The following is a 576,716-nucleotide window of genomic DNA, read 5'->3' as shown; positions in this document are numbered from 1 at the left end:
GGGCGTGATCCTGGAGACCTGGGATCGAGTCCCATGTCAGGCTCCCTGCATGGAGCCTGCTTCTCCCTCTGCCTGTGTCTCTGCCCCTCTCTTTCTCTGTCTCTCATGAATACATAAATAAAATCTTTTAAAAAAGAAAAATTCGGGGATCCCTGGGTGGCTTAGCGGTTTAGCACCTGCCTTTGGCCCAGGGTGCGATCCTGGAGTCCCGGGATCGAGTCCCACGTCGGGCTCCCGGCATGGAGCCTGCTTCTCCCTCCTCTTGTCTCTGCACCCCCCCCCCAATGTCTATCATAAATAAATAAATAAATAAATAAATAAATAAATAAATAAATAAATAAATCTTTTTTAAAAATAAAGAAAAAAAGAAAAATTCCATAATAAAAATTAAAAAGAGCATAAAGTTCTTGAGCCAATTTTCCTTGACTCTGCCATTCACTAGCTAAGTGAGCAGGGACACGTAACTGAATCCATTTCTCCTTTTCCTTAGATGCAGAACGAGGATAGCAACAATGCTGTAATACGGGGTTGCTGTGAGGGTTAAGTGACCATATAGGTGCAAAACACTTGGGACAGTAGGCACTCAGGACCTTTTAGCTATCATCGTCACCCATCACCACCACCACCACCACCACCACCACCACCCCCAATGAAAAATGAGAGTAATCTGCCCAAAGCTAATACAAAATCAGGGGTCTGCAAACTTTTTCTATAAAGAATCAGATAGTAAATATTTTAGACTTTGTGGACCATATTGTCTCTGTTCCAACTTCTCAACTCTGCCATTGTAGTATGAAAGCAGCCATAGATAATACATGAATAAATGAGTGTGGCTGTGTTCCAATAAAGCTTTATTTATAAAATGAGGCAACAGGCCGTATTTGGCCTATGCACTGTGGTTTGATGATCTTCACAGTCTGTGATGGGAAAGAAAACAAAAGCTAGCTCTTTTGCCTCTAAGGCTGCATTATCTAATCCTCGTCCCTCTAAACCAAGCCATGTCATGAAGGGGACGTGAAAAAAAAAATCACGGTTTGGACAAATGTTGCTATCTCGTGCAAATTACAAAACTAACTCTTTGAGTGGATACACATTCACTTAAAGGCTAAAAACCTACCATTTTTAAAATGAGTATATGGAAGATAACTTCTTAAACCAACTTCCTCCCCACACCAGAAAGAGCTCATTTCTGTTCTGATACCCTCGATCACGCATTGTTACAGAAACCCACTTTAATTTTTGAAATTATACTACTTTATTCATAGTTGCTCTCCAACTCAATTACCATAAAAGAAGTAAATTAGCCACTCCCCAGAGGTGTCTTCCTTGCTGTTGATAGAGGGCTCTTGGGTCCAAAGCTGTGTCTCCAAGAGCTCCATGTTATGGGGGAGGGCACACCTAAGGCATGGCATTTCTTCCACTTCATTATCAGTGTGCCTAGCTCCCAAAACATACCATCATGAACTTCACAGGCACCTCTTACTTTTCAAACTCACTGCATAGGGGTGCTCCCATTTTTCAGAATGTTATGAAAGCAAGACAATCTGATGGACTAGTCTTCAAATTTGACTTCTGAAATGTTAAAAGTTAAGAAACATAATTAAACTGCAAATGCATTAACATTTATATAAAATATAAACCAAATGCTTATCCTGATTCACCAAACAAATTACACTTTGAACATTATAAAAAACCAGCTACTTATCACCGGCACCATTTGAAATTATTGCTAGTACTACAACTCCAAATGCCTAAGATGCCTTAAATACAAACCCTGAACATTTACATACTGATTTCATGAGCAAAGCAAAAGGTATTTGCCGGTAACAGTACAGGACTCAGCAATTTTATTGTCTGAGTAATCCTGGTTCGTTCTGATATGAAAATTCAATTATTTTAGAACGGGCCCTCTCATTAAATTTTGACAAGCAGCACGAGCTCGGTACCAGTTATAGCTCGAAGAGACCGGGGGTGCCTGATAGCACCACACTGAATTTTAAAATGTAGTATTTTTGCAGGACAAGATTATCTGACAATTTTGTATTAAAAGAAGAAAAAATTAATCAAATACATTGTAATATTCAACATTGGTATATTTGGTCTTCTTTTTACAGATATTTTACTAAAATTTGCTGCAAAAAATGTTTATTACATGCTTTCCCCCTGATTTCACAATTGAGCAATGTACTAGAAAAATATGTATATGTCGGTAGTGAACAGGAAGTATTTGACTACACATTTTTACCTACTGCTTCCTTTATCAATTGAAATGTATTTGTGGTGCTTATAAACGTGATTTCCAGAAACAGAAATGACTTTATTTGCATATAGCTTGTTTTTTATTAGGATGCTTATTGTCCAAGAAAAAACTCTTTTCAAGCAACTTTTGAGCAAGCCTATTGTCTTTTAAAGCAGAGCTTACAGTTACTCTTTCTTACAGTTAACCTGGAAAGAAATAAACAATTTCATTTATTCCCCATAGAGTTGAAAGAAGAACTACGAAATCTCTAGCTCTAGGTTTGTTTGGTTTATTTTTGCCTAGTTTTCTTCCTGTAAGATAGGGGTTTCTAGGTGTTTTGAGCTCTCTCCCAAAAGATGCTCTTCCACGCTCCAATATGGTTGTCATAAAGAGAGGCACACAAATAGCTCCCATGACGTGTTGCTTTAGTAGACATTCCACATAGGAAAAGGAGCCACCAGGTCTACAGCTCCAAAATATGACTCCAGGAGAAGAACAATAATAGTCAAGGGGAGCTTAGAAGGAAAGACTGCAAAAAGGACATGGCTTCCCACAAGGCCTACTCTGAAATCAAGCAAGGGTGCCCAGAGGAGGTCTGACTAATGATGGTGACACTCTGGAAAGGTCCCACCTCCTCCAGCCCCACTATTAACTCTCCTCTTCTCCCATCTTTCTCTCAGAACCCTTCACCTGTCTGAGTCTTAAAATTCCATCTTTGTATGGTCAGTTGCTCATCAACTCCTTCTTCTACTAACTACACACGCATGTGCATGCGCGCGCGCACACACACACACACACACACACACACACACCAAGTGGTAGTTAACATACTTTATTGAATTAATTTTGATTTTGAGAAGTTTTTGAGAACACTGGATTATACCACTGACTTCCAATTAAATTTCTTGGCCTTGATGTTCTACCTCAAGGTCTGAGCTTGGTAACTCATATACAGTTATTTAGAAAATAGGATTATACATTTTTGGAAAAGAAGGGATGAAGAAAGAACCAGAAAAAGAGTTTCCAATACAAATTGCTTCATGTTTTTGCTGCTGAGGAAAAATACTAACAAAGATCAGTTTGGTTTTCTCTTCTCTGACCTACAATCTTTATCAGCAGTACCAGTTGAATTAGAAAGTGAAGTTCTCTAGCTTGGGATACTCCAGAAAAACACTATTCAACTTTAAGAATCTATGAAAAGATGGCAATCTAATAAGTGAGCCTAGGGAAAGAGATTTCAACAATAGAACCTGGGAGAATGATAAGGCAGGGATCTGCAGGCCATTTACAAGGGCAGCTGAGGCCAGACCCAGGCATTAAGCTGAAACATCAGGCCAAATAAATTTCATTTCCTCTGGTACTAGGAATAGAAATAGCCTGGAAGCCCTGAAAGAATGAAGATAGAACCATACTTCTGTGTTAAGCTGAACAAAGGCTGTAAACTGTACATTTCTCACACTCTAAAGTCAAAACTCACACTCTTTTAAAAAAGAATAAGTTAGTTCATTATTATTGGCCTCCAACAACCATGGCCATGCTAGCTTGCAGATTAAATTCAAGGGGCACAAGGGCCCCACAAATAAAATACCATGTTGTAACTGATGCATCCTTCTGCAACATGTGGTCAATATAATAGAGAAACCATTACATCTGTGAAATGCAAAATATACTCACAAGTGATTTCATGACCAATCACCCTCAACGAAGCAAGATCATGAACCGAGCTCAAGATTTCAAGCTCACCTGTCTTAGTTACTATTAGGCAGAAACAAACTTGAGTCTTCCAGATTTTGCTGCAGGACCCTTGGCTCCATACCAAACACAGGGAACATCTTTTGTGAAATACTCAATGGTGAGATTTTATTGCTTTTACCGTACAACCTGGAATCTGTGATTATTCAGAGATTTTATTGGCTTACCTTGGCCAGAGGAAGTTACAGTTTAATTGTGCGAACAGCTTTGCAGAGGGCAGAAGAGATGGCTCAAAGACAAAAGGGAGTGATCTGGTTCGCAGCACTCTAACCACTGCAGAATCATAGACTCTCAGGTTGGAAAGTAATCAGGATGACCAAGTCCGCTCTTGTCCATTCCATGTGTGAGCCTTCTAACTCCTTGGGGAACTCTTCCCTAATTCCCCCAGAAGAAAGCCTCACAACCTACTGTTTGTTGTAGGAAGCACTCATTTCATTTTGCCCTGTATCTCAGCTATTCACAGGATTCCTCTGCCACACTGGCCTCCTTGAGGCTGAAGGTTATCTGTATCTTTTTTTCATCTCTCCGGGATCAGATTCAGCATATGGCTTAAAACACAGCAGTACTAAATGAATTCTTGTGACTCTTGTTAGTAAATAAAACACTGACACTAAAGAAAGAGTTAAGACTCTAGAAAGACCCTCTGTAGAGGGTCCACCCTGTTTTCTTTTCTTTTAAAAAAAAAAGAGTTTATTTATTTATTCATGAGACACACAGAGAGAGGCAGAGAGAGGCAGAGACAGGAGAAGCAGGCTCCATGCAAGGAGCCTGATAGGGGACTCAATCCCGGGACTCCGGGATCACGCCCTGAACCGAGGGCAGATGCTCAACTGCTGAGCCACCCAGGCGTCCCTGTTTTATTTTCTTCATAGCAGTTATCATACTCTGAGTTGGTCTTGTTTATATGCTTCTCTGTTTCTTCCAGTCTGAAATCACTCCCTAGAAAGTGAGCTCCATGTGAGCCGAGACTGTTTTGTTCAACACTGTATCTCTAGTGACCTCACTGGTGTCCAGCACATCGTAGGCACTCAACAAATATTCCTAAGTGAACGAATGAAGACACAGTTCTTTTTTTTAATTTTTTTAAAATTTTTTTATTGGAGTTCAATTTGCCAACATACAGCATAACACCCACTGCTCATCTCGCCAGGTGCCCCACTCAGTACCTGTCACCCAGTCACCCCAACCTTCCGCCCACCTCCCTTTCCCCCTTGTTTGTTTCCCAGAGTTAGGTGGAAGACACAGTTCTGACTTCTCTCCTGTCCAGTGCAGGCATACCTAAAACATGACCAGACAATACCTCCACATAGATATCTCAACACTTCAAACTTAAGAAGACCAAAATAAAACTTCTTGCCCTATCTAAATAAATTCTTTCCCATTTTGCCCTTTCTCATTAAATAATATCACCATCCATCCAGTTGCTCAAGCCAAAAAGAACTTACTCTAGTCTTCTCTTCCCCTCAAATTCCAGAGCCAACGCTTTAGTACATCCTTACGGCTTTACTCTCAAAACATACCTACAAAACCTGACTTCTTGCCACTTCCACTTCTACCACCCTTGCCTGAGCTACCATTTATTGCTTTGACTACTTTAATAACTTCCTAACCTGTCCCCTATTCCCAATCTTGTCCCTATATAAGCCATTTTCCTCATAGTGGGCACAGTGATCATTGCAAAATAAAAAATGTGAACATGTCACTCCTCTGCTTGAGGCACCTCCCTCAATGGCTTCCCATCACACTTAGTTTAGAATCTAGACTCCTCACCATGAAGTATAAGTTCCTTTGTGATCTGACTACCACCTAGCTCACCATTACTTATTATTTCCTCCTCACCCACTATAGTCTAGCCACCAGATCTTCTTTGTATTCCTCTGTTACGTCTTAAATAAAGCCTTTGGGGGAGCCTGGCTGGCTCAGTTGGAGGAACATGCAGCTCTTGATCTTGGGGTGTTGAGTTTCAGCCCCACGTTGGGTATGGAGATTACTAAAAAATATAAATAATCTTTAAATTAAATAAATAAATAAAGCCTTTGCTTTAGTTTGTCCTTCTGCCTGCAATGTTCTTCTTTCTGATCTTTGCATGATTACTTCCTTCATTTCATTCATATCTCCCTGTGTCACTCCCTTCCAGAAGCTTTCCTTAAACACAGTCCACAGTAGTCTCCCAATCACTTTCAATACCATCAACCCATTCCTAGTACTTACCACTTTTGACAGTGTCCTTATTTACTTACTTGAGTGGGTTTATTGTCTGTCTCTCTAAGCAGACATAAGGACAGGAGCCACATATGTTTTGTTCAAAGCTCTATCTCTAGGGTTTAGAATCAGTGCCAGATACATGGTAGGAACTCAATAAGTATTTGTTGAATGAGTGAATGAGGCGTATATGAACAACAATATAGACACAAGAACAAAACGCTCTGCTTAAGGTTCTGGCCGAGGTGAAGAACTCATTGCAGAGAAGAAACATCATCTCCTCCATTGGGCTTGCCTACTGACTTTCTCCAGATTGACAGAAAGAGAGCAGCATCAGGAAGCTACTTATGAAGAAACTCAAATTCATCCACATAATGTTAGAGCAACTAGCTCATTCAAGGCATGCTCAGGGAGTGGCCTGATGGGCATGAAAAGTTAGTCAAACTGAATAGTAAGATTTTAACCTTCACTTACACATTTCTTTGTTGGCTGGTTCATTCAATTAGCAAACAGTTACTGGGCACCTACTGTGTGCAAGAAACTTTACAAGGCCCTGTAGAAGCAAACATACCTTTAGGGCCCAAACAGTCTGTTGATAAAATAGTTAATTTTTAAAGCTAATTAGATGAACTCTGAAGTGACAAAACTTAGGGTGAAATGAGAGTCAGAGTGATCAATAGAGGTTCTCATCTCTGCCTCAACTCCTGCCTGGAAAGAGGGAGAGCTTGGGGAAGTCAACCCAGACCTTCTCTGTTCCGTTCACAGTGAGCAAGTGGGGTGTGCAGGGTAGGTTGGCAGGAAGATATTGGGGATCCCGAGAAATCAGTTTCATCAGCTCTAAATAGTCATTAACAATTTCAACAATAAAAGTGTTTATGCTGAACAAATAATCCAATCAAGACATGGGTAGAAGACATGAACAGACATTTCTCCAAAGAAGACATACAAATGGCCAACAGACACATGAAAAAATAGTCAACATCATTTGGCATCAGAGAAACACAAATCAAAACCACAATGAGATACCACTGCGCATCAGTCAGAGTGGCTAAAATTAACAACTCAGGAAACAACAGATATGGGTGAGGATGTGGAAAAAAGGGGCGCCCTCTTACACTGTTGGTAGGAATGCAAACTGGAACACCTACTGTAGAAAACAGTATGGAAGTTCCTCAAAAAGGTAAAAATAGAGCTACCGGGCAGCCCTGGTGGCGCAGCGGTTTGGCGCCGCCTACAGCCTGGGGTGTGATCCTGGAGTCCTGGAATCGAGTCCCACTTTGGGCTCCCTGCATGGAGCCTGCTTCTCCCTCTCCCTGTGTCTCTGCCTCTCTGTGTGTGTGTCTATGAATAAATAAATAAAATCTTTAAAAAAAAAATAGAGCTACCCTATGACCCAGCAATTGCACTACTAGGTATTTGTCCAAAGCATGCAAACATAGTGATTTGAAGGGGCACATGCACCCCAATGTTTATAGCAGTAATATCCACAACAGCCAAACTATGGAAAGAGCTCAGATGTCCATCGATAGATGAATAGATAAAGAAGATATGGTATATATACACAATGGATTATTACTCAGCCATCAAAAACAATGAAATCTTGCCATCTGCAACAACATGGATGGAACTAAAGGGTATTATGCTAAACAAGTCGGTTAGAGAAAGACAAATATCAAATAATCTCATGCATATGTAGAATTTAAGAAACAAAACAGATGAACATAGGGGAAGGGAAGGAAAAGAAAAGATGAAAATTGAGAGGGAGGCAAATCATAAGAGACTGAACTCTAGGAAATAACTGAGGGTTGCTGGAGGGGAGGTGGGTAGGAGGATGGGGTAACAGGGTGATGGGCATAAAGGAGGGCACGTGATGTAATGAGCACTGGGTGTTGTATACAACTGATGAATCACTAAATTCTATCCCTGAAACTAATTTTTAAAAGTATTTATGATGAAATAATTTTTTGTTTTTTATTATTTTTAAAGATTTTATTTATTTATTCATGATAGTCACAGAGAGAGAGAGAGAGAGAGTGGCAGAGACACAGGCAGAGGGAGAAGCAGGCTCCATGCAGGGAGCCCGACGTGGGATTCGATCCCGGGTCTCCAGGATCATGCCCTGGGCCAAAGGCAGGCGCCAAACTGCTGCGCCACCCAGGGATCCCCGAAATAATTTTTTAAAGATATCGTAAGATAGAGTTTAGAAAAGTTCTCCTAACCTGAACCCTATTGATGCAGCACATAGAGAACCATCAAAAAAAAAATAGTGACCTTGGAGGGAGATGAGGGTGGCAAATGTCTGGGGGTCTGAGGATCTGCTCCAAATATCTGGATTCTTCAGTCCACACAGGCAAAGGCAGAGGAGGCGAGAGCCAGTGTCAGAGCAAACCATACAAACTCATGCAGAAATCCAGGCTCATAAATTCAATCCTGGACTCCTTAAAAAAGGTGATATCACTTAAAATTGGTCAAGAGACTGATTTAAAATGAACCCAAAGTAGGACTTGTTCACCCAGTAGGAAACACATCTATGGGGCTTGGCATTCCAATACATCAGATTCAGGACGCCTGGTGGCTCAGTCAGTTAAGCATCTGCCTTCTGCTCAGGTCATGATCTTGGAGTCCTCAGCAGGGAGCCTCTCCCTTTGCTTTTTCCCTTTCCCCTTGCTCCTTCCTCCTACTCATGCTCTCTCTCTTTCTGTCAAATAAATAAATAAATAAATAAATAAATAAATAAATAAATGAAATCTTTTTTAAAAAAGGAGGAGCATCAGATTCAATAACTATCACTTTTTAAGCATATTAAGGGTAAGGAAATGATGGAGGGACAATACTATTTTGAATAGTGTAGTGAAGGAAGGCTTCTCTCATAAGGAGACCTGAGCATGGGCCTAAATGAAGTGAACAAGTGAGCAAAATGACGATCCAGAGGAAGAAGGAAAAATCAAGCGCAAAGACTACTAGGGCGCCTGAAGTGGAAATTACTCGCTCAAAGTCACACAATGTAAACAATGGGGCCTGCATCTGCACCCAGTAACTCTGGCTCCAGAGCCACATTTGGAGCCACACTTCATACTGCCTCAAATGTCAGTTCTTCCAAAATAGTTTAAGCAAATAGAGAATTGCTGTCCCAACCATCACCATCCCCTATGCCTTTTCCTGGCCTTATTTTTCTGCAGAGTGCTTACTAGCATATGACATACTATATGCTTTCTTCTTTATTTTGGTTATTGTCTATCTCCCTACTGCTCCCACTGCCTCATTAGAATGTAAACCCTATGAGGTCAAAGATTTTAACCTGTTTGCTGCTGTACTAGAAGAGTGTCTGGTACAGAGTAGAGCTTAGTAAACATTTGCTGGCTGGCTGGCTGGCTTACATATCTTCCAGGGTTTCAAAGCTATTTGGGAGGTGTACCAAGTGACTAGTTAACATCTCAAATGGTGGCCAGGGGCGCCTGTGTGGCTCAGTCAGTTAAGTGTCTGCCTTCAGGGATGCCTGGGTGGCTCAGCGGTTGAGTGTCTGCCTTCAGCCCCGGGGCGTGATCCTGGAGTCCCGGGATCGAGTCCCATGCCAGGTTCCCTGCATGGAGCCTGCTTCTCCCTCTGCTTATGTCTCTGCCTCTCTCTGTGTGTCTCTCATGAATAAATAAATAAAATCTTTATTTAAAAAAAATGTCTGCCTTCAGCTCAGGTCATGATGCCAGGGTCCTGGGACCGAGTCCTGTATCAGGCTCCCCGCTCAGCTGGGAGCTGGCTTCTCCCTCTGCCCTCTACCCCCACCCCATTCTGCTTGCTCTCTCTCATGCTCTCTCAAATAAATAGATGAAAATCTTTTAAAAAAAATCCTCTGACCAAAAACAAACAAACAAACAAACAAAAAGCTAGTGGATATTTCTGACAGAAACTGAATTCTAGGTGTTTGTCCTTGACAGTAAGGTAGACTCAAAAACCATCTAAATGTGTCATAATTCACCAATTTACCAAGTACTTTCTACGAGCAATAGCACAGGATCATGACCTGTCCACCTACCCTGGAAAAAGTTTCCAAATGCTCTTTGTTACAAACTGAACAGTGCAAGAAGGTATTTATGGCTTCTTTTTCCATTAATGGTGCTCAAAATTTGGAAAAAGGCATAGGTAGTCCAATATTGTTAAATTATGATAAACCAAGAAAGGTTTTTCTCTGTGTTATATTACATGAACTAAAACCCCACATAGCTGATGGGTAAGGGGATGGATGAAATAGATGCAGAGAATTAAGAGTACGCTTATCATGGTGAGCACTGAGTAATATACAGAATCGTTGAATCACTATATTGTACACCTGAAACTAATATAACACTGTATGTTCATTATACTGGAATTAAGATTTTTTAAATACCCCCCTCAAAAAAACCCACACAGCAAAGTCTATTGTAATAAATTGCTTCGGGGCTACAGAATACAAATATCAAACCAGTGAAGGGAAGTCAAAATATTCTACAGGCATTCTTAAATTTAAGAGAAACAAAAAGACAAAAAGTCCCCCACCAAATCCCTTGGAATGAAGAAGATGTATTCTATAATTAATGAGAAACCAGTCAGGTAACACCTACTTTATGTGAAGTACATAGACTCATAGATGATGTAGTCTAACCCTATAGTTTAGAGACAGAGTATTAAGTCTGAGGAGAGTAAAAGCAACATGCCAGCTCCCTCACAGAGAGTGGATGGCAGAAGGGGGGCTAGAATTCAGGTGTTCTGATGCCCCATACACAGTTCTATTCACTACACTACAAAGTCCTCCTAATGCAGACACCATATATCATCTAAGGAATGCTGTCTTTTAATTTTTTGCATTGATTTCTGAAGATATCCATTTTTTCTCTAAAGATTTTGTTTAAAGATTTTATTTTTTAAAGATCTATTTCAGAGAGAAAGAGAGTGGGTGAGGGGGAGAGAGTGAGAGAGAATCTCAGACTCCCTGCTGGGCACAGATGTGGGGCTCAATTTCATGACCCTGAGATTATGACATGAGCTGAAACCAAGAGTAGAAGGCTTAACCAACTGCACCCCCAGGCACCCTAAGATATTATTTTTAAGTAATCTCTACACCCAACATGGAGCTTAAACTCACAACTCCAAGATCAAGAGTCGCATGCTCCATGAGGAAATGCTCCGCATCACTTGCCATCAGGGAAATACAAATCAAAACCACAATGAGATACCACCTCACCCCAGTGAGAATGGGGAAAATTAACAAGGCAGGAAACCACAAATGTTGGAGAGGATGTGAAGAAAGGGGAACCCTCTTACACTGTTGGTGGGAATGTGAACTGGGTGGGTGGAGCCACTCTGGAAAACTGTGTGGAGGTTCCTCAAAGAGTTAAAAATAGACCTGCCCTATGACCCAGCAATTGCACTGCTGGGGATTTACCCCAAAGATACAGATGCAGTGAAACGCTGGGACACCTGCACCCCAATGTTCATAGCAGCAATGTCCACAATAGCTACACTGTGGAAGGAGCCTCGGTGTCCATCGAAAGATGAATGGATAAAGATGTGGTCTATGTATACGATGGAATATTCCTGTCATTAGAAACAACAAATACCCACCATTTGCTTCGACGTGGATGGAACTGGAGGGTATTATGCTGAGTGAAGTAAGTCAATCGGAGAAGGACAAACATTATATGGTCTCATTCATTTGGGGAATATAAAAAATAGTGAAAGGGAATAAAGGGGAAAGGAGAAAAAATGAGTGGGAAATATCAGAGAGGGAGACAGAACATGAGAGACTCCTAACTCTGGGAAATGAACTAGGGGTGGTGGAAGGGGAGGTGGGCAGGGGGTGGGGGTGACTGGGTGACGGGCACCGAGGGGGGGCACTTAATGGGATAAGCACTGGGTGTTATTCTATATGTTGGCAAATTGAACACCAATAAAAAATAAATTTATATTAAAAAATTACAATAACAGCCAAAAAAAAAAAAGAGTCGCATGCTCTACCAACTGAGCCAGACAGGTGCCCCCAAAGATCTCCTTTTTTTAAATTTTTATTTATTTATGATAGTCACAGAGAGAGAGAGGCAGAGACACAGGCAGAGGGAGAAGTAGGCTCCATGCACCGGGAGCCCGACGTGGAATTCGATCCCGGGTGTCCAGGATCGTGCCCTGGGCCAAAGGCAGGTGCCAAACCGCTGTGCCACCCAGGGATCCCAAAGATCTCCTTTTTAAAAAAATATTTATCTATTTAATTTTGAAAGAGAGAGAGAACATGTGGTAGGAGTAGGGGGAGGGGCAGAAGGAGAGAGAGACTCTCAAGCAGACTCCCTACTGAGCACAGAGCCCAAGGTGGGCTTCGATCTCACAACCCTGAGCCTAAATCAAGTCTGATGTTTAACCAACTGAGCCACCCAAGTGCACCTAAATATCTTCATTTTTTTAAGATTTTATTTATTTGAGAGACAGAGAGAGCACATGTTCACAAAAGCATAAGTCGGGGAGGGGAGCAGAGGGAAGAGCAGACTCCCTGCTGAGCAGGGAGCCCAATGCAGGGCTTGATCCCAGGACCCTGAGATCACGACCTGAGCCAAAAGCAGACGCTAAACGGACTGCACCACCCAATTGCCCCTAAAGATCATTTTTAATGCAAAAGTACCCCTCTAACGAATCTCAAGACACTGTTTTGGTCTGCAACCTGTTTCTCTTAACCCTAGAGAAAGTGAATTCTCACCCTCTCCCAGGGCCAGGGTCTTAGCGAAGTCACACTCCTAGGATGCCAGCACTAGTAAAGTGTTTTTCTTCAGTGAGAAGACGAAGAAAGCAGAACCTGTGAGAAATGAAACAGAATCCAGTACCTGCACTTAGATGCGAGATCCAGAACTTGCTTCCCTGAATAGGTATTCAACAACCGAACATCAACACTTTCTTATAAATCCATATGTAGGCTAGAAGGTTTAATTCTCTCCTCTGTACATGTGTTTGCACAGAGCAGTGTTCAGAGAGAAGCTGGGTCTACATAACCCTTTTTTCAGAGACCCACATGTGTAACTGGCACGGAAGAAAAACGCCTCTGATGAGGGGTGACAGCTCCTTTTTGCTTCATGCAACACCACTCTTTTTCTCAGGAGATCCTGAGCACTGAAGGGCCGGGGAGTGCAGGGCAACAGAGTGGAAAATCCCAGGCTATGCCAACAGGGGAGGAATCTTGCTGAAGCTTCCAACTCTCCTCTGCTCAGCCCAATCAAGTCTCAGAGGTGGTCGGCACCTTCCCAGTGGCTGGTCAGGTGTAACCGAATCTATATCAGTATCAAGTATTTAGGCCTATTTCTTCACCCTGAAATCCAACCATTCATTCATTTGTTCAACACACATATTGAGCCCATCCTCTGAGCCAAGCCCTGTGCAGGCACACTATGAAGGTTCCAGAGCTTATGGTTCTAGTAGCAAGCATGGCAGCCCACTCCACAAGGGTGTCACAGTAAAAAGTAGCCAGCATCTTGACAGAGATACAAGGAATACATTCCAGGGATGCGAGAAAAAGAGATGATCACCAGCTTGCAGAATCCAATGTCTGGACTGGATCCAATCCAATTTGGATTTGGATTTGGATCCCAAATCCAAATTTGGGTTTTGAACTGTGATTTGAAGGAGAGGTAGATTTGGACATGGAAAAATGGGGTGGAAAATAGGTGAGGTCGGGCCTTTCAAGTGGAAAGAACAGCATGAATGCAGAACCATGTAAATCTAAGACCAAGCCATTGGATACATGACAATGTTTGAACAAGATCTGTATTTGAAGTCACGTCAGATGCTAAGGACATAATCTCATCTGCAACCCATGTGGCCTGCCATCCTCTAACCAGCTGAAACCTTTATTTTAGGCCTCACATTTAGGAGGCCCCCATCTGGGCCAGAGCTGCAGGATGACATGTCATGAAGGGGAATTACGGGCAGGGACATACCTTCTATTTACTCCCATCCTTTATTTTTTTTAAAGATTTTATTTATTTATTCATGACAGACAGAGAGAGAGGGGCAGAGACACAGGCAGAGGAAGAAGCAGGCTCCATGCAGGGAGCCTGACGTGGGACTCGATCCCAGGTCCCCAGGATCACACCTTGGGCTGCAGGCGGTGCTAAACCCCTGCACCACCGGGGCTGCCCACTCCCATCCTTTATAAAAGAATCAGATAAGTTGGCATATTTGTAAAAAGTCAGTTTTTCCCTAATGTGCCAGAGGAAAATCTCTGCCACTAACAGCCTAGCTCCATTACTCTCATTCACCTCCACTTCTACCCCTCCTGGGTTCTGCTTCTGTAAGATTTGACTCCCAACTAGTCAACTAGATGAATTAAGGCTTTTTAAAAAAGTGTTTTTTAGGAGCACCTGGGTGGCTCAGTCAGTTAAGCATCTGCCTTCAGCTCAGATCATGATCCCAGATTCGCGAGATCAAGCCCCACATCAGGCTCCTTCCTCCACGAGGAGCCTGCTTCTTCCTCTCCCTCTGCCTGCTACTCTTCCTGCTTGTTCTCTCTCTGTGTCAAATAAAAAGCTAAAATCTTTTTTAAAATTTTGGGCAGCCCAGGTGGCTCAGCGGTTTAGCACCACCTTCTAGCCCAGGCCCTGATCCTGGAGTCCTGGGATCAAGTCCCACATCAGGCTCCCTGCATGGAGCATGCTTCTCCCTCTGCCGATGTCTCTACCTCTGTGTGTGTGTGTGTGTGTGTGTGTGTGTCTCATGAATAAATAAAAATAACATCTTTAAAAAATATATTTAGAGAGAGAGGGGGGCAGAGGGAGAGGAAGAGAGAATCTTAAGCAGGCTCCACACCTAGCATGGAGCCCAATACAGGGCTTGATCTCGCGACCCTGAGATCATGACCTGAGCCAAAATCAAGAGTCAGATGCTTAACCAACTGAGCTACCCAGGTGCCCCTCAACTGGATGAATTAAGGTAGAAATAACAGCCATCTGCTTTGCACTCAATTCAAAAAAGCAACCAATTTTTCAGTACTGCCTTAAAGTCTTAAATCATCTAGTCAGATTACAGTAAATATATGTTCAGAAGACTCTGCAAAAATCTCTACCCCATTTTGCACATTTACTGTAGTTAGGTGATGGCAGTCTGTGGTTTAACTCCATGTACTGTCGGTGGTATAAAATATTTTGAAATAAAAAGATGGAACAGAAAGAAGATAGAATTCTGTTTAGTGATTTACACTGGCCTGTACACAGAATTTCAACCCCAACAGCCTATCGCTACCACACTAAACACTGAGCAAACCAGAGCTGTTGCCCGCACCTGAGGCCTTGGAGCTGAAACAAGAATGAACAGTTTGCATGCGTGGTCGTACTCGCTGATTCTTGCTATTAGGCAATTTCCCCCCTCTTTGGAATAAAAATGCCAATTAGTCTTTTTGCCCGAGCACTGCAATAGAGCATTTGAAGCCACTTCTTTCCCAGACCTCTTTTGTGCAACCGTTCACACGGAGATTTGTTGTGTGGGGCGGTCTCAGAGGAAGAAAGCTGTTGCCTTGGGGCAGCAACCTTCGGAGCGGGCAGGACCCCAAAAAAAGACCTCACCCGAGGACGAAAAGAAAGGCCTAAAAGGGGGTACACTGGTGGGGATAATGGCCAGCTCAGCTGCAGTAGCAGTACTGCCTTGGCTGTGCACACAAGCAAGATCACGGCTCAGTTGGTGACTTGCTACTTCAGTCGTTTACGAGTAAGCAAGTGGTTTTGGCACCGAGCTACAATTTCTACCTCTCCCCAAACTACACCTGTGAAGAGCTGAGTCTCTTTACCAGGGGTTCAGATTGAATTAGAGGTCATGTAGTGCAGCGATTAGGGGCACAGGTGCTGGAAGCTGACCATCTGGATTCAAACTGTTTGCGCTACTTATCAGCCACGTACCCCCGGGCCATGTTAACCTCTGTGTGCCTCAGTTTCCTCTTCAGTAAAATGGGGCTGTCTGCTGAGCATAGCTAACAACTGACGAGCCCCTAGTATTTGCCCACTGGTCTGTTACAGTGCTCACTGCCCCGTTTAATCGTCACGACGATCCTAGGAGGTGGAGAAGGGATGCAGGGGGCAGACAGAAAGGTGGACGGCACCGGCAGGAAAGGGAAGAGGTAAGCCCATCACAGAGGAGGAATGCCAAATTTTCACAAAGGTGATGCAATTCAGTTTTTATGTGTGTATTTCATTTATTTAGCTGCCACCCAGCCCAGGAAATTAAATGGGCAAATAGCTCATGTGTATTCCCCCAACAACAGGAAGGGTGCTATTGCCTGAGTGTCTGATGTACCGGAGGCACTTTACAAACATTCCGTCATTTCACCACCACAGCAGCCTTAGCAAGCTGGGGGGACCATGGCCAATTTACAGATGTGGAACCTGAGCCTCCAAGGTCACATGACCCGCCCAAGGCCACACACAGCTTCCTCACTGTCAGGACCATAAACCAAGTCTGGGTGACTTCAAAGCCTGGCCTTTTCATCTCGGCGCTCTGAATTGCAAACTGGTCCATTCACTGATGAGTAAGCACACAATGTCAAGGCAAAGGGGAGGTAATATCTGAACTAAATAGACTTAAATAATCCCCAAAGTCTGTAAATGCCAGGAACTGCGAGAAGAGTTTGCTTTTGTCCAGCTCACTGTGGCTCCTTGAAGTGGCAGTGTCACGTCCACAAGGACAGGATTAACAACTAAAAGGACCACCCTGGACAAGGCTCTGTTGACAAGCTTGATCCCTGCCTGATCCAAGACATCTAACACACGCCTCTGTGTCTTTCTCTCGAAGCTTACCTACTTCACCTCTCTTACGCAAGCCCTTTAGGCTTCAGAGTTGACAAACACTCTGTCTTCCAAGGTACAAATGTGACACCTCCTGACTTTTATCATCCCTTCTTTTGTCTCCCTGCAACGCCGGCCCATGTAGGCATAGCTGTCCAATACTGCTTTAGCAAAGAAGTAGAATGTTTATTTTGTTCCCAAATAATATCTTATGTATAACTGTAATACATAAAATGAATATAAACCAAGCTCATTTATTAGTGGAGGGGAAAGTTCGAGGAAAACAGCTTAAAAGCCAATCACAGGTCTACAAAAGTCCCCGAGATACTCCAGCCGGGATGTGCAGAATTTTGCTCCCCGGTCTGGACATGGTCAAGTGTGAGAGTGCATTTCACAGTAGGGTCAATAATCTCTCTAAGGACAGGTACGATTCCCCTCAAACTTAATCTTTTTTCTTCTTCTTCCCCCCCCCCCCCCCCGCCAATAAATTATCATTTTACATTAGGGTGAAAGAGATTTTAATGCTTAACTTGTGAGACCGTATTATTGATTTAAAGATCAGGGATCCCTGGGTGGCGCAGCAGTTTGGCGCCTGCCTTTGGCCCAGGGCGCGATCCTGGAGACCCGGGATCGAATCCCACGTCGGGCTCCCGGTGCATGGAGCCTGCTTCTCCCTCTTCCTGTGTCTCTGCCTCTCTCTCTCTCTGTATGACTATCATAAATAAATAATAAAAAAAAATTAAAGATCAATTTGCATTAATTTACAATACAGGAAAAGTCAGTCATGAGCTCCTAGTCCATTTTATATTATTTGTTTGTTTTAATAACTCACCTCTATTCATTGACAATGCTCCTGACAGGCTTTGGCTCATCTAATTCCCAGATCAAATTCTTACATGTCCTCCAAGAAATGTATATATTTTATGTGTAAAAATATATATCTTACATTTTAATTTGCATTTTAATTATTGCATTTGATTGACTCTAAGACACTCCAGATTATAAAATGTCCACTATTTAATGCACCACTAGAAAATACTAATTAATGATGACATAATGCTTTGTTATCAGTAATTTGTATTTACTGTCAGAGATTTTTGGACTTATTTAGATGTAGATGTTTCTTGTGCATGCATCAAAAGAAAAAGGTAAATGAAATAAATCAGTTGCAGTATTTCTAGATTGTACTTATTCAGAATCCAGCTTTTCGGAATCACATTTTCAGTCAGTCACTGATGACTCTATTTTTCCTCAAAATATTTTCTTCTGAGCTAAAGTGCTCCACTGGTGTCTCTGTGATTTTATTCCATGCTGCTGACACCTATTCTGTAAGTTTTGTTGAGCATCTTCAGAGAATGCAAATTATAACACAACTATCACCTGGTGATAGCAAGAAGCAGTTCAAAGACACTAAAGATTTCAGAGATATTAAAATGAGAAAAATAAAAATAAAAAATAAAAAAAAATGAGAAAAATATTACAAGTAATGAAATGTGGTATATATCTTTCCATAACATAATGAGATCATACACTAACCTGCATCCTTTTTCTCTCTCATTTTAAAGATTTATTTATTATTATAAAAAAGATTTAAATCTCTTAAAGATTTGCTTGAGAGAGAGAGAGTATGGAGGGAGGGGAGGGGCGGAAGGAAAGAGAGAATCTCCAGCAGACTCCCTGCTGAGCGAGGAGCCCAACAGACTCAATCCCACTCAATCTCACAATCCTGAGATCTTGACATGAGCTGAAATTAAGAGTTGGACACTCAAATGACTGAGCTACCCAGGCACCCCCTTTTTCTCTCTTAATATTTATTTTAGACACAGTCTATAGTCAGATATATGTATCTATCTCATTTTTATCATAACTTATTTTACCAGGAACTAGTTCATTTTCCCGAGAATTTTAAATTTTCCACCTTTTAAAAATCACCTATATCTTATATCCAACCTTCTAATTCTCACCTATATTTCCAATCCCCTAATATCTCATAAGGGCTTGCGAGCATATCCAAAACATTTTTTTAAAAAAACACTGCTTAAATTCAGGCAAGCATCTGAATTCCACTGTTTTCATCAATGAACATTTAATTGATTTTAGCTTGTGGTCACATTACCTCCCCACCTCATTATGGTCTGGTGTGATATATATAGATATATAAATATATAGATATACAGATATATCTAGATAGATAGATTCCAGGCATTTGGATCTGTAGGGTAACACAGTCTCATCTCATATTGAAGGGCAGAGAAGTATTTTTTTTAAGATTTCATTTTTAAGTAATCTCTACTCCCAACATAGGGCTTGAACTCACAATCCCAAGATCAAGAGTCGCAGGCTCCACTGACTGAGTCGGCCAGGTGTCCCAGGGCAGAGTATTAATTCACTGCTGTCAAGGCTGGCTATACAATTTGGATGGCACAATGCAAAAAGAAAATGTGGTAGTAGATCTTCCCTTCCCACAGGCAGATAGCTCCAACCCAAAACAGATGGACAATCTCTAAAGGTTGCAACCTCTGTGGCAGGACACCAAAGGTACCTGGCTTAGGAGTGGGGGAGAAGACTCCCAAGCCACCTGCTGAATGCACAGTGGCTCTGCTAACCCAGGGCAAAACAGCTTCCTCATTGCCCCGCCCCAAGATGCTCCAGGGCACAAGTGCCCAACCCTGGGCCTCCCTGAACCCAGGTCCAAGCCACCACATTGAGTGAAGGGTGACAGCCTAACTTGGGTCTCTTACTGACCCAGTTTATTTGCTACCTCCACAGAGGGTAGCAGTAGGCACCGACCGGGCAGTGGGGATGGAAGAATGTGAGGATTAAGAATTGAAGGAGCAGGACAGGGCAGCCCTGGTGGCGCAGCGGTTTAGCGCCGCCTGCAGCCCAGGGTGTGATCCTGAAGGCCCGGGATCGAGTCCCACGTCGGGCTCCCTGCATGGAGCCTGATTCTCCCTCTGCCTGTGTCTCTGCCTCTCTCTCTTTGTGTATCTCTCAGAAATAAATAAATAAAATCTTTTAAAAAAAATGAAGGAGCAGGACACCAAGGGGCAGGGAGCAGATCACCAAGAACCTGTTGCAGGGATGTGGTGGGAGGAGGGAGGGGCATGTGCTCCACTGTCCTCTTGTATTTCACTTACAAAGCACATACTCAAAGATAAAATTAAGAATTTCAACATGGTGACCATTAAGGACTGAACCCTAAGCACAGGGCCCTTCTGAGCCCAGAGCCTTGTGTGACTGCTCTTACACCCCTGCAACAGCCCTGTTGTGAAAACAAACAAAAACCCGTGACACCTTTCACCTGAACTACAATGGAAAAAGTTGAATCAATCATACTGCAAGTCCACTGCACTTGGAAGCTAAGCAATCTGGCACTGAGAAAGATTTATGGTCAAGCTCCACGTGCAGTTTGAGGCTTACTTAGCACCCCTCACGTGCACAGCCCATGAGTGCTGGGAGTTACACACCTATGGTGTGTCCTAGGTAGCAATAAAGTGCAATCAGAAAGTATCAGTATGTAATCTGGTAAATTTCCTAAAAAGATCTCAGAAAAAAGAAGTCTCATTCTAAATAAATTTTCATTTTCATACCAAATTTAAGTATGACTTTATATTTTCTTTTTTTTTCTCAAAGAAATCTCAAAATTAAATAAGCTCCATTCCTGAATTTGTTCACAAAGGAGACTGATGACCTGTGATACAAAAGTCCTCTGTAGGTATTCAAAGTTGACTCTCCATTATGGTACTATTGGAAAAATTTGTGATCATGAATGTGAAATGCACTTTTCAAGAAACAAATATATGACAATGCAATTAGAGTAGTGACTTTCACCTTAAGAGGATTCTAAACTCGAATTAAACTTGAAATATGTTTCAGACTTAAAAACTGAGAGAATTAGAAGTGATTAAAAAGATTCTAAGTGAAAAGAAGACGAGGTATATTTGAAGTACTCATCAGTCATATGTGTTTTTATTTGTTCTTTGCCTATTGTTTATAAGGTTTCCCTGGTCCATATTAAAAGGGTAGAGAAGAAATCATGTACTGTTATCAATATTAACCTGTTGCCCCAGGTTAACCTGACCCCGAAGACTTATATAATTTGCCAAGAACAACCTAATAAATGATTGTTGAACCTAAGTACTGGCCTATAGGAATACAATGGGTCATTTGCTTGCAGAACTCATTTCCTAATTTGTTAGCAAATGCAGTATTCCCTTGGTCCAAATATTAGGTATTTGAGCATATCTAAAGAAAAACTGACTTGAAAATCCAACTGGTATAGAGACTAGTATCTTAGAAAGTAACAGATCTATAAGTGATTAATAACCAAATAATTTTTAAAAGAAGCACATTATAACAGTGTTATTCCAAGGTGAAGGCTGTTAACTAGACTTATTGTGGTGATCATTTCAAAATGTATAAAATATCAAATCATATTGTTGTAAACCTGAGACTAATATAATGTTTTATGGCAATTATACTTCACTTTTAAAAAATTATAAAATGAAATAAAATAGCAAACAAAACTAACGTTTAAAAAACAGTTTTATTCCATCCACTTTCAGATATGGTTGAAATTTTAGCATTATGAAAAGTATTTTTTAAATGGTGCTATATTCGGGACACCTGCACCCCGATGTTTATAGCAGCAATGTCCACAATAGTCAAACTGTGAAAGGAGCCTCGGTGTCCATCGAAAGATGAATGGATAAAGAAGATGTGGTCTACGTATACAATGGAATATTCCTCAGCCATTAGAAATGACAAATACCCACCATTTGCTTCAACGTGGATGGAACTGGAGGGTATTATGCTGAGTGAAATAAGTCAATCGGAGAAGGACAATCATTATATGGTCTCATTCATTTGGGGAATATAAAAAGTAGTGAAAGGGAATAAAGGGGAAAGGAGAAAAAAAGTGAGTGGGAAATATCAAAAAGGGAGACAGAACATGAGAGACTCCTAGCTCTGGAAAACGAACAAGGGGTGGTGGAAGGGGAGGTGGGCGGGGGGTGGGGGTGACTGGGTGATGGGCACTGAGGGGGGCACTTGATGGGATGAGCACTGGGTGTTATGCTATATGTTGGCAAATTGAACTCCAATAAAAAAATTTTTTTAAATGGTGCTATATTAAATTTAACTGATTTTTTTCAGACTACATTATGCAAGAAATAGGGTATAAGTTAAAGCCAAAAATGCTTGTGTTGGGATACCTGGCTGGCTCAGTCACTGGAGAATGCAACTCTTGATCTCAGGGCCTTGAGTTCAAGTTCCAAGTCAGGTATAGAGATTACTTTAAAAAAAAAAAATCTTAAAAAAAATGCTCGTGCTAATAGACAAGACAGACAAATTTAGAATGTAGGAAGCTCTATAGGACACATGTCTTTTCAACAAATAAACTGCAAGGGAAAAAAAGAGGAATAAGAGAATTGGTATAGTTTCATAAAGACAAAAGAAGCATTTTATTCAGGGAAAAAAATGGCTAAAATAAAAACATTCTTTTTCTTTTTTTTTTTTTAGTATAGGATTGACCAGGCTTCTCTTTTCTAAAGTTTTTTTTTTCCATTGTAATTAGTAAGCTTTTAGTGGGAGAGATATTCTGAAACTATGTAAATATCCCATTTTTCATCATACTTTTAATTTATTCATTATTTATTTTGATGATCAAATTGTCCTTGATTTAGCCAGTAGGAGCCCCTTCAAGTTGGCATCTGTGTCTTTTAACATAATCATGATTTTTTTTTAATGTTGAGACAAGTGGTGGTAATTTGAATATGAGCTGATATTAGATTATATAATTAATTAGATTAATTAATATATTATCTATTATATTAATTATAATTAAATTAGAGTATATTAATAAACTAGTATTAATAATTATAATGGCATTATAGGTAGTAGAAATTGTTTTCATTACTCAAATATGCTGAACACTCAGGAAGTCTACAGCTTCCTTTAAAATAGTACAATAACATATATATGCATAAAAAGAGCAAGAAAAGTAAATATGGTAAAATATTAACAAATGTTGAATCTGGTAGAAGGCATACAAATTTTTATTGTACTATTCTACTCTTCCATATGTTTAAAATTTTTCATAATAAAAAGTAAGAAAGGGAAAGAAATTGTCAACCAAATGCAATTTGTGGACCCTGTCCTGATTCATTAGTTAAAAGACATTTATGAGACAACTGTGGAAATTTGGATGTTGACTTTATAACAAATAATAGTAAGAAATTATTGTTAGGGACATCTGGCTGGCTTAGTCAGTAGAACATGCAACTCTTGGTCTTGGGGTCGTGAGTTCAAGCCCCAAGTTGGGCACAGAGCTTACTTTATCAGTACCACATCCTAGCCAACTAAGCTAACCAGCCTCTGCCTGTGCTTACTTTAAAAAAATAAATAAAGAGGGGCGCCTTGGTGGTTCAGTCAGGCAGCTGACTTGGTTCAGGTCATGATCTCGAGACCCTGGGATCAAGCCCCGTGCCCAGCTCCCCACTCAGTGGAAAGTCTGCTTGTCCCTCTGCCTCTCCCCCTGATTGTGTTCTCTCTGTCTCCCTCTCGAATAAATAAATAAAATCTTTTTTAAAAAAAGAGGGCAGCCTGAGTGGCTCAGCAGTTTAGCACCACCTTCAGCCCAGGGCATGATCCTGGAGACCCGGGATCAAGTTCCACATCAGGCTCCCGGCATGAAACCTGCTTCTCCCTCTGCTTGTGTCTGCCTCTTTCTCTCTCTCTCTCTCTCTCTCTCTCTCTCTCTCTGTGTGTGTGTGTGTGTGTCTCATGAATAAATAAATAAAAAATTTTAAAAATAAAAATAAAATAAAAAAGAAATTATTGTTAACTTTTAGGAGTGAAAATGGTATTGTTATGTTTTCAAAAGGAGAATTTATCTATTAGATAACTATTACTGAAGAATTTGTGGATGAAACGATAAGATGTTTGAGGTTTGCTTTAAAAAATGAAGTGGTTTAGGGATGGATATAAATGAAACAAGATTAGCCATGAGTTGATAATTATTGAATATAACTGATAAAATACATGGGAGTCCATTATAGTATTTTCTGTTTTTAAGTATGTTTTAAAACTCCCACAAAAAACATTTTTTAATACAACACTGAAAAAAAATAAGAAATTAATGAATTAGGAATAAGAACAGCAAAGATAAATAAAATAGTCTTTCCTATGAAAATATCAATAAATCAGACACTTAGTAAGACACTGAAAGAAAGAAAGAAAACACAAATACACAACATTAAAATGGAGACTCCATTGGGACAAGCATCTCAACTGTCTTGTTTGGCACTGAGTATGACATGAAAGCCAGAAACCACTGCACAATATCCAGCACATAAAATAAGGGAACAGTATGTATAAGTTTCTGCCAACAAACTCGAATATCTAGATAAAGTGGATAATTTTCTAGGAAAATATAGTTATTACAAGCAACCAAAAGAATGAAATACCTATAATGAATAAAACTAAATATGAAATTGGAGATAGGTTGACAAAGATCTATTCCCCCAAAGGGCACTAGGTCCACAATAGTTCATACATAATTTTTACAATTCTCTCAGGGAACAGGTATTTTCTATACCATTTTAATATTTTAACTATATCATATTTAACTATATAATTTTCTACATCATTGGGAGCACAGAAACATTCCCATTTCACAAGGTTTGCAAACACCTAATACCAAACTTGACAAAACACAAAGACAGGAAATTATTGTCACACTGAACCTCTCTAAGAATACAATATCGATATCTTAAATAAAACATTAGCAAATGTAATCCAGCAATATATTAGAACACAACAAGAAGAATGCATTCTAACCAAGTCGATTCCTCTCAAGAGAAAAAGGATGGCTCAATATTAGAAAATCTATTGACATAATGTATTACATAAGCTGGTTAAAGGAGAAAAATTATATGATTATCTCAATAGATGGCAAAATAGCATTCGGTAATTCAACATCCATCCTTATTTTGAAAAAAAAAAATAATGAACTAGGGATAGAAAAAATCTTCCTAAACATGATAGAATATTTATCAAAAATAACCATCAAGCATACCTAGCAATGAAACACAAGAGCCCTTCTCATTAAAATCAGGAACACAATAAGGATATCCATTATCTCCGCTATTATACAACATTATCATATAAATTCTAGCCAGTGCAACAAGATAAGAGGTATTTCTTTTGAAAAAGAAGAGGCAGAATTATTATCTGCAGATAATGATATGACAGCCTCGAAAATTCAAGAGAAAAACTATTAGAAACAATAAAAAAATCAGTAATATACATATATATATATATATAAACTCAATAGACTTCTTATGCAAGCAGCAATGCATTAGAAAACGTAATGAAACAGATGCTGTATAAAATAACACAAAAATAGTTTGTAAGGCATAAATCAGAAAAATCAGAGTTCAGAAACAGACTCGTACATATATGGGAATTCAGTATATAATAAAAATGGTATTTCAAATTGGTAGATAAATGATGGATTGTCCTCTTAAAAATAAAATGATATCCTTGTCACGAAAAAAAAAACAATAAAAATACATTCAAGTACGTTTTAAAATTAAAAGAAAAGCAGTGGAATAAAACATAAGAGAATATTTTTATGATCTTGGAGTAAGGAACACCTTTCTAACTATGATCCAAAACCCAGGAACTATAAAGCAAAAGACTGGCAGATTTAATTCCATAAAAAATAAAAATATCTATAGAGAAAAGGAGACCATAAGCAAAGTTAGTAAACAAATGAGAAACTGGGCAAAAATATCTGCAGGGATGACAGGGTGCCTCAGTCCACTGAGTGTCTGACTCTTGATTTCAGCTCAGGTCATGATCTCCTGGTAGTGGGGTGGAGCCCCATGTCCGGCTCTATGCTCAGCAGGGAGTCTGCTTGAGATTCTCTCTCTCCCTCTGCCCTTCCCCCTGCTTGCGCATGCTCACGCTCTGTCTCTCAAATAAATCAATAAATCTTTTTTAAAATCTGCAAAATAAAACAAAGGGCTAGCATTGTGACTTTGTGACCAAACAGAATAAAGAATTCTTTCAGATTAGCAAGAAAAAGACAAACCCCAAGTTTAAAAAGGTATAAAGGATACAAACTAGCCGTTCACAAAAGCATTCTACATAGCCATCAAACATATGAATAGATCAGAGGTGAGCAAACGACTGTCTGTGGGCCAAATCTGGCTGCTGCCTGTTTCTGTATGCACTGAAACACAGTCACACACGTTCACTTACACATTGTCTATGGATGCTATCGTGCCACAACGATTCAGTTAAGCAGGTTCAACAGAGACCTGGTGGTCTGTAAAGTCTAAAATATTTTATCATCTGGCCCTTTACAGGTAAAGTTTTCAGAGGTCTGGAATAGATGGCCAAACTCAGGAATAATTAAATAAATAAAAATTAAACCACTATCATTCAAGAGGTGTCTACTGAGCACCAGGTTTACACTAACATCCATTTTGCCTTTACACTAATATCCATTTTGCCTATCGGACTGATAAAGATGAAAAAGCATGATGTTAACCAGTGATGGCAAGAGAATAAGGAAAGAAACATACTCTTATATTATTGGTAGACGTATAAATTAGTACAACCATTCTGGAGGGTAATATATTTAAAAAAAAAAAACTTTAAATGGGCATACCCTTTGATCCAGCAATTTCGAGTCCAACAATTTATACTAAGAAAATAAGAACCCCATCATATGAAGACTGCAAGTATAAGGATAACCATTACAGATGGTTTATGGTAATAAAGAACTAAACAGGAATAAAGGGGAAAGGAGAAAAAATGAGTGGGAAATATCAGAAAGGGAGACAGAACATGAGAGACTCCTAACTCTGGGAAATGAACGAAGGGTGGTGGAAGGAGAGGTGGGCGGGGGGTGGGGGTGACTGGGTGACAGGCACTCAGGGGAGCACTTGATGGGATGAGCACTGGGTGTTATTCTATATGTTGGCAAATTGAACACCAATAAAAAATAAATTTATAAACATAAATAAATAAAATAAAGTAATCCATGTAAAGAAAAAAAAAAAGAACCAACACATATAAATGCCAGTCAGGATAGATAGAAAGATAGATAGAGCTATATAAATATATAATAAAAGCAATATCTATTTACGGATACATGGAAAGGTCTGAAGTATATACAACAAATTGTTAGCAGTGGCTGTTTCTGACAGGTAGACGCAATTCTTTGTATTTCTAGAATTTTTCAAAATGATCCTCTATTATCATAAAATGGAAGCAAGGTAAAGATATTTCTTGGGAGAGGAGTGATAAATAAAGCTTGCAGTGCAAATCAAGGGGAAAATGATAATTCAAAAAAATATTTTGGAAAATTAGCTAAAATAGACTACAAAGGCCATTTAAGTTTCAAAATTGGCAAGAATCATTATGCTGATTTTTGTTTGCTTTCACTTTACTATTGAACCAACAAATAAAAACAGTGCAAAGAATATAAGACGATCAAGGATACAAATGAGTGGACCCTGCCACCAAACTCTAAGGTTCCTTTGTGTGAAATAGAAAAAGGTACCCCTCCCCCAAAAAACACAACTCCAACCATTAAAAAGTAAAGCCTGGTCTGGAATTTCAACCCCCACTTGCTCCCTCTACTGGACATCCTTGGTTACAGCACAAACTGCAGCAACTCTACCTCCCAGTTTCCTCCCTGGTCACTCTCTCTACAGAGGAAACCAGTGAATTCAGTCTGCAAAAAGTGATTAATTTGCCACTTCAAATGAGCGAAGGCCTCATATACATGCCTTTTGCATTTTTCAGCCTGGAGGGATCAGCATTCAAAAGATTCACCCTACTACCACATATTGAGTGTTTTCCATCCTAATTACATTCTTTAAAAGTACTGTTTTTTACTCTGACCTTGAGCCTATGCAACCATAGTCGTGGCATTAACTAACCAAAGAACAATTACAGTTATCTTTGAAAAAAATTAGATTGAATTTAACATAACATCTTATACTAAAAAGAATTTAAATTAATTACAGAACAAAAAAGTAGAAAATGAAACCATAAGAAAGAAAAGTATTTAGTTAGTATTTAACTGACCCCATTGTTAGGCAAAGATTATCTAAGAAACTTTCAAAAGAAAATAGCATAAAGAAAAGGAGTAATGTATTTAACATTAGTAAATGTAAATTTCTTACAAATAAACCATCATAAATAAAGTTAAAAAGCAATAATATGGGCAGCCCGGTGGCTAAGCAGTTTAGCACCACCTTCAGCCCAGGGCGTGATCCTAGAGACCCAGGATGGAGTCCCACGTCGGGCTCCCTGCATGGAGCCTGTTTCTCCCTCTGCCCCTGTCTCTGCCTCTCTCTCTCTGTCTCCCATGAGTAAATAAATAAAATCTTTTTTTAAAAAAAAAGAAGCAATAATATAGAGGGAAATAATATTTGCATTGATATCCTTTCAATATAAAGAGCTATCACAAATCAATAAATTGAAAAATAAAAGGCATGCAAAGATTAAAATTAAAATGGCCTGTGTACATATGAAAAAATACTCAAGTACAGTCATAATCTAATCAGTATATATTAAAACAAAATTGAGATACAAATTTCAGCCTATTACTTTGGAAAAAGAAAAAAAAGTATTGTTGGGGAGATTGGCAAGGAGGCAGTGAGACAGACACACTTGTACATTGCTAATAGGAATGTAAACTGTCACAATCCTTCTGGAAAGCAATTTGTTAGTATGTACCAAGAACCTAACAATTAATTCTAAAATACCAAAAGCTTTTAACCCAGTAAATACACATCTAGGAATACTAGGAATATAGTCTATGAAAATTATCAGAGCTGTAGAAAACAGCTCAGAAATATTTTACTGAAGCGTATTTCTTAAACAAAAAAAAAAGCATTATCTATAACAATGAAAATTTCTTATCAATATAAATGCCCAATAATAAATGAATAATGTAAATAAATGTGGTACATCCATATAACAGACTGGTGGGGGTCATTAAAAACTGTAAAGTTCTGCAGCTACTCAGTTCTCCTCTCTACACACAATGATGCTATTTACTTCTTGTTTATTCTTCTATAGTTTTTACAGAAGTAAGTAGCATCATTGCCTATAGGGAAGAGAACAGGGTGGCCACAGTACTTGGGTGCCTGCCTTTGGTCCAGGGTGTGATTCTAGAGTCCTGGGATCAAGTCCCACATCTGGCTCCCTGCATGGAGCCTGCTTCTCTCTCTGCCTGTGTCCCTGCTTCTCTCTGTCTCACATAAATAAATAAATAAAATCATAAAATAAAATAAAATAAAATAAAATAAAATAAAATAAAATGTAAGCCTACTTAACTCATAAGAGGCCTGATATACTTTATCCCTATCTCCATTTTCAAGGAATAGGGTGTCCTTCCTCCCATTTAAGACCAAAGCCTCACCTGTGTCCTTAACACCATCCTTTCTCACCTTCAAAGGAAAAATATGTAGTCTACACTTGGCATCTAAGTTTTTAAAATCTCATTCATTCTAAAATCCACTACAAGATAGCTTTTGTGCCATACTACACTATTGAAACTGTTCTCCAGGGGCAGGCTGGGTGGCTCAGTGGTTTAGCGCCGCCTTCAGCCCAGGGCCTGATCCTGGAGACCCGGGATCGAGTCCCACATCAGGCTCCCTGTGGGGAGCCTGCTTCTCCCTCTGCCTGTTGTCTCTGCCTCTTTCTGTGTGTGTGTCTCTCATGAATGAATAAATAAAATCTTAAAAAAAAAAAGAAACTGTTCTCCATAAAGAGACTGATATCTCTTAACTATGAATTCAGTAAGTATTTTCTACCCTTGATCTAATTGGATTTTCTGTTGACACTGATATTTTTGAGATTCTATTTTGGTCCTTGCACCCTGAATGACTGGAGCCTAGCAGCTTGCCATATAGTGGACATGGACTATCCCCAGGGACCAAGATTTCTGAGTTTCCCATCACTATAATGATTATTGTTGTTCATCATTCTCCAGTATCTAAACCAGAGACACAAGCCGTAAGTTGGCATCTAAGGGTGTGGTGGCCATATATTCTGGTTACCATGAGACAGCCCTTGTTGATATCAGTGTAATTATTAATAGTCCCCATATGCATTCAAGTCTGGATGATAAATTATATCGTCACCTTGCTACCTAAGGGACTACAACATCCAGAAAGTGAAAGAATAAAATATTGCCAACAGGTAACTTTCCAGTAAAACAGACCTGCTCTGAAGAAGACAAAAATAATAATCATTACTTAAAATAAAATGTGCAGTTAAGACAATCCAATTAGAAATATTAAATATTTTAAAGACTTTCAGGACAAAAGAAACTATATTTAAATTTTAAAATTCAGTTATTTCAGATAAATTGAAGGAGAAACTGATATGCTTGTCAAGTAAAAAATCAGATGCCTGGAAGAGAGAGTAGATGCAATCTTTCGATAATAGAAGAAAAATACAAAACAATATAAAAGGGTCTTAGAAAACAAATGGACTCAGAATGCCTAACCCATGAATAAAAGGAATTTTAGGAGGAAGAAAAAGAACATGCAAGAGGAGCAGTATTTAACAGAAGAAAAAATTTCCCCTAAGAAAAATAAACTTTGCAAGATGAGAAGGGCTCACTGAATTCTTTTTTTTTAATAAATTTATTTTTTATTGGTGTTCAATTTACCAACATACAGAATAACACCCAGTGCTCATCCCGTCAAGTGCCCCCCCAGTGCCCGTCTCCCATTCACCCCCACCCCCCGCCCTCCTCCCCTTCCACCACCCCTAGTTCATTTCCCAGAGTTAGGAGTCTTTATGTTCTGTCTTCCTTTCTGATATTTCTGAGCAGGATTAATGTTTTATTGCATTAGAAATATAAGTCACATACAGTAACACTTCTAAATCCTAAATGTACAGCTTTATGAATTTTTACCTGTGTAACCAACACCCAGGGGAAGATATAAAATGTTACCATTGCGACGCCCAGGTGGCTCAGCAGCTGAGCATCTGCTTTGGCTCAGAGGGTGATCCTGGGGTCCCAGAATCGGGTCCCACGTCCGGCTCCCTGCATGGAGCCTGCTTCTCCCTCTGCCTGTGTCTCTGCCTCTCTCTCTCTCTCTCTTTCTCTTTCTCTCTCTCTCTCTCTCTGTTTCTCATGAGTGGATGAATAAAATATTTTTTAAAAATAGTAAAAAAAATAAAATAAAATGTTACCATCACCAAGAGAATCCCTCATGATCCTTCAGAGTCAAAATACACCTCTACTCAGAGCTTATCATGATGATTTCTAAACCCATACATTAGTGTTGTCAATACTTGAACTCTGTATCAATGGAATCATATACAGTGTTTTCTTTGGGCCTGGATTCTTTAACCATTTATGTTTCCGATGCATCCATATTAATGTATCAGTAGTTGGCTTTTTTTATTGCTCTGTAAAATTCCATTTAATGAGTATATCAATTTATTTCTCTACTCTCCTCTTAAAGAATATGTAGGTTGCTTCAGTTTTTGCTATTATAAATAAAGTTTCTATAAACATTCTTGACATATATTTTGACAGACATATGCTAATTTCTCTTGAGTGTATAGGCAGGAGTTAAAATGCTGGGTTATAGTGTTGATGCATGTTAAGCTCTGGTAGATACTGCCAAACAGTGACTGAATAAATTTAAACTCATGCCAGCAATAGATGAGAGTTCCAGGGACTCCAAACCTTGCCCAAAATTAGGATTTGCCATTTCTCATCATTTTAGCCAGAAAACAGAAGAAATGGGAACATTCTCACCTTATTTTATGAGGCCATCACTACTCTGATGCCAAAACCAAAGACTTTAAAAGAAAACTACATAGCAATATCCCTCATGGATGTACAAAATTGAAGCAGATCAAATCCAGCAATACATAAAAATGTTAGTATATTATGGTCAAATGGGGTTTGTTCCAGGAATGCAAGATAGACTTAACATTTGAAATTTACTCAGCATTAGGCACTATATTAAGAGAATGACAAAGAACTATATGATCAACCCAATAGATACTAAAAAAGCATTTGATAGCATTCAGATATCATTTGTGATAAAAAAAAAACTCTCAAAACTAAGAATAGAATAAACCTTCTTTAAACAGATAAAGGCCTTCTACAAAAAAAAAAAAAAGTAAACATTATACCGACAATGAAAAACTAAATGTTTTCCCCTCCAGATCAAGGAAGTGACAAAGATATCTGCTCTCTCCTTTTTAATTCAACACTGTATTGGAGGGTCTAGCCAGGGTATTAGGCAAGAAAATAAAATAAAAAGCACAGAAATTAGAAAGGAAGAAGTAAAACTCTGTTTGCACAGGACATTATTAGTCAAACTCACTGAACTAGGCAGTTAAAATAAATGAGTTTTACTATACATTACACTTCAACAAAGCTGATTTTGCAAAAGCAAATGCTCCACAGAGAAAATTCCTGGCTCAAGACCAGTGAGTTTCATGGTTTCACTGGTCAAGTCTATCAAACATTTAAAGAAGAAATACTATTGCTAAGAAAAACATTTTAAAAAGACCTAAATAAATTGTGATATATACCAATTTCAAAAATTAGATGGTTCAGTACCATTAAGATGTGTATTTTTCCCAAATTTAGCTAATGCAATCACAATCAAAATCTCAGCAGACCTTTCGGCAGAAGCTGACAAGCAGATTCTAAAATTTATATGAAAGTGCAAAGGATATAAAATAGGCAAAACAATCTTGAAAGTTGAAAAAATACATACAACTTGATTTCAGTATTTACTTTAAAACTACAATAATCAAGACACAGTGCTACTGGCATAGAATCTATAAATTAAAACACAGGCCTGGGGTGCCTGGTGTCTCAGTTGGTAGAGCATATGACTCCTGATCACAGAGTTATATGAGTTTGAGCCCCACGTTGGGGGTAAAGTTTACTTAATAAAAAAAAATTTAATATAAACATAGAATCAAATATAGAGCCCAGAAATAAAATCACACATATACAATTTTTTGCTATTTGTAAAGGCACCATGGCAACACAAAGAAGAGAGGTTGAACATGGAGTTTCCATATGATCCAGCCATTCTGCACCTAAGTATATACCCAAAAGAATGGAAGATATATGCTTATACAGAAACTTGTACAAAAATATTCAGAGCAGCATTATTCACATTAGCTAAAAAGTGGAAACAACATAAATGTCCATTAACTGATGGATAAAATGTGGTATGCCCATATAACACGTTAGTCAGCCATAAAAAAGAATCAAGTACTGATACATGCTAAAACATGGGTGAACTTTGAAAACATTATGCTAAATAAAAGAAGCAGACATAAAAGGCCACATATTCTATGATCATGTTTATATGAAATATCAAAATAGGCAAATCCATAGATACAGAAAATAGATTAGCAGTTGCCAAATGCTGAGGAGAAGGGAGAATGAAGAGTGACTGCTAATGTGTACAGGGTTCTTTCTGGAGAGATGAAAATGTTCTGGAATTAGATAGTGGTGATGCTTGAATGACTTTGTGAATCTACTGAATTGTCCACTTTGAAATGCTGAATTTATGGTGTGCGAATTATGTCTTAATTTAAAAAATTCACTTGAGACAGATCATAGCCCTAAATATAAAAGCTAAATCCATAATGCTTCTAGAAAAAAAATTGGTGTGTATCTTTACAACTTTGAAGTAGATAGATTCCTTAACAATAATGCAAAAAGCAGTAAAGCATCAAAGAAAAAAATAATAAATTGAAAGTCATGGAAAACTATAAACATCTATTCTTCTCAGGACATGGTTAAGAAAACCAACTCTCCCAGGATGGGTAAAAACATTCTCAGTGCAGGCACCTGGGTGTCTCAGTTAAGCATCTGCCTTCGGCTCAGTTCTCAGTTCTCAGTTCTCAGTTCGTGATCCCAGGGTCCCTGCTCAGCAGGGAGTCTGCTTCTCCGTCTGCCCCTCCCCCCAGCTGGTGCAAGCTCCCTCTCTCTCGCTCTCTCTGTCTCTCGCTCTGCCTGAAATAAATAAAATCTTTTAAAAATATATACATTCTCAACACATACAACTGACAAAGCACTGACAAAAGAATCCTAACAAATCAATAATTAAAAGACAACTCAACTTTAAAAAATTAGCAAAAGATTTCCAACACCTTCCAGGGAACACCAACAAACAGCCAATACGTACATGAAAAAGAGTTCAACAGCAGCAGTCATCGGAGAAATGCAATTTAAAACAACAATGAGAGGGGCACCTGGGTGGCTCAGTCGTTAAGTGTCCAACTCTGGATTTCAGCTCAGGTCAAGATTTCAGGGTCAAAGGATTGAGCCCCTCATCAGCTCTGCACTCAGCATGGAGTCACCTGAATTTCTCTCCCTCTGCCCCTCCCCTGCCCCATGAGCATGCTCCCGTACTCTCAATCTTTCTCTAATAAATTAATTTTAAAAATACAATGAGATATCACTTCACACCCACTAGAATGTCTAAAACTTAAAAGACTGACAATATGAAATGTTGACCTGGATGTAGAGCAAATAGAATTTTCCTACATTGCTGGTGGGAGTGTAAAAGTGGTATAAAACTATTTTTTTTTAAGTTTGGTAGTTTCTTATAAAATTAAACACATCTAGAGGAACTTCCACAACTAGGTAGTTACCAAAGAGAAATGTAAACATGTAGCCATGTTTTTAAAACCTTGTAAAATGTTGCCTACAGCAGCTTTATTCATACTTGCAAAATGTCCACTAACAGGTAAATGGATAAACAACTTGTAGTACATTAAATACACAGAAATACTACTCACAAAGTGAATAAATGACTTATATGAACAAGAACATGGATGAATCTCACATACATTAAGTTAAGCAAAAGAAATCAAATGGAGGGCAGCCAGGGTGGCTCAGTGGTTTAGTGCCGCCACCTTCAGCTCAGGATGTAATCCTGGAGACCTAGGATCAAGTCCCATGTCAGGCTCCCTGTATGGAGCCTGCTTCTCCCCCTGCCTGTGTCTCTGCCTCTCTCTCTGTGTGTGTCTCTCATGAATAAATAAATAAAATCTTTTTAAAAAAAGAAAAGAAATCAAGTGGAAATGGGAGAAAATATTTCATTGACAATAGCGTTCATATAAAAAAACAATAGCATTCATATAAACTTAGGAGTAAATATGAGAAGTACAGAAACTAGATAAAGAAAACTATAAAAATTTTATTAAAGGGCATAAAATTCAATCTGAAAATATAGAAAGATACACTATTTTCTTGGATAAGCAAATAATATAAAAATGTAAATTCTCTCAAAAATAATATATAAATATAATGTAATACCCATTAGAACGTTTGTGTGTTTTTAACTTAATAATTAATATTAAAATCCACATGGGAATATATGTGCCTGAGAATATCCAGGAAAATTATGAAGAAGAATGATGAGCTAGAATTTATTAAATATTAAACTCTATCTAAACAATATGATGTTGGCATAGAAATAGACAACTATATCAGTGTAATAAAGTACCCAGAAACAGATCCTAGAATTCATCAGAGTTTAAGACAAAAGCAATACTTTAATTCAATACAAAAAGGATACTTTACTTAATGTATGCACTGGCACATATATTTGGTACTCCACTTGGAAGAAAATGGTTGTGACCTCCATCACACCACGTGAAAATAAATTCTAGGTGGATCAAATATTTAGACATAAAAATAAAATAATCATTGGTACAAAAAGAAACTAAGAAATCATATGTATATCCTAGAAGTGCAGGGAAACTTTTTAATCAAGACTAGAAGACAGGGTGCCTGGGTGGCTCAGTCGGCTAATCATCCAACTCTTGATTTTGGCTCACATCAGGATCTCAGGATTATGAGATAGAGCCTGACATTGGGCTCTGCATTGGATGTGGAGCCTGCTTAGGATTCTCTCTCTCCCTCACCTTTGGTCTCTGCCCCTCCCCATAAAATGACTAGAAGAACATTAAAAATAGAACTACCCCCCCAAAAAATAGAACTACCCTATCATCTAGCAATTGCTCTTTTACCCAAATGATACAAAAATATAGCTTCAAAGGGGTAAATACACCCCAATGTTTGTAGCAGCATTTTCTACAATAGCCAAACTATGGAGAGAACCCAAGTGTCCATCAACTGATGAATGGATAAGGAAAAAATTATATATATATATATATATATATATATATATATATATATATACACACACACACACACATATATATACATATATATGAATATTATTCAGCCATCAAAAAGAATGAAATCTTGCCATTTACAGCAAAACATGGATGGAGCTACAGTATATTATGCTAAGTGAAATAAGTCAGTCAGAGAAAGATAAATATTCATATGTTTAAGAAATAAATTAAGAACTTAAAGAAATTTAAGAAGAATTTAAGAAAGAAAACAGATGAACGTATGAGATGGGGGGGAGGAGAGAAGGAAACAAACCATAAGAGACTCTTAACGATAGGGCAGCCCGGGTGGCTCAGCGGTTTGGTGCCTGCCTTCATCCCAGGGAGTGACCCTGGAGACCCCGGATCGAGTCCCTGCATGAAGCCTGCTTCTCCCTCCTTCTGTGCCTCTGCCTCTCTCTGCCTCCTCTCTGTGTATTCTCATGAATAAATAATAAAATCTTTTTAAAAAAAGACTCTTAACGATAGAGAACAAACAGAGGGTTGATGGAGGGAGGTGGGTGGGGCATGGACTAGATGGGGGATGAGCATTAAGGAGGGCACTTACTGTGATCAGCACTGGGTGTTGTATGTAAGTGATGAATCACTGAATTCTACTCCAGAAAGCAATATTGCACTGTATGTTAATTAACTAAAATTAAAAAAAAAAAATGACTGGAAGAACAGACACTTGAAAAAAATCCTATTGACTATTTAAAAAATTTAATAATTTTTAATGGGTACAGCATTACATTTTGGGATGATGGAAAAGTTCTATAAAGGGATAGTGAGGGCAGCCCCGGTGGCGTAGTGGTTTAGCGCCGCCTACAGCCTGGGGTGTGATCCTGGAGACCCAGGATCGAGTCCCATGTCAGGTTCCCTGCATGGAGCCTGCTTCTCCCTCTGCCTGTGTCCCAGCCATTCTCTCTCTCTCTCTCTCTCTCTCTCTCTCTCTCTCAATAAATAAATAAATAAATAAATAAATAAATAAATAAATAAAATCTAAAAAAAATTTTTAAAAAGGGATAGTGATGATGGCTGCCCAATAATGTGAATGTACTTAATGCCACTGAATTGTGTGCTTAAAAATGGTAAATTCTCAAAAAAAAGGGTAAATTCTGTGTGTGATACATATATATAGATATATAGATATATAGATATATAGATATATAGATATATGTATCTCCACAATGGAAAAAAAGATTTTACATGGAAAAATACATCCTAAACAAATTTAACACACAACTGATATACTAGTTAAATATATATATGCCTACATACACATATATTTTTAAACACTTATGAGAGTAAAAGACTTAATATCTATATTTTTTAAATTATCAAAGAACTTCAAAATATGTTAATAAGAGAAGATATATAAATGGCTAGTAAGCACGTGAAAAGGTCCTCCATGTCATTAGTCATCACAGAAATGCAAACTAAAACTATAATCACATACCACTTCACACCCACTAGAAAGGCTAAAATTAAAATAACTGACAATACAAGTATTGGCCAGGATGTAGATATTCTTTTTAAAAAAATAAAAAGAGAGACAGGCATAGAAGGAGAGAAAGCATATAGGAAAGCAAGCAATTCTCAGCAGAACAAATCCAAATGGTTGGTAAACATTTGAGAAGATGCTCACCAGCAGTCAAAGAAATGCAAATTAAAGTAACAGTGAGTAGTCCCATCCATTGCTACTGGAAATGAAAATTACTATTCATTTTTTGAAATGCATATCCGAGACACTCCTAGGAATTTATCTCACAGAAGTAAAAGCACCAGTATATGAAAAGTATATATAAAACGTTATCCCCATTTGTAGATCAAGAAATGACCAAAAATCAAGCAGGCAAGGAAGTAAGCTCTATGTGTGTATATAATTTGGAATGGATGGGCCCAGGATCACTACTCTTTTCACTCTTTCTGGGAGGTTTCACCTGTTTTCAAGGTTACAACTAACATATTGACAGTTTCCCAGTCTTTATGTTGAGACCAGACTGCTCTCCTGAGCTTCAAACTGCTTACTGCACAGTTCCCCCAAAGTGTCCCAAAAGTAGGGCCAGGTAAATAACTTGTGGAGCCCAGTGCAAAATGAAAATGCAAACCCCTTGTTCAAAAAGCAGGGGAAAGTGCCATCAAAGGTACTAAGATATATATCTTTTTCCTTTAAAAGTATTTCATTATTATGGAAAGAACCCAAGGTCCATCAACTGATATCTTTGGGTGGTGGCCCCTTCCTGCATTTTCAAAGCCAGCAGCATAGCATCTCCAAATCTCTCTCACTCTCCCTGTCCTATCTCTCTGCTTTCCTCACCACATCTTCTTGGATACTCTCTCCTCCCTCATTTTTATAAGGACCCTTGTGATGACACTCAGTCCACCTGGATAATCCAGGACAATCTCCCCATTTCAAGGCCCTGAATTTAATCACAATCACAAAGTCCTTTTTGCCCTATGGAGTAACATATTCACAAGGTTCTGGGGATTAAGGACATGGATGTCTTTGGTGTAGCTGTTGAAGTAGGGGATATTATTTTGTCTACCACAATGATTGACAACATAAATTTACAAACAGCAAAGAATAATTTTGGTGTCATAATGTTATATAACATAACAAATACTAATATTTTATTAATTTGATAACTTGATAAAGCACATTTTTCTGGCTGAGTTTTCTAGAAACTTGTTTATTAGGTCATCAAAATTTATACTCTAGCAAATTCATTTTCAATCAATATAACTGAAAGTACCATCAGTCTTTCTTGGCAAATGCAAGATGGCAAATAATTTGATAATTTCAAATTTAGAGAAGGATCTTCCTGCTGATGCAACCATTACTGGAGCTGATAAGAGTATTTTATGGCCTGTGGCAACACTGGGATTAATAAATTTTAGCGCATCTAGAATTGATGATTCTCATAGAACAATTTTTCTAAAAAGATTTAACTCATCATACTAACCAGTTTCATACCTGAATTTAATTTTAAATGTGCATTTATACAAGTATTTTCATTTTTCCTCTGATGTTTTCTGTAACTTGTGGGGATTTTGTACAACAAAGTGAAAGTGGCTTCTCCTGTTCATGTGCTCTATTGCTGTATATTCGGTTACAAGGAAAATGAATTTAAAAATCATCTTCCTGGGATGCCTGGGTGGTTCAGCGGTTGAGCATCTGTCTGCCTTTGGCTCAGGGCATGATCCCAGAATCTGGGATCGAGTCCCATGTCGGGTTCCTTGTAGGGAACCTGCTTCTTCCTCTGTGTCTTTGCCTCTCTCTCTCTCTCTTTCTCTCTCTCTCTCTCTGTCTCTCATGAACAAATAAATAAAATATTTTTTAAAAATAAAATAAAAATAAAAATAATCTTCCTTATTAATAATTGGTTCATTTGAAGCTTCATATAAAAACAGCGTTATTTTCTGTTGAATAGGATGATCTTTAAATTTAATTTATATTTCTAAACCTGAGTATTTGCTTTGCAATGCTGCATCAGTTTTCAAAACCTGAGATTTTGTCTCTAAACTCTTTCAAGATTTCTCATAGCTCTTTTATATATGTGTTATTACAATTTCATGTGTATACTTTTATTTTGTAAAAATTTACTGACCAAATTTAATGGTTAAGTGCAATCAGTTCTTGTCCCAGCACTCAGGTTGGAGAGTTAATATTTGCATCAATCCCACAGGACTGAGCTCCAAGGACAGCCAGGCAAGCCCATCTCCCACTGTGAGCCCCATTACTTCCGCACTGTGGAATCCCTACTGTCTCCTGCAACTATGGCTCCTACCACACACCATCAACAGCACCAATCTGGACCCAGTTCCTAGCCTGACCACCTTGGGGCCTCATATCCCCCAGACTGCACAGAAGGCCTATTTGTGCCCACATTACCGTCTACTTGGGCACACAAGTGTACATGGTATCACCCAGCATATCTCCACTGTTCATGCACATGATTCATAGTCTCATCAGACTTCAGTTACAAAATACAGATCAAAAATAACATTATTATGAATTTTAAGAAAACAATAGCAAAGCGTCAAAACAAGTATGGGGCCCTCCTGGGAGTGGGGGCTCTATGTGACTGCATAATTTGCATACCCAAGAAGATGTCCCTGGTGCCAGTTAGGTCTCTTGGTATCTATCCAATTGGTGCACATATATCAGGTACCTGTCATAGAGCTGATGCTCACTTATGGTATCTTTTTCCAGCTTCTTCTGAATGTGCCCTACACATGGAGGAACATGGGAGTAGAAACAAGTGACTGTTCCTACTACCAAAATAATTGCTCAGATGGCAGTATGCCTTTGTGTTTTCATATCCATTATCTCACTGAACACCACAATCCACTGAGGAAGTGAGAGAAAGGATTATTGGCTCTAATTAATTAATCCTCACAGCAATCCACAGTGGTCTCGAAGTATTTTTAATACTGTCTGACAGATGAAGTCAGAGGTTAAATGACTTCCTATCTACCTCACCAGGCTGTTGGGAAGACTGCAGTAAAAGTGGTTTTATCAACAATGAGGCAAAGAGCGCATGTAAGTTATTACCATTATTCTTCCTTGGGAACATCACATGGTAAGGATGTGTAATTCAATTCAACTTTACCTCTAACTAATCAAGATCTCACCTTTTATTTTTTTTTTAAGATTTTATTTATTCATTCATGAGAGGCAGAGACACAGGCAGAGGGAGAAGCAGGCTCCATGCAGGGAGCCCGATGTGGGACTTGATCCCAAGACCCCCGGAAACACGCCCTGAGCCAAAGGCAGACACTCAACCGCTGAGCCACCCAGGCGTCGCGAGATCTCACCTTTTAAGTGTTAAATCTTTTCAGCTCAGATTACCTGGCCAAATAACATAAGATCAATTATGCCTTAATCCAACCTTGTCTCCATGATCTGAGTCCATTCAAAGAGTGCAATTTGCTAATTCCAGAAAAATAAAATTATGCAACCAGTTAAAAATATATCAAGTAAATTAGAAATAACTCTGACAGATATGAAAGAGAAAAAAGAAAAAAAAAAAAAAGAAAAAGAAAAAAAAAAAAGAAAGAGAAAAAAGTACTCTCATATGTTTGTAAAGCGACAGATTACTATAAAACCATAAAAATACTGGGTTAAAAAGGTAAATCATAAAATGATGAAATTCTTAGAACTCAAGGGCAGGGATCCCTGGGTGGCGCAGCGGTTTGGCGCCTGCCTTTGGCCCAGGGTGCGATCCTGGAGACCCGGGATCGAATCCCACATCGGGGTCCCAGTGCATGGAGCCTGTTTCTCCCTCTGCCTGTGTCTCTGCCTCTCTCTCTCTCTCTCTCTCTCTCTGTGTGTGTGTGTGTGTGTGTGACTATCATAAATAAAAATAAAAATAAAAAAAGAACTCAAGGGCAACTAAAACATCACATGTCAAAAACCTGTGAGAAAAAAAAAAAAACCTGTGAGACAGAGAGAATTTTAAGGCTTTCAATATATTTATCAGGAAACCTTTGATTTTGCTATGACTTATCTAATTGTAACTATATATAATTTAATATATAATACTGTCTTAACAATCAATTTTGCACAATTTCTGAAAATTAACCACCTTTTGTGAGCTTCTATGAGTAAACTCACAGAGATTTTTGAGAAGAATCTGCCATACTTAGCCCACTGATGGAGAGGATCTTCAACTGGGAGGGAGGATAGACATGTATGGTGGATGTAAATTAAATGCTGGGCAGCAGGGATCCCTGGGTGGCGCAACGGTTTGGCACCTGCCTTTGGCCCAGGGAGCGATCCTGGAGACCTGGGATCGAATCCCACGTCGGGCTCCTGGTGCATGGAGCCTGCTTCTCCCCCTGCCCCTTGCCTGTGTCTCTGCCTCTCTGTCTCTCTGTGTGTGTGATGACTATCATAAATAAATAAAAATTTTAAAACATGCTGGGCAGCAGTTAGAAGAACAGACTGGATGTACACAAGGGAAGCTGTGCTGCACAACCCCAGACATTCACTTTGTGCTCTATGTGGATGGCATCTGAGTAAACCATAACAACATGATTACATCTAAAAAACTGTCCTGAGGGGCGCCTGGGTGGCTCAGTCAGTTGAGTAACCAACTCTTGGTTACAGCTCAGGTCATGATCTCAGGATCCTGAGATTGAGCTCCACGTTGGGCTCCACACTCAGTGGGGAGTCTGCTTGGGATTTTCTTTCTCCCTCTCCCTCTCCCTCTGCCCCTCCCTCTGCTACTTTGCTCTCTCTTTCAAATAAATCTTTAAAAAAAAAAAAAACATGAATTCTCCCAGCTATGATGGAATAGAATTAGATTGGTCCTCTTGCTGTAAACATTTAGAAAATTGTGCAAAATAAATGAAACAAAGTGTTTAGTCACTGGTCAGTAGGCAGGCAAGATTGTGATCCCTGCAAAGAGAGAAGGGATACAAAATAAGCCCCATGATTACCCTCGATTTCTTAGGGAGGCACCATGTAGACCACAGTGGGGAATGGGGTAAGGAGAACACAAGCAGAGCATGGAGGACTTACTGACTTCAAGAGACACAGATCAGAATTCTGAGAGGTTGAAGCAGTTGGAAGAGGGAATAACACAAAAAAACAGCTTCAGAATTCTACACTGGGAAAAAAAAAGAATTCTACACTGAGAGAAAGTGTAAGAATGACCAGTAACTAAAAGCCGAAGAATTTTCAGAGTTCATACAGATTGGAGAATCATTTTAATTTCTGAAAATCCAAAGCAAAGGGTCTTTTAGAGAACAAGTAAAGAATCTATAAAGGTAACCCTTTAATAGTAAAGATAAATTAGCCCTAGAATAAATGCTATTTTAAATCTCTCTAAAAAAACTTATAAACAAGCCTTGGCTAGAGGGGAGAAGGACAGAAGGATGGACAAAATGGGTTAAGGAGGGCAACCGGGGTGGCTCAGTGGTTTAGCACCACCTTTGGTCCAGGGCGTGATCCTGGAGACCAGGGATCGAGTCCCACGTCGGGCTCCCTGCATGGAGCCTGCTTCTCCCTCTGCCTGTGTCTCTGCCTCTCTCTGTGTCTCTCATGAATAAATAAATAAAATCTTTTTTTAAAATGGGTTAAGGAGAGATACAAGCTTCCAGTTATGGAATAAATAAGTCACAGGAATGAAAGGCACAACATAGGTAATATAATCAATGGTATTGTGATAGTGTTGTGTGGTGACTGATGGTAGCTACACTGGTGGTGAGCACAGAATAATGTAGAGATAAGCCGAATCACTATGCTATACATTCAGAATTAATGCAACATTCTGTGCCAGCTGTACTCAAATAATTTTTTTTTAAAAAACAAGCCTTGAGAAGATTGAACTGATACACAAGTAAATTAACTTCATGACTTTTAAAGAATACATAAAATCTAGCATTCAACAACATAAAAATCCCAATGTCAAGCAATCCATCAAAAAATATCAGACATGGGGCGCCTGAGTGGCTCAGCCGGTTAAGCATCTGCTTTGGCTCAGGTCATGATCCTGGGGTCCTGGGATCAGGCTCTCTGCTCAGCGGGGAGTCTGTTTCTCCTTCTCCCTCTGTGCTCTCTCTCTCAAACAAATAAATAAAATATTTTTAAAAAATACCAGACATGAGAAGCAGCAGTGAAATAATAGAAACAGAAACAAACTGAGAACTGACAGACAAGGAATTAGCAGTCAAGAACTTTGAAACACTTCTTAAGTAAGATCAAATACTGTTTATTAAAAAAAAAAAGCATGAACATAATGAGGAGAGAAAGGGAAGATAATAAAAAGACCAAAATAGAATGTCTAAAGCTGTAAAATACAATACCTGAAATGAAGTTCGCTGAATTAAACACCACAGAAGATCAGTGAACTTGAAGACAGCAATAAAAACTATCCAGACTAAAACACAGAGAGAAAATACACTAAAAAGAAATGAACAGGGGCACCCAGATGGCTCAGTCAGTAAAGCATGCAACTCTTGACCTCAGGGTCATGAGCTCAAGCCTTGCATTGGGCCTATGTAGAGATTACTTTTAAAAAAAGGCAGGGAGGGACAACTGGGTGGCTCAGGCAGTTAAGCATCTGACTCTTGGTTTCAGTTTGGGTCATGATCTCAGGATCATGAGATTGAGCCCCATGTCAGGCTCTGTGCTGGGTGTGGAGTCTGCTTGGGATTCTTTCCACCCTCTGTCTCCCCTCTGCCTCTCCCCCCCACCTCATGCATTCTCTCTCTCTCTTTCCCTCTCAAAATAAATAAAATCTTAAAAAAGAAAAAAGAAAAGAAAAGAAATTGGGGCACCTGGCTGGCTCAGTCAGTAGAGCATGCAACTCTTGATAGGGTTGTGAGTTCGAGTCCCACATTAGGTGAAGAAATTACTTAAAATTAAAAAAAAATCTTTAAAAAAGGAAATGAGGAGCACTTGGGTGGCTTAGTCAGTTGAGTGTCTGCCTTTAGCTTGGGCCATGATCCTGGGGTCGTGGGATCGAGCCCTGCATGGGGCTCTCTGCTCAACAGGGAGTCTGTTTCTCCCTCTGTCCCTCCCTTTGTTTATGCACATGTACTCTCTCTCTCTCTCTAATAAACAGATGAAACTCTAAAAAAAAGAAATGAATAGTTTTGGCCTATAGAAAGTATCAAGCAGTTAGATATACATGTATTTAGAATATCAGAAGGAGAAAAGGGTGAGAATGAAGGAGAAGACATCTGAAGGGAAAAATTTTTTTCAAATTTAGTAGAAACTCTAACCACACACTGAAAGGCTCCAAGAATCTGAAGCAGGATATATACAATGAAAATCAGACAAAGACACATCAAAATCTGAAAACCAGTTATAATAGGAAAATCGTAAAAGTATCCAAGAAAAGAAAACACACTTCATTTACATATATGAGAAAAATTGCAGAATATATAAAAGAAAACATGCCAGCCAGAAAAAATATGACCCATTCACAAAAGAAAGTATAATCAATGGAGACTCACTCCAACATGACCCAGGTGTTGAGATTATTAGGTAAGACCTTTAAAGCAATTATTATCACTATGTCCAATAAGTAAAGGAGAGAGAAGATAGGAAATCTCAGAGAGAAATACAAACTATGAAAGAGAATCAGATGTAAATTCTAAAACTAAAAATACAATATATGAGACTTTAAAAATCACTAGGTGGGCTCACCAGCAGAATGGGTTTGACAATGGAAAGTCAGTGGACTTGAAGACAGTTTAACAGGAATTATCAAACTGAAGTACAGCTAGTAAAGGGGTTTTCTACTTTTTTAATGACTAGAACTCAGTGACCTGTGGATGCTACTGGATGATACAGCCCTGATATATTAAAGAATCATGCCAAAGAAGTCCTGCCTTTGGGATGCCTGGGTGGCTCAGTGGTTGAGCGTCTGCCTTCAGCTCAGGCATGATTCCGGAGTGCTGGATTGAGTCCCACATCAGGCTCCCTGCATGGAGCCTACTTCTTCCTCTGCCTATGTCTCTGCCTGTGTGTGTGTGTGTGTGCGTGTGTGTGTGTGTGTGTGTGTGTGTGTCATGAATAAATAAATAAAATCTTTAAAAATAAAAATAATAATAATAATAAAAGCCCTGCCTTTGGCATTTCTGGGCATACATGAAATGCTGGTGAGGAGAAGTAAGAAAGGAAGAGTATAACTTATGGACTAAAGTGTGGCAGGAAAATGTACCTGGTTCCTTTGGTGGCTCTCAGTTATACCTGCAGGAATTGACTGCCATTACCCAGAAGGCTTTGCAGTCTCAGTCCTGGAAAACGAAAACCATGCAATTGCCATGGCATCAACTGCAAAACCAGCTCCCTAATACCTCCCTATCTGGCCATGATACTGACCACATTACAGCAAGGCCTAGCTGGAAGAACATGAGCAGGGAAGGAAGAGCTATTGTCACCATTGCCAGTGTACTGCCAGCTTGCAGTACAGAGCTGGAAAAGCCCATGCCCAATCAACTCAGCACAAATGAAATTCTCTACGCTGTTCTGAAGGAGTGTTGCAAAGAGAATCTTTTTTTTTTAAGATTTTATTTATTTACTCATGAGAGATAGAGAGAGAGAGAGAGAGAGAGAGAGAGAGAGAGGCAGAGACACAGGCAGAGGGAGAAGCAGGATCCATGCAGGGAACCCAATGTGGGACTCAATCCCGGGTCTCCAGGATCATACCCTGGGCTGAAGGTGGTGGTAAACTGCTGAGCCACCAGGACTGCCCTGCAAAGAGAATCTTAACGATAAGATCATAGCAACTAGCTATGTAGCAGATGTCCTGAAGGCCACCAAAGAGAACAGATTCCAGGAGTTTTCTGACATTGTCATACCTCTTATCAAGAGCTCACCTGAAAGCACTGGCATTGGGACAACCAAAAATGAAGGTGGGAATGAGAAGGAAAAGGAGCTCCAGTTGGAGTCTCTGCTGGGAGCCTTTGAGAGCCTAGGCAAAGCCTGGCCCCAAAATGTGGAGGTCCAATGCTGTTATCATCAAGAGCTGAGCAAGCTGATGTGTGAATGGCTAAAACTGAGCATGTGGAAAGTGCAGTTGGGAGTCCTACAATCAATGAATGCCTTTTTAAAAGGATTAATGCTTTTGGAAGATAAACATGCAGATCCTGAGGCTTTGGCTGAAATTCTCCTTTAAACTTGTAAATCAATCACATATTCTTTAGAAAATAAGACCTATTCATCTGTGAGAACAGAAGCTTTATCTGTGATAGAATTACTGCTTTAAAAACTTGAAGAATCTAAACAGTGGAAAAGTTTGACATCTAAATGCACAGTGCTCCTAATTGAGTCTTTAGCTACTATGGAGACAGACAGCAGACCTGAGGTGCAGGAGAAAGCATCATTACTGAAGAAAACACTTGAAAATCTAGAATAAATTAGAAGGGGAAGAAAGAAATAAGTGCTGTGTTCACTGGGGGGTTGTAATGATGGTATTCTTTGAAAAACCAAGTGGGGATAAGTAAAGATTAATCTGTAGCATGCATCATTCCTTGACTGAAAATTTTAAATGCCTTAAAAAATCTAAGACAAGTGGGATTGGAGTTCCAGAAGAAGAAAGAGAAAATGTGGCATAAAGAATATTTGATGAATTATCACTAAAATTCCCCCAAATACAGTAAAGACACAAGTTTACAGATCCAAGATGCTAAAGTGAAACCCAAACAGGATAAATATGAAGAAAACAGTATAGATTAGTCACATTGCAGTAATATTGGTATTATTAATTTGAGATGCATGTACATCTACATATTCATACTCACACATATAATACCACAGAAAAATAGCAGAGAGATGAATAAAAAATCAAATAAATTAATTGAAAACCCTGTAATCCTTAATTTTAATCAGAAACATCAGTATAAATTCACGATTCATTTTTCTCTTTCTAAAAACCACATAATACCTAGTTAAGCTCACTGAAAAGGCCTAGAAATAATTACAACCCAGTGGCAATGAGCATCCCAAAATACAGACAGTGGTGTCTAAATAGCATTTTCTCCCAAAAGGAGCCAAGTCTCCTTGGAGACATGACTGATCCTAGATTAGAGCAATAAATGTTCAAGATGGGTCTGTAACATCTTATTTCACCAGTAAGCAAGGAAGCTATCAAACCCTAATACTATCTGTCAAAATAAACCAAAAATCAACTTTAAGGAGCTCCCACTAGCCAAAAATGAGAAAATTTGAGCATCAAAAAAAACAGTGACTTAGGACACCTGGATAGCTCAGTCAGTAGAACATGTGACTCATGATCTCAGGGTCGTGAGTTCCAGCCCCACGTTGAGTGTAGAGACTACTTAAAAAACAAATTTAAAAAATTTTTTAAATTAAAAAAATACTTCAATGGATTAAAAAACAGTGATTATTAACAAAGCCATCAATTCAAAACTGTTTCACAAATTTCCAGTTATAAAATAAATCACAGAGATGAAAAGTACAACACAGGGAATAGAATCAATAATATTGTTTTTTTTAAGATTTTATTTATTTATTCATGAGAGACACACAGAGAGAGAGAGAGGCAGAGACACAGGCAGAGGGAGAAGCAGGCCCAATACAGGGAGCCCGACGTGGGACTCGATCCCGGGTCTCCAGGATCAGGCCCTGGGCTGAAGGCAGCGCTAAGCCGCTGAGCCACCCGGGCTGCCCTCAATAATATTGTTATAACGTTGTATGGTGATTTATCGTGGTGAGCACTGGATAATGTATAGATTTGAATCACCATCTTGTACACCTGAAACTAATATAACATTGTATATTAATTATACTTCAATTAAAAAAAAACTCCCATTCTCACCATTGGAGTTTACTAGGCCACCTATCCATTATTTTGAAAATTATTAAGTAAAAGGAAAGAATCAAGCGTCTATCATGCCTTCCCTATATGAATTTCATTTCAGGGTAACCAAATAGTTATAAGGAGAATTCTTTCTTCATGGAAAACTTCCTGCCCATAAATGCAGAAAGGATGACAGACCTAGAAAATCACCATTTCACAGAGTACGAAATAATGGATCTAGGAAATGATCATCACCAATTATCAAACCATTGGGTGAAATCTTGACAGGAAATGTATAATTAATGGATCAAGTTGCCAACACTTAAACCCATGATGAATGTTAACATCACTAAAAAGTTGAGCAAACAGCTTGTGCCTTCTAATAATTATAGGAAATAGGAAATACACCAATACTACAAAATTATTTTTCCAAATAATAATAGTAATAAAATAGTAATCTAATCAGGCCTCTATATCTGCCTAGTTAGAGGAAGTATGGAATACAGAGGAACCAGTTAGACAACACCAACAGATATAATCAGCCAATTCTAGTATGTGGACAATTCTAAAAAAAAAAAGTTTCTTCAACAAATAAATGGCATAAAGAAATGGAGTGGAGGGGTGCTATTATAATAAAAAGAAAATGTGGCATTTAGGTTGAGAGAGACTTAAAGAGAGACTTAAAAGACATACCAACCAAATGCAATGTGTTGACTGCACCTGATTCTTTCTTCCTTCCTTCCTTTCTTTCTTTTCTTTATATTTTTTTAAGATTTTTAAAAATTTATTTATTTGAGAGAGACAGAAAGTGAGAGCATGAGCAGGTGGAGGTGCAGAGGGAGAAGCAGACTCCCCACTGAGTAGGGAGCCTGGTGCAGGGCTCGATGCAGGGCTTGATGCTGGACTCGATCCCAGGACCCCAGAATCATGACCTGAGCCGAAGGCAGATGCTTAACCAACTGAGCCACCCAGACACCCTTGATTGCACCTGATTCTAACAAACCAATCTTTTTTTAAAAATAAATTTATTTTTTATTGGTGTTCAATTTACCAACATATAGAATAACACCCAGTCCTCATCCCGTCAAGTGCCCCCCTCAGTGCCCATCACCCATTCACCCCCACTCCCCGCCCTCCTCCCCTTCCTTCACCCCTAGTTCGTTTCCCAGAGTTAGGAGTCTTTATGTTCTGTCTCCCTTTCTGATATTTCCCACACATTTCTTCTCCCTTCCCTTATATTCCCTTTCACTATTATTTATATTCCCCAAATGAATGAGAACATAAAATGTAACAAACCAAATCTAAAGCAAAAGATTTTTTAAACAATCAAGGAAATTTGTCTATGGAGTGTATGATATTATTAAGGAAGCATTATTTATTCTATTGTATGTGAAATGATACTGTGGCTATTTTTTTTAAGTGCCCCTACTGTTAGTCAAGTGGCCACATATGCCATCTTGCTCTGGCAGGATTGACTTTTATTTATTTTATTTTTTAAAAGATTTTATTTATTTATTCATGAGAGACACAAAGAGAGAGGCAGAGACATAGACAGGGGGAGAAGCAGGCTCCCCACAGGGAGCCCGATGCAGGACTTGATCCCAGGATGGGATCACCATCTGAGCCAAAGGCAGACGCTCAACCTCTGAGCCACCCAGGCACCCCAGGATTGACTTTTAAAGGAATGAGTTAGGGATGCCTGGGTGGCTCAGTGGTTTAGCGCCTGCCTTCGGCTCGGGACGTGTTCCTGGAGTCCCAGGATCGAGTCCCACGTTGGGCTCCCTGCATGGAGCCTGCTTCTCCCTCTGCCTGTGTCTCTGCCTCTGTGTGTGTGTGTGTGTGTGTGTGTGTGTCTCTCATGAATAAATAAATAAATAGAGTATTTCTAAAAATAAATAAAAAATAAAGGAATGAGTTAGCCCACTCCTAGGCAAAGATGGTCTTTGGCCACTTAAATCATTACATAACAGTTTGTTGGGTGGATGGATCAGGCTGTCACTATCTGAAACAACTAAGTAATCTTAGCATCTCCCAAACGGGACAACTAAACATGATGTGCCTCATGGAATCAGACTTTAAATGGTGCTTGGCACACAACTGGACCTCAATAAAATTTTGTTAAAAGCAGTCCGCCATTATGTCCCTGGACCCACTCTTCTAGTCCACCAGCTCTCTGCTGCCTAAATGCTTCCCTCTGGACTATGTAGCTGGTCTAAGTTCAGGCTTAGGACCACCACTGGTCTACTTTATAACACTGCTGCTATTGCTTCTGCCATTCCCACTGCTCCCATTGCAGCAATCGTAACAGACTGACTCTGCTCCTATGACCCACAATCCTCTCTCTCCTTGTTCCATGTGGAAGCTGACTTTTTCCTTCCCTATAAGATAGCTCTCTCAACTTACCTTAGGAGGTTTGGCCCAGAAGTGGTCATAGCTCCTCCAATGCCTCTTCAGTTGGACAGTTCCATATGCCAAGGAGCAACTGATGCCACACAGCTGGGCTAAGGGTGTCTACCTCCATGTTCCTCCCCTTGGACCATACCACCTCTACAGATCAACTCTCTACCAGGGCACCAAATGGCTCTGGGGCCCTTCAATTATCTTCCATCTCAGTCTGACTTCTTTGACTTCCTGAGAAATCTCCTTCATCCCCCATCCCTTCTTTGTGCATGGTGAGAGGAATAGGGGAAGTTTATAATCCTAGTGTCCTTGGAACCCAAGTATCAATGCCAAAAGCCTCTTTATTGCTTCTCCCAGGGGCTTAAGAGCCTTCATAAAAGAGAACCCTAGGGATCTGCCTCCACATCACAGAATTCCAGAGCTCTGCATGCAGATAGGCCCATCCAGGACACTCACCACTCATAGAGAAATGAAAAGCCATCTCTTCCTGGAACAAAAATGAAACATAAGAGGAGGCGGCAGCAAGCACAGGCAGCGTTAAGAATGAAAGGAAATAGCTGAGCAAGCAAATTAAGGCCTTTTCTCTGAGAAGTAAGCCAGGCAGAGGTACCATGAGGGCTTCTAATACTAAAGCAGCGATTAATACCCAAAATGGAGCCAGAACTAGAGCTGAGCACAGCAGCACAAGTTTCAGCCTCCAATAAAAAGTTCAGGGTGAGTGAAGGACATTTTTTACTTAATTCTGGTAAGGAACACCAGATACAGAAGGCAAAATTTTTAACAGTCACAGTTCAATCATTAATATAATAGACAGGTAGAGAAATATATATGTAAATATCTATAGCCTATCTTTTCAGTGAGTATGCATACATTATTAAATCTTATTTAAATCATATGTGTGCTATTGCTTTCAGAGTTTATTGTTGATTTTCCAGGAAAAAAAATTATGACTGACTAAATCATGTGCTAGGTTCCTTCTCCTTAGGAAAAAAAAAATCATAGCTCCTAGCCAAAGGATATCACTGTCACTTGGTTGTAGATACCCATGTTACAGATAAATTGCCCAGAAAAGAAATCAAACTGATATAAAGACAAATGGTACAAGGACCAAACCATTAGTCAATGAAGAGTTAAATGATCCACACCCATTTTGTCCTTTCCACATGATCTGACAAAGTTAGAATATCTCCCAAAGGTAAATTTTTGTGCCTGCTCTCATCCTACCCACCCTGAAACTGAGAAAGTGGCCATTTGTAGAGTGTAGTGGGAGTTATTTTTTAATCATAGCAAACACCTGATAGCACTTATCGTGTGACAAACATTGCTATAAACCCATTATAAATAGATATTAATTCACTTAATCCAACTAGGAAGTCTTTGTACGTCCATGCAGGAAGCATGCAGCTACTGCTCCCTACTTCCTTCTGCACTGGTCCCGTTAAACCAAGCTTGTTTCTATGTCATTTAGGGAGGCGGGGGTATGTACATTGCCAATGAATCAGACCCCCACTTATTTGTAATAAACACTTGACAGAAAAATTCTCAAAGGCTATTTATTAAGCTCCCAATATCCTTGGGGTGCTATGTTGGGGACTGTAATTACAGGAAACGTTTCGACTCTGTTTCTTTTCTGACCGCCCGGCTGGGAGACCCAGGGAGTGGGCCATGGTAACCACTCTTCATTTTCCTGGGCCATTGTAACCCTAATGAGATCCATTCTGATTGCAATTATAACAGTGCGCAGCAGGTGAAGCCATATGGAGTGTGGTCATCTTGAAGCAGGAGCTGAAAAGGGGCTTTTGTCTACCAGACTCTGCACATGCATTTTCTAAAATCAGGTCCCACCTGGTCCTGCCACAGCCCCGTAAAGAATGGCAATTGTCTGAGGGCTGAAGCTTCAATCCATGCCCACGTTATAAATAGGAAAATTGCTGAGTGCCTACTGTGTGCCAGGTGCTGTGCTAGGCTTTTTCTCATGTCATCCCATTGACCTTCCAGTGCACCAGCTATCATAAGCAACCTTCTACTGAAACTAAGGCCCAGAGACATCACAGTTGCACAGCTCTTGAACATAACAGCACCAGGATGACCATGACGACACCAGATATCTTCACGTAATGCTTGAATGTTTTCTAATCCAAGGGGAAGTTGTCATTGAAATCTTTTTTCTTTTTTTAAGATTTTATTTTTAAATAATCTCTATGCCCATATGGGGTTCAAACTTACAACCCCAAGTTCAAGAGTTGCATGCTCTACTGACTGAGCCAGCCAGGCAAAGCACCCAGGCCACTGAAATCTTAACTTTCTAGGTCTTTTCTTTTGTTGTTGCTTGACTTGAATAAACAGATTATCATGAAAGATTCCTTTTTCCAGGATGGGTCTCTAAGCTCTTTTTGTACCATGTTACTTGACAACTGACTGGGGGCAGGTGCTAACTAGAGAGAAGCCCCCACAGTTCACCTACCCTTGGCAGGTTCCATTCAGAGAAGTGGAGGGGGGGGGCAGGACTGGATAGATTGGAAACCTGATCCCAGAATCACACACATCACAGTGAGTCTTACACTGCTCACCAGGACTACTGCTTCAGTGTGGGCTGGATAAACTGAGGTATGAAAAACTCTTTCGTTGCACATAATGGTTATTTTTTATTGGAACCACAGTGCCTCTTCCCTTCCCTCCCCCACCTCTCTTTCCCTGCTCCCTCCACAACTTCCCCCTCTGTGGCTAACCCAACCAAGAGCACAGATAAAGAAAACTTAGAGTCCGCAGTTCAGGGTCACATTGGTCTATTAAAGCTTAACAAAGAGTAAAGCTTTATGCTGAAGAAAACAGGTTTACCTTGAATTTGTGAATTGAGAGGCTTCTGAAGGAGACAGAGAAAACCTTTAATATTAGGCAAACCTATTATTCCATAGGCTGCAATAAAACAGTATTTAATTCTAGGTGGCCACGTGGCTTAGCACACTAACCCTCAGGAGAATGTGTACTATGCAAAGAAAGGAGCTTAGGTTCTAATTAGAGGATTTGGGGTACAAACACCAATAAATGACAGAATTATGTATGTGTATATAAATATGTATAATGACCAATGAGAAGATGAAATTATTTCTAAAATAAAATAATTTACTCTTCTCAAGACCTATGTGAATTCCTATCATTCTTAGGCTTCCTGCAAGCATGTAACAACTTGACTAGTTTTCTGCCCAAGCAGCCACCCTCCCCAAACCACTGTCTCTACTTGCAGGTTCACCCCTGCTTGAAGCTCTTAACCAGTGTCACAGCCCCTAGTCACAGTGGCCTTAAAGCACTCTATTTAATCTTTGGGGGACCTGGCATCAGGTCAGCTTTTGCAACCAGGCCTACTAATCCTGTGCCCCTATGTTAGAAACTAGCCCTCCATCTTACTGTCAACCCCAAATTTCCACCATCAGTCCTATAGCTGGATCTCTATTCTGAAACCCTGGCTCTCAGTCTCAATCTTGACCTGCTCAGTACTTCACTCTGGAAATCTGGAGAACAAGGCAAGGCCCTAATGGTCTCTTTTTGCAGGGAAAGATGCCTGCCCTCCAACCTTAGCCCAGAGCCTGAGCCCTGCCTGTATGTGGGTCACCTGCCTTCCTGATGTGGGTGTTTTGCCTGGCTCGTGGCAATGTCCTCACCCCTGTTCATACCAGGTAAGCAGGCTTGGCTCAATGCCAATAAACTCTTCCAAGCCTGGCCTGAATGCTCACATATCCTAAATTTCAACATCCAATAGAGCTGCTTGGCAGTCACTACCATGTCCAGTCACATGGCTACGGGCACAGAAGGAAAAACTGCAGCTCCACAGATTGAAATATTTGGGGAGAATAAATTCCACTTTCTCTAGCATCTAGTTGAACCACTGCAACAAAATAGTTTCTGGGGCCAAAGAATGTTTTGGAGAGGGTACACTATTCCACAGGCCAACTACTTTAATAGTCCTTCCTCTCTATGTTCGTGGGATGTGGAAGCCAGAGAGACAGATAAGGACTATAGGTCAAGGAAGTAATTTGCCTAGTCATCATTAACATGCATACTAATGAAAAAAAAAAACCACTCAAACATGCTTGGCTTTTTTTTCCCCCTTTAAGCATCCCTTTGTCTATAAAACTACATAAAAAGATCATGATAATAACATGAACTTCTAAAAAACGGGAAATTTTTAAAAACCCACTGGAGTACATTTAGCATGTTAATCACTGCACGATGTATAGAATATTTTTTTAAAAGATTTTATTTATTTATTCATGAGAGACACACACAGAGAGAGGGGGGGGGGCAGAGACACAGGCAGAGGGAGAAGCAGGCTCCATGCAGGGAGCCCGACGTGGGACTCGATCCCTGGCCTCCAGGATCAGGCCTTGGGCTGAAGGCGACGCTAAACTGCTGAGGCACCCGGGTGCCCGATGTATAGAATTATTAATCACTATTTTGTCACCTGAAACTAATATAACACTGTTGGCTATACTGGAATTAAAATTTAAAAATTAATTAAGGAACATCTGGGTGGCTCAGTGGTTGAGTGTCTGCCTTTGGCTCAGTGGGTGATCTTGGGATCTGGGATTAGGATCCAGTCCCGCACCCCCCCACCCCCCCACCCCCGCCATCAGGCTCTCTGCAGGGAGCCTGCTTCTCTCTCTGCCTCTCTCTGTGTGTCTCTCATGAATAAATAAATAAATATTTTTTAAAACTTAATTTAAAAAAACCTGTTCCCCTAATACCCATAGCCAAGGACAATCTATTTTTCCATCCTTTTTCTGTCTTCAGCAGCTAAAATCTGTTTTGGAGTGAGAGAATTTGAAGCATCTTTAATGCCCAATGAACAACCGACTCCTTTTCCTTGTCCAATGTCTGTTGGGTACTGTAAGAGCACTGTCTTTCACTAGGGATACAGCAAGCTGATTCAACAGGAGTGAATTTAACAGCTTGTCCCTCTACCCCACCTTTGTATTCCCCATGATCAGGGACAAAGAACAAGGGCATAGACATGCCTTCAAAACACCATCACGATCTGTGTACTTACTGATCTTACCACTTTCAAAAAGCTCTTAGGTTATTCAAGAAAGGTAGCATACCCCCCACCTTGATGGCTGAACATTGTTGAATACTAATGAAGCAAAAACATCCATGGACAGATAACTAGGCTCAAATCTCACCTGTCTCCATAGTTACAAACAGAATCTTTGGGGCACCTGGGTGGCTCAGTCCCTTAGGTGTCTGCCTTTAGCTCAGGTCATGATCCTGGAGTCCCAGGATCAAGCCCCACACTGGGCTCCCTGCTCAGCAGAGGAGTCTGCTTCTCCCTCTCCCTCTGCCTCTCCTTCTGCTCATGTCCCACCCCCCCTCTAATAAATAAAATCTTTTTTTAAAAACTCAGAATCTTTGAGCCTTTATCTTCTGGTCTAGAGTCTTCATTTGCAAAGTGGGGGGATTTCCAACTTTTTTAGGGAACTGCCCAGTTCTAGAACTTACTTGAATTCCAAAGGTCCAACAAGAATTGTGTTTAAAGTTGTGTTGATGGCTGAGAGGATGGGTCAGGAATGACAACTGAAAATCAAGATCTGAGTTCTGGGATGTAAAGTTCCAGGCTCTAACTTTCTGCAGTATACCATGACCAGGCTGATGGAGCAAAGCCTTCATTATCCCAGCACAGGAAACCCAATGACCCAGTTTCTGGATGATGTCAGAAAACACAGGAAACCTGGAGAACAGATTGAATTCCATCCCTAAGAGACCACTAACACCTCTTTCAAAAACACCTGAGAATGGGATACCTGGGTGGCTCAGTTGGTTAAGTATCTGACTCTTGGTTTCTGCTCAGATCATTATCTCAGGGCTGTGAGATCAAGCCCCACATTGGCCTCCATGCTCAGTGCAGAGTCTATTTAAGATGCTCTCTCTTTCTCTCTCTCTCCCCTCTCCCTGCTCATGCAAGCATGCTCTTTCTCCTAAAATAAATAAGTAAAATCTCTTTAAAAATACCTGAGAGTGCTTGCTTCCACAGCACTTATACTAAAATTGGAACAACAGGGCAGCCCAGTGGCTCAGCAGTTTAGCGCCGCCTTCAGCTCAGGGCGTGATCCTGGAGACCTGGGATCAAGTCCCGTGTCAGACTCCCTGCATGGAGCCTGCTTCTCCCTCTGCCTGTGTCTCTGCCTCTCTCTCTCTCTCTCTCTCTCTCTCTCTCTCTCTATCTCTCATGAATAAATAAATAAAATCTTTTTAAAAAATAAATGAAAAAAAAATAAAACCAACACATGGATTGAGGTAATGCTGGAAAGAGATATACCAATAATGTTAGAGGAGATAGGACCAACTACATAATTAATAGGACCTAGTACAAAATGAAAACGTGGGGCACCAGGATGGCTCAGTCAGTTAATCATCTGCCTTCAGCTCAGGTCATGATCTCAGGGTCCTGGGATCAAGCCCCACATTGGGCTCCCCACTCAATGGGGAGTCTGCTTCTCCCTCTCTCTCTGCCTCTCCCCCTGATCATGCTCTCTCTCTCTCTCTCTCTCTCAAATAAATGAAATCTTAAAAAAAAAATGAAAGTGTGTAACTCCTGTTCAAAACTTACTAAGAATGTCAAGACAGGGCAGCCCGGGTGGCTCAGCGGTTTAGCGCCGCCTTCAGTCCAGGGCCTGATCCTGCAGACCCAGGATGGAGTCCCACGTCAGGCTCCCTGCAGGGAGCCTGCTTCTCCCTCTGCCTGCATCTCTGCCTCTCTCTCTTTCTCTCTCTGTCGCTCATGAATAAATAAATAAAATCTTAAAAAAAAATAAAAGAATGTCAAGACAGCAACAACAGAGCATTAAACCAAGTGTGGGGTTTTTTTAAGCACTGAACCCTGTGTAACTGAACAGGTTGCATCCAGGAAACTGGCCCTGGTGCCAGTAAGGTATTTCTGAGTGTTAATATTGTCAGCGATGGTTTCCTTTTATGTATGTGCCTATTAGCTCCAAGTTCTATTAAGTGAACATAGATTATTTTTACTTTTAGAAAATAAAATTAATTTCTTTAAGATTTATTTATTTATTTGAGACAGAGAGAGAGTGCACATGCACATGTGCAAGCACGAGTGTGAGCAGCAGAGGGAGTGGTAGAGAGAGAGTCATCAGTCACACTCCCTGCTGAGCATGGAGCCTGATGCAGGGCTTGATCCCAGGACCCTGAAATCCTGACCTGAGCTGATATCAGGAGTTGGATACTTAACCAATTGAGCCACCGAGGTGACCCTATAATGACTGATTTCTAAAAGAACCAACAAAAAGTAACGGATATCTACCTATAATTATAGAGTAGCATGATTTGGAACACTAATCATACTATGTCACAGGTAAGGGTTGAACCTGGGATGTAGGGAGAAGTGGTAATCTGGCCAAAAGGATCAAAGTGGAAGCTGCCCCAAGAAGATACAGAAAGGGAAGGGTAACCTTGTACCTGGGACTAGGCAGATGAGACCCCAGCTGCCTGCAAAAAAAGTCCCTGCCCCAATGTGGGCAGGGGTGAATGATCAGCCTCATGTACAGGCAAAAAAGATGGTTCCACAGTAAGTAAGAATGACATCGGTGGTGGCAGTGATACAGGCTGTAGAGTGGCAAGGCACTAAGCCATGTAACCCATGAGGGTCACAGCAACAGACTGTGCCAAGAAGTTCAAAAGTTAAAACTGGTGGTGTGCTAAGGAACAAAAAGTACTCAAGGGGGGAGGAGAACCTAAGAGTTTCAGGAACCTACATGGTAGCCGCAAGGCCCACAGTGACTCTAAACTAGGATTCAGTGTCTCTTTGTACCCTCAGGCTGGTATGAGGGGAACCACATATATTTCACTAATTTATTTAAACTAGTATTTATTGTCTGTCTCTGCCCAACTAGAGTATAAGGTTTACAAGAACTAGTGTTTTAAACTGTTCTGTTCACTATTGTACCCCAGCCCCTAGAAACATGACTAGCACAGAGTGGACACTCAAAAAATATTTGAGGGGATGCCTGAGTGGCTCAGTGATTTAGCGCCTGCCTGCCTTTGGCCCAGGGCGTGATCCTGGAGTCCCGGGATCGAGTCCCACATCAGGATCCCTGCATGGAGCCTGCTTCTCCCTCTGCCTGTGTCTCTGCCTCTCTCTCTTTCTCTCTCTCTCTCGCTCTCTCTCTGTGTGTCTCTCATGAATAAATAAATAAAATCTTTAAAAATATATATAAAAAATAAATATTTGTTGAGTTACAAGTTTGGTCCAATTCTTTTTTTAAAAAAAATATTTTATTTATTTATTCATGAGAGATGCAGAGAAAGAAAGAGGCAGAGACATAGGTAGAGGAAGAAGCAGGCTCCTCACAGGAAGCCCGATGCGGGACTCGATCCCTGGACTAGGATCACGCCCGGGCAGAAAGTAGAAGCTCAACTGCTGAGCCACCCAGGCATCCCAGTTTGGTCCAATTCTTATGTCCCTGTGTGTGAAGCAGAAAAAAGGGTTAGTTAAATAGGACAGGCCAAGTCAAAGAACAATCAGAATGGAAAAGATGTCCTTGTTTTGAACTCCGAAGGGAACATGAGGGATTCCTTCTTAATTATTCAATACTTTAATTATTCAGTGTTCATCCCAGAGGGGATGGGGGAAATATACAATAGGGTCAGGTGTGAGCAACACACCTATCTCCATCTCCTTAAGATAAATCAATTCTTGGGAATTCCCCAGAAGACTGCCGGTCTTTCCTCTGAACTTCACGAGGTGACCCCAGACACCACACAATTTCAGGGTCATTCTGAAATTGTATTAAAAATTCCTGACGCCATATCTTCTGTGAACAGGTGGAAGAGAAAAAAGGAAAGCAATTACCGAGATGCCACGAGCTGAGAAAGGGTTAAATATGGACCTAGGAATGCAAAGAGCCTGCCTCCTTCCCCACGAGATCCAACTCAGGCTGTGGCGCTCCCAGGGCTCTCATTATGGCTCCCAATGCCAAGTGGCCTCTCTACATTTCTTGCCTAATCCCAAGCACTTGAATGAGGTAAATGCAGCCATAAAATGCTTTCCCCCCCTTCTTTCTGGGCTCCCCCTCTTACCAGCATAATAAACAGGAAATGTCTCCAATGTTCCAACATCATCAGCTGCAGGTACTTTTCTGAATCAACTGCAGGCCTTTTCTGAATCCACAGAGAAATGCATGCACATTTCTCCCCCTTTCCATTTTCCTTCCTTGAGGCAGCATTAAAGAATGCAGTTACGGGGTGCCCAAGTGGCTCAGTTGGTTAAGTATCTGGCTCCTGATTTCTGCTCAGCTCATGATCTCAGGGACATGGGATGGAGCCCCACACCAGGCTCTGTGCTGGGTGTGGAGCCTGCTGGAGATATTCCCTCTCTCTCTCTCTCTCTCTCCAACCCTCTGCTCCTCCCCCACTCAAATCCTCTCTCTGTCTCTCTCTCTCTCTCTGTCTCTCTCTCTCTCTGTATCTCTCTCTCTCTCTCTCTTTCTATCTCAAATAAATAAATAAATAAATAAATATTTGTTTAAAACAAAGAATGCAGTCATCCCCAGGCACAAAATAGCAGCTTGGAAGAACGTGGTTAGCTCCCGTAGAGAAATAGACTGTCTTCGCCACTGGCCTAAAATGCAAGGTCTAAGGGGCTGAGCTGAGACTCATGTTTACCAAAGGGCAGGGAGAGGTAAGAATGGCATTTTCCTTGACCATGGTTTACAATTATGAATTGCAGGCTGCAAATAGAGACATTCTAAAAGGCCCAGCTACTCACTGTCCTGGCCTGGAATTAGGACAGAAAATGACATTTGAGAGAGTCCTGGTATAGTGGCAGAACTGAGGGGTCCATGCCCAGAAAATGGCATGCATGGTATGTGAAGTCACAAGACCTGGCTCTGCCATGGAGATCATGGGCAACATGCAGGAGGAATGAGGTACATCTGAGCCCAGTGGAGAGCCAACCTATGGATCTTTTTTAAAGACCAAATACAGGGACGCCTGGGTGGCTCAGGGGTTGAACGTCTGCCTTGGGCTCAGGGTGTGATCCCAGGTCCGGGTATTGAGTCCCACATCTGGCTCCCTGCGAGGAGTCTGCTTCTCTTTCTGCCTGTGACTCTGCCTCTTTATGTCTCTCGTGAATAAACAAATAAAATCTTTTTTTAAAAAAGACAAAATACAATTTTACCTAAGATAGCACCCCTGAAGTGGCAGTAAGCCAAACTACCTCCTACCAAGGAATTTGAGAAGCTGAACCCAAACATGGAAAATATCCAGGTTTTCCCACTGCAGATAGGTGAAAACATAGACTTAAATAGTCTATGTTAGTCAAAATAAAGTTGGTAGAGTCAGTGAGCTTCCATCATACCAAGAGAGCTTGTTCTATGAATTTTGCTAACAATATATCAGTAGTGCTTGTTCTTGTAAACCTTCTACTGGCTGGATGACCCCAGGCCAGTTAACAACCCCTCTGTGCTTTCCTTTCCTCATCTATAAAATGCAGGTATAATACCTGATTTATAGGGATGGTATAAAAATTACAGCGGTGTATATAAAGCACCCAGAACATCACAGATAGGATAGCAGTAATGCTACAGTTATTACGTGATAGAAAAGGTGATCAAAAAGGTCATTTTGACTTCTGCCCTTGCCTTGTACTTAACCATTGCCAGTTTATGCAGTGCTTGGAAGAAGAAAAAAACACAAGAAGATGCAAATCATTACCAGTCGATAATGATGAAAACTACAGACATGGGTGTCACCAAAAGTCATAAAAGAACTTCCAAAGCCTCTATTTGAAGTGTAGTTCACATGGAGATCGTGGTGGGCAAAGAGGCAGAAAAATACTGAGGATGGACACAAGCTCATGAGCTGCCCGTAACCATAACAGTAAACTTGAAAAGCATAATGCAGAAGCTGATCATGACTCAAAATGGCTTTTCTATAGATGTAAAAGAAATTGGGGCAAAAAAAATAAAAGAAAAGTAAAAGAAAAAGAAATTGGGGCAGGGGGAGATCATTGGTTTTCTAGTAACAAGGCTACTCTGTGATCTGCAAACACACTATGCCCACGTCTACCACTGAACGGGTGGCTCCCATGAAGACTTCCCTGATGCTTTCCTGCCTCCTCAAGTCCTATCGCACCTTCTGGCCTATGCCTCTCAGAGCATCCTTTACATGCTACCTCGTGCTTCTTTTTTGCAGGCCCATGTGCTGGCCCATAATCATAAGCTCCTTCAGAGCAGCATTTGATGTTACACATCTTTATATTAAATGACCAACATGGGAAAAGTCCCTGACACCGTGTGGGAGTGCTCGTCAAATGTGTTATTGTAATGAAAGGCACAAGAGCCATACCATCCTGGTGTCATTATAAAAGCATTAACCCCAATTCTCTGGCCAGTTTGTAACATTATTCCCCTTCCTCCTCCCTTTGTGAGCCCCACATTACTAAGCATGGGGCCACCAACAAGGCTGAATTAATAATAAGCACACACCCAAAGTTCATGCTGTCATACTCTTTCATCACCATTTGGACTTAGTTCTTTAACTTGCTGATGAGAGATTAGGAGGTTATCTATTCAAGCAGTTCAAAAGGGGTGGGAAATTTGCCCCCTTCCTCTCTGTACATCAGAAGTGGGGATTGGGGATCAAGAGTCTTTCTCCCCTGACAAGCTCTAAAAATGGCATTATTACCAACTAATTAGATAGCCTACAGTATTAGGAGGTTGAACTTCAGAACGAAGTTCAATCATAAAGGCTACATTGGGGGATCCCTGGGTGGCTCAGCGGTTTAGCTCTTGCCATCAGCCCAGGGCGTGATCCTGGAGTCCCGGGATCCAGTCCCACATCGGGCTCCCTGCATGGAGCCTGCTTCTCCCTCTGCCTGTGTCTCTGCCTCTCTCTCTGTGCGTCTCTAATGAATAAATAAATAAAATATTTTTTTTTAAAAAAGGCTACGTTGGCTTGCAATATGATGCACCACCATCAGTAGTGCCTATGAGGTTAGTTCTTCCTAACAAGATGGTATGCGTGGGTTGGAAGGTAAAATTAAATCAGATGGGGAAGGGGAGATATTTGAAGTCAGGAAAAATTTAAACACTTCAGAGCTACTTTTTAAAAAGTGAGACAGTTGAGAGAGGAATCAAAAACTTTTTTAAAAACTGTGTGTGTGGGATCCCTGGGTGGCTCAGTGGTTTAATGCCACCTTCAGCCCAGGGCGTGATCCTGGGGTCCCAGGATCGAATCCCACGTCGGGCTCCCTGCATGGGGCCTGCTTCTCCCTCTGCCTGTGTCTCTGCCTCTGTCTCTCTCTGTATCTCTTATGAATAAGTAAATAAAATCTTAAAAAAAAAAACTGTGTGTGTGTGTGCGTGTGTGTGCACGCACGCGTGTGTATGTGTGTTTCCAACTAGACTGTCAGCTGTATGAGGATAGAAACAAAATCTGCTTCCCCTAAGCATCCCAGTCCCTGGTATGTGCTGAGTGCCTAATACATGCTCGTGTATGTATATATAATATTAAATAAGATTACAAAGTATAGGTAAGGGAAAGGGAACTTGGCAAAAATAAAAAGGAATCTTTATGAGACACCTAAAAAAGGAAGGTGAAAAGCTACCCACAGCAGGAATAGGGGTTAATGTGAGATTATATGTGTCCCTCTTTCAATTCGAAGCTTTCATTTTCTTTAAAGATTTTCTTTATTTATTCATGAGACACAGAGAGAGAAGCAGAGACATAGGCAGAGAGAGAGAAGCAGGCTCCTCACAGGGAGCCCAACGTGGGACTCGATCCCTGGACTGGAATCATGCCTTGAACCAAAGGCAGACACTCAACAGCTGAGCCACTCAGGCATCCCACCATGCTTTCATTTTTAGCCTAAATCTCCACTTTGAGAATAAGGTACTTGTGCCCCCCTCCTTTTTTTGCACCTGCCAGCAGACAAAGTGGTTAAACTACCAGCTGGTCCTCTCCCTGAGGGTCAGTCCCTTTCCCCAACAAAGCACTGGGGACCTGAGAACCCACCTCATCTACACACCACTAACAGGATATTGCAGCCAGGATTATGGCAGGTTCTCCTCCAGTTCAGCAAAGCATAGAGCAGCCTTTCCTATCTGCAGAGCCAATGGGACAGCTAGAGCTACATCTCCCTTTTGTTGTTGATTGTAAAGCTGTCACTGCAGTCAGTTCCCATAGAATGAATAACCAAACTTCAGTTAGTCTTAAAATAACTCTTTGAAGTCGATATTATTTTTCTCATTTATAAATAAGAAAACTGGGGCCCAGTGAAGTAAGTATCCTGTTCGAGATCATAGAGTTGAGAAGGAGCAAGTCTGGTACCAAGACTCAACCCTACCTTTCCTAGAAATCCATGGACTGTTAGCTTCCAGGAAGCAGACAGGGTGACCAACCACCCCGGCTTTCCCAGAACTGATGGATTTCCCAGGAGGCAGGATTTCCAGTACTAAAACCAGGAGTGTCAGGCAAACGGGGAGGAGGATGGTGACCCCAGCAGGGTCTGTGTGGATCTCGTTCACTGTTGTGTACCTGTGGCACATTGTGAGCACTCAAAAAATATTTGCTGAATGAATTAAAGAATGGACGAATGATTTTTGTGATAGCCCTAGGACACATTTAAATGCTCCAATTCCTTTATAAAAGGCCATTTAAGGCGCCTTCTTAGCCCCCTCCCTGCCTCATCAAACAGAACATGAGGATCATAGCGTTGCTATGCCTGAGAATTTCATTGTGAAAAAGGAAGACTGGAGAGATACCCTAACGAGCAACTGAAATTGAGTTCTGCTTGTCTTTGTTGCTTTGGAGGAGGAAAATAAATGAATGGTAAAGTTGATTCTTATTTTCAAATAAATTAAACATCCAGAAATGTGTGTTTGTTGCCTACTTTTAATAGCATGTTTCTTTCTTAAAGCAGACTCCAAGCCAGCCTCCTGTCCAAGTTTTCTGTCGTGCCTTATTGTCTAGTCTGTTCAGCTATTTTAAAAAACGTTGAATATCAACAATGGCTTTCAGGCAGGCATTGTCAACTTTTGTATGAAGCAATCTTGGTTGAATGAGAAGATCCCAGAGCTTATAGTCCTGTCTGCTGTGCTGCCCCGGGCTGGGCTTGAATGTGTGTGACTGATAACAGGACACATTTCTACCTTAGTTATTACATTCCTGCTCCATAATTCATTGGCCACTCTCTTTTTAGGAAAGATCTTTATGGCCAAATGGGCAGGACGGCAGGTAAGTGCTCTCAGGAGAAAAGCTGCCTCCTAGAGGTCCCGGGCTGGATGTGGGTACACCTAGTCATCCCGACCAGGGGTCCCTGGCCGGTCCAGCCAGGTCCAGCCAGGTCCACAGGCCCCTCTAGCTTTGCTGGAGCCCTCACAGAGGGGATGCTTTTCAACACTATGTAGTGACAACTAATCAAACTACTTACCTGCTGTGTTAAGGGTTAAGGCTCTGTGAGGAGGGTTACATTTACCTGGGGTTTGGCCCACTTTGGTTGGTTTTCTTTTTTCTTTTGCCAGGCTTGAAGGAAACATGAATATGCTGATTTGGAACTGCCTTTCTTCCCCAGTGCTGGTTTTTTTCTCCTCCTGAGGGGTCCTCTCTAAAAACTGCCAGCATATAATTTCCTGCTTTTGCAAAGGACTCCTGAGCTCAGAATGGGCCTTTTAGAGGACTCCTGAGCTCAGAATGGGCCTTTTTTCTCCACCCTCAGGAAAACAAGGTCCCAGCAGGGGACAGGCAACTGACTCCAGATAACTTTTATTTAAGATTTCTGTTACTTCAAATGAAAAATTGCATTGAGTTGCTTAACTGCTCTGTATTCCATATCAAGGTAAATCATAAGGGCCTGCATATCTTAGCATTAAAACCCCCAAAGGAGGATTTCTGGGGAAAGTTTCCTATTGCTTTGGGAACTGTTATGGTTAACTCAGCTTGTGTGATATGCTCATCTCCGGGGTGGCTGGCTTAGAAAAGATGAAGCAGTCTTCCCTTGAATCCAAACACACCGCATGGAGTAGGAGCCACAGGGACTGAGTTACTCCAGGCAAACAAACATGTCAATATCTAACTTGAGAGAAAGAGAAAAGAAACAAGGGCCCTTAGCCTGTCGCCAGTGGGGTAATATGAGTGGGAATGGAAACAGGGAGGGAATAAAAGAAAGAACACCTCTGGTTTACAAACTTCTTCTTTGTGAATGAAGAGACATGCTAATATCTTGGAGGAATATTGCCAGGAAGGGGGAAAGAGCAAGGTATCCCATAGTCTGTTAAGTTGGCTACGAAGCCATCAGACTTCTGGAGTTCATCCATTCCTCTGCTGTGGTCCCTTTGTCTCAAACCCAGAACCCTTGACAGAGTCTCTGGGTGCATGCACTTCACTGTGGACATAGCACAAAAAGCATCAAAGGGCTTTGTGATCAAATCCCAAGTCAGAGGAGCAGCCATCCAAGGTAATAACACATAGCATTCTGGTTGGCATGTGAAGGTACAGGGTCTCTGACCAGCCTGTGACATAGTAGACACCTGCAGCCACTTCCTAGTTTAAAGGTGATTTCTAAAGTAAATTATCAAAGATCTACTTATCTCTTTCGGATTTAACATAGCTTGAGTAAAGGCAAATGTGCAAATAAAAGACCCTGTGTGCCACAGCGCAGTGTAGCACCTAATTATTTTATTCCTTAAAAAAATCTGTTTGGCTTTTGCAAATCAATCCATGACTACCATTTGTGAGGTCACTGACCAAACTATGACTGCAATTTATATCCATATTGAGCTGTAAGCAAAACCCAAAAAGGTAAATCAAAGATCTAACTTTGAACGTTTCCACTTGAACAAAGCAATAAAAAACAATATACTCCCTCCCTGGCCCCCACACTCTGTTTTCTCATTGGTAGAAAGCAAAATAAAATTGTATGAAAGAAATAGTCAATAGAGCTCTTCACTGGAATCAAATATAATTACTTCGAAAGAAAAAAAAATCACTACTTTTTAAAATGAAGCATTTTCTAAACTGTGACTTATTTCTCACACATCCTATGTACCTAATGACCAGGCTGAGAAACTGAGGTCTTCACTGCACAGCTCAGAATCCTCAGGCTTTTCTCCCCTTATATGTGGCCTCACTGGGAGATAAACAAAGGACCTAAGAGTGGAAGATGGCTGAGAGGGATTAAGTTGACTAGACATAGAGGAGCAAACACTTGGATGCATGGTAGCCTGGATGGCTTTTAAATTTCTTTCTTCCCTAGTTTTAGGTTCACCTGAAGGTTTCACTGGGTTTGGAGGTTTCATGGCAGGAGGTTGTTAGATTTCCATTTATATGTACTACTATCAATAGTTAAAAAGTCAAATATATTTGGTTCAAGAGGCCGTCTTTCGTTTTCTTTTTTTTATTTTTTAAAAATATTTTATTTATTTATTCATGAGAGAGAGAGAGAGAGAGAGAGAGACAGAGACAGAGACAGAGACAGAGACACAGGCAGAGGGAGAAGCAGGCTCCATGCAGGGAGCCTGACGTGGGACTCAATCCTGGGTCCCCAGGATCACGCCCTGGACTGAAGGCAGGGGCTAAACCGCTGAGCCACCACGGCTGCTTATTTTCTTTTTTTTTTATTTTAAGATTTTATTTATTTATTCATGAGAGACACAGAGAGCAAGAGGCACAGACACACGCAGAGGGAGAAGCAGGCTCCATGCAGGGTGCCTGACGTGGGACTCGATCCCAGGTCTCCAGGATCATGCCCTGGGCTGAAAGTGGCACTAAACCACTGAGCCACTGGGGGTTCCCAAGTCTTTTGCCTTCAAACAGAGGAAGTTATTTTTAAAATATGTTCTGTGGAAGATTAGCTGGGGAATTAGATCTGCTGTGAAGAAAGCAAGCCACAAAAGTTAATGATGGCCAAGTTGTGTGTTAAAAAATGGGAACATGAAGATTACTACTGTTCTGCTTTATTAGTAAAGTGTATATATGTACAGTAAGTTTTAAAAAAACATAGGCATTCACATTTGTCTAGCACGTCAACGATTTTTCAAATTGAAGCACTTTGCATGATCAACAGATTTAGCAAGATTGAAATCCTCACCTATTGCTCTTTCCAGATTGGTGAGGATTTTAGTCTTGCTCTGCCACTATGTGCTATGTGACCTTAGGCAAATTACTTCTCTTCTCTGGGCTTCAGTTTTTGCCCTTATTTTGTAGCAGTCATAGCCAGCTGAATTTGTTCCAGTGTTCACAGTCCATGATTCTCTTTCAATCAGTGTGGAAATGGGGGACATGGTGAACGGGAAGGCTTGTTTAATGGGTGCAAAACAGAAAAAATTGAGAGATGTTTGGCATTGATGGGGTTAGAGGCCGAAGGATAAGACTATAGTAAAAAGTGACACTTAACTCTTCTGGGCCCATGCCATCCATTCAGCTACAATGACAGGACTTCTAGAATAAACGAAAAGTACAACAGCAAGATGGACCATGCAGTGGAGGCCAAAGTTGGAGGCTAACTAGTAGGATGACAGTCAGAAAAACTTATTCTCTGTGGAGTAAGGATTGCTATGCTCCAGTCTAGCCAGGAATGTTAACCTTCTTTGAACTATGAAAGATTGCTGAGGACCAACTACTGTACTAAGTGATGGCTGTGGCATATATGTAATTAATACATATTCAGAATTTATAAAACATTGTGTGAAACAGAAATGGAATAAGTCCTATACCTTGTGCTTGGCATCTAAATAGATTAGACTCAAACAAGGAGGAAACTGGCCTACTCTGGAAGGGGAAGCTCACCCTCTTTCTTTTTTTTTTTTTAAAGTAATCTCCAGGGCAGCCCAGGTGGCTCAGGGGTTTAGCGCCACCTCCAGCCCAGGGCGTGATCCTGGAGACCCGGGATCGAGTCCCACGTCAGGCTTCCTGAATGGAGCCTGCTTCTCCCTGTGTCTCTGCCCCTCTCTCTCCTCTCTGTGTTTCTCATGAAGAAATAAATAAAATCTTGAAGAAAAAAAAAAAGTAATCTCCACACCCAACACGGGGCTAGAACTCATGACCCTGAGATCAAGAGCCACATGTTCTACCAACTGAGCCAGCCAGGAGCTCCCACTCTCTTTTGAAAGCAGATACCTGGAATGCCTGGGTGGCTCAGTCAGTTAAGCATCCAACTCTTGATTTCGGCTCAGGTCAAGATTTTAGGATTGTGGGATGGAGCCCTGAATTAAATCAAGCTCTGCTCTCAGCAGGGAGTCAGTTTCCCCTCTCCCTTCGCCATAGCGGCCCCCACATGCATGCTGTCTCTTGCTCTCTCTCTCTCTCTCTGTCTCTGTCTCTCTCTCATAAATAAGTAAGTAAATAAATAAATAAATAAATAAACAAACTTTTTTAAAGATTTTATTTATTCATGAGAGACAGAGAGAGAGCGAGGCAGAGACATAAACGGAGGAAGAAGCAGGCTCCCTGCAGGTAGCCCAATGCTGGACTCGATCCCAGGACCCCCAGGATCATGACCTGAGAGAAAGGCAGATGCTCAACCACTGAACCACCCAGGCGTCCCTAAATAAATTATAAATAAATAAATAAATAAATAAATAAATAAATAAATCCGATTCCTGGGGCATCTGGCTGGCTCAGACAGAGAAGTATGTGACTTTATATCTGGGGATCGTGAGTTTGAACTCCACATTGGGCATAGGGAATACCTAAAAAAAATAAAGCAGATTGCTGAGGCTTGGTGCTGGGTTATATAATCAGTTGTGTGTAAATGGACTAGACCACCATACCACAGAATGAGCAAAGGAAAATGAAGAAAGGTCCTGCTAGGAAAGTGAGACATGGGCCAGGAAAGGAGCAAAGAAGAGGCCAAAGCAGATGGCTGGAGAGCCCGGAGGAAGCACCCAGAGTCCACAGAGGATATAAGAACCCACGGTGAGGGCAGCCCCAGTGGTGCAGCGGTGTAATGCCGCCTGCAGCCCGGGGTGTGATCCTGGGGTCCCGGGATCGAGTCCCAGGTCGGGCTCCCTGCATGAAGCCTGCTTCTCCCTCTGCCTGTGTCTCTGCCTCTCTTTCTCTCTGTGTCTCTCATGAATAAATAAATAAAATCTTAAAAAAAAAAAAAAGAACCCAAGGTGAAGGGAAAAGAGGGTCTCTGTGGGAGACATTTATGGAAATGGAACTTGCAGCTTAAGAGGCAGGAAGAAAGAGGACAACTGAGCCCAGATGAAGCAATGTGGGTGGGCTTCAACAAGATACTCCCAGAGACCACAGACTAAGTCTTATTCCTCTGTCCCCTCATCAGTGCACCCCACTCTTGGCATAGGAAGCTGACCAACCAGTCGAGGTAGTGGACAGAAGTCATCACCATTTGGAAGGAAAAGGATCCAGGATGTTTTAAAAATGAATTACTGAAAGTTTTCTTGCTATGAACACTGGAAAGAAGTTAAATTCCTTAGGATACAGATAAATGGAAAGTGGCCATTAGTGCACGCTCCGGCAAGTAAAGAGCGTGGTTAGGGGCATGGAGTTGGAGTGAGGCACAACCTTAGGATTCAAAGTGTGGTCGGAGGACCAGCATCACCGGTATCACATGGGAGTGTGTTAGACATGCAGAATTGCAGGCCCTGCCCAGATCCACTGAGTCAGAATCTGCATTTGAACAAGACCCCACCCCTGCCCTGGGGGGGTTCCTATGCACATCAAAGTTTGAGAAGCAGTGCACTTAAAGAGGGGTCAGCAGACTTTTTCTGTTAAGGGCCAGACACTAAACAGGCTTTTCAGGTCACATTCAGTTTCTGTTACTGCTGCTGCTTCCTCTTTATTCTCTCCTGCTTCTCCTTTTCCTTTCCCTCCCCATCTTCCTCCTTGTATACAAGCCTTTAAAAACTGGTAAGATTGAGCCCATCGGCCTTGGTACCCCCCCACCTCATATTTGAACGCGCACACACACAGACACACACACGTGGGGCTGAGCTCAGGAAGGCTGGTGTCAGGAATAGAAAGCATAGCTTGCAGACTCTAAATCCCCAGAGGTAAGTGTGAGCTTACACAAGTGTCTTAACGTCTCTACACCACACTTCCCCTGTGTGTAAAATGGGACTACTGGTAGTACCTGCCCCACGGGGCTGTTGAGAGAAATAAATAAGATAATATATGCTAAAGCACTTTAAAAACTGTAAGACTGTTATCCTGATAACATCTGTCTTATTAAAAATGAGAGAAGAGCTGGCTGTCCTGGAGTGTGGTGTGTTGGACTACAGCTATCCTCTACCCAAATTACCAACCCTCAGTGTGTCCTCCCCACAGAGGAGGAGATGGCTTGGTCAGTCTGAAACTCCAAAAAACAAATACAAAACAAATCTGAAGCTCGTTTCGAATCATCAGCCCACAAAATCTCCAGCTACGCTTTTGCTTTTGTAGCATCCTTTTCTCTTCTGGCAAATTCCAAGTTCTTTTAAACTAGTATTCCACTTGGACTCACCTACATCCAACTAATTCAACTTGGGCCTCAAATTCTCATGATCCTGTAGACCACAGAATGTTCTGTGTCATTTTTTAAGGCTCACCATGTACTTTTCACTTGTGCTAAATGCTTTATTATACGTTAAAGTATCATCCTCATAACAACACTTCTAATATTTTACAGACGAGGAAACACATCCAAAGAAGTAACTCACTCAAGGTCACAGAGCTGTGGCACAGCTGAGATTCAAACCCTGCAGTCTGATTCCAAAGCCCATGCTCTTAACTGCAAAAGCATATAACAAAAGACAAATTTTAGGACACAAAGTACTAAAAATATGGGAGTGGAGTTGAGAGCAATCTTTTTCAGTGTCGTGATACCCTCTGTGCAGACTACAAGTGGTCAGAAGGGGTGCCTAGTATTTCTGAGATACAATGCGCAGAGGCAGCAAAAGGTAGGATGTATTTCTAAAAAGGCAAAGAAGTACATAGAAGGCATCTCACCTTTCTGCACATGTGGCACAAACTTTTCAAGCCCCTAATGACGGATTCGCTTTGTACTGTATCCACTTCCCCTAGACGAGGGCACCCATATCTTGTTACCCAAAAGCAGAGAAGCAGCATGGGCCACTATGGAGAATAGTCAGTGCACACAAGGCCCTTTGAGCCACATCACCCTCTTTCTGTGGTTGGTCAAGGTTACTATTTGCCTTTTTGACATACTATCAATTATGCTGCCGACAGAGATACTGGACCTTTAGTTTTCTTATAAAATAAGAAACTGAGTTTAATTAAACCATCAGTAACTTGGACCTAATTATTTCAGACAGTATTTAATTAATGTTTCATAGGTACCTAATGTAATTAAGGTTCCTTTAATAAGACCTTCTGTGACATTAAAATATATGACCTTTATCTTCCTTATCTACCACATTCTGACAACTCAGATTTGTCATTTTCACTAAAAGGTATAGTTTGATTAAATAGAACAGACCATAAAATTAATCTGGCAAATTATACTTGTTTGTTTCTTTTTTCCTCCTCCCCCCCAAACCCTAATAAGTTAAATCTTTTAATTAGCAGCACAGATACAAGTGTTCATGCTACCATTTTACTTTTAATTTGCCAAAGTGTTTCTTTTGTACATGAATTTTTGTGACCAAAGCAGATAACAACTTTCCTTTATTAATCATGGTGAAGGGTCCAATCTTTAAGATATGAAAAATAATGAGCTGTTCCTTACTTTAACAATGACTAGTGATTGTTTTAAGATGTCTTGCCGTTAATAAAAGGGTTTAATTCCTGGTACTAATAAGCCATTCTAAGAGTGAAAATCCCTATTGGCATTGCAAACAAACAGAAACTGTGTCCTCACATTTAAGGTGATTCAAGGGTGCTCGTCACCTTCTCTCTCAAAATGCGAAAGATTTTCATGACCCTAAGACCAAAATTCAAAAGGTCCCAGTGACCTTCTCCCCAAAAGCTGCAAATGTACAAGACCTAACTGGGAGAGGGGAAGTCAGTCTCATATTGGCTAAGCATGTAATTTCCTAAGAAATTATCTTGTTCAATGAAAGTGGGGAAAGGTAGGCGAAGAAAAATGTAATTCAAGTGGAAATCCGGATATTCTCGTCCCATTTTCAAGACTCACAAAGACTGGATTTCTTTCTATCTTAGCAAGAAAGATAACAGACTGTTGCCTCTTCTGAAACACAAGATCTGCCTCTATCTTCAAGGAAAAGAGCCAAAGCTAGGAAAAGGTTCTTCCCTGAGGCACTGGCTACCTGGATGCAAAGCAGCAGACATAAAGGGGGGAGTGGGGGGAAAAGGGTGAGAATCCACAGAGGCTCACAGGGAGTCTGGGATACACCTTTTCTAAGTCTGCTCAGTGAGAATTCTGAACATACAGGATGAAGGCTATCACTGGTCTGGACCACTGCTATCCAACAGAACTTTCTGCAATGATGGAAACATTCTATATCTGAACTGATCAATATGATAACCACATGACTGTGGAACACTTGGAATGTGGCTAGTGCAACCAACGAACTGATTTTTCAATTTTATTTAATTTGAAGTAATCAAAATTGAAACTGAAATAGCCACATGTGACTAGAGCTACCTTACTGGACAGGGCAGCTCAAGACAGTATTCCTTCCCAGCACCACGTCACTCACAGGAGAGGAAACTCAGAGCAGATAGCCATTCTAGTGGGCAGCCTCCTTTGCTGGGCATTGTAATATCTGGGGGCCCGTCCACAAACCCCCAGTTACTCCTCTGAGTATGAGACCAGACTCCAGTGCCTCACTTGGACACTGCTTCCAGTTCATACTAATTATTTCCTTCTACAGCAGCTCTGGGATAATGTCCCTATGGAATCATTTGACCACATGCTGCCACTGCCATTTCTCATCGGCCCAACAACTGACAAAACTACTATGCCATGCAAGGTAGAAAGGGAAAAACAGAAACAGGAACTCATGTAGGTCATTTTCCTGCGGGAAAAATACGTAAGAGGAGAAAGGTTGGCATTTTGGAACACAGGGCCAAGATTCTAGAGGTTTTACTGCTGTGTAAGGTGGCTTTGAGGTTGGACCAACCTAAACTATAATTCAAATGCCTCCATTTCTAGCTGTGTGATCCCAAGCAAGTCATTTGACTGAGCTGTCCTAGCCTCCTCTGCAAAAGAAGGGAATCGCACCGGTGTTGCAGAGTGGCTGCAAAGATTCAAGAAGAAACCCCTAAAGCATTACATCAATTACATATCGTTATTGCGTTGTGAACCAGTTTAATACTATGCCCAGTATCACATGTGAAAACAGTTCCTTTTGCCTTTTTCCCAGATACCAGATTGAACCCTAAAATGGTGAGTCGAGCACTGGGGAATCTTGGCCCTGATGTGACCGCTGGGCTCACAGGTGCCTCAGGAGGGCCCTCTGGGCTTTCACTTCACAGTCAGACTAGTCTAGGAATCAGGGAGCAATAGGCTACTCAGGAATTCCACTTGCTTAAGTAGTGGAGAAAAACCAGAGTAAATCCCAAAGGAAAAAACATACATGTCTATATACATACATACACTTTCATATTTATATAAATTATATTTATAGATTTATGTAAAAATATATAATAAACATTAAGTATATATAACATTAAAATAAATACAATGAATAATACTTACAAATGCATAATTTTATTAACCACTTATTGAGTGAATGGTATTCCAAATAGAGTCAGTAACTGAGATCAAGATTTTTACATATTTATGCTCAGCTCAAATTTCAATTACTGATAGCAGTTCAAAGAGTGGCTGGAGGGTAGTTGGAGTACTGGGGACATCCACAGCCTGATGTGGGTGGTAGCTGCATGGGTGTATAAATATTTAAAAATCAATTCTTCTCCGGGCACCTGGCTGGCTCAGCTGTTAGAGCATGCAACTTGATCTTGGGGTTGTGAGTTCGAACCCCACGTTGGGTTCAGAGATTACTTAAAAATAAAATCTTTAAATATAAATAAATATCAGTCCTTCTCTACACTTAAGATTTAGGCACCTTGGGCAGCCCCGGTGGCTCAGCAGTTTAGTGCTGCCTTCACCCCAGGGTGTGATCCTGGAGACCGAGGATCGAGTCCCGAGTCAGGCTCCCTGCATAGAATGGAGCCTGCTTCTCCCTCTGCCTGTGTCTCTGCCTCTCTCTGTCTCTCTCATGAATAAATAAATGAAGTATTTTTAAAAATCTTAAAAAAAAGATTTAAGCACCTTACTGAATGTAAATTACACCTTAATAATTTTTTTAGAAATTCAATTTAATGAATTTTAAAAAGGATGAGCAACATATCTGTGAAGTAGCATAAATGTCCTTCTAAAGAAAGTGACTGGCCCAAGGCCACACACCTGGCTATCAAAAGGTAAGAGACAGTATTGGAATTCCAGTCTCTGGATTCGCAATGCAGTCTGCATTCCAATTTTCCAGGATGCTTCATGCACTGCCTGAGGGAGGATGCATTAGGTTAGGACAGCAAAGAGCAAAATGATGCTCTCATTATCAACAACCAACTTTTTTACAAATCACTATCAGGAGCAATTCTTAGAAGTCAGCGCTCACTTACCCAGAAGTGCAATGGGGGCCCCACACTATAAACACTACTTGCCTTCTCTCAGTTTCTCCCTCCTGAGTGTGTCCCTAAAATTCCGATAGCAATCATCTCACCCACATCTGCACCAGCTTCTCAGGACCACACTGAGGTCAAGCAGCATATCTCTCTGGGTGACAGCTATGAGGGGAGGGAGATGGGGTCTCCTAGGCTTTAGCTCATTCAAACCCTTGATGATTGTGGCACTAGGGTACAGACATTAAAGACAAAAACCACAGCTTTAAGAAATGAATCGTAAAATTTCCTTCGACTCACTTCCCAGCTCAAAAAATAGCTGAAGCCAAGATGTTTTAAACTCTCTAGGTTATCCTCAGAAGGTGGAATCACATAGTGAAAACCAGAAAGTTTAGAAAAGGAACAAGAAATGTAAAAACATAACAGAGGAGGAATTCTGGTAGTGACTGATGAGTTTTATTATGGCTGATTGAATTTCCATGAGAAATTGTGTTGACGAGGATGATTAATTTACCAAAATAGTTGCAGGATGAGGCTTATGTGCAATAAGCCTGATAATGCCCAGATATGAAATATAAAGAAAATATTACCAACATAGAGAACAACTACATTTAGACTTGTTAAGTGACCCTTTTCCCATTAATTCCTGAAATCGGATAATACATTTGCCCTCTTGGTGGATTATTTTGACAGTTATTTTGCTTACATCTTCCTTTAAAAGTTTCTCCCATTTTAAGAATGTGAGGGCAGGGCAATGATGGAAGACTTGCCATCTTAGCATAAAAATAAGAAAAATCTGGATGTGAAAAATAACTTAGGTGTTCAAACAAAAAAAAACCCATTGCTCATGGCTGCAATGGAATATTTCATTACAAACACAAATCGGGCATCGCTTTAATCAAATTGAATTTAGATTATAGACTTTCACGTAAAACCTAATTTACTTTGAATTCCCCGGTCACGACTTGTATGCGCCTTACAGGACAAGGTTAAAGAGATTACATCTGGGTTCATGTCAGCAGCATCTGCTGGTTAGTCCTCTGCATGCTGATTTAATGAGAGGTTATGCACAGTCTGTCAGAAGGACTTCCATTCCAGGCAGGTGCTTGAGAGAAATCTTCATTTCCATTGCGACCACTGATGGGGCTTTCAGAATCAGGAAACCCAATGCATCACTATCCTCTGATGTGTAAAATAGTCTGATATTTGTCACCACTTAGCTAAACTTACAAGCAGAAATTACAGCTAGACAGTCATTCTTTTTTTTTTTTTTTTTGCAGTTCAAAAAGGGAAAAATATTGTTATTCTTAAGTGTAGCCTTTTAGAAAATTGACTTATGCATATTTTGCCTAAAACACCCTGAGATGCCTCAGTCATCTTGAAGAGGTGTATTTTCAAGTGACACAATGCTATACATAATTGTGTAAATAATATGCATATTATAGAAGGAAAATGGATTAAAGACTGCTTATCCTTAATGAACAGAGGAGAGAAACACAGAAATCGCTCATCTTGAAAATTCTAATACAAATTTTTAAATAATTTAAATTCATTAAAACATTTTCTATTTCAATTCACAAGTTCTTCAGAGAAGAGCTTAAAGATGTTCCTGTAATTATTGTAACAGGAAGGGGTTTGAGCCATTAAAATAATCTTTGGCAATTCAGTGTGATTCTCCTTATTTACGCAGCACTCTTCTGAGTGTGCCCAAGTCCCCTTTTGCCTTCGCTGAAATGGTCACTTCTAAGCGCTGTGTCACAAAGAGGTTCAAATTCCAAAATCAATCAAGTCATTTTGCCAAAGAAGGATTTACAATCGAGTAATCTGTAATCATATAGATGTCTTATGATAATTATCTTCTTCTCGAGCATATATTTGTGACCAGGAGTGTTGTAAGGGGGGGAGGGGTGGATATGGCTCGTGGCATTTCATTAGGATGAGACTGAGAAATCCCGAGCATTTTATTTTAATATTAAATCCCATTTTTGTGTATGCCCTACTCACATACCACTGTGCAAACCTAACAACTGGACATAGCTCTTGACAAATCACAGTTTAAATATTCATTCTGAGTATGCATAAAAATTATAATAAGAAGATGGGCAATTTTCTCAACAGGCCTATCATAATCATGAGAACTGATTATTCGTGGTAGGGGATACAGGATGAACAGGTGTTTGGGCTCAAGAGAATACATTAATTTCTCCAGTTTCAACAACTGGGATCTCGACTGAAGATGACAGAAGTTTTTCCATTGCGTGTATATTTGGGGGACGCAGGCAGGAGCACACTGGGGTGAACCGGGGTTGCTCTGAAGCAACTACATACATGGGTTTGCATCTGCTTCAGAATGTGTTAACCTCTGCTTATTTTTTACTCAGTGATCAGTGAGTGGTAAATCTCTAGTCAAGCTCTACATCTCCCACACCGAGGATGATCACCAGGCTGCAAGCGCCAAAGTAAAGGCTCTAACCCTCCCTCCTGGCAGCTGACAGAAGCCCGCAACCGCTTGAGAGAAATCTGAAAGAAAATGGCCTCAGCCTCAAGGAATGTGAAGGATTAGGATGTTTAATGACTTAGAAGTTGAGTGATATTGACAATTCTCCCAGTGTTTAATCAAACATTTAAGACAAGTTGAAGAGTCAGAGAGTCGTTTCAGGACAATAAAAGCAAACAAACTGCCTTGTCCAGACAAGTCAATTTCTGCCAAAGTGACAGCATTTCTGAAAAAAAAAGTGTCCCTGTTTCTCCAACCCCACAGCTACAGCAGTTGAGTAGATTCAGTGGCCCATCTGACAAACAGCCATGTGCTCAAATGCACATCGGTCCAGGCTGGTCTCTTGCCCAGTTTTGATAATAAATGAAATAAGCCTGAGTGCCAATAATAAAGATAAATTCTCATCTTTTGGTTCTGGTGTGCACTAACTATGAAGGCAGGCTTATTTAGATTTCTGTAGTGTCTCCTTTGTGATTCCCCGTATACATCCTTGGATGCTCACAGGATGAGCACAGTTAATAAAATTCGATTGTGTAATATGTCATGAAAACAAGAGTGAATGATTTTTCCTGTATCAAGCAAGCACTTCTCTTCGGTAGAAGCCTCATCTCTTTAGTAATCCTACAGATCCATTGCTAGTAGAAATTCTGCCCATTAGGGAAACCACAGGACACAAAACTAGAAACATTTTTTTTTCAAAGAGGGCTTCCTCAAAGGTCTTCGTGGCGAGTGGGGCAGGTAAAACCCGGGGTGAGCAAACTAGAATTTGCATGTCAATAGATGGGTTTAACATACATTAACACATTGGTGGAGAACGAACCATTGTTTATGTGTTAATGAAGACATTTTCCTAATGATAGGTATGCATTTTTGCATATCTCTCACATCTAAAGTTTGCAGAAAATTTGACTGGGGGGGTGGGGAATAAAACAGTCATTTCCCTGGATAAATCAGAAGTTATCATCAAGGTGGCCAAAGCAGAATAAATAAAGCAGCACATTAATAACTAGAGATCACTAGATTAATGCTGCATACTAATAACTAAAATGTCACTCTAAATCAATCAGAATTAGAAAAAAACTATTTTCTTCTCCTGTGGCGTGAAATCATGGCTGCAAATGTTGAAGAGATTTGTCCTTCTCAGCACAAGGCTGTAGATTCAAACATGAGCTTATTAGCAAGTTAGACAGGTGAAGACACCATCACATCCAGTGACTTGGCTTCCTGGCAAGGTATGGGGTTGGGGGAGATGGGGATGAGGGGTCGGTAAATAAATTCTTAAGTGAAAGTATCTCAGAGCCTTGAGCTTTTACTCCAGAAACACTAGTTTCTCCAAGGCCACGTTCAACCCTTTCCTAAAGTATCATCCTAAAAACCCTTTAAGACGTTCTTTCAAAGAAAAGCTGCCCCTTCTCAGTTCAGGCCTAGTAATTAATAGAGAAGGACCACATTCCAGGAAGTGAGAAATACTTCCCCTCAAAAGTCAACCAGAAGGCTTGGAAGTAGAATCTCTGAATGCCTTGGCCCATGTTCTCCTCTCTCCTCATGACATACTTCTCCATTCCCCTTTCACTCAGCTCTTCAGGTACAGATCATCTCCCAGACACTGTGCTGGAAAATGGGTGGCACTCTGTGGTCAAGATTTTCCTCTACGTCTCCCCTTGAAACCCGCCCCCCTTAAATTTCTTCCCTTCCTTCCTCAAATCTGAATAAACATCTGTTCACTGCCACACTCTAAGGCACTGAGAACACAGACAGGCCATGCCCTCAAGAGGCTCACATTCCCTTGTGGGAGTGGGAATATAAATATGTAACAGGTAATGGCATCACGCTGTGGTCAGGGCTCTCACTGAGGTCAACACAGAATGCTTTAACTGTCACCAAAAAAAAAAGGGTGGGGGGAGCCACTAACATCACTCCAGGAACAAGGAACTCAGCACAACTTTTCTCAGGGTAACATACTGCTTTAAGGTAGCTAAAATGTTCTCTCTCTCAAAGTTTAAAGGCCTCTGAATTATATATACTGGTGAAAAGGAGGGGGGGTATTCACTCAGTGAGGTGGGGGGGGCAAGTAGAAAATGGTGTGAAACAGGTAGAAAGGCACTCACCCACCTACTTCCAAACTCCTTGAAAGTGTCAACATGATGGCTGGGGCTTACCAAAGAAACTGACTTTTGCCAAACAAGAAGACAGGGTGTCTGTCTCTTTTGTTTAGACTGTTTGTATAGTGCTTAACACAGTATTTCTTACTTTAAAATGGTATCCAAACAATTGTTGTTTTGCAGTGGAATCCCTTTGCCTCCCACCCAAACAAAAGCTTCTACAGAATCCTGAGAATAAAAGAACCAAGCAGGGCTGTTCCTGCTGAAGACCTGGAGCAAAGGCATTCCCTGGGGCCACTCCAAAGTTATCTGCAGGCTCTACAGACTGCACGACGGAATTTCTGTCCCCTGCCGTCTCCCCGACTAGACTGTGAGACCCACAAAAACAGCAACTGTATCTTTTGTACATTCCTATTTCCAGAAACTACCACGCTGCCTGGTGAATGATGTGAACTGAACTGAAAAGGAATGCAAGGGAAGGAGAAATAAATGATGTGTGCCAGAGAGATGCAAGATGTGTCAGTGGAGACAAGAGGGGTAAGTGACTCATAGTTGGATGTGGTAACCAAAGGAATAAAACCGTTGGCATACAAAATGAATAACGCTTGTCCCAAGTAACTTGAAACACTGTGCAGAGAAAAGCAAGCAATTAGGAAAATCTATAATTAAAGCAACGTGACATACAGGTTATATACAGAACCCACCAAACATAGAACCATGCCAGGGGATCCGGGATGGCTGCCTGGATGGAGGAGTTAAAGCTGGAACTAAAACAGAAAGGTCTGGTCACATAACTTAGAGGGAAGAAGGGAAAGGCAGGCTGGGTATCAAATCAAGAAGACCCTCCCATGCCATGTTCAAGAGTCTCACTTTATTCTACAATAGGTAGATAGCCCCTGAGTAATTCAAAACAGGTAAATAAGAGGGCTGAATTGGGTATTAGAAAGAAGTAGAATTAAGAAGCTCTTTTTAGGGATCCCTGGGTGGCGCAGTGGTTTGGCGCTTGCCTTTGGCCCAGGGCGCGATCCTGGAGACCCGGGATCGAATCCCACATCAGGCTCCCGGTGCATGGAGCCTGCTTCTCCCTCTGCCTATGTCTCTGCCTCTCTCTCTCTCTCTCTCTCTCTGTGACTATCATAAATAAATAAAAATTTAAAAAAAATTTAAAAAAAAAAGAAGCTCTTTTTAATAAACCAGTAAAGAGGTGGTAAAAGCAGTGGCTTTGGGTACAGAAAGGAGACCGTGGATTTAAGAGCTATAAATTGGAAGAGCAGAACTGGCAGGGTTTAATAGCCTACTCTCTGGTTATTTTTGGTTTCTCCAGCCGAAAGCAAAGCGTCATTTCTAGCTGGATCTCCACAACGGCAACAACCAGACACTTTGTGAGCTGCAGCACCTGAAAGGAAGGAGGGAAGGAGGGAAGGAGGGAGGCCTGGGGAATGGAGGATGGGAGGAATGGAGAGGCAACTGGGTCCTTCTCCTAACTGAACCCAGGTCAGTGTGGCCTGGAAGCATGAGCAGGACTTCTCATCTGCCCATCTTCCCAATTCTACATTTTCCAAGTCCCTCATCCTCATCTCCTCTTAGCTGATTAGCTACTTGCTATGCAATCTAGAGGCTGAGGCTTTTCTTTCTTAGGGCTTCCAACTTGGACATGATGCTATACTTGTTATTAACTTAGTAGTTATAATGGAAAAAAGCTAAAAGGTTCAACCATTCATTTAATTTCCTTAATACTGCTCCTCTCTAATGAAGGGGCATATGACTTCACCTCACAAAACTGAGGGTTTCTGGGACTCCTGGGTGGTGCAGTGGTTGAGCATCAGCCTTCAATTCAGGGTGTGATCCCCGGGATCCTGGGATTGAGTCCCGCATTGGGCTCCCCATGGGGAGCCTGCTTCTCCCTCTGCCTGTGTCTCTGCCTCTCCCTGTGTGTCTCTCATGAATAAATAAAATATTTACAAAAAAACAAAGATTTAAAACAAAACAAAAAAAACAGCCATAACTTGAATCCACTGGAGACTTCTGATAAAGTAACGGCACCAAAGGCAATGGAAGGAGGACACTGCCAGAACTTGGTAAACAGCTTACCCTACCAATTTGAAAGACATTAATAGTCCCCATCAAAGCCATTTTCTTCCACTTTTGCTTTTCACAAAGAAGGGTTTCCTTTATGAGACTTGCTGCCTACATTCTAAGTGTTGCCCATCTGAGAATATATGCCTACATTATTGAGTTATTATAGGAATTAAATGATATTCTATGTAAATAATGCTTAAAACACAGTAGACATGCCACAATAATAGCTATCATTATTATTATCATCAGCATTTATTAATTTAGTCAAGCAAGCATCCAATAAACATGGACTTTTTCAAAGATTTTATTTATTTATTTATTTATTTATTTATTTATTTATTTATTTGAGAGAGAGAGAGAGAGAGCCTACACAAGAAGGGTGGGGAGGTGGCTAGGTTGAGGGGGAAGCAGGCTCCCTGCTGAGCAGGGAGCCCCATGTGGGGCTTAATCCCAGGGTCCTGGGATCATGACCTGAACTGAAGGCAGATGCTTAACTGACTGAGTGACCCAGGCACTCTCTCTTTTTTAAAAATATTTTATTTATTTATGATTGATTTTTTAAGTTTTTTAATTCCAGTATAGTTGACACACATTGTTGTATTAGTTTTAAGTGTGCAATATAGTGATTCAACATTTCTGTATGTTACTCAAGACTCACCGTAAGTGTGCTCTTTAATACCCATTGCTTAGTCCACCCATTCCCCCCATCCACCAGAATGACTGATTGACTGAATGAAATAAGTTTCCTAAAGTGAGAGGATCCTACAAAAAGATGCAGACAATTTTGGCAGTTTTAAACTTGCCTAAAGGTATAAATCTTGAACATTTGTTTAGGCCTTTACCATTTACAAAGTCCTTTTACATAACTTTTTTTTTCCATTTAAATTGTAAACTGCTCTCCACACCCAGCACACCCAACCCCCTTCACCCTGCCCTATTTTTTTCCATAGCATTTATCAACTTCTCTTATACTACACATTTAACTTTCTCATATTTCACTATTTATTGCCTCTCCCCCACGACGTACACACCAATAGAACGTAAGCTCGCAAAGAGCAGACTTGTTTTGCTCCCTGATGTATTCTAAGTGCCTAGAAGAGTGTCTTGTATACAGCTATAACACAGAGTGACGGAAGGAAGGAAGGAAGGAAGGAAGGAAGGAAGGAAGGAAGGAAGGCAGGCTCTACTGCTAATTGGTTAGTGGGACCACACAATTAGGTTCAAAGATCACTTACTCTGGGGAAAAATGTTAAAGCTGGGTTGATTGTGGGGGAGTACAAAATAAAAAAACTAAGGAGGCAAGGGGGTCTGGGGGGAGAGTGAAAGTGGGAGGTAACTCCTCCCTGCACTGGCCCGAGGCTAAATGGGCTGAAATGCCTGCAGGAATCTCTGCTTTGGAATGTAGCTTCATTGAAACATAAAAAAAAAAACAAAAACAAAAACAAAACACACACACACACACACACACAATTCTTAATTTACAGATAGTTTTTTAGAATTAACAAAAAGATCTCCATTACATCACTTGATTAACACAACCATCTGAGAAGGCAATGTTCGTCCTCCTTTCACAGATGAGCACACAGAAGCTCACAGAAGGGAAGTAACTTGCCCCAGGTACACTGGGCCACCACACCAGTGCTCAAACTCCAGTCTCTGGCTTTTGGGGGCAGTACCTCACAGCTTCTTCACGTTGCCTCTGTTGTGCATTCATACTTACCAAGGCATTTCATTTTTTATTAATATGTAAAAAAAAATGAAAAAAGCCCAAATTTCTCCATTACAATGAATAACTGATTTTGAACCTCACCATAATGATTGTTCTCCTGTATTGTTGACACGTTGTATGCAAATCCTATCTAAGGCTGGCAGGCTGGGAACAGCTTTCCTAGAGCCCTAATGCACAGAGCATAAAGCCAAAGTCCTCAGTTTGGCTTTCCAGGTCCTCCACAGTTTAGCCCCAACTTTCACCTCCCAGCATGGTGCCTTCTAGCTCTTAGCCACACTGACCTTACTGTTTCCCAAATATACCTTCCACTATCCCAAAGTACCAGGGGCCTTTGTACTAGCTGCTTCTTCATCAGGGATACTTGACATCTGTGCCTTTCAAAGCATGGCTCACAAGTCAGAACCCACCCTCTCCAAGAATCCTTTCTAAAACATCCCAGACAAAATGGCTTGCTCCCTCTGTCCCCTCTAGTCCTACAGCACCTGACACCTTTGCAAATGCCCTCAGGAGAGGCTGGCTTTTGTTTGTTACTCTTCTAACAGACTGAGCTCCCGGAGAGCAGCATCTGTCTCCCCTACACTTTCCAAGGCAGAGAATAACTGATTTTTAAAAATGAACATTTGACAAAACTAGTATCAGCTTAGCTGCTTGACTTAATAGAACTGTAAATGGCTGGGAAATCAATTATTTCCTTCCTACCATAATAAAAGGTTATGATGTTAGATAATACTTCTTATCTCTGCCTGAACCTTGTGTATACCTCCTCAAAAGTAAGGAGTAACTTACTAAAATAAGGACAAAAGGCAACCACAAAGTCTGTTAAAATGGGATCTGCCTTCTCATTTACAGAGTTCTTCCTGGAGGCCACCCACCATAACTGCCTCTTTTCAGAGAATACCATTACATATTTTAAAACCTTAATTGAAATCCCAAAACCAAATAGAAATTATGTTAGGTGAGAGATAGTAAAGCTGTAATGAAATAGACTGAAGGAGAACCCAGGTTGTATAGGCTGAGAGTCACTAAGAGAAAGGAGAGAACCAAAGATCACAATGAACCAACGAATGAGCAAACGAACAAACAAAACAAATAGATCACTTGCATTTTACAGTTGGAGAAACTGAGACCCAGGGTCAGGAAGTGATTTCCCCTAAGGTCATGCTTGAGCTAATAAGAAACAATTTAACAACCAAAATGATGGGGACACCTGGGTGGCTCAGCTGTTGGGCTTGGGCGTCTGCCTTTGGCTCCAGGCATGGTCCCAGGGTCCCGGGGTCCCAGGGTCCCGGATCGGGTCCCACGTTGGGCTCCCTGCATGGAGCCTGCGTCTCCCTCTACCTGTGTCTCTGCCTCTCTTTCTGGGTCTCTCATGAACAAATAAATAAAATCTTTAAAAAACCAAAAACAACCAAAATGATCTACTGAGTACATACCAGGAGTTTTCACACGCATCATCATAACTAATACCACTCACTCAGGCAGTTAAATTCAACAGCCAGAAGGAGCTTTCCAATCCACAAATCTAACCATGTCACTCCCCTGCTAAAAACTTCAGAGAGATTTAGAGACTTTGGGAACGGCTTGAAGAAGTCTGTCTTCTGGAGTGGCAAATATTAAACAGTGTCAAAATTAGCAAAGACAATCATTCGAAGATTCTGATGATTGATCAAAGGCTTATAACAAACTGAGAAGCATTCGTTCAACGTGATCCTCTACCATGGGAGGCCACAGCATTCAAGCTAAGGGATACCACACACACACACACACACACACACACACACACACACACACACCCCGCGAGCTCTACTTTACAGATTTGAAAACTGAGACTCAGGGCAGCCCGGGTGGCTCAGCGGTTTAGCGTCACCTTCAACCCAGGGCGTGATCCTGGAGACCCGGTATCGAGTCCCACGTCGGGCTCCCTGCATGGAGCCTGCTTCTCCCTCTGCCTGTGTCTCTGCCTCCTCTCTCACTGTATCTCTCATGAATAATTAAAATCTTAAAAAAAAAAAAAAAAGAAAACTGAGACTCATAGAATTTAAATGACATATTAAGTAAAACTTGAACTCAGAATATTTTCCCTCCAATTTAATTAGGGCTTGTTCTTGACTCTCAGCACTAATGTGAAGTTCGAGGAGAGAAATACCTGAGTCTGCGGAGATTACTGCGGGCACTCTTCCTAGTTCTCATCTCCCGTTTTGACATTCCTGCTGTTATCAGCACACAGTGAACACCTCTTCCCTATAGTCCCAAACATCCTTAGGGCTGCAAGTTTGAGGACAGGCTCAGGATGACAGCGCCAGGTTTAAGAAGTTCCAATGCACACTGGTATCCACTGTTCTAGTCATTCTGAGACCCAAAACATCAGTGCCACCAATTATACCATGTAATTTCCACCACGCAAATGAGGAGCAAGGCAATTCCTCAGTGCAAACAGCTGCTTAGGTGCACGGCTTGGTGAATCGAGAATGCTTTTTTTTTTTAAAGGATGGTAGAGTGAGAGCATGGTTTTATTTATTTTTTTTATTTATTCATGAGAGACAGAGAGAGAGAGGCAGAGACACAGGCAGAGGGAGAAGCAGGCTCCAGGCAGGGAGCCTGACATGGGACTCGATCCCAGGTCTCCAGGAGCACGACCAGGGCTGAAGGCAGGTGCTACACTGCTGAGCCACCCAGGGATCCCCTCAAGAATGCTTTCGTAACAAACGGAAGGATCCTCTTTCTCCCCACAGATGCAGGCCGTGCTGAGGCATATAGTTCAGCAAAGGGAACATGGGACATACAGCCATATGAGCCCCTTGTCCCCTTCCCCACCACCTCCATGGATAAAACCAGTAGAGTGGCCACGGCACCCAATGCATACAGGTAGGGGAGTTAAGGTTAGCAGGAAGCCTGTGGCCAATCAGCATTACATTCCTGAATATGCCTTCATGTCTCATGCTTTCCTAGCCCCACAAGCCATGCCATACCTGCTTCCTGGATGACCAGCTACTTCTTACTGAGCTGAGAGTTCCTTGTGGGCAGGATCCAAATGTTATTTGGCTCTATGAAAACCCATTTCAGTGTCTACCATGGATGGTCCTAATCACTTCCAGCTGTCACACACTGATTAAGCCCCTCCCATGCACCCAGCTCTGGGCTGGTGCTGAAGAAACCAGAAAGGAGGAAGGTCCCTGCCCTCAAGGAATTCACAGTGATGAGGTAAGATGGACAGATAAACAGAAGGCGATTAAACTGTATGGAGCTCTGAGAGAATAAACACATGGGTGGTCCGTCCGGGAGCATCATGGAAAGTCACCTAACCCAGCCTGGAGTATTGGGGCTGGGGAAGAATCTGGAAAGATGTTATGGAAAATGGGACTGTAGCTGAATCTTGAAGACTGAGTAGCATCTGGTCATATAACGGAAGGAAGAGAGGTTGTTAGGGAAGGAGCTCCAAGTAGAGGAGGCAAATGTGTAAAGACAAAGGCAAAGAGCAGAACTTGAGGGACGCCTGGGTGGCTCAGGGGTTGAGCGTCTGCCTTTGGCTAAGGCCATGATCACGGGGTCCCGGGATCAAGTCCCACACTGGGCTCCCATCAAGGAGCCTGCTTCTCCCTCTGCCTGTGTCTCTGCCTCTCTTTCTGTGTCTCTCATAAATAAATAAATAAAATCTTTAAAAAAAAAAAAAAGAGCAGAACTTGATCAAGAACACTAAGGAAGCAATTCCTCACAGTGCATTAGAGGCAAGGTGAGGTAGGAGGAAAAAACAGTGAGGCTAAAGAGATAAGAAAGGGGCAGGCACGTGATCCCTGAATTCTTACTCTTCCTGAAATCCCCACAAAGCCCATGTAAGATGCAGAGTATGCAGCTGCCAATGCCTGATTGCTCTGGGTCACCTTTCAATCCCCCTACTCTACAAACCTGTTTTAGGCAGCTCAGGCTGCCATAACAAAATACTATAGACTGGGTGGCTTAAATGACAGACACCTATGTCTCATGGTTCTGGAGACTGGGAAGTCCAAGATCAGGGTGCCAGCATGGTCGCGTTCTGGTGACAGCCCTCTTCCTGGTTGCAGACTGCTGACTTGTCATTGTATCTGCACTTGGGAGAGAGCAAGCTAGCTCTCTGGCCTCTTCTTATGAAGGCACTAATCCCATTCCCATGAGGGCTCCATCCTCATGAACTAATTACCTTCCAAAGGCCCTACCTCCAAATACCATCACAGTGGGGGTCAGGCTTCAACATATGAATTTGAGAGGAATAAAAACATTGCATATGTACTGCAACCCCCAGGCTTTCCTCCTGCCCCATCCCACAGCAGACTGGAATGCCTTTACTTGTAGATAAAGATCTGGAATCTAGCTTTCCTAGCTTGGTTCTACTTCTACAAGGTTTTGCTTGCTGCCAGAGGTGGTGGAGCTGATAACTTTCACTATTCCATGTAGGAGAATAGCCATTTCTGAAGAAAATCAAGGACTATTGTATATATAGACCACATCTTCTTTACCCATTCATCTGTTGAAGGACATCGTGGCTCCTTCCACAGTTTGGCTATTGTGGACATTGCTGCTATAAAATTTAGGATGCAGGTGTCCTGCCATTTCACTGCATCTGTATCTTTGGGATAAGTACCCAGTAGTGCAATTGCTGGGTCGTAGGGTAGCTCTATTTTTAAATTCTTGAGGAACCTCCACACTGTTTTCCAGAGTGGCTGTACCAATTTGCATTCCCACCAAGAGTGCAAGAGGGTTTCCTCCTTCTCCACATCCTCTCCAACATTTGTTGTTTCCTGCCTTGTTAATTTTCGCCGTTCTCACTGGTGTGAAGGGGTATCTCATTGTGGTTTTGATTTGTATTTCCCTGATGGCAAGTGATGTGGATATATACAATGGAATATTATTCAGCCATCAGAAAGGATGAATACCCACCATTTGCTTCGACGTGGATGGAACTGGAGGGTACTATGCTGAGTGAAGAAAGTCAATCAGAGGACAAACATTATATGGTTTCACTCATACGTGGAATATAAGAAATAGTGAAAGGGATTATAAGGGAAAGGAGGGGAACTGAGTGGGAAAATTAGAGAGGAAGACAAACCATGAGAGACTCCTAACTCTGGGCAACAAACAAAGGGGTCCAGAAGGGGAGGTGGGTAGGGGGATGGGTTTACTGGGTGATGGGCGCTGAGGAGAGCACTTGATGGGATGAGCAAATACTATATATGGGTGTTAATACTATATACGGGCAAATCGAACTTAAATAAAAACAAGTGTAAAAAAAAAAAAAGAAAATCAAGGACCACTTCAGTTTACAGAGTGTTAAAAATGGCATATGAGAACTTTTGGAATCTTCAAAATCTTACAAGGGAAAGGGCCTTTAGAAAGCATCTAGTCCAGAGATACCTGGCTGGCTTAGTTGGTAGAGCATGTGACTCTTGATCTCAGGGTCATGAGTTCAAGCCCCATGTTGGGCATGGAGACTACTTTAGAAAAAAAGGAAGCATCTAATCCAAACCCCTCATTCCACTCATGGAGAAAAAGTAAGATACAGAGAGAGGAAGGGGCTTTGTCCAAAATCACGCAACAAGGGAACCAGGCCCTTCTAGGTCAGTGCAGAGGAAAGAATCCCTCATTTGGAGAGAGATCAAATCTTCAAGTTTGTCACTGTGTGTGTCACCTTAGACAGCTGGTAGGATTAAACAGACACAATAACATCTATAAAGGTTGTATACAGTGTCAGCCTATAATAAGTTTCAATAAATGGTCACCATCATTACAATTTCCTGGGACCTTTGGCAAACCCATCTTTGCATGTGTATGACATAAGCCAAGAGATTTTTTTTTTAAAAAAAGATTTTATTTATTTATTTATTTATGAGAGACACACACACACAGAGGCAGAGACATAGGCAGAGGGAGAAGCAGGCTCCTTGCGGGGAGCCCGACGTGGGACTCGATCCCGGGTCTCCAGGATCAGGCCCTGGGCTGAAGGCAGTGCCAAACCGCTGAGCCACCCGGGCTGCCCCAAGCCAAGAGATTAACTTGAACACTGGGAAAAGTGAGATGTCACTGCTGGTGACATCAGTCATCAAACTGCTTTGCTATGACTTTCAATGTGAGGTCCACCTGTAGGGCTGATGAACAAAATATGAGATTCTTCTAACTTCTAAGAATGAAAGGAAATAAGCACTGCCATGAGAGATTAGTGTACACTGTCTGAGAAGCTCATGCTAGCATATTGGTTTACCTATTTAATCCTGAATCTGACTCAGTGTCGATTTTAATGTTTCTAATTAGTGCATCTTGGGAACTGGTAATGTCTCTCTCCAGCCCTCCCCTGGGGAAACAACCTAGATGTAGGGTCCCTCCTCATTCTTTCTCTGCCATTTGTCACTGTTTATTAAGACATCTGGCCATCATTAGGGACTTTACTTAAATACAAGAGGAAATAATAACATGTTTCTCAATACAATAACAATAACACTGTACGCTGTGCAATCCAATACAATCGCTACCAAAGTAAAGCAAATTGTAGTTTGGTGGAAAGACAAATGGACACGGGTCAAGAGGAATCCTTTCCTTGCATGATTTTGCCAACAAGATCCACCATTTTGGACAAGTCCCTTGATCCTTCTAAGACTATTTCCTTGTCTTGTACATTTTAAATAAGTTTGCCCACATCTGTGCTGCATGGCTCACGAGGTTGCTATGATGATGATGAGAATCTAAGATTTACTGAGTCCCATGACTATGTACCAGACACTGAAATCAATATATATTTACATAATCTCGTTTATTTTCCACAATCAATTCAAGGGGTAAGTATCATCAATTCCTATTTTTATAGATGAAACTGAAGCTCAAAGAAGCTTAACTTCTATTAAGGGCCAGGGACAGGATTCAAACCCAGCTCTGAGCTCCTAACCATTCCTCTGTGCTGCACTTTTATCGCTACCTGTCAGAGCCCTACCTAGTCTCTCAGCTAGAATTTTACTAGGAATCAACCAAGTCTTATGCTAGATCTTTCTTCAAATCCAACAGTACGGACTAACTGCAGAATTAGTCTTAATCTGAACTGAAGTCTCTAGTTTACTTACTTATTTTTTTAAAGATTCTATTTATTTATTCATGAGAGACACACAGAGAGAGACAGAGACATAGGCAGAAGGAAAAGCAGGCTCCATGCAGGGAGCCCGCCCGATGTGGGACTTGATCCCGCACCCAGGGATCACGACCTGAGGGGAAGGCAGATGCTCAACTGCTGAGCCACCCAGGCGTCCCTCTAGTTTACTTATTTAAAAATGACTTTTGTAGGGGCACTTGGGTGTCTCAGTCAGTTAAGCATCTGCCTTCTGCTCAGGTCACAGTCCCAGGGTCCTAGGATAGAGCCCAGCACTGGGCTCCCTGCTCTGTGGGGAGTCTGCTTCTCCCTAGACCTCTGCCTCTGCCTTTCTCTCTGCCTCTCCCCTGGCTTTTGCACACAAGCTCTCTCTCACTCACTCACTCTCTCTCAAACAGATAAATAAAACCTCTAAAAAATAAAAATTAAATTAAATGGTTTTCGAATTCTCTAAGTCTTTTTAGAAGTCATTATGAGAAAGGATAAGACTTTAATCTCTGCAGGTGATAAGTACTACTATTCATTTTTTTTTAATTTGGCTTGGACAATTGTGCCTATTTCTGAGACCTTGGAAAAAATATAAAAGCCATGAAATCTGAACAAGACTTCTCTCCTAATACAACACGACTCCTGATGCAATCTATAGAAAGAATACACGTTCCGTTGAACTTGCAAAGAAAAAAAATTAAAACATTTTAAGCAAAAATAAAAGATTTAAGATCCACATAACACTAATTGTATATTTTTAACAGCAAGTATGTCTCTATTATAAAGGATATTTTATGTTATCTCAGAATTAAAACACAAGAGGCCCCTCTGTCACAAACCAAAGCCCCCATCATCTCAGTGAGTGCTCTCTAGAGAGCCTTGACAGGAACAATCTCAAGTGACAGTGCCAAATGTGGGAGACCATGATGCAGAATTGGAACCATGGAGTAATTAGTTCATTTTTTTTTTCTTTCATTCAAAAAGGACTTTCTCAAGGACTATGATTCATTCCACAAACATCTGTGCAAAGCCATGTAAGGGGTAAGAAAAGTGGCATGGTTCCCTCTCCCGCCACACTAGAGGAATTTTCAATCCTGTTTCAGGGGAATAAGAAAGCCTAGCTGAAAAACAAGACAACTCTTAATTGCGCTTGCTCTGTGCTAAAACCAGTGCCAGGTGCTTTCAACTGTATTATCTCATTGAATCTCCACCCAAACTCAGTGAAAAAGGCCTGACTACCCACCCCTTTAGAATGAGAAAACTGAGGTTCATGGAGATTAGTAAACTTGCCCACTATAGTTAATAACACTGTATAGCATATTTGAAAATTGCTAAGAGAGTAGATCTTAAAAGTCCTCATCACAAGAAAAAAAGATGTATAACTATGTGTGGTGATGGATGTTAACTAGATTTATCATGGCGATCATTTTGCAACATAAACAAAAACCGAATCATTATGCTATAGACATGAAACTAATATAATGTTATATGTCAATCATACCCCAATTTAAAAAAAAAAAAAAAAACTTGCCCAAACCATACAGACAGTATAAACAGGCTCTATTTCATATCAACATCCTGAGAAAAGTTTCTTTATATTCTTGTCCTGAACATATTGTCCCCCTCGAAAGTTGCGGTTAAAGCTTCAGGTATCTTTGCTGCCAGTTATGGTACTCCCTCAGATTTCAATCCAACTGCCCAGAACATAACATACTTGATTACTCCTTCCGAAATGAAAGCTAAATGCTGTAATACATAAAACCAGGCCCAACAAAATACTCATGCAGCCCTCAGTCTAGACAACTTCCAGGTTATTGATATGCAACCACACATTGCTGACCTCTGCTACTAAACCTCACCTTTTGAAGGTGGCAATTTCCCCCAGCTTCTGTAAAATTCTTTCTGAAAACAGGCACTATTCACATGCAACAGATAAGAGGAACAGTCTCACACTTGCATTGTAAGACTTTAGCCTCTATTGTAGGAACCCACAGGTAGAGAGAATCAAGGGATTTCATTGCCAAGAAAGAGTCCCTTCTTCAGGCTGCCAAGGATGTAGCAAGTCTGTGTGTGCTCTTTGGCAAAAATGCTTTTGGTAAGTCTTCTGACATCCCTCTGAACAAAGCAGCAGAAAAAGTTAATGCTCAAAAGCAAAAGGCAAATACACTAATGTACTCGATATCAAAAAATTATGGTAGGAAGCCGTCAAACAGAAGCAACATCAACAAGGAACTTCTGCAGAAAACGGGCATAAGAACCATTCTGGTAACATTTTTTTGTAATTGCTCTATAGAAATTCTTTGAATAGCCATCCTAGTGGCTCTACTCTTGTCCATTCCTTCCTTCTATGCTGGCAGACTATCTCTAAGTGGTTTAAAGGATAAAAGGAATGACATTCCTCAGAGATAAGTCCAGTTATTGTGTTATTTTATGTAAGTGATTTTATAGTCATGTAAAAATATTTTTTTTATTTTATAGTGAATGAATCAATTATCTTTAATTGAACTTTTCAAAATGATTCTAAGTCCTCTTATGAGCACAACTCTAAACAGTATGTTCCCAGGCCAACCCTATAGGATTCCACTATTGTTTAATTCTCCCAGGAATTTACATAGAGGTTTATAAAGATCAGACACACAAATACTCTAATTTGAAAAGAAGCAAAGCCTTCCCGGCGGCCTGTAACTCTATTTTGATGTTTCTAGAACATGCATCCAAAAGCTTAGTAAGACTCTCTGGTCTTACTGCCAAATATTTTCCTCATATTATTACTGCATGTACCTTGAAGGTTTTATTTTGCAGCAAACCCTACAAACGAGATTTTTTTTTTCTTTTCGCAGGCCAGATAATTTCACCAACTGATGAAGACTTTGTAATTATTTAAATGAAATTATATCTAATGACACCAAACCAATGGGGTTAGGAAATTTCAAAATCCATATTTTTAAAAAACAAAGATGTATAAACCAAATCGTGGTCTAAAAGGCACAGAAAAATTATCTGGAGATGGATTTAGCTCTGTGAACAATTAGAAACAATACTGAAAGCTGCTCATTTATGTCCCTCCCCTGTCATCACCTCGTCTGGGTTTTTCAATAATGGACTAAGAAATATAGGGGGAAAAAACAAAGCAGGGTTTTCAATATGGTTTTTCTTTGGGGAACAATAAAAACATTAAACTTTATACATTTAAGTGTCTGTGCACCGAATGGTAGCCTTTTCATGGGAGTCCAGCTTGGGTTTTGTCTGGGTGGGGAAGGGGGAGGGAGTCTGTGAATACCCTCAGAGTCATTTAAAATATATAGTATTAGCTAATTGATGAGAGGACTAAAAACAATAGTAAGTAGGCAGCCTGGCTGTGTGCCAGGAGCAAAGCTTTATGTTGAAAGCGAGTTTACATTAGAGGCCTGTTTTTCCCCTTTCCTTATATGAAATGAACAGCTGTAATTGAAAAGCAAGGAGCTCTATGGTTTATAGAAATAGGTGTTGTGAAGAGCCTTGGCCGTCTAATTTTCTTCCTATTGCAGGGCAGGCTTCCATTGTCTGTTTTTTAGAGCTAATTTCTTTTCTGATCAAAAGGCCCACGTCGTTGAAAAGGTAGTAATGACTATTCATTTGGCTGAAGCCTCCATTCTCCAGACTGCAAGCTTTATTTAGAAATGGCTATTTCTTTCTAAAAGGAAAAGCTCATTTATGTCCTCTATAATGTCAATTAAAGTAGAATATATTTTAATTATTTATCCTGAGGAGAAACCTTTTAGGAACTTAATTTAGTATGCCTATGCTATGCAGACACTACAATATGTGAATGTGGAATGATATCTAGGCACATGGGTTTTATTTTATTTTACCACTAATGAATAGTTTATTTGCAACTAATTAACAAGTTAAATCGGCACAATTAGTGTCGGATTTCTTTAATAATATAACTCATAAAGGGATAGCCATTGGAACTAGAAAATAAGGTTGGTTGTTGGCTTTGTAAAGAAACCATTCCACAAAAGGGGCAGTTTTTTCCCATTAGAAAGGGTTATTGGGACGTTCTTCCCGTTGCTTTTTCGCGTGAAAGCTGGGCTGTGCTGGGGGAGGAAATATGTTCAGAAACAAGGGGAGACGGTGTTAATTACACAAACATCACGTTGGAAAAGCCTCGGGGTCGTAACCCAGCGACGCTTTCCGGAGACATGGAATTGGGGTGACGGCGGCCTGGGCGCCCAAGCGCCCGCGCGGCCAGGCCTCCCGACACACCTCGCTCGGTCGCCCCGTCTGGCCGCGGGCCCGCGCGGAAACGGGTCGGCCTGAGGACAGGCGACCTCCATACCTGGCAAGCGGCGGCGCGCTAGCTGTCCCCGGGCCGCGTCCTCCGCCCGGCTCTCCGTCGCGAGCAGCGGCCCCGGAGCCTCGAACAGCCGCCGCTCTGAGACGGCGGCGCCGGGGGCACGCGGGGGCCCGGCGGGGCGCCGCTCGGCTGGCGCGGCTCTGCGCGGCCGCGGGAAAGCGCGCGCGCCCGGGGAACGCGCGTGGCCCCTGCGAGCGGGGCGCGCCACGCCGGCGACCCCGTGGAGGCCGGGCCGGCCGCCGAGGGCCTCGCGAGCGCGGCTCCCGCGCGGCGCACAGTAGGTGCGCGACGGAGGTCGAGCGAGAGGAGGAGAGGTGGCGGCCCGAAGAGCGGGCCGAGGAGAGGACGGAAATTGCGCGCATCGAAGTCCGCAGCTCTCCAGTCTCTCCGAAGAAAATGCGAAAGGAGAAAAGAAAGAAAGAAAAAGAGAAAAAAAGGGGGGAGGGGAGAACGGCTGGATGCCGCCTCGAGATCTAAAATGTTCTCCAGAATGCTGTCCCGTGCCCCCAGCCCGCCATCCCCCTGCGCCCCCAGCGGTCGGGGCCGATGCTCGCGCCGGGAGGTCCCGGGAGGCGACGGGCGCCCTTCCCCGGGAGCGCTGCCAGGCCTGGTGGACCCGTGCGCCCCGCTGGCGGAATGAGCGCGTGGAGTTCCTCGGCCAACCTTGCGCGCGGATAACGATTTTTAGCTGCTTTTCCCCGCCCTGGCTTCCGGCAGGCCGCCTCGCCGCTGTAGAGGGCCTCGCCTCTGCAGCCACGGAAGGAAGCGGGCAAGGAGACAGGCCCAGTGGGAGGGCAGGCCTGGCCGTAGGGTGCCGGGCTCCCGGAGGCTGCGCGGCGGGGGTACGGTCCCGCGGCTGGAGGGGCCGAGCGCTCTCGGACAGGTGGGGGGGCGCGGGGGGGGGGGCGGCAAAGAGGTCGACTGCAGTGACCCGGAAGACGGTCTGGAAACGGACCCCGTTCCCCCGTCCCGGGCAGGGCCTTCCTTCCTCTGGGGGCACGGCAGCCTTCAGGCTGTAAGGTCGGAGAGAGGGCGCTGAAGGCAAAGGTTGTCAAAGTCCTTGTAGTTGCTTCCGCACCTAAGGAAAGGACAGCTGGTCATTATCTTCACACCCTGCGAGGGTGCAAGGGGTCTTTGCACCTGGGGCGCCAACGGGTGGGCCAGGAGGAGTCCCGGTGTGTCTACAAAGTACAGCTCAACGAACCAAGTAAAGCAAATTCGGAAACTCGCTTTTAAAAAGTTCACCCTCCCTCCCCAAAATAGCTACACCAAAGAGCAACAGAATACGGTTGTACTGCACCCAGGAGACATTTTCGTACCTCCAGGACCATGTCGCCACACACCTCGGTAGCTCCCAATAAAACGTTTCCTTAGACAGCATCAACTAGGTTATTGTTTGCAACCTACTCACCAGCCTAGAATCTTCAGTTCCTTCCCAGACCTGTATGAACAAGTGTTTCATTGGAAGCTGCGGAGCAGGGAGTGCAGTACTGCGGTTGGCGGAGGAGGAACCAACTGAATGCTTTGAGAACTAGAAGGTGCTGGAGAGGTCTCTTCCATCTCCTTGGAGTGCCGGTGACCTTTTCCGACCTTTTATAAGAGATGGTTCTACGACAGATCACAGCCTCTGATTTCTTGATCAAGGCCCTCAATCTGGCCTAAATACACAATCTTGGCTAGGAGCCAGAGTAAATAGTCAAGGGATGTTCTGAAGGAAGAAAGAGGATAAGCAAACTTTTTTCTTTTTTTCTTTTCTTTTCTTTTCTTTTCTTTTCTTTCCTTTTTTTTTCTTCTGGAAAGCTAAGCGTGTCTAAGGGTCAGCGGGATAAGTTTTTCTGCACTTACTCGAAACCGGGCCGCTCCCTGGGCTCTGCTGCACTTGAAAAAAGGCGATTGATAGCTCGACCCTTATTGCCAGGCCTCGGCCCCCCAGAGCGGGTACCGGACACACCCCCACCCCTTCCCGAGATGTATGCATAGGGCATCTCTTCCAAGAGTTGGGTCCTGATTGAGCCAGAGACCTGGAAAAAGGTCCCCCAGGAGCTGAGAAGGAATCAACGCCTCCCCCCCCCCCCCCCCCCCCCCCCCGCCCCACCTCCTCGAGTGATGGGACAGCCCCGCTCCTACTCCACCCCACCGGAAGCTCTAAGGGCCCAACTGCTCAAGTATGCTTTGCAGGCAGGAGGCCCTCGGGACACCTGATTTCTGTCTGCCAAGACTCAAAACCAGAAGACGGGAGAGTATGAGCACACTCTGCACCCGGGGCCGCCAGGTCATGACGCTAGAGCCCGGGTCCCCCGAGTGTTGTGATAACCAGCCCTCTAAGGATAAGCACCACCTCTGCCCGGCCGCAAAATCGGCTGCCTCTCCTTCAAGGGTTGGGGCGACCTCGAAGTCCTGGAGGGCGGGAAGGGGCGCCTCTAGGTGAAGTTTCCAACCGAAGCCAACAAACGGCGCTGTTGCCACGCCCTGGGTCTTGGGAGCCCCAGCCCCAGGCCCAGTCGGAGGGAGCCTGAGCTCTCTTGGGAGGGCAGGGGGAGTGGGGAGGGGGTGCTTGGCCCGGTTCCCAGCCCGCCATCCGGGGCTCTGTGTGCCGCCACGGGTTCCCGGAGGCCCCAGAGGGCAAGAGAGCTGCCGAATGCGCTCTCCTCTCCGGAAGAGGTTGGAAAGAACTGGCCCTGGATCCCGCTGTGTCCCTTGCTTTCCTCGTCCCGTGCAGAGTTCAAGTCAGACACAGATTCCGGCTCCTCTGGCCCTGCCTCCCCGCGGCCCCCGCCTGAATCGAGGCCCCCTGGGCCCAGTACCTGCCGCGCCACCCCTCCCGACCCCCGGCAGGCTCGCGCCGCCCGGCGGGGGCCTGCGCCTGCCCGGCTAGCGGGCCAGGAGGACGGGTTTCCCTCCAGCCTTCTCCCCGCCTCCCCACGCCTGCAGTGGTAACCTCGGCCGACTACCGAAGTAGTAGGGTGCGTTGAGGACGTTTCCTCGGAACTGTTTTGAAGGAAATCCGGCTTGACTCCTGCTTGGGGCTGTGCAGACCACCCCAGAGCCACCAGGCACAGAGACCGTTTTCATCACGGCCTCCGAGGGAAGGCAGGATTGTGGGAGAAAATGTCAGTCCAGGCACAATATTGGCCGAGGGACGCCTGCTTGTAACGTGAAAATGAGCTCACCTAAGTCGCGGGCTAGTCGTGATCAAATGACAAACAGCTGGGGGCAGTGACCAGCCCCCTAGATCATCTGCTGCGGGGAGGAGTACAGACCATGCACCGCATCCCTTGTCCTGGGAAATATGCAGCCCAGGCGCTGTCACCACAACGGCTTACTTGGGTCCTAAAACTTGGAAAGAATCCTGACATCTGTCAGGCTACTGGACGCCAGGCCGCGCGTCGGTTGGGTAGTTTCCTAAAACGCGCTTCACTTAGCAACAGCCTCGGAGGCCCAGAGAACCCGAGAGGGCATCTGGGGAAGGCGGCAGGCAGGCAGGGTTACCTCACATTGACTGATTTGGGAGAAGGTGGGTTTGCCTGGGAAAAAGGGACTTTGTCAGGTAGTTTCGCCAAAAAGCAAGTGCAGGTGGAGATCGCCAAATCATTCCGTTTCCTAAGACACGTCTTCCAGTCTGTGTCAGCTTAAGTGTGCACACTCGTGCACGCGCCCACGCGTGCGCGCGCGCGCCCACACATACGGCACATACACAGAACCATTCCAGATAGTTTACTTTAAAAACCCTAAATCGTACATCCATTCCAACGACTGCAGCCCCTGACTGCGGACATTTGCTTCCTTCCGGCCAGAAAAGCAAGAGAACGTAGCCCAGGTGGAACCCAAGCTTAAGGGGCTGGTTTAGAGACCCCAAATTTCCAGGAGATGATGCCGGCTGGGAGCCAGGATCCTAGTGCCAGCCTCCATCCATCCCAGAGGGGGCTAGCCTGCTCTACGCCACCCCCTTCCCAAGTCACAACGGCATACTTTTAAATTCGTGCAGTAAAGGGGGGAGGGGAGGTCCCAGCGTGCAGGTGCCCCAGGATCGCCTTGGTTTTGCATTAGCGCTAAAAACCTGGGGGTCTGTATTTTTTGTCCACACTTAGGATTTATGCTTTTCTTTTGGTTCCCCATCTTTCCACGAGGCTGGGGGTAGGGGACCACACTGCGCGGACACCCTATTTCAGTCTCTGCCACTTCTGCCTGGCTGGCTACTCCTTCCCACCCTCGCCTCCGGGAGTTTCAAACGCTGTGCCACTCGCTTAGACTGGCGAAGGCGATTGTCCGGGTTCCCTCTCTCCCCGCAGCCGGGGTTCCCGAGACACTAGTCTTTGGCAGACAACATGACATGCGAATGGGTGTCCCGCTCCGAGTCTCGAGGCTCTGGCCGGGATGGCTGTAAAACAAAAAAAGAGAGGGACGGAATCCGTTAGCAGAGCCTGCTCCCCGGGGAGGCGGCGCGGCTGCGCAGCGAGAGCAGCGCTCAGTGGTCCCGGCAGGTGCGCGGCCAGTGGAGGGGGCCCTGCGGTCCGCCCCGAGGACGGCCTCGGCTCCTCTCCGGCCACCGTCCTCCCCCCCCCCCCAACCTCCAAGAAACTTTTCTTTCACTTGGAGAGGCTCCGTGTTGCCATGAAAACGGATTTTCCAAGGGGCCCGACCCTCCCCCTCAGGGGCATCGGACTGGAAAAACCGAAATGGCCAGAGAGCAGAGACAAAAAGGGGCCGCCAAGCGGGGGCCTGGAGCGAGAGAGCCGAGGCCGGCTCACCCCCTCCGCCCCCCACACACTCCCCGCACCACCGCGTGTGAGCGCCTCCGCACGGCTCGGGCAGCGGGCGGCGGACTGCTCGCCTTCGCTCCAGCCAGCGGAGAGCCTCACGGCCCCCGTGCGCGCCGCGGTTCCGGGGCCTGTCTCCGGGGCCCGGGGCCCCGACCCCGGCTCGGTCCTGGCGCCCCGGCCCGCGGCTTGCTGGGACGACTCCAGGGAGGGCTTCGCGGAGCCGCAACCCGGGACGCCTCCGTTGCGTCCCGAGTCCCCCAGCTCGCCTGGGTAACCGGCGATGCCGCTGGCCCTAGCGCTGGCAGCAGAAGCGGTCGGAGGACGTCCGCGCAGACAGCGGGATGCTTTGCAGGGTGGCCCCGGGGCCAGGCACCGCTCAGTCCTGATGCGGCTGCAAAGTTGTTTTCTGAACCCCGTGGGCGCCTCCTCCCCCCCGGTCCTGCTCGCGCGCCCCCTCCCCCCTCCGTCACCTCCTCGAGTTTCGTTCTTTCAAACTTTTTGAGACCCTAATTGGTGGTCTCTGAGCGGCTCTCCAGGACTCCCGCCTCCTGAATAACTCTCATCACGTCACCGGGCCCAAGAGGGGCGTGGGGGTGAACGAAAGGGCTCCCCGAACTTTTTTTTTCCAGTGGGGCCGAACGGGGACTCCGTGATGATTGGCCAGGGCGCATCACTGTGAGCCTGTCAATCACGGGGCCTCCCGGTGGCGAGGGGCGGACCGAGTCCCAACCCCGGGGGATCCGAGCAGGTATATAAGGGACCCGGCGAGCGCCCGGCCAGACTGCGAATGCGGCCAGCTCGAGACGTCGCATCAGGTGCGAGTAGCCTGCGGGTTCCTGGCGACTTGGCGCGGAGCACTTTGGCCAGCCTGCCCTTCCCGCCGGACCCGCTGGCCCACCGGCCCCCGAGCGCCCCTCCGACGGAGTCCCCAGGCCTTTTCACCGTGGCCGCTCCAGCCCCGGGAGCGCCTTCTCCTCCCGCCACCCTGGCGCACCTTCTTCCCGCCCCGGCCATGTACAGCCTGCTGGAGACCGAGCTCAAGAACCCCGTGGGGCCACCCACCCCAGCGGCGGGCGCAGGCGGCCCCGCAGCCGCCGGCGGCGCAGGCAAGAGCAGCGCGACCGCAGCCGGCGGCGCGACCGCAGGCGGCGGCAACGGCGGGGGCTCGAGCGGCGGGGGCGGGGGCAGCGACCAGGACCGCGTGAAGCGACCCATGAACGCCTTCATGGTGTGGTCCCGGGGGCAGCGGCGCAAGATGGCCCTGGAGAACCCCAAGATGCACAACTCCGAGATCAGCAAGCGCTTGGGCGCCGACTGGAAACTGCTGACCGACGCCGAGAAGCGGCCGTTCATCGACGAGGCCAAGCGACTGCGCGCCGTACACATGAAAGAGTACCCGGACTACAAGTACCGGCCGCGCCGCAAGACCAAGACGCTGCTCAAGAAGGACAAGTACTCGCTGCCCGGAGGCCTGCTGCCCCCGGGCGCCGCCGCCGCCGCGGCCGCCGCGGCCGCCGCCGCCGCCGCCAGCAGCCCGGTGGGCGTGGGCCAGCGCCTGGACACGTACACACACGTGAACGGCTGGGCCAACGGCGCGTACTCGCTGGTGCAGGAGCAGCTGGGCTACGCGCAGCCCGCTACCATGAGCAGCCCGCCGCCGCCGCCCGCGCTGCCGCAGATGCACCGCTACGACATGGCCGGCCTGCAGTACAGCCCCATGATGCCGCCCGGCGCCCAGAGCTACATGAACGCCGCCGCCGCCGCCGCCGCCGCCTCGGGCTACGGGGGGATGGCGCCCTCGGCCGCCGCCGCCGCGGCCGCCGCCTACGGGCAGCAGCCCGCCACCGCCGCCGCCGCGGCCGCCGCCGCCGCCGCCATGAGCCTGGGCCCCATGGGCACGGTGGTGAAGACCGAACCCAGCTCGCCGCCGCCCGCCATCACATCGCACTCGCAGCGCGCGTGCCTCGGCGACCTGCGCGACATGATCAGCATGTACCTGCCACCCGGCGGGGACGCGGCCGACGCCGCCTCGCCGCTGCCCGGCGGCCGCCTGCACAGCGTACACCAGCACTACCAGGGCGCGGGGACTGCCGTCAACGGAACCGTGCCGCTGACCCACATCTGAGCGCCCGCCTGCGCCGCCGCCCCTCCGCCCCCATCCCGCCCCGCACCCCCGAGTTGGGACGCCTTGTTGTTTAGCTTTGCTTGCCTGAGACTGTTGCCTTGTACCGATGATGGGGAGGACACAAAGTTTTGCTGTAGCTGTCGGGTTTTGTACAAAAGCAAAAAGAAGTCCGGAGCAGCGGAAATGGGACTTTCTAGAGCTCGCCTACCCCCTCGCCGCTGCCCCTCCCTCCCCTTTTGTAGGCTGGGAATCGCTGTGATGTTTGCAAAGAAAAAGCAGCCCCCCTCCTCCTCCTCCTCCTCCTCCTGGGTTCCTGGGTTTTTCTGTTGCATTTGAAAATGTTGTCGCGTTAGTTTACTGTTAGCCGAGGAGTGAGTGAATAGGAGAAACGTACTCTCGGGTGAGGCTGCCCTGAGAACTGCAACGCCTCCTCCCCCCGTCGCGTTGCACGGCTTTTCCTTGTGGGTTTTGGGGGGGCTGGCCGCGCGGAGTGGCGCGGCGGCTCAGGCCAATGTTAATTTATAGCCAGGTGTGCGTGTGTCTCCCGCCTCGCCGCCCCTGGCCGCGGGACAGCTTCTGTCCAGTCCGCATTTAGGCTGTTGAGTTGGTGACTTCTGCCGTGATCTGTTTGATATTTCGTCGCGCTAATGTATTCGGATTTCGTTTGGGTGGTTGGGGAAGGGGCTATTTTGTTTCAGGTTTTTCAAGGTTTTACTCTTAATTCCTAAATGAGAGATCAATAAATTTTATAACCAACGTGACGGAGTCTTGATAATTTTGCGGGCCTGGAACTATGTGCGGGTTGGGGAGGGGACCGCCACCAACTCGGTCTTAGAGCCTCGGTCCCGTCCTGGGGCGGGGGGAGGGGGGCGGCTGGTGGCGAGCGTGATCTGGAATGCTTTCTGACTCCTGGGAATCCCAAACACTCCAGCTCCCAGTCTTTTCTACGTAAACTCCAAGGAGCAAACGGTCGGTCCTGCGGGAGCCTGTGCCGGGAGCCGGCACCCGCTAACCGGGGCGAGCACCCCGCGGCCACGCACTTGTTGATAGCGGCGAGCGGCCGCCGCAGGAGTGTCTGCCGCAGCAGCCACGCGGGGCGGGGGGGGGGGGGGCGCCCGCGGCCGCGGAGACCGGCCAACCGCGGGGACACCTTTACCTTTGTGCACTGGGGCGGGAAGACACTTGAGCCGGGCTGAAATATTTACAAAACGAAAACCTTTCGGAAATCTCAATTATCCTATTAAAAATAGATGGTTACAGGAATCCCTGGCAGGAAATAAGCGCATTTCAACCGTGGTGGCTGAAGCCGCGGAGCTCGCATTCAACACTGGAAGGTTTGCTGTTTGGTTGTTTCGGGTTTTTTTGTTTTTGTTTTTTTTTGTTTTTAAAGATTTTTATTTATTTGAGAGAAAGAGCGAGCGAGCCAGAGCATTAGCGAGGGGGAGGAGCAGAGGGAGAAGCAGACTCCCGACCAAGCTAGAGCCCCCGACGTGGGGCTCGATCCCAGGACCCCGAGATCATGACCTGAGAGAAGGCAGAAGACGCTTAACCGGCTGAGCCACCCGGACGCCTCTAGGAGGTTTGGTTTTAAAAAGTACATCTGAGACTTGAAAAGATCCCTAAAACTCCTCCAATGGCTCTTTCTTTTTGACTTGTCAACCCAGACCACCTATTTGTTTTCCAGAAGAGGCTCTCTCTCCTCCCAAACCTCGAGCCCGCTTTCTGCTCCTCCTCCCTCCCCTCCCCCGCAATCCCTGACCCTTAGGCATTCCACCGTGCCCCCCAAAGGCCTTTCGTTTCGCGCCGGCCACACGGCCCCAGTGTATCTGTTTGGGGCCTAGGAAGAAAACAAATAGAACCAGTGTTTTTTTACCCCCTCCTCAGCTGTTTGAGGTGATTTCCTTAATCCCTTTAATCCTGTTACCTCGCTATCCCAGAATAACTAAACTCGGTCTTTCCAATAAGCTTGGCCTGGTGCACTGTTTTTATCCTCATCCACTCTTGATCACAGGTTTCTTTGCTTGAGGTCTGCTGGGACTCTGGGCGACAGAATCTCCCATAAATTGGTCCGAATTCCACATTTCCAACCGGCTTCCTTTGTGCGGGCCAGCCATTCACCTGCGGGCCTGGGCGGGCCCCAGGGGGAGGGGCGGAGGCTTTCTGCAGCTTCGGGGGTCGTGCCCGCTTTTTACACATCACTGCCGATCCCGGAGACTAAGCTCACCACGCCTCTCCAAGAAAGGTCGGGTCCCCAGAGAAGGCAGCGCCACCCCTCCCCCGCAAACGCTGGCACGGTCTCCCCCTCCCCAGCCCACCGCGCTCCAAACCCCTACTTTGCAGCTTGGGGCGGGAGGGCGGCCGGCGGTGATTTACAGACCCTCGCGCCTCGCCCTCCACCCCGAACTCCTCCCGGGCCTGCTGCGTCGGGACAGGGGGACAGGGTTCGGGCGAGGTCTCCGTACCACACCCACCACTCCCCATCCCGGGGTCACAGACCTGGAGCCCCTCCGGCCTGCTGGGTGCTGCAACCACCCACCAGGCCGCGATCCTTGCAGCAGACCCACAGGCTGCCAGGTCGGTGAGCCTCGAACCTCACTGCTCCCCCGCCCCCCACCCACCCCCACCCCACTCACACACCGTCGGGCCCCGTGCCCCAAAGTCCCCAGGGCGGGAGGAAACTCTCTTGTCATCTCCACCCCCCTATTCATATCCTTCACAGTGTTTGGGCCTCAGTAAAATACCTGGCCGTAGGTTACTCTGGGTTCAAATTGCTAGCAATTGTGGACACAAGTTTGGTCTGAAATGACTCCAGGAAAGGGAGGGTGAAAACAAGCAATTCCGCCCCACTGAGGGGGCGGTGCCAACGGGGGAATAAACTGACGCTGCTTCTTTCGGAGAGTCCATTGTGCTGCTGCCTTCTTAGAAGTGCCAGGGTCACCCTTTCAGCGGGTTTCATATACTGCTCACTCCCTCTCTAAGCATCCATGGCTTTGTGCTCCACTTGTCTGATTCCCAAATTGTCTCTAAGAAAAAGAGATTTTCATCAAATCAGCACATTTGGAGGATTTAAATATAGACGGAAGATTTTTTTTTTTCTTTTTTAACTTCGGCAGTAGGGAAGAGAAGGGAACTGAGCCCGAGGGAAACTTCCATCCCCTAGGCCAGAGTTTTCAAACTAGAGCACCCTCTCCCTGCCCCCACTCCTCCCACACACACACTTCTTGCAGGATAACTGCCCCTTCCTCTGTTGTGGAGATCTGGGTTCTGGTAAGATTGAACTTGAAATAAAGTTTCAGCTCTTGCATGGTCGTCAAACCCTAACTCCTGCCTCTTCTAGCTTTACAAGAGGAAATTGGCCTCTAAGGGCAACGTAAGGGCTCAGGATCACTAAGCTGGGGCACTGAAGATCCAGCCTCCCAGGCCTGCAGGGCTCTCTGATCCACACAGGAGGGAGAGAACCCCAGGAAATCCCAGCCCCAGCTGCCCCTTAAGCTCATAATGCAGCCGGGTCTCTACAGAAAAGAGGTAGGTAGTTCCTGACCCGGACACACCCCGTAGCCACCTCTTGGTGAATGGTGATGTGAGGTGCAGAGCCCAGGATCCTTGCACAGTGGACCCATCTTTTAGCTTTCTGCTGACAGGAACAAAGCTACCTTGTGGTAGGAATTATCCCACATAGAGATTTTCTTCCCTGGCCTCTCCATACAACTCCCCCTCATTATCTCCCTTCTAGAAATCTACACGGGGAGAGGGCATCCCAAATACAGACCAACATTTATGAACAGACGTTCATCAGAGAACTCCTTATAATGGTAAAACTTACACAACCCAAATGTCCAATGAATAGGAAGAGGTTGTTTAAAATATGTTTTCAAAAGAGACCTCCTTGCGGATATTAAAAAATGTGTGTGGAGAGATTTTAATGACAGGGAAATGTTTAAAACACAAAGTGAACAGAGCAAGATACACAAAAGTACGTTCAGTATGTATGACCTATTTAACAATAAGGATATATAACTGGAAAAATATGCAAAAATGCAGGGTAGCATTATGAATACTGGTTAGTCTTCCTTTTATGTTCTCATACTTTCCAATTTGCTCTGATAGGATTGTATTCCTGTTATCACCAGAAAAGGCAGGTTAAAAATAATTCTCTCCCTGTCACAAATACAGAAATGTGTCTCCTTGCGAACGAAGGAAGTTCCAGCTTTCCCTTCATTTGTTTGGGGGCGAGGAGGGGGCGGGGAGCCCCCAGCAGCAGTAATCCCCCACTCTCCTCCTGGTTGGGGCCTGCAGTGAGCACACCAGAGCAACCTCCCGCCAAGCGCCCTCCTCAGTAAGCAGGAGCAGGATCAGATTAGTGCCGGCTCCTTCATTCTTCAGACCCACTCACTGGAGAAAAAGACCTCCTTGCGAGCCAAGCTGAACAGCCAGGGCTGCGGGAAGCAGGGGCCACTGAGGAACCAGAAGGCACATAAACCCAGGAGCCTGAGCAACCCTCACTACCCTCTTGGGAGAGGGGCAGAAAGTAAGCCCCTAGGTTGGGTCCCAGGCCAGGTGAAGGAAGGGCTGGATGAGTACCCACCCCACCAGCGGGATGGAACACAATATGCTGTGTCCCTCCTCCCCACGGCCACCATCCTCATCCACACAACTGACATTTCTTGGGGGACCACTGCCATGGCCTCTGACCTGTTCCTGCTTCCACTCCGCTCCCCACTGCTCCTCTACACACTTTCTCCATAGAACAGTTCTCTCCACTTTTCAAACACAAATCCTATCATTGTCGCCTCCCTTCTTAATAACCTTCCGGTGGCTGCCTACTGATTGCTCTTGGAAAAGTATCCCAAGTCCTCCAAAGCTTTACATGATCCAACTCCTGCCCATCTCTCTGAGCTCAACTATTCCCTCCCTCAACCCCAGCCAGGATTCCTCTGGGCAATGTTTGTTGAGTAAATAAATCATAGTTCTTGATAGTTTCACATCTAAACCAACTATAAAGTCCATTAATTGACTAAGATAAAGATTGCTGTGCACAGTACCTTTTTTATCTTGTGGGATTTCCCCAAATCTGTACATAAGATGCAGATTCTCAGACAATAAAATCTAGCAAAAATATACCATTTCTTTCCTGCCTTGGGGCTTTTGAACTCACTGCTCCCTTTTCCAGGAACGTTCTTTCCTGAGCGTTTCCCTCAGATAGTCTAAAGTCCTCCAGAAGGTCTCAGTCCTAGCAGCACTTCTTCTGGGAAGCCTTCCATGATGCCTTCCTCCAGAAAAAGACAGCTCTCCTTGTTATAAGCTCTCATAGCACTGGATTACTTCACAGCACTGATCCTAGTGGTCAATTTACATTTATTTGTGTGATTCTCTTCTCTACCTCCCTCCTCCTCTGTAAGTCCTATGAGAGCAAAGACTGTGTCACCATTTGTTCACAGTGCCTGTTCCATAGTAGGCTCTCAAAAATATACGTGGAGGGTTTACTGCATGTTTAAGGAATGAGGGCTGTGGGGGCTTGTAACTAATGGGATCAGTGCAAGCCCATGAAAATCAAGACTGAATTTGCCACCTTGGCTCCACTCCTTACCAGCTGTAGGCTTTGAAGACCTGACTTACTCTGAGTCTCAATTTCTTCAGGTGTCAAGTGGGAACAACGATGTCTCGGGTCTGCTGCAAGGATTCAAAACAAAAAAAAGGTGCCCTGAGAGCTGAGTATAGTGTCTGGCACACAGCCATTGTACAGTATGTGTTAGTTATGATTATCACCTTTGTGGGCAGCTTGTTGACTCTTCAGGGAGGAACTTATACTCTCTGATCGGATTCTGTACTTTCCACCATCACAAGTGATGTTCCTCATTGCAGAGGCCAGTTCTTGCTATGGAAAGGAAGCAAAACAAGACATCGCCATTAAAAATAAACCATATGGCACCAAAAACATAGACACAAAAGAAAAAACAGACAAGTTGCACTTGGGTCAAAACTAAACGTTTTTGCTTCAAAGGACAACCCAGAAGGTGAAGAGACAACCCAAAGGAGAAAAAAATGTGCAAATCATATATCTGATAAGGAGCCTGTATCTAGACTACATGAAAACTTTAAACTCAATAATAAAAAAAATGCCCATTGAAAATGGGCAAAGGCTTTGAGCAGGTATTTTTCCAAGGAGAATATACAAGTAGCCCACAAACACATGAAAAGATGCTCAACGTCATTAGTCATCAGAGAAATGCAAGTCAAAAACCACAGAGGGCACCACTTCACTCCAACCAGGATGGCTAGAATAGTAATTTAAAAATAGGCAATAGCAAGTGTTGCTAAAGATGTAGAGAAATAGGACTCCTTATACGGTGCTGGTGGGAATATAAAATAGTAAAGCCACTTTGAAAAACAATCTGGAAGTTCCTCAAGAGAGTAAACACTGAGTTACCATATGACCCAGAAATTATTCTGCTAGGAAAAACTAAGAGAAATGAAAACGTGTCTATACAAAAATTTGTATGCTAATGTTCAGAACAGCACTATTCCTAAGAGCCAAAGAAGTAGAACAACCTAATTGTCTATTAACTGATTAATGGATAAATAAACTGTGGTATATCCATATGATGGAGTATTTTTCTGCAATAAAAAGGAATTGAGTAGCTGTATACGTACAGTTTAGTATACGTATGTATATTACCTAGCTCTGCCAACTGATAAGAAGGCCTAGAAGCAAGGACCTCCCAGTAGGAACAAGCACACCTAGTATCCAGATCTTAGCTTCGAATATCATTCTTCAATGAAAAGAGCCAGGACTCTTAGGGAAAATGACTGACTCTAGGACTAGGGCCAGAAATATACAAAATGAGTCTGGAGCATCCAAAAAGTACAGAAAGGTAAGAAAAAAGGCAAGGAAGGAAGGAAGAAAGGATCACAATGATGAAGATGTGTCAAAGGGACACAGGAGACAACTAAAAATAGCTCCCAATAACCAAATCTGAAACAATTTGAGCAAAAAAGTTAATAAAGTAGCATTGAATTATAAGTATACAACAAGTATCCATGTATCCATACTGATGTAAATAATTAATACATAAATGAGGGGAAGGGAAGAGACAAATCAGTGCAGAAGTCTAAGGAGTTTACGTAAAAAAATAGTTTATGTAAATACTCTGGCTTCAAGGGGGTGGGAGTATAGCTCCCCACCCTTTAAGTGTGGGCTACTCATAGTGACTACCTTCCAAAGAGAATAGCATGGAAAGGGGGGAAAGAGTAACTTTGCAGCGGAGAAACCTGACAAACACTACTTCAGTCAGAAGATCAAGGTCAACACCAACAGTGATAAATCATGTCAATAGTATGTATCATCCATGTGATGTGATGAAGATGGCACTTTTCCTCTGTGGTCTTCCTCCCCAAAACCCACAGTCAGTCTAATAATGAGAAAGGCATCAGATAAATCTTAATTAAGGCATATTCTACAAAATATCTGACCAGCAACCCTCAAAACTATCATCAAAAACAAGAAAAGTCTGAAATAGTCACAACCAAGAGTAGCCTAAGGAGACATGACCTACTAAATGTCATATAAATGTCATGTGGTATCCTGGATAGGATCCTGGAATAGCAAAAGGACTTTAGGGGAAAAAATGAGGAAATATGAACAAAGTTTGGAGTTTATTGGGGAATAACGTATCAATATTGGTTCATTAATGTAACATATGTACCATACCAGTATAAGATGTTAGTGATTAGGGAAACTGGGTATGGCAAGTCACAGGAACTCTCTGTATTATCCTCCTGATTTTTCCATAAATCTAAAACTATTGTGAAAAGTAAAGTTTATTTAAAAAAAAAAAAGAAACAAAGTACTGATACATACTACAACATGGATGAACCCTGAAAATACCAGTCACAATAGACCACATATTGTATGATTCCATTCATGTGAGTGTCCAGCATAGGCATCCGTAGACACAGAAAGTTGAGAGGAAGTGGGGAGTGAGTGTTAATGGGTCCAGGGTTTCTTTGGGGGAATGATAAAAATGTAAAATTGATTGTGACGATGGTTGCACAACTCTGAATATACTGAAAACCATGTACACTTTACATGGATAAATTTTATGGTATTGAATTGTGTCAATAAAGTAGCTATTTAAAAAAGTAAAAACCCAACACCCCAGTGGTGGATGGTGGTAGGAGAGGTGCTTGAGAGGCAACCAATCTAGAACCAGGGGCTGCTTTTCACACCAGGCACTACCTCAAACCCAAATGCATTCCCCTAACCTAGGCTGTTAGAGCAGGAAGAGGCTTCAGAAATCATCCAGTGCAGCGCCCTCATTTTATATGGAGGGAAACTGAGGCCCAGAGGGACATGAGCATACCAAGATTACAAAACTTGTTAAGGCCAGGGTCCATGAACTAGAATTTGGATATGCTGCCTCTGTTCAATGACTTTTGTAACTGTTTCCCAATCTGTCTTTAATAAGTTTTACTATGTTTCTATCTACTTCCACCACGAACCTCTTCTCAGTTGGAGGGTAGGCAGAAAAGGCAAATCATCATCCCAAGAAAAACAAAATAATCTTTTCAGTTACTAAACACCGAAATAAAATCTCCAATTAGGTTCCTGTGTTCAAAACTCATTTTAAAAGTGAATACATTCGGGATCCCTGGGTGGCGCAGCGGTTTGGCGCCTGCCTTTGGCCCGGGGCGCGATCCTGGAGACCCAGGATCGAGTCCCACGTCGGGCTCCCGGTGCATGGAGCCTGCTTCTCCCTCTGCCTGTGTCTCTGCCTCTCTCTCTCTCTCTCTCTCTGTGACTATCATAAATAAATAAATTAAAAAGAAAAAAGTGAATACATTTGACCTTTGCACAATGTGGAGCTTGGAGTGCCAACCCCTACCCCTTTGCATGCCATCAAAAATGCACATATATCTTTTGACTCCCCCAAAACTTAACTGCTGATAGTCTACTGTGGACTGGAAGCCTTACCAACGATATACACAGTCCATTAACACATATATTGTATGTCCTATGTATTATATTCTTATAATAAGTGATTATTATAATATAATAAGTAACTATTCTTATAATAAAGTAAGCTAGAGAAATTATTAAGAGAATATTAAGAAAAATATAACAGAAAATATTAAGAAAATCATAAGAGAAAATACATTTATAGTACTATACTGTACTTACTGAAAAAAAAAAACCCGCATATAAGTGGATCTGTACAGTTCAAACCTGTGTTGTCCAAGGGTCAACTGCACTTTGTGTGTTAAAGGAAATCTTCATTACAAAAAAAAGCCCCTCCTAAAAAAAAAAGTAATTAAGATCTAATTTATTTTTAAATATGTTGTTTTCAGGGCACCTGGCTGGCTTAGTCAGTAGAGCATGAGACTAATCATTTCAGGGTTGGGAGTTCAAGCCTCACATTGGATGTAGAGTTTACTTAAAAATAAAATCTTTACAAAACTGAATAAATAAATAAATCAGTTATTCTTTGTGGAAATGTAAATAAAATTTTAGAGAAGTTTAAATTGCCATGTATATTTTACTCTTAGGTTTTTTTTAAAAACATATTTTATTTATTTAATCATGGGAGGAACAGAGAGAGAGGCAGAGACACAGGCAGAGGAAGGAGCAGGCTCCTAACAGGGAGCCCAGTGTGGTATTTGATTCCGGAACTCTGGGATCACGCCCTGAGCTGAAGGCAGACGCTCAACCTCTGAGCCACCCAGGCATCCCTACTCTTAGATTTTACTAACATACTTTCATATATGGATCTTGGAAATCTCTGATGAACAAAAATAAAACATGTGTAATATTTACTAATATTTATTATTCAAAACATTCACTGAGCTTTAATTTTTATTTAAATATGAAACCATCAGGAACTTGCATCGGGGAAAAGCTTTGTCAAAGTCCATGATTTATTTACTCCATAAACATTTTTTAAAATTTTTTATTTATTTATTCATGAGAGACACACAGAGAGAGGCAGAGACACAGGCAGAGGGAGAAGCAGGCTCCATGCAGGGAGCCTGATGTGGGACTCGATCCTGGGTCTCCAGGATCACGCCCCGAGCCAAAGGCAGAGGCTCAACCACTGAGCCACCCAGGCGTCCCCCATAAACATTTTTAAAGGTATTCTACACACCAGAAAGTATGCAAGGATCTGCAGATGACAGGAAGTCACGGGGCTCACAGTGTAGGGATGGAGGCAAGGTCAACAGGGGACTGTTCTTGAGACAGAATGAAATGGAAGCTGTTCTGCTGTAGAGCCAGGGGGTGTGAGAGAGCTGAAGAAGGGGCTGGGGAAGAGATCATTTAAGCTAAACCTTACACCGTATATAGGACTTTAATAGGAAGAAAAAGAATGATGGACATTTCAGGCTAATAGAACAGCATGGAAAAGATGGTCATATATCTTGGAGTTAGAGAACTTGATGTGGTTAAATAGCAGGGCTGTAGAGAAAAGGGGTGGAGAGATGGTGTGGGAAATGAGCCTGGAGAGGTGGGAAAGGTCCTACTCATGGGCTTGGAAGTGGCCACATAAAGGTGTTACACCTTGATCCTATACCCGGTGACAACCACAAAAACATTTCGGTCAGTGTTATGTAAAGACCGAGCTGACTGTAGTGTGAAGGACAAATCAGAGAAGAGACTGGAGGCAGGGAGATTAACCAAGAGGCTGTTTTGTTTTGGTTTAGGAAGAGAGAAAGACCTGATCGCATATAGTGGCAGGGAGAATGAGAAGTGGTAGGAAGAAGAGATGGGAATCTGTTTCACGTTGCACAGAGAGGGAGGTGGCATTAACAGAGATGGAGAACACAAGACAAGGAGTCTCAGTCCTTAAGCTTTTAAAAGTGAAGAGAATGAATTTTCATTTTTTAAAAAAAGATTTTATTTATTTATTCATGAGAGACAGACAGAGAGAGAGGCAGAGACACAGGCAGAGGGAGAAGCAGGCTCCATGCAGGGAGCCCGACGTGGGACTCGATCCCGGGACTCCAGGATCACGCCCTGGGCTGAAGACAGTGCTAAACCGCTGAGCCACCAGGGCTGCCCGAATTTTCATTGTTTTTAATGTAAATTTTAGTTAACATACAGGGTGATATTGGTTTCAAGAGTAGGATTCAGTGATTCCACACTTACATACTACACCAGGTGCTCATCAAAACAGGTGCCCTCCTCAATCCCCACCCCCTATCTAGCCCATCCTACACTCATGTCCTTCTATCGACCCTCAGTTTGATCTCTATTATTTTTTAAGGGATTTTATTTATTTATTCATGAGAGACAGAGACAGAGAGAGAGAGAGAGAGGCAGAGACACAGGCAGAGGGAGAAGCAGGCTCCATGCAAGGAGCCCGATGTGGGACTCGACCCTGGGTCTCCAAGATCAAGCCCTGGACTGAAGGTGGTGCTAAACCGCTGAGCCACCCGGGCTGCCCCAATCTCTGTTATTAAGAGTCTTTTATTGTTTCCCTCTTCTCTCTCCTATTCTCATATGTTCATCTCTTTTCTTTTTTAAATTCCACATATGAGCAAGATCATATGGTATTTGTCTTTCTCTGACTGACTTATTTAACCTAGCATAAAACACTCTAGCTCCATCCATGTTGTTGCAAATGGCAAGGTTTCATTCTTTTTGATGGCTGAGTAATATTCCAGTGTGTGTGTGTGTGTGTGTGTGTGTGTGTGTGTGCCACCTCTTCTTTATCCATTCATCAGTCGATGGACACTTCAGTTCTCTCCATAGTTTAGTTATTGTTGATAATGCTGTGATAAGCATCTGGGTGCACGTTAGAATCTGTAGATTCTGTAATTTTGTATGCTTTGGGTAAATACCTGATAGTGCAATTGCTGGATTGTAGGGTAGCTCTATTTTTATCTTTTTGAGGAACCCCCATACTGTTCTCCAGATGGCTACACCAGTTTGCATTCCCACCAACAGTGCAAGAGCGTTCCCCTTTCTCTGTATCCTCACCAACAGCTGTTGTTTCTTGTGTTAGAGAATGAATTTTTATTTTTATTTTTTCTTAAATTTTATGTATTTATTCGTGAGAGACACACAGAGAGAGGCAGAGACACAGGCAGAGGGAGAAGCAGGCTCCATGCAGGGAGCCCGATCCCGGGACTCCAGGATCACGTCCTGGGCTGAAGGCAGACGCTCAACCGCTGAGCCACCCAGGCATCCCCAAAATGAATTTTTATGTTATATGTTTTATATGTTTTATATGTTATATATATAGTTTGGTACTCTATCATTCTGGGTATAATCACAATCATGTATATTCACATCAATTTTTTGAAGTTTATTTACCTTTTTTTTTTTTTATTCATCTTTACACCCAACACGAGGCTCAAACTCATGACCCTGAGATCAAGAGTCCCATGCTCTGAGAGACTCCTAACTCTGGGAAATGAACTAGGGATGGTAGGAAAGGAGGTGGGCGGGGGTGGGGGTGACTGGGTGACGAGCACTGAGGGGGGCACTTGATGGGATGAGCACTGGGTGTTACTCTATATGTTGGGAAATTGAACACCAATAAAAAATAAATTTATTTAAAAAAAAAAAGAGTCCCATGCTCTTCCTACTGAGCCAGCCCAGGCGCCCCCATATTCACATCACTTTCATTCAATCAAACTATTGCTCCATCATATTTAGTGTGGTTTTGTATGGAAATAAAAGCGAATTCTATCTACTAATATCACTCAATTGAAAAGACTTCTGTGTTGCTTTATTAATTGCTCAATTAGACTCCCATTGATTATTTGCAAGTACATAATTTGAAACAGTCAGGATTAGCCTGTGCTCTCCATTCTAAAAAGACCTCTAAGGTGCCTTCTAACTTTAAGATTCTTCTCTGAGTCTCAATGTGCAGGAACAGGATATCTGTAATGTCAAAGCCCCAAGCAGATCAGCAAAATTTGGCATGGTAACAAGCTTCTGTGCTCACACCCTGGGTAGGATAGCGGTGTCAACACCTCCAGCAGAGCTGATAGAGCTGTCGTTCAGTCTGTCTGCAGGCTCTGTTTACATTCTGCAGGTTAGTTAGAAACACCCTCACCGCCACCAACCCCTGAAAAAGATCTCTGGGTCAACTTGACATCCTCTAGACTTTCCATGTACTGTATTTCTTCCTTTAACAAGCTCTCCTGCTATGTTACTTTATGTGACTTCTTTGAAAAGAATAAATTAGGCCAAGTGTGAAAGTGTATGAACTCCAGAGGTGTTGCCAATAATGACGAGCAGTGGGAAATCAAGAGGATTTGCAGGGTATTCTTTATACTGGAACTTGTGCCATTTGGAGAGGGCTCTGGGAAACCTGGAAGGTAGAGAGATCCACTAATGTTTGGAGTATTTCATGAGGTAAAACTGGGACCTTAATAGCTGCAAAGGGAAGCAAAAGTATTTTAGAGTGGGAGGTAACTGCTTGGGAAAAGATATACATAGATAACACACACAAACCCACACAATTATCTGATTTATCTGATGATAAAGGAGGTCTCTTAACTGTTGAATATCCTCAGAGTTCTAGCCTTGGTCTCTGTACTTCCCGAGCCACCTCTACACTGATAACCCCACAAGTCTAGTCCATATGATTTTCCTGAGCCTCAGACCATTGTGTCCACCTGCCTCTTGAAATATATTTACTGTGGTGTCCCATGGACCCCCCAAACTTTGACAGGACCAAACTAACTTTCTACGCTTTCTACTCTACTTTCCACACTAATTAAACAGCATCCACGTCTGCCTGGACATGTCTTTTCCCCTCACGCTCCAACCCAACTTCCTACCATTTGCAGAATCCAGCCATTCTTCACTCCCGCTGCCTTAGTTGGGGCATGTATTACTGACCCATTACTATGTAAGAAATCACTCCAATTGCCAGTAGCCAAAACAACAGATGCTTATGTTAGTTTGACCCCACCATTTCTGTGGCCTAGGAATCCAGGCATGGCTTGGCTAGCTCGGGGTTTCTCGCAAGGCTGCAGTCAAGGTGTTGGCTGGGAGTACAGTTGTCACAAGGCTCCACCCGGGTAGGATCTGCTTTCAAAGCCACTGAAGTGGCTGTTGGGCTGCCTCGGAAGATCCACTTCCCAGCTCAACCCAAGTGCCTGTGGAAAGGCCCTCTGGTCCTTGCTGGCTTTGGACCAGAAACATCAGTTGTTTGCCACGTGAGCCTCTGCATAGGGCAGCTCACAACATGGCAGCGGGTATGGAAAGTCACAATCTTTCTGTGACTTGGTCTTGGAAGTGATAGCCCATCACCTTTGCCATATTCTGTTCTTAGGAGTGAGACAGTAAGTCCAGCCTGCACTCCAGGGGAGGGCATTACACAAGGGCGCGAATACCAGGAGGTGGAGATCATTGTCCACCAGGGGGCCCTTGTCCTTGGTCTGGAATAGAACTGCACTAGCACCCTCACTGACCTGCAGGCCCCCAGTATCTCCCCACTCCAGGCCATCCTCCACATTGAGACCCGAATGATATTCTTGCAAAAAACAATCTTATTATGTGATTCCACTGCCAAAAAACCCTCTGTTGACAACCGGTGCTGCCCACAGGACAAAGTTCAAAGCAGTTGATGAGCCACTCAAGGCCTTCCATGATCTGTTCTTGGCTTCTGAACTCTCGGGCTTCATTTCCTACCACGACCCACCTCCCTACAAGTTCCCAGAAACGAACTAGGTTCTTTTCGGCCCTTCCAAAATTTCAGATGAGGTGAAGAGCACATTCCTCTCGCTGCCTGGTCTAGTTTTCGGTCCCCTCGTCCTTCAGGGCACAGCCTCACAGGCACCTCCTCTGAGACACCTGCCCTGACTCTCCCTGCCTTTGTACGCTCCAAGCTCTTCGGACATTGCTCTATTCGAGGAACTTGCACAGTGCCCGGCACACACCACGAAACACTTGCTGAAGCTTAGCCATTTTCTTCAATGAAATCAAAGAATGCCAGCGCTGGGGGAAATTTTTAAAAAAAAGAACAAAAGGGCATAGGTGGCTGAGGTTCAAATGAGGAAAGACTTGTGTGGCCTGAGGAGAGAGAGGAGAGGGCCTGTCCGAGGTCACGCTGCTGTTCTTCGGGGGAAGCGAATGAGCCTAGCTAGGCCTGCTCGCCCCTGCTCAAGGGCTCTTGCTGCTGCCACCAAAGTGCCTTCACTACTTCCAGGCTCCCAGTGCTTCCTCCACCCGTGACACCCAGGATCCTCTCAAGGTGGGGGAAATGGAAGTTTCACGACAGGCGATGCTTCTTCATGCCTCTTGGGGCCCATGGAGGCCCTCGCACTGTGTCCACCTTGTGAGAAAGCCAACTGCCCTGATGGCAAGGCGGTGAGGACCACATTCTCACCTTGGCGAAAGGAACCTGAAGAAACTGAGTTCACTTTTTGGTTTTTGTGGCAGGGTCGAGTTTGCCCTTGGGAGTCTGTGGCTCCCTGAGGAGGGCTCTGGAAGGTTGCCCTCACCCAAGGGCAGTTGTAACCGCCTCCATTTTCCACAGGGCCAGCCAGGCCTCTCCTTTCTGGCTACGTGGGTTTCCATTTCCAGGGCTCTGGACTCCAGCATATTCACGAGCAGAAGGTTCTCCTTTCCTTCTTCTTCCCCTTCTACTGGATAAATCCTTAGCATACCAAAAAGAGCTGCCCAGAGATAACAAGGACTTGCCGCATGTGCCGCCTGAGGAGCTACAGCAGCAATGGCGACGCCGGTGACAGTCCAGTCCCTGAAATCAGCAAGAACGAGGAATCTGACAGGAGGTGCTGAGGAGGAAAATGCGGCACCAGCTCAAGAGGTGCTGATGGGGGGAGGGCCGGCCGGGGCAGCTGGCCATACTCTCCAACCCTAAAGATACGGCTTAGGTCCTTGCTAGATACTGTGTCCCCTCCATGGGCTCAAGCTACAGAGCCGGCGGGTAGGCCTTTCAGAGCTTGGGCATTACCACCAGACAGACTTCAAACCTCGGCTCCTCCCCAGGGTTGTCCATTAGTTGGCTCTTCTTGAACAGGTTTTGTTCACCTCCCTGAGACTCAGGTGGCCCTTCTGTAAAATGGGGATAAAAGTAGTGCTTACATTATAGCGTTGCTCCCAGTTTAAGTGGGATGATGCAGGCAAAGGGCTTGTCACTCAGTACCCAGAACAGGCTACCTTCATTATTCCCGACCTGGGGGCATCCAAAATGCCCATGTTGCAAATGAACATTAGGCTCTGGCCTCTAGTACATCTCCCCATGGAGCTTTCCAAGCCAGCTACTCTGCTTACTAGCTGTGTGACCTTGGGCATGTTTCCTAACCCCTCTGAGCCTCCGATTTCCTTATCTGTAAAGTGGGAATAATAATGGTGTTGACTTTACGGAACCGTAATAAAGACTAAACTAAAAACTTAACACAGTACCTGGATGATGATGATCATGGTGATGAGGATGATGAGGATGATTATATACTAGGCTTTCTACAGCTTCATGTAACCCAGGCTTACTTCCCTGCTGCAGTGGAAAGAGTACAGGCTTTGCAATAAGACAGATCTCAGTTTGCGGCGTTTGGAGTGTAGATTCCAGAGTCCCAGGGCCCAGGGTTCAGTCCCAGCGCTATCACTTCCTAGCTATGTGATCCCGGAAAAGAACTTTAACTTGAAGTCAGAGATCCATCTTAGATCCTTTGTTCATATTTCAACAACACAGAAGCCATAGAAATATTCCTAGGTCTCAAATGAAATCTTAGCAGGATATTACTTTCAGAAGCAATTGTAGTTTTGTAAGCCTTTTTATGGCTTCTGTGCATTAGTTTGACCTCTCTATGCCTTAGTTACGTCATCTATGAAATGCTGATTATAACAGCATCTACCTCAGTCAGAGTTGTATCGTGGCCATCCATTCCAAATTTGGTTCCAATGTCAAGCCTGATGATGCCAAACACACGCCAAGATGGTATGAAAAGGTTTATTATATACACAATGGGGTTTTTCAGGGGAGAGCAGGGCAGACTTTGCAAGTTGATCCAAAAGTGGCTTCAGAGAGCAAGGGAAAGAGAATGGAAGGGTTTTATCATGGTTGGGGGTGGGCAGAGGTAAGGGCTCCCGCACGTGGGCAGGGGCTTATGTGGTTTGCGTCTCCTGCCAGCACGAAAGGAGGGGGCTCCTAAGCTTTCCTATCAGCTTGCCCAGATGCAAGGAACGATAGAAAGGGAGTGGTGAGGCATAAAAGCTGCCAGTAATCAAACGTTAAAAATGGAGTTAGACTCCTTACTACATGTTGTAACCCAATAAATGAGATAACACACATAAAGCACTCAAGGAGCAGTGGCCGTTACATTCAGACCGCAAATCTTGATAGAGTCATTGGCCTGCTTTATTGCACATGTGTGATTTCTTCATATGGGGGGTGGGGGTTGCAGTGCCGTGGAAAGGGTACCTAACAGGCCATCAGGCAACCTGAGGTCTGCACTTCATTAGCCCTGTGACCTGAGCTGAGTCAGTTCTGTTCTGGGTCTCTGGTATAAAATGTGGGGGCAGGATGAGACGTTCTCTAAGGTTATCTGTGGGTCTAACAGCATCTGAAAGCCACAGTGGCCCTGCTACAGAGAGAAGAATCAGTTGTTGTCTTTCTCAGCCCACTTTCTACCATGTCTCAGATGTTGTCACACCGCCGGCCGGCTCTTCCTCATGTCTGTAAGAGAGATTTCTTTTTTTTTTAAGATTTTATTTATTTATTTATTTATTTATTTATTTATTTATTTATGAGAGACGCAGACGGAGATGCAGAGACACAGGCAGAAGGAGAAGCAGAGTCCCCGCAAGGAGCCCGATGTGGGACTCGATCCCGGACCCTAAGATCAGGCCCTGAGCCAAAGGCAGATGCTGAACCGCTGAGCCACCCAGGTGTCCCCATAAGAGAGATTTCAACCAGCAGGGTAAAGAAGTAAACCAAAACTCGAGACTAAAACAACTAGCTCTAGCGTAAGTCCTAAGAGATCACCATTGTGCCACGACTTTCCTGCAGTCTTAAAAAAAAAAAAAGCTATGTACCCTCCTTGTCTGAAAGAACCCAAATTTCAACCAGTCTTACAAAACACTGTTCTGCGTCTTCATTGTAAAGACACATTCGCTGAAAAAGAACTTGTTTGGAATGAAAAAGGAACGGAAGAGATGGGAAAGAAAAGTCCTAGAGATAGAGAAACGTTTAAAGCATCTTCCCCAGAAATGAGAAGATCCTCTGTCACCAGCATAAACGGCTCTTTCCATCCAAAGAATGTTTCCACCGGTGAGCAAGCCAGCACTACCATGTCTGGAGGGGGTACCAGTCTGCAGGCCAAGACTCAGAACTACAGCCAGTCTTTGATGGACGTTTCTTTGGGACAAATGAGGTTGAAAGACAATTTCCCAGGGGCTTGGAACTTGTTTGCTCAGAGCAATTCCCCATGTCTAAACTCTCAGATGTCCTCAACTCAGCCACACATAAGAACATTCTTGTCGACAGTGAGTTTCAATCTACTTTTGATCACTTTCTTCAAGCTTGTCAGCACTTCGGTTGCAGTTCGTTTGGGGAGGATGGAAGGGCCTGGGCTATGAAAGAGCACAGCAGCCCAGGAGGTAAGCCACCCCCTAAGAGAGCATCGCCCAGGATGGCGCTTGCTAAATAATTAGGCAACCATGTCTACCTCAGTCAGGGGCACTCAACCTTCTTTGGATCTGGGAATGTCGGAGGATGTCTCAGTGTCCTTTCTGGCAGATGATATAACTGTTTCTCAGGATGGTTCTAGATACCCTTCAGCACTCTGGTGTCTCTCTTCACAAAAATTTGCAATGTATACTTTTCCATCCACCAGCCCAGGGTAGCAGCCAGAGTTGAACATCCTTGGCCTCCTGGGTGGGGTCTGACCAGTGCAGAGCCAGGTAGAAATCACTTCCTCATTCCAGAGAGCAAGTTTCATCTATCCAGAAGTCCATGGACAAGCACACTGCACTTTCAACTCACCTTAAATTTAATAGTATTTAATTTAGCTACCCGGTTGAGCTTGCATTGTCAGGTCCTGATTCTGTCATCTGACACAGCTTTCCTGGCTGTTATTCTATGGAGGTAGCTAGGCCCAATTTTTTTTAAAGATTTTTATTTATTTATTCATGAGAGACACAGAGAGAGAGGCAGAGACACAGGCAGAGGGAGAAGCAGGCCCCACGCAGGGAGCCCGACGTGGGACTCCATCCCGGGTCTCCAGGATCATGCCCTGGGCTGAAGGCGGCGCTAAACCGCTGAGCCACCAGGGCTGCCCAGCTAGGCCCAATTTTATGCATACATATGATATATATGAGATATGAAATATATATAATATATATGATACCAATTTCTCTATAATAATTTATATATAAATATATAATCTATATTTATCATATATAGTGGGTATATAAGTAATATACTTATATATTACACTGGGATTGCCACTTAGAATTAAAGAATTTTTAAAAAACATTTTTATTTATTCATGAGAGACACAGAGAGAGGGAGAGGTAGAGACACAGGCAGAGGGAGAGGCAGGCTCCATGCAAGAGCCCAATGTGGGACTAGATCCAGGACCCTGGGATTACACCCTGAGTCAAAGGCAGATGCTCAACCACTGAGCCAGAATTAATTAAAGAAAGCTAATTCGCATCACTGAGTAAATACCTGCTTCTAGTTCTATTTCCCTCATTTGGACAACAGCGTGAAGGAGACTTTGATTTCTAGTCAGGTTCACCTTTCAATCCTGTGTATTTATATAAGGTACCTCTGGACTCAACGCATTTGATTCCTGGTGTGTCATCAGAACCTTATTCTTCTCATATCCACACCAAACTCTCTACCCACACTGAAGTAAATTCACCAGCACACTGGGCTCTTAGGCCCCTTGACCCAGGACCCAGAATTTCAGCACTAACCCGAAGGAATCATGTCAGCTCTAAAGAGAAGTGACTCAGATGGTGAGGGTCCCACACTACCAGGGCAGGCTGCTGTTAGAGGCTGGGGCTCCTTCTTCAAGATGGGCTATGGAGGAACTCTCAGAAGTTCTTTTCAGGGAAGGATTCTTTTTTTTTTCTTTTTAAAAATATTTTATTTATTTATTTGAGAGAAAGAGAGAAAGAGCACATGAAGGGGGAGGAGCAGAGGGAGGGGGAGAAGCAGACTTCCCGCTGAGCAAGGAGCCTGATGCAGAGCTCCATCCCCGGACCCTGAGATCATGACCTGAATCGAAGGCATACAATTAACCAACGGAGCCACCCAGGCGTCCCAAGAAGGATTCTTAAAGGACTGAAAGAGTCAGCTTCTTACATAGTTAGACCTAGGTCTTTAGAGAGCTACTAGAAAACATCCTCAGGAATAAGAACTCCACCAGCAGAGTCGCCTCTAAGTCACAACCCCTCACAGCCACCCAGTTCAGAGTTGCTAGCTCTTCTAATAACTCAGAGCCAGACTGAAATCAAGACAGACATGGTTGCATGTCATAGATGATGATTGTAAAATCTAGAAAGTCCATGAAATCGCAGAATCTGATTTCCATAGGGGCTGTTAAATCTAGACTATTTTTTTTGTCCCAAATATTAGCAACACCTTCCAGGTTTCAGTAAAAAGGGAAACTACTTGCTACAACTCTTGCTTCTCAGCAACGTCCTTTGAATCTACCAGTAGCTGCAAAATTCCAAGAGCTGCTCCTCTTGTGATTCACTGACCATATAATTGACCATGGAATTTATTCAGTCTTTTTTTTTTTTCTAGTATCTAAACATATAGGAAAGAGTGTTTCTTTAGTTGTGCAGAGATTAAATGTAACAGCTTGGGTTATATACCCTGAATGTTAAAGCATTTTTATTCTCTCAAGTAGATAAGTAGATAAATGGAAGGAATCTCTCTCTCTCTCTCTCTCTCCCTCTCTCTCTCTCCCTCTCTCTCATAGAATTCTATGGAAGGATCAGAGATGTCATATTCTAGTCCAAAGTCCTCCTCTTACAGATGAGAAATGCAGAGCCAGCAAGGGGATGGGATTTCATCAAGATTACACCGGGAGTTGGTGGTCAAGTCTAGACTAGACTTAAGGCCCTCAACTGCCAGCTCAGAGTCCTTGCCTCCATACAGTGCTAAAAATTAATTTTAAAATAAATGTATCCCATATCCTTGCTGATGACTCTGGGAACTCTGCTAGGGAGTATCAGTATTTCATCTGGAGTGAAAAGCATCACTTTATTTTTCCTCCCTTTCCTTTGGGAAAAATGAAACATTCTTTAGAATTTGTTTTGGGGGGTGCCTGGGTGGCTTAGTCGGTTAAGTGTCAGCCTTCGGCTGGAGTCATGATCCCAGGGTCCTGGGATCGAGCCCCATATGGGCCTCCCTGGTCAGCTTGGAGTTTGCTTCTCCCTCTGACCCTCTACCTACTCATGCTTGTGCTCTCTCTCTCTCTCTCTCAAATAAATAAAATCTTAAAAAAATAAAAAAGAATTTGTTCTGAGATATATCCACTCACTCATGAAAATGAATGTATAGATAAATTTAAAAATTCAAATGTGTATGTGTGTGGGTGCTCAAAAAATACCACTATGCATACATAAAGAAAGATAAAACATCTGGTCCTGAGTTCAGAGGCTCACTACTCCTGTAACTGCATTTGTGTCTGGCAGACAATGAGTTCTAATCCTTGCTCCAAAACTGTGGTCACCATTTACATAATTTCATATTACAATTAATGTAATCCATATAACAATATACAACATGATAATATCTAGTGTAAATCAAAAGAATTAAAACACTTTGCCCAGCTTCTGCAGAATTGAGAGCTGATGTTAAATTTTCTGGGTTGGTTTTCAACTGCTTTCTCAGTTAGGGATGTTCACTGACCCCAGAACAGCCCTGGACATCTCATCCATATGTTGGCAGAAAAGTCCTTCTCACTAGAGAACAAAAGAAATGTCTGCTTAAGAAAGCACTTTGCCTTCATGGGGCTTAGTTTCCCACCAGCAGCTACTGAGCACACTTGAACCGTTTCTATACCAGACGGTTTTCAAATTGGATTTTTGTTATTATTTTTATTACCGGTGAGTTTTTTTTAAGATTTTTATTTATTTATTCATGAGAGACACACACACACAGAGGCAGAGACATAGGCAGAAACATTGGCAAAGGGAGAAACAGGCTCCCTGCAGGGAGCCCGAATCAGGACTCGATCCTAGGACCTCGGGATCACAACCTGAGCCAAAGGCAGACGCTTAACCACTGAGCCACCCAGGTGCCCCAATTACTGGTGAGTTCTGAGAGAGATTCTGGATAGTAGTCCTTTGTCAGATATGTGGCGTGCAAAATACCTCTTCCCAGGCTGTAGCTTGTTTTCCATCTTCTTAATGGGGTCTTTTCCAGACAAAACTTTTTAGTTTTGAAGACGTCCAATTAACCCCTTTCGTCTTAGATTGTGCTTTAGGTATCAAATCTAAAACATCTTTATTAAGCCCTGGGTTCCAAACATTTTCTATTGTGCTCTTTTCCGGTAAGATTTATTGTTTTACATTTTATAATCAAGTTTGTGATTCATTTGAGTTAATGTCTGCATAAGGTGTGAAGTTGAGGTAGATATTAATATCTTTTCATCTATAGATGTCCAATTGTTCCAGTATCATATGTTGGAAATGGTGTTGAAGGGGTGTGTGGGTGGCTCAGTGGGTTAAGCATCTGCCTTTGGCTCAGGTTATGATCCTGGGGTCCTGGGATCGAGTCCTGCATTGGGTTTCCTGCTCAGCGGGGAGTCTGCTTCTCCCTCTGCCCTTACCCTTGCTCATGCTCACTCTTTCTCTAATAAATTAATAAAATCTTTTATTTTTTTTAAGATTTTATTTATTTATTCATGAGGACACAGAGAGAGGCAGAGACACAGGCAGAGGGAGAAGCAAGCTCCCTTCAGGGAGCCCGATGTGGGACTTGATTCTGGGTCCCCAGGATCAGGCCCTCGGCTGAAGGCAGCGCTAAACCACTGAGCCACCTGGGCTGCCCCAATAAATAAATATTTTCAAAAAAGAAAATGGTGTTGAATTGCTTTTGTACCTTTGTCAAAAATCACTTGGGTTCATTTGTATGAGCCCATTTCTGACCTCTCTATTCTGCTCCATTGGTCAATGTATCTATCCCACTGCCAATACAACACTGTCATGACCACTGTAGCTTTACAGTGAGCCTTTCTATCCAGAAAAGTGATTCTTCCTATGTTATTCCTCTTTTTCAAGGCTGTCTAAGCTTCTCTAGGGGCCTGTAACTTCCCAGGGTTAATTTTGGAATATTGTGTATGTCTGCTAATAAACACAAGACCAGATTTTACTCAGTTTAATTCTGGTATTAAAATTCTCTCTTGCACTTGGGGTAGGAGGCTCTCATCTCATCCTTGGTAGGCCACTGCTCCATCCCAAGCTTCTTAATCAAAAGTGCCCTAAAACAAAAGCAAAAATAAACTATTAGACTATGCCAAACTAAAAAGCTTTTGCACAGCAAAGGAAACCAACAAAGCAAAAAAACAACTTACTGAATGGGAGAAAATATTTGCAAATGTATAGCCTAGAAGGGGTTAATATCCAAAATATATAAAGAACTTCTACAACTCAACAACAAAAAACCCCAAAAATCCAATTAGACAATGAGCATAGGACCTGAATAGACATTTTCCCAAAGAAGACATACAAATGACAGCCCAAATGTCCAATAATAGATGAATGGATAAAGAAGATGTGGTGTGGGGCAGCCCAGGTGGCTCAGCGGTTTAGCGCTGCCTTCATCCTAGGGTGTGATCCTGGGGACCCGGGATCGAGTCCCAGGGATCGAGTCCCGGGATCGAGTCCCTGCATGGAGCCTGCTTCTCCCTCTGCCTGTGTCTCTACCTCTCTCTCTCTCTCTCTCTTTTTCTGCGTGTATCTCTCATGAATAAATAAATAAAATCTTAAAAAAATAAGATGTGGTGTGTGTATATATATATATCATATATACATATAATACATACACATATACATATAATATTACTCAGCCATAAAAAAAAGAATGAGATCTTGCCATTTGCAACAACACAGGTTGACATAGAGGGTATTATGCTAGGTGAAATAAGTCAGAGAAAGATAAATATCACAAGATTTCACTTATACGTGGAATCTAAAAAACAAAAGAAATGAGCAAACAAACAAGACTCAAACAGACTCTTAAATACAGAGAACAAACTGGTGGTTGCCAGAGGGGAGGTGGTTTGGGGGTGGGTGAAATAGGTAAAGGGGATTAAGAGGTATAAACTTCCAGTTATAAAATAAATGAGTCACAGAGATAAAATGTACAGTATAGGAATATAGTCAATAATATTGTAATAACTGTACAGTGACAGATGGTAACATTGTATGATGCATAGAATTGTTTTCTTATTTTATTATTATTTTTTTAGAATTGTAAAATCAATATGTTGCACACCTGAAACTAATATGACATTGTATATTAATTACACTTCAATTTAAAAAAAGAAAAAAAGAAAGTTTCTTAATTTGTGTGGGGTTTGTGGCCTCCAGACACCACTATTTTAGTGTGTGGGGTGCTGTCAGTGACTTTCTGTGGGGTGAGTTTTGGGGTCCTTAAGGGTCTTTAGTTGCTTACAGCACCAGGTGGGGTACAACATACACCACTATGAGGTAGGTAGCTGGGAGGGGATTTTGTCATCTTTTGGAAAAGAGTGTCATTGTCATATTGTCATCCCACATACATCACATCTCAACCCATCTGGGCCCTCTCCCCAACACACACACGCAGAAACACCCAGTCCTTTTTCCTGTTTGCCCATGGGATGAAGTGTTGAGGAAATGTGCCTTCCATGCCCAGCCCTGAAGAAGCCCTTGTCTTTCTCCTCTGGCTAAAGCCTGGTTGCCTGTGGACCTGCCGATCTGGCCCCCAGCCCTGCAGGACCCCATATCCCTTCCTTCTCACTCACCTGCTCCTTTCCTTTCTTCCCTCCCTCCCATCAGAAAATTCACAGAAAAACAGAAACATTTCCCTTAAAAAAAAAAAAAAAAAAGAGGAAGGGGCCTCTGGGTGGCTCAGTCAGTTAAGTGTCCGGCTCTCAATTTTGGCTCGGATCATGATCTCAGCCCTGCATCAGGTTCCATGGAGCCTGTTTAAGATTCTCTCTCTCCCTTTCCTCTGCCCCTCCCTGCTCTCCCTCTCTCAAGAAGAAGAAGAAGAAGAAGAAGAAGAAGAAGAAGAAGAAGAAGAAGAAGAAGAAGAAGAAATACTTCTCTTTTCCAATTTTATTGATTTAATTTTAATCATCACTCTGGGTATACAGCGTAGGTGTGAAGATTTGGTGTCTAAAAGGTTAACCATTTCTTCACAGTCTCTTCTGGAGATGCGACCAACAGTTCAAGGTCTCCGGGCCTCCTTACACACAGGGAATTACTTGGATGGGTGGAATTCTCCAGGATCTCTTGGTTCTGATTCTGTTCCTTAGTCAGCATGTAATAGACGATTATTGTTGGCCTTGTTTCTCTTGCGTGCTTTCTTGAACAGGTGATAGATATTTCAGAGAATCTCTTGGCCGCACACATTTGCAGGGGCATCTCCACTTGCTTGGTTGTCTTCTGCATGTGGAAGGGCAATAGGGAAGGCACAGAGGGCATTTGGGGGAAGAGATGGAGACTAAGTGAAGGAGGATTCCTAAGAAGGGATGCAGGCTGAGGAGGAGGTTTGTGCCAGACAAGGACAGAGGAGGGCTCTTGGGTGAGGCATTAATGGGGACAAAGAGGACCATGAGTAGGGTCATCTGACCTTGCCACTGTCTGGGCATGGGCCTGGACTGACATGGGGTCATTTTCCTCTTCCTTTCCTGAGCACTTGTGGTTGCTTGGTCCATATCTGTGTTGTGTTGATGTTTCCCAGTGGTTTACCCCAAGTCTCCTACCTTACCTATATATACCTTCTGAAGAGCAATGAGGAACCTTACCCTTCATCTTTGTTTGGTTATCAAGGCACTGCTCCAGCCTATGGTAGCCCTGTGGAGGCTTAACATCACAAAGCCCTGTTCCTGACACCTCCATGGGGAGACGGTAGGCAGGCGGGATGCTGGAAAGGCCAAGATGCTATGGTTGAGGAAAGGGGTTCTCCTTAACACCTCATAAAGAGGCTCCCCAAACTGACCTGCCACCCTTCCTTCTCTCCATGTTCAATTCTGTTGGCCCATATTGCAGAAAGAAGGTGTTTTCTTCGAGTCATTCCGTACGGCCACCCTAGCAGTCAGTGATTCATTCCATTCTTTCCCACCCTCCTCATTGCCTAGTATTCTGGATGTCTTACCTAAAATTCCTCCAAGCTAATGTGGCTATATTTAAGGGTCCATAGAGATGTGAATTATCCCACAAGCCTTTAACAATTTTTCTGATGCTTTTGTGTTTATATGGCCCTCAACCTTTACATTGTTAAATGGTTGAAAAAAGAAAAAGAAAAATACTTTATGACACATGAAGTGTCTATGAAATTCAGATTTCAGTGTCCATAAATAGTTTTATTGGAATACATATATCTTTCCTTCACTTAATATTGTCTATGGCTGCTTCTGTGCCAAAACAGAAGAGTTGAGTAGCTGGAACAGAGGCTCTAAATCCTAAAACATTTACTATCTGGTCTTTTAAGAAAAAGTGTGCCAACTCCTTCTTTATTCAGTTCCATTGATGTATTTGCTTGTTCTATGCAGTTTAAGCTCATTGTTCTTTATTTTTAGTTTCTGAAGGAAGAAATTGAAGCCACCAATTTGAGACCTTTTTTTTCTTTTCTACTGCAGGCATTTACTGCTATACAAATCCCCTCATAGCTACTTCTTTAGCAGCTTCCCACAAATTTGTAAATGTGTTTTCATGTGCATGGTTCAAACTACTTTCTTTTTTTAAAGATTCCATTTATTTATTCATGAGAGACAGAGAGACAGAGAGAGAGAGAGAGAGAGAGAGAGAGAGGCAGAGACACAGGCAGAGGGAGAAGCAGGCTCCATGCAGGGAGCCCGATGTGGGACTCGATCCCAGGTCTCCAGGATCACGCCCTGGGCTGAAGGCGGCGCTAAACCGCTGAGCCACCCGGGCTGCCCTCAAACTACTTTCTTTCTTTTTTTTTAATATAAATTTATTTTTTATTGGTGTTCAATTTGCCAACACATAGAATAACACCCAGTGCTCATATCGTCAAGTGCCCACCTCAGTGCCCATCACCCAGTCACCCCCATCCCCTGCCCACCTCCCCATCCACCACCCCTAGTTCGTCAAACTACTTTCTAATTGCACTGTTGAGTTCTCTTTAACCCATGGTTCATTTTTTTAAAAATGTTATTTAGTGTCTAAATATTTAGGGATTTTCTTTTTTTCTTTTTCTTTTTTTTTTAATTGGAGTTCAATTTGTATTTGGGGATTTTCAAGAGATCTTTTCATCATTGATTTTTAATTTAATTTTCTGATTAGAGAACAGACTTTGAATGACTCGAAACCTTCTAAATGTACTGAGATTCATTGTATAGTCCAAAATATGGTCTATCCTGGCTCATGTTTCATGTGCCCTCAACAAAATGTATATTCTATTGTTGTTGGTTGGAGTGCTCTAGAAGAGTCCGTCAGTGAAGCTCATTAATAGAACTGTTCAGGGGCGCCTGGGTGGCTCAGTCAGTTAAGCATTTGACTCTTGGTTTCAGCTCAGGTCATGATCTCAGGGTGGTGAGATCGAGCCCTGAGTTGGGCTCTGTGCTCAATGCGGAGTCTGTTTAAGATTCTCTGTCCCTCTCTCTCAGCCCCTCCCCTCTCAAAAAAGAAATATATATATTTTTAAATAGAACTTTTAGATCTACTGCCTGCTTACACTTGCAGTTCTTCTACTTACACTTAATTTCAAGATTGAAATTTACATTGAAATCTTACCCATTCTTAAAGCTGAGGCAAAAAGAGCTCACATCTGAGAAGTATACAGACCTCAGTTCAAATCATGGCTCTTCCACTCACTGTATGCATGCCCTTCCATTAGCCACTTCACCTATTTGGGCTTCAGTTTCCACATCTGTAAACTGGGCATAATTATAGTACCTTCTCTGAAAGTTCATCATAGGATTGTGTAAGAGTATCAGAGAGCTAGAGATTTCTCATTTGGGGAGTTTCGGAGGATAAGAATTGCTTCCCACAAATTTTCAGATTATTTGGAAACAATCATCTTTATTTAAGATTGTTATTTGTCTAGCTACGTAGTCACCAACTATTTAACCAAAAGAGATATAGATTGAGTGTTAAGTGACTGTAGAGCAATAATTGAATATAATATAAATAGACTTCAAGTAGAGGATAGTTGGTTGTTAAAAGCTCTTCTCTTTCTCTAGCCTCACTCAAAGAAAAATTGAGAAATAATGAGTTTAATAAAACAACAACAACAACAACAACACTACTACAGGCATCATAAAGAACTAGATGTATGGGGTATTTTGTTATTGTTTAGTCTTCAGTCTGGCTATTGCAGAAGTATCCTGGCAATAAGTCATCCACTGCAACTTAGGTAAGAGTGCATTAGAGAGAAAACAACCAACTGACAGAATGTACAAGTGGGCTTTCAAAATGAGACTAATGAGAAGTTTCAGATAAAAGGTAGCTACTTTCTTTTTCTGCTGGAAAATAGCCTCTCAAATAGATCATCATTTTCTGATATCCAAGGAAGGTCTGTTCAAGGCCTTGAGCATGAACTTTATGTATTTATTTAAAATGTTAAAGAAAGATTTTACTTATTTATTTGAGAGAAAGAGCATGAGCAGGTGGTGGGGGGTTGGAGAGGGAGAAGTAGACTCCCCATTGAGCAGGGAGCCCAATGCGGGGCTCAATCCCAGGACCCGGAGATCATGACCTGAGTCGAAGGCAGATGCTTAACCTACTGATCCACCCAGGTGTGCCCCTGAGCATGAACTTTAAAATCAGAAAAAAACTAAGGCTGATTCCATATTTGCGGCTCACCACTGATGTGACCTGACCTAGGCAGATCTCATATGCATGAAATGGAGTAGTGATTCCTAGCTCTCTGCGCTGTGGCGAGGGTTGCATGAACTGATATTGCTTGGAGCCCAGCACTCTGCCTGCCTGACCTGGGGAAAGGAGAAGCTCATCTCATCTTTGGAAGGAGTTCTTTTAGCTTTCTAATCCTTCTTTTTAATAGTATCTGTTACTAGTGTTAACGGTCTCATGGTTGGGTTTTTAGGCCTTCTGCTCCTATGCAATGTACATCCTTTTAACTTTTTTTTAAAAGATTTTATTTATTTATTCATGAGAGACACACACACACACACCACAGAGGCAGAGAAGCGGGCTCCCTACAGGGATCCTGATGCAGGACTCGATCCTGGAACTCCGGGATCATGCCCTGGGCTGAAGGCAAGCGCTCAACTGCTGAGCCACCCAGGTGTCCCGTCCATCCTTTTAACTTTTTTGATGTTTCTAGAATTAGTGTCTTCTAGAGAAAAACCATCGAATGCTATAGATTAATGGACTGCAAAATCATCTGGGCCCACACTCTCAGCCTGAAATTTCCTTTCTTTTTGTCAACTTCCTATCCTACCCAACTATTCAAAACTTACCACTCAAACGCAAGCCCCTGAACTGACCGCCATGTCCCACACTCAGCAGATGACCTTGTCCAAGGAAAATCCCTTGGATTCCTCAGCAGCCCTCTCCTCACTTGTTCCCATGCTTATCTTTTCCTTATCAATTCCCTCTTGGAAGAACTGGCCCTCCCTTTCCTAACCTGGGTTTTGGAGCTCAACCTTCCTGACTCCTTAGGGACTCCTTTCCATCAATTCTCCTCGCCTCCTCTGTATTTCAATCTCATGTCCTCTGCTGGAGCCTTCCAATAATCTTAGAAACATGATCAAATTTCTCATCACCATACCACCATGGCCAAATTCTTCTCTTGATCTAACATCCTTTATAGCTACTGCCCTAGCTGTCCCTCCTCCTATAGATGACCTTCTTGCAAGAGTTGCCTACATTCACCGTCTCTACTTCCTCACTTCTTACATGTTCCTCAACTATATAAATGTTCTGCCCTCACCAATCCACTGAATCTATTGGCATTCTGGTAACTGAGTTTCTTACAGTACCGCAGATTAGTTAGGATGTAGGTCCTGTTGCTGTAGCAGAAACCCAAGATAAGAGTGGCTTAAACAAGGTGGAAGTTGATTTCTCTCTCATATGACCTTCTGGAGGTAGGTTACCTGGGGCTAGTATAGTGACACTGCTCATTGAATTATGCAGGAGCCCAGGTTCCTTCTACCATGGCACTCTGCCATCGTTAGGATATTACTCTATCTGTATGTATGGTCAAAGATGGTTCACCATGATGTCTAGCCAGTGGGGAGGGGAAAAAGGGAAGGGTAAGAAAGGTCTTTTCTATTTAAGGAAACAACCCAGATGCTGCACACATCACCTCTGCTCACATTCCAATAGCCAAAATTTAGTTTTATGGCCAAACCTAGCTCTGCAATGGAGGCTGGAAATACAGACTTCATTCTGGATGGTCACGTGCCCAGCTAAATAGTGTTATTATAAAAGAAGGAGTGAAGAAATATTGGGTAAGAGCTAGCAGTCTCTGCTATGCTAGCCACACCATCTTAAAGATCATGCTAGCACATGTGATGTCAGAGGCTGGTTTCTAGACATGCTCACCCTTCTAATCTACTCACCCTCAAATCCACTGTACCAGGTTTCAGAGCTCACTTGCACTACTAAACTTCTGTTGTGGATGTTGGGCTCTTTCTCAAGGTTGCATAGGAATGTGGCAACACAGGGTGATAGCCAAAAATAGGGAAAGCTCCATGAGAACGGGATTCTTGCCTAGCTTGTTCATCACTGTATCTTTGGAACCTGGTAAAATGTCTAACACATAGTAAGTACTTAATAAATATTTGTCAAACGAATGGATACGTATACATGCATTTACTTAAGGTAAGATGGTAACAGGTTTTACTTTTACCATCCTGAAGACCTTGAGAAGACCCAGGAAACAGCTTCAGTTTGGGACATTAGAAGATCTGAGAGTGATATGATGAATCCGATGATGTCACTCCCCTCCTTAAGGTTTGTTAGTTCCGAGGCTCCTTCCACAGTTTGGCTATTGTGGACATTGCTGCTATAAACATCGGGGTGCAGGTGTCCCGGCATTTCATTGCATTTGTATCTTTGGGGTAAATCCCCAGCAGTGCAATTGCTGGGTCGTAGGGCAGATCTATTTTTAAGTCTTTGAGGAACCTCCACACAGTTTTCCAGAGTGGCTGCACCAGTTCACATTCCCACCAACAGTGCAGGAGGGTTCCCTTTTCTCCGCATCCTCTCCAACATTTATGGTTTCCTGCCTTGATGTGGTTTATGTATACAACGGAATATTCCTCAGCCATTAGAAATGACAAATACCCACCATTTGCTTCAACATGGATGGAACTGGAGGGTATTATGCTGAGTGAAATAAGTCAATTGGAGAAGGACAAACATTATATGGTCTCATTCATTTGGGGAATATAAATAATAGTGAAAAGGAATAGAAGGGAAGGGAGAAGAAATGTGTGGGAAATATCAGAAAGGGAGACAGAACATGAAGACTCCTAACTCTGGGAAACGAACTAGGGGTGGTGGAAGGGGAGGAGGGCGGGGGGTGGGGGTGACTGGGTGACGGGCACTGAGGGGGGCACTTGACAGGATGAGCACTGGGTGTTATTCTGTATGATGGCAAATTGAACACCAATAAAAAATAAATTTATTATTAAAAAAAAGACTAAAGTAAGACAATAAAAAGGTTTGTTAGTTCCCCCATTACTCTTCAGCAGAAGTTAATTTTATCCTAACCTACTCTGTAAAACATAGTATTTGCCTAGATGATCATCTGGATAAAGGGATATGTCATGGGTGCAGGATTGGGGTGTTCTCATACCTGGATGTTTCTGTGGTGAGTAGTCCCTTCTGGAAGAAATTTAGCTTGTACCACATAACGTTTTTCCAGTTTCCCTGAGTGACCGTTAGGTTACCAGTTTCCAAACCTGCCTAAACATGAGAATAATCAGAGGCACTTCTTTAAATGATAAATTCTTAGGCTTTTATCAGGCCAGAAGATCATATCATTTGGGACCCTCGCTCTAATAGTGATTGGGAACTTCCAGGTAGTCATGAGATTGGGTAATTCATGCAAAGGAGGAGTAACCACTGGTTGATGTAAATAGGGCAGGTCACTTATGAAGTCAAAATTGATAGTCACACATGTGGATGGAGGTGGGTGTCTGGATGGACTTGTCCTTTATAGAACTCTGTAGCTTTAAAGGTAATTTCTCAGAGCAAAAATTGCCTTAGCCAAATCTCTACTCAGGATTTTGATAAAAGGGCAACTCAAAAGAAAAGGTCCATATGTCCTTAATATGGAGGGGTGGGAGTTGGGAATGAAAGGAGTCTAGAACTTTGGATACTTTGTTTGAGTCATCCACATTCTGGTTTACAAGATGGGGGTGCCTTGGTTTGCTCTTGGGAGATCAGGCCAAGAGTAAATGGATAAATGATTAAATCATTCACACAGGGCAAAAGACATTGTCAATTATTCTAATTGCCCCCAACCCCATATGAAAAGTCATTTTTAAAAGTATTCCCCTCATGGACTCTATCCAGGATCTTTGCTTCTGGAGAGGTCCAGATTCATGAATGCCTGGACCCCTCTGAATTGACAAGAGAAGAATGGGAAGAAGTAGCTGTCTCCTACCATCCAAGTGCTGAGTACTGAGGTCAAGGAGATTGCAGCAGAGCCTGACTTCCCTCTTTTTTTCCTCCTTTTTAAAAATAGGTTATGGGTCTCATTTGTTTTCATCTTTGTAATTCAAGAGAGTAGCACGTGCAGGTTGAATAATGGATACATTCTTCTTCCTGGGCCTAGATAGGGACCAATTACAGTAGATCATCCTTTTTGAGAGATAGTGGCATTTTCTGGCAGTAGGTTACGAGTCTGGGTGACTCACATACACACAAGTGCCAAGTGAGACTGGCCAAAAGGTGAAGTAGGGCAGCAGATGCAGTCCTGTGAGTTCAAGCAGTTCAAATCAGATCCTTCCTGAGCAGACTTAGAACTGTGTCTTTGATAGTATGGGCTTTCCAAGGTAGCCTTAGGCCAACAACTACAATTTGGTGGTTCCAGGTGAAAGTAGCAATATCCTACTTTAACAAGAGCATCATATATTCCTTCTACACCACCAGGAATTCTCTTTCTTTTTTTTTAAAAAAAAGATTTTATTTATTTATTCATGAGAGACAGAGAGAGAGAGAGAGAGAGAGAGAGAGAGGCAGAGACACAGGCAGAGGGAGAAGCAGGCCCCAAGCAGGGAGCCCGACGTGGGACTCGATCCCAGGTCTCCAGGATCAGGCCCTGGGCTGAAGGCGGCGCTAAACCACTGAGCCCCCCGGGCTGCCCACCACCAGGAATTCTCTTGACAGATACTATCAGGTTATACATATGAGACTGATTGCTAATGCAATTTTTCAGGCCTGAAATATTTCCCAACATTTCAGAGTTGCCAAAAAAAATCTCTTGGAATTATAATGGCACCACAGGCGCAGAGGTGCCTGATACAGTTCCTGCCAATTCCCTGAGTAAAATCCTGCTGTCAAGCAAATCACTTTGGCTGGGTACCTAAATACCCATTCCTGATCATTATGTGCCCTTGTTATAGAAGCTAGAAATACTAAATACTAATTCTTCCAGCCTTCCTTGAAGTTTGGCTGGCCATATAACACAATTCTATCCAGAGTTAGAAGCTTCAATCTGCTAGGGGCTCTGGGGGGAAATCTTTGCTTTCCTGAGAACAGATGATCTCTTTTCCCCTTTTAACTTCCTTGAACATGCACATGATGCCTGGAGCCATGGTGGCCATCTTGTGACTATGAGGCAATAAGCATGAGGGTGAAAGCCAACATAATCACAATGATGAATATGAAGATAGTGCCTGGGCTCCAAGAGCATTGTTGAGCTTCTGAACCAAAACCAGCAACTGCCTGTCTTTAGACTTCTTGTTATATTTGAGAAAAAGTATATTCGCAGACTTTCTGCTACTTACAGCCAAAGCATTCCTAACCAGCAATCCTTACGTGGTCCCCTGCACTCCTTAACGTGATAAATAAGACCTCACATGATCTAGCCTTTGCCCATCTCCCACGCTCTGCCTCTCCCACATTTGCCCTTGCATTATAGGAGCTGGTAACACAAAGCTACTTCTGTTGCCATAAGTCTGCCATGCTGTCTCATGCCTCCTAGCTTTATGCTGACAGGATCCAATTTTAGTATACGTGCTGCCGAAGCGAGCGCAATGCTGACAGGATACAGACGAGAACTGTCTTCCTCATCTGTGGATCCCTAAAATGTAGCACAATGACATATACTAAAGGAACTACACTGAAATGCTATTATCTGGCTCTCTTTTGATAACAAAATAATTACCTAATGGCACTTGTACATTTTCGGTATCACTTTGCATTCTCAAAGGAGTGTGCTAGGCTGATGTAGCGATATCAGAAAGCTCTCTAAAACATAATGGTAAGTTAACAACAGAAATCTCAGAAGGATGCACCTAGTATGATCCGTCAATGTAAAAAACAAAACTCAATAAAACTATGTTTATCCATGTGTACGTGTGTGTATCATAGATACAGGTATAGATACAGATATATAGGCACATAATACAAACAGGGAGGGAGCCTTGGACATATAGATACCAAAATGTTAACAGTGCTACTCCTCAGGAGGGGCAAGGCCAGGGGAACTCTACTTTTTACTTTTTTAAAAAAAGATTTTATTTATTTATTCATGAGAGACACAGAGAGACAGAGGCAGAGACACAGGCAGAAGGAGAGGCAGGCTCCATGCAGGGAGCCCAATGCGGGACTTGATCCCAGGACCCCAGGATCACACCCTGAGCCGAAGGCAGACGCTTAACTGCTAAGCCACCCAGGCGTCCCAACTTTTTACCTTCTACAAATCTTTATGGTTTGAATTTTTACAGCATGAACGTGTTCACATGTAACTTATGAAGTTAAAAACATAAAACTCAAAAGTCAGGAAGAAGCAGGAGAAAAAATATGGGGGATGGAAGCTAACAGATTTAGACTCAAGTCCCTGCTCTGCCAGCAACTAGCTGTGGGGGCTCGAGTGATATACTTTATTTACCGCCCTGAGTCTCTGAGTCTCCGTTTCTCATCTGTGAAACGGTAATTTGTTCATTTGTTCTTTCATTCACTCCATAAACATTTGTTGAGCACCTACTTGAGTATTAAGCACTTTTCTAGGCACCGAAGATCCAATAATGAGCATATTAACCTCCCTCCTCGTGGAATTACAATTTAGTGAGGCAGGTAGATGATAATCAAACAGACATATTATGAATAGACGTGTAAAATCATGTGGATGACAGTGCTAGAAAGGGAAAATCTACTGGGTCATGACAACCTGTAACAGGAAAATGTGTTGTAATCAAGATCAGTGGAGGCTGCTCTGAAGGGGATAGTAACTAAGTAAGAGAGGTCTGCTTAAGACAGGTGAAGAAGGATATTACAGGAAGGAAGAGTAGCATGGTAAAAGGCCTTATCATGGCAACATGACTTAAGAGACGCCTGAGTGGCTCAGCTGTTGAGTACCTGCCTTCGGCCCAGGATGTGATCCTGGAGTCCTGGGACCGAGTCCCACATCGGGCTCCCTGCTTGGAGCCTGCTTCTCCCTCTGCCTGTGTCTCTGCCTCTCTCTCTCTCTATCTGTGTCTCTCATGAATAAATTAATAAAATCTTAAAAAAAAAAGAAAAAGAACATGCCTTAAGATTCTCAAATAAAGCCAGTGTGGCTGGTGTGTGTTTGTGCATGGGAGGCGATACTGGTGTAAAATGAGGCTGGAGCGGTTGGTGTCTTACCACATATAGGTTGAGAGTTTGGTCTGCCCCCTATCAATAAGAGCTATGCGATGCCTTGGTAAACTTTAACCAAGGTGAAAGCATTATCAGATTAGAGTTTTATTTATTTATTTATTTATTATTATTATTATTATTATTAAAAATTTTTAAGTAAAAAAAAAATTTGTGTAGGCTCCATAGCCAGTGTGGAGCCCAACGCGGGGCTTGAACTCACGACCTTGAGATCAAGACCTAAGGTGAAATGAAGAGTCAGATGGTTAACCAGCTGAGCCTCCCAGGTGCCCCCAGATTTGAGTTTTTAAAAAGTCATTTTGGTTGTTGTGAGGACAAAAATTTGGGTAGGGACCAGAATGGAAGCAGGGAGACCACTTAGAGGCCACTGCATTGGTCCAGGTGAGAGATGATGGTGGCGCGGCTGACCGTCATGATAACGGAGATGGGGAAATGCACACTGCCTCAAGAGAAGCTTTTAGGAGGTAGAATCAACCCAACCCAACCCAACAGATGGGTTGGATATGCTGACAAAGGTGTGGGAAGGGAAAAAGTGTGGAGACAGGGATGATGCCTATGTTTCTGGCTTGACCAACTAGATAGATAGTAGGGCCATTTCTTAAAGTTGAGATCATTGGAAAACGATTAGGTTTTGAGGGGAAAATGGGGGGTTGGGTTTGAGATACGCTGATTTGGCCTCCCTTACCTCCCTTACCTCCTTTACTCAAATACTTCATCAGTGAGGCCTTCTCCCTCCACCCTACCTAAAATTTCAACACTCCTCCAGTGTCGCATGTTCTCTTTTTCGCCGTACTTTTTTTTTTTTTTTACCTTAGCTCTTCTTACTATTTAGATAGTTTCTTTTTTCCCCCTCACTTCTTGTGTTTGACTCATCAGAATATAAGCTCCACAAGGAAGGGATTTTTGTTCATTTTATATATTATTTTAATCCTCAGCATCTAGAACTGTGCTGGGTATATAGTAGGTGCTCAGTAAATCTTTGCCAAATGAATGCATGAAAAAATTCAAGTATGAAGCCAAGTAGGCAATTGGAAATACTGGTCTGGCATGCTCAGAGAAGTATGGGCTATATAAAAGCATTTGTCACCCATCTGAGAATAGATACTAAGTAGCTGTGGGTATTGATGAGATCACACAGGGAGACGGAGTGAAGTGAGAAAAGGAAGCAAACTAGTACCTGCCTCAGAGGAATATTAGGAAGATTTAGATGAGACAATGAAATTTGAGGATTTAGTCCGCTACCTGCACCTGGTAGCTGTTTGAAGCATGTAAGCTCTTACTAGTGTTGTTATTACAGACTCGTGGGACTTGAAGAACAGCAGACTGAGTAGATGGCAGGATGTGGCCTCTCATACTCTCCCCAATTAGCTCCCTACCTTTGTTAGGTGGGAGTCCCATGAGTACTGGTTGGGACAGATTCCAGGCTCTGCTCTATGACTGCATCTGGTTACCTAAGCTTTGTGAGCCAACCTGTAGATCAGTGTTGATGGCAATGCTTTCCTCACAACACGGAGAGAATGTTCTTGGCACCAAATCTATTCCCAATCCCCAGAACCTTACCCAGCGTTACTTGCACACAGTAAGGGCTCAGCAGGTCATTTGTTGGTGGAAAGTGCATTGGGCTTGGAGTCAGAAGATACTTACAAGCTCTTCAATCTTTCCCAAACCACGTATTCTCTGAAGACCATCATATCTAAGTCACAGGCTTGTTGGGAGCATCAAACAGAATTGTGTATTTTTTTAAAGATTTTATTTGTTTATTCATGAGAGACACACACAGAGAGAGAGAGAGGCAGAGACACAGGCAGAGGGAGAAGCAGGCTCCACGCAGGGAGCCCGACGTGGGACTCGATCCCTGGACTCCAGGATCACACCCTGGGCCAAAGGCGGCGCTAAACCACTGAGCCACCCAGGGATCCCCCAGAATTGTGTATTTTTTAAAAATATTATTTATTTATGCTTTGCATCATTCCAAAGAAAATTTGTTGTGGCTCACAGAGATTTATCAACTTCAATAGGGGAAAAAATAGATGACAAAACTGACGCAAAGACAAAACAAGGGTGGAGAAGTCAGAAGGAATCAGAGCTAAGAACAGTATGAAAAGTCTATTCTGGAGGAGTTGAAACCCTAGTAAAATAGTATGACCATGGTCTGCCTTCCTCTCTGATTTTTCCCACCCATTTTCTCTCCTTTCCCTTATAATTCCTTTCACTATTTTTTATATTCCTGTATGAGTGGGTGACGGGCACTGAGGGGGGCACTTGACGGGATGAGCACTGAGTGTTATACTATATGTTGGCAAATCAAACTCCAATAAAAAATATACAAAACAGGGCAGCCCCGGTGGCGCAGCGGCTTAGCGCCGCCTGCAGCCCGGGGCGTGATCCTGGAGACCTGGGATCGAGTCCCGCATCGGGCTCCCTGCATGGAGCCTGCTTCTCCCTCTGCCTGTGTCTCTGCCTCTCTCTCTCTCTATGTGTGTCTCTCATGAATAAACAAATAAAATCTTTAAAAAAATATACAAAACAAATTAATTAATTAATACAATTAGAAGTACAGAATAAAAAAAAATAGTGTGACCAGTCACAGCCCTTTTTTGTTCGTCTCCTCCCACCCAATACAGGCCCATTGAGAGACTCAGGTGGTGTTTAAAATAACAGTAACACTGGCCCCCACCTGCTTTCTCATCAAGATCCCCTGCGGTTCTCAGCAGAAGGGTGGGTTGCCCCTCCATGTCTGCCCGCATCCCCAGTACCTCCTTGGGCTGTTCCTAGCAGATCACAGTGGCTTATTTCCTTTGTCATCTCTTCTAGAAGTCTGGAGTGCTCCTTTAACCTGCTCATGGGCAATTCCTATGTCTGTTCTAGCGAGTGATGGGGTTATGATGATCTTTTATCCTAAGGATTCCCCTAGTTCCACTCATTTAATACTAATTTAATTCCAAGTATTCCACTAGCAGCCTGGAAAAAAAGCCTTTTCAAACATATACCTGCCCCCCGCTCAACCCTCAAGGGGGTTTTCCCCAACTCTGGGGGCTGTTTGGTAAGTGTAGGCAATGTATGGGTCTTATACTCTTAGGGTTATGCTATATCCTAGATCAGCTACTCGAGCTTTGGAGTACCCCCAGAATTGCCCCAATATCTTCAAGACAATGATTCAAGGTCCAATCAAACTTTATTGGGCACCTACTATGTGCTAGTCCCTAAACTAAAGAGGAGGAGTACAAAGATTAATAATAGTCCCTGATCTCCAGCAGCTCACAATTTAGGGTGGGGATTATAGGGCCTTGGTACAAAAATCGCTATGCTTTATTGAGTGCTTGCTATATGTCAGGGGCTATTACTTACATGTAATACCTCATATAGCCCTAAGAATAACTCTAGTAAGTAGATATTATTGTTATTTCTAGTATACAGATGAGGGAACAGGGCTCAAAGCATTAGTAGAGTTACTAAATTCACACAGGTGGTAAGCGATTCTAAGTCTGGTCTCCTGACTCCCCCGTTTGTGTTTTTAAACATTTGGCTGTACAAGGTTGTGTCAAGTTCTTTTTTTTTTTAAGTTCTTTTTTTCCCCAATATTTTATTTATGAGAGAGAGAAAGAGAGAGAAAGAGACAGACAGAGGGAGAAGCAGGCTCCGTGCAGGGAGCCCAACGTGGGACTCGATCCCGGGTCTCCAGGATCACACCTTGGGCTGAAGGTGGTGCTAAACCGCTGGGCCACCAGGGCTGCCTGGGTTGTGTCAAGTTCTTAACCGAAGTATTAAGTGTCCCGGGCATAAAGGGGAAGGAAGAGGTCAGGTTTATTGGAGGAGGAATTTGACCATAACCGATTGATTGGACAGATGTGGGGAAGAGCATTCTGGGGAATGGGACTATACCTGGAAAGGCATAGAGGCAGGGAAATATACAGGGCACATTTGGTAAGATGTGGATAGAGTAGGACGGGGGCTAGAGGAGTGAGCCACATAATGGCAATGAGGTTGGAAACGGAGACTGGGGCCAGACATGGGGGAGGGTAGTAGGGCTTTGAACGCTCCCAAGTTAAGAAGATTGACTCTAACTGCCGTAGCCCCAACAAGGACACTCCTTGGGCTCACCATCTTGCATTGATTGTGTCCCTCCTGGCATCTAGACATGTCTAGGTTACTATGACCCACTTGTCACTTGTGGGCCACCTATTTCAAGGCCTTTGCCATGTGCAAACTCCTTGACCTCTTGCAGGACCCAGCTCATGCCTCCAGTGGGAAGTAGAGCTGCTCGCATCCTGATAGGTATTGTCACTGCTCCTTTTGGGGGACCGCCTGCACACGGGGCATTCTAATTGCTTCCCCAGGGCAGATCACGTGGTGTGTTCAGGTCTGCATCCCCGGAGCCCAGCACACTGCAGGCCTCAATATTCTGTTATGGAAGGAGGGCAAGAGGTGGGGGGAGCGGTTCTTACTCATCCTGATAACCTCTTTATCACGACTCAAAACATTTAATACCACAGAGGGGGAACATAACAATCCTCCCGCCTCCGCACTCACTGTGTTTTGTGGTTAACAGTGTCCACAACAATAAAATCCACTTCAACTTGATGAGCAGCTCAGGCTTCTATAGAGCTGGAGGAATGTGATTTGGGGAGACACAGCACTCATCCCATCAGGCTCCGGGCGCCAGCTGCACACAAGCCTGCACAAAACACTAGGGCTCTTCATGGTTGCTCTCCTGCCACCACTGCCCGGCTGGCTCATGTCGTACATTCCGGCCTTGCCATCTTCTTTATTACCCACTCTCCTCCAGGCAGCCAAGTGCTTCTTGCTGTACAGTGGCTGCTGGAGTGGCAGTGGGCAGGCGGGGACGTGGCTTCCCTCCCACACTTGTTCCAGCAACACAAAGAAAATCAGTGCTGACTCACTCCCTACCTTCCTTGACCCTCCTTCCTGGCTCTCTACTGCCTAGAAACGAGGCCCAGGGAAATGTGGCTGGAGTTAGAAGAGGCACTATTCTCCTGCTCCCCTTTTTTCTCCATTCTGAGGGGTGGGTGCAGGCTTGGTACAAAGTAGGGCACAAGGTGAACAGGAACGAACCCAGTGCTTCCTAGATATCAGCAGGCCGTTTGCTCCTTGGGTCCTCACAGTAAACTCACTCTCCCTACCTTAGACACGAGGAGATAGAGGTTCAAACAGGGTAAGACCACCAGTCACTAGGGTGGGAGTTAGGATCTGCTCTCAGGTTACCCAGTTCAGGGAGTGCCTTTCACTACCATACACTACTGGGCATGGGCTCGCACTCGCAGTTCGTCCTCTGCACGTGACTCCGAGGTATGATGCCAATACTACAAGGATGCTGAGCCTCAGGGGCCCTCTTTCCAACCTGTTCTAAGCAAGGAAAATGGCCTCCAGAAGAATGAGTTTAGTTCTGCTCCAATCCTGTCCTCACAATAGGATTACTGCCAACCTTCTTTTCCCGCCTATTCTCCCCTGCCGACACATTGACCAAGGTTTGATCCTTGCCTGAGCACCAAGGTAGATGGGCAGCACGGTGTGGTGGCAAAGGCACAGTCTTATTTTCAATTTTTTTCAAAATGTAAATGACCTTTTTCTCTCTGACGATTCAAACAATGCACCTCACTGTAAAAAGAAACAGACAGACAGAAAGCTACAGAATTATAAAGAAGAAAAGAAATCACTCCTAAGCTTACCAGTCATGGCTACTGTTAACATTTTGGGCTATACTCTCACAGACATTTTTTAAAAGATTTTATTTATTTATTTATTTATTTATTTATGTTTTCGATCAATTTTTCAAAAAGATTTTACCATTCATTCATGAGAGACACACAGAGAGAGGCAGAGACATAGGCAGAGGGAGAAGCAGGCTCCCTGTGGGGAGCCTGATGCAGGACTCGATCCCAGGACCCCGGGATCACGACCTGAGCCAAAGGCAGATGCTCAACTGCTGAGCCACCCAGGTGTCCCTATTTATTTATTTTTGAGAAAAGAGAGAGAGCTACTATCTGGTACAGCTAGAATTTGAACTAAGATCTATCTACTCCTAAGCCCATGCTTTCCCTATCACATATCCTCACTCATGAAACACTGCTATTAGCACGTGTTATGACACGGAGATGATGAAAACACTGTGGTACTGGTGCCAGACCAACAGGCAGACAGACTTCTACTCCCTTGTATTCTAGGGATGGTTTGGGGGCGCCTGCTAGATGCCAGGCCGTATTCCCAAGACTGCAGATAGAGCAGGAAACAAGACTGTGCCCCTTCTCTCCTAGAGCCTGGTGAGGAAGATAATCAACACAGCAGTAGATACACGGTGTGCTATCACGAAGTGCTAAGTGCTGTAAGGCACTACAGCTTTAAGGAGACAGTGCAGCAGAGGGCCTATTTTGCTCCTCCAAAGAAGGAAGGCCTCTTTGAGGAGGTGATATTGGAGCAGTGACCCGAATGAATTAAGGGAACAAGCTACGTAGCTATCGGGGAATAAGAGTATCCCAGGAAGATGGAGGAGCCAATGCAAAGACCCCTGATGCAAGAGCCCAGTTGGCATATTTGAGAACAGCAAGGAGACCAGTGTACCTGGAATGCATCTTGCAAGAAGAAGAGCAGTAAGAGATGATGGTGGACACACGGGCAGGGAATTAGGTCGTGCAGAGCCCTGCAGGCTATGGTCAGCCTTTTGGTTTTATTCCAAGTCCCAGGCAGCACAGAGTTTTGAGCAGAGGAGTGACAGGACCTGAGTCACCCCATGAGAAGTCCACTCTAGCTGCAGACTCAGGAGGGTAAGAGTAGAAACAGGGGCACAAGCAATGAGGTGTGCGGTGTGGGGATGATGTGCTAACTTAACCACTTAGGGAAAACACGAGCCTAGATTTAATGAGCGACGGGGTCTTATAAGGCTGGGTTACGGAGACAAATACAACATTGCGGCTGGCTCTACAGAGTTCACAGGGGAGTAGTGGGGGTGTCTGTGTGTGCCAACAATCCCCTGGGAGCCAGCTGTGGTGGGCTTCTGTGCCATGAGCCCTGGAAGCTGGAGAAAGCTTCCACTTGCCTGGGTTCTGATGTGAGGAAAGGCTTCACAAATGAGGTTGCATTTGGTTGGAATCGTGAAGGCCCCACAGGAGGCAGGTGGGAAAGAATGAGGAGGTGGAATGGGGTGCACATTCCAGGCAGAGGGAGCGAATAAGCAAAGGCTCCCAGGGACACCCTCTCGGGCTGCTTTCGAGAATCACCGCTTCAGTAGTTCATGCCACATCTGCTCAGAGTTGACTATAAGCGAACAAATCAAGGCAGCAGCTATTGCGGGGTTTATTCTAGACTCCTGCCCAGGAACTTTAAACACGTTAGGACACAGTAAATTGCAAACAACCATCTAGTGCAATGGTAGCCCAACTCTTCCTGTAAAGGGCTAGATAATAAATATTTGAGGCATTGTGGGCCACATGGTCTCTTTTGCAACTACTCAACCCTGCCATTGTAGTGGGAAAGCAGCCTTGGGAAATACGTAATGAACAGGCATGGCCGTGGTCCAATAAACCTTCAACTACAAAACCAGGCAGTTGGCCGGATTGGGCCCATGGGCTCTGGTTCGTCACCCGAGTGCTGTGCTCAATACCCCCAACCCATATCCCACAGGTGCCTGTTGAGGGGGCTGGTGGCCTGACCTATAGTCATTCTGGTTGGCAGTTAGCAATCCCTTCTGGAGAAGACTGAGGCCACTAAGTTTCAGAGCAAAAGATGAAAATATGGGATTTTATGCCACAGAGGATGTTAATGCTTGTAAGAGGAGACGGGGCTGAGGTGCTGGTGCCTAAGCACCATGCCCGAAATAAAGTAACAATTATTATAAGGTAGATAAATCAGAAGATAAAAGGCATAGGCTTCTGCTTTTATGTTTAATCTGGAATCCACATACAGCCCTGTCGATGTCTTTTTCTCCGTCCCTATTTTAAATTCAGTGTAATTTCAAATGAATTTCTTCCACTGCACTATTGAAATAGGATCACACCAATAACAACTGTATACCTGTCTACCTATCTCCATATCTATCATTCATTTTCCAACTATTAAGGAGCACAAAAGAAATAAATATTCATACCACAATGACAATGATTTCAGGGCACTAATCTCTGCAATTCTCAACATGATTATGACAAAACCCTATTCTGTCTACAAAAAGGCGGGCTCTGCAGAATCCAGGTCCTGCTCTTGAAACGGACCACATTAGCTTCCATACTGGGCTATGTATTGATTAGTTGCCATAGTTTATTTGTCATTTTCCTTTTTAATTTCATCCTAGAGCATCACCCTTGGCTAAATGTCTTGAATGGCATCACTTGATCAGACATGCTGTCACTTCCAACATTTCCAGGGACTTGATGCCCAGAACAACGGATTTGCCTTTTCTCACATTGGTCATCAAGATGACCAATGGCTTTGCATTGGAGGTATTTTCTCTACAGTCTTTCCACAATGCCTCTCTGAGGAAAGGAAGGCTATTTTTTTTTTTTTTTTTTTTTTTTTTTTAGGAAATCAGAAAGAATTGATTTGGGACAGGGTGAGAACTTTCAACATGGACAAATCTCCAAGCTCACATCATCATCACATCCATCATCGCTCTCACTTACAGAGTGCTTGCTCTGTGCCAGGCACTGCTCTATGCATCTTTACATCTTTTAATTCATCAGAGCCTCATAACAACCCATAAAGCATTCTCTCACTTTGCTGAGGCACGAAGAGGTTATGTGATTTTTCCCAAGCTCTCATAGCTAGAAAGTGTCTGATCCAGAATCTGAACCCCAGCAGTCAGGCACGAGTCCACGCACTTTACCCTAAGGCATGAAACATAGCCTTTTGGTTGAGTTCTGGAGAGAATACAACTTAGTTTTGAATTATTAGCCACATTTGTGTTAAAAGTAATGTTATTAAGTTTGGTGTTATTTTTTTATTTAAATTCAATTACCCAACATATAGTACATCATTAGTTTCAGATGTAATGTTCGATAATTCATCAGTTGTGTATAACGCCCAGTGCTCATCACACCCGTGTTATGTCTTCAAGTTTTTCACATAGTTTAAGTTTGTTAGGCAAAAAGCAACTTTCCTTTTTTTCCCTGGTGGAGAAGTATATCATTTCCATAAAATAAGCCCATTTCAAGACATATGAAACATCCCCTAGCATTCTGGGCCTTATTTCTCATAAAATGCTACTAAGAATTTTCACGTAAGTTCTTTTATTTGATGCAGACAACGTACAGATGAGGTAACTGAAGCTGAGTCACTAAACTCAAGCTGAGTCAAGCCTCACCATAATCATAAGTCAGTAATAAGGCTACACTCTTCCTTTTACCTGTGTCTCCTTCCTCGGGCACAAGCTGATTTAGAATGGACAAGAAGTGTCCTGTTCAAGAGATTGGAATTGATTGATTTACTACATTTGTGAAAATTGCATTGCTGGTGTCTCTGGAAAGGATTATAGTTTTAAAGGTGCAAAATTATTCCAAATTACTTTGGAATCCAACTATTACTTATGCCTCAGTGCACAAAGAAGTTCATGCAGGGTTGGAACCTGGTCATCTGTGAGATCGTATTTTGTGTATTCTGGAAACCCATGGAAAAGCCACGTAGCCCATCTGCTTTCTCCATTGTTATCTCTTTTCAAATTTTTATTTAGCTGCTATTTTTAATTTTTTGAAATTGTGATACTTGACGTATAACATTAGTTTCAGGTGCACAACCAAATGATTTGATATTGTGTATATATTGCAAAGTGATCACCACAAGTCAACAGCCATCACCACACACGGTTGCAATATTTTTCCTGTGATGAGAACTTCGAAGATCTTAGCAACTTTCAGATACACAATGCAGTATTATTAACTATAGTCACCATGCTGTACATTATAACCTCAGAACTTACTTATTTTATATAATTGGAAGTTTGTGCCTTTTGACCACCTTCATCCATTTTACCCACTCTCCACCCACTGCCTCTGGCAGCCACTGTTCTCTGTATCTGTTTTGTTTTGTTTTAGCTTCCACAGATAAGTGAGATTTTATAGTATTTGTCTTTCTCCATCTGACCTCTTTCACTCAGCATAATGCCCTAAGGTCCACCCATGTTGTCACAAACAGGAGGATCTCCTTCTTTTTTTATAGCTGAATAATATCTCACATTCTTACTTTATTTTTTTATTTTTTAAGATTTTATTATTTTTAAGTAATCTCTACACCCAACCTGGGGCTCGAACTCACAACTCTGAGACTAAGAGTCACATGCTCCACTGACCAAGCCGGCCAGGTGCAATATCCCACATTTTAAAAAATCCATTCATCTAAAAAAAAAAAATCCATTCATCTGTCATTGGACACTTAGATTGTTTCCATATTTGGCTACTGCAAATAATGCTGCAGATGAACATGCGAGTGCAGATATTTTTTCCAGTTAATGTTTTTGTTTCCTTTGGCTAAATACCCAGAAGTGAAATGGCTGGATCATATGGCAGTTCTATTTTTAATTTTTTTGAGGAGCCTCCATTCTATTTTCCATAGTGGCTGCAGCAATTTACATTCCCACCAACAACACCTAAGGGTTCCCTTTCCTCCACATCCTTGCCAATACTTGTTATTTCTGGTCTTTTTGATAATGGCCATTCTAACAGGTATGAAGTGATATCTCATTGTGGTTTTGATTTGCATTTCCCTGATGATTAGTGATGCTGAGCACCTCTTCATGTACCTGTTGACCATCTATGCATCTTTTTGGGAAAAAAATGCCTATTCAGATCCTCTGCCTATTTTAAAATCAGATTGTTTTTCTCTTTGCTATTGAGTTATATATGTCCTTTATATATTTTGGAGAGAATACAGGGATCCCAAGCACCTTGACCCACTATAGCTTATAGGGCAGAGGTTCCACAGTGAGTGAGGTAAGCCAAGGAGACCAGAGGCTCCCATTCCTGTCCAATGCTCAAACCAATGGCTCAGGGGGAGAGTCCGTTCATAAGAACAGAAAGTTTTGTAGCATTCCCCAAAGGAACTGACTTCATTTGGAAGAGTACATGGAAATTCAAACCTAAGAGCACTCTAGAAACAATGGAGATTTTCATGGTGAGCAAATAAGAGGAGGCTGGTAGCTCTATGAGAGGCACAAGCTAGACCATTGGCCATATTGTTTGCTAGAGATAACCCAGCTAAGAAGAGCCCTGCTGGAGTTAAAACAAACTTCAAAGATTTGCATCATGAAGCTAACCTAGCCTGAATTGAATTGAATCAAACCGTGCAGCAATTGATACCCTAAGGCTTGTTGAAAACAATAGAGAAATCTGCCAGAAATTAGTGTAGACTAACAGAAGAAGGCAGACAGCTTCGCAGAGAGAGCAGGGAAGGAGACCAGGAGAGCCACGCTGAAACCATGGTTATCACAGGGTGACTCTGCTCAGGCCCCAAACTGTGCCATCTTAGAAGTAACATCAGAGGCTCTGGTTATTTATTTTCTTCCCTTCAAAAATTATTTCAGAAGAACATGGGCCTGCAACCTTTCTTTTGTGTTTGTGTTTATTTGGTTTTCGTTCACCACAGAAGCCACAAGGTGTGTCCAAAAAAAAAAAAAAAAAGGTAGGTTTTGTGAGCATTTTGTCAATTTAACCTCCTTCCTAGTGGCCATTGCAGCACAGTTACTTAGACACCTTCAGCATTAGAAGGGCAGGAACGTCAGCTAGGGAGACACAGGGCAGGTTGAGAGGGCCTGATGAGGTTCATTTTTTCACTCGATACTTGGTAGAGGTCTTGGTGCTTCGTTTCAGGCCTGCTTTGATGTCTTTTCTTTGTCTATTTAAGATGACTGCATTACCCACACCCTAAGTTTAGCTCAGAAAATAAGAGCAAATAGCAAGCATCATCTCCTTTGCAAAATTTCTTTCTTTGGAAGGTGCTGTCATACCTGAATGATACAGAGAGACCTCAAATTTGGTATGTCCAGGGAAACAAACCATGAGACTCTTAATGACAGAAAACAAACTGAGGGATGATAGAGGGAGGGGGGTGGGAGATGGGCATTAAGGAGGGCACTTGTGATGAGCACTTAGTGTTCAGTGATGAATCACTGAACTCTATTCCAGAAACCAATATTGCACTGTATGTTCACGAATTAAAATTTCTAAAAAATTCAGTATGTCCAAAATTGAGCTCATCATCCCCCTCCCACCTCCACCAGCCCTGCTCCTCCTATATTTCTGGGACCGGAAGGACACAAAGCAGAAAACTGGTGAGTCATCAGAGACTCCTCCCTCTCTCAGCCACGCATCCAGTCAGTCACCCATCCATCTACCTCCGAAACAACTCACATGTCTCTGTTGTCTTTTCTTTTCCTCCTGGCCTAGTTCAGGCCCTCACACACTCTCCCTTGGGCCTCCATAGCTTATACTCCCGCCTTTAGTCTTATGCCCATCTACTTTGTTTGTTTGTTTGTTTTCACAGAATCAAGTCCAAGTTTCTCAGTTCCTTGGCATGGCATATAGGGTTCTTCATTATCTGATCCCTGTTTATCATCCAAGCTTCACCTCTCAACACTCCATGCTCAGGCCAATCTCCATACTCTTGACCATGCCTTTCCCTTGGGTTGGACTGACTTTGCCCATATTTTTCAAGCAGCTAAATCGTACTCATCCCTTCAGGATCAGCTCGGGAGTTACCTCCTCTGGGTAGCATTCCTTGACCTTCAGGCTGCATGAATGGCCCTTCCTCTGTTTTCCCTCAGTTCTTTATACATGACTCCATCCCTGTACTGTACCAAAAGTCTTAGTGTACTTGGAGGCTTTCCCTGTTAGACTGTGAGCTCCTTAAAGACATGGCTTGTGTCTTATTTTTCCTTCTATCTCCAGTTCCTAGCACAGGACTTGACCCAGAGGGCACGCTTACCATCTGTGCTGCAAGAGCGACTCCCAGGTTATTGCTCGATCAATGTTTATCAACTTTAAACATCCTGATTCTTTTTTCTTAAGATTTTTTTTTTTTACTCTTTTTTTTTTAATTTTTTTTTTATTTATGATAGTCACAGAGAGAGAGAGAGAGAGAGAGAGAGAGAGAGAGAGGCAGAGACACAGGCAGAGGGAGAAGCAGGCTCCATGCACCGGGAGCCCGATGTGGGATTCGATCCCGGGTCTCCAGGATCGCGCCCTGGGCCAAAGACAGGCGCCAAACCGCTGCGCCACCCAGGGATCCCTTTTTTTTTACTCTTAAGTAATCTCTCCACCCAACATGAGGCTCAAACTTACAATCCTGAGATCACAAGTCGCATGTGCTACCGACTGAGCCAGCCAGGTGCCCCAAACTTCCAGACTGTTGACATTTGATGATACAGTTGATAGATGGTTAAGATGCACCTCCTCTATGCTCCCTCCTCTATCACCCTCTATTTATATGGTCTTTGCTTGTTTATTTACTTTTCTGACTCCTCACTAAATGGTGTCAGCTCCTGGAGAGAAGGACCCAGGTCTTGTCTTGCTGGCTGCTGAACCCTTAGTGCAGAGCTTACGCAGTGTGCGTGGAAGGACCCTCTGGGCAGGCAAGCAAATGTGAAAGGAGAGACTGTGCTGGGCATGCCTAGTTCTTCTGCCCCATTACACCAGCCAGTTGGAGTGTGGTGAAACTGGCAGCACGGTGCTAGCAGAAGTCCACCCAATACAGACGCAAGCCCAGAGGAATGGAAGATCTCACCAACAACGATTACCAGCTAAGCTAGATTAAAACTGTGGTACTAGCTTTCCATATGGTCCAGTTGTTGCCACAGAAAGCTTTTTGCAGGACTTTTCTTCCGCGGCAGCTACTCAAGAGTTGAGGGTAAAGAGAGAATCTAGAGAGAGAAAGTAAAACCGTTCCGGGGGACTGTATTGAGAATTGGACTAGTCATTGCAGCATGGCCATCAGTTGTCACCAATTTAACTTCAAACACAGAGTTTTCAAGGAGCATGCCTGTGGTCAAGTAGAGATAAAACCTCAGAATCTTGATGGAGTGCCCGCGTTCAGGAATTGATAAAATGTAAGACGCCTCCTCTCCCATGCTCACTCTTCCGTGTCCTCCTCTCTATTAAGGCCACAGTTTTCAGCACACGAGTACAGGTATCCCTCTAAAAGCCAAGAAAAAGGAGCCAATCACTTTTCAGTGCTGCTTGTGTGAAAACACAAAGACACACTGAATATTGGTTGGTGCCGGGGTTATGTGAGTCGGCACACACAAAGGCGAGCAAACTTCATCATCCCTCCCAAGTGAGCCAGTGGCAAAGGGAAATGCTATTTATTTGATCCGGCCCATGCTCACTGTCCCTTTGAACAAAAAGATGAGAAAAGCTTTGCCGTAGAAGAAACTCCTTTGTAGTTGGGCTCTGGGATCTGTGAGCCTGTTAGGCACCCACCTTATCACCCACCTCCTAGATGTCCTAACGCTAATATAATTTATGAAGTAAAGGCTGAATAAAAGTACTTTCATTTGGGAAATTTCTTGAGATTTTCTCTTTTTTAAAATTTTCTTTTCTTTTTCTTTTCTTTTTAAACGTAGGAATTGATTCATTGATCAGTGTAAAAGCCTAGAGTGATAGAGCTACAAGCCAAAGGAAGAGGCAGGAAGGATCCTCCCCTGGAGTCTTCAGAGGGACCTGGCCCTGCCAAACCCGTGGTTTCGGAATTCCATCCTCCAAAACTCCGGGGGAAGTTTGTACTACTTTGTTATGGCTGCCTTAGGGAAAAACACAATCCCTCATAATCCTTTAGCATAAAACCAATTCCAAGAACTGTGCTTGCATCCTTGTGGTACCCTTATCCTCATTTCAAATCTTCACTAGGAACTCGATGTGCGAGAAGGTAAAATTGCACACATAAATACTTTGAAATTTCCTGAGATTTCCAATGATGACCACAGACACGGTGAAGTGGGTTTGAGCCCTAAATCTGGATTTTGCGCCCTTAGAAGAAGGGAAGGTTCAGGAACACTTGATGAGCACCCACTCTGAATCAGGTACAGAGCTATGGGCTTTACCCGTGTTCCTTCCTTGAACCCTTGAAATAACCCACTGAGGTAGGCACTCACATCCCTGTTTCCGAATAAAGCTATCAAGGCTCAAGGAGAGGAAAAAGGAAGAGTAAAAATCTCTCTGGTTCTATCGCTGATGGCTCCCAGTATGCAAATCCAGCTCTGGCTCGCTGCAAAGTGCACATCCTTGCTTGCTGCTCCACCATCCCACAATCTTCATCACTGTCACTGGATGTTTGAGAGAACTGCATCTAGCCAAAGGTGATATGCAGCTTCTACAAGTCAATATTCAGGAAGATTATAAATTCAAGTGGCAATTGTTTTATGATGGCTTGTACATTTGCAATGCAGGTGTGACTGTGGATTTCCTACTAACCAGCAAAGAGTGCGTGTTGTGCTACTTTAATCATCACGATGCTTGAAATAAATACTACATGATTTCAACCCCTTCCCTCACATCTCAAAACAGAGAGATGGTGATGCACCATTCAGTATATTACAGCCCATTTAGGCTTTTACCAAATTCGTTGAACCGTAAGTCAAACACTGAATGAAGGGACTTAATAGGTAAACACAGTTAAAAATGCATAGTTTTCCTGAAAGGCTGCTGATGGTGGATGTGCATAAATTCATGCACGGGTGCCACTAATTTTTAATTTATCATCTGTGGAGTTTGTACCTCCAAAGGACATTTTTGGGGTCTCTAATTGGGAAGTGTTCCAGGATGAGTATCGGGGGTGGGAGGGATGTTCCAAACCCATACCTGTTCAGATAAATGGAGACATCATTAACAAAAAGAAGTAAGTGATCATGGCTTCTCTCGTTTTTCATAAATTACACTAAATAACCATAATGCTGCAATTTAGTGGTCCAAAGTTCATTCTATTCAGCAGGCCATCCATAGTCAACAGTTTAAAGAAAAGAGACCTGCTGAGAAAATAGTGGTCTAATCAGATGCCATAAAATCGAGCTGATGAGATGAGTCCCATTTCTTTTTTTGTAAGGGGATTCTAATGAAGCAATGCTCAGAGGGGATTCATAACTTTGGGCCCTCTGTTTCATTATTCAGGTCAGCTGTACCCAGTTCCAAACGAAGCTAAGGAAGCTAATCCCACAGACTATTGGTGGGTATGCTGGGTCGTGCAGGTGACTTCTTCAATCCCAAATCCCTAGCAGCCAAATATCATATACACCCTGTCTTGGTTCTTAAACGGGTTTTGAGGAAGCTTTGGGGAAAAAAAGGTAAATGCAAGAGCATAGTAAGCAAATTAAAAGTACCGAAAGACGGTGCCTCAAAAACGAATCTATCCCCTGCTGGAAGTGGGAGACAAGAGGGCTCCATTCGGGTACTGCAAACGTACCAGCTCGCATGGCCACATAGACGCCTCCAAGGCTGGGGTGGACAAACACAGGCAGGTTCAAGAGGGAAGTGTCCACGGCATGTCTAGCACATCTTCCTCTCTGGAAAGAGCCTGAGGAGGGAGGGGAAGGCAGCATGACCATTAATCTAACATTTGATGGTCAGGCCCATGGGCCTCAAGAAATCATCCACCTGTCAATATATAAGTATCTCCTCTTGGGGGGGAAAACAGCCGGTAGTTCCTAAATTTATTCCATTTATACCTTCTCACCGGAATATAATGTCTCAAGGGAATTTTTTTTTTAGGTTTTATGTATTCATTTATTTGAGAGAGAAGGAGAGAGCATGGGGCGGTTGGGTAAGGGAGAGGGACGAACAGACTCTGCAGTGAGCCCAGAGCCCCGCACGGGTAGGCTCGATCCCACGACCCTGAGATCACAACCTGAGTCAAAATCAAGAGTCGGATGCTCAACCTACTGTGCCACCCAGGCGTCCTTCACGGGAATTATTTTTAAAACAACTCCAGTGGATCCCTGGATGGCTCGGCGGTTTGGTGCCTGCCTTCGGCCCGGGGAGTGGTCCTGGAGTCCTGGGATCGAGTCCCACGTCGGGCTCCCTGCATGGAGCCTGCTTCTCCCTCTGCCTGTGTCTCTGCCTCTCTCTGTGTGTGTCTCTCATGAATAAATAAATAAAATATTTAAAAAAATAAAAAAATTAAAACAACTCCAATACGGTGAGTAGAAAATGAATATATGTCCTTTTGGCAGCACTGAACCAATTGGGGATGTATTTTTAATGCCCTACCTTCAGCACCGGAAGCCAGACAGGGGAATCAATCAGCAGCTTTTGCCTTCTCAGATCCCCGCCCCTATTACCTGGTTGTGTCTCATTTTCTTACCTGGGAAACTGAGGCCCTGGAGAGAGAGGAGCTCAAGTTGCTAAGATTGAATGAGGCAATGCATCTAAAGCTCTTAGGAGGGTGCCTGGTGTATAACAAGCACTCGAATGACAGCTAATGTTGTTATTACTATTACTATTACCATCACAGGCATGATCATAGGAGGGGTATCACTTATTAATGGCCTTTTTAATATTTATTTTTATTTATTCCTATTTTGTTTTATTGTGGAAAGAACCCTTGACATGAGATCTACTTTTAACAAATTTCAGTGTATAATATATCATTGTTGACTTTAGGTCCAATGTTGTACAGCAGGACTCTAGAATTTATTCATCTTGCTAGACTGAAACTTTACACCCGTTGATTAGGAACTCCTCACTCCCCCCGCACCCCCGCCCCAGGCCCTGGCAACCACCATTCCACTCTTTGATTCTCTGAATTTGACTACTCTAGGTACCTCAGGTAAGTGCAATCATGCAGCATTTGTCTCTTGGTGACCAGCTCATTTCACTTAGTATAATGTCCTAGAGGTTCATCCATGTTATCAAATATTGCAGAATTTCCTGCTTTTTTAGAAAGCTGAATAGTATTCATTATACATATATACCACGGTTTCTTTATCCATCTACCTGTCAATGGACATTTAGATTGTTTCCACATCTTGGTTATTGTGAATAATGCTGCCATGAACATAGGTGGGCTCATATCTCTTCGAGCTACTGATTTTAAATCTTCTAGATAAATATCCCGAAGTGGGACCCTGGATCATATAGTAGCTCTATTTTTAATTTTTTTGGAGGAACCTCCATACTGCAGTGGCTGCATCATTTTTGCATTTCCAGTTACAGTGTACAAAGGCTCCAATTTCTCCACATTCTTGCCAACATTTGTTGTCTTCTGTTGTTTTGATAAGAGCCATCCTGATGTGTGTGCAGTGATGTCTCACTGGGGTTTCAATTTGTGTTCCCCAGATGATTACTGATGCTCAGCACTTCATACATACCTGTTGGCCATTTGCATGGTCTTCTTTTTTTTTTTAAGATTTTTATTTATTTATTCATGAGAGACACAGAGAGAGAGACAGAGACACAGGCAGAGGGAGAAGCAGACTCCGTGCAGGGAGCCTGATGCGGGATTCGATCCCGGGACTCCAGAATCACGCCCTGGGTTGAAGGCAGGCGCTAAACCGCTGAGCCACCCAAGGATCCCCCTGCATGGTCTTCTTTAGAGAAATTTCTATTCAAGCCCGTAGCCCATTTTTAATTGGGTTATCAGAGGTTTTTTTTTTAAATATTACTTATAAGGATTTTTTGTATATTTTGGAAATTAATCTTGTGTCATATATATGGTTTGGAAATATTTTGTTCCAATCCATATGTTGCCTTTTCTCTCTGATGATTGTTTCCTTTCCCGTGCGGAAGTTTTTTAGTTTGATGCAATCCCACTCGTTTCTTTCTTATTTTGTTGCCCGCGCTTTTGGTGGCATATCCATGAAAACGTTGGCAAGACGAATGTCATGAAGCTTTTCCTCTGTATTTTCTTCAAGAAGTTTTATAGTTTCAGATCTTGCATTTGAATCTTTAATCCATTTTGAGTTGATGTGTATGGTGCAAGAAAGGGTCCAATGAAAATTCTTTTGAATGTAAATACTCAGTTTCCCCAAACACCATTTGTTAAAGAGACAGCTCTCTCCCCATCGTTTATTGTTAACACCCTTGCCAAAGATCAGTTGACTATATAGGCAGGCCTGGATTTATTTCCGGGCTTTCTATTCTTTTCCGTTAGTCTATATGTCTGTCTTTATGCCAGTACTATACTGTTTGGATTACTAGAGCTTTATGCTATATTTTGCAATCAGCAAGTGTGATACCTCCAGTTTTGTTCTTTCTCAAGATTGATGGACTAGGGCAGCCCTGGTGGCACAGGCGTTTAGCGCTGCCTTCGGCCCAGGGTGTGATCCTGGAGTCCCGGGATCGAGTCCCACATTGGGTTCCCTGCATGGAGCCTACTTCTCCCTCTGCCTCTGTCTCTGCCTCTCTCTCTCTCTCTCTCTCTCTCACTCTCTCTGTGTGTGTCTCTCATGAATAAATAAATAAAATCTTAACAAAAAGAAAATAGAAAAAAATAGAAAACTCTATTCATGGTCTTTTCTGGTTCCATATGAATTTTAGAATTGTTTTTTCTATTTATGTAAAAAATGCCTTTGAGATTTTGACAGAGATTGCACTGAAACTGTAGATTGCTTTGGGTAGTATGGATATTTTAACATTATTAATGCTTGACATGGAATGGCTTTCCATTTTCTTGTGTCTTGTTTAGTTTCTTTCATCAGTGTTTTGTAGTTTTCAGTATACACGTGTTTCACTTCCTTAGTTAAGTTTATTGCTAAGTATTTTTTTGTGTTCTTGTAAATGAGATTGCTTTCCTAATTTCCTTTTCATAGTCCTTTTTTAAAAGATTTTATTTATTTATTCATGAGAGACACAGAGAGAGAGAGAGGCAGAGACACAGGCAGAGGGAGAAGCAGGCTCCATGTAGGGAGCCCGACATGGGACTCGACCCTGGGTCTCCAGGATCACACCCTGGACTGAAGGCAGCGCTAAACCACTGAGTCACCTGGGCTGCCCAGTCCTTTGTTAGTGTATAGAAAAGCAACTGATTTTGGGGACAACCGGGTGGTTCATTTGGTTGAGTGACTCTTGCTTTTGGCTCATGTTATGATCTCAGGGCTGTGGGATTGAGCCCCACATTCGGGACTCAGCATCTAGTCTGCTTGAGATTCTCAACCTCTCCCCTTGCCCTACCCCCAGCTCATGCTTTCTCTCTCTCTCATATAAATAAATAAAATCTTTTTTAAAAAGCAACTGATTCTTTCATTTAAAAAAATTTTATTTATTTATTCATGAGAGACACAGAGAGAGGCAGAGACATAGACAGGGAGGGAGAAGCAGGCTCCCTGGGGGGACCCAATGCAGGGACTTGATCCCTGGACCCGGGATCACTCTCTGAGCTGAAGGCAGACGCTCAACTGCTGAGCCACTCAGGCGTCCCAAAGCAACTGATTTTTTAATGTTGATTTTTGTATATTGCAACTTTACCAAACTTGTTTATTCTAACAGTTTTTTTTTAAATGCAGTCTTTAAGATTTTCTATATATAAGATCATGTCATTGGCAAACAGATACAATTTAACTTCTTCAGTTTTTTTTAAAGATTTTATTTATTCATTCATGAGAGACACAGAGAGAGAGGGAGAGGCAGAGACACAGGCATAGGGAGAAGCAGGCTCCATGCAGGGAGCCGGATGAGGAACTCAATCCCGGGTCTCCAGGATCATGCCCCAGACCAAAGGCGGCGCTAAACCGCTGAACCACCTGGGCTGCCCAACTTCTTCAGTTTTGATTTGATTTCTTGTTCTTGACTAATTGCTCTAGCTAGGACTTCCAGTACTATATTGAATAGGAGTGGCAAGAGTGGGCATCTTTGTGTTGTTTCTGATTTTAGAGAGAAAGCTTTCGATTTTTCATTATTGAGTGTGTTAGCTGTGAGCTTGCCATCTATGGTCTTTATTGAGGTCCATTCCTTCTATATTCAGTTTCTTGGGAGTTTTTTTTTTTTTATCATGAAAGTGTGTTGGATTCTATCAAATGCTTTTTCTGCATTCATTGAGATGACTGTGTGATTTTTATCTTTTATTCTGTTAATGTGGTGTATCACATTAATTGATTTTCATATGTTGAACCACTCTTGCATCCTAGGGATAAATCTCACTTGGTCATGGTGTATGATCCTTCTAATATGCTGTTTGATTTGCTTCGCCAGTATTTTGTTGAGGATTTTTACATCTATATTTATCGGGGATACTGGTCTGTAGTTTCCTTTTCTTGTGATGTCTTTGTCTGGCTTTGGTATCAGGGTAATGCTGACCTCACAAAATAATTTGAAAGTGTTCCCTCCTCTTTAATTATTTGGAAGAGTTTGAAAAGGATCGGCATTAATTCTTCTTTAAATGTTTGGTAGAATTCACCTGTGAAGCTGTCTGGGTTTTGTTTGTTAAGAGGATTTTTTTCCCCTTTTCTTTCTTTTTTTTTTTTTTTTGTACTCTTAATCCCCTTTACCTATTTCACCCATTCCCTCCCACCCACCTTCCCTCTGGTAACCATCAGTTTGTTAATTAACCATAATTAAGAGTCTGGGTTTTTTTTGTTTTTATCTTTTTTTCTTTGTTTTGTTTCTTCAATTCCACATATGAATGAAATCCTACAGTATTTGTCTTTCTCTGACTGACTTATTTCACTTAAAATAATACTCTCTAGCTCCATCCATGGTGTTGCAAATGTCAAGATTTCAGCCTTTTTTATGGCTAATGTTCTTGTGTGTGTGCGTGTGTATGTGCGTGTGCACACGCGTGCATGCACACGCACACATACCACCGCTTCTTTACCCATTCATCTATTGATAGACACTTGGGCTGTTCCTATAATTTGGCTACTGTCAATAATGCTATATATATAAAGAGAGGTATATATATCTTTTCAAATTAGTTTTTGTATATTCTTTGGGTAAAAACCCAGTAGTGGAATTACTGGATCATATGGTAATTCTATTTTTGACTTTTTGAGGACCCTCCATACTATTTTCCACAGGGCTTGTATCAGATTGCATTCCCACCAACAGTGCAAGAGAGTTCCTTTTTCTCCACATCCTCACCAACACTTGTTGTTTCTTGTGGTTTTGATTTTAGCCATTCTGATAGGAATTGGGTGATAGCTCATTGTGGTTTTGATTTGCATTTCCCTGAGTTTGTTGGGAGGTTTTTGATTATTGATGCAATACTAGTCATAGGGCTATTCACATTTTCTCTTTCTTCATGATTTAATCTTGGTAGATTGTGTATTTCTAGGAATTTGCCCATTTATCCTAGGCTGCCCAATTAATTGGCATATAATTGTTCACCACAATCTCTTAAGAACCTTTTTATTTCTGTGGTATCAGTTGCAATGTCTCTTCTTTCATTTTGGATTTTGTTTATTTATGTCCTCTCCTTTTTTCTCAGTCAGTCTAATAAGGGCTTCTTGATTTTGTTTATCTTTTCAAAAAGCCAACTCTTAATTTCATTGATTTTTAAAATTATCTTTCTATTCTTTATTTCATTTATTTCTGTTCTAATCTTTGTTATTTCCCTCTTTCTGATAATTTTGTGCTTACTTCTTTTTCTTCTTTTCTTTATACTTGAGGTATAAGGTTAGATTGTTTGAGACCTTTCTTCCCTTTTTTTCCCTTTCTTCCTTTTTAATGTAGGTGTTTTATTGCTGAGTTTCCCTCTTTTTCTTAAATAGGGCCCGAACCCATGACCCTGAGACCAAGACCTGAGCTGAGATCAAGAGTCACATGCTCAACCAATAGAGCTACCTGGGCACCCCTGAATTTCTCTCTTAGTACTGCTTTTCCTGATCCTGTAAATGTTGGTGTTATGTTATCATTTTCATTTGTCTCAAGGCATATTTCAATTTCCTTTTCAATTTGTTCTTTGACCCAAGGATTGTTTAAGAGGCATATCACTTTCAATATGTTGAAAGTTATATGGGATTTTTGGTTTCTAAGATCACAGTGACACTATTTGTGGCCAGTATGAGATCACCAAAGTGAAATCAACTTGTCTTGCCAGGTGACGTTTTTTCAGTATGGCTTGATCCTTAACTAAACTTAACTAAACAGTAAAGCAAAGGACAGACTAGTGAGGCATAGTTCAAATACAGCAGATTTCTCTTTTGGATATTACATGGCTTAGAAACCAGGAATTGAGGGTAGCCTATCTCTGGCCTTATTCATTTATTCAGCAAACATTGGCTGAATGCCTGCAAGGTGCCAGGCCCACTGTTAGGATGCTGGGAACAGTGATGAGCAAAACAGTTGCAGTCCTTGCCTTCATGAAGTTTAGAGTCTGGTGGAGGAGGGAATGAGGGGAAGGGGAGGAGGCAGACATTGAACTTAACCTACTAGAAGGCTGTGTGCTTGAAACAATGTACATGACCCTGAAATGAACCAATCAAAAGGAAATCTCCCAGAGGAAATAGGAAAGGTTTCAGTCTGTCACTTCTAGGTCCTGAGCACTGGTACCTGTGGTCAACTCTTTGCTCACCAGACATGATCAAAAGAAATCACTGAAGCTGCTCCTCAGTCTGACTTCTTCACCCAGCAAAGGAGGCAAAAGCATGGAAAGAAACTCTATGAGGGACACCTGGGTAGTTCAGTGGTTAAGTGTCGGCCTTCGGCTCAGGGCGTAATCCTGGAGACCCGGGATCGAGTCCCATGTCGGGCTCCCTGCATGGAGCCTGCTTCTCTCTCTGCCTGCATCTCTGCCTCTCTCTCTCTGTGTCTCTCATGAATAAATAAATAAAATCTTGAAAAAAAAAGAAACCCAATGAACTACTTCGACCCTTCCACTGCCCCATTTGAGGCTGAAGTTAAACACAGGTCACGTGTGATATCCCTCTCCAAGTCTATGGGAGTGAAGAAGAGGTACTCTCTACTGCCCTCACTGGTGACTTGATAAGGCCATTCATCCTCTCAGCACATATTTATTGAGCCCCTACTACAGTCCAGGAGATACACAGTGATCCCTGCTCTCACAGAGCTCACATCCTAGTCATTGTCCCTGCATCACCAGCCAATGGTGGTGATCTCATGCTTTGTGGGCCATGCTGTGCACAGGGGCTCATTTATGCCCTTAAAGGCAAGTGAGAGCTAAATAAAGATGACGGTAGACTGGAAGTGTATGCCAGGCAGAGAGAACAGCAAACACAAAGACCTGGACAAAAGAACAAGCTTGGAGTGCATGAGTGGCAGAGGAAAGGTCAGTGGGGTCAAAGTCTAGTGAGTGAGAGAAAGATTGGTGGCAGAAATGGCTGGAAACTTTTCTGGCTTGTGTACCCGAATACATGGTAGTACCATGACTAGGACAGGGATCGTGGGAGGAGGAGGTTACTAAAAACAGCCACAGCTCCCTCCTCACTGCACAATTTTACCACATGACCATCCTAGGTTGAGGTCACTAAGGCCATTACCAACCAATAGGCAAGTTTTCAGTCTATTTGTGAATCAACTATTTAAAACTCAGAGTTTGTTGTGTTTATATGAAGAGTTTATAAAACTCAGAGTTTATATGAGGCCAGCAGATGGGCTGTTGTATTCGAAGTTTAATTTTCTTGGACTCACATGTGTGGCTGGAGTAAACCCAAAGTGCCATCCGTTGGAGAGGCTCTGTCAATGTCAAGGCCCCGGAGCAGTTGTTGACGTCTGAATGCTGCCTGTAGCTCAAATAGTGCTCACCAAGTATCAGTGAGCTCCCTACATTCTCCAGACCCCTTCTAGTTGGGCAAGACCATGTGATTAATTCAGGCCAATGGATCATGAGCAGAAGCGATATGAGTCAGTCCTAGGCCAGAGCACCTAATCACTAGTGAACAACTCTTTTTCTAGATGACAATCAAAGAGGTTATGTGTTCCTGACAGTGTAGCTACAAGATGGAAGAGTCTAGGTCTCTGAGTGACTATGTGGTACAAAGCCACATTGACCCACGTAAGACAGGTAGTGTGAGAACAAAGCAGAACGTGTGTTACCTTAAATCACTGAAATGGCAGATAGTTACCTCAGTGTAAGTTAGCCTTACTAGTTACTAGTTAGTTACCTTGACTGGTTCAGTGGCTCTCTCCCTCTTGGCCCTCTCCCATGTACCATGCCCTATTTGGAAGAGGGGTCAAATTGGCCATAAATAATGCACTCCTTTCAGGTATCTAGCTAGGCTTGCCCTCCTATCCACTTCCTCAACATGCTAATGTCTAGTCTCATTTTCTCCACTTCCTGGCTGCACAGCTCCTTTCTGCCTACTTAGCTTCATGACATATTCACATGCCCTTCTCTGGCTTATTGACTTTGAGTTCCACACTTACTCCTATCTGCACACTCTTTTGATCTGGACATCTTTGCAGCTATATCCAGAGTACTCTCACCGTCAACCCTAGCCCTGTGGGTGCCTCACTGAGCCCCATCCCCACAAGGTAAAAGGAATTTGGATAATAGTAAAGAAGCTCACCAGTGCTTTTTGCTGAGGAAGCAATACTGAACCTGAGGTATGGAAGCTAAAGGTAAGACTCATGATGAGAAATGAGGCCAGGAGGAGTGGGAACCAGTGCAGAGTGTGAAATGGCTCTGGCCCAAAGCTCTGAACGGTGTGCAGATGACTGAGATGAATTCCCAGCCCACTTCCGTATGCGGTGCTAGCAGCATAGTGTAGAGGCAGGCCCCACAACTTTAGAAAGCAGAAAAGGTAGGATATGACAGCTGTAAAACTCAAGAACCCAGATAACATGATTTCTGTGAGAAAAATTTCCCAGAGCCATAGGTTGACCTGACAAGAGCCCAGTTGTGCCTCGATGCCCTGGCAGATGCAGTAGGGATAGTCCCACCCTGGCAAGCAGAGGAAGCAGGAACCACTGGTGAGGATTCCTACAGCTGAAGGCAGTTTCTAGTATTGGGACCCAGATGGAAGTCTTGGCAGTGTTTGTCCCCATGAAGGGGATGTGTTTAAAGTCATACACTGAGAGCTGCTTGTAGTCTGCTGTGTTTGTGTCTGAACCAGTCTAGGGGCGGATCGTATCCACCAAAGGTGTGGGACCTCTTGCGTACAGTGTCATGGTAGCTTTTGTATAAGGAGCTCCCCCTCCACCCCTAGTTGAAGTCAGATGCTAAGCAAGACAGGGAAAAAGGAAATAGATGGCCTTGGGGCCAGAAAAAGAGGACACCATGAGATATTAGCTCTAGAAACCCTACTTCCACAGCTGGCTGGAACAGAACATCTCTAGTTCTACGCTGTCATCTCTCATTCCCTAACACAACCACTTTCTCTGTCATAGAGACATGACCTGACTTCTTTGTAGGAGGAGCAAAAGCCAATGGATATATTTTTTTTTCTTTCCCTCTAGCTCATCATAGCACCTTGCATTTAGTAGTTGCTCAACAGTGTTTGCTACCCTGAGATGCTTTGATCTGAAGAGCAACCATCCCAGTATTTTTCCTTTTCAATCTTTCCTTTTCCAGGAACCCCAAACCATTTAATTTTGGTTTCTTTTTTTAAAAGCTTATTTATTTATTTGAAGTACTCTCTGCATCCAACATGGGGCTGGAGCTCAAGACCCCGAGGTCAAGAGTCACATGCTCTTCCAACTGAGCCAGCCAGGCTCCCTCATTTCACCTTGTTTAACTTTCTTTCTATCATCGCTTCTCGGCCTTTTGGCTAAGATCAAGTGTACTTTCTTTCTATCAACCCTAGAAATACCAAAACATTGTACAATGGAAGTACAAGATTTCAAAATGAATATATGCTTGCTCCTCTTCTTCCGTGGAGACTCATGAGGACCAGAGGGGACAGTCAATCAACTAACAAGCATCTACTGAATATCTATAGTATGCCAAGCAGGCAACAGCTGCAGGATAGTTATAGCTCCTTGGAGAAAGCTCCAGACACAAGGTGATATTGTCATTAATAGTTTCCATGTCATTTTCTTTCCCCCCATATTAAAATGCTGCTGGTTCTAATTACTCATGTCATCCTCGTTATTGGCTTTATGTTTCTCTGTGTCCTCATAAACAAGGCAGGTCTAGATATTATCATAGGTAACAGGCCAAGAAAATTCAATTTGTTTTGATTAGTTATCACTTGTAGAACAATTTCTGGTTTTCAGAAAGCATATTCACAGCACCGTCCGTCCCTTAGGGTATTGTGCCAAGTACTTGATAAGACATGAAAAGTTGAGGGGTGCCTGGGTGGCTCAGTGATTGGGCCTCTGCCTTTGGCTTGGGGTGTGATCCTGGGGGTCCTGGGAGTGAGTCCCACATGGGGATCCCCACAGGGAGCCTGCTTCTCCCTCTACCTATGTATCTGCCTCTCTCTGTGTGTCTCTCATGAATAAATGAATAAATAAATAAATCTAAAAAAAAAAGAAAAGTTGAAATATTTTAAGTTGAATTTCATGTTCCTCAGGAAACAACATTTTAATGCAAGATCCAGCAAACTCTATGACCCGTGGGCCAAATCCTGCCCCCCCCACCACCTGTTTTTATAAATAAAGTTTTATTAGAATACAGCCACACTTGTTTTAAAAGACAATGTCTATAGCTTCTTTCATGCAACAACAGTGGAGGATAGGTGAAAACAACTGAAATAGTTCCCTGTATCAAACGCCTGATGTTTGCCATGGCTGTCACATTCATTATTTCACAATCCACATGACCCTTCTAACGGAATAATAGCTGGCATTTATTGTGCTAATCAGAGTTTTGTTCTTAATCTGGTGTTCGTAAATTTGGATGGGAAAAGATTACAACTTAATTTCTGTTAATCTCTAACTGAAAGCAATTATTTCTTCAATTATGAATGTAGGTAACAAAGTCATATTAGCAATACCTGTGACTTTATCACTGGTAGAAATATCACACTTTTTAAAAAAGAGTTCATTTAGAAGAAAAGAGTTTATTTATTTATGTGAGAGAGAGAGAGCACGTGAGAGAGAGCTTGAGCAGGGGAGAGGGGCAGAGAGGGAGAAGCAGACTCCCCACTAAGCAGGAAGCCTGATGCAGGGCTTGATCCCAGGACCCTGGAATGAGGGCCTGAGCCGAAGGCAGATGCTTAACTGACTGAGACACGCAGGTGCCCCGATACTTTTTTTAAAAAATAAAGAGCAGATTTTATTTATTTATTTATTTATTTATTTATTTATTTATTTATTTATGAGAGAGGGAGGGGCAGAGAGAGAATCCTAAGCAGGCTCCATGACCAGGACAGAGCCCTTCGAGGGGCTTGATCTCAAGACCCTGAGATCATGACTTGAGCTGAAATCAAGAGTCAGACACTTAATCCACTGAGCCACCCAGGCGTCCCTACAGATATATTTTCAAAGATTTATTTATTTACTTGAGAGAGAGAAAGGGATGGGGCTTTGATGCCAGTACCCTGAGACCATGACATGAGCAGAAATCAAGAGTTAGATGTTTAACTGACTGAGCCAACCAAGAGCCCCCCCAAAATATTTTTTTTACAGTATACTGTAGTCACTGGAATCTCACAATACCATTTTGTTCATTCTTACTTGGAAATAGTGGCAGATACTAGCCTGCTAAGTCTTGTTATTTATTTAATGCACTACTAAGGAAGCCCATATACCACAAGTTTGTTTTTAAAATACACTCATACCTTTATTTCATTATAACTAATTTCCCCTCTGTAATTTAAAGTATTATATGTATACATTTAAAGCTATCGTTCTGAAAAGGGGTCCGAGGCTTAGACTGCCAAAAGAAACCATGCACAAAAAGGTTAAGAAGCTCTATGCTGAGTGCATTAATTCACTGAATACTCACAACCATGCTGGGTGATGGGTACTACAGACAGCCCCTGACTATCCGCTCTTTACACAGGAGTACAATGGGGGGGAAAAGAGATTGATTAAATTGCCCAAGATCACAGTTAACAGTGGAGCTGAGGTTTAAATCCAGTCTGAGTCCAGAGCCCGTGCTCTTCTTGGTCAATATTTTATACTGTACTACCTTTATTGTAAGTGTCATTATCCCTACTTTATAGGTGAGAAAAGGGATCCTTCCTATAAAGGAGGATGGTGGTGGCTGTTGTGAGTAGCAGAAAGACATGAACATTTCTTGAGCACCTACAGTGCCAGAATCTTTTCATGCATATCTCATTCTAGCCTCTTAAAAGCCCTCAGCATTTGGACAGATGAGTGAACTCAGGCCTGGGGCAGGATGAGCAACTTGGTCAGGACCACACCCACTCCTCCCCTCCACCAGCTACCTAATTAGTATGTAAATTATGTCATGCCATCCTGTGGTCTTCCTTCCTTCATGGGTTATTCAGTGAAGGGAAAATACTGCAAGGAAATATTCATGCCCTCTTTCCTACTAAAGCCAAGAAATTGTTCATCAAAACAGGTGGGCTAAATCAGTGTGGAGTTGCACGGTGAATTTTTATGAAAAATATTTCATGTGAAGTTTGAGAATTTCACAAAACCACATGTAAGAATTAAATTTAAACATAAAGTAGTAGATTGATACTCATTACTATGATGAATGTTTCCAGTGAAAATATAATCCTGGCAAAGGATACTTTCGAGGAAAGAAACTGACATTAACATAAAGACATCTTTTAAAAATTTTTTTAAATTTGTATTATTTTGGGATCCCTGGGTGGCAATGGGATCCCTGGGTGGCACAGCGGTTTGGCGCCTGCCTTTGGCCCAGGGCATGATCCTGGAGATCCGGGATCGAATCCCACGTCGGGCTCCCGGTGCATGGAGCCTCCTTCTCCCTCTGCCTATGTCTCTGCCTCTCTCTCTCTCTCTGTGACTATCATAAATAAATAAAAATTAAAAAAAAATAAATTTGTATTATTTTTTAATGGATGAAAATATATTTGTTATATTAGTTTGCTAAAGGTGCCATAACAAAGTGTGACAAACTAAAAGGACTTTTTTTTTTTTTTTAAACAAATTGCTCGGGCAGCCCGGGTGGCTCAGCAGTTTAGCGCCGCCTTAGGCCCAGGGCATGATCCTGGAGACCCAGGATCGAGTCCCATGTTGGGCTCCCTGCATGGAGCCTGCTTCTCCGTCTGCCTGTGTCTCTGTGTCTCTCTCTCTCTGTCTCTCTCTCTCTCTCTGTGGGTCTATCATGAATAAATAAATAAAATCTTTAAAAAATAAAAACAAAAAAAGAAATGCTCTAAATTATGGTGCAAAACTGTTTTGACGATTTCCTATAAAACGGTTTAAGCAGTACTGACTTAACATCAAAAAGTATACTTTTGATCCGTTACTTGGCCTGATTCCCTGCGTCAACTTCAAATCAAGGCAAAGTTGGAAGTATTTTGTATCAGTTACGATTCACAAGTCAGGGAAGGAGCTCTGGATGGGAAACTGTCTCTGGGTAAGAACCGCTTTGCTTAGATGCAAACTGTTTATAGTCACAAATCGTTCAGACGGGGCCTAGCTGTGCCTGGGCAATAGCGCCAACGTGGGCCCTAGGAGAATGCAGAAACCCCACCCCCGAAAGCCGGTTCCCTAGCAGCCTGCGTCTCCCCGCTAGGAGAGCCTCGTTTCCCAGGGCTCCGTGGCCACAAACCACGTTTCTAATGCAACTAAAAGATTCCTCTTCACGGACACTTAATGATGCCGAGTGTGTCATTACGACAAAAACAAACAAAACCTTGTGTTTTCAGAAAGGAAATCTGGGGCCTGATGGTCCAGAAAGGAACACAGAGGAGTGAAGTGAAATGGCCCGGATTTGCAGAAGCCCTTCAGGCTCCTATGGGGCGGCGGGGAAGGAGCCCTGGCCTTGCGCTTGGCGGACTGCAGCTCTGGCCGCGCGCACCCCGGGGCCCCTCTGAACCTCAGCTCTTTCGCTTGGTCAGTGGCGCTGGGTCCCCGCAGCAGCGGCCGCGGCCACTTTTTTGTCCAATGCTGTGTGCCGGGTCCCGTGTTAGGTGCGGGGTGAGCGTGGCAAACGGTGCGCGTGGCCCGCGCCTGCGAGAAGAGCTGGGTGCCGGTGAGCTGCAGGCTGTCAGCGTCCCTAAGTGGCTCTGCCCCCTGTCCCCCTTCGGGCCCTTCAGGCTGCTTTATTTCTACCCTGAACAATGTCTCTTGATGTTCTCCCGAGTCATGTAAAAGATTTGTGACCATGCTCAGCGATCTGGAAAACACGAGATGGTCCAAATAGGAAAAAGAAGGCACCCCTAATCTTGTGCAAATGAGACAATGCCAACACAGTCCCCAATGCTCGTTAGGCAAGATCTAAGGGAGCTGGAACCGCTCCGGTCCCAGCGCACCTCAATGCCTGCGTCCTTCCCTCCGTCCGTGCAATCTGTCCCTCCCTGCCACCACGACACAGCGCCAGCCACAGGGGAGATGCGGACCCGGCGAGGGGCGCGGCCAGTCGGGCGCCGGACCACAGGCGGCAGCGGCGCGGGGGGCGCCCTGCGACCGCGCGGCCACTCGGCTCCACCGCGTGCGGAAGGGGAAGTGACAATCTGTCGGTGGCGGCCGCGTCCGAAACCGGGGTGACGTTCGTACGCTGGCCCTTCGGGTTCGAGGGCACGCCCTCTCAGGCCGGGAGATGCCTTCATTTCCAAGGAAAGCGTGGGCTCCGCGGCCGCCGGCCCCGGACCCCGCGGACCCCCGCGGGCGCCCCCTCCCCTTGGCGGCCTCCCGCTCGCCCGCTCCTCGCTGGGGACTGATCAATGCCGCCCGGCGCTCTTTGCTAGGCCCGCACGGCCTGTGATCGCCCAGCCCCGGGCTTCGGGGGGACGGCCTGGCAATTCAGGCCCACTGAACTGTATTTCCCCGGCCGGGGCCCGCCCCCCGCCTTTGTGCGGCGCCCGGCCCGCCCCCTTTGCTCACTCTCCCTTCATGCTTTGTTTGGCAAACACAAAACGCCCGGCCCAGCGGCGGGCCCTTTTCAAGCTCCGCAGCCAGCACTTGAAACGCCGCGAGGCTCGGGCACCTGGGAACACCTCCAGGGCCCGGGCCCGCCGCCCCGCGAGCCGCCCGCGCCCCCCGCGAGCTCGTGGGGGCCGCGGGGGCCGCGCGGCGCGGGCCGCCCCACGAGCCACCCCGGATGCCCGGGCATCCCAGCTTCCTCCAAGCACCGGCCTTCCCTTTGAAAATCCGGGGCGCTTCGGGGGCGGCGGGGGGGCGGGGGGGCTCGCCTCGCCTTTGTGTTTTAAATGGCCCAGAAGTTGCCTTGACACAGAAGCGCTGAGGACCGGTGTGGAGGATGCACCACCAGCAGCTCTAACTGGTCACCAAGGGCTGCGAAGGCTCTAGCTCAATGACAACGACAATGACAACAACAGTAACCATAAGTGCGGTGACAGCGGCTCCCGTTTATTGAGCGCTTACTACGACGTGCCAGGTCACGCCGAGCGCTTGACAGGCATGATGACATTTGACCTTAATTTACAGCAACCCGTGGGGCAGCCTGGGTGGCTCAGCGGTTTAGCGCCTGCCTTCGACCCAGGATATGATCCTGGAGACCTGGAATCGAGTCCCGATTCCCACATCGGGCTCTCTGCATGGAGCCCGCTTCTCCCTCTGCCTGTGTCTCTCATGAATAAATAAAATCCTTAAAAAAAAAAAAAAGAATTTACAACAACCTGGTCATATGATTAGGGCCTCTTGTACTAACAAGGAAGCCAAGGATCAGAGGGGCTAAAAAGCTTGCTCCTAACCCCTGCCATGTACTTCCTCAGTTAATCTCTTTAATATTTAAATAGTAGAATCTTTGGGCTCCGAACAAGAAATGATCCCCCCACCTCCCCCTCCCGAACATGCAATACTACCATGCTTTTGCCAGTTGTCTTCATAGCCTGAACTGAAGAAACTTTTTAGGTATTATCATGCAGTAATTATGATTAGAGTAGCCACACTCTGTTGAAAAGTGTGCCAGGCACTTAACTATGTGATTAAGTATATCCTGTCCTTCGAGCCTTACAACCATCCTCTGGGATGGGTTCCACTATTGTCTCCGTTTTCCATTAGGTTGGGGAAAATCAGCAGATTCCAGTAACCCGTCCAAGGTCACACAGCCAGTAAGAACTCAGCAGAGCCAAGGCTTGTCTGAAGCCAATGCTTGTTCTCTAAACCTTTAGATGATACTGTCTTCAATTACTACTAATTATATTTTGATTTCTTCCTTTTTTTAAAAAAACAGAGAGAGAAGGAATAAAAGCCATGTGCGAGAGTGGGAGAGGCAGAGGGCGAAGGAGACCGAGAGAATCTTAAGCAGGCTCCACATCCAGGACAAGCCTGACCCCCAACCTGCTCCTGAATCTCATGACCCTGAGATCATGACCTGCACCGAAATCAAGAGTCAGTCACTTTAACCAACTGAACCACCCAGGCACCCCTATTTTTAATTGCTACAATTCTTCAAAAAATGGCCTTTTGTTTTCCAAAAATTGCCTTTCAAGTTCACTGGCAGTCACTTGTTAAGTCTCTTGGAATTACTTTTTTCCTTGAAAAGACTAACATAGCTTCAAACTGCAATAACTCTGAAGGGAAACAGGGAGAATGGGGCTCCTTAACTGGGTAAGTCCACTCATCACCAGGTGTCTGTTGAAGGCATAGAAAGTGACCCAGGCCGAAGTCACATGTTTGAGAAGTTTTCATCTCATTTCTGTAGCCAGCTTCAAAAGAGAAAACAGGGAGGCTAGTTTCCTGACTCTCACTTTGAGGATAATCTAGCACTGGAAGACTTCAGAGATCAGCTGGTTCAGCTTTTTCATGGTACAAACGGTGAAACTGAGGCTCACAGAGCAGTGGGACTTGCTGGAACTCGGGTGTAGACTCCATGATAGAATTAATCTATCCGGTGTTAATCAATATAACTAACTCCTACAGGGACTCACTAGCTATCAACCTAGAGCTTACGGTGTGCCAGGCACGGAGCTAAGGGGAAGAGGGGTCAACAAGATTCCTACCTTCACAGAACCTCCGTTCTAGTGGGAGAGACAATGGAAAAAAGTAGCAAATCACAGCTGTGGTGAGGCCTATCAAAGTACGAGCCGACGGCTCGCTAAGAGGCTGTCATGGGAGGATTTAACTCACCCAGGGAGGTCAATACAGGATTCTGTGAAGAAGCAATCATCGATTGGGATCTCAAGGATGAGCAGAAGATAGAAGAGGGGAAGGAAAGAGCATCCACATCAAAGGGAACAGCACATGCCAAGGCCCTGTGGTCGCAGGGGGTATGGCAGGTTTCAGGGACTGGACACTGGAGCATAAAGAACAAAGAGGAACATGGTATGAGATGGGGCCAGCTCACACCGTGATGGGGCTGGAGAGGTATGCGTGTGGGGCCCAGCAATGATGGGCCTGGTAAGCACTGCTGGTGATTTGAGTCCTTACCCTACGATCCCTGAAAAGCCAGTGAAGAGTTTATTGAGCCAAGGGGTGACATGGCATTCTTAAAAGATCACTCTGGTTTCGGGGTGGACAACTTACTAGGGAGCATAGGAAGTCCTGGGAAACAACTAGTAAGCTATCGTAGGTGTCCATGCAGGAGAAAACAAAGGCTTGGACTATGATGACGATCCTGGTTTTCTACCAACTGGTTGTTTGACCAGGGGCCGCTCATGTAACTTCCAGGATCCTCAGTTTCCTCATCTGCATGTTGTTCCCGACACCACCCATCTACCTCTGGTGTTGTAGGGGTCAGTCAACAGGGCACTATAGAAACGCAAGCCATTAATTAGCAATGATAAGAATCCAGATCCAGCGATTTTCAATCCTAATGAAGTATTATCCGGCAGTCTCCATCGGCGTGTGATGACAAGGCTGACCTGTGCCTTTTTTCTGGTTAAGTGTAAATATACAAGGAATGCCAGAAGGCGCTCTCCGTGTAAAAATGTGAACCGTTACAGACGAGGCTAAAGTGTCCCTTGACTTTCACCCCAAATCCTGGTTCCTCCTGTCTCTTCTTACTGCAGTGTTTAAAGTGTTTGAAATTTGGTCTGCAGGAACACATGAGGGTGATACGGACCAGCCATTTGCACCTGAATGCATCCAGAGGCATAATATTGGGGTCATCTGGCAACACTTAAAAGAGGGCCCGTCTCTCTTAGGGGTGGTAGCTTTGTATGGACACCCATGTTCACGGCTCCCTGTATCCCAGTATGGTCAGAGGTCAGTTGGATCTCTGCAGGGCTGAATGAAATTTTTCTGTATGTATGTCATACATCACCAAAAAGGTGGTTGTTGTTGCTTTCGTATACAAGTATTCTGTGTCTTGAGCTTGATCGTGAAATGTGTGGGCACGCGGCTCGAGCACCCAGGTCAAGTTCAAGACACAGAGCACCGCCAGCAGCCCCGAAACCCTGCTTGGGGTCCCCTCTGTGTCGCTGCTTGTCCCTCAAGTAAACCGCTATCCTGACCTCTAACAGCATAGATAAGTGTCGCTTGTTTTTGAACTTTATACAAATGGAATAATACAGGATTCACAAAGAAAAAAAATTTTTTAAAATTTTAAAAAAATACAGGATTCACCCTTCTGTGTCTGGGTTCTTCGGCTCAACATTAAACTTAGGAGATTCATCTGTGTTCTTCGCCTATAGCAGTAATTCATTCTCGGTCAGTGCTGTATAGTGTACAGTGCTGTATCGTACGAATATACCACACTATTTATCCATTCTGCCGTTGGACATTTGGGTTGTTTCCAATTTGGGGTTACTTGGTATATATATAAATATCTATTATGACCCCTGCACTGGGTTTTTCAGCTGGAAGCTTATACCGGCATGAGAGTGACATACCCACAAAACAAAGCTGATCATTTCACCCTCTCCAACATAAAAGACTTCTACTTGCCGCCTCATCCCTTCCTCAGAATAAAACCCAAATTCCTTAGCATGTCACTCAGGGCCTGGCCCCACGTATCCCCAAATAAATCCCAAGCCTCCTCTCTTACCACCAAACTCCAGCTACTCACTTCTCATCGCTCCTCACACGCACCAGGCCCCTTTCACCACTCCGTGCCTGTGTGCCTACTTTTCCTGTGATTTAGGTGCTTTCTCCTGTACCCAGAAAACCTCTGCTATTTCTTCAAGATTCAGTTCCAATGTCACCTTCCTCGTGAAGCCTTCAAGGGACACCCTTCTGTAGATTCCGGCCTACAAGGGGCTCACCTCATTGACTTGGTTCTTACTTAACGAACGCATAGTATTTAGTGCACACCAGCCACTGCCCTAAGTGCTTTATTTAAAAAAATATTTTATTTATTTATTCCTGAGAGATCCAGAGGGAAAGAGGCAGAGACACAGGCAGAGGGAGAAGCTCCATGCAGGGAGCCCGACGTGGGACTCGACCCTGCATCTCCAGGATCACGCCCTGGGCTGAAGGCAGCGCTGAACCGCTGAGCCACCCAGGCTGCCCCCTTAAGCGCTTTAAAAACATTAACTCACTTAATCCTCCAAACAGCCCCTATGGGCTAGGTACTGGGAAGACAGTACTCTTGCCATGTGAGGAAACTGAGGCAGAGAGGGTTTAAAAATGACTTTCTTCCTTATGGTAGGTGGCCCTACAGAAGCTAGATCCAAACCCAGACGGGCCTACTCTGTCCCACTGCTGCTCTCACTGAGGTGGCCCTGTCCCCTCCCCCCTACTGGGACAAATCAGCTGGTGCACCCAGCCGTCACCTCCAAGAGGCTGCCCACCAAGTGCAAGTTACTGTCCCATCTCTCTTTGTGCCGTGAGAGCCTGAGAGAGTGCTCACTAAATCAACGATCACGGTTGGGTGTTGGAAAGGGGGGCGACTCGGGAGAGCCTGGGGATTGCTAGGTGTGAAATACAAACAGGTTTACTAAGCAATGAATTCAAGGACATGTTAACCCAGGTAGAAGGGCGACGGGGCTTAAGTAAGACAATGGGCGTAAAGTGATTAGCGGGGCGCCTGGCACATGGCAAGTGCGCGTAAATGTTATTTCACACCACGCGGCTCACATTTAACAAGCAATTACCATGTGCCAGGCGCTACACTAAAGTGGTTTATTTAACTAATTTCATCCTCATGATAACACTGTAGAGTCCGTACTCTTGTCCCCATTGCATCGCTCAGGGTCTTAAGCAGGAAAACAGAAACTGCTGGAAGTGCAAGCAGCCGTGGGAACTGATGATAGAAGAAATTGGTGACCGAGTTGAGGGCAGAGCTGAGAAACCAGGAAGGATGAAGCAGCAACCTGGACAGTGGCAGTGGCGGGAAGCTGAAGGGACCCCCGGAGGGCACTTTGCTCCGGAGCCCAGAGCAAGCTGGGACCACAAGTGCCACTCGCTTGGGAACTAGGCGAGAGGGGAGCTTCCCAGCAGGAGCTGGAGCTGCAGAAGTGACCCAGTCCCTGCAGAAGAATCCACTTAAAGCAGGGATGGGGGGAGCCACCCTCCTGGGTCTCCCCAAACTGCCAGGTTTCCTGACACGTGGGAGTTTCAGTGCTAGAACCAGGAGAGGCCTGGACAAACTGGGGCAAGTTGGCCACCCCAAGTGGGACACGGAGAAGAAGGTGGAAGAAACTCCCCGGCTTCTCCCTTCCTCTTTCCTCTCTGTCTCCAGCAGCTCCCTCTCCAGGGTGGACCGAGGGGGAGGTCACTCTGGGAAACACCCTGCAGGGGTCAGTCCTCCCCCACCCCCGCTCCCTCAGCCCCTCCACATTCAACGATGATGATGATGCACGCAAAAAGCTAGGGATGGGCTCCAGGGTCCGCAGGCCCAGGACTGGCACAGCTGGGTTACAGGGGAGGAAACTTGGTAAACAAAGGCAACAAAAGCCTTTGCAGACTGGCTGTTTGAGTAGCCCTGATCTCCAGGCTTGAGTTTGGGCCAAGTTGGGGCTGCGGAGGGTCATTTTGGCCCCAGAAGGGCTGCGATCATTCCACGACCATGCCACCTGTGGCCACCCACTCCCCTTACACATGGGCCGAAGCCCAGTTCTGCAACAGGTCCAGCCTCACGCTGGATGGCCCTTGGCACTGGGGCTGCTGGGCATGGGGGTGGCCTTGACTTAGAGAGTCTGCGCCAATGTAAATTCGACCGCATCGTTAAGATACTGTTGAGTTTAGCCGATTTTTATTTTCCTAGCAAGACTGTTGTGATGAAGCAAGCAGTGCCTTGATTTACATTCTGGCACAAGCTCCTTATCTTGTCGTGGACCAGCAACAAACAGTTTGGGAGCTGCCACCAAGTCCTTGGGCCACACTTTTGTTGGTGTTGTCTTTGGAGAAGCAATGTAGTGTGACCGTAGAGAAGAGAAACTCCAGATCAGGGCTTGATATCTACTTCTGTCGCTAATTGTGTAGACAAACCCTTTAACCTCTCTCTCAGGCCAGTTTCATCCTCTGTCAAAGGTACCAACCCAAGCTGCCCTGTTGACTGCACGAGTCATCGTGAGGCACGTGGGCAGGCCAAGCATCCTACCCATCTGAAGGTCGCTTCCCTTACTCCAGGGCTGAATCCATGATTGGCTAAGAGACAGGATATTATATCCTACATATCCCAAGTATCCAGCATACTTGGGATGGGAAGGCACAGAACTATAGGGTCATAGCCACACTCCGGGACAGAGGGCACTGAGGAATAGAAATAGCTCTCAGAAGGGATGGCCCAACTGCACTGGTCTCGTGACAAACTGTGTGTGTGTGTGTGTGTGTGTGTGTGTGTGTGTGTGTGTGTGTGTGTTGGGAGATAGGATGGGGTTAGGAAAGTGGAGAGAAGAATGGAGAGAGCGAGGAGTGGTGTGGTTGCGGGAGAGAGAGCTGTCCAAGGGAAGGAGAAGGCAGATGAGATGACTGTAAGGGGGAGGGTTCAAAGATACTTGGGAACTCCCGATGTGGGTGGGCATACCAACAGGTGAACGCCACGTGCAAGTTGCACTGGATCGTGCTAAAGATTCAGTGGAAGTGGTTAGAAGGGCATGCTTGCTGGAGCTCACATCTTAGCAGTGACACAGGGTTGGGACCCAAGTCGTCATGTCTTCCAAAATGTAGACATGGCTACCTTGGCCTGGCTCACAGCCCTTGCCTCATCTAGGAGCGTGGCTGAGGGTCAGAGCCCACACGTGCACCTGTGTGTTTGCTCCCAACAACTGGGCCACCCCTTTAAGAGTAGCTTTGTATTCCTCTGGTCAGAGGCCAGTCCTCTAGCTGCCATCCTGGGAAAAGACATAGGCCATCGGTGAGGACAGAGGGAGACAAAAGGGACCCTCTTGTGTCTCCAGACCCTGCAGCTTCCTAGCTGTTCCAATGGGCACAGATGTCTGTGCGCTCTGCGAACCTTGTCTGATAGCCAAGGAGGGCAGTGGGCCAGGTCAAGGAACCAGGACTTTGGCCAGCACTGTGTGCGCTGGACTGTTGCCCAGTACAGATCCCTCCTGCCAAAATCCACACCAAGGGAATGTCCGGTGGCAGATCCAAGGATCCCAAGCTCTCCAGGCTCATGATGTCCTCACATGAAAAACACTGTGCCTGTTCTAAGAGGACCCTTGTATCTTGTACTAAGGCCAGATGTCAGAAACTGGTGTCTTGAGGCTGCAGGGCACAAAAATGTTCTTGGGGAGCCCACAGCCCATCTGGGCACAAGGAATATGCTCGAAGCCTGGGCGAGTTCTGGGGATGGACTCAGGTTGTCCCGTTGCTCTGATAGATCTGTTCCATTTGGTGAGATCACATGAAGCTCCCATGGAGAACTCAAAGTTGTTGGGCTTCGGACCTCAAACAGAACTTGCCAGCCCTTTCTCTACATTCTTTCATCTCTGGTTTTATATTGGCCTCCTCACGCAGCCTCTCTTCTCTTCTGTCTCTTCCAGCCCTTTCTATCTGATGCCTCGTGCTCAGCAATTCTGGAGGCTCACCCCCACTTACTTTAGTTCCCTAAACTGGTCTCCTCCCTGCTGGCACTGAACTTGTTTTTGAATGCTGTCCCAGAAAATCCCCCCTTTGGCTTAGGTCCAGCACTTGGCAATTCTGGGGTAGGGCAGACGGGCTCTTTCTGGGCAGCATGCTGACTGACCCAGCTCCAGCTTCTCTTGCCTCCCGCTTTTGCAGAGGCAGCCAAGGATGGCAGCAAGGGTTGGAGCAACACCTCTGTTCACGTGACGTGGTCGTAGACAAGACATTGGCTCAGCTATGTCATATGATGAGACATGGCCAGTGGAGACAGGTGGACTGCGATGGAACAAGACTACCTGGGAGGGCCCAGGAGGTGGAACTACTATGTCCTTGTGGGAATAACTCTAGGTGACAGTGTACTCCAATGGGCAGAGCGTGGGCACCAGGGTAGGCTGATAGTGGGCAGCAGGGCTCCAGTGTCCAGGCTGGGACCTAAGAGAAAGTCCTAGGAAGCATGTTCCCAGGCCCGAAAGGCCCAGCGCACTAGGGCAGGACAGCATGACGAAGTGAGCATTGGCTTTGTTTAGAGCATGACAGGCTTGTGTGCAAGTCACAGCAATGTCATTTAGGAACTGTGTAAAATTGGGCAAGTGATAGAACCACTCTGAGTCTCAGTTTTTTCATCTGGCAAATGGAGACACTTCTATATAATCTCGCAGGGTTAATTTATGGGGTTAAATGAGACATGGTCTGTGAAAGTACTTAGGACAGTGACCAACATCACTACTAAAACTTGAGTCTAATGTAGGAAGTGGTCTTGGAAGAAGGCAGAAGCGCAGCTATTACCATGGACTGGGTAGGAATGGATTTTCCAGAAGAGAACATGGAAGCCAATCCCAGAGCCCTGGCCTGGGGCTACTGATAGGTTAGGCTTAGCCTTGCAGAAGAAAGGAAGATTTCATTTTATTTTTTTAGATTCTTTTTTTTTGTGTGTATTTTTTTATTGGAGTTCGATTTGCCAACATATAGCATAACACCCAGTGCTCATCCCGTCAAGTGCCCCCCTCAGTGCCCGTCACCCAGTCAACCCGTCCCCCCGCCCACCTCCCCTTCCACTACCCCTTGTTCGCTTCCCAGAGTTAGGGGTCTCTCATGTTCTGTATCCCTCTCTGATCTTTCCCACTCATTTTCTCCCTAGAAAGGAAGATTTTAAGTGGAGAAGTTTCCAGATCAGATTTAAAGGGGGGGTCAGAACAAAGGTTTTGAGCTAGGTTGACTTAGGTTTGGATCCTTAGCTCTAGCACTTAGCAGCTGTGAGGCATTGGACAGGTTAACTGCTTTGGGCATTTGTAAAATGGAAATAATGGTGCCTGCTGTTATGTGTTGAGTTGTGTTACTCCAAAATTCATGTTGAAGTCCTGAAACTCAGCTCTGATGGATGTGTCCTCATTTAGAAATAGGGTTTTTGGAGATGATCAAGTTAAAATGAGGTCATTAGGGTGGGCCCTATAATATGACTGATGTCCTTAGAAAAAGGAGAAATTGGGAGACAGAGACACACACAGAAGGAGAATACCATGCGAAGATGAAGGCGGAGATTGGGATACTGCATCTACGAGCCAAGGAATGCTAAACACTGTCCGCAAACCTCGAGAAGCTAAGAGATGGGCATAGGACAGATTCTCTGCCACAGCTCCCAGAAGGGACCAACCCTACCATCACCTTGATCTTGGGCTTCTAGCCTCTAAAACTGTGAGATAATACATTTCTGTTGTTTAAGTCACCTAGTTGTGGCACTTTGTTACAGCAGCCCTAGAAAACTAATAACCTACCTTAAAGGATGCTTAAAGATAATCTAGGCACTCAATAAATGGTGGCTATTAGTATTATTTCTTGTAGCTGCTTAACCAGGTGTGGCTGGGCAGCTCCTAAGGACAGGGAGGCGTGAGGAACATAGGCTCTGGGGTCCCACAGTTTTGTTACTTCGGGCAGGTCACTCAAACTACTTGACCATCAGGTTCTTTAGCAATAACATGGAGGCCCAGGTGGCTCAGTGGTTTAGCACTGCCTTCAGCCCGGGGCCTGATCCTGGAGACCCGGGATCGAGTCCCACGTCGGGCTCCCTGCATGGAGCCTGCTTCTCCCTCCTCCTGTGGCTTTGCCTCTCTCTCTCCGTGTCTCTCGTGAATAAATAAATAAAATCTTAAAAAAAAATAGTAACCATCTCACAGGGCTGTTGTGAGAAATGCATGAGAAAAAGCAGGTAAAATTCTTACTTAGCACTGTGCCTGGCACCTGAAAAACACTCAACAAATGACACCATTATTGCCATGGTTGTTGTTATTATATGTAGTATTGCTCTGTGGGCATAAGTTTTGTCTTCTGTTTGAATGCTTTTTCCTTCCTCTTAACTCCTGCAGCCCAGTCCCTGACAATTGCATATCATCTGTGAACTGTTTCAGGTGTGCAGCACTTTATTCCGAGGAGACCGTAAGTTCTATGGAAGTGTGGACTATGTCTCATTATTTTCCTGCAACTCATACAGCACCTAAACACAACACACTAGCCTTTTTGTAGGTGCTCAGTTATTGCTCCCTAATCAGTTGACTGATGGATCAGCAGGGTTTTGGGAGAGTGGGGAAGGCTCCTCTGTAAGTGTGCCCAGCCTTTGGGTTTCCTTGACTTTAAGGTCTTTTAAACATCTATCTATATGCTTGATTTGGTGTCACCTTTCTTTTTTTTTTTTAAGATTTTATTTATTCATTCATGAGAGACACACAGAGAGAGAGATGGAGAGAGTGAGACAGAGAGAGAGAGAGAGAGAGGCAGAGACACAAGCAGAGGGAGAAGCAGGCTCCATGCAAGGAACCTGACGTGGGACTTGATCCTGGGTCCCCAGGATCATGCCCTGGGCTGAAGGCAGCACTAAACCGCTGAGCCACCTGGGCTGTCCTGGTGTCACCTTTCAAAAGCAATAATATTCTGTCAAGTACTGTTAAAAATCATTTAAGCACCACCCCATGTAGACAGGTGTCAGTTAATAAATTTCTATCTCAAAAGGGTTAGATAATAATTGTTTTTTGAGGGGGGAGGGGGGAAGGAGAGAGAGAGAGAGAGAAGCTGAAGCACAACCCTGAGATCATGACTTGAGCCAAAATTAAGAGTCAGACTCTTTAATCGACTGAGCCTCACAGGAGCCCCTAGATAATTGTTAAATAACTGATTGTGTAGATTAAAACATGCCCTGAGAGGATGGGTAGAAGAAATGGGCTGAAAAGGTGGGTTTAGGACCAGATTGTGAAAGGCACTGTGGTGGATTCATGCTAAGGGGTTAGGACTGTGTCTCACAGGCCTGGGGGAACCGGAAACTGGAGGAATCTGCTTCCTCTGAAGCCTCTCCAGTGAGTACGCTGGGCCTGGAGGCAGGATTTTTTTTTTCTAGCTGTTAATTGCTGTTTCAAACTATTAGTCTCTACCCTGCCATTTTCCATTCATCAATCAACTTCTTGGTCACTTCCCAACATTTATTGAAGACTGTGGGTCCTGACTCTCTGGCTTTGTTCGTCTGATGGGGGATTTCAATGTCTGTGGTGACAACTCTCCCGCCACCCCAGCTGCTCATTCTCCTGACCTCATCAGCAGTGCCCTTCCCTACCCCCCACCTGAGCCAAGCATCCACGACCACAGTCATAGGCCTAGTTTGTTCTTCGTTTTCTGGTTCTTCGAGGTGTAAAATTAGGTTGCCTGAGATCTTTATTTTTTCTCATAATGGGCATTGATTGCTATAAATTTCCCTCTTAGAACTGCTTTTGCTGCCTCCTAGAAGATTTGCTATGTTGTGTTTCCATTTTTGGTTGCCTCAAGATATATTTTTATTTCCCTTTTTGATTTCTTCTCTGATCCATTGGTTGTTCAAGGTTGTGTTGTTTCATTTCTACAAATCTGTGATTTTTCCAAGTTTCCTCCTGTTATTGATTTCTAGTTTCATGCCATTGTGGTCAGAAAAAGATACCTGGTATACTTTCTATCTTCAAATTGTTGAGGCTTGTTTCGTGGCCCAACATATGCTCTATCTTAGAGAATGTTCCATTACATAGGAGAAGGTGTATAGATTCTGCTGCTGTTGGATAGAATGTTCTGTATATGTCTATCAGGTCCATTTAGTATGAAGTATATTGCAAGTCCAATATTTCCTTATTGATTTTCCATCTGGATGATCTGGCCATTGTTGAAAGTGGGGCATTGAATTCCCCTACTATTGTATTTTTGTCTATTCTCCCCTTAAAATCCACCAGTATTTCCTTACTATATTTAGGTGCTCCAATGTTAGGTGCATATACATCTACAACTATTATATCCTCTTGATTAATTGACCCTTTAATCATTATATAATGACCTTCTTTGTCTTTGTCTTTTGTTAGTTTTTGACTTAATGCCTATTTTGTCTAAGTATAGCTACCCCTGCTCTCTTTCAGTTTCCACTTACATGGAATATCTTTTTCCATCCCTTCACTATCAGCCTACCTGTGCTTTTAGTTTTTTTTTCACACATGATGCCCAATGGGGGCACTTTTACTAGATGAGTGGGAAAGGGGTGGGTGCACCTTGGAGTGTATACCATCTGGGGTCTTACACAGGTCCAGAGCTCTGCTGCACCCTCTTCATCAGCTCTTCATCCTGCACAGACAACTCTGTCAACTTTTTGCTTATCCACTCATGGATGTCCAGGTACTTGGAGACACAGCAGCCCAGGCACACAGACTCACCCTTGGACAGCTCTGCTTTCTTTTAGTGGAGAGGCACACACTTCCAATGGTAGGCATTGGTCATTCTGTTGTACATATCACCATCATCTCTATCTGCAGCTCTGTAGCCAGCTGCTCGGCCCTAAGGGACCCATCTCAGTCCTGCATTGTGGAAGAGATCTCCTTCTGGCCCCCTAGTCCACAGCCTGGGGCCAGTCACATTGCCTGACATGTCCCTAACTTTGGCAAACACTTGTGATTTTTCATTTTTTTCCGGTCTTTCATACCATTTTATTTTCTCCATTCAACCATAATAATATGATATCCAAATTTTGTCCTAATTGGAGGGTCGGTAAACACAGGCTTATCCAGCCCACTTACAGGCAAGGCAAATGCTGCTTCTTGAAATGGTCCCACCATGGAACCTCTGGTCATCCAACCCAAGTCGCCCCCTTGCCTGGCTTTATCTTCACTATACTGTGTGGCCACTTCATTGAATCTCATTCCAGACTTTAACTTTTCCATGGCTTCCATGATTTTTCTATGTTTTTCACACAGAATGTGTCTGACCTTTATTGTATTACCATCACCTTTGGGACCCTGGGCCTTCTTGTCAGAACTGTCACTCCTGGAGGCGGCTCCCCCTTTCCCCCCTTTCCCAGAACCGCTCTTTCTCTTGGGTGGCATCTCCGAAAACCTGATTTTTCATTTTTATTTTTTTATTTTTTGTCATTTGTCATTTTTATTTTTTCATTTTTTATTCTTTGTGATTTTTCACTTTTATTTTTTTATTTTTTATTTTTTGTGATTTTTCATTTTTAAAAAGATTTACTTATTTAATTGAGAGAGAGGGAGAGAGTGCTTGAATGTGGGGGGAAGGGCCTGAGGGAGTAGGAGAGAGGAACTTAAGCAGACGCTGTAATGAGCACAGAGACCAATGTGGGGCTTGATCTCATGACCCTGAGATCACGACCCAAGCTGAAACCAAGAGTTGGATGCTTAACTGACTGCACCACCCAGGTGCCCTGTGCTGTTTAATTTTTAATTGATGTATAGTTGGCATGTAAAATTGTATTCGTTTCAGGTGTACAACAAAGTGATGCACTAATTATATACATTACAAAACGCTCACCATGATAAGTATAGTTATAATGTTATTGACTATATTCCCTAAACTGTACTTTTCATCTCCATGACTTACTTATTTTATAACTGGAAGTTTGTACTTCTTAATTTCTTTCACTTATTTCACCTATTCCCTTAACCCCTGCCCTCTGGCAATCTCAGTCAATGTGTCCTTAAAACTGAAGTGAATCTCCTATAGGCAGCATATAGTTGAGTCTTGTTCTTTCACTTTTATCCATTCAGCTACTTTATGCCTTTTGATTGGAGAATTTAACCCATTTACATTTCAGGTAATCATCAATAGGTAAGGACTTAACAAATGCTATCTTATTGTTTTATGGATTTTTGTATTTCCTTTGTTCTTTTCTCCTTCTTTGATCGTCTCCCATTGTGAACTGATGATTTTCCATAGTGGTATGCTTTGATTCCCCTAGCTTTATCTTTTGTGTACGAACTATAGGTTTTTGCTTTGCGGCTACCATTAGGCTTACATAAAACATCTTATAGCAGTCTATTTTAAGCAGATAACAACATAACTTTAATTGCAATTGCATTTTTATTCTACATTTTATGCTATTGATGGCACATTTTACATATTTTTATGCTGTGCACCCTTTGGCAAATCATTGTAGCTATAGCCATTTTTAATAGTTTTGTTTTTTAGCTTTCTTTTAAAAGTTCCATGCCCAACATGGAATTTGAACTCACGACCCTGAGATTAAGAGTTGCATGTTCTACTGACTGAGTCAGCCAGGCACCTGTCTTTTAACTTTTACACTAGATTTAAAGGCGATCTACATACCACCATTACAGTATTAAAGTACTTTGGATTTGACTATATACTTAATTTTAACTGTGCGTTTTATACTTTCATATGTTTTCATGCTGTTACTTAGCATCCTTCCATTTCAAATATAACTCCCCTTTCTTGTATGCCAGGTATAGTGGTGATCAACTCCTTTAGCTTTTGTTGTCTGGGAATATCTTTATCTCTCCTTCATTCCTGAAGGACAGCTTTGCTGGGCTTAGTATTCTTGCTTGGCAGTTTTCTTCTTTCAGCACTTTAAATATATTTCCCTACTCCCTCCTGGCTTGCAAGGATTCTGGTGAGAAATCCACTGACAGCTTTATAGGTTCCCTTTTGTATGTGATGACTTACTTTTCTCTCGCTATTTTCATAATTCTCTGTTTTTCTTTGATTTTGGACAATTTGATTAGAACGAGTCTCAGAGTAATCTTTGAGTTCATCTTGCTCAGAGTCCTTTATGCCTCACATATCTCTGGATGTTATATCCCTCCCAAGATTTGGCCTGCTCTCAGCCATTATTTCTTAGAATAATCTTTCTGCCTCCCCTCTTCTTCTTATAGGACTCCCATAATGCTATATATTCATTTTATTGATGGTATTTTATAGGTCCCATATGCTTTCTTCACTCTTTATTCTTTTGTTGTTGTCATTGTTCCTCTAACTAGCTAAGTTCAAATGACTTGTCTTCAAGTTTGTTAATTCTTTTTTGGGCATGATCAGTTCTGATGTTGAATCTTTATTATTATTATTATTATTTTTGGTTCTGTGACTATATTCTCCAGCTCCAAGATTTCTTGGTTTAAATTTCTTTTTCAGATTTCTCATTTTGTTCATGCACCATTTTCCTGATTTCATCTAGTTGTCTGTCTGTGTTCTCTTGCATCTCATTGAGTTTCTTTAAGATGACTGTTTTTAATTCTTTGTCACCAGCTCACAGATCTCCCTTTCCTTGGAGTCGGTTTTATTAGTTTCCTTTTGTGGTGTCATGTTTGCCTGATTGTTCCTGATCCACGTAGCCTTATGTTGGTATCTGTGCATTTGAGAGAACAAACCCTTTTCTAGTTTTTGCAGACTGGTTTTGGCAGGTAAAGACCTTCCTCTGATGGGTCCCTGGGCTGATGTCATTGCCTCCATGGTAACAGGCATGTGAGGTTGGAGCCAGATCACATGGCTGCTACAGGATCCACAGTGGGGTCCTTGGTTTGTATACTTGTTACCAGGGGCTTGGGTGGGTGTGAATTCTGATCCTTAGTAGGATGGAACTACTTCTAGGATCTTGAGCAGTAGGGCTGGTGATGAGACAAGGGGTCCACATCAAGGTCCACAGTTAAATCAACAGACTGCACATATGAGTGTGGTTCCTGCTGGGTCCCTGGGAGGGCCCCCTCTAGGTCACAGGGTGGGCTTATTGGGTGGGGCCCTGCACTGCAGCTGAGAGGGGCTAGAACTGAGTCACTACACTTCATAGTCCACTGCTGGGACCAAGGTCTACAGGCCCACCTTCAGGGACATGGATGGGTGTGCCTCCTGCTGGGTTCCTTGGCAGGCAGGACCAGTCCTGCACTTTGGCAAAGTAGGGATAGAGCTTAGTCACCAGGCTGCTTCAAGATCTGCAGTCAGACTGCAGTAGGTTAGCAGGCCTACCTTTGTGAGCACAGAGCGCATGTCTCTGGCCAGGTCCCTAAGCAGGCAGGACAGCCCCCAGACTGCAGCTGAAAGGGGCTGGTGACAAGTCACAGGGCTACTACTTTAGGCTCTACCATCAGACCAAGGTCATTGGGACTACTTCCTGTGGAACTTATAGACATGTCTCTTGGCAGGTCCCTGGGCAAGCAAGACTGCCCATAGACCATGGCTGGGGGTGGTGGTGCTGGAGCTGGGCACGGGCCTGCCTTAAGATCTGCAGTTGGACAGAGACCAGCAGGCCTGCTTGGGGGGCAAGGATGTATGTGTGTCACTTACCCCAACCCTGGGCAGGAAGGACTGTGTCTGGGCTGCAGTTGGGAGGAACTAGAGCTGAATTACAGGATCTTTTTAGGATCATCAGTGGGACAGAAATTGGCAGGCCTACCTCCAGGGGCTGGGATGGACATGACTCTTGGCGAGTTCCTGGGAGGACATGACTGCTCCTGGCCTGTGGCTGGATCTCTCAAAACTCCCCCAAAGGCGCTCTTGTCCATGACTGCTGCCAAATTATGTCACTGAACAGAAAGACGAGCAGGGGACCTTCAATTTTGCCATCTTGCTGACTTCCTCTCAGCATCTTCTTTAAGACTACTACCTTGTTACCTCCACCCTCATTCTCCCTCACCCTCAGTCTTGTTAAGTGAGAAAGAAAATTGGAGCTATTCAGTACAACTTCCTCAACCCTGTTTTCCTCTTCCCTACCACACACAGTATTTATGTTCAGCCACTCCATTCTTTTCTATCTCATGGAAAAAGTATGTCTTATTAATTCTGCAGGCTAATTTCTTCTCTTGTACCCTGAAACCCCTTTCTGCTCCATGACATTATTCCTTCTCTTTCCTATTACCTTCAACCTTTCCCTGAATGACATGTAATATGTTTCAGTATTTCCATACTAAAAAAATAATCCCATATACCTCTAAACAAAAAGCATCTTGGAATGTGAGTGTCCAGTTCCTTTACTATACTGAGTTCCAAGGTGACATGCTAGCAATCCTCAAAGGTTGCTGCTATATTCTAATAGCCAGTTAATTTTTTGGAGGGTGGTTAGAATTAAATACTTTATTCTACTCAAGAGAAAAATTTTACCAGGCATTTTCTTGTTCAATAGCATTTCTAGCAGAATCTCACCATCAATAGTTCAGTTAAACAGACACTTATCGAATGCCTATTACATGAGAGACATCGTCGATAGTTTCTCCCTTGCCTCTGTGTCTGTATTAGGAAACCATTTTTCATGGCCTTTATATAGCTAGTCCATAGTCTACACCCACAAGGATAATAATAGCTTTAACAGATGCTCTTAATGCTTTGCCCCATATCTATCTGGCTGCCTTGGAAATGTGGGGGAGTTGATGCCCGTGGGGGATGTGACATGGTATATAAATGCCCATCCTCCTTGTGCTCTGATGTGGTATTTCAGAGTCATGTCATATTAGCCTTCTCAATGGGGGTTCCCAGTAGGATTGAGCCCCACTTGTCCATAGCAGTAAACTGCTCATTGATGCACATATTATTGATTATTGTTATCCCTTCCTGCCTCAGTTTTCCCAATTTCTGACTTATGTTACCTCTCCCAATAAATGCCCTGCAACCTAGTAGTCCTTGTTTCAGGGTCTGTTTAAGGCATTATCCAAACTGAAAGAGTGGCTAACACTAAATGAGTACCTACAATGAGCCAGGCATTGTGATATTCCCTTCACAGTATTTTAACATAGTGGTTAGGAGTGAGATTAGATTAGTTAAAATATGTAAAATTCTTATAACATGACCTAACACATAGCAGGTACTCAATAAAGGTCAGTTATATGGTATCTCTAGGGTCCAGTCGGAGACACACACTGCATCAGTTTTAGGAACAGAGAGTGTAGTATAAAGAATTGGTACCTAGGCATAATAAAATTGTTTCCTAGGTAACTAAAAAGGTAAAAGGAGAACTCTAAAGGTGTCACATAGATAACAACTGCAAGAAGCCACAGCTGTGCCTCAGGGAACAAAGAGAAGAGGCTGAAATTATTAAAACTTGGGAGCTTAAGGCAGGAGCCCTAAGGAACTGAAATTCAGACCTCTGAGATGAGGGCTCTGCTCAGAGAGTACTGCTGACTCTGAACTCAGAAGAGTGGCCCCGTGGAGCTGAGACCTTGATTTCTGAGGAGGCTAGAACTGGTGTTTCTGAGAGGAGTGCGAAAAGGCTGTTTCTACAAGTGCTGAAAAAATGAAAAGCTGTATTCAGCTTTTGTTTCCAGAAGGAACCGCAACTGCTGGACTGAAGAATTGTGGTCAGGGTGACATACATTGGAAAATAAAACCTACACGAAGCACCCAGATAGGAGCAGAGCCCTTCCTCCTGCTGCAGACTTGCAGCTTTCCTCTAATGTCTCCCTGGGCAGAGCCTACCAGAAAGCCAGCTGGCAAAAAAAAGAAAGAAAGAAAGAAAGAAAGAAAGAAAGAAAGAAAGAAAGAAAGAAAGAAAGAAAGAAAGAAAAGAAAAGAAAAGAAAAGAAATGTGGTTTGTGGGGTTCTGTCCCAGTATCACAAAGCACAGTATAGATGGATGGGTTGCAGGGTGAGAGACAATAACCTAATAACTGATGCACGTGGTCTCTGCAACAATCCTTTGAGGCAGGTACTACTATTATCCTCGGGTTTATCTTTTTAATATATTTTATTTTTTAGAGCAGTTTTAGGTCACAGCAAAATGGAGTGCAAAGCGTAGAGAGTTATATCCCTGGGCTTTGATGAGGAAACTTAGATTGTGAGTTAGTAGTCCAAGATCACACAGCTAGTCAGTGGTAGTGTCAGGATTATAATCCAGGTCTCAGATTCCAGAGCCCACAGCCTTAGCCTCTCTCCACCTAAATAATACCTGTTTCCTTCTCCTTTCATCCAAGCTCACATGCTCTTCTATGTCATCAAAGTATTCTACAACTCAGACCTTTCATGCCTTTGGGTAGGACCACTCTCTTTGTCTCCTTCTTTTCCAAATTAGGTGACTGTCTTCTGCACATTGGGATCAGAGCAAGCAAATGAGATGTTTATCAGGACAGGACTCAGAACCACAAATGGTGTTGATGACCTTAGTGTTCTGTTGGTCCCATTGACAAGCATGACAACCTGGTGAGACCGTTAAACACTTTGTTGGCACCTAACTGGCATTTGCTCTAAGTAGTAGGCAGAAGATGGAATTAGAGATCATGAACGCTGCTCCAACATTTGGTAAGGAGGAGAAATCCAGGTATATTCTAGTTTTCACTCCCGAAAGACTAGATGATTATCCTACTCTGGGCAAGCTCCCTCATGACAAGCCGCTTGTTCTCTGTTGACACTACCTTCATCTAGATCCAATTTCTCTTTCGCATCATCCCAAGGCCTAATGCTAGGTCAGAAGTCCTGGAATTGAGTTTGAAGGGTACGTGTGGGGTCACCAGAAGGTCACTAATACCTCTCAGCATGTTGGGGAGTTTTGAGACAGCGATTGTCCAGTTGTAAAGCCAACACCTGATAGCCTTCGTGCTAGAGGGTGGAGGTCTCTGCAAGGAAAACTGCAGCTGGAATCCTTCTCAGGGGCTGCCCTTCAACAGGAAGTCTGGTTTCACTCAGCACAGCAATGTTCACTCTGGGTCTGGACAACTCACGTGTGACCACATTTTAGAGACCACAGTTATCATCATGGCCTAAAGTTGTGATATTTCACGGTGTAGGAGTTCTTCCTTCCTTCCTCCCTAACAACTTGGAAGCGTTCTACTTGCCTAAGTTTCCAAAGAGGGAATCTCCAACATGACAGTTTGGACAGTCTTGAGCTTGGCATGTGACAGCCTCTGCTCTGGGGATCTGCTTTGTAGGGGGAGGGCCTGGATGTCATAATGAAGGCTATTCAGAGACAGTGATATGCGACTGACATTCTGAGTTTCCTAACTAGGAGGAGGATTTGATGAAATTTATGAGTAGGACAACGTTGTTCTCATCATTGTAACCAGAAATCTGGGCCATCTAGACTTTCTCAAGCAGTGGCCATTAGTCAACTACAGGCATTTCATGGCAATGGCTCCCATCTTTAGCAGCCCATGACTAGTGCAATGTGGCTATGAAGGCTGATACTTTAACAGCAAGAGAAGTGAACAGTCCCTATTGTCTGCCACTCTGAGGTAAATAATAGGTCCTGGTACCGTCGATCCTTTCTCAGTATTTGCCCAGATCTTCTCTTATTCACTTGATCAGGATTCAATCTCCCAGATCCTCACCTAGAGCCAAATCCATCAGGTGGGGAACTTTCCTGGAGCACCACAAGATTTCTGATATGTCACAAGACCTAGAACAGTCAGACTAGTGCCATAGTTTGAATCCCAGGGGCCAAAAGTGAGGAAGAAAATCCTATTCATAATAGCCAGAAACAGAAAAAAAAAAAAAGGCTACAAACCTTAGTCATTAGAGAACATCGTGAACCGGGAGCTATGAGGAACTTGAACAGAACAGAACCTAGTTGGGGAATAAAGTGAGGAGAATTGGGTTACGGTAGAAAACAATTCTGAAATACTTGCATTTACATGCTGTTGTCTGGATATGACATGGAGAGGGTGGGCTGGCTTGAATGTACAGAGTCAGAGCAGGTAGCAATGACAATGTAGGGCTGAGGAGTTTCCATTAATATGGCCCATGTAGTTCTTCTAGGTAATCCAAAAGCTGCTCATTTGCAGGTTGGAGTTGAAGCTAAAACACAGATCAGCCTCTAGTCAGTGCTGTGAATGAGTTTACTGATGACATTAATATCTCCTGTGAAATAGGGCCATTCTTTCTCTTAATCTTAGTAAACTTTTAAAGGGTGTGGTAGGTGGAGCAGGTGTTCCATGGCGGCTTTGGTGCCACCAGAGCCCTCTGCGTATTGTGGAGACCACACGGGGAAACTCAGGACAACTGTCATCTTCACCGTCTCCTCAACCAACTCCTTTCACATCAGCCTTGAAAGGTGCAGCATCCCTCCAAAATTCTCGTGTTTGCTCTAGTTCTTTTCTGGTGACTTTAAGTGTTCAAAAAAAAAAAAAAAACAATATATCATTGTTTCGATTGCCCAATATAGTCCTTCAGAAGCTAACTCTTGTAAGGGCATACTTCCTACCTTAAACCCTTACCATAGAAATGGTAGAAACTAATATTCAATTGTTGCTTTTTTTTTTCTTTTTTTTTTTTTTTTAAATTTATTTATGATAGTCACAGAGAGAGAGAGAGAGGCAGAGACACAGGCAGAGGGAGAAGCAGGCTCCATGCACCGGGAGCCTGATGTGGGATTCGATCCCGGGTCTCCAGGATCGTGCCCCGGGCCAAAGGCAGGCGCCAAACCGCTGCGCCACCCAGGGATCCCTCAATTGTTGCTTTATTGCCACTGAAGGGTTGTAATGATATGTTACTCTTGGAAATAAGATAAAAGATGTTCTCACATGGAAATGATGATACAGCAGTAGGTGAAAATTTAAAGACCAGGTGTTTGATTTCGGTGAGAGAGAGACAGAAAATATCTTCTCAGCTTCACCTGTTTGACTATAGTTGACTGAAGTAGTATAAGATATTTACCAAAGTTCTACCATTACTGAAGAATATCAAATCACTAATACAGACACAATGAGCAGTTTCCGGTAAGGAGGTCTGGCAATTAGTCTCTCCTTTCATCCATAGAAATTTGATTTGAATTGTTATAGCTGTGAGGGTAGGCTAGCTGTAACACACACCCCTATGTCATTTTTTAAAGGTTTGACTTAGCAGCCATGACATATTTTTTGGAGAGAAAAACAAATCCCAAATACTTAGACACCATTGAGTGAAAAGGAGAGTTCACCCTCAGTTGGTTTCTACTGTTTGGTTAATTGCTTTTTTAAAAATTTTATTTATTTATTCATGAGAGATACAGAGAAAGAGGCAGGGACATAAGCAGAGGGAGAAGCAGCCTCCCCATAGGGAGCCTCCATCCCAGGACCCCAAGATCACAAGCTAAACTGAAGGCAGATGCTCCACCACTGAGCCACCCACATGCCCTTGGCTAATTGCTTTTTAAAAACTTTCACAAATTTAACCTTTTAAAAGTACTATGTGACGTAATAAGGTATTACTATGATACTTGAAATATTAAAGCATTTTAAGCCCAGAATCTGAAAGTGTGTGACCAAAAAATACATAATTTTTTTATGGCAGTGATTTTTTTTCTTTTTTTAAATTATTTTTATTTTTATTTTATTTTATTTATTTTTATTTTTATTTTTTATAATAAATTTATTTTTTATTGGTGTTCAATTTACCAACATACAGAATAACACCCAGTGCTCATCCCGTCAAGTGCCCCCCTCAGTGCCCGTCACCCAGTCACCCCCACCCCCCGCCCACCTCCCCTTCCACCACCCCTAGTTCGTTTCCCAGAGTTAGGAGTCTTCATGTTCTGTCTCCCTCTCTGATATTTCCCACTCATTTTTTTCTCCCTTCTCCTTCATTCCCTTTCACTATTTTTTATATTCCCCAAATGAATGAGACCGTATAATGTTTGTCCTTCTCCGATTGACTTATTTCACTCAGCATAATACCCTCCAGTTCCATCCACGTCGAAGCAAATGGTGGGTATTTGTCGTTTCTAATTAAATTCCAGTCTTACCTTCACTATTTTACTCTTACTGTGGGGTTAATGTTTTCTGTTTTTAGCTTTAAAGGTAGAAATTAGATAATTCATTGTTTACCTTTCTAACCTAGGCACTTAAAGCTATAGATTTCCCTCTAACCTCTTTAGGGGCATTCCATAAAATTTAAAATACTGTAATTATCACTCAGTTTAAAACATTTTCCAATTTCCTTTGTGGTTCCTTTCCTTGACTTTTCAGTTATTTAAGGTATATTGTTAATTTCCAACTGTTTGGGGATTTAAAACATTTTTAGTATTTTTTCTGTTATTGGTTTCTAGTTTAATTCTGTTATGTTCAGAGAACGACCATGCTTGGGTAGCAGGAACAAGGAGTAATCCTGCAGACGCTGTTGGTTGAGTAGCGTTCCCTGTTGAGACAACACTGGAATTTGTGCGCCCAGGCTAAGATCCACTACTGCTGGTAAATGAGAATGTTGTGGTTGTTACAGAGTAAGTAGCAGAGCTGGTAGTAGAGCCAACAGCAAAAGGAGGGGATGCTGGCACCCGATTTGGTGGGGGCCCTGGTGAACACAGCATTAATACGGTTATTGATACCCAGCTCAAAGTCCTCTGCGATCACTGTAGATTGTGTGGAAGCAGTATTACTCGGGTTTAATTATGGCACATTTATTTCTAAGGAAAATCTAGTTCCTCCTGGGGCAGGAGTTGATGGAACTGATGCTATGAAGATGAATCCTATAGTATGTGTAGCTGGAATTGGGTTACTGAGTGAGAACAGGGCAGAAGAAGGTGTACTTGCAATTGGTTGAGAGGGAGTCCCAAAATTAAGCCCTCCTGTACCATGTGTAGAGAAAGTAAACCTTATCATTGAAGTGGTAGCTGTTGTCTTTGCAGCACCAAAAGTGAATCCACCTGTAGGGATATCAGCACATGATTTTAAACTCTCAGTGGCAGCTTCTGCTGTCACCACCAACAGTGCTCACTCTCTAGGCCCTAAGGGAAATTGATAGGCTTTTAAGACTGCAAAGGCACCAAAGAGGTGGTCCGGATACACATGAGCTAGAAAGAAGCAGCTTCGTCACTGGGTAGTTTCCATGTCATATAGTCTGGGATTTTTTTGATCCAGTCTGACTCCCAGTTTATATAGGAGAAACTTAATGCTCAGAGGGACAAAGTGACTTGCCCAAGGTCACATAGCTGGTAAGCAGCGGAGCTGAGGCCTGAAAGCAGATCTGCCAATTCTAAATCCAGTTTCACAAATAATAATGATTTTTGCATAGGTTTTATAGTCTAAATCAGAAGGCAATTCAAAGAGAGTTATCAAAATAGATAGCATGGCTAAGAAAAGTGTATAATCATCTAGGATGATGACTTAGAATGACATCACTTACTTAACACGAGATTCAGAAAAATTTCACCTTTACCTAAAAATTAGCTTTGTTATTTTATAATTCATATTTTATAAGTTGGCCTGTGGGTTTGTGTCTCTAGACATTCCTCTAGGGTCCTCTCTCTCTCCATTATCGTGCGGATCTCTGAGAAACATCAACAGTTGGAATAGGAACAGCGACTTCAAGGTGGCTTTCATCACTCCTTTTTCAAATCTGTGATTATCATGCAATTAATTGCAATCTCTTGTTCCCTAAAGGTTATGAAACACTCTTTAGCATCTACTTTCTTGTTATACCCCAGTTTGAGGTCAAGGCAGAATTTTTAGGTTTATCTTCAGTTAGCAGATGAAGAAAATGAGAGGTAAGATAACTTGTTCAAGGTCCCACAAGCAGTCAGCAACTAAGTCAAGATTGGAACCTGGGTGCCCCAATTCCAAATCTTGGGCTCTGCCGGCAGCCCACTTAGAAAGTGCTGCAGACTCTTTGTCTTCCTGCATGGAAAGGTGTGCACATGCAACAATTTAGTCTAGCCTACCTCTCCACAAAGCCACAACAGGTCTTTTCTGGGCTGCATTATGACTTTCACAGATCCTAGGCACTTTTATTTTTATGGGCTCCTTCCTCTATGAAAAGTGTTAAAACTTATATTTTACTACTGTTTTGGTGTAAAGGTTAATATGTTATATATTAAAATATTTTCTTTGATGTAACCAATTTTCTTCAAACTTTAGAAGAAATTAAGACATTATCATTGGAGAAGACACAAAGAAATGGAAAGATATTCCGTGGTCATGGATTGGAAGAACAAATATTGTTAAAATGTCTATACTAGCCAAAGCAATCTACACATTCAATGTAATCTCTATGAAAGCACCAACAGCATTTTTCACAGAATACAATAAACAACCCTAAAATTTGTATGGAACCACAAAAGACCCCGAATAAAAAAAAAAAGACCCCGAATAGCCAAAGCAATGTTGAAAAAAACAAAACTGGAAGTATCACAATTCCAGACTTCAAGTTATATTACAAAGCTGTAGTATTCAAAACAATATGGTACTGGCACAAAAATAGACACATAGATCAATGGAACAGAATAGAAAACCCAGAAACAAACCAACAATTATATGATCAGTTAACCTCTGACAAAGCAGAAAAGAATATGCAATGGGATGCAATGGGGAAAAGACAGTCTCTTTAACATATGGTACTGGGAAAACTGGACAGCTACATGCAAAAGAAAGAAACTGGACTGCTTTCTTACACGGTACATAAAAATAAACTCAAAATGGATTAAGGACCTAAATATGAAACCCAAAACCATAAAAATGCTAGAAGAGAACACAGGCAGTAATTTCTCTGACATTGGTGGTGGTAATATCCTTCTAGATATGTCTCCTGAGGCAAGGGAAACAAAAGCAAAAATAAACTATTGGGACTACGTCAAAGTAAAAAGCTTCTGCACAGGGGATCCCTGGGTGGCGCAGCGGTTTGGCACCTGCCTTTGGCCCAGGGCGCGATCCTGGAGACCCGGGATCGAATCCCACGTCGGGTTCCCGGTGCATGGAGCCTGCTTCTCCCTCTGCCTGTGTCTCTGCCTCTCTCTCTCTCTCTCTCTCTCTCTCTCTCTCTCTGTGTGTGTGACTATCATAAATAAATAAAAAGTTAATTAAAAAAAAGCTTCTGCACAGCAAAGGAAACAACAAACAAAATTTAAAAAACAGTGTACCAAATGGAAGATATTTGCAAATGACATATATGAAGAACTTATACAACACCCAAAAAACAAATAATTCAACTGAAAAATGGGCAGAAGAAATGAACAGACATTTCTCCAAAGAAGACATCCAGATGGCCAACAGACATGAAAAGATGCTCAACAGCACTCATCATCAGAGAGCTGCTAGTCAAAACTACATGGAGCTATCACCTCATGCCCGTCAGAATGGCTAAAATAAAAAACTATAAAAACAAGTGTTGGCAAGCTTGCAGGGAAAAAGCAACCCTCCTGCACTGTTGGTGGGAATGCAAACTGGTACAGCCACTGTGAAAAACAATATGGAGGTTCCTCAAAAAGTTAAAAATAGGACTACCCAACAATCCAGTAATCACACTACTAGGTATTTACCCAAAAAATATGAAAACACTAATTCAAAGGGATATATGCATCCCTATGTTTATAGCAGCATTATTTACAACAGCCGGGGTATGGAAGCAGCCCAAGTGTTCATCAATAAATGAATGGATAAAGAAGAGGTGGCATATATATATATATATATATATATATATATATATATATTATATGGAATATATATAGGCAATATATATATATATAGGAATATTACTCACCCATAAAAAAGAATGAAATTTTGCCATTTGTAACAACATGGATGGATCTAAAGAGCACAATGCTAAGTGAAATAAGTCGGTCAGGGAAAGACAAATACCATATGATTTCACTCATATGTGGAATTTAAGAAATAAAACAAATGAACAAAGAGGAAAAAAAGAGACAAGCCAAAAAACAGACTCTGAACAATAGAGAGCAAACAGATGGTTACCAGAGGGTGGGTGGAGTGATGGGTGGAATAGGTGATGGGGATTAGGAGCACACTTGTCTTGATGAGCACCGGGTAATACATGAGACTGCTGGATAACTATATTGTACACCTGAAACTAATATAGCACTGTACGTTAACTACACTGGAATTAAAATTTAAGTAGACATTATCACTGGGCCCCTAAAATTATTGTGAACCCCCTAAGCTCCGTGCCTCCTGTGCCTAATGCAGAAGATCACCCTGGGAAAGGAGAGAAAATGAGTGAAAATATCGTGAGGGTGACAAAACATGAGACACCTAACTCTGGGAAATGGACAAGGGTTAGTGGAAGGGAGGTGGGCAGGGGGTTGGGGTGACTGGGTGATGGGCACTGAGGGAGGCACTTGGCGGGATGAGCACTGGTGTTATGCTATATGTTGGCAAATTGAACTCCAATAAAAAATAAAAATAAAAATAAATATAAATATAGATAGATAAATAAATAAATAAATAAATAAATAAATATTAAAAAATAAAAAAAAGAAGATCACCCTGGTTATGTTTCTGGGGAGTGAGAGGCAGCAAGATAAGGAGGACTTGCAAGGCCAGGAGTTCTGAATCTGAGGTTCACAGACTCTCATAACTGAACCCAACTAAGTGGCATTGAAAATTCTGACCATATGTAGAGGGGTGCACTTTTCTGAGGAGAGGGTGCATGGTTTACATTAGATTCTCAAAGGGACCCATGATCCAAAAACAGATTAGGAAAAAGAAGACCATCTGTTGGAATGGAGGTGCATCAGGGAATCCAGGGCAAGGCTGTGTTGAGATAACTCATCCTCTGTATTTCTATGGAGTAGAAGGACTTTTTTTTTCTTTAATTGGAGTTCAATTTGCCAACATATAACATAACACCCAGTGCTCATCCCATTAGAGGGGCGGTTACATAGGTTTCCATGCCCCTTGACTCCAGCATAGACACTACCCCCTTCCCCATGACATATAGACATGGTCAAATCTGCAACCCCGGGCTACAACAGCCCTGAAGGAATGGCCGGGTGAAGAGACCTTTGGAGGTTGGTGTCTGGGAGCCCAGAATTAAGCCTCAAGCCTATCCCCCCACCCCCTCCACCAGCCTCTGAGGATAGCACTGGGTGCAAGGAGAGGATTTACCCTGAAGTGGGAAATATCCAAAGGCCATGAACTTTGCCAGGGGGATAGTGGCTGATTGTTGGCAGAGTGAGACATCAGGTGGTGCCACTGACAGGCCCTCAAGCCAGGCCTTGGCCAGTTGTCCTAAATCCCCCAAGAGAAGGCCCCATCAGCTAAAGGAGCCGCGACACCCTTTAGGAAGTTAATCAAGAACCGCAGACATCAGCAGGGAGAGAACTCACTGGCACGTTGGCAAGAGCGACAGCGATGGAGAGAAAAGCCTTACAGAGGCGAAGGAGCAGGGGCAACGAAGTGGCAGCTGCAGGGCAGGGCCATCAGGACGCTGGCTCTGGTCCCCGCTGCAGAATGACGCAGCGATGCCACCGTCACAAGAAAAGGGCACCGACTGGAGGGCTTGAGGGCTCTGTAACTCTCCCAGGACGTGAGGGGTCACAACCCCACCCCCACCCCCACCTCACTGGCATGCCCAAGTGGGGGAGGCGGCCGTGGGAGCATGCAACCCTGCGGGAAGGAGTATTTTATCACTGACATTGTTTGGAATGGCTCGCACATGATGAACATGAAAAGCAGACCGACTTTTAGGCGGTTTTATTATTGTTTTTGAATTCCCCACAGGGAATGTACCCCTCCCCCCCTTATTGCCTGCACCTGGGGTGGACCTCTCCCACCAGCAGCCCCCCCGCCTTGGTACACCACTGCCCCATTCACTGGGGCCCCAGCAATAATGGGGATGAAATTAGCCTCCTACTCTGAACAAACTGCAAAATAACTCTGACTCTCCTGGAGAGAAGGCCCATCCATTTGTAGTTCCTCCCACGTAGGTCCCAGGAGGCAAGTGGGCCAAAGCAGAACATGCTAGGCCAAGCCCTGGCCAGAGTAAGGGCAGCCACCGGCAGGGAGAACTCCTTTCCGCTCTACTCTCGTAGTTCATTTCAAACATAAAGGACATTGATCTATGTGGGTTGCAGAAAACACTTACATATGGGTATAATATCACATGCTTGGTTCTTAAGTGCTTAGAGTGGAAAAATCCAGAGCAGCCCTTTCATAATGTATCTAGCAATTTCTTTCATCCCCAAGTCAGCCTTCTCTTCACCCTAATAAAGATGTCACATAGAAGTTTCTTCTAACCTGAGGGCGAAATGCTTGCGTACCTGCTTTGTATTTTAATTCTATCAAAATTGCCTTCCCTCCCGTTTTTACACTGCTTCTCTCCTCTTGCCTCACCCTGGACGTGTAATTTGGCGGGGGGGGGGGGGGGGGTCTATCTAAATGAATGCTGTGTCTCTTTAACTCATATAGCAGAAAGCCAGAAATCTTGGTTTTCCTTCCAGAAGGATATTTTTGCGGGGATGAGGAGAGGACGAAGCTCATTAGCTTGTCAATCAAATGTGTACTTGCAAACACTTGGTTCACATCAAACAACACCGGCTTGGATGGGAAACAAATGTATTGTGTTCATGACATTAGTTTTTCTTTTTTCTTATGGAAAGAAACGCCAAAGAAAGCTATCCATGCACGTATGTTAAGCTACTTTTGTTTTTATGACATACTCTTTTTTTAAAAAAATCTCTTTTCTTCAGACTTACGAAAATAATAAATTATTTCTTTCCATGTCCAAGTTGATTCCCTAGTGTTTGATTACTGTTACACCAAAAGGAAAATAAATACAATGTGTGTCATTATAGTAATTCAGTGCAAATTGGGCATAACACAAAATTACATTATTAACAGCTGTTAAATGACTATAAAATGTAATTAGACACACTCAATTCACTACTCATGAACTGGACCTGATTTCTAAAATATCAATTTAGAACTTTGATTATTCATGACAAAAGAGAACATATTTGGATTCTAGGTTTAAATTCCTGGTAATGGATGTATTCCCCTCAGACCTTTAGTGGGATTCCGAATGGGAGGAGGAGGAGGAGGGAAGAAGAGGAGGAGGAAACAGTCGTTGAAGCACAGAAGGAAGGGGATTGTGAGTTATCATGGGGGTGCCGGCTGGGTTCCCACTGAATCCCTGCCAGCTGCAGTGAGGCATGAGTTCCTTAGTTAAATTTTAACTCTCTGCTTACAATGAAGCAACAAAGCCCCACACAGATACTTCTACTATAGATGTTTATGGCCATTGCTCACTTTCTTGGCTGCCTTTTCAGCACATCTTGTTATTCTGTGTGATAAAAAAAAATACAAACTAAGATACAGTGAAATTAAAACAAATAAAACAGAGCCAGCCAAACTCTATGAGGATGTTCATGGCCTGTTCTCTGCCCCACTGAGGCAGAAGGGAGACAGAATGACGTGATGGCTGTAAGTGCTTTGGGATCTGCAAGGGGAACGTAACTGGTTCTCCTTGAAAAGTCCTCACTCCAGTCCTCCTGGCCCTCCCCTACCTTCTCCCTCTGATTTCCAGCTTCTCCTCTTCTTGGCCAGGGCTGCCTATTTACTTCCCAGAATGTTCCTTGGCTAGAGTACTTTCTCTTCCTCCCAGATCTACATGTGCCCTGCCCCCTTTCCCCCCTGCAGCTTTGACTAAATCCCCAACAGGGGGTTCCCTGAAGCCCTCAGACCGAGTCTCTTCAATGGTAGCTTCCGATGAGAGTGGGTATGGCTAGTGGGTAGGCAAAACTGGGTTTGCATCCTGGTGCCTCGCCTCCGGGTCATGTGATTATGGGAAAATCGCATGACTTCTCTCAGCTCCAATCTCAGCATTGGTGAACTACACCCGATAACCATACAGTTTCCTTCTCCAAGAATCCCAAGGCCACGAGTGGTTTTGGAATTCAGAAATTTGGGGATTTTGAAAAAGCACAGGGCATGTTTTATGTCCTACAGAACACCTCCTAGGGGGTCTGGGATAGGGCTTGAAAACAAACACCTTAGTCCTTCTACAGTGAAACAAATGAATAACTACATGAGGTGGGATAAAACGACAAGTAGCCCCACGTCAGCTCGTGAGAAGGTTCAGGTCAACCGTTGCTGCCAAATTAGCTAGGCCAAAACCCCATGCATCAGCTATGGGTTTTTAAAGCCTTGCATTTTAAAACTGCAGATAAAGGATGGTGTACCCGTGAGGATTAAGTGAAGTGTGTATGACACCTAACATGGTGGCAGCACATTCTTAATGCTTCGAGAAAGTCAGCTCTCATTATCACGGTCTTTTGCGTACTTGGCTTTAACTCCTTATGGGCAGTGAGGTCTCGCAGAGGCAGAAGCTGTGTCTTAAATGGCTAAGCCCTCACGCTTGCGTTGTACTTTGTAGGGTGCTCAGTACGTGATGCTTCAACAAAAGACATCATCTCATTGCTTAACTACCCTTCCATTCACAGAAATGTCAGGCCTTATAAAGAGGTGAATAATCTAAAGACTAGATGTGAAGTCCTCCAAATGAAGTTTACAGTCTGGGCCACGGAGAGGCAAAAGAGATCCAAATGAAGCCACGTGGGTTTTCTGCAGGGAAGGTTAGCTCACTTCCTCTGTCGTGGCGATCATACAAACGTGACCAGCTTCCAGACGGAGGCGAAAGCATGCGGTTGGGATGGAGAACACTCTCCGCCACCTGGCAGGAGCCAAAGCAAGGGCAAGAGAGAGGCATGTGACCCAGGGGTCATGTGAAGCTGGAGTGGGAACTGAGGGGAAGCAGCTGACTCCTGGGTGGGATGAGCACTTTGGTGGCACGAGTTGGTGGTCTGAGGGCAGTCACCTTCCAAATGCAGCCAGCACAATCAAGACTAATTGGTCTTTGTCGGCAGTCTCAATGCAGGGCCTGGTCTGAATAGGTCTCCTTCCCTCAGGCTGACACCCCTAAGAGGATTCAGCACTTGTGAGTAATTTGGCCAAGCCTAGCTTGGAGCAATAAAACCTTTAGAGCCCTTCCAAGATCTTTCTACAAGGAAGAAAGATCCTGTAGGCAGGTTAGAGGCGCTTGTCTTCCCTCAGCAGGGGTAAAGGCCTCAATGGACCACATTTGGGATATTCATACAGATGAAGAGAGAAGAGATCCCTAAGGAGAAAAATGAGCTGTCTTCTAAATTGGCTGAGATATGGTTTATTGAATGGCAGGTCACTTTGCTCGGATGACCAGCCATTTGTCATATGTGACTAGAGGCCTCTGGGAATCGGGGACTGGGTAAGAGAACGAAGTGGACGGGAGTTGTGGCCCAAGGGAAACGGTTTCCAGCATGAATTCATTCATTAGCTCCTCTAACGTCTGCTTTCAGTCTTTTAACCTCAAGGCCACTCCTGAGTTCAAGATGGTCCCAAAGTGTGACCTAGTCCTGAGAGCAGGCCACAGGGCCTACCAAGAGCTGGTCAGGGTAGGGTCTTTGCTCCCGCAATACTCCCCACAAAAAGAAATTCATGGTCAAAGAGGCTCTGTAGCTGCATGAGGCAAGTTGGGTTCATTCTGAAAATGATGGTCTCGTATCTAAAAATATGCCTCGAAAGTCATGGGCCTAGATGCTGATACCACAGTTTTCGCAAATGTGCCGGAACCTAGCCAGCCCACCAGGCTCTGGCCAATTACCTCAGGGATGCTGCCACTGTCAAAACCTTGTAAAACTGGGACACCTCTGTGGCTCAGAGGTTTGGCATCTGCCTTCGGCCCAGGGCGTGATCCTGGAGACCTGGGATCGAGTCCCATGTCGGGCTCCCTGCATGGAGCCTGCTTCTCCCTCTGCCTGTGTCTCTGCCTCTCTCTCTCTCCCTGGGTCTCTCATGAATGAATGGATAGAATCTTTAAAAAAGGAAGAAAAAAAAGAAATTCTGAGACCAATTGAAAAAAAAAAAACATTCTAAAACCTGTTCTGGGGGACTAGCTCAAGTTCATACCACCTTCTTGAGAATCTCTGCCACGGCGACAAAACTGCATATTTGGAGGGTGAATTTGATGTTTAGAAAGAAACCATGTGACCCCAAACCAAAAATTAAGTAGGTAGCCCAGGAAATATAATTTAAAAATAGAGTAATGAAGAGGTAATGCTTTTCTTTAGTGGCTAACTAAGCCCACAGGGAAAAGAATGAACTTTCACTGAGTTCCTACTATGTGCCAGGTATCTTTTTTTTATAATAAATTTATTTTTTATTGGTGTTCAATTTACCAACATACAGAATAACACCCAGTGCTCATCCCATCAAGTGCCCCCCTCAGTGCCCGTCACCCAGTCACTCCCACCCCCCGCCCACCTCCCCTTCCACCACCCCTAGTTCGTTTCCCTGAGTTAGGAGTCTTTTTCTTCTCCCTTCCCTTATATTCCCTTTCACTGTTATTTATATTCCCCAAATGAATGAGAACATACACTGTTTGTCCTCCGATTGACTTACTTCACTCAGCATAATACCCTCCAGTTCCATCCATGTCAAAGCAAATGGTGGGTATTTGTCGTTTCTAATGGCTGAGGAATATTCCATTGTATACATAGACCACAGCTTCTTTATCCATTCATCTTTCCATGGACACCGAGGCTCCTTCCACAGTGTGGCTATTGTGGACATTGCTGCTAGAAACATCAGGGTGCAGGTGTCCCTGTGCCAGGTATCTTAATATGACTCTAATTTTATTTCATCTTTATTTTATTTTATTTTATTTATTTTATTATTTCATCTTTAAAATAACCACCTTGAAGTAGGTATTATTACTCTTATGTAAAAAATGGGGCTCAGGGATGCCTGGGTGGTTCAGTGGTTGAGCATCAGTCTTCAGCTCAGGTCATGATCCTGGGGTTCCAGGATCGAGTCCCACATCGGGCTCCCTGTGAGGAGGGAGCATCTGTCTTCAGCTCAGGTCATGATCCGGGGTCCCAGGATCGAGTCCCACATCGGGCTCCCTGTGAGGAGCCTGCTTCTCCTTCTGCCTGTGTCTCTGCCTCTCTCTGTGTCTCTCATGAATAAATTAATAAATAAAAATCTTCCCCAAATAAATAGGGCTCAGAGAAGTCAAGTAATTTCTGCAAGGTCACATAGCTTGTCAGTGGGAGAGCTGAGATTTATAGCCATTACTTCTATTTGTCTGCAAGACCAGTGAGTGCTCTTTCTATTATAGCACTTTGAAAGTCATTAACATGAGGGGAAAGGAGTGGCACTTCCAACCCTGATATGCTCACAAAATTTCTTTTTTAAAAAAATATTTTATTTATTTAATCATGAGAGACACACAGAGAGAGGCAGAGACATGGGTAGAGGGAGAAGCAGGCTCCCTGTAGGGAGCCCGATGTGGGACTTGATCCCAGGACCCTGGGTTCACAACCTGAGCCAAAGACAGATGCTCAACTACTGGGTCACCCAGGTGCCCCCACTCACAAAATTTCTTTATCATTTCTCACAGCAAGTAAAGGAAGGTGTAAATAGCCATAAATTATGTTTTGAGATAGAAGATTTCCAGGAACATTAGGAATGAACCAAGCATGAGTAAATCAAACAATTTTAGATGCTGAAGAAGAGCCTGTTATTTAAAGAAGCTGGGAATTATTTAACAAATGCAATAAGCCTGATGGAGGTGACTTACTGTTCCTAAATTAATTTATATTTTAACTTCCAAGTACCACTTCCAGCAGTAGTGGCCCCCAGGACGTTTTCATTCTAGTTGAGAGACAGAGTCCCCCAGCCCTACCCAAATCCACTAAATGTATAAAAAGCAAGTAACTGGGATGCAACCTATGAAGAAAACAGGTAAAAAGTTGAGATAGAAAATCAAGGCATCTACTCTAGGCTTCTCTGAGGTAGTGACAGGAGAACGGGCAGGAAGTGTGAGGTCAAAGAGCATTCTCGCCGCAGGAAACAGTCTGTGCAAAGGCACTGAGGCTAGAAAGCAGGTCCTATGTTTAAGGGGCAGAAAACAGGCCACTGTAGCAGGAATATGATATATAAGAGGAAGCAGAGGCACAAGATGAGGTGATAGAGAAAGAAGCAGATCATGCAGATTTTCTAAATAGTGGTAAAGATGTTCAGTTCTTTTTTTTTTTTAAGATTTCATTTATTTATTCACTAGAGACACACAGAAAGAAGCAGAGACACAGGCAGAAGGAGAAGCAGGCTCCCTGCAGGGAGCCCGAGGTGGAACTCGATCCCAGGACCCCCGGGATCACAACCTGAGCCAAAGGCAGGTGCTCAACCACTGAGCCACCCAGGTGCCCTGTAACTAATATTTTAAAGAAGTCTTCCCTGAAGATGTGATTTTTGAGATCCCAAAACAAGAAACTCAGACCCGCCATCGTCTCTAGCAATTGGAAAATACTACCTGTGTTAAACTGGTATTTCTCTTCCAAACTTCTTGTTAAAAATAATTTCTATCCTTATTCATGCCTTAAATGTCAGTCGCCAAGCTAATAACTTTCAATTAAATGATCTAATTTCACCTCTCCAAAAAAATGTTACTATCTACAGTCATGAGACTTGATGAGATTACCTAGGGAGAGTGAGTATATAGTAAAAAGAAGATGAAAACAGACCAAATCCTGAGCAGAAGAGAGGGAATCAGCAAAGAAGGCTGGAAACCATGTAGAAGATGAACAGAGTATTGACTTCTGACCTAAATGACATGAGCACCCCCACCACCCCCTCTAGATAAAGGGGGATTGATACTATCATCCACCATTACTGCATTGGACCTTGATGGTTCTTTTTTTTTTTAAGATTTTATTTATTTATTCATGAAAAACACAGAGAGAGAGAGGGAGGCAGAGACACAAGCAGAGGGAGAAGCAGGCCCCATGCAGGGAGCCCGACGTGGGACTCAATCCCGGGTCTCCAGGATCACGCCCTAGGCTGAAGGCGGCACTAAACTGCTGAGCCACCCGGGCTGCCCGACCTTGATGGTTCTTATAAAGTCACAGGGCCTCGTTTTTGTGCTTGATAATCAGCACTAGGCCCTGTCCTCCAATTACTGGTCCTTGGGGGTCAGCTCCTCTGCCAAATAACCTGAGAAGCTCTCTGGACGGTCGGGATGCTGCCACTCTGAGCCACGACAGGAAGCTGCCTTCAGAGACAGAACATGAGAGACTCCTAACTCTGGGAAACGAACAAGGGGTGGTGGAAGGGGAGGTGGGCGGGGGGTGGGGGTGACTGGGTGACGGGCACTGAGGGGAGCACTTGACGGGATGAGCACTGGGTGTGTGCTATATGTTGGCAAATTGAACTCCAATAAAAAAAATAAAAAATAAAAAATAATTTTAAAAAAGGAAGCTGCCTTCACTGCTTCACTGTTCACGGGCAACACCGATGACCGTAGCCAAAGCCACAGCCTGGGGACTTAGAGCCAAGGAAGACCCAGCACCCGCAGGTAGCTTAGAAAGTGGGTATTTGAAACACCCGAGGGAGCTTGCCCTCTAACTGCCTTGAGGAGTTCATGATGTAAGCAAATAAATTGTGTCATATCCACTTAATGTTTGTCTCACAAACTAAACCTGTCCCCCTTGAAGCAGGGACCATGTTGTGACTTGTTTCCCACTTTATCCCCAGTGTCCTGGAGCCTGCACATGCTGATTGACCGACTTATGAGCCATCTCAGCGGTGGGCTTGCAGCGGGTCGGTAGCTGGGCTTGCTGGAGCAAAGGCCAAGTCTATACAGTTCCTGGCTGCCCGGAGACCACTATTTTAGGGGACTCTCAGTGGGCACCAGAACACGTGCATTCATCAAGTTTAGCATAAGGGAGGTGAAGCTATAGAGCTGAAGACTTGGGTTGTCCTGTTACCCTCACACCTGCGTTTCCCAGTAGGCCTCAGCCTGTAAGCTCACGGGGAGCGAAGCCAGGTCTGCCAAGATTACGGCAGAGTCCGCCGTCTGTGTTCAGACGCGGCTGGGGCGAGCGCAATGGGTTTCTCTTAGTTGCTCGTGCTCCTTCCCCCCTTCAAAATCCGCTCAGCCCGAAAAAATGAGTGGGAAATATCAGAAAGGGAGACCGAACATGAGAGACTCCTAACTCTGGGGAACGAACAAGGGGTGGTGGAAGGGGAGGTGGGCGGGGGGGTGGGGGTGACTGGGTGATGGGCACTGAGGGGGGCACTTGATCGGATGAGCCCTGAGTGTTATGCTGTATGTTGGCAAATTGAACTCCAATAAAAAAATAAATAAATAAATATTAAAGCCAAAAACAAAACAAAACAAACAAAAAAACCAAAATCCGCTCAGCCCGCATGAAGCAGGATTTGCCAGCCACCAGATACAGCAAGTGGTTCGCCAGCTTTGGATGTGTATACAGCAGGCCACAGGTTGGGCTTGGTTGCCTTTCTGTTAGACGAGAGCAGCTCCCCAGTGCAGGGGGTGCACGGGAGCCCATCTCCAAGCTGGGTGCTCCAACACCCACAAAATGTCCTCATTTCAGGGCAAGGCCTCTGCTTGGCAGCTGGGAGTCTGGGGCATAGCACCTGGCCAGCCCCTCCCTGGCTGGGGTGAAGGAGCTCCTGTGGGGCACCTACACACCCCGAGAGATTTCATGATCCCTGTTTGGCCTCCCCGGAGGCATTGCCTCGCAACCTATTTCAAATTACCTACCTCCACCGCCATAGTCACTTAGGGAAACGTAAAGTACCATCAGATCCACGTAACCTAAGGGTCATCAGCAGTCACTGGGCATCATGAAAGTGTCTAAGTATACGAAGAAGCAGCACCGAGTGGTTAAGAGCATAGGCTTTAGAGCCAGACAGAACTGGGTTCAAATTCCGATCGCACTATTCGTCTGGCTGTGTGACCGTGGCGTACTTACTCAACCTCTCTAGCTTCAACAGCTTCATATTGATGGGTGACAAGAGGAGCCTGCGTCTCCCAGTGCTGTCGAGAGGGTGAATGACATCATGCGTGGACAACACTCAACGCAGTCCCTGCCACAGAGTAAATGCTGTGTATACCTTTTAGCTATTATTCTCATAAAAGCAGCGGTAGGCGTAGTGGTCAGGAGCCAGTCTGGCAGCAGTTTGCCTAAGACGGAACCCTGGCTCTGCCTCGTACTCGCTGTGTGACCTTGGGCAAGTCACTTGACCTCTCTGAGCCTCAGTTTTCCCGCCTGTCAAATAGGGGTAGCAAATGCTGCTACCTCAACGGGTTAAATAAGTAGGTTCCGTGTAGATTTGAAGAGGCGTGCACAGGTTGGGGGGAAAACAAACAAACCAAAAAACCAGAAACAGTCCCATGGAAAGTAAGCGTGGGAATCACCACGTACTATCCGCCCTGAGACAGTCACTGTGCACCCGGGCACGTAAGCAGAGGCTCTAATAAGTCGTGCGGTAAAGCAGCCCTTTTAATGTTATGTAACGCCACATTTCTCCAGGTCCTAAGATCTGGGACACTTATGTCACACGTATTAACGCCTGGTAGGCCAGTACCCAGAAGCTACTTCGAGCCATGCCCAACGCAAAGTAATCCTTCCAGAAATGTTAGCAATCAATATTTATTGTTCTGCACGAATCCACTGGGAGGATGGTGCCACAGTGAGGTGGGTGGCGGGGTCTTTCCTTTTTTCCATTTCTTTAGTTTAGTTCGAGTAGGTAGGCCTCTCCAGGCTCTGTGGGGGAGGGGACACGGGGCTCTGTCGCTTGCTCATCCTTGCAGTCGCTGAAATGAATGCACTGCGGCCAGCTGGCCACAGTCAGGTAGGCCGGGACGCCTCTGCTTCTGTTCCTTAACCCTCTATTGACCAGGCTCTGAAGCACCAGTGATTTGCATCTAAGGTCACTGGAGAAGCCACCAAGACTAGCAGTGCACCCTGAGGTCACTTGCACTTGAATTGCTCAAGCATTATTTCCTTTCCTTCACCCCCACCCCCCACCCCCCACACTGCAGGGTGCATAACCTCACCCCAGCAGGAAAGGAAGAGTGCCTTTTCCTCTGGGATGGCCACTAACGGACTCTATCACTTACAGAAAATCCAAGCACAGTCCACGTCTCTGGGCTCAGACCACAGACTGGGCCAATTAAGAGAGATTTCAATTTCTTTTTTTTTATTAAAAGATTTTATTTATTTGTTCATGAGAGACACACACAGAGAGAGAGGCAGAGACACAGGCAGAGGGAGAAGCAGGCTCCCTGCAGGGAGCCCGACGTGGGACTCGATCCTGGGACTCCGGGATCAGGCCCTGGGCCAAAGGTGGAGCTAAACGGCTGAGCCAACTGGGCTGCCTGAGATTTCAATTTCAAAAGTTCTTTCTAGCTCCAGCACCAGCATTCAAAGCGGGCAGAGATGTTCATTCTCACGGTTTAGGATAGGAAACCAGTCTAGAGAGGTTAAGTGACTTCCTTAAGGTCACACTAATAGTGAGGGGCAGATCTAGAAGCGGACAGCATCTCCGGATTTCCTGGCTTCCCTCCAGAGAGCCGCACTACTCTCCCGAGAGCCCCTGGTATTCTCAGCCCTGCAGCCCCCGAGTGTGCAAACAGGTCGTTTAAACAAGCAGATCGAAACCAAAAAATCAGAACACTCGTTCTCTCGGTCTTAAGGATTCCTCTGGCCAAACAGGCTTGTTTCCTGGTCTGCATCCACCCTCTCGTGTCTGTGCATCTTCTCTACGTTGGGTCTCTTCTCATTTTTTCCTGTTGCTTTTTTTTTTCTTTTAAGATTTTTATTTATTTATTCATGAGACACACACACACACACACACACACACACACACACACACACACAGAGGCAGAGACACAGGTAGAGGGAGAAGCGGGCTCCATGCATGGAGCCCGACATGGGACTCGATCCCAGGACCCCGGGATCATGACCTGAGCTGGAGACAGATGCTCAACTACTGAGCCACCCAGGCACCCCTCTTCCCATTTCTTTTTTTTTTTTTCCTCTTCCCATTTCTTAATGCACTTTGTGTGTTTATCTCATCTATTACCTAACCCCCACTTCGTTCCAACGCCCAAAACTTGGGGTGGAGGGAAGACCTTCATGTTGTTCATGCTGTTCCAAGATGTGTCTTTTGCCTGAGTCTCACACCTGAACTCGAACAGCATTTCCTTCTGGTCCTTTGACTCATTTTCTCATTTTCTCGAACGTAGTGGATCTTAAACTTGGGTGTGCATTCAGAATCACCCCCCAAAGCCTGGTGAAAAACCTATTGCTGGGTCCCGCCCCATGCTTTCTGATTCAGTGGGGCTGGGGTGGGGCCCAAGATTTGGCATTTTTCACAAGCTCCCAGGTGATGCAGAGACTGCCGGCCCAGGGGCCACGCACTGAGAACCAATGTTCTAATGAACGAGTTCAGAACTGCCACCTTCATGCTCCTACCAGCTTGGTGCCAGTGGAAAGTGGGCCGCAAATAGCCCTAGCTCTAAAGAAGCCTTTTCCTTTGAATCGGAAACCAAAAAACTGTTATTGATTTGGGGAAAAACCTCATCCAAAAGTGATTTGCTTTGATTGTGCTGACTGACAAGCATCATTTTCATGGCACATTACGAATTCCAAAGCTAATGAGTACACTGGAACTTCAGTAATGAGCCAGTGATGGGCGCAAATAACCACAGCCTCGTCTAGGAGAGATGACATCTAGGAAAGTTTCCTGTGGCATTTTTCTGCTCTCTGATCAAGAATACTCCCTGTTGTTTGGTTTTTGGTTTGCATTCAACTCGCTTACGAATGAAGCGAGCTGAGAGGGAGTCTACGTAGCGTACGTGGTGTGGAAGAGGTCTTGGAATCAGGGAGGCCAAGTTTTGGTTCTGGCTCTACCAGTATCCAGCCGCATGGCTCTGGCGAGCCCCTTCCCCTCTCTGGGCCCTACTCTGACAGCTGTCAGATGGACTCCCTAAAAGCGTATGTTCTGCGTAGATTTTAAGAGATGGAAAAAAAAAAAAAATAAAAATAAAAAAAAAAAAAAAAAAAAAAAAAAAAAAAAAAAAGAGATGGGGTTAGTTTGGAAGGAAAGAAAGAACACAGCAATTCAGTGGTAAAATATGTTTGGGAATCACTTCATTCTCGAACACTCTCCTTAGAAAGTCACAGTGCACCTCGGCATACCAAAGGCTCTGAGAAGTCCCGAAGTAACACAACCCTTAACTCAGTTTCCTCTGAGTATATGACTATGAGACATCACCTTTTCATGAGACTGGGGAATGCCTGGTACGTGGGGGCGGGAGGCATTCTTACCACCAAATCGGGGCATGAGTGACTTTGCTATTTCATCCAGCTGTAAGTTGAGATTCTCGGGTGGGGAGAGCCTCACATGGGGACAGTAGTCTGTAAACTACACATCACTTTGCAGAGTAGTGTCTTACAATGTTCTTTCAAGCTCATAAAGGATTGTTAGTAAGGTATGTTGGACACATAAGGAAACGGGTGCCCAGAGTGAACTAGTGATTTGCCCAGCGTTATACGGTCAGTGAGTAGCAGAGCTAGAACCTGTCCCCAAATCTTACTCCCAAGCTCATGTTTTCTTCCCTAAAGATGTCCACACAGTGCATTTTGAGTGCCTCAGAGCCTTCGGGCACTTAGGTCAACCCCTCACCGTCTTGATTGATTTACCTTTGGAGTAAGTCTTGAAATTGGGCAGTGTGTAAGTCTCCCAACATAATTCTTCTTTTTTTTTTTCTAAAAAAAAAATCCTCCTCTTGAAAAGTTGTCCTTAAAAAAAAAAAAAAAGAAAGAAAGAAAAAAAAGAAAAGTTGTCCTTGGGGGCAGGGGGGCGCCTGGCTGGCTCAGTCAGAAGAGCATGGGACTCTTGATCTCACAGTTGTGAGTTTGAGCCCCACGCTGGGTGTAGAGATTACTTAAAATCTTTAAAAAAAGAGTAAAAATAAAAAAAAGTTGTACTTGGGTATTCTAGGTCCTTTTGCATTTATCATACATTTTAGAATCCGCTTGTTAATTTCTAGGAAGAAGAACCTAGAGGGATTTTAAATAGGATCGCATTAAATCTGTAGATTTTGTGCATGAATGGTATCTTAACAATATTGAGTGTTCCAATCCACAAACATGTTATATCTATTTATTTCAATCTTTAAAATGTTCTCCCAGTGATACTACGTAGTTTTCATTGGGACGTTCTTTGTAAATTTATTCTTAAGCACTTTGCGCTTTTGGTGCCATCTATGGTGAATGGTATCACTTTTAAAATGCTAATTTTCAAAAGATCAGTTGCTAGTATATAAAAATACAATAGATTTTTGTCTGTTGACCTTGCAACCTGATTAAGTTTATTTACCCATTTGTATAGCTATTTTGTAGACTCCTTACGATTTTCTGCACTCGCAATCATGGCAGGTCAAATAAGGACAGTTTTGCTTCTTCATTTCCAATCTGTACGTCTTTTGTTGCTTTTTCTTGCCTTTGTGCACTAGTTATAACTTCAAGTACAATGTCAACTGGAAGTGATAACAAATATCCCCTTTTTTTGTCATTGTTAACAACATAATATTCAATATTTCACCACTCAAATTTATATTCACTGTAAGTTTTTGGGGTTGAAGGCCTTTACCAGTTCTAGGAAGTTTTATCCATTCCTAATTTGCTGAAATATTTTACCACGAACGGTAAATGGTAAATTAAATCATGAATGCTGAATGATCTTAGATTAGCTTTCTACTGCCATGTAATAAATTACTATAACCTAGTGGTTTACAACAATACACACTTATTTATGAGTTCACAGAACTAAAGGTTAGAAGTCACGTGGAGTGGCTGGGTCCTCTGGCCAGATTCTCACAAGGCTAGAATCCAAGTGTTGGCATTTGGATTCTCATCGGGAACTTGGGATCTTCTTCCAAGCTCTGGGGATGTTGGCAGAACTTAGTTCCCTATTGTTAGGGGTCTCAGGCCACTCACAATAGGCAGCTTATATCACAGCAGCTTGCCCTACTTTTGCTTTTCATTATCTTTTGCTTGGGCTATTGAAATAGTGACCTATGTGGCCTCTTCATATTAGTCTAACCCCAGGTCCCCTCTTACTCATGCTGAAATTTACATCTGATTATGTCACCCTTTAAAAAAAAATCTCTGATGACTTCCCACTGCCCACAGAAAGAGGTCTTTTCTTTCTATGGCCCCGACCACCCTCTCCAGTTGCCAGTCATAACCAGCCTGTCTTTGAGGTCCTACGATGTGCCATGAACTTTGACATGTTTGTCCCAGCTCATGTTATTTCCTCTACCTGGAATATTAGAAGTCATCACCCCAAGCCCCAGCACCACACATAGTTTTTCCATCTGGAGGGTTCTTATTCATACATTCAGGCTAACTTCAGATGTCCCCTCCCCTGTAAGGCTTCTTCCTTGATTGCCATTGGCAGAACCGATCATCATTTTTTTCCTCCCATATATCTAAATGTTTAATTTGAGGCACGTGCTTTTGTAGTTAGTTGAGTGTCTGTCTCCTAATAACCTCCTCCTAGTAATCCTGAGGGATGAGACCATATTATATTCATTTTCTGAGGAAGAGTACTCCGGACTAGGCACTATGGAGGGATTATAGGTGCAGAAGTGAGGACAACAGTCAGGAGGGAAATTCTGAGCACTAAGGAGATGATCACAATACAACTGTGATATGGACTGGGCCAGAGGGAGGCACAAAGTGCTGTTGGATATAGAGAAGGGAGAAGTTAATTGTTCTAGGGTGAGGATAGAGGTAGAAGGAGTTAGGGAAGGCTTCACAGAGGGTATTCCATTTGTACTGGAGGTAGGGAGGAGAAATAGCAATAAAATTCTAGTAGAAGCAAAGGCCCAGAGGTCTCTAAGTGTATAGTGGATAGCTAGAGGGGAATCTCAACCCAAGCACAAGTAGAATTAAAAAGCTAAACAGCAAACTTCTACTTATTTAGGACACGTGCTAATTCCACTAGTGGTGGTTTCCTAGAGTGCTGCACTAGGAATGACTTTAAAAAGTTGAGACATTAATTCATATTCCAAAAAGAAAAAATTCACCCTTATAAAGTGTGCAGTTGAATGTCTTTAGTATATTCACTGAGTTATGTGTTGATCACCACAATCTAATTTCAGGATATTTTCATGACCCTCAAAAAGAAACGCCTTACCCATGAAGCAGTAGCTCCCCATTCTTTCCTCCTCCCAGCCCCTGGCAACCACATAGGTGGAATCATAGGATATGTGGTCTTTTGTGTCTCGCTTCTTTCACTCCACATCACATTGTCAAGGTTCATCTGTGTTGTAGCATATGGTACTGGTACCTTGTTTCTTTTTGTGGCCGAATACTATTCTATTGTATGGGCATACCACATTTTGTTGGTTCATTCATCAACTCCAAGAAGGATTTTTGAGGCAACTCTGAGAGCTGTGGCTACGGATGTTGCCAAGAGAAGGCTGCAGTGCTTCGCTTGTGCCACAAATGTGTCCCACTAGTACAGGCGTAGGTTATTTGCAACTACTGCCCAATTCGCGGTGGGATTCAAGAAATCTAACACACTGATAGAACTGTATATTTGAGGAAACCTGGTACCTAACAGCACATCTTCTAAGAGATGTCCAGATACGTGCAGGATCCTAGTAAGTCAGAGCTAGAAGAGTAGGCAGGGATCATCTGACCACCCCCCACTTTGTTTTCTCTCTAAAAAAGTAGTCAATGCCACCAAGAGCCTTTCTTAAATTACATTCTTTCTTTTTACACAGTAGCCTGGGGACATCTGAACACTGGGAGGCATTTTATACAGACCAGGGGAGAATGCCTAAGGGAGCCCTACTGGAAGTGGAGATGGAAGTAGATGTGCCTCTGTGGGACTCCTAGAATCCTTCTAGTGCTAACTCAAGGGAGCTTCTGTTATTTGCAGCGAGATGCCAGAATCTCGTGGGAACGTTTCTGTGGCCCAAATTGTTCAAGCTGAGGAAAGTCCTCCCTCCTTAGAATCAAGTATGTGTTTATCCAAATGAGCCCCTAGGACAGGGATTCAGATGCATATTCAGAGATGCTTGTTTATCAGTGGTATGTAGAGAATGTTGTTCCCCACTTACAAGATCCAGAAATCCTGCTTAAATATCCACGCTTACCCACGTACCCTTCACTGACCGTCCTTAACCTTCCCTTGGAGGGCTTATGATGAATAGAAATGTTATGATGTTTGGATGGGGGAAAGTGAATATGATGTAAAGCTGTTGTTTGAAGAGCTAAACTACAAGTGCAAATGATACACTAATTTGGAAATGCACAATGTTAAACCATTGGGAATACCTTGGGAAAAGTAATCTCCATTGTAAAAAGGCCCGGTCCAACTGGCCTGAAGGCAAAACCCTATCAAAAGATCCTGGTTGTGTGCCTCTGATTATAATAAGACATAAATAAAGACACGCAGAAACATGAACCAACTTCTTAAAAACCAGATCGAAAGTGGTGAAAAGAAACAAAACTGCATTTAAAAAGAAATCATCTTTATTTTAGTGCTAATAAACTTGGTTTTCTTTTGCCCTGAGCAGTTTCAAATGAGGGTGGGAATAGGGCAAAACCCAGGCAAACTTTCTCAAAAACAAAACATGCCTAGGCCTTCTTCCCTTCTTTGAAAAGAGAATCAGTCTGACTCTATGCAGACACCTGCTACCTGGCACTCAGCCAACTTGCTAACCAACCCTGTGTTTCAGCCCAATTAGCTAAGCACGCGTCATCCAGAACGCGTTAATTATTCCTGGTGATTTCCCAAAGTTTCCGACGGGATTATACAGGGAAAGGTGGACATAACCTTCTTTCACAAGGATCTTTACTAAGGAAACCCCACTGCATGCATTCTTGAAAATCCCAGGGACATCCCTAAAAACGCACAATGTCAGAGCTGGAAGGAACCTCTGAGAGTCTCATTATGCAGGCCCCTCATCAAAGGGAGAAACCGGGGTGCTCCACAAAGCCTCCAGTAAGCTATGAGCAGAGAGAAGATAAATATAAAAGTGGAAAACGTTTAAATGAAGCCACTGTTTGAGACATACTGCAGGGACGGAAAATGTTTGTCGTGGAATTTTTGCAAATCAAGTGATAAAAATCCACATTTTGCCCTGGTTTACTGGGTACAAAGAGCCAGAATTAGATAGGTTGGGGACAGATCATTTCAAATCCTTGCCTGCTAAATCTTCTCGGCAGCGCTCTTGTGCCTCACGTAGGTCCAAGGCCATCACGACTGCAAGCACAGGCAGCTTTGAATCTGTCTTTGCCTGGGACATGAAGGTGTATTTGGTGGGAGGACATGACCAGGGTGGGGTTTTGTTTTTGTTTTTGATGTCAAGCCCCAAAAATGAGTGATATGGTTCAAAATCGCCTGATTTTCCTTCCAAAAAGGAAAGAAGATAATGACAGCCAAACAATTAGAAAAGATACACACTGGAAATTTTATTCTGATTTTAGTATTAATATCAAAATATTAATATTAATATTAATATATTATTATATATTATATTATATATTATATACAACATTCTCTACATACCACTGATAAACAAGCATCTCTGAATATGCATCTGAATCCCTGTCCTAGGGGCTCATTTGGATAAACACATACTTGATTCTACGAGGGAGGACTTTCCTCGGCTTGAATTATATAATATTATATATTATATTACTATTACTATTAATATAATATTAATATTATATATTAATATATTAATATTCCCTGAATATTAATACTAGCTGTCATTTATGGAGCACCTATAAGTAAGCGGAAGACATTGAATGAAGCATATTCCCTGCTTTATTCCATTGAATGCTCCCAGCCACCCTGCGGCGTAAATTCTAGAATTATTTTTCACCTTACAGATGAGGCGAATGTAGCAGAGAGAGAGGTGAGGTGACCTGGCCAAGGCCAAACCTCTTCTGAGTGGCACAACTAGATGAACTTTTTTCAACATTTACAATTTGTTGCTCTGGATTCCATGTAAGACCTTCTGAGGTCTCTAAAACATGACATTTAAATAATGTGTTAGCACAAAATATTGGTTCGGCAATCTTCAAAATCTCTAGAATGGTTGAGGTGTCTCCCAAGGTTTAAAGTTGACTGAGGTTGAGGAAGGAAAAAGGAGTCTTACATTTATTCATCCCTTATGTCCTAAGCTACAGACACACCCTTGGTAGATTTTGTGAGGCTCTCATTGTGCATTATGTCACTTAATTACCAGCAGAGCCAGATAAAATGTCACTGCTCACATGCTGCAGATGAAGAAATAGATCGGAGACCTCATGTAACCCGTCCGAGGTCACACAATTTGAACCCAGGTTTCTGAGTCCAAGTTCAAATTCTTTCCACTACACCATGTTGCCTTTCATACACTCAGATAAACTCCACATAATGTGCCCTACGCCCCACAGCGCTGCCTACACACAGTAGGTACTTCATCCAGTGGCTGCTCGAATAGAGAGTCAACAATTACTGTGATACAGGTAAGTGTTTGAAATCCCTGACAGGTTTCAAACTATTTTTGGTTTCACAACAATCCTGTGAGGTTGGTTCTATTATCTTCATTTTACAAATAAAGAAAGGAAGGCTTACAGAGGTTGAATAACTTCCCCAAGGTCATCCTACCAGGAATTGGTTTTTTTTATCTGCTGCCAACTTCTGACTCTTAACTTCTGGCATTCTATTCAAGGAGTGATAAGGAATCTAGCTCTCTTCCTCTGGTATCCTCCTAGATGGTCAGAAGGAAGACAAGGAGGAGAAGCCAGTAAATCCAAACGGTGTGCTTCTGCTCTTCAGGCAGTGGGGGGTGGATGGAAGCAGAAGCAGAGGGAGCAGCGAGTGCCTCAGTGACAGAACAGAGACCCTTCGTGCAACTCTCACCAGCAACAGATAGTGGTCTAGTCCAACCGCACCCCTTTTTTTGTGTGTGTGGCCTTCATTGTTAACTTGAGCAAACAGAAGTCAGAGGGTCTGTTCCTTCAAGTCAACATGGATTTCAGGGAAAGGCACAAGGGAAGCCTCCCCTCCGCCCCAACCAAGTAGCAGATTGGTCATGGACAGTGCCTGCAATTCACCAACTCATTTGAGGTTATTCCCCTTTGCATTCCTATCACTTCCTTCAATTCCATCTTTGTCTTTCCAAAATCTGCCGGAGAGAAAGCAAGATCGGCACAGACCTGGTGCCTTGCGAACATTGGCTAGAGAGTGAGCACAGCCAGAGGAGAGAGTTGGCTTAGAGATCTCAACGGCAACAGACAACACTGTCCTCATCAAATTGATCAAAGTGTTGGATTTAATTATACAAATATAACAACTTGGTGGCCTTTCATAGCGCTTTCCCTGAGGACTGTTGGGTCGGAAAGCCAATTCATTCTGTTGCTTGATTGCTTTAGACTATTAGAAACCGTTCCCTTGGGAAGAGCAGGAAATCAGTTATGATCTTTTGTCTCCCGTCCGAGGTACAGGGAAGTCACTATTCTAGTGAATGAGCTGCAGATTTCCCCCTGATTTCACTCTCAATTCCTCAATTAGGTGATTATTACCATGAAAGCTGCTGAGACTTAACAGATGGAGGCTGCCCTCGGAAGAGGCCAAGGGACCGCAGAAGCTTGTAAATGATGGCACTGCCCCCCTAACATCTGGACGGGCAGTTACCTCCTAATTCTTATGGCCCAGCTTCCCTTGGCTTTCTGGCCAGGAACCAATGCATGAGTATGCCTTCTGGAAAGCAGAGATGTTCACTGGGCTCTAATAACTCTCTTCCAATGACTGGTCATGGACACTTCTGCTCTCCTACCTACAAAGATGACAGCCATCCCTTAAATAATCAACCACTCCCACTCCCAAGTCATAGCTCTGCAGATATAATCTGTTTGTGCCTACTGTCCATGTGGAGCTAAAGGCACCAAGTAAACACACAGACATCCTCCTTTCCCCGTAGAGACCGAGTGGAGTCCAGATTGCCTAGCCCTTGCGTGGTTTAGGCTACACGGGAGGAAGGGTCCTTCTATTTTTTTTTTTTTAATTTGAGTGTAGTTCACACGTGATTGTTACATTAGTTTCCGGTGGACAACACAGTGATTCAGCACGTTTACATACTATGCTATGTTCACCCCAAGTGTGGCTACCGTCTGTCCTGACACGTTGCTATGACAATGTCGATGTCTATAGTCCTTACGCTTTATCTTGTGTCCCCATGACTTCTTCATTCTATAGCTGGGAGCCTGGGTCTCCCACTCTCCTTCACCCATTTTGCCCATCCCCCCACCCACTTTCCCTCTGGCCATCATCATTCTGTTCTCTGTTGTTTATGGGTCTCATTGTCTTCTACTTAATGTGTCTCATATTCCTCCCATGGGAGCAGAAGGCTCATTTCTTTTCTTATTTTTAAACTTTCAATTAATTTGTTTTTTTTTTAATTAATTTCTTTTTAAGTATGCGCTTTGATGGTTTTTTAATGCATCAGCAGAGTTGTACACTCATCACCAGGATGCGATTTTAGAGCCTTTCTATCACCCCCCAAATATGTCGCATGTCTGTTTGCCATCATTCCCCATTCCCACCCCCACTAAGATTTCTTTCTCTATAGATTCGCTGTTTCTTACCATTTCGTATAAATGGAATCACATAACACATGGTCTTTTCTGACTGGTTTTCCTCACTTAGTATAATATTTTAAGGCAATAGAGCACGTATATCAGCAGTCCATTCCTTTTAATTGCTGAATAGTCTTCGAAAGCTATTTCTTAGTTCTTCCTCCCCCAACTGCCCCAAATAAAAAGGTACCAAATATGAGATCCTGTGCGATCCAGCAACTGCTCACTTCTCCAAAGTCATCTCTCACCACTCCCAACAGCTTCCCACCCCCCACGCTGCAAATGTGGTGGCCTTCTTTCCGATCCTCAAATGTGTCCTGGCCCAGTCTGCTGCAGTGCTATTGAACATGCTGTCCCGTTTCCCTAAACACTACCCTGTCCTACAGGCCCATACGGATTCTACTTGGTTAATTCCTACTCATCCTTCAGATCTCTGTTTAAACCATACTCCCCCAGAAGAGCCTTCCCTGGCCCTTTGGACCGAGTCCAACTTTTCTCTCATGGGCTCTCCTAGCATCTCCATCAGAGCTCTTACTATATGTGTAATTGGTCCATCATATATGTAATTAGTTCTTTAATGCTCACCCCACCTCTCTTTCCCACCTCTCCCCTACATCCACCTCCATCCCCTTCCAGCTCCCACAGCTCTGAAGGCCACAAGGGCTGGTGCCACATCCGTTTGGCTACCCACTAGCCCAGGACCAGGCACGCGGTTGGTGCACAGTAAATATTTGCTCTTGTCCACCTGCCTGCCTGCCTGCACCCTTGCCTTTGACGCTGACAGATACTAGATCTTCAACTCTCCAAGTCATGGCAGGAGGAATCTGCACTTTATGCGCCGTAGAGTTTCCTAAATGTGTCAGACTATAAAGATGTGCTGTTTTCAGCTGATAGCATCATCGAGTCGAAGATAAACTCCACCTGACAGCTAGAATGTAGTCGGTACAAAGTGTTCGGGAGGCCAGCTACACGGCCTGGAATGGAGGGAATGTGGCTATGTGATGAGAACTCCCGTACACTTCTCAACTTTTCAAGTAGCTCCTGGGGAAGACCTGGGGGCAACCTTGTTCACCGAGGTGCTCACTAACACTTTCATGTCATGCCAATTCCAGTGCGCTGAGCGGCACTTTGACTGGCTGTTTGTTTGACTCTGCTTTCAACACCTCTCTTGAAAATATGACATATGTCAGAATGAATCCAAGTAGCCTTCTATCCCGCTTTCACGGCCACACAAAGCTCTCCACCCATTGGGCACACTGAAAGACACTTGATGCTGTTTGAGAACACTTCTCTTAATCTGCTGATAACCTTTTCTGTCTGGCTGGCAAGACCTAAGAAAACGTTTCTTTTCATTTGGGTCCATTTAAAAGAAAACAACCAAAAACCATCAACTGTTAAAAACGTGTCTCTTTGTACTTGTGAGCCTTTACTTTTGGGTCTTGGCAGGAGATTCTTAAGGGGCAAATGGACTAAATGAATGAATGCCAATCACAACAACAGTGGAGGAGAGTAATAATTCAATTCAACAAGCAGTTACTGAGTGCTTACGATGTGCGGGGCCCTGCACGCAGCCCATGGGGGATAGAGATGAATAAACGACAGCTTCTGCCCTCCAGGAGCTCATGATCTGGAAGAGGAGACAGACGTGCACATAAATAATGCTAATAAGGATGATGCTGGGGAAACACTGGAATAGAAGTGCAAGCAAAGGGCTATGGGAGGGAGTATGAGGGGAAAATTAATCACAACATCGAGAGAGATTTCTTGGCATAAAAAGGGATAAATATGATCCCTTGCTTTATTCTAACAACTTCAGAGGGAAAGAATGCCATCAAGACTTTATTTAGATGAGTCTGCGTGTATCTAGATGGGGCCACTGGATGGTCTTGGAGGCCCAGACCCACTTTAATATTTGGTCCCAGGCACTGAGGGGGGCACTTGATGGGATGAGCACTGGGTGTTATGCTATATGTTGGCAAATTGAGCTCCAATAAAAAAAAAATATTTGGTCCCAGGTAAGGAAGGGAGAAGGCAACTTCCTGGGGCCCAACAAACCCCAGAAGGAGTAGTTCTGCTTTACGCATCAGAATACAGATCCTGCTCTCACTCCCTGATGCCCAACCACCAGCCAAACAATCGCACAATCCGTGAAGTTGAGGCACTGGTTGGTTCCCTGCCACTAAATTAAAGTCACCTCCTCCTTTAAGTTGCCCTAGAACCACCTGGTTGGGGGGTCATGGGCACAAGTGAAGGAGCACGTGCTCCTGGCTGCGGCCAGCCTGCTTCCAAGGTTCTCATGGTCCTCTGGTACAAATATGACTTCGCTGCCATAAATACCTGGCCTTCGAAAAGGTCAGAGACTCACTGACCTAGGAGTGCAAAGATGGGACAGCTTTCTGCAGAGCCAGGGACATCTGTATTTAAACCTTTACCACTGGGAGAATGGGGGGCCTGCTAGGGGCCACCACTGGGCTTTACCCAAACCTGGCACGACTCCTGCTTATTTAGCCTGAGGGTGGAAAATAGTTTGCAGCTTGGTGTGAAATGGTGGTTGTCCCATTTAAGGGGAAAAAAACCCCAACCTTTAAAGATTTAAGGATGAAAGCACTCTACAAACTGGGAACAACAGCTAATCAACATTTCAAAGAGGTGGGTAACTGTAATAAATACTGTGAATCCCAGAACCCCAGGATGTGGCCTCTGATTACACCCTCATGGTCCCCGCATCTCTCTGCTGTACCTTCTCAGGGCAGCATTCAGACAGGGGAGTGCACGGGCTTTGGGGTCTTGGGGGGAATCCAGGCTGGACTACTGTCTCTACCACCTCGTAATTAGATATATGCATCTGGGCAAGTGGTTTAAACTCTGCGCCTCACGTTCTCATCGTTACAGACAGGTCCAAGAATCGCTACCTCCCAGAGCTGTTGGGAGGATTAATTATGGAGCTAATGCACGTACAGAGCAGAGCACGGTGCTTGGTACATAATAATAGGAAGGTAATGTGACTTCCCCCACCTTTTTTTTTTAAGATTTATTTATTAGAGAGTGAGAGAGATAGCATGCACCCAAGCAGGAGGAGCAGAGGGAGAGAGTGGACTCTGTGCTGGGCGCAGAGCTCAATGCGGGGCTCAATCCCACCACCCTGAGATCATCACCTGGGCCAAAACCAAGAAACAGACACTTCACCGACTTCGTGACCCAGGTGCGACCTTTCCTTCTGCTCTGTGTGGAAAGGTGTCACTTCTTCTACCCTATTGCCTCTTTCCTCTCTAAAACTAGCCATTGTAAGACAGCGAAGCATGATTTTCATATTTTCTGTGGTTATTCGTTGAAGTTCCCTGAATTGGAAAGCAGATTCGGTGAACAGTTTATTTTCTCTAAAGCGCTTTTTTTGTGAGGTTTTCCCTCTAGAGGTCATGATTTCGCAATACCAAAAAAAGGTCCTGCTTAATTAAAGGAATGACTAGGGATCTGCCAGCAGCTAAGGTAGCTGCCGTAGATTTTTCTCAGAATCCCAGAATACACCCTTGTTTTGCCTGTATTTAATGCCTGCTCTCCATGCCTACCACACCCCCTCTGCTGTCTTTGCTTTTTGGGTTTTTGGTTTTTTGTCACATGAAGGTCAAAGGAGTAGAAGTACTCCGTTCTCTAACCCAGAGGTCTCCAAGCAGAGCCTATTGAAAAGGTGCATGAGATCTGTCCAAGCGATCAGTTACCTCTCTGGTCCAGGAGCAGGGCAAGCAGATGTGAGGCAGGCAGGGGAAAGGGGAAGGGGATGGCAATGGTAAGAAAAGCCTAATTAGCAGCCCTGTTCACTTGTTTCTCCATTGCCCTGGCTTTAAATATATATATGCTGGGAACTCCTAAATTTATTCTCTAAACAAGACCATGCCCCTGAATTCCACACTCATATACCTCCAACCCAATACCTCCACTTGAATATCTAATAGATAAATAGACCTCTCTAATTTGGTCTTATTCCTCAAAATCTGCCATGATAGGGGTTCCTGGCTGGCTCAGTCAGTAAAGCACGTGACTCTTGATCTCAGGGTCATGAGTTCAAGCCCCATATTGGGCAGGCATGGAGCCTACTTAAAAATCTGCCATGATAGCATGGCATTCAGTGTGTGGGGGAGTGGGTATATGTGCCTATGAGCACCTTTTCCTAAGTTCTCTCCACTGGGGACACAGCCATCTGGGCGAGGAGTTTCAAATGAGTTTGGGTTCTCTTATACTCTCATCTCAATTTTGGGCTTCTGCTGCCTCTGACCAAAATTCTTTTCTAACCTTTTCAGTCTGAAGCTCATTGTCTTTCTCAGAGAAGACAACAACTTTGGAGTTCTGCTGTTCCTGTCTTCTATCAACAGGATAGAAGAAGGCATAGTGCCTTCAATTCCAAGAAAGATCTCTCTCCCCTGACTTTGTTCATACTCAGAACATAACTAATGAAGCCTCATGCATCCATCCTAGACATTTACTCCTAGCCTCGGCTCATTGGAGACTTTGAACCCACCTGACATTATTCACATCAGCTGGTGATCCTCTTCTGGTTCATTCTGCATCTCATTTCCTACCACTCTCCCCACACTGATCCAGCCACAAGCACCTCCTTGCTGTTCCTTAAAGATGTTGAGCATATCCTGAAATCAGGGCCTTTGTATGTTCTGAACCCTTAGCTTGGGATGCTGTTTCCCCAGATCTTTGCAGGATTTGCTCCTCACTTCATTGTGTCTCTTTCTAGTTGTCTTCTCATTAGAAAAGCCATCCCTAATACCATCACTGAAACAGCACACACATATGCCCACCCCTGTGGTCATTCTCTGCCCTTACTCTGCTTTACTTTTCTTAGCAATTATCACCATCTGACACATATCTTTGGTTACTGTCTTGTCCAACTAGAATATAAGTTGCACAGGGACAAGGATTTTTGTTCATCACTACAATAGTGTTTGTCACATAATAGATGCTCAATAAATGTGTTAAAAATTAATGAGAGGCTCCTGGGTGGCTCTGTCAGCTAAGTGTCTGACTCCCAGTTTTGGTTCAGGTCATCATCTCAGGGTCATGAAATTAAGCTACCCTCCCCCACCCCAGTCAGGTTCTACGCTCATCAGGGAGTCTGCTTAAGATTTTATCTCTCTCTCTCTCCTTCTGAGCCTTTCCTGCTCACTCTTTCTTTCTAACTGAATAAGTCTTAAGAAAAAAAAATCAATGATACCTAAATACTTCTCCAAAACATTGTTCCATGAGACCTACTTATAATTTTTCACCGTTCAATATGATTCTGAAGGCCCTAGCAACAAATAATTCTTTTTTTTTTAAGATTTTATTTATTCACAAGAGACAGAGAGAGAGAGAGAGAGAGAGAGAGGCAGAGGGAGAGGCAGAGGGAGAAGCAGGCTCCATGGAGGAAGCCCGATGCAGGATTCGATCCTGGGACTCTAGGATCACATCCTGGGCCCAAGGCAGGCGCTAAACTTCTGAGCCACCCAGGGATCCCCAACAACAAATAATTCTGCTTGAGAATAATGATTAGAAAAGTGACTGGAAATAAAACTTAGATCTTGGAATTTCTATGACTTGATTTATGTTATACACAAAGCCAACCTGAAGATCTAATGTGGGGCAATACATGTGGATCACAGTACTCATTGGAATTTAGTGGGACAAGCCTAAAGCCTGGAGGCAGAAGGTGCTGCTCTATCTAAAAGGAGCATATCTTGGGGAGCCTGAGTGGCTCAGTTGGTTAAGCCTCCAACTCTGGATTTTGGCTCAGGTCATGATCTCAGGCTCATGAGATGGAGCCCCACTGTCAGGCTCTGTGCTCAGTGTAAAGTCTGCTTGAGATTCTCTCTCTCCCTCTGCTCATGCTCTCTCTAAATAGATAAATACAATCTTTTTTAAAAAGGAGCATATCTTCTTGAAGGAGAGTTAAAGCCATAGTGTATATTAAATTAACATTCACTTAAATCTATAAGTATTGACATGGAAAGAAGCCCATGGCATTCCATTAAGTGAAAAAGGCAGGAAATGAAATAACATGCACAGTAAGTTCCCTTTATACACTATTGGAGAGACAGATGTCTTGAGTCTAGAGGGATTTTATTTTTTTTCTAAAGATTTTATTTATTTATGAGATTGAGAGAGAGAGAGAGAGAGAGAGAGACGGAGAAGTAGAGGGAGAGGCAGGCTCTGCGCAAGGAGCCCAATGTGGGATTTGATCCTGGGACTCCAGGATCACGCCCTGGGCCGAAGGCAGACGCTAAATTGCTGAGCTACCCAGGGATCCCCTAGTCTAAAGGGATTTTAATATTAATATGGTTACCTCTGGGTAGTGCCATTTTATTTTAGATATTTTAAAAATTATTTTTGTTTCTGAATTGTTTGGCTTTCTTTTAAAGCAATGGGTGTGGATCATTTCCCCCAAATAATGCAGTTTTATTTGAAAGGGTCCACAAGGAACTGGGAAAAAGTGGTTGCCTCTGAAGAGTACCTGGAGAACTAGTTAAAAAAAAAAGAAAAGGAAGTAATCTCAGTTTTCATTCAATTTGTGTTTATATTAGTTGATTTTATACCACATGCATGTATTATTTTAAATAAATATTATCTTATTATCCATATTTATTATTTTTACACTTACATCATTTAAAATAAATGTATGCATATAGTTTATATATTTATTATTTCATTATGATATAGTATTTTGAAAGAAATATTATTTTTAAAGAAATGCATGGATTTGGAAATCTTTTAATCTGAGAGTAGATATTATAGGTATTCTATGTGAGATGTTATAGGCCACATAACCATTGAGCAGCTGAAAAGTTATTAAAATTGTGCTGCCAATTTCCCAAGCCCAGAAAAAACAACTAGAGGGACTGTGGCTTTACTCCTAATTCTAACCAACAGGGGGAATCATTTGGGAAGTAGAAGTGATAAAAACCTAAAGAGAGAAAGAGTGAAAGTCTTTGACCTCCAGAAGGCGGATGGCTGAGAAAAATCTGATGTCCAAGTCCATAGCATGAGACTCTACAAAAAGACAATTCAAGAGGGTTGGGAAGCTCTCTGAAATGCCACTCTGACTGCAACTATAAATAATCTGGATAGAGGAAAATTTGGGAAGATTCTTAAGTCAGCCAGAGGATTTGTACTGGAAGTCATAGAGAAACTCAGATTTTTAAACATGAATTTTTAAGTGGAAAGAGGCCTTTTTTTTCCAGTGAGGGGGGCAGATAGTAACCAAAGAAATATGTCAGATGGTGATAATTGATAAATAGACCGAAGCAGGGTAAGGGGGGCAGAGAGTAACCCAACAGGAATGAGTATATGTATGTGTTCTTTCTGCTATGGTGCCAAGAAGACAATTGGGAAAACACCTGAATGAAGCGTGAGGGCAAGCTCTGCAAATATCTGGCCATTTCAGGCAGACAGTTCGGAAAATACAAAGGCTCTGATGTAGAGATAATGCTTGGCATCTTTAAGAAATAGCAATAGTTCAGAGTATAGGTAATAGTAAAAGATGAGCTCAAAAAGGTAGAGGAGAGCCAGATCATAGAGGGCCTCATAGGCTATAACAAGAACTTTGACTTTTATTCTAAGATGGATCATTATTGAGCAGTCTTGAGCAGAGAAGTGGCACCAAGTGACTTATGACTTCTCATAAGTCTGTGTTGAATAGATGATTGTAGACAAGAATGCAAGCAAGGGGTGCCATTGTGGAGGTTACTCTAGTAATAGAGGTAAGAGATGTTTGTGTCTCAGACAGGGTTACTTTCTAGATATACGTTGAAGGCAGGGTCAACAAGATCTTTGATGGGATAGATGAAAGATGTTAAAAAAGAGAGAAAAGCCAAGGATAACTCCACAATGTTTGGTCTGAATAAGTAGGTGAGTACTGATTACATTTATTGAGATGGGAAAAATTGGAGGAGGATCAAGCCTTAGAGAGAGATCAACATTGATATTAGACACACTGAGCTTGAGATATCTACCAAAGAAGACATCCAAATGGCCAACAGACACATGTAAGATGCTCAACATCACTTATCATCAGGAAAATTCAACTCATTTTTGCTTTTGTTTCCCTTGCCTTCATAGATGTATCTTGCAAGAAGTTGCTGTGCCCAAGTTCAAAAAGGGTGTTATTTGTGTTCTCCTCTAGGATTTTGATGGACTCTTGTCTCACATTTAGATCTTTCATCCATTTTGTGTTTATCTTTGTGCCTGGTGTAAGAGAATGGTCTAGTTTCATTCTTCTGCACGTGGATGTCCAATTTTCCCAGCACCATTTATTGAAGAGACTGTCCTTTTTCCAGCAGATAGTCTTTCCTGCTTTGTTGAATATTAGTTGACCACAGAGTTGAGGGCCATTTATGGGTTCTCCATTCTGTTCCATTGATCTATGTGTCTGCTTTTGTGCCAGTACCACACTGTCTTGATGACCACAGCTTTGTAGTACAACCTTAACTCTGGCATTGTGATGCCCCCAGCTCTGGTTTTCTTTTTCAATATTCCCCTGGTTATTCGGGGTCTTTTCTGATTCCAACCAAATCTTAAGATGATTTGTTCCAACTCTCTGAAGAAAGTCCATGGTATTTTGATAGGGATTGCATTAAACGTGTAAATTGCCCTGGGTAACATTGGCATTTTCACAATATTAATTCTGCCAATCCATGAGCATGGAATATTTTTCCATCTCTTTGTGTCTTCCTCAATTTCTTTCAGAAGTGTTCTGTAGTTTTTAGTGTATAGATCCTTTGCCTCTTTGGTTTGGTTTATTCCTAGGTATCTTATGCTTTTGGGTGCCATTGTAAATGGGATTGACTCCTTAATTTCTCTTTCTCAGTCTCATTGTTAGTGTATAGAAATGCCACTGATTTCTGGGTATTGATTTTGTATCCTGCCACACTGCCGAATTGCTGCATGAGTTCTAGCAATCTTGGTGTGGAGGCTTTTGGGTTTTCTATGTACAGTATCATGTCATCTGCAAAGAAGGAGAGTTTGACTTCTTCTTTGCCAATTTGAATGCCTTTTATTTCTTTTTGTTGCCTGATTGCTGAGGCTAGGACTTCTAGTACTATGTTGAATAGCAGTGGTGAGAGTGGACATCCCTGTCATGTTCCTGATCTTAGGGGAAAGAATCTTAGTTTTTCCCCGTTAAGAATGATATATGCTGTGGGCTTTTTGTAGATGGCTTTTAGGATGCTGAGGAATGTTCCCTCTATCCCTACACTCTGAAGAGTTTTGATCAGGAATGGATGCTGTATTTTGTCAAATGCTTTCTCTGCATCTATGGAGAAGATCATATGGTTCTTATTTTTTTCTATCGTTGATATGATCTATCACATTGATTGTCTTACAAGTGTTGAACCAACCTTGCATCCCAGGGATAAATCCTACTTGGTCATGGTGAATAATCTTCTTAATGTACTGTTGGATCCTATTGGCTAGTATCTTGTTGAGATTTTTTGCATCTGTGTTAATCAGGGATATTGGTCTATAATTCTCCTTTTTGGTGGGGTCTTTGTCTGGTTTTGGAATTAAGGTGATGTTGGCCTCATAGATAGCAGGGAAATACAAATCAAAACCACAATGAGATACCACCTCACACCAGTGAGAATGGGGAAAATTAACAAGACAGGAAACAACAAATCTTGGAGAGGATGTGGAGAAAGGGGAACCCTCTCACACTGCTGGTGGGAATGTGAACTGGTGCAGCCACTCTGAAAAACTGTGTGGAGGTTCCTCAAAGAGTTAAAAATAGAGCTACCCTATGACCCTGCAGTTGCACTGCTGGGGATTTACCCCTAAGATACAGATGCAGTGAAATGCCGGGACACCTGCACCCCGATGTTTCTAGCAGCAATGTCCACAATAGCCAAACTGTGGAAGGAGCCTCGGTGTCCATGGAAAGATGAATGGATAAAGAAGATGTGGTCTATGTATACAATGGAATATTCCTCAGCCATTAGAAGCAACGAATACCTACCATTTGCTTCGATGTGGATGGAACTAGAGGGTATTATGCTGACTGAAGTAAGTCAACTGGAGAAGGACAAACATTATATGGTCTCATTCATTTGGAGAATATAAAAAATAGTGAAAGAAAATAAAGGGGAAAGGAGAGAAAATGAGTGGGAAATACCAGAGAGGGAGACAGAACATGAGACACCTAACTCTGGGAAACGAACAAGGGGTGGTGGAAGGGGAGGTGGGTCGGGGGGTGGGGTGACTAGGTGATGGGCACTGAGTGGGGTACTTGACGGGATGAGCACTGGGTGTTATGCTGTATGTTGGCAAATTGAACTCCAATAAAATATACATAAAAAGGGAAAATGCAAATCAAAACCACAATCAGCTATCACCTCACACCTATCAGAATGGCTGGAATCAAAAAGACAAGAAATTACAAGTGTTGGTGAGGATGTGGAGAAAAGAGGACCTCTAGTACACTGTTGGTGGGAATGCACATTGGAATAGCCACTGTCAAAAACAGTATGGAGGTTCCTCCAAAAGTCAAAAATAGAAATAGCATATGACTCAGTAATTCCACTACTGAGTATTTCCCCAAAAGAAAAAACCCACTAATTCAAAAAATTAAAGTATCCCTGTGTTTACTGCAGTATTATTTATAATTGCCAAGATTTGGAAGAACCTGAGTCTATCCATCAATAGATAAATGGATAAGGAGATGTGGGGGGGGTGTGGATATGTGTGAATATGTGTGTGTATACAACAGAATATTACTCAGTCATAAAAGAATGAAATCTTGCCATTTATGACAACATGGATAGATCTAGATGGTATTATACTAGTGAAGAAACTCGGAGAAGACAAATACCATATGATTTCACTTGTACGGGGAACCTAATCACACACACACACACACACACACACACACAAGAACGGAGGAAAAGCAGAAATAGACCCATAAATACAGAGAACAAACTGATGCTTGCCAGAGAGGAAGGAGGGTCTCGGGGGTGGGTAGGCAAAATTGGTGAAGGGGTATGGAAGGTCTGGGCTTCTGGATGAATAAATTATGGGGATAAAATATACAGCATAAAGAATATAGTCAATGGTATTACAATGGCATTGCATGGTGACAGGTGACAGCTACACTTGTGATGAGCACAGCATAATATATCGGGTGGTCGAATTACTGTGTTGCATACCTGAAAACAATGTATCCTTGTATGTCAACTACAATTTTAAAAAGAGAAAAAAGATATCTGTTGGATATTTAAAGTGTAGATGTTGAGTTGGAGGTATATACATGCATGTGGAATTCAGGGGCATGGTCTTGTTTAGAGAATAAATTTAGGAGTTCCCAGCATATGTATATTTAAAGCCAGGGGAATGGAGAAACAAGTGAACAGGGCTGCTAACTAGGCTTTTCTTACCACTGCCATCCCCTTCCCCTTTCCCCTGCCTGCCTCACATCTGCTTGCCCTGCTCCTGGACCAGAGAGGTAACTCATCGCTTGGACAGATCTCATGCACCTTTTCAACAGGCTCTGCTTGGAGACCTCTGGGTTAGAGAACGGAGTACTTCTACTCCTTTGACCTTCATATGACAAACAAAACAAAACAAAACAAAACAAAACAAAACAAGAAACAACAGAGGGGGTGTGGTAGGCATGGAGAGCAGGTACTAAATACAGGCAAAAGCAGCAACCACTTCCAAGGGGTGTATTCTAGGATACTGAGAAAATCTATTACCCCCACCCTGCATTTGCAAAAATGACAAAGTTAGATTGTGGACATGATAAATTTGTGATGATGTTTATATCAAGTAAGACTGTCAAATGGAATGGTAAAGGGGTGGTTTAGGTGAACCAAATAGAATTTGTAGTGGTTGCCATACCAGGAAGGATCTTTGGGACCCAACATGGGTTCACTAAGAACAAGGCATGTTTGACTAACTTTAATTCCTTCTTTGACAGGATTTCCAGATTGGTAAATATGGAAACATGGTGGGCGGAAAATCTGGAGAGCACCCAGGCATTTGTAGGGACTCTTACTTAGGCATTGAGTTAGAAGTAATCTGCTGGTGGTGTGCTATAGAAGTCTTTCTTGATCAATGATTTCACTGATGATTTGTATATATAGAAAGCCCACTTGCTAGATTTAGATGTGACATAAAGTTGGGAAGACTAGTCAGCATCTTGGATGACTGAATTGAGATCCTAAAAATAATTTTACTTAATAGAATGATGGACATAATTTAACACAATGAAATTCAATACAATAAATACATGATTTTGCACTTGAGCACAAAAAGAACTCATGATAAAGAGCTTTAAGTTTTGACTGAATATTCTCCAGTGTGATATATAATCTTTCAGGGAGTGGTGCCATGATGAAAAAAAAATATCAGGGTAAAAGGATAGTGATGGAGATGGGGCTGGGGTTCTTTTAGACACAATTGTCAGGGAAGGCCTCTCTAAGGAACTTATACTTGAATTGAACAAAATGATGTAAGGAAACAAATCTTGCTATTATCTGAGGGATGAATATTTCTGGTAGTGGGAAGAGAAAGGATAAAGACCCTGAGACAGGAATATGCTGTGCATGTTTGAGGAAAAGAAGGCCATGTGGAGATTAAGTTAGAGAAGAAGCCAGGGGCTTCTTACAAGAAAATTCACAAAAGCTAGGAATATTTAGACTGAACGGTGGGGAAGGGGGAGGGGGGAGCTTTGCAAAGAGGAGGAAGGGGTATTTATAGGTTTGTGATGTGTAGGATAGTTCAGACCCATTCTGGAAGGCAGCTCTTGATGCCCATTGAATCAATGAGTTGAATCTACTAGAAGAAAAATTTCCACCCAATGAAAAGTCTATCAGAGCTATTCAAGATGGATTGGGCTGTCTTATGTGACAGTGATCTCCATATCACTGGAGGGATCTGAGCTGACAAGAGGCTACCTCCACACTTGGAGGGAGGTAAGGGGCACAGAAAAACCTGGAAGGGATATTCCAGGCTCAGTGGGGGACTAGATTTGATGATCTTTAAGGCCTAAGAATCGGTTTCCTGAAATAACATTCCCTTGATACAAATTATGATTAAGGGAAATACTTGCCCACTGGTGGATCCAAGATTATGCACAATGTTCAAACTATATTTAATAGTCAAGACACTGAATCCGAATGTCAGAAAGCATCTGCGGATCTTTTCACACAAAATATGAGTGAAAAGGATCTAGGAGGCATCAGATTTACTGCAGTTAATACTATGTTTGGCTATTGGGATGCCTGGGTGGCTCAGCGGTTGAGCATCTGTCTTTGGCTCCGGGCGTGATCCCAGGGTTCGGGGATCAAGTCCCACATTGGGCTCCCTGTGAGGAGCCTGCTTCTCCCTCTGCCTATGTCTCTGCCTCTCTCTCTCTCATGAATGAATAAATAAAATCTTTTTAAAAAATACTGTTTGGTTACAGAGAGAGGTCCCTAAGCCTAAGTTACTAGTGATAACTAAGGATAGGATAGTTCCCCTACCTATGCCTTTTTCCCTTAAACAACAGAAGTATCATTTAGGAGAAATAGAACTGAACTAAATTGTCACTAAGCCAAACTTTTTTAATCAGCTTGGGCTGGCCTCTCTGCTACCCAACAATTAGCATGTTACTCATGTAAGGGAAAAATGGGAGCAAGGAGAGTTAGGAAAGGCCACTGCCACTCTGGACTCTTGGCAATGGCCATCCCCAGCTCCAGGCACAGGAGCATTCTTAACCATTCTAGCTTAGATTCCCCTGATGGCAGCATTGTAAATAATCAGCACTATTTGCTTCTGTTTCAAAACATGTCCTCCTCATCATTCAAAAACTCATTATTCCTCAATGCTGAGCCTACAGGGGCAGCTCAATTATGAGGTCATTCTGAAAGAATTCTGAAAGAAAAAAAATGCATCTGCCTGAACAGTTAGAATGGGCTGTTAGAATGGGCCTGAATATATCAAATAACTGTGCAGTTCTCCACTTCCTTCTGGATCAACCTCAAAGATAGTTAAAAAAAAAACATCTATAGAATTATTGTGTTAAATTTTTAAAGTTTAGTCTTCAGTGACTTAGACAAATGTGTTAGAGGTCCATGATACACTTGAAGTGATCAAATAGTGGTCTCCCAAATGTGGAGGACCAAGGAATGAAAAGAAGGTCATTTAATATTAGGTTGAGAAAAGTAGAATTAAGCAGGTGATTTTTTTCCCGGCTCCCTTCACCCAAAAGAGACTCAACAAAATGTGTACATTTAAATTCTCCTCTTGGATTAAGTAAATGCTTTCCTTTGCTAGTATGGTTGATAAAGAAGGAAGCACATGGTTACTTAAAGAATAGAAAACATTTTTCTTTCTTTTTAAATATAGAGAAGTATAAATAAAAAAGGAAAGCTCACAGAAAAGGACTTGAGCAAGCAATTCACAGTTGAGGAAATGCAAAGGACCTATGTACATAAGACAATATGCTCAACCAGAGTGGTGATCAGAGAAATACAAATTATAACCCTGATGAGATACCATATTGCCTAAAAGGTAGGAAACTTTTTAAAGACTGATAATATCCAGAGGGGATGAAGTGCTGGGCAAAATGGCATTCTCATGTATTCATAAATTAGCACAACTTCTTTGGAGGAGAAATTGGAAATATCTGCAAATGTCCTCGGCAAAATATCCTTTGACTCAATTTCACTCCTAGGAATCTGTCCTCTGAAGATACTCATGTAAGTGCAGAAAAATATATACATAGGGTCAGAATCATTGCAGCAGTATTTGAGAATAAGATATATATTCATCAGTGAGGAAATAGTTAAATAAAATAGTTAAATAAAATAGTTAAATAAAAATAAAAATAGTTAAATAAAATAGTAAAATAAAATAGTTAAATAAAATAAAATAAAATAGTTAAATAAAAAATAAAATAGTTAAATAAAATAGTTAAATAAAAATAAAAATAAAATATAGTACATACTCTGGAACACTAATGTTGCCATCACAAAAGGTTAGTAGATCTACATTACTGGATGTGCAAGAAGGTTCACAATTTATTGATACATTGCTTAGTGAATACAGCAACTTGTTTAATTGTATTCATTGTTAACTATACATACATATATACACAATTCCTGTGTATATACAAGTGAAAATGTAGAAAATGAGTAAAAAAATAAGCTTTCATTTTACAGCTGTACACACGTCAATAAATTAACAGCTGACATTTCTTGGGCACTTACTATATACTAGAAACTCTCACAATGTTTTATAAGTACTAACCCATTTAATCTCCATAACAACCCTAGGAGGTCAACACTATTGCTACCCATATTTTAAAGATGACATAACAGAGGCACAGAGACGCTAGAGAGCCTACCCCAAGGTCAACGCGGCTAGTCTGCAGTCCTGCTCCAGAGCCAGTATTATTGCGCATAATTATTTTTTAAAAAATTAACATACATTTCTTTCATACATTTTAATCTCCCACAATTCCTACACTCAAAAGTAATCATAATAACATCCCCCCATGGTTACAGTTTTATTTATTATTACCCTTTTTTATTATTTATTTTTATTTAAATTCAATTAATATACAATGTATTATTAGTTTCAGAGGTAGAGTTCAGTAATTCATCAGTTGCATATAACACCCGGTGCTCATAACATCCCGTGCCCTCCCTGATGCCCATCACCCAGTTCCCCATCCCCTCACCCACCTCCTTCCAGCGACCCTCAGTTTGTTTCTTATGATTAAGAGTCTCTTGTGGTTGTTTCCCTCTCTGATTTCGTCTTGTTTTATTTTTTTTATTCCCTTCTCCGTGATCCTCTGTTTTGTTTCTTAGATTCCTCATATTAGTGAGATCATATGATAATTGTCTTTCTCTGACTTATTGTGCTTAGCGTAACACCCTCTAGTTCCATCCATGTCCTTGCAAATGTCAAGATTTCTTTTTTTGATGGCTGAGTAGTATTCCATTGTGTATCTATATACCACATCTTTTTTTTTTAAAAGAATTTATTTATTCATGAGTCACACACAGAGACAGAGACACAGGCAGAGGGAGAAGCAGGCTCCATGCAAGGAGCCCGATGTGGGACTCGATCCCGGGTCTCCAGGATCAGGCCCTGGGCCGGAGGCGGTGCTAAGCCGCTGAGCTACCCAGGCTGCCCAATACACCACATCTTCTTTATCCATTCAATGGACATCTCAGCTCTTGTTTGGCTATTGTGGACTATGCTGCTATGAACACTGTGGTGCATGTGCCCCTTCGGATCATAATAACACTTTGACATATTTTCTTCCAGTTTTTTCTACACACTTGTAATGCGATCACACAGGATATACAGTTTTGTATTCTTATTTTTTCTATTTATATTATTTTACACACTCTTCCCATGATATTTTCATGATGACTCAAAGAAAATTCCCGATCTTTATAAATATATTTTTAGGGATGCATAATATCGCATCATTTGCATGTATTGTATTTACTTACACATTCCCCCACCATTATTTCTAACATTATAAATGACAACATGACAAACAAGTCTGTGCATAATTTTTAGTCTACTTCCCTCCAGACAGACTCTCTCAGAAGGGTAGTGACTGGGTCAAAGGAAACACACATTTTTAAGGCTTTTGTTACATATTGCCAAATTTATTTTCTTTTTCTAAAAAGATGCCTTTTCTGGAACCTCAGTACCCTTCTTCTTGTAATGTCCTAGTACACTCGCTACAGCAGTCTTTCCACATCCATATTTTATTTGTACTTGATAGACATATATATTGCGAAATGATTACCACAATAAGGTTAGTCTACACATACATAACCTCACACAGTTAGCATTTCAGGCACATATTTTTTTTAAACAATTGAAGAAGGGCAAGGCTTAACCTGAGGACCTAAATCTCTAATGGCAGCATTTTACAGTACAGTGGCAACAAGAGAGAGAAGGGTTGAGAGTATGGGAACTTGCTGCCACCTCTTCTCACCCAACTAAGCTTTAGGCTGCTGGATTGCTTATATTAATGAGTCACTGATATGAATCTCTCACAGCTGTTGAGGGTTCTAGAATTTCTACTGAAAAGGAGGACTAAAAACCTTCAACTACAAGACCACTTCTCCTTCACTGTAGCCACTCACTTCCAACGTCAAGGCCCAGATCTAGTCATCACTAAGTACTGGCAGTCCTCGCTGTCCGTGGCAGTGGAGGATGTTGAAAATGAGGGTCAACTGAAACAGTGCAAAGCAATCTTAATCAGTGGGGGAAATTGCAGTTCTTTGACATTTAATTTTTTTGTCAAAATGTTAAAGAAAAAACTTCACTGTCCATTTCATTATAATTACATAAGGGAATGAAAAAATTGTGAAACTCGTATTTGTTTAGTACACTATAATTTACAACATTAGAAATGTTGACAATTAAAGTGCTTTATTTCTTTGTAAGAAATATATCAAGGGTAGTCTGAACAGTGCTCGCCTTCTTCTCATAACTTCTAATACCAAGAGAACATCTTTTCATGCCTTGGTAAATTGCCATACTCCTTTCAAAGTTTGGATCAGCTTCCCACATTTTATCCTTTGCACACTTAATATTGTGAAATATCTCCATGGATTCCTTCAGCGTGACCTCTTGCTGGTGTCACTTCCTTTGGAAAATCTATTCTTTTTGTCACAACTTTCACTTATGTTAGAAACTTCACCTTCACGAAGTTCCTCTGTGTAATTCTACATAAGATCCTCTGCATATCCGGGAGCTCTCGAATGGTGGCAGTGTCAACATTGCCATGATCCCACAGGCAGCTGTTTCTTCTATAACTCCATATACCTTTGATTTGAATTTCACTTTAAGCATTATATGTTTTTCTTTCTTTGCTGCACTTTTATCTTTGTTGGCCAATTCCTCCCTTTGTTTGAGTATCCATTTTTGTCAGTCATATGGGTTTATCACTGTGAACAGAGCGGGTGACACACAAGTGTAGGCTTTGCTCTCTCTGTGCACGAACTAAACAACATGAATCACCAATGCCAATCACCAACAGACTTTGAAGGAAGTGACAGGAATGGTCACTGATCAGGATGTGCATCCGTTATTAGGGAGTGAACTGTGGACTGCAAAGACCAATGAGCACAATCTGTACTTCATGCAATTGCACAGTTAATACGTGATGATAACTGAAATTTGTTTTTGTTTTTTTTTAATTTTTTTTTGTTTGTTCATTTATGATAGTCACAGAGAGAGAGAGAGAGAGAGAGAGAGGCAGAGACACAGGCAGAGGGAGAAGCAGGCTCCATGCACCGGGAGCCTGATATGGGATTCGATCCCGGGTCTCCAGGATCGCGCCCTGGGCCAAAGGCAGGCGCCAAACCGCTGCGCCACCCAGGGATCCTGATAACTGAAATTTGAAGCATGTTGTTGGGTGCTGCTGTTATTGAACTAAACTCGGGTAAATCCATGGGTATGGAAACCACACGTCTCACTCGCTTGCAGTTTATTCTGAACAGAGCAGTCAGAGCAATCTTTTAAAAGCAGAAATCGGATCTGACACTGCCCTGCTCAAAACATATCAGTGACTCTCATTTTCCTCAAAGTAAAAGCCAAAGCCCTTCCTGTGATCGACAAGGCCCTCAGGATCTGCCCCTTCTCTACTACTACTCTTGATCTTCCTCCCTCCCCTCCAACCACAATGGCCTCCTCTCTATTCTATGAACACACCAACCACTCTCCTGTCTCAAAGCCTTCATGTTGGCTGTCCCATAGACTGTCCCCTTGGCCTAGGTCTCTCTCCCCACAGATGTCCACCTTTCTTTGCATTTTTAAGGTTTTTGAACAGAACTGATTTTCTCATAGAGACCTACGCTAACCACCCTACTTAATCCTGCAACCTGCTTCCTGTTCTCAACCCCAGCATGCCTGATCCACCTTGCCTGGCTCTGCCTTTTCTTCTTCCAGTAGCACTTATTACTATCTAACATACTACACAAGTTGCCTAGTTTTAAAATATAAATATTTTAATTTAAAATATAAAATATATTTAATATTTAAAATTTAAAATATTTATTTATCATTTCTCTCCCCTCGCAATAATGTAAGTTCCACAAAGGCAGAGAACTCTACATGTTTGATTCACTGCTGTTTACCAAGTAGCGAGGACAGTGCTTAGTATATAGTAGGTACAGAGTAAATAAATCTTGACTGTATAAATAGGATAAGCCAACCACTATTCCCAAGCATGTTTTTCTCAAACCACATGTTGCAAATATTTTTCAGAAAATAAGATCACCCTAGGTATATGGCACAAGGATTGAGTTGGGGGGATAAAACCCCAAATAGATACAATGTCAAGTTGTGCCTTGCAGAATAGCCTGAGATAAGGTTAACCCCAGGACGTTTATTCAATTAAGTGAGAACATGAAACTTATCACAGTTGCTTTTTTTTTTTAAAGATCTTATTTACTTCTTCATGAGAGACACAGAGAGAAACAGGCAGAGGGTGAAGCAGGTTCCTCACGGGGAGCCTGATGTGGGACTTGATCCCAGGATCCCTGGGATCATCACCTGAGCCAAAAGCAGATGTTCAACCACTAAGCCACCCAGGAGCCTCACTTTTTTAAAAAAGATCATTTATTTATTTATTTATTTGAGAAAGGGAGAGGGAGAGAGAGAGAGAAGGAGCAAGGGGAAAGGTAGAAGTAGACTCCTTGCTGAGCAGGGAGCCCAATGTGGGACTCGATCCTGGGACTCTGAGATCATGGCCTGAGCCAAAGGCAAATGCTTAACAAACCGAGCCACCTAGGCACCCCCACAAGTTGCTTTTAAGAGCAGCAAAACTCATTATTCTCTCTTCTAAGAGTTCCAGCCATTTCCTAAATGAACACACCTGTGATTTAAATCTTTTACCAGCTAAAATAGATTTTGGGAAGAGATGTGAATCTTTTCTTAAGCTGGGTCTACTGATTCAAGTCCCCAAAGGTATGCATAGCTCCTTTCTAGTTTACCTCAACCCTTAGTGAGGTCCATGGACACTACCAGTATGCTTAAAAGGAGTGCCCCAAGAGTCTTTGACAGTCATCTTCCACACATAAACAGATGGTGGCTTTTCTACCTTTAAGCAAAGGGACTCCTAATCCTCTTCCATTGCTGTTGTTCTAATTATCAGAGAGCATTTCCTCATTCATAATCTACCTGCAAGTGAAGGTCACTTCTCTTCCTCCTACAGAGATTAACTGATCTTCATCTTGATTCATATATTCAACTCTAATTCATCCTTTTCATCCCCGAACTGAATAACACCAATTCATTTTACTTTCTTCATATAGGTCTTATTTTCCAGCCCTTTAAAAGGTCTTTTTCAAAATAAAATAAATAAAATAAAATAAAATAAAATAAAATAAAATAAAATAAAATATCTATTTCAAAAAAGTTCTCCATCCACTGCATAAGATGACCTTTTTGATGCAGGCCAGGCTGACTTCTCCACTCACTAAGTGATTTCTTGTGGTAGCAAAATTTAGCAGATAGTTGTTTATGTATCTGAAGTGTAGATTATCCCCACTCCCTGGGCAACAGTCTGCTCATTCAGAAATGCCTATTTTTGTCTTGAATCAAACTCTCTCTTTCTTGGTATTAGAAGACACCTAGTTTTGCATCTAAAATATTCCCGAAAACATATCCTGAAGTCCAGTGTTTTCCCCACTTGGAATTCCAGAAATGATTCTGGGAGAAGATGAGGTCTCCATGAGAATATTTTAATTTTATGTTGTTTTGATGCTTATCTAAACAAGACCTTTATGTAGGCATGCTATGAATCATCTGGATGGCCACCTTATAATAAGATTGACCTATGACTCCTGGGCTTGACTCTGTTTTTTATTTAAAGATCAAGGAGATTCCAAGCAGTGATACTTGGATGGTGCTGGGCTTATGGGTAAAGAAGAGAAATAAAGGCCAGATGTGTGTTGTAAAAGCAAAGGTTTCATGCTAGTATGAATGGGCAAAAAGGAGGGAAGGATGAGTTACCACTCAGTAGTAAGCATCCCATTTTTTAGATTTAAGCTAATTTAAATAGAATTCCTGCCACTTGCAACCCAAAGGGTCTAAACTAATGCAACTTCTAAATAAAATGTGTAAAGGTTTAAAAGTAGATCTAAAAATAGAAAAGACTTGAAACAATTCTAGGGTCTATCAAACACAATAGGTGAAATAAACAATGGTATGTATATTCCTACCATGGGATGCTCATCAGTTGTAAAAAAGAATGAGGAAACTCTTACTACACTGATATAGAAAATTCTCCAGGATATACTATTAAGCAAAAAGTGCATGATGCAAAACAGTATATATAGTATGCTGCCATTTGTGTAAGAAAGGGTACAAACACAGATATTTACTTTCGTATCATAAAGAATCATTGCCTATAGTGTTGGGGGGTAGGGAAAATGGTACTATAGGTGAGACCTAAGCCTCTTCTGGGATTCCTTGTTACATCACTTTGACTTTTGAACCATGTAAATGCATTACCTATTAAAAACCATAATAAGAGCAAACATATCAACAGATTATTAGAGGGAGATACCTGTTTCCAGCGAGCTAGGAAATATAACCCCTCATTAATTTTTCCCTCAGACACTCTTTTCTGTAATCTATTTCTAGTATTTGCTATTTTTTCCCCGTTACACTTGAGTACAGTTTTCTACCTGAGAATGTCCAGAGCAGCTGGTTGCCTCAACAAACTCATCTCTTCTGAGAACAGTTTGAATAAATCCAACCAGAAAGTAAATTATGTATGTTTTCAACCTTCAGTTGGAATTAGAGTGAATTAGAGTATTTAGATAAAATTTGAATCCCATTAGTCCAGTTATTAAAAGGATAGTAATATTATATCTTTGTTGATCACATTTGAATAGGAAGGGACTACCAAAATATTTTTCTACACTGAATTAATTGTCCCCAACTAAGGTAGATAATAGTTAAGTCTAAGTCAGCTGTCATCATTTCAACATAACTTTTGCCTTTTTGTTGATTATTCAACATTTGGATTTCTTGGGTAAATCTTGCTTTGTTAATAACACCTTTGAACAAAATTTTACAGTATTCTTATTCATTTGGAGCTTTGACTTCATCTACAGTAAGTGTTCTTAACCTAGGATCCACAGATAGAAGTCAGAGGACCTATTAACTTGAGTAGGAAAAATTACAGCTTTACTTCTACTAACCTCTAACTGAGATTAAGCAGTTCCTTTTGTTATGGTATAAGCAACAGACCAAAGAAATATCAGCAACACCTATGACTTGGTCACCAATAGAAATCACAGATATTTTCCTATCACTTTAGACTTGTAGATATTTCAAAATATCATTATGCTCATTACTACTTCAAAATTATAATAGTTGTTAAACCTACCAATAGATCTTATTTACTAAGTTCATAAAGATAAATCTGTATCTATCTCTATATAAGATTGTATTACAGATTTTCAAATAGTTGGATAACTTTTTCCATGTGATTATCTTCTTGGTAGTCCCACGTATTTCATTTTTGAAATAAGTGTAAATCTCCATGACCTTGGATTAGGCAATGGCTTCTAAGACATGACACCAAAAGTGTAAACAACTATAGAAAAAGTAGATAAATTGGACTTCATTAAAATTAAAGACTATTATGATTCAAATGACACCATTAAGAAAGTGAAAAGACAACCCACAATATGGAAGAGAATACTTGCAAATCATATATCTGACAAGAGACTTGTTTCTACAACATATAAAGAATTCTTACAAACCAATAATAAAAAACAACAACCCAATTTAAAAATGGGCAAAGCATTTGAATATACATTTCTCTAAAGATATACAAGTGGCCAATAAGCACATGAAAAGGTGCTCAAAATCATTAGCCATTAGGGAAATGCAAACCAAAGCCACAATGAGATACTACTTTACACCCACTAGGATTGCTATGATTTTTATTTTATTTATTTATTTTTCTAATTTTTATTTTTTTGTATACTTTTTATTGGAGTTCGATTTGCCAACATACAGCATAACACCCAGTGCTCATCCCATCAAGTGCCCCACTCAGTGCCTGTCACCCAGTCACCCCCACCCCCTGCCCACCTCCCCTTCCACCACCCCTTGTTCGTTTCCCAGAGTTAGGAGTCTCTCACATTCTGTCTCCCTCTCTGGTATTTCCCACTCATTTTTTCTCCTTTCCCCTTTATTCCCTTTCACTATTATTTATATTCCCCAAATGAATGAGACCATATAATGTTTGTCCTTCTTCGATTGACTTATTTCACTCAGCAGAATACCTTCCAGTTCCATCCATGTTGAAGCAAATGGTGGGTATTCATTGTTTCTAATGGCTGAGGAATATTCCATTGTATACATAGACCACATCTTTATCCATTCATCTTTTGACAGGCACCGAGGCTCCTTCCACAGTTTGGCTATTGTGGACATTGCTGCTAGAAACATTGGGGTGCAGGTGTCCTGCTGTTTCACTGTATCTGTATCTTTGGGGTAAATCCCCAGCAGTGGATTGCTATAATTTTTTAAAAGTCAATAGCAAGTGTTGGCAAGGATGATAAATTGGAAACCCACATTGCTGGTGGCAATGTAAAATGATGCAGTCACTTTGGAAAACAGTTTGGCAGCTCTTCAAAAGGTTAAACATAGTTATCATGTTTACCAGCAATTTCTACGTATATGCCTAGGAGGAAGGAAAACACATGTCCACACACAAACTTGTATACAGGTGTTCATAGCAGCAGTTTTCATAATAGCCAAAAGGTGGAAATAACCCAAATGTCCATCACCTGGTGAATAGGTAGACAAAATGTGATATTTCCATATACTAGACTACGATTCTGCCAAATAAGCCAAACACAAAAAGACAAATATTGTATGATTGCGCATACGTGAAGTAGCCCCAACAGATTCATGGAGATGGAAGTAGAATAGAGATTACCAGGGACTGGGGGAGAGGAGAATTGGGTATTATTGTGTAAAGGGTGCAGATGATGAAAAATTCTGGAGATGGTTAGTGGTGATGGTTGCATAACAATATGAACATACTTAATGCCACTGAACTGTATACTTAAAAGTGGTTAAATTGGTCAATTCTAAGCTATGCATATTTTACCACTATAAAAAAAAAGGAATGAAGTACTGATCCATGCTATTGCGTGAATGAACCTTAGAGATATTATGCTAAGTGAAAGAAGCCAGACCCCATTTATATGCTATAACCAGAATAGGCACATCTATAGTGCTAGAAAGTAGACTGGTGGTTGCCCGGGGTTGGGCAGTGGTCTGTTTCTCCCTGACACTTCTGCTCTCCAAGAAGGCACTGCTGCGGAGGTGACATCTCTCGATCTCTTTTGCTTGCTTGCCCTCCAAACATGGAACCTACCACCAACCTATGGGTGAGTTGGAGCAAGAGCCATTGGAGTCTGTCATGACAAGGGCAGAGCCTTTGCCCTACAAGTGGGAGCTGAATACAGGAAGGGAGCACCAGTCCTCTTGGCTGCAGCTCCCTGAATAGTGGCTCTGCAACATGGGGTTGGGGTGATGAGCCTGCCTTTTTGCTTTTTTAAGATTTTATTTATTCCTAAATAGAGAGACAGAGAGAGCATGCATGAGTAGGGGAGGTGCAGAGGGAGACGGAGAGAGAGAACCCCGAGCCAACTCCGAGCTGAGTGCAGGGCCCAACGCAGGGCTCGATCTCACAACCCCAAGATCATGACATGAGCCAAAACCAAGAGTCGGATGCTTAACCAACTAAGCCACCCAGGCACCCCAGAGCCTGCCTTTCTGGTTGTGAAATAGTAGCCCTGGACTAGAATCTGGGGCAGAGGGAGCCCTCATCTTCTTAGCCACATCTAGGGATGGAGCTGCTATCAGTGACCTGGGGTAGGGTAGGGGATGGGAGCAGGTTTGGCTTAAATGACACAGAGTCTCACTTTTCTTACCAAGATTTAGTAGATTTTCTTGAATAAACATTTCTCCATTTTCTTTATGCCTTGAGACAATTTCCGGAGACTTTAAATATTTGTGTGTGTGTCTTAAAACATGATTTTTACCCTAATGGGTAAATGGTTGTTTTGCAGGGGGAATGTGCCAAACTTCTCCCACCACCATTCCAGAAGTCTCTCTTCCAATTTTTTTTAACTTCTTATTTTTTTCTTGCCTAATTACATCAGCCAATATGTCCAGAATAATGTTAAATAGTAATAGTAAACAGGCGGGTCTTGTTCCATACTTTAAAGAGGAAGGAAGGTTTAATTTGAATGACTCAGAAGGACAAACATTATATGGTCTCATTCATTTGGGGAATATAAAAAATCGTGAAAGGGAATAAAAGGGAAAGGAGAAAAAATGAGTAGGAAATATCAGAAAGGGAGACAGAACATGAGAGACTCCTAACTCTGGGAAAAGAACTAGGGGTGGTGGAAAGGGAGGTTCGTGGGGTGTGAGGGTGACTGGGTGGTGGGCACTGAGGGGGGCACTTGATGGGATGAGCACTGGGTGTTATGCTATATGTTGGCAAATTGAACTTCAAAAAAAAAAAAAGAAAGAAAGAAAGAATGACTCTGTCATTAAAGCTTAATTGCACCAAAAAGCCCTAAGGGACAGAATTTTGGGCCCTCTGCCTTAAGGAGCCATAATCAGAATTCAGAGTCCCTAAAGCATGCGAGGTACCCTGCACGCTGAGAAGAGTAGCTCCTTTGTTAGGGTGGTTTGTTCACAAGCAAAGGGAAACCGTTCCAATGGGATTTCTTGCTTCTGGTTTGACCTCAGGTGACTTCTCTTGGCTTAAACGTTAGGTCCTCCGCTAAGCACATCTTTTAAGTGACCATGGCCTGGGGCTGCCAATGAATAACAGCTTAAGAGACCCTGCTTAACAAATATATGTCCTCTCTCTCCTGTCTAATCAGCCTATTCTCCACTGGTTCATTCCCTTGGTCAACAACGTGCTCAGGTTTTAAGTAGCCTGAAATGACCTTCCCTTGTGGCTGCTCCTCTTGAGTTACCATCATCTCTCCCTTTTGTTTCATGGTCCATGTTGAAAGGGTCCCTTTCTCTTTACTGCCTCTACTGACCTACCTTCACTTGCTACTTAACCCCTCATTTAACTCATCCCAAATTCCCTGAGATCTCTAAAAGTGAATTCCTAATGGCCTCATCTCTGTCTTCATTTTCTAGATCTTTTTACTGCAATTGACCCTATGGACTACGTCTTCCACTCTCAAATTATTTTGCCTCCCTTGGCTTCATTGGCAGTGTGCTCTCTATCCCCCTCTGTCCCTTCCTTTGGGTTCCTTTGCTGGAGTCCTTCCCAAATTCTCAGTAAGTATGGCTTGGCTTCTCCTGTATTATGTCCTGGTGACATCCACCTCCCAGGGACCCTGGGAAAGCACTATCTGTGTTTTGCAATTAAAAAGAAAATAAATTAAAAAACATTTTTTGGATCCTAAACATATGACTTGCGATCTGTTATCTCTCCTGAACTCTTCCTTGTTTCTTAACTGCCTCTTAAACATTTCTATCTCGGTACATCCTCCAGAGAAGAGACATGAGCACTTGCCACATGCTAGATATTGTGCGAGGTACTCTATGTATATGCTCCCATTTAATCATCTCATTAATCCCACAAAGCAGATATTATTGCCCCAAATCTATAGATATGGAAAATGAGAGTCAGAAAGAAAAATTCCTTACCAAAAGCCAAACCCACGTGTTTCCAATTTCTATCGCCATGTTCTTTTTGAAAACTCACCACTACAAGTTATGGGCAATATATTCTAAAACCAAACTCATGATTCCCCTCTACTCCAAAACCAGTTCTTCCTCCATCTTTTTGTATTTCTGCTGATGATGCCATCATTGCTCCATTCAGCCACACTGGAAATTTCAGAGTCCTCTTCAACTTCTTTCTCTTCTTCTCTGCCCACATCCAACCAGTGATCCTGTGTGGCACTGCCTTTTGATTCTCTCCCATCTGCCCCTCTCCTTTGTAAATCAATTTGTACCACCCTGATCCATGCACCTCAAGTGCCTACGGAACTGATTTTGTGGTATCTAACTTTGCTTACCTTCTACTTGTACTGTCCAATCCATTTGTCCATCTTCCTCTAAGGCAAGTTCCATCGGTCTCTGTTTTCCCACCTGGAGATGAAAGGATTGGTTGTATTGTAAAAGAGGCTCCCAACTTTTTCACGACTCAAGACCCCTTTTTCTTTTGTTTTTAATTTGTGGAGCCCATGATTAGAAAAAAATTCTAATGTTAAAATTTTCATTTGTTAAGAAACAATTAACTTGTTTTCCCATTAAAAAAAAATAATCAGGGCGCCTGGGTGGCTCAGTCGGTTGGGCATACGACTCTTGATTTCAGCTCAGGTCCTGATTGCAGAGTCATGGGATCAAGCTCCTGATCTCAGGGTTGGGTTCCGTGCTCAGCAGGGAGTCTGCTGGAGATTCTCTCCCTTTGCACCTCCCCCTGCTCCTACTCTCTCTCTCTCTCTTCTCTCTCTGTCTCTCTAAAATAAGAAATAAATAAATCTTTTTAAAAGTAAAAATAAATAATCAGACTTCATAACTGCCAATTAATGCTTCTGATCAGTGCCCCAGTTTGATTAATTCTAACCCCAAACAAATAACATTCATGTTGCAGTTGAAATGTACAGCCTTATTATGGAGAGGTGCATGGCTCCCTGTAGTCTTTCTGAAATCCTGACAACCCCTCGAGAACCCTCGGTGTGATTGCCATGCCTCCTGGATGGTGACCACTGGGTAAGTAATCTCTAAGGAATCTTTCAGCCCTGCCAGTCTGTGATTCCTAAAGTACAGCACTGATCATGTATCTCCCCTGTTGATTATCCTGTAAGGGCTCCCCATTGCCTCCTAAATTAACTACAAACTACTTAGCCTGGAATTCAAAGCCTGCCACGCTCCAGCCCTAACATAATGTTTTTTTAAATTGTGAGCTGACAGCCGTGCTTGCATGAGCAACAAACTATTAAGTGCAAGCATACATGCAGAGTTTACTGTTCTAATCACAAATAAAACTGACAACAAAGTTAATCTGACACATACTTAATGATATACCTAATGGTTATTGTGTTGGGTGGTAATTAGTCATAAATGGTAAGCAGTTCGCATAAATGATTGTAATTAGTATTACTTTTCCACACTCAGACCAATTTTTCCAGTTTCCTTCCATACTATTAGTTCTTCAGCATCCCTAATCAGCATCCGTGCTGACAATTTTCGCTGATACCATGTACCATTTAATCATCATCATCACATACATGCGCACACTCTTCCATACATTATGAGACAAAAGGTCTTGGCTCTTCCTCTCTAGCAGCTGAGGTTTTGCTGTGCTCCCACCCCCACTGCCTCCTGGGACTGAGGTCCCCATGATAGGGTCACGTGCTTTGTGTCCTTTCTCCTGCCCAGCCCCCAACCCCAAGCCCAAAGCCTCTTCTACTCATCCCTATACTTGGGGTGCTCTGAGTGGCTCATCTCTATTTCAACCCCAGAACGCTGGTAGCTGCAGAAACTCATTCCCTTGCAACTATATTGTTTTTGGAGAGCAGAGGAAAAGCTACATTACATTTCCTGGGTTGTGCTGATGCAAGAGGAAAGGTCAATGAGAGAAGGGCCTTTCAGGGTTGTCAGTCCCGGATAGAAAGCATAATAAAGGGAGGTGGCAGCCGCTTGGGGCTCAGAGAGGAGAGATGTATTTACATCAGAATATGGTCATGGCTAAAACTTCATAATTGCAAACACAGGTATCAAAATGAAGGCAAATAAGATCTCAATTATACAGTTATTTGAAAATATTCCAGGTATTTCTTAAAGTCAGTACTCATCTTTGCTATATTATGTGCAAAGGCTCCTGAACCAGAAGTCAGAAGAGCAGGAGAGCAGTACTGGACAGGTTTCCCTTACTGGCTCACTGTGCGACAGCGGGCAAGCCAATGGCCTCTCTAATTGTGCATCTGTAAAATGGGTTTTAATACCAATGGTGCTGCTGTTTGACTAGGTACCCAGTCTTAAAACCTCGGAGACATCCTCAGGGCGGGCTGCCATGCATACCTCATCTCATTGGCCACCAAGTCCTGTATACACTGGTTCCTAAATAATTTGAAGCAACCTGCTTCTCTCTATCCCTACCGCCAGCATCTGAATTGAGGCCCCCATCATCTCTCATCTGGACCACTGTGATAGCTTTCTAACTGGTCTCATTTCCATTCATGCTATTTTCAAATCCATTCTCCTCATGGCACATAGCATGATCACTTTTTAAATTTATTTAAAATTTGCATGACATAAAATGAAGCATTTTAAGTATGCAATTCAAAGGCATTTAGTACATTCCCAGTGTTAGGCAACCATCACTTCTATTTAATTCCAAAACACCTTCATCACTCCAAAAGGAAATCCCATACCCATTAAGCAGTCACTACCCATTCTCCCTTTCCCCAGCTCTGGAAGCCACTAATCTGCTTTCTGTTTCTATAGATTTACCAATTCTAGATTATTTAATATACATGGAATCATATAATATGTGACCTTTTCTCTTTGGTTTCTTTTGATCAGCATGTTTTAGAGGTTCATCCATGTTGTAACATGTATCAGTATATCATTTCTTTTCAAGGCCAAATAATATTCAATTGTATGGATATACCACATTTGTTTGTCTACTCATCAGCTGATAGACACTTGTTATTTTTTCCCATCTTGAGGCTAAAGTGAGTAGTGCTGATATGAACATTTGTATGCATTCATTTGCTTAAATATGTTTTCAATTCTTTTTTTTAAATATGCTCTTAAGTCTTATTTTTATTTAAAGATTTTATTTATTTATTTATTCATGAGAGACACAGAGAGAGAAGCAGAGATACAGGCAGAGGGAGAAGCAGGCTCCATACAAGGAGCCTGATGTGGGACTTGATCCCAGAACCAGGATCACACCCTGGGCTGAAGGCAGACACTCAACCACTGAGCCACCCAGGCGTCCCTATGTTTTCAATTCTTTTGTAGGAATGGAATTGCTGGTTCCTATGGTGATTCAATGTTTAACATTTTGGAGAATCAGCCAAAGTGTTTTCCAAAGCAAGTACACCATTTCACATTCTCACTACCAGCATGTTGGCTATTTATTTATATTCACTGGGGAAATATCTATTTAAGTCCTCTGACTAATCCTCAATCAAGTTTTTTGTCTTTTTATTGTTGAGTTATAAGAGCTCTTTACATATTATGGATACTAAATCCTTTACATATGTGATTTGCAAATATTTTCTTCTATTTTTTAGGTTATCTTTTCACTATCTTGATAGTCCCCTCTGAAGCATATAAAGTTTGAATTTTGATGAATTCTATGTTATCCATTTTTTCTTTTGTTATCTATGTTTTGATGTCATATCTAAGAATCCATTGCCAAATCCAATGATATGAAGATATATCCTACATTTCCTTCTAAGAGTTTTACAATATTAGTTATTATATTTAAGTCTTTGATCCATTTCTAGTTAATTTTTATATGTAGTCTTAACTAGGGAGTCCAAATTCAATCTTTTGCATGTCACTATTCAATTTTGCAAGAACCATTTGTTGAAAAGACTATTATTTCCTAATTGAATGGTCTTAGCACCCTTGTCAAAAATCAATTGACAATAGATACATGAATCTGGACTCTCATTTCTATCCCACTGATCTATATGTCCATCTATATGTCAGTACCACACTGCTTTGATAACCGTAAGTTTTGTAGTAAGTTTGAGTCATCCAATGTTATTTTTGTTTTTCAAAACTGTTTTGACTTTTGGGGTCCCTTGCAATTCCACATGACATTTAGGATCTGTTTTTCCATTTCTGAAAAAAAAAAGCCATTGAGATTTTGATAGGGATTGCACTGAAGCTATAGATTGCCTTGGATAGTGTCACCATTAAAGCAATATTGTCTCCCAATCCATGAACATGAGGCATCTCCATTTATTTAGGTCTTTATAATTTCTTTCAAATATGTTTTGAAGGGGCACCTGGGTGGCTCAGTGGTTGAGTGTCTGCCTTCAGCTCAGGTCATGATCCCGGGGTTCCAAGATCAAGTCCTACATTGGGTTCCCGCAGGGAGCCTGCTTCTCCCTCTGCCTGTGTTTCTGCCTCTCTCTGTGTGTCTCTCATGAATAAATACATAAATAAATAAAATCTTAAAAAAACAAATATGTTTTGTTTTCAGAGTATAAGTTTTATACTTCTTTTATTAAATTCATTTCTAAACATATTATTCTTTTTGATGCTATTATAAATGAAACTGTCTTCATAATTTCATTTAAAGATGACTAAGCACTAAAGTATGAAAATTCAACAGATTTTTGGGTATTGATTTTGTATACTACAACTTTGCTGAATTCATTTATTAGCTCTAATTTTTTGTGGATTCTTTAGGACTTTTTATATATAATTTCATATCATCTGAAAATTGACTTTCCTTTCTTCCTTTCCAATATGAACACTTTTTTTCTTTCTAATTGCCCTAACTAAAACTTCCAGTACAATGTTCAACAGAAGTGGTAATAGTGGGCACCCTTCTCTTGTTCCTGACCTCAAGGGAAAATCTTTCAGTCTTTCACCATTGAAAGACCATTATATTAGTTGTCTGTTTTTCATATAGGACTTTTATATTGACAAATTTTCCTCTATTTCTAGTTTGTGAGTATTTCTATCATGAAACCATAGTGGGTTTTGTCAAATGTCTTTCCAGTGTTAATTGAGATGTGCTTTTTTCCCTTTGCCTATTAATGTGGTGTAATACACCAAATGATTTTCATATGTTGAACCATTCTTGCATTCCTAGGATCAACCTCACTTGGTTATGGTGTATTAAACTTTTAAGATGGTGCTGGATTCAGTTTGCTGATATTTTGTTGAGGATTTTTATATCTATATTCATAAGGGATATTAGTATATAGTATTATTTTCTTGTGATGTCCAGTTAGAAACGTTTTCATTTGAACTCCAGTTAATTAACATACAGTATAATATTAGTTTCAGACGTACAATTTAGTGATTCAATACTACCATACAATACCCAGTGCTCATCACAAGTACACTCCTTTACCCCTATGCCCTATTTAACCCATCTCCCCACCCACCTCCCTTTCTGGTCACCATCAGTTCTCTACAGTTAAGAGTGTTTCCCAGAATGCCTGGGTGGCTCCGCAGTTGAGCATCTGCCTTCAGCTCAGGGCATGATCCCAGGATCTGGGATCAAGCCCTGCATTGGACTCCCTGTGGGAACCTGCTTCTCCCTCTGCCTAGGTCTCTGCCTCTGTCTCTCTTTGTGTCTCTCATGAGTAAATAAATAAATAAATAAATAAATAAATAAATAAATAAATCTTTAAAAAAGAGAGTCTGTTTCTCAGTTTGCCTCTCTTTTTTATTCCTTTGCTCATTTGTTTCTTAAATTCCTCACAGGAGTGAAATCATATGATATTCATCTTTATCTAACTACTTATTTCATTTAGCATAATATTGTCTAGCTCCATCCATTTCATTGCAAATGGTAAGATTTCATTCTTTTTAGTGGCTGAGTAATATATGAGTATGTGTGAATACATATGTATATCTATGTATACACACACATCCCCATACACACATACCACCTCTCCTTTATCCATTCATCTGTCAATGGATACTTGGGCTGTTTCCATGATTTGGCTCTTGTAGATAACGCTGCTATAAATATCAGGGTGCATGCATTCCTTCAAATCAGTAATTCTTTTTATCCTTTGGGTAAACATCTAGTAGTGCAATTGCTGGAACATACGGTAGTTCTATTTTTAAATAATTTATTCACTTACTTATACTTATTTTAGAGAGAGTGTGCATGTGAGCAAGGGGAGGGGCAGAGGAAGAGGGAGAGAAACTTAAGCAGACTCCACATTGAGCTCAGAGCTCGAGATCATGACCTGAGCTGAAACCAAGAATTGGAGGTTTAACTGACTGAGCCACCCAGGTGCCCTAGTAGTTCTATTTTAACTTTTTGAAGAACTCCATACTGTTTTCCAGAGTGGCTACACCAGGTTGCACCAACAGTGCAGGAGGGTTTCCCTTTCTCCACATCTTGCCAATACCTGCTGCTTCCTGTGTTGTTGATTTTAGGCATTCTGACAGGGTAATCTGATATCTCATTGTAGTTCTGATTTGCACTTCTCGGATGATCAGTGATTTCAAGCATCTTGGGATGTTATTGTATGGCTTTAGTATCAGGGTAATGCCGGCCTAATAGAATGTGTTAGAAAGTGTTAATTCCTCACTTACTTTTTGTAAGTTTGAAAAGGATTGATGTTAACTTTTCTTTCAATATTTGGTAGAATTCATCAATGAAGCCATTTGGTCATGGACTTTTCTTTTTTTAGGATGTTGTTTGCTGATTCAATCTGTGCACTTGCTTTAAGTCAATTCATATTTTGTATTTATTTTAAGTAAGTTTTGGTAATTTGTGTGCCACTAGAAATTCGTCCATTTTATATAGGTTATCTAATTTGTTGGCATATAATTTTCATAGTACTTTGTTATAGTCCTTTCTGTTTCTTTAAGGTCTGGAGTAATAATGTCACTTTCATTTATAATTTTAGTAATTTAAACCTCTCCTGTTTTCCTGATCAGTCTAAAATAAAGGTTTCTCAGTTTTGTTGATCTTTTCAAAAGAGCCAACTTTTGATTTCATTGATTCTCTCTATTGTTTTTATATTCTTCATTTTAATTATCTGCACTCTAATACTTATTATTTCCTTCCTTCTGGTAGCTTTTGATATTAGCTTGCTCTTCTTTTCCTTAAGGTGTAAAGTCAGGTTATTGATTTGGGATCTTTCTTCTCTTATAATACAAGCATTTACAGCTATAAATTTCCCTCTGAGCACTACTTGTCTTTGACCCAATACATGTCAGTATGTTGTGTTTTCTGTGTGTGTGTGTTTGTTTTTATTCATCTCAAAGTATTTTCTAATTTTACTTGTAATTTCTTTTGCAACTCAATGGTTAAGAGTGTGTTAATTTTTACATTTAGAGAAATTTGTGTTTTCCTCCTCTTATTGCTTTCTAGTTTCATCCCAGTGTGATTAGATTCTTTGTATGATTTGAAAATTTTCATTTATTGAAACTTCTCTTGTGACTTAACATATAACTTACCCTAAAGATTGTTCCACATGCACTTGAAAAGAATTTGCTTTCTCCCGCTGTTAGACCGTATGTTGTATATATGTCTGCTAAATCTAATTAGTTTTAAAGTGGTGTTCAATCTCCAGTTTTCTTATTCATTTTCTGTCTACTTGTTCTATCCATTATTCGACATGGGATATTTAAGTCTACTAACTACTATTGTACAGATGTCTATTACTCCTTCAATTCTATCAGTTTTTCCTTCATATATTTTGGGGCTCTGTTATTAAGCTCATATATGTTTATCATTGCTATATTTTCTTGATGAATTATCCCTTTGATCAATACATACTGATCAATTACGTACGTAATGCATCCTTTGTCTCTTGTGGCAATTTTTGACTTAAAGTCTATTTTGTCTGATATTAATATAGCCACACCAGCTCTTCTGGTTACTATTTGCATGGAACATATTTTCCCTTCCTTTTATTTTCAACCGATTTGTGTCTTTGAATCTAGTTACTCTTCTATGGATGGATATTTGAACTATGTTTATTTGTCCATTCTGCCAATGTCTGCCTTTTACTTGGAGAGTTCGGAGAGTTTAAACCATTTTATCTAAAGTGATTACCGGGGCACCTGGCTCACTCAACTCTTGATCATGGGGTTGTGAATTTTAGCCCCAAGCTGGGCATAGAGATTACTTTTAAAAAGTTTAAAAATGAATAAATACTGATAAGACCAGACTTAACTTTTGCCATTTTGTTAATTGTTTTCTGTATGTCTTATACTTTTTTTCACTCCTTAATTTCTCCATTACTGCCTTCTGTTGTGACTGATTTTTCCCCCTAGTGTACCATTTTGATCCTCTCTGTTACTTTCTGTACATTTTTAGTTTCTCAGTGATTACCTTGAGGTTTACTATGAATATCTTAATTTTGAAACAATTAAGTTTAAATTAGGACCAATCTCCTTTTAACAGTATACAAAATTCTGCTGCATTACAATTCCTTCCACCCTTTATGTTACTGTCACAAACTTCATCTATCGGCATTGTGTGTCCATCAACAAAGACTTATAATAATAATTTTAAACATTTACCTTTTCGTTTTTTTAGTTTTTAAAAAGATTTTATTTATTTATTTATGAGAGAGGGAGAGAGAGAGAGAGAGAGAGAGAGGCAGAGACATAGGCAGAGGGAGAAGCAGGCTCCCCGCAAGGAGCCTGATGCAGGACTCTATCCTAGACCCTGGGATCACAACCTGAACCAAAGGCAGACGCTCAACTACTGAGCCACCCAGATGTCCCAGTTTTTAAAATTTTTTAAACGATTTTATTTATTGATTTGACAGAGGGAGAGCACAAGTACAAACAGGGGGAGTGGCAGAGGAAGAGGGAGAAGCAGGCTCCTCACTGAGCAGGAAGCCTGATGCAGGGCTGGATCCCAGGACCCTGGGATCATGACCCAAGATGAAGGCAGATGCCTAACCAACTGAGCCTCCAAACATTTGGAGCCAGCCCCAAATATTTGCCTTTTAAATCATATAGGAAAAAGAAGAATTTAAAACCAAAAATGCAATACTATTCTCTTTTCCATTTATTTTTATGACTATCTTTACTGCTCCACCTTATTTCTTTGTTTGCTTTCTAATTATTGTCCAGTGTCCTTTCATTTTAGACTAGAGGACTCCCTTTAGCACTTCTTATAAGGTAGGTTTACTAGTGAAAAACTCTTTCAGCTTTTATCTTGTGATATCTTAATTTTTTCTTCATTTGTGAAAGATAGTTTTATGGGACATAGAATTTTTAGTTTACAATTCTCTCTTTTAGCACTTTAAATATGTCATACCAGTGCCTTCTGCCCATCATGGTTTCTGAGGATCAATTGGCTATTAATCTTATTGAGTACCCTTTATATATGATGACTTACTTCTGTCTTGCTGACTTCAAGTTTTACTTTCTCTTTTATTTTGACAATTTGACTATAATGCATGTTAGTGTGGATCTCTTTGAGTTTATACCAGCAGTTCTTTCTGCTCCTTTTTTTTCTCTTCCTCTGAGACTCTTATTAACAATATATTCATTTGTTTGAAGGTTTCCCTCAGGTTTCTTAGCCTCTGTAACATTTTTAATTATTTTTTCTTTATGTTCCTCAGATTTGATAATCTCAATCGACCTATCTTCATGTTTTATAATTATTTTTTTATTCCTGGTTAAATCTGCTGTGGAACCCCTCTTGACTTTTTCATTTTAGTTTTTATGCTTTTGAGTTCCAGAATTTCTATTTCCTTCATTTTTATAATTTTATCTCTTAATTGATATGCTCTATTTGTGAGACATTGTTCTCCTGATTTCCTTTAGTTTTTTTCCATGGCTTCCTTTAGATCTTTTAGCATATTTATGACAGTTACTTTGAAGTCCAGCATTGAACTTCCTCAGGGGCAGTTTCTGATCATTTATTTTTTTCCTGTGCCTGCAACCACTAATCTGTTCCTTTTTAAAAATTATTATTTCAAGAATATTATCTAAATGAAATCACTCAGCACATTTTTCTCTAAAAAGAAAGTTGATATTAGTTGAAAAAAATTAAAATGTACCATTGAGAATGATGGCCAAAGTAAATGGCTATAAAGGTCACCTGGAGTATAAAAGTCAGGGTGTCCCTCAGAAGCCTAAATAGAGGATACATTTACCATGGATTATGGCAAAGGAGAGGGGAAAATCGTGGGAAGCAGTGGCAGTAGTCTTTGAAGTGGATGGGGAAATAATATCGATAGCAGCTACCATGTGTTGAGCAATATGTTGTGCTAGGCATTGGTCCAAGGGTTTTATGTATACTATTTCCTTCCTTCCTCCCAACAACCCTGTCTGGTAAGTCCTATTATTGTCCTTCTTTAAAAATGAAGACACTAAAAAAAAAAAATGAAGACACTGAGTTTCAGAAAGGTTAAGTAACTTGCCCAGTTTTATACAATTAGTAAAGTTCAGAGCCAAATATCAAATCTGCTTTGTATGGTCATAGGGCAGGTGTCCACATGAAGCTATTGTTTCACTGTAGAGGCTTGGATCAAGAAGGCAGAGTGGTTTTCTATAAAGGCTGTGGGCTTCTATCAGTAATGCCAAGAGACGGGGACAATAACCTAGAAAAAGGAAGAGGGGAACCTGGCTGTCAGTAGAGCATGCCATTCCTGATCTCACCCATGTTGGGTGTAAAGATTACTTAAAAATAAATAGTGTAATTTGGTATCAAAAGTTCTATGATAGAATAAGAATCTTTTTGATTTGATTTTAAGTTATCCATTCTTTGTGATTTTATACACACACACATCTCCTGATTTTATTGACTGTCCTCATCTAAGTAAGAGGAAGGATCTCTTGTTTAGATGATGGCCTTAGAGATGTAACTTTAATTCCTTACATACCTTACCAAAAGTGTCACATTCTGTCAGTAGTTTTACACAAGGGGCTAGGATATTTTTTTCTGTAAAAAAGGACCAGATAGTATTTTTAGCTTTGTTGGCCATATAGTGTTTGACTCAGTGACACTGCTATTACACAAGAGTAGTCACAGATAATACACAAATCAATGAGTATGGCTTTGTTCCAATAAAACTATCTTTGCATCCTTTTTATGGCTGTGTAGTATTCCATTGTGTATATATACCACATTTTCCTTATTCATTCATCTATTGACAGACACTTAGGTTATTTCCATGTCTTGGCTATTTTAAATTATGCTGCAATAAATAGGAAGTGGTCCTAAATTGGCCCATAGTCCATAGTTTGCCAACCCTGGTTTTAGAGCATAAGAAACTTCGATGGTTTCAGGAGAATAAACACAAATGGAGGACAGGTCAACAAAGCTGATTACACTAACTTTGGTTTATCTAATATTAAGATTGCTAGGTTTGTGAACTACTGACCCCATTTAATACAAGCAAATAGTTGTTGTATTTACAGGGTGACAAATTTCATTGCAATCTATGTCTCAACTGCTGAAGAATCACTTCTTTGAAAATACCAGGCTCTATTGAATTGCAGGTTGCAGACCTCAAAAATCAATGTTAGGTTGTCACTTGATACCATTCAATAGTATCCCAAATTTGGTAAAAAACCAGTATGCACCTGAATTACCAAGACCTAAACAGACATGGTCACTGACTATGATCAATGAATTCATATTCCTTGAATTCACAACTGGCCTTGAGTAACAAGGGATAATAGAAACCCACGTGGAATCGCAACCAACTTCAGGAACCCCATAAACCTTGCTTGGAATTACTTATTCAGTGATTGCTTTCTCCACTAGCAGGTTCATTTGCCATTGGATCCTAAGCACCTAGCCTAGTTCCTAGCATATAGCACATGCCCAAGAAATATTTTTTTAAGATTTTATTTATTTATTCGAGAGAGGGTGGGGGCAGAGACACAGGCAGAGACACAGGCAGAGGGAGAAGCAGGCTCCATGCAGGGAGCCTGACATGGGTCTCGATCCCAGGACTCCAGGATTATGCCCCGGGCCGAAGGCAGGCATTAAACCGCTGAGCCACCCAGGGATCCCCCGAAGAAATATTTTTAATGGAATGAATCATTAAATATAGAACTCAGAATTTCCCATACTTTATATATTCTCATTAAGTTAGACTGGTAGATGGTAGTGAAGCCAGTATGAAGAAGGGAATGCATTTTCTCTCTTTTTTTTTTTTTTTAGACTTGGTTTTAGAGAGAGAAAGTACACATGTGCAAGTGGGGAGTGGGACAGAGAGAGAGAATCTTCAAGCCAACTCCCTGCTGACAGCAGAGTCCCAAGTGGGGCTCCATCTCATGACCCATGGGATCATGACCTGAGCCTAAACCAAGAGGCAGTGGCTCAGCGGACTGAGCTGTCCAGGCACCTCAGGAAATGCATTTTCAATATTGTTCAATTACTGTTGCATAGGATTCACAGCACAGAAGTATACCCAGAGCAACCGCACCTTCCATGCACAGGAATGACTTCCAATTCATACACAAATTGCTTATGTTTAAATGTCACTTCTGAAGTACATGGGCCATTTATTCTTAGGTTAAACTCATCTTATACCCATCCATCCATCCATCCCATCTCTCCAAAAGAAACTAAGTCATAAACTGTTTGCTTAGTCAACTGTTGCTCACAGCCAGAGCAAAGGGAGCCATCCATCCAATCCCACCCAAATGATCATGTGTCCATATTAGCGAGGTCAGATGCCTGAGGTTTGCCTAACGTGAAAGGGGGGAAGCTAGGTTCTAGCAAGCAACCTAGGTGGCAAATGGTGAAAGGAAGAGATGCCAGTGGGTAGTACTCTCCAAGGAGGCTCTGGCAGGATGGATTTGAAGTGGTAAGGCTGCAGGGCACAAAGCCAGGATGACGGTTCCTACAATGAGATAAATGACGACACCCACTCGTGAGAGAACCACAATGGCTCCTGCCCAGGGTGGCTGCGGCCTGCCCACCGGACAGGAGGAGTGCTTGACTAATTGCATGCTGCCTGTCTCTATATAGCACCGTTTGTTTATTGAAGGTCCCCTTCTTTGTCCTGAACAAATTGACCCATTTGCTTCACTTTGTGCATTTAATTTTCATCTGTACGTTTGCAAAATACCCCATCGCTGTTCATTATGGTAAATTAATATTAGTGTTTCTGTAAGACAACCATCAGCCCTCATTTTCACTAACTCTTACCCACCTCTCCCCCCATCCTTGACTAATAGATATCATTTCAACAGTTTGACTAACTGCCGTGTTATAAAAAAAGGCAGTAATTTATACTGATGTAATGGCCGTGATAAAAATCATTTGTGTGCTGATTTTATAAATTAGGGTGGAAATGTGAGTGCCTCTGAAAAATGAAGTGCTACCACATGGATTCCACTGTTGCTAATGCTTCATACCTTTCTGCTTCATTAAACCAATTTCACGGGGAGATGAGTTAGAGGAAGAAGCTGTGCTGCTTATGAGACGCAACAATGGTTTATTGAAAGAAATGGGGCTAAGATTAAATTAAGTGCTACTCGAGAAATATGGAAATACAAAAATACTCGGGCTTCTAGATGAGTAATTCAAAAATACGATAAGTTAGCTCTTTCATACTCCAAAAACTGGCTCATCATAATTGCACAGAACTGAATTCACAGCTTACTAATTAATATTGAAGAGCTTCTTGAAACTACCCTTATGAGTGGGAGGACCCAAGACTGAATTTATCCCATTTCCATTTTGAAATCATGTGAACTCAGAACTTTCTTTTGGATCTATTCTGAGAGAGTTGGATCTTTAGAATGCCTCCTCAGTGGTTTACTCATGCTGGAGAAGTAAATGCCAATCTCAGATATAAGAGGAAGAAGCAAGAGGAAGGCACGTGGCAGACAGTAGTCAAGCCATTCACCAGCAATAGGTAATTACCAAAACTCACTGGGTTGATCTGTTGTCTCTGGATTTCAGGTGAGCACATCACCAACTCAATCTGGATTTATGCTGGCCTACATCTTGCTGCCCCTTTTTGGAGAATGCCCTAAAATGGAGGTGGAGACCCTGAAAAAGATATCATTGGTTGGGCATGCCCTTAGAGCAGGTACCAAGAGATTGGGATGGAGTTGTTTCCACTGTTCATCTAAATTGCCTACTATTTCCCCCATTCTGATGAGTTTGAAGTTTTCACTTTCTAGCAACTAAACCCTATTTGTTCCCTGAGTTGTGAAGGATATAAACACAAAGGGATTCATTCATTAAATAAGAGGCTTATGAATACTTAGTGAGTTTTTTTTTAATGCAGAATTTCAAAGTGCAGCTGAGGAACTGCCACTTTCCTCTCTCATCACAATGAGATCTCTGTGTGTAAGTGACCCAAGTCCTGGGGTTGAGTCCAGCTCTCAGATTAGCACAGAAAACACGTACAGACGCGACTTTCAACCCACCCCCTCCCATCGATGATAAAAGGAGTTCCCAAAAGTTGTGCCTCCAGGATGGGAGGGAAAGATTTCAAGATTGCAATCCTGAGGACTATATACCAAGAGCCAGAGTCACATCCCCACTCAAAAGAGGAAGTCATTGATGTCAGGTCTGCTGCTATCATCCTAAACTTTGGGCTTCAACAGACTTGATTCAAATAGTTAACACAGCATGTTTACAGTTATAGCAAACACTGTTCATCACACTTTTACAGAGGGAACAGAGGGACTTGTGGCAATTCCTTTTCAAGGCTCATCCCTGCTACCAGCTGATAGGTATGTTCACAATCATCAGGAAGGGAAGGCTTACAGCCCAGATACCCCTCAGCTTGATTGTGGTTTGCAAAGCCTATATCGTGGTTTGAGCATTACAAAAGGCATGTGTTGAGCTCATGATTAAAGAATGAACTTGAGGAAAATAAAGTTTTAGAGAAGTGTCTGCATTTGGGTTAGATACTTCCAGAACGGGACATAGTTAAGAACTTGGTCTTCAAATAACTGATGATTTTAAGCCTCATCTTCCCGGTCCATAAAGTAAGATCTCTAAAGTTTATACTTCGAAAAATAAATAAATAAAAAATAAAGTTTATACTCGCCAGAAATTTCTATTGTCTACATGGTCTTCTCTATTAGAAACTGTCTAGAGGAGGCCCCCAACAAGCCTGATGCTAATAGTTACAAAGGAGTTATTTTCTGTCTATGGCTCATAAAAATTACATCAAAGTCTAATGTTTTATGTAAATGACACAAAACAGGTTTGAAGGCTCAGGATCACAAAGTTTTAAGGACAAAAAGCATGCATGTGTATTCGGCTGGAGGGAAAAAGGAGAGTCTTAAAAGATAAAGGTGGCTGCATTCACATCCTTCCCTTGTCTGTTTCCCTCCCGCCCAACAATCTAAGATTCTCCAGTCCCAGAGGGAACCTGAGTCTGGGTAAAGTATCCTGTTTTCTCGCACAGCAGCAGTCTATCTCTTGTCCCCACTGTGGCTGGAGCCCTGGAGGGGATTGGCAGTGCCAGGAAGATTCAGAATCCCCTGGGCAGACTATAGGAAAAGCATAGGTTCATATTTTTCACATACTGAAATTGGGGGAAACCGTAAGCCCCTTAAGAGATTTGCCTAAAAATCATACCAAGCACCAAAGAGCAGATGACTGGGAAATAGGACCCACAGTTCCTAGACTTCATCTGGGCCAGGGTGTGGGCCAAAAGGTGGCAAGATGAAATGGCTAAGAACCATTGATTGGTAGAAACAGACCGGGCTTAGGGATCCCCCCATATCACGTAAACATTATAGTCATTTGCTGCTCCTTCTGTCCATCTTCTACTAAGCATTACTCTTTCAAGTCAATTTTAATTTATCTCTGAGCCTATACTTCAAACTAAGAATTCTGTTTAGGCTTTACCTCTTCTCCTTTCTTCCCTTTCTGTGCTACTCTCTTTGCAATTGCAGTGGACTTGGGTGCGTGTGTGTGTGTGTGTGTGTGCTTATGTGTGTGTGTGTGTGTGTGTGAGAGAGAGAGAGAGAGAGAGAGAACGAAAGTGAAAGCATGGTAGCAAAATAGCAGTGGAGGCATTTTAACCTTATATATTACTTCATTTAGTAAGGCACATATACCTACTGAGGATATTAAATCAGTAATTGGCAATGCGTGCATTCATATGGCTACCATTTTGAAAAAACAGAAATTGCTGAGGAAGTTTAAGAAGCCTACCTTCAGATGCACAGTTAGCATCGCAGTCCGGAAACAGTGGGTCTCAAACTTGAGCAAGCATTAGAATCACCTGTATGGCTTGTTAAAAAGCAGACTGGTGGGCCCCACCCTTAGAGGTTCCAGATGCCTAGGCCAGGGGTGAGTCCTTAGATTTTGCATTTCTGACAAGTTCCCAAGTTATGCTGATACTCCTGGTTTGGGAACACAAAACAAATAAGCCCCAGTGCTTTACCCAGTTGTACTCAAATGCTTTGAACATTAGAACCACCTAGGGCTCTTTTGAAAAACCCAAAACCCAACCCCAAAGCCCATTCTGCACCTTGTATCGATTAAGTAAAAAATCTCTGGGGGGGGGGGGATCCCTGGGTGGCGCAGCACGACCCTGGAGACCCGGGATCAAATCCCACATCAGGCTCCCGGTGTATGGAGCCTGCTTTTCTCTGCCTCTCTCTCTCTCTCTCTCTCTCTCTGTGACTATCATAAATAAATTAAAAATTTTAGAAAAATCTCTGGGGGTAGGACCATATATAAGTATTTTTCCAGCTTCCCAGCTGATCCAAATGTGCAGCCAAGTTTGAGAGCCAGTGCTGTAGAAAGCAAAGGTGGTTTCTTACATTTTTGTTTTCGTTTTGTTTTAGCAAGACGAGAGGATATAATTACCTCATGTAGACACAGTGCTGATTTTTTTCACATGCTTTCATGTCCAAGTAGTATCAGCAGATGATTTGCCACAGTTCCAAATATTTGTGCTCAATGTCAGGCAGAAGGTGTGGGTGACTGGGAAAATTTAAAGTACAGTCAGTCCCAGAGAGACTAGAAATTTGATCAATCAAAGTCAGGCATTGGAGCTTCCAGAAATCACCAATCAGAACATCCAAGAGGGGGCCTTAAAAGTAGCTTTTCTGATAACTGCTTAAGAGTTTATGCTTTCTTTTAAGCCAACGGAGGTTCCTTAGGCCCATCCACTTGGATCCCCCCGCCCCCAGCTCAGTTTTTGGAACTATAAAAGCGTTTTTTGTTCTTGCCTAGGTTCTCTCATTACCAGTACTGGCACTAGAACAGTGGTTCCCCAAATTGCGCATAAGTATCACCTGGGGAGCTTCAAAAATACTAATGCCCATTTCCAACCCACCCACCCTCCAAAGACTGTGATTTCTTAGTCTGGGAGGGCCTGGGCTCTGGAATTTTTAAAAGATTTCTTGATGATAATGATATGCAGACAATTTGGGAACCACAGGGTTAGAACAATGAATCCTGTTACTGCTCCATTCTGCTAGAGTTTCTGCTTGCCTTGTCCACCCAATATGGACTCCAAATTCTTCACCTCTGGGCACTATCTGCAACACAACTGAAGACATTCTTCCACCTGGGCCTTGAAGAGTTAGGTGGTAATGACTGAACTTTTACTGTGGAATGGGAAAGGTGCCTCAGTAACTGAAACATCTAGCCCCTTGCTGTTTAATGTATGGTCTGTGGCCAACATCATCAGCATCACCTGGGAACATTTTAGAGCTGCTAGTGCTTGAGGCCCATCCCATACCTGCTGACTTCTCAGGTGATGTGTATGCACATTGAAGTCTGAGAGTTACTTAAAACATTTTTTAAAAAGGGGTGCCTAGGTGGCTCAGTCAGTTAAGCATCCGACCCTTGATCTTAGCTCAGGTCTTCATCTCAGGGTCGTGAGCTCAAGCCTCACATTGGGGCCTACCTAAAAGAAAAGTCTGAGAATTACTAGTCTTCTTACCTCAGGTCCTGTCCCGGGAAAATGGCTTTTCACTCATCTGGGATTGTTGGATTCAGCAAATAAAAATACAGGATGATCAGTTAAAATTGCATTTCAGATAAATGACAAATAATATATAGTATTTCCCATGAAGTATTGTCATCCTGTATTTTATTAGGCAAAGTTATAGCCCCTCACATTCAAGGATTGATACTACAAAGATACCTATCTCGGTTTTCTTCTGGGACCATGACCATGTTCTCTTGCACTTCATGTCTTTCAAGTCATTCCAGATAGACATTTGGTCTGATACAGACTGGGTCTTGAGACCCAATCCCAACATAGGTGCTTGACGTCCAGCTTTGTGCCAAGCTAACTCAAGCCTCATAAATGCCAACTAGTCAGCTCTTACATCATGTCTAATACCTCCTATCTTTGGAGCTATGCCATTCCTTATCCAAATGTGGCTAAAAAGCTTTGCGTAGTGGCAGTATCGTAGCCAATGAGGTTTATCCGAGGCGCGATTATTGCTAATTGAAAACTTTTCCCAAATGTGGCTAAAGAAATAGCATCTCTCCCAGTTTTTCCTGAATCTTCTTTCATCGCCTGGATTCTGAGTCATTCATTGAGCTTCCTCTGTGCACCTTACAATGTGTTGCCTGGTCTAGACCAATTTTGTAGCGTAAAGGTCACTTCTTGGGGTGGGGGCTGGGGAGTGGCTTTTACACCAGTGGCAGAGATTTCACAGTCCCTGTGTCCTCAGTTGTTCCATGGTAACACTCCAAGTATAGAATCCTCTTAGTTCTACAAATCTAGATATCCCAGTTCCTAACTAGCTAATGTACAGACCTGTTCAAAATTGAAACTTAACGAGGATGGTTTCATCTGTAAAATGCCTGAAGCTTCCTATCTGGGTATATACACTGTCATGTGAATATGCTTCTTGCTAAGCTCAGTTCAGGTGGGAAGTAGCATATAGGCCATTCATGTCTAGGGATAAGAAAAGAAACCCTCTTCAAGTTGGCTGCACCCGACAAAACCACTTCAGTATGCAGAAGTCTGTGACTGTGTGCTATTCTGTATATCACATGGTCAGCCATTCCCATTTCATTTATACACTCATGCAGTTAGTTCCAAATATTCTTTGGGAGGAGATGATAAGTCTCCCTCCCCCAAATGCACCTTCCCATATTGTTTACACACAGTCTCAGAGAATCCTTCCCATGAGGTCTGTAGCCTCAAGGCTGAAAATATTTGTTCTATATGATGAACAGGGGCTTGGCTCCTACATAAACATTAGCATAATTTCCATTATCATCATAATAATCTCATAAATTTGTATAGTGCTTGATGGTGAAACACTTTCAGATCCCTTATCTTAGTACTACATCCCTTGGAACTAGGTGTTATACTCTATTCTACAGACATCTTAAGGCACTTTGCCATTAAACTCTACATTATTACAATCAAACTAATTATTTGACATTATGTGCCCCCCCCCAAAATCTGTATCATCTGAATTAAGATTTTAAAAATCAAATATCAGTCCCTGAGTGAAGAGATCCACCCTCCCCATTTGGGTGAATATCCTCCATCCCCTGAGGGTCCAGATAGAACAGAAAGGGGAAGGAGGGCATGAAAGACACAAAAATATAAAGATAAGAATACTGGAAATATTTCAGAATATTCCAGAATACTGGAAAATATTCCAGAATACTGGAAAATATTTCATAGACTGAAATTTTAAAAAGGTTATTAACATTTTTTATTTTTTCACTTTTACTGAAATATGTAATGTTATGAGCGCTGATATTTACAATGATAGAATGCTATTAGCACAGGAATTTGTTTAAATAACCATTAGGCCAAATTCTCTTTAATTCTCAAAAAAAAAAAAACAGTTTAAACAATGGCTTAGGAAGTTATTTTCAAAATAACACACCTATTTTAAAAATACACTTTAACTTACTATGACACCTGATAATGTGTCATCTATTTAAATTACAAGTACCATCATTGAACAACAGATAACAAGAAATTGGCACTTTAAAATTTCACTGTTATGTCAATAATACTTTTTTTAAGTTAATACCTTTGACATAGGTTTTAGTTGTTTGCAATCTGTTACCTTGTTTTATTATGATATACTAGTTTATTAAAAATATATGTAATCTAAAAAATCAAATATCAAAAAAATCAAAATCAAATATCAAATTGATGTAGGTATCTAAACATCATCATAGAAAGCAGCAACAAGAGGGACATTGGATAACTGCTTGCCTGCTTGCTTTTCTAGGACATGGTCCATACTATCCTTTATTTCTCCTGTCCTTACCAGTTTTTTCACCTGTAACTCTCTAGTGGAAAGAGTTTTCAGGATGGAAGGGCTAAAATTCAAATCCTATGTTTGCCAAGTGAAATTAGGCAAGTCACTTAAACTCTTGTTCTCAGGTTTTTCATATTTATTTTTTTATTATTTTGTTTATTTATTAATGACAGACACAGACAGAGAGAGAGAGAGGCAGAGACACAGGCAGAGGGAGAAGCAGGCTCCATGCAGGGAGCCTGAGGTGAGATTCGATCCAGGATCTCCAGGATCACACCCTGGGCTGAAGATGGAGCTAAACTGCTGGGCCACCGGGGCTGCCAGGTTTCTCATATTTAAAATGGGGTTAATAAGAGTAGCGACTTGAAAGGGTTATTGAGAGCATTAGACAAAATTATGTATGTAAAGCACTCAGGGAGGGAGTGAGCAATAGGCACTCATGAAGTAATAACCTCCTGTCCCCCAACAAAAAGAATCGTGCATCTCTTCATGCAGCACTGTGTTCCCCAAATGCCTGAAATATGGAAAAATGCTATTTCTCACAGTGTTCAAACACTATAAGCTACTTTAAAAAACTGAAGTTAGGGGCACCTGGGTGGTTCTTGGTGTCAAGTATACACTTGGTTAAGCGTCTGCCTCTAGATTTGGGCTCAAGTCATGATTTCAGGGTGGTGAAATTGGGCCCTACATGGGGCTCCACACTTGGCATGGAGCCTGCTTGGGCTTCTCTCTCTTCTTCTCCCTCTATCCCACCCCACAACCGCTTGCATGCTTTCTCTCTTTCTCTCTCAAAAAAAAGAACTGAAACCATTCAGAATATATACTCTGAGCACAGTGGGATCAAACTAAAAATCAATAACAGAAAGATAACAAAAGATCTTCCAAACATTTGGAAATTAAGCAATATACTTCTAAATAATCCATGGATCATAAAGTTTCAAATAAAAATTTAAAATATAGAGAACTGAATAAATAAATAAAATCTTTTTTAAAATAAATAAAATATAGAGAACTGAATGAGAATGAAAATACAATCTATTAAAACATATGGGATTCAGCTATATCAGTGTGGAAAGGCAAATGTATAGCACTGAATGCTAATATGAGAAAGCAAGATACATCTCAAATCAATCATCTAAATTCCTATACCTTAAAAAAAGAAGAGCAAAATAAACCCAAAGCAAGCAGAAGGAAGGAAGAAAAGGATAAAGCTGCAAACAAATCAATAAAACTGAAAATAGAAAAACAGGAGAGAAAAATCAATGAAACAAAGCACGGATTCTTTGAAAAAAATCAATAAAAGACTGAGAAAGATGAAAAGAGAGAAGACACAAACAACATCCAGCACAAAGCAGGAATAACACTACAGAGAATGTATCCATTAAAGGAAAAATACGAGAACGATACAAACAACTGTAGGCTCATTAATTTGATAACTAAGATGAAATAGAAACAATTCCTTGAAAAGCACAACTTACCAAACCTCAGTGGAGTTGAAATAGGCATCCTCTTTGGTCCTATGACCACTAAAGAAATTGTATTTAATTAAAAACTCCCCCTAAAAGATAATATCCAAGCTCAGATGGTTTCATTGGAGAATTCTACCAAACATTTAAAGGATTAACACCAATCTTACACAAATTCTTTCAGAAAATAAAATAAGAAGCACTTTCTGACTCATTTTCTATGGCAAGCATTACTTTGATTCGAAAACCAGACTTAGTACAAAAAAAGAAAGGAAAAAGAAAACTGCAGACCAATATCCATTAAGAACTTTAATTCCTCAAAAAGTATTGACTCCAATATAGCAATGTATAAAAATATTAGCAACTCAAATACAGCAATGTACAAAAAGAATTACAAACAGTGACCAAATGGGATTTATTAACCAAGGCTGGCTCACTATCCCAAAATCAATGAAAAAAATCAATTGATGTAACCTCTATATCAATAGCCTGAAGGAGAAAAATCGAATGACCATATTAATAGTTTCAGAAAAAAGCAGTTGACAAAATTCAACTACCATTCATAACTTAAAAAACAAAATGAAATCTCTTAGCAAATTAAGAGTGAAGAAGGACAACCTCAACTTGATGAAGAACTTGTACAAACCCACAGCTAACATCATTCATAACGGTGAAAGGCTGAAGGCTTTTCCCCTAAAATTCAAAATAAAGCAATGATGTCAACTTTCACTACTCTTACTCAACATAGTACTAGGAGTTCTAGCCCTGTGACAGGCAGGAAGAAACAAAAGGCATATATAGATTAAAAAGGAAGAAATAAAACTATATTGCAGATGACATGATTGTATAAATACAAAATCCCAAGAAATTGATACAAAACTCTTGCAACTTAGAAATTAATCCATTAAGGTTGCAAGATACAAGACACAAAATATCAGTTGCATTCCTTATGCTAACAATGAACTTCTAAAAACCAAAACGGAAAACCAGTATAATTTACAATCACTTTAAGAAAAATGAACTAGGGGATCCCTGGGTGACTCAGCGGTTTAGCACCTGCCTTCGGTCCAGGGTGTGATCCTGGAGTCCCGGGATCAAGTCCCACATCAGGCTCCCTGCATGGAGCCTGCTTCTCCCTCTGCCTGTGTCTCTGCCTCTCTCTCTCTCTCTCTCTCAGTCTGTGTCTCTCATGAATAAATAAATAAAATATTTAAAAAAGAAAAAGAAAAATGAACTAGGTGCATATCTAACAAAACACGTACAGACTTGTGCGCTTGAATTACAAAACATTGATGAAAGAAATCAAAGAACACCTAAATAAATGGAGGAATATATTGTGTTCATGGATTGGAAGACTCATCGGAGTAAAGATGCCAATTCCTCCCTAACCGATCTATAGATTTCATGCAATTCCTATAAAAATATCAGCAAGGATTGGTAGATACAGGCAAGCTTATTCTAAAATTTATATAGGAAAGTCATAGGCCCTAGAGTAGCTCAAACAATCTTGAATAAAAAGAAGAAAAAAGAGGGAGGAATCACTCCACCTGATATTAAGGGTTACTCTATACCTATAATAATCAAGACAGTGTGGTATTGGCCAAAGAATAGACACATAGATCAATGGAACAGAATAGAGAACTCAGGAATAGATGCATACCAATGTGCCTAACGGATGTTTCACAAAGCCGCAAAGCAATTCAATGGAGGTAATAAACTATTCCCAACAAGTGATACACATGGGCATCCATAGGCAAAAGAATGAACCCTGATCTATGTCTCACACCTTATACAAAAATGGGTCACAGACTTAAATGTAAAATACATGACTTTCAGGGGAAAAAAAAACACATAGGGGAAAATCTTTGGGACCAGGGATTTGTATACTTGACACCAGAAGCACAAACCATAAAGGACACAAGTTGAAGAACTGGACCTTATCAAAATTTAAATATTTTGTTCTGAAAATGCTATGAGCTAGTTTAAAACATCATTCTTGTATAATAAGCAAAATGTTAACAGAATCAGGTGTTTCCAGACATAGCAAAATAGAACCTGGTTTAGTTCACATGTGGAGCTGTGAGTCCACTTTCCTTGGCGGTTAAGTGTGCAGGATATGTGCTCTCGTAGGGCCCGAGTCACTTCCAGGTCACGCATTTCCTGTGGCTAGGACTTTTCTAAAGGTAAGTCAGCTGGAAACAACGTACAATGAACATGCACATAGAATGCCGGGCTTTGGAAAAGAAACACATTTGGGTAAAAGTGAGTAAAGAACTTTATAGTAACCTTTTTTGCAATTCTGACCTTACAGTTGATTGAGATTTCAAAATATGGATAAAAATGTCCCTGGGTTTTAAAAACCCACTGATAGAATCAAACGGCTTTGATTTCAACTGCACTTAAATCTCCTACTGCAGTCAAGGAGGAGACCAACACTCAGTGGCAAAATTCGAAACCCAAGGCTGGCCTCTTTATGACAGAGACAAAGTTGATTGCAGTGAACATTCTTGGCATCAGCTCAAGAAGTTTTGAGTTTCTAGATCCTGAAAAGGAAATGCTCTTAGGAGCCTTTCAGATCATTGATGGGGGTAGTATTGAGGAGGTGCGGTGTAGACGGGGGAGAGGGAGGGGCGAAGAGCTGCTGCCTGGCCTCCAGAATTGGTCTTAACTAACATTTATTAAACCTACTATAGCAAGTGTGTTCACTAGTTTTTTTGTTTGTTTGATGTAATCCTCACTACAGTCTTGGAAAGAGCAAATGCAGGAGGATAATTCAAAACTCAGGGGAGGTAACTCATGTCTGTTGAGTGCTTGCTGTATGTACTGGGCACTCTGCTGTGCACTTTATGCCTTAGAACAATGCAATAAAGTAGATACTATTATCATTTCCATTTTACAGATGAGGCAACAGAGGCTTTGAGAGGGACTTGTCAGCTCACTCTCAGGTTCTGTGTGTGTGTGTGTGTGTGTGTGTGTGTGTGTGTTGCATCCTGCAACAAAATATTCCCAATGCAAATTCTGCCCAAGATCCATCCTCTAGCAGTTAAAAGGACAGATGAGCAGCTAGCCATCAAGCATCTACCAAGGGCAGCCGGCTGGAAGTGGTGGTGGTCCCAGGAAGCCCAGTGACAGGGCTCGCTGTAGCTCTGAAGCAGGGAAAGCAGCATGAGGTTGGCACAGTGTCAAGGGGTGAGGGAAGGGAGGACAGAACCAGAGCCCTAACCAGCATTTTTGGCGCCTGGGGCAAGAAGCGTGAAACTTGCCTTCTCTTCAATGGAAGCTGCTCTTGGAAGGGGGAGGGGCAGCCCTATGCACAAAAGGTCCCCTGGCTGGTGCGCTCCCAGCCCTTGACCTCGGGCCTCTCGCTCCATCCATCTCTGCGACTGCCAAGGGGGCTGGCCTGGGGCCAGGGTGAGGCTTCCAACAGAGACCAGAGAGGTGGTGGGAGAAAAATGCGGTGCCCTCTAAATTTCTGTGCCCCAGTGACCCCACCCTAGCCGGAGCTCTGGAAAGAACAGAAACAGAATGTTGAGCTGAGAAGGGAGGTGAAGGAAGTCACAGAGGGGCTGACTGGAAGAACAGGGAGAGGTCAGGGGGCCATCAGTCACAGCAATGGGGTTGAAAAAGTCCGCCAAAAGATGGAAAGTTTCGGTCATTGGCAGGCATTGCAGAGTTCAAGATCTGAGAGGTGAAGCAGGCAATTCCAAGCGGTGGCAGTAGCTGATGAAGTAGACAGGAGGCCCGAATCACAGGGTCGGGGGGGTCAATGAAGCAAGAGGGCTATTCTTTGATTCTGCAAGCTTTTATTGAGCACCTACTATGTGTGGGGCTCTGCAATTAGGCACCAGTGGTACAATAGTGAACAAGATACTGTCCTTACCCTTCTTCAAATGTGGGGGGCAAGTGGGGAAATGGGTGAATGGCAAGCAGACAAATACAATACAATGTCAAGATCCTCCAGGATGTCTCCAGATGCTGGGGACATGGCTCTTGTGCTTGAGAAACTTTCAGTTTATGGAGATCTACTCTACTTCTTCTTCTTCTCTCTCTCTCTCTCTTTTTTTAAAAAAGATTATATTCATTTATTTGAGAGAGAGAGGGAGAGAGCACAAGTCAGAGGAGAGGCAGAGGGAGAGGGAGAAGCAGGCTCCTCGATGAGCAAGGAGCCCAAGGCGGGGCTCAATCCTAGGACCACTGAGCCAAAGGCAGACGCTCAACTGAGTGAGCACCCAGACATCCCAGGAGATCTACTCTACTTCTAAGAAGAACTTAATTTAAGAAAGGGAAATTTAAGTACAAGCAAATAAGTTTGTAACACGGAAGAAGAAATTATTGCTCTGATTTCTGAGGGAGAGGGTAGGAAAAGAAAAATCAAGAAGGGTTTCAGAATGAAGGCATGGCATATGACAATGAGCAGGGTTTTAAAGGATGGAGGTGGGACGAGGCAAGAATTTTAGGCTGGAGGAACAATTGTGAGTACACGTGGTAGCAGAAAAGCACAGATGTATTTGAAGAATGAGGAGTAACTGGGCATGTTTGGAGGTGAAACTACTAATGGTGTTAGCAATGGTGAGAAGGTAAGTTAGGGAAATGGTTTAGAAGGAATTTCCTAAAAAAGAAGAAGAAGAAGAAGAAGAAGAAGAAGAAGAAGAAGAAGAAGAAGAAGAAGAGAAGGAGGAGGAGGAGGAGGAGGAGGAGGAGGAGGAGGAGGAAGAAGAAGAAGGAGGAAGAATTTCCTGATGCAAGATCTGGGTAACAGCAGTCAGAAAAGAGAGGCAGAAAGATCTATTTATTTTTTTAATTTATTTTTTATTGGTGTTCAATTTGCCAACATATAGCATAACACCCAGTGCTCATCCCATCAAGTGCCCCCCTCAGTGCCCGTCACCCAGTCACCCCCACCCCCCGCCCACCTCCCTTTCTACCACCCCTTGTTCCCAGAAAGATCTATTTAGAAGCTATTACAGAGGGGCACCTGGGTGGCTCGGTGGGTTAAGCGACGGACTCTTGATTTCAGCTTAGGTCACGATCTCGTGGCCCTGGGTTCGAGCCCCACATCAGGATCCACACTCAGCACAATCTCCTTGAGATTCTAGCCCTCTGCCCTTTCCCCTTCCCCCTGCTCACACACTCTCTCTCTAAATAAATAAAATCTTTAAATATAAAATTGAAGCTATCACAGACGTTCAAGTGCAAGCCAAGGTCCAGATGTAAGACAGTGGGAATGGAAAGGGAAGGGGAGTGGTGAGGGGATACAAGAGGCTCTAGAGATGGGCTTCACAGGTCTTATCAACCAAATAAATGTGGGAAGAATGAGAGAAGACATATCTATGCCAGACCCTTCTTTCCAACTCAGGATGTCTTCTTATTGACTTCTGAGTTAAAAACAGAAGCCACTTTCCTCACTTAAATACATAAGAAACCACGGAGCTAAAGAGATGCAATGACATTGAAAACCAGCAACATACCCAACCATGTGCCATAGTCCTGGCAGAAAGTCCTTAAACAAAGCATGGGTGGGTGCCGAAGCAGCACAGCTGGGCCAGGAAAAAATAAATTGTTTGTAAGTAATAATAACTTTTAAAATAATAAAATATTTTTAAAATGTGGTATACCCATGCACACAATGGAATATTAGCCATAAAACATAAGGAAACTGGGCAGCCCGGGTGGCTCAGCGGTTTAGCACCGCCTGCAGCCCAGGGTGTGATCCTGGAGACCTGGGATCGAGTCCCACGTCGGGCTCCCTGCATAGAGCCTGCTTCTCCCTCTGTCTGTGTCTCTGCCCCCCCCCCTCTCTGTGTCTCATGAATAAATAATAAATAAAATTTTTTTAAAAAATAAGGAAACCCTGCCATTTGTGACAACATGGATGGACCTGGAGGGCACTATACTAGATGAAATAAATCAGACAGAGAAGACAAATATTGTATGATCTCACATATACCCCCCTGAACTCAGATACGGAGAACAGACTGGTGGTGTGAAATGGTTGAAGGGGATTCAAAGGTACAAACTTCCAGTTATAAAAGAAACAAGTCAAAAAAATAAAAGAAACAAGTCATGGGGCGCCTGGGTGATGCAGTCGGTTAAGCAACCAACTCTTGATTTTGGCTCCGGTCATGATCTCAGGGTCATGAGATCAAGCCCCACCTGGGGCTCCATGCTGGGCGTGGGGTCTGCTTAAGATTCTCCCTCTCCCTCCGCCCCTCCTTGCCTCAAAATAAATTAATATATTAAAAATTTTAAAAATAAACAAGTCACGGAGATGACAATGCAGTATGGAGACCATAGTTAATAATATTGTATATTTGAAAGTTGCCAAGAGAGCAGATCTTAAAAATTCTCATCACGAGAAAAAAAATTGTAATTATGCGTGGTGCTGGATATTAAATTAGACTTATTGTGGTGATCATTTTGCAATATATAAAAATATTGTTATGTTGTACACCTGAAACTAACATAATGTTATATGTCAATTATATCTCAATACAAAAAGATAAAAATATTAAAATAATAATACTAAAATAATAATACTTAACAGTTATTGACCTTGTTCTTCGTGCTAACTCCCAGAGAGGTGCTTTATACGCAGTATCTCACTTAATCCTTCTATCTCAGGGAAATGTCCTTACTAAGGTTTAGTCCACGCAGGTTTTAGATCACACAGCTAGTATGTGGCCATTGGAGATTTGAACTCAGGGTCATCTTCCATGCCATCAAGACTGCTTTGGAAACAAGTCCACTGACCTATGCTGTCAGAAACAAGGACCTATCCCCAAAACAGAAGAAGGCAAGCAACCCTCTCTCTGAGTTAGCCAGAGTTTTGTTTTATTTTATTTTTTTTTTTTAATGCACCTGTTCCATGTAAAATTTGGAGCCATAATTACCAGGAGACAGGCGCCAAATCAACCGAGAATCTGTTAGGTATAGCAAGAGCTGAAAGTATTCAGACACTAAGTAGATACACAAAAAGCAAGAGCTTTCTTATTCATTAGCAATATCCTGTTAGAAATAATAAAAACAAAATAACAAAGACAAATCCCGCTTCCAGCAGCAACAATAAATTTTAAACAACTAAGAAAAAAATCTTACTAAGAAATGTGTGTATGGGAAAAAAAAAAAGAAATGTGTGTATGGGATGGCCTATATGAAAAAAGTTACAAGCCAGGTAATACAGAACCAAAAGCTAAACCATAAATGTTGAAACCATGCAAAGTAATCTTAATCCATGGAGAAAATTACAATTGTTCTAGGACCTTTACAAATTTTTATCAAAACACTAAAAATCCTCTTACCGTCCATTCCATTATAAATTTATAAGGTAATGGGAAAAAATTAAATTACTATTTTGGTAACACACTGCCATTTAAACCTTAGAAACACTGAATATTAAAATGTTGCATTAAAAAAATAAAAAAAAATAAAAATGTTGCATTACTTTGTAATAAACTTACCAATGTTAGCTTTCACAGTGCTTTCCTTCTCCTCATAACTTACAATACAAGCCAGCGAGCTATATGTTCTACACCTTAACAAATTGGCAAACTCCTTTTAAAGTTCTGGATCAACGTTCTGCAGTTTATCCTTCACACTTTCAGTGTGGTGAAATCTCTCCAAGAATCCCCTCTACACGTGGATGTTTGCTGGTGTCACTGTCTTTGGGACATCTTTATTCTTTTTGTCACGACAACTTTTCCTAACACCATTTATGTCAATAATTTCATCCTCATTAAATCCCTGGGGCTGGGACACCTGGGTGGCTCAGTGGTTGAGCGTCTGCCTTCCACTCAGGGCGAGATCCCTGGGTCCTAGGATCAAGGCCCGCATCAGGCTCCCTGCGAGGAGCCTGCTTCTCTGCTTGTGTCTCTGCCTCTCTCTGTGTGTCTCTCATGAATAAGTAAATAAAAATCTTTTAAAAAAAATTCCTCGGGCTGCATTTCTAGGATCTCCCCAATTCCCAAGTTTAGCTATTTATTTTTTGACCTCACTTATCTTTCTAATCTATGTTTCGCTTCTAGCAATATCACTTTTGGTTTCTTTGCTGCACTTTTATCTTTGTTGTCCAATTCATTCTTTCAATGGTCCATTTTGTAAAATGTTATGTGAGTTTATCACTGAGAGACAAAGAGGCAACACAACCACACAGTTTTGCTCAGCGAACAATCACCAATAGACTTTGAGAGAAATGATACAACTGCTCACTAATGACACTAAGCTTTTGTTTCTCACATGGTGAATTTGTGGACTGAAGAGAGAGCCTAAGTTTGTACTTTATGCAATAACTCAGTTAATACCCCACGTTGACTGAAATTCAATCGTGTTGTCAGCAGCCTGGTGTTATTTAATTAAATCATGGTAAGTGAAAATCGTGAATATCAGAACCATGCAAAGAGAGGACTGCCTGTACTTTACGTAAAGGCCCCAGCCCACTTTAATAAATGGAGAGATACCATACTTAATTTTTACAAAATACTTACTGTGTGTCATGTGCTGTTCTAAGTTCCTGTTTATACAAGCGTTAATTTACTTAACCTGTACACAAACCCTACAAGTAAGTACTAATAGTATTTTCATTTTACAGATTAAGAAACTGGAACATAGGGGCACCTGGACATCTCAGTCAGTAAAGTGTCCCACTCTTGATTTCTCCTTGAGTCATGATCCCAGGATCGTGAGATGAAGCCCTGCATCAGGCTCCGCACTGGGCACGGAACCTGCTTAAGATTCTCTCTATCCTTCTGCCTCTGACCCTCCCCTTTGCCCCCCTCCCAAAAAAGAAACTGGGCACAGAAAGATTAAGTAACTTTCTAAAAGTCACACAGCTAAGAAATAGCAATGCCAGAATCTGAACCCAAGTAGTCTGAGTTCCAAGGCTGAACACTTTACCAATACCCTGTGCTGCCTTATATAACTAGAGGGCCAAGATGTTGATTTTTCCCATAGTAACTTATAAGTTTAATGCTATTGCCATAACCACTTCAGCAGGATTTTTATAAGGAGAACTTGAGAGATTCTAAGTTCATTTAGAAAGCAATAGGCTAGAGAAACTATTATCTTCTAATATTAAAACACAATTTAAAGCTACAGTAATTAAAACAAAGCAGTACTAGAACTAGAGTTGAATGACAGACAGATCAAAGGAATGTATGGTGGCCCAGAAAAAGACCGTCACATCTTTAAATGTTTTTTAGTCTAAGAGTAAGTTGTATCCCAAATCAGAAAGAAAATGAAATATAATGTACAAATGGTGTTGGGTGAATTGGTTAACTATGATGAAATAAAATTGGATCACTTCTTCATATTTCACATGAAAATCAATTTCAGGTGGTTTAGAGAGTGGAAAAAATGAAACCATAAATGCATAGACAAGAATAAAAGTGAATTTTTTAAATATCTTGGGGCTAGAGAGGACTTTCCTAATATAAAAGAAAGAGAAAAAAATAATATAGTCAACCATATTCAAAATGAAAACTTTTGTAGATCAAACACGAAATGAAAAAAATTAAAAGACCTAAAACAAACAAACAAACAAACAAACAAAATTAAAAGACCTACCAAAAACTAAGATTTTTGCTTTGAAACAATGTAACAGTGTTTGTAGGTATTGTGATTATGTAAAGAGGTTGTAGAAGGAAGCAGGGAAAACTTACAGCCCAATAGAAAAAAAAAAAGGAAAGACCAAAAGTAGATGGTACACAAATGAAATATAAAAATCTAATCAATGGCTGACTCCAATAAAAAATATACATATAAAAAATAAAATCTAATCAAGATATTTAAAACGTTAAACTCTATATGTAATAGTACAAATACAGATTAAAATAACATATGTTTTTGGCCTAGTAATTAGAAAGACATTTTTGTTTGTGTGTATTTTATCACAACATCCACATTTGGTGAGGGTGGGATGAAACAGTAACCCTCAAGCCTGCTGGGAGTATACATTGATACACCTTTTCTGGAAAGCAATCTATTAAAATTTTTTTTTTAATTCACAACTTTACTTGGTCATCTTTCTTCTGGGAATCCTTCCTAAGAATGCTGGTATTATTTATAACATGGACAAACTGAGCACAACAGGACTGCTCACTAAGACAAAAATAGTTAAACAAAATGGGCCACAGTCTTTCAATTTTGCAGCCATTAGTAGTGCTGTTTGCAAAGAATATATAGAAGAATGAGAAAATGCTCAAATATACTCAGGAAGAATTAAGGAGAGGGCGTTCAAAATCACACGCTAGGCTCCCAAATTTTTAAGACAAAAGTAAACATTTGTGTAGAAAATAATACATGGAAATATAACCAAATGTAATCCCTGGGTGATGGGACTACAGGTTACTTCCATCTTCTTTTCAACTTTCTGCATTTTCCAATTTCCCTAAAACACATGTATTGTGTTTATAATTAAAAGAATCAGGATCCCTGGGTGGCTCAGTGGTTTGGCGCTGCCTTCAGCCCAGGGCCTGATCCTGGAGACCCAGGATCGAGTCCCACGTCGGGCTCCCTGCATGGGGCCTGCTTCTCCCTCTGCCTGTGTCTCTGCCTCTCTCTCTCTCTGTCTCTCATGAATAAATAAAATCTTTAAAAAAAATAAAAAATCATCAACATTGTTTAAAGGTTTTTCTCCGCATCCATCAGCCCATCCTTCCTCCCACTCACTCATCCTTTTCCTCCTCTCCAAGTCTTAAAAGAAACTTGTATCGTATTCCTTCCCCTGTCCTAGGCTTGCTTCCCTTGCTGCCAAGGGACATCATTCAATCAGTTGATTATGTTCCTTTTAAAGCTCTGTCTCGCCCTTCACGTGGCCCCTCTCTCTCGACCCTTAACACGACCACGTTCCTACCACCCCAAGTGGCTCTCACTTAACCTTGCTTCTTTCTGCCACCACTTTTCACCCTGAACAGCTTGGAAGTGTGGTCTACATTCACTGCCTCCGCCTCTTTACCAACTACTCCTTAAACCTTCACCATCCGGCTTTCCAATGGATTACTGACATGCTTTTCTGGAATGATCACTTCTAATTGCCTACTCCAAGTGCTTCCCACCCGTCCTCCACATTTCCACCCAGTAGGCAGCATGTGCCAGTGCTGATCAAGCTCTTTCACAGAACCGTGGCTTTGGTGGCAGACATTGCCCTTATCTCCTGGCTTCCTGTCCCCCCTGTCCCACCTTCATCCTTCCTCCACCCATCCCTACATGACATGACATTTGCAGTCTCTGCCTCTCCTCTTTTCTTCTCTCTCTAGACTCTTGGCAACCGAGGCTTCTCTTTTCACCTCTTGCAGACCTTCCCTCTCTCTTAAGTTCAAGGCTCATGTTTCCAAGTCCCTGCTCATCCTTTACCGCCACCATGACTGGCATGGATCTCCAATTCCACTTGTGGACAGTCTAAAATCTCTCACCTCCCTAAACCTACTCTTCTTCCAGACTTGTCTGTTTCTACAAATGGTACCATCTAAGTTTCCCTTCAAAATACCTACATGGCTTTGAGAAACAGTCTTTTCCACACCCACTGCCAAAGCCTCAGCTCAGGCTCCTGTCATTTCTTCCTGGAGAGGTGAAGAAGGCTGTATCCTGCATCTTTGTATCGGATTGATGGACCTCCTTCCTGGCTGTAGGAACCATGAATGGGAAGCTCCCCATTACCCAATGCAAGGACGTTATTAGAAGTGCAGCATAGGGATCCCTGGGTGGCTCAGCGGCTTGGCGCCTGCCTTTGGCCCAGGGCGTGATCCTGGAGTCCTGGGATCGAGTCCCACATTGGGCTTCCTGCATGGAGCCTGCTTCTCCCTCTGCCCGTGTCTCTGCTTCTCTCTGTGTGTCTCTCATGAATAAAAAAATAAAATAAAAAAAAAGAAATGCAGCATAGATAACTTATAACTCTTCGAGGATATATTTCCTTACTTAGTCATGTTTTTTTTAAAAAAGATTTTATTTATTTATAAAATAAGAGAGAGAGAGACAGAGGGAGAAGCAGGCTCCCTGTGGGGAGTCCAATGCGGCACTCGATCCTAGGACCCTGGGATTACGACCTGAGCCAAAGGCAGACGCTCAACCACTGAGCCACCCAGGTGGCCTACTTAGATTTATTTGAAAGACAGACCACAGTTTCCAGAAGAATTTTGGCACAGAGGTAGAGGAACAGCCTTCCTATCAATTCCATAACTTATGACATGACACAGGGATGGGTTGTATGTGTGACACCAGGGGAACTTCCCATTTTAGCTAGCAATTCTTGCTAACTAGTAATTAAGTTTTGAAGAGCATTATTTAAAGTGGACGGATGCACCCTCTGCATTTTCGTGGTCTTGGGCAAAACCATGGTCCCTGCACTCTAATGAAGGTTCCGCCTCACAGCAATTGGAATTTTCTTCCTCCACCAGGGAGCTGGACTTGCACACAGGCTGACAGTTGCAGTCACCAGCAATAGACCTAACAATGATTACCTTCTTTGGGGCTACACAAAAAAGAGGTTGCAGAATGAATTCCTAGACTTTTCGTGAAGAAGAAAAATACAGGGATGCCTGGGTGGCTCAGCGGTTGAGCATCTGCCTTTGGCTCAGGGCATGATCCCAGAGTCCCAGGATCAAGTCCCACATTGGGCTTCGTGCATGGAGCCTGCTTCTCCCTCTGCCTGTGTCTCTGCCTCTCTCTCTGTGTGTGTCTCTCATGAATAAATAAATAAATAAAATCTTTAAAAAAAAAAAAGAAAAGAAGAAAAATACACACATACATGGGGTTTTTCCTTAGTATGATCTTTGTATTTTCCCCTGGGACAGGCCCACTCCTCCACCCACATTATTTACTCCCCCATTTCCCTCTCCACTCTAACCATCTAACCTATAGTAACGACTCACTATGTGTCCTCTCATATTTTTCTTCCTGGCCAAATAATTATATACAAATTACACACATAGCTTAAAACATGTATTTCATAAAAATGAGATATTTAACACACTTTTCTGCATCTTATTTTCATGCATACTCGTAAAGTTCTATTTCATTATTTTGGGGTTTTTTTTCCATGATTTTTGATGTCTGCATAATATCCCATTGCATTGATATAGAGTTGACCCTTGAACAACGTGGGTCTAAACTGCACAGGTCCACTTATATACATCTTTTTATGAAAAAATACAGTACAGTATTGTTAATGGGTTTTTTTTTCTCTTGTGACTTTTTTAGAATAGCATTTTCTTTTCTCTGGCTTACTTTATTGTAAGAACACAGTATATGATTCCTATAGCATAACAAATATGTGTTAACTGACTGCTTACATTATCAATAAGGCTTCCATTCAACAGTAGGCTAAGTTTGGGGGCATTAAAAAGTTATATGTGGATTTTTTACTGCCTAGGGGATTAGTGCCCCAACCCCCAGGTAGTTCAAGGGTCAATTACTAATTTATTTACGCATCCTCCCTATTTATAGCATACTCTTTGTTTTCATTTCAGAGGGGGGGGAGATGGGGGTGTGGGGTGTGTGTGTGTGTGTCCACACACAATGCTGCAATAAACGTGCTTGTATATAGAGACTTGTGTATTGTGCTTTTATTTCCACGGGACATATTCTCAGGAGCAGGATTGCCTAGGTAAAGCATGCTGCAGGATCTTTCAACATCCATTCAGGAAAAAGTACTATCACCTGTCTGATATTTTAAAAATAATTTTCACAAAAAAATAAATAGCAATAAAAATAAAAATAATTTTCACCTGTCTGATGGATGTAACCTGATACCACATTATTACTTTAGTCTGAGGCTATTTGACCGCTAGTGAATTTGAGCATCTCGTCCTAAGTTCGCTTAGCCTTTTGGATTATCATTCTGTGAATGTGTCTCTTCACATCCTTTGTGATTTTTATTTTGGGGTGCTCACCCCCTTCTATTTAATTTGCAAGACCTCTTTGTATACAGTAGATATACCTTCTATCTGTCCTTTGCATTACAAATAATTTTATAAATCTATTACTTGTCTGGAGGCGTTCTTGACAGTTTCTTTTGGCATATACAAGTTTTAAATTCACATAGTATCTGGTAGGTCCATCTTTTCTTTTATAGCTTCTTGGTATCCAGTCTTGTCTCCTGTTTGGTCTGTGTAGTCTGCAGGAATTTCCTGCAAGATTTTTATTACTTTGTTTATATTTCTGTCTTCATCTGCAGTTTATTTTAATATATGTTGGAAGATAGTGTCCATGCAATGTTACTTTCCTCTAGGAAGACGTCAGATGTATTATCATTTATTAAATCACCTTTTTCCACAATAAATTAAAATGTCATTTTGTGGGACCAGATATCCAGACACATTATAAAGCCACTGCAATCTAATTAAATCAGTATACTATTAGCATTGGACCAGGCAAATTAGATAAATGGTACAGAAAAGAGAATCATATACTTGCTGCATGGAGAGACTCAATTTTCAGAGGAGTTCTCTCCCTCCTTTGAGTCCCCAAAGAAGATCATGGGGAACCTCAAAGGGATATTATCAGGATAAAGGAAACAAGGCATGGAAAGCACTTAGCGTGATGCCTGGCACATCGTACGCCTGTAATAAGCCTGCCGTTATAGCCAATCTCTTGACACCTATTTTGTCTTGTATGCACTACGTCTGCCTTTTGCAACTCCACTTGGAGCTCCTGGAGGGCAGTCGTTGTGTCTTAGCTCCCTCGGCACCTAGATTGCCCCTACAGAACTAACCAGAATTTATCCTTGTAGACAACAGCCACGTGCTGTGGAAGTCCTAACTTTACCTACTCTGCAGAAACTAGGCTAACTGAGTCCTCTGTCTTCTGGGATGGACCCTACCACTAGTTGCAAGGCACTGCTGCTGTGGGTTTCTCCTCTGCTGGGACATGCTCAGAGTCAGTGGTAGCTCTTAATCATTGAGCCTCCATACTCTGGGCACTTCTACGGATACATTTGCCTCTGCTTTGTCTTGCTAATGCTCAGCAGTCCTTGGCACAGTGTAGATACGCAGTGAATTACTCTGGGTAACTTTTCTTTATTTGTACAAAATCCACGGACTCCTGGGATAGGAATGTATATTTTTATGAGTTATCTGAGAATTACTTGACAAGAGTTTAGTACTTTTTTAAAAAAATAATTTATCATAAAAATTTGAAAAGTATTTATTTTATGCCACCTGTTGAAGAAAAAAGATGAAAGAAGACCCCTGGATAAATTTGTTGAAAAAGCTGCCTCTTGCATGGAAAAGTGAAATTTTGATTAACGTGAACCCTATTAACGAAGTCTTCAGTGAATCAATTTCCAGTCTAAGTTTCGGAGGTGATGGGGAAGAAGAAAACAGCAATCTCAAAACCTTCAAGACTACATCAAGAATTCCTTTTTTTAAAAAAATAGGGCTTCTGAGATATTATGTAGGACTCCCAGTTAAATTTGAGATACCCAGAAGTCTTTCAGTATAAGTATGTCTGAAACGTCGCACAGAGGAATACTTACACTAAAGTATATTGTTATACTAAACAACTATTTATTTCTCTAAATTCAAATTTAATTAAGGGCTCTGTATTTATATTTGCCAAATCTAGCAACCCTATTAAAAATCTATGTTTCATGGGACACTTGGGGAATCACAACTCTTTCATCGTGGTGCCCCAAGTCAACGCTCTGAGCACTTCCTGCACACACAGTTGGTGTTCAATAAATGTTTTTTGAGCCCATTACATAATAGTGATTACTAATAGTTACTTTTTGGTCACTGAGTTGTTTAATGGCATGGAAAAGAACTGATATAAACTTAGAATTCTGACAAAAAGGCAGCCACAAAAGGGCGTTTGTGATTAACCCTTTATTAACCAAATAGGAAAAGCTCACCCATTTGGGAGAGCATGTCATGGTGCTGCTGAAAAGCACTTAAAATTTATCCTGGCTTATATATGTGAGGTTTCTAACTTTTGGGCTTGGTGCTTCAATATCACAACTTCTGTGTGTGTGTGTGTGTGTGTGTGTGTGTGTGTGTGTGTGGAGGATGGTTAGAGGCAGGGGGCAGGAGAGGCAAGACAAGAAATGTAAGGCCAATGAATGGAAAACAAAACACTTGAAAACTTTTCTTCCTGCTACATTTCATGGAGAGTTAATGGCTTTTTTAAAGTACTTTCAAAATCAGAATTAGCCAGTGCAGAGTAGCAGGCACAAATATGGCCTCTAGTGTTCTATTAATGACGGGATCAAACGAAGAAGCTCTTCTACATGCTCTTTATGAAAGAGCAGGAGAACCAATGTGATGTTTGGTTTCTTGGAGGAAACTGAAAAAAAAAAATAATCCCATATTACCACAATACAGCATGAGTTCAATGCAAATGGAAAAGACTGGTGGCTTATTAATAGGCTCTCCCTGTAGCAAGCTGGCCTTCCCGGCTTCAGTTTGAAATTGATTATTTTAATACAGAATTCCTGAATGAAAGAGGTTCTTGGCCTTTTCCTGGGCTGTTGAATAATGTATGTGGGAGAAAGCAAATAGCAGCAGAGGGTCTCAGCTGCGGGAACAATGGCGCACACCCAGAGCTGAGGGGGCACGTTAGTTTATCATCGCCTTGTCAATCCTCCTAGCCTGGGAATCGCGGGGCGGCCTGGAAAGCAGCAGCTGCCCGACGTGTGGTGAACTGACCGGGGCACTTTAAAGAGACGACTCCATTTACCCATCTGAAAACAAGATATTGATTTTCCTCCAGCTCTGGAGAGAAAAGAGCCGTCCTGAAAATATATGGGGACCACCATTTACCCAGGCTCCTCCCCCAACAATCACACCACCCCAACTGTTTCCTTGGCTTCCTCTCCACAAAGTTCCATTTTTCCCTTCTTCACCTGGGGGTGAGAAGAAAGCGAACCCCCCTTCTCCCTTCTGTGAATACATTGCTCAGAGTATTTTTAAGCTGAAACTGGGAAAGTACGTAATGACTGGCATCTGGGGATATAGTTTATGAATTAGAAATCAATTTTTTTTCATCCACATGGAAGTAACATTACAGCAAACTTCAGACTGGCACTTTACAGCTCTCGTCTCAAGCTGTGTGCATCTTAAGTCATTAAGGCAAAAATTGTAACATCCTAGAACAATAACAACCTTCAACTCCTCAGATGTCCTTAAGGGTGAAATTTGTCCTTCGTACATAAAAGCCTAAAAGATCTTAGGACCCAGATCAGACGTGGAAAAAAAAAAATGAAGCTCGTTTTGTCATAGTAAGCATCCGTAAGTACTCCTTAGACCTGCAGGAGTTTAAAAGCAATGTGCTGAGAGCATGGGGATAAATGTAGCTCTGAATTGAGGCAGCCAGAAGACCAAACTCCTGGGAGGTGACTTGAACTACTCCACATGCTTCAAAAGACTAGAAGCGTATTACTCGAGGTCAATCCCAATTTCTTTAATGGTTCGTATCTTCATGGGTTCAAAAATCCTACCATGCTGACAAGACTCTGGTTGATGTGGCACATCTTTCTCTAGACAGGGAAAAGGAGTGGGTAAGTGAGAGAACACTCTCCAGTCCTCACTAAGACTCAGCCAGAGATTAGCAGGGCCTCCCAATACTGGATTTTTTTTTTTCTGGAAAATTCCTTGTCCCTACCACCACCGTGGGAAGTCTCACAGAAATTAGGGAACACCGAGAAAAAGGATTAGGGGAAGAGAATAAAGAGGGAGAGGAAAAACAACTCTTAAAAAGCGAATAGGAAAACTCAAAGGTAGGGTCAGAGATGGCAAGTGTTGGCCTTAACCCAGTGTGTTCGCCCCACCAGGATCCAGAGAGGCAAGCTGAACCTTGTGAGCGGCCCCAGTTGTTGAGCTCTCTGTTATGCTAAACAAGCACCGGAGGTGGACTGGCCCAACCATCTGCTAGAGACATGCATAAATCGAGGGAAGGTAGAGCAGTACAGCATGTGTATAATGCGGAGTACATGGGAAAAAGCAAAAGCGCGTCATTAAAAAGCAGCAGAAAGCAACCAGAGAACAGAACGCGGTGGGCAGAGATTAGTGTTCCAATTATTATTAATGTTAATAACCACACGCGGGGAACTTCAGGTTCTCTTGTTATTCATCAGACACGACGCCTCCAACAGTGCGGGGTTGGGGAGGGCTAGCTTGGCCGCTGGAATTTTTATCATGTATTTGATTTCATGACACCTTCCCCACCTGAGCAAGCGCTGGATGGCACAGAGTCCCTCTCCTTTCGAGAGCAGGCGTTTCCCAGTATAACATTAACCACTTTTTAAAATATAGAAAAGCAGACATGGAGAAGAAAAAAGAAATCCACGCAGACACAATCCCTGTCGACATTCTGATCTCTGTTTTTCTGGTGTTCTTTTGCGGATTTTCTCTCCCGCCTTTACTACTCAGTACATGTCATTGTCCTTTCCACTGAACGTACAGGCAGCTTCAAATTAAGGGATAATCTTCGAAATTTGCTCATTTGAATAGGACATGTGTATTTGAGAAATTTTAGCGGACTTTAAAATTAATTTTGTGTTTTAGGATGACCTAATATGGCTTGGCTATCTAGGGGCATCCTTATTTTGAAGGCAGAAAGGGGAGGTGGGGGGAATAGCAGAATGGGAAGGGGACATCAAATGAAGAGAGCATGTGCCAGAGTTGAGCCATTCTAAGGGGCAGTCTACATCTGGGGATCCCAACTGGCAGCTCATCTTATTTTTTATTTTATTTTTTAAAAAAGATTTTATTTGTCTATCTGAGAGAGAGAGAGAGAGGGAGAGAGAGAGAGAGAGAGAAAATGAGCAGGGAGTGGGGGATGGACAGAGAGAGAGAAGCAGACTCTCCACTGAGCAGGGGCGCAATCCCAGGACCTCAAGTTCATGACCTGAGCTGAAGGCACATGCTTAACTGACTGAGCCACCCAGGCACACCGGCAGCTTATTTTAAACTTCAGATATGCTTTGTCTGGATCATAGAGATTTTTTTAAATGTTGCTTTTGAATGACTCTAGATATGGCATATACTCTCTAGTTTGCCACAAGCCCCATCACTCTTTATTGCATTGGACTCCTCTGTTCCCTTGCATTTCCATCTCTGCCTGGCCCCTGTAAGCATTTACACTTATAATCCCTGCTGTGATTTTAAGATATTCTGGAACACCTCATGTCCTCACAGAATCCTTTAAACCAGTGATTAGAATCAACTATGGGTGATTTTTCTTCCCAGGGGACATTTGACAATGTCTAGAGATATTTTTAAAGGTCACAACTGTAAAGGGGGTTGTTGCACTGCTGGCATCTAGTGAGTTGAAGCCAGAGAAGCTGTTAAACAACCTACAATGCAAAGGAAAGTCCCCCACAACAATTACCCAGCCCAAAATGTTAGTGATCCTAAGATTGAGAAACTCTGCTCTAAACCAGGGCTGGGCCATTAGAAATGACAAATACCCACCATTTGCTTCGACGTGGATGGAACTGGAGGGTATTATGCTGAGTGAAGTAAGTCAGTCGGAGAAGGACAAACATTATATGTTCTCATTCATTTGGGGAATATAAAAAATAGTGAAAGGGAATAAAGGAGAAAGGAGAAAAAACTGAGTGGGAAATATCAGAGAGGGAGACAGAACATGAGAGACTCCTAACTCTGGGAAACGAACTAGGGGTGGTGGAAGGGGAGGTGGGCGGGGGGTGGGGGTGACTGGGTGATGGGCACTGAGGGGGGCACTTGATGACATGAGCATTGGGTGTTATTCTGTATGTTGACAAATTGAACACCAATAAAAAATAAATTTATAAATAAAAAAATAAAAATAAAAATAAAATAAATATAGGAAAAGAGATATGAAACAAAGTAGAACTCATTAGAGCTTAATTTAAGCCAACAATGTATTTGACAATGTTTTCTAGACCAAGTATAGATTTCCATACTGTTAAGAAAGTAGATCTTATTACAATAAAAATTAAGAAAAAATAAAATAAACCAGGGCTGGGACTTAACACCATTGGTCCCTTGAAAACTGCAAATCCTACTGAGAGAAGTAATGTTCTGTGCTGTTGGCCCTTTACTTCTGAGTATGAAGGAAGAATTTGTGCGTGGGATTAACCGAGTGCAGGAGACAAAGAGGAGGAAAAATAGGACATGAAGGACCCCAATCACAAGTTCAAGGGGTTGTCTTTCACCATTAAACAGCAAGATTGGGACGCCTGGGTGGCTCAGCGGGTGAGCGTCTGCCTTCGGCCCAGGGCATGATCCTGGAGTCCCAGGATCCAGTCCCGCATCGGGTTCCCTGCATGGGGCCCACTTCTCCCTCTGCCTGTGTCTCTGCCCCTCTCTCTCTCTATCTCTCTCTGTGTGTCTCTCATGAATAAATAAATAAAATCTTAAAAAAAAATAAACAGTTAAGATTGCTCCAGGCAGGGGACTCACATTAAACTTCTCATAGTAGCCCCACCATTAATAATCATGTAACATAAACTAAAGGTGATTACTTCCTCTGTGAGAGGCACTGTACTCGCTGGCTCATATACATGATCTCATTGCATCTCGTAACAATCCTATGAGACAGAGGAGGAAAACAAGGGCCAGAGACATTAAATAAGCAGCTCAGGGGAGCCCTGGGTGGCTCAGCGGTTTAGCGCCGCCTGCAGCTCAGGCTGTGATCCTGGAGTCCCGGGATCGAGTCCACATCAGGCTCCCTGCATGGAGCCTGCTTCTCCCTCTGCTTGTGTCTCTGCCTGTGTCTCTGCCTTCTCTCATAAATAAATAAATAAATAAAATATTTTTAAAAATAAGCAGCTCAAAGTCACACATCTAGTGAGTAGTAAAACTGGAACTTGGAAATTTGTGTCACTGACTCCAGAGATCAAGCTCTTAGCCAAGAGTAGGGCTCAAGGTTTACTGAATATGTACCTTGAGCTAGAACACTGCATAAAGTGCTTTACCTAAATTATGTCACTGAATTGTCACAAAATCCCATGGAATATGTATGATCAACCCCATCCAATAAGTGAGGAACCTGAGGATTAGAGAAATCTTAGAATTAGACCTTCTTCACTGTTGGCTGGACTTCCTAAGTCTACAGTTAGTCAAAGCATGAAACTTCAGTCCCTCATGCTCTCACATGGAGGCAGTGACATGGACTGGATAGAGCACTGAACTTAGACCAGAGAACCTACTTTGAAGTCCTGGCTGTGCCATAGTCTTAACGGGTGCCTGACCTCAGCCAAGTCCCTTGAACTAGGTGCCCTACACAAGTCTCAAGGGAAAAAAAGAAGCCAGACCATGACCCCTGGTTTCCTTCAATATATTTAGAGGAAGTCCCTCTGCCTGAGGACAGAGCAATGAGGAAATCTGGTCAGTCTAGTAAAAACACTTTCAATCAAAGGGGCTGAGCCAGAAATATTGAGCTGCTCTATCTCAAAAGGCAGCCATGAGCACTTAATGTCTTCCAAAATAGAAATATGCACGTTAATCCTCTCTCTACTCCTGCTCCATTATCACATCGTGTTACCTTAATCTGAGCATCTTTCAAAGTCAACTCCTTCTACTAACAATGTCTAACAAAGTCTTGATTTTCTAAAACATAAATTGATGATGATATCTACCTTAATCCTATAGTAATACTATCTGGGGTTTCGGGAAGTTTTCCCTTGTCCAGTAATGAGAATATCCTCTGTGTCTTTTTACCTATATTAGCAGGGCCTCTTCAGTCATTTTGGGCTGAAGATAAACTGAATTATAAATGGAGTGTCTTTTGGGTGATCCAACAGGGTCATTTGTTAGTTTATCATAGCAACTGCCCCAAACTCAAATTTGCAAAGATATAACATGATTGAAAGGAAAGTGTCATGATCTAATGCTGAAACAATGAACTTCCTTTGCCTAAGTAGTTTTTACAATTTTTTTTTTTAGTTTTTACAATTTCACAGTTTCTAGTATCACCACATTTGCCTTGAATTTTAAATTATCCTTCAGTGTCTCAGGGCAACTTGGCACACAATTTGGGAACCACATACAATGAAATTTGCATGCCCCTCCAGTTTCAGACTCTGAGGTCCCTATTCTTGCCTCCCATGGGTACACGGTATTAATGTTTTTTGTATATAATTCCAAAAACTTCTATGCATAATCAAATGGAAACACACTATACCTAGTGTTCTTTTTTTTATACCTAGTGTTCTGATCGTGCATTTTTTGCTTCATAAATCCTAAAGATCATTTCGTAGCAGTACATATAATTCCTTGTCTTTTTTTAAATTTTTTATTTATTTATGATCGTCACAGAGAGAGAGAGAGAGAGAGAGAGGCAGAGACACAGGCAGAGGGAGAAGCAGGCTCCATGCACCGGGAGCCCGACGTGGGATTCGATCCCAGGTCTCCAGGATCGCGCCCTGGGCCAAAGGCAAGCGCTAAACCGCTGCGCCACCCAGGGATCCCCTCCTTGTCTTTTTTAATAATTGTAAGGTAAATGGTAATTTATACAACATTGCTATTGATGTACATTTAGTTGTTTAGCATTACTAGCAGATTGTAATGAATATCCTTCTACATATATCTTTGTTCACCTGCAGGATGAATTCTAGAAACAATTTCTGGATCAAGTTATGTGCATTTAAAATTTTGAGGGATATTAAATTTGTTGTAACTAATTTCAATTAATTGGTACAAACGCGCTCCTAAAAAAAGTTTAGTCAAGAAGGGAAATTTCCAGATGACATATTAGGAAAGGAGACGGGATGACCTAGGGCAGAGAGGCTACTTAAACAGGAATAGAAAAGACAGGCATCAGGGGACTCTAGCAAACAATGAGTCTGTATCAGGGGTTTTTAACCTTAGGGGTTTTGTGGATGGAATGCAGGGTGCCTTTGTAATTAAGGAGAGGGAAAATCTAAATCTTTATTTTCACTAACCTCTAAATAAAAGTTAACATTTCTTTCAAGTATGAATGTAGGCAACACTCCACAGTAGTATTAACACAGCTTGCAAATCTGTCACCAAAAGCAATCACACATGGTTTCATTTCACATTACTATTGTTGCAGATACCTTGAAATATACTTTATGCTCATCAGTTCTTTTATATTTTTTAAAAGATTTATTTATTTGAGAGAGAAAGAGAGAGCAGGGGGAGGGGTAGAGGGAGAGAAAGAGAGGGAGAATCTCAAACAGACTCCCAGCTGAGCACAGAGCCTGACATGGGACTCCATCTGATGACCCTGAGATCATGACCTGAGCCGAAACCAAGACCTGGGTCAGTCAACCGACTGAGCCACCTAGGTGCCCTGCTCATCAGTTCTTTTAAATAGTGGCAAATATTAGATCCACGGCTAGATCTTGTTACTTAATGCACTAATAAAGAAGCACGCATTATCTTATATCACAAACTTGTCTTTAAAATGTTATAATAACTGTATTCCAATATAATGTGTGATCCTGTATATTTTATTTTATGCCATCATATTAGTTCTCTATCAATGTGTAACAGATGATCCCAAACTTAGTAGTTTAAAACGACAGGCATTTATGATCTCACGGTTTCTGTGGGTCAGGGGTTGTGACACAGCTTTGCCAGGTCCTCTGCTTCTGGATCTCACAAAGACTACAATCGGGGTGTGGGTTAGGGTTGTGGTTGCATCTTGAGGCTCAGCTGGGTATTCATTTGTAAGCTCACGTGTTTGCTGACTGAATTCAGTTCTTTGTTGCCCTTTGGACCAAGGGTCTCAGTTTCTTGCTTTCTCTCTCTCAGTCAGAGCTGCCCTCAGCTCCTAGAGCATAACTGACAACATAGCCTTTGCCACAGAGTACCTGACAACATAGCCACTCGAAGTCAAGTCAGCAAGGGAGGGAATCTGCTAACAGAAGTTAAAATCCTATGTCAGATTCCCAGAGTGGTTGAGTGAGGAGTGCAGTGGACTGACTCCCTAATAAACAACTACGTCCCTGGAAAAACATTATTTGAAGTCATCATTTAAAGTCTCCAGAAATTGTCCGAAGGGCATAGAACAGAGACAAATACATTCAAGAAAATCTGCTAAGTCATGATAGGCAACTTTGTGGCATTTGAATCATCACCTGTTCTTTCTCCACCAGCTCAATTTTGGAAGAAATTACTCTGAGAGCTCTACTCCTGGCAGGTGCAGTCAGGAAAATAGGGACCAGTCTCCCCTCAGCTTTCACTCTAGGGCCATGGTGTCTCTCTAGGAGGAGCTGGCCCCAGCTCTGTGTTACAGAAAATATTTTAGGCAAGCACAGCAGAGAAGTCTATAGTCCTTTCCTGCAACCAGCCTGCATTTGTAGGGCAGAAGCTCTATTCCAGGCACAGCCGGCCACGGGTACTGGGCCCTGATCTCCCCCACCCCAGGTCCCTGGTAATGTGTAGGTTCTGGGCAGCCTGGGTGGCTCAGCGGTTTAGCGCCGCCTTCAGCCCAGGGCCTGATCCTGGAGACCTGGGATCGAGTCCCACGTCGGGCTCCCTGTATGGAGCCTGCTTCTCCCTCTACCTGTGTCTCTGCCTCTCTCTCTCTCTCTCTCTCTCTCTCATGAATAAATAAAATCTTTTTTAAAAACTGTGTAGGTTCTATGTCAAGAGGAGAACCAAGAAGACTACTACCCTAGGAAACACTTTGCAACTTGGTCTGTGAGGTCAGTACTATTCAGATAGATGAGCCGTTAAATAAAATTATATCGGTGTGGTACATTTGTTACATTTGTTACATTTGATAAACCAATATTGATACATTATGATTAATGAAAGTCATTAGTTTACATTAGGGTTCACTTTTGTGTTGCATACTTCTATGCACTTTAATAAAAGCATAATGTCAGGTATTCACCATCATAGTCTCGTATAGAATAATTTCACCATCCTAAAAGGCCCTGCCTCTACCTATTCATTCCTCCCTCCTTCTGAATCCTGACAATCGCTGATCTTCCTATTGTCTCTATAGTTAGCATATTGCTAAGAGAAAGAAGCCAGTCTGAAAAGGCTGTATGATTCCAACTCTATGACATTTGTCAATTATAGCTCAATAATGCTGGAATAAAGTATTTTAAAGGGACTTAATCAATCAGATTCTCAGAGATAGAGCCAAAAAATCCACATTTTGAAAAGATTATTTATTTGAGGAAGACAGACAGCACAAGCTGGGTGGTGGGGCAGAGGGAGAGGGAGAAGCAGGCTCCCCACTGAGCAGAGAGCCCAATGCGGGGCTGGATCCCAGGACCCCAGGACCATGACCTGAGCCAAAGGCAGGTGCTTAGCTGAGCGTCCAGAATCCACATTTTAATAGCCTCTTCAGGTTGAGTCTTATACATATTCACATTTGAACTAGCAGCATACGGGCTCTAGCTCTGGCAACTGACGTATAGATTTGAAACCTGGCTCTGAAGCTTTCTAGCTGAGTAATTGTGGGCAAGTTACTTTTAAACACCCCCCCCCAAGCTTTAATGCTTTCAGGTGTAAAATGGGAATATTAATAACTCTTACCTCACACAATGGTTTTGATGATGAAATGAGCTATTATATCTACAGCCCTTACTACTATTGCTAGCACTCAGTAAATGGTAGCTATTATCTATAAAGCACAAGTACTGCATCTAGTTTTCCTTTATTTTGCTCACAGAGGTCCCAATAAATGTTGACTATTATTTAATATTTTATTTATTCATGAAAGACACAGAGAGAGTGAGAGAGAGAGAGAGAGAGAGAGAGAGAGGCAGAGACACAGGCAGAGGGAGAAGCAGGCTCCATGCAGGGAGCCCGACTTGGGACTAGATCCCGGGTCTCCAGGATCACGCCCTGGACCGAAGGTGGCGCTAAACCACGGAGCCACCCCGGCTGCCCCAACTGTTAACTATTATTATCATAGGTTAATAAGGGCCAGTGAGAGGCAGTGTGGTATCATAAAATGAGCACAGGAGCTAGAGTTGGATCTGGATTCAAATTTCAGCTCTGCCTTTATAGGTTATGATCATGAACAAGTCATAATCTGCAAGCCTCAATTTCCTCATCTATCAGATAGGAATGAAATCAGTACCTACAACCCGGAGTGGTGAGAATTAAATGAGCTAATACATTTAAAGGACATGGCATCATACAGTGAGACTTACTACAATATTTTTCCATTTATAATTTCCTGAATGGAAACTTGGATCCTTTTACTATATGGTCCCTTCTAACCATGATTTCTGTGTTTGCAAATCTCACCGCAAACCTGCTTATTTAAAAAAGATGAAAGACTGTAGTTGATAGCTTATTATTGTTTCTTTTTCTTTCTTTCTTTCTTTTTAAGATTTTATTTTATTTATTCATGAGAGACACAAAGAGAGAGGCAAAGACATAGGCAGAGGGAGAAGCAGACTCCCCATGGGGAGCCCGATGCAGGACTCAATCCCAGGAACCTGGGATCACGACCTGAGCCAAAAGCGGACATTCAACCACTGAGCCAACCAGGCACCCATGTCTCTCTTTTTCTAATTAATAACAGCTAAATGTTTCTACACCAGAACTTCAGAATGATCCAGGGCTCCATGAAACAATAAGAACAGATATGTCTGCATCATCAATAAGCCAGAGGCTCTAAATAAATCACATCAATGTTTAAGAAGTCATTCTTCTACCTTCTCTTTTGCACATTCAGTCAACAGCAAAATGCATTTTTCATATCTCTGATGTTTCAAAAATTGCCAGTTACCAGAGAAAATAGCCTCCCCCGACCAAGCAGACTTGGGTATGATCATCTTCTGACCAGTTCCTCTCAGTCTGGGCAGCAGGACCTTTATGTGAAAGAAACCAGGAGGACTGCAAGGCTCAGACATATACTTTGGTCCAGACTGTCAAGGTACTGAATGTGTTGGCAGAAGAACTATCTCGAAACATTTAGTTTGTCAAGACTGGGGTTCAGTAACGAATGCTTCGGAGAGTGATACTGGTCAGTTAGCATCTACCTAAGGGAGAAAATGAAATGTGTATTCAAGCCCCCAGAACACAAAGCAATGTTTGGTTCAATGCTATTTGGGTAGGAGAGACCTTACATCTTATGGGAACTGTGAAGGTTAGGAGGAAGCATCACAGGAGCTGAGAAGCATATCAGACTCTCCAGGAGCAGATGTATTTTGAAAAAAAACATTTAAGATACTTATAGGTTTTGTAATACAATTTAAAAGCAAAAGAAGATTCACAAGATATTCTTGCCTCGGGCCAATATGTGGATAATAGAGTAAGAAAGTATGACTGCGGCCATGAGTTGAAACAGGTCAAGAAGCCCTGGTGAGAAGTTAATCATATAGGCTTAGAATCTTACAGTCATCCCATGCAGTCAATAGATATTTGTTGAATGTGTATTATATGCCAGACCTTGTGCTTGGTCCTAAAGAGACAGCAGTGAACAAGGTAGATGATACCTACCTTAGGCAAGATAGCTAACCTCTCTAAATCTCAGTATTCTCATCCCTAAATCAGGAAATATATTCATTATTCCTCTCTCATAGGACTGCTGTGAGGATTTAAGGAGGGCAAAGCATATAAGGTGTTTTGCATTGTCTGCTGCAGAGTAGACACCTAATAAATGAAATAATTAGCCTGCTGGGGGGATAAGTGGGTCATCAGCTCAGCTCTGAAAAATGTATAGCATTTTGATAGGCAGAGACAAAAAGAAGACATTCAAGTAGAGAGAACAGCATTAATTAATTAAGTCACTCATGCAAAGAAACTTTTTGAGTGTCTATGATATTGGCATTCATAGGCATATTTCACTTACATGAATTCAGCAATACACAGTAGGAGAGAGCTGTTTAAATAGTATGGGCAAATCCTCCCACCATTACACTCAATTAATATATACCCCGGATCAAGTGTGAGATGAGAGGCATGAATCTGTTCTTCAGGCTCCTAGTGCGAACAGCTTGCTTTGCTGAGTGTCATTCTTTTGTTTAAAGATATATGTTTTTCATACAGTATGGCCAACTGGAAGTGCAAGCCAACTACTTAAACTGAGGATCAAAAAGAACAACCCAGCGATCTGTATCTACACTGAAAAAAAGGCTGGCCATGCTGGACATTCTGAGAGAAGGCTGTCATTCTCTGCTGTGGCACCTCCCTAAGGCATCATCAAAAGTAACTCTATGTGCTTTTCATTTTGCATATTGACTCTAGGACCCGTCTCATGTGTAAGTAGTGACTTCACTATTGCGTGCTAGGCTCCATGCTAGATGCTGGATGTGATAAATGAGACAGACATAGCCTCTAGTAAGACACTTACAAAAGAAAGGGTTGCTGAGCTTGAGGTAGGGATGGACAATGAGCAGGTACTTTTCCTGGCTTAGAGGATCTAGTTAGAGAAAAGTCAAGAGATATGCCTGGAAAGGTAGGTTGGTGTTAGGTGGCTGAAGATGTCAAATGTAAAACAATGACATCAATGAGCTCTTGATGCTATTCGAATCTTCTTCAAGTGGATTGAGACATGTTCAAAGCAGTAATTAAGCAGCAGAAGATGGAGCTTATGGCAGTTCTCAAGATAAAGGAAATTTTTTTCCTCCCAAGAAACTACTAGCGATGGCTGATATAATCTGAATAAATAAATTAGTATTATAGCTGAAAGCTTGTCTCCCACCGTATACAAAAATTAACTCTTAATGGATCAGTGACCCAAATATAACAGCTAAAACTGTAAAACTCTAAGAAGAAAACAGGTACACATCTTCATGATCTTGATTTGGCAGTGGATTTCGACACATGACACTGAAAGCATGAGCGACAAAAGAAAAAATCGATAAATTGGACTTTATCACAATTTAAATTTTTTGTGCCTTGGAGAACACTATCAAGAAAGTGAAAAGACAAACCATAAAATGGGAGAGTATATTTTCAAATCACATATCTGATAAGGGTCTAGTAAGCAGAACTCATACAACTCAACAACAAAAAGACAAACAACTCAATTTAAAAATGGGCAAAGGACTTGAATAAACATTTCTACAGAGAAAATATACAGATGGCCAATAAGCATATGAGATGTTTAACATATATTAGAGAAATACAAATCAAATCACAGTGAGATACCACTTCACATCCACTAAGATGCCAATAATAAAAAGAGAGACAATAACAAACATTGGCAAGGATATGGAGAAATTGGAACCCTCACACAATGCTGATGAAAATGTAAAATGATGTAGAAAACAGTTTGATGATTCCTCAAAAAGTTGAACATAGAGTTACCATGTGACCCAGCAATTCCACACTCTATGTATATAACAACAAAAACAATAAAACAATGTACATTGTTTGTTTTATTAAAACAAAAACTTGGGATCCCTGGGTGGCTCAGCGGTTTAGCGCCTGCCTTTGGCCCAGGGCGTGTTCCTGGAGACCCGGGATCGAGTCCCATGTCGGGTTCCTCGCATAGAGCCTGCTTCCCCCTCTGCCTGTGTCTCTGCCTCTCTCTCTCTCTCTCTCTCTCTCTCTCTCTATGTCTATCATAAATAAATAAATAAATAAATAAATAAATAAATAAATCTTTTTAAAAAATAAAACAAAAACTTGCACGCAAATATTCCTAGATGCACTATATGTAATAGTCAAAAGGTAGAAACAAACTAAATTTTCATCAACTGTTGAATGGAAAAACAACATATGGTATATTAATATAATGGATTATTACACAGCCATAAAAAGGAATGAAGTTCTAATACAGGCTGCAGCGTGAACACACCTTGAAAACATTATGTTAAGTGAAAGAAGCCAGACGCAAAAGTCATATATTGTATGATTACATTTGTATGAATTATCGGCAATAGTCAAATCTATAGCAGATTAGTGATTTCCAGGTTCTGGGGGAAGTTGAAGGTGACTGCTTAATGTACAGAGTTTCTGCCTGGGGTGATGAAAATATTTTGGAAGGAGGTAGAGGTTTTGGTTACACAACATTGTGAATGTACTAGATGCCACTGAATTGCACACTTTAAAAAGGATAGATAATTCTGTTTTGTGAATTTTATATCAACAAAAAATGTATACAGGAAAAGAGTAGATGAAAAGATGGAAAAGTTCAGAAGAAATTCAGAAGCTATAAAAACAACCAAATGGAAAGCCTAGAACTGGAAAATACAATATTTTTTATTTTTTATTTTTTAAAGATTTTATTTATTTATGAGAGAGAGAGAGACATAGGCAGAGGGAGAAGCAGGCTCCCAGCAGGGATCCTGATGTGGGACTCGATCCCTGAACCCGGGATCATGCCCTGAGCCAAAGGCAGGAACTCAACCGCTGAGCCACCCAGGAGTCCCAAAAATACAATACTTAAATGAAAAATTCATTGGATTTAAAAAAATTTACAGTAAACTGGAATATAACGGAAATAAGAATCAATGAACTTGAAGATAGGTAATAAATTCATCCTAAATGATGTAAAAAGGGAAAAAACACTGAAAAAATTTGAGAGGCTCAATTACTTTTGGAGCAAAATCCAGGACTCCAAGATATGTGACACTGTAATTCTAAAAAGGGAAAGAGTCAAAAAAAAATATTTGAAATCTGACCAAAAATAGCAGCCCACAGATCCAGGAAAATTAGTGACCTCCCAAAAGAAAATCTCACTTAAACTTAGCGCCATAAACAAACTGCTACAAAGATAAAGTCTTAAAAGCAGTTAGGGAAAAGAGATACATTAAGAACAGAGAAACAGTAATGATAGATGGCTTCATATCAGCCATTGTGTCATATCAGACACAGTGGAGTTCTGAAAATCAAGGAATAACATCATTAAAGTGCTAAAATTTTTTAAATGCTGTCAATATATAAGGAAGAAAAAGAAAAATCTACATCCAGGAAAAATACCTTGCAAAACTCAAGGCAAAATAAAAACAGTTTTAGAAGGACAAAAGCTGAGAAAATTTGTTGACAGCGCATCCAACCTATAAAAATGCTAAGGAAAGTTTTTCAGGCTGAAGGATAATGATAATAAGATGGAAATTCGGATATAAGTAAGCAATGAAGGGCACTGGAAATGTTAAATAGGTAGTAAATACAAAATACAATTTTTCTTTCTTTTGTTAAATTTCTTAAAGGCAATTGAATGTTGAAAGCAAAAATTAACAAAAATGTATTTTGAGTTATAAGTAAAAGTAGAATATATGACAATGATAGCACTAAGGACAAGAGGGATGTGTAAGTGTAATTGTTGTAATATTATTACACATTAATTGGCATAACTTATTTCTGTGTAAAATGCAGTTAGCGATTAGTTATTGTAATCTTTACAACAACTAAAAAACCAATAATACAAAATCTATTCCTAAAAAGCCAAGAAATGAAATAGAATGAAATACAAAAAATGTTCAATTAATCCAAAGAAGACAGGAAAGAAGGAATAAAATAAATAACAGAGGGGGGAAAATAGGAAACAAATAAAGAACAGACTTAAACACAGTTATATCAATAATTCAATTAAATATAAATGGATTAAACACTTCAACTAAAAGATGCTGATGGACTCAATAAAAAAATCAATATCTAACGATATGCTCTTTTTTTTTTTTTAGATTTTATTTATTTATTCATGAGAGGCACACAGAAAGAGGCAGAGACACAGGCAGAGGGAGAAGCAGGTTGCCTGAGGGGACCTTGATGTGGGACTCGATCCCAGGACCCCAGGATACATCCTGAGCCAAAGGCAGACACTCAACCACTGAGCCACCCAGGCATCCCTAACTATATGCTCTTAACAAGATCACACTTGAAATATAAAAACACAATTAGGTTGAAAGTAAAAGGATGGAATGAGATATACAATGCAAACATGAAACGTAGGGAAGCTATTGAGGCTACATTAATGTCAGACAAAGTAGATTTTGAAACAAGGAGTACTGCCAGAGATAAAGAGTATCATTTGTTAATAAAAATAGGATTAAGGCACCAAGAATATATAACAATCCTGAATGAGTATGCAAAAATAGAGTTTCGAAATACATGAAGCAAAAATTTACGAAAATAAAGGAAGAAAAAGAAAAATCCACAATCATAGCTGGAGATTTAAACTCTCTTCTGTTAATAATGGATAAATCGAGAAGACAAAGTAATCAGAGAAGATGCATAACATTTGAAAAGCACTATCAACCGGGCAGCCCTGGTGGCTCAGAGGGTTAGCGCTGCCTTCTGTCCAGGGCGTGATCCTGGAGATCCAGAATCGAATCCCACGTCGGGCTCCCTGCATGGAGCCTGCTTCTCCCTCTGCCTGTGTCTCTGCCTCTCTCTCTCTCTGTGTGTCTCTCATGAATAAATCTTAAAAATCTTTAAAAAAAAAGAAAACTACTATCAACCAACTTTGGCCTACACCAACCAAGATAGACCTAATTCTGGGCCATAAAATGAGTTTCAGATATTTGAAAAGATTTAAATCATAAAAATTTGTTCTCTAACCACAGTAGAATTAAATTAGACACCAATAACAAAAACATAAATGGAAAATCTCCAAATATTTGGAAATTAGAAACATAATTCTAAATAACTCATGGTCTAAAAAGAAATCATGAGTGAAATTAAAAGATAAACTGGGTAAGAAAATACAATATATCAAATTTTGAGAGTTGCAGCTAAAGCAGTTGTAAATAATAATTCTGGGTATTATGCTGAATGAAGTAAGTCAATCGGAGAAGGGCAATCATTACATGGTTTCACTCATACGGGGAATATAAAAAATAGTGAAAGGGATTAAAGGGGAAAGGAGAGAAAATGAGTGGGAAAAATCAGAGAGGGTGACAAAACATGACAGACTCCTAACTCTGAGAAATGAACAAGGGGTAGTGGAAGGGGAGGTGGGCGAGGGGATGGGGTGACTGGGTGACGGGCACTGAGGGGGGCATTTGAAGGGATGAGCACTGGGTGTTATACTATATGTTGGCAAATCAAACTCCAATAAGAAAAAATGCAAAAAAAAAAGAAAAGAAAAGAGGTTTAAAATGAATGATACAAAATTCTACTTTGAGAAGCTGTAGAAAGAAAAGTAAAGTAAATCAAAATTAAATAGAAAAAATACAAAGAACAGAAATCAATAAAATAGGAAAAGACAAAACACTGGAGAAAAATCAAGAAAACCAAAAGTAGGGTTGTTTTTAAGATTAATACAGTTGAGGGGGATCCCTGGGTGGCTCAGCGGTTTAGCGCCTGCCTTCAGCCCAGGGCGTGATCCTGGAGACCCAGGATCGAGTCCCACATCAGGCTCCCTGCATGGAGCCTGCTTCTCCCTCTGCCTGTGTCTCTGCCTCTCTCTCTCTCTCTCCTCTTTCTCTCTTTCTCTCATGAATAAATAAATAAAATATTTTAAAAATTAATAAAATTGATAGAAGCCTAGCTAGAAGTAACCAACACAAAAAGACACAAAATACAAGTTACAAATTTCAGGAATTACAGAAGTGGCATCACTAGATACGCTATAGATACTTAAAAACTACAAAGGGAATATTATGCATGACTCATGATAACAAATTTAACAATTTAGACGAAATGGAAAAATTCTTTGAAAAACAATTTACCAAAACTAACACAAGACTGGAATCTTTTAATAATGTAAATATCAAAATCAATTCAAAACATAAAACCTTATCACAAAAAAGTTCAAGAGTCAGTGGCTTCACTGGAGAACACTCCAAAAACTTAAGAGAAATTTTATACCAATCTTAGGCAAACCCTTTCAGAAAATACAGGCAAAAACTTCTCTAAACTGGTTTTATGAGGCCAGCATGACCTTGCTATCTAAGTCTGACAAAGAAATTTAAAAGAAAGAAAACTACAGACCAAAATCACTCATGAAAATTGGTGCAAAAATTCTTAACAGATGGGACGCCCAGGTGGCTCAGTGGTTTAGTGCAGCCTTCAGCCCAGGGTGTGATCTTGGAGACCCGGGATCAAGTCCCATATCAGGCTCCCTGCATGGAGCCCAGTTCTCCCTCTGCCTCTCTCTCCCTCTCTCTCTGTGTCTCTCATAAATAATAAATAAAATCTTTTTAAAAATTCTTAACAGAATATTAGCAAATCAATACAACAATTTTGGGACACTTGGGTGGCTCAGTACTTGAACATCAGCCTTTGGCTCAGGTTGTGATCCTGGGGCCCTGGGAAGGAGTCCTGCAGGGAGCCTGCTTCTCCTTCTGCCTATGTCTCTGCCTCTGTCTGTGTCTCCGATGAATAAATAAATTAAATATTTTTTAAAATACAATTTTATTACTTTTTAAAAAGATTTTATTTACTTACTTGAGAGAGAGGAGTGAGTGAGAGGAACAGCAAAGGAAAAGGACAAGCAGACTCCATGCTGAGCGTGGAGCCCAGCACTGGGCTCGATCCCATAACCCTGAGATCATGATCCGAGCCAAAATCAAGAGTTAGTCGCTTAACTGACTGAGCCACCCAGGTGCCCCACAGCAATTTTATTTTTAAAAAACTATCCTGACCTGCATTTCCCTGATGATAAATGATGTTGAGCATCTTTTCATGTGTCTGTTGGCCATCTGTATGTTTTCTTTGGCAAAATGTCTATTCATGTCTTCTGCCTATTTTTTCATTGGATTATTCATTTTGAGGGTGTTGAGTTTCATAAGTTCTTTACGTATTTTGGATACTAACCCTTTATTGGATAAGTCATTTGCAAATATCTTCTCCCATTCTGTAGGTTGCCTCTTAGTTTTGTTGATTGTGTCCTTCGCTGTGCAGAAGCTTTTAATTTTGTTTTTTTTTTGTTTGTTTGTTTGTTTTTTCAAATTAATTTTTATTGGTGTTCAATTTACCAACATACAGAAAAACACCCAGTGCTCATCCCGTCAAGTGTCCACCTCAGTGCCCGTCACCCATTCCCCTCCAACACCCGCCCTCCTCCCCTTCCACCCCCCCTAGTTCGTTTCCCCGAGTTAGGAGTCTTTATGTTCTGTCTCCCTTCCTGATATTTCCCAACATTTCTTCTCCCTTCCTTTATATTCCTTTTCACTGTTATTCATATTCCCCAAATGAATGAGAACATACACTGTTTGTCCTTCTCCGATTGACTTACTTCACTCAGCATAATACCCTCCAGTTCCATCCACGTCGAAGCAAATGGTGGGTATTTGTCGTTTCTAATGGCTGAGGAATATTCCATTGTATACATAGACCACATCTTCTTTATCCATTCAGCTTTCGATGGACACCGAGGCTCCTTCCACAGTCTGGCTATTGTGGCCATTGCTGATAGAAACATTGGGGTGCAGGTGTCCCGACGTTTCATTGCATCTGAATCTTTGGGGTAAATCCCCAACAGTGCAATTGCTGGGTCGTAGGGCAGGTCTATTTTTAACTCTTTGAGGAACCTCCACACAGTTTTCCAGAGTGGCTGCACCAGTTCACATTCCCACCAACAGTGCAGGAGGGTTCCCTTTTCTCCGCATCCTCTCCAACATTTGTTGTTTCCTGCCTTGTTAATTTTCCCCATTCTCACTGGTGTGAGGTGGTATCTCATTGTGGTTTTGATTTGTATTTCCCTGATGGCAAGTGATGCGGAGCATTTTCTCATGTGCATGTTGGCCATGGCCATGTCTTCCTCTGTGAGATTTCTCTTCATGTCTTTTGCCCATTTCAGGATTGGATTGTTTGTTTCTTTGGTGTTGAGTTTAATAAGTTCTTTATAGATTTTGGAAACTAGCCCTTTATCTGATATGTCATTTGCAAATATCTTCTCCCATTCTGTAGGTTGTCTTTTAGTTTTGTTGACTGTATCCTTTGCTGTGCAAAAGCTTCTTATCTTGATGAAGTCCCAATAGTTCATTTTTGCTTTTGTTTCTTTTGCCTTTGTGGATGTATCTTGCAAGAAATTGCTGTGGCCAAGTTCAAAAAGGGTGTTGCCTGTGTTCTCCTCTAGGATTTTGATGGAATCTTGTCTCACATTTAGATCTCTCATCCATTTTGAGTTTATCTTTGTGTATGGTGAAAGAGAGTGGTCCAGTTTCATTCTTCTGCATGTGGATGTCCAATTTTCCCAGCACCATTTATGGAAGAGACTGTCTTTCTTCCAGTGGATAGTCTTTCCTCCTTTATCGAATATTAGATGACCGTACATTTCAGGGTCCACTTCTGGGTTCTCTATTCTGTTCCATTGATCTATGTGTCTGTTTTTGTGCCAGTACCACACTGTCTTGATGACCACAGCTTTGTAGTACAACCTGAAATCTGGCATTGTGATGCCCCCAGCTATGGTTTTCTTTTTTAAAATTCCCCTGGCTATTCGGGGTCTTTTCAGATTCCACACAAATCTTAAAATAATTTGTTCTAACTCTCTGAAGAAAGTCCATGGTATTTTAATAGGGATTGCATTAAACGTATAAATTGCCCTGGGTAACATTGACATTTTTACAATATTAATTCTGCCAATCCATGAGCATGGAATATTTTTCCATCTCTTTGTGTCTTCCTCAATTTCTTTCAGAAGTGTTCTATAGTTTTTAGGGTATAGATCTTTTACCTCTTTGGTTAGGTTTATTCCTAGGTATTTTATGCTTTTGGGCAAAAGAAGCTTTTCATTTTGATGTTGTTTTGCTTTTGTTTCCCGTGCCTCAGGAGACGTACCTAAATTACAGTGAGATACCACCTCATACTTGTCAGAATGGCTAAAATAAGCAACACAAGAAACAACAGGTATTGGTGAGGATATTGAGAAAAAGGAACCCTCTTCCACTGTTGGATGTTGAGAAAAAGGAACCCTCTTCCACTGTTGAACCCTCTTCCACTTCCACCAATGCAAATTGGTGTAGCCACTGTGGAAAAGAGTACGGAGGGTGCTTGTAAGTTAAAAGTAGAACTACCCTACAATCCAGCAATTGTATTATTAGGTATTTACCCAAAGAATACAAAAATACTAATTCAAGGGGGATCCCTGGGTGGCTCAGCGGTTTAGCACCTGCCTTCGGTCCAGGGTGTGATCCTGGGGTCCCGTATCGGCTCCCTGCATGGAGCCTGCTTCTCTCTCTGCCTATGTCTCTGCCTCTCTCTCTCTCTCTCTCTCTCTCTCTCTGTGTGTGTGTGTGTGTGTCATGAATAGATAAGTAAAATCTTTTAAAAGAATACTAGTTCAAAATATAAAATACTTAGGAATCAACTTAACCAAAATTGTGTAAGAGCTGTACATTGAAAATTGACACACATTGTGGACAGGAATTAAGAACGTTAAATAAATGGAGAAATACATGTTCACAGATCAAAAGTCTCAGCATTGTTAATATTTTAATTTTCCCTATATTGATTTATAAATTTGCCACCATCAGAATAAAATCACAGCAGGCTTTAACAGTTATAGAAAAGATGACTTAAAAATTTATATAGGGGCACCTGGGTGGCTCAGTTGATTAAGCATCTGCCCTCGGCTCAGGTCATGATCCCAGGGTCTAGGATCAAGCCCCGTCAGGCTCCCTGCTTGGCGGGGAGCCTGCTTCTCCCCCTCTCTCCACCCCTCTACCTCTTCCCCCACTCATGCTCTTTCTCTCGCTCTCTCGCTCTCTCTCTCTCTCAAATAAAATCTTGAAAAAAATAAAAAATATATAAAATTTTATATGACTGGGATCCCTGGGTGGCTCAGCGGTTTGACACCTGCCTTCGGCCCAGGGCCTGATCCTGGAGTCCCGAGATTGAGTCCCACGTTGGGCTCCCAGCATGGAGCCTGCTTCTCCCTCTGCCTGTGTCTGCCTCTCTCTGTGTGTCTCTCATGAATGAATAAATAAAATCTTTAGAAAAAAAATAAAAAAATAAAAAAATTTTATATGACTATGTGAAGGGCTCTAAATAAGAGCAAAGTTGAATAAGCTGCACTAGCTCATTTTAGTACTTACTATAAAATTGCAGTCATCAAAACAGTGTGGTATTGGCATACGGCTAGGCAAATAGATCAATGGAACAGAAAAGAGCAGGAGTTGGCAAACTTTTTCTGTAAAGTTAGTAGATAGTCAATATCTTGCATGCTGCAGGCTGTACAGTCTGTCACAACTACTCAACCCTGTGGTAGGTGAAAGTAACCATTGACAATATTTAAACGAATGAGTGTATGTGTTCTAATTAAACCTTACTTATGGACACTGAGACTTGAATTTCATATACTTTTCACATCATGAAATATTCTCCTTCTGATTTTTTCCCCAATCATTTAAAAATGTTTTAAAAAGTTTCTTAGTTCATGAGCCATACAAAAACAAACACAAAAGAGAAATTTGCTAGAGGAGAGTGGAATGATTCATATCTCCCCAGAAAATTAAATAAGAAGACTGCATTACCTTGGAGAGATTTTAGGCTAAGATATCCAAAATGGTAGGTTATGGTAAAAAATGGGAGAGAACAGAATGAACCACTGAATGAGGTGGCTGTGGGGAATGTCTTGGAGGAAACACTCTCTCCCTGCCATATGACCCACTAGAATTGACCATGGGGAAACATGGAGGGTTAGCAGGTCACTTTGGGCTGGGTCTTTAGGGGTTATTAAAGAAATACCCCTTTTCTCCAACTGTAGCATCTTGTCCACCCTGCCCCTACAGAGGTGTCATGAGCAGTGCTTTGTGATGCCCAAGCCACCTCAACACAATCGTTGGCTAGGGGATCTCCCTGATGACCAAACAAAGCTGAAGGCGTGGCTCCTCACTGGTCAGCAGCCCTGGGGCAGACCACTGAGAGGCTTTAACATGGCTGGTAAGATCTGTGCACCAGAGGAGACTAGCACAAGTATGAAACAATCAAACAAAAGCATGAAACAGCCAGCCCCAAGAATCAGAAAGAAGAAGGAAAAGAAGAGTTCTTGTCGACCCAAGCCCAGAGCCAGTGGCAAGGTTAGATGATCTTACCCATGCTCTTCTTCTTCCCCAGAGATCTCCCCAAGCCCCCTGCCCTACCCTTGCCTGACACAAACCCCTTCCTCAACCCACATCTCTACTCATGGAGCCCCATTCCTATACATTCCCATTCTCTTCCCCCAAACAAATCCCATGCTGACTCACTTCATTGCCTTTCCAGGTGCAGAAGAAAACCACAAAGCCAAAAAGACCTCTTCAAAGGAATTTGAGAAAAAAAACTCCTCGAGCATCCCCTTCTTCCTCAAGAATGCCTAACACAGCAATAAGGCCAACGATATTCATCTGTTACCACAAGCTGAGTGAGAAACAAAATGAAAATGAGCCGAGAGGGAATAAGAAGCACTGGAAAATCCAAACGTTCCAAGTAACCTCCTGTACAGCTAGCAAATGCCAAGCATGGGCCAGAAACCTTGCATCTTCTGAAGCAGCTGTGGAGAACTGGTCAAACACATAAAGATCAAATCTGGAGCAACAGGGTACACAGATTGATAAAAGGAAAGTCAACAAGTTGTGAAAAGGCAATGTGTTTGTGTGTCTATGACAGATGAAGGGGGAAAAATTAAGAGACAGGCATGTGAGTAGGGAGGGAGGTGAGGTCCTGAACGGTTGGGGGCCAGACTGGCAGGTCCACAGTTAGCCAGACATTGGGGATAAGGACTGCATGAGGACTGAGAACTAAACACAAATATTCTCAGCACTTTGTCCCACAGGCAAGAAGAAAAAGAGCTTTGGTGGGTCTATGTGTGTTTGGTGTAGAGACGGGGCACAAAGTCAGAGCTGAGATTGCCAGAACCCAGATGGGAAGAGGGTTTAATGCGTGGTGGGTGACAATGACACTCCTCCTAAAACAGCAGACAAAAGCACCTCCAGGTCACCTAACCACCTCTGGATGACGTATGCCATTGTGGTGTGCGTTGTACCCCACCCAATGCTGTAAGCCACCAAAGGCCTTCAGAGAGACAAAATCTCACCCTATAGAAAGTCACCAACAGCACCCACACACACTAAAGTAATGCTGTTTGGAGGCCACAAATGCAAGAGCAATTAATTAGGCTATTTTCTTGTTACGAAGGTTTGGGTGGAGGAATGGCCTACCGTGGGTAGGGCAGTGGGAATGGTCTGCCCACCTGCAGGCAATAAAAGGAAACAGCGGAAAAAAAAAAAAAAAAGGAAACAGCGTCCACAGAGAATTTTAATGTAAGAACAACAAAACCCAGTAAAAGGCAATCTTGTTTTTATTAGCACCATAATCAACCATTTCTAAATTTTCCCCCCCAAGAAATCCTCTTTTGGTCTAAGTTCTAAAAGATTGCTATGATTAACATTCAGTTTTAATATATATGTAAGGTCCAAATTAGCCAATTTTTAGAATGCATGTTTTAATAATCATTCTACAAGGAAGTTACTTTGACAAATCCTTGTCAAATAGTTGGTCCCAGGGAGAGGCTGTTCTTTTCTAAAGTAAGTTCTTAACCATTTAGAATCATTTGAGCTTGCTTTGAGCACACTTCCAGACTGCGATCCCTGTGGCCATATATAATACACATAACCCATATTTTTAAAAATATTTTATTTATTTATCCATGAGAGACACACACACACACACACACACACAGAGAGAGAGAGAGAGAGAGAGAGAGAGAGAGAGAGGCAGAGACACAGGCAGAGGGAGAAGCAGGCTCCATGCAGGGAGCCCAACGTGGGACTTGATCCCGGGACCCCAGGATCACGCCCTGGGCTGACGGTGGCGCTAAACCATTGAGCCCCCCAGGGATCCCCACATAACCCATATTTTAAAAGTAGATTCTAAATTTAAAATTATAGCACAGTGATTATAAAGACAAAGACCAACGTGAGTTACTTCGGCTGAGATTCCATGCAGTTTTTTTTATTGACGTCTAAATTGGTGAAGCAAAGTGCAATTCGAAGAATAAAGTTTTAGAGTGTAATGAAACTTTTACTTTGTTTGAAAATAAATATTTTCCTGAATTTAAACAATATCTTTTTAAAAGAGATTTTTTTATTTGAGAGAGAGAGAGAGAGAGAGAATGAACAAGAGCAGGGGAGGGGCAGAGGGAGAAGAAGACTCCCTACCAAGCAGGGAGCCTGACCCAGGGACCATATGCAGACCCTGATCCCAGGACCCTGATTCCTGGACCCAGAGATCATGACCTGAGCTGAAGGCAGATGCTGAACCGAATGAGCCACCGGGGCGCCGCATAAACATCTTTAAACATGAAATGCATTCCTTAATTGTTCATTATTTTAATACTACATTAAAAATCAAAATAACATCTTAGATTGGTTGTATGATTTAGTAGCTGCCTAAATTGTAACCTTTGCACGTGTTTTGATCTCAAAATCTCCTTATGATTTTTACAGTGATAGTTATGTATAAAATGTTCCATAGGGGCATCTGGCTGGGTCAGTTGGAAGATTCTTGATCTTGGGGTTGTGGATTCAAGCCCCTTGTTGGGTGTAGAGATTACTAAAAAAGTAGACTACGTAAATTCAAAGTGTGCAATTTGGTGAGTTTCAATATACATAAACATCTGGTAAACCATCACACCAAATCACAATCGTGAATATATCCAACTATAATCCCTTAAAGTTTCCTCATGCCTCTTGATGATCCCTCCTCCCCCTCACCACCTCCATCCCCAAGCAACCATTAATCTTCATTCTATCACTACACATTAGTTCACATTTTCTATAATTTTATATAAATGGATCCCAGAGCACATCCTCTTGTGACTACCTTTTTTCACTGGGTATAATTATTTTGAGTTACCTACATTGTGTAAATCAGTAGTTCATTGCGTTTTATTGCTGAGTATTCCACAAAAAAAATTTTTTTAGCCACACACTGTCCATTCACCTGTTGTTAAACAGGTGGTTGCTTCCAGTGCTTAGCTATTACAAGAAAGGTGCTAGAAACATTCATGTACAAGTCTAGGTACGAACATAGGATTTCCTCTCTCTTGGGTAAACACCTAGGAATGGCTAGAACACATGAAGGTGTTTAAATTTTTAAGAAACTGTCAAACTTTTTTTTCAAAGTGATTGTACCACCAGCAGTGTATGAAAGTCCCAGTTCCTCTACATTCTCACCACTTGACATGATCAATCTTTTTTTCCTGAATGTAAATCCATTTTTTTTTACCTTTGGTTCTGTCTTATCCTTTCTCTACCACACTCCTGTTATTTTTTTTAAATTGTAGTTGACATACGATGTTATATTAGTTTAAGTCTATAATATAGTGATTAAACAACCCTACACATTATGCAATGCTCACCATAAATGTAGTCACCATCTGTCGCCATACAAAGTTAATTATAGGGATCCCTGGGTGGCGCAGCGGTTTAGCGCCTGCCTTTGGCCCAGGGCGTGATCCTGGAGACCTGGGATCGAATCCCACGTCGGGCTCCCGGTGCATGGAGCCTGCTTCTCCCTCTGCCTATGTCTCTGCCTCTCTCTCTCTCTCTCTCTCTCTCTCTCTCTCTCTCTGTGACTATCATAAATAAATAAAAATTTAAAAAAATTTTTTAATTAGAAAAAAAGTTAATTACAATATTACTGACTATATTCCCTATGCTGTACTTTTCATCCTCATGACTTACTTTATTTTAAACATTTTATTTATCCATTCATGAGAGACACAGAGAGAGAGAGAGAGAGAGAGAGAGAGAGAAAGGCGGAGAGAGAAACAGGCTCCCTGCAGGGAGCCTGATCCCACATCAGTATCCTGGGATCCTGGATCAGTATCCTGATCCCACATCAATATCCTGGGATCATGCCCTGAGCCAAAGGCAGATGCTCAACCACTGAACCACCCAGGTGCCCCTGGTCCAGAGATTCTTTTTTTTTTTAAGATTTTATTTATTCATGAGAGACACCGAGAGAGAGAGGCAGAGACACAGGCAGAGGGAGAAGCAGGCTCCAAGCAGGGAGCCCGAAGTGGGACTCGATCCCGGGACCCCAGCATCAGGCCCTGGGCTGAAGGCCGTGCTAAACCGCTGAGCCACCGGGCTGCCCCGACTTAATTATTTTATAACTGGAAGTTTGTACCTCCTAATCCCCTTTACCTATTTTTTCTCATCCCTCACCCCCTCCGCCTGGCAACCCCCAGTTTGTTCTATATATTTATGAGTCTATTTCTGTTTGTTTGTTCATTTGTTTTTTAGATTCCACATATAAGTGAAATCATATGGTACTTGTCTTTCTCTGTCTGACTTATTTTACTTAAGCATAATATGCTCTAGGTCATCTATGTTGTGATGAATGACAAGATTTTATTCTTTTTTATGGCTGAGTAATGGAATATTGGAATATTACTCAGCTATAAAAAAGAAAAATCTTATCGAGGTATATATATGTATATCCATATGTATATATGTTTATGGAATATATATGTATAGTATATCCATATATATACCATATCTTCTTTATCCATTCACCAATTGATGGACATTTAGGTTGCCTCCATATCTTTTTACCCAAAGAAAGTGAAAACAATAATTTGAAAAGATACACACACTCCTATGCTCATTGCAACATTATTTACAAAGCCAAGATATGGAAGTGATCTTTTAAAATTTTATCCATTCTAATATAAGAGTCATGGTGTCCCATTGTGGTTTTAACTTATATTTTTTTTATTTAATTTGCCAATATATAGTACATCATTAGTCTCAGAGGTAGTTTTCAATAACTTATCAGTTGCATATAACACCCAGTGCCCATTGCATCACGTGCCCTCCTTAATGCCCATCACCCAATTACCCCATCCATATATCCACCTCTCTTTCAGCAACCCTCACTTTGTTTCCCTGAGTTAAGAGTCTCTCATAGTTTGTCTTCCTCTGATTTTTTCCCATTCAGTTCCCCTTCCCTTATGATCCCTTGCACTGTTCCTTATATTCCACATGAGTGAAACCATATGATAATTGTCCTTCTCTGATTGACTTATTTCACTCAGCATAATACCCTCCGGTTCTGTCCATGTCAACGTAAATGGTAAGTATTCATCCTTTCTGATGGCTGAGGAATATTCCATTGTATACACAGACCACATCTTCTTTATCCATTCGTCTTTCGATGGACACCGAGGCTCCTTCCACAGTTTGGCTATTGTGGACATTGCTGCTTATAAACATTGGGGTGCAGGTGTCTCAGCTTTTCACTACATCAGTATCTTTGGGGTAAATCCCCAGCAGTGCAATTGCTGGGTCATAGGGCAGATCTATTTTTAACTCTTTGAGGAACCCCCACAGTTTTCCAGAGTGGCTGCACCAGTTCACATTCCCACCAACAGGGCAAGAGGGTTCCCCTTTCTCCACATCCTCTCCAACATTTGTTGTTTCCTGTCTTGTTAATTTTCCCCATTCTCACTGGGGTGAGGTGGTATCTCATTGTGGTTTTGATTTGTATTTCCCTGATGGCAAGTGATGCGGAGCATTTTTTCATGTGTCTGTTGGCCACTTGTATGTCTTCCTTGGAGAAATGCGTTCATATCTTCTGCCCATTTCTTGACTGGATAGTTTGCTTTTAGGCTGTTGAGTTTGATAAGCTCTTTATAGATCTTGGATACTAGCCCTTTATATGATATGTCATTGGAAAATATCTTCTCCCATTCCATAGGTTGGTTTTTAGTTTTGTTGATTGTTTCTTTTGCTGTGCAGAAACCATTTATCTTGATGAAGTCCCAATAGTTCATGTTTGCTTTTGTTTCCCTTGCCTTTAGTGATGTGTCTTGCAAGAAGCTGCTGTGGTTTAGGTTGAAGAAGTTGTTGCCTGTGTTCTCCTCTAGGATTTCGATGGATTCCTGTCTCACATTTAAGTCTTTCATCCATTTTGAGTTTATCTTTGTGTATGGTGAAAGAAAATGGTCTAGTTTCATTCTCCTACATGTGGCTGTCCAATTTTCCCAACATCATTTATTGAAGAGACTGTCTTTTTTCCATTGGTTATTCTCTCCCGTTTTGTCGAAGATTAGTTGACCATAGAGTTGAGGGTCCACTTCTGGATTCTCTCTTCTGTTCCGCTGGTCTATGTGTTTGTTTTTGTGCCAGTACCACACTGTCTTGATGATCACAGATTTGTAATATAGCTTGAAGTCAGGCATTGTGAGCCCCCAGCTTTGGTGTTTTTTTTAAAACTTACATTTCTATGATGACTAATGTGTTTAGTTGCCATACATATATTTTCTTTTGTAAAGTTGTGCCCTTTTTATTAAATTGGCTTGTTCCCTTATTATTAGGTTTTCAAAGTTCTTTACATGTTCTGGCTATGAGTCCTGTGGTGGATATGTGACTTGCAAATATTTTCTCCCAGGCTGTACTTTGTCTTTTCATTCTCTTAACAGTGTCTTTCTCATAACCAACATTTTTAACTTTGATGTAGCTTAATTTATCCTTTTTTTTTTCTATTCTGAATGGTGTTAGAGTTTCTCTGAATTTTTGTAATCTCCCTGTTTATATCTTTCACCAAATTTTGAAAGTCTTCAGTCATTATTTCTTCAAATATGTTTTCTGTCCCACACACTCCTCTCCGCCTGAGATTTTGATAATAGGAGTGTTAGACTTGGAATTGTTCCACAGGCCCCTAAACCCCTGTATATTTTTTTAAGATACCTTTTTTCCTCTCTTGTTCAGATTGAATTATTCCTATTGATTTTTTTTCAAGAACACTTACTCTTTCCTCTCATCTTGATTCTACTTTTGAGCCCAGGCAGTGAGTTTTTATATTTTAATTATTGTATTTCTCAGATCTAGAATTTCCATTTGTTTATTCTTTATATTTCCTACTTCTTTGCTGAGATTTTTCTTTGTCTTTCCATTTATTTCAAAAACATTTCCCCTTTCTTATTAGAGCATTTCAGAGCTGCTTTTAATGTCTTTATCAAATAATTTCAACTGTATCATCTTGGCATTTGCATCCGTTGATTATCTTTTCCCATGAGAGTTGAAATTTTCTCTGGTTCTTAAGATGCTGAGTAATTCTGGATTCTCTCCTGGACATTTATCCAATTGATCATTCCATTTTTGAAGAGAGGCATGCTAAAATCTCCTACTGTAATTATGGATTTATTAAATTCTCTCTTTATATCTAACAGTTCTATTTTCCATACTTCAAGGTTATGTTGTTAGGACAATACAAGTCCATTATTACATCTAGTTGATGTGTTTTTAAGCAATGTTCCTCTTTATCTTTATTAACATACTTTCTCTCAAGTTCTATTTTGTTAGATATTATTTTGCTTCACTAGCTTTTTTTGGTTAAAATTTAGATGGCATATATTTGCTGTATGTTTTTAATTTCAGTGTTCTGTTGGTTTGGCTTTAGGTATCTTGCAAACAGCATATAGCTTGACTTTGTTTCATAAATAATATGACAGTCTCTTCTACATAGCTAAATGTAATCTGTTTGCATTTATAGTGGTTGCTGACATTTTTAGAAATATAATGCTTTTTGTTTAGCATCACTTTCTTTGCTTCATTTTTCTCCTTTCCTGCATTTACTTGGACTTAGAAAGTTTTCTATATATTTTTTCCTCTGTAAATTTTGAAGCTATAGAAACTATTTCTTTTTTTAACTAGTTATCCCTAATATTTTAAGGACACATAAAGTTACACCTTTTTCTGACACAGTCTAAAATTATTTAGAATTGTCAATTCTGAATATGACAGATTTTATACTACTGAATATGACAGATTTTAGCATAACTACAAACTGAACAGGCTAATATTATTTATTTTGTCTGAAGTATTAATTTTACATTTCTTTAAACAACAAAAAAAGAATTGGACTCTGCACTCAGCACAGAGTCTACTTGAGACTCTCTCTGCCTCTGCCCCTCTCAAATAAAAAATAAACTCAAATCAGTCTTTTATTTTTGGTAGTTTTTAAGGTATTATCTTAATCCTTAATGTTCTGCAGTTCTACTTTGATGCACCTAGCTATTATTTTCATTTATCCTGATCAATACCCAAAGTACACTCCGGAACTAAGGACTCGGGTGTTTCTTCAAGACTGGAATTCTTTTCTATTATATCAGCAAATACTATTTCCCTGCAATCTTCTTCTCCATCTCTGGAATTCCTCTCAATATAGTCCATTTTCTTCACTGTTATATTTTTTAAAATATCTTTCTATTTTTGTGCTACATTTGGCATTCTTCAGTGCTGTCACTCTGCTATTTTTTTTTTTGTGTCCAATCCCAAGTATATACTCCCTTAAGTTTGCATTTAAATTACTTTATTTTCCTTTCCAAGATTTCTAATTGGTTCTTTCATATCCATCTGGTCTCATTTTTCATTTGTTTATTTTCTGTTTGCTCCATAATTTCCTGTTATTTTTATTTATTTTTTAAAGATTTTATTTTTAAGTAATCTCTACATCCAGCTTGGGGCTCAAACTCACAGCCTTGGGATCAAGAGTCGCACACTCCACCAACTAAGCCAGCCAGGCAGCCCTTTAATTTCCTGCTATTTTAAAATTAAAGTTATTTGTATACTTCTTTGAGCATCCCCATCATACTTAACAAAATCTTTGATGGGCTTTTCCAGAAAATCATTTCATCCTGAATGAATTCACATTCGGATTTCCATGGTGGTCTTTCTTAGTGCCAATCTTTTTCATGTATTTTAAAATCCTTGTGTGGAGACTCATTTGAATAGCATATAATTTTGTTCCTCTCCCATCCTGTCTATGCTCCATGCTTCCTTTTATCAGCATTCTGTGCTGATCCTACATGATTCCCAGGACTGTAGTCCAGAACCAGGTCTTATTGCATATTGTCAGGACTTCTGTCATATATAATAATACTGAAGATCTGTTAAGCCAGTGGCAACTTGATTCGGTTGCTTATAACAAAAGTTTTTCCTTGGTCTTCTACTCCCTAGGTTAACAGCTTCCTTTAATATTCTAGCCCCCAACACAGAGCAAAGTGTCGTAAACTTTCCTGAGCTCTAGATGCATATATCCACCTATCTATCTGACCTCTCCTCTGGGTATATGATAGGCATCTCAAACTCTATGTGCCTAAAGTTGAACTCTTGATTTTCACTCTCACTCCAAATCCTTCTCCAGTGTTCCTCATCACAGTAAATGGCACCACCATTTACCCAGTTACTCAAGCAAAAAAAAAAATAAAATAACCTTTAGGTTGGAGTCACCTTTAAACTTCTTTCCTTCACCACTCTACATCAAATCCATCAGCAAGAATGGTCAACTCTTTCTTCTTCATAATATACCCTGAATCTAGGCACTTCTTACCACTTCCATCACTACCTCTATGGACAAAGATACCATTCTCCTTTGTCTGGATCATTTCAATAACTATTCACTAATGATAATAGTAAGCCGTCACTAATAATAACTACTCAATAACTACTCACTACTCCATGCTTCTGCTCCTGACCCAGTCAACATTCTATCAGATATTCAGAGAGTTCACTTCATGGTGCAAATCTGATTATATCATTCTTCTGCTTAAAACCCTCCAATGAATTCCCATTCAGAATAAAATCTAAGTTGCTCCTGTGGCCATCAAGTCCCTACTTGATCTGGTTCCTGCTTTTTTCTCCAAACCTACTCCTATTACCCTCCACCATCCTTACAATGTATTGTGGAGATTAAATCATGTGTGTAAAGTGTCTACCATAGAGTTTGACACATGTACATTGTTCACTAGATGCATAACTATTATCATAGTTGTGTAATAAAGTTGTTGAGATGAGGCCTGGGCTGGAATGATGGGACATGAGCGGAGAACAATACAAGTAAAGTCATGGAAAGCAGAATATGGTGAAGTAATGTTAGAAGGAGCTAAGAAGAGAAGCTCATGGAAAGGAATTGACATACTATGTTTTCCTGTAATTACGCTCCACTCCTTCCTGCCCAATACACACACACCCCCTACCTGAGTCATGTGGGTTGAGTAACCTATGTTTCAGTCATTTCATATTAGAATTAACCATTGGCCTGCAAAAGCTTGCAGATTTTGATCCTTTATTTAAAAAGCTAGGTTTTTTTTCCTACATTCCTAGAAGGGCCAAACTATGATGGCCAGTCACAAAACACAACCCACACTTCTACTATACCAATCTGTTTCCTTCAATTGGAGCTATTTAAAGTAGGAGTTAAAATGTAGCTTTTGAAGGTAAAATCCTGATGGTAGATATGCCTTTCCTGTTATAGGTCCTGCTTTGGCAGAGCACCAGTCATTTATTAACAGCACACTGGTATTCTCAAAATCCTGCTGATTTTGGCATATAATTTACAGATCTATAAATCATTCGAAAGAGATTTACCTTTTGATTCTCCTAAAAATAAGAATAAACTGATTCTTGCTCACTGGTACTGTTGATTCCTACATAGTGATCTATTGTTCATCAGTTCTCACAAAGGAAAGTATACACGGAGAACTGTTTGAGTAAAAATTGTTGGTATTTGATTGCTGGAGTCTTTTGTATTATAAATTGGTCTCATCAGGTATGCACAAGATAAAACTCTCCAAAAAACAGGCTTTCAAAATATCTTTCTCAATAGTATTCCTGGAGTCACAATATCAGAGTTAAAATAGCCCTAATATGTTTTGGTTTGAAAAATACAATTATGCCAAGCTAACTTGAGAGGAAATCCAGGCCAGCATGTTTAAAGATTATTTCCTGATGTTGTGAGAAAGTGGGCAGACCTTGTAGACCCGAATCTCTGACCCAGCTCAATCCCAGGCTTGTCATTAAAGCAGATAATTGCACACCCCTTTTACTTCAGTGAAGGGGGGCTCAGAACGGAATCCTTCCAACCAAAAATGACTGGCTGGAGCCATCTCCGATTTTGTCAAGCCAGCAGTCAGCATGACACATAAGAGAATATTGTTGCATTAGTTGGTATTAATATTTACAGAACTGATTGAAAATTAAAGAAAAATGCTAAGTTCTATTTCCAAAATGTAAAAAAGGCAAAGGCTAAGTGGGACCTCTTGCACAGCTACACTCTGGAAAGTTGTGGAAAGAAGGTAGGATCTATCTTTTTCATTAATAACATCCAGGCAAAGCCCTTTCTAAAGCCTGACATAGGAGATGGTGATGTTTAGGGCTAATGGAGGAGGAAGACCTGGGTTTCTTGTTTGTTAACTAGGTATGTATCATCACGTGAGGAGGAGGAAAACTGGAACACGTCCAATGGGTTCTCATTCCTTTGAGACTAATTTTACCTTTGCATTGTCTCTGCTAATATTGAAAGTCTAAATTCTGTAATTAAATTCCAGTTAAGCAGTGCCAAAACACCTCTCCAGCTCAGTTTTTTTTAAAAAAAGATTCTATTTATTTGAGAGAGAGAGAGAGAGAGAGAGAGAGAGCACGAGTGGGGAGTGGAGTGTAGGAGGTGGGGGGAGGTGCAGAGGGAGAGGGAGAGACAGGATCTCCACTGAGCAGGGAGCCTGATGCAGGGCTCTATCCCAGGACCCTGGGATCATGACCTGAACTGAAGGCAGAGCTTAACCGACTGAGCTACCCAGGCGCCCCTCTCCAGCTCAGTTTTTAAAAATAGGTTAAAAATAAATTTAACTAACCATTTGATTCAAATAAATACAATTCCTTGTTTGAAGGAATCAACGCATGAACAAATTCTAGATGCACTTGGGCAGTGAACGTTCACCTTCTTTTGTGAGAGGTGGTGAACACACAAACTCTGAGACCAATGCTGAGTACATCATCATTGATAAGACCCAGTCCCTCCCCACAGGGAGCTCACAGTCTATTGAGGAGGGAGAGAGACAGGATGTCATTGAAACGTTGCACAATAGTATAGTGGTAAAGGGATACACATGTGTCATGGGAGCACAAATGAAGGTCATTGGAATCCAGGCTGGATATGTCAGGGAAGGCTTCCTGAAGAGGGAAAGGCAGGGTAACAGCACAAACCAGAGCCCAGAGGTGACAACCAGGGTAAGCGTAGGTAAGATCAGAGCAGTTTGATGTCTCTAGACGGCAGAATTGAAGCAAGAAGTGACAAGTTGCACTTGGAAATATTTATAAATGTGCGTATATACACAGGTTAGCATATACCATATCTTTCCTTGCTCTGTCACTTAGAGAACCTAGAAGCAATCACATGCTTGGAACAAAGAACAATAAAAGGAGGCATTGCTCTCTGGAGAAATGGCTCATTCTAGAACTGGGGCAAGAAACATTCAAGAGAATACTGGAGTTATCTTATAAGCACCGGAAAATAAGAAGGTAGTCCAAAGAAATGAAGGGAAGGAGGGAGGGAAAAATATAAGGAAGGAGGGAGGGAGGGATAGGATCGAGATGGCCAAACAGGTCATTCCTGACTTCAGTCTCCCTCACAAAAAGACTGATTAATAACTATCCACGGACAAGATTACCTTTTTGAAAATTCCAGAACCAAAAGGTGAGGCTGAAGTACCCCTTTGGATCATAGAGAGTAAGAAAAACTGTATTAGAAGGGAAAGGGGAGGGCAGCCCCGGTGGCTCAGCAGTTTAGCACCGCCTTCAGCCCAGAGCGTGGTCCTGGAGACCCGGGATCGAGTCCCATGTCGGGCATCCTGCATGGAGCCTACTTCTCTCTCGCAACCGCCCCCCCCGTCTCTCATGAAGAAATACATAAAATCTTTTTTAAAAAATAAAATAAAAAAAAAAGAAGGGAAAGGGGAAAGGATTCGTTTTGACTGCATCGCCCCCTCCCAGGACAGTACGGTGTGGCACCAAGAGGATCCCCTTGGGCCCATGGTTTCTCCACTGGGAAAAAGAGAGCCCAAGGTGGACATCCAGCTTCCCCAGCATTGCAGGATGCACCCTGGGAGGCCCACTTGGATCTTGCCCCACAAAGATCACTGGGGGAGTCGCTGAGACTGGACTACTGGGGAGATGGAGAAGAGGTGGTACTCAGAGGAATGAGCCCACAGACCCTGATGGACACATTCCTTTTTTTTTTTTTTCAAGATGACGGACCACATTCCTATTGGCAGCAATACTCAAGTGGCTCTGCCTATGTGCAGAGCCAAACCACTGTACATACGTGGTCGGAGAGCTCAGTTGGCAGATCTGCCTGGCTTGGGTCTCAAGCTAACAGTCAGTAGCAGCCCTAGAGCTCATCCTATAGCTGTGCTGAGGCAGAGAGCTAAGTCAGAGCTGTGTACACCTGGAGAGCATAGCCTCTAGCCTGCCCAGCCAGGAAGGCTGGCCAGAGACCCCAGGCAGCCACAAAGCCGAGGGACTTTTTCATTATATAATGTCCTTCTTTGTCTCTTGTGACAGGTTTTGACCTAAAGTCAATTTTGCCTGATATAAATACAGCTGACCTTATCTTTTTTGGTTAACATTTGCATGAAATCTCTTTTTCCATCCCTTCACTTTCTGCCTATATATGCCCTGAAATCTAAAGCGAGTCTCTTGTAGACAACATGTAGTTGGATCTAATTTTTTTTAGATTTTGTTTATTTACTTATTCATGAGATACACAGACAGAAAGAGAGGCAGAGACACAGGCAGAGGGAGAAGCAGGCTCCACGCAGGGAACCCGACGTGGGACTCGATCCCGGGTCTCCAGGATCAGGCCCTGGGCCGAAGGCGGTGCTAAACCACTGAGCCACCCGGGCTGCCCTGGATCTTTTTTTTTTTTAATCCATTCAGCCACTCTATGGATTTTGATTAGGAAATCTAATCTGCTTACTTTTAAATAATACATAGGAAAAAATAAATAAATAAATAAATAAATAAATAAATAAATAAATAAATAAATAATACATAGGGAAGGATCTACTATGTTCACTATGTTCATTGTTTTCTATCTCTTTTGTCCTTCTTTTCTCTCTTGCTGTCTTCCTTTGTGTTTCATTACCTTTTTTGTGTTAATTATCTTTGATTCCCTTTTCTTTTTGTGTAACTTCTATAGGTATTTTCATAGTGACTATCATGGGCCTTAAATAAATAATCATATTGTAATAACAGTCTATTTAAGCTGATAACAACTTAACTTCAATTGTATACAGAAACGCTATACTTTTACTCTCTCTCTACACTTTATGTTATTGATGTCACAATTTACACCCATTTATGTTGTACGTTTACTTACATTCATTATTATATTGTCCATTTATATTATCCATTAACATACTTTTATAGTTATAGTTGTTTTTTATTTTTTTGTCTTTAACTTTTATACTTGAATTAAAAATGATTTATTCACCACTGTTAGAGTAATATGGCATTTTTTTAAAGAAAATTTTATTTTGCTTTTATTTTTTGTTATTTTTTAATAAATTAATTTTTATTGGTGTTCAATTTACCAACATACAGAAAAACACCCAGTGCTCATCCCGTCAAGTGTCCCCCTCAGTGCCCGTCACCCATTCCCCCCCCCCCCCCGCCCTCCTCCCCTTCCACCATCCCTAGTTCGTTTCCCAGAGTTAGGAGTCTTTATGTTCTGTCTCCCTTCCTGATATTTCCCACACATTTCTTCTCCCTTCCTTTATATTCCCTTTCACTATTATTTATATTCCCCAAATGAATGAGAACATACAATGTTTGTCCTTCTCCGATTGACTTATTTCACTCAGCATAATACCCTCCAGTTCCATCCACGTTGAAGCAAATGGTGGGTATTTGTCGTTTCTAATGGCTGAGGAATATTCCATTGTATACATAAACCACAGCTTCTTTATCCATCATCTTTCGATGGACACCGAGGCTCCTTCCACAGTTTGGCTATTGTGGACATTGCTGCTAGAAACATCGGGGTGCAGGTGTCCCCGTGTTTCATTGCATCTGAATCTTTGGGGTAAATCTCCAACAGTGCAATTGCTGGGTCATAGGGCAGGTCTATTTTTAACTCTTTGAGGAACCTCCACACAGTTTTCCAGAGTGGCTGCACCAGTTCACATTCCCACCAACAGTGCAGGAGGGTTCCCCTTTCTCCACATCCTCTCCAACATTTGTTGTTTCCTGCCTTGTTAATGTTCCCCATTCTCACTGGTGTGAGGTGGTATCTCATTGTGGTTTTTTTTTAATTTTTATTTATTTATGATAGTCACAGAGAGAGAGAGAGGGGCAGAGAGAGAGACAGAGACATAGGCAGAGGGCGAAGCAGGCTCCATGCACCGGGAGTCTGATGTGGGATTCGATCCTGGGTCTCCAGGATCGCGCCCTGGGCCAAAGGCAGTCGCCAAACCGCTGCGCCACCCAGGGATCCCTGTGGTTTTGATTTGTATTTCCCTGATGGCAAATGATGCAGAGCATTTTCTCATGTGCATGTTGGCTATGTCCATGTCTTCCTCTGTGAGATTTCTCTTCATGTCTTTTGCCCATTTCAGGATTGGATTGTTTGTTTCTTTGGTGTTGAGTTTAATAAGTTCTTTATAGATTTTGGAAACTAGCCCTTTATCTGATATGTCATTTGCAAATATCTTCTCCCATTCTGTAGGTTGTCTTTTAGTTTTGTTGAATGTATCCTTTGCTGTGCAAAAGCTTCTTATCTTGATGAAGTCCCAATAGTTCATTTTTGCTTTTGTTTCTTTTGCCTTTGTGGATGTATCTTGCAAGAAGTTACTGTGGCCAAGTTCAAAAAGGGTGTTGCCTGTGTTCTCCTCTAGGATTTTGATGGAATCTTGTCTCACATTTAGATCTCTCATCCATTTTGAGTTTATCTTTGTGTATGGTGAAAGAGAGTGGTCCAGTTTCATTCTTCTGCATGTGGATGTCCAATTTTCCCAGCACCATTTATTGAAGAGACTGTCTTTCTTCCAGTGGATAGTCTTTCCTCCTTTATCGAATATTAGTTGACCATACAGTTCAGGGTCCACTTCTGGGTTCTCTATTCTGTTCCATTGATCTATGTGTCTGTTTTTGTGCCGGTACCACACTGTCTTGATGACCACAGCTTTGTAGTACAACCTGAAATCTGGCATTGTGATGCCCCCAGATATGGTTTTCTTTTTTAAAATTACCCTGGCTATTCAGGGTCTTTTCTGATTCCACACAAATCTTAAAATAATTTGTTCTAACTCTCTGAAGAAAGTCCATGGTATTTTGATAGGGATTGCATTAAACGTGTAAATTGCCCTGGGTAACATTGACATTTTCACAATATTAATTCTGCCAATCCATGAGCATGGAATATTTTTCCATCTCTTTGTGTCTTCCTCGATTTCTTTCAGAAGTGTTCTATAGTTTTTAGGGTATAGATCCTTTACTTCTTTGGTTAGGTTTATTCCTAGGTATCTTATGCTTTTGGGTGCAATTGTAAATGGGATTGACTCCTTAATTTCTCTTTCTTCAGTCTCATTGTTAGTGTATAGAAATGGCATTCTGTATTTGTCTATAAAGGTGAGTTATACTTTCACATGCTATTGTGCTGTTGTTTAGCATCATTTTATTTCAACATGAACATCCTTTACCGTTTCTTGTAAGGCAAGTACAGTGGTAGTGAACTCCCTCAGCTTCTGTTAGTCTGAGAAAATCTGTAAGCCCTCTTTCATTTCTGGGTGACAGTTTTACTGAATATAGTATTTTGGTTGGCACGTTTTTAAAATTTCAGCACTTTGAATACGTCATCCCACTGCTTTGTGGCCCACAAGGTCTCTGATGAGAAGCCCACTGACAGTCTCATGGGAGTTTCCCTTGTTCATGACAAGTCACTTTTTTCTTGCTGCTCTGAAAATTCTCTCTTTGTCTTTGACTTTTGACAATATGATCATAATCTGTCTGTGTGTAGTTTCTTTGGATTCATTTTACTTAGAAGTTTTTGGGCTTCCTGGATCTGGATATTCATTTCTTTCCTCAGACTTGGAAAGTTTTCAGCCATTCTTTCTTTAAATAATTGCTTTCTGGTCCTTTCTCTCTTCTCCTTCTGACAGTCTCATAATACATATATTGCTCCAATTGATGGGTGATCCATACGTCCCTTAAATGTTTTTCATTCTTTTTTCTTTTTGCTCCCCTGTCTGGATAATTTCAAATTACCTGTCTTTGAGTTTACTGATTCTTTCTTCTGCTTAATCTACTCCACTGTAGATAGAACCTTTACTGAATTTTTCAGTTCAGTTATTGTATTCTTCAGTTCCAAGATTTTTGTTTGGTTCTTTTTAAACTTTCTATTTCTTTGTTTAAATTCTCACTTTGTACATATATTGTTCTCCTTAGTTCATTGAGCATTTTCATAGTGGTTATTTTAAATTCTCTGTCAGGTAATTTTATACCTTTGTTTCATTAAAGTCAGTTTCTGGAGTTGTATCTTTTTCCTTCACGTGGATCATTTCCCCTGTTTCTTCATTTACCTTGACTCTTTGTGTTGATACCTATACATTAGGAAAAATCCCACTTCTCCCAGTCTTCATGAAAGCAGAAAAACTGCTTAGAGATTCTATGACAGTCCAAACCACTGTCTATGCTTTTAGTGTCCCCCAAACATCTGGAGTATATCAGGTCTGTCCCATCACTGCTCTAAGACAGGTGAGACAAAAACTAGTCCCTTAGGACTCAGAGAAGCTGGAACATTGGATGTGCACTCCAACTTTCTCCCTCCTCATTGGCAAGCTGGGAATTGTGGGTTTTCTCTCACTTGTTCTGTGCTGAGAGGAAGAGCTATGGCAAGTACTAGCGTGCTAGGTCAAACCACTGTCTTTGTTGTCAGTAACCCTGGGCATTTAGAATACACTGGGTCCTATCATCACTCTGAAACAGGTGAAACAGAAGCCAGTCCTTCAGGCAGCCACCAGAAAAGTTGTAATGATTGACATTCAGCCCAACTCTTTCCCTCCCCAGGGAAAAGGTGAAAGTTGGGGGGGGTGTTGCCCACGTGCTCTGTGCTGAGCAGGAGGAGGAGCATTGGTGGGTGCCCACATGAGAATTCAAATGGCCATCTTTGTTATGTGTAGTCTAGCCTATGCCAGGTCCTAGAGCACTCTGAGAAAGGAAACAGAAGCCAGTCCCTCACACAGTACCTGGAAAAATCAGGATGTTAGATATGCTGTCCAATTCTTTCCTTCCCTAAGGAGAAGCTGGAAACTGGGGTTTTTAGCCTGCTTATTCTGATGAAGCTGAGGGAAAGAACTGTGTAAGTGCCCACACATTCGTCCAAACTGCTGCCATTATTCTCTGTAGCCTCCTGGGATCTAGAATATGCTGGGTCCACTCAGCATTCCAAGACAGGAGAGACAGAAGCCACTTTTTTGGGGTAACAGCCAGATAAGTTAGAATGTTGGGTACATAGACCAACTCTTCCTCTCCTCAGAGAGAAACAGGAATTTTTTGCCCACTTGCTCTGTGCTGAGCTGAGGTGAGAAGCTGTGGCAAGTGGATACATGTGAGTTCAAACCACCACCTTCCTTCTCTGTAGCCCCCAGGGTTTTAGCACCTGAAGCCCTGTCAGTGCTCTGAGACTTGTGAGAGGGAAGCCAGTTTGTTGGGCAGCACCCAGAAAAGTTGGAACTGTTGAAGCACAGTCCAGCTCTTTCCCTCCCCAGGAAGACTGGGGGCTGGGAGTTCCCTTCCTATGTTGCTGTGCTGGGGACTATGGCAAGGGAGTGTCTCATGTTTTCCTGCCAGTTTTAATGTGGCACTTGCCTGGGGGTGTAGGAGCCTCTCAACTAGTTTCTGGATTTCTCACAGAGGGTGGATCCATGGAGATACAGAGAGTTTAGAGTTTCCTCTTCTGCCATGTTGCTGACATCTTTTTGTAAGTTCATCTTTGTATCCTGTGACTTGAACTTGGTTTGTTTTTTGTTTTTTGTTTTGAACTTGGTTTTCAGTTCTAGGAGTTTTTCTGTAGATCCCTTGAAAATTTTTATGTAGATCATCACATCAAATACAAACAGGTATTTTTCTTTTCCAATTTGTATGCCTTATATTTTCTTTTCTGGCATTGTTGAGCTGGATCAGTCTTCCATCACTATGCTGAATAAGAGTTATGAGAGCAGATATCCTTATTGCCAATCTTTGGGGACAAGCATTCTCTCTTTCATTATTAAGTGTGATGTTAGCTATAGTTTTGTAGCTGCTCTTTATCAAGTTAAGGAAGTTGCCCTCTGTTCTTTATTTATTGAGAGTTTTTATCAGAAGTAAATTGGATTCTGTGAAATGCTTTTACTACAATTTATATGATTTTTCTTCTTTAACCTGTTGATGTGATGGATCACAATAATTGATTTTTGAAGGTTGAGCCAGCCTCGAATCCCTAAAATAAGCTCTATGTGGCAAAGGTATATATTTCTAGTTTTTTATATATTCTCCAAATCTACTTTCCAATATTTTGTTAAGGATTTTTACATCTATATCCAGGATAGATATCAGTCTTTACCTTTCCTTTTTTTTTTTTTTGCCTGGTTTTGATATCAGATTAATCAGTTTTGTATACTGATTTGAGAAGTGTTCCTTTCTCTTCTATTTCTGGAAAAGTCTATGAAGAATTATTATCGATTTTTTTAAAAACGTATGTTAGAATTCTCAAGTGAAATCATCTGACCCAGGCAGCCCTGGTGGCTCTGCAGTTTAGTGCCGCCTACAGCCCAGGGCGTGATCCTGGGGACCCGGGATCAAGTTCCATGTCGGGCTCCCTGCATGGAGCCTGCTTCTCCCTCTGCCTGTGTCTCTGCCTCTCTCTCTCTCTCTCTCTCTCTCTCTCTGTCTTTCATGAATAAATAAATAAAAATCTTTTTAAAAAAATCATCTGACTCTGGACATTTTTTTTTGTGAGTTTTAAATTACAAATGCAATCTCCTTCATAATTACAGTGCTATTCAGATAATCTATTTCACGTTGGGTAATTTGTGATAGTTTTGTTGTTGTTGTTGTTGTTTTCCAAGAATTTGGTCCATTTCATCTTGAATGTCAAATGTATGTGTTCATAATTGTATTATCCTTTTGATGTCTATTGGTTCTCTAGTGACATCCCCTCTTTCATTCCAGATTTTGGTAAGTTTTTTGTCTTCAGCTCCAAGTCCAGGATATATATGTCAACAAGAAAATCCAGAGACCTCACCACCATGTCATTCTTCACATCCCAAGGTTCCTAGCTGGTCTGGCTTCTGCTCTCCACCTTTCAGTGTCTTCTTGCATTTATTTTATAACTAATGTCAGGGGACTTTAGCTGATATTAGCAGAAGGAATAGGGGAAAGTATGTCTATTCCATCTTTCTCTTTCTAGAAATGGAAATGCACCTCGGTGGTTTTGAGTAAAGGAGTAATAATGTCTGCTTTGTGTTTTAGAAACATCACTCTTGTGACAGTAAAGAATTGATTAGAGGAGAGCAAAAATCAAGGTCAAAAGTTCAAGTAGAATGCTCCTGTGGCCCTTAATGAAGAGGGTCGGTGAGGATCCAAATTAGGGATTTGGCAGTGGGCAAGTCTCTTCTCCTCTCCAATGAGTCATGTCTTAGCAGCGGTCTCTGGAGACATAGTGTCCTCTACTACCCAACTCTGTGGTTTCCACTGCCTCCAGAATCTGGCCCAGGAATATGGATTTTGTATAAGCTACTCAGGTGATCTGATGTATAGCTAGGATTCAGACCTGCTTTAATCAGTTCGGGCTGCTATAAACAAAATACCACAGACTGGGTGGCTTTAATCAACAGACACTTATTTCCTACAGTTCTGGAAGCTGGGAAATCATGATCAAGATGTTGGCAGCTTTGATGTCTAGTAAAACCGTTTTTCCTGGGGCAGCCCGGGTGGCTGGGTGGTTTAGCGCTGCCTTCAGCCCAGGGCCTGATCCTGGAGACCTGGAATCGAGTCCCACGTCGCGCTCCCTGCATGGAGCCTGCTTCTCCCTCTGCCTGTGTCTCCACCCCTGCTGTGTGTTTCTCATGAATAAATAAATAAAATCTTAAAAAAAAAGTCTTCCTTGTTTGTAGATGGCTGCCTTCTTCCTGTGTGCTCACATGGCCATTTCTCAGTGTGTGCCCAGAGTACACTAGCTCTTTCTCTTCTTATAAGGGTACTAATCCCACTGTGAGTCTCATGAGTGGGTCTCACACTCATGCCCTAATCTAAATCTATTTACCTGCCACAGCACCCCTCTCCTAATACCATCACATTGGGGGTTAGGGCTTAAACATATGAACTGGGGGGAATACAAATATTCAGCCCATAACAAGACTCTTTTGTCTCTCAGTCAAGGTCTCTCACATCTGGCTACCATTCAAATGACCTGCAAAGCTTTATTCTAAATTCTGAGACCTGTGTCAAATCAAATTTTCAAAGGGAGATAACAAGCCCCATTTACTCATCTGTAAAATGGACACAATGATGGCATCTTCCGCATTAAGGTTGTAATGAATATCAAATGAGATAGTATATATAAATCATCTGTCATTGGGTGCTTGGCAATTATAACTTTTTCTAAAAGCTCCCCACATGATTCTAATGTTCACTCAGGACTGATTACCACTGACTACTCTATATGGTGGGCAATTCAGGCTAAATGGGCAAAGAGAACTAGAGTCTAGTAGGCAGAAGGAAGTGAGGTTTAAGGCAAGATTTGGGGGTCTGCAGCCTTTGGTTTTGCTATGAAAAAGATCGATTAGGGACATGGAAATTCCCATGCTGATCTTCTCTTACACTGTGTGAGCTCACAAAGGTTTTGCACATTTCCTTATGTAAGGGCACACAGCTGACAGATGGGAGAGCTGGGCCTTTAGCGGTTCTGTCTCAGAAATCAGGCGTCTTCCCACTACCCACCACTGCACTCTAAACTGTTCAGTGGTCATCATTGCTTTTCACCACAAGACTCTCCCTTGAAGACTTTGGCCAACAGGTCTGTTGGTCTAATTTCTGCAATGTTCCTTAGGGCTGAGAGACAAGAACAAGTGGCTAAGTTTGTTTATGTTTTATAAGGCTCAAGGACAAGACCCATCCATGATGCTCTATGTGAAAATAGTCATCTTGGCAAATAATAAAGCATGTAATTTTGTTCTGCATAGGAAAACTTCACCTCTAGAGATGGGGTGATAGAGAATAAAAAACTAAAAGCACATGTTTAAGAGTCACTCAGACTGGATTGGATAGACGTGAAGTGCCTAGCATATGGTAAGTCTTGCATAAGTGGAAACTGTAGTCACTAATATCTGTGATGATGCTCAGATGCAACTGTCTCTGAAAAAGGAATGGCTCCAGAAGCCTGAGCAGGCTGAGAGCAGAGCAGAAGGCTACAGAAGGCTGAGAAACTACTGGTGTCCAACCCCAGCTTCTATCACTTCCTCAGTGTATGATCTTAGACAGAAAGCCACCTAACCTTCCAGCCTCAACTGCTTCATCTGCAAAATGGGTACAGCGATGGTACCTACCTCATTAGGGCTGTGGTGCAGATCAAATGAGATAATGTATGTAAATCACCTGCTATTTACTGGGTGCTCAATAAATGATAGTTATGATTACCCTCTCAAGGTGAAACAATTTCCAGCCAAAGCATTAATATCAGTGATTCCCTTTATTTGATGAACCAATCTGCATCTGATTAACTCTTTGTAAGCATCTCTTGGGGTAGAATTGTAATGTGTCCTTCACTCTCATGAGGAAGATTTGGCTGGAATTCTGTACCGAGGAAATTAATGGCCTCTGCAAATCCATTTGCATAAGTACTTGTGCTATCACAGTGACATTAAAGAACGCATCCCGATCTGGTCCTGTCAGCACAGAAACAGAGCTGCAGGGATGAAAACACACTTGAGGCCTGGCGATTAGTTGCCCTAATACTTATTCCCCAGAAACCTGCCTTATTTTGCTAAGAATGACTGGAAAGGTTATGGCAGCAAAGTGGCTGTGGAGGAGGAGTATCTCAGGAAACATGTCCAGTTCCTGAATTACAGAAATTCTGCCTGGGGAGAGGAGATAAAAATCCAGCCCCCCAATGCCTACTGCACACATCACCTCTAGCCTTTCATCCTAGGACCAGAACCTTCATTGGTTGAGGGGACACTCTGTGCCCCTCAGGAGGGACTTGACCCTCTCAAGGGTTGCAAGACAGAGCCACCCACATCCAATTGCCCTGGTCCAAACAAGGGGATATATCCAAACATAATATATCCCCTCATTATTCTTCATTATCTCTATAAAGAGCAAAGGTGCACTTCTACAAATACCAGGCCTGGCCTTAAACCTCCAGCAGTAAAAAGGTATCCACACTATCAAAGTCTAGTGGCACTGTAGTTAGAAGTCCTATGCCGAACTTAAATCCATTTCTGTCATTTCCTGGCTATGTGACTTTTGGTAAATTTCTCAATTTCTCTGTTCCTTAATTTCTACATTGTAAGGTGAAAGTAATAAGAGAGTGTCCTCATACCTCTAAGGTTTAAATGAGAGTGCTTAGTAAATGCTGGATATAGCAGAAGCTCTTAAGAACGCATAGCTATGTTTATTATCCACCCAAGTTGCATTAAGATAAAGTGGATAATTGTTTTAGTTATCTCTTTTGGGGAAATTAACATGTATTACTTTTGAAATTAAAAACATAATTTTTAAAATCCTAAATATAAATTCTATTGTTAGACATTTTTTATTACTAACCCAAATTGTTAGACATCCACTATTACTATTATTTACCATTCACCATTACTATTATTTGCATTAAAAATAATGCATAATGATAATCAATTACTAAAAATTTAAAAATAAATGAATAAATGGAAAAATTCTTGAAGTAAGTGAAAGAGAGTAAAGACACAAAAATATGGCAAACCAAACCAGTTGAGCAGTGTCTAGTGCATACCCAAATGCTATGACCATTGGCCAATTACTTAATCACTTAACTGTATGTATTTTCCATGCCTGTTTCCCTATCTGAAAATTGGATTATAATAGTACTGATCTCACAGGTTTCATGGGAAATAAATTATGTATTACATGTAAAAAAAAAAAGATAAAGTGGATAAAGTCAAAGCATCTTCCTACTTAGGGCTCTGGCCTTGAGGTTGAATATACTCAAGTTGTTTTTCATATTCAAGAGTGTTTCATAATTTAAGCCGACAAATAGCTAATCACAAATTGAAGCGTTGTCCTAAATTTGTTTTTTATCAAAGTAGATGCTTGAAATGTTGGAGAAAGTATACTCTCATATATCGCTGGTAAAAAAGATAATCTTTATATCTTGTCTGAAGAGGAATCTGGTATTTTCTACTAAAATCAAAAATATAGATACACGTCAACCTAGCAATGGCACTGTTGGGAATCTATTACATAGAAATAAAAGCACTGAGGGGGGTCACCTGGGTGGCTCAGTCAGTTAAGTGTCTGCCTTTGGCTCAGGTCATGATCCCAGGGTCCTGGGACGGAGCCCCCACATTGGGCTCCCTGCTCAGTGGGGAGCTTGCTTTTCCCTCTCTCCCTGCTTCTCCCTCTCCCCACTGCTCATGCTCTCCCTTGCTACCTCTCTATCTCTCAAATTTTAAAAATCTTAAAAAAGAAAAGAAAATCACTGGGAGTGGAGGGAACGTTTGTGAGAAGAGGTATGGCTGAGTTAAGTGCACAACCAAACCATAGCCTTTTATATCACCATTTAACAGATTAAAGTGGTCTCTATGGTGGACTCTTGAGTGAGAAAGGCAAGGCGTGGCAGTATGTTTACTAGCATGCCACTGTTCTACGCTAAATGTCCAAAACATCTCTTATCTGTGTGTAATGTAAATGTCCTCCATGATTATGCAAGCAGGCACTGCTGGGGGTCTACCCCCAAAGATGCAGGTGCAGTGAAATGCTGGGACACCTGCACCCCGATGTTGATAGCAGCAATGTCCACAATAGCCAAACTGTGGAAGGAGCCTCGGTGTCCATGGAAAGATGAATGGATAAAGAAGCTGTGGTCTATGTATACAATGGAATATTCCTCAGCCATTAGAAATGATGAATACCCACCATTCGCTTCGACGTGGAGGAACCTGGAGGGTATCATGCTGAGTGAAATAAGTCAGTCGGAGAAGGACAATCATCATATGGTTTCACTCATTTGGAGAATATAAGAGATAGTGAAAGGGATTATAAGGGAAAGGAGGGGAACTGAGTGGGAAATATCAGAGAGGGTGACAAACCATGGGAGACCCCTAACTCTGGGAAATGAACAAGGGGTAGTGGAAGGGGAGGTGGGCGGGGGGTGGGGGTGACTGGGTGACTGGCACTGAGGGGGCACTTGACGGGATGAGCACTGGGTGTTATGCTATATGTTGGCAAATTGAACTCCAATAAATATATATATATACATATAAAAACAAAGAATAATTTAAAAATATGATTATGCAAGCATGTATGGAGGTATGGACAGTTATTCACATCAGTTACCTTTGCAGGGACAGTATGGAATGTAAGAAGCAAAGGCTGCACATTGTTTAAAGAACGATGTGCAGAGTGAAAACTTGTATTCTATCGTCCCATTTAGGTAAAATTGCGCGTGCATGTGTGTGTGTGTGTGTGTGTGTGCACCCGTGCATGCATGGGCACATATGTACCTGCAAATATGCAGGATGGTCAGCAAGATGTTACCGGCATATGTCTCAAATGGGATGAAAAGTAGAAAAACATTCACTTATTTGTCTACTTATGTATTCGTTTACTTTACACAAGTTGAACCTGACAATTCCCCTCAGGGGACATTACATCTTAGTAATGTCAGAGTTGCATCTCAAGATTTAGAAACTGTCTCAGAGGCCAATGATTTCCCCTCAGTACCTTCGATGGGCATCGCCAAGCTTCTCTCCATCCCTCTAGCACACTCCCTTCTTCCCCACTTCAGGGCCCAGGTAGCTCTCATGCATATCCTCTCGTCGTTGGCTCAAACAGTGTCTCCTTACCTCTGTGACTAACTTAGGTCCCCTGTTCCATCTCCCAGGAGCACACTGTACTTATGTTTGCTGAATAACATCCTACAGACACTGTTGGACGCCCACGTGTACTCAGTCTCACCTGGGAGGGTGTGGCCTATTGCCTCTGGAGAACTTCAGCAAAGCTCAGTTTTGGTTAGTTCCACTAGAGCCACAGAGAAACCCAGAAGTTGCATTAGCAAGGCTGCCATCCATGTCCACATTTAGCAATTTTTTTTTAAGTGGAACCAAGTCCCCTGCATCCTCTAACAGCAGCCCGGGTGACAACAAGGCAATAGCAGGGGTTCAAAGACCTTCAGAAACTTAACCTTTCCTCCCATTCAGCAAATACTTCATGAGTGTGTAGCAGGTACTGTGCTGAGCCTTGGAGAAACAAGAATGAGTAGAAGTTGACGTGGTCTCTGATCTCATGGGGCTCGCAGAGTTGGGGAGGAGACAGCCACAGAGGAACAGGAGTCCACAAATGAATAAATAATGACAAGTCATGCAACTGCAAAGAAGTAACAGTACAGGGCAGCCCAGGTGGCTCAGCGGTTTAGCGCCGCCTTCAGCCCAGGGCCTGATACTGGAGACCCAGGATGGAGTCCCACATTGGGTTCCCTGCATGAAGCCTGCTTCTCCCTCTGCCTGTGTCTCTGCCTCTCTCTCTCTCTCTCTCTCTCTCTCATAAATAAATAAAATCATTTTTTAATAATAAATTTATTTTTTATCGGTGTTCAATTTGCCAACATACAGAATAACACCCAGTGTTCATCCCTTCAAGTGCTCCCCTCAGTGCCCACCCCCCACCCTCCTCCCCTTCCACCACCCCTAGTTCATTTCCCAGAGTTAGGAGTCTTTATGTTCTGTCTCCCTTTCCGACATTAAAGAAATAACAGTACAGGGAACTAGCAGAGCAATATATTTAAAAATGTGACTAGTTCATATGTGTGCTATTTTTAATGTAGATAGACGTAGCTATGATTGATTCATTTAAAGTGCCATTAGATTCTTAGCTGCTTTTTGCTCAAGTGTTTTTTCTCAACCACTACATTTTAAGAGTACAACCATCATCATTGTGGCAGTTGGGAGGGTGGATGAAAATAGCAAACATTAAAAAGCGGCTTTCACACATGTCCATGCATGGAGAGAACCCATGGTCTTTCTAAATGAATACTGCATTGCTGTGCCACAGACCCACAGACCCAACATGGATTTGGAAGTGATTACTGACCAATTTTAAAAAATTTATTTATCAAGTGGTCCCCAAGATTAGCTGTTTGATTTGCTTGGTAAAGATGATTGCTATTTTAACAAGAAGTGTTCATACTCAAAAGAATTTTAAACCACTAGTCTAATAAAAAGCTCTCAAGTCATAATGCATGCTCCCCCCCCCTCACACACACACACACACACACACCCCTGGTGAGCATCTAGCAAGTATTAACAAGCAGCAACATGCCTATGAAAGAGAAGAGTTGCAGACTTAATATCCGTGCTGCCATCACTCATCTCCCAAAGCAAGCTAGCAGCAAGACGAAGGAAAACCCACCACCCCTCCCCCCACAGTGTGGGCTAGGACGGGATCCAGTTTGCAGAAGGATCCTGCATATGGGGTGGAGGACTGCCCCCACATTTTAGCCTGGGGAATAGGGAGCCTAGGTACAACAGCCTTGTGCTGACCCCATGCTGACTCTGCAGGGGATCCAGAAGGAATGCAGAGTTCAGTCTGTGTCCTCAGAGAGCCTGACACCTACCTGGGAGTCAAGATCTGCTTATAGGAAAAATACAGGACTAGAATATCTCGTTTATCCAAACATACAGCAGAACCAGAACTTTGGTGGAATCAGAACTCCATGTAAATTGATGGCCCAATTAACTGAGATTTTCTGCTAAGTGTTCATCCTATTTATTTGGATAGTTTGCACTGGAAGAGGCTTCTAAATGTATTATGAGTTTGTTTTATTCAATGGAACATTCTGGGCATCATTTAACCTTCTCTTGATGACTCAGGGTCATCAATATGAACACCCTTTATTGTACCTCATCTGCTTTTGCATTATTCTGAATTCTCTTTCTTTCCACATCTGGCTGTCAGCTGTCACTGCTCACACACAGTTGGTGAGTCTGTCTGTCCCAACCCTCGCAGCTCTGGACTGATCATGGATAATAACAGCAAAGACTGCATTGATCCCCTGCTATATGCCAGGCCCTGTACTAAGTGCTTTGCATGGATTAATTCATTAAATCCTCAGTGCGACCCTTGAGGCAGGCACAATTATTATCCCCGAATTGTAAACGGGGTAAGCAAGGCCCAGAAAGGTCAAGTCATTTGCCTAAGGTTACACAGCTTCATGTAGCAGAGCCAGAATTTGTACCCTGATCTGATCTCAAGATTTCAAGGTTTTTATCACCATTTTAGTGCTTTTCAAACCTTTCTGACAGTGAGAGACAATCAAAAATATATTTTTTTCTCACCATACAGGAGACAAAGGCATGTAAAATAAAATCACAACTTCTAACAACACATTTCTTGTGTGGAATACATTCTGATATTCTATTCCATTATCATCATCATCATTATATCACTAATGTTGGTTGTGACCCACTGAAACGATTTCCCAGCCTATTAATGGGTCACAACTCACGGTTTAAAAAATCCTGTAGCACATTTTATAGCTAATCTGCAATGGGGACTGGGTTACCACTGGCCATATGACCCCTTAGCATAAACCAGAAAAAGGTGCCTCTTCCTTGAGATGCTTAATTCCATCTTCCAACAAACTGCCAAATTATATTGATATTGTTAGATTAAGACACTTTACTGTCATCTGCCAGAAAATGGTTAAAAATAAGTGTCTTGATGTCAACATGATGAAGACAAAATGATGTTGTGAGTGCCCAGTGCACAACTGTACACTTTGGCCCTGGTAGACAGAGAACCCAGGTGACGATATGAGTTAAAAGGTGAGTATTAAATGAGTCAATTTTCTCAGAGGACCTGCATAAACAGGATTTGTCACAGATCTTTTGCTTTCTCCTTTCTCCTCAATTCCCATAGGATTGTCAGATAAAGTATAGGATACCTTCTTCAATTAGAATTCCAGATAACCCATAAATAATGTTTAGTGTAAATATTCCTCCATACAGTATTGGGGATATACTCATACCAAAAAATCACCTTTTGCTTATGTGAAATTCAAATGTAACTGGGAATCCTGTATTTGTATTTGCTGAATCTGGCAAACCTATTTCCAACGCACAGGTAGACAGATGTAGGTCTTGCCCCTGTGCCTTCCGAATCTGGAGCAGTTATCACACGACATGGGGGTTGGATGCAAGTCTGTTATAGCAGCTCCAGAGCTGTCACAGGTTAGGGCCAAGTGGGTAATCCTGAGAGGAAGACAGAATTAGAGAACATCAGTTATGTGAGTTTATGAAAGCACTGTGGGCTGGGGGGATTGTGGGAGACTCCTGGAGGACACGGGCCTAGAAGGATAAGGAAGTTGGAGACAAATTCTAGGATCTGTTTCATGAGAAAAAGCTGATGCTCCGATGAACTAGGCAGTGTGTGTGGTGCTTAGCAGGAGATGAGTTTTGTTAAAGCAGGAGCTGAGTCAATTCAAAGATCACCTAGGCAGGGGCCACATGAGAGTAGTCAGGAGAGTCTTTTTGATAGCGTTTCTGTAAGATGGATGGAAAGAACTAGACCGATACAGGAAAATTATGATGGTACTAGACTTATGCTAAGTGCCAGGCAATGTAATAAGCATTTGATACGCATCATTTCAATGGACTCTCACAAGACAGGCCCATTATCGTCCCATTTTATGTCTAAAGAAACTGAGGCAGAAAGTGGATCTGATGAAACATGGCCAGGGTCACATAGTTTATAAGTTGGGGGGGCTGGGCTTTGAACCCGGATGTGTCAGGTTCCGGGTACACTCTTCACCCCCACACTACGCTGCTACAAGTGATGTGGGAATGAGGGGAAAGGAATGTTGTAAAAACACAGCTTCTGAGACACCCTAAGTACTGTGTTGTGTCAGGGACAGAGAAACATGAGCTGATGCAGGTAACAACCCTGAGATTAATGAGGTGTCCTATAACACTATATCCTTGCTACTTTGTCCCAGCAAAAAGCAAAACACACTTTTTGAAGTGAAGTGACATGTCTATGGCATCCCAAAGGGTAATAAGTCCCATATTTCTTTGGCCCTCTTTTGTACCCCTTCCAAAAACTAGAAGTAAGTCTTGCCCTGATCAGAAAAGAAGAATCCAAGAGTCCCAGCCCTCATCCTCGGTATTGCACCCACAGGGTTTAAAGTCCCACATAAATACAACAATCATTTGGGGATCACAGGAGCCATTCTACTGGTAAGCATTCTTTCCCCCGGCAGAAACAACACAAATCCCAAACAAAAAGCAAAACCACCATTTGTGGTCTTCTTTTAGATGCTCCTTCTTGCTGGCTGGGCTACTCATCTGTAATCTATTCAATCAGAAACTTGGTACTGGGTTAACAGATAACACAGCTTTAATTTATTTGCCAAAACACTTGGCCTCCAAAACCTTATTATTATTTATTTACGCACCATTGTTAGGATACAATGCCTGTACTTTGTGATGGGAGCATTAACCACAGGCGGGTCTGTTATCAACGTTTGAGGACTGGTTGTTACTGTGATTATTTGTTGCTGGTTCCTTTGCTCCCAAGCATCCCCCTTCACAGGACCAGCTGAGCTAGGCAAAGTGAGGGCAGAGAGTGAGCTGAGGCACGCTCTGTGCCGTGCTAGTAAACCAGCTCTCCCAGCAGTGAGAGAAAGAAACAGCCCCATTTGTAGCATTTGTTCATTTCTGTGGTGTCAGCACACCCGGGGTGGCCATTTTAAGCTACCAGTGTGACCCCACCGAATGTGAATTTGGGAACAGATACTAACAATAGCTCTCCAGGGCCTGCATAAACCAAGCAGGGAAGTCTGTATGGCTCATCAAAAAGGAGCTGGGGAGTGGTCAGACAAATGACACTTTCTCCATACAATAGGTTACCAAGTGGTGGCTGAAAATGCTCCTGTGGACCTATAGTTATTTACTTACAAATTTTCTAAGCTTTTGAAATAAGTAGACCCATATTTTTTACCAGGGAAAATAATCAGCAATATGCTATTATTAAGAGTTTTTGAAGTCATCCAACAATATTAGTAGGATCCCATTGTAACTTTTTAAAAGGTGTGTGCTCACTCACAAACAGAAAAATTATTTAATGTTAGTTAAATAATTACCAAAATATTGATGTTAGTTTTCTGTGGGTGGTAAAATTATTATTATTATTTTACTTTCTTCTCTTTAATATTTCCATTTCACAATTTGTTTACAATAGGCACATATTACTTCTATATTCATATATATATATATTTCTAATTTTAAAAGCAGGAACTCGAACACCTTGTTTTTTTTTTTTTACTTTTTATTTATGACAGTGAGAGAGAGAGAGAGAGAGAGAGAGAGGGAGGTGCAGAGACACAGGCAGAGGGAGAAGCAGGCTCCATGCACCGGGAGCCTGATGTGGGATTCGATCCCGGGTCTCCAGGATCGCGCCCTGAGCCAAAGGCAGGCGCCAAACCGCTGCGCCACCCAGGGATCCCTCGAACACCTTGTTATTTCATGAGTCCTCTTTCATTCCTTCACCCCCTTCTCCAGGTAGAACTAGTGAGCTGGGAATGGGACATCGGCTAGAACCCAAGCACACCAGGAATACATCCCCCCCACAGGTCTTACTCTACTTTCCTGAGTGCCACTCAGGGGACAGGGGTCACTTGTCCAATATTACAGAACAAATGAGTGGCAGTGCCCTACCATAGAATTCTCAAGGCCGGCTGCTCAGGCGCCAGGTCTCCCCACAGCAGCTGCCTCATTGACTGCACCACAACAGGTTATTATAGCTCAACCCTTTACAAATAAGAAATGATAGAGACAGAGCAATTCTGGGGGATTTAAGTTCTAGGTAGGTAGATTTGAGTTCTGCAATCTGAATCACAGCACCCACACACCAATTTCTTGTCATTATCTTCTGAGAAATAGGGATCTCACACCTCTAGTTTGCTAGGCTAACTGGTGACACTTTTGCCTGTCAATTACACCATGATTAAATAAACTTGGAAGTCAACCCCTGGTGTAAATGAAGGGCAGGAATGTTTGCCATAGCCGAAAAAAACAAACCATCATAAATAATATTGTTTCTACGTGAAAACATGCTCAAGGTTTCCAACTGACTCACATACTAACGTCTGGAACATGACATGATTCATTTGTAAATTGGGGGCTGCCAATTGGGGACCAGGTGGTCTGATCTAAACAGATCAGAGCCTTATGCTTCTCATATGGAAATCTCTTTACAGACATGCTATTGTGATCAATGAATAATTTTAAAGCATTTGGGAAATGTTAATTATTGATCCTGGCTTCCCTGACCAAAGCAGGATCTACAAAATGCCACACAAATTCAGCTTGGTCTCTATGCATTACCAAATAACCGTGCTGATTGCTTTTTTCTCTGGCTGACTATTTTCAAACAGTTTGGTAACAGCTCTGGTTTATTCATAGAGAGCTCAGATAAAGTCAGGAATCAAATGTTATTACCTAGAACACATATATAAAGAATGAGAATGCCTTTAAAGAGAAATCCATCTCCCTCTTTCCCAATCAACAGAAGTGACTCGGGTATTATTATAGCTGCCCGGTTGTAATCCACCCTCTGGGATGCCACTTCTTGTACCTAGTTATTACTATGCCTCCGTCCCCAACTTTCCAGTTTCTTCCTTCAGAGAACTCCAAAAACCATGTTTTGAAAGATGTTTCCCCAGGAATAACAACAAACTACTAACTGCTTTGTTTTGGTGGGGGAAGAGCTGTTAGTTTATGCTTCAAATGTGTGCCTTGAGATGTGAAAGCTTTCCGACCTGAGAGAATATGTCATTTATTTCAGGACTCTCATTGGGCATGCGTCTGCTCATGGCAAATGATGGCTACATTCTATGAGACACCCCACAGAATCTGTTTCTAGACCAAAGAGGAGACCGTGAGGACCACATTCAGTTTGAAGACAGTACAAAGCTGAACAGTATGACACCAGGACTTTTTGGCTGGAAACCAGAAGGCCCAGGTTCTAGTCTTGACTCTGTAATTGCTTAGCTGTTTCCCCTAGCATGTCCCCTCCCTTCTCTGAGGCTCAGTATCCTCATCCAGAAAATTAGAGTTCTTCTAACTCTGTGGAATTTCACGGAGGAAGCACGGGAGCCAGTACATCTTGAATGTGATCTAATGGGGAGGCCATCTGGTTAAGCGATGTTATCCATCAAGAGGCTCATCTACCCACCCGAGGGCAGTCCATCAGATGTGGCCTTGCAGGAGCAGTCATCAAAAGTTCCCAATTCCTTTTTATCCTAGATCAGGTGACAAAAGGGGCAGCTGAGAAAGTGCAGCCAGTTCTTCCTTGAAGGGAGGGAAGCCCAGAGGGTGCTAACTCTGAACTCATAGGTAAAGTGCAAAACACAAGACTTGTGGCGATTTCTGAATTGGGTCAGGGATGGGTGGAAGTCATTTCGATTGTCTTTCTTCTTGTTTCAGGTTATGTTGGAACAGATTTAATCTCTGGATGATTTCCAAGTCTTTGAGAGACGACTTTGCCATGATTCTGTTTTAACTGTCTCCCTCCCAGACCAGGTGATGTTCCTTAAGGGCAAGAGTCAAGCACAGCAATGCTTTCAGAGCGTTTGCTAAATAAATGACTGAGTAGCACATTCCCAACAAAATTTTTTTAAAAACCTGATCTTAACAGAAAATAAATCAGCACAAAAGTTATCAAGTTGCTTGAAATGCTTTCTGGAATGAGGTACGAAATAAAATTAATGAAATTGATGAGATGAAGTTCTTCTCAACAGTTTTCGATTCTCAAACTACGATGTCCTTAAGTTGGTATTATTATACTATTTGTGAGATCTGAAAACTCAAGGCAGAATTTTCCAACATTAATCCATACCATGGATACTTAAGTGAAAGCATGGCCCATATCTTAAGTTGAGATACCTCTGTACAGAGTTAGTCATTTATAGAAGGAATTCAGCAGAGTGATCAGAAACTTGGAATTCTAGAATTTGTTCTGCCAAGTAGCTCTTGGGCTAATTATATAACCTTTCTGAGCTACAGAATCCTCATCTTGAAAAGGAGAATAATGATAAAGCCTACTCAGGAAGCTGTTACAAGGAGTCAATCTGAGAAAAGGCATTACAAGTACAAAGCCTGGCATATAGTGAGTCCTCGTTATTGTTGCTGCTGCTGCTGCTAAGAATAAGAATAATAAATAACAACAAAAAAACAGATATATATCAACTATTTAGTCCCTTTAGTTATTTGCAACCTCCTTCTAGTGTTATCCATACATGAGAAGGCAGGGTGGTCTACTAGAAATTGGTTGATTACAACATAGGATCCTTGAGCTCTAAGAATGAATACAAAGCATATACTTCGTTATACACAATTCTAACATTATTTGTAAAATAGACTAATAGATATTCTGCTGAAACACACTCTTTTCCAGTCGATTGCCCATTATTAACAGGCTTGTTTAAGTTGAGCTGTGTATTAAGAATTACTTGATCTGATGGTTTCATATCATGGAGAAATAGGTGTTATTTACTAGGCTTACCAGATTTAACAAATAAAAATACAAGAGGCCCAGTTAAATCTGAATTACAGATAAACCAAAAATTTTTTAGTGTAAGTGGGTCCAAAATATTGCATGGGGCAGACTTAAACAAAAGAATTACTCATTGTTTATCTGATATTCATATTTAACTAAGCACTGTGTATGTTCTGGCAAACCTATTTTTATACAATAATTTGTCTTTACAACTTCCTAAATATATGTATTTGATGACTTTTTTAAAAGGATTTATTTATTTATTTATTTATTTAGACAGAGACAGAGAGCATAAGGGAGGGGCAGAGGGAGAGGGAGAGAGAGAATCTCAAGCAGACTCCACACTCAGTATGGAGCCTGATGTGGGGCTTGATCTCATGATCTGAAGATCATGACCGGAGCCGAAATCAAGAGTAGGATGCTTAACCAACTGAACCATCTAGTCACCCCTGATGATATTTTATAAAGAATATCCATTTAGGGGCACTGGGGTGGCTCAGTTGGTTAAGCGACCGACTGGATCTCAGCTCAGGCCTTGATCTCAGGGCTATAAGTTCAAGCCCCATTTAGCAGTCAGTACCACTAGTTTCTATCACAAAGTCAACTAATTATATTTTTTTTCAATGTTACAGTATTGACTCCTTGTTTTAAGAAATTTTAACAAAACTTCCATAAATGCAAGCAATATAGTTTTTACTAGCATTAGGCACAATTGCCTCAACAAACCACCAGCAACTCCAAAGGAATCCATGGTTAAGTATAAACTCTGACTAGGCCACTTTGAAATGAATCTCATGTTGGAAACCAGAGCTCCAAGCCATTCCATTGAGGAACGTTTCTGCTAGTTCACAAAGGTCATATTTACCTGTAGCTAGTGGCATTTCCTTGTTCTTAGATAAGATACAACAAAGGGAAGTGTTCGGTTCCAGGTGAGTGGGAAAGGGTGTAAGAAATAGGAAGATAACAGTGTTTGGTTCAGGTGGGAATGTATCAAGCAAAGAGTTCACTCTGCTACACAATCAAGAGGCAACTAACTGGCCATAATGCAACTATTATCACCCATTAAAATCTTGTCCTCTTTCACTCAGATTTCTATGTAGAAAATTCTGACTGCATAAGCACCAGAACTTTCCTTTCCAGAGGGGGAAGGGGTGCAGTGAGGTTGATATTTATATTCAGTGTTTATATAAACTTAAAAGAGGCTCAACAGCATGTTCAACAGCATGTCCTGGCTGTGTCCTCGGTAGTATCTCTAGTTAGGAATCTGTACGGGAGGAGTTAAAATAATTATAAGTCTCCAATGTACTCATGCTCATAATTGAAAATTAGACAAACAATAGCTTTGCAGCAGCATCCACAAGGCTGAGAATAACAGAAAAGCAAACACAATCCTGTAAGAAAAACACTCTAGGACTACAGGCTGATCTCCCTTCACAATACTGCTGTGCCTCTAGAGAAAACTGCCAAGGTTTTAGAAATCAAGTCATTTTAAAATCATCAAATGGAGCTCACTTTATAAAGGTGATTCTACAGACTTCCCCAAAGCCAGATGCCTACATCTGTTGTCTGGACAAATCTGAACAAAATCAAGTATTTAAAAAATGCTAGGAAGGACTTCCCAATGTCCTTCCTACTTTTTCCGGAGTGTGAGGTGGGGGTATGTTCAGAGAACAGGAACACGAGCTAGGTAAGTAAATACTAATAAAGGTCTTCAAACGTCTTATCAGACTAGGCTCTATTTCTCCTGCACATCACTCCCGAAAGTTCCAAAGTGTGTTTTTTGATGCAATTGTGAGGAATCTTAATGTATCACTAACTGCGGTAATTCGTTTGCTAGACGTGGGGCTATGACACAGCAACTTCCTTATCCCTGCTCTACACAACTGTCCTTAAATCTTGTCAAGTTCCTTTGAGACAAGAAGCCATGGTATCCTTTGGCCTGGAGATGTCCCAACTATACATATCTATGAGAGAAGCCATTTGTGTATGCTTGGGAAAGAACAGGATTTGGAGCCAAAGACCTAGATTTCAGTCCTGGCTTTGTGACTTCCTGGCATTGGAACCACAGAGAGGTTGCGTATTCTCTCTTACACCAAATAGCCTTCTCTGTAAAATGGATGGTTCTAATCTAATGAGAAGCTGCCCATGGAAGTGATCTGTAAATGGTAAAGCAGTATAAGAAGGTTATCGATTGTTCTTATTAAAGATCTCAAGATTGGGGACGCCTGGGTGGCTCAGCGGTTGAGTGCCTGCCTTCAGCCCAGGGCGTGATCCTGGAGTCCCGGATCAAGTCCCGCATCAGGCTCCCTGCATGGAGCCTGTTTCTCTCTCTCTGACTATGTCTCTGCCCCTCTCTCTCTCTCTCTCTCTCTCTCTCTCTCTCTGTGTGTGTGTGTCTCTCATGAATAAATAAATAAAATCTTAAAAAAAAATAAAGATCTCAAGATGGATTTTCCCCCTTGTGCTAGCAGGGTGGGAACAGGGCAGGGGTGGCCTTTGAAGAGGCTTCTGGTGGTTTGCAGAAGGCCATGGTCTGGAATGTTAAGCATCATTCTGGCTTAAAGACAGATGGATTGACCCCGCAATTCTTATTTACATGCATCCCCTCAATGACTTTTCATGAGTCTAAACTAGAAAGTCAGCTTCTTTTTGCACAGAGCTCCTTCCTGAGGAGTTGAGCCTCCCCCTCTTCTGACAAAAGCTGCATCTTCCCCAAGAGGGAATGAAAAACGCAGACAGGCTGTTCAGTTCCATGTAGCCTGCATCTTCATAACTGTTGCCAGGTCCCACTGGCCAAATATTGGAGGCCATTGATGAGTCGGGCCAATTCCAATAATAATAATGTTGCTATAACTGCTAGCATTCTCCTTCACTGAGTGTGAAACTGAATTAAATAGCTGAAAATCACCACCCCACCTAGGAAAGATTTTTCTTACTTTCAACCACACAGTTACACGCAAAGTCAAGTATACAATAGGCAGCGTTATTTGTGAGGCACAATGACATATTAGCTAATGCTAAAAGCAAAAAGGCACCCACTAGAAGAATGCAATGCATTTTTTTGAGTATTATGGGATTAATTCTGAGTATAATTTGGAACTGGAAGCATTATTTTTAAAAGCACAATTACCAGTGCTCAGGGACATGTAGCATTCATTGTATTCTCCTAACTGCCAAAAGTACAGAAAGTAAAAAGCAAATTCCTTTTGCAGTCTCAAGAACTTGAGTAAGCATAAGGTTTCGAAGTTCTCTCTCCAATTTAGAAACTTTTAGGTACCTGAAATAAAACTGAAGAAGTTTCCACTGGCCATGGGAGGTACTCAGTGAGAATTTTCTTTTGGTAGTCCAACTGATAGACTTCAAATGTTTCTATCTAGAATCAAGACAAGTCATTTGATACTGTGGGATACATGTTATATAATAATTGTCATGATTGTGCCTGTGGACAAATGGCAGATATTTGAGTATTATTTGATTTGTTGGCTTCCTAATTTCCATCTCAGAAAGAAGAATAAGAGGGGCACCTGGGTGGTGCAGTCGATTAAGCATCCAACTCTTGGTTTCTGTTCGGGTCATGATCTCAAGGTCATGAGATGGAGCCCTGGGATTGGGCTCTGTGCTCAGCGGGGAGTCTGCTTAAGATTCTCTCTCTCCCTCTCCCTCTGTCCCCTGGCCCACTCTCTCTCCCTCAAATAAATAAATAAATAAATAAATAAATAAATAAATAAATCTTTTTTAAAAAGAAAGAAGTATTAGAAACTCGAATACATGTATTTTAATGTGCTTCTATTGTATTTGTTACCATTTTCTTCATTGAATGCCTATTGGATTGTCTTACTGGCCTCCCCCCTGCCTTCCTTCCCTGGATACTACCCCACCTTCTTCATGGAGGGGTTATGGGAGGGGGGCTACCAGCAGCCACGTTTGTACAGTGTGACCCCCCCCCCATCCCTTGACCACAGGTGACTGACCCAACTGTGGGCAGCCGACTATGAATTTGCAATTGAGATGAAGAGAAACTTGGACTTAACCTGAGTAGCTGGACCTATAGTGCCAATGTGGGTGCCAGGGATAGCCATCTACTGTCATGCAGCCTGGGGAGCAGAGAAAGAAAGATTCAAGTTGACATGCAGAGAGGGGCAGGGACAAGAGGGAGTGAAAGAAAAGTCCCAACCACTAACCCAATGTCTGGTCCCAGGTCATTCTTGAAGTCCAACTGCATTATCCCCTGGGTTCCTTGAGAACCCCAGGGTCTATATAAATTATTCCTTTTTGCCTAAACTACAGAATGAATGTCTCTGTTACTCACAGCCGAGAGTTCAAATGACTGAGCATTCAAGCTTTAATTTTGGCATTCTTCACTTTTGAAAGATGTACACTCACACTGAAGCAAAGAGTTTACACTCAAGGGTTCCCCCCGGGCAGGAATGGTCCAGGCATAGCACAGTGTCTTGCCCACATACTGTTTGCTGAATGAATGAATAAATGAATGAATGGAGGCATGTGCTCCAAATCACCAGGTATGAGCTTTAGCTGAGTTTCACAAAAGGCTCAGTGCCCACGAATTTAAGACTATCCATTTTCTAAATCTCACTGGTCAAAGACAGAAGTCTTAAAACAGCTATACTGAACCCTTAATCTACTGCTTTCAAAGTTGGTTGAAAGGTAGACTGGTAGTTACAAACATGGCACTGGGGTCAGGCTGATTACATTCGCATCACAGCCCCGCCCTCAGACCTCTCTAGGCTTCACTTTGCTCATCTGTAAAATGGGGACAAGAACAGTACATAGCGCTGACACTTTGAGGATTACAGGAGATAATCCACAAACTGTACATTGCATACAGTAAGTGCGCACGAGATCTTGGCAACCGTTATGATGATTTCAGGGTCACTTTTATTTTTTATTTTTATTTTTATTATTTTTTTATTGGAGTTCAATTTGCCAACATATAACATAACACCCAGTGCTCATCCCATCAAGTGCCCCCCTCAGTGCCCATCACCCAGTCACCCCCACCCCCCACCCACCTCCCTTTCCACCACCTCAGGGGCACTTTTAAAGAAATAGGAGCAATCTGCTCAAATCTCACTTGGTTTACTTCATTTCTTTTTAAAGATTTTATTTATTTATTTATTTATTTATTTATTTATTTATTTATTTTATTCAAATCTCACTTGGTTTACTTCTTTTCTTTTTAAAGATTTTATTATTTATTTAAAGATTTTGTGGAGAAAGCACAAGCAAGGGGAGCAGCAGGCAGAGGGACAGGGAGAGGTGGGCTCCCCGAGGAGCAGGAAGCCTGACATAGGGCTTGATCCCAGGACCCTGAGATCAAGACATGAGCCAAAGGCAGACATTTAACCGACTGAGCCACCCAGGCACCCCTCACTTGTTGTACTCCTTTGGATGAGCTGCTCTTCTTATCATTGACCCAACTCTTCTTTCTGACTTCTTCCCAGCCACAGTCTGCAGGACAGCTTGGTGGCAGACTTCTTCTGGATCACCCACCTTGCTATCCATATCTTTGCCTCATGTTGTGACAGTCCTCTAAGGGCTCCCAAACATCCTGTTCCCTTCTGCTCCCTTTAATCAATTCTTCAGGTTTTAAGTCTGTGATGCAAAAAATGTGGTACCAGGAGAGCCAACATTACTCAAGATATTTCCCCCATCACATGACTTTCTGCCATTTTTCAAATCTATTTAAAATGTTCTTGACATCTTTATGTTGCAGCACTATCTATTAAAGTAAGTATGGGTGAGGGGCACCTGGGTGGCTCAGTGGTTGAGTGTCTGCCTTTGGCCCAGGGCGTGATCCCGCAGTCCCAGGATCGAGTCCCACATCGGGCTCCCTGCATGGAGCCTGCTTCTCCCTCTGCCTGTGTCTCTGCCTCTCTCTCTCTCTGTTTCTGTGTGTGTGTGTTGTGTGTTTCCCATGAATAAATAAATAAAATCTTTAAAAAAAATAGTTATGGGTGAAATGAGATATCTTAAGTTTCCTTCAAAATAATTAGGAAGGGGGGTAAATTTGGGGAGAGATGAAACAAGCATGGTCATGAAAACTGGGTGATTGGTACCGAGGGTTCATTTTATTAATCTACTTTTTTACATGCTGGAAATTTTCCATAACAAATAGCCATGCCCGAAAATGTTCTTAGTCTTCCCTCTGACATTTCTTTACCTGAACTGTATATAATTGTATTCATACAAAATATAGTTTCTGTTTTTACGTATGGTGCTACCAGAAATGCTTCCAAAAGGAGTAGAAGGCCCGTAAAACACTGAAGATGAGAGTGCAAATGAGATATAATTTTACATTTGGTTTCATTCCTGTTTTGAGACTAATGAATGAGACAGGTAAAAAGTCCTGGGAGAAACCATCTCTTTACTGGGGATTTGAGTGGATAATTTTTCTGTTTACAACCAAAATGGTAAAACATGTGCTGTTCTGTGATACGGGTGCAATGGGTCAGCAAATGCCCTTTAAAAGACACACATGCAACAGAAGACAAATCAAAAGCCATATGAAAAACTGCCTCCACCTCGGATCAGGAGGTTTTTTGTTGATGCTTTGTAGTCAACGCACCAAAGGTATCATAGCAACAGTAATGGGATGCTACTAACAAGAGCCTCTTCCCAATGTTTAACCTTGGTTGCAAGCTTCACAGAAGGTTCTTGCCACAGCATTGCTGACAACAGCAGGCATCAGCTATGCAGCCTTAAATGACCAAGGACCATGTCGGAGCATCAGGAAGTGGCTGCTACTCTCTGATGGGGCCAGTCATTCAGGAAAAGGAGATAAATTAGGAAGAAAATAATTATAAACTGTACTGCGATCGGTGCCTTTATATGACCATCAATGCTGATCATCTGTCGTCAAGGCCCAGTGGAATTGGGGAATCGGTTTTCTCATGCAGCCTTTTCACACAAACACTCAGGCCTTCAGCTATATTGCTGGTAGTGAGGGTCCACAGCCACACTCTTCTTGTCACCCCCCTTGGAGCAAACACATGGTAGAAAGCCAGCTGGTAGGGTTAGGGGACCAGGGTCGGGCCAAAGACCGGAGCAGAGCTAACTGCTCCCCATGGGGATCCAGCCCTGACCTCGGCCTCATTAGCTCTGGGTTCTGGCCCAGCTAAACCAGCCCAGATGGCTTTAGGAATAAGGTAAAGATCTACTTCAGGAAAAAGTGGACAAATAAATTAACAGCTTGCTAGCCTTAAAGTGATGTTCGGATGGATTTGTATGGTGAAATCTTCTAAGAACTTTACAAGGTTCTGACGTTCTACCGTTATTTCAGCTCGAGATGATGAAATCAAGTTTATTTTTCTCCCAAAAGAAGTAAGACGTTTTTCTATGTCTAAAAAATCGGAACCACCAAGCCTTTCCTTTGAATAAAATTCACCTTTCCTGATCCACTTTTCCCAGGAGGGAACAGAACTAACCTTCAGTGAGTATTAGGTTACACAACCTATCACATTTCGTTCTCCCCCTAATGCCTCCACCGGCTACGTGATATTATCCTGCCTGGCCCTGAAAACCGAGGCCGAGAGAGGCTACCTGCTGTGGCCGAGGTTGTGCATCTACTAAACAGAGGAGGAGGGATTTGAACTTCAGGCGGTCAGCAAGTCCCCGCAGCCCCGCCGCATCCTTTCCTGCTCAGAGCAGCAAGAAGCAGGGACAGGGCGTTTTTGCCGAGAACAGCCGTGTGGTTTAACACCTGGTTAGCGGGGAGCCCTGGGTGGCTCGGCGGTTTAGCGTCGCCTTCAGCTCAGAGCGTGATCCTGGAGTCACGGGATCGAGTCCCACGTCGGGCTCCTGCATGGGGCCTGCTTCTTCCTCCGCCTGTGTCTCTGCCTCTCTCTCTCTCTCTCTCTCTGTGTGTGTGTGTGTGTGTGTATGTCTATCTCTTTCTCTGTGTCTAATAAATAAATAAAATCCTCAAAAAAAATAAAAAATAAAATAAAATAAAACCCGGTTAGCGCTCCTGTCAAAGTAGGACATGACATCGGGAAAGACAGTCTGGAGCACCTGAGTGGCAACAACTGACCGTGTCTCCCCGCGGCCCCCAATGTGCCATCAGCCACGCTCTTTAGCGAAACGGCTCCCAAATTTATCAGCAGAGGATCTGAAACCTATTTCTGTGGCTGGGGGCAACCACCCGGGTCTACACGGGTGTAGTTGGAGCAACCTGCTGCATGGTTTCTGCGAGCGTGTGCAAGCGCGGTTCAATGACCCAGTTCACAGCGAGATGACAGCTCGGGTGCTGGAGGGCAGGGCAGCCTGGGGGCCCGGGGCGGGCGGCAGAGGCAGACGACACCTGTGAGAGAGGAACGGCCGGCAGTCCCGGGGCTGGAGTAATACCTTGGTATTTGCGCTTCCCTTTATGCTCTTTGCCTTTCCATGGGGAAAATCCCTCCACTGCTTCGAGTCTATGTTTCTCAGTCTCAGCAAGACTGACATTTGGGGGGCAGCCCTGGTGGCTCAGCGGTTTAGCGCCGCCTTCGGCCCAGGGCCTGATTCTGGAGACCCAGGATCGAGTCCCATGTCCGGCTCCCTGCATGGGGCCTGCTTCCCCCTCTGCCTGTGTCTCTGCCTCTCTTTCTCCCTCTCTCTCTCTCTCTCTTTCTCTCTCTCTCTCATAAATAAATAAAATCTTTAAAAAAAAAAAAAAAGACTGACATTTGGGGCCAGATAAGTCTTGGCGTTGGGGGCTGTCCTATACACTGAAGAATGTTTAGCCGCAGGGCCAGGGCCAGGGGGAGGCATTTGCCTTGGGCACAAAATGTAAGGGGACACCAAAAATTTTAGTAACGAGGATTAATACTACTTTAATATATTCTTAGATCAAAATTGATGCCAAAAAATCCACGATAAACAAAATGTCAAAACTGAAAGAAGGCAGGATCGCTCTTGCTGATTTTTCCCTTCTGTCTGCAGTGCCAAAGTGGCTCAGCGTGACACTATTAGTGGTCCTCTTTTTTTTTTTTAAGATTTTTTACTCAGCCATTAGAAATGACAGATACCCACCATTTGCTTCAACGTGGATGGAACTGGAGGGTATTATGCTGAGTGAAATAAGTCAATCAGAGAAGGACAAACATTATATGGTCTCATTCATTTGGGGAATATAAATAATAGTGAAAGGGAATAGAAGGGAAGGGAGAAGAAATGTGTGGAAAATATCAGAAAGGGAGACAGAATATAAAGACTCCTAACTCTGGGAAACGATCTAGGGGTGGTGGAAGGAGAGGAGGGCGGGGGTGGGGGTGACTGGGTGACAGGCACTGAGGGGGGCACTTGACAGGATGAGCACTGGGTGTTATTCTGTATGTTGGTAAATTGAACACCAATAAAAAATAAATTTATTATAAGAAAGATTTTATTTATTTATTCATGAGAGACACAGAGAGAGAGGCAGAGACACAGGCTCAGAGAGAAGCAGGCTCCAGGCTGGGAGCCCAATGTGGGACTCGATCCCGGCTCTCCAGGATCACGCCCTGGGTCCCAGGCGGTGCTAAACTGCCAAGCCACCTGGGCTCTCCAATGGTCCTCTTACTGCCCTGTTTAGCAGCACCCTTGACATCTCCTGATGTCTACCCACTAAATGCCAGTAGCATTTCCCACCCTAAACCCCAGTCATGACCACCCAAACCGTCTCCAGATATTTCCAAATATCCCCTGGGGTCAAAAGCACCCCCAATGGAGCATCAATGCTATAGTCACAGAGCTATAGGAATCCCATGCATTTAAAAAATTGAGAAGTCTGAAAAGCTAAGGCGCATGATAACACTGTTGTGGCTAAGGGCAGGACTCTGGCATCACAGTCATGGCATTAAATCTCAGGTTCAAATTTGGTAGATGTGTGATCTTTTCATGCTTCAGCTTCACCACCTGTAGAGATGATAATAAAATCTATCTGATCGAGGTGTGAGGATTTAACAATGACGGGTGCAAATCATTTAGTATAGTGCTGCATGGTAAGAACTCAAAAACATGAGTCACTATCTTTACTGGTAAGTAATCAGTGGGCTGGGCACACCGCTCCCTTCAGTTTCTGGGCCACAGTGACAGGATTGGTTATTTTTCTGATCAAGGAGAGGTTGGTACCAAAGGAAAGGAGGGCCTGATATTTCCAAATGGCTTAAGTCATCAGCTATACAAGTGCAGGTGGCTATTCTCCTTTCAGAAGGAAATATTTGTTCTATGATTAAACATTTCAGTATGCAAGTCTAAGTGTTTCCCACCACCAGCGTTGAGCTTTGACAGACCTGACTGCAACTCAGAGGAAATGTTTGTTACAAAGGCTACAAAGTTCCACCCACCAGCTTGCCTTTACTCCATCACTTGAACCAATGAGCCAGAAAACTTCAAAATACAAAATACAACTAGAATTTTGGGGATGGCTTAGAAAACTAATAGGGACCAATTTACTTTCATCTAAATATAAACCAAAGTACTGAGTCACTGAAACACCCTTAAGCCCTTGAGTACCCATTGCAAGGAAAATCATACTGTCTTGCTTTTGGCTTTTTTGGTTATTCATAATACCTTGAATGTAGTAGGCAAAAGATTTTTTTTTTGCTTTTATTTTTTTAATAATTTTTTTTGTTTTTAAAATCTATTTATTCATGAGAGACACACACACACACACAGAGAGAGAGAGGCACAGAGACACAGGCAGAGGGAGAAGCAGGCTCCATGCAGGGAGCCTGATGTGGGACTAGATCCCAGGACTCGAGGATCACACCCTGAGCCAAAGGCAGGCGCTAAACCACAGGCTGCCCAAAAGATTGCTTTTCTCTGTGCCCTTTTGTGTCTGGCTTCTTCAACTTAGCCCAGTGTTTTCAAGATTCACCCATGTTACACCACGTATCAGCACTTCATTCCATTGCAGGGCTGAATAATATTCTACTGTAAGGATATTTTACATTTGGTTGATCCACTCATCCATCAATGGACAATTGGGTTGTTCCCACATTTTGGCTCTCATGAATAATGCTGCTTTAAACATTTGAATACAAGTTTTTGTGTAGACATATGCTTTCCATTCCCTTGGGTTCCACCTACGAGTGGAACTTCTGGGTCATGTGGTAACCTATGTTTAACATTTTGAAGAACTGCCAGACTGTTCTCCCAAATGGCTACACCATATTTTACATTCCCATCAACAAAGTAAGAGAGCTCCAATTTCTCCATGTCCTGGCCAACACTCGCTATATCTGATTGTTTCATTTTCGCTACTCTTGTGGGTGTGAAATAATCTCTCATCGTGGTTTTGATTTATATTTTCTTTATGACTGATGACATTGAGCACCTCTTCATGTGCTTCTTGGCCATTTGTATGACTTCTTTGGAGAAGTCATGGTTTCATTTTGATACGCCACAAGGTGTGGGAAACATTATGTGGCAGGTGGGACCATCTGGAATAGAAATAGGAACCCTGATTAAGTGTATATTAAATGCCCACCAAGCCCTTCCACCATGTTACTGAATTAATGATTAGCTTAGCCTATAAGAAAAAGAAAACCCATGTTTCTAATGGCAGCAAAAATTGTTCTATTTGTGTGGCCTTAGCTAAGAGTTAACAAAAACTAGCTAATGGGGAAGGTTTGTTTATCATTAGTGATAACTTCCTCATATCTAAACCCCAAAATTCCAGAACACCTTATTAAAACCCAGATTCTTCCAGGACAGGTCAGAACACTGGTGTACACTCTTGCATATTCTGGAGTAACTGCAAAATCTAACATAACTATGTCCTTTATTTCTGTATTTCTCAACTTAATTGGGTGAATTCTACTGCACCTTTAGTTGACCCCCTGAAAATGTTTTTCTTCCATGTTTGGAAGAGAACCTACATATTTCTCTTCTCTGAAAACAAACTATCAGAATAATACGAATGTACAGCCCATCTATACTGGATCATCACATCAGGATCCAACATTTGATTCATTTAGGAGGATTTTCAGTATTGCAATTAGAGGTCTAGGGCTGAGATGACTACCCATCTCTGGAAGAACTCTGGATAGCCTGATAAATTCAGACATTTGGAAATACTTGTTCAGCAGTCTGTGACAAATAGGGACGGCAAAGGAAAACAGGACTCCAAGAGTCATTAATCTAAATTAATTAACCCAGTGACATTGTCATAGAATTTTAGCCCTACTGCAGAACCCAAATGAATACAATTCTTCAGGTAGGTAAGCTTTTTTTGTGGTGGGATGTTTATTTACAATGAACTGAAGAAGAGGGTTAATCTAATGGGATGCAGGACTGCATTGGATGGCGAAATGCTTTGTGACCAACATCCATTTGAGGTATCAATTAACTTTTAATTCTTGGAGGGAAACAAAAGCAGCCTTGCACAAAGACTAAATTGGGGGTGGTATAAGGGGCATAGAGCTCATGGAAACTTAGGCCTGCTACCTTTTTGTAGCAGGGAAAGGCCTCCTTATCTAACACAAAGGGATTGAAGAGTAGGGAGGGAGAAGGGTGAATTGGTGTGTGGCCTGTTAACTCAATGATGTTTCTAAAGCCTGAATGGAAGAGTCAAAGCCACCCAAGTCAAAACAGCGCTAAGTCAACAGCTTGGCCGAGACAGCATGACCTGAATGGAAATGCAAATGGTTCAGTCCAATAACTGCCTTGGGGTGTCACTTGGTCCACCAGCTCTTGCCTCCCTGGAACCCTTTCAACTGCACACAGAACAAATCACCTTACTAGACCCGACCCAATATCCAGATTCCAGGGAAAACCCAACATGTACCAATTCAAATTAATGGAACACAAAAATTATGAAGTGGTAGTCCCAATTAAAAAAAAAAAAAAGAACATTTACTCTGCTCAAGGTTTCCCTACAGGGTCCTTTTAATCCACTAGCCATGTGATTTTGCAAAAGCACCAGCTGTGGTCCTGCAGACAAGTCTCACGTTCAACAGGGAAGAAAATTCTTTCCATGAAGTGCTGTTGTGGACATGTCCAGCTTCCAACCACCAGACAACACGGGAGTACATAATTAGTTTGTTTTCCAAAGGGGGAGCCACCTCATGCTTTTCTTCAAATTCAATCAAAACATATACGCTCTAAATAGAAACACGTTCATTTGAAACCCCTTTGCATGAGCAGCTGTCTGGGCCAGGCCTGGCCGAAGAGCCTAATTCTATTCATCTCTGCACTCCAGCTAGTAAAAGCTTGGCTTTGTTCACTCCCACCAGCAGAGGCGGTCAGACTCAATTGGGCAAGAGGCCTTAATGATCTGAGGCAGGTGTCCTCAGAGGCTGCCCAGGTGAGGGGGTCAGCCTGTGTACCATGACTCACTCACTTGTCCTTAGTTTACAAAGCCCTGCCCCGCGCAATTAATTACTGCCATTAGTGTGCTCACCCACACAAGTGAAAGGAGTCTGCCCAGGCCTGCTTGGGGCTTTTGCTACTATTCAAGAGCTCAGAGGACAACCAAGAGCCACTATTTTCAAAAGGAAGCAGGGGCGGGGCAGGGCAGGGGGTTGAAGCACTCTCTAGAAACTCTACAAAATAAAATCATAATAATATGAAAGAAATACACAGCTGCTAAGGGCTAATAAAGTAGGTTGCCAGAAGCACAAAGATGGCCTCTAGGCAAATGCTCAACAAAACTAACAGACTCCTATTCTCAAGTTCCCAAAAGTCAGGAGAAAGTTGTACTCCTGTCCGTAATGAATTTTAAAATGTCAATGCAGGAGACAAGCCAAATGGACAGAGAATAAGAATCACCCCTTATGTTCATTTCATGTTTTTCAGTCTCTAAGCCTCGGCCCACATATCACCTCATTTTATCCCCCACAATCTGGAGAGGTAGGGAGGTGAGAACCAATAGCTCCATGTGACGGGTGAGGAAAGTTCAGAGGTTAAGGGACACACCCACAGTCACACAGCTAATGGATGTGAGAGCCAGGGCCAGAACTCAGGTATAAAAGCAAACAGAGCTGAAGCCACAGACACAATCAAAGTTGCAGAGGTGGTATCACAAGTCCCAGAGGAGTGCAGCTGGATGCAACCTAGATCAAGCTTTGCCAGACAGGAAATTGGCTTTCCATGGCCTGGAAGGAAGATTGAGCCCTTTTGCACAAAAAGCTCCTCGCCATTGGCATTGGAACCCATTTGTGATGCTCTGTTTACTCTGGCTAGACGGGCTTCACGGTGTTTCTAAAACAGACCTTCCAGGACCCCAGATCTTCTCACGGATGCAGAAATTCTGCCCAATAATGTTTTCTGAACCCTGTCAAGTCTTGCACAGAGAGATCCTTCTTTAGAAGTAATCAATTTTTACCTCTGTGTTGGCTTCAGGATCCATTTGGGTGCGCATTATTTTATTGTAACCTGCCTTATTCCGGAAAGAATTCCAAGAGGCTGAATTAGCATCCAGGCAATCTTACCTAAGGTGGGATCATTTTTCACCATAGTGGTGTCTGTCCAACAGGCACTGAAAGGGAACAGCTGCTTCTCTGTAACCTAGTGGTCAAGAATCAGTCTTGGGGTTCAAATCCCAGCTCAGATATTTGTGATCTATGTGGCCTGGGGTTCATGACTTAAATCTCTCTGAAGCTCAGTTGCCTAGTCTATATACTAGGAATAAAATAAGATTAGATTAGGGACGCTTGACTGGCTCGGTGGTTGAGCATCTGCCTTCGGCTCAGGGCATGATCCCGGGGTCCTGGGAACGAGTCCCACGTCAGGCTCCCTGCATGGAGCCTGCTTCTCCCTCTGCCTGCGTCTCTGCCTCTCTCCCTGTGTCTCTCATGAATAAATACATAAAATCTTTTTTTAAAAAAAGGATTAAATTAGATCATGCATTAAGACCATTTAGTCTAGTGCCTGGTGTACAACGTGTGCTCATTAAATTTTAGCCATTAAAATTATTAGCTGTTTTGCTTGGACATTTAAATGAGTTATCAGGGATGCCTGAGTGGCTCAGCGGTTGGCTGAGGGCACTGAGTCCCACATCGGGCTTCCTGCATGGAACCTGCTTCTGTCTCTGCCTCTCTTCCTGTGTGTCTCTCATGAATAAATAAATAAAATCTTTTTAAAAAAATAAAAATAAATGAGTTATCAATCATTAAATAGTGAACAGTGACTGAGGCGTGGCAAGTGCTAGGTTTTACCTGCTATAATAACAGTAATATGTAAGTTAGTATTATATTTAATCAATAATATATTATATTAATGTTAATACCTGTATTGTATATAAATAGAGTATAATAACAGAATTGCTGTTGTTATTATTATTATTATCTCATTCTGCTACCCTCCTTACATCTTACACTGTAGTCAAACTCTTCTCTTCTTTTAATTGGGCTGAATTCCCATTTTTGGTTTTGTCTAATAACTTGGTTTCCGTTTTGAGACTCAGATCAGGAAACATTTCCTCAGGAAGTTTATGAAAAGTCCCAAGGATGAGAATGGTGTCCCTCCTCTGTGCCCCCCGTGACACCCTGTGTGCTTCCCCCACCACAACACTCACCACACTGTCTCCCATACCAGACCAAATGCTCTCCTGGCATAAAACTGTATCTCTCTCATTCCTCTCCCCCCTTTTTTTTCATTCCTCTCCCCTTAAGGGGTAGCAGAACGCAGGCACAGATCCAGTTGTTGAGGAAATGATTCCTGATGGCAATCACAGTTTTGATTATGATTACCAATGACAAAGTAGCTTGCCATTTTGTCTGAGAAATCCTACTGAAGGATCCCAGAGGTAAAAGTTATCCGTAGTCAGGCTTTGGAAGGGAACAAGGAACACAGGTTTGCGTCCTGACTCCTTAGGATGAATGCCACCTGTCTCATCCTCGGGTAGCAGCCGGGGTGCAATGCTGGTGAAACCCAATCTGTCACCCCAGATTACGGGACAGGTAAACCAAATCAAACAAGACTGCATTACAACAGAGCTAGGTACTAATAAGTTAGCTGAACCTGGCTAGTCCAGTTGACAAGAGTCAGAAAGTCACCATTCTGAGGCTCAAGAACTAAGGACAGCGCTAGCTCTACCAGCAGCCAGCTGGAGCAGTTCGTGGCTCTTCCACCTGCCCCCACACAAATATCCCAGCAAGCATTTCTGGGAGGCCTGCTAACCCAAGTCTCAGTAACAATCATTTGCCAAGCAGCAAGAACTCTGCTCAGCTATAGTCCTTAAAATTCCTCTCTCTGTGTCTCTCATGAATGAATAATTAAAATCTTAAAAAAAAAAAAAAACTCAAAGAGAGAATGAGTTCCTGGCTGGCTCAGTCACTGGAGCAAGGGATTCTTGATCTCAGGGTCACGACTTTGAGTCCCACATTGGGCAGGGAGCCTACTTAAAAAATAAAAGGTTTAAAAAAAATAAACTCAGAGAGAAGAGCTACTGTTCTTCCCATCTTACATATGAGGTCACTGACTCAGGTTAAATGACTTGCCTAAAGGCAAAGAGGCAGTCAAAGCCAGGTAGGGATTTCCAATCTGGAGCTACTGAAACCAAGAGTCCCCCTGACAGGCCCTAAAGCTCCTATTTGTCACCATGTCACAATGCTGCCAGTTGAGTCGCTCGGTCAGGCACTGGAAAGGCTACGCAGACAAGTGAGGCCATAGCTTTTTTCTCCAGGAGCTCTTGATCTAGAAGGACACACAAATACATTCACAGACTACATCGTGACCAGCACTAGAACAGAATTCATAAAATGGGACAGGATCCCCAGAGAAGAGAGTGATTAGGTATAACTGGCAGGAATTGGGGAAAAATGATATCTTTTGACACAACTAAATCTCAAAGGCTAGGCTTCTTCCTCAGACTTTACAAACCCAATTTATTTTGCTCTCATTCAACCTTCTTCCCCACTTCATCTCTCTTCCTTCCTTTAGCCTGTGAAGCAGGCATAGCATCTTTAAGCCGCCCATCCCTTCATTCTTCTTACTGGCATTTCCTCGGCCACATTCCACTCATTGTTGGAGAACAGATTTGAAAGAGGGATTGGGGTTTGGATTAGATGACTTTCATTCCTACCAACTGTGAGAGCTGAAGATTCCCCGAGGAAAGTGCTCAGAGGCAGAGAAATCCTCAAGAGCAGAAATCAGCAAAGATCGACCCAGCACAACCATGAACTCACTTTTTAAAAAAGTTTAATTCCATTATAGTTCACATACTGTGTTATATGAGTGTCAGGTATGCAGTCTAGTAATTCAACAAGTCTATGCATTACTCAGTGCTCATCATCAGTGTACTCTTTTTTTTAAAAGATTTTATTTATTTATTTATTCATAGAGACAGAGAGGGAGAGAAAGAGAGGCAGAGACACAGGCAGAGAGAGAAGCAGGCATCATACAGAGAGCCTGACGTGGGACTCGATCCAGGGTCTCCAGGATCATGCCCTGGGCTGCAGGTGGCACTAAACCGCTGTGCCACCCGGGCTGCCCCATCAGTGTACTCTTAATTCCCTTCACCTATTTCACCCCCCACCTCCCCAACCATGAAGTCGCTTTTTTTTTTTTTTAAGAGAGAGAAAGCACTGGGGAAGGGCAGAGGGAGAGGGAGATAGAGAATCCCAAGCAGTCTCCACACCCAGTGTGAGGCCGACCCAGGGCTCCATCTCAGGACCCTGAGATCATGACCTGAGCCGAAATCAAGAGTTGGACCCTTAACCAACTAAGCCACCCAGGCGCCCCTGAACCTACTTTTTAAAACTTCAGAATTGCTTTGCTGTTTTATATACAACCAGATCTCAAGCTAGAGTTGCCAACAGCTTTCTTTCAGTTTTTAAGCTGTGTACAATTTTTAATCACTTTCATAATTTAAAATGTTCCTTACAATCTTACAAGTGGGGGCCCTCTTTATGTTCAAGTGCAAATGTGATTCAAATCAAGGCCAAAGGTTGAAACAGTTAAGTTAGAAATCAGCCCTGGGTTCAATGCTGCTGTTAAGTGCAGCAACATGCCCTTGCTCTTCCCCAACCCTCAGGTTTCTAGTCTAGTCCTGCAATATGGGGGCATTTAAAACAGAAACCCAGAGGTGATAGTCTTTTCATTCTTGTCCAGGCCCCTATATACACCAAGTTAACAACAGAAATGTTGACAACTAGGTAGTGATTATCTAATTCTAAAATGTTATCTAAATCCAGTAATAGGATTAAAGGTATTCCAACCACATGTCAACCCCTAGCAAACCCCAGTTGGCCAGTGGCCATTTCCATGGGCTGCTCTTTCCTTTAAAACAGCTCATCCTCACAAGTAACAAAACAAAAAAAGAGCTAAATTGGACCTTGTCATAATTAAAATGTTTTGTGCTCCAAAGGATACCATCAAGAAAGTGAAGACAGGCCACAGATTGAGAGATAATATTTATAAATCATATATCTGATAAAGGTCTAGTATCCAAAATATATAAAGCATTCTTGTAACTCAAAAATAAAAAAGACAGCCCAATTGAAAAGTGGACAAAAAATCTGATTAGACATTTTCCCAAAGAAGATAAATAAATGGCCAATAAGCACATGAAGATGTTCAACATCATTAATCATGCTCTTGATCTTGGGGTTGTGAGTTCAAGACCCACGTTGGGTATGGAGATTACTTCAATCGATAAAACTTTTTTAAAAAAAGGAAAATTCCAATCAAAATCACAATGACATACTACTTCACACATATTAGGAAGGCTGTAATAAAAAAGATAGTAACACGTGTTGGTAAGGATACAGAGAAATCGGAACTGTCATACACATTTCTGGTGGGACCGTGAAATGGTGCTGTCACTCTGGGAAACAGTTTGGCAGTCCCTCAAAAAGTTAAACATAGAGTTAACACAGTTCCCATACGACCCAGCAATTCCGGTCCTAGGTATATACTCAAGACAAATGACAACATACGCCCACACAAAAACCTGTCCATAAATGTCCATAGCAGCATTATTTATGACAGCCAAAATGTGGAAACAACCCAAATGTCCATCAAATGACAGATAAACAAAATGCAGCATATCCATGCAATGGAATTGTAGTCTGCCAAAAAAGGACTGAAGTATTGAGGCATGCTATCACATAGATGAACCTTGAAACCATTATTATAAGTGAAAGAAGTCAGACAGAAATACTCCAGATTGTATGATTCTATTTATATGAAACATTTAAAATATTTATTCAGGTAAATCTAAAGAAACAAACTTGAATCATAGTTACCTAAGGGGTGGGGGATTGAGCAGTCACTGCTAAGGAGTACAGGGTTTATTTTTGGATTGATGAAAATGTTCTGGAAATAGATTGTGCTGAAGATTGCACAACTTTGAGAGTACACTGAAAACCACTGAATTGTACGCTTTAAGTGAGTAAGCTTTAAAGTGTGTGACTTCTATCTCAATTTTTTAAATGTGGAAAAATAGCTCCATACCCAAGAGCCAGGGTCTGTGGGGCAAAACTGGACCAGGGATGCTGACAATCTTTCCATGTGACAGAAAGACTCACATTCAGCTGTGTTAGCAGGAATTTATTGGGTACATACTGTGACAGATTAATGGAAATCACAAAGAGAAGCAATACAGTCACTTCTGAGTTCTAATTACTGGGGGCTGAATTAGGTCCCTGAGCCATCTGGAAGGATCCCTCCAAACTATCCAGCTACATACCCCAATACCTCTCCAAATTCCCTGGCCTTCAGTCACTCTGGACTGTTGTTCTTCTGTGAAAACTCCATTTCCCCCTCACTGTCTTTGTTCATGCTATGCCCTCCTCTCAAACTAACGAGATCCAATTTATCTTTGAAGTGTCACCAGATGCAAATTCTCTCCTATGAAGTCGTGCTTTGGTACATTAAAAAAGACTCCGTAAGTATTTGTTGAGTGACTGAACAAATGAACGGCCTCAGTTATTCATCCCTCTGAATGGAGTTGAAGGATTAAAATTGCCCATAGTTAGCGTAAGCCCTTGTTGAATTTCTCTAGGAGTTGCTGAGGCACTACAGCGGATAAGCAAGCAGGCCTGGGGGGAGGTTATGATCCTGGAAGGGAGCTCCAATTCATATCTGAGTTTCTCATAGAAACAACGGAAGAGCATGGCCAATCTCAGCCTTAGATCCACTGGGACACAGGATGGAAGACGCTCCCATACAGACCTGGCTCCCAGAAGCTTAACTGACATTATGCAAATTCCCACCTCATTCTCTCCCAACCAGGCAAGCATATCAGAATGCAAGTGAATGACAGCAATATTTTCATAAGGATGACTTTAGACTAGGTCTAATTCACTAAAAGGGGCAATCATTCACCAACTCCAGACCCTTACATATCAGTAAGATCATATTACTTGCAATCCAATTCCCAACTGATTATGACACACCAAGGTGCAGCCACACAGATGAGGACCACTGGTGCATCAAGAGGTCACATTTCTGGAGAAGAGCCAGAATGGCAAACTTGCTATGGAAACAGCCACAAACCACAAATGATCTATTGGTACAAAAAAAAGTGTCTAAAGAGCATGTAAAACATAACTTTAACAGATTATGCAGAACTCAACCCCATAGAACTGTATTTAGTCTAGGAGACGGTCTATCACAGAGCCTTCCCTCATCCTGCCTTACAATGTCTCCTCATGTTTGCTGCAACAAATTCAGGGGGGGCAGGAATACTATTGAGTTCACAGAATTCAAAAGGGCTTCACTGGGGAATTTCACCTAGAACACTTGAGACGATTTTGTAGGAAGACGATCAACTGGTGATATTTTTAAAAATTTGACCCAAAGATAACAGTTTTGCTGTCTTTTTCCCTCTAAATGTTACATTACCTGCTAGCAGGAATAAGAATTAACCAAACAATTTATTTGTCTTTTCTGCTGCCTTCAAAGCACAGTTTCTTCTTTCTCGAGCTGTCATCTCATTCAAAATCAGCAGCTTTAAAAAAAAACAAACAAACAAACAAACAAAATCAGCAGCTTCAAGTCTTTGCGGTGGCGTTATACAAGTCAGCCCCCCTCCCTTAAAAATGCACAAACCAACCCGTTTGCACAGAATTTGGCATCTTTTGATTCTTCGAGACTTGTCATTTCACAAGATGGAATAGCCTCCAAGCTCTGGCTTGATGATGGCCAAAATCAAATGTGCACCAGCCTAAGTTTTGATCCCAGATCCACAATACGGAAAGTATTTCTACACTGGCCTTACAATGGGAGATTGCAACCATCATCAGAGCCCTGCTTTTTTCCTTTTTTATCATCAGTTAAGAATTGAATACTGAGGGCAGCCCGGGTGGCTCAGTGGTTTAGCGCCACCTTCGGCCCAGGTCATGATCCTGGAGACCCGGGATCAAGTCCCACGTCAGGCTCCCTGTATGGAGCCTGCTTCTTGCTCTGCCTGTGTCTCTGCCTCTCTCTCGCTCTCTCTCTGTCTCTCATGAATAAATAAATAAAATCTTTAAAAAAAAAGAATTGAATACTGAATGATTATTAAGTAATAGGACTAACCCTTGTAAAAACAAACACAGCAGGACTCACTCCTCTAAATGTTGATATTATACCTTAAATTTAAAAAAAAATCCTACAAGCCTCATCTCTGATGATCAATCTTTGACCAAGGCAAAAATCTTTTTGCAAGGCAAAAAGTATGAGTTAAAAATCTATGCATCCTCGTTTCCTTATATTTCTGGAATCCAAAATGTTTTCTGTACATCCTATATACTCTGAGGCAATATATAAAGTTAAATACATAAGATTTAAGATGTTTGCATATTATTTAAAAACAAATTTCTCCTTCGTAAGCCCTGTGGCATCTGATCACCCTGACTTCCATCTTAACTCTGCTTGGTAATTAGCTACTGAAGTAACCCCACATATTAATGTCAGAAGAAAGACAGCCCCGAACTTCTCACATTTTCCCACTATTCACTATGGTTTTTTTCCTCACTTGAATTTGACCCAATATATTTTCTAAGCCTTCTTCAATTATATCCCCTTCACTCTTCCCTGTTATAAACTATAGCATTTCTGTGATTCTAAATAAAGTTCTTATTGCTAGTTTCTTCAGTTGACTTTGTAAAACAGATGTTTGTGAACATTCACCCAAACTTCTGCTTTTTATTGTGGGCATGCTTTAGAATCTAGTCTAGAGGTTTTCAGATTGCTTGCATATTTTCAGGCATTAACTGTGTAGAAGATAGTTTTTCTGCCTCCTTTTCCTTCAAGTGATGGAGAAAGGGCCAAAGGAGGATTAGAATGGCTATATTTGCTTAAGAAATCAGGCAAGCACATCATGCCATGACATAAATCAATGAGGTCTGGATTTGTGAAGTGTCTCAAGTTACTTTTTAAGAGGATGACTTTGAAAAAGCAAAGAATACATTTTATTGGGAATCTTTCCCTTGGTTTCTTAGACATGAATATGATTTGGATTTATCTGTGGTCATTTATTTAACAACCCAATAAGTAGTAATTGAAGGCTTCCTATATGTAAACCCCCAATGTGGGAGACATAGAGATACTTAAAACATGGGGCCTGGCCTTAAAAAACTTGGTGTAAAGAATACATATACAGAGGATTAAGGGAATTTATTTATACAAATTTTAGAATGGTTCCTGGCACTTACTAAGGGTTATATACATGATAGATGATAGATAGATACGTAGATGATAGATAGATAGATAGATAGATTGATAAAAATAAGTAAGAAAAGGCAAATTTTGCTAAATAGAGACACATTGCTGATGGGGAATTGAAAGAGAAGAGATTTATTCTGGCTGACTCTTTCTGGCAAGGCATTGTGGAGGTTTTAGCATTTAAGTAGAGCTTTAAAGTGTGGGTAGGACTTCCCTTGAAAATCATGTTGGGGGCAGCCCCGGTGGCCCTGCAGTTTAGCGCCGCCTTCCGCCCAGGCGTGATCCTGGAGACCCAGGATCGAGTCCCAGGTCGGGCTCCCTGCATGGGGCCTGCTTCTCCCTCTGCCTGTGTCTCTGCCTCTCTCTCTGTCTCTGTCATGAATAAATAAATAAAATCTTAAAAAAAAAAGATTTGAAAATCATGTTGGAAGGGTAGAGAAGTAGTATTCACTGGTGCCAACACAATTCAAACAGGGAGAGAGGTAAAGCAGAATGTGGAATACTGGGACTCTGCTCCCTTCCACCTCTGACCCACCCACTTAACCTGGGAGCTCCACTCTGGCTGTTGTCGTTATTCGGTTCCATTTGAGTTTTCCTTTGAACTACAGGTGCTGCTGTTACAATGAAGTTTAAAAACTACTGGGTAAGATTATCTTAAAGTGCCCTTCCAGCACTAACCTTCTATGAGTCACAGACCATAAACAGAAAGACCTTGTTTCACCAAGCACCTCAGCAGAAGAAGCAAGCATAGGAAACTAACATTTACTGAGCATTTACTGTGTACCTAGGGTATGGCACATATTACTATTAAATCCAAACAGCAAGCCTTTTCGGGTAGACACTATTATTATCCTCACTTTACAGGCAAGAAAACTAATATTACAGCACGTAAATAACTTTCCCAAAGGTATGCAGCTAATAACCTGGTGGAGAAAGGATTCAAACTCAGGAAGCACAGGGCCAAAGGGCAAACTCCTATTTACTATTCCGTGCCACCCTAAGCGCATCAGCGCTCACACATTCAGAGCAAGGCTGGAAATATACACGCTTATGCCAACCATAGTGTCACAGCCATTTTGGGCACAAATACTTATGTTAGAACCATCTCTAGAACTGGAAGCACTTTCTTCTGAATGTCCTCAATTTCGGCCAATCCTTGCCATCGGAGTTGGCAATTTTTGAAAACAGCCAAAAGTGACTGGAAGTCAGGTTTCATGAAAAAGTACATGATCAAACTGGGCAAGGTCAAGACGGTCAACAGTACGGTGTGAATAAGAGGGTGTGAGGCAGATGTCCCTACACAATGCACGAATCAGCTCACAAGTAGCATCCCAAAGACAACGATAGTCAAGTTGTTGGAAAGTACATCTAGGTCCCCAGGCTGACTACCTTGAAAGACAAAACTCTTGACCATGTAAAACCTAGTGTATTTTTTTGTTTGTTTTTTTTTAAAGGTCTCAGCAGCATCCCTGGAGGAACAAACCCACATCTCCCCTCTGCCTCTCAGCAGTTGAACAAATATGGTCAAGTCTCCTAACATCCCTGGAACAACAGTTTTCTATAAATTGGAGACAATAATGCCCAACGTGGAGAGCTGTTTTAGAGATTCCCCCCGAGAAAGGAGAGAAAATGAATGAAAATATCAGTGAGGGTGACAAAACATGAGAGACACCTAACTCTGGGAAACGAACAAGGGGTAGTGGAAGGGGAGGTGGGCAGGGGGTTGGGGTGACTGGGCGATGGGCACTGAGGGGGGCACTTGGCGGGATGGGCACTGGGTGTTATGCTATATGTTGGCAAATTGAACTCCAATATAAAAAATTTTTTTAAAAAAGATAGAGATTCCCCCAAAAAATGTATAAAGCAACTAGTACCTTGCCCGAACCTAAACGGCCACCCCAAAAGGAACAGCTAATATTGTTCTGAACCATCTATTAAATAATCTCTGCAGATTTGGGAATTTGAGATGGTTTTTAGTTCAAACCAGATATGTTTTGGAGTTTTTCCCCAAGTGCCACAGCTGAGTAGTTTATCGTCATATGGCACAGCATGTTTAAGCACGGTGAGTAAGAAATGAGTATGCCGAAAACAAATAAGGCTCCTTAAAAACATTTATTGAAAATGCAATCCATCCCCACAGTATTTAACTCATTCAAGCTGCTAATAAATACCCTTCTAGTACCTGGGAAAGCCTGGTTTCGAGAGAAATTTTCTGACCACAATAATTGCATGTCTTTCATAGCAGTCGTCTTTCAAAACAACTACAAAGTTTCTATGCTGGTAAGAAAGCAGGTGAACCGGAGAGAGAAATGTAAAGCTTTGTGCATACAGCTTGTTTTCCATGACATGGGAGGTCTGCTTTTGAAAGCAAGCAAAGTGTTCATTTATTAAGAAAAAGCAGTTCTTTGGGCTCCTGCTAAGTGTTTTGGGGCTCAGCAATTATCCAAAACTCAGATTGCGGATTCAAACCTCCCTCCCACCTACTCCCCCACCTCCCTGCAAAGCAAGAAATCTTACTGTGCCTGCATGACGCCTTCATCCCTGCAACCTTGCCGCATGTTGGGCCGAATATTATGGGAAACAAGTCACAAAAGCGAAAAGCTGAAGGCAGGTGCAGGAACAAGACGCTGTGCTCCTCGGAGAGGGCCTTAGGTAAGTAGCTACAAGAGTTGTACATGCCAATCAAAGACGGGCAAGGGTCAAGCTCCCTTTTGTGCACAAACAAAGACTAATTGCATGTTCATAGCTGTAGAGTCTGCGGGCACTAATTCGAGAGAGGAACTATAAAAACCTTGGACTCCCGCCTCCCAACAGTAGCCAAGGCAAAGCGGAGGGCTGGAGGAGCCTGGTGGCTGTCAACCAGCTGGGCCTCTCCCTGCCTTCTCCACAGCAACCAGAGGCTCCCACGTGGCTGCCATTTCAGAAATGAAAATAAGCCATTTTGTGGAAACTGAAAGGATAGCTGTGTGTACATAACGCCAAGCCAGTGAGCAGCAATGGAAAAGGCTCCGAGCCACTTAGCTTCCTTTGAAGCACAATGCCCAATACTGTTGGCCTTGCTTTTTCATTGAATCGACCAAATTAGCTGGCTCTTTTGACATCTTGTAGACATGGCTGGTCAGTAGTTGTCCTTTTCTCACATTCACAAACAAAAGTCTGTTAAGGTGGTTTGGTCCCGTAAGGAACCATTCTGAAGCAGGTTCCTGTTCGGCCCGAGCAACTGGAGCTTTTGGATTTATTAGCAAGAATAGCTGACGTTCATAGAACATTCTCGGTTCCCAAACACGTGCATTCATTCATTCTCTAAACATCTCTGGCCACTTCTGCCACGGGCAAGGCCCTGTTCTTGGCTCTATGGAGAAAATGAACGTGTTAGCCAAGAGGGAACCCTGCTCAGTAAGCAGGGTGGACCTGGCCATGCCCTTTTCTGAAGAAACTCAGACCCAAACAGTGAAGTGACGTCCCCCACCACACAGCCTTGTGGCAACAAAGCTGGAAGAGAATCCAGATCCTCCCACCTCTGTTCAGTGCTTAGCCGCCTGTACCCCCGGCCTTGCTATCAGTATGCGTAAGAAGCCCTCCAGCAAGGGCAGTGAACATGCTAGAACATAAGGATCCTCAAGTTGCACCTTTTCTCACTGCAAAACAAAACAAATCCCTCCTTTACTGAACTCCATCAATAGAGTGGATAAAAATGGTGTTGCTCTGGGCAAATTGCAGGAGGGGACACTGGTATAGTGGATCCCAGCTCTTCCACTGACATGTTATGTGACAAATACTGAACAAATCATGTAATCTCGAGGCCTTAGTTCCTCCATCTGTAAAAGGAGGGAGTTGGAGGCCCTAAAGGCTGGGAGTTCTAAACTGGGCTGATGATCACAGACCCAGGGGGGTCTTGTTAAAATATACATTTCAGGCCCTTCCTCATACTTTATAAATTATAATTCCCAGGGAAGAGGACCCAGGAATCGGCCCTGTAACAAGCTCCTTAGAAGATTCTCCTTCATGGCCAAGATCAGGACTCCTGCATGAGAAAATGTTCAGTGTCTGGCTGGCTCAGGAAAATCCACACGCAAAACACCATTAAGTTTTGAGAAAGAATTCCAAGGAGACGGAGCCTAAAGAGGCAACTCATTTGTTTACTCATTCATGTGTTCCAACAGTGTGAACCATTTTCTCTTAGCTGGTTTCTGTACTGGTCCCGGAAACACAGATGGGACTAGTAGAAGAGTCCTTGTTCTTAAAGAATCTCCAAGTCCATTTGTAGAAATAGGTCTGTCAAGGAATTAGCACAAGAATGTGAACGGTGTCTGGGACCACTCTTTGAGAACCACTGACAAGAGCAGTTATTAAACTTTTTGGTCTCAAGTCTTCTTCAAATTATTAACAATTATTGACAATTTCAAAGAGGTTTTGTGTGGGTTGTACTTCTACAGGCACTATATTAGAAGTTAAAATGGATATTTAAAATATATTTATTAATTTACTTAAAATAACAATAAACACATTACATGTTAACACATTTTATGAAAATTGACTATTTTTTTAAAAAGTGAGTTTAGGGGATCCCTGGGTGGCTCAGTGGTTTAGCGCCTGCCTTTGGCCCAGGGCATGATCCTGGAGACCCGGGATCAAGTCCCACATCAGGCTCCCTACATGGAGCCTGCTTCTCCCTCTGCCTGTGTCTCTGCCTCTCTCTCTCTGTGTGTGTCTCTCATGAATAAATAAATAAAATCTTTTTTTAAAAAAAGTGAGTTTAAAAAGTGGCTTTTTTAACATTTTTGTAAATATCTTTAATACCTGGCTTAATAGAAAACAGCTGGATTCTCTTATCTGCTTCTCTTTGTTCTGAAACTTATTTATTTTTCCAGCTTTATTGAGATATAAATGATGTGTAACATTATGTAAATTTAAGGCGTACAACTCGATGATTTGATACATACACATATTGTGAAATGATTACCACGATAAAGCATAAATCTCGTGTGTGTGTGTGTGTGTGTGTGTGTGTGGTGATAACATCTAAGATCTACTCTGATAGCAACTTTCAAGTATATAATAACAGTATTGTGAGCTATAGTCACCATGCTATACATTAAATACCCAGAACTCACTCATCTGATAGCTGGCAGCTTGTATCTATGACCACCAATGTCTCCCCATTTCCCTCACCTCACAGCCCTTAGCAACCACTATTTTACTCTCTGTTTCTAGGAGTTCATCTTTTTTAGGTTCTACATGTAAACTACATCATACAGTATTTACCTTTCTCCGTCTGGCTTATTTCACTCAGCATAATGCCCTCCAGGTTCATCCCAGTTGTCAAAAATGGCAGGATTTCCTTCTATTTTATGACTAAATAATATTATATGTGTTTTATGTGTATCATATGTATTCTTTATCCATTCATCCATTGATGGACATTTAGTTTGTTCCCATGTCTTGATATTAGGAATAATGCTGCAATGAATATGGGGTGCAGATATCTCTTCAAGGTACTGATTTCAATCAGAAAGGGAGACAGAACATGAGAGACTCCTAACTCTGGGAAATGAACTAGGGGTGGTAGAAAGGGAGGTGGGCGGGGGGTGAGGGTGGCAGGGTGACGGGCATTGATGGGATGAGCACTGGGTGTTATTCTATATGTTGGCAAATTGAAAACCAATAAAAAATAAATTTATAAATAATAATAATAATAATAAAGCGGGCATGCCGACCGGGAAAAAAATTAAAAAGATACTGATTTCACTTCCTTTGGATATATACCCAGAAGTGGGATTGTTGGATCGAACGGTAGTTCTATTTTTAATTTTTTGAAGAACCTCCATACATTTACTATGGTTGTTGTATCAATTTACATTCCCGCCAACAGTACATGAGGGTTCCCTTTTCTCCACAGCCTTGCCAGTCCTCATTATCTCTTATTTTATTTTATCTTATTTTAATTTTTAAGTAATCTCTATACCCAACGTGGGGCTCAAACTCACGACCCCAAGGTCAATAGTCACATGCTCTACCAACTGAGCCAGCCAGGTGCCCCTCTTGTCTTTTTGAAACAGCTATTCTGACAGGTGTGAGATGCTATATCTCATTATGGTTCTGATTTGCATTTCCCTGATGATTAGTAGTGTTGATCAGATTTTCATGTATCTGTTAGCTATTTGTATATCTTCTTTGGAAAAATGTCTATTCAAATCCTCTGCCCATTTTTTTTGAAGATTTATTTATTTGAGAGAGAGAGAGGGTGTGTGCATGAGTAGGGGAGGGGCAGAGGAAGAGAATCTTAAAGCAGGGAGCCTGATGCAGGGCTTGATCCTATGACCCATGAGATCACAACCCAAGCTGAAACCAAGAGTCAGATGCTCAGCCAACTGAGCCACCCAGGAGCTCCTGCCCATTTTAAAAATCAGATTATGGGCAGGGGCGGGGGGTGATTATAATTGAGTTGTATGAATTCCTTACATATTTTGGATTATTAACCCCTTATCAGAGAAATGATTTGCAAATATTTTCTCCCATTCCATAGGTTGCTTTTTCATTTTTTTATTGTTTCTGTACAGAAGCTTTTTATTTTAGTTTAATGTTGTCCCACTTGTTTATTTTTGCTTTTGTTGCTTGCATTTTTGGTATATATCCAAAAAATCATTGCCAAGACCAATGTCAAGGAACTTTTTTTTCTGTTTCCTTCTAGGAGTTTTATGTTTCAGGCCTTATATTTAAGTCTTTAATCCATTTTGAGTTCATTTTTGTGAGTGGCATAAAACAGGGGTCCTGTTTCATTCTTTTGCATATGAATATTCCAGTTTTTCCAGTATCATTTATTAAATAAATTATCCTTTCCCCATTGAGTAATCTTGGCTTCCTTGGCAAATGTTAGTTGACCACACACACATGGGTTTACCCCTAGATTCTCTATTCTGTACCATTTGTCCATGTTTGTTTTTATGCTAGTACCATACTGTTTTGACTACTGCAGCTTTGTAATATAGTTTGAAATCAGGAACTGTTATTTCTCCAGCTTTGTTCTCCATTCTCAAGATTGCTTTGGCTGTTCAGGGACTCTTGTGGTTCCAAACAAATTTTAGGATTTTTTTTTATGGCTGTGAAAAATGCCATTGGAATTTTGATAGGGATGGCATTGAATGTATAGATAGCTTTGAGGATTATGTACATCTTAACAATATTAATTCTTCCAATCTGTGAACATGGGATATATTTCCATTTTATTTGTGTCTCCTTCAACTTCTTTCATCAACATCTTACAATTTAAAAAAAAAAAAAATCTTACAATTTTTGGTGTACAGATCTTTCACCTCTCCAGTTAAATTTATTCCTAATTAAAACACAAAACAAAAGATAAAAGAAAAAAGAGACAAACCAAAAATCAGACTCTTAACTACAGAGAACAAACTAATGGTTATCAGAGGAGAGGTTGGGGGGTATGAAATGGGTGATGGAGATTAAAAGCACACTTATCATGATGAGGACTGAGTAATTGTTGAATCACCATATTGTACACCTGAAACTAATATAATAGTGTATGTTAAGTATACTGGAATCAAGAAATAATTAATTTAATTAAATATAAAGCTCAAGTAAAAAATTTCTTAAATTTATTCCTAAGTATTTTATTATACTTGATGCTATTATAAATGATGGATTGTTTACTTTGCTTCTTTTTCAGATAGTTCATTGTTATCATATCTGCTTCTAATTTCAATCTCTGGCAATATATTTTTACTGATGTATATGAAGGAAATCCAGTCTCACACAAATATGTGTTTTTGGAAAAGAGAGCAGCATTTTAATTACCTTTTGAGACAATTGTGGATATTGTTCTTTGGTATTAACCCAAAACTCAGAAAGTGATAGTTTCTTTTTTTTTTTTAGAAAGTGATAGTTTCTTAAAGGTAATCTGCAATGTGGAGTTTGAAATCATATCAGTGAACTTTACATATTCTGTTATACCAAAGTCCATTGATCTGTTTTGTATTTTTTTAAATTTTTATTTATTTATTTGACAGAGAGAGAGATGGAGAGGAAGAGCATGAGCAGGGTAAGGGGTAGAGGGAGAGGGGGAAGCAGACCCCCTGCTGAGCACAGAGCCCAACTTGGGCCTCGAACTCAGAACCCTGAGATCATGTCCTAAGCCAAAGGCAGATGCTCCACTGACTGAGCCACCCAGGCACCTGTCTTGTATTTTGCATTAATCTTTGATTTGTGCATGATATCATAATATTGTACATTGATCATTTCAAAAATACTGATTTCTGAGTTGTGAAGATCTTCCAAATATTTACACTTTTGATTATACAATATTTTTAAAAATCACATCTGTTAATATCATCACTAGTAGCATCAGAAAACTGTTTCACTACTGGGAAACTGTCAAGCAAACAGTGGTGGACACAGTTTTCCAAAAATTCTAATTTTGCTTGAAAGCTCCAATTTCATCATTGGCAACAAATACTGTCAGCTGTTTTCCTTGTAATGACAGACTTACTTTGTTCATTTTTGAGAAAATATCTGCCAAATGTCCAAGTCTGAATAACCATAGTTTTTCCATCAGTTGTCCTTTCAAGTAAAAAAATGGTCTTCCATGGGGGAAAAAAAAAGTAGCTCATTCAGTATGCAATTCAAACAACTGCACAAATGCTTTCCCTCAAGACAACCATTACATTTCAGTGTGCAGAAGTGATTTCTGCATACAAGTACTTAAGAGCCGAAATTTAATAAAATGAATATTTTTTGTACTGCTTCATCAAGGACATTCTTAAAACTGGCTTTTTTCACCCGTGAGTGGTGGTGAATTGTACAATGACTGCTAGCATAGCGTAGTGCCCCTGCCTTGATTCATGCTAACATGTCAGAAGCTTTATCCACTGTTGCTTTTGCACCTTCCGTGCAAATGTCAACACAATGAAAAAGGCATAGAAAGTCTTAGTATTATCATAAAAATACTTTTGGCTTGGGGATCCCTGGGTGGCGCAGTGGTTTGGCGCCTGCCTTTGGCCCAGGGCGCGATCCTGGAGACCCGGGATCGAATCCCACATCGGGCTCCCGGTGCATGGAGCCTGCTTCTCCCTCTGCCTGTGTCTCTGCCTCTCTCTCTCTCACTGTGTGCCTATCATAAATAAATTTAAAAAAAAAAAACTTTTGGCTTTGCAAACCCCCTTAAAGGGGGGAACCCTGAGTCCATGGCCCATGTTGGCAGAAGCATTGAGCAAGTGCATCCTGCATCCAAAGTTTTATCTCACTCACTTGCTCGCTCACTCACAAACCTTCATTAAACACCTGCTGTGTTCCAGGCCTCCCACAGCATAGTTATGTTTTCCACCATTACAATCGGCTATTCAGATCAAGTTTAGAGGCTAGAACTGAAACTGAACTCTTCCTCCATACTTGTATGGGGAGGGGGGTCCACTAAGGTGACTGCAAGGGTGGTATTTCCCAATACAGCCTTCTCTATCCAGACCCAACACAGACTTGATGACTTCCAGGAAGGGGAGGACAGTTAGCCACAACCCTAGCATTTCACTCTGTCTTACTTTATACAATAAAGTAAGTCTATAGGCTTTGTATATGTTGTATGTATTATATATATATATGTATATATATGTACTTAATATTTGGTATATATACATATATAGACTTTATATATGCTATATAGTCTATATATATAGTCTGCTATATATAGTCTATATATATAGTCTGATATATATATATATAGTCTATATAGCATATATAAAGTCTATATATGGGTAATCTATATATTTTGAATCATCAAAAAATGGGAATATTTTTATAGCAATTATGATGCCAGTTACCACACATTATTAACATGTTTCTTTCAGAATCATGCAGAGCAAAAAAAATAAGTAAAATAGTGCACAATAAATACTTTATAAGTGTAAAATAAAATACGTATGTCTCAGGCACTAATCTAAGGATGAAGGTCAGTTTATTTATTTATTTATTTTGTTGTTTTTTTTTTTTTACTGAGTTCAATTTGCCAACATATAGCATAACACCCAGTGCTCATCCCGTCAAGGACCCCCCTCAAGTGCCCGTCACCCAGTCACCCCATCCCCCCACCCACATCCTTTCCACCACCCCTTGTTCGTTTCCCAGAGTTAGGAGTCTCTCATGGTCTGTCACCCTCACTGATATTTCCCACTCATTTTCTCTCCTTTCCCCTTTAATCCTTTTCACTATTTTTTTATATTCCCTAAATGAATGAGACCATATGATGTTTGTCCTTCTCCAATTGACTTACTTCACTCAGCATAATACCCTCCAGTTCCATCCACATTGAAGCAAATGGTGGGTATTTCTCGTTTCTGATGGCTGAGGACTGTCCCATGGTATACATAGACCACATCTTCTTTATCCATTCATCTTTCGATGGACACTGAGGCTCCTTCCACAGTTTAGCTATTGTGGACATTGCTGCTGTAAACATTGGCGTGCAGGTGTCCTGCCGTTTCACTGCATCTGTACCTTTGGAGTAAATCCCTAGCAGTGCAATTGCTGGGTTGTAGGGCAGTTCTATTTTTAATTCTCTGTGGAGAGGTCTCCTGTTAATTTAATATTTCTCCCCACATAAGTTAGGGATCTCTTGCCTCTTGCTGCTTTAAGGATTTTATCTTTGGAATTTGCAAGTTTCACTATTAAATGTCAGGGTGTTGAACGGTTTCTATTGATTTTTAGGGGGAGACCTCTCTATCTCCTGGATCTGAGTGCCTGTTTCCCTCCCCAAATTAGGGGAGTTCTCAGCTATGATTTGTTCAAATATGCTTTCTGGTCCTCTGTCCCTCTCGGCGCCCTCTGGAACTCCAATTAAACATAGATTTTTCCTTCTGAGGCTGTCATTTATTTCCCTTAACCTTTTCTCATGGTCTTTAATTATTTTTCTCTTTTTTCCTTCCTTGCCATCAACTTGTCTTCCATGTCACTCAGTCTTTCTTCTACCTCATTAACCCTTGTCGTTAGGACCTCCAGTTTGGATTGCATCTCATTTAATTGATTTTTAATTTCGGCCTGATTAGATCTAAATTCTGCAGTCATGAAGTCTCTTGAATCCTTTATGCTTTTTTCCAGAGCCACCAGTATCTTTATAATTGTGCTTCTGAATTGGCTTTCTGACATCGAATTGTAATCCAGCTTCTGTAACTCTGTGGCAGAGAGGACTGTTTCTGATTCTTTCTTTGTGGTGAGTTCTTCTTTCTAGTCATTTTGCTCAGTGCAGAGTAGCTAAAACGAGTTGTACTTGTTAGAAGTGCAAACTCTTCTCTCTGTAGTGTTCAGCTGTTCTCTCTTTAAATCTCAGGTTGAATTCGTAGGTTTTCAAGATAATTTGAAAGTTATCTAGGTAAAAAAAATTAAAATAAAATAAAATAAAAAATAAAAAGAAAGTTATCTAGGTAAGTTGGTGGGGACAGGTGACTTGAGGACCCTACTCCTCTGCCATCTTGCCCCGCCCCCTACAGGTCAGTTTAATCTCACACTTCTGTGGCATGTTTAGCATAAAAGCCTCATGTCTATTGGGGCACCTGGCTGGCTCAGTTGGTAGAGCATGTGACTCTTGATCTTGGGGTTGTGAGCTCGAGCCCCACATTAGGTGGAGATTACTTTCCAAAAAGCCTCAAATCAGGGAGCCCAGGGGGCTCAGCAGTTTAGCGCCGCCTTCAGTCCAGGGCGTGATCCTGGAGACCCGGGTTCGAGTCTCACGTCAGGCTCCCTGCATGGAGCCTGCTTTTCCCTCTGCCTGTGTCTCTGCCTCTCTCTCTCTCTCTCTCTCTCTCTCTCTCTCTCTGTCTGTCTCTCATGAATAAATAAATAAAATCTTAAAAAACAAATAAATAAAAATAAAAAGCCTCATATCTATAATGATGGCTTACTGCAATTAAAAATAGATCAGAAAATTGGGGCACCTGGGTGGCTCAGTGGGTTAAATATCTGACTCTTGGTCTTGGCTCAGGTCCTGATTTCAGGGTCATGGGTTCTAGCCCCACATTGGGTTCTATGCTGGAAGTGGAGCCTACTTAAAAAATAAAAAAATATATATATCAGAAAAAAGCTGGACATGGATTTTTCAATTAGTGTGGCAGAAGGCTTAAAACCTATCAAAGTAGAAGCTGCAGCCAGTCTTCATTATAAGAAAGACACCTCCAAATTCCAGAGTCTTCTAAAGTCTTAATGACAGGCTCTCTATTCTTGCTTCTGTTCTAAAATTTTTTCTCATTAGATCTTCCCCTTCCATCCTCCTTGCCTCCCTCGCCATCTGATGCAGCTACATAAAGCCCATCCAACTAGTTACTTTGACACAGTGAATTATATTACTTTCAGCAAAGGGTTGCAATTTTTCTATTAGTGCAAATGTGAAGTATATCTTGCACATTGTTGACACGCTCATTATTGATACCTACTGTTTCATTAAAATAAGACAGAAACATTTAAGTACAAATCCAGGAACATCTATTTTCTGGGGCAATGCTCCATGGCCCATTTGTTCTGGAATGGGATAAATGCTGAAAGTTACAAGGTATCATCAAAAGTTTATTTACATTCATTGTCTGCTTGTTTCCCACACAAATATATTCTGTGTTTAAAATGTATAAAGCCAAGCCAGGCCTTCTCACGCTGTTTGCAGTAAAATATGGCTTACCACGTCTCTCTGAGGAACCACTGACAAATAGGCTCTTGTTGTCCAACTTTCGCTCTGCTGAGGGTAATGATTCAGTGGTTCAGAAGGTTAATTCCTAGAGATAGTGTTGTCTTTGGCTTGAACAGATGTTGGTAGTGCTTTAATGTGGTTATCAAACTAGACTGCCCTTCATTCTTTGCTCTCGGGAGCCCAGGGCATTGTTCCACAAGGCATTCCAGCCCCCCCTCTATGGAGATCCAGCAGAGCTGAACATACCACAGCATTACTCCTGCCAGCACAGGCTCCTCTGGGGTCACTGTGGATATTGACAATATATAGCACAGAAATTGATAATGACAGACTTGATCTTTAAAAGATCTGTAAATATTTGTAAGTGCAAAAAAAGATTTAGAATGTCTTTTGATGCTCAGATTCAATAATTTATAAAACTACTCATTCATTAAATGTTCAAATCCCTCAGTAGTTCAATGGACCAGCCTCTCAATGCTTTACTATATGTTCTAATATCTTCTTGTCCATATCAATCTCTAAAATGGAATAACTGCCTGTATAATCAGGGTGTTTGTGCTCACTAAATGGAATCAACATTAGGCAAGAGTCCAAATACCAAGCAAGTTCAATTTTGCTGGTGCTCATATGTAATAATAAAATCCACCATCACTACCTGAGTGGAAGAGAGAATCCCCTAACCTAAGAGATCATTTCCACCTGAGTACAGATTCCTATTTTTCTGGAAAATTGCTGTCAGTGCAATACCATTGAAATGGTGGCAACCCAATAGCACAGTGCTGTTTCAAAATCAAACTTGTGGGCACCTGTGGGTGGCTCAGTCGGTTAAGTGTCTGACTCTTGATTTCAGCTCAGGTCATGACCTCAGGGTCATGAGATTGAGCCCCATGTTGGGCTCCGCACTGGGCATAGAACCTACTTAAGATTCTTTCTCTCAAAAAAAAAAAAAAAAGAATCTTTCTCTCCTTCTATCCCTCTCCTCTAGCCCTCTCTAAAAACAATATTAAAATAAAATGATTGTAAAAAAATTTAAAAATCTAACTCGTGGTGGTTGATAACTTACTATGTGTGCTTAGGCACTACACAAAAAGAAATACAAGAATTTCCTGCTCTTATGGAATTTCGTCATGTTGGGGACCCCAGGGTTACATCTATGAAACAATTCAAGAGCAATCAGTAGGAAAATGACTTAGTGTTAAAACAAATGGTATGGTTCTAGATGACAGTTGCCAGTAAGGAAAGTGATAGTGATAGTAATTGATATTGATGTTCAAACACAGCTTTATTGAGGTCTTACTCTGAGCCAACACTGAGTTATGCCCCGAGGCTACAAAGATGAGTAAGACAGAGTCCTGCTCTCAAGGAGCTCATGGTTCAGTGGAAGAGACAGTCTTGTAAACCAGTCATTTCAGCACAACAGTTAAGGGTTAAATAGAAGTCTGTAAAAAAATTCTGGGGGAGCCCAAAGTGCCTGAGGGGGTGGAGCTTGGAGAAGAGTCTCAGAAAAGTATGCATCATGCAGGGTTTTGAAAGACAAGTAGGAGTTCTCCAGCATAATGAGGGGAGGGGATGACAAGCAAGGGGATGGTATGAAGCATCTGGGCCTATTTGCAAAAGTGAGAGAGTTACTGGAATTAATTATCCTATTCTTAATTTTAACGGAGAAGGTAAATTAGGTTCAGGGAGGTTAACTCATTTGTCCGAAGGCCCCACAGTTGGGAAATGATAGAGCAAGGACTCAAGTCTCCATTCATCTGAGTCCTCTGTAATGTTCTCAATTAACCAACTGCCTTCATAAAGACCTGGAGACAAGTACGAGCCAATGCAAGGCATCCATAAAACCCCTGTGCAGTATGAGTTGGCAATAAATGAGCTTCTACATAAGTAATAAACAATCTGCAAAATCCCATAGCAAGGGAATCTACTTAAGATTTTGCATATTTCGGGGCACCTGGGTAGCTTTGTGGTTGAGTGTCTGCCTTAGGCTCAGGTCGTGATGCTGGGGTCCTGGGACAGAGTCCCACATCAGGCTCCCTGCTGGGAGCCTGCTTCTGCCTCTGCCTATGCCTCTGCCTCTCTCTGTGTGTTTCTCTCATGAATAAACAAAATTTTGCATATTTCATTGCAGAAAAGTTAATTTTCAACATTTGCGCCACCATTTTGGATAGATTTGGATATGGTCAACGGAAGAGAGAATACCTACCTGGAAAAGAGAAGAAGGAAATGAGAACGGAATTATTAACAACTTTATTTCAACTGTAAGGACCTATAGGAAACCCTATCAGGACAGGGACCTCAGCAAATTAATCTGTCAAGCAAGTCCCATCCTTTCTCTGAGTCTCAGTTTCTTCATTTGTAAATCAGGTAAGCTACACTTACATAAAACACAAAAAATATTTATTCTTATTCAACATATGACACAAAACTGAGAAGAAACATTAAATAAGAGAAAAACCTTCTCTAGAGAAAGGGATATGGCAGAAAGGGCCTTAGCTTTCCCATCTCAAAAGTCTAGGGATTGGTAGGACCCCTGAGTGGCTCAGCAGTTTAGCGCCTGCCTTTGGCCCAGAGGGTGATCCTGGAGTCCCGGGATCAAGTCCCACTTTGGGCTTCCTGCATGGACCCTGCTTCTCCCTCTTTGTGTCTCTCTGCCTCTCTCTCTCTCATGAATAAATAAATAAAATCTTAAAAAAAAAAAGTCTAGGGATTGGTCAGAAGGCTCCCTGGGACCCCACTCCATTCTGACACTCTGAAGGCTCCCTGGGACCCCACTCCATTCTGACACTATAGGCTTCCACAGTTTTAGACATGTTTGGTTCTCATGAGGGCACTGCCGTCCCCTAAGGAACATTCACCAGAAAAACTGGAGGGCACCTTTGATTGCTACAGTGACCAAGGGAGTCACTATTGGCATTTAGTAGTCAGAGACCAGGAAACCAGACGCAACCTCAAATGACAAAGAACTGCCCCACATCACACATGATCTTTTTCACCCCTGGATTTATTGAGGAATACTTCATAAATAAAACTATATATATATTTAAAGCGTACAAACATGGTGATTTGATATATGTATATACTCTGAAATGATTACTGCAATCAGGTCAATTCACACATCCATCACCTCACATAGTTACCTTTTCTTTTTCTTTCTTTCTTTCTTTCTTTTTTTTTTTTTTGTGAGAACATTTAAAATCTACTCCCAGCAAACTTCAACTATACAATCAACTATACAACTGCAGTCACCATGCTGTATATTACATTCCCAGAACTTATTCGTGTTATAACTGGAAGTTTGTACCCTTTGACCAGCCTCTCCCCATTTCCCCCTCCTCTTATCCCCTGGTAACCACCACTCTATGTTTCTATGAGCTCAGCTTTTTTTTCAGATTCCACATATAAGTAAGATTATATAATATTTGTCTTTGACTTATTTCACTTAGCAGCCTGCCCTCCACGTTCATTTGGACCAAATGGCAAGATGTCCTTTATATGGTTGAATAATATTCCACTGTATAATCTTTATCCATTCATCTACTGACAGACACTTAGGTTGTTTCCATATCTTGCCTATTGTGAATAATGCTGCAATGAACATGGGAGTGCAGATAGCTCTCCAAGATACTGATTTTATTTCCATGACATATATACTTAATCATGTAATTGCTGGATCATGAGCAGTTCCATTTCTCATTTTATTGCTTGATTGAGAGAGAAAGAGAGAGAGAACACAAGGTGGAGGGAGCAGTAGAGGAAGAGAGAGAATCCCAAGCAGACTCCGTGCTGAGCATAGAGCCCAACCCAGGGCTCAATCCCACGACCCTGAGATCATGACCCCAGTCAAAATCAAGAGTTGGACACTTAACCAACTGAACCACCTGGATTCTCCTTTAGTTTTTTTAAAGTTTTATTTATTTAAGTAATCTCTGCACCCCACATGGGGCTTGAACTCATAACCCTGGGATCAAGACTTTTGTGCTCTTCTGACTGAGCTAGCCAGGTGCCCTTCTATTTCTAATTTTTAAGGAATCTCCATACTGTTTTCCATAGTGGGTGTTCCAATTTACATTCCCACCAAGAGTATGAGAGGGTTTCCTTTCCCCCACACCCTTACCAGCACTCATCTCTTGCCTTTTTGATAATTGCCATTTTAACAGGTGTGAGGTAATATCTGATTGTGGTTTTGATTTGCATTTCCCTAAAGATTACTAATGTTGATCACTTTTTCATGCATCTATTGGCCAGTTTTATACCTTCTTTGGAAAATGTTTATTCAGGTTCTTTGCCTGAATTTCCAATTGGATTGGCTTTTTTGCTATTGAGTTATATGAGTTCCTTACATATTTTATCATTTTTTTATGAGAAAACTATTTTTATTAGCCCAAGCTATGGCAACATTAAGCTGTTCTTTTATTTTTTTATTGAAGTTTGTTTTGCCAACATATAGTATAACACCCAGTGCTCATCCCGTCAAGTGCCCTCCTCAGTACCCGAGTTCCTTACATATTTTAGATATTAACCTCTCATCAGCTATATCATTTACAAATATTTTCTCCCATTTTGTGGGTTGCCTTTTGACTCTTGATTGTTTCCTTTGTTGTGCAGAAGCTTTTTAATTTGATGTGCTCCCGCTGGTTTATTTTTGTTTTTGTTGCCTATGATTTTGGTGTCATATCCAAAAAATCATTGTCAAAACCAATGTTAAGGAGTGTTCTCCTGGTATTTTCTTCTAGGAGTTTTATGGTTTCAAGTCTTAGATTTAAGTCTTTAATCCATTTTTAGTTAATTTTTGTGAGTGGTGTAGGACAGCAGTCCTGTTTTCTTCCTTCGCATGTGGATATCCATTTGTCTCAACACCATTTATTGAAGAAACTATTCTTTTCCCATTGGTCTCACACATCTCTTTTGAAGGTCTCATCAAGCTTTCGTGTAGTGGGAAACCCTTTTTATAACTATTGGAATATTGAACCTAACTCCATCTTACATACACACTGGTTTTAATAGACGCTGCATTTTCCAGGAATGCAATGGTGCATACACCCAGGAAAGATCACACTATATTTGTTTAGTTCAGTACTTTACCAAAAGCTGCCCACCATTTCAAAACTTCACCAGCTGTGAGGGGCACCTGTGTGGCTCAGTCGGTGAAGTGTCTGCCTTTGGCTCTGGTCATGATCTCAGGATCTTGGGATTGAGCCCCGCATCAGGCTTCCTGCTCGGCAGGAAGTCTCCTTTTCCCTCTGTCCCTCCCTCTCACTTGTGTGCTCCCTCTCTCTCTCTCTCAAATAAATAAATAAAATCTTTTTTAAAAACCATCACCAGCTGTGATAATCTTATGGTATTTTGGTAATTTGGTCACGGATACACACCAGCTCTGCAGGCAGAGCTATTTACCTTCACACTGAGTCTACATGTAGGTGGAAGCATCCAACTATTTCATTATATCTTATACTATAGTTGAGTATGAGCCTTTGTGTATGGAAAAAATTTTTATTACAATTACTTTCATTCTATATTCCCTTTATATTATAGTTATTTTGTTTCTTTATATTTAATTAGGAGTGTAAGTATATTACCAAAATGGGTCTCAAACTATATTGTGCATATAGACCACGTGGGGATTTTGTTAAAATACAGAATCTGATTCAGTGAGCCTGAAATTGGCCCAAAATTCTGCATTTCTAACAAGCTCCCAGATGATGCCAATGATGCTGCTGGTCCATGAGCCAAACTCTGAGCAGTAAGGGGCTATCTTATCAATGCATTTATTTTCAGAGTGATAAAGAGGTCATTACAAAATAGGTGTTCTATCCAAGGGGCATGAGGTTTGATGTGGTTCAGAGATCTGAAAACACTTGAGGAAATGAGGTGAAAGGTATCATTTCTCCATGTACGGTCTTATTAATCCTCATAGAACCCTGTGAGACAGGAATTATTCTTCTCTAATTTCCAGATAAGGAAACTGAGGCTCAGAGTGTAAGATATCCAAAGCCAAGACTTGAACTTAGTTCTGTCCAACTACAGAGCCCTTGCTGGGTCCTCGGGAGAAGCTTCTTTGTAAACTTGCTCAAGGCTTCATACCTTGTGCTCTGTCCCATTGCAAAAGCCCCAAGACACTAAATGGCTCAAACAAGACGCATCCTGTTGCATTCAGCAGGTAGGAATTCATGAGTTCCTTCCTCTGCCCACCTGCTGGGTAGCCGTACTCCGTTTCTGGATCTGCCACCCTCTCTTTGCCATAGGTAGAGGAGGCTGCTTAGTCCCCTGTGGTTAGGACTCCCCTTCCTGTCCCCTTGCAGGGGGACCCATAATGCAGGAAAGAGTTAGAGGAAGAAATTGGGACCTAGAGAGCTTGTGCCACTTGCCCAGCTCAGAACCTGCCAAGCAGAGACTGCAAGCAGATCAGTCTGCCTTCAGAGAACGTACTCCCCACTCTTACATTAGAAACTTAGGGCAGAAAGAGAAACTAGAGCCTTGCTTTTAGACAAAACCTCCCTTTCCAAAACCCACTTGTTTCTCCTTTGCTGACTGTCCAAAGGGGCTGGAAGAGACTTAAAATGTGTCTACCGAACGTCTGAACAAGCTCTTAATGGGTTAAAAAAAAACAAACAAGAGCTCCATGATTAGGTTTCTATAAAGTCAAACACCTACTGTAATTGTTTGGGTTCTTTTTTATTATTCCCATAGAATTAGCTGATGGGTTGTTGGCACTGCTTAGATTGACCCATGGCTCTTGTGATTCTGTGCCCATGATTCAAAATCAAAAAGGACATAAAGGATAAGAGTTTTTGACAAAAGGTCTTTCTGAGTTCAGTGAAATTAACCATCTCCCAGTTCCTGAGAATAGATGGGAAATAAAGTGGTGGAGAGCTGCCCACTGCACAAATCCAGGGGACACCGGACTCATTGTATTATGCCCTAGGGGTGCCAGTCATGCACAACACATGAAAATGCTATCCCTTGGAGTTGTGCCATGGTACAGCCTTTGGTAAATTTCAAAAAGCCTGGCTCCTGGGCAGGATAACGATCCATGTTTTGTGGAGCCTAGAGCTTATCTAACTGAAGGTGGCCCTCTTATAAAGGATGAAAATTTAGAAATAAACAATAAGGTAGAGGCATCTGTTCAGTAAAAGATGTACTATAACATTCATAGTATATATACATGATAGCTCCAAACTAGTGAATCAACTCAAGTGAATAAACAAAGTGCAGTGCATCTTCAAACTGGAATACGATACAACAATAAAAAAGAACAAGGTACTGATATATGCAACAATAATGAACCTCACAGACATCCCTCTTGGGGTAAAAGAAGCCAGACACAAAAGAGAATAAGCTATATGATTTCATTTGGAAACATGTGAAAACCAACTCTATGCTGTTAGAAACCAGGCTAGTGGCTATCTTTGGGGTAGAGTGACTGAAAGGGAACAAGTGCAGGATTTTGGAGGTGCTAGTCATTTTATGATTTTTTGATCTGAGTGCTGCTCACCCAATTATATGACTTTGTAAAAATGCTTTGAGCTGTACACTTATGATCTTTGTATTTTTCCTCTTTTTTTTTTCAAATTTTTTAAAAGGTAGAGGGCCTTGGAAGAGGCCTGTGTTCCAATCCACCACGGCCCTGGGACAATTAGTAAGACAGGGACAGCTGTTCCCTTCAGTGTCCATCCCCCATAGCAGTACCAGGAACAGAAGAAGACTGGGAGCCTATGGGCTGGCCTTCGGAAGAGGGCTTTGAAGAACCCCAGCTCTGTCTTAAGCTCCCTGTTACCTAAGGCCTCTAATGGAAGCATCTCACTTAGGCCTACCCACCAGAAATTCCCCTTTATTCTGAATTTTCTAAGCCCTGTCTTCACCCATTCTTCCACCACATAAGGACAATACTTATCTGTTCCATGTGGCCTGTCCCCTCAAGCCATTGCTTTCTGCTCCCAGGGATCTCTGAAGACATAGGCCATAAGCAACAGGGAGAGCTAACGGTAGGAATTCAGAAGTAAGTGGGTCTTATTAGAGTCCAGATCTATACTTCTAGCCACCAAGCTATGCTACTACAAGCACGAAGGTACTACCTGTCCAGCCTCACTTCCCACTGCATTTCTACAAGCTCAGGGGGTCTGCTCTCTCTGCTGCCCCAAAGAAGCAGGAGTCCAGCGGCTGCTATACAGTTGGAATACAAGCTATATACAAGCTATACAGATTCGTAAACACAAGCAGAACACAAACCTGAATCTAAAAATACTTTCAAAATATAACAAAAGCAACACGAGTGCATTGGCGGTACTGGGGCCTCCATGGGCCGTGAGTACATATATGTGTATACACTCGTATGTTTACATGAATATGTATGTATGTGCTCATGTGTGTGGTCAAATGTGTTGTGTTTGGCCCCAAATGTTTCAGTGCCTATATCTGTATATGTGTGTGTGTTTCTGTTCTGGTGAACGTGTGGATATAACTGTTGAATGTGTGCTTATGTGTTCAGGTACATGTGTGCATGTGTGAATGTTCTATGGTTATACATACGTGTGGTGTACATATTGTGTATCAATGCCCATGTGTCCATGCTGACATTTGGATGCGGACATGCGTCTAGACATTTGCATGCTACCATTGCGTACGCAGGTTCTCTGCACATCTCTCTGAGTGAGGCAGTGTATTTGGATGTCTGTATTTGTTCAATGTATGCCCACGTTTGTGTCTCTATGCATTTGTCTAAGTGCTTGTATGCACTAGGTTTGTGTGTTTCTATGAATGCTTATGTGGGTGCACGCTTGTGCACATGTGGCTTGAGTTCATAGGTACCTGCATAACACCTGTACACGTGTAGAGATTTAGGTGTATAACTGTGTTTGTGTGTGCTTATGTGCATATTTTCTTGCTTGGTGTATCCACACCAATCTGTCCACACAGATCTGTAACACGTCTATGAGATATCTATACATAAATCTGTATGTGTGTACAAAATCCACATAAATATTTACACATATCTGTGTGTACATATAAAAAACACCCAGCTGCATAGAAATCTCTAGCTTGGGATCTCATTTCATCAGACCATACTGCTGCAAATCACACCCACTCATTTCCTGAAGATTTTTCGTTCCTGGCACACTGTCACTCCTTCCAACATTACTCCTGCCTCAATTCCTGGCAATTTCAAAATACAAACAGATGATTCTTCCCACACCCTGGCTTCTCAGTTCCTTGAACTCCACCCCTCCGACGGTTGCATCCTTGACCTTATCTCGCCACTCACTCCCAAAGGTATACTTTTATGTGTTAGTTATCTGCTCTGCACAACAAAACATTCCAAAACTTAGTGGCTTAACACAACTACAATGTATTATTTCTCATGATTCCATAGATTGGTTCTTCTACTGCTCTCACTTGGGCTCACTCATGCACCTGATGGTGGGTTGGCAGGGTCTCTCTCCATGTGATCTTTTATCCTTAAAGCACTTGTTCTTTGTTTTTCGTTTTTAATGTGGTGGTGGCGGCAGCATACCTACAATGCAAAGCAGAAGTCTCCAGGCCTCTTGAGGCTGAGGCTCAGAGATAATACATCATCACCTCCTCCTCGAAATTTCTCATGGTCAAAACAAGTCACAGGGTCAGTCCAGGTTCAAGGGACAGGGAAGCACTCCAGTTTTGATAGGAGGAGCTGAAAAGAACTTATAGCCATTTCTAATTTTTTTTTATTTATTTATGATAGTCACAGAGAGATAGAGAGAGAGAGGCAGAGACAGAGGCAGAGGGAGAAGCAGGCTCCATGCACCGGGAGCCCGACATGGGATTCGATCCTGGGTCTCCAGGATCGCGCCCTGGGCCAAAGGCAGGCGCCAAACCGCTGCGCCACCCAGGGATCCCCTTATAGCCATTTCTAATCAACTACACTTAGGCCTGGCCATGATCAGTAACTGCAGATTGTTCACAGTCTCAATATCATAATCACCCTCCCTGATCACACCCCCCCTCAATGTTTTCATTTCAATCCCTCTTATACTACAAATCCAGGAATCTGTCAACCCAGTGAGACTTCCAATTCATTGATCCTACCAGCTTTTCACTCTCTACCTATCTGATGCCCTCTCTTCTCCTTACCCACCTTACATCATTTTGGTCACATATTAGAATCTTTTGTGGCACTTATATAGCAATGATCCTAGTTAAATCCCATTCTTTATCTTCTCTGTGCCTGCACTTACCTGAACAGAGTTGGTGAAAAATCACAATGATTTCTCTGCTTTCACTTTAAATTCATAACTATTAAAAAAATAAATAAATAAAATAAATTCATAATTATTGGGGGATCCATGGGTGGGTCAGCAGTTTAGTGCCTGCCTTTGGCCCAGGGCATGATCCTGAAGCCCCAGGATCAAGTTCCACATCAGGCTCCCTGCATGGAGCCTGCTTCTCCCTCTGCCTGAGTGCTCTGCCTTTGTCTCTCTCTCTCTCTGTGTCTCTCATTAATAAATAAATAAATTCTTTTAAAAATAATAAAAAAATAATAAATTCATAACTATTAACCTCAGGTGGGATGTTAAACTTGCCCCCAAACCATATTATAGTCTCTAAGTCCATTTATTTTGAAAATCTATTTGAAGAACATAGCATGCTTTCTTCTCTAAATGCCACCCCTATGCTTAGCTGATGACTTTGCCTCCTGTTTCTCTGAGAGCATTTCAGCATCTTTGCCCATATATGCTATTTTCTCTCTTGTTACTAGGAGATTAATCTCAGCTAGGAGGCTCTCCACCTGTGCATTCAGTCCCATTCCTTCTACCCACTCAAGGCCATGCCTTCAGCTAATTCCTCCTTTACTCTGCTCCATCATTAACTTTCCCCTCTACTCTATCCGGCAATTCTGAACCATTCCAATCATCTTACAAGCGCGCCAGGATTTCTCTCAATAAAAAAACATTTTATCTCAACCTCACTTTCCCTCCAACTCTTTGCTCCATCCCTTTGCTCAGCGGTTATCTTTACTCCCTGTTTGCCTTTCTTCCATTTCTTCTTGAATCTATTTCAATCAGGCTTTTTCTCTCAGCACTCCACTCTGAACTTATCTTTTCCAGCTCACCTGTGACCTCTACATTTTCAAATACAAGACTCAGTTTTCATTCCTCATGCTATTTGACTCATCAGCAATATTGATCAATTGATGGCTTAATTGACTGGTCCTGGAAACCCCTTCTTCACTTGCTCTCGGGACACCACACTCTCCTCTCTCTTTTCTTATTTTCCTGACCACCCTTTCTCATCTCCTTTGCTGGCTCCTTCTCATCTTCTGACTGAACTTTGTGGTTGCCTCAGGGCTCAGTGCTTGAGCTTTTTCTTTATTTATATTCACTCCCTTGGTGATTGCATCCAGTCTTATGCCTTTAAATAACCATCTATTCTCCAACAATTCACAAATACATTTATCCCCAGATCAAACTTCTTCCCTGAACTCCAAATTTGCACCCTCAAGTACATAACTTGTGTCTCCATGTGGACATCCAATTGGCATCTCAAACTTAACGTGTTCAAAACCCAGCTTCCAATATTCTAGTGTAAATCAGCTCCTTCTATAGTATTCACCAGCTGTTAATGGAAACTGCACTTATGGGTGTTCGCGCCAGATGTCTTGGAATCATCTAGACTCCTCTCTTTCTCTCACAACCCTGACCCAATCCATCAGCAGATTCTGTTGGCTTTACTTTCAAAATGTATCCAGAACCCACCACCTCTAACCACCTCCTTTCTGATCATGTCCCAACCCACCATTGTGGCCTTCCTTGGCCACCCTTACCTAAAATGTAAACCCCCTAATCATTTTATCCCCTACATTTTTTCTTGAACATTGATCACTATCTAACCAACAGTACAGTGGCTTTTTTTCTTTTTTAAATCTTGTTCGTCTTTCTCATCCACTAGGATGTCAGATCCACAGGGCCAAGGATTATTTGTCTGTTGTGTTCAATGCCCTATCCCTGGTACTTCAAAGAGCTCCACTCACATAATGTAATGTGTGCTCAATAAATATAATTAAATACATAACTACACTAAACGAATTAATCCATTCATATGTTTTCAGAGGTTAGGTGTATTAAACGAATTTTCCACTTAGAATATTTTCAACTTGGGGCACCTGGCTGGCTCAGTAGATTAAGCATCCAACTCTTGATTTCGGCTGAGGCCATAATCTCAGGACTGTGGGATCAAACCCCATGTCAGGCTGCATGCTGGGCATGGAGACTGCTTAAGATTCTCTGCTTCTCCCTCTCCCTCTGCTCCTTCCCCCCTCCAAAGGAATAATAAAAAAGTATTTTCAACTTACAATGGGTTTATCTAGATATAGCTCCTTTGTAAGTGGAGGAAGATCTGTATGTCTATGTAGACCATGTTAGTAAGTGTGGCAAGGCTGAAATGTAAATAATAATAGTTGGTATTTACTGAGTGTTTATGATGTGCCTAGCTAAGCAATTTTCCTACAACATCTTAAATTACTTTTCCAATTTAATCTTACTCATGAGGCAGATATAATTTACTGTTTAAGAACATTCTCTGGATCCAAGGCTGCCTGCATTCAAATCCCAGCTCTTCCACACACTAGCTGTATAAGTGGACAAGTCACTTACCCTTTGTGAAATTCATCTTTCTCATCTGCAAAACGAGGGTAACAATAGTACCTACTTCATAAGATTGTTGAGAGGATTTAATTAAAAAATACATAAAAAGTACTTAGAACAGTGCCTAGCACTTAGTAAGCACCATATAAACATTTGTTAATACTCCCAATTTACACAATTTACAGATTAGTAAAATTGAAGCTCTGAAAGCTTGAATTTGGCAGTAATAAAAGCATAATAATTTTCATTTGCCAAGTGCTTACTACGTGCCAAGTAGGTCCTTTTCATACATTATGATATACATAGATATGCATACACATATAAAAATATACACATAGCTAGACTTATAAGTATGTTTGTATATACACACATTTTAAAATAACAAAATTAAAAAGTTAAGAAACTTAAAAACAAGAAAACAATAGCTATGTAAGGTGGTAGATATTTTAAGTAGCTTGATTATGTTGAATCTTTCACAATGTATATGTATATCAAATCATCAAGTTGTACATCTTAAATATACACAATTTTATTTTTAAAATATTTTATTTATTTGTTTGAGAGAGAGAAAGCACAAGTTGGAAGGAAAAGCAGAGGGGGAGGGAGAAGCGACACCTTGCTGAGCAGGGAGCCCGATGTAGGGTTCGATCCCAGGACCCCGAGATCGTGACCTGAGCCAAAGGCAGATGCTTAACCGACTGAGACACTCAAGTGCCCCAAATATATACAATTTTATATTGTCCGCTACACCTCAGTAAATCTGGGGAGAAAAAGGAAAGAAACCTGCTCAGGATTGCATAGCTCTAAATGGTCTGTTTGAGGCCTAAGCTGGTATGATCAACCACCTAGCACAAATGTGGGTTGTGTGCTATGTCAGTATGTGCTTGTGCATGTCTTCATGTGTGATCCACGTGTAAGGACATGTGGCTGCATGTGGCTCTCTGTTTCTGTAAGTGTAGGTGTCTCTATGTCCAGGTCAAAGTGGGAATGTTTTTAAGAGATCATTCTGGTAATTCCCCACTTGCTCTTCTGCAGTACAGCCAGCAGAGGGGGCTCAGGAATTTTTTTCTCATCTTGAAGAAGCCAAGAGTATACATTAAAAACAAGCTTCCTTTAAAAAATGCCAGTTCTTGAAGGGGATACTTATGGCCTATGACTGGCTTTTCAAACTCTGAAGACAGAAATCAGGCAGTCACTCAGGTCTCAAATATCTCCACTATCAGGGCCATTAGTGTCTGAGAGCAGGCACCCAGCTTCCAAAGGATGCTAAACCACGGAATTGCCCAGCATCATTTCCTTGGGTCCTGCAACACTGTGAATGGCCCACTCGCTGTGCTCTGGCTACCCAAGGTTCCGCCTCCACAGCTCCTTTACAACCATCCAAGTACTCTGTTTCCCTTTCCTTCTTCCCCACTCTACTGCGTTCCTCTGGCTGGCTGTTCAGATGTAATTCAATTGACACTGGACAATACCCACAAGGCCAGGCTTTATCTCATTTAAACCTCCCAACAAGCCTTGGAGGAAAGAACCACTAATTTACTCTCCTCGTTTAGCAAAAGAGAAATTGATACTCACAGAGGAGGGTGCCTTGCCTAAGGTCATAATGTCAGTAAGGGGCAGAAGCAGAAATTAAAGCCAGGTTCCTCTGAATCCAGAGTCTTCTCTTTCCATTACACCATGGCAATTCAATTGGTGGGACTGCGATTTGAACTCAAGTGGTGACAGACTCCATATCAGGGCTAAATTCTACACCCCAAATTCCCAAATCTTAATCTGCATCAAAATCACCAGAGGGTGTTATTTAAGAAAAAACAAAAAACACAAAAGGCACAGAGAGTCTGAGTCTGCATCAGGCCCAGGAATTTGCCTTTGTAATAAAGACCCCATGTGACTCCTGGATGCAGATGGTCCTCTCGTCACATTACAGGAAACCCAGGCTGCTTAGAAGGCCCCCTCAACCTCCCTCAAACATCACAAATTCTTGGCCAGCCAACTCAAGAAAGCATCAGAACCGTTCCAAATAACCATGGTGACCATTGATGGAGCACTTGCCTCATGCCAGGCACATTCCATTTAGGTTTATGATCTATTTTGAGTTCATTTCTGTGAAAGATACAAGGTCTGTGACTAGGATTTGTTTTTCATGGATGTCTAGTTGTTCCAGTACCATTTGTTGAAAAGACTATCTTTCACCATTGAATTGCCTTTGCTCCTTTGTCGAAGAATAGTTGTTTATATTTGGGTCTATTTCTGAGCTCTCTATTCTGTTCCATTAATCTATTTATCTATCCTTTCATCAACACCACATTGTCTTGATTACTGTAGGAGCCTGAGTCATCCAACTTTGTTCATCTTCAGTATTTTGTTGGCGGTTTTAGGCCTTTTGCTATACCTTTTTGTTTGTCTATATCTACAAATAGTTTGCCGTGATTTTGTTTGGGATTGCATTGAATCTACAGGTCAAGTTGAAATCTATAGGTCAAGAATTAGATCTTAATAATATTGAGTCTTTCAAACCATGAACATAAGATAATCCCTCCATTTATTTAGATCTTTTTATATTTCTCTCATCAGAAAGATCTTACAAGTATTTTACTAGGTTTATATATGAGAATTTGAATTTCAGTGATATTGTAAATGGTATTGATTTTTAATTTTTTAATTCCAATTGGTCTATAGGAAAGCAATAGCTTTTATATATTAACCTTACATCCTATGAGTAATCACTTTTTAGTTCCAAAAGGTTTTTTGTCAGTCCTTTAGAATATTCTATGTAGATGATCATTTCCTTTGTAAACAAATACCCAGGCACTTAATATACATTATACCATTTAATCCTTAGGACATCAGGTCCTATTAGCATCCCCATTTTGCAGAGAAGGAAACTGAGGCTTAGCTACCTTAATTCAATTGTTTCAGGTCACAATGCTTGGAAGTGGAGGAACCAAGATGTAACCTAGGTCTGCCAGTGTACATAGCCTTTGATCCCGCACCCCACGACAGTAAACTACATTAAGTAATTTGCTGGACCAAAAGGTAATAGAGAGCTGCATGTAGTAGGGGGTCAATCTCTGCCCCTGATCCACTGTGTGTCATTGGGCAAGTCACCAAATCCAAAAGAGCAAGTCGTTTATATCACAGATCTGTAGAACATTGGTCTAAGCTTTTTTTTTTTTTTAAGTTTTTGTTTTAGAACAGAATTTAAATATACACGTCCCCAATGAATATATAGAAGTAGGTAATAAGCATGAAATGATGCTTACATTATTAGTCATTAGAGAAACGCAAATCAAGATCACTAAGAGATGACACTGTAACACAAAAGGATGGCTATAATTAAAAGGTAAAAAACACAAGCTTTGACAAAAATGTACAGAAATTGGAGCCCTCATATATTGCTGGTGAAATTGTCAAATAGTGCCACCACTTTGGAAAACATTTTGACAGTTCTTTGAAAATTTAAACATAGTTACCATGTAACTCAGCAATTCCACTACTAAGTATATACTCTACAAAATTGAAAACACATGTTCACACAAAGCCTTGCATAATATTGTTCATAGAAGCATTATTTATAATAGCCAAAAACTGGAAACAATCCAAATATCTATCAAATTATAAATGAATAAACAAAATGTGGCCTATGCATACAATGGAATATTATTTGGCAATAAAAAGAATAAACTACTCATACATGCTTCAACGTGCATGAACCTTGGAAAAATATTGCTAAGTGAACAAAGTCATTCACATAAGACTACATATTGTATAATTCCATTTACATGCAATAACGAGAATTGGAAAATCTATAAAGTATATTAGTGGGGCTCCTGGGTGGCTCAGTTGGGTAAGCATCTGCCCTCAGCTTAGGTCATGATCCCAGGATCCTGGGATCAAGCCCTGCATTGGGCTCCCTGCTAAGCTGGGAGCCTGCTTCTCCTCCACCCTGATTGTGCTCTCTCTTGGTGTCTCTTTCACTCTCTGTCTCTCTCAAATAAATAAATAAAATCTTAAGAAAAAATAAAGACACCTGCAGATTGAAAGTGAGGGGATGGAGAAACATTTATAACGCAAATGGATGCCAAAGAAAGTCAGAATAGCAATATTTGTATTGGCCAAAATTGACTTTAAAACAAAGACTGCAACAGGAGACAAAGAAGGATACTATATAATCATAAAGGGGAATCCCAAATTCATGAACCCAACATGGGAGCACTCAAATACATAAAACAATTAATAACATAAAGTATCAATAACAAAATCATAGTAGGGGACTTTACCATACCCTTATATCAATGGACAGATCATCTAAACAGAAAATCAACAACGAAACAATGGCTTTGAATGACACACTGAGCCAGATAGATTTAACAAATATATTCAGAACATTTCATCCTAAAATAGCAGAACACACTTTCTTTTCAAGTGCACATGAAACATTCTCCAGAAAAGATCACATATTAGGCCACAAAACAAACTTAGATCAAAATCATACCATGTATCTTCTCTGACCACAGTGTTATGAAACTAGAGTCAACCACAATAAAGAACTGGAAAGAAAGAAAAAAGAAAGAAAAGAAAGAAAAGAAAAGAAAAAAAAGAACTGGAAAGAAAACAAATACATAAAGGCTAAATAACATGTTATTAAACAATAAATAGTCCAATCAGGAAATAAAATAAGAAAGTTTAAAAGTACATGGAAACAAATGCAAATGAAAACAAAATAGTTCAAATCCTTTGGGATGCAGCAAAAGCAGTTCTAAGAGGGAAGTTTATAGCAATATAGGCCTAACTCAAGAAGCAAGAAAAATCTCAAACAGCTTAACCTTATACCTAAAGGAGGTAGGAAGAGAACAATAAATGAAACCTAAAACCAGAAGAAGGAAAGAGATAATAAATATTAGAGTAGAAAAAAATGAAATAGAACCAAAAAACAAAACAAAACAGTAGAACAGATCAATGACACCAGGAGCTGATTCTTTGAAAAAAAAATTAAATTGATAAATCTCTAGCCAGACTCATCAAGAAAAAAAGAGAAAGGACCCAAATAAATACAATCACAAAAGAGAGAGGAGAAATAACAACCGACACCACTGAAATACAAGCAACTAAAATAGAATATTATGAAAAACTATGTATCAACAAATTGGATAACCAGGAAGAAATGGATAAATTCCTAGAAGCATATGACCTATCAAAACTGAAACAAGAAGAAAAAGAACATTTGAACAGACTGATTACCAGCAAGGAAATTCAACTGGTGAGCTCTGGGTGTTATTCTATATGTTGGCAAATTGAACACCAATAAAAAATAAATTAAAAAAAATAAATCCTTGATGCAAAAAAAAAAGAAAAAAAAAAGAAATTCAACTGGTAATCAAAAAATCCCAACAAACAAAAGTCTAGGACCAGATGGCTTCACAGGCAAATTCTACCAAAGATTTAAAGAAGAGTTAATACCTATTCTTCTCAAACTGTTCCAAAAAATAAAAAAGGAAGGAAAACTTCCAAATTCATTCTATAGGCCAGTATTGCTCTGACTCAAAACCAGATAAAGACACCACTAAAAAGGAACTACAGGCCAACACCTCTGATGAATATAGATGCAAAAATCCTCAACAAAATACTATGAAATCTAATCCAACTATACATTAAAGTAATAATTCACCACTACCAAGTGGGATTTATTCCTATGTTGTTCCAAGAGTGGTTCAATATTCACAAATCAATCAACATGATACATCAGCAAGAGAAAGAATAAGAACCAGGGTGCCTGGGTAGCTCAGTCAGTTAAGCATCCAACTCCTGATTTCAGATCAAGTCATGATCTCAGGGTCGTGAGATTGAGCCCCATGTTGGGCTCCAGGCTCAACATGGAGTCTGCTTGAGATTCTCTCTGTCTCCCTCTGCCCCTCCTCTCACTCACATGTGTGTTCTCTCTCTCTCTAAAGTAAATCTTTAAAAAATTATAAATAAAAAAGAATAAGAACCATATAATCATTTCAACAGATGAAGAAGAAGCATTTGACAAAGTATAACATCCATTCATGATAAAAAACCCTCAACAAAGTAAGGTTAGAGGGAACATTTCTCAGCATAATAAAGGCCACATATGAAGAACTCACAGCTAACATCATCCTCAATGGGGAAAAACTGAGAGCCTTTTCCCTAAGGTCAGGAACAAGAAAAGGATGTCCACTCTCATCACTTCTATTAAACATACTGGAAGTCCTAGCCACAGTAATCAGACAACAAAAAGGAATAAAAAGACATATAAATCAGTAAGGAAGAAGTAAAACTTTCACTATTTGCAGATGACATGATACTATTTATAGAAATCTCTTGGCGCAGCCCAGGTGGCTCAGTGGTTTAGCGCTGCCTTCAACCCAGGGCGTGATCCTGGAGTCCTGGGATCGAGTCCCACATCGGGCTCCCTGCATGGTGCCTGCTTCTCCCTCTGCCTGTGTCTCTCATGAGTAAATAAATAAAATCTTTAAAAAAAAAAGAAATCTCTAACAACTCCACCAAATAACTGCAAGAAATGATAAATGGATTAAGTAAAGTCGGAGGACATAAAATCAATCTACAGAAATGTTGCATTTCTATATGCCAAAAATGAAGCAGAAAGAGAAATTAAGAAAATAATCCCATTAAAAATTTACAAAAATAATAATATACCTAAGAACAAACCTAACCAAAGAGATGAAAGACTTGTACTCTGAAAAGTATAAAACAATGATGAAAGAAATTGAAGATGACAAAAAGAAATGGAAAGACATTCCATGCTCATGGATTGAAAAAAAACTATTGCTAAAATGTCTGTAGCACCCAAGACACTCTATACATTTATGCAATTCCTATCAAAATGCCAACAGCATTTTTCAAAGAACTAGAACAAACAATCCTGAAATTTGTATGGAAGCACAAAAGACTCCAAATAGCCAAAGTAATCCTAAAAAAGAAAAGCAAAGGTGGAGGCATCACAATTCCAGACTTCAAGTTATATTACCAAGCTGTAATCATCAAAACAATATAGTTCTAGCACCAAAATAGACACAGATCAATGAACAGAATAGAAATCCAGAAAGAGGGCAGCCCCGGTGGCACAGCGGTTTAGCGCCACCTGTGGCCCAAGGTGTGATCCTGGAGACCCGGAATCGAGTCCCATGTCAGGCTCCCTGCATGGAGCCTGCTTATCCCTCTGCCTGTGTCTCTGCATCTGTGTGTGTGTGTGTGTGTCTCTCATGAATAAATAAATAAAATCTTTAAAAAAAGAAATCCAGAAAGAAACCCACAATTATATAGTCAGTTAATCTTCGACAAAGTGAGAAAGAATATCCAATGGGGAAAAAAGTCTCTTCAACAAATCATGTTGAGAAATCTGGACATAAACATGCAAAAAAAATGAAACTGGACCATTTTTTTACACAATACACAAAAATAAATCCAAAATGGATTAAAGACCCAAATGTGAGACCTAAAACCATAAAAATCCTAGAAGAGAGCACAGGCAGTAATTTCTCTAACATTGGCTGTAGGAACTCTTTTCTAAATGCATCTCATGAGGTAGGGAAACAAAAGCAAAAATAAACTATTGGGACTACATCCAAATAAAAGGCTTCTGCATAGCAAAGGAAACAATCAACAAAACTAAAAGGCAACCTACAGAATGGGAGAAGATATTTGCAAATAACATATATGAAAAAGCGTTAGTATTCAAAATATATAAAGAACTTAGACAACTCAACACCCAAAAAACAAATAATCCAATTAAAATATTAGCAGGGTACGCTTGGGTGGCTCAGCAGTTGAGCGTCTGCTGTGAGCAGTTGAGCGTTTGGCTGTGTGTAATCCCGGGTCCAGGGATCCAGTCCCTCATAGGGCTCCCTGCGAGGAGTCTGCTTCCCCCTCTGTCTATGTCTCTGCCTCTTTCTCTCTCTCTGTGTCTCATGAATAAATAAATAAAATCTTTAAAATAAAATATTGGCAGAAGATATGAATAGACATTTTTCCAAAGAAGATATCCAGATGGCTAACAGACACATGAAAAGATGTTCAACATCACTCATTGTCAGGGAAATACAAAGCAAAACTACAGCGAGACATCACCTCACACCTGTCAGAATGGCTAAAATCAAAAACACAAAAACAACAGGTGTTGGTGAGGATGTGGACAAAAAGGAACCCTTGTGCACTGTTGGTAGGGATGCAAACTGGTGCAGTCATTGTGGAACACAGCATGGAGGGTCCTCAAAAAAACAGAAATAGAACCATCCTACAATCCAGTAATTGTGCTACTGGTATTTACAAAAAAAACACAAAAACACTAATTCAAAGGGATGCAGGCACTCCTATGTTTATAGCAGCATTATTTACAATACCAAATTATGGAAGCAGCCCAAATATAAAAAAGATGTGGTGTGTGTGTGTGTGTGTGTGTGTGTGTGTGTGTGTGTGTGTGATGGTATATTATCCAGCCAAAAAAAGAATGAACTCTTGCCATGTGGAACAACATGGATGGAACTGGGGGGTATAATGCTTAGTGAAATAAGTCAGAGAAAGACAAACACTGTATGATTTCACTCATATGTGAAATTTAAGAAACAAAATGAACAAGGGAGAAAAGAGAGAAAGAGAGAAACCAAGAAAGAGAGTCTTTTAAAGTTTATTTTTTTAAAGTAATCTCTACACCCAACATGGGGCTTAAACCCACAACCCCAAGAACTAGGGTTGCACGCTCCTCTGACTGAGCCTACCTGGTGCTCCAAAGCTAAGTATCAAGACACTTAGCTATAGAGAACAAATTGATGGTTACCAGAGGGGATGGAGTCGGGGATGGGTGGAATAGAGGACAGGGGTTAGGGAGTGCACTTGTTATGATGAGCTCTGGGTGATTAAAATAATAATGTGAAAAACATAAAAAATAAAAATACAATGCTTAGCTATTAAAATGGGGCAATGTAAAAATAGATTTTAAGACACAAATTGTTATGAGAGACACAGAACATTATATGATAAAAGGGTCATTCCACCAAGAAGATATTAACACTTATGCACTAAACAAGAGCAACTAAATATTTGAAACAAAAACCGACAGAATTAAAGGGGAAAATAGACATTTCAACAATATTTGAAGACTTTGGTATCCCACTTTCAGTAATGGATAGACTAGCCAGAAAGAATAACAGCAAGGGAATAGAAAACTTGAAGATAACTAAACCTAACAGACCTATATAGAACATTTTATTTACAACAATAAAATACACATTCTTCTAAGTGCATGTGAACAATTTTCCAGGATATACTATATTAGGGCACAAAACTAATTTCGGTAAATTTTTTTAAAAATGAAATCCTACAAAGAATGTTCTCCAACCACAATGATGAAATTAGAAATCAGCAACAGATAGAAATTTGGAAATTCACAAACGTGTACATTAAACAACACATTTCTAAATAACTAATGGGTCAAGGAAGAAATTCAAGGGAAACTGGAAAATACAATGAGATAAATGAAAATGAAAATACAACATAACAAAACTTACAGGATGCAACAAAAACAGGGAGACTACAGGATTATACCTATAAAAAAACAGCAATAAACAAAAAGAAAGATCTCAAATCACTAACCTAACCTATCACCTTAGGAATTACAAAAGAAAAGCACATTAAACTCAGAGCAAAAAAAAAAGGGAAAAAATAATGAAGAGTGATGATAAACAAAATACAAAATAGGGGTCCCTCAGTGGCTCAGTAGGTTGGTTAAGTATCTGAATCTTGGTTTCAGCTCAGGTCATGATCTCAGGGTGGTGGGATGGAGCCCTATTTTGGGCTCTGCACTCCACACAGAGTCTCTCCCTCTGCCCCTCCCTCCACTCTCTCTCTCTAAAAAAATATATAAGGGGCACCTGGATGGCTCAGCAGTTGAGTGTCTACCTTTGGCTCAGGTCATGATCCTGGGGTCCTGGGATCAAGCTTCTCCCTCTACCTGTGTCTCTGCCTCTCTCTGTGTGTCTCTCATGAATAAATAAAATTTTTTAAAAAGCAAATATATAAATAAAATCTTTTAAAAAAACACAATACTGGGGTGCCCGGATGGCTCAGTCAGTTAGGTGTCTGCCTTTGACTTGGGTCACAATCTCAGGGTCCTGGGATTGAGCCCCACATCCTGTCTCTTGCTCAGGTCAGGATCTCATGAGTTGTGAGATCAAGCCCCATGTTAGGTTCCACACTCATCAGGGAGTCTGCTTGAAGATTCTCTCCCTCTGCCCCTCCATTCCATGAGCTCTTTCACTCTCTCAGGTAAATAAATAAATAAATAAATAAATAAATAAATAAACAAATAAATAAATCTTTATTTAAAAAAGAAAGAAAAAGAAGAACAAAGTTGGAAGACTCACACTTCCCAATCTTAAAATTTATTACAAAGCTACAGTAATGAATACTATGCGGTATTGCAGAAGGATAAACATACAGATCAATGAAATAGAATAGAGAATCCAGAAATAAAGCCACATACCTATGATTAACTGATTTTCAGCAAGGGTGCCAAGTGCATTCAATGAGGAAAGAATAGTCATTTCAACAAAAGGTGCTAGAACAACTGGATATCATTCAAAAAAATAAATTTGGGCCTTTAATTCATACCATACAAAAACATTAACCCCAAATGGATTAAAAATCTAAACTTTAAAACTGAATCTATAAAACTCCTAGAAGGAAACATGGACATAAATCTTCAGGGCTTTGGATTAGGCAGCTTTGTTTTAAACATGGCATCCAACGCACAAGCAACAAAAGAAAAACTAGATGAAGTGGATTTCATCAAAATTAAAAGCTTCTGTAGATGAGAGAACAGTATACAGAAAATGAAAGAACACACAGAATGGGATAAAATATTTGTATATCATATTGATGATTTAAGAAAAACTTATATAGAGGGACGCCTGGGTGGTTCAGTGGTTGAGCATCTGCCTTCGGCTCAAGGCATGATCCCCGAGTCAGGGGACCCTGACTGCGAGGAGCCTGCTTCTCCCTCTGCCTGTGACTCTTCCTCTCTGTGTGTGTCTCTCATGAATAAATAAATAAAATCTTTTTAAAAATTATAAAAAAAGAAAAATTGATATAGACAACACAACTCAACAATAAAAAGACTAAAAACCCAACTAAAAATGGGCAAAGGATCTGAATTGAAGATATACAAATAGCCAATAAGTACGTGAAAAGATGCTCATTATCATCAAGAAAATGCCAATCAAGAGCACACCGAGATACCATATCATATTTGCCATGATGGCTACAGTTAAATAAAAAGAAAACAGAAAATAACAAGTGTTGACAAGGATGTGGAGAAATTGGTATTCTTAGTGGAATATAATATTTTCTAACTGCTTTGGAAAAAAATTTGACAGTTCCTCAAAAAGTTACACATAAAGTTACCATATAACCTAGTAATATATAATATAAAAAATTATTGTTGTTATTCAAAGCATACAAAAACTGGCCATTTGTCTTTCTTTAACATTCTGGAACTGTTTTATATATATATATATATATTCAAGAGAATTGAAAACATGTGTCAACAGAAAAACTTGTACCCAAATGATCATAGCAGCATAATTCATAATAGCCAAAAGTAGAAATAATTCAAATATTCATCAACTTATGAATGGACAAACAAAATGCGATCTATCCATAAGATGGAATTCTATTAAGCCATAAAAATAATGAAGTACTCATATATGTTACCACATGTGAGAGCCTTGAAAGCATCATGCTGAGATGCTTGGATTGCTCAGTCAGTTAGGCGTCCAACTCTTTTTTTTTTTTTTAATTAATTTTTCTTGGTGTTCAATTTACCAACATACAGAAAAACACCCAGTGCTCATCCCGTCAGGTGTCCACCTCAGTGCCCGTCACCCATTCCCCTCCAACACATGCCCTCCTCCCCTTCCATCACCCCTAGTTCATTTCCCCGAGTTAGGAGTCTTTATGTTCTGTCTCCCTTCCTGATATTTCCCAACATTTCTTTTCCCTTCCTTTATATTCCCTTTCACTATTATTCATATTCCCCAAATGAATGAGAACATACACTGTTTGTCCTTCTCCGATTGACTTATTTCACTCAGCATAATACCCTCCAGTTCCATCCACGTTGAAGCAAATGGTGGGTATTTGTCATTTCTAATTGCTGAGTAATATTCCATTGTATACATAAACCACATCTTCTTTATCCATTCATCTTTCGATGGACACTGAGGCTCCTTCCACAGTTTGGCTATTGTGGCCATTGCTAATAGAAACATCGGGGTGCAGGTGTCCCGACGTTTCATTGCATCTGAATCTTTGGGGTAAATCCCCAGCAGTGCAATTGCTGGGTCGTAGGGCAGGTCTATTTTTAACTCTTTGAGGAGCCTCCACACAGTTTTCCAGAGTGGCTGCACCAGTTCACATTCCCACCAACAGTGTAAGAGGGTTCCCTTTTCTCCGCATCCTCTCCAACATTTGTTGTTTCCTGCCTTGTTAATTTTCCCCATTCTCACTGGGGTGAGGTGGTATCTCATTGTGGTTTTGATTTGTATTTCCCTGATGGCAAGTGATGCAGAGCATTTTCTCATGTGCATGTTGGCCATGTCCATGTCTTCCTCTGTGAGATTTCTCTTCATGTCTTTTGCCCATTTCAGGATTGGATTGTTTGTTTCTTTGGTGTTGAGTTTAATAAGTTCTTTATACATCTTGGAAACTAGCCCTTTATCTGATAGGTCATTTGCAAATATCTTCTCCCATTCTGTAGGTTGTCTTTTAGTTTTGTTGACTGTATCCTTTGCTGTGCAAAAGCTTCTTATCTTGATGAAGTCCCAATAGTTCATTTTTGCTTTTGTTTCTTTTGCCTTTGTGGATGTATCTTGCAAGAAGTTACTGTGGCCGAGTTCAAAAAGGGTGTTGCCTGTGTTCTCCTCTAGGATTTTGATGGAATCTTGTCTCACATTTAGATCTCTCATCCATTTTGAGTTTATCTTTGTGTATGGTGAAAGAGAGTGGTCCAGTTTCATTCTTCTGCATGTGGATGTCCAATTTTCCCAGCACCATTTATTGAAGAGACTGTCTTTCTTCCAATGGATAGTCTTTCCTCCTTTATCGAATACTAGATGACCATACATTTCAGGGTCCACTTCTGGGTTCTCTATTCTGTTCCATTGATCTATGTGTCTGTTTTTGTGCCAGTACCACACTGTCTTGATGACCACAGCTTTGTAGTACAACCTGAAATCTGGCATTGTGATGTCCCCAGCTATGGTTTTCTTTTTTAAAATTCCCCTGGCTATTCGGGGTCTTTTCTGATTCCACACAAATCTTAAAATAATTTGTTCTAACTCTCTGAAGAAAGTCCATGGTATTTTGATAGGGATTGCATTAAACGTGTAAATTGCCCTGGGTAACATTGACATTTTCACAATATTAATTCTGCCAATCCATGAGCATGGAATATTTTTCCATCTCTTTGTGTCTTCCTCAATTTCTTTCAGAAGTGTTCTATAGTTTTTAGGGTATAGATCTTTTACCTCTTTGGTTAGGTTTATTCCTAGGTATCTTATGCTTTTGGGTGCAATTGTAAATGGGATTGACTCCTTAATTTCTCTTTCTTCAGTCACATTGTTAGCGTATAGAAATGCCATTGATTTCTGGGCATTGATTTTGTATCCTGCCACGCTACCAAATTGCTGTATGAGTTCTAGTAATCTTGGGGTGGAGGCTTTTGGGTTTTCTATGTAGAGTATCATGTCATCAGCGAAGAGGGAGAGTTTGACTTCTTCTTTGCCAATTTGAATGCCTTTAATGTCTTTTTGTTGTCTGATTGCTGAGGCGAGGACTTCTAGAACTATGTTGAACAGCAGTGGTGAGAGTGGACATCCCTGTCTTGTTCCTGATCTTAGGGGAAAGGCTCCCAGTGCTTCCCCATTGAGAATGATATTTGCTGTGGGCTTTTCGTAAATGGCTTTTAAGATGTCGAGGAAAGTTCCCTCTATCCCAACACTCTGAAGGGTTTTGATCAGGAATGGATGCTGTATTTTGTCAAATGCTTTCTCTGCATCTAATGAGAGTATCATATGGTTCTTGGTTTTTCTCTTGCTGATATGATGAATCACATTGATGGTTTTACAAGTGTTGAACCAGCCTTGTGTCCCAGGGATAAATCCTACTTGGTCATGGAGAATAATTTTCTTTTTTTTTTTTTTTTACATTTTTTTTAAATTTTTTATTTATTTATGATAGTCACAGAGAGAGAGAGAGAGAGAGGCAGAGACACAGGCGGAGGGAGAAGCAGGCTCCATGCACCGGGAGCCTGATGTGGGATTCGATCCCGGGTCTCCAGGATCGCGCCCTGGGCCAAAGGCAGGCGCCAAACCGCTGCGCCACCCAGGGATCCCATTTTCTTAATGTGTTGTTGGATCCTATTGGCTAGTATCTTGTTGAGAATTTTTGCATCCATGTTCATCAGGGATATTGGTCTGTAATTCTCCTTTTTGGTGGGGTCTTTGTCTGGTTTCAGAATTAAGGTGATGCTGGCCTCATAGAACGAATTTGGAAGTACTCCATCTCTTTCTATCTTTCCAAACAGCTTTAGTAGAATAGGTATGATTTCTTCTTTAAACGTTTGATAGAATTCCCCTGGGAAGCCATCTGGCCCTGGACTCTTGTGTCTTGGGAGGTTTTTGATGACTGCTTCAATTTCCTCCCTGGTTATTGGCCTGTTCAGGTTTTCTATTGCTTCCTGCTCCAGTTTTGGTAGTTTGTGGCTTTCCAGGAATGCGTCCATTTCTTCTAGATTTCCTAATTTATTGGCGTACAGCTGTTCATAATATGTTTTTAAAATCGTTTGTATTTCCTTGGTGTTGGTAGTGATCTCTCCTTTCTCATTCATGATTTTATTAATTTGAGTCTTCTGTCTCTTCTTTTTAATAAGGTTGGCTAATGGTTTGTCTATCTTATTAATTCTTTCAAAGAACCAACTCCTGGTTCTGTTGATCTGTTCCACAGTTCTTTTGGTCTCGATATCATTGAGTTCTGCTCGAATTTTAATTAACTGTCTTCTTCTGCTGGGGGTGGGGTCTATTTGTTGCTTTTTCTCTAGTTCCTTTATGTGTAAGGTGAGCTTTTGAATTTGAGATCTTTCCAGTTTTTGAATGTATGCTTGTATTGCGATGTATTTCCCCCTCAGGACTGCTTTTGCTGCATCCCAAAGATTTTGAACAGTTGTATCTTCATTCTCATTAGTTTCCATGAATCTTTTTAATTCTTCCTTAATTTCCTGGTTGACCTTTTCATCTTTTAGCAGGATGGTCCTTAACCTCCACGTGTTTGTGGTCCTTCCATACTTCTTGTTGTGATTAAGTTCTAATTTCAGGGCATTATGGTCTGAGAACATACAGGGGACTATCCCGATCTTTTGGTATTGGTTCAGACCCGATTTGTGACCCAGTATGTGGTCTATTCTGGAGAAAGTTCCATGTGCACTTGAGAAGAATGTGTATTCAGTTGAGTTTGGATGTAAAGTTCTGTAGATATCTGTGAAATCCATCTGGTCCAGTGTATCATTTAAAGCTCTCGTTTCTTTGGAGATGTTGTGCTTAGAAGACCTATCCAGGGTAGAAAGAGCTAGATTGAAGTCACCAAGTATAAGTGTATTATTATCAAGGTATTTCTTGAGTTTGGTTATTAATTGGTTTAAATATTTGGCAGCTCCCACATTTGGGGCATATATATTGAGGATTGTTAAGTCCTCTTGTTGGATAGATCCTTTGGGTATGAGATAGTGTCCCTCTTCATCTCTCACTATAGTCTTTGGGGTAAATTTTAATTTATCTGATATAAGGATGGCAACCCCTGCTTTCTTTTGAGGACCATTTGAATGGTAAATGGTTCTCCAACCTTTTATTTTCAGGTTGTAGGTGTCCTTCTGTCTAAAATGAGTCTCTTGTAGACAGCAGATAGATGGGTCCTGCTTTTTTATCCAGTCTGAAACCCTGCGCCTTTTGATGGGGTCATTAAGCCCGTTCACGTTCAGAGTTACTATTGATAGATATGAGTTTAGTGTCATCATATCTATTCAGTCCTTGTTTTTGTGGATTGTTCCACTGAACTTCTTCTTAAAGGGGAATTTTAAGAGTCCCCCTTAAAATTTCTTGCAGAGCTGGTTTGGAGGTTACATATTCTTTCAGTTCCTGCCTGTCTTGGAAGCTCTTTATCTCTCCTTCCATTTTGAATGAAAGCCTTGCTGGATAAAGTATTCTTGGTTGCATGTTCTTTTCATTTAGGACCCTGAATATATCCTGCCAGCCCTTTCTGGCCTGCCAGGTCTCTGTGGAGAGGTCTGCTGTTACCCTAATACTCCTCCCCATAAAAGTCAGGGACTTTTTTTCTCTTGCTGCTTTAAGGATCTTCTCCTTATCTTTGGAATTTGCAAGCTTCACTATTAAATGTCGAGGTGTTGAACGGTTTTTGTTGATTTTAGGGGGGGATCTCTCTATTTCCTGGATCTGAATGCCTGTTTCCCTTCCCAGATTAGGAAAGTTTTCAGCTAGGCTTTGTTCAAATACATATTCTGGCCCTCTGGCCCTTTTGGCGCCCTCAGGAACCCCAATTAAACGTAGGTTTTTCTTCCTCAGGCTGTCATTTATTTCCCTTAATCTATTCTCATGATCTTTTAATTGCTTGTCTCTTTTTTCCTCAGTTTCCCTCTTTGCCATCAACTTGTCTTCTATGCCACTCCCTCGTTCTTCCACCTCGTTAAGCCTCGTCGTTAGGACTTCTAGCTTGGATTGCATCTCATTTAATTGATTTTTAATTTCTGCCTGATTGGATCTAAATTCTGCAGTCATGAAGTCTCGAGTCCTTTATGGTTTTTTCTAGAGCCACCAGTAGCTGTAAAATAGTGCTTCTGAATTGGCTTTCTGATATTGAATTGTAATCCATATTTTGTAACTCTGTGGGAGAGTGGGCTGTTTCTGATTCTTTTTTTTGAGGTGAGGTTTTCCTTCTAGTCATTTTGCTCAGTGCAGAGTGGCCAAAAACAAGTTGTATTGGGAAAAGGAGAAAAAGAGAGAGAAGGAAAGAAAAGAGAAAAAGAAAAAAGAGAAAGAAGGAAAAAAAGGGGAAAAAGAGAAGAAAAAGAAAGAAAAAGAAAGAAAGGAGAAAAAAGAAAAAAAAAGGGGGTGGGGTGGGGTGGGGGAAGCAATCAGAAATCAAGAAGAAAGATTAAAAAAGCACAAAACAAAACAAAAAAACAAAAACAAAAACAAAACAAACAAACAAAAAAAAAAAAACCACGGGGGAGTATCTTCCGATTCTGTGTACTTTAAGTCCCTTGACTTCCCTTGGAACTGGTCCGTCTCGCTGGTCTTCTGGGGGAGGGGCCTGCTGTGCTGATTCTCAGGTGTGAGCACTTGGGGGAGCTGCTCTGCCCCTGCCTGGTGCAGGGCTCAGTGGGGGTTGTTGACCCCGTGAGGCCCCGGGAGGAAGCCACAGTGGCGGGGGCAGCTCTGGGACCCTGGAGTCAGCTCCCGCAGTAGCTCCGGGGCTCTCCGTCTGCAGGGCCTGGGGGCTCCCGGGCGGGGCCGCTGATCTGCTCAGTTCCAGGCAGGAGCGTCCTCGCTGTCCTGGGCCCTCCCGGCCTCTGCCTGTCCCGGGGGAGGCCGGATCCTGGGCTGTGTCCCGGCGCCCTGTGCTCCGGGGCCTGCGCTGGTGGATTCGCGCTCCTGGCGGTGCAGCCCCCTCCGCGGAGCCGCCGCCCGAGCCCCTCCGAGCTGTTCCTGGGGCCGCGCCGCCCCCTCCGCGTGGAGCTTCTTCCTCCGCCCGAGCCGCCGCCCAAGCTGCTCCCGGAACCGCGCAGCCCCCTCCGCGGAGCTGCCGTCCGAACTGTTCCCGGAGCCGCACCGCCCCCTCTGCCCGGAGCTTCTTCCTCCGCCCGAGCCGCCGCCGCTGAGCTGCTCTCGGAGCCGCGCAGCCCCCTCCGCGGAGCTGCCGTCCGAGCTGTTCCCAGAGTCGCGCCGCCCCCTCCGCGCGGAGCTTCTTCCTCTGTGCGAGCCGCCGCCGCTGAGCTGTTCCCGGAGCCCCGCAGCCCCCTCCGCGGAGCCGCCGCCCGAGCCCTTCCGAGCTGCTCCCGGAGCCCCGCAGCCCCCTCCGCGGAGCCGCCGCCCGAGCCCCTCCGAGCTGTTCCCGGAGCCGCGCAGCCCCCTCCGCGCGGAGCTTCTTCCTCCGCCCGAGCCGCCGCCGCTGAGCTGTTCCCGGAGCCCCGCAGCCCCCTCCGCGGAGCCGCCGCCCGAGCCCCTCCGAGCTGCTCCGGGTCCCGCCGAGCGCTGCAGCCCTTAGGGAGCTCGGCGCATCTCCCGGGGCGCAGTTCCTCTGTTACTGTCCCAGGGAGCCCGAGGGCGTCCCCGCCTTTCTGGGGATCCTGCTCCAATTCCCCGGGAGGCCTTTCCGCGGGGAAGGTTGGTGCAGCTCCTGCTCCTCCGGGACGGGGCTCTCCTGTCCTGGGGACACTCGCCCCGGCCTCAGCCCGGCTCCTCGCGGGGCCCCTCCCCCTCGGAGTCCTTTTGTTTCTTTATTTCTTTTTCCCCATCTTCCTACCTTGATGGAAGCGCGAACTCTTCTCACTGTAGCGTTCCAGCTGGTCTCTCTTTAAATCTCAGGCCGAATTCGTAGATTTTCAGGATGATTGGATGGTTTTCTAGGTAATTTGTTGAGGACAGGTGACCTGGAGACCCTACTCCGCCGCCATCTTGCCCCTCCCTCCGGCGTCCAACTCTTAATTTAACCTCAGGTCATGATCTCAGGGTCATGAGATCGAGCCCTGAATTGGGTCCCTTACTCAGGGGAGTCTGCATGAGATTCTCTCTCTCTCTCTCTCTCCTTCTCCTCTGTCCCTCTCCCCACTCACATTCACATGTACCCTTTTTTTATTTCTTTCTCTATCTCAAATAAATAAATCTTTAAAAAAAAAAAGAATGACTGTATCATGCTACATGAAAAAAGCCAAATATGTAAGGTATATACGAAATGTCCAGAATAGCAAATCCATAGAAACAGAAAGTAGATTAGGAAAAAGAGGTAGAATGTACTTGCTCAAGGTTGCATGACTACTAAAGCAGCAAATTCAAGATCTGAAATCACATCTTTCTGAGTGGCTCCTCACAACTCTTCTGTCTTCATACGTTCATCCACCACTCACCTGACAAATATTGATAATGTACCTAAAACATGCTAAACACCAAGAATAAAATCATAAATGAGACATAATAAACCCTACCTTCAAGGAGGTTACAATAGAATATGGAAGACAGATGTGAAAACAAGAAATAAGTGTCCACTCAAGACTAAAATAAGGACAATTGTAGAGGTACCTCAGAGAAGGGAGGGTTGCATTAGTTCAAGCCTTCTGAAAAGTGAGGCCAAGACAGGATTAAGGGAGCAAGGATTATATTAAAGGGAATGCTTACATGAGAGAATACAGGCAGGAAGCCAGATAAACACAGGGATAGTCATCAGACCATGATACAAGTCTGACATGAATGAAGAAAAGAGGGAGAAAAGATTGGGTGGTAGCACCCTAGACTGCCGTGCAGCCTAAGGGATGTCACAAAGCTATTGTGGGGACTCCTTAAACCAAAGTCACTAAGAAGAGCCACGTGTCCCAGGAGCAAGTCTACCTTAGTCATCCTAATGTTTGAATCGTTCACAGGGAGCACCCCAGGAAAACATGGCTTGGATGCAAACCTGGAGATGGATTCCATAGCATGGCAGCTGGGACTCTCGGTCATTTATGCTCCCTGTAGTTGGGAAGTCCTCACGGTGTAGTCCTTATTGTCATCCGCAAGGGTTAAGTGTCGGGGAAAGCTTTTTCTGGCATTGGTAGTTTATAACTTAAGTTCTAAGATTATACTCTGCATATGAATAGAGACACTATAAGGGAAGAAAAGCAAACACCACATAGAAAAAAAGACTTGGATGAGCAATTGTGGTTCTTGCAAAGGCTTATGCTAGCTATAGAACTTAGTCCTTGGATGGACATTCAACAGAGTTTTTCTTATTCTAGCTATGCCCTCAGTGTTTTACACTTATAATCTAGTATTTATTAAATATGCTACAAAATAAAATATAACTATATTATCATTGAATGTCGCATTGCTCACTATAATTCAGCTCATCACTTAACAGATGGAAACTTTGTAAATTAATATTCGGTCATTCCAGGCAGAGTACTTCTAAAAGATTTGTGAGTTCATTTACATGTTTATCTGCTCTTTTCTCCTTGAGGGTAGGACTGTTCTTCCGCCTGATGATTAGAATGAATTGGATATTTTGAACTCATCCATCAGATTTGGAAATGATATCTTAATTGGCGAAGGTGTTTAACAGTTAATTGAACATTTCTACTGCGAACTTCCATTTTTCTTAAGTACAGAAATAGCACAGCAGGGCCATGGACAAGTAAAGAATGTCACACAAACATCTTTCTGTATCTATCTTGTTCTCTGCAATATTCCTGCTTCCTTGCAAACTCTTATGCACACAGTAGGGCACTCAATTAACATTTCATGATTTCATTTTCTATGAATATTTAAAATGTTAAGTATCTGGGAACAAGTATATCTTTGTTACATGTGGCTACTGAGAAATTTAAGGTGATTTTATAATAAGCTTTTAAAATCTGAATGTTACCAATTCATGTAGGTAGAGTATTTGATGTTCAGATCCTTTCCAAATACACCATCAGACATTTATATTACATTTTCCTTCCCCTTTCCCTCTTCTTCTTTCCAAAACCTCACCTTACAGCTGCCTAGAAGTTGTAATAATACTTAGAATCCAGTCTTAAAGTCTAAACACACAGTTACTTTCTTTAACCCAGAAGAGAGAAAAGTGTCTTTTATTGTGGAACTCTTTTAACCATGAAAAATAATTCTCTATATCCTTACTTAGAAAGTTCTGGCCTTTGCTCATCTTTAATCTTTCCAGAATTGGTGCCAACCAAGAGGCATTCATGTTTCTTCTGATTTGTGCAAACCCAGAGGTATTATATTTGTTCCAATTTTCAAATAAGTGTTTTAATGAAACTATTTTTTGGGAGTTGCTAACATGCATATTAATTTAGTACCCATAACCAAATTATAATTGCACCATCACCTGAAAAAAATTGTTATTCAAAGCATACAATAAACTGGCCATTTGTCTTTCTTCAACAGTTCCATTCTGGCAGTCTATCTTTTGCATTATCCATTTATTTAATTGGCTTTTTCCAGATATTATTTACTTGGAGAAGTCTCAATGCAACAGGAAATAGGTATTTGTTAGTCTGGGTCCACCAAGAAGGAGAAGATACCAAGAGGGATTTATTGAAGAAAATATATACAAGGGAAAATACACCATGTGTATGGAGAGAGCCAGAAGAGGCTCAAGAGTTGTCAGACAGTAATACCTATCTAACACTGTAGAGGGAAGGAAGGAAGGTTGAGTATGAAAAGTCTTACACTAATTTTCTAATAAAATTCCAACAAGACCAACAGAAAGTTCTGGAGCCAAAGTCACCCTTTAGAGGAGTTCTGTATCTCCCAAAAGTGGGTCTGCTTTAGTATCCTTGGTAAATTCAGTCATTGGTTGGGAGTAGCCCATGGGAAAATTGGTCTCATGCAAAGCAGTGGAGGATTACAGAGTTTAGCGACTGAGATCATCATTCAATCAGGCTCCTTGAAGTCAGAGATCTGAGAGGTGTCTTTTGTGGCCACCACAGTACTCTTAAAAGAAAATAAAGGTCTGTATCTCATACTTCACACTCCTTACTAAAAAGCACACAAATAGGAAGTAAAGTCTCATTTAGGGCAGAGATGACTTTCCCGAGGCCAGAAACTCACTGATTCATTCAGAACATACTTTAGGGATACAATTAAGCACATAGTTTACACAGAGTCACATTCAAATCCCACCTCTCCCACCGGATGGTTGCAAGTCACTTAAAAACTGAAGAAGTCTTAAAAACACAAAAAAGCTGAAGTCTCCACTGTCATCTCGTTGCCCAAGAAGACTGGGAAGGCTTTATTACATGGAGATAATGATGACTTCACTTACCAGACTGAGACTATTGGGAAAATGAAATAAACTCTCAGGTCCCATGAGTGAAGGTATGGCTTGACCTCTAGTTTTTTTTTATATTGAGAGAGAGAGAGAGAGAGCATGTGTGTGTGCATACACACATGCACATGCATGCGAGCCAGTTAAGGAATAGGAGGGGGAGGGAGAATTCCAAGCAGACTCCCCACTGAGTATAGAGCCTGACATGCGGCTCAAATCCACAACCCTGAGGTCATGACCTAAGAAGAAATCAAGGGTTGGACACTCAACTGACTGAGCTGTCCAGGTGCCCTTTGGCTTCTAGTTTCTCGGCACAACACTCATTCCTTCCCCTTCCCTAGTCACTCGATGCAAAGTCTTAAAGAAAGAAGTTTTTTTTTTTTTGTCATCTCTTTGCCCAAGAAGGCTGACTTTTTCCCCCTTTGACCTCAGCTACTATTTATTTTTAAATAGTACCTTAGAAAAAATATAAATAAATAAATAAAAATAAATAAATAAATAAATAGTACCTTCCCTGCTAGGACCAGTAACCCCCACCTTGGATTTAGAGAATCACTCCTCCCCTTAATCTAAATATGTAGTTCCCATGGAAGTCACTACAATCTAACATGGTTGTACACTTATAGCAAGCTGAATCTATCAGAGTCCTTCTTGAAAACTTTTAAAGCCAGAAGTAAGGAGAAAATCAGTGAAAATCAGAGGATGTAATTGTCTAGCACACTCTTAACAGCCATGATTTCTGTCAGGAAGAGAGAGTGAGTGGCTCTCACTCTCATCAAGAGAGGATGAGTCTGGCCATATACTGCTTTAATTAATGACAGAGAATCTCATTTGCACTCAATTCTCTGAATCAAGTTATTGCTGTGGGTGAGTTGGTCAAACTGTTCCATGGATTCTGATGTCCATTCTAATGTAGTTTGCTCTCACAACTAAATGTCTTAACAAAAATAACTAAGATCCAATTGCTGGCTCCCTTCACTGTTCCATGTTCTTTCCCAAGTAAGAAACTACAAGCCAGTGAACTTCCCTCAAAAGAAACAAGCGTGCATCTGAAATCAATATAACATTCTATGTCAACTACACTTTAATAATATTTTTTTAAAAAGAAACAAGTATAGGTTTGGTTCTTCTGTCATGGTCTTTTCCTTCCCCCAAATCTTACAGAGTCAATTAATTAAGAGCATAGACTTTGGAGTCTTACAGACATGGGTTTGAGTCCCAGTTCTATTTATTGGCTATATGATCCTAGGCAAGTTAATTAAACCATCAGAGCGCCAATTACATCATCTCTAAAGTGGAAATAATAGTTACCTCAAAGTGTTGTTGTGACTGTTCGTTGAGTCAGTGAACACAAAGCACTTTACATAGTGCCTAAACAAATCAAGCCATAGTGGGCAAATGAAAAGAAGTAGTTGTACTTCTCTGTGCATGGGAAGAAATAAAACACCAGCTGGTCACCTTTAAGCACAGTGGAAAGCTTAAGAGTTGGCATCTACCTTTCTGACAGGAGGCCTCCAATGGGAAGATCAAGGCAGATCAAGGATGCTGTCTATAGGGCTCTCAATCTTCCCCCTCTGTACTCAAAGTAATCTAGTTACAACTGGACTCACTTTTGAGTGAGAGAAAGACTCACTTTTGTCCACTAACCACCTGTCAGCTTACCCCCACCTGGGTCTCCTGACGTCAACAATACTGAACAATTTAGACCCTTTCTAATAAAAATGAGCATTAAAAAAAAAAAAACCTAACAGACACAGTCAATGAGGAAAAATTCTTCCAGAAGACTGTCAACTAATAACTGAAGAAGGAATGATAGAAATAAAAATATCACCATTTTCCTGGCCATAATGAAATAATAGATTCAAGCCAAAATCAATGGATTTATAAACCACTGGGGTAAATTACTGATGGAAAACTGGATATTCCCATGATGCCAAAGTATCACTCCACTGATTGTGTTAATCACTAGGAAGAAAATGTTACAATGGAAGAATTAGTCTGTCACCACCTAAATCCACTGTTCAATCTTGTTATCATTGATAGTGGTACTTATGAGCCATTTACTATGTGCCCCTTGATGTGTACACCATAACCTCTGAATTACTCATGCAGAAAAATATTTAACCAGAACCAGATCAAGCCCTTAGTTCTAATATAGTTTTTTTATGAAATACAGGGGATAAAATAACAAGTTAGGGGTGCCTAGGTGGCTCAGTCAGTTGGGTGTCCAACTCTTGATTTTAGCTCAAGTCATGATCTCAGGATTACGGGATCGAGTTCCACATCAGGCTCCATACTCATCAGGGAGTCTGCTTGGCATTCTCTCCCTCTCCCTTTCCCTGCTGCCTCTCCTCCAACTTGTCCTCACTCACTCTCTCTCTCTCTCTCTCAAATAAATAAATAAAATCTTTTTTAAAAAATAACAAGTTAAACAACACCATGAGGAAACAATGAGAAAAACTCAGAAAGTGGGGCATTCCACAGGGCAGCTGACTTGGTATCTGAAAGAAATCAATGTTATGTACGGTCTTTTGTGTTCTGCTCACTAAATGCATATGTGGGATGGGAGGTTCACCCACACATCCTATAAGCAACTCTCCAAACACCACTGGGTGTGCTATATTAAACTCAATTCTGACACTATTTACCCAGAAATAGGATCAGATATCACAGGTTAAGGGTTCAGTCCTACAAGACCATCCCCATCCCTACAGTTGTTACCAGTACTTGACCAACTGGCTATATCAATCAAATGTTCCCATGACCCCCATCTTGGGCTTGATCAATTTCCCAGAGCAGCTCTCAGAATTTAGAGAAACATATTACTTACTAGGTCACTAGGTTATTACAAAAGGATATAACTCAGGAATAGCTGGATAGAAGAAATGCATAGGGCAAGGTCTGGGAAAGGGCACAGAGTTTCCATGCCCTCTCCAGGCATGCCACTCTCCTCGGATCTCCAACAACCTGGAAGTTCTCCAAATCCAGTCCTTGTGAGTTTTTATGGAGGCTTCATTACATAGGCAAGATTGATTAAATCATTGGCCATTGGTGACTGATCCAACCTCCAGCCTCTCTCCCCTCCCTGGAGGTGTGGGGGGTGGGAATGAAAGTTCCGACTCTCTAATCACGTGGTTGGTTCCCATGACAACCGGTCTCCATCCTTAGGTGCTTTCCAAAAGTCACCTTATTAACATAACAAAAGACACCTTTTTGCTCTTGCTTTGGAAATCCCAAGGGTTTTTAGGAGCGCTGTGCCAGAAACAGAGACGAAGACCGACTATATATTCCTTATTATAAATCACAATATCACACATGGGGGGAGAAAGGTGGAGAGACAGCAGGACTGTTCTAGATTAAAAGAGACTTAAAAGCTATAACCACCAAATGACCCTTGATTGGAATCTGGTTTGAATAAACCAGCTATAAAAACTCATTTTTGGTACAATCAGGGAAATTTATATGCACCCTAGACGTTAAAGGATATTAGGGAATTATTGTTAATTTTGTTAGATGTGATAACGGCAGGGGAGAAAAAATGTCCTTTTTGTTAGTGATGCGTGTAAAAATATGCAGGGGTGAAATATGATGTATGTAATTTATTTTGAAATATTTCAAAAATAGATTAAGCAACTATACTGAAATTATTACAACTGTTAAATCTAGATGATGGTATATGAGTGTTCATTGAGCTATTCACTCTACTTCTCTATATGTCTGAAATTGTTCAAAATAAAATCGTTTTAAAATAAGACTTTTTTCATGTATCCAAAAGCTGAAGGAATTCATTACCAGAAGAACTGGAATACAGGAAATGTTAAAGGAAGTCTTTTAGGCAGAAAGAAAATGTTACCAGATGGAAATCTGGATGTACACAAAGGAATGAAGGATACTTGAAATGGAAAATATATGAGTAAATATAGAATTTTTAACTTACTTTTAAATTCACTTTAAAAGATAATTGAGCCTTTTCCACTTGGACCTGGACTAGAGATTATACATGGCCTCTGGCAGATTGAAAAATTAAAATTTGTCAAAATTTTTAAATGGACAAATAACCAGTAAAAAGATGTATTCTCACTTCTCTTAGAGATTTGGAGGCTCTGGGAAGCCTGGTCCTTACATTTCCTCACAGCAGCAATTGTCTTGAGTTGAATGATGACTGGCCTTGATCTCCTTTTATAAAGGGGGAAACTGCAGAATAATGAGACTGGTATTTGCTTTCTTGGACAAAGAGAACAACAATTTTATAGTTAAGGAAAAAATCAGATGAAGGAAGATAGGCTTTAGAAATACAAGAAAAGAAAGACCAGAGGGAGGCACCAGAAACTGTTCCACCTACAAGCTCATGGCTAGTCTGCTAGGACACCAGGCTAAAGAAGCAAAATGGCTTTCGAGGATGTAAACCCTTCAAGGAAAATGAAAGTCTCTTGGTTTTTTCTGGGAGTTGTTTGCCTGCACTGAATATTTAGTATGACTTGTTGGGGTTTGCAAGAGATGGTGCTTTAATTTTTTTCTTTTAATAAATGTCTCATGGGTTGGAATAGGTGATATAGTTTCACTAGCTAAAGTATGCTGTTCTAAAGTGGGGGTTAGCACTTTCAAAAGAGGGTGGGATTTTTTTAAAAGCCATTTTGGAAGACCTCACAGAGATGAAGAAATATATGAGACAAACAATTATTTTTCCTCCTTTTTCTCAAATTTGGAAATTTGTTCCTCTGTGGGATGGCCATAAAAATCGTGGAACTCTTTAATGGCAAGGTTAGGGGAAAGAATGACACTTTTATTGCCTTAGAGAGTGAATGCTTAAAAAAAAAACACTTTTTTTTTGGTCCCATTTTCTACATGTGTGAGTGATGTGAGGAAAGCATCACAGGGATGCTTAGCATCTCAAGTCTTGTGCTTTGTCCTTCTCTGCGCTGCTTGCAATCTTATCATGAGCAAGCATAGAGTCACAAAGTTACAAGTGTTTCTCAAACTTAACGGTCTGTACTTGCATATCTAAAGTGGAGAAAAAGAATTTTCCATTAAATGAAGGGGAAATACTCACAGCTAACATCATACTTAATGGTGAAGGACTGAATTCCTTCTCCCTAAGATCACAACACAGGGCAAGGTTGTCTGCTCTCACCAGTTCTATTCAATCTTCTAGTAAAATTCTAGTGGAGGCAATTAGACCAGAAAAGGATATAAAAGGCATCCAGACTGGGAAGGGAGAGTTAAAACCATCTCTATTGGCAGATAACATGATCTCGCATAGAAAAAGCCATGAAGAATCCACCAAAAAGCTACTAGAGCTAATAATGAGTTTAGAAATCTTGTATGATACAAATCAACATACAAACATTCTTGCAATGAACAATCCAAAAATAAAATTAAGAAAACAATTCCATTTATAATAGCATCAAAAAATAGTTAGACATTTAACAAAAGAAGTGCAAGACATGTCCACTAGAAATCATTGAATGAAATCAAAGGAGACCTAAATGAATAAAAAGACATCCCCTGTTCATGGATTGGGAAATTTAGTATTATTGAGCTGACAATACTCCTCATATTGATCTGCAAATTCAACACAGTCTCCACCAAAAATCCCCACTGGCTTTTTTTTGCAGAGAATCTAAATCTGATCCTAAAATTCATATGGAAATAGAAGGAATTCAGAATAGCTACAATAATCTTTAAAAAGAACAAAGTTGAAGAACTCACACTTTCCAATTCCAGAAAACTAGAGGAGTTAACACTGAATAGTACTGGCATAGGATACATATGGGGATCAATGGAATTGAGAGTCCAGAAATAAACCCTTATGTCCATGGTCAATTGATTTTTTGACAAGGGTGGCAAGACAATCAAAGGAAAAAGAACTGTTTTTCAACAAAGATTGCTGTGACAACTAGATATCCACATGCAAAAGAATGAAGTTGAGTCCTTACCTAACACCATATACAGAAAGTACTCAAATGGATGAAAGATTGGGGCACCTGGGTGGTTGGTTGGGCATCTGACTTCAGCTCAGGTCATGATCCCAGGGTTCTGGGTTTGAGCTCTACATTTGGCTCCCTTCTCAGTGGGGAGTCTGCTTCTCCCTCTGTCTCTGCCCCTCTGCCCCTCACCCCACCTGTGTGCACATGCGCTCTCTCTCTCACCCCCCCCAAATAAACAAATAATCTTTTAAAAATGGATAAAAGATCACAATGGAAGAACTAAAACTGCAAAATTCTTCAAAGAAAACAGATATAAATCTTCATGACCTTGGATTAGGCAATGATTCCTTACATTGGACATCAATACTGTAAGAAAAGAAAAAATAAATAAAGTAGACCTTCTCAAAATCGAAATATTTTGTTAATTGTTAATCTGTTAATAAAACAGAAATACTTAGATTTAGTATTTATTAAAATATTACAGCTCAGTAATAAAAATACAAATAACCCAATTTTTATAATGGACAAAGAATCTGAATAAATATTTCTCCAGAGAAGATACACAAATGAACAACAGGCACATGAAAAGACACTCAACACCATTAGTCATCAGGGAAATGGAAATTGAAACCACAATGAGATACCACTTCACATTCACTAGAATGGCTATAATCAAAAAGACAACAATTAAGGGGAGCCTGGGTGGCTCAGTCAGTTAAGCGCCTGCCTTCAGCTCAGGTGGTGATCCCAGGGCCCTCCCTCTCCTCCTCTCCTTGCTTGTACTCTCTCTCTGTCAAATAAATAATAAAATCTTTTTAAAAAGACAACAATTACAAGTGTTATAGAGGATGTGGAAAAATGCAAATATTCATACACTGGTGGTGGCATGTAATATGGTACAGCAACTTTGGAAAACATCTTGGTAGTTCTTAGAAGGGTTAAACATAGAGGTACCATATAACCCAGCAATTCTATTCCTAGGTATCTACCCAAGAGAATTCAAACATATGTTCACACAAAAACTCGTACACACACACACACACACAAAAACTCGTACACAAATGTTCACAGTAGCATTAGTCATAACAACAAAAACTCTAATGGCACTGCACTTGTGCAGAAAACAAATGTTTTTTGTTAAAAAAAAACATATAGAAATTATGTACAGGTAAAGCAGCATTAGGTCTGTAATTTATTTTAAAATGTTTCTAACACAGATGAAGTGAATATAATAAAAAGTTTTACCCAAGTTCCCAGCAACAGGTCAAAAATTCACTCACAGGGGTGCCTAGGTGACTCAGTCAGCTAAACATCTGACTCTTGGTTTCTGCTCAGGGGTTGATCTCAGTGTCAGGGGATCGAGCCCCGGGGTGGGCTCCATGCTCAGCGGGGAATCTGCTTAGATTCTCTCTCTTCCTCTCCTTCCATCCCTTGCCTGCTACCCACAGCTTGCAGGTGCACACTGTCTCTATAAATCTTTGAAAAAAATTTACTCAACAAATGTATTCTAGCTATTAAGTCTAGCTAATATGATCTCAAATATAAGTAAATACCTCAAAGCAAAAGACAAAATAAAAATAGTGATAAGCAAATAAACCAGTAAACTTAAAACACAAATCACTCTTAATCACGTGATCAGGAAGTGTAATGCCTCTGTTAAAAAGTATTTCTTGACGGCAGCCCAGGTGGCTCAGCAGTTTAGCGCTGTCTTCAGCCCAGGGCCTGATCCTGGAGACCTGGGATCGAATCCCACGCCGGGCTCCCTGCATGGAGCCTGCTTCTCCCTCTGCCTGTGTCTCTGCCTCTCTTTCTCTCTGTGTCTCTCATGAATAAATGAATAAAATCCTTTAAAAATATATTTCTTGAAATAGAGTTATAACATAAGGGGAAAGTGCAATACTAATCCAGAGCTCATTTTCCAGATTAATCCAATACCACAGAGAGGGAATAAGAAATAAAGTAAAAGTATGATAAATTTTTCATCATGTCGGGTGAAGTGGGAAGGAGAGACAAAATTACTGTTTAACTTTTTTAATTAATGGAGAAATATAGGTTCAAGTATGTTGTTAATCATTTAAAGGAAAATGATAGAACAGAAATTTGAAGTAGAACATTTAATTAAATAAAGAATAAAAAACTGGACAATATGAAACTTGTTTGCTCTAGCAAAATTGAGAAAATAAAATTAAGGAAACAATAGAAAATCATACTAAACTGAAAATATTTTTTAAGAGATAGAAGGAATAGGAACAAAGGAGTTATTACAATAGATGCAAATGTGCCAATTTTCCTTATTGAAACACAAAAACTCTCAGACTAAGTAAAATAATTTTTAAAATCTAGCTATCAATTGTTCACCAGAGGAATACCTAAAGTAATTTGATATAGTAAGGACAGTCGTTAAAATAAGAGATAAGAGGGGGCACCTGAGTGGCTCATTGGGTTAGGTGTCTGGCTCTTGATTTTGGCTTGGGTCATAATCACAGGGTTGTGAGATTAAGCCCTGCCTTACACTCCACACTGTGTGTAGAACCTGCTTAAGAGTTTCTCTCTACTCTCCCTCTGTCCCTCCCATCATCTAATAAATAAATAAATAAATAAATAAATAAATAAATAAATAAATAAAAAATAAAATATGGGAAAAGATATACCAGACAAAAGCAAATAAAATGGACACAGGAGGCCATATTAATGACAAAGTTGACTATAAAGCCAAAAGGATTAAATGAGACATAAAGGGATATTTCATAATAATTAAGGGTAAAATTACAAAGAAGATATTAGAAATACATAGCTAATTCATAAACCTATAATCGTATGGGAAATTTTAAGAGGCCTCTCTCAGAATTTTACGATGTCAAGTAAATATGTAATAAATAAATGTTTATGCATTGGGTAAGCTTATTTTTAATTAATGTAAAAAGAATTTTATATCCTGAAGACAATGTTTTCTCAAATATTCTTAGAACACTTCTGAAAAAGATACAACACCTAGAACACTTTAATCAGCCTCAGAGAAAAGCTAAAAACTCTAAAGCTTTACATGCTATATTGCCTGACCACAATTTAAAAAGTAACACAAGAAATTAGTATTAAAAAGTAAGTGTGAATTTTTAACCATTCAGAGGAAATCAAAACTGAATTACAGACAATATGAAGACTATAGAAAAGGATCAAAATATATAAGATGCAATAAAAATCAGGCTCAGAGGAAAACTGATAGCCTTAAACTATTCTACTGTTAAAGAAGAAACACTGGAAGTACATAAGCTACATATTCCACTAAAAATGAACTAGAAAAACAAATTGGGAAGCCAGAACAAAGTATGGTGACAAAATCCGTTTAAATTCAACAGAAACTAATATATTCCTTTAAAGACATAAAAGATATGATTACTAAAATCAATGACTTCCTTTAGAAAAACAAAGTGACTAGATAACAAAACAAAACCATATACTATAAGAAATGATAAAATGGATGCAGAAGAAACTTTCCAAAGTAAAAGAAAATAGTACGCACAATTTTATGCCATTGAAAACTAGATAAAATGGACCATTTTCTGGGCAACCATAAATTAGCAAAATCGACTTAAGCAACAAATACTATAAAGTAGAACAATAATCACAGAAGAATTCAAACCATCTATCACCAAAAAATTGTTTTAAATCTTGCATTCTTCAAATGTTTGGGAAATGGATAATTGTTGTGTTATATAAATTATTCCAGATTGTAGAAAACAGTTTATTCAATAAATTTGGAAGATTTTGTAACACTTGTGCCAAAACCTGATGAAGAGGGGCACCTGGGTAGCTCAGTGGTTTAGCATCTGCCTTTGGTTCAGGGCATAATCCCAGGGTCCTCTGATTGAGTCCTGCATCAGGCTCCCCACAGGGAGCCTCCTTCTCCCTCTGCCTATGTCTCTGTGTCTCTCATCAATCAATATATAAAATCTAAAAACAAAACAAAACAAAACAAAATCTGATAAAGATAATACAAATCCAATCTCACAAATGTAAATGCTTATATAATCAAAGCCAGTAGTGCAATAAGAGAACAATACACTATTACCAAATAGGTCTTTAATTTAGGAATGTAAGAATAGTTTAACATAAATAAGTTCATTGCATTAACTGGTTAATGAGATTTTTAAAAATAAATAAATAAACAGATCATGGGGCACTTGGATGGCTCAGTTGGTTAAGCATCCGACTCTTGATTTTGACTCAGGTCATGATCTCAGGGTCCTGGGATCCAACCCCACTTCACATCGGGCCTCTGCACTCAGCAGGGAGTCTGTTTGCCCCCATGCCCCTTACTACCCTCATGTTCTCTCTAAATAAATAAATAAATAAAATCTTTAAAAAAATTAAAAGGTCATCCCATTATGTGACAAAAAGACATTTAATAAATTTCAATAGCCATTCCTGATTATAAAACCTGGGAAATGTAAGAATAGAAACATCTTTATCAATAACAACAGTATCAGAAACCAAGGCAATAGCATGATAAAGGTCAGTGCTCTATAAAAATTAAAACCAAAACCAAGACAAGGATGTCACTGCCTCCATATTGTTCTCAATCTTTTATCTGATGCAATCAGACAATAAAAGGAAATGAATAATAAATGTTTAAAAGGGAGAACACATGATAATAAGAAAATAAACTATTAGAATTAATAAAGGGTTCAGTAAGGGGGCCAATCATAAGCTTTGCATTAAAACAGTCACTTTTCATCATACCAACAATAACCTATTGGTAGGTGTAACACAAAGAGAAATCTCATTCACAATATCAATAAAAATTACTCTCGTTCTCAAAAACAATAAAAATTATGAAATACCCAGGAAAAAAAGAGATAACAAGAAAAGTATGAGACCCATACCAAGAAAATGATAAAGTCCCAGAGAAGTACACAAAAAAGACCTAAATCTTGCATGGGGTATTCAATTTGGTAAAGATGTTAGTCTCAGAGAACATCTATGAGCTTAATGTAATTCCACTCAGAATTCCATTTTTTTCCAAAATATAGACAAAATAAATTACAGATTTATCACAGACTTAAATAAGTATAATAGCTGTAACTTACTGTGGACTTACTATGTGCCAGGCATTGGGCTAGACTCTTTACAATCATTAATTTTTTTTTAAAGATTTTATTTATTTACTCATGAGACACACAGAGAGAGAGAGAGAGAGAGAGAGAGAGAGAGTTAGAGACACAGGCAGAGGGAGAAGCAGGCTCCATGCAGGGAGCCTAATGTGGGACTGGATCCCAGGTCTCCAGGATCAGGCCCTGGGCTGAAGGCAGCGCTAAACCGCTGAGTCATCGGCACTGCCCTACAATCATTAATTTGTTTAATCCTTGGAATGACTCTATTTTTAAGCCCTTTTTACAGATGACACAGAGAGGAAATCAAGGCACAGAGAGGAAAATGATCTGCCTAAGCTTACACAGCTGGAAATTCATAGAGCAATGACTCAAACATAGCCTTTCCTACTTCAATACCGGTGCTATTTTTTAAAGTTCTTTTTGACAAAAGTTGCATATATTTAAGATGTGTGATATGATATTTTGATATATGTATATGTTGTGAAATGATGACCACAAACTAATTAACATATCCATCATCTCCCAGTTACCTCTGTGTGTGTGTGCAAGTGTTTGTGTGTGTGTGTGTCTCTGTGTGTGTATGTGTGTGTGTGGTGAGAACATGAGATCTAACATCATTACTGTGAACCTTGCCTAGGCTTAAAACCATGCAAGTATCCGAAGAAAGGAGAGATATTTTTGTGTTTTGTTTTTAATCATGGATTGGAAGGTCTTTCTTTGCTTGACATCAGGGCCAGGAAATAACAAGGAAAAACCTAACAGCTTTGCTTATGTCAAAACTTAAAACTTTTGTATAGAAATTAAAAAGACACCAGAAACAAATATGCAAAAAAAGGACAAACAGGAGTAGATATTTGCAATGTTTATGACAGTTACTAGCTATACAATGCAGAAAGTTTCTATGTATCAATTTTGAAATAGCAACAGAAAAACCATCAACAGGGAGTTCACAGCAGAAACCAACAAAGTAAAAAATAAAGTAAAAAATAAAAATAAAATTAAAAAAAAAGAAACCAACAAAGTATCAAGAAACAAAAGGATACTCAATTTCATCAGAATCAATACAATTCAATTTTATGGAACCCTTAAAAAGGTAAGGTGGATTTATTTGTGCTCACATAAAAAAAGTTCACAAGATGTTATGGAGTGAAAAAATCAAGTTACAGAGTTCTGTGCAAAGTCTGATCCCTATCTATAATAATTTTTTAAGAGTTTATTTATTCATGAAAGACACACACAGAGAGAGAGAGAGAGAGAGAGGCAGAAACATAGGCAGAGGGAGAAGCAGGCTCCATGCAGGGAGCCCGAAGTGGGACTTGATCCCAGGACTCCAGGATCACACCCTGGGCCCAAGGCAGGTGCTAAACCGCTGAGCCACCCCGGGATCCCCTAGCTATAATAAATTTTAAATGTGGGCACTTTGTGATTAGAGCTTGAAGGGTATACACTAGCTACTAGTGAGAATTTAGTGGAATAGGGTTATAAAGTTGGGGAAGGTGGAGAGAGTTTCATTTTCTGTTGCATGTGATTTTGCAGAGGTTTTTTTTTTTTGCAATGTCCATGTGCTTTGATAATGTATGTGTATTAATTATTATAATCATATTGACTAAAAGTAATATACATTGGAAGATCTACTGGATCACGAGGAGAAAATATTATGCATTATATATAAAAATATATATATATATATATATGAAACAAGCATGAAAATGTGAAAAACCCAAAGTAAAATAATGACGCTTATATTTGTATTAGGGGAGAGGAGTGCAGAAGAAATACACTTAGCTGTAAATGGCTATCTCTGGGATTAGGAGTTGCAGAGGTCTTTGAATTCTATTTAATATGGTCCATCTCAGTATTTTTGGGCAAGTGGAGGAAAACTGCACCTGTTAGTCCTGCATAAACTAGTGAGAATTTCATTGACCTGGGGATGAAAAAAACAAGGTTCTGATGCTAACTCTGTTCCTTTTCCCCTTGAGGTTCCAGTTTTCTCATCTGTAAGACCTGGTTAACTCTATCCAACTCCTAAACATCTCCCAGTTCTATCAAGCCATCATTTCCTGATTCTACATATTTCAAATTGCATTCACTAAAAAAACCCACACTCTCAGCATTTGCAAATTGCCTAAAAAACGATAACCTCTCCTGAGACGAAAAACCAATGTAAAACTTGAGGAGTTCACTAGGGCCATCCTCAGTGCCTGTTGCATACCCATTTCGATTGCTTCACCAGACAATAATCTATATTCTGATGGTTGGAAACAGCCAGCCAGTAGGGGCTGGTTTTTTTGCACAATAAGCAATGACCTCTGGTGGTTTCGTGATCTAAAAAAGCACAGGTCAAATTAGAAAGGTTTTTGTTGTTGTTGTTGTTATTTTGTTTGTTTTGTACTTTTGTAAATACACATAAGTTAGACATTCAATTCCTCCTTTGACATGGTTCTCTGTTTTTACCAGTTCACAACCCCCCACACACCCCGCCTCCACCCCATTCCAGCCCTCTGCCCCATAGGTTCCTCGTTAGCCGCATTCACTCTCAGAGAGATTGTAACGTTCCTGAAAGAACACCAAACTACAATTCTGCTCACCATTAATCCTTGTCTTCTCCAGCCCTCCACAGTACAATCGCCTCTCTATTTCATTCATTGCCCCCCCATCTACAACCTGCACATATTTGCAGTCAATCGGAGAAGTAATTACTTTTGTACAGGAGCACCACAAACCAACTCTTATTTCCACTAGACACAAATATCAATTAAGCATAAAATTCAATTTAGGATTGAAGTGCTGCCGAACCTCCCACCAAAAAAAAAAAAAAAAAAAAAAGAGAGAGAGAGAGAAAAAGATTCAGTCCTCTTCGTTAACAGGATTTCAGGCCTCATTTTTTAAGAAGGGGGGTGGCGGGAAGCAGGAATCCCTTCAAACAGTTTAAACTGCCCTATTTTTTATTCTTGGAGCAATTTTCTTGGTGCAAAATTTAGGTTAAAAGCTGCAAAAATGTATCTAAGAAATACAGAAAATGATGTTCAACATTTTTTAGTAGCCCAAAAGATGTTTTTTGTAAATCAGATAAAAATTGCTATTAGAAGAGTATCACTTGGATAATAATGTTGGAGACATATCCAAGGTAAAGGAGGGCTGGTAAGGATTAATTCCACAAAAGTAAGAAACTTTGTTCTTGTGATTGACTTCACTGGGGCATGCAACCACTTGAAATGCATAGGCTAACAGAAATCAAATATTGCAAAAAAAAAAAAGTGAGAATCAGATTTCATCACATAAATAATCAAATAATTTTTCCTATGTTATAATTGTCTTTCAAAAACTTAAAATTTAACAAAGTCAACTATCCTGGCAAACACGAGAGAATCCTCCTAAACTAAAATTGCATGAGGATATTTTGTCTTGGGAAATGGTCCTCCCCTTACTGTTCCAAGTTCTGTTATTCTCTTAATGACCTGTTTTTCATTTGAAGTTAGGTGTGTGTGTGTGTGTGTGTGTGTGTGTGTGTGTGTGTGTGCATGTATACAATACATCCACAGGGAGACAAATGCCCACATACCTGATACAAACAAGGGCGGGGGGGCTGGTCCTTGACCAGCCTGTCTTCCTTCTCTTATTAATATAACTTCTAATCACACACCAGAGCCTATAATCTTGAACCCTGAAAAACAAAATACATTCATCGACGTTTGAAAAGTAACCCCCAAGAAATGCATTCCTAAATCCTTTAAAATAAACAAATTAAGTGTCCAAGAATAGGAATTCAAGGAGATTTAAATTTGAATTAGCTTAACTACTTTTGACAAGTTTACACATGAAAGACACCAAGATTGTATGTACTACTTGCTGCTTTAAGAAGTTTCATTCTGTCTGTCTATATAAAAAGTTTCGGCCAAAGTTAAATCAATCTCCTCTACTGATTTTCAACATTAGACAAATACCCAGCCCTTTTTTTCTTTCTTTTTTTTTTTTTTTTTTTTGAACCCTGCTTTCAGCCTGACTTTTTCCCCAATTGAAATTCAGGCCCTCAATGGTTGGTTTTTCTTGGTTCTAAATGTTGATAAAAAAGGGTTTTCTCTACTCCCTCAATTTGATGTGACAGGCTTCTGACATGAATAATGGAAGCATTTCTTTCACAGGCAAATCAACTTAATTTAGCAAGCCTTTATACTCTCAGTGGGCAAGCCACAATCCCCGAGATTCCATGAGAGCCTTTAAGTTAGACGAAATCTTTAGAATTTGCAGAAAATGTATAAAGTAAACAACACTTATTTTGTCACAATACTTGAATAACTTTTATGCAGGAGTTACAGATGAATATATTACTTCCTAATCAGATCTTGATTTACAAGCAATTTACAAGCTCAAGGGAAACTAGCCCTCAGTAAGAAAAATAAGAGAAGTCTCTACACAAATAAATTTTAAAGCCTAAAGATTGAAAACAAAACACAACGAAAAGCTGAGAATACAAAAAAACAAACACCCTCTCCCTCTGAACAGAAAAGACACAGAAAAATCAAGATACCTATACATTGCAGGGCCGAGTGGAATTTCTTAACAACAGCCTAAGAGAACTATTTTGAACAATCCTTTTAGGCAGGATCTTGGGAGAACTGAGAGGGCAGCACTTCCTAGCCATCAGACTAAAAGGAATAGATCCCACAGTCATTTCCACCTCCAAAATCAGGACCCAGTTATTCCCCCTGAGAACATTTCAGGACAGGAAGAAGACATGTTAATAATGCATTAGTGAAAGAGGGATGGGACTCAGAAGAATAAAACTAAGACATATGCCTTCTGAGTTGGCTATGGAGGAATGATTAAAATATGAAGGAAACCAGCCTCGGAATGCAACATATTTTGCATTATAACAGAATATGGAGGTTGGCATTTGCCCCCTGGCCTTCTGTATCTTTTTTTTTTTTTTAAAGGTAAAATAGAAAGAAAGGAAACAACACAGGACTGGGAATCTGGAGACCTGCTCCCAGCTCAGCAAGAACATTTCCTGAGACCTTAGGTAAGTCTCTTCCTCTCTCTGGGACTCAGTCCTCTTCTGTTCAACCAGAAGGCAGAAGTAGGTGATCTCTAAGGTTCCTTCCCATTCTAAAATGCTCTCTTTCCATGCCCCAGTGACAAAAGTCTAGACGGATAGTGATGAAAGGACTCAATTATTACATATAATTCATAAATCTTAAAGAGTGCTTTACAACTCTGGGATTGGGGCTTGAGCAGGTTTAGCAGATCTACCTTGAGATTCCTTCCTCTGGCAGCTTTCCATAATTTACTGTCAGCAAATATATAAAAAAACAATGTACTTGCATCTGCCAAGGAAAACCCCAGCAACTGAGAGTTTCTTGGAGCAAAATTGGTTCTTTTTATCCTCAACTGTTTTTCTTATCAACTTCTGAGAATATTTGTAAAATGGTAAATGATAATTTAGAAGAGCATTTTACCTACCTGTACACTTTTTGCAGGACTCCTGATGTACTACAATTTTCAGCGTACAAATAAAAGCATAATTCTGCCCCAATATTATAGTATTTGAATCACGACAGTTTCTGTTTTACCATTATTTAAAATTTTTGTGAAGATGCATATGTTCAAGTAAAAAAATAAACTGGCTTCCCTAATGTCAGATATTTTATCTTATATTTCAATCTAATTTTACATGTTAAGGTTATGGGATTTATAAATTAGGAGGCAACTGTGACAGTTAAAAAGATGCTCTAAATTTCATATAGTAATGAACTGCAGTGAACTATTTTCATATAAATATTTTTTCAGAGAATAAAGAACCATGTTTTAAAAAAAAAAAAATACACACTCTATACATCTTTAAGCCATTCTCCACCCCTTCTCGTAATTAGCTAATCAGCCAATTAGGAGTTCCAACAATTACAAACATCAGGGAAGATAGAAAGGAAAGAAAAACAGGAACCTATCAAGGTAGAAGAAAATCCTTTTACTTTAAAGAGTGTCCACCATTAACCTCTGAAGAATTCTACTCCACCTTGGCGGATCTGTTATTCCCAGTCTCGACCCCTCCCACCTTCTCTCCCTATTATAATTGTTAGGTCAGTTAATTGGCTGATTAAGGATACACTGGAATTTTTATTAACTGGCAATTAGAGTCAGACCCAAGGCACAGAGAATCCCTTCTGATTGGGAGTGTCACTTGAGTTGCAAAGATTAATAAAGTCAAATGAGGTTTAAAGTATGGTTTGGTTAATTTAGCCTTCTTGTATGGATAATTTTAGCATCATCCATAGCTTTAGTATCATCTCAGTTGCTTTAAAATCAAACCACATTTGAGAACAGCAATCATTTAGTCTCCAAACAGGAAAAAAAGGGGAGAATATTGTATAATCACAAGCCCAAGAGATGTTTCCATCTGTTATAATAACAATTCCTATATTTTATTCATGACATTCTTATTCCCTTTCTATCCAGGTCCACTGCAACAGCAGACCCAAGTTTCCCCTTCAAAAAATCCAAGGAGTATGATATGTGGCATGTCCTCATCCCCTTGGCCTAGTTAAATCCTCTCACGGTCTCTTTTCATAACTTCTCTAAGACAAGGTGACCCTTGTGAAGATCCATTACACAGGGTGCCCAGTTATGGCCAAGGCAAACACTCCCTTATAATCCCAAAACAGTTTGTGATATTATAGGAGAATGGTATCCTTGTATTAAAATTGTGACCCGATAAGGCAAAATGGAGCATATCAATAATCACATGGACAAACAGCTGCAGAATGTACATGTGGAATTGGCTGGATAGTCCTAGAAAAATGATAGAGGCAGTATAAAGTAATTGCTAAACCCAAGAGCTTTGGGTCAGATAAGGCCCAATTCAAAATTCTGGCTCTACCGGGTACTTAAAAGTGTGACCTTGGGCTAGTTACTCAGCCTGTGTGAGCTTTGCCATTTTCCATCTGTAAAATGAGGATAATAACAGAAGCCATCTCATAAGTTTAATGGGAGGATTATGAGATAACGCATGCAAAGAGTTTATCTCAGTGCACGAGCACATAGTAATTGTTCAATAAACAAAAGCTATTATTGACGTGACTGTCTTTCCTCATTCAATTTACTGGCTATTTGAATAAACCAACAGGCTTACAGGAACATCTGCTATTCTGTAGATAGTCTGAGAACTTAGGAAAACCTATAGGACAGAGCTCAGAGAACACAAAATCCCAGTGTGTGAAGGGTGGAAAGAGTATGACCGTGGTAAACCCAGGACTGGGGAAATGTAACATTCCTGGGATCTAGGTCTAAATCAGGTTGTCAGGACTGGGAAGGCCATGGGGCTGTCCAATTGCTGAGGCCTGCAGGTTATTCACAAAACCTACTGCACTTTCAGAGTTAGGCACATGGAGAAATTATACCAGACAACTTGGTATCCCATGAGCATAGAGGTTCAAAGCATAGATTGTGGAGCCAGACTGCTCAGATTTTAGTTTTGTTTTGCTTTTAAAGTTTTTAGTTTTTTAAAGTAATCGCTACCTTCAACATGGGGCTCGAACTCATGACCTCAAGATCAAGAATCACAGGCTCCACCAACTGAGCCAGCCAGATGCCCCACACTGCTTGGGTTTTAATTTCTGCTGTTACCAGCTGTGTGACCTTAGGCCAATGTAGTTAACCTCTCTGTGCCTCGATTTCCTCCTCTGTAAAAATAGGGGATGGTATTAGGTCCTAATTTATAATCCATGTTATAAAAATTAAATGAGTTAATATTTGTAACTCTTAGAAGAATACCTGGCAAAAATTAGCTTTATATAAGTTTTTGTTAAGTTAAATAAATAAAATTGGTAATGCAGCATTCACTTTGCCCTCATGTCACTAGCACCCTGCCCTCTGAACAGCAAGCGTTTAGGAGACATGATGATGTATTTGATCCTTGCAGCAGCTTTGCAAGATGGCAATGAGATGACCAGAGGCCAGAAAAGGAAGACAGAGATGGAGACAGGAGTCCAAAAGCCAGAACTCACTTTTCTCATTACTGGCTTAATACCCCACTAACACACAGGGACATATAGTATCTTTTGTTAGTCTTTTAACCTGAGAGAAAAACGGCAACAAACAGTGGACAAAACTGGAAATGCAGTGAAGTCTATCTTCGAACCTTTGATTCTTTCAGAACTCTCTCTCAACTCAGAAGTTGCTTTCTCGTTTCCCTCCAACACAAGTGTTAAACCCACTCCTGTAAAAAAAAAAAAATTCAAACAGAAAGACAGAATGTTAGAGTTGGAAGGTCTATGTCCAAGTTTTATGCCCTTGTATTATAGATGAGGTCACTGGTGCCCACAGAGAGGAAATGACTTTAGTTAAATGATCAAATTCATACTTTTTTCCAATCTCTTCAGATTCAGTATCAAGTTGCATTTAGAGAAGAACAATGGACCGCTCTCATCCCAACATTTGCCGTTTGGATTCTTTGTAGATTGGCATGCCTTCCAAGAGTTCAAGCCAAATGCCACTTCATGAGTTCTGATGTGCTGTTTGCATGGGACATTCCAATGCAAATTGAGTGTCTTGGTCATAACATCTTGGTCTTGTTCTTCTCCCAGATTTGCATCACTAATATATGCAAGTGCCATATAGTCCAAGGGCATCTGAGGGATAAGACTACATAGGAAATGTTGCCCTTTCATGATTCTGTTTTCTCAATGGAAATTTAGTTACTATGGCAAGTTTCTCTAAAGCAGCATTTTTACTCCAATTGTGAACCTGAAGGATTGTTCATCACATGACCAAGGAATAAGTAGTGTATTGCATGTAGTAGCATGGAAGCAAAGAAGAGGTAGAATTTAGAGCTTAAAAAAGAGGTTGTAGGGACACTGGGTGGCTCAGTGGTTGAGCGTCTGCCTTTGGCTCAGGGCGTGATCCCGGAGACCTGGGATCGAGTCCCACATCGGGCTCCCCTGCATGGAGCCTGCTTCTCCCTTTACCTGTGCCTCTGCCTCTCTCTGTGTGTCTTTCAGGAATAAATAAATACAATCTTTAAAAATTAATTAATTAATTAAAAAATAAAAAAGAGGTTGTACACTGTGACAACAGTTGATAACATGCGGCGACTAGAGTTGATAACATCATATTGTATAATTGAAATTACCTAAGACAGTAGAACTTAAATGTTCTCAGCATAAAAAATAAAGGCACATAAGTGAGGTAATGGATGTGTTAATTAACTCGATGAGGTGGGGGGAACCCTTTCACAGTATATACATAACCCTTTCACAGTATATACAATCATCAGGTTGTACGCTTTAAATATCTTACAATTTTATTTGTCAATTATACCTCAATAAAGCTAGAGAGAAAAAAAGAAAGATAGTTCTTCCCCTCATTTTACACATGAGGAAACTAAAGCCCAGAGAAGACAGAGCAAGTTAGGATTGACAACCTAGTCTCCCAACTCCTGGTTCAGTGTTCTTTCCCCAGCAAAATTTGGTGTACAATTTTCAGTTTATATGAAATTTTTCCAGCAATAAATATATGAATCAAAGTGGAGGTGAATCATGTTATCACAGGGTACATCCCTGGGACTTAGTCTAACTTACATCCACAGTCCCTTCTGTGTTAAACATGTTGCTTTCTTTTCTTGGGCAGAAAAATACTATAATTTCAGTTAAAACCTTTCCAGGAATTCCAAATATGGGAGGTGGATTTTGCTAGGGAATGCTAATAAGAGGTCAAATAGCACATAAACCCTCTATGTGTCAGAACAGAAACTTCCCGGAATTATTTACTCAGCACTCTACCTTTTATCATTTGAAAATGCTTTCAATTAAGAAGAAGGTTCTTTTTAGGTAACCATACTGCATTTAGTGAAATCCAATCACATAGCATTTTAATAGTACATCTCTTCCCCTAATTTTCGTAGTTATCTGCTGATCTTAATTTTCCAATGAAAACCATACATTAACATTGCAGTTTTGAAGAAAATGAATAACATTTCTTGTTATGTTATAGGTCAATAGTTAATGCAGCCGAAGTTTCATTTCTCTCCCATTAAAATTGCTTATTTGCCTCATCTCGATGTATATCAAATGGTAATAAGATACGGAATATATAAGGTTGTGACCCATGCCAGTAGGTTTTGCTGTTTCTAGGGTTTTCTTGTTAATTGGTTGCATTGTATGTCAGATCTGATTCTTCCACACCATTGTTAAGGCTGATGATTCTTCAGAACACCATTGAAAACAGAACTAGAAGGAGTTTCACCAAAACAAGGAGCTAGAAGTGAAATTTCCTAAAGGCAGAGCAACGGTTTTTACTTTTTACTTTACAGTTGGGAAAATAAAACACGTTCCATCCTGGGAAACTCGACGAGTATGAAAAAGAGTATTTTCCTAGGAAAAAAAAGAAATAGCTCCTCAATTTGAAATTTTGCACTGATTTCAAAGGTTTTAGAACACATTTCTGGAAATAGAAGACTGACATGAAGAAAATACTCTTGTCAGCTTCAAGAACTACGTGCTCCATGGGGCTATGTATACTTTACTTCACCTAATAAATGCCCTCCTTAGTTATTGTGCATAAGATATTTTGGGTTTTTTTTTTAAGGTTTTGTTTATTTATTCATGAGAGACACAGAAAGAGGGTCAGAGACACAAGCAGATGGAGAAGCAGGCTCCATGTAGGGAGCCCGACGTGGGACTTGATCCCGGGACCCCAGGATCACGCCCTGAGCCAAAGGCAGGCGCCAAACCGCTGAGCCACCCAGGCATCCCCATAAGATATTTTTGTAAATGAAATTGTATGCTAACCCCTCCAGAGGAGCTCACTTTTTGAACCAATGGAATAATTGTTTTGCAGTGTGAATAACCCCTAATTTGTCTATTGTTAGTGGTTGGATTTTTGTTCGTTAAATTTCTTTTTTTTTTTTAAATTTATGATAGTCACACACAGAGAGAGAGAGAGAGAAGCAGAGACATAGGCAGAGGGAAAAGCAGGCTCCATGCACTGGGAGCCCGACGTGGGATTCGATCCCACGTCTCCAGGATCGCGCCCTGGGCCAAAGGCAGGCGCCAAACCACTGCGCCACCCAGGGATCCCTGTTCGTTAAATTTCTTAAAAGAGAGCCAGCCTACATATTCTTCTCTCTCAGCACTTGAAGAATAGGACTTAGGGCAAGGGAAAAGGCAAAGTAAGGACCCTGGCCAGGAAGTCAGAAGACCATGGCTGAATTCATCTCCAGCACTTACTAGCCAAAAGACTGTGGTCAAATCAGGATACCTTTCTCGGCCTCAGTTTCCTTACCTGTACTGGTGTCAGATAAAGAAACTATAAGAATCAAGTGTTACTATCTATGCAAAAACACTTGGTAAACTGTAAAATGCTCAACAAATAAAGCTGATAATTCATCATAACAATTAATTAAATGTTCCCTACTCCCCCCTCCAAAGCCAATGATGGAAATGAAAACCAGTAGCTATATAACAGGAAAGTCTAACCTCAAAGTACATAATTTTAATCAAAAAGCCTATGGTTGGAGCCCTGGCTTGAAAAGGAAATCAACGTAGTCAGGGAACGCCAGAAAAGCCATGTTCAGTCAGAGCTAACTTAGCCTGTGTGGAGTCTCTGACACTGGCAACCATGGGGCACATCATGAGGGTGGAAAATAATTTCCCTGAGACTGACTCAGTGCAGAAAATCCCCAGGTGATCAGTGAACTTCAACTCTGTTAGGATCGATTTCAAATTTAATTCTGTATAATATGTTGGGAGTAATTCATTAGATTAACTGACTTGAAAACATTTGATCCTTTAAGGCTCAGTTCAGTTAACCTCTTCCATAACCAGCTCCTATATATCTTCAGTTGGAATTAAACTTTCTCTAGTGTGTGCCCCTAATACAAGTGGTATGCCACCCATATGGCACTCACTAAAACAGGTTTATCTTAGAGTGTCTGTGTGTGCACGATGCATGCGCACACATGTCACATGTGCATGTGCCCACATGCATATATATTCATATTCTTGTGTACTGCCTCACCCACAAGAGTATAATCTAAGCTCCTGAGGTCAGGAACCATGTCTTTTAAAAAAAAGATTTTATTTATTTATTCAAGAGAGACACACAGAGGGGAATCCTTGGGTGGCTTGGTGGTTTAGTGCCTGCCTTTGGCCCAGGGTGTGATCCTGGAGTCCTGGGATCAAGTCCCACATCGGGCTCCCTGCATGGAGCCTGCTTCTCCCTCTGCCTGTGTTTCTGCCTCTCTCTCTCTCTCTCTGTGTGTGTGTGTGTGTGTGTCTCTCATGAATAAATAAATAAAATCTTTAAAAAAAAAAAAAGAAGAGAGAGAGACACACACACAGAGAGGCAGAGACACAGGCAGAGAGAGAAGCAGGTCCCATGCAGGGAGCCCCGTGTGGGACTCATCCTGGGACTCCGGGATCATGCCCTGGGCTAAAAGGCAGGCACTTAACTGCTGAGCCACCCGGTGTCCCAGGAACCATGTATTGGTCATCATTATATATCTTTCACAGCATCTAGCACATTGCCTCACATATGGTAGTTGCTCAATAAGTACTGCCGATCATCAAAGGTAATGAGAATCATACATTCACTGTTAAGAGAAGTATTTCCTTTTTTCTGTGCTATAAAACTATTTCAGCCTTTAAGGGGTTCCCTTCTTTTTGAGTCCTGTAATTTAGGAAACAAGTCCAAGGAGTAATAGGTGACTGTAGGCATATTTTGAAAAAAATGGAAAAAATAGTACTTAACATAAAAATCACAATTACTGTTCATGAAGCAAAGTAGTTGATGATCCCAGAACTGACAATAGGAATTCACATTCTGGATGGAGCTGAGTATGGTTGTTGAATCCCTCAAGGGAAGTCAGTGTGCTTGAGTTATCATAAGTTCCATCCCATTTGGAGGCTAGGGCCATTTAGGACAGTGTTTTGTCCAATACAGGAGTCACTAGCCACATGTACTTTACTGAGCACATGAAATGTGCCAAGACTGACTCAAGGTACACAATAAATACAAAACACATAAAATTTCCAAGACGTAGAACAAGTTTTAAAAAATAATATAAAGTATCTTATCAGTAATTTTTATATTGATTGCATGTTACAATGAAAATATTTTGGATATACTAGGTTAAATAAAATACATTATTAAAATCAATTCACCTTTTTCTTTTTACTTCTTCAGTGTGGCTACTAGAAAATTTAGAATTACACGTGTGGCTTGCATTATTTATTGTTTTAAAGATTTATTTATTTGAGAGACAGAAAGTGGGGGGTAAAGGCAGAGGGAGAGAATCTTCAAACAGACCGCCCTCTGAGCAGGGAGCCTGACAAGGGGCTCCATCCCAGGACCCTGAGATCATGACCTGAGCCAAAATCAAGAGTTGGACCCTTAACCAACTGAGCCACTCAGGTGCCCCATGGCTTGCATTATGTTTCCATTGAATAGCACTAAAATTGGAAACCTCCCTCCAGAAAAGAATCTATCATTAAAACAACCTAAATACTAATAATTAGCACATCCATTAACTCTTCTTGAGACCAACAGGACCCCAAAAACTAAAGGGCTATGACACAAAGCACTGATACATTATGTCTTCATCTCTGAAGTACCCGAGTCTGCATCCAAGCAAGAAATAGGAGTACCAGATGAAGGCCTTTCAAGCAGAGAAGAGAATTCTATAATTTTCAGGAGTCATAATGAGAAAAGGCATTCTTGGGAGTTTTCTGAACAAAACCTCAATACTTACCAACTTGACTTGTGCTGACATGATGCCACAACAAACCGAAAAAGTAAAATAAAATCCAAATGCTTTGCATGAGGTAGCACAGTGCCTTGCATCTTAACAATGTTTGTTGAAGTGAATTGAATTTGGAAGAGGTTGTCTAATTGGATTTGATCTCTTTTTAAACTGAAGTCAATGAACCAGGGTATGTCCATACACAACGCTAAAGCTCTCCACTGAGTCTATTAACATGTATTGAGGGTGGATACTGTGTTCTCTTGGCCCTTTATATAACAACTACAGGATCCCTGCTAGAGCACTAGCCGTTACAGGGGGGGAATGAGGTATAAATTTAACCCCCACTGAAATAAATACTGTCCTTCTATCCATGTTTCACCTTAAGCAGGAGAGCTCCTGTGGCATTGCTTCTGGAGATAGCATCATAACAGAGCCTTCGACTATTGCACACACCTGTGGTAGCTACATTTTATCATACACAAAGATTTAGGCACCAGACAGCACCTGAAATTAGAGTACTAAAAAGAGATTTTAAGAAATAGGAAGAACTGGTTATTAACGAGTTGGCAGGGGAGGGCTGGAGGCATTTACAATGTGTAAGTACATCAAATCATTACCTTGTACGCTTTAAATATCTTTCATTTGTACTTGTCAATTATACCTCAAAAAAAAAAAAAAAGACCTAGGAAGAACCGATTTTTAATCAAAGGGAATGTAAATACTGAAAGAGCAGCCTTGTTAAATTACACAAATTCCACTTAAAACATGAAAAGCCAAGACCACTATCAACAAGTCTATTTAGTTAATTCAGTTAAATATAAAAAGAAGAACATTCGACCCAGGCATTTGGCATTGTGAAAACAGACTAAGCGGTTGATTGATCGATCTATTTTTCAACAGGTTGTGTGGACATCCTGTAGGCACAGACTTAGTCTGAGGCTATTGCCTTAAAAGAGGTAAAAATCCAATCAGATATAGTAAAGTGGAGATGGTCACAGTGACCCAGCAACCTCTGTTCAAGCTTTACCCATATTAGGACACTCTTATACTGGGTTGTTTTGAATGAGACCCCAATGTATTTATGTATTTTTTTAGTCTTCTTTATCACCTTCTTGTGTACGACTGAGCAGTTTTTGAGGAGACAAGTCACTGTTACAATGTTGTCAAGGCCCTTCTCGTTTTCTAGTTCAAATCCTTGTTCATGCTGTTTGCTAAGTACTTGTTCCCTGTAACAGCTTTCAGCCAAACAGAACACTCTGAATGCTGCATTCCAAACCACTCTGTCCTGCTGGGCTCTGAGTGAAACAAGCTCTTCAAACTCCATCATGTGAACTTTTCACAAGGAACAATCTCCCTCAGACAATTCCATTCAGAGATACTATCCGTGAAACTGGGACTCGGGGAAGGGGTGACATCACAGGCTTCCCCTTCTGGCCAGGGTCATGACCACCAAAGTTGTATTTAAGAGGCTCCCACGTGGTTCAGCACATGATTTTCTTAATGATCTAACATTTCCCCCAACTTTCCCATAAGCTTCCAATTTAAGATATTTAAGATATTCACACTTAAACACAAAATTGGGTACTGGTGTCAAGAAAGCCTGGGATTTCAAGAAGAATGAGAAATTTGCAACCAGAGTCTCTATTACTATTAGGGGTAGGAGGGTAAATATAAAACATACTATATAATATGTGCCATATGTGGGGCTTTTTTGGCAGTGTTGAGAATCATAGAAATACATGGTACTATATCCAACCAAAAGGGTGGAAAAGAAAGAGAGGGAGAGAGAGAGAGAGAGAGAGAGAGAGAGAGAATGAGAAAATTAGATTGCTTTAAATGTCTAAAGCCAAGGTTTGGACACCAAAGCTTTAAAAAAATGCAGGATTATTCCACCGAGATGGACAGCCAGTTAGCTTGCAGTTAGGTAACAACAGAAAGAAAACAGCACACCAGGCTATCTTTTGAGGAATCTGGGCTTGTTTTCAGAAAGACCTGCCTGGTAGCTCCTGGTAGATCCAAAGAAGGCTTTGGACTCTCCTAAAAGATGTTTAAGATGAAGACAGTAAGTCATGGATCCAGGATGGTTTCCATTCTAGTTCTCACCAGAGTTGGGGCAGGTAAACTGGGTGGCTTTCCAGGTCCCCCTCATAGTCCAATGAGTCTATGAACTCCTCTCTGTGTAACAGCCTACTGCTCAACTTATTATTTTTGAAAAAGAATAGTGCCTGAATAAGGGGGCATTTGCCTGTCAAAGGCCCCATAAGCATTCAAATTTGTTTTTTTAATTCTTGACCCTCAGAGGAAGATGAAACCAAAAGAGAGAGCTAAGCCTGGGAGTCCTTGTTCCAAGGGGCTCACAGGGACTCAGCTAGTCAGACATTAGGTTATCAGAATGAAAGTATCGTAGAAAGAATGTAATCGCTACCACTGTCTATTGAATTAAATCACAGATCAGAAAGTGCCAGAGCTTGTGGAGACCTTAAAGACCATCTAACATAACTAACTCCTTTATTTCATATACCAAAAGGAAAAAAAGGGCTGACTTGCTCAAAGTCACATATGGGGAAAGTCAAAACTTAAACCCAGATCTCATGGGCTTGCCAATGATGCCTGACACACTACAATCGTACCTACAAATGAGGAGGAATGTTGATAATTTATTATGATGTGATACACTTCTTTGAGGAAGCACATATAATGCCCCCTAGAATAAAAGTGCTCCTGCAAAGTTTTATTTCGAGCTTTCCTGCCCACAGTATAATTTTATGACAAAAATAATTCCTTTGTTAAAAAGTATAAAAGTATGGTATAATATTGAATGTCTTTTTAACCTACACATGAAGTAATGGAGATGTGCATACATCTCCCCCAGGAAGAGACTCCGATGGGATGAGACTTCATGGTTTACAGTCTAGTGGGGCAGAAAGACACAAACTGACAATTCCTGCGATGAGTCCAAACTGAGAACTTTGAGGAGAGGCATTTAACCCCAACTTGGAAGGGAGAGGAAGGTATGAAGATTAAAAAGGCCAGAGGCCAGAGATGATAGAAAGGAAACTTGGAGTAGTCCAGTTTGGCTGGTGGCTGCAGTGCAGTGATGGTAAGGAGTGACCTGTATTCCCTGAATGCACAAGGCCAACAACTACCCCCAAATAAACACAAGGCTGTAAAGATAGTATGCTCACTATGCCGGAGTGGCTTTACAATACAAGTTTCCTAGCTTCAGTCAATCATCAGCATATTAATTAAAAGATCTCAGGGAGGCACAGTGAACAATGGACTGGAACCTGCTATGGGGTATTAGTCTTACCAGTAAGTCACTGAGCCCTCTCTGGTGAGCTCAGTTATCCATCCCATCTGTAAACCGAATAGTTGACGCTACCTTAGATGATCTCTAAGGTCCCTCTTGGTTCAGAATTTAGGAAGGATCCCACCATGCATTTGCTACTAGAGGAAGTCTGTCAACCTCCATGAAGGCCCCCGCTGATCAACAATCCTCCCCTGAGCCCCTACTCAATCATCATTTCATAAATGGCAAAACAACCTCACTGCAATGTTTCCTAACTCTCAGTTCAGAAGGAAATTTGACTAGCAAGCAGTGGTCTAATGGATAAAATACTCAGCTAGAGGTTAGGAAATCAGAGCCTTTTTTCAGGCTCCTATAAAAGGACACCAATGAGATTTCATTTAATAACAAGTTTTCCACTGTTTTCTCCTAGAAGGAAAATTTATGAGATATATTATGAGATATGCCAAGTTAGGGGCACCTGGCTAGCTCAGTCAGGAGAACGTGCGACTCTTGATCTCAGGGTTGTGAGTTCAAGCTCCATGTTGGGTGTAGAGATTACTTAAATAAACTTACAAAAAAGAGAGATGCAAAGTGCTGATAAAGATAATAAGTACAAATGGAGAGAATCACTTTAAGCGGGCACAGAAATTTCACCAACAATGATCAATTTTAAATTTGCTCCTTAAATCAATCACAAATCTCACAATGGGGTCCCTTGGGTTCAGACTTGTCTATGGTTCTTTAACCACACTACCGTGGAAGGCAGGATGCCAGTGGCATCACGTTAGGGTCACAGGATTGCTAACTGCCTCAACAGCCACTTCTTAGGCCCTTCAGTATAGGATACATACACACATATATCCGTGTGTGTGTGTGTGTGTGTGTGTGTGTGTGTGTGTGTGTGTGTGTGTATACAAAGAAATTGGGGCAGCCTGGGTGGCTCAGTGGTTTAGCGCCTGCCTTCAGCCCAGGGTGTGATCCTGGAGACCTGGGATCAAGTCCCACGTTGGGCTCCCTGCATGGAGCCTGCTTCTCCCTCTCCCTCTACCTGTGTCTCTGCTTCTTTCTCTCTCTCCATGGCTCTCATGAATGAATAAATAAATCTTTTTAAAAATTGGCTCTTAGAAACAATTGCAGATCTCACAATGGAGGCATAGTGGCTTCACACTTCACTCTGCATCACAATCACTGAGGCCTCCTCCAGAAAGCAGGTCACTTCAGGGATTCTCCTATTGAGATTTTAATTCACGTGGAGCTGCTAATTTCATACACAACTTAGTATATTCTCAAGGGAGGTGGTCATGAGACCACTTTTCAAAAAGCTGACTCTAATCGTTAGGAATAAGAGTAAAGGCACGCAGAGGAGAAATTACCTAGAAATTAGAGCATGGGCTTCAGGTGCCCTTCCTGGGCAGTAAGTAAACAGAAAGGGAGAAAGGAAATAGGTAGCTATGCCTGAGTTTGGATGGGGGCTTACTCATCCACTCACTTAATAATAAATATTCACTGTGTGCCCATATGGATTGGGCACTGTGCTAGGCACTGGGAATTACAGAAGAAAACAAGACGAATGAGGTTCCTTCCTCATGCTGACGTGCCCTCTTACGACTCTCTTTATCTACTTGTTAAAGTAACTGTGGTTGCATAGTCAGTCCTGCAGCCCCTAATGCCCCGATGATTCTACCGGAGGAGGGCTCTGGAACACAAGAAGCAGGAAGAATGATAGAAGGGAAGGAGGCTTCCCAGAGAAAGTCCTGTCAAGATAAACACCGCCACAACCACAACCGTGATTAACCAAAAGGCAATGTCCCCAGTAAGAACATCCTACAGGGATACCCTGTGTTATCCCTGCTGCAGTGTCCCATGCTACTGCTGCTGGACACCCGACATCCTGCTCTCTTCCTAAAGGACGTGGTATCATCCTCTGCCCTAGGATAGAATCTAAAGTACTGGACCAGGGACGCCTGGGTGGCTCAGTGGTTTAGTGCCTGCCCTTGGCTCAGGGCGTGATCCTGGAGTCCTGGGGTCAAGTCCCATGTTGGAGTCCCTGCATGGAGCCTGCTTCTCCCTCTGCCTGTGTCTCTGCCTCCCTCTCTCTTTCTGTGTCTCTCATAAATAAATAAGTAAAATCTTAAAAAAATTAAAAAGTACTGGACCAGGTATTTAAGACCTTCAAATATACTTTGGCCCCTGCCTCCTCTTACCTAGTTCTGGTGATCCCCTGAAAACTCTTAACGGTTTCCCTCCTTCTCAAACTTTGTCAGATATCCTTCCTCTACAGGTATTCCCTGTGCCCTCTCTTTCTACACATTTTTCTGGCCCCAGTTCAAATGCCACTTCCTCCAGAAGGAATGTCCCTCTGGGCAAAGTGGGCCTTTGTCTTCTGAATTCTTCCACATGGTCCTTAGGTGATTTCCCTACAATTGGAACTGCTTTTTTCACTACATTAATCTGTCTTCCAAGTTAGGATGTACCTCTCGAGGATAAGGATTTTTTTTTTTTTACATCCCCTCTCAGGACCTAGCAGTACCTCCGTAAGTACTTGTAGAGTGCCTCAAGAGCAAATTTTTATTCTATCAGGGAATTCACTTCATTTTGTTGTCCTATTTTAATGCATTAGTTGAGTACAAATCTACTCCAAAGGCCACACTAATGAAACAGAAGCAATGTCCTGATATGAACCTAAAAGCAAGGTATTACTCATCTATCTACAATTATTTTATATGCTGGTTTTGGAAAAAGAGCCTGGGAAAGATATGTACCTTTTAACTTCTTCCCACCCCTTCCATAACCTCACTGACCCCTCCTGTGCCTCCACACCTAGTCTCTTTCATCTCCACTTCACCCACCTCTCTTCAGAACCACTTTGGCCCTTTGGGTGTCTCTAGGACATTCATTTTCAAATCCTTTCCATTCTTACCCCCTCCCCATATAATTTTCAGGCCTGAGGAGGTAGATCTTTCATAACTCCAGTTGTCTCGTGTGCCCCTCAGGCAATTTCAGGAACTCCTAGGCTGCTCTAATATGCAGAATGATGATCTGAGTACTTATGAGCTAAACACACTTATAATACAAAATCTGGGATATTTAGACAAGTTTCAACTGTTAGAACAGTAGTCTGCTGTTCAAACACAGAGATTCTACTTTCTGACTTCTAAATTGATTCTCCTGCTTTTCTAACATATAGTGGATTTTAATGTTTTACTGGCTTCTATTCATAGAGAAGGGAGAACGTTTATCGAGTACCTTTAGGTGGTAAGTACTGGGCTAGGTACCTAGATTGCAGATGTCATCTTATCCTCATGACTATTTGAGGAGAGACACAGCTGCATTTCATGGATGAAAACCTGAGGTCAAGAGATGTTAAGTGATCTGCCCAGTTATCATGCAGCATAGTTGTGGGACTGGGACTTTACTGTTGGTCCTTGGTAATACAAAGCTCATACTTTTAGTTATATCATGCTATATCCTTAAATAAAACCCAGTTCATTCAGAGTGTTCTGTCTTCCAATTCAAAACAGAGGTCACGAAAAACCTGTAAATGCAGGATAAGTGACTTTATACATTCGTAAGAAAAGGGAGCACCACTGGGCCACCAGGAACAGCATCTTTGGTCTCAGGATCTCAATTGTTGGCCTAATTTTCGTCAAGAGCACTGAATTGATTCCGTATCAAGTATTCCCTGCCCAACCATCACAGCAGCCCTTGACACCATCACATAATCATCACCATCATAAGCAGCTACTAAAAAAAAAAAAAAAAACCACACTGCCTCATGTGCGTCCCTCGCATACTCTGTACAAATTAGGTGCATGGCAAAGTGGAGGGAAAATAGCAATTCCAAGCTTCACATTTCGATCAAATGTAACTGGCAAAAATGGTTAAAGCACAGAATCAAATAACAGAGGAGGAAAGTATCGTATAACCAAGTCAAACACCTGTTAGTCCTTCCCGTTCAAGACGTTTAAAGAAGGTCACATTTATTCATTCAACAAACATTTATTGGGCACCAGCACGTGTGCTAGGTGCTAAGGAATAGGACTGTGAACAAGATCAACCAGGCTCCCGCTTTGAGCAGATCCGTCCGCTTGTCCTGATCTTGCTAACTACTACACGATGCTTGTTCGCTGCTGGGATCATATTTCGGGGAAAGTCAGAGTCATACGTGGGCTCTTGTCGGACACCTTAAAAGTCTCGGTAGGCAAACGTGACAGAAAGCTCTGTGAGGCTCCGGGCAGGACGAGGCGGTGCGGCGCATCCTCACGCGGCGGCCGGGCTGCTCCCACTGTCATGGCGGCCGGCGGCCCGCGCCGCGTGCTTCAGAGCATCCGGTTGCGCTTGGCGGTTGGGGAGTCTGTGACACTGTCACCGCACCGGGCCGAGGTGCGCTTGCGGGTCCCCCCGCTGTCCGGGCGCGGGGCCTGCTCTTCGGAGGTCAAGGGGCTCGAGTCGTCGTCGAGGAAGGGACTTTTCCGGCGCCCGCCGCCGGGCACAGCGCCCACGACGCCGCTGGCCTGGGGCGGGGAGCCGGGGGCGCCGGACCTCACGCTGATGCTCGCCATGGCTCCGCTCAGGCCATGCACGGCGATGGCCTCGTGGAACGGCTGCAGGTCGACGTCCACGGCCGAGCCGGACTCGGGGGCCGCGGCCTGGCCGGCGGCCGCGGCGGGCGGCTTCGGGGGCGTCGCTTTGCCACACAGGAAGCTGATCAGGTCTTCGCGGAGAATGGTGCTGCGGCCCTGCTTCGCCCACTCCAGGACATCCCGGATGCGCCGCTGGTAGCCAACCTGGACGCCCAGGTCAAAACTTCGTTGGTGGGCGTCCCCGCTCTCTTTGTACAGACTGGTCACGGCCATGGCCGCGTTCTGGAAGGGGTCCCACATGGACAGTTCTGGCTGTTGGCACCCAGCATCCTTGTAGAGCTGGGCCACGGCGGTGGCCGAGATCTGGAAGAGGTGCCACAGCTTCTGCTGCTCGCTCCGGAGCCCCGCCGCCTCGGCGCTCGCCTCCTCCCGCAGCTCGGGGGCCAGCTGCTCCTGCTGCTCGGCCTCGGCCAGGCACTGGCGCTCCCACTTGGAGAACCACTGCTCGGCGACCTCGGCCTCGCCCTCCTTCGGCGGCTCCTCCATCCTCGCCGCTCGCCGCCGCCGCCGCCGCCTCTTGCTCCTGCACCTCCGCCTCACCTCCTGCTCCGGGCTCCCCTCCTCCTCCTGCGGCCGCCGCCGCCGCCTCCTCCGCGTGCGCCGGCGGGCGGTCGCGCGGGCGGCGGGGCCCTGAGGCCAACTGTTCCGGCGCGCGCCGCCCGCGGCCCCGGTGCACGCCCCGCCCCGCCCCGCCCGGCCCGGCCCCCAGCTACGCGGCGGAGGACTCCGCAGCCGCCGGCGCCGCCTTGCTGCCCCCTTCCGGCCCCGCGGTCCGCTCCGAGGGCCCCCCCAGGGCGCCGCGGCCTCCCTACAGCCGCCGCCGCCGCCGCCTCGGCCGCCGCCGCCGCCCGGCCCCAGCCCCCGCCCCGCCGCGGCTGCCGCACCAGGAGCTCGCAGGGGGACCGGCCGCAGCGCTGCCTCAACGCGGCGCTTGCCTACTCTTGGCCCCCTTTTCACACATTTTGGAGACTTGTCGGCTTCATCCAATGAGCTGATCAAATTTTACATCCTATGTTGCCAGAGAGGATTATGGGGCAACTTCATGGTGTCGATCACATCCAGGGCGCCGATCCGGGAAGGCCGGGGGGTGGGGTGGGCTGCGGTGGGGGCAAAGGGGGAAGATCCCGGCCCCCGTGAATAGGCAGGCACCCTGAATCCCAGCAATGCCCCCTACACAGGACGTACCCACGAAGAGGGCCGCCCGCTGCTCGACGCAGTATTTTGTACAGGAAAAAAATAGAACTCTGCCCCCCACCCCCGCTTCCTGGGCCTCAGTTTCCTCAAGTGCCAAATGAGGTTGTTGAATTAAGTCCCTGGAAAGCACTTAGAGCCATGATGTAGAACTTTCCTGCTGTCGCTGCAAAGCACCTCTTCTGGGCTGCTTGCATGCTTAACCAAATTCTAAGAGTCACATCAGAAATGGTACTGATTCCTCCCCCCCCCCCCAGGATTCCTGTAACGTTTTGGTGTCTTAAAAAAAAAATGGGTTGGGGGTTCTCTTTGGTCTCCTTTCAACTACTGAAAATTCTAAGATGAAGAAGTAAGGAGACAGAAAATAGGAAAATGAAATCCCAAACACCGTATTCTCTGCTCTATTGGAAAAATTCACTGCCTTTTAGGACAAAAAAAAAAAGAAAAGAAAAAGATCTTACCTAACTCAACACCCAAAAAATGATAGCTAAGTAAGACATCATAATAAATCCAAAATTAAGCTAAACCTATGTGATACTAAAGTCTTTTCCTTGGGTTCATTAACAACCCTCTTATAATGATGCAGTTCTTTTTTAGTGCACACAGTTCCAAAGCAAACTGTTAAGAGAAAAAAAACATTATCACTGAGCTAAGAATAACATCAAAAATGGGAGGAACTAACATGTAATATTTTTTTTTAATTAGGAAGAAAGTTAGAATTTCACAGTTTTTCTTGTTGACCATGTTTGCTAGGTATCCATAGAGCCTTATACAGGAAGCTGAATCTTCTAGCAAAATATGTTTAAGAATTCCCAAATATGAAAATTAGTATATAAAATAAAATGATCTAATCATTAAGCTTTATCATCTTCCTAAAAAGAAATACATGTTTCTAAGTTAAATATAAAAGAGAAGAAGAAGAAGAAGAAGAGGGGATTGTGCCCTTTCTCTGCAAACCAGGCTTTTTCACGATTCATTAAACCCTTTTTCCATATGTGTAATTGGACTCTTCTCATTTACATAAACGAGGGATGAGGCAAAAGACCTAACATCAGCCCAAAAGGAGAAATCCATTTCTCAGTCTCCGATGTTAAAAAAATATATTGTAGAAAACTCCCAAGAAGGCAGATCCCCCTCCTCCCCCACACACCCACATATACCAGCCCCGAAATAGTTCATGGCCAAGGAGATACTGAGTTTGCCAGAGCTTTGGAGGTTGTTCTGCACACACTGCCTCAGTTATCATCAGAGGCACATGTTTTTATTTCATTTTCTCTAAGTAAAGACCTTGGACTGAAATGACTGACAGTAGGACACCATATCCTATTTTCTCCCCTCATTTCTGATTGGGTTAAAAACCAAGAAGAAAGACTGCACTGTCTTTGAAAGAGCACAACCCTCTGCTTGGGCTTGAGTTGTCTGGCTGGTATCCTCCATTCAGTTGGTCTCAGCACCTGATTAATTAGTTAATTAGTACTTAGAGCTGACTAGCCCCAGTCGGCAATTTTCATGCCCTGCATGGTGAAATGTTGAATCCAGCATTGAAATTTCTGTGTCGCACACCCTAATTATTATCACCCCACTACTTTTAAAACCATTGCACCAAATTATTATAATAGACAGAGCCAGACAACTGTGTGGGAATATGTTCTTTCTGAGAAATAATGGTAGACTTCTAATATTTTTCACTATTGCCCTTAACACATTTAAATAAAACAATGAATGGGGAAAATTCTAATTCAATTAGCCTCCAACTCCTTCTACAAAGAAAATGATTTTATACGAGAGAGATGTTAGGAAAATTGCACCAAGATTTTTTGACGTTTTATCAGTTCTTCCATGGCAAAGAGTACATTTACAAGATATCCTATCTGAGATTAATTTTGTTCCCATATTTTTTCCATGTCAGGAATAAAAATCAGAATAGATAATAGTAACAAAATACAACCAAAAAAGAACCCTAAGATCATTTTAACTAGCTGTAAGAAAACGATGCTCTGTGTGTGTGTGTGTGTGTGTGTGTGTGTGTGTGTGTTTGAGGTGGTGGGGGGGGACTTTGGATGTTTAAAAATACTGTGCTGACATGGTTTAGGAATGAGTTTTCTTTGGGAAAAAATACTCCTTGGCCGCTGCCCCATTCTTCCATAAATTTGATGTCATAGCGAAGGTTAAATATCAACTAGGGAAAAAACAGTTTTAGAAAATAAGTTAGGACACAAACTTAGGGGAATCTAATTTTTGCCATTTCTCAGTGTCCCATTACCAAAAAAGGGCCCCAGTGTGTCAATGCTTTTCAGTATGACTGGTAGCTATTTTCACCTGAAACAATCCTTATATATCAGTAGTGGGCTGCCTGTAATTGTCAGAGCTAAATGGTACACAAAACTGGATACACAACCACACAGATCAGTAAATGGGTCGGATTGAAAGCAAAAGTAAACACCAACCTTAGGAAATGAAAGAAGTTAAAAGATAAGTGTTAAGGACCTTATTCTTTTTGGAGAATAAAACAAGATTTAGTAGCTTTCCACTTAATTTAAATGAAAAGAATCACTACCTTACATATTGCAGTGATAATGTAATGGGGAAAGAAAACAAAAAAGTCTTTGTACAAATGACACCTCCTATAGTTGTTGTGAAGAAACTTTTCCCCTTGGTATCTGCTAACAAATTCTAATTAATGCTGCACATTCCTTTACTGAAATCATTTAATGCGTAACAAGGGGGGTAAAAAGAAATGCTGAATGCTCGTGATTGCCCTGTTAGAATTATGGGAGTGAAAGCCTGGGGCCCCAAACTTACTGTCTATTAAAGCCAAGCTTTGAAAAAGAAATGCAACCTACAAAAGCTGTCAATCTCCCTTGCCCCTAAAGCCTGGGTTCACATGGATTCAAGTGACAGCCCTCCTCCCCCATGCACAATACATCAATCTGTCTCTCCCACAAGCACCCACAGCCCATTGTGCTGGCCGCAGGTGCCTATTATGGCACCCATGGCTGCCTCCCACAGCTCCGCCCCTGAGAAACAGGAACTGCAGACAATGGAGCCCTGTGGGAAGACAGAGGTGGGTGTTGGGAGGGATAACAGACAGATGGTAAAGGGTATAGGGTAGTAAGGTAGTTTCAAAACAAATGTCAAACATTCAAAATTATTGCTTTCTCGTGTCTCTCCTTTTGAATTGCCTTTGCTTCAATCACCATCTGCCATAATTATAAAGATACTTACCTGTTATGATGAATTTTTGCTCCCCTTTTTGGGTAGTGGTGGATGGAATGACCTTCAATACTCTACTCCTCCTATTTAGTCTCTAGGTTTCTCAAGGTCACAGACTGAGGAGTTTTAGTTAAGTGACACCAGGAGACCATAGAGGGGAAAGAAGGAATCTTTCTATAGTTTTTGCAAGGTTTGTGGTTTCCCCTTGAGCTTAGTTTTGGGCTCCTTAAGGGACATGGGTTATAAAAATTAGTTACTTTGGGTAATATACCTATGAAATCAAAGTCCTATAAGACTTCTGACAAACGTCATATCAGGCAGGTGAAAATTCTTAGGCCATTTCTTTTTTGGTGAGGAGTCACATAAAGGGAGATGAGGTGCATTTAATAATAAAAGTACTAATATTTTCTCACTCAGACTTTTGCCTATTTCCAAACATGCCAACCAAAATAAGTAAAATTGTGATACAAGAATACTAGATACTATTCACATGCAGTGCCAGTATCACAGAAAGCACATTTTAAGCAATTCATTTCATAAAATGTCACTTGCCTGTGGTGGTTTTTCACCTTCTGAGTTGTGGACTAATTAAGAAGTAATAAATGGAAGAATTAAGATATATGCCAAAAATATACGTATTGGTTCAAGTAAATTTGATTTAGTTGCTTTTACCCTTGCTTTATCATCACAATATACCACCTTATTTCCTGTTTTCGAGATAATTTGTCATAAACTAAAAGCAAGCTAACAATAATTTCATTACGACTTCTACTACCTGTCTCAAACAAACAAACAAACACCAAGAAAAATCTGGCACAATTCTAAGTCATGGTCAAGAGGATTGGTAACTTGTTGGAATGAGGGTACCGCTAAAATAACGCCAGGGACTACGACCAGCCAGTTTTCCTGAAGCAAACAAGAGGGTCTTGGTTTGCTGTCAAAAACTACAAACTAAGCTTTAACTAGGGACTGTCAGGGATCCAAGTGAGCTCCTGGCCAGGGAGAGCTTAATTAGCAGAGTTGGTTTGGGTTTTTAAATTACAGAAGAAAACAACCAATACAGTATGAAAGCAGACAGTGGTCTAATGTAGCACAAAATTCACTATTCCATTATGTGTGTGTGTAGTGGTTTTGCACATTTCGTTAACAATTTAAATTTAGATTTTAAACATGATTTCTGTGCCCATTACTAGGGCATGGTTCTTTTGTTTTCTTCTTATGTATCCTTTTAGAGATTTTAATGTATTTATCACCAAATATAAATATGTGCCCCTCTCTTTTTTATATAAATGGTGGCATACTACACATACTATTTTGTTTTTTAACCTGAGAGATCTGGAGATCAATCCATATCAGAATAAGAGCTACTAGGGCATGCTTCTGAAATGTGAATAGTTTTGAGTCATATTCGGTATTTGTAAAATAATAAATAAATAAATAATGAATAAAATATATGATTCCAAGTATTTAGCTACCAAGCGATCAAGCCATTTGGAGGCTATTCTTATTTCTCCTAACTATTAAATTGAGCATTCCACTTCAAATGCTCAGAAATTAGTACAGCTAACCCTAATTATCCATCTAAATGGGAGCCCGAGAAAATGTGGGGAGAAAGTCATAGATAACCCATAGATGCAACCTTTGTTAAAGATGCTTACATGGGAAAACTTTTAAGATTTTTATTGGTAAGGTTTGTGAATTGTTTCTATACCATCCAAAATAATCAGAGTTCAAAAGAAATTGCTAAGGGCTTCCCATTTGATCCATAGTCCATTATTCATACTTATGGTATCTCACAAGAATGACCTTACTTAATTGATGATTTAAATGATTAAAAGATGCCAGGTTTTAGCTGTAGAATTAGTTGACAATACACAGTCCTTTTACCTGTGCTCTAACACCAAGTCACTTTACCTCTAGATGTTTTCCATGAGGCTGAGTCTACCCATTTTGAAATTAACATAGTCTGTTGGTTAAAATCCAAAATTTTATTGCCAGACAAACCTGGGTTCTAATCCTGGCTCTGGAGCTTGGAAGTGGTGTGATTTAACTTCTCTGATACTGAGTTGTCTCTAAAACAGGGATAATAATAGCTGCTACTTCACAGGTTTGTGTAAAGATTACATAAGACCATGCATGGACTCTCAAAACAATGCCTAGAACATAGCAAATCCTCAAAAAAAAAAACAGTATCTATTATTACTACTACTAATATTAGTTATAGGACTCTAAGGATTAGCTAGAGGAATTCTCAAATCTGATCAGCAAAATCGTCTGGGGGGTAGTTTTTTAAAAAATGCACATATCCCAGATGTACCTCACCAAAAGAAACTCCAATTAAATAGGTCTGTGCTGCTGCCTGGGAATTTGTATTTTAAAGCAATAAAAGAAATCCCAAGATGACAACTGCTAAACTGACCAAGAAAGCATTAGGTCGTAATTAGAACAAGAAGTCAAAGGGTTCAGTAAAGAATATCCTTAAGATGGATTCAAATTCTATAATCAACCTATATCACTAACAAACCAGAAGCTGTTTCTGTGTGCTTTTGATTGACAATGGAATTCAATTAGAAACTCTAAGGAGAACAAAAAGCTGTATGATGATTCTAGTTCTAATAGGAAACGTGCTAAAATGTGGCATCATTTGAGCTATTGAAGGAGTGTAAGAAAAGATAATCCATTTGACTTTGACACCTGAAATGTTCTCCTACCCACAGCGTTGTTTTACAGCCATATGATTACATTTATTTTCTCTGTAGGTCTAAACATATTACTTGGTCCTGCTGTGAATAATATTTACATGGAAGTTAATATTGGGAAAGCTGTTGCTCTGGTTCTTTAAACTTCTTATTTTGAAGTAAAGATTCGCATGCAGTTGTGAGAAATAATAGAGATACAGTGTATCCTTTACTCAGTTTCCCCCAACAGCATCTTGCAAAAGCGTAAAACAGTATCACAATCAGAATATTGACATTGATACAATCAAGATGCAGAACATATGTTGTTGTGTATAGTCACACTCTCTTCCCTCCCATCCCTTCCCCTCCTTGAGCCATGGTAACCAATAAACTGTTCCATTTCTATAATTTTATGATTTCAAGAATGTATGCAAATAATATAAATGTGATCATTTATAATATCATTTATATTATAAATGCAACCTTTTGGGATTAGCTTCTTCCACTCAACATGATTCTCTAGTGATCCATTCAGGTTGTTGCCTATATCAATAGTTCCTTCCTTTATATTGCGGAGTAGTATTTCTTCATATGGCTGTACCACACGTTCTTTAACCATTCACCTGTTGAAGGACATCTGGGTTGTTTCCAGTTGGTGAATAAAGCTATTATTAATGAAGCTGCTCTGAACATTTGTGTACAGATTTTTGCATGAACTTCAAGCTTCATTTTTTTTGGGATAAGTGCCCAGCAGTACAATTGCTGGGTTGTATAGTGCTTGCATATTTAGTTTTTTAAAGAAACTGCCAAACTCTTTCCAGAATGGCTGTACCATTTGACTCTTCCACCAGCAATGTATGAATGATCAAGTTTCACCACATTTCACCAGCATTCGTTATTCTCACTAATTTTAGTTCTTCTGACCTATAGTAATATCTCATTGTGGTTTTCATTTATGTTTCTGTGAAACTCATTATATTGAACATATTCTCATATGCTTGCTACCTATATATCCTCCTTGGTGAAATGTCTCTTCATGTCTTTTGCATTTTAGTTATACTTTTTTAAATCAAGCTATAGATAAAGTGTACTGAGGATTTTTTAAAAAGATTTTTAAAAATTTAAAAATGTATTTATTTGCCAGAGAGAGGAAAAAGAACAAGAGCAGGGGGAACAGGAGAGGGAGAAGCAGGCTCCCCACTGAGCAGGGAGCCCAATGTGGGGCTTGATCCCTGGGATCATGACCTGAGCTGAAGGCAGACACTTCACTAACTGAGCCACCCGGGAGCCCATACTGAAGATTTAATTTGAGTTGTAAAAAGACATTTCATTTTACTTTTAATTGTGCTGTTTTATTGTCTAGCTTAACATTTATTTTTTTTTATTTTTTTTTAGCTTAACATTTAAAAAGCACTTACTATGTACCAAATGCTACTTTAAGTACTTTGAAATATTTATTTCAATTTAAGTGAAATTTAACCTTATAGTAACCAAATGAAGTAGATACTACTATTATCATCTCCAGTTGACAGTTGAGGAAACTGAGGGCACAGAGACATTCAATAATTTACACCTAAGATTACATAGAAAACAAGTGGTGGAGCTGAGATTTGAACCTAGGCAGTAGTTGTTCTTTTTATTTGTTTGTTTGTTTTTGTTTTGTTTTGTTTTGGTTTGGTTTTGGTTTTTTTGGCAGTAGTTGTTCTAAGCTTAACAATATACACATAATATTATAGAAATCAGAAGCAGTGGGAGGAGCGAGAGTGTAGGAAAGTGTCTGAAATGAGTGTTGATTAATATTGTCTAGAATTAATGGATCCAAAATTAAAAATTAAAGTATAGTATTTAAAGTTATAAAAGTAACTACTAAAATGTCCTGAATATCATAAAAATATAACTAATAAAATTTTGGGAAAATCAGAAGTAGATAAAGGAAGTGGAGTAAGTATGCTAAATCCTTCATCTTTCTTTCTTTCTTTCTTTCTTTATGATAGTCACACACACAGAGAGAGAGGCAGAGACATAGGCAGAGGGAGAAGCAGGCTCCATGCACCGGGAGCCTGACGTGGGATTCGATCCCGGGTCTCCAGGATCGCGCCCTGGGCCAAAGGCAGGCGCTAAACCGCTGCGCCACCCAGGGATCCCCTCCTTCATCTTTCTTGAGAGTCAAAAATACTGTCTAAAATTGAATAAGAAATAGAAATAGAAACATTTTATTTAGAGTAGTAGTATTAATCATCAGAAAAACTAAAAACTAAAAACTCAACTAGAAATAGAGTGGTTACCTCTGGAGGCTGGAAACTAGCTATTAAACATAAAACTTTTCTTTCTCTTCTATACTGTTCAAATTTTTAAAAACTGTATTTAGGTTATAACTATGATAAAAACAGAGGATATTTTAATTCTGATTAAGGCAAGGTTCAATAGCCACCAAGCTAAATTACACCCAATATTCTTGGGGGTCTCCAAAGATAGGTGAGGATGAATGGTTTAGCATGTTGCATATTATTAGTCTGGAATTACTAGGTGCTTTGGATCGACTTGTAGTACCTATTAACCTCAAAAATAAAGCTGTCAGCTATTTTACCAGCAAAAATGGGTTTATTCAGGAATAGCAGAGAACTGCAAAAACAAGGCAAGTCCAGAGAACAAAGAAGAAAGCTCTCTTACTGAGAAAAGGGGGTAGTTGGGAAGGCTCTTATAAATAAAAAAGTCCATTGGTGGGCAGCCCCGGTGGCTCAGCGGTTTAGCGCCGTCTTCAGTCTAGGGTGTGATCCTGGAGACCTGGAGACCTGGAGACCTGGGATCGAGTCCCGTGTCGGGCTCCCTGCATGGAGCCTGCTCCTCCCTCTGCCTGTGTCTCTGCTTCTCTCTCTCTCTCTCTCTCTCTCTCTCTCTCTCTCTCTCTGTGTGTGTGTGTGTGTCTCATGAATAAATAAATTAAATCTTAAAAAAAAAAAAGTCCATTGGTGTAAATTTGTAAAGTATAGTGGCTTCTCATTGGATGAACTGTGAAAATTTCTTATTTGCTGGGCTGTTGCTAGGAGAGGTGAAAACCTTTCTTCCTCCTAACCAGGGTAGTCAAAGTTGGAGCTAAAGGAGTATCTACTTGCAAGGTATGTCTTTCTGTGGGGTCTGCAATTGATAACTAATGGTAGGGGCTGAGAGCTCCCCCTTCTGGCCTCCTAATTTCATTTTAGTGAGGTTTCCTTTATTAATTTTCACATATCCTTAACTTCCAAGTCAGCCGTGGATGCTATTCCTAACTCTGTATTCTGTTGGGTTTTTTTTTTTTTTGCCATTCCACTCCCTTATGTTACCCTGTATTCCCTCAAATCAAGAATCAGAAGATTGGTGAAAGGTTAGCTACATGGTTAGGGTCAAAGATAGGGAAATGATTCATTTCCATCTCCCAAATTCAAACTCCCAACACAGTATAAAAATAGATCTCAATTCTAGGTAATAGATACTGAGAAGGCATTTTTCATTGAAAAAGGTAAGATGTGCACATGGTTACAAAATTCAAATAGAAAAAATGCTATATACAGGAAAGTAAGTCTCCCTCAATTTTAGACACCATATCTTCCTTGCCAAAATCAAGCATTTTTAAACATTTTTAATATATATTTTCAGATTAAGCAACACACACACACACACACACACACACATACAGCTAGGTGCATACTTTTCACATTAACCTGTTCCTCACTTCTTTTTTTCACATATTAGTATTTTTTGGAGATGATCCCAAACATAACATGTAGGTCTACTTCATTCCTTTTTTTTTTTTACTTTATTTATTTATTTATTTATTTACTTATTTATTTAAGAGAGAGCGAGAGAGCACAGGAGCAGGAACACAGGGAGAAGGACAAGCAGAACATGGAGCCAATGCAAGGCCCATCCCCACGACCCTGAGATCATGACCTGAGCCAAAATCAAGAGTTGAATGCTTAACCAACTGAGCCACCCAGGTGCCCCTCTACTTCATTCTTTTTAACATCAGCATGATATCCCCAGTTATGAGTATACCATAGTTATTTAATCAGCCTCCCATTTGTGGATACTTTTATTACTATATTTTTACATTTATCATTTACAAATAATGCCATAGTGACCTTTGTACAAAAAGCTTTACAACTGCTTTTATTTCAGTAGATGCAGAGATACATATAAGCATTTAATATATACATATGTGCATAGGTAACCTTCTATATTAGTACAGTCTATTTGATATCTGTATAATATTCTATTATATGACTACTGAATATACTATAACTTATTGAAGCAGTCCCCTTATTGGATAGCCAGTTATTTACCATCTTTTGCAAAAAAATGGGTTAAGGATGACAGTGAGTTTAACTGTGGTTCTGAGTGAGCATGTGTGTTTGTGTGTGTGTGAGTGTGTGTTTGAGTGTGTGTATACATAGAAGCATATTTATAGTCAGTGACTAAGAAATTAGATCAGACCAATACACACTGGATAATATTCATGGTATTTGAAAATATACCAAATTTACCATTACATATGAAAAATAAACTTTTTTTTAAAGATTTTACTTATTTATTCATGAGAGACAGAGAGAGAGAGAGGCAGAGACACAGGCAGAGGAAGAAGCAGGCTCCATGCACGGAGCCTGATGTGGGACTCGATCCTGGGCCTCCAGGATCACGCCCTGGTTGGAAGGCAGGCACCAAACCGTTGAGCCACCCAGGGATCCCTGAAAAATAAATTTTATAATACTTTTTCCAAATCTGTCTTCTACTCCCTGAGAAATTAAAAGCACCGGGGCACCTGGATAGTTCAGTTAGTTGAGCATCCGACCCTTGGTTTCAGCTCAGGTCATGATCTCAGGGTCGTGAGATTGAGCCCCATGTGGGGCTCTGTGTTCAGTGCAGTCTACTCGTTCCTCTCCCTCCTCCTCTGCTCCTCCCCACACTCTCTCTCTCTCTCTCTCCCTGCCTCTCCCTCTCCCTCTCCCAAATAAATAAATAAAATCTTGGGATCCCTGGGTGGCGCAGCGGTTTGGCGCCTGCCTTTGGCCCAGGGCGCGATCCTGGAGACCCGGGATCGAGTCCCACGTCGGGTCCCGGTGCATGGAGCCTGCTTCTCCCTCTGCCTGTGTCTCTGCCTCTTTCTCTATCTCTCTGTGACTATCATAAATAAATAAAAATTAAAAAAAAAATTTAAAAAAATAAAAAATAAATAAAATCTTAAAGAAAAAAGAAAAACAACAGCACCAATGAACTATCTTTTAGCTGTTCCCTTAGGAAAAATTATTTTTTTTAAGATTTTATTTTTAACTGATCTCTATACCCAACATGGGGCTTGAATTCACAACCCTGAGATCAAGAGTCACATGCTCCACCAACTGAGCCAGCCAGGCACCCCCCTTCTCAGGAAAACTTAAATCCCAAATTATATATACACCCTTTTTTCTCTCCTGGTCCATCCAGCTACAGGGGCCTCACTCAGGTGCTTACTTGGAGTCGGACCCCATGCCCTGGAACTGATAAAGACTTTTCAACATCTTTCAAATTCTGCTACTTAAACCTCAGATTTTTTTCATCTTTCTAAAGTTCCAAGGACCTAACAAACCACAGAGAATATGGTAGCATGAATTCCACGCCCATAAAACTTTACTAATACCACGGTTAAATGTAATTGTTGATTTTCTTTACAATGAAGTACCATTTCTCAAGCAATGATAGCATTTTCACTTACAATTTAGAGGGTTGTTAGCAGATGGAGACAACAGACCCTTAGCTCATAAAAGTACAAGTATAGAGAGAAAACACAAGAAAAACAAAAGGAAATAAAAAACAAGGACAGTTTTTGAAACAAATGCTGCTGAACAACTCAGTACTCATTTGAGGGGAAAAATCAACCTCAACCTTTTATCCAGCAAAAACCATTAACTCAGAATACTTCATACATAAACCTAAATGTATGAACCCAAAGTATGAAACTTCTAGAAGAAAAAATAGGAGACAAATTTGAGACTTTACAGTAAGCAAAGATTTTTTAGGACATAAAACATAGACCATAAAAGGAAAAAATGGACAAATCGGACTTCATCAAAATTTAAAATTGTTAGCTAGCTCAGTTGGTAGAGCATGCAACTCTTGATGTTGGGATCGTGAGTTCAAGCCCCACATGGGGGGTAGAGTTTACTTAAAAATGATAAATAAGCAGTGCCTGAGCAGCTCAGTCAGTTCAGTAGCTGACTCTTGATTTTAGCTCAGGTCATGATCCTGAGGTTGTGGGACTGAGCCCCATGTCAGGCCCTGCGTTTTGTGGGGAGTACGCTGGGGATTCTCTCTCTCCCTTTCCCTCTGCCCCTCCCATTGCTCATGCTCTCTGTCTCAAATAAACAAATCTGGGACACGTGGGTGGCTTAGTAGTTGAGTGTCTGCCTTTGGCTCAGGTAGGGATCCCGGGGTCCTTGGATTGAGTCCCGCATCAGGCTCCCTGCTAGGAGCCTGCTTCTCCCTCTGCCTATGTCTCTGCCTCTCTCTCTGTGTGTGTCTCTCATGAATAAATAAATAAAATATTTTAATAAATAAATCTTTAAAAATAAATAATCACAAAAATTTTTTAAAACTTCTGCTATTCAAAAGTTAGCATTAAGAAAATAAAAAGGCAAGCCACAGACAAGAATAAACACCTGAAAACACCTGCAAATATATATATATGTATATATCTGACACGTATCCAGAGTATATAAATATTTCCTATTACTCAAAGACAAATAATCCAATTAAAAATTGGCAAAATGTCTGAGCAGACACCTGACAAAAAGAGTATGTGAATGGCCAATAAACACATGAAAAGATACTCAGTATCATTACTCATAAGGAAAATGTGAATTGGAACCACAATGACACATCACTATACACCTACTCAAATGGCTAATGTTAAAAAGACTGACAATATCACATCTTGGCTAAGATGTGGAGCATAGGATCTCTCATAGAAACTGCTGGTGGGAATCCAAAGTGGTTGTAATCAGTATGTATTTTTGTAACCAGTATTTTTGTGACCAAAATAGTATGGCAAGACTACATGTGTGTATATACGTATATATACACACATACACTCATACACATCTCTCTTTATATATATGCACAGATATATATAGTCCTGCCATTTGATTTTGAAATAAGTATATAATCATATATACACAATAAATATATATAAATAAAAATTAAACATGTGCTTAACATACAACCCAGAAATTCCACTTCTAGGTATCTACCCAAAAGAAATAAAAATATATATCCAGAAAAGACATACATTCAAAAATTCATAGCAGGATTATTCATAATAATCTCAAACTGGAAAAAATTCAAATGTGCATCAACTAATAAAGAGATGAACAGTAAATTAAAAACAAAAAACCACCAAGAGACCCAACAAGGTGGATGAATCTCAAAAAATATTTTGCTAAGTAAAACTGTCAAACACAAAAGAGCACAGTGACAGAAAGCCAATCAGTGCATGCTTCAGACCAGGAGTCTTGGAAGAGTATAAAGGGCACAAGGAACTTCCTTAGGGTCATGGAACTGTTCTGTAACTTGATTATAGTGGTGGGTACATGACTTTATACAATTACTAAAAGTCATCCAATGATACACTTAAAATAGGTAAATCTTATTGTATATAAATTGCAGCTCAATAGAGTTGAAAATTTTCTAAAAAGGAAAGATTTTGTGTTTCCTCTCTGCTAAAGTGCCGATCCATGCTAGTTGCCCAGAGTCAACTTGGGGGAAATCTGCCAAGTGGGCAATAATGTCAGAAAGCTATCACATTTAGGGTACAGGGAATCCATAACCATGCAAACTGGTATCTCCTTGGAGGATGGCATATGGAACTTCCCTTTTTTCTAAACATCAGCCAAGTGAGATAGTTCCTCCTCCCCTCTTCCATTCTTTCTCAAGGCTTCCTTACTCCCTTCAGAATCTAAGCTGTATGTATTTAAACTCCTAATTTTCCTTTCCATTTTTCCTTCCACCTCTGTGTTTCCCATACCTCAGCCACAAAACCTTGTGGACTCTATCCAGGAATACAGCTTCCATTGTTTACTTATTAGCATGCTACTCAATATGTATAACATTTATATACCTACCCTCAACCTCATGCTTTTGAATTCCTTTGCCCTCTTCTATTTTTGTCACAGCTCAAATGTTCCTGTCTACCACCCCTTTGAGGGATATAGTGTGTGACCTAAACCCCCACATGTTCTCCCGGGTGACCTAATGAGCTTACACATTAAACAGCCCATCCCTAAGAGGAGTGTAACCACAACTTGGAAGAGAAAGATGTCATTGGAGGCTCAGAGAAGTCCAGCAAGGTTCTTCAACAAAGTGGCCTCTCCAATCCTGGTGTCTGCTTGGGACTAATGAGATGGGACATTCATCCTCACAAGGCTTTTACATATGCATCTTTGATGGTGCCCCCAGAAGCATCTGAAATGCATCAGGACTTTATTTCAGTGAAGTTCACACTAAGCCAAGAGAGCCTCATTCAATTTCCTGTCTCAAATTACACTCAGCTCTGCTGTCCAACTGAATGCACTAGACAAGCTCAAGAGATGTACATCCAAAAATAACATGAGGACTGCCTATCAGATTGGCAAAGATTAAACAGATTTGTAAGGCCCAGCTGGTGGATTTATGGGGAAAATGTATATTTTTATATGCTACTGTCATATATACATTGTGTTAATATATACAGAAATACACAATAGTGCATAAAAATATGTGTTATGCTTCTGAGACAATTCAGCAACAGAGTCAGAAATTTTTCATTGTATATAGTCTTTGACACAGCAATTCTACTTCTAGGAATTGTTAAGAGATAGGATCTGGAGTGAGACAGACCTGGATTTGAGTCTTGACACCACCACCTTCTTCCTGACTGTATGACCTCTCTCTGTCATAGTTTTCTCATCTATAAAATTGGGGCAAAATGGCATCCTGGCAACCCTGGGAAACACATGGATGTGTATTATACTGTCTTTTACCAGTATAATCTTACCAGTAAGATGATAAGCTGTCTAGGACTTAGGGGGTTTCCAGGATGTGAAACTTGTAGTGCTAAATCTAGGAAGATCCTGAGCAACTGGAACAAAGTCCAAATCATCTTTTTCAGGAGCTACAATTTCTTGACTAGTCAGTTCTACAAAGTATCAGAACCATTCCAAATAAGCATCTAGACCATTTCTGAAGTAGCAGCTATACCCTAGGCCCTTTATATATATATCAGTGGCTCTCGAACTTGAATGTGTATCATAAATACTTGGAAGGTTCATTAAACCAGGTTTTTGGGTCCTACCCCCAGAGACACAGTAGGTCATGGAAACACATACTAGGCATGGCCTAGATTGCAATCAGAGGCAAGAAGGTGGGAATAAGTGGGGATCCACAAAATGGAAACAGGTACAAATCATAAAGTTCACTACTGACAGTGGCCTCCCTAACAACACTGTTTCCTAAAATAGGGGGCCCTATTTCATTCATCCTTGCTATGTACCCCCAAATGTCCCTGGCCCAGTACTAGGTGCAGGGCATGTGCTCAACAGACATCAACAACTCTTTCCTTGGTGCTCTCTTTGAGGAGATGAGCCTTTTAAGTGTAAGCTGGGATCATGCCCCATTACCCCATTTGACTGGTTTGCTACCTAATTTCAGAACATTTATCTTGAGATCTGCTAGCACTGCCACAGGACAGGCTTTACTGGTACCCTTTCATTCATCTATCACTCATTTATTGACCCCTATCTAGGCCCTAGACAGACCCCTGAGTGCAATCATGGGCTGCTTCAGCAGCCAGACCTGGATGCAAACCACTGCTCTCCGCTAACCAGCTCTCTGTGCACTTGGGCAAATTCACTTTGGTGTCTTTCATCAGAAAAAGGGGGATGGGAATCCTACCAATTTCACAGGATGCTGGTGGGGATGAAATGAGAGGATGACAATGGCACTTTGACATAGCACCTAGTAAATGTGCCACAGATGTCAACTATCATTACTCAAGATCCCTGCCCCATAGCACTACTATGTGACCACAGGATGTTATGTGTGGAAGGAGCCCAGGATCCTTGCAGAGTCATATTTAACCACTTCTTAATTGGCCAGCAATTCTGGATCACAGGTGGCAGATAATTGAGACGAAGGGATGCTCAGAGCCCAAGGACCTCTGAGCTGCTCTAGGAAGAACTAAGTATCAGCTGAGGACCTACTGGGTAAGCAGAACACCTAATAATAGGCTAGGGTTAAAGCATCTGGGCACTAGAAAGCCTAGTTTCAAAAGTCAGCAATGGGGCTGTGATGAGGATCAAATAAGTTAATTCATGTAAAGCACTTAGCACAAGGCCTAGTGAGTAGCAAAAGCCTAATCACTAGTGGGACCGTGATTAAACTTGTAGGGAGTGGTCTACAGCAGTGCTATTTGTAGAGCACTAACCAGGCCCCACTGCCTCAAAACTCCTCCCTGACCCCAGATGTCATAGTGCCACACCATCATGGTTAGAAATGCACTCCCTATAGAATGGGTGGCAAATATGTAGCACTTGTTTTGAGGACTCCTCCTCCTGCATGCAGGGCAGACATCACTGATGAGACTTTGTCCCACCAGCCCAGATGAGGCTTCTTTACATGGATGGTCCTCCAGGCAGTAATTGCTAAAAGAGCTCTATCACTACCTGCCCAACTTACAGGTTCTCTCTCATTTCTTTTTTCTTTCAGATTTAGTTTCATAATTAATAGTTTAATACTAATAGTTTATAATTAATAGTTTAATAGTATCTGTCACTGTTTATAATATATTTTTATTGAAATTTTTATTAAGATCATTGTGGATACTCATGCAGATGTAAAAGGATTATACAGAGATAGCTCATGTACCCTGTGCCCAGGCTCCCCCAAGGGTAACATCTTAGGAACCATTGTACAAGCAACATATTGATATGAGTATCAACTACTGCTCTTATGCACATTTCCCCAGTTTAACTTGTATTCATTTATAATGTATGTATTCAGTTCTGTGTAATTTTATCACATATGTAGTTTCATGTATCTACCACCACAGTCAAGATACTGAGCTGTTCCTTCACCACACAGATCCCTCCTGTTACCCTTTTGCAATCACATGCACCCCCCCTTCCAGGTCCCAGACCCCATTCCTAATCCCTAGCATCCACTAATCTGTTTGCTATTTCTATACTATTGTCATTATAAGAATGCTATATAAATAAAATAATAGAGTATTAGCTTTTGGGATTGGATCTTTTTTCCCTAAAGATTTTACTTATTTATTTGAGAGCTAGAGCGAGAGAGAGAGAGAGAGAGAGAGAGAGAGACCACAAGTCAGGGGGAGGGGCAGAGGGAGAGGGAGAAGCAGACACCTCACTGAGCAGGGAACCTGACACAGGGCTCAACCCGGGGACCCTAAGATAATGATCTGAGCCAAAGGTAGATGCTTAACTGAGCCACCCAAGTGTCCCCGGATTCACTCTTTTCGCTTAGTATAATCATCCAGCAAGTCAAACAGATTGTTCCATGTATCAATAATTTACTCGTATCATTGCTGGGTCATATTCCATGGTGGATTTCCCATATTAAAGAGCATCTGAGCTGTTTCCAAGTTTTTTGCTCTTATAAATGAACGGGATATGAACACTCGTGTTAACAAGTTTTTACATGAACATAAATCTTCATTTTCTGGAACAAGTGCCCAGGAGGAAAATTACTAGGTCATATGGTAGCTGCATCTTCACTTTTTTAAAAAAAGACTTTATTTATTCATGAGAGACACACACACACACACACACAGAGAGAGAGAGAGAGAGAGAGAGAGAGAGAGAGAGAGAATGGCAGAGACATAGGCAGAGAAAGAAGCGGGCTCCATGCAGGGAGCCTGATGTGGGATTCGATCCCAGGTCTCCAGGATCACGCCCTGGGCCGAAGGCAGGCGCTAAACCGCTGAGCCACCCAGGGATCCGATGCATCTTCATTTTTTAAAAGAAACTGCCAAACTGTTTTCCAGAATGACTGTACCACTTCACATTCCCACTACATTCCCATTAGCCATGTACAAGTGATCCAGTTTCTCCATATCCTTGCCAATATTTCATGGTTTTGCTAATTTTTTTTTTTCTTTTTTTTTTTTTTTATTTTTATTTTTTTTTTTCTAATTTTTATTTTTATTTTAGTCATTTTGCAATTTCCTCATAATGACATTGAGCTAATCATGTTGGTTATCTTTTCATGTACTTATTTGCCACCTGCATATTCTCCTCAGTAAAATGACTATTCATGCCTGTGTCCAATATTTTTTATTGAAGTATAATTAACATATGATGTTATACTAGTTTCAGGTACCCTCTTGCAACTACCAGGTTTTTCTCTGTATCTAAGAGTCTGTCTTTTTGTTTGTTTCCTTTGCTTTTTAGATTCCACATATAAATGAAATAATATGATATTTGTTATTGTCTGACTCATTTCATTTAGCATAATACCTTCCAAGTCCATCTATGCTATTGCAAATAGCAAGATTTTATTCATTTTTATGGCTGAGTACCCCATGTGATCCTATCTTTTTTTTTTAAGATTTTAAGTAATCTCTACACCCAACACAGGGCTTGAGTTCATAACCCTGAGATCAAGAGCCACATGCTCTTCCAACTGAGCCAGCCATACACCCCTCTTTTTAAAAGTTTTACGTTAAGTTCCAGTATAGTTAAAATATAATGTTTTATTGGTTTCAGGTGTACAATGTAGTGATTTAACAATTCCATACATCACCCAGTGCTCATCACAAGTATGCTCCTCAATCCTCATTCCATATCTCACCTATACCCCCCCCCCCCTTCCCTCTGGTAACCATCAGTTTGTTCTCTGTAGCTAAGAGTCTGTTTTTTCACTTGTCTCTCTCTCTCTCTCTCTCTCTCTCTCTCGTTTTGTATCTCTTTTGCTCATTTCTTTTGTTTCTTAAACTCCACATAGAGTGAAATCATATGGTATTTATCTTTCTCTGACAGACTTATTTCACTTAGCATTATACTCTCAAGCTCTGTCCATGTCATTGCAAATGGCAAGGTTTCATTCTTTTTTGTGGTTATTATTCCATTATATCTCTATCTCTTTCTCTATCTCTGTCTATCTATCTATCTATCTATCTATCTATCTATCTATCATCTATCACATCTTCTTTATTCTTTTATCTATTGATGGACACTTGGGCTGCTTCCATAGTTTGGTATTGTAAATAATGCAGCAATAAACATAGGGGTGCATGTGTCCTTTTCAATTAGTGTTTTATATTTTCGGGGTAAATACCCAGTAGCACGATAACTAGATAATAGTTCTATTTTTAACTTTTTGAGAAACCTCCATACTGTTTTCCACAGTGGTTGCACCAATTTCCATTCCCACCAACAGTTCAAGAGGGTTCCTTTTTCTCTACACTCTTGCCAATACTTATTCTTTTTTAAAAATTTTATTTTATTGGGCAGCCCCGGTGGCACAGCGGTTTTGGGCCGCCTTCAGCCCAGGGCATGATCCTGGAGACCCTGGATCGAGTCCCATGTCAGGCTCTCTGCATGGAGCCTGCTTCTCCCTCTGCCTGTGTCTCTGCCTCTCTCTCTCTCTCTCTCTCTCTCTCTCTCTGTCTCTATGAATAAATAAATAAGATCTTTAAATAAAATTTTATTTTATTAAAGGTTTTGTTTATTTGACAGAGAGCACATGCACACAGGCAGGAGGAGGGGTAGGCAGAGGGAGAAGGAGAAGCAGGTTCTCTGATGAGCAAGAAGCCCAATGTGGGGCTCCATCCCAGGACCCTGGGATCCTGGATGCTTAACTGACTGAGCCATCAGGCGCCCCTGTGTTTTTTACTTTAGCCATTCTGACGGGTGTGAGGTGATACTTCATTGTAGTTTTGCTTTCCCTGTATTCCCTGATGATATGTGATATTCCCTGTTTTTCTTTGATGATGGAGGTCTTCTTTGGAGGAATGTCTGCTTATGTCTTCTTCCCATCTTTAAATTGGATTATTTGTTTTTTGGTGTCGAGTTATGTAAGTTCTTTTTTATACTTTAGATATAACCCTTTATCAGATATGCCAGTTGCAAACTTTTCTCCCATTCTGTAGGTTGCCTTTTAGTGCTGTTGACTTTTTCCTTTGACATTCAGAAGCTTTTTACTTTGATGTAATCTCAACAGTTAATTTTTGCTTTTGTTTTCCTAGCCCCAGGAGACACATCTAGAAAAATGTTCCTACGGCTAGTGTCAGAGAAATTGCTGCTTATTCTTTCTTCCAGAGTTTTTATGCTTTCAGGTCTTACATTTAGGTGTTTAATCCATTTTGAGTTTATTTTTGTGTATGGTGTAAGAAAGTGGTCCAGTTTCATTCTTCTGCATATTGCTGTCCAGATTCCCCAACACCATTTGTTGAAGAGATTGTCTTTTTCCCATTGGATATTCTCTCCTGCTTTGCCAAAGATTAATTAACCATATAATTGTGGGTTTATTTTGAGATTTTCTATTCTGCTCCATTGATCTGTGTCTATTTTGGTGCCAGTACCATACTGATTTGATTACTACAGCTTGATAACACAACTTCAAGTCTGGAATTGTGATGCTTTCAGCTTTACTTTTCTAGAGACATCTCCTAAAGATCCCTGCTCTTCTAGCACATGCTCTGAGATAAGTAAATAAATCTCTTTCCTGGGTGCTCTTAGTCACTTTACAAATTGCTGCTTCTATGCTGTATCTCAGCAGTGCTAGACCTTTCCCTAAACATGCTTTGGGCTTTTTCCCCCTCGTAGCCTTTTTACATTCTCTTTACTGAGCTAATAATTTGCCACCTCATTTCTAGGCATCACCACCTACTACAATGTCTATGATGTCCCTAAGACCCAAATAAAATCCCACCTCTTTAATTGAGGCTTTCTCTATAATCCCTGCTGTACATGTTTCTCCCCTCTCAATTTGTAGAGTATTAGTGCCACTCATAACTATACACACACTAGTGGCTTTACATCCCTGTTATGCTATCTCTTTAAGGGGAAGGACCCAGTTTCCTATTGCCCTCTGGCTGTCCTAGAAAAAGACTTCTGATTTTTAAAGTTCTACCTGTTAAGCCCCACTAATGTAAGAACTTATGAAGTTAGGCCCCTCTGGTTTTAAAAGGCAAATGTTACCGGGGTTTGTCTTCCCAGTGTGGCTCCCCTGTGCCTGGGGTGCCTGTATAGTGTCTGCTCCTCTCCCTCTTTGTGCCTTCCACATCCCTTCCTCCTACAGACAGTGCTGCATTGTCAGTTTGACTCAACCAGGTTTCTGCCCTTCCTGCCCTCTTCACTGTGGCCTCTTCTCTATATTTAGCAGTGGAGAGTCTGTTCTGCCAGTCTCTAGGTCATTTTCTGGATTATTTCCACTAATGTGGGTGTTATCTAGGTGTTTCCATGGGACAAGGTGAGCCTAGCATCCTCCTACTCAACCATCTTCCCGGGAAGTTGATATTTATTTCTATTTTTAAATTTTTGAGGAACCTCTGTACTGCTTGCAACAGTGACTACACCAGTTTATACTCCCACCACCAGTGCATGATGGTTCCTTTTTCTCCACATCCTTGCTATGTCTTCTGTCCAATTTCTGGTTGAATATTTGCTTTTACTATCTTGTGAATTCATACTCCCTTGTCTGATATATATTTTGCAAATGTTTTCTCCCAGACTGTAGACTGTCTTTTCATTCTCTTTGCTTGGACTTCTGCAGGATAAATGTTTGGATTTTAATGAGGTCCAATTTATAAATTTTTCCCTTTATGGAAGATGCTTTTGGCTCTGTGGTTTCAGATAAGGCACAGTTGTTCTGTCCTTTATTCTGCAGGTCAGCTAACTTAGAGGTTTTGTGGGTTGGGATCAACACCTAATTATTACATACCAAACCTGTGCCAAACATTACATCATTTAATCCTTCCAATCACCCTAGAGATAGATGCCATTACTATCTGCATTTTATAGATGATGAAACTGAGACACAGAGAGACCTGGGGATTTGCCCAAGATTCCACAAGTAGGAAGTGGAAAAGCTGGCACAAAATCTCAGTCTGTTTCTGCTTCCGAAGCACCTGACTTTGTCATCATTTCAGGTTTCCAGCACACTACACAAAATTTGACTTGTGGTGTACAGTGTGTTTATAAATCTGACTTCAGACATAATCATGTACCCAATGCATGTTCCCATCCAAATAGGAACTTTCTTGTTAGAAGGAAAAAAAAAAACAGGGAACAACGACTGATGAAAAAGCAGAAGCATTCCCTTTCCCCCAGTTTTTGCTGTGCTCACCACCAAGTCCCTCATGCTTATAATCTAAATTCTACTGTACACCCAGTGTGCCCCCTGCCCTCAGGCCAACATGAGTCTTGTGGCTTGGTGACAGTGGATTTCCTGGGCCACTGCTGGGCCCATGCATATCAATCTTTAAGAAGCCCTCCAAACTAGCCCCAAGCTTTACTGAATTTGTCTAGGTTCCTGGCTTCAAATTCCCACTGCATCCATGTAGGCAGTGGAGTCTCATTCCCAGTAATGGCTCTTAAGGTCTATGCTGCGCCCAATGAATCCTCCTGCCCCTCTATGGCTCCAATAGACTTCTCACCAGCTCTGCTGATCATGCAGACAGCTGCCTGCCTACATTTGTCTCTTCCCTTTCCTTCTCTTTCTGGCCTGTGGGTTTGGGTTAAGAACTCATTTTGGATTTAGGCTCCTGGGCAAAGGACCTTCACATTCCTTTGTTTTTTGATGCATAGGTTTTGAGTACTTTCCAAAGACCTAGCCTATCTCTAAGAAATTGAATCTTACATTCTTGTCTCCTTCAGTAGCTTCTCTCTTCTAATGCCATGGCCCAAATTTTATTTCCAGATCTTTTCTTGAAAGCTATTTGTTTCATTTGTTCATTTGTCATTCACTCATTCATTTAACATATTCTTCCTGAGACCCCACTCTTTGCTAAGCACTGTGCTAGGCACTGGGGATACAGCATATAACAAGGCAGGCACAGATCCTGGTGTCCTAACACTGCACTGTTTCTGAGAAAAACTAATATTAAAAAAACTACTACAGGAGTGCCTGGATGGCTCAGTCAGTTAAGCAGCTGACCTCAGCTCAGGTCATGATCTCGGGGCCCAGGGACTGAGCCCTGCATCAGGCTCCCTGCTCAGCCCAGAGTCTGCTTCTTCCTCTCCCTCTACCCTCCCTCCTGTTCTTGCTTTTTCTATCTCATAAATAAATAAATAAATAAATAAATAAATAAATGCTAAAAAGGTTATTACAGAAATCATTATTGGCTCCAGTCTGCACCCCTGGATTTTTCTCCTACTTCCATGCTCAAACTTTATGCTATAGTGAAACTGGATTAACCACCTTTCCCTACACATGCTTTAGGCTTTCCCCCCTCGTAGCCTTTTTACATTCTCTTTACTCAGCTAATAATTTGCCACCTTATTTCTAGTCATCACCACCTACTACAATGTCTATGATGTCCTTAAGACCCAAATAAAATCCCGCCTCTTTAATTGAGGCTTTCTCCATAATCCCTGCTGTACATTTTTCTCCCCCTCTCATTTTGTAGAGTATTAGTGCCACTCATAACTATACACACACTAGTGACTTTACATCCTAGTTATTTTCATACCCATACCCACATGAAAGACAATAGAATCCCTGAAGGTAGGGTTTACTTCTGACATGCCTCATGCCCCTTGCACACATCACAATGTCTTCAACATAGCAGGCATGAAATGTTTGCTCAGTGGGAGAATGGCTTACCTAGAGCTGTTTGTTTAATTTAACAAATACTTGGGTAGCAGTTACTATGCCCCGGGCACTGTTGTTCACTTAGGTGGCATTTACCGGGTGTCAGACACTGTTCCAATGTCTTGAGAGACATTACCTCCCTGGATTCTGGCAAGAACCCTAAGAGGTAGGTACTACCATGAGCCACATTTGACAGATAAGGAAAGTGAGACTCAGGAGACTCAACATGTTGCCCAAACCTAAAGTATCCCACCTGGTATGTGTCAGAGCCAGGATTCAAACCCAGGCAAACTGCCTCAGGCCTGACCTCTGAACAAGGCCTGGGATGATGTGCCTGCTGTGGGATCTGCAGGAGAGCAAATATGGAAGCCAGATCCAGAGCCATTTCCCCAGCCATGTTCTTCATAGGAATTATTCTTCAAAGGGGTGCTGGAGCAAACTAAATTATAAAAGCGCTTTATTGAACAGTCTTTCTTAAGCCTTTCTGAAGGGCAGAACTACCCCAGCCCTCTATCAGTGGCCCAACTTTTATTTTCATTACCACCATCCCTACCCCCAGGAGTATTTTCAGATATTTTCCCCCAATTGCTCCCTCATGAAATGTTAATAGCACAAATACATTGTATATCTGTTAATGTGCTGTATATATATCTGTGCTCTAACACATAAAGTGACTTTTTTCAACACCCAAGGACCAATGTTCTCCTCTTTTGGGTACAATATTGCCTTGTTAACAATCCCTGCTCAGTGACTAGTCTATGAGAGGGTAAGCAGGATTCTCACTCCTGTTTGACCTTGTGGAGCAAGATTTTCAGGATCACTTCAGTAAAGTAACATGAATTTGCAACATTCCTTAGACCTAATAATAACTATGGTAATAACCACAATAACAACAATCTTGTGATGGATGTTGGAGGAAGAAAATGATTCAATCCCAGTCTCAGGTTCTGAGAGAGTAAGTTAATCACAGGTAAAATATGTTTCTTAACAACTCTCAAAACCTCAGTTTCCCCATCTGTTAACAGGGGTAAAAAGTCTTAAGTACTCACTTTAAGGAGCTTTTGTGAGACCATGAAGGTCTAAACTCTGCAAATTATTAGACAGTATGCAAAGATAGGTGGCAAAGTTATAGCCACCTAAAGGGAAATGAGCTCAACTCTTTTGAAGACTGAATTGGGAAGTCATTTTTACTTCATGTGAACTTTTAATAATAAATGCTTCAATGTCTGCCTGAGTACTGGATCCTTCCTACAATAAATGCATCCTCTGCCTAGATGGGATTCTCTAACTGTAGCCACAGGAATAAAACTCACATAATTGAAAGTTAAGTAGGGTCTCTTCCTTGTTGTCCGCCTATAGAATGTCAATTTTTCAGATGGGTAAATATTTTACATGAAAATGAAATGTTTTGTTCAGCTTTTCCCAAATACTCTCAGAGTCCTACCCCATTAGGTGTGGCTAGGAAGTTGTATCTTTTTTTAGGTTTATTTGTTGTTGTTGTTGTTGTTGTTGTTTTTAATAATCTCTACATCCGACATGGGGATTTAACTCACTACCCTGAGATAAAGAGTCATGTGCTCTTCCAACTGAGCCAGCCAACTTCCAGGCACCCCAGGAAGTTGTATTTTTAATAGGCTCCCCAGGTGAGCTTCAATGATCTGCAGTGTTAGAAAACTACTTTCACCAATTCCCTGGCCTTCCAAGCCTTGCCTTCACTTTTTATTATCAATTAATTTGTTCCTTCATTTATTTTATCAACTTTCTGGAGTGAGTCCCATGTGCTCGAACCTATACGGGTACATTAGAATACCATTAGAGTAGGCCCCTCCTATAATGGAGCTTGAATTCTAGTAGGGAAGACTTACACTGAGCAAGTCATTGCAAGGCAAAGTGGGCTACAAGAAGGGAAGTCCTGAATCAGAGGTGAAGCTGGAGAGGTAAGTGAGAGGCTGGTGAGAGCTTGGAAGAAATGTTAAGGATTTTGGAGGCTATTGTAAAGGTGTTTAAAAGTAGAGTGATATGATCAGATTTACATTTTAATAACTGACATTTTATTGAGCCTTTTCAATGGGCCAGGCTATGTTGCAAGCACTTTACATGCATTAACTCATTGAATCCTCACAACAACGCCATGAATTGAATACTCTTTTCCCTACTTACAGATGAGGAAAATAAGGCACACAGAATTAAGTCATTTACACAGAGTCACATGCTTCCTAGTGCAGAATGGCATGGAAGAGCAAGAAGAGCTGGAAGCAGACCAGTTAGGAAGCTGTGGCAGGTATCCAGGTGAGAGATACTAGTGGTAATAAAGGTAGAAATGCATAAATTTGAGAAATGCTTAGGCTCAAAACCAGTGGTTTCTAACCCTGGCTGCACATTGAATCACCTGGGGAGTTTTAAAGAATACAAATGTCTGGATCCCACTCTGAGATTAGGATTATATTGGTGTGGGCACCAGAATTTTTAAAAGCTTCTCAGATATTCTATTATTGAGGCAAAGTTAAGAACCACTAGTACTTCCAAGACTTTAAGGTGAAGAAAAATAAATTTAAAATATTTTTCCAAACTTATTGAAATATAATTGACACATAACTTTGTATAAGTTTAAGGTATACAAATGTGATGATTTAGTTTATGTATATATTGTTGAATGATGAACATAATAAGGCTAGTAAACACATCTTTTTACCTCCCATAGTTATTTTTTTTTCTTTCTCCATCTGGCTTATTTCACTTAGCATAATGCCCTCCAAGTTCATCCAAGTTGTCACAAATGGCAGGATTTCCTTCTTTTTTATGGCAGGGTAATATTTTATGTATAAAAACAGACTGGAAACAACCTGTCTGTCAATAGACAATTGACACAAGGAATACAAAGGAAAATCCAGAGAAATATGAGCAAATCCAGAATTGTATGTTGTGGTGGAAGACCAGGGAAGGAAATTTTTTTTTTTTCCAGGGAAGGAAATTTTGAGGAGGACTTGATTAATAATGTTGAATGCTGCTGAAAATTCAAGTAAGGGAGAGCTTGGAAGTTTCTATTAACTTTCACAAGAGAGATCATTGGTAAGAGCAGTTTCTTGACGGTGGTTGGTGGAGTGAGCAAAGAGAAGACTCTGATTGATGGAGGGGTGAGTGTTAATGGGAAAGGGTGGGAAATGTTTTAAAATAAGCTTAGCTGTGGGGGACCTGGATGGCTCAGTCAGCTGGGCATCTGACTCTTGGTTTTAGCTCAGGTCATGATCTCATGGGACGTGATCTCATGGGATAGAGCCCCACGTCAGGTTCTGTGCACAGCAGAGAGTCTTCTTGGGGATTCCCTCCCTCTGCCCCTTTCCCTACTCTCTCTCTCCCTCTCTCCCTCTCTCTCTCTCTCTCTCTCTCTGATAAATAAATAAATACATCTTTTTAAAAGATTTTCTTTATTTATTCATGAGAGACACAGAAAGAGAGAGAGAGAGAGGCAGAGACACAGGCAGAGGGAGAAGCAGGCTCCATGCTGGCAGCCCGATGTGGGACTTGACCCCAGGTCTCCAGGATCAGGCCCTGGGCTAAAGGCAGCTAAACCACTGAGTCACCTGGGCTGCCCAAATACATCTTTTAAAAAAAGAAGTTTAGCTGTGAAAGTTAACAGAGAAATGAGGCAATAGTCTGGTAGAGAGACATGTGACTAAAGGTATTTTTTAAAGATGGGTGCATGTTTAAAAGATGATGGGGGGGCGCCTGGGTGGCTCAGTTGGCTAAGTGTCTGCCTTCAGCTCAGGTCATGGTTCTGAGGTCCTGGGATCGAGCCCTGTGTCAGGCTAACTGCTCAGTAGGGCATCTGCTTCTCCCTCTCCCTCTGTGCTCTCTAAATAAATAAAATCTTTAAAAAAACTAAAAAAACATTTTTAAACAAATAAATAGATAAATGCTGATGGGAAGAAGGTGATAAGAAGAGATTTTAGATAGAGGAAGAAATAAGATGCCAGAAAATGAAGGAGGGGGGAAATAGATCACGGCAAAAAGATAACACATCATCCTCACATGGGAAAAGGATGCAGTCAAGATTATAAATATGGCAGTAGAGACTTAAAGAGAGTTGTATCTGATGGCTTCTATTTTCTGTGAGGAGAGAGAGATGAGTTATCACTTGAGAGTGGAGATAAAGGTGAATAGTAGGGTCAGACATTTGAGGAAAGCAGAAAAGATTTAAAATAGTTATTGTTAAAAAAAAAGAAAAAAATAAATAAAATAGTTATTGTTCAGAGTGGGAAATGTGTGAATTGCTAAGCCAGATTTGAAGACCCACTTGAGATGACTAATCATGAATTTACAGTGGAATGAATTTACCTTGTTGTGTGACTTTTTCTGGCAGTGCTCAGCCAATCCAGGAAGGGTATAAAGAAAGTGGGTAATTTAACTGACTTCATACAGGTTCTGGAATTTCCTAGATAGTAGGGTGAGCTGAATGAGCTTCCCTCCCACACCCCACCTCTCCTGGCACAAAATGTAAGGAGGCACTAATTCTCAGGGTCATGCAAGTGTATAATTGGCACCTGACATTGTGTGCCTCCTTACATTTTTGGGTGGTGGGGAAGAAGAGGTAGCAGGAAAGGCTCATTAACCTCACCCGAGGCCCACCCCTGCACAAACAAGTTTGATATATCGGCAATAGTGTCATGAAGAATTTTGACAAGAGAGTAATTATGGTAATGGACCATATTATGTAAAATGGATGAAGAGGAAACTAAAAAATGGGAGAAAGTAGGAAAATGAGGCAGTGGGTAAAATTGAGTAAACTGAAAAGGTAGGAAGTTGTAGCCAGAGAGGAAGGTCTGAAGTTGTGGTCCTCTAGGTGGAAGAAATTTCGGGTCCTGAAAAGTTGCGAAATGAGATGGGAGATGTGGGTGGCTGAGACGGAGGTCAAAGAGCTTCAAAATCAAGGTGTTGGGTAGGTTGTTCTTATGGCTGTTGAGTTCAGCAACAGTGTAAGGTAAGATTGGGGTTAGAGGGAAAGAAAAGGCCTACTGCTAGTCATTGGTGACCACAGATGAGTATCTAGGAGACCAGTAGATGGCAGCAACAAGGAAGGTTAATGAGAGGTTAAACTGACTGGCTTATGTCTCAAAAGGAGGAAAGATTTCTGTTTTTTGTTATTGTTATTTGTTGTTTTTATTTATGAGTCGGGGGAGGAGCAAGAGGCTGAACGTGGCTTTGGAGAGTGAAGAACTGGCCCTGCTGTTCCATGAAATATGGGAACACTACTACCCACAGCCAGCTCAAGGTATAGCTGGGGTGATGGTCTCTGAAGAGCCAAGTTTCTTTTTTATTTTTGTTTTAAGTAGGCTCCACGCCCAGCATGGAGCCCAATGCAGGCCTTGGACTCACGACCCTGAGATCAAGACCTGAGCTGAGATCAAGAATTGGACACTTAACCAACTGAGCCATCCAGGTGCCCCAGAACCAAGTCTCATTTAAGGCTAAGTCATGAAGTGACTTACGAAAGGGTTGAATTTGGAGGTGAATTTGTTAAATAGGTGATGCAAATTATAGAGACTTGAAGGGGCAGATTGAGGCATGTTAAAATTAGCTGTTCACAGGATTAAGGAGACAATAAGTCACAAAGAGTCCCATAAAGGTTGGTGGGCACCCAGGACAGGACTCTAAGAATTCTATTTTGGCCGGTACATGACATCCTGAAGCTACCACACAAGGCTCAGATTTTTGTTTTTTGTTTTTTCTTTTTTTTCACTGTCCTCAGGACTGGATAGCAGTCAGTGATGATAGGGAAAATCTTACTGTGACTTTCATTTCCTTGATACCTTCCTTCAGTCCACCTGATAATAAAAATGAAAATAATAGTCATAGTAATAATAATTGTAAATTTAAAAAATACCAAATACCTACTGTGTGTCACTGTTCTGGGTGCTAGAAACAGTCTATATATAACAAAGTTCTTGACCTCACAGAACTTAGATTCTATTAAATAATCAGGCCATGAATAAAGAAAAAAATATGTATATAAGTTTATGGAGCTGTGTTATGAAAAGAATTTAAGTGGAGTAAATGCAAAGACAGTGATGATGATATATGTGTGAAGAGCTATATTAGTGAAGTTATCAAAGGAGGCTCTTTTGAAGAAGACCTGAATGATAATAAGGAGCCAGCCATATGAAGATAGAAAGAAAGCACAATTTGGATCAAGAAAATAGTAAATGCAAAGGCTCCATGGGACGGAAGGGGTTTGAGATGTTTGAGGAAAAAGGTCATTATGGCTGAGAAGAGCTTCCTAACTCCCAAGGCCTTGAAGCATCCCTTTCAACAACCTATTGCTAAAGATGAGTTTGAAGGGTCTCCATGGTCTATTTGTGTAAGGGCCTCAATGTCCCACAGCTGGTCCAAGAAAGTGATGCTCTGTAGAAGCAGCAGGCTACTCTTGGGAATAGTAGAGGAACTGAGAAATCATTGCCACCTGTTGGAGTGGGAATGAACTTGCTTGGTAGGTCCACTATCTTGGTCCCAGATCTATTGTACAATCACAGTGGAGATAGGGATATGCTTTTGCCCCTTTCATATCTGAAAGCAGTTCATCAAAATCCGAGACCCTTGGCTTGAGGCTATTACATGAGGTAGGATTTACAGAGGTATCAACAATGTAGCTGGCAGAAAAGTGGCATGAAATAGAGGATTTAAGTTTTTCATAAGAAAGTTGGATCATAGAACTCAAGCCAGGAGAGGCTAAAAACTAAAAGGAAACAATGACAATGTGTTATAGAATAGCACAACTTATGGTATGCTAGATACAGATCCATCTTAATGGTTCCTTTAACTGGGTTGCCTCTGTGAATCTGAGCTGGGTCCATGGAGTTGCCTTGAGTCCCTAAGACTATCATTATTTTAGTCCAGAGGCCTACACCTAGAGCTTTAAATGGATAAGAAACACTCTAAAAGTAAGGACCAGGGTGCAGTATGGAGTGGAACTCAGCAAATGCCCTGGCACACCCATGAGCCTAAATTGACTAATAAAGTTGCTTTCTTTAATTGTACATTAATTCAGCCACTTGGCCTAGAAATTCACATAGTTATGGAGGATGGTAGATATGGAGGGCAGACACAATAGCTATGCAAATATGTAAGATGTATTGGGAGATCACTCTGGAAATGCCTGGGTTTCTGAAACTCAGGTCAGTTTAGTACACAACATGGAATCCCCCCACAACCACCTGAGATCTTCCTGAAAATTTCTGTGAAGCTAGATCATTCAACTCAAACTCCTGGGAAGGTATGTATTCTTTAGAGCACAACAATGCTTTTGTGCAGGTAAATGTAGGAAAACAGTAGCTAGCTACCTTAGCAGGGCAGGAAGAGGCCTGAGGGGATGTTGGTACCTAGGCTCCATCAGAATTTTTAATTTTTAATGACACCTCACCACAAACAACCAAGACCACAATAATCATTTAATGGCTATTGCAGTTGCCCTCAACAACTCAGAGAATATCTCCACGTTCTGCCCCCCACCCACCTGTTTTAACCCTCCTTTTCTTATCTGGTTTTCTTTGTTTTGATCCCATTGGCTCATATGCAGATTCTCCCTCTCTGTCCAGCCTGTCTGAATTGATGCCTCATTTGGATGATTGACCTTGAGTTGGCATCTTTCCAGGAGATTGTCTCTCAACTTGGCTGTCCTAGCACTACCCACTAGTTCTAGGTAGTTCTAGGGCAAATATTGCTCCCCCTATGCCTATCCACGGCCCCCACATACCAAAGCTCAGGGATTCCACTTTTTTGAGGGGTTTTGAATAATTATAGTGCTTATTAAAATTATATGTTTACATGTTGGCCTCTTTCAACTTGCCTGTGAGCCCATAAAGGGCAATAGACCTAGAAGCTAAGATCCGCTTCCCCATCTATGAAAATAGAAATAGAAATATCTTCCTTGACTACCCTATAGAGTTCTTCTGAGAATAAAAGGAGAAAAAAGACAAGGTGTAAGTGTAAAGCATCATAAAAATATGTTGTTGTCATCTAAACTCTACTAATAGGGTCTTGAACTCTCTATAATCTGGCTCCCTCCACCTCTCCAAACTCAAGCTCTAGCCAGTCCCATCTCCTTCTATATCCAGCAAGCTTATCCAGGCATTTGGGGGCCATTACTGGCTAGGAGAAACAGCTGGTACTGACCAGGAAATCTGTCATTGTTAAGAACTTTGTAACAACCACACCCATCTTACTCTACCATTTAAATGCAGATAGTGCAAAGGTACAATAGAAAGCAGGAGTAAGAAGGCTGAGGAACCCCCTGTGACTCAGCCAGGATGCTTGCCACTCACATTTCCTGCCTTCCTCCTCAGCAAGCCTTGACTTTGAACCACCAAAGAGGTACTCCATTGTTGGGCAGCCACTTTATTGCACACAAGGCATGCACAACTCATTCCTACTTCCTGGTCTTTGCTTACACCAAGCTCCCTCCTTGGAATATACTCCTCTTGCCCTTTTCTTTGTTAGATTCCCCTCATCTTTGAGGCTCCAACTCCATGTCCTTCAGGAAGCCTTCCCAGAATGCTCTTTTATCATAATTCACCTCCTCCCTCTGACTCCCTGTGGCACTTAGAATCTGCACCTCAACAATTCAGCATCTACATTTAGTCCCCCATCATGTATCTCTCTCTAAATGTTTTGGGCTGGTGAGGCCTGTCTCCTTGACTTCTCTAACTTTTGCTGTGATCTCTAGCCAAATCCTGGGTACACAGTAAGAACTCAATAAATTCTTGCAGTGGAAGAATATGTTTAAAGGCTAATGAAAAAAAAAATAAAGGCTGATGAAAGGAGAAATTGGTAAAGTCAAAGATAGACCTTATCTACCTCTCAATTTTGCCTCTGGCTGCCCTTTGACAGGCAACTCCACAGATGAAGCTCTTTGGTTACATACAATCAGATGGCATACTGCATAAGAGATTAGAGTTTAAACTGATTTGGTATGGGAAAAAGTTTGTAGTTTTAGTAATATCTGATCTCAGAAAAAAATTATAATGGCCTGCCTGAAATTAAATTATCAGGTGGATAGTTTATTTTTCTCCTAAAGAACTGAAAACATTTTATGTCCTCATTACGGTTTCACTTAACATTTTATGAGCGTCTGCTCTATGCCAGGCCAAGCACTGGGCCCTGTGGACAAGAAGATGAAAGAAATCCAGCATCTGCCCTGAAGGATCTCAGCAGCTGGGGGTATCAGGCATGTAAATAATCACTTAAGTCCAATGAAGGATAGAGGCCTGGACAGAGTGTCACAGCTTCATAGAGGAGATAACAAATGAAAAAACTTACTGAAAGTCCTATCAGCAGGGCACTTGGGTGGCTCAGTAGGTTGGGAATCCAGCTCTTAGTTTGCATTCAGGTCTCATGGATGGAGGGACTGAGCCCTGAGTAGGGTTCCATGCTCTATGGGGAGTCTGCTTGGAGATTCTCTCCCTCTCTTTCTCCTCCTGTCATGCATGCTTGTGTACCCACTCTCTCTCATAAATAAATAAATCTTTTTTAAAAAAGAAAGAAAGTCCTATAAGCTATTGGCCCATAATGAATTTTTAAATATTATGAAATATGGGGGTGCCTGGTTGGCTCAGTTGGTGGGGCATGTAACTCTTGATCTCAGGGTTATGAGTTTAAGCCCCACCTTGGGTGTAGAGATTACTTAAAACAATAAAATCTTTTTAAAAATATGATAAAACATGATAATTTACCTCCCTGTCTATATCTATCTAGTGGACCACATTTTAGGGGTTAAAAAAAATCTAGACAGTTTAAACTAAAGGAGCTTTTCTGACTATCGGATCATGTAGTCTTTAGTGAAGTAAATAATGATTTATTTATCATCATGAAGCAAATGCAATGCCCTAATTGCCAGTCTGATAACTAGTACACTTGAAAAATAAATTGCAGTTGAACTTGCACCCCCAAGAATTATTTTCCTTGAAAGAAAGTACTAGAACTTTCTAGTAGGAGTCCACATATATCTCAGTTCTGCAGATGCATAAATCCTAAAAATATGCCAGAACTTTGTATTAATATGCTTGGAGGGAAAAAAAATTGACAGTTCCTCAAACACAGGTCTTAGGCATCCATAAGAAGTTGTGCTCAGGAGCACCTGGTTGGCTTAGTCAGTCAAGCATCTGCCTTCTGATCAGGTCATGATTATGGGGTCCTGGGATTGAGCCCCACATTGGGCTCACTGCTCAGCAGGGCATCCGTGTCTCCCTCTCCCTCTACCCATCCACCCCCATTAGTGCTCTCTCTCAAACAAATAAAATATTTTTTTTAAAAAGCCACCTTGGGGGCAGCCCAAGTGGCTCAGCAGTTTAGCACTGCCTTCAGCTCAGGGCCTGATTCTGGAGACCTGGGATCGAGTCCCATGTCGGGCTCCCTGCATGGAGCCTGCTTCTCCCTCTGCTTGTGTCTCTGCCTCTCTCTCTCTCTCTCTCTGTGTGTGTGTGTCTCTCATGAATAAATAAATAAAATCTTTAAAAAAAAGCCACCTTGGTGGCTCAATGGTTGAGCATCTGCCTTTAGCTCAGGTTGTGATCCTGGGGTCTTGGGATCGAGTCCCCCATTGGGCTCCCCACAGGGAGCCTGCTTCTCCCTCTGCCTATGTCTCTACCTCTCTCTGTGTCTCTAATGAATAAATAATAATTTTTAAAATGTAAATTTTTATATAGTTCCAGATATCCGTGGCCAAACACTGCCTCCTAGACTGTCATTCACACCTAGAATTGGCTAAAGAACTCTTCCTTTGAACCTTGGATCAGAATTTGTGATTTGGAAAATATGCTCCGCCTTCTGGGGTAAGGTGATCAGCCAGGGATGGGCTTTGAAAAATCTGGGGTGGGGAAATATTTTGGAGTAGCCCCTCAGATCATATCACAGCAGGAGTGTCTCTGAGTTTTCAGGCACACTAAGGAAGTGATTTTCTTCTGGTGGGCACCCCCAGCTCCTTTCAGAGTGTAAACACTCCTGAATTACCTAATGCAATTATACAGACCATATAATGCAATAGTACACACCAGTGTTAAGGCCTTGAACACAGTGGTGAAAGGAGAGGGTTGTAGAAAATAGGAAAGAAGAATGAAAGAGGAAAGCTGGGATCATTGATGTGAACCTGGCTGAACCACTGCTCTCCTGAGAGCTAGCCCAAATCCATAACTTTGTATATATATATGTTCAGTAACTCTTCTCAATGTTTCCAAGTTAAAAAAAAAAGTTAAGATTGGTTACTCCTGCTTGATTAAGATGTTAAAGGAGAAGCTTGACAGAAGAATAAAGATTAAACTTCCTGTTCAGAAGTTTCTAACTAGTGGCTCCTCAAATCCTCATTCTGTAAAAAAGTTACCTTTGGAACAGCAGCAGGTAGTTGTGGTTATTATTATATGGCTTTTAATTGTTCCATTTATGCCAGAATTATTTTATAACAGTGCTATAATATAAGTACTATTATTATTCTCCTTTCTTACATGAGGAAACTGAGGCTCAGAGATGTTAACCTGCCCAAGCTGGAGTCTTATTTCACACTAACATTCATTTGACTCCAATCAAGCTCACAGGCTTTCCATTAAACTGGATGGGCTCTGACTCTACAATTGATGCATTTGCCCTCAGGAAGTTTCCTCCCCGTGACCTGGCAATGGGCCTCTAGCTCTCTGAGCATCTCTTGTACCCATTTGGCTGACAATCCTACACCCTTCTGCGCAGAGGTCTCACTGGTATTTACTCCACCCCTGGCTTTTGCCTGGCTCATGCATAGGCCTACTCTCTGCTGCCGCCTCCTGGCCCAACCCAAGACCTGTCCCAGTGGCTGCTGCACTGAAAGGCACCTGCTCCCCTATTTGCAGCCCCAATCCTACCTAGGTTGCCCAGATGGCCCACTAAACAGCAGGTCTAGAAAGAAGAACGATTCATCTGACTAGCTTACATTTGACTTTGTCAAAGATTTCCCAGACTCTGACACTGGTATCTATTTCAGAAGTACACTTCTACAACTTATCTTTTTTTGTTTTTAACAACTTATCACCTGTTCCCTGTTTTGGTAATTACATGTCCAGAAGACAAAGTGACCAGGGTAAAGTGCTTTCATTCCCAGTGGACAATGGAAACACTGAAAAATTCAAATTTCTTTGTGGTAAATTTTGACACTGAAAAGCTGAATAGACTATCAAGGAAACTTGTTTTGTGTTTATTTTTTTTAAGATTTTATTTATCTATTCATGAGAGACACGGAGAGAGAGGCAGAGACATAGGCAGAGGGAGAAGCAGGCTCCATGCAGGGAGCCCAATGTGGGACTCGATCCCAGGATCCCAGGATCACGACCTGAGCTGAAGGCAGATGCTTAACCACTGAGCCATCCAGGTGCCCCTGTTTTGTGTTTAGATGCCATGTGGAGAATAACTGAAGGAAAGAACATCTAGAAAACACATGGAGAATTGCTCTCAGCCAGTCTCTTCTCCTCAGTACAATGGAAGATGCTAGGGTGACCACAGAGTAGAAGGAACTTTGACCAGGGTGCACTAGGTCTTGCCTAGCAAGCGCTGTTGGAATTTCCTCCTTTGTATTCAAGATGAAGTCCTCAGCAAAGTCAGTCTTCTTGACAAGGTCAGGGCGTTCAACAGTATCTAAGACAGCCAACTTGGCTGAAAAAGATTTATGTTTAAAAGGACTTCTAAAGAGCACTGGACCAGGAGTCAGGGACCTAGGTTCTAATTCTAAGCACTGCAACTAATCAGAAGTGAAGTTTTCACGAGGAGGAGAGATATTGGGAGGATGATAGTAGTCTAACTGAAAAAGCCATAGGGCTTTTTAAAAATTTTACTACAAAGAAGACATGATTCTAATGCTGGCACTGTGAAAAGAAAAGCAATAGATGTTTGGGGGCAGTTATATCAGATAAGACTGTTTTAGTATGATGTAAAATAATGCCACACAACATTTATGGAGCACTTTTACCATGTGCCAGGTGCCATATTAAAGCCCATTTAAATCATCATGTCAAGCCACTTAGGCAGTTTCTCTTAATTTAGAAAAGGTAAGCAACCTGCTCAAGGCCTTATGACTAGAAAGAGGCAGAACTGGGAAATGAATGGCTTTGTATGTATAAAGTGTAGGGTATGTGTGCAGGTGAGCGCTCCTGCATGCATGCATGTGCATGTGCATCCATGACTCTAAAGTCTGTGCTGGTAGCTTCTATCGCTACCTCCCCATTTTGCTAATGGTTTTAAGTTGTTATTGTTTATAATGAAATTATTTTAAAATAGGTAACACATGTATATGGTACTTGACACAAAAGGTAAGAAAAAAAAGAAGAGTGAAGAGTAAGTATAATATAAATAGTCCCCTTCGCACTCCTGTCTCCCAGACAGCCAAAAAACCCATTCAGGACACAACCACTGTTAACAGTTGCTTTTCAAATTTAAAGAAAATTAGTTTTACAAAACGGTGGCTTGGCACTGCATCATTTCATAGTCCATGTAAACCTGGGCCATGTTATTATGGATTTTTACTTGAATTTTAAAATTTTTTTGTGCAAAACATTCTTCAAAATTGATCCTGTAGAAAACAAGAAAACAGCTTAGAGTGCCTTGCGAATGCTAATGCTTTTCCAACATTAATTGTTCAATTTGGCTAATCAAGCTTAGTGATATGGTATATTCTAATTCTTTTACATTTTCTATTTCAATGACGTAACTTCTTTTTACAATAAGATGGAACATCTGTCTGATGAAAAATAGGCCATTATTATTCATCTTAAGCCATGAAGCATCGTTCAACGGCTCTGAACTAATGGTCATTACATCAAATAGGTTTTACTTTAATCATTATTTCTAATACATGTGAAATTAATACACAGTGTTTGTCATTACTGAGCACTAGAATATAATTCTAGAAGAAGCAATTAATGTCTATCAGAAGTTTTTTGAAATATGATTATCAAATACTCGACTAATGAATCATTTGCATATCTGAAATTATAACCTAAACATCAAGCATTCTTGTGATAGGACGCATTAGGTTTAGTAATGGAAAAAAAAGAACAAGGGAGATTTCAAATATTAAGTTATATACTTCGTCCACTTCCCTGGCAGCTCGGAATTTTTTCTGAGGAGAATTCATTTTGAAAAGAACAGTTAAACAGCTTCAGGGAAAGGCCCTTTGGGGGCTTTTCCAGGAATTGGAATTCTCATTTCTCTTAATTTTTTTATTTACATAAAAAAAGGAAAGTAGTTTAGAAGACCTGCATCTCTCAATTAAAAAAAAAAATCATGGTTAATTGTCAAATTCAATCTCTATATAGAGAAATGCCATCCGTTTCCAAATGTTGCTTGTAAACTCTCTCGGCAAAGGGGCAAAGAATAATGCGCTGTATTTCCCCTGCAGTGTTATACGGCGCGTTCACCTTAAGGAGCATATGCTGCTCTTTTGAAATATGCAGACTCCCCTCTCATTGTACAGGGCCTCTGTGAAAAGATTGAGGGCTCTACAGAATTAACATATGAATAGGCTAACATACCTCCCAAGAAGCCCCTGCACGAGGGGGCACAAAAGGAGGAGATCCTTTTATTCATTTTGTAGTTAATGAAGAGTAAGAGGACCCTTTCTGACCAATTTTCTTGGGGACTCAGATTTAAAGTTAAAATGTTGCGTATAGAAAATACCCACTTAAACTCGGATGCTCTACTCTTCCCTCCTTTATAACCAACCTAGCACACTGAACAAGGCTAATGCATAATATCTGAAAATAGTCATTGCCGGGATCAATATTAATCATCGAAAGCTGAGAAAGTTGGTCATCGCTGTTCTTGCCAACTGGCTGCTCAACTGCAATCACTTAAGCAACAGCGCCTTAACTGGAAGACGTGGACCTTCAGGATTAGTTTAGGGCCAGTGTTCGGGATGTGAGGACATGGTCAGGGGGCTGTTAATGTAATGTTTCTGGAGAACAGAGTCTAGGAAGTATGATTGAAACCAGACCCTCAGTCCAAAGGAATAAGGCCAGATTGCACAGGATTACTGTTAGCAAAGGTCTAAGCAGGGCTCAAGAGCCAATTGTGAAGGACATTAGAGTACCTGCCACTCTGGTAGCTCTCATTTAGGGCTCCATATATCTTTCCTACTTAGAAGCAACAGTTAGGTGTCACTTCTTCCAGGTGTCGCCTCCCATGACCTCCATGTCTGAGTTAGGAATCCTCCTCTGTGCTCCAACAGCACCCCGTACTTCTTACAATATCACACAAAAATTCTGGCATGATTACATAGAAATGTTTCCATGTCCATTATTCTCATTATGTTGTGTAAACTCTCTGAGGGTCATACCCATGACCATGCTGTTTTTTGTAATGTCTGGTCTATAGTACAATGCCAAGCACATAATTGATGTTCAGTATTTGCAGACTAATAAAACGCTTGGTTCTAGGAAGAAACTAAGCCCATGACATAACCATGGTTAGGGAACCTGGCAAATTATTTCATGGCCCCAGTGTGTTGACAAGTCCCTGTCCATGGAGCAGTCAACCTGTTGGACTAGATCACCACCATTTTGGTTCGGGGTAATGCTTCCTGCTAGAGTGGCACTGTTGCCCAGAGTGTCACTAGAATTAGCATAAAGGAAATTAGATGGAAGGCCAAAAGGGTGCAGAATCAGGGTAAGAGGTATAAGAACAAATAAAGAAGGCCAGAGTGAGAAACAACCTGGACCCTGAGTGAGGTGGGATGGGGCAAGAATGGAAAGATCCTATGAAACCAAACCAGTAGAGACAGGAGACTAGAACTTTGATTTAAGATGAGAGCCATCAAACTATGTCCTGTAGGTCAGATCTCATCCCTAGTCTGTTTTTGTACACTCTGGAATTTAAGAATGTTTTTTTAAGATTTTTAAATTTTTTATTCATGAGAGAGAGAGGCAAAGACATAGGCAGAGGGAGAAGCAGGTTCCCCTCAGGGAGCCTCATGCAGGACTCGATCCCAGGACCCTCTGCTGAAGGCAGACACTCAACCACTGAGCCACCCAGGTGTCCCCAAGAATGGTTTTTGTTATTAAATGTTTGGGAGAAGAAAAAGGAGGAGAAGGAAGAGGAGGTAAGGAAGAAAAAGCAGCGGCAGCAACAGAGATGGTATGTGGCCCACAAAGCCCAAAAATATTTGCTATCTGGCCTTTCACAGAAAAAGTTTGCCACTCACTGAATTAGCTGAATAAAATCAGGAAAGCAAAAGTAAACCTATCCCCAAACACAGACATGCTCATATACACACATGCACGTGTATATGTGCACACACACACACACACACACACAAATGCACTGTAATAATGAAAAACCATTTTGTTGTCATTTGAAAATACCAAAGGCAAAAATTTTGCCCTGTGACATTTGTGAAAATGGAAATTAACCATTTGTATTCTTTGGTAACTAAACTAACCATAAATATGATATTTTGCAAGGTACTATTTCCATATATTGTTTGAAGACCGATTTTTGTCTATACTTACCTCTCAAAGATGGGTGTCTTCTCCAGCCTCCACTGTAATCATTCTATTTGCCCTTGGACCTTTACCTAACAATGAGAATTTTGCACCTCCAGAGAAGAGACTGCATAATGTGAATATATTTGAAAGATAATAACTTCGATTTGATCTTATTCAATAATGTTCTTTGAAATACAGTCATAGAAAAAAAAAGAAATACAGTCATAGAATGCTTCAGAGCTGAAAGATACTTCAGAGATCACATCATCCAAACCCCTTGTTTTACCTCGAGGAAAACAAGAGATTAAGTAATTTATCTGAGGCTTCAAATAAATCAAGGGCAGACAGAGACCCAGAAATCCTGGTTCCAAGCTCTCTCACACCGCTGCTTCCACATAGTATCTATCCCGTCCCAAAACTCCTAGAGGGCAGGATTGTGTGTTTTCTCTCTTTCACAAGTGCCAAGCCCACGGCCTGACACACAGTTAGTATTCCAAAATGTGTGTTGAATAAATGAATGGATGTTAATCGTGGCTAACATTTACTTTGTACTTACCATGTGCCAGGCACTATGCCAAACACTTTTACATGCATTATCTTGTTGGATTCTCATAACGACCCTCGGAATAGGGTTTTTTTTTTTTTACTCTATTTTATTTCTGTGCCTTTTAAAAGTAAGGCACAGAAAGATGAAGTGACTTGCCCAAAGTCACACAGCTAGGAAGTTGTAGAATTAGGTTTGGAATCCAGGTCTTTCTAACTCCAGAGCCAGTGTTTTTCATCACCACCCTAAATGTGTGATAAGGACCAACGAAAACATCAATTCTGAAATTATGCTGAAATGCTAACCCTGTGTGCTTATTCATCAAAATACAATTTCCTACCATGCCTTTACTCAGCAAATGAAGCCCAGTGAACAGGACCCTCAACTTGTTTTTCCTGGCTTTGCCCTGACTCCCTGTGTGGCCCTACACAATCAGCTAATCTCTCAAATTCCCTAGTTCCCCAAATCCATTACATAGTCCTGCTTTTTGTGTCACCCCAGGGTGTCTCCAATTATCTCAGAGGGGTTTCACGAAATTCTCAAAACAAATTTTAAACACGATGCTTTTTTTTTTTTTTAAGAACATATGCTTTACAAAACCCTTAGGGGTATAGAAGGGATTTCCTTCAAACAAAACAAAACATGAAAATGGGGCTGTAGTTTTTAATATTCCGAGAATTTGAGCTGAATGTTAAGGGATGCAGCTCCATCTGCTGGACATCAAACACACTAATAATAATAATAGAAGTTAAATATTGATAACAGGGCTTATTTATAATCTGTAGCATCTGTTCTAAACATCCATTATGTTAAGTAACAAAAAATACATGGCTATTGTAAAAAAAATTGTAAAACAGAAAATTTGCCATGCATAAATACAAGCATAATCTTGCCTCTCCGAGATACCTATCACAGTAAGGTTTCTTCCTTCTGTTTCTTTTTTTTTTTTTTTTTAATTTTTTTTTTTTTAATTTATTTATGATAGTCACAGAGAGAGAGAGAGGCAGAGACACAGGCAGAGGGAGAAGCAGGCTCCATGCACCGGGAGCCTGACGTGGGATTCGATCCCGGGTCTCCAGGATCGCGCCCTGGGCCAAAGGCAGGCGCCAAACCGCTGCGCCACCCAGGGATCCCCCTTCTGTTTCTATGTATCTATATCTCTTTCTACACAGGTAAGAACATTTATGTACAGTGATATAAACTCTTTATATTTCGAAACAGTATATAACAAGCATTTTCCATGTCACTTAATAGTCCCCATAGGCACGACTTTTAATAGCTACATGAAATATTCTATGCTAAGATTACACAATAGGAGTGCCTGGATGGCGTGGTCAGTTGATGAGTATCCCACTCTTGGTTTCAGCTCAGGTCATAATCTCAGGGTCCTAGGATGGAGCCTGGCCTCAGGCTCCCTGCACAGCAGGGAATCTGCTTGTCCCTCTTCCTCTTCCTCTGCTTCTCCTCACTTGCATGCATGTGCTCTTTCTCAAATAAATAAAATCTTTAAAAAAAAGATCATACAATAATGTATTTACCCACATGGCCATTGTTGGACATTTAGGTTGACTGACAATTTGGTTATTATAAGTGAGCATCTCTTTGTATAAATTTTGTCCAGATCTTGGCTTACTTCCTGGGGAGTGATTGCTATTAACAGTGGAACTATGGGTCAAAGGGTAGAATTATATTTTAGTTTCTGAAACATATTGTCAAATTGCTTTCCAAAGAGACTGCATCAGTTTACCCTCCCATTATCAGAGTATGAATGGCCTTCTTATGGCACCCTTGCTAACACAGAGTATTGTCTTTTATCATCTTTGCTAATTAATAGGTGAAAATTGGTCTCTTGTTGTTCCATTAGCATTTTTGATTACTAGTGCAGGTGAACATTTATTCATATGTTTATTAGCCATTCACATTTCCTCTTTTGTGACTTGTTCATTAATGTCATTTTCCCATTGAGAGCCTTTGTATTTTCTTATTATTTTGTATGTGCTTTTTAGATATTAAAGACATTATTTTTTCTCTCATACTTGTGGCAAATATTTTTCCAAGCTTGTTCTTATATTTGACACATAGAAGCTTTTCATTTTATATTGTCAGATATTTTAATAGTCTCTTTTACAATTTTTCTCCAATTGCTTTTAAGTTTGGCATGTCCTCTATAAAGAAATGAGATATTCACATTTTTATAGTTCTGATTTTTGATCCAGATTTTTATGGTTTCCTTTTTTATTCACCTGTAATTAATTTTGATGTGAAATATGAGATATGAGAATATATTTTTATAGGTTTTTAAAAGGTTTTATTTATTTGAGAGAGAGTGAGCAAGAGACAGCAAGAGCAGGGAGGAGATGGAGAAGCAGATCCCTTGCTGAGCAGAAAGCCTGACCTGGGGCTCGATCCCAAGACTCTGGGATCATGACCTGGGCCAAAGGCAGACACTTACTGACTGAGCCACTCAGGTGCCCCAAGGATATATTTTTAATATCACATTCATTGAATTGTTAAATTATCACCAACATATATTTCATACAGCATTATCCTTATGCTCTACAGAGAGTTGCAAAGCTTCAAATTTGGCAATAAACTTGAGAATGGTTTGCTTTTGGCTGACAAAGATTCTGGAGATACGTAGGGAGCCATTGTAGAGTTTTGAGCAGATAATTCACATGATCACATCTGTTATTAAAATAAGGTGACTATCATAAACTGTAGAGTAAGAATAGAGCAGATGGTTTGGAGACAGCCATGCCAGATAGTTGACAGTTCTCTGAAGGATTTGGGTTCTCTCCTAAGTCTTAATAGGTATCTTCCTCCCTACCTTTTTAAAAGAAATAATCTACTTAATAATTTTGGTATATTCTGGATACTGTGTTAAGCACTTTAGGAGGAGGTAGGACTCAAACCTAAAGATTTGGGGGTAATTAAATGAATATAAAACACCTAAAACAGTGTCTGGTTTGGTAAATGGCAGCTTCTCATCCCCTCACCCATCATTGGGCCCTTATGAACTTAAAATTTTATATAAAAATATGCTGGTGTCACATGAACAAAATATTCCAGCAATTATAGGAGACTTATTCAAACTTAATTGGGTATCATTTTGTACTTTCAACATTTGTATAAAATGAGCTCCAGCATGTCAGTCAGGAAGCCTGGTTTCTAGTCCATCTTCTAGTACTAGATAGTTATGTGACATTGGGCAAGTCACTTGACCACAAAGTTCCCTTGTCTGCATAACAACAACAAAGAGCAATCATATCCCTCATGAGATCTTCTGTATAAAATAAAAGCAAATCTGAAATGGTTGGGAAAATTCAAAATTCTACATGATTTTATAGATTCCCCAATTTAGCAACCAAAATTCTTAGGCCATGAAAATGCCTATGGAAACCATTGCAACAAACAAGGAATATGGTCTCTTTGTTTTAATTTGTTTTGTTTTTATTTTTCATTATGTCAATTTTCAAATGTATACAAAAGTAGAGAGTAGTATAATTAACCCCCATAACCAGCTACCCAGCTTTAATAGACATTAACTCTGCTTTTTTTTTTTAAAAAAAAGATCTTATTTATTTATGAGAGACACAGAGAGAGAAAGGCAGAGACACAGGCAGAGGGAGAAGCAGGCTCCATGCAGGGAGCCCGATGTGGGACTTGATCCCAGATCTCCCTGAAGGCAACACTAAACCCCTGAGCCACCCGGGCTGCCCTGCCTTGGTTTTTTTTTATATAGCTTTTCAATATTTTATTCTTCTGGGTATTTTTTTTAAAGATTTATTGATTTATTGATTTATTATAGACATAGAGAGAGAGAGAGGCAGAGACACAGGAGGAGGGAGAAGCAGGCTCCATGCAGGGAGCCTGATGCAGGACTCAATCCCAGGACTCAAGGATCGTGCCCTGGGCCAAAGACAGGTGCCAAACCGCTGAGCCACCCAGGGATCCCCTCTTCTGGGTATTTTAAAGCAAAATCTAAGACATATGAATAGGGTCCACTTTTATGATGACAAAAATAATGAGGAAATTTTATTTGTTTTTCTCAAATCCTGAAGAAAAAGTTCATTTTAAAATCTGGCAAAATCCAAGCTGATGTTAATTTCCCTTGGTCCTTCTGCTTTTATTTTTTTTTAATTTTTATTTATTTATGATAGTCACAGAGAGAGAGAGAGAGAGGCAGAGACACAGGCAGAGGGAGAAGCAGGCTCCATGCACCGGGAGCCCGACGTGGGATTCGATCCTGGGTCTACCAGGATCGCGCCCTGGGCCAAAGGCAGGCGCCAAACCGCTGCGCCACCCAGGGTTCCCTCCTTCTGCTTTTAAAATGTTGCAGAAAATGAATCTCCAAACTAAATACATAATACATTAATTCATCAGTCCAGGCCAAGGGCTAGTGAATTCTAATTGTCTATAGAAGACAAGCAGGTGGGGGTTCCAGATAAGTCTATGCAGAGGGCAGCATTTTCATTTCTATAATAACAGTATTCATAACATCAAATGTTTAGCTGTTTTAGTATATTAAACGAGTCTGGCTTGAGGGTAATTCTGACCAGAGATTTAACTATTCTTGACAAAGTGAGTGAAGGCAAGAAGACTAATTAAAATTATCTTAAGAAGAAATTTATTTAAAAGAAATAAAGGGATCCCTGGGTGGCGCAGCGGTTTAGCGCCTGCCTTTGGCCCAGGGCGCGATCCTGGAGACCCGGGATCGATTCCCACGTCGGGCTCCCGGTGCATGGAGCCTGCTTCTCTCTCTCTCTCTCTCTCTCTCTCTCTCTCTCTTTCTCTCTGTGTGTGACTATCATAAATAAATAAAAATTTAAAAAAAAAGAAATAAAAATGAGCTGCCCTGCCCACTCAATAAAGAAGGTAGGAACCAATTTCTCCCTAAACCGGAGTACTTGTAATTTTTCCCATGTGTCTAGTTTACAAAGCTCATCCACATTCATGATCCACAGCTTACTGACAGAAGTAGATTCATGTACCCATTTGTACAAATGAGAAAGTGAGGCCTCTAGAGTTCTCACTAGCTGGAAGAGACAAAGCTAGAGACTAGAGTCCAGTTCTCTTGTTTCCTATATCAGGGCTGACCCCCTATGTAAGCAAGTTTATCAAAAAAAGAATGAATTTCTTCACCTCCTATTCCCAATCTCCCTGGGACTTAACAAAGTACCTGTACTTTGTAGCAGCAAATATTTCTTGCCCATCTGACTACTGCCAAATAATGGGAAAGAAAGAATAAAAATAGGTAGAAAGAAAAAGGAGAAATTAGATAAACAAAGGAAGAGGAAATAACATTAATAAGAGCAGATAAAGCATAATCTAGGAGAAAGAATGAAAACATAGAGAAAAACCTGTTAAAGCACAGTAAAGAGTCATATGTCAGAAAAAAAAAAGATTTAAATGCCATATACCAAAAAGCTGACAGTGATGGTAATGACAACTGCAACTACTACCACTTTAATATAGTAGGCTCGGTGCTAAGCCTATTAACCCTCTGAGGTAGGGAAGTAATATTATTATCCCCATTTAATGGGTGAAGAAAGTAGGGCTCAGAGAGGTTAAGCAACTTGCCCAAGGCTATAGAGCTAATAAGGGTAGAGCTAGGATTCCAACCCAGCCAGTCTGACTCAATTTTCATTTTTTTATATTTTCTATACTTTGCAAATTTTCTACAATGAGCATGTATTACCTTTATTTTTTAATCCTGTAGCATTCATCGTGTATAGAAATAATTTTGTCATTACATCATTAAGTATAGTTAATTACTATTTCTATTCATCATTTGTATGTCACCTCAATTAGACTGTTAAGAGCCTGTGTCTAAGGGAGTGTCATGTTTTAATGCATATTATAGCTGCTCGATGAATACTTCTTAAATGAATGGACAATGGAGAGAAAAATGTGGGAGTATGAAGCAAAACAACCACCACAAAAAGGGGGTTTAGGGAGGTAATGAAAGAGATAGATGAGGAATAGAAAAACAGGCACAGAAACATAATGATCAAGAACAGGAGATGTATGTGGGACATAGGTAGAAAGACAAACACATAACAATAAAGCAGGGCAAATAAGAAAGGAAACTTGCCATATAGAACCCTGTTTTGGTGAAATTGTAAACTAAAATTAAAGCTAAAATGAATTAACAAAGAGAAGCCGGTTAGTTATAGGCAAGAAAGGAGACTTTTAAGATATGGTACTTTAAATTTTTTAAATAGAAAAATTGTTTCAAAGTACCTTATGAGAGGGGGAAGTACTAAAATTGCTTTTCTGGCAAAGCCTGTCCCTTCATCCAACAATTATCCAAAGATACTTGAGATCTCATCTCCATAAATTCAATAGGCAATTGGGGCCACTTTCTCTTTTGAGACCAGATGCAGAAACAGAAATTACAGTCATTTCCTATATTGCAGAAATTAGCTGGCCAGTTGAAAGCCACCTGCACGCATAATTCACATCATCAGAGGTTGGCATCTAGAAGGCTCAAGGCCCTGTCCTCTCTGCCACGTACTTCACCCATGTAGAAGCTAAGCTCAGAAAACCAATGGTGAAGTTTAGGTTTGCTGTTTGCCATGTTATGAGAGGGTGATCTCTGTTCCTGACCTCTTGGGAATTAAAGACTAATAATAATTTTTTCTCATAGTAATACATACACATAGTTAAAATAATACTGAGGCATGGCTGATAGCAAATAACAGCAGTTCCCTGCTCCACCATTCACCATCATCCTCACAGGAAGCAACACTTTTTTATAGTTTCAACTGTTTTTCTGATTTATATATTATATAATCTAAATAGTATGCCTAAATAGCTATGTATTTAACAATTTTAGATGTTATCTATTGACTTTCTTTTATAATAGTTAAGAATTTAGCTTTCTTATACTTCTTACACACAACGCCACATCCTTCACTTCCCTTAATCCATCTATCACAATTCTTGGTTAAATGAGTAGCCAAGTTTATGTGATTATTGATTATGTAATTATTGGTCACTACTAAGCAAAGTAGTATATTATTGTTAGTCTTAGCATATTATTATTAGTTTTTTAAATTTTTTCCCCAAAGTTAATAAGTGCTTCAGTATTTCTTTTTTTTAAAGATTTTATTTATTTATTCATGAATGACAGAGAGAGAGAGAGAGAGAGAGAGAGAGAGAGGCAGAAACACAGGCAGAGGGAGAAGCAGGCTCCATGCAGGAACGCCAGTGTAGGACTCGATCCCAGGATTCCAGGATCATGCCCTGAGCCAAAGGCAGATGCTCAACCGCTGAGCCACCCAGGCATCCCAGTATTTCATTTTTTGTTGGACACTTAACCAACTGAGCCACCCAGGTGCCCCAAGATTCTTGTGCTATTTTTATCCAAGTGTTTAAATAGTTCTGTAAAAAACCTATCAATAATTTTTCCAAATACTCCAACCCATCTGAAATCTGCTGGTTTCATATTCCCCCTGAAGATTGCCCTCTCTCAGCTCTCTGTTATCCTGCTACAAACTAGGCCAGTTATCTTATGGCCTGGAACATGACTGTATTCCTGGGACTTCTCATCATTCCCTGGAGTTGGATTCTTGGTTTCCTGGATCTTATACTGTGTCTTCTTTTCTCTTGGTTTACTCTCTCATTTCAGTAGAGTACAACCTCCAATAGCTTCCAGAGAAAGTAGTCATAGGAGGAATATTTTGAGACCTTGTATATTCTACTCTAATATTCAACATGAGCATGATTGGATTGCTATATAATTTTAAGATGAGAATCATATTCCATTAAAAAATTAGACATTTATGGTCAATTGATTTTCAACCAGGATGCCAAGACCCTTCAAAATGAAAAGAGTTGTCTGTTCAACAAGTGCTAGGACAACTGGATATGCACAAGCAGAATAATGAAATTGGACCCTTAAATCATACCATATTCAAAATGAATAAAAGATAAACTCAAAATGAATCAATGATCTAAATATAAGAGCTAAAACTATAAAACTCCAGAAGATGTTTCTGCACAGCAAAAGAAACAGTCAACAAAACTAAAAGACAACCTACAGAATGGGAGAAGATATTTGCAAGTGACATATCAGATAAAGGGCTAGTATCCAAGATCTATAAAGAACTTATTAAACTCAACAGCAAAGAAACAAACAATCCAATCATGAAATGGGCAAAAGACATGAACAGAATTTTCACCAAAGAAGACATAGACATGGCCAACAAGCACATGAGAGAATGCTCGGCATCACTTGCCATCAGGGAAATACAAATCAAAACCACAAGGAGATACCACCTCACACCAGTGAGAATAGGGAAAATTAACAAGTCAGGAAACCACAAATGTTGGAGAGGATGTGGAGAAAGGGGAACCCCCTTGCACTGTTGGTGGGAAAGTGAACTGCTACAGCCACTCTGGAAAACTGTGTGGAGGTTCCTCAAAGAGTTAAAAATAGAGCTACCCTAGGACCCAGCAATTGCACTGCTGGAGATTTGCCCCAAAGATACAGATGCAGTGAAATGGCAGGACACCTGCACCCCAATGTTTATAGCAGCAATGTCCACAAAAGCCAAGCTTTGGAAGGAGCCTCGGTGTCCATCAAAAGATGAATGGATAAAGAAGATGTGGTTTATGTATACAATGGAATATTCCTCAGCCATCAGAAAGGACGAATACCCACCATTTGCTTCAATGTGGATGGAACTGGAGGGTATTATGCTGAGTGAAGTAAGTCAATCAGAGAAGGACAATCATTATATGGTTTCATTCATTTGGGGAATATAAAAAATAGTGAAAGGGATTATAGGGGAAAGGAGAGAAAATGAGTGGGAAAAATCAGAGAAGGTGACAAAGCATGAGATACTCCTAACCCTGGGAAATAAACAAGGGGTAGTGGAAGGGGAATTGGGCGGGAGGATGGGGTGACTGGGTGACAGGCACGGAGGGGGGCACTTGATGGGATGAGCACTGGGTGTTATGCTATATGTTGGCAAATTGAACTCCAATAAAAAAATATACAAAAAAAAAAACTCCAGAAGATAAAACAGGTATGAATATTCATGACCTTGGATTAGGCAATGGTTTCATTTGCCCACAGAACCAAAATGCAAATACGTAAATGAGACTTCATTAAAACTAAAAACCTTTTGTGCTTTTAAGGACACTATCAACAAAGTGAAAGATAACACATAGATTGGGAGAAAATATTTGCAAATTATCAGATAGGGGACTTATATCTGGAATACATAAAGAATGCTTACAAATCAATAATGGAAAGATAAATTACCCAATTAAAAATGGGTATATTGGGCAGCCCCGGTGGCCCAGCGGTTTAGTGCCGCCTTCAGCCTAGGGCGCAATCCAGGATCAAGTCCCACATCGGGCTCCCTGCTTGGAGCCTGCTTCTGTCTCTGCCTGTGTCTCTGCCTGTTTCTCTGTGTGTGTCTCTCATGAATAAATAAAATCTTTTAAAAAAATGGGTATATGATTTGAATAGACATTTCTCCAAAGAAGATCTACAAATGGCCAATAAGCAGATGAAGAGAAGCTCAACATCATTTAATCTCTGTTAAATTAAAACCACAATGAGATAATTGCTCCACATCCATGAGGACAACTATAAATAATAATAATAATAATAATAATAATAATAAGTGTTAGCAAAGATGTCTTAGAAATTAGAGTCCTCATACACTGATGGTGGGAAGGAAAGATGGCACAGGTGCTATGGAAAACAGTTTGCTATTTCTTCAACAAGTTAAAGACAGAATTACCATGTAACCCAGCAATTCCACTCCTAGGTATATACCCAAGAGAATTAAAAACATATAACACAAAAACGTATACAATTACTGTTCTTTTTTTAAATTTTTGTTTAATTTTTTAATTTTTTAAAGATTTTATTTATTTATTCATGAGAGACACAGAGAGAAAGGCAGAGACACAGGCAGAGGGAGAAGCAGGTTCCATGCAGGGAGCCTGATGTGGGACTCGATCCCAGGTCTCCAGGATCACACCCTGGATCAAAGGCAGGCGCCAAACCGCTGAGCCACCCAGGGATCCCCACAATTACTGTTCTTAACAGCATTATTCATAAGAGCCAAAAAGTGGAAACCACCCAAATGTCCGTTAACTGAAAAATGGACAAAGTAGGGCATCTCCATGCAATAGGATATTATTCAGCCATAGAAAGTAATGAGGTAGTAATACATGCTTCAATATGGATGAACCTCAAAAACATGCTGAAAGAAGGAAGCCAGACCAAAAAGGTCACATATCATATGATGCCATTTATAGGAAATGTTCAGAGTAGGGAAATTAGTACATACAGAAAGAAGGGTAGTATTTGCCAGGGGTTTGAGAGAGGGGGATGGGAAACATGGGAGAAACTGCTAAAGGGCAGAGTGTCTTTTGGGGGTGACCAAAATGTTCTGGAATCAGATAGTGGTGGTGGTTGCACAACTCTGTAAATGTGCTACAAATCACTGCCTTGTATAATTTTAAATGGGTAAATTTTATGGTATGTGAATTATAGTTCATTAAAAGTCTCTTTAGAAAAGTAATACAGAAAAAAATAAATAGAAATTAAAAAATTAAAAATAAATTTAAAAAAAGAAAAGTAATACAGGGACACCTGGGTGGCTCAGCGGTTGAGTGTCTGCCTTTGGCTCAGGGAGTGATCCTGAGGTCCGGGATCAGAGTCCCATACTGGGCTCCTTGAAGGGAGCCTGCTTCTCCCTCTGCCTGTGTCTCTGCCCTTATCTCTCTCTGTGTCTTTCATGAATAAATAAATAAAATCTAAAAAAAGTAACACAATACAATATAGGAACATATGGTTAAATGTGATGATTCAACTGCAATTCTCCTCTCCCCTTCCTCCCCTAAATCCCATAAACATGATACTAAAACGAAAAAAAAGACATTAACTCAAAAAGAGATCGGAAAATCACTGGGACAGTTTGAGTTTTCACCAAAAGGCAAAGGAAAGACTATCTTTTTCTTTTTTTTGGAGAGGGAGAGGGGGTTGGAGGCAGACAGAGGGAGACTCTTAAGCAAGCTCCACGCCCAGTGCAGAGCCCAACACAGGGCTCCATCTCACAACCCTGAGATAGTGACCTGAATAGAAATCAAGAGTCAGATGCTTAACCAACTGAGCCATCCAGACACCCCAGAGGAAAGGCTATCTAACCTGAACAGATTTGAAGGGATGAAATTCAAATTTTTAAAATTAAAAATAGAGCTGTTGGGATCCCTGGGTGGCGCAGAGGTTTGGCGCCTGCCTTTGGCCCAGGGCGCGATCCTGGAGACCCCGGATTGAATCCCACGTCGGGCTCCCGGTGCGTGGAGCCTGTTTCTCCCTCTGCCTGTGTCTCTGCCTCTCTCTCTCCGTGTGACTATCATAAATAAATGAAAAATTTAAAAAAATATTTTAAAAAAATAGAGCTGTTTCTGTAATTACAAATATACACATAATAGGCACATGGATAAATAGAACAGGAGAGGAAACAGCCAAATAGAAGGCTTTCAAAAATTGTGAAAACAGTATAGAGGGCACTATGGCTTGAGCATCTGCAGAGGCAGACAAAGCAGAAGGTAAATTGCTTGCCCTGTAGGATGTGAGGAGGCTCAGAACGTGGAGGCATAGGACACAGTGGAAAACAGGAATGAAGCACAGGGCTCAAACTAGTAAAGGATTTTTAAATGTCAGAATACAAATAATGGAGCCCTCAGGTCCCTTTCCCCTTTCCTCCCTCAGAGCTTGGCCAGTATCCCTCACCAACCTCCACATCCAAGAAACCTGAAATTGATGTTCTAGTGACAAAAAAGCCACAGACTTGAACAACAGTCCAGGAGAAGGCCGGTATAAGTTCCAGGCTTCAAAATGGAGGAAGGAGGGTGGATGGACAAATTAGGACCTACACTCTCCTGTTTCCCATCCCGCTCCCAGATTGTCAGCATCCAGATATGTCTCCCACCCCACCTTCTACCCCTAGGTGAGAGATTAGAAGTCTCTGGAAAAAAAGGAATGGGTCCAGAGAAAAGATCCCAAGATACTAACATCTGAAGCTTATATATAAGCTATGGTCATCAAACATTTGAAGAAAATTCCCAACTCTAAAGAGAGAGAACAATAGAATCAAAGGGATTCTGAGGACACAGACAATGAAGGTGGCAGAAGAAAACTTTAAAGCATTATATTTGATATCTTCATTAGAGATAAGAGAAGGCATTCTACTCAGACCAAAAGTACAGAATGCTATATATAGAAAAGGAATATTCTAGGGATGCCTGGGTGGCTCAGTGGTTGAGCATCTGTCTTTGGCTCAGGTTCTAATCCCAGGGTCCTGGATCAAGTCCTGCATCAGGCTTCCCACGGGGAGCCTGCTTCTCCCTCCACTTATGTCTCTGCCTCTGTGTGTCTTTCATGGATAAATAAATAAAATCTTTTTTTCTTAAAAAGAAAAGGAATATTCTAGGACAAGAAAATGTCTTAAAAATTAAAAATATCATAGCTAAAATAGAAGAGTTGGAAGATAAAGATAGAAAATTTCCCCAGGAAAGGAGAGAAAATGAGTGGCAAATATCAGAGAGGGTGACAGGCCATGAGAGACTCTTAACTCTGGGAAACAAACAAGGGGTAGTGGAAGGGGTGGTGGGCGGGGGGATGGGGTGACTGGGTGATGGGCACTGAGGGGGGCACTTGACAGGATGAGCACTGGGTGTTATACTATATGTTGGCAAGTTGAACTCCAATAAAAAAATATACAAAAAAGGAGAAAATTCCCCCAAAAGGAAAAAAAAAAAGAAAAAAGAAGGGAAGAAAGGAAGAACATACCAAAGAGATGGAAAATACAAAGAAAAAATTATAAGAAGTTTAGGGGATCTTTACAGGCTTAACATTGAACTAATAGAATAGTAATAGCAAATGCTGTGCTTATTACTGCCATAGGTGCTTTATATGGACTAACACATTTCATCCTCTCAACAACCTTATGGGAGAGATGCTATTATTATCATCCAGATTTTACTGATTTGGGGGGGGGGGCACAGGAAGGCTAAGCTAATTGTACAAGGTGATATAGCTAGTTAAGTGGTAAAATCAGGATCTAAACCTAGGCAGCCTGGCTTAAAAACATTGCACTTAAACATTAATCATATTGCCTCTCCTAGAAGTTTCCAAAATAAAAAGGTAGGGAAAATAAAAGGGAGGAAATCAAAGAAATCATCAAGAGCATTGCCCATAATTGAAAGATATCACTCTCCATATTAAAATGGCCAACCAAGGGATCCCTGGGTGGCGCAGTGGTTTGGCGCCTGCCTTTGGCCCAGGGCGCGATCCTGGAGACCCGGGATCGAGTCCCACGTCGGGCTCCCGGTGCATGGAGCCTGCTTCTGCCTATGTCTCTGCCTCTCTCTCTCTCTCTGTGACTATCATAAATAAATAAATAAATTTTTAAAAAATAAATAAATAAAAAATAAAATGGCCAACCGAGTGCTATCCATCACAAAGAATAAATGAAACAATACATGAAGCCACATCACTGTGGAATATCAGAACCTTGAGGATAAAGGGAGGATTCTAAAAACTTTCAAAGAAAAAACAGGTCACAGGGACGCCTGGGTGGCTCAGCGGTTGGGCGCCTGCCTTTGGCTCAGATCGTGATTCCAGGATCCAGGATCGAGTCACATAGGGCTCCCTGCGGGAAGCCTGCTTCTCCCTCTGCCTGTGTCTCTGCCACTCTCTCTCTCTGTCTCTCATGAATAAATAAATAAATAAATCTTTTTTTAAAAAAAGAAAAAAACGTCACATTCAAAGGATGTATTGAATAGCAACATTGGATTCTAAAAGACAGTGAGCAATGACTAATTTTTATTGCAATTTCATTGAACTATAATTCACATACCATAAAATTCACCTATTTAAAGTATACGATTAAAAAATATATGATTAAATTATGTTTTCAGTGTATTCACAGTGTTGTGCAAAATTCACAAAGATCCATTTTAGAACATTGTCATGGGGTGCCAGGGTGGTTCAATGGGTTAAGCATCTGCCCTAGCTCAGATCATGATCTCAGGGTCCTCGGATCGAGCCCCATCTTGGGCTTCCTGCTCAACAGGGAGCCTGCTTCTCCCTCTCTCCCTGCTCATGCTCTCTTTCACTATCTCTCTCAAATAAATAAAATCTTTTTTAAAATGTTCATTTATTTTTTAAATGTTTAGATCATTGTCATAACCCTCAAAAAAATCGTGTCCTTTTAAGTCATTACTATCCATGATTCCTATCCCCACCAGCCCATGACAAGCATGTACTTTCTGTCTCTACTGATTTGCTTACTACGGATATTTCATATAAATGGAGCTATTCAAATGTGGCCTTTTGTGAATGGCTTCTTTCACTTAGGATAATATTTTCAAGGTTCATCCACATCATTCCCTTTTATGACTGAGTAATATTCCCTTGTGTAGATTTATCACATCTGTTTATCTGTTCTTTAGTTAGTAGACATTTGTGTTGTCTCCACTTTGGGGCTATTATGAATAATACTGCTATGAACGTTTTTGTACCCTATACTACTTTTACTATCTGAAAAAAGTTTATTTTTTAATTTTTTAAGATTTTATTTATTTATTCATGAGAGACCCAGAGAGAGAGAGGCAGAGACACAGGCAGAGGGAGAAGCAGGCTCCATGCAGGAAGCCCGACATGGGACTCGATCCCAGGTCCCCAGGATCACGCCCTGGGCTGAAGGCGGTGCTAAACCACTGATCCACCTGGGGTTCCCCAAAAAAAGTTTTTTTAAAGGAAGAACTGTGGAGGAAAAATTATATTAGAAACATGACTTCAGGGATGCCTGGGTGGCTCAGCAGTTGAGCATCTGCCTTTGGCTCAGGGCATGATCCCAGGATCTGGGATCGAGTCCCACATCAGGCTCCCTGCATGGAGTTTGTTTCTCCCTCTGCCTAGGTCTCTGCCTCTCCCTTTCTCTCTCTCTTTCTGTGTCTCTCGTGAATAAATAAATAAATAAAATCTTTTTTAAAAAAAGCATGACTTCAGCATCCACTCATGATGAATAATGTGAAACATTACCATGATTCTAAAAATCAGAGCCACCGGTGCCTGGCTGGCTTAGTCAGTAGAGCATGCAACTCTTGGTCTCAGGGTTGTGAGTTTAAGCCCACATTGGGCATGGAGCCTACAGCAAAAAAATAAAAATAAAAACCACAGCCATACAAAAAGATATATTCTGATGTGTGTCACTCTCTCTTCCATCCTTACTACCCCATTTTCATTCCTACATTCTTCCTACTCTGTGACCAATCTCCTTAGTTTCTGGTTTATCCTTCCTGTTTTTTTTTTCATAAATGAGTACAAACATGTATTTTCTTATATCTTCTTTCTTATATAAGGATAGCATATTACAGATATTCTGTTGAACTTTTTTTCACTTAATATTTTTCATATCAATCCAAAGCAGTTCACACAGAACTTCTTCACTGCTTTTTAGAGCAGCACAGTATTCCATTTTGTAGAGGTAACATAGTTTCTTCAACCACTCTTTCTTTGCATGAATATCTCTTTTCATATGTTTATTAGTTATCTGTATCACTTCTTTAGTAAAATATCTGTTCATGTCTTTTGTCCACTTTACAACTGGATTTTTTTTTTACTGTTGAGTTTTGAAAGTTCTTTATATATGCTAGTATTAAGACCTTTGTTGATATGTTTTGCAAATATTTTCTCCGAGTCTGTAACTTTCTTTTTATTGTCATAACAGGGTCTTTTGCAGTGCCAAAGTGTTTTGATTTTTTAAAAAAGATTTTGTCCATCTATTTGAAAGAAAGAGAGGACATGCAAGTGCGGGAAGGGGCAGAAGGAGAGAATATCCAAGCAGACTCCCACTGAGTGTGGAGCCTGATGCCTCATGATCCATGAGATCAGGACCTGAGTCAAAATCAAAAGATGGACACTCAACCGACAGAGGCACCCCTAAAGTCCTTTAATTTTAATGAAGTCCAACTTGTTTTATTTTATGTAACGTTCTTTTGGTATTATGCCTAAGACTCTTCATGTAACCTTATTTTCCAAAGATACTCTTCTATATTTTCTGTAAAAATGTTTATAGTTTTATGTTTACATTTAAATATATGATTCATTTTGAATTAATTTTTGTACATAGTGTGAGCTTTACATAGAGGTTTATTTTTTTATTCCCTATGGTTGTCCAATTTTGCCAGCACCATTTGTTGAAATGAATATCCTTCACTGGACATGAATAAATATCCTGCCTTCACTGAATTGATTTTGATCCTTTATCAAAAATTAGTTAGACTAGGCAATGATTTCTTTAATATGGCACCATAGTGTAAAAAAACAGAAAAATAGATAAATTCGACTTCACCAAATTTAAAAATTTTGTGCTTCAAACGATTCCATCAAGGAAGTGAAAAAGATAGTTCACAGAATGGAAGAGAACATTTGAAAATCATACATCTGACAAGAATATATAAAGAACTCTTGGGGATCCCTGGGTGGCTCAGTGGTTTGGCGCCTGCCTTTGGCCCAGGGCATGATCTTGGAGTCCCGGGATCAAGTCCCGCATCAGGCTCCCTGCATGGAGCCTGCTTCTCCCTCTGCCTGTGTCTCTGCCTCTCTCTCTGTGTCTCTCATGAATAAATAAATAAAATATTAAAAATAAATAAATAAAAAAATAAAGAACTCTTGCAATTCAATAATAAAAAGACAAATAACCCAACTGAAAAATGAGCAAAGGATTTGAGTAGACATCTCTCCAAAGAAGATAGAGAAATAACCAATAAGCACATTTTAAAAACTCAATATAAAAAAACCCAAACTTTAATATCATTAGTCACTAGGGAAATGGAAATCAAAACTCCAATGAGAGGGACGCCTGGGTGGCTCAGTGGTTTAGCGCCTGCCTTCAGCCCAGGGCATGATCCTGGGGTCCCAGGATCAAGTCCTACATCGGGCTCCCTGCATGGAGCCTGCTTCTCCCTCTGCCTATGTCTCTGCCTGTCTCTTTGTGTGTCTCTCATGAATAAATAAATAAAATCTTTTTAAAAACTCCAATGAGATAACAATTAACATCCCCTAGAATGCCTATAACAAAAAGATGGACAATAACAAGTGTTGGTGAGGATGTGGAGAAACTGAAACACTCATATACTGCTGGTGGGACGGTGAAATGCTGTAGGTGCTTTGGAAAAGTTTGACAGTTACTTAAAAGTTACTTAAAAAATTAGAGTTCCTATATGATCTGAGAATTCCATGTATATATATATATAGAGAGAGAGAGAGAAATATATGTGTATGTATATATATATATACACACACACACACAAGAGAATTCAAAAAATATGTCCACACAAAAACTTGTGCACAAATGTTCATAGCAGAATTATTCATAATAGCTAAAAGTGGAAACAGTGCAAATGTCCATTAACTGATCAATGGATAAACAAAATGGAATACTTTGGAATATTATTCAGCCATAAAAAGGAATGAAGTACTAATACATGCACAACATGGGTGAACCTTGAAAACATAATGCTAAGCGAAAGAAGCTAGACACAAAAGACACATATTTTAGGATTCCATTTATATGAAATGTGCAGAATAAGCAAATCTCTAGAGACAAAATGTAAATTAATCATTGCCAGAGTCTGAGGATGGGGGAAGGAGAGTATGAAGAATGATTGCTAATGAGTACCTGATTTCTTTTTAGGATGATGAAATGTTCTGGAGTTAGATAATGATAATGGTTGCACAACTGTGTGAATTTACTAAAAACCACTGAATTTTATACCAAATTTTTTTAAATAAACAAAAAAAATCTGAGAGTATGTGTTGCAGCATTTCTGGGATTTTGTATTCTATTTCATTGATCTATGTGTCTATTCCTCAGCCAATACCACACTGTCTTACTTATTGTATTTATATAGTAAGTCTTAAAAATAGGAATTCCTCCCACTTTATTTCTTTTTAGCCATTCTAATTCTTTTTCCCTTTCATACAGTTTTAAAAAATAAGTTTGATTATATCTACAACATACATTGTTGGAGTTTTGATAGGAATTGCATTATACCTATGGATCAGTTTGAGAGGAACTGATATTTCTACCACGTTGAATCTTCCAATCCATACACGCATTATATTGCTCCATTTATTCAATTGATTTCTTTCATTTGTGTTTAAAAATTTTTGGCATACACTATACAGATCCTGTAATTGTTTTATTAGATTTATATCTAACTATTACAATTTTTTGGAGTGACTTAAATGGCATATTTTTTAAATTTTCATTTTCACATGTTCTTTGCTAGTATATAGGAATATGATTGACTTGTGTGTATTGATCTTGTACACTATGACCTTGCTGAACTCACTCATTAATCCTACAAACTTTTCTTCAACTTCTAAAAGAGTTTATTTATTGGGATCCCTGGGTGGCGCGGTGGTTTGGCGCCTGCCTTTGGCCCAGGGCGCGATTCTGGAGACCCGGGATCGAATCCCATGTCAGGCTCCCGGTGCATGGAGCCTGCTTCTCCCTCTGCCTGTGTCTCTGCGCCTCTCTCTCTCTCTCTCTGTGACTATCATAAAATTTAAAAAATAAAATAAATTAAAAAAAAAAAAGAGTTTATTTATTTATTTATTTATTCATTTAAGTAATCTCTATGTCCAATGTGGGGCTCAATCTCACAATTCCAAGATCAAGAGTCTGATGCTCTTCTGACTGAGCCAGCTAGGCACCCTTGCAAACTTTATTTAGACTCCTTTTCTATATAGATAATCAATCATGTAATCTAAAAACAGAACTCCTAACTCTGGGCAACAAAGGGTTGTGGAAGGGGAGGTGGGTAGAGAGATGGGGTAACTGGTTGACGGGCACTGAGGAGGGCATTTGATGGGATGAGCACTGGGTGTTATACTATACGTTGGCAAATTGAATTTAAATAAAAAATATAAAAAAAGAACTGGTTTTATTTCTTCTTTCCCATATGTATGCATTTTATTTCCTTTTCCTGCCTTATTGAGCTGGCTAGGACTTCTCCTATGATGATGAAAAAGAGTGGAGAAAACAGACATCTTTGTCTTGCTCCTGATCTTAGGGGGAAAGCACTCAATCTTTTGCTATCAAGTATCATGACAGCTGCAAAATTTTTAGACCCTTTATCAGGTTGAGAAAGTTCTCTATATCTAATTTTCTAATTTTTATTTTTTGCTTATGAATGGGTGTCAAATTTTCACATGCATTTTCTGCATCGATATGATTGTGCAATCTTTCTCCTTTAGCCTGTTATAGAGAACTACTTTGATTTTCCAGTATTGACCTAGCTTCGTATTCCTGTAATAAATCCCACTTAATCATGATGTATAATTCTTTTTTATATCAGAATTGCAAAGAAGGGTGCCTGGCTCAGTTGGTTAAATGTCTGACTCTTGGTTTAGGGCCATGATCTCAGGGTCCTGAGATCAAGCCCCACATTGGGTTCCCTACTCAGCAGGGAGTCTGCTTCCCCTCTCTCTCTGTGCCCCTCTCCCTGCTTGCTCTCTCTCTCTCTCTTCTCTCTCTCTCTCTCAAATAGATAAATAAATCTAAAAAAAAAAAAGAATTGTAAAGACTTGTTGAGAAAATTTGCATCTAAGATCATGAGATACATTGCTTTTCCCTTTTTTATACTGCCTTTGTCTGGTTTTGTTACTAGGGTATTAGGGTACTGTTGACTTCATATAATGAGTTGGCAAGTGTACTACCCTCTGCTATTTTCTGGAAAAAAACTGTGCAGAATTGATACTAATTTTTCTCAAATACTTGGTTGGTAGAATTCTCCAGTGAAATGATTAAGTTCAAATTTATAAAAGCTTTTATTTTTTTTATTTTTTAAAGATGTATTTATTTATTTTTGAGAGAGAGAAAGTGTGCAAGCAGGGGGAGGGAAAAGAAGAGGGAGAGACAGAGAAACAGACTCCCTGTTGAGTGCAGAGCCCCACTTGGGGCTCGATCTCATGAACCTGAAATCATGACCTGAGCTGAAATCGAGTCGGATGCTTAACTGACTGAGCTACCCAGGTGCCCCTCTTCGTGAAAGCTTCTAAATAACAAATCTAATTTCTTCATATTATTCTTATTCTTCACTATGCATATTATCTATTTTGTATTGTGTGAGTTTTGGTAGTTTGTATTTCTCAAGGAATTGGTCATGTTTCATCCCTCTTTTTGAATTTATGTCAGTAGAGTTGTTTATAGTATTGCATTACTATTCTTTAATGGCTGAAGGATCTCTGGTAATATCCCCCGTTTAATATCTGATATTGGTAAATTGTATCTTCTCTCTTTTTGTCTTTTTCAGTCTTGCTAGAGGATTGTCAATTTTATTGAAAATTTCAAAGAACTCTTTTTTTGTTTTGTTGATTTTCTCTATTGCTTTTTTATTTTAAATTTCATTTATTTCTGCTCTTTATTATTTCATTTCTTGTACTTGCCTTGGATTTATTTTATTCTTTCTCTAGTTTATTTGAGGTGGTCACTTAGACTATTGAGTTGAGGTCCTTCCTCGTTCCTATTTTAAGTAGTCAGTGCTATAAATTTCTCTCTCAGCAACAACTCTGTATAGATCTGCTAATCTTCTTGCTGCTGTTCATTTGTTATATTGTGGTTTTCTAGGAGATTCCTACTTTAATGGCGCCCTCTTCTGTCAGCATAACAAAGTCCAGATATTTAATAAATTGGTGTTTTTGGTTCTGTGATGGGGGAAAATCCATGCGCTCTCTGATTTTGTGGTTCTGTGTCGTCATGTTAGCTTTCTTTTCCCCTTCACCACTCATTTGACAAAGGGTTATTCTCCGTTGCTTTTTCCTTTTTTTTCTTTCCCAGAATCTATGTGTTTCAAAGATGGCCCCTTCAAATCACACATGCTTGTAAGTTTCTTTCCTGTAGTTTATGCTCCGTTCTACCTACCTGGTTTTAAAATTTTAGGGTGAGGGCAGCCCTGATGGCCCAGCGGTTTAGCACCGCCTTAGCCTGGGGTGTGATCCTGGAGACCTGGGATCAGGTCCCACGTCAGGCTCCCTGCATAGAGCCTGCTTCTCCCTCTGCCTCTCTCTCTCTCTGTGTCATGAATAAATAAATAAAATAAAAAAATTTAGGGTGAACTTAGTCTTACCTGTGGTGGATTTTATATAACTTTAGGCTTTTTAGCTATCTTCCTTCTTCTGTTTTTCCCTCAGGTTTTCTCAATCATCCTTGCTCACCACAAAACCTAGTAAGAAGGCAGGTGGAATGGCAAGGAAACATGAGACATAACACTATAATTTTGTGTTATCTCTCCTTTTACTTATTTTGAAGTTTGCATATTCTTTTTCTTCAAGTTTAGGGGTGAGGGCATGGTTTTGTGTAGTTTTATTTTTCTCTTCTTTTTGTTCTATATTGCTTTTGGAAGAAATGTTGAAATATTGGGCCTTAGGTCCAACAAATATTGTTGCCAGCTACCCAGAAATTCTCCATCATACAGAAGTCTAATAATAGATGTTATTTATGGTGACTACAAGTGTTTTTTAGTATAAAGATATTTATACTAGGAAAGATGTCGGAGATAATGTATAACTTTCCCAGGGCCAAGCTAATGTTTCTCTCTTTTATCCTGTTTTCAACCTCAGTGTTTTGTTTGGAATACAAATGCCTCCCCTCTTCTCCCAACTACCAGCACTAAATATGAAACACCAAGATTCTAATATGTAAATTATTTCAGTTTTGATCTCCAGTATAATATGAATTTCAGGAGTAAACTGCAATAGAGCCTATCATTCTAGTTGAGAGCGTTGAGTTAGATTAGAAGAGATAACATATCCAAGAGTTTGTTCAAAGATTCGTACATTTAGATACCAATCTCTTCATACTACCTGGTTACCTTTGGGAAGACCTTACTTGTTAAAAGTGTGACAGATAAAAACAGACTTCCTTATGATATCTGTTTTTAAGACATTATGCTTCCAAAATACATGTTCATGAATAACATTTCTAATTAAGGTTTAGCAGCCAAGTTCTCCCATGCATCTTTTTCAGAAAGTATGACGTTGGAACCAATATAGCAGAGTGGTTGAGGTGTGTGATTCTCAGAGCCAGAATGCCTGGATGAACATCCAAGTTCTGCCATTTTATAAACGTGTGAGCAAGTTACTTAAAACCTCAGTACCTCCTGTTTTCTCACCTAGAAAATGGAGGTAGTGGGTGCCTGGGTGGCTCAGTCAGTTCAGCATCTGATTCTTGATTTTGGTTCAGGTTATGATCTCAGGGTTGTGAGACAGCCTCACGTCAGCCTCCATGCTGGGCATGGAGCCTGCTTAAGACCCTCTCTCCCTCTTCCTTTGCCCCTCTCCCAACCTCTTTCTCTGTCTTTAAAAAAAATGGAGGTAGTAACAGTACCTACATCACAGCATAGTAGGCAGGATTAAGTGAGTTAATACATGTAAGGCACCTAAAGCAGTGCATAACATAGTAAATTCATGTAAGTGTGATATTTATCATATAACTTAGTTTTACTAGTATTTTTTACTAGTTTTTTTTAAGATTTTATTTATTTGAGAGAGAAAGCATGAGCAGGGTGGGGGAGCAGGGAAGAGGGAGAGGGAGAAGCAGGCTCCCCATTGAGCAGGGAGCCTGACTCAAGGCTAGATCCCTGGACTCTGAGCCAAAGGCAGATGCTTAACTGACCTGAACCACCCAGGTGCCCCAGTTTTACTGGTATTTTTAATGGCCATATCAATTATCTGTTGTTGCATTAAAATTTTTCATAATTTCACAGCTTTAAACAACATCCATTTATTATCTCACCATTTTTGTAGGTCAGGGTAGGTACTGCTTAACCTGGTCCTCTGCCTCAGAGTTTCACACAAAGCTGCAATGAAGGTGTTGATCTGGGCTTGGGTTCCCTTCTGAAGGATAACTAGAAAAAGATCTGCTCCAAACTCATGAGTGTTAGCAAGATTCATTTCTTTATCATTGTCTGTGGGACTGAGAACCCAGTTTCAAGCTAGGCTATTGGCGAGAAGCCATTTTAAGTTCCTTGTTACAGGAGACTCCTCAACATGGCAACTTGCTTAATCAAAGCCAGAAACGTAGAGAGTCAGCTAGAAAGACAGAGGTTACAATCTCTTGTAACCTAATCACAAAAGTAATATCTCATCACTGTGTCATTTTCTATTGGTTAGAAATAAGTCACTTAAGCCAGCCCACACACAAGGGGAGTGACTACCTGGACAGGGATCACTGGGGGCCATCTTAGACTCTGTTGATCACGCATCTAAAAAAGAAAGTACAGTATTTTCTGAAGGTTTTTTTTTTAAGATTTTATTTATTTATTCATGAGAGACACAGAGAGAGAGAGAGAGGCAGAGACCCAGGCAGAGGGAGAAGCAGGCTCCCTGCAGGGAGCCCAATGTGGGACTCGATCCCGGGTCTCCAGGATCAGGCCCTGGGCTGAAGGTGGTGCTAAACTGCTGAGCCACCGGGGCTTCCCTGAAGGTTTTATTTTAAAGTCATCTCTACACTCAACATGGGGCTCAAACTCACAACCCCAAGATCAAGAGCCACATGCTCCATTGACAGGAGCCCCAAAAAGAAAGTGCAGTATGGGAGAGATGTTTCAGAATATTGATTCTGTAATCAGCTTTACTCAAATTTAAGTGTTGAGTAACTTGGGCAGGTTACTTAATCCCTGTGTCTCAGTTTCCTCATTTTTAACATGAAGTAATAATAGTACTTGGGAGATACTTTGGGAAGGATGAAATATGAATATCTAAATATTTATCTTCCTTTGAACTTATTGAGTACTTAATAAATATTAGTTAATATTATTCCAAAGCTAACAGAATATTTACCTTAACCAGCTAGTGTATTCTACATGTTGCTGCTAAATAGCTGATCAGATAGGGCTTGAGAAAAATGGACAAAAACAAACCAGCATTACAAAATTGTTACCCTCTTCTGTTAATTATAATTTGGAAAAGTGTCACTTCTGTATAGACCTTCCGCTGGGTTGCAAGGTTTTTTTTAAAGGTGCTTCAATACTCAGAACCAGATTAATAATGACACTTAGAACTCAACTCCACACATCAGCTATATCTTAACTCTAACCCAGCCATAGCATCTGCTACATATGCATAGATTAAGACTTTTAATTGCATTATTAGTATATTTTCTTTATTTAACTAAATACAGTTCAATACGCCATTATTGAAAGGGCCAATCCCTTTGTTGGACACTTGAGGACACAGTTCCTAACCTCAAGGAGCTCAGAGTCTCCATGGAGAGAAAGATAAACATGGGATAATAATTCAGTGTAATACACACTGAGGCAGAAGTCAGCATAAGGTTATATGGGAATACAGAGGAGGAGAATTAACCTAAATTAGGTGAGCCAGGAAATACTTCCTCAACAAGGGGAGATACCTGACCTGAGGCTTAAAATATGGGTGAGGAAGGATCTTCTCAGCAGGGGATATAAGAGGTGAAATAGAAATATTCTTGCTTTCAGTTTCATAGTCCAGTGGGGGAGATGAACTCACAAAAAGGTAATGTGATGAAATGCTGCAAGAGCATAGGAAAGCATATTCTGACTGGGATGAAGGGTGGTCAGCAAAGGGCTCATAGAGGAGGAGAGAGCTGAGCCAGACTTTAAGGATGGGAAATTGTATTGGTGTTTGTTTGATCTTCAAGTTTTCTCCATTGCTACTTCCAGCATTAAGTGAAATTTTCCAGGTTGGGACCATTTTATTTTTTGTTCAATCACCCTTCATTATCCACATGTGATTAAAGAAATAGCTGACTGGAAATTAGAACATTAGAACTATGTACCTGCATTACACCTTGGCTGTCTCCTGACTTATTACATCAAGGTATGTCCATATACTGCCTGAATAATGGCAGTATTTATATTAATAATAGTAATAGTTTAACATTTGTATAATGTATTCCAGTTTAGAAACCACATTTTATAGATGTTACATTTACAAATTAATTATGTTTCAGACATACAGAAAAATGCTGCAAATGGAAAAATAGCCACCTATAATCATACCACCTAATTAACTGGATGTTACCGTTTTACTTTTTTTTGCTTTGACTCTCTCTCACTCTATGAAATAATGTAAAACAGACACATAAATCAACGGAATAGAATAGAGAGCCCAGAAAAAACCCAAGCATATATGGTCAATTAATCTATGACAAAGAAGGCAAGAATATACAATGGAAGAAAGGCAGCCTCTTCAATAAATGGTGTTGGGAATATCGGACAGTACATGCAGAAGAATGAAACTGGACCACTATCTTATACCATGTAAAAAAAATAATAAACTAAAATAGACTAAAGATTTGAATGTAAGACCTGACACTATAAAACTCCTAAAAGAAAACAAAGGCAGTGAGCTCTTTGACATCAGTCTCAACAATATTTTTTGGACCAGTCTCCTCAGGCAAGGGTAACAAAAGCTAAAATAAATGGGATTACATTAAACCAGAAAGCTTCTCCACAGCAAAAGAAACCATCAATGAAATGAAAACACAACCTACTGAATGGGAAAGCGTATTTGCAAGTCACACATCCAATAAGAGGTTCATATATAAAATATATAAAGAACTTAAACAACTTAATATCAAAAGAACAATCCAATTAAAAATGGGCAGAGGACATGAATAGACATTTTTCCAAGAAGATATACAGATGGCCAGCAGGCACATGAAAAGATGCTCAATATCACTAATCACTAGAGAAACGCAAATCAAAACCACAATGAGCTATCACCTCACACCTGTCAGATTGGCTGTTATCAAAAATAGAAAAAATAACTAGTGTTGACAAAAATGTGGAGAAAAGGGAACGCTCCCACACTGTTGGTGGGAATATAAAGTGATGCAGCCACTATGAAAAACAGTATGGAGGGCAGCCCAGGTGGCTCAGCGGTTTAGCACCACCTTCAGCCCAGGGCATGATCCTGGGGACCCAGGATCGAGTCCCACGTCGAGCTCCCAGCATGGAGCCTGCTTCTCCCTCTGCCTGTGTCTCTGCCTCTCCCTCTCTCTGTATGTCTCTCATGAATAAATAAATAAATAAAATCTTTTTTAAAAAAAACAGTATGGAGCGTCCTCAAATAGTTAAAAAAGAACGATCATATGATCTGGCAATTCCACTTCTGGGTATCTATCTGAAGAAAACAAAAACACCAATATGAAGAGATATATGCACCTCTATGTTCACTGCAGCATCATTAACAATAACCAAGCTATGGAAACAACCTAAGTCTCTATCAATAGACGAATGGATAAAGTAGATGTGGGACACACACACACACACACACACACACACACACACTGGAATATTACACACCCCCAATAAAGAATGAAATCTTGCCATTTGTGACAACATGGATATGGACCTAGAGAATATTATGCTAAGTAAGTCAAAGAAAGACAAATACTGTATGATTTCACTTACATATGGAATCTAATAAATAAAAGAAACAAGTAAACAAAACAAAACAGAAGCAGACTCAGAGGAAAAAAACTGTTGACTACCAGAGTGGGGAGGGGGCTGGAGGTGGGCAAAATAAGTGAAGGACATCAAGAGGTACAAACTTCCAGATAAAAAAATAAATAAATCATGGGAATGTAATGTATAGCATAGAGAATACAGTTGATTCTTGAATAACAAGGGTTTGAACTGCATGGGTCCACTTACACATGAATTTCTTTTTAATAAATATACGGAAAATTTTTTTGGAGATTTGTGTCAATTTGAAGAAACTCTCAGAAAAAATTAAGAAAGGTGGGGGAAGAGTGAAACAGATATAGGTGATTAGAAGTATATATTGAACACTGAGTAATGTATAGAAATGCTGAATCGTCATATTGTACACCTGAAACAAATGTAACACTATGTTTATTAAGAAGCAGTATTAAATTGTAACTGCATAAAATTCACAGTACTGGGCAGCCTGGGTGGCTCAGCGGTTTGGCGCCTGCCTTCGGCCCAGGGCGTGATCCTGGAGACCCAGGATCAAGTCCCGCATCAGTCTCCCTGCTTGGAGCCTGCTTTTCCCTCTGCCTGTGTCTCTGCCTCTGTGTGTGTGTGTCTCATGAATAAATAAAATCTTTAAAAAAAATTCACAGTACTACATGCTGTACTACTGTAATAATTTCATAGTCACCTCCTGTTGCTATTGTGGTGACCTCAAATGTTTTGAGTGTATGCTTAAAATGCCATGTGACACTAATTATCTCTACATGAGCAATTTGTCTTTCCAGTAAATTGTATATAGCAGTAAAAAGTGATCTCTTAAAAAAAAAAGTGATCTCTTGGGGCACCTGGATGGCTCAATCAGTTAAGTAACTGCCTTTGGCAATGGTTGTGATCCCGGGGTCCTGGGATCAGCCTGAGTGGCGCTCCCCACTCAGCAGGAAGTCTGCTTCACCCTCTGCCCCTCCCCCACACTGGTGTGTACCTATGTTTTCTCTTTCTCTCTCTCTTTCTCTCTAATAGATAAATGAAATCTTAAAAAATTAAGTGATCTTTCACAGTTCTCGTGTATTTTCCATCATGTTTAGTACAATACCATAAACCTTAAATAACACCATGGGACCCATACAAAATGCCACTAGTGCTGCTAGAAGCAGAGAAAAGTCATGACATTACAAGAAAAAGTTTAATTGCTTGATACATACCATAAATTGAGGTCTGCAGCTGCCATGGCCCGCCATTTCAACATAAATGAATCTAGCATAAGGACCACTGTAAAAAAAAAAAAAAAAAAAAAAAAAAAAAAAGGAAGCAAAAAAAGGAAATTTGTGAAGTCATCACTGCAGCTATGTCAACAGGCATGAAAACTTTGCACTTCTTCTGAAATAACTTTTTAATTTGTGTCAAAAATGCAGCTTTTGGGGCGCCTGGCTGGCTCCGTTGGTAGAGCATGTGACTCTTGATCTCAGGGTTGGAAGAAGCCCCACACTGAGGGCAGAGGTTGCTCAAAAATAAAATCTTTATTTAAAAAAAGAATATATAGCTTTTATGTGGGTGCAGGATTGTTACAAGAAAGGCATACCTATAGACTCTAATAGGATTCAAGAAAAAGCAGTCATTAGGACAACTTAAAGCAAAAGGAAAGTGGAGGATCTAAAGCTGGAGAATTTAATGCCAGCAAAGGATGGTTTGATAATTTTAGAAAGAGGTTTGGCTTAAAAAGTGTGAAGATAACAGGAGAATCGGTGTCTCCAGCCAAGAGGCAGCACACGTTCCCAGACACCTTTAAGAAAATCATTGAGGAGAAAGGATAGCTTCCTGACCTGGTTTTAAATGCAGAGTAAAGTGTTCTGTTTTGGGAAAAAAATGACACAAAGGACATTTATTAGTAAGAAAGAGAATCAAGCAATGGGATTTAAAGCAGGAAGGGACAGACTAACTCTACTGTTTTGTTTAAACACAAGCAGGTTTATGATCAGGACAGCCCTTATCTATAAAGCTGCTAACCCCCAAGCCTTGAAGGGAAAAGATACACACTAGCTGCCAATCTTTTTGTTGTACAACAAGAAGGGCTGGACAACGAGAACCCCTTTTCTGGATTGGTTCCACTGATGCTTTGTCCCTCAAGTTAGGAAGTACCCTGCCAGTAAGGGACTCCTTTTAAAGTTCTTTTGATATTGGATGATGCTTCTGACCACTCAGAAGACCCCATGAATTCAACACCAAAGGCATCGAAGTTGTCTACTTGCCCCCAAACACAATGACTTTAATTCAGCCTCTAGACCAGGGGTTTGTACAGATCTTTAAGGCTCATTATACATAGTACTCTGTGAAAAGGATTTTCAATTGTATGGAAGAGAACCCCAATAGACAGAACACCATGAAAGTCTGGAAGGATGGGGTGTCTGGGTGGCTCAGTCGATTAAGCATCTACCTTCAGCTCAGGTCATGATCTCGGGGTCCTGGGATCAAGCCCTGCATCAGGCTTTTTTTAAAAAACACAACCCTTCTTTAAGTTAGAAATTATATCAAAATAGAAAGTTAAAAACAATTGACCCCATCTGTTTAAAGGCACTTAGAATTTTAAAAAGTCAAATATAAACCCTTTCTTCATCGATGAAAGGAGTTCAAATGTGATTACCATACTCAGTTTATAGCACACTTTGTCATTTTTTGCCACCTGAATTTTATTTATTTTTTTAGCTTAATTTCTTTTAGAGAGAGAGCATGCATGTGAGGGGAGTGAGGGGCAGAGGGAAAGAAAGAAAATCTTAAGCAGGCTCCACACTAGGTGGGGAGCGCAACATGGGGCTCCATGCCACAACTCAGAGATCATGACCTGAGCCAAAATCAAGAGTCAGATGCTTAACCAACTGAGCCACTCAGGTGCCCCTCCACCTGAATTTTAGAATTTGACTTCAGAGAACCAACTTTAATATTATTATCCTTAGGGGCGCCCGGGTGTCTCAGTCGATGAAGCATCTGCCTTCAGCTCAGGTCATGATCCCGGGGTTCTAGTATCAAGACCCACATCAGGCTCCCTGCTGAGTGGGGAGTCTGCTTCTCCCTCTCCCTCTGTCCTTCCTCCTGCTTATGCTTGCTCTTTCTCTCTCCCTCAGATAAATAAATAAATAAATCTTAAAAAAATATATTATTATCCGTAAATGAAAGGTTTGTATCTACCTTCTCCCAGCAGTTAAACCCAGATAAGTTTCCAGTGTCAGCACTGGGGCTGAAAGCCCACACCTTCTTTCATACTACTGACAAAGAAGGCAGCTTTTATGTGGAATTTATCTAGTCACACGCCCAGACCCACGTCCCTCTTCTTCTATGAGCAAATGCTTGCTGATGTTTACACATGGGTCCCCTTTGCCCTCTTTGCTGGTCTGTTTCTGCAGTGTTACATTTTCAGTGGGTATGTGCAATAAACAGAAGGCCCTAACCAATTGTTTCTTTCCACTATGGTATTTGCCTATTGTCAGAGCTGCTCTGGCATGGCTGCATTAGCTGTAAGAAAGATGGCATTAAGTTTCCTGCTCCAACTCAAACAAACAAAAAGTCTGGTAGGGACGCCTGGGTGGCTCAGCACTTGAATGTCTGCTCAGGGCATGATCCTGGGGTCCTGGGATCGAGTCTTGCATCAGGCTCCCCGCAGGGAACCTGCTTCTCCTTCTGCCTATGTCTCTGCCTCTCTGTCTTTGTGTGTCTCTCATGAATAAATAAATTAAAAATCTTAAAAAAAATTCTGGTAGAGACAGTCTTCAAACTTATATTGACCTTTTAAAATCTTAAGTATTTTGAGTGATCATTAAATACATGTACAGAGGGCAGCCCCAGTGGCTCAGTGGTTAAGCGCCACTTGCAGCCCGGGGTGTGATCCTAGAGACCCAGGATCGAGTCCCACGTCGGGCTCCCTGCATGGAGCCTGCTTCTCCTGTGGGACCCAGGAAATTTAACAAAAATCCCCTACCCCTGGACAAGCAGAGCATGACTGATTCCATTTTGTGCTACACCTGCCACCTCCTGTATGACCCCCACATGACCTGCTTATTGCTTAAGGTGCTGCCCCACCCTAGTCAAACCGAGCGGAAATCGGCTCATAACAATATAACCCTGCTTTGTGCCCACCAAAACTGCGTGCCAATTCTGACAATTGGCCAGCTCAAATGGATACTACAGGGTAAAATGTAATTCAATCGGCCACCTGCGTGTGGACCAACATGACTGTGCAACTTTCTGTGTATCCCATGGGCCACTGGCCCCTATAAAGCTGCTACGCCTCTTAGTCTCGGGGTCCACGTCCCTGCTCCGCTGTGTCGGGTACACTTGGACCCAAGCTCGAGCTTGTAAATAAACCCTCGTGTGTTTGCATCGGTGTCTGCTCCTCGGTGGTTTCTCGGATTCGCAATCTTGGGCACAACACTCCCTCTGCCTGTGTCTCTGCCTCTCTCTCTCTCTCTCTGTGTCTCTATGAATAAATAAATAAAATCTTTAAAAAAATAAAAATAAATAAATACGTGTACAGAAAAAAGAACTGAGGGCTGAAAAAGAGACCTTGAAGACCATCTTGCCCATCCTCTTCATTTTATCCATGGAGAAACTGAGGCACAGAATGGGAATATCACTTGACCATGGTAGCAGAGCTGGGATTAAAATCTAGGTCCCCAGATTTCTCAAACTAGTCCTCATTCAACTGCATCATAATGTCTCCCTGCTGACAATTTTTAAAATTATAATTTGCAGAAACAATATCATTGTATCCTTATTAATCAAAGTAGGATACACATACATACATACATACATACAAGCATAGCTACTGACAAAAAATGTTCTAACAGGGGCAGCCTGGGTGGCTCAGCGGTTTAGCGCTGCCTTCGGCCCAGTGCCTGATCCTGGAGACTCAGGATCGAGTCCTACCTCAGGCTCCCTGCGTGGAGCCTGCTTCTCCCTCTGCTTCTCCCTCTGTCTGTGTCTCTGCCTCTCTCTCTCTCTGTCTCTCATGAATAAATAAAATCTTAAAAAAAAGTTCTAACAGCATTAAAAGAAAACTCAGAAAGCAGAGGGGAAACAGAAACCAAAATGTCACTGTTCTAACACAGCATCTTGGTTAATGGTCTACAAATGGCATAATTTCAACTACCATAAGCACCTTACTGGCACATTCACTATTCTTACATTCATTTTCTTAAAGTAGTTCATTCTGCCTATCTTCATTATTAGTTTAAATCTGCACTATCAGACATTATGAACATATTTAGATTGTAACTCATTATATTTTCTCTCTCTTTTTTAAAGATTTTACCTACTTATTTGAGAGAGAGAGAGAGAGAGAGAGAGAGAGAGAGAGAGAGAGAGCATGAGCACAAGCAGGGGGACTGGCAGGAGGAGAAAGAGAGAAAAGCAGGCTTTCTGTCGAGGAGAGAGCCCAAAGTCAGGCTCCATCCCAGGACCCCTGGACCACGACTTGAGCCAAAAGCAGACACTCAACCAACTGAGCCACCCTGGTGCCCCTTTTATCTCTCTCTCTCTCTTTTAAAAGATTTTATTTATTGGGGATCCCTGGGTGGCTCAGCGGTTTAGCACCTGCCTTTGGCCCAGGGCATGGTCCTGGAGTCCCGGGATCAAGTCCCACATTGGGCTCCCTGCATGGAGCCTGCTTCTCTCTCTGCCTGTGTCTCTGCCTCTCTCTGTGTGTGTGTCTCTCATGAATAAATAGGTAAAAAAAATTTTTTAAAAAGATTTTATTTCTTTATTCATGAGAGACAGAGAGAGAGGCAGAGACACAGGCAGAGGAAGAAGCAGGCTCCTGTGGGGAGCCCAATGTGGGACTCAATCCCAGGACCCCGGGATCACACCCTGAACCAAAGGCAGATGCTCAAAGAACTAAGCCACCCAGGCATCCCTTTTTTTCTCTTTTTTAAAAAGATTTTATTCATCTATTTGACACAGAGAGAGAGAGAGAGAGAGAGAGAGAACACAAGCAGAGAGTGGCAGGCAGAGGGAAAGAGAGAAGCAGGCTCCCCGCTGAGCAAAGAGCCTAATGAGGGGCTCCATCCCAGGACCCCGGGTCCACGACTGAGCCAAAGGCAGATGCTTAACCAACTGAGCCACCCAGGCACCCCAACTCATTATTTTTTTTAATTTTGTTCTTGCTTTATTATTTTTTACACAGCAATGAAATAATTTAAAAATAAAAAGTCTAACATATATAAGGATATATATATGTGACACTTTTTCTGCATAGTCAACATGAAAGTTTACTGAAATACATAAAATATTATTTTCGTAAATGGAGAAAAATTGCAAATGTATTGCAAAGTTGTCATAGGATTCCATTTTTTAATGCATCATTTAAAACCCATGCCTTCACAATGTAAGGAAACATCAAAGTTGGGTGAAGAGGGGCAGCTGGGTGGCTCAGTAGTTGAGCATCTGCCTTTATTTAGCTCAGGTTGTGAACCTGGGGTCCTGGGATCAAGTCCCTCATCAGGCTCTCTGTGGGGAGCCTGCTTCTCCCTCTGCCTGTGTCTCTGCCCCTCTCTCTCTATCTCTCATGAGTAAACAAGTAAAATCTTTAAAAAAAAAGTTGGGTGAAGACAGATATGGAAGGACGTACATTATTAAAATGCAGTTATAACAGAGTACAGGTCACATCCTAATGCTTTGGATGGTAACACTACTTTCTCACTATTGAAGGTGAGTCTTAGGACACAGCTGTTATCACTGCTGTAAGGATAGATTTTGTTCTGATGCTTTAAGGATTCAGGAGGACAATTTAAAACTTTTGAAATAGGGAATCCCTGGGTTTCTCAGTGGTTTGGCACCTGCCTTTGGCCCAGGGCGTGATCCTGGAGTCCCAGGATTGAGTCCCACGTCAGGCTCCTTGCATGGAGCCTGCTTCTCCCTCTGCCTGTGTCTCTGCCTCTCTCTCCCTCTCTCTGTGTCTCTCATGAATAAATAAATAAAATCTTTAATAATAATAATAAATACAAGTTTTCAAATATATGTCATTCAGATGAGGATAAGAATATCCTCTTTTACTAAAATGCATTCATTTTTTAAATTTTAAGATAGTTCTCATTTTAAGCAAACTCAAATCCAAAACTGAACTTGTGGAGCAGTACATTTGAACAATGTGAGTTACAAGCATCACATTTTTACATAGTATGTGAGAACTGCGTGTTAAACAAAGTAAACCTCCACTGGAAAGAAAGATGTCATCTGTTTTAGAAGCAAACTGCATTTAGAAGGAAAATAAACTTTAGACAAAAGCCACTACACCTTTGTCTCCACAAGGCTGGAAAGAACCTGAGGAGACCACCTACTGAAGCCACCTGCCCTTCACAGCCATTGTGCCCCCTCTGGGTCTCCTCACCTAGGCTCCCATAACTAATCCCCACTAAAGCAGTTGCTTAGTCGCATGGCTCGAGCCGATAATGAAAGAATTTCAGGCACTTGACATATGATGAGGAAGAGCTTTTTGGACAAGAAAGCCTTCCAGGTGCCCCTTAAACCACACAGTTTTAGTCCTTCCCACCGTCTTTGTTATTACCCACCCACGTATTTCTGAGCTTGATCTTCAACTCTTGCTAAACACGGTCAGAATTTGGAAAGGCACTTTGAGATGTCTGACACAATTTATAAACTACCTGAAATCACTTACAGGCCGCTCCAAACTATTTCAAAATAGCTATTTCAATAAGACTTGTGTAAAGCTTCAAGGTTATCTCAAATTGCATTAGACTGTGCTTAGGAAACCAGGCCAGTAGCAGTGTTTTTCGTTGCCTGATAATCAGCTTGGTTGCTTGTTTATTGATTTACGTGTAGGGTAACTGGCCTTTGTTGAACATTAAATTAAAAGCATGTTATAAAGCAATTAGGCCTATTTCACTCACTAGCACTATGTCTGACCTTCCAATCCACATTTCTGAGGGAAAAAAAAAGTGAGCCAGAAAAAAAATCTAACTAACCAGATTCTCAAAAGCTGTTTTGAATGAACAGATGATATTAGGGCTTAGTTAAACAGTGTGTTAACCAAATTCCCTCTCCCCCTAATTTCCAGCAAATTTCTCTTAAGCATACTTGACAGGAAAAGAGAAAGATATTTTAAGGAAAAAGATATTCAATTAAAGCCCAAAGTTAACTGACCTCCAATGATGGACAGCACAATGAAGAGAGAGCAAAAAATCTGTCTAGACTCCGCAGCAGAAGTCTACAGTCTGGCTCTTCCCTGCCTTGAGCAAATCATTTCCAATCCCTGGATCTCAGTTTTCTCTTCCGAATTCCTTTCATCTTCAAAAGTCTATGTGCTGAATGATGTTAAGGGAAAACTATTCTTAAATTTCAACCTTCTAGGGTATCAGTTGTATTAAAAATATATAGAGAGGCATCTGGGTGTCTCAGGTGGTTAAGCGTCTGCCTTCGGCTCAGGTCATGATCCTGGGATTGAGCCGCACATTGGGCTCCTTGCTCACTGGGAAGTCTGCTTCTCCCTCTGCCCCTCCCTCTGCTCATGCTTATGCTCTCTCCCTCTCTCTTAAATAAATACAATTAAATATATTTAATATATATTTTTTGATTTCTCAAAACCAGAATGGATATTCACCTTAAATGCTAATTTGACTATCTCTGGGTGGTGTGTTTCTGAGCAATATTTTTTATTGATGTTTCCAGTTTTTAAAATAGTGAACACACACAGCAAAGGAAGCTATCAGTGAAATGAAAAGGCGACCTACCATATGGAAAAAGATATTTATAAATGACATACTCAATAAGGGGTTAATATACAAAATATACAAACAGGGTGCCTGGGTAGTTCAGTCAGTTAAGCAGCCAAATCTTGATTTCGGCTCAGGTCACGATCTCAGGGTGGTGAGAGAGAGCCCAATGTCCAGCTCTGCACTGAGAGTGGAGCCTGCTTAAGATTCTCTTTCTCGGGATGCCTGGGTGGCTCAGCAGTTGAGCATCTGGCTTCAGCTTAGGGTGTGATCCCATGGTCCCGGGATTGAGTCCCATATCAGGCTCCCTGCATGGAGCCTGCTTCTCCCTCTGCCTCTCTTTCTGTGTCTCTCATGAATAAATAAATAAAATCTTTTTTAAAAAATGATTCTTTCTCTCCCTTTGCCTTTCCTCTAGCTTGCACTTGCTCTCGCTCTCTCTCTCAAATAAATAAAATCTTTTAAAAAACCAAAATACACAAAGAACTCATACAACTCAACGCCAAAAAACAATCTGATGAATAAGTCATGGAAATAAAAGGCACAGCATAGAGAATATAGTCAGTGATATTGTAATAGTGTTGTATGGTGACAGATGGTTGCTATACTTGTGGTAAGCATGGCATAACATATAAAGAAGTTGAATCTCTATGTTGTACACCTGGCACTAAAGAAACATTGTGTCAACTATACTCAAGTAAAAAAAAAAATTTAAATGGGCAGAGGACCTGAATACATTTTTCCAAAAAGGCACATAGATGGCCAACAGACACATGAAAAGATGCTCAACACCACTAATCATTAGGGAAATGTAAATCAAAACCACAATGAAGGGACGCCTGGGTGGCTCAGCAGTTGAGCGTCTGCCTTCAGCTCAGGGCATGATCCTGGAGTACCCAGATTGAGTCCCTGGAGGCCTGCTTCTCCCTCTGCCTATGGCCCTGCCTCTCTCTTTCTGTGTCTCTCATGAATAAATAAATAAAATCTTTAAAAAACACACAATGAAATATCACTGCACACCAGTCAGAATGGCTAGCATCAAAAAGACAAGAAATAACAAGTATTGCCAAAGATGTGGATAAAAGGGAACCTTCAGGCACTGCTGGTAAGAATACAAATCGGTACAGCCACTGTGAAAAACAGTATGAAGTTTCCTCCGAAAAAGTAAAAATAGAAATACCACATGATCCAGGAGTTCTGCTTCTGAATATCTACCCAAAGAAAACAAAAAAACTAATTTGAAAGGATATATGCATACTTGTGGTGAGCATGGCATAAACATAGCTCCTATGTTTACTGCAGTATTATTTACAATAGCCAATAGATGGGAGTAATGAAATGATACCCAGCCATAAAAGAGAATGAGATCTTACCATTTGCAACAATATGAGCAGACCTAAAGGGTATTATGCTAAATGAAATAAGTCAGAGAAAAACAAATATCATGTGATTTCACTTATATGTGGAATCTAAAAAGCAAAACAAAACAGAAATAAACTCATAAATAGAAAACAAATTTATGGTTGCCAGAGGGGAAGGAAGTGAGGGGATGGACAAGATAGGTGAAAGAGATTAAGAGGTACAAACTTCCAGTTATAAAATAAATAAATCATGGGGATGTAAAGTACAGTATAGGGAATAAAGTCAATAACATCGTAATAACTTTGGTGACAGGGATGCCTGGGTGGCTCAGCAGTTAAGCATCTGCCTTTGGCACAGGGCATGATCCTGGAGTCCTGGGATCGAGTCCCACATTGGGCTCCCTGAATGGAGCCTGCTTCTTCCTCTGCCTATATCTCTGCCTTGCGCTCTCTCTCTGTGTCTCTCATGAATGAATAAATAAAACCTTTAAAAAATAATAATAATAACTTTGGTGACAGGCGGTAACTGTACTTATTTATCATTATAAGTATTTTGTACGTATATAAATGTCAAATCGCTAAGTTGTACACCTGAAACTGATATAATATTGTATGTCAACTATACTTCAATTAAAAGTAAATAAATTATTCTAGAAATAAAATTAAAAAATAAAAACAGTGTCATCTCAGGGCACCTGGGTGACTCAGTGGTTGAGCATCTGCCTTTGGCTCAGGTCATGATCCCAGGGTCCTGGGATCGAGTCCCACATCAAGCTCCCTGCGGGGAGCCTGCTTCTCCCTCTGCCTACATCTCTGCCTCTCTCTGTGTGTCTTTCATGAATAAATAAATTAAATATTTTTAAAAAAACACAAACAAAAACAAAACAGTGCCATCGCTATCAAGGAGAAAAAGATTTGCTTTTTAATTTGAGAGATAAGAACAATGCAAAACCATTGAACAAATTATTACAATAAGCAAATTATTTCAAAACTAAATAAAATAGTGAACATAGTTTATTTTAAAAATTAAGTTTTTGAGAGAGAGAGAGAGAGAGAGAGAAGAAGGGAGGGAAGGAGAACATGCATGCATGATCTGGAGAGGGACAGAGGGAGATGGAGAAAAAGAATCTCCATGCACTGAGCACGGAACCTGATATGGGACTCAATGCCATGACCCTGAGATCACGATCTGAGCTGAAATCAGAAGTCAGATGCTTGGGACGCATAGGTGGCTCAGTGATTGAGTGGTTAAGCAGTTGAGAATCTGCCTTCAGCTCAGGGTGTGATTCTGGAGTCCCGGGATCAAGTCCCACATCAGGCTCCCTGCATGGAGCCTGCTTCTCCCTCTGCCTGTGTCTCTGCCTCTCTGTGTCTCTCATGAATAAATAAATAGAATCTTAAAAAAAAAAAAAAAGTCAGATGCTTAACCAACTGAGCCACCTAGGTGCTCCCCCAAAATTAACATTTTTTAAACTTCCAGTCAAATCATAATGAATCAGAAACTTGACGTTATCTTAGAGCACAACATTAAGTTTGCTTCTCATAAGTTTAAGACTTGATAATCTTGATTATCTTGATAATCCCCAGAGCATCCCTGTGAAGTTGGTGGATACTGCCTCATGTCTATAAATCAACATTTTTCAACTGGAGTTCTGCAAGGAAATTAAGCCCTGATCCCTAAGACATCCAACCTATGTAATGAATTAACTTTTCTCCTATGCATCTATAGTGGTATTAGTCATTTCTCCTTCGGAGAAAATAAGGAGATAACCACTCAAAGATGTCTGTATTCTATGTTCAGCTGAGGAGTCCCAGTTGAAAAAAGATATAGCAGGCAGGGCAGCCCAGGTGGCTCAGCGGTTTGGCGCCGCCTTCAGCCCAGGGCATGATCCTGGAGATCCAGGATTGAGTCCCACATCCGGCTCCCTGCATGGAGCCTGCTTCTCCCTCTGCCTGTGTCTCTGCCTCTCTCCCTCTCTGTGTCTCTCATGAATAAATAAATAAAATCTTTTAAAAAAAATTTTTAAAAAGATATAGCAGGCAAACAAACCCACACCTGATCATTTATTGTAGTGTCTTAAATTATACTTGGGTCAGAGGTTAGCAAAATATTTTGAATGAATTTTAATTACCACTCTAGGCCCCAGGAATGTACACAGAATGCTTTAAAAATTATTTATTTCCCTGGGTATTCTGAATTATTGAAATTTCCAATTTTTTTATTTTTTTAAGGTTTTATTTATTCATGAGAGACACAGAAAGAGAGAGACGGGGGGCAGAGACACAGGCAGAGGGAGAAGCAGGCTCCATGCAGGGAGCCCTACGTGGGACTCGATTCCGGGTCTCCAGGATCACGCCCTGGGCCAAAAGCAAGCGCTGAACCGCTGAGCCACCCAGGGATCCCTGAAATTTCCAGTTTTTTAAATGACAAACCTTTTTTATCAGCACAATTTACTGATAATGATTAGTCAGGCTTTTAATGCACAAGATACCAGTAAGAACTCTCAAGTGACCATGGAAATTTTTTAGATAGAAAGAGAAGACTGAACAAGATCAGAGTCCAAAGGGAGTGGTTTACCAAATCAAACAGCTCCTATGGGATGCCTGGGTGGCACAGTGGTTGGGCGCCTGCCTTCAGCTCACGTCAAAATCCCGGGATCCATGATCAAGTCCCGCATCCGGCTCCCCTGTGAGGAGCCTGCGTCTCCCTCTGCCTATGCCTCTGCCATTCTGTGTGTGTGTGTGTGTGTCTCATAAGAGAGACCTGTGTGTCTCTCATGTGTGTCTCATAAATAAATAAATCTTTTCTTAATTTAAGTATTTAAGAACTATGTGTGTGTGTGTATGTGTTTTAAAGATTTTATTTATTCACGAGAGACACAGAGAGGCAGAGACACAGGCAGAGGGAGAAGCAGGCTCCATGCAGGGAACCCAACGCGGGACTCGATCCTGGGTCTCCAGGATCACACCCTGGCTGAACGGGGCGCCAAACCGCTGAGCCACCCGGGCTGCCCAATAAATAAATCTTAAAAAAAAAAAAAATCAAACAGCTCCTAAAGTAGCTGATCATAGATCACATGGTTTCTTCTTAGTTGCATCCAGATCTTCATTTGCTGTACAAGTCTGAATTCCAAATGATTATTATTATTATGATGATGATGATGATAACAGCTAAGAACTTGATTTACTCCTCACAACAACCCCACCATTTTACAAAGAAACCAGTGCTTAGCCTTGAAGTCTCCAATCTAATAATTGATAGAGCTTTGGTTATTTGTGTCATTCTACGTTGTTGAATTTACAGCCATACATTTCTTTGTAATATTTCTTTATTATCCTTTTAGTACCTGAGGAATTTGTAGTGATATGACTTATCTCATTCCTGTTATTGGTCATTTGTGTCTTCTCTCTTCTTTCTGATAAGTCTGGTTAGTAGTTTATCAATTTTAATGATTTTCTTCAAGAATCAACAGCATTTGGTTTCATTGACTTTTCCTCTATTGTTTTGATTGTTTTAAGAATTTTTTTAAATTTTTATTTATTTATGATAGTCACAGAGAGAGAGAGAGAGAGGCAGAGACACAGGCAGAGGGAGAAGTAGGCTCCATGCACCGGGAGCCCGACGTGGGATTCGATCCCGGGTCTCCAGGATCGCGCCCCGGGCCAAAGGCAGGTGCCAAACCGCTGCGCCACCCAGGGATCCCTTTTAAAAAAATCTTTCTTTCTCTCCCTTTCTCTCTGCCCCTCTCCACCACCCTCTCTTTCTAAAAACAAAACAAAACAACAACAACAACAAAAACTTTGTAATTTAAAAAGTAAGGGATCCCTGGGTGGCGCAGAGGTTTGGCGCCTGCCTTTGGCCCAGGGCGCGATCCTGGAGACCCGGGATCGAGTCCCACGTCGGGCTCCCGGTGCATGGAGCCTGCTTCTCCCTCTGCCTGTGTCTCTGCCTCTCTCTCTCTCTCTCTGTATGACTATCATAAATAAATAATTAAAAAAAAAAGTAAATAAGCTTCGGAGCATCAAAAATAATAATAAATAAAAAATAAATAAGGTAGGTTTCTTATAAACAGAATGTTAGCTAGATCCTGCTTTTTTTACACCCAATATGACCATCTCTGCTTTTATTTCAAGCATTTAGACCATTTACATTTAATGCAAACATTGATATTATTAGGTTTATTTTTTAAAGATTTTATTTATTTATTCATGAGAGATGGTCGGGGGGGCAGAGACTCAGGCAGAGGGAGAAGCAGGCTTCATGCAGGGAGTCTGATGTGGGACTCCATCCCGGGACTCCAGGATCACACCCTGGGCTGAAGGCAGGTGCTAAACCACCAAGCCACCCAGGGATCCCCTTTTATAGGTTTTTAAAATGACATTTATTCCTACAGCTTTATTTTATTTATTATTTTTAGTTTAGTTTAGTTTTTTTGTTTGTTTGTTTGTTTTTAGAGAGAGAGAGCGAGAGAGCACACACAATTGGGGAGGGACAGAGGGAGAGAGAATCCCAAGCAGGTTCCATGCCCAGCACAGGGCCTGACATGAGGCTCTATCTCATGACCCTGAGATCATGACCTGATCTGAAATCAAGCATCGGATGCTTAACCAACTGAGCTACCCAGGAGCTCCTATTTCATAGCTTTAAAGTGATTAGGATGTTTATGGTTATTTTATCCACATAAGAAACCTGGGAAGAGATAGGCACCATTTTGCCCTAGTAAAGTAAATTTGTATATCAAAACCCACAAAATGGAGGCTACCCCAGTGGCCTGGTCCACATCATAAATCTAAACCTAAGTCAACCTACATTTATGGGGAATGCCTCAGTCTCCAGGAATCCTAACATACACTTACCATAATCTTCCAACTCAGCTTTAGCTAGTTCACCTTACCCTAGAAAACAGGACCTTTAGGCTGACGAGGAAATCCTAAGCCAGTCATGCTATTTCCATATTGCCTTTTCTAACATTCTAACATAAAAGTCACTCTTGCCCAAAATCCCTGGGGAAGAGTGCTCCACTACTTATGAAGCACTGTATTTCCCTAATTCATGGATTGTTTTCCCTTAAATAAAGAACACCAAACTCATTACTAAATTGTGGTATTTTTGCCATTTGACACTTCATTTGACAGATGGACAAATTAAAGTTACCAAATGCTTAAATAACCTACCCGAGTTTTAAGCAGGAATTTGAGGTAAAGGCCATCTGACTGATAATGATTATCTGTGGCACTGCCAAAGCCTTTATTTATATTTTAATATTTTAAATTATCAAATTTTTCTATTTTATTTTTCATTTATTGTATTTTTTTAATTTGTTTTCACATTTTTTATTTTATACAGAGATACTTTAGGGCTATGGGTCATGAATAGATATATGGCAGCATGAGGTCATTTTGTTTAGAGGAACAGATGCACAATGAAAGCCAGAAGCCAGAAGCCAGAAGAGGTATTTCACCTACCTATTCTGCATGACAAACAACCCTAAAACTTAGTGGCTTAGAACAGCAACTATTTTATTATCTCACATGTTCTATGAGTGAACTTGGCTCAGCTGAGCGTTCTTTTGTTGGACTCATTTGGCTGTGGTTAGATAGCAAGATAACTGGGCTGCAGTCATTTGAAGGCCTGGTTGGAAAAGTTGGGCCTTTTTCCTTCTCATATCTTCAAGGCCTCTTCACTCCAGGTGGCCTTTCCAGCAGGGTAGACTTCATGTTTCTTGGCTAAGAAATCCCAAAAAGAAATGTTTCCTTCAGGGACGCCTGGGCAGCTCAGCGGTTAAGCATCTGGCTTTAGCTCAGGGTGTGATCCCACTGTCCTGGGATTGAGTCCCACATCAGGCTCCCTGCATGAAGCCTGCTTCTCTCTCTGCCTACGTCTCTGCCTTACTCTGTGTCTCTCATGAATAAATAAATAAAATTTTAATTAAAAAAAAAGAAATGTTTCCTTTAGCCTTCACTAACAGCTTCTACAAGGCCATTGCAGCTTTTGCTGGCTGCCACATGTCTTCAATTTTTGTTATGTCAGCACTCCACTTTCACATGTCATAATATTGTGGTTTTAAGAAATATATATTTGTTCGTTCAGATGGCCAAAATATATTTCTCATATAAATTTAGTCTTCATCCACAGTTCCTGACTCACAGTTCCCCAAACCCTTGGAATTTCCTAAGCGATAAGAGCAATGAGACCATCTTTTGTCATAATATTTGGTCTCTTATCCTCAGTTCCTGAAATAGTTTCAGAGCCATAAAGGTGAAATCGGTGTCTTATTATTCATAACTCCCTTTCCACTACAACTGTATTTATATTAGTGAGTTGACTTTTTGTAAGCACTTAAGGATGGGGCTGTTTGCCCAGGGGAACTAACCAAGTGATTAGAGTCAGAACTCTTAGTCTACTTCCCAACCTCTGGGAGGGGAAGGGGGATTGAGATTTAGTTCAATCGCCTATGGCCAATGATTTAATCAGTCATCACTGCGTATTGAAGTCCCCAGCCCAAAAAAAATGGAGTTCAGAGAGCTTCTGGGTTGATAAATACGTAGAGTTTTGGGAAAAGTGGCATACTTGGGAGCTCTATGCCCTTTCCCTATACCTTATCTTATGCATCTCTTCCATCTGGCTGTACCTGTATCCTTTTATTTTTTTAAACATTTTATTTATTTATTTATTCATAGAGACACAGAGAGAGAGAGATGCAGAGACACAGGCAGAGGGAGAAGCAGGCTCCATGCAGGGAGCCTGATGTAGGACTTGATCCCGGGTCTCCGGGATCACGCCCTCGACTGAAGGTGGCACCAAACCCACTGAGCCACCACGGCTGCCCTGTATCCTTTTAACATTAACTGGTGATTTTGGGGTATCTGGTTGGCTCAGTCAGTAGAACACTGACTCTTGGTCTCAAGGTTGTGAGTCCAAGCCCCATGTTGGGCATGGAGTCTACATTAAAAAAAAAAAAACTTAAAATAAACTAGTGATCTAGTAAGTAAAATGTCTGAGTTCTGGAAGACCCTCTAACAAATTAATCAAACCCAAGGAAGAATTTGTGGGAACCTCTGGTTTATGACAGTCAGTCAGAAGTCCAGGTAATAATCTGTACTTGTGATTGTGTCCCAGCTAGACCCCAATACCTTACGTTTATTGCTCACCTGTTTCCACCCAGCAACCTTTGTCCCACATTTTTCCTTAAGCTCTTCTTTCCAGCTTATCTCTTCACTTAGATGAAAGACTCAATGGGTATAACATCCTGTGATGGAAAATGAAATTACCCCTCAAGCTATAATGACTTATTTGATGAAGAATCTCAGTCAGCCCAGAACCCCAGACCATTTGAACTTATCTCCCAACTCACACCTGCACAGATGGACCGTGGAATGACCCATGGAGTGACCCAACAGTTACCTTTACCTCATTATAATACTAAAATCTCTGCCCAAGGAGGAACACAACCCTCATTTACATAACACACAATGTATGTATAAGCATATTTCCTTAAGGCTCACGCACCACCTTATGCCTACCTCTACATAAGACGACAAGGCTACCCTATCTAAATTTTCATCCTGGGATGCCTGGGTGGCTCCGCAGTTTAGCGCCTGCCTTCTGCCAAGGGCGTGATTCTGGAGTCCCGGGATCGAGTCCCACATCGGGCTTCCTGCATGGAGCCTGCTTCTCCCTCTGCCTGTGTCTCTGCCCCTCTGTGTGTGTGTGTGTGTGTCTCTCATGAATAAATAAATAAAACCTTTTTTAAAAAATAAATCTTCATCCTAACCCTAAATAAAAAGAACCCATTCACCCTTGCTCAGGGAGTCATAGCTATGGAAGTCATTCTCTGTGATCTCCTTATTTGCTGCAAATCACGTTTCCCTTATGTAACCACTCCACCTTCTGTAGTGTCCACATGTGACTCACCAATAAGCGAACTCACATCAGTGTAGTTACATTGGTGGTGAGAGGCAGTCTTTCAGGACTGAACCCTTAACCTGGGGAATATGACACTCTCTCTGAGTAGATCATCTCAGAATTGTGTTGAACTATAGGACACCCAGCTGGGTGGGTGGTGTGGGACCCAAGAATTGGTTGGTGGTGTGGAACCCCTCTCTTCCCCCAACCAACACAAACACAAAGTAGAACTGGGTCTAGACTCTTACATACTGATTGCTATTTTGGTTAGCATAACAAACCACAAAAAATTGGTACCTCTAAATAATCACCATCCTATGATCTATCATGGTTCCATGGGTTTATAATCTTAGCTGTGAAGTTCTGCTGGTTTCACTTTGGAGTTCTCGTGCAGCTGCAGTCATGTGATTACAGGGTTGGAGTTATCTGGGACCTGATAAAACTGGACTTTCCATTTGATCTCAGGGCCTCTCCCTGCCACATGACCTTTCCACATGGTCTCTACAGAAAGGTAGCTAGATATTTTACATGTTAGCTCTGGGTTCCCCAAACTGAGAATCAGAAGAAACAGGAAGCAGAAAAGGCCAGTCCTCTTAAAAACTGGGTCTGTCCCCTATCTTGCACCACTCACAAAAATTAACTGGAAATGAATTAAAGACTTAACATGTAAGACCTGAAAACAGTGGGATGCCTGGGTGGCTCAGTGGTTGAGCATCTGCCTTTGGCTCAGAGAGTGATCCCGGAATGCAGGATTGAATCCCACATCAGGCTCCCCGAGAGGAGCCTGCTTCTCCCTCTGCCTATGTCTCTGCCTCTCTCTGTGTGTCTCTCATGGACAAATAAATAAAATCTTAAAAAGAAAAAGACCTGAAAACAAAATTCCTTGAAGAAAACAGGGGGACAAAACTCTTTGACATTGGTTCTTGGTAATGATTTTCTGGATATACCACCAAAAAGCACAAACAACAAAAGCAAGAATCACCAAGTGAGACAATATCAAACTAAAAACTTCCTGCACAGCAAAAGAAACAATCAATGAAATGAAAAGATGACCTAAGGAATGGAAGAAAATATTTGCAAACTAGCTATCTGATGAGGGGTTAATTTCCAAAATACAAAGGAATTCATACAACTAAGTAGTAAAAAAAAATCACATTTAACAATGGACAAAGAAACTGAATAGACATTTTTCCAAAGAAGTTATACAAATGGCCAACAGGTACGTGAAAATGTGAAAAATAGGGCAGCCCCAGTGGCGTAGCGATTTAGTGCCACCTGCAGCCCAGGGAGTGATCCTGGAGACCCTGGATCGAGTCCCGCGTCGGGCTCTCTGCATGTGTCTCTGCCTCTCTCTGGCTCTCTCTGCATCTCTATGAATAAATAAATAAAATCTTTTAAAAAAATGTGAAAAATATCACTAAACATGGGGGAAATGCAAATTAGAACCAAAATGAGATAGCATCTCACACCTGTAAGAATGGCCAGTATCAAAAAGATAAGAGATAAGATAAAGAAAAGATAAGAAAAGAGAAGAGAGTCCTGAAGAGGCTGTGGAGAAAAGAGAGCCTTCCTGCACTGTTGGTGGGAATGTAAACTGATACAACTGTGGTAAACAATATGGAGGTTCTTCAAAAAAATTAAAAATAGAACTACCATGTGATCTAGTAATCCCACTTCTGGGAATATATCCATAGGAAATGAAATTACTATCTCAAACAAATATTCACTGCAGTGTTATTTACAATAGTCAACACATGAAAACAATCTAAGTGTCCACTGACAGATGAATGGATGAAGTGGAGAGAGAGAGAGAGAGAGAGAGAGAGAGAGAGAATTGAACATTACCCAGCCATAAAGAAGGAAAGCCTGGCTTTTATAACATCATGGATGGAACCTGAGGGGATTATGATAAATGAGATTATCCAGACAGAAAAAGAAAAATACTATATACTCTCACTTACATGAGGAATAAAAAAAACCTCATAGAAACAGAGTAGATTGATGGTTGCCAGGAGCAGGAATAGGGATGGGAGAAATGAATGAAAGTGGTCAAAGAGCACAAATTTCCAGTTATAACATGAATGAATTCTGGAGTTCTAGGGTACAACATGGTGACTATAGTTAACAGTACTGTATACTACAGAGTTGCTGAAAAGAAAGAAAGAAAGAAAGAAAGAAAGAAAGAAAGAAAGAAAGAAAGAAGAAAGAAAGAAAGTTGCTAAGAGAGTAAATCTTAAAAGCTCTGACCACAAACACACAAAAGGTAACTATGTGAAGTGATGGCTATGTTAAATAATCTTATTTTGCAGTAATCGTTTCATAATATATACATGTATCAAATTTAACACATCGTATACCTTAAACTTATACAGTGTTATATGTGAATTATATCTCAATAAAGCTGGAAAAAATGTTGAATGAAAAAAAGACTGTGTCTGGAACCGACACAGTATCCTTTCCATAGCATTGTACTGGTTAGCACCAGCCTCAGGCCAATGTGTCAGGGATTGCACAAGAACACGAATACCAGATAGTGTGGTTAGTTGAGGGCCATCATGAAAATCTGGCTACCATAGAGAGCCAAAGGCAAACATCACTTAGTTCACAATCATTAAAGTCTTTATCTTGGGTTGTTTTTTATGTCTATATTGTTGCAATCCAATGGGGAAAATCTGAGCTAGACCATCAAGCTCACTCAACCAGCACCTAAATCTCCCAAAGAACAAAAATAACCATAATTCATAGCTGCTGAGTTTACAGGGTCTCGCTCAGTTCTGGGCCCAAGAAATGAAAGATAATTTTTAGTCCTAAAATAAATTACTGAAAATTCATTCTCACACATCTTTCAGAACCTCATGTGAGAGTCTACATGCATTTCAAAAATCAATTTTAGGGCAGCCCGGGTGGCTCAGCGGTTTAGAACCGCTTTCAGCCCAGGGCGTGATCCTGGAGACCCAGGATCCAGTCCCATGTCGGGCTCCCCGCATGGAGCCTGCTTCTCCCTCTGCCTGTGTCTCTGCCTCTCTCTCTCTCTCTTTCAATTTCTCTCTCAATCTCTCTCTGTCTCCCATGAATAAATAAATAAAATCTTTTTTAAAAATCCATTTTAAAGTTGCTTGATAATCAGGGGCACCTAACTGACTCAATCGGTAGAGCTTACAAGCCTTGATCTCTGGGTTTGAGTTCAAGCCCCATGTTGGGTGTAGGGATTACTTAAAAATAAAAATTTTTAAATAGGGATCCCTGGGTGGCGCAGCGGTTTGGCGCCTGCCTTTGGCCCAGGGCGCGATCCTGGAGACCCAGGATCGAATCCCACATCAGGCTCCCGGTGCATGGAGCCTGCTTCTCCCTCCGCCTGTATCTCTGCCTCTCTCTCTCTCTCTGTGACTATCATAAATAAATAAAAAAAAAATTAAAAAAAAATTTTTAAATAAATAAAAAGTTGCTTGATGATCAAAGAATTGGCAATGAACTATTGATGGAATGGTAAGAAAGATATTTTGAAATAAACTTCTAGAAGTTCATCCAAATGTTAAAGCTATCTGATAAAAGATAAGAAGCTAAGACCCAGTTTGAATTAGCTTGGTTAAAATTAAAACACAATTTCACCATATTAGATGATGCAATAATTGAGAGCTGGTCAGGACTGGCAGGTGGGTTCTGGCAGATTCCATGGATCAAGTCAGGCAAGATGTGAGGTACCAAGAAATTAGCTAACAAGGCAGGGTCAAACTCATTATTCTCCATCTTAGGGACTTTTTTTCTGTTCTATAAATGCATTAACCTCTTTCCTGACTGAGAACCCTTTCTGCTATGGTCTAAATATTTATGTTTCCCCAAAATTCATATGCTGGAATCCTAATGCCCAATATGATGGTGTCAGGAGGTAATTAGGTCATGAGGGTGGAGCCCTCATAAATGAGATTAGAGATCTTCTTTAAGAGGCTCCAGAGAGCCCTAGTCCCTTTTGCCATGTGAGGATACAATGAGAAGACTGTGACCAGGGAGAGGGCCCTCACACAACCATGGTGGCACTTTGATCTTGGACTCCAGCTCACATAATTGAGAGAAATAAATTTCTTTTTTTTAAGCCACCTAGTCTGTGGTATTTTGTTACAGCAACTTGAATAGACAAAGATACTTTCCCAAGCGGTTCCCTCTGTCTAGAATTCTGTCTCTTTGCCTTATCCAGTGATCCAGCTTCATGCCACTAAACTTGAAAACACACAAATTTTACAAACTCCTAGAAATCACACTGGCATACATTTTCCACCCACTAATTTAGCCGAAATTTAAAATTCTGGCAACTTCAAATGATAGCAAAGATCTGCACCAATGGAAACTTTCATACATTCTGGTGGGAATATAAATTAATACAACCACTTTAGAAAATAATTTAGATTATCATGTAAAAGTTAAGTATTTTTTTAAAAAGTTGAGTATTTATATTCCCTATCATGCAGCCATTCTCCTCTAGCTATAATCCCTAGAGGACCTCTTCTACTCATGCACCAAAAGTCAGGTACATGGACATTTATAGCAACATTGGATGGAACAGTAGAAAGCCGGAAACAAGTTAAGTGTCCATTAACAAGAGAAAAGAGAATGGGTGCTTACATTCTGCTACATTCATTTAATAGAGACCTAAACATCAGTGAAAAAAGAACTACAGCAACATAGATGGAGTCAGAAGCAACTGTGAGTGAATAAAGGAAGTCACAGAGGAAATGTAAAATATCTTTCTGTTTCAAAATATTTCAGAATTAAGCAAAACTAGGGACACATACTTCTGGAAACAAAATGTTAACAAAATTCAAGGAAATGAAAATACGTCAGGATCTAGGGGCAGGAAGGTAAGAGCATAAGGACACCCAGGGAACCTCAATGGCATTGATGGTATTCTTCTCTGAGGTTAGTGCATTCATGAGCATTCATTTTATTATTTAACTTCACAGTTTATATATAAATCACCTATATTCCTTTGCATGTAAGGGCCTACTAAAATTTTTTTATTTTTATATTTCCCTCCCCTATACTCCCAGTTTATTTTCAAAACATCCTGGCTCTGCTACTTACTAGCTTTGGGAACTGGGGCATGCTACTCAGCCATTCCAAGCCTCACTAAGTTCATCTGAAAATGAAAATAATGCAACGATAATGCCTACGCAGCTGACCCCTGAGAAGACTACTTAGGAATTCTTCGCCTGGCACCCAGTAGCACTGAGTGGTAGCTCCTCAGAGGGACACTGTGTTCAGATGAGCAAACCCTCTAGCCTGAATTGGTTGTAAAGATTCGGTAAAGGCAGTCAATCTTCCTTGATTTGGGACTCATATGTTCTCCAAGTGTCCTTCCCCTTCTCCACTCCTAAAGGGAAAAATATCTCTAGTCATTAGAACTGTTTTCAAATGAACGTCAGTCATCATCTCATGCAGCATTTGTGTTCCTTGTCCACACGATGGCAGAACAGGCAAAGAACCGTTAAATGCATACTGGACTATCAAGATCTCCTTTTGAGGATGTTCAAGACCTTCTAGAAAACAATCTTTGCAATTTCATTAATATCTGTGACTGAATAAGTTGAGATTGGACAAGCATTTGAGATCAAAATTGCTCTTCACTCTTTAATGTGATAATAACTAGAGCACGTTAACAGGCATATAATATCAAAAAATAAGCAGAAAATAAATTCCAGCCTTACAGATACTTCCTACAAGTTCTCACCTGAGGTGTCATGTGTTTATGTATGTGTGAAGGCGCTTGAGGGTATTTGGACACATGTTGTGAGTGTGTGTAGGAGAGAACACACATGTATTTGTACTGGCAGAAAAGTCTTACCGTTAAAGCATAGGAGCATGAGGAGGGAAAGCTGGTAACAGCCTTCTTTTCTGAAAAGCTCGAGTCAAGAGGAAGTGTGCTGGTAACCACTGGTAAGAGGAATTTGAAATTCCAGCGAACACTAGCCTCAGTCTTCTTCTAACTCACTAGCTTATCCTGTGCTATGGAGGTGGGGCAGAGGACTACTGTCCTGAGACCAAGCATATGTTGGGCTTGCCTTTGGCCTACTGATATGAATTTATAACTCAGGAACCCCTCAGAAATTTATAGCTCAGGAACAGTATTATCATACTGTTTACCCTAATTTATATTAGTTCAAAATTTTGTGGTTGCAAATGACATAAACCCAATTCCAATCAGCAAAACAAAAGAGGGAATATATGGATACATATAATCAAACCACCAGAAAGGCAGGGATGCAGTGACCTCAGGAACAATGGGAATTGTGACTCTCCTTGGAAAACTCTCTCCATCATTCATGTTTATGTTTCTCTTTATGACAGTTTTATTCTTTGAAATTAGCTTACTCCTGTCAATGGGGGCCACGGCACAGGCAACTTTGAATTCACATCCTATGCCGTTGAAGTTGTTTGAAAAACCTGGGTGAAGACCTGTGATTGGCCTTTCCTGGGTCATATGGCCAAGCACAAACCAATCACTACAGCCAGAGATAGAAAACTATTACTGGTCTAACCTGAGCCACCTGCCTACCTTTATGGCTTAGAGGGAAGAATTTTATGATTGCTGGACCTTATCAGGACCAAACTGAGGTGTGGAAAAGTACTTTTCCAAAATAATGGATTCTCTGTTGGAAGCAGATTTAAAAAAAAAAAAAGTCATCATGGTGTGAGAAAAAACAGGGGGCACAAAGTCCCATATATAAGATCGACTCTGTTTGTCTTCTACCTCTTAATAATTTTGTGTCTACTTGATTTGTCTTGTAATGAGAGTAGTGTATTACATTCTCCTTTATTACCATGCTTCAATCTGTGTTTCCTTGTATATCTCCTCTATTTTTTTTTCCATAACGATGAATGCCAGATTTGATTGGCAGCCACTCACTTGTCTTTCTTGTGCTCCTCTGCTGCCCTTTCTGGCTCCCATCCTCAAATTCCCTTCAGTCTCTGCTTTCCGCTTTTAATGTCACGGGTATTATCTGCTATACATGTGTTATTTAACTTAATACTCAGTGTAGCCCCCTTTCAGAAGCCCCTATTAACCCAGGCTGGCCCCAGACCTGAGCTCTGTTATGTATGTAAATGCACAAAAAAAGGAACTGAAAGGACACACATTAGACTGTTTGAAAGCCATTACCTCAGGAAAGCAGAATAAGATGGAGGAGTGAAAGTGGCCAATAGGGTCACTTGTGCTTTACACTGTAAATGTTTACATGAGTCTTTTACAAGAAAATCATTTAGGTACTAGTTATGCAATTTAAAAAAAATATTTTATTAATTTTATTTTTTTTAAGATTTTGTTTATTTATTCATGAGAGGCACAGAGAGAGAGGCAGAGACATAGGCAGAGGGAGAAACACATGGAGGGAGTCCAATGTGGGATTCAATCCTGGGACCTCAGGATCATGCCCTGAGCCACCCAAGCACCCTATGCAATCTTTTCTATTTTTTGTTGAGATAAAATACACATAATGTAATAGTTACCATTAACCCTTTTGCATGCACAATTCAGTGGTATTAAATACATTCAAACTGCTGTGCAACTATCTACAGAACTTTTCTATCATCCCACACTGAAACTCTGTACCCATTAAGCAATAGCTTTGCATTCTCCCCTCTGGCCAGCCCCTGGTAACCACCATTCTACTTTCAGTTTCTATGAATTTGACTATTCTAGGTACCTCATACAATTAGAGAGTACAGTACTTGGCCTTTTGTGACTAGCTTATTTCGTAGCATAATATATTCAAGATTCTTTCATATTCTAGCATGTCTCAGAATTTAACTCCTTTTTAAGGGTGAATAATATCCCATCATATGCATATGCCATGTTTTGGTTATCTATTCAACTGCTGATGAACATTTGGGTTGTTCCCACCTTTGGGTTATTGTGAATAATGCTACTGGGAATGTGGGTGTACAAACAGTTGTGTAAATTTTAAAACCCCAAAAAAACAATACTTACAGAGTGATTCCATTTATGTTTAGTATGTGTGTGTACAGTATGTACATGATATGTACATAAATACGTAGAAAAAGATCTCAGAGGTACACATGAAACTTTGAGTCGTTACCTCTAGAATGGCAAAAGAGTGAGAGAGTAAAGGAAAGGACTCTATAATTCTTTATTCTACATATTTCTGTATTTTTTATTTTTCATGATGAGAGTAGACTAATATATTCCTCATGCAATTTTAAAATGCAATTAAAATAAAGATGAAGATTTCAGGCATCTTGGCAGGCCACGAGTATAGGGAACATTTAGAACAATTTTCAAGGGGTCAGAAGAACCAAAGGGATAAAGGATGCTGAAATACCTCTGTGTGGCTTGAAATTTTTATGAGGTGCATATATTATTTCTTTAATTAAAGAAATCAAATGGGAAAAGAATGCAAAGCCCGAGGTGGGATTGCATTGGCGATGAAGGCCCAGAGGAGGGCAGTAGAAAGCCATGAGGTGGAAACCACAGACCGGTTGTTCCCTCCTGTCACCAGGAAAAGAGTAGAGGATTCAAACTTGCCTGCTGGGAGCTGGGACAAGCTTGGGTACTACTGATTCCAATGGGAACAATGCTGGCCAGACTTTGGGAGCAAGACACTCAGATAAAAGGGGAGAAATCAGGAAAGTGGCAAGTGTTCGGCAATGGACAGCCAAGGAAAAAGAAAGCAGAAGAGGCATTCTTGACAGGTAATCATCAAACAGGAGCCCAAGAGCACAGCCCTGGGGCAGACAACCTAGAGATTTCTAGGGTTCTTGAGGACAAAGCCCTGTGTGGAAGCACAGGCTGAGTCCTTGACCCTGCCCCTCTGCTTTTAAAGTGGCCAAGGATATTTAAAGAAAAAAAATGTTGGGACACCTGGGTGGTTCAGTTGGTTAAGCCTCCAACTCTTGATTTCAGCTCAGGTCAGGATCTCAGGGTTGTGAGATGGAGCCCCAAGTCCTGCTCCTCATTCAGCAGGGAGTCTGCTTGAGATTCTTTCCCTCTGCCCCTCCCTCTACCCCTCTCCCCACCTCTCCCCTCACCCCCTGAGGCTCCCACACCCTCTCTCTCAAATAAATAAATCTTTTTAAAAAAATGTTGCTAAAGTGGACAAAGATAAGGATAACCCTGCAGGATGAAGTTGCAGAGAAAGAACTAGGCAACAAGTGCAGGATCAGATCTTGTCTTTACTTCAAATGTTTGATATTTTGTATGTAATGGATTTTTTGGATTAATTTTTATTTTTTTAAAAGATTTTATTTATTTATTCATAGAGACACAGAGAGAGAGAGAGAGGCAGAGACACAGGCAGAGGGAGAAGCAGGCCCCATGCAGGGAGCCCGATGTGGGACTCGATCCAGGGTCTCCAGGATCACGCCCCGGGCTGCAGGCAGCGCTAAACCGCTGTGCCATTGGAGCTGCCCTGGATTAATTTTTATTTTAAAATATTATTTATCTGTATTATTGAGTGTTTGAGCACCCCTTAAACTTTGTGCCAGAGGCAAGTGCTTCACTGGGCATCAGCCTAGTTCTGACAATAATTTTTTAAATAATAAATTTATTTTTTTATTGGTGTTCAATTTACCAACATACAGAATAACACCCAGTGCTCATCCCGTCAAGTGCCCCCCTCAGTGCCCATCACCCAGTCACCCCCACCCCCCACCCTCCTCCCCTTCTACCACCCCTAGTTCTTTTCCCAGAGTTAGGAGTCTTCATGTTCTGTCTCTCTTTCTGATATTTCCTACCCATTTCTTCTCCCTTCCCTTCCATTCCCTTTCACTATTATTTATATTCCCCAAATGAATGAGGCCATATACTGTTTGTCCTTCTCTGATTGACTTATTTCACTCAGCATAATACCCTCCAGTTCCATCCACGTGGAAGCAAATGGTGGGTATTTGTCATTTTTAATGGCTGAGTAATATTCCATTGTATACATACACCACATCTTCTTTTTTGTTTTTGTTTTTTAATTTATGATAGTCAAACAGAGAAAGAGAGAGAGAGAGAGAGAGAGAGAGAGAGGCAGAGACACAGGCAGAGGGAGAAGCAGGCTCCATGCACCGGGAGCCCGACGTGGGATTCGATCCCGGGTCTCCAGGATCGCGCCCTGGGCCAAAGGCAGGCGCCAAACGGCTGCGCCACCCAGGGATCCCCATACACCACATCTTTATCCATTCATCTTTCGATGGACACCGAGGCTCCTTCCACAGTTTGGCTATTGTGGACATTGCTGCTAGAAACATCGGGGTGCAGGTGTCCCGGTGTTTCATTACATCTGTCTTTGGGGTAAATCCCCAACAGTCTGGCAACAATTATAACAAATCTGAAGCAACAAATGGGATTTTTTAAATATTTTATTTATTTATTCATAGACACAGAGAGAGAGAGGCAGAGACAGAGGCAGAGGGAGAAGCAGGCTCCATGCAGGGAGCCCGACGTGGGACTCGATCCCCGGTCTCCAGGATCACACCCCAGGCTGCAGGCGGCGCCAAACCACTGCGCCACCGGAGCTGCCCAACAAATGGGATCATTTTCAAGTACATCTATTATGCACAATTTTAATCAAAATTCTACCCCAGAATTTATTTTTAAAGATTTTATTTATTTATTCATGAGAGACACAGAGAGAGAGGCAGAGACACAGGCAGAGCGAGAAGCAGGCTCCATGCAGGGAGCCCAACATGGGACTGGATCCTGGGTCTCCAGGATCACGCCCTGCCTGGGCTGAAGGCAGCGCTAAATCCCAGAGCCACCCGGGCAGCCCCATACCCCAGAATTTTTAAGTGAAATGGATTTCTCTAACATGCCAGTCATGTAAACCTACAAATAAAATAATATGTATCTATGTTTTTAAAAAAGAAAGTGTTTCTGTAGCTATTGTGAATATTATGTTAACATTCAAATTAATTTGGAAGCTATTTCTGAAATATTGGCTTTAAGATATTGCCTATTGAAAATTGAAATAATATCAAGCATCTTTTCTTACCACAATGGCATAAAACTGGAAATTAATTACAAGAAAAAAAACTGGAAAGAACACAAACAATGGAAACTAAACAACATGTTACTAAACAACCAATGGGTCAATGAACAAATCAAAAAGGAAATAAAAAAATACATGGATAAGGGGCATCTGTTTGCTTTGTCAGTTAAATATCTGACTCTTGATCTCTCAGCTCAGGTTTCGATCTCAGAGTTGTGAGTTCAAGCCTCGGGTCGGGTTCCACGTTGCGTGTGGAGCCTACTTATAAATGAATGAATGAATGGATGGATGAATAAATACAAAAATTACGTGGAGACAAGTGAAAATAAAAACACAATGGTCCAAAATCTTTGGAACATAACAAAAGCAGTTTTAAGAGAGAAGTTTATAGCAATACAGGCCTACCTCAAGAAACAAGAGGAACCTCAAATACTCTAATCTTATGCTAGAAGTACTAAAAAAAAAAAAAGAAGAAGAAGAAAAAACTCAAAGTTAGTAGAAAAAAAGGAAATCAAGACTAAAATGGAAATAAATTAGAAACTAAAAACACAATAGAAAAGGTCAATAATGGGGCACCTGGGTGGCTCTGGTTGAGCATCTGCCTTTGGCTCAGGTGGTGATCATGGGGTCCTGGGATGGAGTCCTGCATCAGGCTCCCATGGGGAGCCTGCTTCTCCCTTTGCCTATGTCTCTGCCTCCCTCTCTGTGTCTCTCAAAAATAAATAAATAAAATCTTAAAAAAAAAAAAAAAAGTCAACGAAACCAAGAGCTGGTTCTTTGAAAAGATTAAAAAGGTTGACAGATCTTCAATCAGATCTTCAAGAAAAAAAAGAGAGAGGACTCAAATAAATAAAATCAGAAATAGGGGATCCCTGGGTGGCTCAGCAGTTTAGCACCTGCCTTCAGCCCAGGGCATGATCCTGGAGTCCCAGGGTCGAGTCCCACATCAGGCTCCCTGCATGGAGCCTGCTTCTCCCTTTGCCTGTGTCTCTGCTTCTCTCTCTTTCTTTCTCTCTCTCTCTCTCTGTCTCTCATGAATAAGTAAATAAAATCTTTTTAAAAAATCAGAAATAAAAGAGGAAAAATAACAACCAACACCACAGGAACACAAAGAATTATAAGCAAATACTATGAAAAATAGTATGTCAACAAATTGGATAAACTTCTAGAAACAATCTTTCAAAATTGAATGAGAAAAACAGAAAATTTGAACAGACCAAATGTAAATAATGAAATTGAATCAGTCATCAAAAACCTCCCAGCAGGGATCCCTGGGTGGCGCAGCGGTTTGGCGCTTGCCTTTGGCCCAGGGCGCGATCCTGGAGATCCGGGATCGAATCCCACGTCAGGCTCCCGGTGCATGGAGCCTGCTTCTCCCTCTGCCTGTGTCTCTGCCTCTCTCTCTCTCACTGTGTTCCTATCATAAATAAATAAAAATTAAAAAAAAAAAAACCTCCCAGCAAACAGAAGTCCTGGACCAAATGGCTTCACAGGTGAATTATATGGAACATTGAATAAAAGTTAATATCTATTCTTCTCAAACAATTCCAAAAAAATAGAAGAGTAAGGAAAACTTACAAATTAATTCTACGAAGCCAGCATTACCTTGATACTAATACCAGACAAAGACACAAGAAAGAAAGAAAGAAAGAAAGAAAGAAAGAAAGAAAGAAAGAAAGAAAAACTATAGGCTGGCATCCCTGATGAACATAGATGCAAAAATCCCCAATAAAATAAAAGCAAACCAAAATCAGCAATACATTAAAAGGATCATTGACCACGACCAAGTGGGATTTACTCCAGGTATGCAAGGATGGTACAATATTCACAAACCGATTAATCTCATACCTCATATTAACAAGAGGAAGAATGGAAACCATATGGCCACCTCAGTAGATGCAGAAAAGGCATATGACAAAATATAAAATCTGTTCATAATTTTTTTTAAAAGATTTATTTTTAAAAAGATTTTATTTATTTATTCATAAGACACACAGAGAGAAAGGAAGAGACATCGGCAGAGGGACAAGCAGGTTTCATGCAGGAAGCCCAATGTGGGACTTGATCCCAGGACCCCAGGATCATGACCTGAGCCCAAGGCAGACGCTCAACTACTGAGCCACCCAGGTGTCCCTGTTCATGATTTTTAAAAACCTCTTAACATAGTTTAGAGGGAACATACTTTCACATAATAAAAGCCATATATAGAAAAACCTATAGCTAACATCACAGGCAATGGTGAAAAACTGAAATTTTTTTCTCTAAGATCAGGAATAAGACAAGGATGTCCACTCTCACCACTTTCATTCAACATAATACTGCAAATCCTAGCTACAGCAATCAGACGAGAAAAAGAAATAAAAGGTATCCAAATTGGTAAGGAAGAAGTAAAATTGTCACTATTTGCAAATGATGTGATACTGTATATAGAAAACCCTAAAGACTCCACCAAAAAAATTAGAACAAATGAATTCCATAAAGCAGGATATAAAGTTAATATATAGAAATCTGTTCTATTTCTGTACACTAAGTAACAGAAGGAGAAATTAAAGAAACAATCCAAATTATAACTGCACCAAAAAGAATAAAATACCTAAGAATAAATTTAACCAAGGAGGTGAAAGACCTATACTCTGAAAACTATAAGACACTGATGAATGAAATTGAAAACAACAGAAACAAATGGAAAGATACGCCATGCTCATGGATTGGAAGACTATCATTAAAATGTCCATACTTTCCAAAGCAATCTACAGATTCAATGCAATCCCTATGAAAATACCAAATAGCATTTTTCACAGAGCTAGAATAAATAATCCTAAAATTTCTAAGAACCACAAAACACCCTAATAGCCAAAGCAATCTTAAGAAGAACAAAGGTGTAGGTATTACAAGCCCAAATTTCAGTATATATTACAAAGCTATAGCAATCAAAATAGTATGGCACTGGCACAAAAATAGACACATAGATCAATATAACAGGATAAAGAGCCCAGAAAGAAACCCACATTTAATCTATGACAAAGGAGGCAAGAATATACGATGGAGAAAAGACAATCTTTTCAATAAATGGTGCTGGGAAAACTGGATAGCTACATGCAAAGGAATGAAACTGGACTACTTTCTAATACCATACACAAAAATAAACTCAAAATGGATTAAAGACCTAAATGTGAAACTTGAAACTATAAAACTCCTAAAAGATCACATAGGCAGTAATCTCATGGACATTAGCTTTAGCAATATATTTATGGATATGTCCCCTTGGGCAAAGAAAACCAAAGCAAAAATAAACTACTGGGACTACATCAAAGTAAAAAGCCTTTGCACAGCTAAGGAAACTATCAACAACAACAATAAAAGGCACTCTACTGAATGGGAGAAGATATTTGCAAGTGATTTATCTGATAAAGGGTTAATATGCAAAATATATAAAGAGGACACCTGGTGGTTCAGTGTTTAAGCATCTGTGTTCCACTTAGGTTGTGATCCAGAGGTTCCAGGATTGAGTCCTACATCAGGCTCCCTCCATGGAGCCTGCTTCTCCCTCCGCCTATGTCTCTGACTCTCTCTCTCTCTCTCTCTCTCTCTCTCTCTCTGTGTCTCTCATGAATAAATAAATAAAATCCTTTTTAAAAAAAAATATATATATATACATATATAGGGCAGCCCAGGTGGCTCAGCGGTTTAGCGCCACCTTGGGCCCAGGACGTGATCTGGAGACCTGGGATCAAGTCCCAGGTCAGGCTCCCTGCATGGAGCCTGCTTCTCCCTCTGCCTGTGTGTGTGTGTGTGTCTCTCTCTCTTTGTGTCTCTCATGAATAAATAAATAAAATCTTTTTTTTAAAAATGAAATTAAAAAATAAAAATAAAAAAATACATAAAGAACTTATGTAACCCAACACCAAAAAAACTAAAAAAACTAAAATCAAAAAATGGGCAGAGGACCTAAATAGGCATTTTTCCAAAGAAGACATACAGATGACCAACAGTCCTATGAAAAGATGCTGAATATCACTAATCAACAGGAAATGCAAACCATAACCACAATGAGGGGCACCTGGGTGGCTCAGTCAGTTAAGCGGCTGCCTTTGGCTCAGGTCATGATCCCGGGGTCCTGGGATCCAGCTTGTGTTGGACTCCCTGCTCAGAGGGGAGCCTGCTTCTCCCTCTCCTTCCCCCTCCGCCCTCCCCCTGCTTGTGTGTGTACCTGCTCTCTCTCAAATAATAAATAAAATCTTAAAAAAAAAACACATCTCAGCTCGATAGTCATCTCCTCCAGGGGTCCCCACTCTGAATATTCTTTTTGCGTATTCCTGTTACACTGTAACCTGTGACATCACACATGTATGACATTACACACCTGTGCTACCTAGTGATTGGTTATTTACCTATCTGTCTCTCCCATTAGATTTCAAACTCCTTGAAGGTAGGGACTATGTCTTTTTAAATGCTCTGTGCCTAACACAAAGCTTCCTGTCACATAATAGACAAGTTTTTTGCTGAATGAATAACTGACCTTGATACTTCTCTCTATATCATGCCTCATAGAGAACCCATCAAGTCCCACCCACCATCAAAATATTTCTCAAATTCATTGATTTTTCTTCATCTTCATCACCACTACTATGCTTCAAGCCACCATCTCCTATCACCTGGACCACCGTCACAGCCTCCTAATTATCATACTACTTTCTCCACTTGTGTCCCTCCAATCTATTCGCCATACAACAGCCATTGTGATTTTTTTAAAATACAAATCTTATTATGTCACTCTCTAAGTCAGAAACTCTTCAATGAAATTCCACTGTTCTTAGAATAAAGTGCAATGCACTTAAGTTGACCTACAAAGCCCAAACTTCTCTAGCCTCCAGTCTCTTAGCTTCTTTTAGGGTTTCCAGCTTGCTGCTATCCCACCACAGGGCCTTTGCATATGGATCTCCTTTACCTAGGACATTCTTCTTTTTCACCTTCTCTTAACTTGCTCCCACTCATATTTCAGAACTCTGCCCCAGTGTTGCTTCCTTAGGAAAGCTTCCCCTGACCCTCTTGATGAAATCAAACTTGCCATTGACTTTCCCAGAACCTTTATAGTATCTATCACTGCTTGTTTTTTTTTAATATTTTATTTTTTATTTATTCATGAGAGACACAGAGCGAGAGAGAGAGGAAGAGACAGACACAGGCAGAGGAGAAGCAGGCTCCATGCTGGGAGCCCGACGTGGGACTCGATGCCAGGTCTCCAGGATCATGCCCTGGGCTGCAGGCGGCGCTAAACCGCTGCGCCACCGGGGCTGCCCTATCACTGCTTGTTTTTGTTTAATGTCTGTTTCCCACTCCATTCAATTGTCTCTGCCACCGAAACTCCAATGGCACATAAGAAGCCCTCAACAGGAGTGTCTGGGTAGCTCAGTCAGCTAAGCATCTGCCTTGGGCTCAGTTCATGATCCTAGGGTCCTGGGATCAAGTCCACATTGGGCTCCCTGGCAGCAGGAAGCCTGCTTCTCCCTCTCCTTCTGCCCTTCCCCCTGCTTGTGCTCTCTGTCAAATAAATAAATAAAATCTTAAAAAAAAATAGAAGCCCTCAGTAAATGTTTGAGAAGAATTTATTGTCATGCCACACAAAATTGAAAGAGCCAGTCCCTTTGGGAAAATGCACTGTGCTTTCCCCACTGCCACAGGATCTTCCAACCACACACACCTCTCAGGGAAAATCTCCTACAAGTAAACTGTCCTCATTCACACATGAAGCTGAAATTAGGGCAGGCAGAAGACAGGCTAAACAAAGAGAGACTGGAGCATCTACCAAGCAAAAGTGTTGCGGTTATCCTGCTGTAAGGGCCTAGACTGCAGAGTTCCAAGATGAGTCCATTCCTCAAATAGTATGTCCTAGTCCATTAGTTATACAGCCACAGGATATGGTTGTCAGGGAAAACTTTTCAGAAAGTTGAATGCTACATTATGTAGCAGCCCTAGTTACTTCCCAAGTAGTATTCATTATGCTCATTAATTTTTTAGCTTAATAAACATATCAACTGCCATAGAAATAACTTTATCATTAAAGGGAAACATATTTTTCTCATTAAGCCAAAGAAAGGGCAAAACTCTCAAGCATACCACCTCGAAGAGTTTCTTCAGGCTTTCTGTTCTCCACAGCAACTATTCAAAACTTTCCCAGGTCCTCAAAACTCTGCCCCTTCCCCTTGAGGAACTCAAGGATGAGTTCCCTTGTCATTCACTAGGAAAACAGAAGCTATCAGAGAGAAATTCTCCAAATTCCTCCCCCCAGCCCCTTATTCCCACCCCTACTCCCATCTTCAATGGCTCTGTATCAGATCACAAATTTTTAATCTGGAGATGCCTGGGTGGCTCAGTGGTTGAGCATCTGCCTTCGGCTCAGGGCATGATCCTGGGGTCCCAGGATCAAGTCCTGTGTCAGGCTCCTTGTGGGACTTGACACTCAACCACTGAGCCAACCCAGGCGTCCCTATTACATTCTATACTGCCCTCCTAAGGAGCTTGGCTCTATCTCCTCTCTGTTCTGTGGCTTCAACATCTTCCCCTATACTAGCTCTTTCTCATCAGCTTTATTATTATTATTATTATTATTATTATTAGAGTTCAATTTGCCAACATATAGCATATCACTCAGTGCTCATCCGTCAAGGGCCCCCCTCAGTGCCCATCACCCAGTCACCTCATTCCCCCCGCCCACCTCCCCTTCCACTACCCCTTGTTTGTTCCCCAGAGTTAGGAGTCTCTCATGTGTTGTCACCCTCTCTGGTTTTTCCCACTCATTTTCTCTCCTTTCCCCTTTATTCCCTTTCACTATTTTTTATATTCCCCATATGAGTGAAACCATATGATGATTGTCCTTCTCCGATTGATTTACTTCACTCAGCATAATACCCTCCAGTTCCATCCACACCGAAGCAAATGGTGGGTATTTGTCATTTCTAATGGCTGAGGAATATTCCATTGTATACATAGACCACATCTTCTTTATCCATTCATCTTTTGATAGACACCGAGGCTCCTTCCACAGTTTGGCTATTGTGGACATTGCCTTTAATTGAGCTGGGCCTCTCGATTTTATAAAATGCCCTCCCTAGGTCTACCATACTCCTCTAGCAACCATCCTATCTTCCCCCTTTGCAGTCAAAGTTGAAAGAATTGTCTACACTAGCAGACTTCACTTCCTCAGCTTCAATTACTCTTCAGCCCACTGTCTGGCCTTTGGCTCTAACTTAACACTGAAAGACTGCTCTTGCCGAGGTCACTAATAACCTTTTCATTATTAAATCCATTTTAACTTCTTTTCATACATTTTATTCTTTTCAGACATTTAATAGTATTTTTCATTGTTGACTACCCCATATACCTTAAAAAACTCTCTTCTCATGGTTTCTAGGACCTTATACTTTCTTGGTATTCCTACCTACCTCTTTGCCAATTCTTCTATTTTTTAAGTTTTTATTTAAATTCCAGTTAGTTAACATGTAGTGTTATATTAGTTTCAGGTGTACAGTATAGTGATTCACCTCTTCCATACATCACCCGGTGCTCATCACAACTTACACTCTTAACCCTCATCACCTATTTACCCATCCCTCTTCCTCCCCGCTCTGGCAACCACCAGTTCGTACTCTAACCTTAAGGGTCTGTTTCTTCATTCACCTCTCTTGTTTTTTTCCTTTGCTCCTTTATTTCTTAAATTTCACATATGAGTGAAATCATATGGTATTTCTTGATATTCTTTGCTAGATCATCCTCCTTTACTCAATTTCTAAATGTTGACGTTCCTTGGGGTTTAGTCCTGAGCACTTTTCCCTCTCTACCTTCTCTCCTTGGGTTGATCATATCCATTCCTATGGGCTTCAGTTAGCTTCTAGAATGGGTTTCTGACTTGGGTACATAAATTCAGACAATTTGGAAACTTGAACAAGTAAAAACATATTTTTATTTTCACCAATCGCTAATGAAAATTTAGTATTTCTCCCAATTATGAATGTAGGCAACAAACCATAGCAGTATAAACCAGTGTCTGTGACATTGCCATTATTAGAAATCATATACTTAAGATAAATTTTTTTTAAAAAAAGAAATCATATGCCGTTTAGGGGCACTTGGGTGGTGGCTCAGTTGGTTAAGCATCTGCCTTCAGCTCAGGTCATGGTCCCAGGGTCCTGGGATCAAACCCCACATTAGGTTCCCTGCTCAGCAGGGAGTGTATTTCTCCCTCTGCCTCCCCTGTCTTCTCGTGTTCTCTCTCTCGCTCTCTCTCTCAAATAAATAAAATCTTTTTTTTTCAAATAAATAAAATCTTAAGAAAATCATATATAGTTTAATATATTACACTTGTTACAAATATCTCAAAATATTATTTATGCTTATTACTTCAGTATATAGTAGTTTATTAGATACACTGCTAGATCTCTTTATTTAATGAGTCAATAATTATGTATTTCACATCACAATTTTTGTATTTGACAACTATTTCAGTATAATTCATTTATAATCCTATGCATTTTGTTTGGTACATTTAAAAACATTATTTTGAGAGAAGGTTCACAGGCTTCCCCAGACTGCCAATGGCACAAAAAGTATTAAGGAGCCCTGTTCTAGATGCTGATGATCCCCACCCTGAATCCATCTTCTGAACTTCAAGTCCATATATTTCCATTCTTTCAAATTATTGTTAGAATGATTTTTCTCTCCCCAAGCACTGTGCCTAGTCTTAATATAGCTCTGTACACACTATCTTGTAATTACTTGTATCCTCTACTTGAATATAAGTTCCATGGGTACAGAAATTTTTATCTTGACTATTTTGGGATCTGCAGCATTAAGCATGGTATCTGGCATTATAGGAGCACTCCATAAATGTTTGTTGAATAAATGAATGATTGGATTGAGCTTTAGCCTGATGATTAGCAGCAGCTCAATAAGAAAGTTAAAGGACTATCCAAATCTTAATATTTTTTTTCTGACAGATAAATAAGGCTACTGAAAAAAAATATGGTTACTGAAGTATAAGAGGTGGGAAAAATTAACTTTAATTATTTTATTTGAAAACTTAAATTTTGTAAGTGCGTAGTGTGGCTTAGGAAAATTGATGAGACCCATTCCCTCAGTAATATCCATTTTTTGCTAAAATATTAAGTTGACTTTCAAATAGTGTATTGGGGACTTGTACATTGTGAATTTGAGACCCACATTGGGTGTAGGTAGAGATTACTTAAAAATAAAATCTTTTTTTAAAAAAAAGAACACCGAGTTCTAATCTTCAGAGCCTTATATTAACTACAGACATCATTATTTTCACTGGCCTTCACTAACCATTACAATGGGGGGGGGGTGCAGAGGAAGAGGGAGAAAGGGAATCTTTTTTTTTTTTTTTTTGAGAAAGGGAATCTTAAGCAGGCCCACGCCCAGCCCAGTGCAGAGCCTGACACGGGGCTAGATCTCACAACCCCAAGCTCCTGACCTGAGCTGACATCAAGAGCTGGATGCTTGGGCAGCCCAGGTGGCTCAGCAGTTTAGCGCCGCCTTCAGCCCAGGGTATGATCCTGGAGACCTGGGATCGAGTCCCACATCAGGTTCCCTGCATGGAGCCTGCTTCTCCCTCTGCCTGTGTCTCTCTGCCTCTCTCTCTCTTTCTGTGTCTCTCATGAATAAATAAATAAAACCTTTAAAAAAATAAAAAGTCGGATGCTTAACCAAGTGAACCACCCAGGCACACCATTACAATTTATTTTTAAGTAAAAACAAAGAGTTACTGTACCATAAAAGAATAGTTTGGGGACACTCTGAAACTTTTTTTGGGGGGGTTATTGTTTCCTTCACTGTGCATTAGTTTTTTATTTTGATGTAGTCGCAATAGTTCATTTTTGCTTTTATTTCCTTTGCCTAAGGAGACATATCTAGAAAAGTGTTGCTATGGCCAGCCTCAGAGAGATTATAACCTGTACTCTCCTCAAGGATTTTTATGGTGTCAGGTCTCTAAATGGTCTTTAATCCATTTTGAGTTTCTTTTTGTGTATGGTGAAAGTTAGTGGTACAGTTTAATTCTTTTGCATGTGGCTGTCCAGGTTTCCCATTGTATATTCATTTTTCTTTGTCAAAGATTAGGTGATCACATAATTGTGGGTTTATTTCTGGGTTTTTCTGTTCTATTCCATTGAATCTATGTGTCTATTTTTATGCCAGTACCATACTGTTTTAACTACTACTGCTTTGAAATATCTTAATTTTGTTAAGAAAAAAAATCCTATAGACTTATATCCGGATGGTTTAACCCCTATAACACTTAAGAATTACTACAAGGCTGAAAAGTACCTCCTTACCATTTAATAAGGAGAAACAGTTCTTCAATACCTAAAGCAATCCCATTTTCCCTATCTTCTCTAAATAGCTCCCCCTGTGCTTTTAATAATGACACAAACTTCTTTATTTGAATTTGATAGAATATTTGATATGGAGAAATAAACTTAAAAATAATTTGATGGGTTTTTTTTTAAGATTTTACTTATTTTTTCATGAGAGACACAGAAAGAGAGGCAGAGACACAGACAGAGGGAGGCAAAGCAGGCTCCATGCAAGGAGCCCACTGTGGGACTCAATCTCAGGAATCTGGGGTCAGGCCCTGAACCAAAGGCAGACACTCAACTGCTGAGCTACCCAGGCATCCCTCATTTGATGGTGCTTATACACAGAAGTTCAGGCATCTCCATGGTGAGATTATGTTGTCAGACTATGACACAAAATGATTATGATGTCATAAACTAGAACAAGCTTGAACCATATCAAATACAGGAGTCTCCTTGGCAGAAGAGACATTTGAACAAATCCCTGGACATGAATCTTTTCATTTGTGTCCTACTTTTATTCATTTGGACAAACAGTTGTTTAAATACAAACCAAAGTGATGAATCTTCTACTACAGGTATGTGTCTAACCTTAAAATTAGGATCTATTATGTTATATACTTGAGCACTTAATTAGACAAACTATGTTTAAGAGATCTGCTGTTTCTTGAATGTTGCCACTAATAGGTCTTTAAGAATTTCTAGGAAAACATCTGAGAGTTTACCTCTGTGTGAAAAATACAAGTAATATAGAAGCATAAATAGACATTTTGTCTGCCTTTACTCCCCTTCCCCACCCAATCCACCAACCCCTGCCCTCAACTAATCTGGCATGGTACCTAACATATAGTGGGCTTCAACAAGAGTTTTTCTTGTCCTGTCCCCTTTCCCACCGTACACATTCACACACAAACATTAACACTCAAGGGATGCCTGGGTGGCTCATTAGTTGAATGTCTGCCTCAGCTCAGGGAGTGATCCTGGATTCCAGGGATTGAGTCCCTCATCAGGCTACCCACAGGGAGCCTGCTTCCCCTTCTGCCTATGTCTCTGCCTCTCTCTCTCTAGGTCTCTCATGAATAAAAATCTTAAAAAAAAAAACCATTAACACTCAAGTGCATTCACATGTGCAAGACATACATACACTTAAAATCCTAGGTAATGGGGTGAGCAAGTCATAATGCAGAGGTAACCAAGGTAATTGCACTGATTAGCTGGAGATGCTTCCCAGATTTGGCTTATGGGCATGAGCTAGTTTATATTGCTTTTTATACTGTGGCTGGGAATGTGATACAGGGAGGAAAATGACAGTGGAACACTGATCTTCCTTTAAAAAATCATTGATGAAAAGATTTGATTTTGATCTTTACTAACAAACCATTATTAAATGGAAGGAAACTGGATTACCTAACACATTTTCTGGTGAAACAATCTCTTTGACAGGAGCTAAGCACGGTGAACCAGTGGAGAATAAAATGGACGATGTCAGGAGACGTCTACTCATTATCGTAATTGGCATTATGATCATATCTTTTGTTTTTACCTGTTTTTGTTTTCTTCATTACAACTGTATGAGTGACGATGCACCCAAACCCGGAACGTAAGTTTTACACTCTTAAATTAAGAATGCAAGGTGTGTGTATACATGTAGTGGCGGTTTCATTGTTGTGGTGGTGACTTAATGTTAACCCCAGACTGCTAAAGAGCTCATCTTGTGGGTGGATTCCTTCACTTCAACAGTATCAGCTCTTAAATATTCTCCAGTACATGATCAATTCTAGCATATTCTAAAGCTCTCTCCTGCTGAGGGTTCAGCTGAGCCCCGAGCTATTAATTTCACCACAAATTGGGGATCCCTGGGTGGCGCAGCGGTTTGGCACCTGCCTTTGGCCCAGGGCGCGATCCTGGAGACCCGGGATCGAATCCCACGTCAGGCTCCCAGTGCATGGAGCCTGCTTCTCCCTCTACCTATGTCTCTGCCTCTCTCTCTCTCTCTCTCTGTAAGACTCTCATAAATAAAAAAAAAAAAAAAAAAAAATTTCACCACAAATTGAGTCTAGGAAAAGAATGGGCTTGACTATCTGAATAAGACAGAGAGAATAAAGAAGGGGAGAGACTGAAACCAATATTACACTGTATGTTACCCAACTAGAATTTAAAGAAATAATTTGAAAAGAGAAAAAAAAAAAAAGAAGAAGCAGAGAGAGAGAGAGAGAGCTGGGTCTCTGCATTCCAAAAACAATAAAACATTTTGGATATTCTACCATTTTAAGGCATAATAGCATGAAAAATTATTCACTGTTGTTGTTCTCATTGTCTCAACTCCCTGCCTTTCCTATAGGAGGATCAGGCTGGCCCTCGTATAGCAGTTCTCTAAAAATTTCACAGTATAAGGACTGCTGACTAAAATACACCAGTGCTCTGTCCCTTTATTTCTAGAGTAATATTGTGGATATAAATATGCATGGATAGATAACTTGATGGTCATAGTGACTCTAGTCTCAGGGTTTATTCTTTCCTTATGACAAGTTGTGACAGTTGTGTATGAGTTGCATATCAACTGTAACTTTTCTTAAAGTTTAATTTCTAGAATAAGTGAAATACTCCCTCTTCTTCTCAACAGTAGACTTGAAACAACTTTGTGTCATTCCATATGCCGGCTATTTGGTTATCTAATGTGTCTAAAATCATAAAGATATTCTCAAGAAAAATAAGTATTCAGCATGCATTCATATCTGTAACTGAAATTATGGCTTTCACCACACTCCAATTCTGTGTTCAATTTTCCCACTAGAGCAAAAAAAAAGATGAAAAAATATAAACTGACATGGTAGCCTGTGTTTTCTGGTGATAGCAATAGTACTCTTTTATTTTAAACTGTTATATTCCAAATTTCCTATTATTTTCAGGTTCAAGAAAGAAGATGTGACAGCCAAGCCGTTCAGATCATCCAAAATATCACTCAGTCAATCCAAGATAGTCACTACATGCAGTGTAGAAAAACAAGCCATGTTACCCAGTACAGATAAGTTTTCTGGGCCCTCAAGTCCAGAAAAGTCATCCATACCATCTACCGCAGAGAAGTCAATCAGGCCCTTGTATCCAGGAAAGCAATGTTTATCATCTAGTACAGAAAAGTTAAACAAGTCATCAAGTCAAGAAAAGTCATGTAGGCCATCAAGGCAACCAAAAAAATTGAAGTCATCCTACCCAGAAAAGTCATATAGAATACACAGTCTAGAAAAGCAATATAAGCTAGCTCATGCCCATAAGCTAGGTGGTCAGGCCTGTTCATCCTATTCAAATAAGGCAGTGAAGCCACCTTGGCCAGACCATCTACAATATCCAGACAGGCCAACCAAGCCACCTTGTCCACGAAAGCGAAAATTGCCACCCAGGCGATCCAGTTTTCAGAAATTAACCAAATCTCCCAGATATCGTAATCTAAAAAGGTCAGTTAGTACCGATAGGGCATGCATATTATCTAGGCCTCAATTAATCAAGCCTTGTCGATGCTGTAAGGAAAAATGCCTTGTTTGCAGAGCTTCTTCTGAGCCTTTGGTCAATGTTTCTGAGGCAATGAATGGAAATGCTCAAAACTCACCTTTTCCAAGTGAAGCAACATCCTTTTCCAAGTTCTTTCATAAGACAGATAACAGAGACAATGCACTCTGTGGCAGTATGAGTAGCAGTGATTTGATGACATATGACAGTGATGACAGTGATAGGGAGGTAACCATTATTTGCAACATAAAATGCAATGAGGCCATCCTTAAAGATGCCCAAGAAAATTAAAGACTCAATAAAAATAAAAACCATCTGTTAAGAAGCAAACTTATACCAACTATTTTATGCTCATCATCCTTTAAAACTCCGATAGCTGAACATCTATTTGCAATTGTTGAGATTAGCCCTATCCATCTTGGAAGCAATTTATTTAAAAAATACTAATTAAATGTATGACATAACAAATGATTTTACTGTTATTATTGAATTTTATTTTTTTTTATTATTGAATTTTAGAGGCAAAAGGTTCTTTTGATGTATCTTACTTAGATCTGGTCACTTGGAAGGAAACCACAAGCACATGTGCACATGCAAACCATGGGTACCCTGGACTCCTCTTTCCCTTGGATTAGCCCTCAAATGAAGTCTCAACCCAATTAAGTTTTTTTTCTCAAGTTTATATTTTAATGTTTATACACAGTCCTCACAGTTTAAGAGTGGCTTCCTGTAGTGCCCAGTGCTTAGCAGAAATGGCTGTTATGTGCTTAGCTCTGGTGGAGTTAGGGAAACTCCTGATAGCCATTTCTAACATCAGTCTCCTTGACTGCTACTTATTGTTGTGACCATTTAATAAGGTATGTAAATATGCAATCACTATGTTTTACACCTAAAACTAATACAATATCATATGTCAACTATTCTTCAACTAAAAAAAAGAAATACTGAATTCAATAAAATTAGGTCATGTTAACAAAACTAAAATAAATCAAAATAAATAAAAAGCATTGTGGGAGCTATAACTTGATTTCCTACTGCCCTTTTTTAAAAGACAAACTATAAAGGGTTAAAATTTTCCTGGGTTAGAAAACTCTGGTCTTAAACATTGTATGGTCTCATTCATTCAGGGAATATAAAAACTAGTGAAAGGGAATAAAGGGGAAGGAGAGAAAATGAGTGAAAATATCAGTGAGGGTGACAAAACATGAGAGACACCTAATTCAGGGAAACGAACAAGGGGTAGTGGAAAGGGATGTGGGCGGGGGGTTGGGGTGACTGGGTGATGGGCACTGATTGGGGCACTTGGCGGGATGAACACTGGGTGTTATGCTATATGTTGGCAAATTGAACTCCAATAAAAAAAATTTTTAAAAAAGAAAACCCTGGTCTTTTTAAAATTCACAAATACAAGTGAAATTTCTGATTAAAATTTTAAATTGTTTACTATTTTTAAAAAGTTCAAACATATACAAAAGTAGATAGAGCAAGTAGAATAATGAACACCCATATAAGCATTGCTCAGGTTCAATAGTAATCATTACGTGACTAATCTTATTTTATTAATACTTTTATTCATTGCCCTTCCCATTTATAGCTCTAAAAGATGATGACTTTTAAAAATACATACACAGGGACACTTGGCTGGCTCTGTTGGTGGAGCATGTGACTCTTGATCATGGGGTTGTGAGTTTGAGCCCCACGCTGGGTGTAGAGATGACTTTTTAAAAAAGTACATGCACACACTACCGTATCTCACCTAAAAATTAACAGTAATTCCTCAATAACAATTATCCAGTCAGTATTCAAATTTCCCCATCCATCTCCTAATTTTTTTTAAAGATTTTATTTATTTATTCATGAGAGATACAGAGAGAGAGGCAGAGACATAGAGGGAGAAGCATGCTCCCTGCAGGGAACCTGATGCAGGACTCAATCCCAAGACCCTGGGATCATGACCCGAGCCAAATTCATATGCTCAACCACTGAGCCACTGAGGCATGCCTCCTAATTTTTTTTTTTATTTTTTTATTTATTTATGATAATCACACAGAGAGAGAGAGGCAGAGACACAGGCAGAGGGAGAAGCAGGCTCCATGCACCGGGAGCCCGACGTGGGATTCGATCCCGCGTCTCCAGGATCACGCCCTGGGCCAAAGGCAGGCGCCAAACGGCTGCGCCACCCAGGGATCCCTCCTAATTTTTTTTTAAATTTGTTTTTATTGAAGTTCAGTTTGCCAACATATACACCTAGTGCTCATCCCACCAAGTGCCCTCCTCAGTGCCCATCATCCAGTTACCCCAACCCCCCGCCCACCTCCCCTTCTGCAACCTTTTGTTCATTTCACAGAGTTAGGAGTCTCTCATGGTTTGTCTCCCTCTCTTTTTTTTTTTAACGGCTGCTCTGTTCAGATGATCTGACCAGCGTTTGACAGCATCTAAGGTTAAGTTTTCAAAATTATGTCACTGGATAATCTGGCTTCATATTGTACAATGATTTTAGAGTTAATCTGAGCTGTTAGTAGCCTGGAAATAGTAAAAGTTGAAATTGTATGGTTCTCAGTTTAAATTCAACCAACGTCTTAGTAGGCAAAACTAAATAATCTAAGCTTTCCCATTTTGAAGCCTAGAGATTTGTAATACTTTAATATCTGTGAATATTAATATATAATTAAAATAACTAACTGGCAGTGACAACCAATGATAATGATATCTTAAGGACACAATGCATGAGTATGTAGTTCCTTTCTAAACCACATTTAATTATAGAGCAGGGGGCAGCCCCGGTGGCTCAGTGGTTTAGCGCCGCCTTCAGCCCAGGGCGTGATCCTGGAGACCCAAGATCAAGTCCCATGTCGGGCTCCCTGCATGGAGCCTGCTTCTCCCTCCGCCTGTGTCTCTGCCTCTCTCTCTCTCTCTCTCTCTCTCTCTCTCTCTGTGTGTGTGTCTCTCATGAATAAATAAATAAAACTTTTAAAAAATTAAAAAAAAAAAAAAAAAGGGATCCCTGGGTGGCGCAGCGGTTTGGCGCCTGCCTTTGGCCCAGGGCGCGATCCTGGAGACCCGGGATCGAATCCCACATCAGGCTCCCGGTGCATGGAGCCTGCTTCTCCCTCTGCCTGTGTCTCTGCCTCTCTCTCTCTCTCTCTCTGTGACTATCATAAATAAATAAATAAATAAAAATTTTTTAAAAACCTTTAAAAAAATAATTATAGAGCAGGGGGAACGCCTGGGTGGCTCAGCGGTTAAGTGCCTGCCTTCAGCTCAGGGTGTGATCTGATCCTGGGGTCCCAGGATCTCAGGATCGAGTCCCACATCCAGCTCCCTGCATAGAGCCTGCTTCTCCTTCTGCCTGTCTCCGCCTCTCTCTCCCTGTGTCTCTCATGAATAAATAAATAAAATCTTTTTTAAAAATTAAAAATAATTATAGAGTAGTAGTCTACAGAATATTTGAAGCTCATTCAATATGTAAAATTCTAATGCATTAATGGGGGCTTCACACATAAAGCCAGCATAGAATAAGTAGTAAAAATATGTACTGTGAGTCAGAAAAGAGCTTTAACCAAAAAAAAAAAAAAAAAAATTTACCAGTGGAAACTTGCCCAAGCTAAAAATTCAAGTAAGTTCTATCACTGCAATAGATAGTACTTCTTGGAAATGTCCTGATTTAAGTAAGAAAGTCCATATTTCTATTTCCTGGCTTTCTTGCAGCACTGTCTTATCTCTCATGGTACTTTATTTACACTTCCCTTCTCTCTCACTCTTATTTCTCTTCTGCTGTTCAGCAGGCCAGGATCATATGCTCAATGGGCCCAGGGCTTCCATACATTTCCATTCTCCCTCCAGAAGACCCTGTGAAGCCAGTTTCAAATATGGGATTTCCCTCTCTGGCTATCCCCACTCTCTGTTGAATCTGCCTTTCTCACACTCATCTCCAAAACTCATACCTTGCTCCTGGCTATGGGACTGACATGAATTATATTTGGCTCCTTTTATTTAGTACAGCTCTTTCTAGAAGCCCATCACTTAAAAAAAAAAAAAAGATACTAAACGGTTAGATTTCAAACATTGCTCACATATATTTTCTACCTGAAACTATATAATCATGGAGCTGAAATGATGCTTCAAGATCCTCTCTTCTACCCTGCTGTGGGAAGGGGGAGCTGTGAAGAGCTGAAGGAATGTTCATTTGGCAAGAAGACCACTTTTTACCAGTGGTAGGGAGGCCAGAAGAGCATGGCATGGTGCCAGGGATCACAGATCTTTCAATGGCCAGAAAGAAGTGATATACCACAGGTGGGATGATTATGGTACTGTCAAACAGAGACTTAGGAAAAATCTTCAGCTTTATCAGTTCCCCAAATCCTATAGTCCCCACCATACTGCATGCATTCCCTATAAAATTAAAAGCAGCAAAGGAAAAAAAAAATAGAAGTCAGAAAAAAGCTCTGTTGGAGCTTCAGCCAAGTATCTCCTTAATTGTAACTCAATATACAACCCTCAATTATTCCTGTGCTGCTGTGACCTTAGAAAACAAGAGTTAAGCATGATTAATTAGTTTTGCAATTATTTATATAATGCATATAAAGGGCCACTTTTGAAATAAGCAAGGGCTAATTATAGCTTACATCTAAGAACTTTCAGATAGCTCTACTTGTTTAGAATTATCCCCTTATATGCCTGAATCAAAATAACACATTGAAAAGACTGCAGAAGGAGAAAAAATAAATTGTGATAAATGTCACATGTATTTTACTTTAAAAAATAAAATATAGAAACAATATAGCCATTTTTCTCTGAATAGTAGAAATTTCTACTAATAAAAAATTCATATATATCTTCTATCATCAATCTCTTCCCTTAGTCACCTATTTTCCTAGCAAAATGGACTATTTTTTAATAACTTTTTGAAATGACCAAAGGCAGGTAACTGCAAAGAGAAGAGAGAAAGGCCTATGATGTGGAATGGCTAGAATAATTAGTCCTGCAAATATTAAGAGTGGACTGTATCTCTCTGCTATTTTGCAAAATAAGAAAATCAAGGGGTGCCTGGCTGGCTCAGTCAGTAGAGTGTGTGACTCTTGATCTCAGGGTTGTGAGTTCAAGCTCCAAATTGGGTGTGGAGATAACTTAAAAATTGTTTTTAATCTTTAAAAATCAATCAATCAATCAATCAATAAGAAAATCAATGTTAAATTGCTTGGCTACAAACTGGAATGCAAGAATGTGGCTGAGCTTCCTACCTTTACTTTCCATGTGTTCATCTAAATAAATAAAAAGGTATTCACTACAGAGTTAAATAAAATTCTCATGTACTACAGAACTAATGGTAGATATTATAGATTATTAACAATAAAGGCAGTCAGCTTCTGAAAGTGATAGTTGTTGGCAAAAGGAATATATCTCTGTTGTGTAAACAAGTCTCTTTTATAAACCTTAGTTTTGTTCAAAGAACAGCAGTGACAAAGAGTGGAATTGTTGAAAATAAAGCTTTCTATGCTGATCTCTTGTGGTTACTATAGAAAATAATAACAGCATATTATATACCCACTTAATTGAACTGATGGACGGGTAAGTTATTTCAGGATCTATATCACAACTGCTAGCCTAGGAGACTGTCAGCAAACCAGTCTGAAATACCATAATCTAAATCAAGCCACTTTTCTTGTTTCATTTGCTGTTACCATGCACCAAACAATACATGTCTAAAATCAAGATTTATGGTATTCTAGAGCTTTAAACCTCTTTTATGCTGTAGCCAGTCTCCCAAAGAACACCTCCCCTATTCACTACGTGGGTACTCAATGCTGTATGGGATAGAAAAAATATTTTATGTGTGACTATGACATCCCATGGGTCCTGTATGTATGCCAGAGTTTGTTAGTTTCTTTTTCTAAAGCTTACATTTTGGTGTATGCTTCTGTCATATCTGCGGGAATACGGATCAAGTTTTATTCAAGTATATAAGGCCTCAGAGGTCTGCCACACAAACAGTCTACATCAAAACACTTTGTAAGAAGTATTGAAATAAGAGGAGAAAGAAATCCAGGAGATGCCACAAGAGATACATGGTTTATGAATGATGGAATACCTTTATAGGCTGAATTGTGCCTCTCCACCAAATTCATACATTGAAGTCCTAACCCTCAGTACCTTAGAATGTGGCTTTATTTGGAAATAAGTTCATTGCAGGTATAATTAGTTAAGATGAGGTCATAGTAGAGTGGGCTCCTAATCCAATATTACTGTGTTATTATAAAAAGGGGAAAGTTGGACCTAGACAAACAAACAGGGAGAGTGCCATGTGAAGTTTGGAGTTATGCTGCTACAAGTCAAGAAATGACCAAAAGCTGAGAGAGAGACCTGGAAAAGATCTTTCCCTAGCATCTTCATAGGGGGACATGACCCTATTGACACCTTGATCTCAGACTTCTAGCCTCTAGAACTGTGACGGAATAAATTTTGGTTGTTTCAGCCACCCAGTTTATGGTGCATTGCTATGGTAGTCCTAGGAAACTAACCTACATGGCGAAGATTACTATTGCCTGGGGGTGCCTGGGTGACTCAGTTGGTTAAGTGCCTTCGGCTCAGGTCATGATCTCAGGGTCCTGGGATCAAGCCCCATATTGGGCTCCCTGCTGAGCCAGGGAGTCTGCTTCTCCCTTTCCCTCTGCTCTCCCCCACCCCCGCTCATGTACTCTCACTCAAGTAAATAAATAAAATCTTAAAAAAGAGATTGCTATTGCCTAAAGAATAGTTACAATCAAACAAAATATGAGGGGAGTGCTGAGGAAGGTATCCTTTACACCCCATCAATTGCACTGACTCCTCCCCCTAGGAAAAGGAGTGACTAATCTGATTGGTCAGAGTTCAGCACTCATAGACAAGGTCACTGCCTTGAACAGTGATTCGTGTTTGCCATGCTCTCTGCACAATCTGTGAATAGGTATGTGAGAAAGCTCTGGGGTCCTCATTCATTGTTCTAGTTGGACAAGTAGACACTCGCTCTCTCCATATGTGAATATACAGGCTGGCCCCAAGATTACAATTCTAGTGTAAAGTTGGAGGCCCCCTTCCTACCTGGAAAATGTAAGTGGGGGATCCCTGGGTGGCGCAGCGGTTTGGCGCCTGTCTTTGGCCTAGGGCGCGATCCTGGAGATCCGGGATCGAATCCCACGTCGGGCTCCCGGTGCATGGAGCCTGCTTCTCCCTCTGCCTGTGTCTCTGTCTCTCTCTCTCTCTCTCTGTGACTATCATAAATAAATAAAAATTTAAAAAAAAAAAAGGAAAGTGTAAGTGGCATCTACAATCAACCTCATAATGGCACACTGTGTTAGGTTATTGGGCTTCAGCCAGCCACTAATGAATAAATCAGTCCTCTGTTACCAGTACATTGTTTTTTATTTGGTTATTGAAGAGGAATGAGCAGTCCTAAATATCCTAAACAAATCCTACCCAAGAGTCACAAGCCCTGGTCAACACTACTTCAACTTCTTTTAAGAAACTCTTACAGTAAAGTTATTTTTTGAAATTGTGACATTTGTTATATATTCATGTTGCTCCAAACACTATTGAGTGATATACATAGAAATAATATCAGTTAGACTCTGTCTCCGAACAGCTTCTATTCTTCTTTTTTTTTTTTTTTTTGAAAGATTTGATTGAGGGATGCCAGGGTGGCTCAGCACCTGCCTTTAGCCCAGAACGTGTTCCTGGAGTCCCAGGATCGAGTCCCACATTGGGCTCCCTGCATGGAGTCTGCTTCTCCCTCTGCCTGTGTTTCTGCCTCTCTCTCTCTCGGTCTCTCATGAGTAAATAAATAAAATATTTTTTTATTTTATTTTTTTAAATTTTTATTTATTTATGATAGTCACAGAGAGAGAAAGAGAGGCAGAAACACAGGCAGAGGGAGAAGCAGGCTCCATGCACCGGGAGCCCGACGTGGGATTCGATCCCGGGTCTCCAGGATCGCGCCCTGGACCAAAGGCAGGTGCTAAACTGCTGCGCCACCCAGGGATCCCTAAAATCTTTTTTTATTTTTTTTTTTTTATTTTTTTTTTTTCCTAAAATCTTTTTTTAAAAAAAGGAAAGATTTGCTTGCTTGATTGATTGATTAAGGTGGGGGAGGGGCAGAGGGAGAAAGAACCTCAAGCAGACTCTGCACTGAGCACAGAGCAAGGAGCCTAAGGTGGGGCTGGATCCCCTGACCCTGAAATCATGACCTGAGCCAAAACCAGGAGTTGGACTCTTAACTGTCTGAGCCACCCAGATGCCCCCAGCTTCTATTCTGTGGAAGAGATAGTCCATTCCCCTCCAAAAAAAGCTCTACTAAAATTAGCCTGAAAGAAAATAGCAAGTCTTCAAAAATAGAGCCAATAATAGTAAAACATGCACTATTCTAAACTTGTACTATTGCTGTGGCCACACTGAATCTCTAATAGAGATATTTTTAAGTTTTAGGATTTTTATCCACGCTCCAAGGTAACAGCTATTGACTTACTGGAAAAATATCACTGTACCAGTTCAAGGAATGAGCCTAAAGGAGGAGGACTCAGGGATAAGGTTGAGAGATGTAGCAAATAAAAATACAGGACTCTGGGGCGCCTGGGTGGCTCAGTCGGTTAAGCAGCCAACTCTTGACTTCAGCTCATCATCTTAGAGTCATGAGATGGGGGCCTACATGGCACCACATTAGGCTCCTCACTCAGTGGGGAGTCTGCTTCTCTCTCCCCCTCTTCCTCTACCCTACCCCTCACTCATGCTCTCTTTCTCTCTTTAAAATTAATTAATTAATTAATTAATTAATTACAAAATATAGGATGCCCAGTTAAGTGTGAATTTTATATAAACAATGAATAATTTTTGGCATGCATATGTCAAAGAATATTCACAATTTACCTGAAATTCAAATTTAATTGGGCATCCTGTTTTATCTGGCAACTCTGCTCAGGAAGGACAAATAGGAGAATACATGTAAGCAGATTAGTCAATTTGCCAACTTCTTCAGGTTTATGCTGGAGAAGCTTATAGCTTCTGAGAGGGACAGTCCTTCCAACAATGTGATTCCACTCCTCTAAACTCTGGAGAACCAAAAGTAGCCAACTGACCTCCTAGGAGCCCATAACTTGGTCGGCCATCAGATGTGGTTTCTTGAGAATTTTCAGTAAGAGAGACAGACTCTAGTGAGAGAACTATGTGGATGCTTGAATTAAATAACATGTAGAAAAAAAATTTTTAAAAATAAATAACATGTAGAGTATGGCTGGGAAGGCATGTTAGGTAGAAGGTAGATGATAGTCAAAAGAAAGAGGACACAGAGAAGCATAGAAGAGAGAAACATTATGCGGTCGCTGAGAGAAAGAGCAAGCAACCTGCTTCTGCTTGCCAATTCTAGTTCCAATCACTCTATAACCTGGCTGTCCTTCATAGTCCAGACATTTGTAATATCTGTTGTATTCTTATAGTAAATGTCTCTTTCTTAAACTGGTTTGAATGAGTTTGTACTCCTTGTCACCACTGATCCTCAACTAAGACATGGTGTGAACAAGAATGACAAATGGCTTCCATCTCAGGTGATCACTCTGATCTATTCACATAGCTGTGTAGAGGGCTGGATTGCAAAAGATCATGGGATTACTTCAAAATTCAGCGACAAAAAGTACCAAGATTGACTAGCATTGTCTGCTATGAACTTGAGAGCGGGGAGTAGCAACATATGTGCCATATATTTGCCATCCCTGCAATTGAGGAAGAAATTGAAATAAGCATACATGTTCCTCTAAAATATGCGAAAGGTCATTGTGTAAGTACATTAAGGAAATATAAGGTACACAGAAAAACCCAAAATATATGTAATTTCATCAATCACAACAGTTTGTTGAACTTTTGCCTGTTTCTATCAGTTCTTTATAGTTATGTAATACTTAATTTCTTTCTATGGAAGGTCACGGACAGAAATGAATATAAATCATTTATTTTTCTGGCAGGCTTCATTTGGACTATGTTGATATTTAAACAGTTCATGGAAAAGTATGTCAAGGCTATAAAATTCTCTGTACATTCGAGATCATGAATATTGTTTATGATCTGGGCCAAGAACAAAAGCTGATTAGAGAAATTGCCATATATTCCTGAGACAGCTTTAGTTTAAACCAAAGAATGTTGATTTCCCCACTAAATAACAATAATTAATAACAACAACAAATATTAATATGATAGAGTGGGTAGTTAGTTAGATATGAGCAGGAAACAAATACTTTCCAACTGATTAAAAGGAAACCAAGTTCCAAACAGCAGGGAAATATGGTGGGGAGGGGTTATGCATGTGTTGTTCCCTATAACCACTGCCCTACAGCAACCTATGGCTTCATTATAATACATTTATATTGCAGTTTTGACCCTTCAACCCCCCACCCTCATGGGTGCCATGACAGTTCCGACATGGACCATATAGGGCCAAAACCTTCCCCTCCCAACCGGTAGGAGGAGTCCCTTAGATGATTGGAAACAACCTCAGTCAGATGACACTAGCTATGATCCATAAACTATGCAAACACACACAAAAAAAGACAATCCTGACCCCCAGTGCAGTTGGCATCTCTGTGCCTACCCACACTCCCATCTTGAGAGTGTAGTCTCATTTCCTGCTATTAAACTCTTGCTTACTTGAGAGTTTGGCTCTGAATTCTTTCTTGGCCAAACTCAAGAACCAAGGTCAGCATGGAGGCAGAAAAGGACTCACTGTTGACAAATATGGCACTTTGTGGACTGCCAAAAAATGAAATACTCTCACATCTCTCTATTAAACACAAAATTGCTGATATCAGGGACTCTGTACATATTACAAATACACCATCCAGGAAGCACTATCCCTAAATTAGAGTGAATCACAGCAATTATCAAGAGTCCTGCCCTATAGGGAACTTGTAGGTAGACTGAGAAATAATTGATGGAGGCAGCCCAAAGGAGTTAATGATCTAGTGAGCACTTAAAAAGGAAAACTGTTTGGTCCGTTGATCTATCAACCCTTTTGTAATTTTTCTATTCCTCTAACTGAATTTCATTTGGATAACCATGTTGGGTTGGGGAGGGGAATGTGTCTGTTGGAACCTCATAGTGATTAGACCTGGCTAAAACATGCTACAGAAGCCTGAGGGTCAGTGAAAGTATGCCTGACCCATGGTAACAGTAAAACAACAATTAATGATAGGCAATTGCCCAGCAGTCATGAAATGACAGTTACCAGAGAAACAGACTAATTTTTAACTATGACTTTATAGCTGAGCAGGAGTTGAGACATTACCAATCACAGTCTTAGAAGTGTTCTGGAGGAGAGGAGCTAATTAACTTCTTGTGAAGAATGACAAGACCATTGTTCCTTTGAAGTCCATATTCTATCTGGTTGCCTGGGTGATTCTGGACAATCTATATCTATGTACATACATAGAGAAGAAAACCGCTTTACTCTGAATATTAATGAAATGAACAGTGTAAGTAATTTTTGGATGGGTTTAATCTTTTTCTTTCTTTTTGGTGAGTGTTCTCTGTTCAACTCAGGGTTGGTTAGGAAGATTTTCATAAACCATAGGTCTGGTAGTATGGTAAATGGAGGGTGGAGTAAGAAGGAGGTACTGAATATCAAAAGGTAGGCCAACTGGGGCAGAGGGGACACTTGGCTCTCTCCACAATTGTAAAGAAGGTATTGGCCAGAGTAGCTGGCAGTCACAAGGTGTGATCTGAAAGGCAGGAAGCGAGTGAAACTTCACTACACACCCAAATAGTTTACCTATTGATACTTAAATCCCATCACCATAGACTCATTACTTTGGTTCAGCATTGCTCAATCCATGTGCTTCTTTATAAACATCTAAACACTTTTAAAAGTCTCCAAATTCTTAGATTTAAGAGGTTTATCAGATCTTATTCCTCTATTCATAAGGGAAGATTACAGAAGAGCCCTGGGCTCTTTAGGTATGAGCTAGGAAAAGACAGTGTGAAAATGAGAGGCATGGGAATTTGAGAAAGTCTAGTACATACCTGTTGGGATGTTTATCTGGCTCACCTCAATTGATTTCTTATTTTGCTGGGAGCTCTCCTTTGGAGAAGAATCTCCTAGTTTGCTGATGGTTTTCTGGGGGAGACTGAATGCCTGACTAAGTGAGGATAAAGACAAAGGCTGCCCATCACAGTGTCATCTAATCTGCCTGGCCATTATATAAATAATAGTGAAAGGGAATAGAGGGGAAGGGAGAAGAAATGGGTAGGAAATATCAGAAAGGAAAAAAAAAAGGAAATATCAGAAAGGGAAACACAACATGGAAGACTCCTAACTCTGGGAAACGAACTAGGGGTGGTAGAAGGGGAGGAGGGCAGGGGGTGGGGGTGACTGGGTGGCGGGCACTGAGGGGGGCACTTGATGGGATGAGCACTGGGTGTTATTCTGTATGTTGGCAAATTGAACACCAATAAAAAATAAATTTATTATTACAAAAAAAAATCTGCCTGGCCATTAAGTCTGGTGTGCTGAGAACTATTCCATCATCTTGTGGTAGGTGTATATGTGAGATGGAGCTGTAATGAACTAATACAAATTTGTTCCTTGGTAAGTCACAGAAGCCATATCAGGTAAAGTGGTGGTAGCATAAGGGAAACTTGATTTGCAGCTAATAAGGAGATCACAAGGAATGACTTTTATTTAGAAGGGGTTCCTTTTATTTAGGTTTAGGATGAAAATTTAGATAGGGGAGCCTTGTTGTTGTATGTAGAGGCGGGCATAAGGTGGCACGTGAGGCTTAAGGAAACATGCCTATACATACATTGTATGTTATGTAAATGAGGCTTGTGCTCCTCCTTGGGTGGAGATTTTAGTATTATACTGAGGTAAAGATAACTGTTGGTCACTCCATGGATCATTCCACGGCCCATCTGCGCAGGTAGAGTTGGGAGTTAAGTTCAAAGTGGTCTGAGTGTTCTGGGCTGACTGGAACTCTTTGGGCAGTTGCTATTGCTGGAGGGGTAGTTTTGGTTTCCACCACAGGATGCTATATGCCCTTTGGGTCTTTTGTTAAGAGATTAGCTAGAAAGAAGAACTTAAGGAAAAATATGGGACAAAGGTTGGTGGGTACAAGCAGGTGAGCAGTAGAGATCAGATCTTGGGGTCTTGCTGGTGACACAGCCTGAGTAGGCACTGAAGGCATATATCAGTTTCATGCACAGGTGGTCCAGACTCCCACAGCACATCCCCCTGCCATACTGCTGCCCCTTACTCAACCCAAATCTGTGGCCTCGTGGTAAATTACCTATGACCAAATGACTTAAGATAAAAAAGAAATACATGAGGGATGCCTGGGGGGCTCAGTGGTTGAGCATCTGCCTTTGGCTCAGGGTGTGATCCCGGAGTCCTGGGATCAAGTTCCACATCGGGACGTGATCTTAAAAAAAAAAAAAAATCCTAAAAATCTTTAAAAAAAAAAGAAAGAAAGAGAGAAAGAAAGAAAGAAAGAAAGAAAGAAAGAAAGAAAGAAAGAAAGAAAGAAATACATGAGCCTGGTTTACATATAACTTTGCATAACTAACCTGGCACCATCTGGAAGGTAGATGACTGAAGCACTACAACCCCACCATGGGGTACCCCAGAAAGATACTAGGGAAGAGAAATCTTCCCAGTAGACAGAGCTTTGAGTAGCAGATCGGGTTGTCTATTATGTCTAGCAGAAATGACCTGAGGTGCAGATCTACTCTGACTCACAGGCAGTGACTGGTGGGTTAGTTGGGACTTAGAACAAGTTTCAAACAGCAATCTAAATATTGCCACTTGGAAATCTGAAATTTTATCTGCTAAAAATGGCATGTAAAACTCGTAAGTTAGAAGTATTTTTTAAAGATTTTATTTATTTATTTGTGAGAGACACACAGAGAGAAGCAGGGACATAGGCAGAAGGAGAAGCAGACTCCCCACTGGGAGCCCAATGTGGGACTAGATCCCAGGACCCCCTGAGATCACTCCCTGAGCCGAAGGCAGACGTTCAACCACTGAGCCACCCAGGCGTCCCAGTTAGAAGTAATTTAATAAATCATCCAACTCCCTCATTTTCCCATGGAAAAAATAAGGTCCAGAGAATGTATGTGATTGGTCCAAGGGAAGTTCTAGATAACAGCCAGAATTGACATCTCCTGGATCTCAGTTTAGGGCTCTCCCCATAACAGCACACAGATTATCATTCATTCCTTTGTCAGCATTTCTTGAGCTTCAATAATGTATCGCACTCTTCCCTCGAAACGGATACAGATTAAATAAGGCATGGCCCTGCCCTCAAGAAGCTCTTGTGTTTGTTATGTTTTGTGCATGTTGGTGTATTATAGTTATATCCTGTGACAAGAAATAAATGAAAGCAAAATGGCAAATACTTTTTTAAGTAGGACAGACTAAATACTTGCTGGAGTGCCAAATGAAATTAAAAATGTTAGAAAGTGAGCCAATAAGAACTATATGACTTAAAACAGACACCAACAGAGATATTAATTAATTCAAGGTTGGATTTGATTGTTAAGGGGAGTTTGCATCACTATCACTGCTGAGAAGAGAGCCATTTTTAATGGATTTTGATGGCATCCTGCCTGAGTCTTAGTACCTAAATGTTAGCCTGGGTAAGATAAAATTTGAATTAAGCGATCAGGAAGACTGATGGATGGTTCAATCTGCAACTGTTTTAAACAGTAGAAAGTAGTGAAATAGGACTGTTGAGTACCCAAAAGCCTTGCTAACTTTCAGATCTGAACTTCAAATTTTATTTTTTGATTCCTTAGGAGGTTCCACCTCCTTCTACAATTGACCTTTCTCACAAAACCTAAGCTCTACTCAGAAACAGATGCTCACTCCCAGGCATCCTCTTCATCTAAGACCGTTTGATTTGCTCTCTCCCCTCTCGGCCTTCTTTCCTTAGAGGAAAAAGGGTCTCTCCTCACCCCTCAAACCTGAGCCTCATGCCCTTACCTCATTTCACACCCTGCTTCCTGAATTATCTTCTCATTCTGAAATCCTTAGCTTCTTTCTACAGAATCCTTCTCTCTCTGCTTTCACACATATATAGGTCTCCTTGCGTTTGGAAAAGAAAAAAAAGTTGCTTATCCTGATAAGCATAGTTACCATATAATCTCTTTTCCTTCTTAAACCATCAAGCTTTGAGAATGAATGGTTTATACCTATAAGCTACAACCTGGCTTCAGGACCAACTACCATTGAAAATGCACTCCTAAAACTCACATGGTTTCTGAAGCATTAAATGAAATAGATTCTCTTAGGTCTGATTTCCCTTGACCAGAGATAGATTTCTGACGTTTAGAGCATCTTATAGCAAGCTCTAATACCACATTTTCTATGCATACTGGACATTTTCAAGCATTCTATTGCTACTTCAACATAGTTAAAACTGAACTCACAATTTTCTCCACTGATGTTCCCACAAATGATTCTCCCATATATGACCGATGGCAAGCTCTATGAGATGTGGATCACATCACTCGCATTCATTGCTATAGCTTCATCATGCTACCTGGATGTAGTCAATTGTTAAAATGAATAAACACCATTCTAACACCATTCTCCCACTCACAGAGACTTAATTCCTTAGAGGCATTTTGATTTCACCTCTCTCCTTCATCCCATAAATTAAATCAGTGATCAAATGTTGTTGATTATATCCTCAAAATATGGTGGTTAAGGGTATGGGTTTGCAGTCTAAAGGATCTTTTTGACTCTCTGCTCTGCTATTTTCTAGCTGTGACTTTGGGCATGTTCCTTAACCTCTCCATTTCTTCATTTATAAAATGACAGTAATAGTGCCACCAATAGGGGGTCAGTGAGAATAAATGAGATAATGTATATAAAGTGCTTAGCACAGTACCTGACACATAGCAAGTACTACCAATAAATGATAGCTATTAAAATTATCTTTCACTACTCCCCATTGTGAACCCATACTCTGCTGGGGATGTCTACTGACTACTGTTTCTCTTGGCTAGAATGCTCTCCTTACTTTCTACCCATTCAAAATGCTATTTACTCTTTTTATTAATTTTTACTTTTTGAAAGTGATGCATATTCATAAAGTTAAAAAAAATTAATAAGACTTGTAAAGAAAAAAAGCAGGGATGCCTAGGTGGCTCAGCGGTTGAGCGCCTGCCTTCGACCCAGGGCATGATCCTGGAGTCCCAGGATCAAGTCCCACATCGGTCTCCCTGCATGTAGCCTGCTTCTCTCTCTGCCTATGTCTCTGCCCCTCTCTCTCTATGTCTCTCATGAATAAATAAATAAAATCTTTAAAAAAGAAAAAAAAGCAGATCCTTATTCCATCTCTCTCAACTTCTGATCTGTACTACTAAAGCAACCACTTTTAATAATTTTTGCTATTTCTTCTAGTGTTTGCTTCTGCATATCTATGTAATATATTGATGTTTCTTGATCTTTCAATTTTTAGGTAGTACTTATTGCCTTCTTATTATGAAAGATACAGATTTAGACTCTTATAACACCATTCTTTCCAACTTGTGTTCCCTTCATACTACAAAAGAGTTGCCATTTGGTAATCAGTAAGACAGTGTTTTCATTGTGATGGCTATGTAAATGTCTTTCACTTTGGAGCCAAGTAGCATTTTATCACCACGACTCATTTACTTTTTTTTTTTTTTAAGATTTTATCTATTTATTCATGAGAGATACAGAGAAAGAGAGGCAGAGACATAGGCAGAGGGAGAAGCAGGCTCCATGCAGGGAGCTTGATGTGGGACTTGATCCTGGAACTCTGGGATCACACCCTGAGCCAAAGGCAGACACTCAACTGCTGAGCCACCCAGGTGTCCCAGACCCATTTACTTTTTTGTGCAACTTTCAGTTTTTCCTAGAGTTACAAACTGCCTTGGTTTTTCTTAGTTGGGTTTATTTTCTATATATTAATCACTAATTCCTCACTAATTTCCCATAAAACTGTAAAACCTTTCTGAATACCATTCTCCACATGGTCAAACATATATGTTTTTTCTTTAGAGACATCCCTCCTGTATCCCTCCATCTTACCACTCTACACTAGCCTGCTTGCTCTCTAGATGTGCCACACAGCTGTCTACCTAAACTTTCTTTCATTATCATTTGGGGAATTCCCTTCACCTCTCTTTTATGTTTATCCCAGTTTCTGGATCTCATGACTTCCTCTTTCTTGATTTACTCTCTTATAGGATGGAATGTATATTCTGGTCACTTCCTGAGAAGTGAGGTTTAAATTTTATATTATTTACTACTTCTCAACATGGACCCATTGCTCCTGTAGGCAAGTCTACTTACCATTTACTAGAATATTTTCACCTCCACATCATTGCCTTCTATCTTGGTTAGAATGTTCTCCTATTTCCTGTCTACACGTCCAAATGCTGTTTGTATTTTCAAACTTTTTATTTTTTATGAAAATAATGCATGCTCATAGTTTAAAGGTTAGTTATAAGACTTATAAAGAGAAAACAAGTAAGTCTCTTATCCTATTATTTTCCATTCTCAATCTATGCTCCTAGTGGCAAATACTTTTCATTATTTTAGCTGTTTCTTCTGGTATTTACCTCATATTTCTAAATAATATAACTATACTGATATATTTTGACTTAAAGATTTATTATGGAAGATTAAATTTCACTCTTCTTATGCCATATCATCTTCTGTCTCTAACCTTTTCTCTGTCTATCCTCCCAATATAGTTTGGGAGGATGTAGAATTCTGAATTAGAATTAATTTTCTCAGAATCTTAAAGGCCAGACTGTATCTCGGTGAATTCATTGTGGTTCCTAGAAATTGCCTCTTCTCTTCCACTGTAGTAAAATACCCCATCCTTTTTAATAGTCAGTTGTAGCTTGCATGCCTTTGGTTTCATGATTACTAGAATGTACCTACTTCTCCATTTTGAAAAGCAAAACAACATTAGATCATCCACAATCCCTTTGGACTTCTGCTGTTCTCCATGATTACTAACCGAATTTGTCAGTGCCCTCGATGTAATTAATACAGGCTATTTGGAGCACTACAACAGGGAGCCCTGATCTTATCTGACAAAGTGACATTTAAGCTGAGATCTGAAGGATGAATAGCAAAGTCCATGAATACATTCCAGTGGAGATGGTTGCATGTGCAAAAGCTGTCAGGGGAAAAGGCACTTTGGGAACTCAAGGGATGAAAAGTGGCCAGTGAGGTGGAGCTTGGTAACTGAGAGGGAAAGTAGGCCTACCTTATGCTAGAAAGGAAGGCAGGGGTCAGAGAATTCAGGGCCTTGTGGGTGATGTTAATGCAAGATTTGGGACTTATCCTAAGGGGTAAGAAGCTACTGAAAAGTCATTAAGTAGGGGAGTGACTTGATCTGTCTTCCAAAGATTTCTGGGGTTGCAGTGTGCTGAATGAATTGGAGAGAGCCAATAATTAGGAAGACATGGATATGGGCACCTGGGTGGCTCAGTGGTTGAGCATCTGCCTTTGGCTCAGGTCATGATCTCGGGATCCAGGGATCGAGTCTCTCATCGGACTCCCTATGGGGAGCCTGCTTCTCCCTCTGCCTTTCTCTCTGCCTCTCCCTCTCTGTCTCTCATGAATAAACAAATAAAAATTTTAAAACGAAGATATGGATTAAAATCAGTTTTATATAAGTGTCAGGAAAAAAATAAATGTTAGGGCAGACTTGGAAGGGAGAAAGAAATTTCAAATGGGCAAAAGGTAGTCTTATGAAGTATGTTTGAAAGCTCAGCAGAAACAGTTAAATTTCTTCAACTTGCTGATGGCAGTGATTTAGATGCTGATATAACAGCCTCAATTTTTTCCTCTCTCTCTCTCTTTTTTTCATTTTTTAGTATTAGATGGAAAAACCGTCTCCTTCTCACCATTCCCTTCCTGCTGGATCCATGAATCGCTGACCAACTGACTGATCCTGGGAGCAGTTTGCTCCCGTCCTTCCCAAGTGTGGAGCTCGTCCTGTGCCCTACCAGTCATTCTGCCTATTTGCCATGGTGAGATTTCTGAGGGGTTGAGGTAAAGGTGGGAAAGAATAAAGGAAGCAACAGAGGAGGGCTTCTGAGGGGCTTGCATAGAATTGGGGCAGCAGAATTGAAATGGTGGGGGAAGAACACTTTCCCTTTTTCAGATAGTCAGTATTTTATGTAGTCAAGACAGTAATAAGGACGGGAGACTGCTTCCTCAGGATTCCAGCCTGCAGGAGACTGGGGCTTCTGCTGCAGTCAGCTGATACACCACAAGAGTTGGTGTTATATACCACGGGTTCTGACAGTTTAGGCAAGAGGAAGTTAGTTTTTACAGTTCTGTTTATGCAGTTGGCCAAATGAAAAATGCTGGCTGATGGGTTTGCTTTTCATAGTCATTGACAACAGCTTTCCACAACACCTAGGTTTTCTTTGGAAACTGTGAAGAGGTACTGAAGAGAAGAAAAATAATTTCTTCTTGTCTTAAAGAAGCTCACAAAGGAAAAGTAATTCTAGAGGGTGCTTATGCGAGGAACTCTAATTTCAAGTTGGGTTTGGATATGGGAAGAAATTGCCTTGCATAAATTTCATGTTTTGCTGAGCATATTTTGATTTGTGTGGGTTGCATTTTTATAGTCAGGCAAGTTAGTCCGGACCCATGAGTGTAGGTGTTGTGATGAAATAATTAGGACGTAGAGATAGCAGAATTACAATAACAAATGAAAATCTGACCAACAATACTGCTATACTATTAAGCAGGACAACAACAATGGCATGTGAGATAATATACGATGGTGTGTGACAGAATACTGCAAAATAATTTCTAATTCCCTAATTTTTAATTTATTTGTAAACTTTTTTTTTTTTAAGATTTTATTTATTTATTCATTCATTCATGAGAGAGAGAGAGACAGAAAGAGAGAGAGGCAGAGGCAGGGTCCATGCAGGGAGCCTTATGTTGGACTCTATCCCAGGTCTCCAGGATCAGGCCCTGGGCTGAAGGTGGCCCAAAAGCGTGGAGCCACCTGGGCTGCCCAATTGTGTGGGTTTTTTTTAATTTTTAATTTTTAAAATATTTTATTTATTCACGAAAGACACACACACAGAGGCAGAGACACAGGCAGAAGGAGAAGCAGGCTCCATGCAGGGAGCCTGACGTGGGACTCGATCCTGAGGCTCCAGGATCACACCCCAGGCGGAAGGCGGTGCGAAACCGCTGGGCCAAGGGTGCTGCCCGCGTTTTTTTTTTTTTTTAAGTAACCTCAACATCAATGTGGGTGGGAGGAGGTTCAAAGTCTACTAGGAGATCAAGAGTCACATGCTCTACCAGCTGAGCCAGCCAGGTGCCCCTCCTTCTCTAGTTTTTTAAAAAGTTGATCTGTTTGAGAGACACCTGGCTGGCGGGTGTCGAACACATAGTAGGTGTTCAACAAATAATTAGTGAATCAAATTATATTAGTTGCTGTGTTCAATAAAGTAAAGCCAGAAAATAAACTCTATTTGAAAATAGGTCTTTGAAACAGTAGAGAGCAAAACCTTAGATCCATTTCGCCAATAAAATCAAATATCCTAATATCTGATTAGTATACATTTAACATAAATCTTACAAAATCATTCGATCTAGCCTCGAGTGTGAACAAACCGGAAGGAACCATAGAAGGGAAAGAACTGGACATGTTTCCAATCGTAAGTATTTTTTCTTGGCAATTGAGACAGTTCAGGAACATACCTCAAGTGTCTTGCATTGGCACTTCACTGGGGATGGGCTACTCACTGCTCACGCAGACTCAAGTTCAAACTCCATAGGGTGTTTCTGAAGATCCTTTGGGGTTTAAATGTTCAGGGGGGCCGCCCCGCCCACACATCCCGGGCGTCTGCTGTGACCCATGTTCCTTTTCTTCGCTTACCCTGAGCCTTCTCAGTGCCCTCGCCCTCGGCCTGGACTTTGCCCACTGGGCATCTTTGGTCACACCCTCTAAAACCTTCCCACGTTTCAAGGTCCAGTTCAGTCTCCGCCTTCGCAGGTTTCAGGGTCCAGCTCAAACTCTAGAGCCTTCAGGAAAGCGTCCCCAGCCCCTTTTCAGACGCAGTGTCGCTCTGCTCTATTTACACCCCAGCACTTGGAGTCTATTCTAGCAGCCATTGCTTTCAAACGTGGTTTTTGCACGTCGCTGTCCCCCGCATTAGATTGCAACCACCCCGTTGGGGAGGTCTTTTAAGAAGTCGCCGTGTCCGGCCCCTCGCACAGTGCCTGGTGCCAAGAAAATGCCCAGGAAAGATTTGTTGAAATGAGTCTAGACCCCAGAGAGGAGAAGAAGCGCCTGTGCCCAGCAGCAAAGGCCCTTCACGACCTTCACGAGGGGGAGGCCTGTGGTGTCGCTGCACCCTGTCCCCAGCTCTAAACTGGGAGAATGTGGCGCGGCAGGAGGCTCGAGTACACGTTTCTCAACTCTCTACTTATTTCATCTTTACTTTTATAGAGGAATCTGGAAGTTCTTCTCCAGCAGCCTCGGGACGAGCCAAAAGGGCGGCGCAAACCGGGAGAGGCGGGGGTTGGGACGCCCGGTCTCGTGGCAACTCTGGATTCAAACTTTATATTTCATGTTTAAGGTCTCACAAATTGCGGCTCTAACCTCGGAGCCGAGAGAGTAGAGGGTTTCCTGGAGCATAAATTTTGCGTCCTAGGGAAGGCTCTCAGACTCGCGGCTTCGCCTCGTTTATCCTCCTCACAGGTCTCACCGCGGGGATCTCCCAGGCGCTCCGGGCCGCCACAGCCAGCCGGCGCGAGATCCGCGGTTCGGCCCGGCCGTCT

The 576,716-nt window shown here is 41.4% G+C and overlaps 4 protein-coding genes, 1 long non-coding RNA gene, 2 other non-coding genes and 1 pseudogene across 7 annotated transcripts; 4 read left to right on the top strand and 4 right to left on the bottom strand.

The window, feature by feature from the left end:
- Positions 1 to 89,209: 89,209 nt before the first annotated feature.
- On the top strand, positions 89,210 to 89,282 carry TRNAK-CUU. The gene has a single exon. It is a non-coding gene; the product is annotated as a tRNA-Lys (tRNA).
- An 11,520-nt stretch (positions 89,283 to 100,802) lies between these two features.
- Positions 100,803 to 102,140, top strand: SOX3 (SRY-box transcription factor 3). The gene has a single exon (XM_041742126.1). It carries the CDS (start codon positions 100,803 to 100,805, stop codon positions 102,138 to 102,140), a length of 1,338 nt encoding a protein of 445 aa, XP_041598060.1.
- Positions 102,141 to 182,334: 80,194 nt separating this feature from the next.
- On the bottom strand, positions 182,335 to 182,777 carry LOC121482685 (annotated as a pseudogene).
- Positions 182,778 to 182,821: 44 nt separating this feature from the next.
- On the bottom strand, positions 182,822 to 183,232 carry LOC121482876 (peptidyl-prolyl cis-trans isomerase NIMA-interacting 4-like). The gene has a single exon (XM_041740877.1). It carries the CDS (start codon positions 183,230 to 183,232, stop codon positions 182,837 to 182,839), a length of 396 nt encoding a protein of 131 aa, XP_041596811.1. The 3' UTR covers positions 182,822 to 182,836.
- A 37,466-nt stretch (positions 183,233 to 220,698) lies between these two features.
- On the bottom strand, positions 220,699 to 530,649 carry LOC121482877. The gene is made up of 10 exons (XR_005985649.1): positions 530,350 to 530,649; positions 529,299 to 529,396; positions 513,274 to 513,340; positions 430,083 to 430,160; positions 425,511 to 425,612; positions 361,693 to 361,798; positions 263,856 to 263,892; positions 262,772 to 262,888; positions 246,351 to 246,423; positions 220,699 to 220,900 (listed from the first exon to the last, which is right to left on the bottom strand). It is a non-coding gene; the product is annotated as an uncharacterized LOC121482877 (long non-coding RNA).
- LOC121483739 lies at positions 264,308 to 264,446 on the top strand. The gene has a single exon (XR_005985839.1). It is a non-coding gene; the product is annotated as a U4 spliceosomal RNA (small nuclear RNA).
- LOC121482875 (UPF0472 protein C16orf72 homolog) lies at positions 442,205 to 444,149 on the bottom strand. The gene has a single exon (XM_041740875.1). It carries the CDS (start codon positions 444,099 to 444,101, stop codon positions 443,292 to 443,294), a length of 810 nt encoding a protein of 269 aa, XP_041596809.1. The 5' UTR covers positions 444,102 to 444,149; the 3' UTR covers positions 442,205 to 443,291.
- A 21,242-nt stretch (positions 530,650 to 551,891) lies between the features above and the next one.
- Positions 551,892 to 555,990, top strand: CXHXorf66 (chromosome X CXorf66 homolog). Its single transcript, XM_041740501.1, has 3 exons — positions 551,892 to 551,979; positions 552,845 to 553,001; positions 554,311 to 555,990. The coding sequence occupies exons 1-3, from the start codon at positions 551,892 to 551,894 to the stop codon at positions 555,194 to 555,196; spliced, it is 1,131 nt and encodes a 376-aa protein (XP_041596435.1). The 3' UTR covers positions 555,197 to 555,990.
- Positions 555,991 to 576,716: the final 20,726 nt, after the last annotated feature.

The sequence above is a fragment of the Vulpes lagopus genome, chromosome X (genome assembly GCF_018345385.1).
Source record: "Vulpes lagopus strain Blue_001 chromosome X, ASM1834538v1, whole genome shotgun sequence".
NCBI lineage: Eukaryota > Metazoa > Chordata > Mammalia > Carnivora > Canidae > Vulpes > Vulpes lagopus.
This window is presented reverse-complemented; position numbering and strand designations above follow the sequence as displayed.

What these genes read in the sequence shown, in the direction of transcription:
- SOX3 (XM_041742126.1), top strand. Translation starts at nt 100,803, where the DNA reads ATGCGGCCAGCTCGAGACGTCGCATCAGGTGCGAGTAGCCTGCGGGTT.
- CXHXorf66 (XM_041740501.1), top strand. Translation starts at nt 551,892, where the DNA reads ATGAATCTTTTCATTTGTGTCCTACTTTTATTCATTTGGACAAACAGT. An exon ending in TGATGAATCTTCTACTACAG is followed by an intron (nt 551,980 to 552,844) that starts GTATGTGTCTAA and finishes TCTCTTTGACAG; the next exon opens with GAGCTAAGCACGGTGAACCA. An exon ending in GATGCACCCAAACCCGGAAC is followed by an intron (nt 553,002 to 554,310) that starts GTAAGTTTTACA and finishes TATTATTTTCAG; the next exon opens with GTTCAAGAAAGAAGATGTGA.
- LOC121482875 (XM_041740875.1), bottom strand. Translation starts at nt 444,101, where the DNA reads ATGGAGGAGCCGCCGAAGGAGGGCGAGGCCGAGGTCGCCGAGCAGTGG.
- LOC121482876 (XM_041740877.1), bottom strand. Translation starts at nt 183,232, where the DNA reads ATGCCACCCAAGAGAAAGAGCGGTTCTGGGAAAGGGGGGAAAGGGGGA.